Source organism: Narcine bancroftii, chromosome 13 (assembly GCF_036971445.1).
Source record: "Narcine bancroftii isolate sNarBan1 chromosome 13, sNarBan1.hap1, whole genome shotgun sequence".
NCBI lineage: Eukaryota > Metazoa > Chordata > Chondrichthyes > Torpediniformes > Narcinidae > Narcine > Narcine bancroftii.
Genome location: NC_091481.1, coordinates 72,344,027 through 72,830,991, shown reverse-complemented (window position 1 = coordinate 72,830,991; position 486,965 = coordinate 72,344,027). Strand labels below are relative to the sequence as shown.

The 486,965-nt window shown below is 44.8% G+C and overlaps 9 protein-coding genes and 2 long non-coding RNA genes across 30 annotated transcripts; 5 read left to right on the top strand and 6 right to left on the bottom strand.

Moving 5' to 3' along the window:
• Nucleotides 1-26,044: 26,044 nt before the first annotated feature.
• LOC138748275 (branched-chain-amino-acid aminotransferase, cytosolic-like) lies at nucleotides 26,045-73,745 on the top strand. Of its 2 annotated transcripts, XM_069908147.1 has the most exons (12): nucleotides 26,065-26,136; nucleotides 36,201-36,313; nucleotides 37,532-37,597; nucleotides 39,483-39,683; nucleotides 47,798-47,908; nucleotides 48,373-48,492; nucleotides 49,552-49,715; nucleotides 51,040-51,182; nucleotides 51,535-51,620; nucleotides 55,531-55,671; nucleotides 60,494-60,568; nucleotides 64,952-73,745. In XM_069908147.1, the coding sequence occupies exons 2-12, from the start codon at nucleotides 36,299-36,301 to the stop codon at nucleotides 64,991-64,993; spliced, it is 1,164 nt and encodes a 387-aa protein (XP_069764248.1). In that variant the 5' UTR covers nucleotides 26,065-26,136; nucleotides 36,201-36,298; the 3' UTR covers nucleotides 64,994-73,745. The 2 variants fall into 2 exon arrangements, with proteins under 2 accessions (XP_069764247.1, XP_069764248.1); XM_069908146.1 differs by lacking the exon at nucleotides 36,201-36,313 and having other exon boundaries at nucleotides 26,045-26,136.
• Nucleotides 73,746-81,020: 7,275 nt separating this feature from the next.
• LOC138748276 (uncharacterized) lies at nucleotides 81,021-129,440 on the bottom strand. Of its 4 annotated transcripts, XM_069908151.1 has the most exons (8): nucleotides 122,541-122,605; nucleotides 121,713-121,826; nucleotides 118,785-118,902; nucleotides 113,916-114,153; nucleotides 112,660-112,821; nucleotides 111,383-111,518; nucleotides 109,468-109,563; nucleotides 106,803-108,706 (listed from the first exon to the last, which is right to left on the bottom strand). In XM_069908151.1, exons 2-8 carry the CDS (start codon nucleotides 121,755-121,757, stop codon nucleotides 108,623-108,625), a joined length of 879 nt encoding a protein of 292 aa, XP_069764252.1. In that variant the 5' UTR covers nucleotides 121,758-121,826; nucleotides 122,541-122,605; the 3' UTR covers nucleotides 106,803-108,622. The 4 variants fall into 4 exon arrangements, with proteins under 4 accessions (XP_069764250.1, XP_069764249.1, XP_069764252.1 ...); XM_069908149.1 differs by lacking the exons at nucleotides 106,803-108,706; nucleotides 122,541-122,605 and adding an exon at nucleotides 81,021-81,175 and having other exon boundaries at nucleotides 121,713-122,532; XM_069908148.1 differs by lacking the exon at nucleotides 122,541-122,605 and having other exon boundaries at nucleotides 106,802-108,706; nucleotides 121,713-122,531.
• On the top strand, nucleotides 122,686-128,520 carry LOC138748278 (cytidine deaminase-like). Its single transcript, XM_069908157.1, has 5 exons — nucleotides 122,686-122,816; nucleotides 123,463-123,625; nucleotides 124,775-124,886; nucleotides 125,871-125,922; nucleotides 128,281-128,520. The coding sequence occupies exons 2-5, from the start codon at nucleotides 123,469-123,471 to the stop codon at nucleotides 128,368-128,370; spliced, it is 411 nt and encodes a 136-aa protein (XP_069764258.1). The 5' UTR covers nucleotides 122,686-122,816; nucleotides 123,463-123,468; the 3' UTR covers nucleotides 128,371-128,520.
• Nucleotides 129,441-136,298: 6,858 nt separating the features above from the next.
• LOC138748277 (cytidine deaminase-like) lies at nucleotides 136,299-165,662 on the bottom strand. 4 transcript variants are annotated; one of them, XM_069908153.1, is made up of 6 exons: nucleotides 164,590-164,711; nucleotides 163,292-163,478; nucleotides 157,032-157,189; nucleotides 155,019-155,130; nucleotides 137,093-137,150; nucleotides 136,299-136,487 (listed from the first exon to the last, which is right to left on the bottom strand). In XM_069908153.1, the coding sequence occupies exons 2-6, from the start codon at nucleotides 163,336-163,338 to the stop codon at nucleotides 136,374-136,376; spliced, it is 489 nt and encodes a 162-aa protein (XP_069764254.1). In that variant the 5' UTR covers nucleotides 163,339-163,478; nucleotides 164,590-164,711; the 3' UTR covers nucleotides 136,299-136,373. The 4 variants fall into 4 exon arrangements, with proteins under 4 accessions (XP_069764254.1, XP_069764257.1, XP_069764255.1 ...); XM_069908156.1 differs by lacking the exons at nucleotides 163,292-163,478; nucleotides 164,590-164,711 and adding an exon at nucleotides 165,324-165,662; XM_069908154.1 differs by lacking the exon at nucleotides 163,292-163,478 and having other exon boundaries at nucleotides 164,590-164,708.
• Nucleotides 165,663-170,064: 4,402 nt separating this feature from the next.
• LOC138749023 (apoptosis regulator BAX-like) lies at nucleotides 170,065-187,549 on the bottom strand. 2 transcript variants are annotated; one of them, XM_069910042.1, is made up of 6 exons: nucleotides 187,392-187,549; nucleotides 182,571-182,619; nucleotides 179,935-180,102; nucleotides 178,726-178,861; nucleotides 175,902-176,006; nucleotides 170,065-175,209 (listed from the first exon to the last, which is right to left on the bottom strand). In XM_069910042.1, the coding sequence occupies exons 1-6, from the start codon at nucleotides 187,486-187,488 to the stop codon at nucleotides 175,114-175,116; spliced, it is 651 nt and encodes a 216-aa protein (XP_069766143.1). In that variant the 5' UTR covers nucleotides 187,489-187,549; the 3' UTR covers nucleotides 170,065-175,113. The 2 variants fall into 2 exon arrangements, with proteins under 2 accessions (XP_069766143.1, XP_069766144.1); XM_069910043.1 differs by lacking the exon at nucleotides 187,392-187,549 and adding an exon at nucleotides 186,062-186,280.
• A 4,251-nt stretch (nucleotides 187,550-191,800) lies between these two features.
• LOC138748511 (sodium-dependent neutral amino acid transporter B(0)AT2-like) lies at nucleotides 191,801-219,540 on the bottom strand. The gene is made up of 13 exons (XM_069908844.1): nucleotides 217,568-219,540; nucleotides 216,955-217,178; nucleotides 211,755-211,998; nucleotides 208,386-208,543; nucleotides 208,009-208,135; nucleotides 207,748-207,923; nucleotides 205,283-205,393; nucleotides 203,552-203,793; nucleotides 202,235-202,415; nucleotides 200,430-200,631; nucleotides 199,484-199,643; nucleotides 197,015-197,177; nucleotides 191,801-195,126 (listed from the first exon to the last, which is right to left on the bottom strand). Exons 3-13 carry the CDS (start codon nucleotides 211,939-211,941, stop codon nucleotides 194,770-194,772), a joined length of 2,064 nt encoding a protein of 687 aa, XP_069764945.1. The 5' UTR covers nucleotides 211,942-211,998; nucleotides 216,955-217,178; nucleotides 217,568-219,540; the 3' UTR covers nucleotides 191,801-194,769.
• Nucleotides 219,541-222,142: 2,602 nt separating this feature from the next.
• Nucleotides 222,143-226,362, top strand: LOC138748513 (uncharacterized). The gene is made up of 2 exons (XR_011348089.1): nucleotides 222,143-222,300; nucleotides 225,803-226,362. It is a non-coding gene; the product is annotated as an uncharacterized lncRNA (long non-coding RNA).
• A 13,791-nt stretch (nucleotides 226,363-240,153) lies between these two features.
• On the top strand, nucleotides 240,154-275,013 carry LOC138748360 (CD82 antigen-like). Of its 3 annotated transcripts, XM_069908407.1 has the most exons (10): nucleotides 240,158-240,328; nucleotides 244,569-244,649; nucleotides 246,875-246,947; nucleotides 249,435-249,559; nucleotides 255,613-255,687; nucleotides 256,687-256,794; nucleotides 266,909-267,118; nucleotides 268,278-268,361; nucleotides 269,839-269,864; nucleotides 272,675-275,013. In XM_069908407.1, exons 2-10 carry the CDS (start codon nucleotides 244,584-244,586, stop codon nucleotides 272,904-272,906), a joined length of 999 nt encoding a protein of 332 aa, XP_069764508.1. In that variant the 5' UTR covers nucleotides 240,158-240,328; nucleotides 244,569-244,583; the 3' UTR covers nucleotides 272,907-275,013. The 3 variants fall into 3 exon arrangements, with proteins under 3 accessions (XP_069764509.1, XP_069764508.1, XP_069764510.1); XM_069908408.1 differs by lacking the exon at nucleotides 255,613-255,687 and having other exon boundaries at nucleotides 240,154-240,328; XM_069908409.1 differs by lacking the exon at nucleotides 269,839-269,864 and having other exon boundaries at nucleotides 240,163-240,328; nucleotides 272,675-272,848.
• A 9,693-nt stretch (nucleotides 275,014-284,706) lies between these two features.
• On the bottom strand, nucleotides 284,707-443,190 carry LOC138749030 (myocardin-related transcription factor A-like). 10 transcript variants are annotated; one of them, XR_011348374.1, is made up of 18 exons: nucleotides 405,971-406,054; nucleotides 404,499-405,238; nucleotides 395,687-395,806; nucleotides 362,894-362,962; nucleotides 349,960-350,019; nucleotides 336,939-336,994; nucleotides 333,098-333,173; nucleotides 328,645-328,806; nucleotides 325,041-325,213; nucleotides 320,751-320,873; nucleotides 319,361-319,611; nucleotides 317,378-317,537; nucleotides 315,242-316,183; nucleotides 313,234-313,338; nucleotides 312,726-312,881; nucleotides 309,716-309,773; nucleotides 291,820-291,985; nucleotides 284,707-284,829 (listed from the first exon to the last, which is right to left on the bottom strand). XR_011348374.1 is itself a non-coding variant. In XM_069910060.1 (17 exons), exons 3-17 carry the CDS (start codon nucleotides 395,778-395,780, stop codon nucleotides 306,989-306,991), a joined length of 2,988 nt encoding a protein of 995 aa, XP_069766161.1. In that variant the 5' UTR covers nucleotides 395,781-395,806; nucleotides 405,971-406,175; nucleotides 443,116-443,190; the 3' UTR covers nucleotides 305,625-306,988. The 10 variants fall into 10 exon arrangements, 9 of the variants coding, with proteins under 9 accessions (XP_069766161.1, XP_069766153.1, XP_069766154.1 ...); XM_069910060.1 differs by lacking the exons at nucleotides 284,707-284,829; nucleotides 291,820-291,985; nucleotides 404,499-405,238 and adding exons at nucleotides 305,625-307,491; nucleotides 443,116-443,190 and having other exon boundaries at nucleotides 405,971-406,175; XM_069910052.1 differs by lacking the exons at nucleotides 284,707-284,829; nucleotides 291,820-291,985 and adding an exon at nucleotides 305,625-307,491 and having other exon boundaries at nucleotides 405,971-406,046.
• Nucleotides 443,191-443,243: 53 nt separating this feature from the next.
• On the bottom strand, nucleotides 443,244-468,613 carry LOC138749036 (uncharacterized). Its single transcript, XR_011348375.1, has 4 exons — nucleotides 468,187-468,613; nucleotides 464,079-464,378; nucleotides 443,629-443,702; nucleotides 443,244-443,536 (listed from the first exon to the last, which is right to left on the bottom strand). It is a non-coding gene; the product is annotated as an uncharacterized lncRNA (long non-coding RNA).
• Nucleotides 468,614-468,682: 69 nt separating this feature from the next.
• On the top strand, nucleotides 468,683-482,051 carry LOC138749034 (desumoylating isopeptidase 1-like). Its single transcript, XM_069910063.1, has 6 exons — nucleotides 468,683-468,876; nucleotides 476,749-476,770; nucleotides 476,874-476,943; nucleotides 478,990-479,099; nucleotides 480,973-481,095; nucleotides 481,707-482,051. The coding sequence occupies exons 1-6, from the start codon at nucleotides 468,792-468,794 to the stop codon at nucleotides 481,795-481,797; spliced, it is 501 nt and encodes a 166-aa protein (XP_069766164.1). The 5' UTR covers nucleotides 468,683-468,791; the 3' UTR covers nucleotides 481,798-482,051.
• Nucleotides 482,052-486,965: the final 4,914 nt, after the last annotated feature.

Genomic DNA, 486,965 nt, shown 5'->3' with positions numbered 1-486,965 from the left:
CTCTAACACCTCCCCATTGCCGGGCGCCACCACTCCCCACATCTCCCCACCGCCAGGTAACACCACTCCCCGACACCTCACCACCTACAGGCACCACCACTCCCCGACACCTCCGCACCACCGGGCATGACCACTCCCCAAAACCCCACCAACGGGTGCCACCACTCCCCAACACCTCCCCACCGCTGGGTGTCACCATTCTCTGACAACTTCCCACCAACGGTGTCACCACTCCCAGACACCTCCCCACCAACGGGCGCCACCACTCCCCAACACCTCTCCCCCGCCGGGCACTACCACTTCCTGATACCTCCCCACCTACAGGCGCCACCACTCCCCGACACCTCCCATCGGCAAGCACCACCACTCTCTAACACCTCCCCATTGCCGGGCGCCACCACTCCCCACATCTCCCCACCGCCAGGTACCACCACTCCCCGACACCTCACCACCTACAGGCGCCACCACTCCCCGACACCTCCCCACCACCGGGCATGACCACTCCCCAAAACCCCACCAACGGGTACCACCACTCCCCAATACCTCCCCACCGCTGGGTGTCACCATTCTCTGACACCTTCCCACCAACGGTGTCACCACTCCCAGACACCTCCCCACCAACGGGCGCCACCCCTCCCCAACACCTCTCCCCCGCCGGGCACTACCACTTCCTGATACCTCCCCACCTACAGGCGCCACCACTCCCCGACACCTCCCATCGGCAAGCACCACCACTCTCTAACACCTCCCCATTGCCGGGCGCCACCACTCCCCACATCTCCCCACCGCCAGGTACCACCACTCCCCGACACCTCACCACCTACAGGTGCCACCACTCCCCGACACCTCCCCACCACCGGGCATGACCAATCCCCAAAACCCCACCAACGGGAGCCACCACTCCCCAACACCTCCCCACCACTGGGCATCACCATTCTCTGACACCTCCCCAGCAACGGTGTCACCACTCCCCGACACCTCCCCACCACCGGGCATGGCCAATCCCCAAAACCCCACCAACGGGAGCCACCACTCCCAACACCTCCCCACCACTGGGCATCACCATTCTCTGACACCTCCCCACCAACGGTGTCACCACTCCCAGACACCTCCCCACCAACGGGCGCCACCACTCCCCAACACCTCTCCCCCGCCGGGGTCTACCACTCCCTAATACCTCCCACCACTGGGCACCACCACTCCCCAACACCTCCCCACTGCCGTGCACCACCACTCCCTGATACCTCCCCACCGCCAGGCGCCACCACTCTCCGACATCACCCCACCACCGGGCGCCACCACTCCCTGACACCTCCCCACCGCCGTGCGTCACCACTCCCCAACACCTCCCAACTGCTGTCATAACCCACCCAGACCTTTTCCAATTGTAGAGCCCGAGGCCCCCATTCCTGCCGGGGAAACCAGTGCCTCCCAAGCAGAGATGTAGTCATGGTTCATGCACCAAGAACACTTGGGCAGCAAGGCGACTTCTTTGATGCAGATGGCACTGCCCCTGATGTTTGGGTTGTTGCTAGGAGGCCCAGACAGCTGTCTCCAACAGAAAATTGGGGGGGGGTCGTCTTATATGCCCACTTTATGATAAAGCCAAGAAAATGAGGCTGAAAATGGGGACCTGCCTTATCTGATGGTTGACTTCTACATGCAGAGAATTGTGTGGCTCTCGCTGTGGAAAACAAAGACCTTTAGTAAGGATGTTTCAGTAAAATAGCTGACAAGAAAGTTATGGTTTGAGATGATCTTTCACATGTGGAAAAGGTAAGATCACATTAGTCTCAAAGCTGTAAAATAAATAATGAAAAGACATTATTCAACTTTAACATTTTATTACACACAGAAATGTAGTCAAACAATGAGAGAGTTCAAAAGACTGCAGCCGACAATATTTCTTTGTGACTGGAAGATCAGCAGGGAACAGAAAGTTTCTCGATAAACTTGGTTAATCTAAAGGACAAGTAATATTGAAATTGCCGATTAGTCAATAATTTGATCATTAGTGAGCATGGAAGTCAAGAGCGTATAGAAACCACACATCCCAGTTACTAGACAAATTATGGCTGAAACCTGTGTAAGTGAGTGGGCGCTCAGTACGGAGAAAGAATTACTGAAGTCTCATGCTCCCTCTCTCACTCCCACCAGCATCACTGCAGTCGAAGTAATAAATTGTTTGTGTTTTAAACTGGTTCTGTCATTTTCTGCTGAATTCTTTAACCACAGATTTATTTTAACAAACATCTCTCTCTCTCTCTCCCTCTCTCTCTCTCTCTCTTCTCTCTTTCTCTATATATAAAAAGCAGCTCTTAAAATCATGAGATAAATCTGACATGTTGAGCAGTATCATATTTGCAGATGAGACAATGATTTGTATCTGGTGAATAGAAAAATAACATTAAAAGAGATGTAAGAAAGAAGACTATTCAGAATCAGAATTTATTGTCATAAGCAAATCACAAAATTTGTTGTTTTGGAGCAGCATCAAGGTCCAAACATTCATATTAACCACCATGGAAAAAATAACGAAAAGTCAGGCAGTGTCTGTGATCATTCAGGAATCTGATGGCAGCGGGGAAGAAGCTGTCCTTGTGCCATCTTTAGCCCCCTGTACCTTTTTCCCGATGGTATCAGAGTGAAGAGGGTATGGCCTGGGTGGTGGGGGTCTTTGAGGATAGAGGCTGCTTTTTTAAGACAGCACCTCATATAGATGTCCTCGATTGGGTTAAGTCTGGTGCCTGTGATGTTACAGGCCGTTAAAAATGGTCTGGAGTTTATTCTTGTCCTGAGTGATGGCACCTCCATACCAGGCAGTGATGCAACCAGCCAGACTTCCCTCCATGGTCCATCTGTAGAAGTTTATGAGAGTCTTTGATAACATAATGTATCTCCTCAGACACCTCACACAGTATAGCCACTGGCGAGCCTTCATGATTGCATTAATATGAAGGCTCCAGGACAGATCTTCAGAGATGTTGACACCCAGGAATTTGAAATTTTTGACCCTCTCCACTACTGAGCCCTTGATGAGGACTGGGTCGTGTTCCCTTGACTTCCTTTTGAAGTCCACAATCCTCTCCTTTGTTTTGCTGACATTGAGCGCAAGGTTGTTGTCATTACACCATTCAACAAGCTGATCTATCTCTCTCCTGTACACTACCTCATTGCCGTTTGTGATTCAGCCGAAAACTGTGGTGTCATCGGCAAACTTGTAGATGGCATTGGAATTGTACCTGGCCACACAGTCATGGGTGTATAGCGAGTAGAGCAGTGGGGTAAACACGCATCCTTGGGGTGCGCCTGTGTTGATGATCAGTAGGAGAAGACGTTGTTTCCAATTTGTACTAACTGTGTCTGCCAATGAGAAAGTCAAGGATCCAATTGTGGGAGGCGGGTGGGGGGGGGGAGGTACAGAGGACAAATGCAGTCAGAGTAATGCAGTGGTTCTCAACTTTTTTCTTTCTACTCAAATCCCACTTTAAGTAATCCCTGTGGCATCGGTGCTCTGTGATTGGTAAAGAATTGCTTACGGTGGGATGTGAGTGGGAAGGGAAGGTTGAGAATCACTACTCTAGGCCCAATTGTTACTGAAATATTTTGCTTGAGAAAAATTGTCATTGGCCCATTTCCTTTGGAGCTATGAAACTGTGCACATAACGAGTCAGTTAGGGATGATTAAAACAGGGGTTTTCAAATTTTTTCTTTCCCCACATCCCACCTTAAGCACCGAGGGCATAGGGAACACGTATGGTGTGAGTGGAAAGAACAAGGTTGAGAACCACTGGTGTAATGGCTCCCTTGCCACTCAAGTCATATATTTTATCAGTGTCCCCAAGGTACATGGGTTCTGGAGCAGAATGTTCAGCACATTATCCAAAATATTCAAAGTTAATTTGCAACCCTGCCTGTTGACTGCAATATTCGGAATGTGAGAACTCCTGAAATTCTCGACAAGAAGTGTCTCATTTCATTGCACTGGACGTCTGACAGGGGGCCCTCTATTACGCAATGGATAAAGACATCATTTTCTTCTTTAAACTATAGAAAATCAAATGCACATTAAGGAGGTCCCACTGGAAATTATTTCATCAATGGAAACTCCTTTTGTGTTATTTCTCTAAATTATGAATCCTTCTGGAGTAAATGTTTAACTTTGTGGGGCATGATCAGTAATATACCGATGATACTGTCAGCAAAGGTGCCAAGGTGGTCAGGGAGTGCGGGATCCAGTGAGGGGGTAGGTGTTTATTCATGCTGGTTTCTTTATAAAACAAAGGAAGCACAACCTGTACTGATATGATGTGGACAAAGTTGTTTTGATGCTCAATAAATATATTTTGTAAAATAAACTGCAGAAACCAGTGTTAGAGGAAAATTAGTACTGGAGAAATTAATGAGATTAAAAGCAGTGGGTCCCCAGGACCTGATGACCATCCATCTGGATGTTTTGGACATAGCGGGTGGACTTCCAAAATTCTAGAGCCATTTCCCACAGACTTGAAAACAACAAAAGGAAAACGGTATTTACCAGGTTTGGATCTGGGCTCTGGTGGCCGATGGATCGAACAGGAGTCTGTGTGGCTGCAGAGGTGGGGGGAGTGCTGGAGACGAATCCACAGACACAGTGTCTCCGGGGGGGACTCTCCTTTGCTTCCCTTCCTCTGACTATAAGGGGCGCAGGGCAACACTAATGGGGAATCTTCGTGTAATATTACATTTTCTGTATTACTACATGACAATAAATGAAATTTTGAATCTTACAAAGATGGTGGAGAGGATAAAAACCATTTAGATTTGCATCAGTGACAGCGAAAATACTGTATCCTGTCATTAAGAAATTGGCAACAGGCTGATTGTAAAATAATACAGTAATCGGGGTCAGACAAAGTTAACACAGAGTTAAACCAAAATTCAGTTTATCGAGGTTGTCGCTGGTAGGATAGTTTGGATGGTAACAGTGTACTTGGGCTTTCAGAAGGTCCAGCCAAAGAAGGTGAATATTTAATACTGCTCAAGGTGTCATATTACTCTCAGGATTTTAAATTAGATCATTGGGGTCATTTAAAGAAAAAGTAGGTAAATTTATGAAAGATCCGAGACCCCATGGGGAATGGACACCTCTGCCCCAATTTTCATATGTTTGAAGGATCCAAAATGATTGATCACAGTATTGGGGGTAATATATTGGTAAGGTCTGAGGATTGGTTAATGGACTAAGAACAGGGAGTGGGAATCAAAAAGATATTTTCAGGTTGAAGGACTGTGACTGGTCCCAGCTGTTCGCAACTTATAAAATATGATTTTGATGGGGGATTACGTAATTTATCGAAGCCAGTTGGCTGTGTGGGCCATGAGAAAAATGCAGAGAGGTTTTATGGGAGAAAAAGCAAGTTGTGAACAGCCAGTAAAACACGATGCTGGAGAATCTCAGCTGGTCAAACAGTGGACATTTACATAGCAGGGATAAAGGACGTCACCAAGGTTTCGGGCCGAGCCCTTCATCAAGGATGAGCAAAGCATTGGTTATGTCCCTTTAACTTTGCTATATAAAGTACACGGTGCCTGTCTTCATGTTGCTCGTACCTTGATGAAAGGCTCAGCCCGAAACTTTGGTGATGTATCTTTATCACCTACGGCTCCTAGAACGCTTCCACCAGCGTTGTCTCCGCTCCATCCTCAACATCCATTGGAGCGCTTTCATCCCTAACGTCGAAGTACTCGAGATGGCAGAGGTCGACAGCATCGAGTCCACGCTGCTGAAGATCCAGCTGCGCTGGGTGGGTCACGTCTCCAGAATGGAGGACCATCGCCTTCCCAAGATCGTGTTATATGGCGAGCTCTCCACTGGCCACCGTGACAGAGGTGCACCAAAGAAAAGGTACAAGGACTGCCTAAAGAAATCTCTTGGTGCCTGCCACATTGACCACCGCCAGTGGGCTGATATCACCTCAAACCGTGCATCTTGGCGCCTCACAGTTTGGCGGGCAGCAACCTCCTTTGAAGAAGACCGCAGAGCCCACCTCACTGACAAAAGGCAAAGGAGGAAAAACCCAACACCCAACCCCAACCAACCAATTTTCCCCTGCAGCCGCTGCAACCGTGTCTGCCTGTCCCGCATCGGACTGGTCAGCCACAAACGAGCCTGCAGCTGACGTGGACATTTACCCCCTCCATAAATCTTCGTCCGCGAAGCCAAGCCAAAGAAGATTATGTAGTAGTGGAAGAAAGTATTCTGCCTGGAGGTCAATGACTAGTGAATGCTGCAGGGGTCCGTTCTGGGACCACTGCTCTTTGTGATTTTTATAAATGACCTGGATGAAGAGGCAGAAGGATGGGTCAGTAAGTTTGAGGATAACACGAAGGTTAGAGGAGTTGTGGATGGAGCTGAAGGTTATTGAAGGCTACAAGAGGATATAGACAGGATGCACAGATGGGCAGAAAAGTGGCAGATGGGCTTCAATATGGATAAGTGTGAGGTGATGCAGTTTGGATGGACAAACCAGAAGGCTGGGTACAGGGTTAATGGTCAGTTACTTAAGAGTGTGGATGAACAGAGGAACCTTGGAGTTCAAATCCATACATCTGTCAAGGTCGCAGCACAGGTTTTTTTTTAAATTTTTTATTTTTCACACCATAAACCACATTAACCATGATACATACTTTTTCCTTTTCAAATATATACAGTGCCATTTTCTCCCCCCCCCTCCCTCCTTCCATCCCACCCTCCCTACCTCCCCCCTCCCGTCCATCAGCACAGGTTGATAGGATAGTTAAGAAGGCCTATGGGATGCTGGGCTTCATTAGGGGGGTTGAGTTCAGGATTCAAGAGGTCATGTGGCAGTTCTACAAATCCTCTCCATGAGGTCTCACTGGGGACCTAAATAATCGCCCAAAGACATCTCTGTCTTGTACTGAAATCTCCACACAATAAAGGTCCCAGGTCTCTGAGCACCAAAACCTTTTAACCTTCACTATCTAACCTTCACTGTCCCTCTTTCAAAGTGGGGCTAAGTCACCGTTTTCCATGTGGAACATCTTGGCTGTTCACCAGTAGAACACCAAAGTCTGCAGACACCGGGGTTGAAGTGAAAACACGATGCTGGAGAAACTCAACAGGACACACAGTGACCTTCATAAAACATGCTGCACACTTGAAACCACACTTGGAGTATTGTGTTCAGTTCTGGTCACTTCATTACAGGAAGGATGAGGAAGCTGTGGAGAGGGGCCAGAGGAGATTTACTAGGATGTTACCTGGATTGGAAAACGAGGCAAGGTTAGCAGAGGTGGGACTTTTCTCTTTGGAGCGTAGAAAGATGAGACGATAGAGGTCTACAAGATTCTGAGAGGCATAGATAGGGTGGACAGACAGTGTCTGTTTTCCAGGGCAGGATCATCCAACACCAGAGGACGTGTGTACAAAGTGAAGGGAGGGAAGTTTAGGGGAGATGTCAGGGTAAGTTTTTTACATGGAGAGTTGTGGGTGCCTGGAATGCCTTGCCAGGGGGCATTTAAGAGACTCTGGATGAAAGGGAGGGAAGGGAAGGTTTAATACTTTTTTAAGGAATATATGGGTGGATACAACATTGAGGGATGAAGAGCCTGTATGTGCAGCATGTTTTATGAAGGTCACTGTGTGTCCTGTTGAGTTTCTCCAGCATCGTGTTTTCACTTCAACCCCGGTGTCTGCAGACTTTGGTGTTCTACTGGTGAACAGCCAAGATGTTCCACATGGAAAACGGTGACTTAGCCCCACTTTGAAAGAGGGACAGTGAAGGTTAGATAGTGAAGGTTAAAAGGTTTTGGTGCTCAGAGACCTGGGACCTTTATTGTGTGGAGATTTCAGTACAAGACAGAGATGTCTTTGGGCGATTATTTAGGTCCCCAGTGAGACCTCATGGAGAATATTACATATGGATCCCTTCTATCCTAGGGAAGGATATATTTTACTGTCGAGGGAATGCCAATATGGTTCATCAGTGAATTTTGTGATGATTTCTCATGATAAGCAGAGTGAATTCCGAGTTCAAAGATGATGCAAATGAGGGGAAAGTAAAATGTAATCACTGCAACTTGTTCAAATGATTGATTTGTAATAATGACCTGTTAAATTTCAGTATTGGTATCACAAGGGTTAAAGTGAAAAACAGAGATTTTCCTTCTCATGTTCCTAATTTAGCCTCCATTCCTTGTTCTGCCTTGAGGTCAAATGGGACATTTTTGTCTTCCTGTCAGATGCAGAGCCTATGATGCCATTTCTAGCACCAATCAGCTGCAATCTCTCCGTTTCCACCCTCACCTCCACCCCTTGTGGAACCAATAAACTGGAAGGCAGGGCACCTTCCCACTGAAACCTTTGCTGCCAACAAGTTCTGTGCACAGTCCAAAACCTCCTGCTGTAATTGACCCACATTTAGAAACAGGCTCACCAATTTCAGTGCTGCTTTCACTGGAAACAAAAATAAGCACAGAGTATTTAATGTCATCAAGCATAGTAACCTGTTTTAACACGTACACCAATGCTAAACTACAAGACAGTCATGGAATGGATCAGATGACTGTCACAAGGCTGCAAGATATGTAAATACTTAATCCAAGAGTTAATATTATTTTGTTCCTAAGAATTAATCATTTATTGTCATGAACCCGTCGTGAAATTGGTTGTTTTGTAACAGCATTACAATGCCAATATTGCTATAAAATTTAATTTTAAAATAAACATATTAGTGCAAAATAAGAGAAAGTGAGGCAGTGTTTGTGATTCATTGTCCATTCAGGAATATGATGGCGGAGGGGAAGAAGCTGTCCTTGTGCTGCTGGGTGCTCGTCTTCAGGCTCCTGTCCCTCCTTCCCTGATGGTAGCAGAGTGAAGAGGGCACGGCCTGGGTGGTGGGGGTCCTTGAGGAGAGAGGCTGCTTTCTTAAGACACCGCCTCATGTAGCTGTCCTCGATGGAGTGGAGTCTGGTGCCCGTGATGGCACTGGCTGAGTTCATACCTCTCTGTAGTTTTGTCCTGTGCATTGGTACCAGACAGTGATGCAACCAGTCAGAATGTTCCCCACGATACAACCTGTAGAAATTTGCAACGGTCTTTGGTGACGTACCAAATCTCCTCAAACTCCACACGAAGTATATCCACTGATGAGCCTTCTTTGTGTTTGCATCAACATGGAGGCCCAAGGATCCTCAGAGATACTGACACCCAGGAACATGAAGCTCTTATAACCCCTTTTCACTGTCGACCCCTCAATAAAGTCTGGTTTGTGTCTCCTGATTTTCCCCCTCCTGAAGTCCACAATCATCTCCTTGGTTTTACTAATGTTCATTGTCGTCTCTGGTTCTGCCGACAACTGTGGTGTCACCAGTAAATTTGTAGATGGCATTGGAATTGTGCCTGGTCACACAGTCATGGGCATATAACGATTAGAGCAGTGGGCTGAGCACGCATCCTTGGGGTGCGCCTTTGTTGATTGTCAATGAGGAGGAGGCGCTGTTCCTGATTCGTACCGACTGTGGTCTCTGATGAGGCAGTCAAGGATCCAGAATTCTGAAAGTTAGAGGAATTTTAAGGTTATGATAAAAATACTTGTTGACACTAAGGTTTCATTTATCGCAGGTAGCAGATAGAAAGTAAATCAGGTCAAACAGGAAAACAGCTGAAAGCAATAGACCAATCAGTCTTTTATACATTTTATTTATAAATTAAAAGCCACAAGAGATTCATGCATTTTACACTAATACAAGTCCATGTGGTGTGTATATATATATATATATATATATATATATGAAAAAGAAAAGAATGAGAGAGGAAGAACCCCCCCCCCCATAAACCTCCCACCCTCCCCCCTCCAATCCACTACAAAGTAAAGAAATATAGATCTTCAACAGGGACACTTTGTACTGTAACGTTTCTTCTAATATACAGAGACCTTTAGGAGAAAGGGAATGTCTGAGATTCATTTAAATATTCATACCCACCCTTTGTAAATATGGTCTCCATATTTTCCAAAATATATGATATTTGTCTCTTAAATTATACATAATTTTCTCAAGTGAAGTACAACTCCAAACTTCCACGCGTCATCTGTCCGTTCCCAAATCTGTGTCCGAATTCCAAGTTATAGCAATACATTTTCTAGCTATTGCCAAGGTGATTTGAACAAACTTCACTTGTACATAGTTGATTTTAATTTAGGTTTAACCCCTCTTACATTACCCAATAAAAATAACACTGGATCCTGTGGGAATTTAACCCCTGTTATTCATTCTGATAAATTACCTATTTCCAACCAGAAAGGTTTAACCTTAAGACACTGCCAAGTAGAATGTAGAAATGTATCAACTTCTGTCCACATCTCAAACACAAAACCGAGAAAGTCTCAATCAATTTATTTAACTTTTGTGGTGACAAATGTAACTGATGAATAAACTTATATTGGACCAACCAATACCTCACATTCAATGTGCTTTTCACTATGATTTCGACACCACTCAATCCAATTGCACTCGTCTCTTTGCTTCTTCAAATCTACTTCCCATCTTTGTCTTGATTTAATGAACCTCTACTTTCTGAGCTTTTTTTTTGTAACCACCTATATATACGTCACTGAATAAATGTCTTTACTTCACCGTTACAACAACAACAACTCCACCTCTGTCCCTGCTGGCAATAACAGACCTTGATCAAAATTTTCACACTAGAATCTCATAACCTGATAATAACAAAATCTGGTGTTCTCAGACACCTTCAACTTCTCCTTCATGCTACTAAAAGTAATACATTTTCCCACTTCAAAACAACCCTCAATCTTCTTAATACCATGATGTTGCCAGATATTTAGAAAGTGATTTTCCTTAGAAAATAGGATGTCTATTTAGAAATAAGGTGTTCTTCTTGACATCCAACCTCCTCAGCCAATAGCTTTATTAACCTTATTCCAAAGCTCAATCAGCCTTATTTTAACATTGAAATCAGCTGGCGTAGAAGCACATTCATTGAGAGTTATTACTCTCCACCTAGGCCTTAGTTCATTGTGAGTGAAGGGCTCTATTCTTGGAAAGAAGTGCACAGCTGAACAAAGAACAATTATATTGAGAGAGCAGCTTTTGATTTATTTCAACAGCTCGGGCAACTTGTGGAAAGAGAAAAAGGGAACATTTTGGGTCTGCGACCCATCATCAGAAATGGCAGAGCCAAAACATTCATCGTTTCCACAGGTGCGGCCTGACCTGCTGGACTTTGTCACCCTTGTCTGGTTTTGTTTCAGATCTCCGGCATCTGCAGCTTCCTTTGCCAGCCGTGACCTGATTCTGCATTCTCCAAGGTTACTGTCAGAGATACGTAACATTTATGTACAGAGCACACAATCAAATGAAATCTGATACCCTGCCAGATAAGCAGCAAAGGTCACCAAAAGCTGATTCAAGGGTAGACTTCACAGAATGTCTAAAGACGAAGAAAGAAATGGAAAAGCAAAAGGTTTAAGATGGGAATTCCAGAGTTTGGATGAAGAGCATGTGAAGACAGATTACAGATTTACTGCCAGAGTACATACGCAACATCACATACAACCTTGAGATTCCTTTTCCTGTGGGCATGACAGAATTACCACTTATCGGTAGTGCAAAAAACTATAGGATACACATGTAAACAACTAAAGAAATGTAAACAAATGGACTGAGCAATAAAGAGAGAAAAAATCAATGAAGTGCACGATTCAGAGTCCTTAAATGAGTCCCTGTTTGAGTTTGTTGTGGAGGAGGGGGGGAACAACTGTTCCTGAACCTGGGGGGGTGCGAGTCTTGTGGCACCGACACCTCTTTCCTGATGGCAGCAGCGAGAACAGAGCGTGGGCTGGGTGGTGAGGGTCCTTGATGATCGCTGCTGTTCTCCCACAGGACGGTTCCAAGTCTATATGCTATATGGTGTGGAGAGGTCTGCCTGTGATTTACCGGGCGGATGAGAATTTTAAAAAGGGATTAATGGAGGATTGGTATTCATGGATAATTGATGGTTTGCGTGCTTAGAGGGCTGAAAAGATGTCAGAGACATCGAGCACAGGCAGCCTGAAGGGCCCATTCCAGTGTAGTAGGCTGTGCTATTTCTGTCTATGACTGTCTACCCCTATACAGGCTTCATGGACCATGGCATGACAAGGCGTTTTCCAATGCAAAACTGGCACTGATTTGTTATTCATACACTGAAATAATCTACAACTATTCTGAGTGACAATTCTTTCAAAATCAGTCTATATCTACAATGTACATTGTATTTAGAAATAATATATAATTTCATGGTTTGTAAATTGGACAGTCCCCGTTCCCACGAGAGCACTATCTCTGATTTGCATTATTGTTGGTTAACACTCTACATATTGGATTCACATTCCTTTGGAAATAGTAGTTGCATTTGTAAGACAGGCAAGGCCGTTCAAGGGGCAGGGGGGACAGGAATGGAGGGGGGGTGATGGAACAGCATCTGATAGTGGCAAAACCTCTAACGATATCCTGTAACAGCACTCATCATTATAGCTTACAGACAAATACAGATACACCCACTCGTTTCTTTCAGCGCACCGTGAGGTTGACTTTCTTTACCACACTGCATTCTTCAACTCCCAAACACCACCCCTCTAAACCGCTCCGACCTTCTCATGAGCTCACTGACACACGGTGATCCTGATGCCCTCACCCTCCTCCTCCTGCGTCTGAGATTCACCACCCGTAGACTGGCGCCTAACACACACACACATACATGTGCGCTCTTACCCTGTGCATCGCATTGCTCACGTCATCAGTGGTGGCTGGCTCCATTCCCGATGAAGGTAAACAAGTGACCGCCACAATCCCTTGATATCCCAGGGTGTTCCTGGTGAAAAATTTCACCTTTATTTCATTCCTTGTTAGCTATTATGTAGTGAGCTGAGCTGAAGATTCTACTTGAGAAAGTAATCATCAAAAGTGATGGCAAAATGGTTTCCCATTCCTTCCAGTGGCACAGCCAGGCATCCTAGCTGGGCAAAGAACAGGCCAACAGTTACCTGTCCACCAAGTATCCGAGAGCGTAGCTGGGGTTCTGAAGCTTATGATCATACAGTTGCAATAAAAGTCCATTGTGCGCACTGTGGATCTACTAAGACCTTTTCCACGGCCTCACAGTCCTCTATGATGTCTTGAAAAAGCAGAGTCATCTGCTCACTGTTGACTTTCCAAATCTGAAAGCAGCCTGCACCTTAGGCAGCCGTGGAAACACGGGATTGGCTTGATGGTGGAGCTGCGTCCTTCATTGATATCGGCGCCCTGCACAGCCACTCCTCCCCTTCCCCCTTCCACTACCCCCCTCCCCTAGATCTGCAGTGGTTCCAGCCAACCAACTTGTAGGATCAGATTCCCTTGCCATGTATTTCCAGCCTTCTTAGGTACAGTTGTAACACTCTCAAGGCCTCACAACCAATAGGCACCATGTCCACCATCCCATAACTCAGCATCAGTAGAATCAGATCCAGAGTTCAGCTTTATTGTCTGAATCTGCACACGACATCACGTGCAACCCTGAGATTCCTTTTCCTGAGAGTGAGGCAGAATTACCACTTACTGATAGTGCAAAATGAACTGTACACAATATGTTTGAAACGTGTGGGGACCACGTCCTTCTCAGCCTAACTCTCCCAAACACAAACAACTCAATCACTCTCCTCACACCGGAAACACCCTGAGAGACACAGGCATTACAAGGTTTCAGTCTGGTAAACCCTACCCTGAACATCATCTCTACCTTCTCAACCTTTGTCAGAAAATTGTTGTCAGTATATGATAGCATCACACGAGGACTGTCTGACGGCTCTTGGTCTGAACTCGTTGGAATTTAGGAGAATGAGGGGGATCTCACTGAAACATTTTGAATGTCGAAAGGCATGGACAGAGTCAATGTAGAAAGGTACAGAGGGAGAGTTTAGGACAAGAGGGCACAACTTCAGGATTGAAGGACGTCCACTTAGAAGAGAGGAATTTCAATAGACAATAGACAATAGGAGCTGGAGTAGGCCCTTCGGCCCGTCGAGCTAGCACCGCCATTTTACAGATCATGGCTGATCACTACTATCAGTACCCCTTTCCAGCCTTATCCCCATAACCCTTAACTCCTTTGCCCACTAGAGTCTTATCTAACTCTCTTTTGAACATAATCAGCGAATCTGCCTCTACCACCCTCTGTGGCAGAGCATTCCACAGATTCACACTTCTCTGGGTAAAAGAAATGTTTTCTCATCTCCGTCCTAAAGGGCCTACCCTGTATTCTTAAACTATGCCCTCTAGTCCTCGTCTCCCCCATCATTGGGAACAAGTAATCCGACTTCACCCTGTCTATCCCCCTGATGATTTTGTATACCTCAATCATGTCCCCCCTCATCCTTCTAAACTCCATCGGATACAAGTCCAGTTTTTCTAGCCTTTCAGCATATATCAATCCCGCCATCCCTGGAACTAACCTTGTAAATCTGCGCTGCACACCCTCTATAGCTAGTATGTCCTTCCTCAAAATTGGAGACCAGAACTGGACGCAATACTCCAGGTGGGGTCTCACCAGGGCCCTGTACAACTGCAGAAGGGCGTCTCTGTTCCTATACTCCAATCCCCTCTTTATGAAAGCCAACATGCCATTTGCCTTCTTCACAGCTTTCTGAACCTGCATGTTAGCCAGAGGGTGGTAAATCTTTGGAACTTGTTGCCACAGGTGGTTATGGAGGCCGGGTCATTGGGTGTATTTAAGGCAGAGATTGATAGGTTCTTGATGAGCCAGGGCATCAAAGGTTATGGGGAGAAGGCCGGGCAGTGGGGAAATGGATCAGCTCATGATTAAATGGCAGGGCAGACTTGATCGGCTGAGTGGCCTACTTCTGCTCCTATGTTCTACGGTCTGATGGCTCCATGTCAGAATTAATGACACCTCCGTATTCATCTCTAAGGATGTGGGAATTCCAAGGACTTCTCCTCAGCTACTAACAGGCCAACTCCCAAGTGTTACAGATGATGATTTTAGAGTTGCAGGAGCTTCCTGTCAGGAAGCGATTTCAGCTCAGCACAGAAATGTACTCGTGATTACACTTAATAAAAACTTATTAAACACCCTACTTTGAACTGTAGCTTTCAATGAGAAGGTGACTTTGTCACGTGTGAAATGTCACCTGTCCTGAGATTGTTATATCAATCAGTAGACCAAAGCACGAGGAGGTTCTGCATTTGAAATGCTTCAGAAAGTAAAGGAAACTTTTGCAGAACTCATGGAACGCAGTTGTGGGAACCTCTTAGTTATGCCACGTCAGGAAGGCAATGGAGTGTGTGGAAGGATGCATTTTATTCCACCCAGTGGATTATAACCATTATCTAGACATAAAGAATGATAATGATTCAAGGGGCCACACCCCCCTCCCCAACCACCTCCAGTGCACACTCTGTTCTCGCTGCTGCCAGGGCTGGATTAACATAGCAGCATTTGCTACGGGCTCCACCCTTTCAAGGCCCCCCCACCTGCTAAATGCTGGGTCTTTTAATGTGGCGCTGCACTTGCTGACTGGATCTACTATCTATGTCCTAAACTGCTTTAAACTTTTATGAACGACGGTGTGTTTAACTTTCATCTTTGTACAACAGCTTGGAGACACCACACTCCCATTAATCACTGTTAATTACCCTGATCAAAGGCTAAAATCGCTAACTGTATACAATGAAACTATCAGTGTTATATAATGGCTGTGTGGGTTGGGGGGGGGGAACATAAAGGGTGCGAGTGAAATTTTTATAACCTTGCATCAAGGATGTAATCACTGAATAGACAGTGATCTGAGAAAGTTCGCATCGTTTTGTTAAGAAGTTGAATTGTTTCGAAGAGGTTGGCATGGTTGGGTGAGTAAAAATGTTGTCAGTGTTGACCTGAAATAAAAATCATTAAGATTCCACACAAATAAAAACTTGCAATAAAAAGGAATTTAATTGGATGATTTGCATTCTAATTCTCTCTCTCCCTCTCCCCTCATTGTTTCGAAGCAGCTAAAAATTATGTAATCCCCTAAGGGAAAACATCTGCCCGGTGCCCTGATGAACGTAAGGCGTTCGTGCCCCCTCACTCCACCACCCCGAAAAGAAACAATAGCACGCGGTTTGTTACGCTGCCGACCCGTGTTTAGAATAGATCACAGCACACTCACGAGTCACCAGAAAGTCGGGCCCATCACCCACATAAGTTTGTATCTGTTCATAAATGTGCGAGGCAGCATTTGCAATATTTTATCACTGAGTTCATCTCCCTCTGAATTCCTCTGGCATTTGGTGTCCTATCTGCCCCTTTCATTCTCTCTTTTAAACTACCAGATGTTTTAATATTTGTGTGTATTTTTTACATTTAGGGCTGGGGTGGGGGGAGCATTATAACATATGCTTCAGGCCCTGACTAGCTTAATCCAGCCCTGTCTCCTGCCATCAGGAAAGAGGTATGGGTGCTACAAGACTCACATCACCAAGTTCAGGAACAGCTGCTACCCCTCCACTGTCAGAATCCTCAAAGACAAACTTGATCAGGAACTCATTGAAGGACTTATTTTCTTTTTGTTCTCTCTGAATTGCGCAATCAGTTATCAGTTCGTTTAAATTCTGTATCTGTTTACAGTTCTTTATTAGTTTACGGCTGTAAGTTGCATGTAGTTTTTGCATTAGTTTACGGGTGTAAGTTTTTGCATTAGTTTACGGGTGCAAGTTGCGTGTAGTTTTTGCATTAGTTTATGGGTGTAAGTTTTTGCATTAGTTTACGGGTGTAAGTTGCGTGTAGTTTTTGCATTAGTTTACGGGTGTAAGTTTTTGCATTATTTTACGGGTGTAAGTTTTTGCATTAGTTTACGGGTGTAAGTTACATGTAGTTTTTGCATTAGTTTACGGGTGTAAGTTTTTGCATTATTTTACGGGTGTAAGTTTTTGCATTAGTTTACGGGTGTAAGTTACATGTAGTTTTTGCATTAGTTTACGGGTGTAAGTTTTTGCATTAGTTTACGGGTGTAAGTTTTTGCATTAGTTTACGGGTGCAAGTTTTTGCATTAGTTTACGGGTGTAAGTTTTTGCATTATTTTACCGGTGTAAGTTTTTGCATTAGTTTACGGGTGTAAGTTTTTCCATTATTTTACGGGTGTAAGTTTTTGCATTAGTTTACGGGTGTAAGTTACGTGTAGTTTCTGCAAGATTTTACGGGTGTAAGTTTTTGCATGAGTTTACGGGTGTAAGTTACTTGTAGTTTTTGCATTAGTTTACGGGTGCAAGTTTTTGCATTAGTTTACGGGTGCAAGTTTTTGCATTAGTTTACGGGTGCAAGTTTTCGCATGAGTTTACGGGTGTAAGTTTTCGCATGAGTTTACGGGTGTAAGTTTTTGCATTAGTTTACGGGTGTAAGTTACTTGTAGTTTTTGCATGAGTTTACGGGTGCAAGTTTTTGCATGAGTTTACGGGTGCAAGTTTTTGCATGAGTTTACGGGTGCAAGTTTTCGCATGAGTTTACGGGTGCAAGTTTTCGCATGAGTTTACGGGTGCAAGTTTTCGCATGAGTTTACGGGTGCAAGTTTTCGCATGAGTTTACGGGTGCAAGTTTTCGCATGAGTTTACGGGTGTAAGTTTTCGCATGAGTTTACGGGTGTAAGTTACTTGTAGTTTTTGCATGAGTTTACGGGTGCAAGTATTTGCATGAGTTTACGGGTGCAAGTTTTTGCATGAGTTTACGGGTGCAAGTTTTTGCATGAGTTTACGGGTGTAAGTTTTCACATGAGTTTACGGGTGTAAGTTTTCGCATGAGTTTACGGGTGCAAGTTTTCGCATGAGTTTACGGGTGTAAGTTTTCGCATGAGTTTACGGGTGTAAGTTTTTGCATGAGTTTACGGGTGTAAGTTTTTGCATGAGTTTACGGGTGCAAGTTTTTGCATGAGTTTACGGGTGCAAGTTTTCGCATGAGTTTACGGGTGTAAGTTTTTGCATGAGTTTACGGGTGTAAGTTACTTGTAGTTTTTGCATGAGTTTACGGGTGCAAGTTTTTGCATGAGTTTACGGGTGCAAGTTTTTGCATGAGTTTACGGGTGCAAGTTTTTGCATGAGTTTACGGGTGCAAGTTTTTGCATGAGTTTACGGGTGTAAGTTTTTGCATGAGTTTACGGGTGTAAGTTTTTGCATGAGTTTACGGGTGTAAGTTACTTGTAGTTTTTGCATGAGTTTACGGGTGCAAGTTTTTGCATGAGTTTACGGGTGCAAGTTTTTGCATGAGTTTACGGGTGCAAGTTTTTGCATGAGTTTACGGGTGCAAGTTTTTGCATGAGTTTACGGGTGTAAGTTTTTGCATGAGTTTACGGGTGTAAGTTTTTGCATGAGTTTACGGGTGTAAGTTTTTGCATGAGTTTACGGGTGTAAGTTACTTGTAGTTTTTGCATGAGTTTACGGGTGCAAGTTTTTGCATGAGTTTACGGGTGTAAGTTTTTGCATGAGTTTACGGGTGTAAGTTTTTGCATGAGTTTACGGGTGTAAGTTACTTGTAGTTTTTGCATTAGTTTACGGGTGCAAGTTTTTGCATGAGTTTACGGGTGCAAGTTTTTGCATGAGTTTACGGGTGCAAGTTTTTGCATGAGTTTACGGGTGTAAGTTTTTGCATGAGTTTACGGGTGTAAGTTTTTGCATGAGTTTACGGGTGTAAGTTACTTGTAGTTTTTGCATTAGTTTACGGGTGCAAGTTTTTGCATGAGTTTACGGGTGCAAGTTTTTGCATGAGTTTACGGGTGTAAGTTTTCACATGAGTTTACGGGTGTAAGTTTTCGCATGAGTTTACGGGTGCAAGTTTTCGCATGAGTTTACGGGTGTAAGTTTTTGCATGAGTTTACGGGTGTAAGTTTTCGCATGAGTTTACGGGTGCAAGTTTTCGCATGAGTTTACGGGTGCAAGTTTTCGCATGAGTTTACGGGTGCAAGTTTTCGCATGAGTTTACGGGTGCAAGTTTTCGCATGAGTTTACGGGTGCAAGTTTTCGCATGAGTTTACGGGTGCAAGTTTTTGCATGAGTTTACAGGTGCAAGTTTTTGCATGAGTTTACGGGTGCAAGTTTTTGCATGAGTTTACGGGTGTAAGTTTTTGCATGAGTTTACGGGTGTAAGTTTTTGCATGAGTTTACGGGTGTAAGTTACTTGTAGTTTTTGCATGAGTTTACGGGTGCAAGTTTTGGCATGAGTTTACGGGTGTAAGTTTTTGCATGAGTTTACGGGTGTAAGTTTTTGCATGAGTTTACGGGTGTAAGTTACTTGTAGTTTTTGCATTAGTTTACGGGTGCAAGTTTTTGCATGAGTTTACGGGTGCAAGTTTTTGCATGAGTTTACGGGTGCAAGTTTTTGCATGAGTTTACGGGTGTAAGTTTTTGCATGAGTTTACGGGTGTAAGTTTTTGCATGAGTTTACGGGTGTAAGTTTTTGCATGAGTTTACGGGTGTAAGTTACTTGTAGTTTTTGCATGAGTTTACGGGTGCAAGTTTTTGCATGAGTTTACGGGTGCAAGTTTTTGCATTAGTTTACGGGTGCAAGTTTTTGCATGAGTTTACGGGTGCAAGTTTTCGCATGAGTTTACGGGTGTAAGTTTTTGCATGAGTTTACGGGTGTAAGTTACTTGTAGTTTTTGCATGAGTTTACGGGTGCACGTTTTTGCATGAGTTTACGGGTGCAAGTTTTTGCATGAGTTTACGGGTGCAAGTTTTCGCATGAGTTTACGGGTGTAAGTTTTCGCGTGAGTTTATGGGTGTAAGTTTTCGCATGAGTTTACGGGTGTAAGTTACTTGTAGTTTTTGCATTAGTTTACGGGTGCAAGTTTTTGCATGAGTTTACGGGTGCAAGTTTTTGCATGAGTTTACGGGTGCAAGTTTTTGCATTAGTTTACGGGTGCAAGTTTTTGCATGAGTTTACGGGTGCAAGTTTTCGCATGAGTTTACGGGTGTAAGTTTTTGCATGAGTTTACGGGTGTAAGTTACTTGTAGTTTTTGCATGAGTTTACGGGTGCAAGTTTTTGCATGAGTTTACGGGTGCAAGTTTTTGCATGAGTTTACGGGTGCAAGTTTTCGCATGAGTTTAAGGGTGTAAGTTTTCGCGTGAGTTTATGGGTGTAAGTTTTCGCATGAGTTTACGGGTGTAAGTTACTTGTAGTTTTTGCATTAGTTTACGGGTGCAAGTTTTTGCATGAGTTTACGGGTGCAAGTTTTTGCATGAGTTTACGGGTGTAAGTTTTTGCATGAGTTTATGGGTGCAAGTTTTCGCATGAGTTTACGGGTGCAAGTTTTCGCATGAGTTTACGGGTGCAAGTTTTCGCATGAGTTTACGGGTGCAAGTTTTCGCATGAGTTTACGGGTGTAAGTTTTTGCATGAGTTTACGGGTGTAAGTTTTTGCATGAGTTTACGGGTGCAAGTTTTAGCATTAGTTTACGATGCAAGTTTTCGCATGAGTTTACGGGTGCAAGTTTTCGCATGAGTTTACGGGTGCAAGTTTTTGCATGAGTTTACGGGTGCAAGTTTTTGCATGAGTTTACGGGTGCAAGTTTTTGCATGAGTTTACGGGTGCAAGTTTTTGCATGAGTTTACGGGTGCAAGTTTTTGCATGAGTTTACGGGTGTAAGTTACTTGTAGTTTTTGCATTAGTTTACGGGTGTAAGTTTTTGCATGATTTTATGGGTGCAAGTTTTTGCATTAGTTTACGGGTGCAAGTTTTCGCATGAGTTTACGGGTGCAAGTTTTTGCATTAGTTTACGGGTGCAAGTTTTCGCATGAGTTTACGGGTGTAAGTTACTTGTAGTTTTTGCATTAGTTTACGGGTGCAAGTTTTTGCATGAGTTTACGGGTGCAAGTTTTTGCATGAGTTTACGGGTGTAAGTTTTTGCATGAGTTTATGGGTGCAAGTTTTCGCATGAGTTTACGGGTGCAAGTTTTCGCATGAGTTTACGGGTGCAAGTTTTCGCATGAGTTTACGGGTGCAAGTTTTCGCATGAGTTTACGGGTGTAAGTTTTTGCATGAGTTTACGGGTGTAAGTTTTTGCATGAGTTTACGGGTGCAAGTTTTAGCATTAGTTTACGATGCAAGTTTTTGCATGAGTTTACGGGTGCAAGTTTTCGCATGAGTTTACGGGTGCAAGTTTTTGCATGAGTTTACGGGTGCAAGTTTTTGCATGAGTTTACGGGTGCAAGTTTTTGCATGAGTTTACGGGTGCAAGTTTTTGCATGAGTTTACGGGTGTAAGTTACTTGTAGTTTTTGCATTAGTTTACGGGTGTAAGTTTTTGCATGATTTTATGGGTGCAAGTTTTTGCATTAGTTTACGGGTGCAAGTTTTCGCATGAGTTTACGGGTGCAAGTTTTTGCATTAGTTTACGGGTGCAAGTTTTCGCATGAGTTTACGGGTGCAAGTTTTTGCATGAGTTTACGGGTGCAAGTTTTCGCATGAGTTTACGGGTGCAAGTTTTTGCATGAGTTTACGGGTGCAAGTTTTTGCATGAGTTTACGGGTGCAAGTTTTTGCATGAGTTTACGGGTGCAAGTTTTTGCATGAGTTTACGGGTGCAAGTTTTTGCATGAGTTTACGGGTGCAAGTTTTTGCATGAGTTTACGGGTGCAAGTTTTTGCATGAGTTTACGGGTGCAAGTTTTTGCATGAGTTTACGGGTGCAAGTTTTTGCATTAGTTTACGGGTGTAAGTTACTTGTAGTTTTTGCATTAGTTTACGGGTGCAAGTTTTTGCATGAGTTTACGGGTGTAAGTTTTTGCATGAGTTTACGGGTGCAAGTTTTTGCATGAGTTTACGGGTGCAAGTTTTTGCATGAGTTTACGGGTGTAAGTTTTTGCATGAGTTTACGGGTGTAAGTTTTTGCATGAGTTTACGGGTGTAAGTTTTTGCATGAGTTTACGGGTGTAAGTTACTTGTAGTTTTTGCATTAGTTTACGGGTGCAAGTTTTTGCATGAGTTTACGGGTGTAAGTTTTTGCATGAGTTTACGGGTGCAAGTTTTTGCATTAGTTTACGGGTGCAAGTTTTTGCATGAGTTTACGGGTGTAAGTTACTTGTAGTTTTTGCATTAGTTTACGGGTGTAAGTTTTTTCATGAGTTTACGGGTGCAAGTTTTTGCATTAGTTTACGGGTGCAAGTTTTTGCATGAGTTTACGGGTGCAAGTTTTTGCATGAGTTTACGGGTGCAAGTTTTTGCATGAGTTTATGGGTGCAAGTTTTCGCATGAGTTTACGGGTGCAAGTTTTCGCATGAGTTTACGGGTGTAAGTTTTCGCATGAGTTTACGGGTGCAAGTTTTCGCATGAGTTTACGGGTGTAAGTTTTTGCATGAGTTTACGGGTGTAAGTTTTTGCATGAGTTTACGGGTGCAAGTTTTAGCATTAGTTTACGATGCAAGTTTTTGCATGAGTTTACGGGTGCAAGTTTTCGCATGAGTTTACGGGTGCAAGTTTTTGCATGAGTTTACGGGTGCAAGTTTTTGCATGAGTTTACGGGTGCAAGTTTTTGCATGAGTTTACGGGTGCAAGTTTTTGCATGAGTTTACGGGTGCAAGTTTTTGCATGAGTTTACGGGTGTAAGTTTTTGCATGAGTTTACGGGTGTAAGTTTTTGCATGAGTTTACGGGTGTAAGTTTTTGCATGAGTTTACGGGTGTAAGTTACTTGTAGTTTTTGCATTAGTTTACGGGTGCAAGTTTTTGCATGAGTTTACGGGTGCAAGTTTTTGCATGAGTTTACGGGTGCAAGTTTTTGCATGAGTTTACGGGTGCAAGTTTTCGCATGAGTTTACGGGTGCAAGTTTTCGCATGAGTTTACGGGTGTAAGTTTTTGCATGAGTTTACGGGTGTAAGTTTTTGCATGAGTTTACGGGTGCAAGTTTTCGCATGAGTTTACGGGTGTAAGTTTTCGCATGAGTTTACGGGTGTAAGTTTTTGCATGAGTTTACGGGTGTAAGTTTTTGCATGAGTTTACGGGTGTAAGTTTTTGCATGAGTTTACGGGTGTAAGTTACTTGTAGTTTTTGCATTAGTTTACGGGTGCAAGTTTTTGCATGAGTTTACGGGTGCAAGTTTTTGCATGAGTTTACGGGTGCAAGTTTTTGCATGAGTTTACGGGTGCAAGTTTTTGCATGAGTTTACGGGTGCAAGTTTTTGCATTAGTTTACGGGTGCAAGTTTTTGCATGAGTTTACGGGTGCAAGTTTTCGCATGAGTTTACGGGTGTAAGTTTTTGCATGAGTTTACGGGTGTAAGTTACTTGTAGTTTTTGCATGAGTTTACGGGTGCAAGTTTTTGCATGAGTTTACGGGTGCAAGTTTTTGCATGAGTTTACGGGTGCAAGTTTTCGCATGAGTTTAAGGGTGTAAGTTTTCGCGTGAGTTTATGGGTGTAAGTTTTCGCATGAGTTTACGGGTGTAAGTTACTTGTAGTTTTTGCATTAGTTTACGGGTGCAAGTTTTTGCATGAGTTTACGGGTGCAAGTTTTTGCATGAGTTTACGGGTGTAAGTTTTTGCATGAGTTTATGGGTGCAAGTTTTCGCATGAGTTTACGGGTGCAAGTTTTCGCATGAGTTTACGGGTGCAAGTTTTCGCATGAGTTTACGGGTGCAAGTTTTCGCATGAGTTTACGGGTGTAAGTTTTTGCATGAGTTTACGGGTGTAAGTTTTTGCATGAGTTTACGGGTGCAAGTTTTAGCATTAGTTTACGATGCAAGTTTTTGCATGAGTTTACGGGTGCAAGTTTTCGCATGAGTTTACGGGTGCAAGTTTTTGCATGAGTTTACGGGTGCAAGTTTTTGCATGAGTTTACGGGTGCAAGTTTTTGCATGAGTTTACGGGTGCAAGTTTTTGCATGAGTTTACGGGTGCAAGTTTTTGCATGAGTTTACGGGTGTAAGTTACTTGTAGTTTTTGCATTAGTTTACGGGTGTAAGTTTTTGCATGATTTTATGGGTGCAAGTTTTTGCATTAGTTTACGGGTGCAAGTTTTCGCATGAGTTTACGGGTGCAAGTTTTTGCATTAGTTTACGGGTGCAAGTTTTCGCATGAGTTTACGGGTGTAAGTTACTTGTAGTTTTTGCATTAGTTTACGGGTGCAAGTTTTTGCATGAGTTTACGGGTGCAAGTTTTTGCATGAGTTTACGGGTGTAAGTTTTTGCATGAGTTTATGGGTGCAAGTTTTCGCATGAGTTTACGGGTGCAAGTTTTCGCATGAGTTTACGGGTGCAAGTTTTCGCATGAGTTTACGGGTGTAAGTTTTTGCATGAGTTTACGGGTGTAAGTTTTTGCATGAGTTTACGGGTGCAAGTTTTAGCATTAGTTTACGATGCAAGTTTTTGCATGAGTTTACGGGTGCAAGTTTTCGCATGAGTTTACGGGTGCAAGTTTTTGCATGAGTTTACGGGTGCAAGTTTTTGCATGAGTTTACGGGTGCAAGTTTTTGCATGAGTTTACGGGTGCAAGTTTTTGCATGAGTTTACGGGTGCAAGTTTTTGCATGAGTTTACGGGTGTAAGTTACTTGTAGTTTTTGCATGAGTTTACGGGTGTAAGTTACTTGTAGTTTTTGCATTAGTTTATGGGTGCAAGTTTTTGCATTAGTTTACGGGTGCAAGTTTTCGCATGAGTTTACGGGTGCAAGTTTTTGCATTAGTTTACGGGTGCAAGTTTTCGCATGAGTTTACGGGTGCAAGTTTTTGCATGAGTTTACGGGTGCAAGTTTTCGCATGAGTTTACGGGTGCAAGTTTTTGCATGAGTTTACGGGTGCAAGTTTTTGCATGAGTTTACGGGTGCAAGTTTTTGCATGAGTTTACGGGTGCAAGTTTTTGCATGAGTTTACGGGTGCAAGTTTTTGCATGAGTTTACGGGTGCAAGTTTTTGCATGAGTTTACGGGTGCAAGTTTTTGCATGAGTTTACGGGTGCAAGTTTTTGCATGAGTTTACGGGTGTAAGTTTTTGCATGAGTTTACGGGTGTAAGTTTTTGCATGAGTTTACGGGTGTAAGTTTTTGCATGAGTTTACGGGTGTAAGTTACTTGTAGTTTTTGCATTAGTTTACGGGTGCAAGTTTTTGCATGAGTTTACGGGTGTAAGTTTTTGCATGAGTTTACGGGTGCAAGTTTTTGCATTAGTTTACGGGTGCAAGTTTTTGCATGAGTTTACGGGTGTAAGTTACTTGTAGTTTTTGCATTAGTTTACGGGTGTAAGTTTTTTCATGAGTTTACGGGTGCAAGTTTTTGCATTAGTTTACGGGTGCAAGTTTTTGCATGAGTTTACGGGTGCAAGTTTTTGCATGAGTTTACGGGTGCAAGTTTTTGCATGAGTTTATGGGTGCAAGTTTTCGCATGAGTTTACGGGTGCAAGTTTTCGCATGAGTTTACGGGTGTAAGTTTTCGCATGAGTTTACGGGTGCAAGTTTTCGCATGAGTTTACGGGTGTAAGTTTTTGCATGAGTTTACGGGTGTAAGTTTTTGCATGAGTTTACGGGTGCAAGTTTTAGCATTAGTTTACGATGCAAGTTTTTGCATGAGTTTACGGGTGCAAGTTTTCGCATGAGTTTACGGGTGCAAGTTTTTGCATGAGTTTACGGGTGCAAGTTTTTGCATGAGTTTACGGGTGCAAGTTTTTGCATGAGTTTACGGGTGCAAGTTTTTGCATGAGTTTACGGGTGCAAGTTTTTGCATGAGTTTACGGGTGTAAGTTTTTGCATGAGTTTACGGGTGTAAGTTTTTGCATGAGTTTACGGGTGTAAGTTTTTGCATGAGTTTACGGGTGTAAGTTACTTGTAGTTTTTGCATTAGTTTACGGGTGCAAGTTTTTGCATGAGTTTACGGGTGCAAGTTGCGTAGTGTTTGCACTCCCAGTTGGTGCTGATTCAGCCTGGCCGGCGGGGTTGGAAGTGATGTTGGGTCTGAAACTTCACTGAAGTCCTGGTCGTGGACGTGAATGTGACTGCAGGGTTTCCAGGCGGCGGGGTTGGTTCCCCTGCCGGGCTCCGCAGGCGGAACGTTTGTTCGGTGCCGCACGGAGCGGGGACCGGGTGACACAGGGCAATGGCGGCGTTGGCAGCAGAAGCAGGAGCCGGACGACTGCAGGTGAGGAGAGGGCGACCGAGACGGGACGGGAGCGATGACGAGGAGGGCGGTCCGAGATGCTGGGGGTCGCGGGGAGGTCTGACAGCCTGGAAGGAGGGGGGGTGGGGGTGGGTCGAGGCGGGGGGGGGGGATCTGAGGCTGGGGTGGTGGAGGGGGGTCTGAGGCAGGGGGTGGGGAGGGGGTCGAGGCTGGGAGAGGGGAGGCTGAGGAGGTGGGGATCTGAGGCTGGGAAAGTGGGGGGTCTGAGGCAGGGGGTGGGTGGAATCGAGGCTGGGGGGAGTCTGAGGTGGGAGGTGGGGGGGTCGAGGCTGGGGAGTTGGGGGGGGAAGATATGAGCTGGGGAGAGGTAGGGAGAAGATATGAGGCTGGGGAGGGTGGAGGAGGAAGGTCTGAGCTTGGGAGGGGAGGGGGAGATAGTGAGGCTATGGGGGTATATCTGAGCTTGGGGAGGGGGAGATCTGGGGGATGCTGCAGGGAGAAAGATCTGAGGCTGGGCATGGGTAGGTAAGATCTGAGGCGAGAGAGAGAAGTCTGAGTTAGAGAACAAGTGTGAGAGTGGAGTGTGATGATTAACTGGAGCTGGCTAATTAATTAAATATTTCTTTCCTCCCCACCATCTTCTCCAGCACTTTCCTTTCACACTCCTCCACTCTTTCCTGCATCAAGAAAATCATTAAGCCAGTCAATTAATTTACAGCCACAGTCCTATAACACTAACGCATATTATGTTGTTGCAGCTTTTGTCACAAAATAGAATTGAAAACCCCCCCGCAGATGCGGGAAATCTAAAGTAAAAACATAAAATGCTGAAAGTACTCGTTGTCGGGCAGCATCAGTGGAAAGAACAACAGTTGATATTTTAAATCCAGGATATCCTGATCGATAAGTCACCATCAGCATTTCTCCACTGGCTGTGAATTCAACTCCACTCCCTCTCCCATATTAAATAGAAAAGGATGGATTATTCAGAGACTGTGAAGTGCCCACATGAAAGATGAGATGCTGTTCCAGACTTTGTTGGAACCATGGAGGAGGTTTAGGTGGTCATTCAACCTGTGTTTAATTTCTCCTGTGTGTAGACCAATGAATGAAAGAGATGCAATTGAAGATTCACTGGAATGTCAGGAAGAAATTCTAGGATCTTTGCTTGGTGGAAATGTGCCATGATAAAGTGATAGGTGGATGGAGACAGTAGAATGAGCGAGGATTTGCAAAGAGAACAGTCCCTTCAGGATGCTGAAAGGGGAGGGGTAGATGTGAACATTGCTGGTGTGACGGGCCGAGGACCCCAAAATCCAGCAGCAATAGAAATTCACCAAGGCAAATGGTTACTTAAACAAAATTTGCTTTTAGTTATCTTTAAATATGAAAACAGGATTAAACTTTAACTTATCACTATTAACTTAACCCCCTTCTAATTCTAAGTGCACGTATATGTAATGTGTGTGTAAGTTCAGAAAGGATCTTTGATTCACAGTCCAATCTTACATCTAACTCCTCCAAGTTCACCAGTATCAGGCAATTCTTATACTGTGCACAGAATTGAACATTTATGAAGTTCACCAGGCTTTGGTGCTTGAAAGGTAAATGGTTACTGCTCAGGAAGGTTCTTGTCAGTTTTCAGAGAGATTGGTTGCTCATTGGACACAAACTGATTTCTTTTTAATCAGTCACTTCAGTGTCTTCCCGAAGAAACTTTCCCCATCACAGTTTTCCAGATGATAACCTCTTTCTTTCAGGTCACCTGAGTGCCTTTTCTGTTTCCCTTATCTCAGGCGAAACATTATATAGCCAACCATCTCCACTTTTATAGACCACAAGGACTTTGAGGACTTTGAACAGGCTGAACTCAGAACTCACAACCTGTCTTCAAAATGGGGTTTCAAACAAGCTTCCAAAAGCCACTGCAGAAAACTAGCAGTCTCTCTCCCCCATCTTTCTCTCTCTCTGTGTCACACTCAGAGAAAAACCTGTTTGACACTTGTGACCTACTCGAAAGAAAACCCTAAAATTAATCTCCTTTAAAACATATCTATAAACAATATAAAATATAACATAGTCCGCCACACTAGAACCTCGTTGAAGATGGTGGAAAGGATGATGTCGCATGTAGAAGCTGGTGTGCAGGGAGGAGAGAATCAGATGGACCCTCTCTTGCTGTGGCTGGAAGAGTTCTGGTGGGCATTAACATTCCCATTTGTCTCAGATTTCTGCCTCTCACCGCTCTTGCTGTCCTTTTGTTGTTAGCTCTGAAAGCAATCCTTCAGCTGGGTAACTGAGTTCCACCCTATCATGGTCCTTGTTTTCTCTTCACAATCATCTTTCCTTCCTCTAAACTCAGAAAAGAATGATTCCCTGTCTGCTGTGTCTTGTGGATGGTCCCTTTGCCTCATAACTTTGCCAACTATGATACCAATTTTAATTATTGCCACCTGCATGTAGGTTGTCCCTGCATTGGATGTTCACGTACCTGTCTAATACCTCTTAAATGTTGCCATCTCTATTTTGTCAACTGCTGAGGCTTCTCCATTCCTTGACATAGTTTCTCAAATGACCAAGTTTTCAACTCTACTTTTTCAGTGCCCTGCTACTACTTCACTCGTAACAGATTCTAGAATTTTCTTTATTACTGATTGCAGATAACTGATCAAAAGTTCTCTATTTTATCTCTTCCTTTCTTAAAATGTTGGGTTACATTCTTTGATATTTTGGAAAATGGCAGTCATTGCATTCATATTTCGATAGTCATCTCTTTCAATACCTTAGCATGCAAGTTATTAATTTAGAGAGAGAGCACTGTTACGGGCTCTTCTAGCCCACAGGCCCACCCAAATACATCAGTTAACCTTCAGAGATAGAGCATGGTAATGGGCCCTTCCAGCCTGCAGGCCCACCCAAATACATCAGTTAACCTTCAGAGATAGAGCACGATAACAGGCCTTTCCAGCCCGCAGGCCCACCCCACTACATCAGTTAACCTTTAGAGATAGAGCACGGTAACAGGCCCTTCCCCAGCCTGTAGGCCCACCCAAATACATCAGTTAACCTTTAGAGATAGAGTACGGTAACAGGCCCTTCCCCAGCCTGTAGGCCCACCCAAATACATCAGTTAACCTACAAATCCCGTACATTTTTGAAATGTGTGAGGAAACCCACGCAGAAATTCCCTACAGACAGCGATGGATTCAAACCTGGATCACTGGTGCTGTAACAGCGTTGTTCTAACCGTGCCGCCCATTAGATCTGGGAAATGGTCCCGATATTTTCTTCTTTAATTTTCTTCCTTTTCTAATTTGATTGTGATTGTTCTATACAATCTCTGGGAGATTTTCTGTGCCTTCCATGAAGACAGACATAAAATAGTTGTGTGATTTCTCAGCAATCTCCTTATATTCGTTCAGAGTCAACTATTGAAAATTTACTAGGTTGGTCTCCGTTAATGTTCCTGTCCCCGCCCATAATCCAACGATGCTGTGTCAGAACGAGACTGTTCTATCTTGGTACGTGTAGGTTAACTGGGTGGCATGGGCTCGTGAGCCCTGTGGCTGTGCTGAATGTGTAAATTTAAACATTTTAAATTTAAAAATTCGTTGACTTCACCACCTTTATTTGCATTACTGATAATTGGGAATAAATTTCTTGGATGTAGATTGCAGTCTGTTTTTACTGTGCATTGAATACATGGGACTGTAGCTGAAGACAGTGTAGAACTGATTGCTGCCTTCTCTTGGATTCGGTGCATCACTGAGGCAGCTCAACCATTCACTAAATCATGGCTAATCCTATTTCAATACCATCTTCCTGCAGTCTCCCTTCTCCTTTTTAAATATTCCATTTATTGTCATGTGCACAAGATATATTCAACAATTTGGTTTCCACAGCCTTCTGTTGTTGAGAATTCCACAGGTTGAGTCTCTCTCTGAGTGAAGAAATGTCTTCTTACCTCAGGAGTGAAACACAAAATTCTGCAGATGCAGAAATTGAAGTAAAAACACGACACTGGAGAAACTCAGCAGGTCAAACAGTGTCCTTTATACAGCAAAGATAAAGGGACGTAACTTGCGTCTCGGGCCAAGCCTTTCATCAAGGTAGGAGCCACATGTAGGCAGACATCCAAACAAATTGGTTGGAGGAGGGGCAGGGGGAGGAGCACAGTCCCACAAGCAGGAGGCAATAGGTGTGGGAGGGCAGAGCACACCAGCAAATGGGGGGTGGGGGGGGTGGATGAATCTGCGAATGGAGAGGGAAGGGGGTGGAGAGCTGGAGGAAAGGAGACAGAGGGATGGGGAAGAGAGGGAGAACGGAGAGTGGGCTAGAAGAAACTGGAGAAAGTCGATGTTAATGCTGTCCGTTGGAGAGGGCCCAGATGGAATATTAGATGATGTTCCTTTAATTTTTGGGTGGTCCTGGTTTGGCAGTGGATAGGCCATGGACAGACTTGTTGGCTTGGGTTAGGGGTGCAGTATTGAAATGGTTGGCCACTGGGAGATTCCGTTCTCACCTCAGTCCTAGATGCCTTATCCTATGTCTATGACCCCTGGTTCTAGAAACTGCACCCCCTCCCCCCCAAACCCCATCAGGGTAAATATCCTTTCTGCACTCAGCCTGTCACAATTCCTGATTTTCCTAAATTAGTCATACAGCAGGCTCTTCAGTGTGAGGAACAAGTTCCAGTGTCAGTGACAATGCCGACCTACCTTGGGATAGAGGGAAGATTGGAGCTCCTGGAAAAAAACTCCACGGTGTCAGGGAGAATGTGCAAACTCCACATGGACAGCAAGTGCACCTGGGTCTCTGGCGTATTGAAATAGTGGCTCTAATAGCTGCGTGACAGTGCCACTTGTATTCCATATTTGTAAATGCAGGCCTAGTTGAGCCAATCTCTCCCCTATGATAATCCCAGCGATCTGTTCAGGAAACCTTCATTGTGCTCTGTCCACTGCTTCAGCTGCTCTTAAAAATACATTGGAATTCTAGTGAATGGATTTGCCTTGCCTGTGGGTCTTCCCAGGTGGCAATGACTCATGAACATAACACTGAACAGTTGAAGAATTGTGCATGTAAGCTTGGTCCAAGGATTTCTCTGTTTAGGTGTCTGAGATGAGGGAAGGGATATTTTCTATGGTCACGGGGATAAAGAATCCCCAAATAGAGAGCGGCACAGAAATGGCTGATAGAAACATTTGAAGAAGCCAGTTGGGCATCTGATTGTCGGCCAGGGACGTGTGAGTGCTTGGCAGGCATAGCCTCCTACATGAAGAAAATCAATAGGACTCGATAGATGAGAGCAGGCTGCACCTTTACTGCCTCACTCACCCAGTGTTAAGGAGAGGCAAGTACAGTACACTGGCATGGAATGTTGGTCTTAATTAACCATGCGATCCAGTTCAAAAGCCATGAGGTGATGTTAGACTCCATTTGGAATATTGTGTTCAGTTCATGTCACCTCATTACAGCGAAGTTATGGATACTATAGAGAGGATATTGCCTGGATTGGAGATTATGCCTTATGAGATTAGGTTGAGTGAACTTGTTTTTTTTCCCTGGGAGTAACAGAGGATGAGGAGTGTATAGATGAATACAACAAGATGAATTGCATTGATCATGTGGACAGCCTGAGGTTTTTTTCCCAGGGCTGAAATGGCTAATGCGAGGGAGTAAGTACGGGAGCTGGGCTGCGGGTTGAAGAGGTAAGCTCTTCACACAGAGAGCGGTGGATGCATTGAATGGAGGTGGAGGCAGGGACAATAGGATCTTTTAAGAGGCTATTAGATAGGTACATGGAACTGGGAACAAAGGAGGGTTATGCAATGGGGAAATCCTTGAAAGTTGTTAGAGTGGGTTATTACATCGGTCCAACAATGGGCCAAGGGGCCTGTACTGTGCTGTAGATTTCTATGTTCGCCTTAATGCAATGTTGTTATATTGGAGAAATAATCAAAATCTTTGATCGCATCAATAAACTGCAACCTCCAACTGTGCAAGTTGATCGTGTTTACTTCTCTAAAAGACCAGACCTTACAATGTGAATAAAATAATATCTCATTTGCATTCATTTTCTTACCTTGATTCCTCCGGATGAATTCCAAAGGCTAAAAGTGTAGAAGTTAATGCCGTTTTCAAAGATCGGTGTGGTTTCCCTTCCTGTCGAAGCTTTGTGTGAGATTTCCTTCTTCGTCTAATGTGGCCAAAGGCAGAGTAATGTACTTTGAACCAGCCCGGGGAGGTTTATATCAGAAAACTACTGAATAGCTGAGCTGACAAAATGCAAATGTGCCTGAGCAATAAATGATTGTTGAAGTTTGCATTGTGTGGAGGTTGGAATTTGAATTAATGGCAATGTTCTGCCTGGGCTAATTCCTCAGTAATTTGCTATACATTCACAGGTGATTTGCACAGTTGCTGAATTGTGTTGATTCACTTCTTCAGTGTTCAGATTGTGCCTGGTTCTGAAACTTCTGCAAACTGTAGATACTTTTTTTAAAAGCTGATGTTATGATGAGAAATTGTCGCCCTGTGTTTATGAATGGCTTCCTTTGAGGCACTCTTTCTGCTATTAAGTGGATAAATGTGGGAGCTGCAGTGAGATCTCTTCAAAGATTGAGGGGAAAGTAGAGACTAATGATAGTTGAAAGAGAAATGTTGTCTGGGTGTCTTGTCACCAAGCCAGCTTTTAGTTGACCTTTAGCTTTTGATTTTCAGAATGCAGTTAAGTGTTTGTCATATGGGAGTGTCATCAAGATTCATGCAGTGTGTGGAAAACAACTTGATTCAGTACAAAAACAAAGAATACACTTTAAATAAAAACTAAAAATGCTGGAAATACTTAGCATGTCACGCCATATTTGGGAAGAGAAACTGAGTAAGGATCCTTTGTGTATGTAATTTAGACATACTCCACAGTAACAGGCCCTCCGACCCATGAGCCCGTGCCACCCAGATACGCCAATTAACCTACAAACTTTGTTCATTTTTGGAGGATGGGAGGAAACTCATGTAGGTCATGGGGAGAACGTACAAACTCCTTATGGACAGTGCTGGATTCGAAGCTGGGTCACTGGTGTTGTACTAATTGCCACGCTGCCCTTGATCTCGTTGTGTATCTCTTTGTCACTTTAAGTCCTTGTGTCGCTGAATCAGTTGGCACTCTAAGTGGGCACCCAGGGAAGTCGGTCAGTTCACTGGAATTTCATTGTTTCCTGGGAAGATTAAAGAAAAGCACCACAAATCGCAACTAGGTCTCACTGAATTTGGGACTGATATCCATACTGAACTGCCTGTCACTGTGGGTGAACAAGTGAATAGGCAATGAGCGAAGGGGGAGAAAGAACAGCTCGATGATGACAGGACTGAAATATTTACAGCTACGTCCATACAGAAGATAAAAGGACTTTAGTTATGCTACTGGGGGAGATACGGTTATGCCCTTTCGGCATTTCGATAGGAATCTGGGAGGGGGATGCAGGCAAATGGCATGAGCATAGAAAGGAAAGGCTTGGACTAGTTGAAGCCACGCTTCACGTGAATCTGTGGGAGTTGTCTACTGCATCCGGTGCTCCCTTTGTGGTCTCTACATTGGAGAGTCCGGGTGCCGATGGGGAGATCACTTCACTGAGCACCTCCGCTCTGTCTGCATCAGTGATGGGATCTCCCAGTGGCTAACCATTTCAATTCCACACCCACTCCCGTGCTGTCATGTCTATCCATGGCAAACCATGGTGACCCATAAATTGGAGGAGCAACACCTCATATTTCATCTGGGCTCTCCAGCCGAATGACACTGACGTCTCCGGTTTCTGCTGGACCTCTCCCCGTTCTCCCTTTCTCCCCTTTCCTCCAGCTCTCCACCCCCTTCCTCTCCATTCACAGGGCCATCCCTCCTCCCCGTTTGCTGCTCTGCCCTCCCTCCCTTATCCACCTATTACCTCCTGCCTTTAGGTCTGTACTCCTCCTCCCCCCCCCCCCCCACAATTTTATTCAAGATTCAATTTATTGTCATGTAATAAAGACAGTGTAATATTACACGGATTGTCTGCTGTAAGGCAGAAAGATTTGCCATCGCCAGAAATTGCCTGAAGCACCTCTTACAGTCAGAAAGAGAGAGAGAAGCAAAAGAGAGTTCCCCAGAGTCACTGAGTGTCCATGGATTTGCCTTCAGCCCTCCCGCAGCCTCACAGACCCCTGTTCAATCCATCAGTAATCCGAGCTCCAGATGTGAACCGACACGATCAGGACCCTCTCACATCCCAGTTCCAATATCTGGTACCCTTTCCACAAATTCTTTGAGCCAGTCTCCAGCAGTCCGCCATCTGATGTGAATCCCTTGACTGCAGTTGCCAGCAGCCCACAGCCTCCATCTCAAACCACCAACTGCCCTCCAACTGTGTGTTCTTCAGCCGCAGGGCCCCTCACTGGTTCATCTTTTTTTTTCTTTTTTTTAAATTTTTTATTTTTCACACCATAAATCACAATAGCCATGATATACACTTTTTCTTTTCCACACATTTACAGTGACTTTTTCTCCCTCCCCCCTCCCTCCTCCCAAGCCACCCCCCCACCCCCCCCCCTCTCATCCATTTTAGGTATACAATCTAGGTTGCATTAATTCAGTTAGACAATGTTGTCATTCAACAAAAATACACCAGAAATTCTACTGAGTCCATTCTTTTCTTTTCTTCTCCTTCCATCAACTTAGGTAATGTTTGTTCCCGGTAGGTTTTCGCTATTGTATTTAATGTAAGGCTCCCATACTTGTTCGAATATTTCAATATTATTTCTTAAACTATATGTTATTTTTTCTAATGGAATACATTTATTCATTTCTATATACCATTGTTGTATTTTCAAATTATCTTCCAATTTCCAGGTTGACATAATACATTTTTTTGCTACGGCTAGGGCTATCTTGACAAATCTTTTTTGTGCATCTTCCAAGTCAATTCCAAATTCTTTATTTTTTATGTTACTTAGGAGAAAGATCTCTGGATTCTTTGGTATATTGTTTTCTGTTATTTTATTTAATATCTGATTGAGATCATCCCAAAATTTTTCTACTCTCTCACATGTCCAGATTGCATGAATTGTTGTTCCCCTTTCTTTTTTACATCGAAAACATCTATCAGATACTGTTGGGTCCCATTTATTTAACTTTTGCGGTGTAATGTATAGTCTGTGTAACCAATTATATTGTATCATACGCAGCCTCGTATTTATTGTATTTCTCATCGTTCCAGAGCATAACTTCTCCCATGTTTCCTTTTTTATCTTTATATTTAAATCTTGTTCCCATTTTTGTTTAGTTTTACCATTTGTTTCCTCATTCTCCTTTTCTTGCAGTTTAATATACATATTTTTTATAAATCTTTTGATTAACATTGTATCTGTAATCACATATTCAAGGTTACTTCCCTCTGGTAAACTCAAGTTGCTTCCTAATTTATCTTTCAAGTAGGATCTCAGTTGGTAATATGCCAGCGCTGTATCTTCAGTTATATTGTACTTATCTCTCATTTGTTCAAAGGATAAGAATCTACTTCCTGAAAAACAATTTTCTATTCTTTTAATCCCTTTTTTTTCCCATTTTCTAAAGGCAAGGTTGTCTATTGTAAAAGGGAGTAGCTTATTTTGCGTCAATATTAGTTTTGGTATTTGGTAACTCACTGGTTCATCTCCGTGGTGACTGTACCATGGGTCATCTCCTCTGCTTCTCCTCAAACAGGGTGGTCTCCCCATTTTCTGTCTCTGCACCAGTCCTCTGCTTCTCTGAAGTCTGAGTCTGCAGTGCAGGCACCTGTCCACATGATGAAGGGCTCAAGCCCAAAATGTTGGTTCTGTCCCTTTATTTTTGCTACATAAAATACACAGTTTGACTTGCAGAATTTCTCCAGCATCGAGATTTTCCCAACTCCCATCTCCTTTCATTTGGCATTTTCCACTCAGTTTCTAACTATTGCTTATCCTTGGCTCATCGATGAGCAGGAACTTAATCAGACATGCCACATAAATACTGTGGTTCAGAAGCTGGGGGTACAGCAGTGAATGACTTTTCTTTTGACTCCTTCAAGGATGGACAATAAATATTGGCCTTGCTCACGCCACTTGTATTCCACAATCCATAAACAAGCACTGAATACAGGTTCTCCTTGCTTGGCTGAAGTGGACCATGGTGGCCTTCAGGGTTAGTGAATTTAATGAAATGAGCCACAGTGTCTCTTCCTACATCCATGTTTCCTCCAAGTCTAATCCTGTTCCTTGTTGTTTCTTCCACAGTACTTCTAATGTTCTCATCTGATGTATTTAATGGCTTTGTTTCAGTAACATACTGTATAAAATTCCTTATTCTGACTGCCATTTATGAAAATTAAATAACCCACCCACTGATGACACTGACGACTAAATGTACAGACATCATCAACGTTCAAGTTCATTACCATTTGATTGTACAGGTACAACCTGATGAAACAAGGTTCTCTGATCCTTGGTGCAAACATATATACAGACATAAATCACATTCAGACAAATAATGTATATGCGTATATAAAAATAAACAAATATTGCTTAATATATAGTAACATCTTGGAGGGATTTGAATGAGCAGTTCCTTTGGTCGTTCAGCATTCTCGCTGCCCGTGGGAAGAAGCTGATCCTCCGTCTGGTGGTGCTGGCTCTGATCCTCCTGTGTCTCTTCCCTGATGGGAGCAAGTGAAAGATGCTGTGTGCGGGGTGGAAGGGGTCTTCAATAATTTTGCATGTCCTTTTCAGATAACAATCACAATGTTTGGGGGGGGGGGGGGGGAGGGAGACTCCAGAGATCCTCTCCACCACTCTTATGGTCCTGTGCATTTACCTCCCATCAATTTCTCTGCAGGACCCGGTACCACACTGAGAGACAGCCATCTTGCACATGCTACACTCACTCATGCTACCAAGCCACTTGTGTATGGGTAACATGATTACAATCTCCCACTTTATGGTGTAGTTATTCTGAATCTAAAGAATGCTGTTCCATCCCTTTTTCCCTATATCCTCCACCTTGCTGAATCTAAGATATTGTTCACCTCTTTTTCCCCCCAACATCCATCCTCTTGCTCAATCTAAAGGACACTGTACAAATTATTCCCCCCTCACCCCCCACATCCTCCACTTGTCTCCAGAACATAGTCACCCGTTGATTAGTTCCTTTCAAGCAGAGCATCTGTTGTATCTGGGCTGACAGCACAAATATGGTTGGGTTGAAACCTCAGTTCTCAAAATTAATAGTTCTTTGGTGATGGTTGTTTTAGTAGCAATTAAAAGAGGTTGCCTATAAATGCCTGGTTTGTCCTGTGAGGCCACTGATGTCAGTGTAGTTTTTCCTTTCAGTAGTAATTCTATCTGCTAATTTTTTGTTTTGCAGTTTTTGCTGAAGCTGTGGATCCGACCTCATGGCTTTTCCCGGAGACCTATTTGCACAGCATTTAAGGTGAGCTGTTATTGTGTTTTACCATACTCCATGACAGATTCTGGAAGCTTTGCAGCTTATTTTTAGTGTGGTACAGATGGGCACCATTCTGGGTAACCATCCAATCGTTCATCTGATAAGAGCAACACACCCAGGTTGATATTGTCCTGGGCAGTGACGGTGATCTTGGAGTGCAGAGATCAGGGTTTATACTCCTGATCACCTTGCTGCAGGTCGGTGCTGCGTGTACAGGGGAGCAGGCTGGGAGGTGATTGAGCTATGTGATCAGTGGCCTTTTAACCATACATAATCTATGCCCATATAGAGTCAAATCTTGGGTGGAGCAAGAAAACTACAACAAGGGGATAGAAATTAGAAACGTAGTGTAACGATCACAAAGTCAGTGTGCTTGTAGGATTGAAAAGGGGGGACGTGAGGAAGTCTATACAGAGGATCATCAAAACAGCCGAGAAGATCACTGGGGTCTCCCTTTCCCTATTAACAACATTCACTGGCAGCGTGCTTAAATCTAGCTCAAACAATTATTGAAATTCAAATTTAATTTTAGACATACAGCATGGAAACAGGCCCTTTCGGCCCATGAGCCTGTGCTGGCCAATTACAACCAATTGACCAACGGCCCCTGGTACGTTTTGGAGGGTGGGAGGAAACCAGAGTCCCTGGGGAAAACCCACATAGACACAGGGAGAACGTACAAACTCCTTATAGACAGCGTGGGATTCAAACCTGGTCCTGGTCGCTGGCTCTGTAACAGCGTTGCGTTAACTGCTTTACCAACCGTGCCATCCCTTCCAATCCAGTCTACATATTTTTAATCCACCACCACCTGGAAGAAGGTCAGGAACATCAAGATCAAGACGGCCAGGCTGGGAAATAAGGACTCTGTAAATCATATTACGTGGAAAGAGAACATAACATTTTGTTTATTGGGTTTACACAAGTCTTTGGAAAATCACAAATAAAATATTCCTAAAATAAAGAAAGTAGCCAAGTAGGTAGGGCATCAGGACAGAAGCAGTACAGCAGAACAAAACAGGCACATTGGCTCAGCCCTCTCAGAATGTAGATATTGAGATGGCAGAATCAGTGAAGGTGGGCATTGGGCAGATGGAGGAGGTTGTGATTCAGCTGCGGAGCCACATTGGGCTGAGTTCCCCCTCTGGAGATAGAAACTGTAACAGCCAGATTCTGATTAAGAAAAACTTGGCAGGAGCTCCACAGAATCTCCTCGTTTCCACAGGAGAGGCTGCCAGAAACTCTATGCTTGGCTCATCATTCAGTCAAAGATGCACAGGGGAGGCAACAAATAAGGAAGGAGTGGTTAGTATCACCAGGGGAAGAAGCAAGACCAAGACGCATTCTCTCTTCATGTGAGGAGAGAAAGGGTGGGAAGACCATTCAGAGGAATTGAAATTAAAATTACACTTTAAAATTTTATTTTCAGCACGGTAGAAGTCGACTCTGGCCATTTAAGCCTGTGCCGCCAATTACAACCAACCCCGTAAATTTTGGGGGTGGGTGGAAACCAGAGAGAGTATCTGGGGAAAACATGAGGTCACAGGGAGAATGTTCTTACAATGCCGGATTTGAACCCGGGTCGCTGGTGCTGTAATAGGAGTTGGAGAAGGATACTGGTAGAAAAATGAAAATCTTTTGGGAAGATGTTATTCACAAACTAGGATGTGAGGTAAGGATGGAGCGAAAAATGCTCACTGCAGTTCTGGAAATGCTAATAGACAATGCTGGAAATACTCAGCAGGTCAGCTAGGGTCAGTGTGTTCCAGTTTGGCACAGGATGCCAGGTCGAGTTCATGCAAGGCTGGACATTGTGACGTGCAGTTGTCTTCAAGAACACTCAGACTCTTTGTCTCCCTGCTTTGAACAGGCAGCTGATGTGCAGATTGAACTCACTAAACAGCCCAAGGAGAAACCTGGCAGCAACAGCCTGGTGTTCGGCAAGTCGTTTTCAGACCACATGCTAACAGTGGATTGGAATGCAGAGCAAGGCTGGGGCAAACCCCACATTAAACCTCTACAGAACCTTTCGTTTCATCCAGCATCGTCAGTCCTGCACTATTCTATAGAGGTAACCAATTTCCTTACAAAATCTAGGCCTTCTCGTGGCATCTTGAAGTTCTCAGATTCTGAATTTCCACTCTTTTTCCCCCCAACATCCATCCTCTTGCTCAATCTAAAGGACACTGTACAAATTATTCCCCCCTCACCCCCCACATCCTCCACTTGTCTCCAGAACATAGTCACCCGTTGATTAGTTCCTGTCAAGCAGAGCATCTGTTGTATCTGGGCTGACAGCACCAATATGGTTGGGTTGAAACCTCAGTTCTCAAAAAGTCCTCACCCTTCCATTCCTTTGTGTGTTAGAACTTTTCAGTCTATTTCTGACATTCTTTTCACAGCCCAATTGAATGGAATTTTCAGTATCGTCCAGCCTCTTGCAGCTTTTCTTCATCTTTTTAATATAATTTTGTTATTTTTCACACTGTGAACCATACCAAAATATGTACAAATGTTTCTCATTAAATTTACACAGTGGTCTCTTCTCCCCCTTTCCCTCCCTCCCCTCTACCCACCCCCCTCCAAAACCCATAAATATTCAATATATACAATACAATAAAACCATAAAACAATATCTTCACACAAAGGAAAATAAACCAGAAAAATGCATCATCTATTTATTACACACTGAATCTAGTCATTTTGTCTTATCATTTTCATTCTCATTTTAGGGGATGGAGGTCGTAGGCAAGCTCTCTCTGATATGTTCCATGTATGGTTCCCAAATTTGTTCAAACATTGTGACTTAAATTTTTTAAATTATGTTATTTTTTCCAATGGAATACATTTATTCATTTCCATGTACCATTGCTGTATACTCAGGCTCTCTTCCATTTTCCAATTTGACATTATACATTTTTTTGCTATCGCTAAGGCTGTCATAATGAATTTTTTTTGCACTTTGAGTGCAAGTTTGAGGCCTAATCCTCTACTTCTTATGTTACTTAAAAGAAATATCTCTGGTTTTTTTTGGTATGTTATTTTTTATAATTTTATTTAGTATCTGATTTAATTCTTCCAAAAACGTATTCACTTTCGTACATGCCCAAGTTGCATGAAATGTTGTTCCCATTTCCTTCTTACAGCAAAAACATCTATCAGATAATGTTGAATCCCATTTTTTAAATTTTAGGGTAGTAATGTATACTCTGTGTAACCAATTATACTGTATCACGCTTAACCTTGTGTTTATTGTATTCTTCATAGTATCAGAACATAACTTTACCCATACTTCATTTTTTATCTTTATGTTCAGATCTTTTTCCCACTTCTGCTTAGGTTTATAGTTTATTTCATTTTCCTTATCTTGCAGCTTAATGTACATATTGGTTATAAATCTTTTAATTATCATTGTGTCTGTAATCACGTATTCAAAGCTGCTTCCTTCAGGTAATCTCAAGCTGTTTCCCAATTTATCCTTTAAATAAGCTTTCAATTGATGATGATACCATGAATTATTCCATATTTGTACTTCAATTGTTCAAATGTTAATAAATTATTTCCCAAAAAACAGTTTTCTATTCTTTTGATTCCTTTTCTCTCCCATTCTCTAAAGGAAAGGTTGTCTATTGTAAAAGGGATTAGCGGATTTTGCGTCAAAAGTAATTTTGGTATTTGATCATTCGTTTTTTTCCTTTCTAAGTGGATCTTCTTCTTAAGTAAATGATGCAGTACTGGTGAGTTTTTATATTGCACCAGCTTTTCATCCCACTTATAAAGTATATGTTCCTGTACCTTTTCCCCTATTTTATCTAGTTCCATCTTAGTCCAGTCCGGTTTTTCCTTTGTCTGGTAAAAATCTGATAAATATCTTAATTTTGCGGCTCTATAATAATTTCTAAAATTTGGTAACTGTAAACCACCTTGATTATACCTTTCTGCTAATTTATCTAACGCTACCCTTGGATTCCTCCCTTTTCACAAGAATTTCTTTAGTATTCTCTTTAGTTCCTTAAAGAATTTTTCTGTTAAGGGAATTGGTAATGTTTGAAATAAGTATTGTATCTTTGGGAACACATTCATTTTAATGCAGTTTACCCTCCCTATCAACGTTAGCGGTAATTCTTCCCAATGTTCTAAGTCTTCCTGCAATTTCTTTATTAGTGGCTAATAATTTAGTTTGTACAAGTGGCTTAATTTATTATCTAACCTTATCCCTAGGTATCGGATTGCTTGTGCTTGCCATTTAAATGGTGATTCTTTTTTAAATTCCGTATAGTCTGCGTTACTCATTGGCATCATTTCACTTTTATTTTTGTTGATCTTGTACCCCGATATTTCTCCATATTCCTTCAATTTCTTATGGAATTCTTTTACTGATACCTCTAGTTCTGTTAGGTATACTATGATGTCATCTGCAAATAAGCTGATTTTATACTCCTCCTTTATTTTTATCCCTTTTATTTTATTTTCTATTCTTATCAGTTCTGCCAAAGGTTCTATTGCCAAAGTGAACAATGAGGGAGGATAGTGGACATCCCTGACTAGTTGACCTACTTAATTTAAAGTGACTCGATACATTTCCATTTACTGTTACCTTCGCCAATGGTCCATTATACAATGCTTTAATCCAATTTATATATTTTTCTGGCAGATTGAACTTCTGTAATACTTTAAATAGATAATTCCACTCTACTCTATCAAAGGCTTTTTCTGCGTCTAGAGCAACAGCCACTGTTGGTTTCTTATTTCCTTGAACTGTGTGGATTAGATTAATAAGTTTGCAGACATTGTCCGCTGTTCGTCTTTTCTTAATAAATCCAGTTTGATCTTGTTTTACTATTTTAGGTACACAATCAGCCAATCTGTTTGCTAATAATTTCGCTATTATCTTATAGTCTGAGTTAAGTAGAGATATTGGTCTATATGATGCTGGTGTTAATGGATCCTTCCCTGTCTTTGATATTAGTGTAATTATTGCTGTCTTACATGAATCTGGCAAGTTTTGTGTTTCTTCTATCTGATTCATTACTTCCAGGAGAGGAGGAATTAATAATTCTAAATGTTCTATAGAATTCTATTGGGAATTAATCCTCTCCTGATGTTTTATTGTTTGGCAGCTTTTTTAATATATCCTTTATTTCCTCTATTTCAAATGGTTTTATTAATTTGTTTTGTTCCTCTTGCAATTTTGGCAATTCAATTTTAGATAAAAATTCCTCTATTTTATCATCTTTCCCCTCGTTCTCAGTTTGATACAATTGTTCATAAAATTCCTTAAAATTTTCATTCTCTGTTGGATTATATGTAATTTGTTTGTCCTTTTTCCTTGATGCTCGTATCGTTTTTTTTAGCTTGTTCTGTTTTAAGTTGCCAGGCTAATATTTTGTGTGTTTTTTCTCCCAGTTTGTAATACTTTTGCTTTGTTTTAATTATGTTCTTCTCCACCTTGTACATTTGTAATGTTTCATACTTAATTTTTTTGTCCGCCAATTCTCTCCTTTTCGTTATATCATCCCTTTTTACTAATTCCTTTTCTGTACTTATTATCTCCCTTTTCCCGATTGTAATCGTTTTTCATCTTAGTCACATAACTTATTATCTGCCCTCTAATGAAGGCTTTCATTGCATCCCATAATATAAATTTGTCTTTCACTGATCCTGTGTTTATTTCAAAATATGTTTTAATTTGGCGTTCAATGAACTCCCTAAATCCTGTCTTTTAGGTAGCATGGAGTTTAACCTCCATCTATACGTTCTTGGTGGGATGTCCTCCAGTTCTATTGCTAATAACAGGGGTGAATGATCAGATAGTAGTCTAGCTTTATACTCAGTTTTCCTGACTCTCCCTTGAATATGGACCAACAACAAAAACATATCAATCCTTGAGTAAGTTTTGTGCCTACTTGAATAATATGAAAATTCCTTCTCTCTTGGGTGTTGCCTCCTCCATATATCCATAAGTTTCATTTCCTGCATTGATATAACCATAAATTTGGCCACTTTATTCTTTTTACTTGTCTTTCATCCAGTTTTATCCAACATTGGGTCCAAATTAAGGTTAAAATCCCCTCCTATCAATATATTTTCTTGTGTGTCTGCAATCTTTAAAAAAATATCCTGCATAAACTTTTGATCCTCCTTGTTAGGCGCATATATATTGAGCAAGTTCCAAAATTTTGAGTATATCTGACACTTTATCATTGCATACCTCCCTGCTGGATCTATTATTTCCTTCTCTATTTTGATTGGTACATTTTTGTAAACTAGTATGGCTACACTTCTAGCTTTTGAATTATAGGATGCCTCCGTTATGTGTCCTACCCAGTCTCTCTTTAATTTGTTATGTTCTGCTTCAGTTAGATGTGTTTCCTACACAAATGCTATATCTATTTTTTCCTTCTTCAATAAATTTAGTAGCCTTTCCTTTTAATTTGGTTATGTATTCCATTAATGTTTATAGTCCTATTGTTCAACATGGCCATCTTATATCTTGCATACACCTCTTTCCCACCTCTTTGCCACCTCCATCCCCCTTTTCCCCATTTTCATCTCTTAGTTTTCTCTTATTACACATGTACGACAACACATTTAGAACATAAAATATCCCCGCAGTTCCCACATCCACTAATACCTTAACCCCAAAGTTCCCCCCCTCTCTAAGTTGCACCATATCACTTGCTGGGCAACCACAACTCTCCTTTTCATTTTGATTGCAACCTTGTTCGCAGCGTCAACTGATTTTGCAGTGACAGTTATTCCCCCTCTACCCAGCCCTCTCCAGAAAACACTTTTTTAAAAAAACACATATAACAAAGCTCTCTCCCTTCCCCCCCTTCCTTCCTTCCCTTCTCTTTTCTCTCTAGTTCTTTAGATATACATTGTTTTTACATCTTTATATATACTTTATCGCCATTCTTCATTGTTGTTACATCTCTTCTCCTGTCCTGCAAACGTTCTGCGAATTCTTGCGCTTTCTCTGGATCCGAGAACAGTCTGTTTTGCTCCCCAGGTATAAATATTTTAAGTAAGGCTGGATATTTTAATATGAATTTGTAAACTTTTTTCCATAAAATTGATTTCACTGTATTAAACTCCTTCCTCCTCTTTAAGAGTTCAAAACTTATGTCTTTTGTCGTGTATCTCAAAAACTTTACTAAGATGGATCTTGGTTTTTGATGTGCCTGTGGTTTCAGAGCTAATGCTCTGTGAGCCCTTTCTATTTCCATTTCTTCTTGCATTTCTGTCATTCTCAGGACCTTCAGGATCCATCCTTTTATAAATTCCTTCATGTCTGTGCCTTCTTCACCCTCCTTCAGGCCACTATTTTTATGTTGTTTCGCCTACTATAATTTTCCAACATATCAATTTTCTGAGATAACAACTCTTGTGTCTCTTTAATTTTTTTGTCACTTTCTTCCAATTTTTCTCTTAAGTCATTCACTTCCATTTCTACAGCCATTTCCCACTTTTCCACATTCTCTACCCTTTTCCTTATTTCTAACCTTTGCATTTTATCTTCTGTTCTTTTCATTTTCCTTTTAATTGCATTAAATTAATGATAACTTCTTTTAGTGATCTCATTTGTTCTTCAAAAAAGACTTTATCTATATTCTGTTCATCAGTTTTACCTTTTATTTCTCTTTGTCCATCAGTTTTACCTTCTATTTCTCTGTGAAGATCTTGGTCTTCTTCCTCTTCTTTGTGTCTGTATCTGTGTTTGTGTCTTCTTCTCTTTTCTATGTCTGTATCTGTGTTTGTGTCTTCTCCTCTTTTCTGTGTTTGTATGTGTTTGTGTCTTCTTATCCTCTTCTCTGTGTTTGTATGTGTTTGTGTCTTCTTCTCCTCTGTGTTTGTATCTTCTTCTCCTCTTCTCTGTGTCTGTTTCTGTGTTTTCTTCTTCTCCTCTTCTCTGTCTGTATTTGTGTTTGTGTCTTCTTCTCCTCTTCTTTGTGTCTGTACCTGTGTTTGTGTCTTCTCTTATTTGTGTCTATGTCCAGCTTTTCTTCATGGAAGAAATTTGTACACTATTAGACCTCATAACATCTGCTAGTAGAGTACTTCTTTATCCTGTCCGAGCTCTTTATAAATGCTTTTGAGCCGTTTTAGATGGTCTTATGGCCATATGGATCTGAATGTAAAGCTGAGGTACTCTGTGTCTGCTTTCTACCTTGATCTCTGTACGTTTTTTTGTGGTTTTCAATGAAAGGCCCCTTCTGCCTCTTTAATTGAAGATAAATTGTCAACTAGCTCTCTGGTGGTTAATAAAGAGGAACTGGAGATGCTCATAGAGTCGTGCAGCATAGAAACAAGGTCTTTGGCTTACTATTATGTGAATCCTGCTGTTATTTTATTGTTATCCATTTACCCCAGATTCTGTCACTCACCTGCATGCTGGAGGTATTTAACCTACCACCCTACTGGGATGAGGGAAGAAACCAAAGTAACTGGTGGAAGCCCTTGGGGGAGGGGGTTGGGAGGGGGGGTGTTGCAGGGAGATGTGCAAACTCCACACAGAGAGCACACACGTTCAGGATTAAACCTAGATCACTGGAGCCACACCATTGCGCCACCCTGCAGAGGCAGTACCAGGGGGGAGAGAGAAAAACAGAGGAATGTTTCAGGTCAATGACCCTTCATCCTCGAACATTGCACACACTATATAGGAAGGATGTGGTTCACTGCAACTGGTGAGAGCACAGAGGAGATTCGCCAGGATGCTGGCTGGATAGGAGGAAGTTAGTTACTGAGAGGAGATTACCCTGGAGTTACAGTGGAACGGTGGAGGTACATAAAGTTGTAAAGTCGACAGAATCTTTTTCCCTCAATAGGGGTATTAAAAACAAATTGGCATAGGTTTAAGGTGAGAGGAAGGGGATTTGAGGGGCAGGGTTATTTTATACAGAGAATGGATGATATCTGGAACTTGCAGCCAGAGGAGGTGGTAGAGTCAGATGGAATCGTTGTATTTAAAAACATTTTGACAGACAATTTAATAGGCAAGGCATGAAAGGATATAGGCATACTGTGGGCAAAAGGGTGGGCACAGGTTTAGTGAGCTGATGGGCTTGATCCTTTATTACACAACGCTGTGACTACATCAGTCTTGTCAAATGAACAGGAAAATCAAGGAACTATTCTTTAGTGGCTTCAATGTGAAACGAGTAGCAAGGGTGTATTTAAGATGAACTAAGATGTACTTGAGGGACACCTCATGGGCCACACCAGCCATTCTCAACCTTTTTTGCGCCTGTAGTCCCCTGAGAACTCTGCTCAAATTTTATGGGCCCCCTTCTCTGTGAAGCAGTCAAGTTCATTTGGTTTCTTCCTACTGACTACATTTTAAAAAAACCATGGAGAATATTTTATAATTTTGGTGTGTGTTTCCCCTTTAAATGTGCTGTGACCCCCAGGAGGGGCCACGTGGCCTCCATGGAAAATGGCTGGGCCACACAGACAGCTCATGGTCCCCACGTGACGCTGTGGAGATGGCTAATCCACATAGTGGCAGTTTAGGTTGAACCATCACCTGGCAACTCATTGATTATGACCATCTTTGCTCCTGAGACAGAGTTTGCATCTTTTCCGTGTGCCCACGGGTTTTTTTCCCCCTTCCTGCATTTCAAACTTATCTGCAGAGACCATTTGGACTGAGCAGCCTGTTTGTACCAGAGAATTTATGTAATGGAAAGAACAAGAATGTGAACATTGAATTTAAAAATTTGGCTGAAAGGCCTGTTTCTTTACAGTATGACTCTTTCAGTGTTCCATGCTTGGTTCTGACCAAAGACACGGTGAAAATATCACAGTACAGAAGGAAGCCCATTATTGGAGAAACCTTCTGGCATATTACCTGAACTAGATTTGCAGTTGAAACAAATAAAAGGCAGTGTAACTGTTCCAACCTAATTCTGCGATGTCTTGTTTGTTGATTGAGCCTGATTGCTGAGGTCCATTAATTCTGATAAATAATTACATGATAACTGTTTGCACTGTGGACCCTCATATAAAACTGATAAATGACCTGACTGAAGTGAAACAGTGAAACCCCATTTAAGACATTTGCTCCTGGAGGGAGGGATGATCAGGATGAAACCTATAGTTGATGCAAATGGCTATTTGTCCTGGATAGCTCTGCATGTCACGTCGAACAGTTTAAAGTGTTCCATCTGTTTTCACCAACAGCTGTTTGAAGGTATGAAGGCTTTCCGTGGCATTGACAACAAGATTCGCTTGTTCCGACCTGACTTGAACATGGAGCGGATGCACCGCTCAGCGGTCAGAGCTTGTCTGCCTGTACGTAGAACACTTGCTTACATTCTCCACCAAATGCATTAAGGGGAGTAACAGAACGATGGGTGACAATTCAAAGTGCTCACAAGGGTGGCTATGTGGACAGCCTTTTTCCATTGATCAGATTCCACATCAGGACTTGCAGACATTCAGTGGATCTGTGAGGGATCTCAGTGTTGGAATAAAACATTAAATTAAAACCCTGGGTTGTTTTTTTGTTCATTAAAAGTCCCCAACGACAACATTGCCTCTCATTTCTAATCTTGTAAGCTCTACCCCAGGTGTTGAATTTCCATTTCCAGCACAGGGCAGCCTTGTGATCGTTTTGACATTGCATATTTGATGTGCTAATGGTAGAATGGTATCTATGTGCAGTGCCTCACCCTCGCTGCATGTTGCCCTCTGGAAAGTCAAGAGCTGCTTGACCAGAGCTGCTGAGAATCCACTACCTCTGTTTATATTTGTAGGAATTTGACAAAGATGAATTGGTGGAGTGTATTCGGAAACTAATTGAAGTTGATAGAGAATGGGTCCCCTATTCTGATACAGCAAGTCTCTACATCCGACCCACCTTCATTGGTACAGAGGTAAGAAGTCTTTGCTTTACAGGTTAGTGTTGTGGGTTTTAACAGATTGACCTGGGAGAATTGCCTAATTAAACACAAGTTTGAGGGAAAATATACTCAAGAGACAAAACGCGCTTCTTTCAGCACATTTTCAGTCCTTGTCGGCATACTCAGAAAAAGCAGCTAACGTGTTAAAAAAATCTGTCTCACTACATCCTGCCTTCTCCCCCCTCCCATCAGGAAGAAGATTCACACGCCACCAGATTCAAGATTTCTTACTGTTGTCACACTAGTAAATGTTGCTTTTCTCTCGCTCTGTGTAACTCTGCACTCTAATTATGGATTAACTGGCTCGATTGCACACAAATTGAATTTTCTCGCTGTACCTCAGTTCCTGTAACAATGAGCTTGAACTTCCCTTTCCCTTATTAAATGTGAAGCCTCTGAGATGCTTTATTGCTTACAACGAATCCAAATTGTTATAGCCCAATGGTGTGATTGAAATGGCTTCAAAAAGTTAAACAAGAAAGTTTGCAGATTCTATAGTTCAGTATACAAAAGTGCTAAGAAACTCAGCATGTTTTCCAAATATCTTGCTTAGCAAAGGTATTTGTGCAAAGATCATTTTTTCTGACCATCCCTAGGATGCTTTTAATATCAGGATTAACTTGTGATCTCTTCTTACTGAAACACAAAAGTCTGCAGATGCTGTGTAATGACACTCAGCCCATCTCATAGCGTCCATGGGAGGTAAAGATATAATCAACGTTTCGGGCCTGAGCCCTTCTTTAAGGTCTGAAACGTCATTTATGTACCTTTACCTTCTCTGCTTGCTGCATTCCTGTGTAATTATCTCGTTTCTGATGCACTTGATGTGATCACATGCTCCACATTTCTCAAACATCAATGTTTTACGCCGCACAGAGGCTGGGCCTTCTACACTTTTCATCCCAGACACTGTGCTGGTCGCTGGGTGAACTTGTTCTCTGTTGTGGGATGGGGAAGCCTGCTTTCACAGCAAGAAGCTCCAGTGGTCGAGTGGCACACATTAATATTTGCACATTTTGCTTTCTCTCCAAGCCTTCTCTTGGGGTGTCTCGAGCTAATCACGCCCTACTCTTCGTTATCATTGGGCCAGTTGGACCCTATTTTGCCACCGGAAGCTTCAACCCCGTCTCATTGCTTGCTGATCCCAAGTTTGTGCGTGCTTGGAAAGGAGGTGTGGGTGATTGCAAAATGGGAGGGTAAGTGAGCATAGAAAGAATGAAATAACCACTTAGATGTCTATTTTAAAATGGGACAATAGAGAGAACGTCAAACAGGTACTGGATCTGGGCCCCAGAGACCTGCAGCTCTCACTGTGGGCTATGCAGACCAGGAACACCTGGTGTTGGACCTGGGTCCCAGAGACCTGCAGCTCCCACATGGGCTATTCAGACCAGGAACCCGTGGTGTTGGATCTGGGCCCCAGAGACCTGCAGCTCCCACGTGGACTATGCAGACCAGAACACCTGGTGTTGGATCTGGGCCCCAGAGACCTGCAGCTCCCACCGTGGGCTATTCAGACCAGGAACTCCTGGTGTTGGATCTGGGCCCCAGAGACCTGCAGCTCCCACCGTGAGCTATTCAGACCAGGAACACCTGGTGTTGGATCTGGGGCCCCAGAGACCTGCAGCTCCCACCGTGGGCTATTCAGACCAGGAAACACTGGTGTTGGATCTGAGCCCCAGAGACCTGCAGCTCCCACGTGGACTATGCAGACCAGAACACTTGGTGTTGGATCTGGGCCCCAGAGACCTGCAGCTCCCACTGTGGGCTATGCAGACCAAGACCCCCTGGTGTTGGATCTGGGCCCCAGAGACCTGCAGCTCCCACCATGGGCTATTCAGACCAGGAACCCCTGGCACTAATTTCAATTTTTGGCATCTATGAGGCACTAAGAACCAGCAAAGCTGCCACCAAAGTACTAAAGAAGTGAAAATTACCACTGACTGCCTAGATTCAGCAAATCTTGAGACTGGCATCGCCATGTCCCCCTCACCCCCCTCTTTGGGATCAAACTCCAGGTGATGGTGCTGAGAGAGGGTTAAAATACAGCCACCCCTATCTGTTACATCCAGCTGCCAACTATTCAGAATCAGAATTTATTGTCAGGAACATATCACAAAATTCGTTGCTTTGCAGTAGCATTACGGAGCAAATATTGCTATAAAATTACATTTAAACATAAATAAATTAGTGCAAAAAGTAAAGTGAGGTAATGTCTGGGTTCATTGTTCGTTCAGAAATCTGATGGCCCTGCTTTCCATCCTGTTCTGTTATTTCCAGTTTGGAGAGCAGCAGCTCACTTGCAGGTCGTTTTGACATGATGAGCAGGAGGTGTGCCCAGACAGCAAGGAAGCAATGCTGAGACCAGCACATTAATTTTAATTAGGAACGACCATTTAGTTTGTAAAGCTTTGGTGCAAGTCCCTCGTGGAGCTAGATCTGGAACGCTGCGCATGTAAAATCAGCAGATTGTATTGTACCATAATTAACACAACTATCCTCTCTCTTCCTCCTCCTTAGAAATTATGGGCCCACGATTTACGTTCAGAATGAGGCCCTGAAGCAAGGCTGCCAGCAGGTCCTCTGGCTCTATGGAGATAATCATGAGATCACAGAAGTGGGGACCATGAACATCTTCATCTACTGGACGAACGAGCAAGGCCGTAAGTGTCGAAGGCATCACCAACGGAACACCCAGCCCGCTGCTGTCAAAGCAATGTCTTGTCCCAGTTCAATGTCCCCATGATCTCATCTGCCTCTTGCTTGCATATCTGCATGTTCTACCTTATGAGATCTGGCCTGATTCTCTCCCACACTGTGGCACTTGGGGTGCCTGCTTCTCTTGCATGGGGGCCTCTCTTTCCGCAACCATTTATAGACTACTGATTTTAAGTGTGTTAGTGAAGGAGAATTCCCAAATCTTGCTCAGAAGACGGTCGGAGAGGGCTGCCAAGCTCGAGAGACCCATGTTTGAAGTTTGATGCTTGTTGAATAATTTTGCTTTTCATCTTTTAGAGGTCGAATTGCTCACACCACCACTGGATGGTACCATCCTTCCGGGCGTCACTCGGCACAGTTTGCTGGATCTGGCTCGACAGTGGGTACGTTGGCATTTCAACAGTTAATCTTCACCATGTTCTCACCTGCCTCCGTATAGGGTAGGATTAATAATAACCTATTTCTCTTCCACATTAGCTCGTTGTATGTGGCTTAAAATTCTCACTCTCTATCACTTACTGTTTGACAAATTGGATAAGGGAGCATCTGTTGTTGGAATCAGATATGAATGGGGAGGGGAGGGGGGGGTAGAATACTTCAAGATAGTTTGGGAGAAGAGGAGTCACATGATGGAGTAGTGGCCGGACGGTGAACTCCAGCCCTCTCCAGAAAAGTCGGAAAAAACAAGAGAAAACACAAAGGCACAGAAATAAAAGTTACAGAAAAGTGAGTATAAAGGTGGAAAGAAGATGGCGACATAAAAAGAAAAATCGAAAGCAACGGTAAGAAGAGAGGAAGAGAAGACAAAGGAGGAAAAAGGTGAAGGCCTTACCTGTCCGAAGAGGCCCGCTGCGGAGAGAGAAACCCGCTCCCTCAGGTCGGTAAATAATGGACTACAAAAATGGCTCGCAGAGCCGAGTAAAAGTGCGCGATGCGAATGAAAAAAAACACACCGACGGGAGGGGGGACCAGCTGGGGAGTCGATCTCCACAGCCGGCAACGACAGGTGCAGAGCACCTGCAGCAAGAAGAGACCACAGAAGACAATAGAAACAAGAAAGAAGAGGAGGAAAGGGCACCAAAGAAACAACAGATGGTCAACCCAGAGGAAGAAGAAGAGGAAGAGTACAGTGAAATAGAAGAAGAAAAGTAAGGCAAGGTAAAGGAGGTACTTGCTCTTATTAAAGGATACATGGAGTCATTTAAAGAATGGCAAACACAGGAATTTAAGGATTTAAGAAAAAGAATAAACAACACAGAAGAGAAAATAAATAAAATGGAGATGACCTTAACAGAAATGGGAAAAAAAATGGACAAGATGGAAGAGCGGGCAGTAGCAGCAGAAATGGAGGTAGAAGACTTAAAAAAGAAATTGGAGAAATCTAATAAAAAAACTAAAGAGACACAAGAACTACTAGCTCAAAAAATAGATACAATGGAAAACCATAACAGAAGAAATAACATAAAGATAGTGGGCCTTAAGGAAGATGAAGAAGGCAAGAATATGAGGGAGTTTATAAAAGAGTGGATCCCTAAGACCCTAGGATGTCCAGAACTACAGCAAGAATTGGAAATAGAAAGGGCACATAGAGTATTGGCCTCTAAACCACAACCACAACAAAAACCAAGATCTATTGTAGTAAAATTCCTAAGATATACTACAAGAGAAAAGGTACTGGAGAAGACGATGGAAAAAGTAAGAGAGGGCAACAAACCACTGGAGTATAAAGGGCAAAAAATCTTCATTTATCCAGATATAAGTTTTGAACTCCTAAAGAAGAGAAAAGAGTTCAATACAGCAAAGGCGATTTTATGGAAGAAAGGGTATAAATTTATACTAAAGCATCCAGCGGTATTGAAAATATTTATTCCAGGACAACAAAACAGACTATTCTCGGATCCAGAAGAAGCACGAAAATTTGCAGAACAATTACAAAAATAGACTGAGGGAGGAAGACGGGTAATGAGAGTTAAAATGATCACGATTGATATGTATGCGGGTAAAGAGGTATAAGAGTGAATAGAGACAATGAGCATACAGGAATGTATCTGTACTTAGAGGAAAATATAGATAGTATAGACAAGAATTAATAAGGGAAGGTAATGGAATAGAGAGAATAAGGAGGGAATTAAAAGAGTGACCTTTGTGACATATGAAAAGTGAAATCTTTTCTGGGGGAGGCGGGGTGGGGGGAAATAGCGGTCACTGCAAAATCAGTTGACGCTTGCGAGTGGATTCGCAAATCCAAATGGAGAGGGGAGATGTGGTTGTCCGACAAGGGATAAAGGACAACTCAGGAGGTGAAGGGGAGATTGGGGATAAATAAGATAGAAATAGGAGAATAAGGAAAATGTTGGATGTTGTAGGAATGTTGTCTTATAAAGAGTTGAAAATAAGAAAACAGAAATGGAAAAGGAGGAAAGGTAATGATGGAAAAACGGAAAGAGAAGATAAACAAAATATAAAAGGGCTACGCTGAACTATATGTCTTTAAATATTAATGGAATACATAACCAAATTAAAAGGAAGAAACTACCAAATTTAAATGAATAAATGTATTCAATTAGAAAAAATAACATATTGGTTAAGAAATAATATTGAAATATTCGAACAAGTATAGGAGCCTTACATTAAATACAATAGCGAAAACCTACCGGGGACAAACATTACCTAAGTTGATGGAAGGAGAAGGAAAGAAAAGAATGGACTCAGTAGAATTTCTGGTGTAATTTTGTTGAATGACAACATTGTCTGACTGGCTTAATGCAACCTAGATTGTATACCTAAAATGGATGAGAGGGGGGGGTGGGGGGGTGGTTTGGGAGGAAAGGGGGGGGGAGAAAAAGTCACTGTATATGTGTGAAAAAGAAATAGTGTATATCATGGATAATGTGATTTATGGTGTGAAAAATAAAAAAATTAAAAAAAAAGATAGTTTGTAGGATCCCTGTGTTATATATTTTCTCTGATCAAACATTACCAGAAAGCAAACTTTTCCTCTGGTGTGACTTGCTGCCCTATCTGATCATGGGATTCAGGACAGTGGGACCGTTTGTGCAGACTGTGCCAGGGTGCAAGCTGGGTGCCGAGTTGGACACCAGATACTGTGTTGCGTCCTTGCTGTTACAAGCCAAGATCTGCTTAAGAAATGTTTTCTTTAGCCAGGGAGACGATAAACAAAAATCCTGCTCCCTGCATGCACCGTGATTGTAGTTAAAACAATGCTGGAGAAACTCAGCTGGTCACACAGCAAACTTTATACAGCAAAGATAAAGATATCTAACCGATGTTTCAGGCTTGAGCCCTTCATCAAGGGATGAGCAGATGCCAAACAAAATGGTGGGAGGGAGGGGCAGGGGGAGGAACACAGTCCCACAGGCAGGAGGTAGTAGGTGGATAAGGGAGGGAGGGCACAGCAGCAAATAGGGGAGGGGGTGGCTCTGAATGGAGAGGAATGGGGGTGGAGAGCTGGAGGAAAGGAGACAGAGGGATGGGGAAGGGAGGGAGAATGAGGAGTGGGCTAGCAGAAACTGGAGTCGATGTTAATGCCGTCCGGTTAAAGAGGGCCCAGATGGAATATTAGGTTTTGCTCCTCTAATTTGGCTCTGGATTTGACCATACATGAGGCCATGAACAGACATGTTGGCGCAGGAATGGGGTGCGGAATTGAAACGGTTGGCCACTGGGAGATCCCTGTCACTGATATGGACAGAGCGAAGGTGCCCAGCAAAGCGATTCCCCCAGTCTGATTCCAGTCTCTGATGTAGAGAAGGCCACAAAGGGAGCACCGGATGCAGTAAATCAATCCTGCGGGTACACAAGTGGTGTTTGGAGCCCCGAATAGTGGAGAGGGAGGAGGTGTGGGCGCAAGTTGGCACTTCCTGTGGCTTCAGGTGCCAAGACAAGGTGGGGAGGCATGAGCGGAAGAGGGTGTCATGGAAGGAGCGGTCCCTATGGAAGGTGGGGAGGGGAGGAGAGAGGAAGATGTGTCTGCTGGAACCCTGCTCCCTGCCTCTGTTAGCTGTCCGTAGATGATAAGGTGGCAATTTTTTGCTTTTGAAGATGTGTTAGGAGGCTTAAACTTTAATTCTGGACTTCAGAGGATGTTTGCAGTTACTACTCAGCCTGAGGCCATGCTGGTGGGTTTCTGGGAGAGGATGGTAGATGGGGAATTCTGGGATCTTTGGTGTACTGATGGTGGGGATAACTGCAGGTTGGAACAGTCCAGGCCCTCTGGCCCACAGGGTTAACAAGCAATAAGGCATAATTATTAAATATTATGTTTATTTGTAGGGAGAATTTAAAGTTTCAGAACGAGGGATGACAATGTTTGAACTAATCAAAGGACTGAGAGAAAATCGAGTGAAAGAAATCTTTGGTGCTGGAACAGCCTGCGTGGTGTGTCCAGTCAATCGAATCCTTTACCTGGGTCAGGTGAGTCTGTCTGATGAATTCCATTCTTTGAATTTGTGCTGAATTTTCAGAGAACGTACATCACATACAATCCTGTGATTCATTTTCCTGCCGGCAAGGCAGAATTGAATGTGCAAAAAAACTACAGAACCTACACGTGTAAACAAATAAAGAAATGTAAACAACTATGCAATACAGAGAGGAGAAAAATCGATAAAGTGCACGTCAGAGTCCTTATACGAGGCCCTGATTGCATTTGATGTTGAGGAGTCTGATGGTGGAGGGGGAGCAGCTGTTCCTGAACCTGGTGGTGCCAGTCTTGTGGCACCGACACCTCTTTCCCCATGGCAGCAGCGAGAACAGAGATTATGCTGGGTGGTGTGGATCCTTGGTGATCGCTGCTGCAGTGTCCCCTGTAGATGTTCTCGACGGTGGGGAGGGTTTTGCCTGTGATGTCCAGGGCTGTGTCCAGTACCTTGTGGAGGGCTTTATGCTCAGGGGTATTGAGGTCCCCAAACCAGACTGTGATGCAGCCGGTCAGCACGCTTTCAGTAGAAATTTACTAGGGTTTCTGGTGTCACACTAAACCTTCGCAAACTTCTGGATAAGTAGAGGCTTCTTCACAATGACATTGATGTTTTGAGTCCAGGAAAGATCCTCTGAGATAGTGACTTCCAAGAACTTAAATTTGTTCACCCTCTCTACCTCATATCCCCCAAGGATCGCTGGATTGTATGCATTTGGTTTTCCCGTCCTGAAGTCAAAGATCAGCTCCTTCGTTTTGGTGACATTGAGTGCGAGGTTGTTGTTGGTGCACCATTCAGCCAAGTTTTCAATCTCCCTCCTGGATGGTGACTCATCCCTTTCCTTTATACAACCCACTACATGGTATCGTCAGCAAATTTGTAGATGGAGATTGGGGGGAGATGTTCTTACCAATCCAGATTGTGGTCTGTAGGTGAGGAACTCCATGATCCAATTGCACAGTGGGCTGTTGAGGCCGGGTATTGGAGTTTGCTGATCACTATTGAGGGGAATGATGGTGTTAAACGTCGTACTGTAGTCGATAAAGAGCAATCTTTGCTGTCCAGGGCTTTGTGTGGAGCCAGTGAGATGGCATCTGCCATAGACCTGTGGCTACGATAAGTGAACTGGTTTTTGCAGACATCAGGATGAACTGAAACTGCAACTAACACCCAACACAGTCCTGTTGCTCAGCAGGGCAAAGAACTCGGCTGGTTCCATTGGACCAGGAGATGACAAATATCCTAAAAGGCAGCTGTGGAACTGATCCAGTTCAGGCTGTCCAACCTTGGACCCAACCATCTTTCCTGGGTGGGGAGAGACCTCCACTAACATTCTCTTCCCCATGAGGTGCTGATCATTAGGATATACCCGTGTTAGCATTAAACATTGAGGTTAAACAAGACTGCAGATGCCCCGATTATAACTTAGAACACACAAGTGCTGGAGAAACTCAGCGCCCGGCACTTGGATGAGGTGGCTGAGGGACCGGCGCTTGGGGGAGGCGGCCGAGGGACCGGTGCTTGGGGGAGGCGGCCGAGGGACTGGGACTTGGGGGAGGCGGCTGGGCGGCTGATGCTTGGGGAGGCGGCCGAGGGACCAGCGTTTGGGGGAGGTGGGCAGGCGACCGGCGCTTGGGGGAAGTGGCCGGGCGACCAGTGCTTGGGGGAGGTGGCCAGGTGGCCAGCGCTTGGGGGAGGCGGCCGAGGGACCGGAGCTTGGGAGAGGTGGCCGCGCGAATGGAAGGGGGTGGGGGTGGATACGGCAGCACAATTCGGGTGGGCTTTCCGAAATCCGGAAAAATCCAAAATTTGGAACACACTGTCCCCCCAAGGATTCCGGATAAAGGATCGTGTACCTGTGTAGCAAAGATAAAGATACATAACTGACGTTTTGGGCCTGAACCTTTCACCATGGTATGAAGAAAAAGACAGGCACCTGAATAAAATGATGGGGTATGGGAAGGGGGAGCAGCACAGGTCCACAGGCAGGAGGTCATAGTGGAGGCAGAGCAGAACAGAGAAAAGCTGGGAAGTGATAGAGGGAGGGGTGTAGTTCTCTGAATGGAGAGGGAAAGGAGCTGGAGGAGAGGAGACAGAGCAGTGGCCTAACAGAAACTGGAAAAGTCGATGTAAATGCTGTCTGGTTGGAGAGAGCCCAGATTCCCCCTCCCTCCCATTCACTCTGTTGACATACCAGAGACACAATTGTGTGTGGGTTGGGAATGACTGAGTGGTTTTGGCCCCTCCTCTGCTGAGGAGACAAAATATGTTCCACGTGTCAGTAGCCAGTTTCTAAGTGCCTGCTCTTTAAGTGTGAATCCAATGAGTGTTTGCAGAATGTTAAACTTGTTGATGTAATCACAAACGAATTTAATTTTTTTTGTGTGAAATAGATGCTTTAACTAGGGAACATCAGATAGTGAACTCCAATGCAGCAAGGCTACGTATCCCCACTGTGCTAGCTCAAGAGTTTGCTGGCCAGAGAAGAGACCTCATTGTATCTCTGTCAGACCAACTGCCGTCCCTGCTGAACATTTTCCAAGTTCCTTTAATTCCTGGACTTGGAAAGAAACATGGACTGTGTTCGTGTATTCCTGGTTCTTTCTCTCTCTGTTGCCTTCTTCCTCTCCCTCTAACTCGTTCTCTTCTACTTGTCTCAGTCTATCTATTCTTTTCCTCTAAATTTAGACATACAGCACGGTAACAGGCCATTTCAGCCCATGACTCTTTGCTGCCCGATTTACACCCAATTTAACCTTCACCCCCCCCAGTACAGTTTGAATGGTGGGAGGAAACTGGAGCCCCCAGGGAAAACCACACAGACACGGGGAGAACATACAAATTCCCTACAGCATTAAACAAGCATTTGAAGAGATTGGGAACTGGCTCCTTGCTCTGAAGATTACTTCTAAGTATGACATTTTATTGTTATATACACAAGTACAATGTATAGACACTGAAATTCTTACTTGCTGCATCCACTGTGCACAAAATCACTTTCCTTTGTTTTCCCTATAAAGACACACACAAAGAGGCACTACTGGTCCATCACCACAGTCGTGGATGGGTGGGTGGTCCATCACCACAGTTGTGGATGGGTGGGTGGTCCATCACCACAGTCGTGGATGGGTGGGTGGTCCATCACCACAGTCGTGGATGGGTGGGTGGGTCATCACCACTGTCGTGGATGGGTGGGTGGTCCATCACCACTGTCGTGGGTGGTCCATCACCACTGTCGTGGGTGGGTCATCACCACTGTTGTGGGTGGGTCACCACCGTCGTGGATAGATGGGTGGTCCATCACCACTGTCGTGGATAGATGGGTGGTCCATCACCACTGTCATGGATGGGTGGGTGGTCCATCACCACAGTCGTGGATGGTTGGGTGGTCCATCACCACTGTCGTGGGTGGGTCATCACCACTGTCGTGGATGGGTGGGTGGTCCATCACCACTGTCGTGGATGGATGGGTGGGTGGGTGGGTTGTGAGACGTTAATACTAGGCTTCTCTGTTCTAGTGTGTGAGCTTGAGGTTTGCAGTACCATCCTGAATATATCTTTCTTTTAGGCTACACAATTAGTGCAGTGGTTAGACCAGGGCTATTGTACCTCAGGTGACCCACTGCTGTCTGTGAGGCGTTTGTACATTTGCCCCATGTCTACCTGGGTTTCCTCTGGGTGCTTCTCCCACCCTCCAAAACATATGAGTTGGTACAAGTACATAATCCTTTATCCGGACATCTAAAATCTGGCAAGTGGGGAGAGAGACGACAGCGCAAGTTGGGCGATTGGGGGGGGGGAGGGCGGGGTACCGGCAGCACGAGTCAGGCGGGCGAGACACTGGCAGCGCGAGTCGGGCAATTGGGGGGGGAGACCGCAGCATGAGTCGGGTGATGGGGGGAGAGTGGCAGTGAGAGTCGGGCGATTGGTGGGGGGGTGGAGACCGGCAGCGCGAATTGGATGGGTGAAAGACTAGCAGCGCGAGTTGGATGGGCAAGGGACTGGCATCGCGAGTTGGGCGATCGTGGGGGAGACCGGCAGCGCGAGTCTAGCGATGCGGGGAGACCGGCATTGAGAGTCGGGCGATTGGTGGAGGGTGGAGACCGGCAGTGCGAATTGGGCGGGTGAAAGACTGGCAGAGCGAGTCGGGCGATTGGGGAGGGGGTAGACCGACAGTGAGAGTCGGGCGATTAGTGGGGGGTGGAGACCAGCAGCGCAAATTGGGCAGGTGAAAGACTAGCAGCGCGAGTTGGGCGGGTGAGAGACTGGCAGTGCGAGTCGGGTGATTGGGGAGGAGACTGGCAGCGCAAGTCGGGTGGGTGAGAGACTAGCAGCACAACTCGGGCGATTGTTGGGGGGGGGGTGGTGGGGAGACTGGCAGCACGAGTCGGGTGGGTTTAAATCTGGCTTTCCGAAATTTGAAACACACTGTCCCCCAAGGGTTCCAGATAAAGGATTGTGTATCTCTATGTTGATTGGCTGTAATTGGGTGGCATGCATTTCAATGGGTTGAGTGGGATTCTACGGTGCTGTGTCGTTACACTTTAAACATGGTTCAGAGATTCCCGGAGTCGGTGAGAATGGTGCATTTCCTTGGGGAGGATTTGAACCCTCTCCTCTGCCTGCTTGATTATCTCTTCCTTTAGCAGAGACTGGAATGGAGTTTCTGTTTGAGGAGTCTTGTGTCAAACACGGGCATGATATGATCTACCCGATGAAGCTGATTCAACCCTCACTGCTGGGCCGAAGAGGACCTTGTCTCTTGGTGTAATGTAGAGAAAAGCAGTTAGAAAATTGATTTTTTTTTCTTTCTTCAGGATTATCACATTCCTACTATGGAAAATGGGCCAGAGTTAGCTAAGCGGTTCCTGAAAGAATTGACAGATATTCAGGTAAATATTTGGGGTATTAAAATACAGTTGATCAGCAACTGTCTTGTAATAAATCCTGCTTGCGCATGTAAGCTGAAGCCAAAGACTGCACATACCTTCTTGCCAATTCTTGGGTAGAATTTCAATGGAAAGATGTACACCACAGCATTTTATAAAAGGTTCCCTGTAAAGTGAAGATCATGACTTGATTTGAAGTACATTCTATAAATATATGTCACAGTAAAAATCACGAAATGCTGGAGGGATACCTCGGGTCAGGCCACATCCGTGGAGAGAAATGGTCCCTTTTTCAAGACCCGAAATGCTGTCTGTCTCTCGCCACAGACGGTGCCTGGCCCGTGGCCCGTGGTGTCTCTCCAGCTCCTCTTGTTTGTTCCAAGATTCTAGCATCTGCAGTTACTTGTGTCTATTATAAAAATTACACTTAGTTGTTTCCAAAGCTGAATTATTTGCGCTCCTTTGCGAGACCTTCCAGATCAACTGACAGTGTGTTAGCCTGGAAGTTAATTTGATGCATCCTGATCCCTCAATGAGTTTCTTGGGCATGTAGACTTAGACTGGAAACATGCCAACAATGGCACCTACAATCATTTGGATGTACACATTGCAGGCTTGGCTGCATTTATTGCCTGCTGTAGCTTGTAACTGTGGAACCAAAAAAAAGGGATGACCTGTTGATTATTGGTGTGGGACTGGAGTTACACCTGGGCTCTGCCAAGGGAGACAGTTGCACAAAAGGGGAGGGACGATGCTGGGGCTGCAGGCTTGAGGAACAACCCTTGTATTCTGCGTGGATATTCCACAACCCAACGTAAGGGCTTGCTGTGTGCAGAGAACTCTCACTTTCCAGCTCATTCAGTGTCCAATGACTGTCAGTATGATTCTACAAAATATGTGGATCACAAAAAAAGTATTGCCGAGGGAGCCATTCATCCCGGTGTGTGTGTGAGTGATTGAGGAAGAGGTACCCATTCTCTTCCCACCTTCCAGCACTCATTCATTAACCCTGCAGGCCATGGCTGTTCATGTACACATCCAAATACTGTTTGGTTGTGTGAGGGCTTCAGCTTTGGCCTTCCTTTCTTCCCATCCTCATCTTCAATTACTTTAAACCCAGTTGTTGTCTCCTCTACCAGGGTCCTACACCATTCAGGACACTGCTAATTCGCAATTATATCTCCCGCCAGCATCCTCTGTCCTCTGTTCCAAAGAAGACCCAGCTTGTCTTCTAACGCCTCGATGTGCAGTTGAATTACACTGCCAATATTTCCTGCAAGGGCTCATTGCCTCAGTGATGGTAACCCACCCCCCCTCTTCAGTACTTGACTCAAAGATGTAACCCCTCATAACTACAATCTTCGCACTCCCAGTAAACCTCCTTGGTACCCTCACCGGTGCAATCATATCTGAATAGAACTGTGGGAATTACAATAACTAGTGAGATGCATCATTCTGTCAGGATGGCACCGTGGAATCACTCGGAGACCTGCTGCCGTAAAGCTCCGGTGACCCAGGTTAAACCTGGCACTGTCTGTATGGAGTTTGTGACCCAGTGGGTTTTACTTTTTCAGGCGTGCAGATTGATAGATTCATTGACCAATGCAAATTTTTCTAATCTGTAGATCAGGTGCAAGTTGAAGGGGAAGGTGGGGAGACTGAAATTGGATTAGTGGATGGTTGATTCCACGGATTAAGAGGGCTGGGCACCTGTGAACTCTGCTATATGACTCTATAACCTGGAGACATGAGAGCACAGATGCTGGAAGCTGGAGATTAAAAGATGCTGGAAGAACACAGCAGGTCATGCAGTATCTCTGTAGGCAAAGGGGTGGCTGATGTTTCTCGTTGAGATGAGATCAAGATGTTTCTCGTTGAGATGAGATCAAGACTGAGGGTGTAAAGGGGAGATGACCAGTATAAAAAGATTATGGGAGGAACAGCCTTGTATTCTACCTGGGTAGTTTCCAACCCAGTGGGATGCCTGAAATTGGAAAATTCAAGGTTCCTGCCATTTTGTTTTAGACCACCCGAGCATTCCTCTGGGTTGTAAAAAATGGAGATGGCTAAGGATGGGCAGGTTGATGTGAGACTGGGAAGGGAGATGGAATAGCATGTAACTGGGAACTTGAGATGGTCATTGCAGTCAGAGCGCAGGTATTCTGTAAACCAGTCACTTTGAAGTGGTTCATTTCGCTGGGTCAAGTTTGATGGGAGAATACAATGTTAATGGGAGATCTCTAAGCAGTGTTGCTGAGAGATCATGGGGTCCGTGTCCAAAGGGGACACTGCTGGTAAGAGGGCGTAAGATATGTTGGCCTTCGTTACTCATGGAATTGAGTTCAGAAGCTGTGAGGTAATGTTGCAGCTAGACAAAGACATTAGTTAGATCCCACTTGGAATACTGTGTTCAATTCTGGTCACCTTGATACAGGAAGGATGTGGATGCTGTAGAGAGGGGGCAGAGGAGATTCACAAGGATGCTGCCCAGATTGGAGAACATGGTTTATGAGGATAGGGGTAGTGAACTTGGTCTTTGCTCCTTGGAGGGGGAGGGTGATCTGATACAGGTGCTCAAGATCATGAGAGGCTTCGATCGTGTGGGCAGCTAGAGCCTTTTCCCCGGGCTGAAATGGCCAACACATAGTGTTGAGGGCGATGTAAGGGGTAAGTTTTTCACCCAGAGGTGGGTGGAATGTGCTAGAGGCAGGAACAATAGGGACTATTAGATATGTACATGGAACTGAGAGAAATGGAGAGATGCATTAGGGGAATTCTGGGCAGTTATTGAATTAGGTTATTAGGTTAGCACAACAGTGTGGGTCGCAGATTTCTATATTCTAATCTGCACTAGGTCTCACCTATTCCAGTTACCTTGTGTTCCCCCATCTTGCTTTCTCTTTTCTCTCTGTCTCCTGTCCCATTGCCCTCTTCCCCCACACCATATCACCTCATTTCTTCCCTCACCTGCTCCGGATTCCATCCAGCTACTACCCATTCCCCTACCTGTTTCCATATGTCCTTCATCTCTAACCATATGGTTCCCATTCTTGCTGTCTGCCGATTCCTGCACTATTAACTTTTCTGTTCCTGCTTTTCTGCCTCCAGCGGCTGTATCCACCTTCGGCCTCCGTTCCCAGCACCAGGCTCCATCTGGTCTTTCTTTTCTCTCTTTTTCTATCAGATTGACACTCGCTTGCTTCTGTCTTCAACGCTGCTCCCTCCCTCATCGGTCTCCTTCTGTCTGTCACCTTTCACTCTTCCTTAGTTGTCCAATCACCTACTGGCCCGTCTCACCCTTCTTTGCACTGTCTTCCCTCTGCACATTCCGCCCCGTGGGGATCGATTCTGGGACCCCTGCTTTTTATGAATGAGCAGGACGAAGAAGTAGAGGGGTGGGTCGGTAAGTTTGCAGTGACACGAGGGTTGGAGGTGTTGTGGATAGTGTTGTAGGTTACAGGATGCAGAGTTGAGTGGAAAAGTGGCAGGTGGAGTTTAATCCAGATAAGTGTGAAGAGAAGGCGGAGTATGTGATTAATGGCAGGATTCCTAACTGTGTGGAAGAACAGAGGACCTTGGGTCCAAATCCATGGATCTCTCAAGTTGCTGCACGTTGCTAGGGTAGTAAAGAGGACCTAGCCAGGGGATTGAGTTCACGAGCCATGAGGTCATGTTGGTGCCCTATGAAACTGGTGAAACCGCACTTGAAACATTGTGTTCAGTTCTGCTCCTCTCATTACAGGAAGTTGGTGGAATTTTTGGAGGGGGTGTAGAGCTGATTTACCAGGATGTTGCCTGGACTTGAGATCGTATTATGAGGCAAGGTCAAGGGGGCATTTCTATTTGGAGAGAAGAAGAATGAGAGGTGACTGAATAGAGGTCTGCAAGATTATGAGAGGCATAAACTGGGTGGAGAGCCAGAGCCTGTTTCCCGGGGCGAGAGTAGCAAACAACAGAGGACATCTGTACAAAGTGAGGGGAGGAAAGTTTAGGGGCGATGACAGGGGTAAATTTTTATTTTACAGAGAGTTGTGGAATGCATTGCCAGGAACGGTGGTGGAGCCTGGTACAAGAGGGCCATTTAAAAGACTCAGGCATACAGATGAAAGGAAAATAGACGGTTGTGGGTATGAGGTAGGGAAGGGTCAGGTTATTGAGTAGGATTATATAGGTTGGCACAACATTGTGGGCCGAAGTGCCTGTGTCTTGATTAAAAGTCTCGACCTGAAACATCAACTCTCCACAGATTCAACCTGACAGGACAGGGCCCGTACAGGGCAGTCCTTTACTGTTCATTTCAGCAATATAAGGTGGAAAGCTAAAGTGGCTGGGGATGTTCCCTTAACGTAAATGCCAGATAAAGAAATGATTCTGTTCTAATTTCAGTACGGTCGGACCTCCAGTGAGTGGACAAAGCTGGTTATCTGAAGAGTGGAAATTGGCTTCCCATCCACCTAGCTCTGAGCCAGAGAAAACTCAGTCTGCACTTGGGATTATTTCAATTCTATGGAACTATCTTGGAGACTTTATTAATCTTGTAGAGTTGTAGAAGTGGATTCATCAGTGCTGTCTTGTTTTAGATTCTTTGGTGTGCCTAAGAAGCCTTTAACTGCATATCAAGTAGATTGCTGCTCTTTGTGAGATGCTCCTTGTTGCAACTTCAGTAATAATTGATATCAGTATCTCCAAATGCTCTTCAGAGCTATTGTCCTTGGATTAGATGTTGCTTTGAATTATGGGGATGATATTAGAGGAAATGTCGTGCAGGATGATGGAGACTCGTTTGTGCTCAGCTCCTGTCTGCTGGTCGTATTGATCATATGTGGAAACAGAAAATAATGGGAAGCTGCCAGGCAAGGGTGAATTAATGGCTCCCATCTGTGTTATTGAACCGATTGGTTAAAACAACCTTTCCCTCAGGCCTTCTGACAACTGCTGAGCAATTAATGCACTGTTGAAGGACTTCAATTTCTAATTTTATTTCTCATTGACAACATCAGCTGGAGCTGTCTGACTCTGAGGAGATATCAGGTCACGGCATCTGAGATCTGAGTTCAATCCTGACCTCCAATTCTGTGTGCGGTTTGCATGCCCTCCCCATGGGTTTCCTCCAGGTCCTCCAATTTCCACGTGTGCTACAATAAAATGTATAGGTGAGCGGTAGAATCTGAATGTAGGGAGAATGTAAAAAATACAGTTAATGTAAGATGAGTGCCAGTGGGTTTGGCTGAAGGACCTGTTTCCATGCTGAATGATACTGTGAGTATAAATATTGGCTCTGCTGGTTCGGAGTCCTGGGTGTGTTGGGGTCACTGATGGTACATCCTCTCAGCTCTTCCAAGTTACACAGCCTGCCCACACTTCCCTAAGACCCCATTGCCTCTACGAACATCATTGCTGCGATAAATTATTTCAATGCATTTCGTTCTTGCATGGCGACATTGATAGGTATTATTTTCCCTGAACAAAGTGACTTGATAGTGATTTAAAAGTCAGCCAGAGTTGTGTCCAGCTTGGCTTCTGGTGACTGGTTACACCCATGAAGTTATTGAGCAAACAATCATCGAACGTTGTAGTCATCATCGCAAAGAACTTAAATTCCACCTGGTGAGATTTGATATAAAGACTCTAGATTGTTAGGCTGGGATTGTGGTTTACCAGCCAGTCCATGGAAATCAGCATGTTCCTGATGTTTTTATTCACAGTGGGTGTGTAAATGCATAAAACAAGTTGTGTGGTTCTGAAAGGTCCAAACGAGAAAATGCACAATGGAAGTATTGCTACATTTTTTAATGCATATTTCCTTTAACACTGGACATTTGCATGTGTTACTGTGACCCGTGGCAGTACTAATGGTTTGTTGATACCGCTCAAAGCTTCACACAGATGGGTGCCACATCTCCCATTGCTCCCATTTTGTTTTCTCTCCAAACTGTTTCCAATGTATTGAAAACCTGTCCTCTGTATGCCAAACACTAATCACTTGTTATGGTTACAGCCTGTGATAACTTGACAATATCCTTTCTGCGATGACAATATCCTTGACTTTGGAACCGATGTAGTAATTGTCAGAGTTAAGGATAAGAAAAATGTACAAATCCTGAGTGTCCTTCACTGTTCAGTCAGATCCTGAAGGAGGCCAACCGGTTCATAATGGTGGAGTCGTGAAGTTTGCCCCCAATCAGGGATCTAGCCCACTCTGCTCCAGTGCCAGCTGAGGAGCTTACTCCGTGTTTAATGAATCGCCATCATCTGTTCATTTAGGAGAATGGAACTGAAACCATCTCACCCACCGATGTGCACCAGAAACCTTCGAGAACTTGTCTCATGATACAATGCAGTTAACTCCATTCAGAGGCCTCATATCAGTTAAACCCTTGGAGATGATCTTCCCTAAACCTCGGCCTACAGTTGTCTCCTTTGTAGCCCATCTTGTGGCTGTGGTTCATGCCCTGTTTTTTCTGCACAGATGTTCAGATATTGAGAGAATTTGACTTTAGTCAACTACACATACGGGCAATGTCTGCCAGTCTGGGACCGGATCTGATCCCAAACGTTTCAGTAAGTCGAGATTTATCTGCTTATTCTTGCACGCCCTGTGTGTGTCTTCCATGTTCTTCCAGATGTCCATTGTGAAACTTGTGAATCTGTGTGTCCCTCAACCCAAATGCTCCTGTCTAGGTATTGATTAACAACTGCTTCACAGATGGTGCTTCACAGTTAATCCTTGGATGTAGCACCAATCTTTTCCTGCTCACTATCACTGAGTCCGCTTCAGTTTAGCTGGGTTTGTAAACGAAAACATCAAAATGGGCCACTCAGAAATAGCTGTCCCAGTTATGCCATCTACAAGCTGTTTGAATGCTCATTTAATCTTCAACACCACCTACCATGGTGATAATAGACGAACACTATTTCCACTAAATCCCCCCAACATTTATTTTATTTTGTTCTATGAACTGCTACCTTCGGTGTGTATATCGGGGGAGGAACTGCTGTCACAGCGCCAGGGACCAACCTCTGCTGCCCACGTGGAGTTTGCACATTCTCCTGGTGCTCCAGTTTCCTCCCATGTCGCAGGGTTGGGAGGTAAGTTGGCTGTTATGAACCATGCGGGCGAGTGGTAGGAGTCGAGAGGAATGTAGTGAGTGAAATGGGGCTAGTGTAGGATCAGCGCATCTTGGTTGGCAGGGACTCTGTAGGCCGAAGGGCCTGGTCCTTTGCTGTTCAATTTGGTCACTAGATGGAGGGTGTTGTTGCCTTCTGGCAGGTACTCAACTCGGAGTTTGGGGATGCAGTCATGGAGCTGCAGGGGACATCCCATTCAGGAACAGGTGTGGAAGTGAAATACTCTGGGTGCAAGGTGATGCCAGAAATCCACATGCAGCTGATGCAAGATAAATAAACTGAACTCCACAGAAGAAACAAAACTTCTGCTTTGCTGTGCTGACAAGTGAGCAGAGTGTTAGTTAAACTGTGGCTCTCCTCCAAAGCCTGCCCCTTTCATTGTTCAGTGATAGACTCCTCCAGACTAGAACAATTGGAATGGTAGGTGGGCTCCAGGAACAAGGGGGACCCTCCCCTCGCCCCTGTCTGGTTCCCTCACAGGCTGTGGAAGGGATCAGAGAGCAGCACGTTTTTCACCGATAGTTGAGAACTGGATAAAGCAATGACCCTTTTCAAAGGAGAGTTTGGAAAAGGAATCCTGCAGGGAACAGGTAGAGGAGGGGGTAATGGTTGGAAGCGTAGGGTGAGAGGGGAGGGGGGTTGTAAGTGGAGGAGAGGCTCATGGAGAAGGGATTCTGGATGTGGGTGAGGGACTTGGTTTTGTAAGCAAGTGGGCAGGGTGGTATTTGCAGGAGGGTTGGTGCCTGGAGAGACGTTGGGATGGTTTAGCGTGTCCCATGTACTCGTCCAAACTTTTTGTAAACATTGTGACTGCACCCACCTCTATGGGTTCCAGTTTCCCCTCTCACCCAAAACTAATAAACTCTAGGTGAGGCACAGTATTACATCTCAATCCTGGAGATTCACAGTCCCAGCCTACAGCTCTGGTGTCCAGTAGCACAGAGCCATAGAGCTTTTTCTCCTCTAGTTGTTGGGGCCTCATCTTGACTAACATTCAAGGTCTTTGGCAATGGGGCTTGTTTTTTAAAAAATTTAGATGTACAGCCTTCAAAGCCGTGCTGCCCAAGTACCCTGATTTACCTACAACCCCCGTATGCTTTAAAGGGTGGGAGGAAACTGGAGCAGCTGGAGGAAGCCCACGCAAACACGGAGAACATGCAAACTCCTTAGAGAGAGCGCTATCAAGTTCAGCCCCATTTTATGGCCTCTGATTCGCAAAATATCAAGGAGGTAACTAGATGAGCAGGTTTCTGGAGTAGCTGGGCCCAAATTCTCAATGAACTGTCCATAAATCACAAAGACCCCACCCCCACCATCTCCAAAACATGTTCCTTTGAGAGCTTCAATAGAAATGCAGACATTCTAAAGTTATGTGGGTTCCCATGAATTCTGGCAAGGTGACAACTGGCTTTATCCTGTTGGCTCACAAGTGGTCAAAGTTTCATTCTTGCTGAGTATGTATTGGGTCTGAAATTTACCTGGATGTTAACTCTTTCTTCACCTGTGTATATTTGTTCACCTCTTTTCAGTTGTGCCTTTTGTTTCCAAATATTTATAAATACCTTTGCATTTGTTACAAAGGTTGTTGTGAACCATTGCCACATCATATTCCTTCATTCTGGAAAAAAAAATATTAAAGGAGTTTTGAGCTTTTTTTCTTAAGGAAGGTTTCTGGATTATAACTATCCATGAACACATCTGGGTGCAAGTGGGGACTTGGTGGCTTCTGTGAAACATGAAAGTCTGCAGGTCCTGTGGTTGTAGTAAAAACACAAAATTTCTGGAAGAACTCAGCAGGTCTCGCAGCGTCCATAGGAGGTAAAGATCTATCGCCAACATTTTGGGCTTGAGCCCTCCTCCAAGGTATGAGCAAAAGTTCAGGCAGGCTCCTGAATCAAGGGGCAGGGGAAGGAGTTTGGGCCGGGAAAAGAGAGTCTGGGTGAGTACATGGTTATAGAGCTTGAGAACAGCAGGGAGTAATGAGAGAATCCCCTTTGAAGAGGGAGGGAGAACTTTTTCAGGCATCCCTCAAAGAGAGATCGCAATGGAGCAACACATGAAAATAAAGGTCTTAAGGGGCCCTTCGAAACCCCTCCTATTTCTGCCTTTTGACAGTCCGGTAGCATTTTCCTTGTCACCATTTCTTGAATGTGTGGAATTACAGCAGACGAAGCTGTTCTGTGGAACAAAAACATCAACCGCAAGGCGAACCAACGATGTTTCAGGGTGACACTCTCATTATGTGTCTGAATAATTTGATGGGTGGGTGGGGAGGGGAGGAGGGTGAACCATTTGGCCTGTGTAGGCTAAACCCAGTCCTTGGGGATGCCAGTGATTGAGTGGTTTTATGGTCATCTTTACTACAACAGGGAATTTTTTAAATTGCAGGATATGTTGGTTTACAGACTTTAACTTATGTAAGGTGCTGTGGTTGGGTTCTGGGTATTGTTGGTGCAGGATTCTGCCAGCTCAATGTTGACATGGAAGAAAGAGTTGGACATTTGAATAATAGTTTGCACAAACGAGACGGACCGAGGGCCTGTTTGTGTGGACTCTGCTTTCTTTACAAAGGTGAGACTGAGGGACCCTGGACCTTGGTTCCACTGTCAGGAGCCAGAAGCCCAGCCCCATACCCCCCTTCAACCCCCCCCCACACCATTCCCCCATCCTCCCTCCAACTCCCCTGCCCTCTCTCACACCCAACCCCTCCCCTTCCCCCACCATTCCCTCCCTCCCTTTCTCCTTCCCCTACTCCCCACTCCCTCTCCCCCCAGCTCCCCCTCCCCTCCCACACTACTCTCCCTCTCATCCCCAGCTCCCTTCCCCCCTCTACCCTTCCCTCTCCCTACCTCCACCCTCACCCCTTTTCCCTACCCCAATCCTTCCTCCCCACTTCCTTCCCCCATCCTTCCTCCTCTTCCTGTTCCTCCTTCCCATCTCCTACCCCCTCCTCCCACTACCCTTTCCTTCCTCCCACCCTCCCCCCAACCCTTGGCCTCTCAGCCACCGTTCCAATCTGTACCCTCATTGTGTACCAGAAGTAACAATCTAAAATCGAGAGGTTTTCCAATGTCGAACAACTATTTGAATAACAGGTTATGCAAATCAACCAAATTCAGCCTTTCACATTACGTAAACAATTTCTGTATAACTACGAATTAATAGATACGATTACTTGTTTAAATAAATAATATTACCCTGTTAATTGCTGAAATCTTGAGCTGTGATGAATACTTCAACATTCAATCATCCCTAGTGGATCAGCCACATTGGGATCAATCTGTCCGGATTGGAGACATGTGGTGTCCATCTCCGCAGACAAGGCACTACGGTGTCCTCTATTTCCATTGTTGCTTAACGCGTTCCTGGCACTGCCTTCTTTAAATTTGCAGTTCTCTGTTAACTCAAACTGAAAGAAACATTGGTTCAGAAACGTTAGTGCAGGAAGGGAAAACTCTTGCACAGGATTTAATGGTTCCCACCTCCCCCACACCAGTGGCCCATTGACATCAGACCTGATGGGAGTTCATAAAATAGTGAGACATAGCCAGTGTAGACAATCAGAATCTTTATCCCAGTGTAAAAATTAAAAATGCTGGAGGTACAGAGAGAAAGTTCTGAGGCCAGATTTCTCTCACACGGGAAAGTTGATGCACGGAGAGGGTTCCAGCAGATGCAATAGTAGTTTAAGGGCTTCACGTCCACCTCAATATGCAGGCCTTTGAGGGATATGTATCTGCTGAAGAGATATTTAGTTAGTATCGTGTTTAGTGGACACAGCCTGCTCCCACCTTCACACCAGGGGCGATTAACAGAGGCCAATTAACCTGCGAGGAAACCAGATGGTCGCAAACACCGAGGTGAGGAGTGACTTGAAGATGCTTTACATCTATACACCCAACAGCATATCCTAACTTCAGCATCCTTTCCATGGGAAGGCCATCCTTTCCAGTATCGGGCCCTGCTGCGGATCTGAGCAGAAGTGTTTTGAAAGAGCTCTCCATAAAAAGACAGTCTGAAAGCTAAAAACCAGAATTTTATCGTCGAAAATGGATAAAACTAGTGCTAAGCAACTAAGACAGCCAAAAACTGAGGAAACAACAGTTCTGCCAGGAACATCAAGTGGAAGTTGACGAGGAGGGGCCTTGGGACTGGCTGAACCCAGTAGAGTGGGGGGTGTCGGCCCAAGATATACCCACCACGCAGAACAAGATGGAAACAGCACTCGTTTCACAAGTGTTGAATCAGCGATGAGACAAATGGGAAATTAAAGAAATTGTGGAAGATTTAACGGAACGAATGATTCGTTTGGAGTCTGAGTCGGACAAAACCAAAGACAGGCTAAAGCAGTGGTTCTCAACCATTTTCATCCCACTCACACCCCACTTTAAGTAATCCCTCTGCCCTCGGTGTTTAAGGTGGGATGTGGGTGGAAAGAAAAAGGTTGAAAACCACTGTTTTAATCATCCCTCATTGACTCGTTATGTGCAGGGTTTCAGAACTCCAAAGGAAATGGGCCAATGACAATTTTTCTCAAGCAAACTATTTCAGTAACAATTGGGTCAGGAGCAGTGATTCTCAACCTACCCTTCCCACTCCCATCCCACCTTAACCAATCCCTTACCAATCACAGGACACCAATGGCATAGGGATTACTTAAAGTGGGATGGGAGTGGTTGAGAACCACTGGCCTAAAGGATCTAGAAGAAAAAGCAAAAACATGGGACACAGACAGAAAAGGATTGATGGACAAGATCGATCAAATGGAAAATTTCAGCAGATGTAAGAATCATTGGGCTGAGAGAAGGAATCGAGGGAAAAGACGGGGTGAGTTTCTTTGAAATGTGGATCCCACAAATGCTGGGACAAAACAAGTTAAATGCAAAGCTGCAAATTGAAAGGGCTCAGCAGACCCTCGGACCCAGGAGAACCGCATCCACGACCAGTCATGGTAAGTGCAGGATGCGATCTTGGGAACAGCATACGAATATACAAAAAATAACTGCAAAAGTAATGTTTTTTCAGGACTTTAGCGCTGCATTGGTCAAAGAAAGGAATTTGAGGAAGAGACAACTGCAATCTAAAGATTTTAGACTTACCCAGCGACGCTGAAGGTGGAAGAATTTTTAAGAAAGTTATGAAAAGACCATTTTGAAACAGGCCAAACTGAAAGACTTTTTAAAATTTATATCTAGTAGTACTGAACTGTCTTGTTTTTACTGCTAAAAGAAAAATCATTGTTAATTTCCATAGAGCTCTGGAAAGGAAGAAAAGTGGAAAGAAAGTAGCAGGGTGGGAACTCCGATTTAAGGGGGAAAATGGCTCCGGGAGAGGAGCGGTTTAAAAAATATTGGGCCAAAGAGGGAGGGGCTTCTCTTCTTCAGAAGATTCTGTCAGCTTCGGGTTTTATTGTTAACATCTCCGTCAGAGCTAGAGATATGTGTTTGTTTCTTAAAAGGGAAATGTTTCTTACAAGTGAAAAGGGAAATGTATGTTTGAAAAATGGTATGGATAAAAACACTGAACTTCATTAGTCTGAATGTTAATGGGATAAAATGATGGGAAGACTGGAGTTGTGGCTGTTAAAGATTCACGAATTCTCCTTGCGCTGTCTTTCTCCTGGTCCTTTGGTTGGCAAGACTCGAACTGGACGGCCTCCAGGAAGCTTCCAAAACCCTGGCACCGACCAGTTTCTCCGAGTAACTTCACTGCTAGTCACACTTAAAATGAAGCGGTCTCTCCAAGTGACCTTCACTGTAGTCACAATGAAAATGATTCTTTGTTTCCCAAAAAGACCCTCTTGACACAGGTTGATCCACCGAAAAGGCCCAGTCATTCTCAGAGCATGCTTTGCTCTGAATTCCACAAAAATGGCTGGCTACGTACTGCTTCTAAAAGCTGTTCTCCCATTGCAAAATCACAATGTCTTTGCAAATGTATTGAATTCTAAGACTGTGACAAACCTTTCCTCAGTTCTTCCAATGTATCAAATTATCTCTTGGCTGTGACTTGTGCTTGTGTGAAATATTAAATGTTAACTGTGACCATTCAGTCCCTCCTGTCTATACCATCCCTTACAGTGACAATCCAATTTTACTAAAACGGGAGCTTGTAACATTAATGAGGCTTCTGTCAGACCACTTCCCACTAACATTAACTATTGCAATAATGGAAAAGCAAGAAAATGTATACAGATGGTGTCTTAATACACATGACTTAAAAGAACAGATTTCTGGTAATTAATAAAGAGACAGATCGAAATATTATTTTGTGAACCAAATCTGTCATCTACTAATAATAGTTTTCTGATACGGGACATGCTCAAAGCATATTTAAAGGGATAAATTATATCCTATACAAAGAACTTTAAGAGGGACCATATGGCAGAAGTAAACAGTTTGGAGAAAGGTATTAAAGAATTAGAAAAAAAAAATCAAAGAACACGACTACAAGAAGAATACAGATTACTGGAGAATAAAAAGCAAAGGTACAATACAATAAAAACACATATAGGACAGAAAAAAGCCATATTAAAAAATTAAACAATATTATGAGTTAGGTGAATGGGCACACAAAGTCTTAGCTTGGCAGATTAAAACAGAGGAATCACCAAGAATGATAAATGCTATAAAAACAGAACTTTTTATTTTAGCGATTGAATTGCTGGGAGAGATAATAGAAGGGATCGGAATATAAAGGGCTTCAAAGTCAGGCAAGAAGAAAACAAAATCAGTCAATTCGTCAATGATGTACTATTGTACCTATCAGACCAGGCTAAATCTTTAGAAAATTGCAAGGAACACTAGAAAAATATGGAAGACTATCAGGCTACAAAATAAATGTGGATAAAAGTGAGATCATGTCACTAACAAATTTTGAATATGAAAGATACCAAAGAGGAAGTAAATTTAATTGGAAGACAGATGGAATAAAATATCTTGGAATAGCAACCGACAATAACTTACAAAGTCTGTTCAAACTAAATGATGTTCCCCTTCTTGGGGAAGGTAGAAAGAGACCTACAGAAATGAAATGACTTACCGATTACTTTGCTGGGAAGGGTTAACTGCATCAAAATTAAAAAGGACGCAATACCTTTTTAAATCACTGCCTATTCCCTTACCTAAAAAAAAATTTAAGATACTAAACAACCATATTAGACAATTCCTATGGAATAATAAGGTATCAATAATTTAATTGGGAAAAACTGACATGGGACTATAAGCTGGGAGGACTTCGACTCCCAGATTTCAAAAAAATATTGCCTAGTAACAAAGGCGAGATTTCTTGGAGCCTTCTTCACTGAAGACAAACCCCCTTCTTGGGTTCAAATGGGAATGTACTCAAATGGAGGAGGGAGAAGCAAAGGACTTCATCTATAAATGGAGTGTCAAATCATGAAAAAAAAAGGATAACCCCATTTTAATACATATGATTAGTATAGGGCAGGAAATTAATGAATGTATAGAAAAAAAAGTACAGATATAAATAAAACCACCATGTGTAAAAATGCACTATTCTTATAGACAATAGAATATTAAATTTGTGGTAATGACAAAGGCATAAGATATATAAAGAACCGTTACACGGAAGGAACTCTTATGCCCTTTGAACAATTAAAACACAAATACAGAGTGGCCAATGGGACCTTTTTCTGTTTTCTCCAGCTTAGATCGTTGTTAAGAGAAAGATGGGGACCAACATTGACCCCATCTGAAATTTGTGAAACCAAACAATCTGGATGGGGAATACACCCAAATTTATAACAAAAATGTACTATGCTCCCCAGAACAAAAGTGCAATACCAGGGTTGCAGAGATTAAGGAAAAGATGGGAGTTGGACTTGGGTGTGGTGATTTCAGAAAGAAGTTGGTCAGATTGGTACAAGGATAACACATCAATTATAAATGCAAGATATGGACTGGTTCAGTATAATCTTTTTGCACCAATTCTATCTTACCCCACAAAAGTTACACAGATCAAAAACTGAAATTTCAGAAATGTGTTTTAGGTGTGGGACTGAGGCAGGAACTTTTCCACATGCCACATGGTCAACCGTGAAGGTGAGGCCAATTTGGCAAGAAATCACAGAAAAATTAATTTGGTTAACAGGAGTGGCTTTCATGGGTGGCCCAGAGCTGTACCAGGTTATTCTGTAGTCCCAGAATGAGAGGGGATCTTATACAAACACATAAAATTATAAAAGTCAAAGATAAGGCAGGGGTAGGAATGTTGTTCACATGGTGGGAGAGACCAGAACCAGGGGGCACAGCCTCAGGATTCAGGGTAGTAGATTTAGGACAGAGATGAGGAGAAACTGTTTTTCCCAGAGTGGGGTGAATCTGTGGAATTTGCTGGCCATTGAAGCAGTGGAGGTGAACTCAGTAAATATATTTAATCAACATTGGATAGGTTTTTACATGGTTGGGGAATTAAGGGATACAGGGAAAAGGCAGGTCGGTAGAGATTAGCCGATCATCAGATCAGCCATGATCTCATTGAATGGTGGAGCAGGCTCGATGGGCTGAGTGGATGCCTCCTGCTCCTATTTCTCATGTTTATCTCGCCTTCCATGCAAGTAATTCGTGAAAGGCAGGTTTCAGTCTGAGAAACTAGTCTGAAGGTGGCAGGTTAGCATGAGGTTAGTGCAGGGTTATTACAACTGCAGTGATCTGGGTTCCAACCTGTTGCTGTATGTAGGGAGTTTGCACGAGCTCCCCGTAACCTGCATGGGTTTTCTCCCACCCTCTAAAATGTATGGTTTTGTACATTAATTGAGATATTTAGATGGCATGGACTCGTGGGCTGGAAGGGCCTGTTACCAAGCTGTATGTTTAAGTTTGAACACTGAGGTATTCCTTGATATGCCATATATCTGCTGTCAAATAATCTGGATTCCACAGTGGTCTGACCAGCTTTTCCATGACTCCCTGAAGTGATCAGTCACCAGAAAAAGACAGGAAACACTTTATGGGTTTATTTTTATCTTGGTGACTTCACCCCCCTGGCTTCTACATGTGCTTTTAAATTAAGCAAATGTTCCTTGCAGCTGGGACAGAAATGCTCACTGAAAAGGGATCAGTTGGGCGAGTGGTCAGAAACGTGGGCCATGCTGAAGGTGAGGAGGTTGAGAACAGGGATTCTCCATTCGGGGGATGGAGAAATAGATTAGATTTGGCAAAGCGTGCGGGCAAGGGGTTCGGATACGTGAGACGGTGATGGGTGAGGTTCATGGGGACCTGATGTGAACTCGCAGAAAGGGCTGAGAGGTGAATGGGGCTGCCTAGACGCTGTGGCAGACAACCGTAAGATGATGGCAGCCAGGAGATTGTTAAAGCCATCACATCTGAACAGATCACAGGCATGAATCGAGAGCTGCTTCACTGAGTAAAGTGGAGGGCCATGGAGAGATACCCCAGGGACTCGGTCGGGTTTTGACCGGTTTGACCCTGTTCCTGGGTTGTTAATTGAGCAAATCACCCGTTTAACCCCATTGTATGTGGCAATTTGAAAGGGCCTGTTGTCTCTGAAGGAAATCTCTTTTGCTTCTTGTGGTGCCCTGTTAGACAGAATCAGACACACACAAGGTAAAGACTGTACAACAGGCTTTAATCCACAAAAACCTCCACAGAACCAGGCTGGCTGTGGCTGCAGCAACTCAGTGTGAGGCCTCGGGAGGCCGGCGCAGGCATATATTCCGGAGGGTGATTGACAGCCTACCGGGTCCGACTGATTGGCAGCCGGCCAGGTGTTGTCCTGTCCCCTTACAGCTACAGAGGTTGCCCCCTGCAGTAGGCCAGTGGTGTACCACCACACTTCTCAAACAGTAAAGGGCTCTGGGCAACAATAATGACTAGACTTTATCTGCACATTACGGCAGGCAGAAGGCAATTGGATGTAACATTGCATATTCTGTGCTGTTACATGACAATAAACTCACATTGAAGTGGGATGTGTGAGATGGCAATGGATCCAAGCTGGGTTTTAGCACAGTGAGTGTGGAAATGGAGATCATTTTGTGTGACAGATGTTGAGGACTCAATGTTACAATCAAAGACAACAAATGCATAGTTAATCAAGCTGATTAATTAGACGTATGTAACCAAACTGGGCTCTGCTGGTTAACTATAAACTAAAAGACTTTAGTTGGACTAAAAAAGGCTTTTAGTATGCTGGCCTTTATAAATTAAAGCATAGAATATAGGAGTTGGGAAGTGATGTTGAGACTATTCAAGGCATTGATGAGGACAAGTTTAGAAGACTGTGCAGTTCTGGTCCCCAACTTATAGAAAGGATATCAATAAGGTAGAAAGGGTGCAGAGAAGATTTACAAAGTTGTTGCCTGGATTGCAGTATCTAGAATACAGAGAAAGATTGAGTAGACTGGGTCTTTATTCATTGGGGCGTAGAAGGTTGAGGGGGGATTTGATAGAGGTGTTTAAAATTATGAGGGGGATAAATAGACTAGATGTGAATAGGTGAGATTGGAATGAGGGGTTATGCTAAGGGTTGGGGGCAAAAGTTTAGAAGTAACATGAAAGGGAGCTTCTTCACTCAGAGTAGTGGAATGACCTTCCGAAAGAGATGGTTGAAGCAAGGTCAATTCTGTCATTTAAGGAAAAGTTCGATAGGTGCATGGATGTTATGGGCAGAATGTAGGTAAGTGGGTCTAGAGGAGATCACTTAGATCAGTACGGACTAGGGATGGCCTGTTTCTGAAGTGTAATTGTTATATGGTTACATTTTCACATCATACAACCTGGCATAATTTGAGCCCCCAGCAGGGAACCCGGACATTCTCCACTTAGCAACAGAAAGCTGCCACTTACCGTGCTGTACAACGTGCTGTTGGTGTCTGAACATAAATACCGAGCGCTCTTTCTTCCCTTGATCAGGATGCCAGTGTTGGTGAACTCGATATCCATCAGAGCTGAAAGCAACAGGGAGTATTAACTAATCTACTGACATCACAGCGTACGACCAGACAGATTCGAGTCCGGCGCTCTCTGTAAGGAGTTTGTATGTTCTCCCCGTGATGGTGTGGGTTTCTCCTGGGGGCTCTGGTCTCCTCCCACCCTCCAAGAATATACAGGGCTTGTGGGTTAATTTGTGTATTTGGGTGGGGGGGGGGGATTCATGGCTGGAAGAGCCTGTTACTGTGCTCTACGTTAAAAGTAAAATTGAATAAAAGGAGGGAAGCAAAGAACGTGAGGCAAATTTCTGATGGAAATTCAGTTGAATTATTAAGGCTTCAGTAGAAACTTCTCAGTACAGTGTCTGTGTCCAGAGAACATCAACAGGAACACGCCCTGCAGCCACGGTACCCGACTGTACTAAAACATTGCTACGTGTCTCCTTCATTAAGAACATCTACATAATATTTGTAGGCTAATTAGGTGTAATTGGCCAGTACGGTTGGTGTCGTGGTTACCAAAACACCTTTACAGCGCCACCGATTGTGAACAGGTTCAAATCCCCCACTGTCTCTTTGTACGTTCACCCTGTGTCTGTGTAGGTTTTCCCCAGGGGCTCCAGTTTCCTACCACCCTTCAAAACACACTGGGGGTAGTAGGTTAATTGGGTGGGATTGGGCGAAACGGGCTCATGGGCTGGAAGGGCCTGTTACCGTGCTGTATGTCTAAATTAAATTCACTTTTAAGAAAGCAGCCTTTATCACCAAGGACCCCCACCACCCAGGCCATGCCCTCTTCACTCTGCTACCATCGGGAAGGAGGTCCAGGAGCCTGGAAACAAGCACCTGTCCCACACAAGGATGGCTTCTTCCCCTCCGCCATTAGATTCCTGAACGAACAATGAACCCCAGACACGGCCTCACCTTTTTCTCTTATTCCACAATAATTATTTTTAAATAGTGTATTTATGGAAATGTAATTTACAGCAATTTTTGCACTTGTAATGCACAATAACACTGCCACAAAACAACACATTTCCTGAGTAAAAACTCGATGCTGACTAAACTCAGCAGGTCAAACAGGTAAAGGGACATCAATGTTTCGGGCTTGAGCCCTTCATCAAGGTCTCAGCAAAATGTGGGCAGGAGCTCAAACAAAACGTTGGTGATGTCCCTTTATCTTTGCGATGTAAAGTGCGCGGTGCCTGCTGACATTTTACTCGTACCTTGATGAAGGGCTCAAGCCTGAAACATTGGATATGTATCTTTGTGACATGAAGTGCACAGTTTGACCTGCTGAGTTTCTCTAGAGTTGTTCCTGCTTTAAGGATGGTTTCTTTCCTGTTGTTCTCACTTAACTGGACCTTGCATTTGTAATTGCATCCTTGTGTGATGTATTAATCCTCTGTTCTCGATACTCTGCTCTCCGACTTGGTGAAATACGGCACCCTGCTCTTTATTTTTATCATTGCACTATTTGCTGTACGAAAGTTTGGGTTGATTGAACAGAAATAGGCCGTTCAGCCCATCGAGTCCACCCTGCCACTTAATCATGAGCTGATCCATTTTCCCCCCTCAGCCCCACTGCACGGCCTTCTCCCCATAACCTTTGATGCCCTGGCTAATCAAGAACCTATCAATCTCTGCCTTAAATACACCCAATGACCCGGCCTCCACAACCACCTGTGGCAGTAAATTCCACAGATTCACCCCCCCCCACCCCCAGCTGAAGAAAAGGATTTCACTACATCTTGACAATGAACAACAGTATACTTTCTTCTGTTCCAGCGGCCTGAAGACCAAACCTTAGGCCTTCCTGGTCCACCTATCTCAACACAACAGCCAACCACTGAGATTAAGAGTTGATCTAATTGCAGCACACAACTTTATGCTGGAATCACCATGGATGCAAGAAAGGTTGGAATCCTGCACTGTCTGTCAGGAGTTTATCCATGTTCCCCAGGGGCTCCAGCTTGTAGGTCAATTGGGTGGAATTGTGGGCCATGGGCTTGTGGGCCAGAAGGGCCTGTTAGGTCTAAATTAAAAGGGGCTTGCTGTTCCTAACAAATGATTTGGCCTGAAGTGTCGGCTGTCTATTGTTTTCCCTGGATGTTGTGTGGCCTGCTGAATTCCTCCGGCATGTTCTGTGTGACTACAGAGTCTTTGGATACTGTGGTAATCCAGGGAAATGGGTTAGTGGGCCCAGTGGTGATGTGCGAGAACAAATGTGAAGGGCTGAACGGCCTCTCGTTATGATTGTCACATGTTCGAAAGTCGGCAATCGATCAGCGACGTGGCCAACGGTTCAGGGAAGCGTTGAAGTGATTGTGTCCTTACTGTGATCATTCTGATGCTTGGACTTGCTGACGTGTCCATCGTCACCGATCTGGACATACAGGATGGAGTGCCGACGGGAATGTTGGAGATGGTGCCCTGAGCTCGGGTAAGGAGCAGTTTCTCGCCCATGGTGGCCCTGACCCACAGGACTTGCCTCAGTCGTGGACAACATCAGAATTAGCAGAAGCCCCAGGGGAGACATGAGATGTCTGATGGTAGGCATTTGGACTTCTCTGTTTAAAAAAATGTTGAGAGTTTAGTTTATAGATGTATGCAATAAAAATCTTAATTTTGTGAGACAACCAAGCATTGCAAAATGCCATTAATGTTCAGATTTAAATTATCTCCAAGAAAATGGCATCACAGGAACATAGTGTGTGATAGGTCAGTGGGTTTAATTCTAACCACAGCACACTTGCTGAGAACATTCCGGAACTTCAGTTCATTAAAGCAACATTGGCCTTCCCTGCAATAGAGACTGAGAGAGAAAGGGAGGGTAAAGAGACTGAGAGAGAATGGGAGGGTAAGGAGTCCAGACCCACAGACAAAAGGTGTCATTGGATAAGAGGAAAGGTGAGAATTGATTTTAGATCTGTGAACAGAGACAGGGAAAAGGGGGGAGGGAGAGAGAGAGAGAGTCTGAGCTGGAGGAAAGACGACAGGGAAGTTTCATATCTGAAATTCTCCATGCGAGACAGAATCTCTGGACTCATTAATCCATCACATCCTTCCTGTAACATACTACATGTGTCCAATATTCTAACTGTGGTATTTCAACAATATTGGGACCTCCCAGTAGCCAACCACTGTAATTTTGTCTGGCCACAGCCCTCATGCACTGACAAACCAAGACCACCCACAAATCAGAGGAATAGCCCCTGATTTTTGGTCTGGGCATCCTCCAACTGGATGGCATGAACACCGACCTCCAGCTCTCCTTGGGCCCTGTCCTGTCTCTCTCTCCCTCCATCCTCTCTCCTTCCTTACAGATCCCTCTCCATTCAGAGAGCGACCCCTCCCTAACACCTCAACCCACCTTTGCCTGCCCTCCCACCCATGTCCTCCCATGACCTCTTGTTGACCCATCCACCTCCTTCTGCCCCTCCTTCCCTCCCCCACCTTTTCATTCAGACCCCTGCCTGCTTTTTGCTCGTACCTTGAGGAAGGGCTCAGGCCCGAGATGTCGGTGATACCTCATGGGCGCTGCCCTTTGTGCACGGCCCTGTGACCTCCCCCTTCTATGCCTCACAACGACCTGTCCTGCCTCTTTCAGGGATCTGTGGACAGTCCACGAGCTCATTCTGCCTCCTTTTTCAACATTCTGCCAAAAGTCCTGATTGAAAGATGAGGAATAACGCCTCACCTTCTGTCTGTGTTGCAGCCCTTACAAACTCCAAACTGATTCAGTCGTTTTTCTTGCTTGTGCCAGAACTGTCCAGTTCTGACATCGGCCACACGCCCGTGACATTAACTCAGTAACCTTCCCTCTCCACGTGAGCTAATTAACCCTGGAGTATTTCCACCATTCCCGTGTGTTTCAAACTCCAGCAATCACTCATCTGCATCCTACAGTTCACGCACAGTGTTTTATTCGACTTTCTTTCTCTCGAACTGCCCTCATGGATCTATTGAGAGGAGTAAAACACAGAAGTCTGCAGACACTGCCCTTCCATGGACCCTGCAAGACCTGCTGAGTTCCTCCAGCATTTCTCTGTCTGTCGCCCTCATCATTTTACATGCCTCTATCAAATCTCCCCTCATTCTTTACGCTCCAAGGAATAAAGTTTAACCTTTCTCTGGATCCATTAACCAGAAGAGGGAAATAGTGATACACAATTCCCCAAAAGTGGTGTCACAGGTGGACTGGGTCATAAAGAGAGCTTTTTGCACATTGGCCTTCATAAATCAAAGTATTGAGTACAGTCGTTGGGATGTTACGGTAAAGTTGTACAAGACATTGGTGAGGCCACATTTACAGCATTGTGTTACCCAACTTCAGGAAATATATCAATAATATAGAAGGAGTGCAGAAAGAGTTCCCCGGATTCCAGGGACTGAGTTACAGGGAAAGGTTAAACAGCTGAGGACTTTATTCTCTGGAGCGTTGAAGAATGAGGGAAGATTTGATGGAGGTGTATAAAATTATGAGGGGGGTAGACAGAGTAAATGTAGATAGGCTTTTACAACTGAGGGAAGGTGAGAAACAAACCAGAGGACATGGGTGGTAAATGTGGGCTCAATTTTGATATTTAAGAGGAATTTGGACAGGTACATGGATGGGAAGGGTATTGAGGGCTGTGGACTGGGAGCAGGTCAGTGGGACTAGGCATAAAAATGGTTCAGCACAGACTAGAAGGGCTGTAATGTTCTATGGTTCTAAGTTCACGAGACCATTTTGAGTCACCTGGACAACCTTCATCTTCACCCTAACACAGACATAGAACATTGCAGCCCTTCAGCTCTCGATGTTGTCCCAAACTATATATCCCTTCAACAAAACACTAAATCCTCCCTTCCCCATAATCCTCTATTTTTCTTCCATCCATGTACCTGTCTAAGAGTCTCTTAAATGTCCCCAATGTTCCGGCTTCCACCACCATCCCTGGCAAGACATTCCAGGCCCCTACACCCTCTGTGCTAAAAACTTAGCCGACATCTCCCCTCAGCTTCCCTCCCTTCACTGTACACACGTCCTCTGGTGTTTGCAGATCCTGCCCTGGGAAACAAATGCTGATTATGTGTCTTAAAAATTTGTAGACTATTAAAGTCTCCTCTCATCCTTATCTCCAAAGAGAAAAGCCTCATAAGACACATTTTCCAATCCAGGGAACATCCTGGTAAATCTCCTCTGCCCCCTCTCCACATCCTTCCTGTAATGAGGTGACCAGAACTGAAAACAATCCTCCAAGTGTGGGCTCACCAGAGATTTGTAGAGTTGCGACACAACCTCGCAACTCTTGAACTGAATCCCCCATTAATGAAGCCATAGTCCTTCTTAACAACCCTATCAAGGGACATAGCCCTTGTCCAACCATCTCCTCTCTGCAACTCAAAACACACCTCCCCTTTCTGGGACCTGTAGTCTGCTTCTCTCTCCACTCAGGCAGCTTGTCCTGTTAACACTTTCCTGAGATTTTAGTCAACCCATTGCATTGAGCTGAGTAACTCGCCACTTATGGCAACAGGTAAAGGACCATTAAAAATTATGGCAACCCTATTAATCCCTAAGAAATGACAACATTAAAGGATATTTCTATCAATTCAGTGATAACATATCCACGAAAAACATCTAAATACAGAGCAGTTACTGGAGATTTAACGCAGAAATAAAATATTTAAAACAGATACTGACCAGAAGTTTTCCAAAAGATCTTTAGATCCCTTTCAAAAAACTGAAGGCAATCCAACAAAGTTATGCCTTATATTGGACACACGTTCTAACCCTCCCCATCAATAAAACATTTACATATTATCTAATCTACATCTTCCTGCCTCGCCAAAAATCTAAATTGCGTTAAAGTTATATAAATTACTATTAGTCAATTGATAAAGTAAATGAAAAATGAAGTGGAAACACAATGAATTATTAATCATATTAAATTGTGAATTAGATAGCTGTCAAGCTTTAAAATTAAGATGCTTAATATTAACTGGAAGTCGTCATAAATGTATGGGATTAATTCAGTGGAAATATAAAGATAGTATTCACAGATTAGGTGTGAATAATTACACCACAAGTGGTTCAGTGTGAATGCGGAGGTGATGTTTTACTGTGGTGTAGTGGGTAATGAGGAAGGATATCTGGATTGGTGGTGGAGTTGGTAATGAGGAAAGATATCTGGATTGGTGGTGTAGTGGGTAATCAAAGATATCTGGATTGGTGATGTAGTGGGTAATGAAGAAGGATATCTGGATTGGTGGAGTCGTGGGTTATGAGGAAGTATATCTGGATTGGTGATGTGGGTAATCAGGAAAGATATCTGGATTGGTGGTGGAGTTGGTAATGAAGAAGGATATCTGGATTGGTGGTGTAGTGGGTAGTGCGGAAGGATATCTGGATTGATGGTGTAGTGGGTAGTGAGGAAGGATATCTGGATTGGTGGTGTAGTGGGTAGTGCGGAAGGATATCTGGATTGGTGGTGGAGTTGGTAATGAAGAAGGATATCTGGATTGGTGGTGGAGTTGGTAATGAAGAAGGATATCTGGATTGGTGGTGTAGTGGGTAGTGCGGAAGGATATCTGGATTGATGGTGTCGTGGGTAGTGAGGAAGGATATCTGGATTGGTGGTGTAGTGGGTAGTGCGAGAGGATATCTGGATTGGTGGTGGAGTTGGAAATGAAGAAGGATATCTGGATTGGTGGTGGAGTTGGTAATGAAGAAGGATATCTGGATTGGTGGTGTAGTGGGTATGCGGAAGGATATCTGGATTGATGGTGTAGTGGGTAGTGCGGAAGGATATCTGGATTGGTGGTAGAGTTGGTAATGAAGAAGGATATCTGGATTGGTGGTGTAGTGGGTAGTGCGGAAGGATATCTGGATTGATGGTGTAGTGGGTAGTGAGGAAGGATATCTGGATTGGAGGTGTAGTGGGTAGTGAGGAAGGATATCTGGATTAATGGTGTAGTGGGTAGTGAGGAAGGATATCTGGATTGGAGGTGTAGTGGGTAGTGAGGAAGGATATCTGGATTGGTGGTGAGTGGGTAGAGTGGAAGGATACTGGATTGGTGGTGTAGTGGGTAGTGAAGAAGGATATCTGGATTGGTGGTGTAGTGGGTATGCGGAAGGATATCTGGATTGATGGTGTAGTGGGTAGTGCGGAAGGATATCTGGATTGGTGGTAGAGTTGGTAATGAAGAAGGATATCTGGATTGGTGGTGTAGTGGGTAGTGCGGAAGGATATCTGGATTGATGGTGTAGTGGGTAGTGAGGAAGGATATCTGGATTGGAGGTGTAGTGGGTAGTGAGGAAGGATATCTGGATTAATGGTGTAGTGGGTAGTGAGGAAGGATATCTGGATTGGAGGTGTAGTGGGTAGTGAGGAAGGATATCTGGATTGGTGGTGAGTGGGTAGTGTGGAAGGATACTGGATTGGTGGTGTAGTGGGTAGTGAAGAAGGATATCTGGATTGGTGGTGTATTGGGTAGTGCGGAAGGATATCTGGATTGGAGGTGGAGTTCGTAATGAAGAAGGATATCTGGATTGGTGGTGTAGTAGGTAATGAGGAAGGATATCTGGATTGGTGGTGGAGTTGGTAATGAATGATATCTGGATTGGTGGTGTAGTTGGTAATGAAGAAGGATATCTGGATTGGTGGTGGAGTTGGTAATGAAGAAGATTATCTGGATTGGTGGTGGAGTTGGTAATGAAGAAGGATATCTGGATTGGTGGTGTAGTGGGTAGTGCGGAAGGATATCTGGATTGGTGGTGGAGTTGGTAATGAGGAAGGATATCTGGATTGGTGGTGTAGTGGGTAGTGCGGAAGGATATCTGGATTGGTGGTGGAGTTGGTAATGAAGAAGGATATCTGGATTGGTGGTGTAGTTGGTAATGAAGAAGGATATCTGGATTGGTGGTGTAGTGGGTAGTGCGGAAGGATATCTGGATTGGTGGTGGAGTTGGTAATGAAGATGGATATCTGGATTGGTGGTGTAGTTGGTAATGAAGAAGGATATCTGGATTGGTGGTGTAGTGGGTAGTGCGGAAGGATATCTGGATTGGTGGTGGAGTTGGTAATGAAGAAGGATATCTGGATTGGTGGTGGAGTTGGTAATGAAGAAGGATATCTGGATTGGTGGTGTAGTGGGAAATGAGGAAGAAGAAAACAGAATTGAACTTGAACTTATTACTTAACCTACTTAACTACTTAATCCCCACTCTGACACTAAGCGCAGGTATGTGTAATGTATATTTAAGATTAGAAAAGTTATTTGGATCACAGTCCAATCTCACTGGTTGCAGGCAGTTCTTGTACTGTACACAGAAGTTAGCATTAACAAAGTTCACCAGGCTTTGGTGCTTAATGGGCAAATGGTTACCACTCACGAGGGATCTTGCTGGTTTTCAGAGAGCGGTTCCTCTTCCGGGACATCCGCATCTGATTCCTTCTCAATCAGTCTTGCTGACGAAACTTGCCCCCTCTAGATGATCTTCTTTCTTTCAGGTCACCTTTCAGATTGTCAATCTCCTCCTTTGACCAGCCAGCCTTCTAAAGTTTGCCAACTTGTCCTTCTGGAACTGATTTCTGTCTCTCACCTTCCTGTTTCACACCCTCCCTCTCTGAGAGCAAAACTCTTCTACTCTGCCTGAAAAGATCACAAGCTCTCCCAGGCAAGTTGCTGTCCATACTTTGTTGCCTCTTGCAAAAGGCATTCTGTGAAAGTCCTGCAAATATTCTGTGTTTTAAAATGTGTGTGTGCAAGGTGCTCTAGCAATTCTTCCCAAACCACCTCTAAATACCCTGTCACAGGAGGAATAAAGAAGAGATGAACAGGCAAAAGTTAATAGTTTATTCATTCGCAAATACCACACGCTTCATTTATCAAAATGAGCAGTTTTTTTTTAAAAATTTTTATTTTTCACACCATAAATCACATTATCCATGATATACACTATTTCTTTTTCACACTTATACAGTGACTTTTTCTCCCCCCCCCCTTTCCTCCCAAGCCACCCCCCCACCCCCCCCCTCTCATCCATTTTAGGTATACAATCTAGGTTGCATTAAGCCAGTCAGACAATGTTGTCATTCAACAAAATTACACCAGAAATTCTACTGAGTCCATTCTTTTCTTTCCTTCTCCTTCCATCAACTTAGGTAATGTTTGTCCCCGGTAGGTTTTCGCTATTGTATTTAATGTAAGGCTCCTATACTTGTTCGATTATTTCAATATTATTTCTTAACCTATATGTTATTTTTTCTAATGGAATACATTTATTCATTTAAATTTAGTAGTTTCTTCCTTTTAATTTGGTTATGTATTCCATTAATATTTAAAGTCATATAGTTCAGCGTAGCCCTTTTATATTTTGTTTATCTTCTCTTTCCGTTTTTCCATCATTACCTTTCCTCCTTTTCCATTTCTGTTTTCTTATTTTCAACTCTTTATAAGACAACATTCCTACAACATCCAACATTTTCCTTATTCTCCTATTTCTATCTTATTTATCCCCAATCTCCCCTTCACCTCCTGAGTTGTCCTTTATCCCTTGTCGGACAACCACATCTCCCCTCTCCATTTGGATTTGCGAATCCACTCGCAAGCGTCAACTGATTTTGCAGTGACCGCTATTTCCCCCCACCCCGCCCCCCCCAGAAAAGATTTCACTTTTCATATGTCACAAAGGTCACTCTTTTAATTCCCTCCTTCATTGTCTCTATTCACTCTTATACCTCTTTACCCGCATACATATCAATCGTGATCATTTTAACTCTCATTACCCGTCTTCCTCCCTCAGTCTATTTTTGTAATTGTTCTGCAAATTTTCGTGCTTCTTCTGGATCCGAGAATAGTCTGTTTTGTTGTCCTGGAATAAATATTTTCAATACCGCTGGATGCTTTAGTATAAATTTATACCCTTTCTTCCATAAAATCGCCTTTGCTGTATTGAACTCTTTTCTCTTCTTTAGGAGTTCAAAACTTATATCTGGATAAATGAAGATTTTTTGCCCTTTATACTCCAGTGGTTTGTTGCCCTCTCTTACTTTTTCCATTGTCTTCTCCAGTACCTTTTCTCTTGTAGTATATCTTAGGAATTTTACTACAATAGATCTTGGTTTTTGTTGTGGTTGTGGTTTAGAGGCCAATGCTCTATGTGCCCTTTCTATTTCCATTTCTTGCTGTAGTTCTGGACATCCTAGGGTCTTAGGGATCCACTCTTTTATAAACTCCCTGATATTCTTGCCTTCTTCATCTTCCTTAAGGCCCACTATCTTTATGTTATTTCTTCTGTTATGGTTTTCCATTGTATCTATTTTTTGAGCTAGTAGTTCTTGTGTCTCTTTAGTTTTTTTATTAGATTTCTCCAATTTCTTTTTTAAGTCTTCTACCTCCATTTCTGCTGCTACTGCCCGCTCTTCCATCTTGTCCATTTTCTTTCCCATTTCTGTTAAGGTCATCTCCATTTTATTTATTTTCTCTTCTGTGTTGTTTATTCTTTTTCTTAAATCCTTAAATTCCTGTGTTTGCCATTCTTTAAATGACTCCATGTATCCTTTAATAAGAGAAAGAATATCCTTTACCTTGCCTTTCTTTTCTTCTTCTATTTCACTGTACTCTTCCTCTTCTTCTTCCTCTGGGTTGACCATCTGTTGTTTCTTTGTTGCCCTTTCCTCCTCTTCTTTCTTGTTTCTATTGTCTTCTGTGGTCTCTTCTTGCTGCAGGTGTTCTGCAGCTGTCGTTGCCGGCTGTGGAGATCGACTCCCCAGCTGGTCCCCCCTCCCGTCGGTGTGTTTTTTTTCATTCGCATCGCGCATGCGCAAAGAATCGCGCATGCGCGGTTGTGCACTTTTACTCGGCTCTGCGAGCCATTTTTGTAGTCCATTATTTACCGACCTGAGAGAGCGGGTTTCTCACTCCGCAGCGGGCCTCTTCGGACAGGTAAGGCCTTCACCTTTTTCCTCTTTTGTCTTCTCTTCCTCTCTTCTTACCGTTGCTTTCGATTTTTCTTTTTTGTCGCCATCTTCTTTCCACCTTTATACTCACTTTTCTTTAACTTTTATTTCTGTGCCTTTGTGTTTTCCTTTGTTTTTCCCGACTTTTCTGGAGAGGGCTGGAGTTCACCGTCCGGCCACTACTCCATCACGTGACTCCTCAAAATGAGCAGTTTTAAAGGAAAATAAAGTCAACACGCCAAAAATGTAAATAAATATTTTATCACATCAAAAAAAAACATGAAAATATGTTTAAAATGAACATTGTAAAAGAAAAATACAGTATCCAAATGTATGTCTTAGTGATAAAATGACCTGTATCAAGTGTGGTCACTTGTTGCCGCTGTACATCTGTGGCGCACACACAAAAGCCCATGAAATTTAAACCATTTGAGAGTTTTTGACGTCCAGATTCTCAGGTGGTCCAGATTTCTGGCATCCGGATTTCTGGACTTCAATCTCCTAGTGGCACGCAACAATGTTGGGGCAGGGTAAGTGGGAATATGCACTGAGGGACCATTGTGTTGGCATCAGAAATCTCTGGCTCATAACGTCATTGAAAAGAGGATATATCAAAAGAGATTTGATCATGTGGACGGCCGGAGGTTTTTTCCCGGAGCTGAAATGGCCAAAACCAGGAGGCATAGTTTTAAGGTGCATGGGGGGATGTAAGAGCCAAGTTCTTCAGAGAGGGGTGGCAGCATTTAAGAGACTCTTAGACACATGGATGGAAGAAAAATAGAGGGAGGGTTTGTTTTTTTTTTGGCAATATATATGGGTTGGCACAACATTGAGGGCCGAAGGGTCTGCACTGTGCTGTAATGTTCTAGGTGCCCACAGTACTGTAAGTCAATCCTCCCAGTGCTCATAAATAGAACCAGGAACTTGAAGTTCCTGACCCTCTCCACTGTTGAGCCCTCAATGAGGACTGGGTCATGTTCCCCTGACTCCCTCCTGAAGTCCACAATCATCTCCGTGGTTTTGCTGACGTTCAGTGCAAGGTTCTTGTGGTGACACCATCCACTGAGCTGATTTGTCTCCCTCCTGTATGCTTCCCCATTGCCGTCTGTGATTCTTCCGCAACTGTGGTGACATCAGCAAATTTGTAGATAGCATTGGAATGTGCCTGGCCACACAGGCATGGGTGTAGAGTGAGTAGAGCAGTGGGCTCAGCGCGCATCCTGGAGGTGTCGCTCGTCAGTGAGGAGGAGATGTCGTTTCCAATTCGCGTTGACTGGTTTTCCGATCCAGTTGCAGAGGGAGGTGCAGAGCTTTAGGGTTTGGAGCTGTTGACCAGCAATTGAGGGGATGACCAATTTCCTTTGTTAATTTGAAACAACCAAGAGTAGTCAGTAGGGTCACCCCCTCCAAATCTCTGGTGACCCGACTTCAAGCCTGACCCCAGATGCTGTCTGTGTGGAGTTTGCCCATTCACCCTGTAGACGTAGAGGGTTGTTTCTGTACTGTGTGACTCCATAACAGATGAGTCCTGTCCCTTCATGGCTGAGGAGGGAGAGGAGAGCTACCCCAACCCCTTTTCATTGGCACCTGACCCTTCTTCACAAACCCGTGGCCTGCTTACTGGCTGTAGCCCCTGCCAAATGTCCGAGTCAGCTCCGCCCGTGGCCCACGGTGGGAGTCAGCTCCGCCCGTGGCCCGCTGTATGATTCTGCTCCAAGTTTGCCCACACTGTCTTGCTGTGGGGCACAGTTACTTGGTGGAGTATGAACTGCTCTTGAAGTACTACAGCATGGGAACAGGCCCTTTGGCCCAACAAGTCCATGCTGGGCCAACCACCTGAACTGGGTCCCATTCACCCACATCTCTTCCACCTTTACCTATCTGTGCAGCTGCCCAAATGTGTTTCTCATGTTGTAATTGAACCTCCTCTGGCAGCTCATTCCAAATGCTCACTGAACATTAAAGGGTCTCTTTTAAATCATTTTCTCAGACACCTCCAGCCATATAAACATATAACCATTTACGGAGCGGAAACAGGCCATGTTGGCCTTTCGAGTCCGCTCCGGTTCACTGACTTTGTGCGCCCTCTTCAGGCATTGGTCCCAGTTTGTATGACTCGGTCTTGCACTCATTGTGAAACACTTTGCAGGTGCAGTTTGTTACCGGTTTGTTTGACTCGGTCGTGCACTCATGATGAAACACAGCCTCTGCTTTCAGGCTCCCGGCCCTGGGAAGTGGGGGCCATTCACCGTATCCATGTCGCACCGAATTTTGTGCAAACAAGCCTCAGCCTCCGACACTCTAGGGAGAAGGGTTCCAAACTTGTCCGGGATTCCCAGCCCTCCAATCTCAGGAATAGTCAGCTCTGTCCCACAACTGGAGGTCTCTCCAGGGCTAACCTCCTCCCCCCCCCCCCCCCCACCACTGCATCAAAACCGCACCTCCTGCATGTTTATTGACCATAGTGACAGAGTTTCAGGGATATTTGGACATTATGAACATATCCTGTGGCAGGTTAGAGAGCAAACCCTCCTTTTAATCTGGATAACTGACTTGGTGTTAGCTTTAAGGGTGTCCAATTTTCCACTTCCACAGCAAGTCCTCAATTCCAATCACTCGATCAGCTCTTTCCTTCCTCAAATCTCTCCAAATAACCTAGAGCTCCACTGGCTTCTCCTATATTAAGCCCGAATTCACAAGTGCTACAGAGATGTACGTACAACTCACAGAAGGAAACCATAGACACTACTGAGCCTTGGACGTTTTCAGGATGTCCTGCATTCATTTACCACCACAGATTTCTCAATGTTGCCTCCGTACAAATCACTCTTCCTGTGTACTAAACAACAATATCTCCAGCTCCCCCCCCCCACCACCCCCCACATCTGTTTTACAGAAGGCAGTCAATCATTTCAGGAAAATCGGAGAAGTCTGAGAGGTTTGGTGGAGGCTGATGCCCTGATTTGCCTTCCTTGCCAAATAAACCCCGGACAACAGTCAGAAGTGATAAGAAATCAGATTACATCATACATTCTGTGGAACCAAGAATTGATTTTTGTTGTTTAGATAAGTTATATATTACCAATTTCCTTTGAAATGAGCAAAAGCAAAAGATGACTGTCTGTGTGGTGTTTGCTCATTCACAGGTTTCCGCTGGGAGCTCAACTCTCCTCCCACATCGGAAAGACGAGTTAGTTCCCCTCTACTTCCTAGAGATGCTGCTGCGCCCTGCCGAGTTTCTCCAGCACGTCTGTGTGTTACATTCAAACCCAGCATCGGCATTTACCTCCCAAAGCCAGGTTCAGATTTATCATCTGACTGTACATATGCAACCTGGCAAAACGCATTTCTCCGGACCACAGCATGCACCCACGCACACACCACACAACAATCACATACATACATACATAAAGATGGAATTTTAAATAAATATATATAAATATTTTGAATTAGTTACTTGGTTACAGGATTTCCTTCATCAATCCCTGGCTGCATCACAGAGTGGGAACGACTGTAGCTGAGAAATGGATCAGACGTCAATCCACAGGACCCTAAAAGTGGCAGAGAGGATCACTGGGGTCTCCCTACCTCCCCCCACCACCCCCCCCCCCCAATCGATATGATCTATGGGAAGAGAGTGCATAAAATCATCGAGGACCCCTTCCACCCCCCACACACCACCTTTCAGCTGCTCCTGTCGGGGGAAGAGATACAGGAGGATCAGAGCCAGCCCCACCAGGCTGGGGAACAGTTTCTTTCCACGGGCAGTGAGAACGCTGAACGACCAAAGGAACTGCTCGCACTCACCATCCGAGACACTCGTATTCATGAAGCAACATTTATTTCTATAGATGAATTCTTGTCCTGCATATGTATTGTTTGTGTGTGTGTTGTCTGGTTGTGTGTGTGTGTGCATTTTGTACCAAGGACCGGAGAACACAGTTTAATTGTACAATCAGATGACAATAAATGTGACTTGACTGGAAACCGGAGGAATCCCGCACTATCACAGGGAGAGAGTGTCCAAGCTCCTTACAGACAGAGCGGATTTGGGGTGCTGGTGCTGTAAGACCGTGGCACTAACCGTTAGACTAACCATGCTGTCCTTATCCTTACCTAGTTCCTCACTGTAGCCCTGGGTAACCCCCCTCCCCCCGGTTATGTGCCTCATTGCCTTACAATTTAAATGGAAAAAAAACCCTTAGAATTGAAAACAGGAAACAATATATAATAATCAGATTTCATGTAATGTCCCAGGAAATTGATCCTTGTTTGTTAAACCCTATTGCATCATTGGGACAAACAATGGAGTAAAATATTAAACACAAAGCAGGATTTATTAATCATGCAAAGATTATGAAATTATTTTAACAGATACTGTAGTGGTTTCCACTGTTCTCACACAAGGCACTTTTTAATGCGGTGTTTTTATGAAGATACAAGACACTCCGGAACTATGATCGACTGGTTCTTGTTGGGTGGTGGGTTTCCGTTGACACAGTGCCAGGGCTCTCCCACCCCCTTCATAGGCCGGACATCGCACTGCCCCATGATCCTCGCTGCCCAAGTTGGGCAGGGAAAGTATTCTCAATGAAATGTCCTGATCCTAACCCTGCTTGGCATCCTGTCCTGGTCATCTCTCTCCCCGAGAGCAGGTGGAGTCATGGCCATCAGTGGGGAACGGATCAACATCCAAATCCAGTTTCAGAGCAAGGCCAGACAGATTCCGACGAAGATCCCAGGCCCAAAAATATTGGTGGCCCTCTCCTCACTGTGGATACTGTGTGGTCGACTGGGTTTCTCCAGCTGCTCCCATCTCTGGCGTCAGCAGCTTTTCTAATTTTACCTGGAAGGCGAAGCCTCCCAGAGTGTTCCCCACCTTCCTGCCATGGCAGCAAACCCATCTTCCATGCCAGACTACGGAGCGACTTGCCTGGCCAGTAGGCTTCATGGAACCAGTAGGTGGGGAAGGGATCAACCTCCAGCAGTAAATTAATTAAATACAGGACGATTTTGAAGGTGGAATTGTAGAAATTTCAAAGTACGTCAAAATTCCCTTTTTTTAAACATTTTCTTCCCAAGTTCAAAACGTTGACTTTGCTCCCTTTGTAATCTATCAAACATTGAAGGGTGTTGGAGAGCAGAGCTGCTGTTCCTCCTGGTTCACTCACCCCCCCTCAGCTCATCCTTGTCCACCTCCATCCCCCCTGGAGGCTAATCCATGGACACTCAGTGGGTCTGAAGGGACTCACTTTCTCCTATTGTTAGGGGCACCCACCGGGCAATGTCTTACAGCAGGGAAACGTTGAAGTGTTTCATGTACGTTACCTTTTAACGTGACAATAAAAGGAAGCCTTTCAATGACTTAGCAAAGGTGAAAAACGAGGGCTCCTGATGAAATTTTAAACTGAGGTAACAAGGAAGGATTTCAGAAAAGGGAGGAAATCAGGGGAGATAAGGAGAACAATGGAGCAGTATTGAATTAAGGTTCATGATAAACTAAGTGAGTCAGGAAGGATTAGAAACAGAAGATAGCAGGAGAAGGTCATTCGGCTCTTCGTGCCTGCTCCGTCATTCAATTAGATCATGGCTGATCTTAAAGTTCAGTACCCCGTCCCCGCCCTCTCTCCGTAACCCCTAATTCCCTTATACTGAAGAAATAGATCTAATTCCCTCTTAATATAAATATTATCAATGAACCTGCCTCTACTGCTCTCTGTGGCAATGAATTCCACAGATTCACCACCCTCTGGATAAAGAAATTCCTCATCTTGGCCCTAAATGGTTTGCCTATTATCCTCGAACCATGGCCCCGGGTTCTGGACTCCCCCACTATTGGAAACATCCTTTCCGCATCCATTCTGTCCAGTCCTGCCAGAATTTTATAGGTCTCTATGAGATCCCCTCTCAATCTTCTAAACTCCAGCGAGTCCAATCCCAATTTGCGCAATCTTTCCTCATAAGTTATTCCTGCCATTCCAGGTATCAGCCTGGTGAATCACCTCTGCACTCCCTCCATTGCAAGAACATCCTTCCTTAGATAAGGTGACCAAAACTTCACACAATACTCCAGGTGGGGTCTCACCAAGGCCCTGTACAGCTGCAGTAAGGTATCCTTGTTTCTATACTCAATCCCTCTTGATATGAAGGCCAACATACCATTTGCCTTTTTAACCGCCTGCTGTACCTGCATGCTCGCCTTCAGTGACTGGTGCACAAGAACCCCTAGGTCTCTCTGCACTTCCCCATCTCCCAATCTATTGCCATTCAAATAGTAATCTGCCCTCCGGTTTGTATTACCAAAGTGGATAACCTCACATTTATCCACATTATAGTGCATTTGCCATGTATCTGCCCAGTCCCCCAATTTATCCAAATCACACTGGAGCTTCCTGACCCCCTCTTCAGTGCACACAACCCCTCCTAGCTTAGTGTCGTCTGCAAATTTGGTGATATTACATTCAATCCCCTCATCTAGATCATTAATGTAAATTGTGAACAGCTGGGGTCCCAGTACAGATCCCTGCCACTCAGAAAATGAGCCATTTATCCCAACTCTCTGTCTTCTATCTGCCAGCCAGTTCTCAATCCACATCAATACCTTGCCCCCAATTCCATGAGCCTTGATTTTGCATGCCAGTCGTTTATGTGGGACCTTATCGAAGGCCTTTTGGAAATCCAGGTACACCACATCCACTGGCTCTCCCCCATCTATTTTACCTGTCACCATCTCAAAGAATTCCAATAGATTTGTCAAGCACGATTTACCTTTTGTAAATCCATGTTGACTCTGTCAGGATGTTAAGTTCCCAGGCTTGCCCACCTTGCAGCCATGTTTCTGTAATCCCAATCAGCCACAAAGAGGTACAGGTCAAAGGAAAAGGCTCTTTCAATGTGGGAAAGATTCATAACGAGATGGGCCAAGTGATTGTTCCGGCACAGACAGATCCGCTGTCTGACAGCCACTTCAGTGATACAGTTACAAGGTGACAAAGGAAAATTCCAGGAATATTTCAGGGATTGGCTGAGTGGTAAAGGAAGTTCAACAGCCTTGATGGTAAAGGTTGATGTGATAATCACCTTTGGCTCAGAAAGTAGAACAAGTTACTCAGAGATAAGATCAAACCAACATTAGCTGAGAAATAAAGGGGCCATTGTACCAAAGTTAGTATCATAACCTAAATAAGGCAATCTGTTAAATGCAAAGGGTTAAATAAATATATTATGCCCAATAATTGAAGAATTAAAACCTGACAGGAAGTGGATCTATCAATGGTTAACTAAAGCCGTTCTTTTGCATTTCCTTCTGACACAGTTAACCATAAAACCGTTTACAGTGCGGAAACAGGCCATGTCGGCCCTTCGAGTCCATACCGGTTCACTTGAATAACTCCACTAGCTCCCCCTTCCCACTCTCCGCCCATATCTCTTCAACCCCCTCAAATCCAACCTTCTCGTAAGTGACAGAAGGGACCCTGCCGCAACTATCTCCTCTGGAAGATAATTCGCTGAGTGAAGAAGCATCCTCTAATATTTCTCCTAAAGTTTTGCCCCCTTACCCTTAACTCATGCCCTCTTGTACAAACCTCCCCTGCCCTCAGGGGAAAGAGTCTGTTTATGTCTAGTCTATCTATTCCCTTCATAATTTTAAATACCTCTATCAAGTCCCCTCTCAGCTGTCTACGTTCCAATGAATAAAGTCCCAGGCTCCTTAATCTTTCTCCATACTCTAGATGCTGTAAGCCAGGCTACATCCTTGTAAACCTTCTCTGCACCTTCTCCACCTTATCTATGTCGTTTTTATATAATTTGGAGACCAGAACTGAGCACAGTACTCCAAACCTGGCCTCACCAATGCCTTAAACAGCCGCAGCCTCATTTCCCAGCTCCTATACTCTATACAATGGTTTATGAAGGCCAGCATACCATATGCTTAACCACCCTGTCACTAAATTTGTTGTTTTGCAGCCAGCAGCATCACAGAAATAAATGAGGTCCAGGAGCTTCAAAGTCAGTCTGGGAAATAGTTCTTTTGCAGGCTGTGAGATGACGAGCAGAATGTAACCGTGCACATCACCCACAAACACATTTTAAATTGGATCTTTATGTCTATATATGGCTATTATGTGCTACGCATTGTACCTACATGGTGGTCTGGAGGAGCACGGTGGTACATGAACAGTCAGATGATAATGAACTTCGATAGAAACCATCACATTGATGCCAGATCTCCCACAATCACCCTGGACCACCTTCTTGTCTCAGCCAAAGTATTTGGAATAACGGATACTACATTGTGAAGAATAAAGCATTAAGAAATCAGCAAAAATAAAACTGATAAAGTTGGAGAAAACAGAATATGGAAGTTTGCATCTTAAAAATAGGCAACTTTCCTCTTTCCTCAATCATCGCTGACTTCGTTAAGGAAAGACGTCCACATCCATATTTATCTGCAGCCTTTATCCCCATTGGTACGAGTCAACCATTAAATAATGTTTTGTTCAATTACACTGGACATCAAATTGTTTCAAGAGCTTTGCTTCCTGAAAACAAGTTGGGGATTATGATCGACACCTTCAAGCTGAACACAAAGAAGGGGGGAGTCACATGATGGAGTAGTGGCCGGACGGTGAACTCCAGCCCTCTCCAGAAAAGTCGGAAAAAACAAAGGAAAACACAAAGGCACAGAAATAAAAGTTAAAGAAAAGTGAGTATAAAGGTGCAAAGAAGATGCGACGAAAAAAGAAAAGTCGAAACCAATGGTAAGAAGAGAGGAAGAGAAGACAACGGAAGATGAAGGAAAAGGCCTTACCTGCTCGAAGAGGCCCGCGGTGGAGAGAGAAACCCGCTCCCTCAGGTCGGTAGAAACCGGACTACAAAAATGGCTCGCTGAGCCAAGTAAAAGTGCGCAACCGCGCATGAAAAAAAACACACTGACGGGAGGGGTGACCAGCTGGGGAGTCGATCTCCACAGCCGGCAACGACAGCTGCAGAACACCTGCAGCAAGAGGAGACCATAGAAGACAACAAAAACAAGAAAGAAGAGAAGAAAAGGGCACCAAATAAACAACAGATGGCCAACCCAGAGGAAGAAGAAGAGGAAGAGGGAGAGTACAGAGAAATAGAAGAAGAAAAGAAAGGCAAGATAAAGGATATACTTTCTCTTATTAAAGAATACATGGAGTCATTTAAAGAATGGCAAGCGCAGGAATTTGATGATTTAAGAAGAAGAATAAACAATACAGAAGAGAAAATGAATAAAATAGAGATGACCTTAACAGAAATTGGAAAAAGAATGGACAAGGTGCAGGAACGAGAAGCAGCAGTAGAAATGGAGGTGGAGGACTTAAAAAAGAAATTAGAGGAATCTAATAAAAAAGTTAAAGAGACACAAGAACTGTTAGCTCAGAAAATAGATATAATGGAAAATTATAACAGAAGAAATAACATAAAGATAGTGGGCCTTAAGGAAGATGAAGAAGGCAAGAATATGAGAGAATTTATAAAAGATTGGATCCCTAGGATCCTAGGATGTCCAGAACTAAAGCAAGAAATGGAAATAGAAAGGGCACATAGAGCAGTGGCCTTTAAACCACAACCACAACAAAAACCAAGATCTATTTTAGTAAAATTCCTAAGATATACTACAAGAGAAAAGGTACTGGAGAAGACAATGGAAAAAGTAAGAGAGGGCAACAAGCCACTGGAGTACAAAGGACAAAAAATCTTCATTTATCCAGATATAAGTTTTGAACTCCTAAAGAAGAGAAAGGAGTTCAATACAGCAAAGGCGATTTTATGGAAGAAAGGGTATAAATTTATACTAAAGCATCCAGCTGTATTGAAAATATTTATTCCAGGACAACAAAACAGACTATTCTCGGATCCAGAAGAAGCACGAAAATTTGCAGAACAATTACAAAATAGACTAAGGGATGAAGACATGTAATAAGAGTAAAAATGACCACGTTTTATATGTATGTGGGTAAAGAAGTATAAGTGTGTATATGTATAATGTGCATACGTGAATGTATCTGTATTTAGAGGAAAATATAGATAGTATAGACAAGAATTAATAAGGGAAGGAAATGGAATAGAGGGAATAAGGAGGGAACTAAAAGAGTGACCTTTGTTACATATGAAAAGTGAAATCTTTTCTGGGGGGGGCTGGGTGGGGGGGAGTTGCGGTCACTGCAAAATCAGCTGACGCTTGCGAGTGAATTCGCAAACCCAAATGGAGAGGGGAGATGTTGTTGTCCGACAAGGGATAAAAGACAACACAGGAGGGGAAGGGGAGATTGGGGCTAAAGAAGTTTTAAATAGGAGAATAAGGAAAATGTTTGATGTTTTAGGAATGTTGTCTTATAAAGGGTTTAAAACAAGAAAACAGAAATGGATAAGGAGGAAAGGTAATGATGGAGAAACGGAAAGGGAAGATAAACAAAGTATAAAATGGCTACGTTGAACTATATGACTTTGAATATTAATGGAATACATAACCAAATTAAAAGGAAGAAACTGCTAAATTTACTGAAAAATGAAAAAAATTGATATAGCATTTGTGCAAGAAACACACTTAACTGAATTGGAGCACAAGAAATTAAAGAGAGATTGGGTAGGACATGTAACAGCAGCATCGTATAATTCAAAAGCAAGAGGAGTGGCTATATTAATTAGTAAAAATGTGCCATTTAAAATAGAAGAGGAAATAATAGATCCAGCAGGGAGATATGTAATGATAAAATGTCAGATATATTCGGAGTTTTGGAATCTACTCAATGTATATTCACCTAACGAAGAAGATCAAAAGTTTATGCAAGATATCTTTTTGAAGGTAGCAAATACGCAAGGGAACATATTAATAGGAGGGGATTTCAACCTGAATTTGGATTTAAATATGGATAAAACTGGGAAAAAAATTAACAGAAAGAACAAAGTAACCAAATTTATAATTAAATCAATGGAAGAAATGCAACTTTTGGATATATGGAGGAAACAACACCCAAAAGAAAAGGAATATTCATATTACTCGGCTAGACATAAAACATATTCAAGAATAGACCTATTTTTGTTATCAGCTAGTATGCAAGATAGAGTAAGAAAAACAGAATATAAAGCTAGAATACTATCGGACCATTCACCCTTAATATTGACAGTAAAGCTAGAGGACATCCCTCCAAGAATGTATAGATGGAGATTAAACCCCATGTTACTTAAAAGGCAGGATTTTAGAGAATTTATTGAAAAACAAATAAAAATGTATTTTGAAATAAATACGGAATCAGTGGAAGATAAGTTTATACTATGGGATGCAATGAAAGCATTCATTAGAGGGCAAATAATAAGTTATGTAACCAAGATGAAGAAGGACTATAATCAGGAAACAGAGCAGTTGGAAAGGGAAATAGTAAATATAGAAAAAGAATTAGCAATGAAGGAAGATACAACTAAAAGAAGAGAATTGGCAGATAAAAAAATAAAATATGAAACACTACAAACATATAAGGTGGAGAAGAATATAATGAAGACAAAGCAGAAATATTATGAACTAGGTGAAAAAACGCACAAAATTCTAGCATGGCAGCTTAAGACAGAACAAGCTAAGAAAATGGTATTGGCATCAAGGAAAAAAGACAAACAAATCACATATAATCCAATGGAGATTAATGAAAACTTCAGAGAATTCTATGAACAATTATACCAAACTGAAAACGAAGGGAAAGGAGATAAAATAGATGAATTTCTGACTAAAATTGAACTACCAAAACTACAAATAGAGGAACAAAATAAATTAACAGACCCATTTGGAATAGTAGAAATACAAGAGATAATAAAAAAATTACCAAATAATAAGTCACCAGGAGAGGATGGACTCCCAATAGAATTCTACAAAGCATTTAAAGACTTATTAATTCCGCCCCTCCTGGATGTAATCAACCAGATTGATGAAACACAAAGCTTACCAGATTCATGTAAAACAGCAATAATTACAGTAATACTAAAGCAAGGGAAAGATCCACTCACACCAGCGTCATATAGACCAATATCTTTGCTAAACACAGATTATAAGATAATAGCTAAACTATTAGCAAACAGATTAGCAGAGTATGTACCGAAAATGGTAAATTTAGACCAAACTGGACTTATCAAAAAAAGACGCACAACGGACAATATTTGTAAATTTATTAACTTAATTCATGCAGTAGAAGGAAATAAAGCACCTGCAGTAGCAGTTGCTTTAGACGCAGAGAAGCCCTTTGACAGAGTAGAATGGAATTATTTGTTCAAAGTATTGCAAAAATTCAGTTTACCGGAGAAGTATATTAATTGGATTAAAGCATTATATAAGGGACCGTTAGCGAAACTGACAGTAAATGGACATGTATCAAAGCAATTTAACTTAAGCAGGTCAACGCGGCAGGGATGCCCACTATCACCTTTATTGTTTGCATTAGCTATAGAACCACTAGCAGAATTGATAAGAATAGACAATAATATAAAAGGAATAAAAATAAAAGACAAGGAATATAAAATCAGTCTATTTGCGGATGATGTTATAGTGTACTTAACAGAACCAGAACTATCAATAAAAGAATTATATAAGAAATTGAAGGAATATGGAGAAGTGTCGGGTTACAAGATAAACGTAAATAAAAGTGAAGCAATGCCTATGAATAATGCGGACTTCTCAAAATTTAAGAAGGAATCTCCATTTAGATGGCAAATGCAGGCAATAAGATTCCTAGGTGTACAAATAAACAAAAATCTCGGCCAACTATATAAACTCAATTATTATCCACTAATGAAAAAATTACAGGACGATTTAGAGCATTGGAAAGATTTACCACTAACACTAATAGGAAGGATAAACTGTATTAAAATAAACATTTTTCCAAGGATATTATACTTATTTCAGGCATTGCCAATACAACTGACAGAAAAATTCTTCAAAGAGTTAAAGAAAATAATAAGGAAATTTTTATGGAGAGGGGGGAAACCGAGGATAGCACTAGATAAATTAACAGAATGGTATCAACAAGGAGGCTTACAATTGCCAAACTTTAAAAATTATTATAGAGCCGCACAATTAAGATACCTATCAGATTTTTATCAAACAAGGGAAAAACCAGACTGGACGAGATTAGAATTAGATAAAATAGGGGAAAAGATACCTGAACACATATTATATAAATGGGATGAAAAATTGGTACAACATAGAACTTCTCCAGTATTACATCATCTCCTCAATATTTGGAAGAAGATTCATGTAGAAAGAAATAAAACAAACTATCAATTACCAAAACTAATATTGACGCAAAATAAGTTACTCCCTTTTACAATAGATAACCTTTCCTTTAGAGAATGGGAAAAAAAAGGGATTAAAAGAATAGAAAATTGTTTTTCAGGAAGTAGATTCTTATCCTTTGAACAAATGAGAGATAAGTACAATATAACTGGAGATACAGCGCTGGCATATTACCAATTGAGATCCTACTTGAAGGATAAATTAGGAAGCAGTTTGAGTTTGCCAGAGGGAAGTAACCTTGAATATGTGATTACAGATACAATGTTAATCAAAAGATTTATAACAAATATGTATATTAAACTGCAAGAAAAGGAAAATGAGGAAACAAATGGTAAAACTAAACAAAAATGGGAACAAGATTTAAATATAAAGATAAAAAAGGAAACATGGGAGAAATTATGTTCTGGAACGATGAGAAATACAATAAATACGAGGCTACGTATGATACAATATAACTGGTTACACAGACTATACATTACACCTCAAAAGTTAAATAAATGGGACCCAACAGTATCTGATAGATGTTTTCGATGTAAAAAAGAAATGGGAACAACAATTCATGCAATCTGGAGATGTGAGAAAGTAGAAAGATTTTGGGAAGATCTCAGTCAGATATTAAATAAAATAACAGAAAACAATATACCAAAGTATCCAGAGATCTTTCTCCTAAGTAACATAAAAAACAAAGAATTTGGAATTGATTTGGAGGATGCACAAAAAAGATTTGTTAAGATAGCTCTAGCCGTAGCAAAAAAATGTATTATGTCAACCTGGAAATTGGAAGATAATCTGAAAATACAACAATGGTATATAGAAATGAATAAATGTATTCCATTAGAAAAAATTACATCTAGTTTAAGAAATAATATCGAAATATTTGAACAAATATGGGAGCCTTATATTAAATACAATAGCGAAAACCTACCGGGGACAATCATTACCTAAGTTGATGGAAGGAGAAGGAAAGAAAAGAATGGACTCAGTAGAATTTCTGGTGTATTTTTGTTGAATGACAACATTGTCTGACTGGTTTAATGTAACCTAGATTGTATACCTTAAATGGATGGGAGGGGGGGGTGGGGGGGTGGGTTGGGAGGAGGGAGGGGGGGGAGAAAATGTCACTGTATATGTGTGAAAAGGAAAAAGTGTGTATCATGGCTAATGTGATTTATGGTGTGAAAAATAAAAAAATTTTTTAAAAAAGCTGAACACAAAGATAATTTCAGATGTACTGTATCACGTAGGAAGTTGGAGAAACATTACGTTAACTATAATTGAATTGAGCCTGTTTAATTGGATAATGACGCTGACACATTGCCTTTGTTCAACTGACCTATAAATATTTTGCCCCGATTTCCGTTGGTACCCAACATCTGATGCCTCTCGTGCTAGTGTCCAACAACAGTCAGATGCCATTGATGGATTCCAGTTGCCTTGACACTGTTTTCCCATGGTCACAATGTCCTGGTGAAACCTTTCACCGACTGCACCAAGATCAGCAGGGAAGACGTCCAAGTGCGAATGAAGAAAATAAATTTTCACCGACATGTGGCATTTCATTTGAGGTAGACTAAAATATGACAGGAAATCTCAAAAATAGGTTCTATCTCAAATAACAGTACATGATAGGAAAATTTTAAGGTGATTTTCATGATCAGGAGCCCAAAATCCATAAAATCCACCCAAAGTGCTCTGGAAGCAAAATCTTCACTGTCCAGTGTTACCTGTCACTGGTTGTGCCCTTCAACCAAGACATTGCCTTCATGGTCACCTTTGTGCGATGAGTGATGGCTCTGTTCAGATATGCAAACATTTGATAAGATTTCTCCACACAATAGGGGCTCAGTATTTTGGGGAAAATGTTGGAGCAGAATAGAGCAGAGTGACCAACATTAGCCCTAACCCTCATGTTTAGGAGAGGGAGACGGTGATGGGATTTCTGCCATTTTGTATCTTCGACATCAGCAAAAATGTACAGGAGCATCAAAACCAGGCTGGGGGAATCGCCTCTTCCCACGGGCAGGGAGACTGATGAAGGGGATCCTGGAACCGAGTAAATTATTCCAAATATTTATGCTCATACATCAATATGTGCAGTGTGTGTTTGGGGTGGGAGGTGCCCGGTCTGTGCTGTCGTGTTCTATGTTGGTGAAAGGATTATGCACATTCCATCCAAATTTGCTAATAATGCAAAGGCAACAGGAAAGAAGCCTGTAAGGGAGCACACACAGGGTGTGTGGGCAAACAGAGTATAACCTTCAATAGTCAACACCCCTTGGATCAGCCAATTTAGGGGCTTGCTTGTTCCACGCACAAATCGCAAACTCGGGGGAGATCGGGCCTTCACGATAGCGGCCCCCAAACTGTAGAACAATATTCCTCCCCCCATCAAATCAGCCCCTTCCTTTAACTCTTTTAAATCTTTAACTCTCTTAAATCCAGGCTAAAGTTGCATTTTTACTCACAGGTGCTTGGAAGTGATTGTCGGTTGTTACCAACTTGGAACCTTGGGGACCCAGTTTATACTGAACTTAACTTGCATCTAAACTTAAGCAGTTATTTAATGATCTGTACAGCACTTTGGTCAACGTGAGTTGTTTTAAAAGAGGATTTCTGGTTGACAGGGGTGGGACATCCTCCTCAGAGAATTTTTAAAAAATACTTTATTTTAAAGTTTGCATACATGTAGCATATATAATCCTCGTACAGCCATCATTTTAATACGTTGTAACTGACTACAAAATCAAAATATACCCCCCTCCCCTTAAAACTAAGACCCTCCCTAACCCCAGACCCTCAAAAACCAATTACTTATACACGTTAATAACATATTAAAGAAATAGATTTTAAAAAGATTAAAAGAATAACTGAAGTAGTGGATTATACTGGGGCAGGTCTGAGAGCAGAGGACTTAACTATCAAGTATCTGTACTACCTGATGAGGTTGTAGGGAATGGCGAGGAAAGACTAACCCATGGTACCCATCTTATGTACATATGGGCTCCATATTTATAAATATAATAGACAGAGTAGATGTGAATAGGCTTTTCCCCTTGATGGTAGGTGAGATTAGAATGAGGCATCATAAGTTAAGGGTTAGGGGGCAAAAGTTTAGAAATAACATGAGAGGGAGCTTCTTCACTCAGAGAGTGGTGGCTGAGTGGTATGAGTTTCCGGAATAGCTGGTTGCAGCAGGGTCAATTTTGTCATGTAAGAAAAAGTTGGATAAGTGCATGGATGTGAGGGGATTGGAGGGTTATGGACAGGGAGCGGGTATGTGGAACTAGAGGAGATCACTTAGATCGGTACAGACTAGAGGGGCCAAGATGGCCTGTTTCCGTACTGCAATTGTTATATGGTTATCTTTTAATTCTAAAGCAAGAGGAGTAGCTATATTAATTTAAAAAACATTACCAGTAAAATGTTTTGATACAATAATTGATCCTGTGGGGAGATATGTTTTGATTAATTGCCAGATTTATTCCAAAATGTGGACACTTATGAATATTTTTGCACCAAATGTAGATGATGATTTTAGGAAGTCCAGGAAAAGGTTTTAATAGGAGTTGATTTCAATTGTTGTCTTGATCCATTATTGGATAAAACAACTAAAACTGTAATAAGAGCTAAAGCAGTGAAGGTGATATTAAGTTTTATGAAGCAATTAAATTTAGTTGATATTTGTCAAAAGTTGAATCCTAGAGAAAAAAATTCTTCTTTTTATTCTCATAGACATGACCCTTATTCAAGAATAATTTTCTTTATTATTGGCACAGTTACAATGAAGGATTAGTAAAGTTGAGTATAAAGCAAGAATATTTTCTGATCATTCACCATTTTAATTGACATGTTCAACCTTAGAGAAAAAAATTCTGTAAAAATTATTAAAAAGAGTAGATTTTTGTGATTTTATAAGAAAACAAATTCAATTACTTTTAGAAGTGAGTTTTAATTCAATAGATAATAAATGTACTATTTGGGATATGTTGAAGCATATACAAGAGGTCAAATAATAAGTTACACAGCTAAAATTAAAAAGAAATCAATAATAGAGACAAATCAATTAGAACAGCACATAGGTAAATTATAAAAAGATCTACAAAATAATCCTTATGAAGAAAAGAAATAACAATGAATTAATAAAATTTTCAATATAAAACTATTCAGACAAATAGAACAGAAAAATTAATTCAAAGAACTAAACTGAATTATTATGAATTAGGAGAAAGAGCTCGAAATTTTAACATGGCAATTGAAAGCAGAACAGACATCTAGAGTAATTAATGCAGTTACAAAAATCTTCGGGAACTATGACATAAAAAACAATAAGAAATAAATGGTGTATTTAGAGAATTTTATTCTGAATTATATTATTCGGAATCAGTACATGATGAAAATAAGATTGGAAAGTTTTTTTTAAATCTCAAATTACTTTACCTAGTCTAAATGATAGGGGGCAGAAAGATTTGAATGTCGTATTTATGGTAAGGGAAATTAGTGAGGTAATGCAAAATAATAAATCACCAGGAGAAGATAGATTTCCTGTAGAATTTTTATAAGAAAGATAAAGATCTTTTAATACTTCCATTTATAGAGGTGCTAAATTATGCTATGAAGGTACATTCACTACTGGAATCTTCCTTAATTGCAATTATTGCAGTAATTCCAAAAAAGATAGAGATCCAATGAAACCTGCATCTTATAGATTTCATTATTAAATGTTTATTATAAAATATTAGTAAATACATTGGCAAAGTATTTACTGAAATTAATACATTTTAAGGGTTGGAAATCTGCAGATAAGGCATTTGAAACATTAGAATGGGATTTCATCATTAAAGCTTTGGAGAAATGTAGATTGGGTTCGATGTTTATAGATGGGGTTAAAATGCTGTATAGAAAAAACCTATTGCAAAAGTAATGACAAATGGACAGATTTCAACATACTTTGAATTAACGAGATCAAGTAGACGAGATTGCCCATTGTCACCAGCTTTATTTGTTTTGGCGATAGAACCGTTAGCTGAGTTAATAAGATGAGATTCAAGGATTGTGGGTATTAAGGTGAAGCAAGAATATAAAATACATTTATTTGCAGATGATGTTTTGATTTATTTAACAGATCCTTTAAATTCTTTGCAAACCTTAAAATTAGAATAATAGATTACAAAATTAATTGGGAGAAAAGTGAAATTATGTCTTTAGTTAAGTCTCTAGGATTATCAGAAATGTAAGGAAGGAATTGAATCCAGATGGCCAGATCTAGGAAGAAAATATTTAGGTATTCGTATGCAATCAAATTTGACAAAATTATTTATTCATATTAAAGATGATTTGGAAAAATGGAATATGTTACCTATTTACTTTGATGAGTAGAGTAAATTGTTTTAAGATGAATGTTTTTTGCTTGAATACAATATTTATTTCAATCAATTCCAATTTCAATTCCTCAAAAACTTTTCTAGCAATTAAATGTTTTTGTTAGAAAATTTTTATGGAAAGATAAAGTGGCGAGGGTTTCTTTGATGAAATTGACATGGAAATATGATTTAAGTCGTTTACAGCTCCCCATTTATACATCCTCCCTTTGCACCTGGTGATCTACGCATGACTGAGATAACAGTGAATCCGAGGGTGGTCAAGAAGATTCCAAATATCCCGGTGCACAAACCCCTCCTTGGAAGTGGTTTCCCAACTCCATACGTTGGTCAGGGTATCTGCCGCCAATGGCACTGGGATTCTACACGGCTCGTCTATTTGTTTCACTTGTTCCTCAGAAGGAGCATGACGAGATCCACAAGCCAACCGCTAGTGAGGAGGGTGCCAAGAGCACACAGCAAAACCTTCTGTGAACAGTAAGACAGGTCATTGTTACTGTTGGGCACTGGTTCTGCAGGTATAGAGCATCGGAAGCAAGCCCTTCCAGGTGATGAAGAGATGAAACATTGGAGATGTCAGAGGGAAACCAGGTCCACTGAGGGAGCTTAGCAGGTCGAGCAGCATCAGTGGGAGAAAAAGGTTGGTCAATGTTTCGGGCCAGGTCTTTATCATGATGGAGTCACTCAGTGGAGTGGACAGGACTGGAGGGGGTGGTGACAAGGGCATAGCAAGTCTGGGTCAATGAGCTGGGAGCTACCAAAACTACAAGGGGCAGTGAGGGAGGAACTTCCTGCCGGCTTCTGCACTGCAGTTCCTCGCTCTCGAAACACTGACCATTCATTTTCTCCCATTGACCGACTGATTTCTCCACCAGACTGTATTTAAAATATTCTTACATTTTTTAAATTAAATTTTAAATCATTTAAATTAGCCATAGAGCACAGTAACAAGCCAATTCGGCCCTACAAGTCTGTGCCACCAAAATTACACCCCATTAACCTACACCCTAGTACGTTTTTGAAGGGTGGGAGGAAACTAGATCCTGGAGCCAGTGGGGGACGGTCTCAGCAGGGGACGGGCCCTGGAGGGATGGTACCCAGCTGTATGTCAAATATTTTTTATATTAAAATTTTAAAAATATGACACATAATATGTACAAGGGTTTGGAACTAGTGTCTGCAGATCAGTTCTAATCAACTCTGCTCCCCAGCTCAGCACAGATACTTACCCAGCCGCCCTCATTGATTATCCATGGAACCACCACATTGCAAATAAATCCTTCCAACCACTTCATGAAGACAGTCAAAGATTTCAGTTCCACGATCTTAAAATGAGAACCGGACCAATTAGTCGACTGCGTTCAATTTGCTGCTGTTCATTTCTACTCCACATTCTGAAGGTGTTTGACCCACAGACCAGCATCTCCTCTCCCACCTCAGCGACTCATCACCTTCCTGCAATGTCTTCCCTCCTGCTCATCAGGCCTAAGGAGGTCAGGGAGGGCAAGGCTACCGGCCCCAATCTTGACAACACAGGAATATAAGAAACAGGAGCTGGCCATTCGCCCCAACGAGCCTACTCCTCCATTCAATTAGATCATGGCTGACCTCATCTCCACCGACCTGCCTTTCTCCCGTATCCCTCAATTTCCCCACTATTCAGCCTGATCTTAAATATATTTACTGAGGTCCCCTTCACTGCTTCAAGGGGCAGCTAATTCCATGGATTCACCACAGAAAAGCTGTTTCTCCTCATTTCTGTCCTAAATCTACTTCCCTGGATCTTGAGGTGGTGTCCCCTAGTTCTGGTCTCTTCTATGAGAGAAAACATCTTACCTTTGTCCATCTTACCCATGCCTTTCTTAATTTTATATGTTTCTATAAGATCCCCTCTCATTCTTCTAAACATTTCACAGCACAACTGAGAGCGCCCTGTCCAGCTGCATCACTGTGTGGGATGGGAGCTGCAAAGCATCGTACTGGGAATCAATACAGAGAAGCATCAAAACGGCCGTGAGGATCCCTGGGTGGATAAATAGATACGTACTGTCTGTGTGTTTAAATTTGTACGTAGAGTAAAACTCCTGTTATCAGGAATTCAAGCAACTGGCAAAAGAATTGTGGAAAATAAAGAGGTTAAAAAATACGAATGTTTAAAATTGGTGCCCCCGAGCGGCCAGTTCGCCAATCAGGCAACACGCAATCTCAGGCAACCAGAAAATTCACATATCTGGCATCTGCCAATCCCCAGAGGTGCTGGATACCAGGGGTTTTACTGTATGGGATATATTATGTCTGCTGACCACTGGTGAGGAGACGTTTCTTCCCTCAGAGGGGAGGCCTTCCTCTGATCACCCACGCTCCGCTGCACTGTCCTAGTGAATGTTCCCAGGGCTGCCAGAGGATCGTGTTCAGATCTGGTCACCTCATTATAGGAAGGATCTGGAAGCTATGGAAAAAGCTATGGAAAAAGAGGAGATTTACCAGGATGTTGCCTGGATTGGAAAACAAGTCTAATGAGGCAAGGTTAGCAGAGCTGGGACTTCTCTCTTTGGAGCATAGAAGGACGAGAGGAGACTTGATAGGAGTCGACAAGATTTTGAGAGGCGTAGATAGGGTGGACGGCCAGCATCTATTTCCTAGGGCAGGATCAGCAAACACCAGAGGATGTGTGAACAAAGGGAGAGAAGTTTAGGGGAGACATCAGGGGTAAGTTTTTATTTACACAGAGAGTTGTAGGTGTCTGGAATGCCTTGTCAGGGATGGGGGTGGAGGCGGGAACATTGGGGGCATTTAAGATTCTTAGACTGGGATATGGATGGAAGAAAAATTGAGTGTTACGGGGTAGTAAAAACACAAAGCTTCAACCACAGTGTCTGTAGACTTTTGTGTTTTACTGCAGGTTATGAGGTGGGAAAGGTTTAGTTTTTTTGGTAGGTATATATAGGTTGGCACAACATTGTGGGCTGAAAGCCCTGTACTGTGCTGGGTAAAGCGACCTCTTCAATGTGCCTTCAAAATCCTCTAGAGAAGTCATTGCAATGGTTGGATCCACATTACTGAAAACACTGACCGATCCAGTGGCCCCAAACCTCCTCTCGGGGACACTACTCGAAGCAGAGGTGACAATTCAATTGCACTCACTCTGGGAAGAAACAGTTTTGCCAGGATGAAGAAAAGGGCCAATGGGGAACCATTTTGAAATTTCTTGAAGATTTCTTTCATCAAATGCTTCAGAATTCCCAGAGGATCGGAGCTCTTCAGGAGGGTGCACAATAAACTGTAAAAGCACAGAGAAACAATGAGATGGTGACCTCACGTCCACAACCAATTGTACTGGAGAGCCTGGTCTTTTTCAATTAGAGACACAGCACAGTAACAGGCCCTTCCGGCCCACAAACCTGTGCCATCCAAGTACACCCATGAGACCAATTAAGTCTTTGGAATGGGAGAGGAAACTGGAGCCCCAGGAGGAAACACACGCAGACACGAGGAGAACACACAAACTCCTTATAGACAGCGCGGGATTCAAACCCAGGTTGCTGGCACTGTTGCAGCCTTGCGCGAACCGTGCCGCCCTATACTGGCTCATAAGAGGTTGAGGGATGAGGGAATAGATACCACATTATTCTGGGCCAGTGACCTACAGAAGGATCTGGTGTCCTTGACCTTGGAATACAAGGTTAGTTCGCTGGTACAGAGGGAGGAGAGTGAATAAAGGCTGGTCTTGATCACATGAAGAGCAGAAATTTGCTGCGGTCACACCAGGCTGGGCAGAGATGACCGGACACCACTGTGAACACTTATGGTTTCCTCATGCAAGGATGTACTTGCATTGGAGCCAACAGAGAAGGTCCATTTGTGCAGTCCTGAGTCACAGGGACGACCTCGTGAGAAACACTGGCCAGACTGGCTGGCACTTCGGACGAGGAGTGGTGGTTTCACTGATGACATGTGGGGACAGGTGGATGCTGAGAAGCAGCCTCTGTCACGGAGGAAGATAGAATGTCAACACTGGAACGAGAAGTCACCAACGTAAATGAAATGTAGGCATTTCCATTCCTCATCTCACCAAAAACAAGCCTGGAATTGGTTGCCTGAGAGTCTGTAACACACCACGCAGTATAAGCTCAACCTCAGTAATCCCAGTGAAAGACCTTCAAAGAGAATCCAAAATGAGAAAGAGAGAGAGAGAGAGAGAACGAGAGAGAGCGAGAGAGAAAGAGAGAGTCAGAGAGAGAGCGAGAGAGCGAAAGAGCGAGAGAGAGTATGAAAGAGAGAAAGAGAAAGAGAAAGAAAGCAAGAGAGAGAAAGAGAAGGGGAGGGGGTGAGGGAAGGGGGAGGGGAAAACACTAGATGGAGGGAGACTGAGATGGAGGGAGCATGAGATGGAGGGAGCACTACGAAGACCATCAACTTACTCATTGAATTTGGGTTCCTGGTCTATCTGGACCGCTATTTTCTGAATGCATTGCAGTAACTGGTTGACGTTCTCTTTATCGCTGCTCTTTAGTTCATTGCTCCAGGGTTCTACACTGCACGTTGCTGTCCTCTGATCCTCCGACCTCTTTGTATTGATGTAACTGAGGAGAATGTAGGGCATTTTCAATGATCGATGGAACCAGACACACACTAGTCACATGACCATCACATTGTTGATATTCGACTTTCCTGGGACAATGGGTTGATCCCAGAAGTTAGATGACAGCCCATCTCAATGGTGTGCACAAAGTGTGTTTTGTGGTGGACGCCCACTTCTCTTGGCATCGAAAGCATGAATGTGCACTTAATTCACATCAAAAAATGAAAAATCTAAACCAGCATCGATGGAAAGAGAAACAAGTAACACTTTAAACCAGAAGGCTGAGTACAGGGTTAATGGTCGGACACTTAACAGTGTGGAAGAAGAGAAATCCTCCTTGGGGTCCACGTCCATCAATCTCTCAAGGTCACCGCACAGGTTGATAGGATCATTAAGAAAAGGCCTACGGGATTCTGGGCTTCAGGGGGATTGAGTTCAGGAGCCATGAGGTCATGTTGCAGCTCTATAAATCTCTGTGAGGCCACACTTAAAATATTGCGTTCGGTTCTGGTCACCACATTACAGGAAGGATGTGGAAGCTGTGGAGAGGGGGGCAGAGGAGATTCACCAGGATCATGAGACTTTAGGCAAGGTTCGCAGAGCTGGGACTTTTCCCTTTGGATGTAGGACAAGAGGAGACTTAATAGAGGTCGACAAGATTCTGAGAGGCATAGATAAGGTGAACAGTCAGAGCCTGTACCCCAAACACCAGAGGACATCTGTACAAAGTGAAGGGAGGGAAGTTTAGGGGAGACGTCAGGGGTAATTTTTTTTTTTACACAGAGAGTTGTGGGAATGCCTTGCCAGGGGTGGTGGTGGAGACTGGAACATTGGGGGCATTTAAGAGACAGACACATGGATGGAAGAAAAATAGAGGGTGACAGGGTAGAGAGGTTTAGTACTTTCTTTCGGAAGAGATATATGAATCAGTACAAAATTGAGGGCTGAATGGCCTGTACTGTGCTGCATGTTCTATCAGAACCCAATGAGCAGACTGTGGGGATGATGGGCAGGTTGGGGTGAGGGGGAAAGATGGTAGCAATTACTGCCGCAGTCTATAGGTGCTTTGGACCCCATAAGGATGAACAAACCTACTTGTGAAATGCCCACGTGATGCAGCTGGCAATCTGGCTGGAGTCATCTTTTCTGTCCTCCTGACTGAAGCAAGGAGTGAGCTGTTCCTGGGGCTTGTCGGGGCTGCAGTACCCCTGCTCCGGCAAGTCTGCGCAGCTGGGTCCTTTGCAGAAGGCCGCATGTTCCACAATGAGATCAGGGGGCAGAGAGAGGAAGCACAGCGGGCACTCCAGATTCTCCCCTGCCTCCTGGTATTGTCCTGGATGTTATAAGGAAACACAAGTCAGAGGAGCAGAAATCAGATGGATGGGGCAATGTTGGCCGCTGATCAATGCAATCAGCCTCAGGGGTCGATCAAGCAGACAGTCCAGTGAAGGTCCACATCAGTGGAGTGCGATAAGTGTGCCCCCCCCCCACCACCCTGGCAGGGAAACCATTCAGGCCCAAACAGTCCTTCCAAGGGCAACCACACTTCACTTGTGAATCTGCAGGGGTCGTCGTCTGCACCTGGTGCTCCCATTGTGGTCTCCTCTACATCAGAGAGACTGGGGGCAGACTGGGAGATCGATTCATTGAGCACTTCGGCTCTGTCTGCTGTAAGAACATGGATCTCCCAGTGGCCGCCTGTAGAGCTCGTCGAAAGAACCAAAGACTTGTTGATCCAAACCAAGGCTTTTATTAGCAAAAGACCGGAGCTCTTCACAGGTGGCCGACCAGTCCGGAATGATCCGACCTGGCTAGGGACACAACCCTTTAAGGCCCAAACAATAGGTGTGGCTTAGCTCTCAGCCAATCGCTGTAAGCACAGTCTAGATACAGTAACTATATACACTATGTACATTGGTGATAGATCTGTACTATCACACCGCCCATTTCAATTCCCTGCCCCATTCCCTATTCAATGTGTCTGTCTGTGGACTCGTGCATGGCCAGACTGAGATCACCCGCAAATTAAACAAACAACATCACATCTTCCGACTGGGCCCCCTCCAACTGGATGGCATCAACATCGACCTCTCCAGCTTTCATTAAAACCCCTCCTCTCCCTGTCTCCTTCCCTCCAGCTCTCTTTCTCTCTCTCTTCCCTTTTCCCTCCTTCTCCTTTCACAGAACCAAAAACAACCCCCCTCCCCCAATCAATTCTCCCCTCTGCTCTCTCCTATCATTTCCAATGAACTCCTTCTGTCTATTGGTTTGGACCTCCCCCTCCCATTTTTCACTCCACAGCCTTCCTTGAAGAAGGGCTCAGGCCCGAAACGTCGGTTCTACATCTTTACCTCCCATGGATGCTGCAAGACTGGCCGAGTCCCTCCAGCACCCATTTTACTCCAATCACAGTGTCTGCGGACTTCGTGCTTCACTCCAGGCAGGTGATGCATGAGCCCCAGCAATGACTTGGGTACATGCCACCCCCTCACCCGGTCAGTGGGGAAGACACACCTGTGAGGGTTAGAGTGTGTGAGATTCGTCCTTTTGAGACTGTCTGCACCTTCAGGATGGGAGGAGAGGGATGGGGTTCTGGGCGTACGGGGGAAATAACGGCCCCACAGGGAGCGAGTGGCAGAGTTACTGCCACGCCGTCCAGTTCCCCCGTCAGGGGAAGAGATCCAGGAGGATCAGAGCCAGCACCACCAGGCTGAGGAACACAGGCAGCGAGAACGTTGAACAACCAAAGGAACTGCTTGGGTCGAACTTTGGGAGAAAGGAGAAGGCACGAGTCCTCGACTCTTCACGGGGGATCTGTTCTTTCTCAAACCATACAGAAATGGGTCCATTTATATAGTAAATTAGATCAATGCCTATGTATGACTTCATGTGTTCTCACTAATTGGAAATTAATTGGAAATAGTTTTCACATTTGTTCATGGGACTGGAATGTCCTGTCGTTACATTGATCACTCAATGGTGACTCCCAAAGTATTTAATTATAACCATATAACAATTACAGCACGGAAACAGGCCATTTTGCCCTTCTAGTCCGCACTGATCCAAATACCCTCCTCTAATCCCACTTAGCAGCACTCTGCCCATATCCCTCCATCCCCCTCCCATCCATATACTTATCCAACTCTTTCTTAAATGACGAAACTGACCCTGCCTCCACCACCTTTCCCGGAAGCCCATTCCACACAGTAACCACTCTCTGAGTAGAGAGAGTTATTTCTTTCTTCAGTCACTCATTCTAACCCATCACAGTTAATGTCCCTCAAAGATGTGGAATGTTGCTCTTTCTTGATAAGAAAACCATTCCAACTGATTTATGTGTTCACTATTTCTGGGGAAATGAAGTCATTATCACTTCTTTGGAAAACGAAACAATCTACAGTTACAATCTCATAATCCTGACCACAGACTGCAAAAACTCCCAGAATCCTTTAGAACATCACATTAAAACTTAATTACCTCCAAATCTTTACACTCTGTAGCGTGAATAAAAGCTCTCATGACTTGAGGGAGAACAAACGCTTTTAATAGTTTATAACTGAGGGTAGGATCTCACAGTCACCTTCAGAAGGGTTCTAGGTTTAGGCGGGAAACCAGATGGGGGTGGAGCTGGGAGGTGGTGCCAGCCCTCAGCTCAACACCCTACCAGGGAATCCCAGTTCACTGCCACTCTCACTCTAACCATCCAAGACTCTCATAGTCACAAAACACAGAAATTCTGGAGGAACTCATCCTGTCTCATAGTGTCCATGGGAGGGAAAAGTGTAATTACCGACATTTCAGGCCTGAAGCATTAGGGTTAGAAAGGGTTCCAGCCTAAAACATCGGTAATTACATCTTTACCTCCTATGGATGCTGCGAGACCGGCCGAGATCCTCCAGCATCTGTGTTTTTCTACAATCTTGGCATCTGCAGACTTTCCTGTTTCACTCCACTCAGTTACATGCATAGAAACAGGAAAATGTGACTTGCTCTGGTAGTTGACAGTGAGCACAGACTGGATAGGCAGAAGGACCTGGTTCTGTGCTGCCTGGAAGAGGTGAAGAACCCTGGCTCACTGACATTCTAGCTTGGAGAAGCGGAGTTGAATTTTTACTGGTGGACACGCCATAGAACCATAGAAACAGGCCCTTTGGCCCATTTAGTCTGTGCTTTAAATTATTTTTCTGCCTAGTCCCACTGACCAGTACCAAGTCCACAGCCCTCCATACCCCTCCCATCCAAGTACCTGTCCTAATTCCTCTTAAATAGTAAAATTGAGCCCGCATTCACCACCTCAGCTGGCAACTCTCTGTGTGAAGAAGTTCCCCCTAAACTTCTCCCCTTCACCTTAAATCCATGGTTTCTGATTTGTAGCTCACCTAACCTCAGTGGAAAAAGCTGATCTATATTTACTCTGTCTATCCTGGTCATAATTTTAAATATCTCCATCAAATCTTCCCTCATTCTTCTACACTCCAGGGAATAAAGTCCTAACCTGTTTAACCTTCCCTGTAACTCAGTTCCTGAAGTCCAGGCGACTGGGGAAACAGGGCTAGTGTATCTAACATGATATTTACAAGTGATATGCTATTTATAAAAAAGTTTCTGCTGTAATTTAGCCAGGTAAATAATGGTCTGGAGAAACGATCTCTTGTTTTCACTGCAATGGTTATGGTATGAACAACAAATAAACACAACTTGACAAGATCCCAGTAAATCTTCGATCATACTGATACCCTTCCTGTAGTTTGGCGAGCATAACTGCAGACAATACTCCAGATTTTGCCTCACCAATGTCTAATATAAACTCACCATAACATCCCAATTCCTGTACTCAATACTTTGATTTATGAAGGCCAAGATGCCAAAAGCTTCCTTCACCACCCTCTCTAAATGTGACTCCATTTTCAGGGAATTCTATATCTGTGTTTCCAGATCCCCCTGTTCTACCGCACTCCTCGGTGACTGACCATTCACCATGTACGTCCTTTCTTGGTTTGTCCTTCCAAAATGCAACACCTACCACTTGTCTGCATTAAACTCCATCTGCCATTTTTCAGTCCATTTTTCCAGCTGGTTCAGATCCCTCTACAAGCTTTGAAAACCTTCCTTGCCGTCCCCAATGCCTCCCCAATTTTAACGTCATCAGCAAACTCACTGATCCAGCATTAAGGGGTCCGTGAGGTGCCTTCCAAGACCCCTTGAGCCAGTATTTTCACGAGTCAATTAACAAAAGTGAACGAAGTGAACTTACGGTTCTTGAGACTATTTGATCTGGGGTTGATGCACCTCAAAACAAAATCAGTAATTGTGAAATTCATCCCACACTCCCGTCCACTAGGTCCCCACACCTACTGGCAGAACGAGTCACCAACGTTGGTGCCCTGTCCAGGTCGATGTCCCATCAGGGGATGGCCGTCTCCCCTGCTATTCTCTGGCTCATCACATAGCTTAGAAGTTGGGGAGGGAAGGAGGTGACTGATGTCAGGATAGGGAGGGGGAGAGGGGATGGCACACATGTGGGGATGGAGAGGGGAGAATGGGGTCCGTGTGGGCCTGGGGAAGGGGAGGATGGGGTCCGTGTGGTCCTGGGGAAGGGAAGGAGGGATAGGGGTCTGTGTGGTCGTGGGGAAGGGGAGAAGGGATAGGGGTGTGTGTGGCCCTGCGGAAGGGGGGATGGGGTCTGTGTGGTCCTGTGGAAAGGGAGGATGGGATCCATGTAGTTATGAGGAGGGGAGGGGAAGAAAGATGGGGCCCATTGAGAGGGGGAGGGTAAGGCCCTGTGTTTTCTTGGTGAGGGGAAGGGGGGTTTCCGATCCCACAGAGGGGAGGTTGCTCTGCTCCGAGCTGGGGAACGGAGCCCAGTGCAGCAATTGGGTAGAACTCTGGGAAGGGAAGGTAATAAAGAGCTGGTCTGGTCTCTCGGACCCTTTGTGTCCAGCAGCTGCGCGATTCATTGCTTACCTGAACCTTCACTGGGCCCCGTATCTCCACTGCAATTCCATGCGTGGTTTTCAATTACACTCCTGGGAAAGTCTTGCCCACAGACGGGGCACTCCATCCTCAGACAGACAGGAGGTTCCTGTTGGGAAAAGACAGGGAATGCGGTTAATCTGTTAACCTCACATAAGCCTTCATTTTCATTTAATCTATTGGTTACCTGTATGGTTCTTCCACATTCAACGAGTCTCTCTAACTCCCACACAGAGAATACCTCATCCTATACTTCCTTGTCCCTCACATTCTCACTTGGTCCATTCTCTCTTCTCTGGCCAGTGAAATTCTCCCTCTCCTGCTGTAGTCAGTAGATTCCAACAGGGATCCTTCCCTTCCCTGGTTGGGAGTCTTCGCTCTGAAGCTTTTTTCCACAAGCCCGTACTGCCCAGATACACCCATGTGAACAATTTACCAACGTCTTTGGCTGAAAGTGAGCACTGGGAGGAAAGTCACCCAGACATGGGAAGAAGGTACGTAAAGGACAGCTTTTTTCCTACTGTCGTCAGGATGTTGAATGGATCTCACACTAGCAAACATCGATGCCCTCACACCACTTTAGACTTTGCTCCATTTTCTGCACCACATTTTGGCACTTTTCTTCAGATCCTGCCCTCTCTGATCACCGTTACCCTCCTCCCTGCAGATGTTGCACTGTCTGCTGTACGAGTTGGATTGTCTGGATACCACTCAAAATGAAGCTTCTTCCCATATTTCAGTACGTGCCAATAAAGCAATTCATTCATTCAGCTCAAGGCTCAACTTCTCTCTATCAGTCTCAGATTACTATAAAATTTATAGGCAGCGAGACCGATGAAAACGAAGATCTGTGATTGTAGTAAACACACAGAGATGCTGGAGAAACTTGGCCTTTCTCACAGCGTCCCTGGGGGTAAAGATATATCACTGACATTTTGGGCCTGACCCCTTCCTCAAGTTAACTTGCAACCATGAAAATCATCCAAATATTTATATTAATTACTTTTTCTTTATATATATAACAGGCCATTTTGGCCCACAAGTCTATGCCGCCAAATTAATCTAACGGTGGGAGGAAACCAGAAACCCCAGGGAAAACCCTCGCAGGGAGAATGTACTAACTCCTTAGTGCAGGATTCAAACCCCAGTCACTGGCACTTTAACAGCACTGCACTAATCACTAGGCTTTCCTCCTGACCCCTCTCCAGCACCACAGCCAACACGCTCCAACCTGGCAAAGTAGCTGAAACCAGGGTTAAAAAAAAACCATTACTGCTTGGAAAATAGCTCCAATTCTGGGTCCATCAAAAAGTACCTGCAGGAAAAGTGGGCCATTTGAAAGCAGAAGGTGCACATAGAAAGGATGCTGCAGAAAAATGGATCGGAGATCAATCCACAGGACCATAAGAGTGGCCGAGAGGATCACTGTGGTCTCCTCCAACCCCCCCCCCCCCCACCATCGACATGATCTACCGGGATCGTTGATTGAAGATGAGACACAAATTCATTGAGTACCCCTTCCATCCCACACACAGCATCTTCCAGCTACTCCCATTGGGGAAGAGATACAGGAGGTTCAGAGCCAGCACCACCAGGCTGAGGAGCAGCTTCTTCCCACGGGCAGTGAGAATGCTGAACGACCAAAGGAACTGCTCGCACTAACGAGTCTTGGATAAAGACTCTCCTATTCACAAAACAATATTTATTTGTATATATGAACACTTGTCCTGTGTATGTATTGTTTGTGTGTGTTGTGTCTGTGTGTCTTGCACTGAGGACCAGAAAACGCTGTTTCATCAGGTTGTACTTGGATGACACCGCCTACCCTCAGCCCGGACTGGGGCCGGGGCCGCCACTGCTCTCCCTGTGCCCGGACTGGGGCCGCCGTCTTCCACTCTCTGCACACAAAAGAGTCTGGAAAAACAACCAACTGAAAAACCTCACAAAGATAAGCGTATACAGAGCCGTTGTCATACCCACACTCCTGTTCGGCTCCGAATCATGGGTCCTCTACCGGCATCACCTACGGCTCCTAGAACGCTTCCACAAGCATTGTCTCCGCTCCATCCTCAACATTCATTGGAGCGCTTTCATCCCTAATGTCGAAGTACTCGAGATGGCAGAGGTTGACAGCATCGAGTCCACGCTGCTGAAGATCCAGCTGCACTGGGTGGGTCACGTCTCCAGAATGGAGGACCATCACCTTCCCAAGATCGTGTTATATGGCGAGCTCTCCACTGGCCACCGTGACAGAGGTGCACCAAAGAAAAGGTACAAGGACTGCCTAAAGAAATCTCTTGGTGCCTGCCACATTGACCACCGCCAGTGGGCTGATATCGCCTCAAATCGTGCATCTTGGCGCCTCACAGTTTGGCGGGCAGCAACCTCCTTTGAAGAAGACCGCAGAGCCCACCTCACTGACAAAAGGCAAAGGAGGAAAAACCCAACACCCAACCCCAACCAACCAATTTTCCCCCGCAACCGCTGCAACCGTGTCTGCCTGTCCCGCATCGGACTTGTCAGCCACAAACGAGCCTGCAGCTGACGTGGACATTTACCCCCTCCATAAATCTTCGTCCGCGAAGCCAAGCCAAAGAAGAAGACTTGGATGACAGTAAACTCAACATTTCTTACTCTATTTCAGGATTGCTGCCTTACACCAATTATTTTCAGTGGAATGAATGCATAAGTGGGTAAATCAGGTTAAATATTGTGGAGGGTTCTTCTACCAGAGGACGTTGGGTATGAAACTCGGGGACCCGGCTAATGGTCAGACAAGGGATCCACCTGGTCCTCCTGGGCAAGGATCTACCTGGCAGGAAATGAGGCTTATTCATTACAAACTATCTGCTGTAACCTTCTAAACCCGGCAGCTCTGTGGTGCAGTCGAGCCACTGTCTCACAGCTCCAGTGACTTACCATTCTGTCTATGTGGACTTTGCACATTCTTTCTGTGCCCCACATGGCGTTTTTCTCCAGGATCTCTAAGTTCCTCCTACATGCCGGCAGCGTGCCAGTCAGTGGGCTGATTGGCTGATGTAAATCACCCCCAGAGTATGGGTGAGGGAGGAGAGTCCGCGGGGAATGTGGAGAGAACACAAGAAACAGGAGTAGTCGGCCATTCGGCCCATCAAGCCCTGTTCCACCATTCAATGAGATCATGACTGACTTGATGATCAGCTCATCTCCACTGACCTGCCTTTTCCCCATATCCCTTAATTCCCCCACTTTGTAAAAACCTATCCAGCCTGATGTTAAATATATTCATTGAGGTCACCTCCACTGCTTCAATGGGCAGCGAATTCCACAGATTCACTCCCCTCTGGGAAAAGTAGTTCCTCCTCATCTCCATCCTAAATCTACTTCCCTGGATCCTGAGGCTCTGTCCCCTCAATCTGGTCTCCCCCACCAACGGGAACAACTTTCTTATCTCCATCTGATCTCTGCCTTTCATAATTTTATGTTTCTATAAGATCCCCTCTCATTCTTATAATTCCAGTGAGTACTGTCCCAGTCGACTCAATCTCTCCTCATAGACCAACCCCCTCATCTCTGGAAACCTCCCTGGTGAACCTCTTCTACACCAGCCCCAAAGCCAGGACAATCCTTCCTCTAGTAATGAGGTCAGAATAAAATGGAATTGGTGGGAATGGTTACAGCCTTGTCGGGCTGAAGGGCCTCTTTCCAACACTGCAGGGCTGCCCCCACTGCCTACCAAACAAGATCAGAGAAGATTTTGTTTTGTACTTCTGAAGTTGCTCGTTACAAGACCCCAGATGAACAAGGACATCCATATATGGGGACATGACCATATTCGGTGGTCACACATAATCACTGTTCACACAATTATCCTCTGTTGGGTAATTATTTGCCCCGTCCTTATACGGTCGCCTGCTCCATATTCAGATCCGTTGCCTTGACAGCTACATCATTATTACTCTACACCAGGCATCAGTTGGATCCAGCCGCAGAAAGGATCACATTCATTTGATTCAGATCAAATCACTCAACACCATCTTAACTGTAAGTGGAAACACCAAAGGGCAACTTCTCCAAAGTTGTCCACATTCCAAGATCCAATAGTTAAGGGTTGAGCTTATTTAAAGCGTGAACTACTGAAAGCTGTGAGGTGATCGTCCAATCATCAAAGATTAACAATAAATCTCCATCACTAGCCAACATCTCCATGGTCTAACCCTTCCGTGACCTCACAGTAAACGTCTGTGATGGTTGTTCAGTCTGACAAGGCCTCTCTCCATCACTTCCCTACGCCTCTCTTGTCACCCTCCCTCCGCAGTGCAAACCCCATTTGATGACATTTGTGAGGAGCCCTATTTAAAAGGGAAGATTCTCATCTTCCCTCTCTCCCATTCTCTTACCACATCCAACTAACACTTTTCGTCCCCTCCCCCACCCCTTTTAATTCATCCCCCTGTCTGTTTTTTTTTTAAACACATACATCGAGGAAGGGCTCAGGTCCAAAATATATTTTGATCTCCCATGGACGCTGCGAGACCAGCCAAGTTCCTCCAGCATCTCAGTGGTTTTATTCCAATCTCAGCGTCTGCAGACTTTCCTGTTTCACTCCAGGCAGGTGGAGGATGGGCTGAGTCTTCCAGCACCGCTTCCCCTGGGCCATTCTCTAAAATCCTGACATTGTGCATTACAGAGAGAGATGTGTACTCCTGCAGACCAATCAACACCCCAGAAAACAGAGGAGATAGAGAAGTTGGTGAAGAGGAGCCAAGAGACCAAGGCGTGTGCATATTCTCCTTACACAAAGTGTTCAGTGGGTGCTGCTCTCCTGACCGAAGATGGAAAAACCTTCACAGGTGAGCAATCTGACCAGCAATGAACTCTCAATGTAGTCCAGTCCACACACCTTGTTTCCAGCTTCAGACAGCAGATGGTGGCATCAGTGGGTTGGGTAACATTGAGTCCCACCGTTTCTTGCTGTATTGAACCCTGGGAACTGGGAGCTGCTCAGTTGGGAGATTTTGCAACCACTTGGATTTTGAAGAACAAAGAATGGCCCTAATGAAGTGGAGCAGATTCGAGAGGCCCTTTCCCCCCTGCAGTACATGGACCCTGGATTCTCAGGATGAGGGATTGGGAATTGAGAGATGTTGTGAATCTCCGACTCAGACATCCACTGCAGACCACGTGATGTTGGGGACATGGGGAATCAAACCACGGTGCAGGCAGAAGGAGTTGTTGAACTGTGGAGCAGATGCCACTGCGCCTGCTCTCATTTCTACTCCTAGATGCCCCTCATTCCTCCAGACTGTTGACTCCAGCCCTTTAACACTTAGCAAGCAGAGGCTACATGCAACATGGTGTGGAGGAGGGGAACAGGATGGAGTTGGAACCGGGCTTCTGAGAGAAACAGTGCCAAGGTCTGGGACCACAGCTGCAGAGCTCACCCCCGATCACCCAAAGACATGGGGAGGGGCTCCTGTGGGTGATATGCCAGGGAGCCCACCCCCACCAGAGAGCCCCTCCTGACGGAGGCTAGGATGAGACCAGAACATTGCCCATACTGTGATAACGACCGTTCGGCCTCTGAGGAGCTGAACCTGACGGGGAGGGATATAACCCAGTTACAGCCTACCCTTTTGAGGGGATGGGGGTGAATCCTTGGGAAAATTTTTAATTTTTTTTTAAAAGCACCTTTTATCTGGGTGACCACAGCAAATACTGTTTGTTGAAGTTGTATAAAGTTTAGGGGCAACGTCATAGGTACGTTTTTTACAGTGCGTTGTGGGATTGCCCTCGCCAGGGGTGGGGGTGGAGGCGGGAACATTAGGGGCATTTAAGAATGTAGATTGGCACGTGGACGTAAGTAGAGGGTTATGCATCTGAGACGGGGAAGGATTAGATTGTGCAGTAGTTTCCACACTATGGGCTGAAGTGCCTGTACTTGGAACATTCCATACAGCAAGGCTCTGAGACTCTAATTCACCCCCTCCTTCTCTCCCCAGGCAGCAACATAGATAACTGCACCCCTAGCCTGTCGATGTGCGCTGAACGCGTGGCCATCTTCAAGGCCGTCTCAGAAGGCTGCACCAAGATTAAGTCGCTGGCCGTTTGCAGGTACAGGTTCAGTGACACATTACCCCTTGGTAGCAATCACAGAGATGCAGCCCATCCCACAGTCTGGGCCAGGGACTGCAGGGTGGGACAGACCTAGCATTTAACAATACCCAGGTGGGAGGGGATCATGCACTAGGAGAAGGCCACCGCCCTTCTTCTCGAGGCCTCTCCGAGAACAGGGTGGAGGACTCCGTGCGGCGATGAGCTCCACACAGCATGAAAGAGCATTGTTGGAGTCCTTAGGAACTCTGCAAACTGCAGTGGGAACTGTGACGGGGGGAGGGGGGGAGGCCGAGGGGGTGGCTGTAGAGCAGAGAAGGCATTTAAATACCCAATGCACTCACGCAGGTATCGATGCACAAAACTACAAGGGATATCAATGGAGTAAATGCAGGCAGGCCTTCTCACCGATGTTGGGCGAGACAGTAACTAGTGGTCATGGGTTAAGGGTGAAAGGAGAGGTGTTTAAAGGGACATTAGGGGAACGCAGAGAGTGTGGAATTACCTCAGTTAATATATTTAAGACTAGATTAGAAATAGGGGCAGTATTGGATAGACTTTTACAGAGTGGGGGAATTAAGGGATATGGGGAAAAAGCAGGTCGGCCGCGATGAGCTGATCATTAGATCAGCCATGATCTCATTGAATGGTAGAGCTCGATGGGCCGAATGCCAACTCCCATTCCTTTTTCATGTTCTCCCCACATTCCCCCTCACCCACACTCTAGGGACAATTTACACCAGCTAATCAGCCCTTATGTCCTTATGCCAGCTGAAGTGGTGAATGTGGTCTTGATTTCAACATACAAGAAACTTTTGGACAGGTTATGGACGGGAGGGGTGTGGAGGGCTATGGTCTGGGTGCAGGTCAGTGGGACTAGGCAGAAAAATAGTTCAGCACAGACTAGATAGGCCAAAGGGCTGCTTTATGGCACAGATAATGGCAAAGCAACATATATTCTGACCACATTCTACTCTCTTACAGCGACAGAAAGGACTACAGTCCTTGTGGTAGCTGCAGGCAGGTCCTGAGAGAGGTGAGGCCACATTTTAAATATGTCAACAGGTTTCTTTAATGTGCTGGATAATTCCATCTTAAAACCAGGAATCACTGAACACTGCAATGCTGGGAATCTGAATTAAAAATGGAAAAAGCTGGAAACATCAGACAGGATAGGCAGCATCTGTGGAGGGAGACCAAGTCTTGCTGACAATGCCCTTTTACCTGAAACATTATCTAAAGTAGGAGTAGGCCATCCAACCTCGCAAGCTCCTAACCTAGCCCAGATCTGGTCTCCCCGTCTAGCCCGGACCTTGTCTCCCCATCTAGGCCAGACCTCGTCTCCCTCTCCATGCCTGTTCCCCATAGCTCTCAATTCTCCAAACTTCCAATTACATTGGACAACAATTTTTTTTTTCCAAAAGGTTTGCTTCCTGAAAAATAATTGGGGATTACGATAGACAACTTCAAGCTGAACAACAAAGACAATTTCAGATTTGCTGTATCACGTAGAAAGTTGGAGAAAGGTTAAATTAACTTTTATTAAATTTACCCTGTTTAATCGCATAATGACGCTGACACGTTGCGTTCGTTCGACTGACCTAAAAATGTTTTGCCGCTGATTTTCATTTGTACTCAGCATCTGATGCCTCTCATGTCAGTGTCCAACAATAGTCAGCCAGTATTGATGGATTCCAGCTGCCCTGTGTAGAGCGCGTCGAAAGAACCAAAGACTTGTTGATCCGAACCAAGGCTTTTATTAACTAAAAGACTGGAGCATATCACAAGTAGGTCGACCAGTCCAGAATGACCTGGTCTGGCTAGGAGCAATCCTTTAAGACCTGCCAGTAGGTGTGGCTACACTCTCAGCCAATCACAGTCATCCTACACTACAATCTGTACCTAGACACATTGGTGATAGAATCTGTACTATCACACCCTGATACCACTTTTTCATGGTCACCATGGTGAAACTTTTCACCGTGTTCGTCACTGACGGCACTGAGATCAGCAGGGATGTGAACGAAGAAAATGAACTTTCAACGACATGTTGCACTTTGTGGTTTTGTCAACTTGAAGCATGTTAAAAATGTCAGGAAATCACAAGAATAGGCTATATTGGAAAAAAATGGTAGTGAATGGAAAATTTTAAGGTGATTTTCGTGAACACCAGCCCAAAATCCATAAAAAACACCCAAAAGTGCTCAGGAAGCAAAATCTTCCTTGTTCAGTATAATTTATCCACTTCCTCCAGTGTCTCACGACCCTCCAGGGTAAAGAGCTCATTGACCTACACCCCTTCCAACACCCCCAAACAACCCTCCCCAACACCCCCCACACCCCCAACCTTGTAATTACACCCCCTCATCCAAAATTCTCTCACCAGGGAAAACATTTCAAAACCCCTCAGAATCGGATACGTTTCAACAAGACCATCCCTTGCGAAAGGACGACCCTCTCGTCCCAGGAATTAGCCCGAGAGAATCTCTGTTGAACTGGCTCCAATACCAACGCATCCCTCCTTAAACGAAAGGACTGAAATAGTGCCCAATAGACCACAGTCACACCAACACCCTGCACGGTTTCAGCAATACTGCCCCTATTTCTAAATGCCAGCCTTCTTGTGCTGGAGGGCGATGAACCATTTTCCTTCCCAACACCCCGGGGCGTCTGTACGCCTCACTTTTGATGCTTCTTGTGATTTTCTTCTGGACCTCGCTCAGAGAACATAAAACACTACAGCACAGTACTGGCCCTTCGGCCCACGATGAGGTGCCAACCCATATATCCTTACCAAAAAAAACCCTAAACCCTCTCTACCTTGTAACGCTCTCTTTTTCTTCCATCCATGTGCCCATCTAAGGGTCTCTTAAATGCCCCCAATGTTTCAGCCTCCACCACCATCTCCAGCAAGGCATTCCAGACACCCACAACTACGTCTAAAAAACACCCCTAAACTTCCCTCCCTTCACTTTGTACACATCCTCTGGTGTTGACTGATCCCGCTCCTCTTTTGGGTAATCATTTGCCCCCTCCTGATACATAGTCACACCTGTTGCCTTGATAGCAAGTCAAGCCATGTACTCAAGAAGGGAAGCAGTCATGGGCCTAAAGACACCAGCCCTCTGGCTATCCAAAACGTTACTTCCCATGGCTGCTGCCTGGCCTGCTGAGAACTTCCACCGTTCTCGGACTGTTTTGGATCTGCCAGTGACTCGGGTGAGGTGCCAGGCCCAGTACAATGGGGCTAACCCCTCTTATGCCAAGGCCAACCAGCTACGTTCTCCTCTCCTCGGCCAAACCCCCCCCCACCACTTCTCCGCAATGTGGTTCGGGCGAGGCTAGTGTCTGAAAGAGAACAAGATTCTGACTCTCTGTATCTCTCCCACGGCAGTTCGGAGACAAGATTGAGGTCCACATGCCCATGGCGGACGGCAGTCGCAAGACCATGACCGTGGCCGAACTCCTGCCAATCTCTTCATGAAGTGAGGCAAAGTAACAGTGGACCGGACCAACTGGCAAGCGGATCCTGAGCTTGTTGTGAGCAGGGACGGCTTTCGGTATTGCCTGTCATTCTGCAGAAACTGCTGGTGTTAACGGCAAAGAAGCTTCAATACACATTTTATAGCCTGCAGCTCGTTGGAGTTATTACTGCCCATGGTGATGTCCAAAGTGACCTCGCCTTGTCCTGTGTTTTGGTGACAACTCACTCAGTCCCTACCCACCTGGCACGGGGGGCTGCCCAGAGAGGGGAGGGGTGGGGATGGGGGGCTGTCCCAGAGAGGGGTGGGGACGGGGGAGGGAATGTCCCAGAGAGGGGAGGGGGGGGCTATCCAGAGAGGGGAGGGGATGGTGGGGCTGTCCCAGAGTGGGGATGAGACAGGGGGGGATGTCCCAGAGAGGGGAGGGGGGGCTGTCCAAAGAGGGGAGGGGATGGTGGGGCTGCCCCAGAGCGGGGATGAGACGGGGTGGGGGGGGGGGGGATGTCCCAGAGAGGGGAGGGGACGGGGGGGGGGGCAGTCCCAGAGAGAGGAGGGGAAAGGGGGGTTCTGTCCCAGAGAGGGAACAGAGACACCGGGAAATTTCTCCAGCCAGAGGGAGGTGAATCTGTGGAATTTGCTGCCACAGAGGCTGGGAGGGCGGGTCATTGGGTGAATTTAAAGCAAGAGGTTAGTGATTAGTGAGGGCATCAGTGGTTACAGGAGAGGGAATACATCGGAGTGAGCATGAAAGCCTGGAATCACCGATGCTGCAGAACACCCCCCCCCCCCCTCTTGACCAATATCCTCGCGTCTTCTCCCCCTCCCCTGGGTTCAGCCCTTCCTACATCAGTGTCGACCTGAAACACTCACCGACGCGGCCCGTCCGGGCGCCGCCGTTCTCGCCACACAAAGTTTGCAGGGACCCCACCCTCCACCTTCACCTGCTCAAGACGCGCGGTCCCAGGGCAGGATTCCCGGTCTCCGGGGGAAGAGGGGGAGAAGAGGGACCGGGATAGTAGGGGGGAGAAGAGGGTGGGGGAGAGATCCCGATCCGCTCCCCGTCCCCGTACCCCTGCTCACCCTCCGCTCGGAGCCGCTCCCTCCGGTGACTCTGGTCCCGATTCTCCCGATGGGGCTTTCGCTTTCACTTGGACAATGTAATTCAGCAGGTGAACGAACCCGGGACCGGTGGGGACGAGGGGGGACTAGGATGAGGAGGGGGGACTAGGGTGAGGAGGGGAGACTAGGGTGAGGAGGGGGGGGCTAGGGTGAGGAGGGGGGGGCTAGGGTGAGGAGGGGGGGGCTAGGGTGAGGAGGGGGGGGCTAGGGTGAGGAGGGGGGGGCTAGGGTGAGGAGGGGGGGGCTAGGGTGAGGAGGGGGGGGCTAGGGTGAGGAGGGGGGGGCTAGGGTGAGGAGGGGGGGGCTAGGGTGAGGAGGGGGGGCTAGGGTGAGGAGGGGGGGGCTAGGGTGAGGAGGGGGGGGCTAGGGTGAGGAGGGGGGGCTAGGGTGAGGAGGGGGGGGCTAGGGTGAGGAGGGGGGGGCTAGGGTGAGGAGGGGGGGCTAGGGTGAGGAGGGGGGGCTAGGGTGAGGAGGGGGGGCTAGGGTGAGGAGGGGGGGCTAGGGTGAGGAGGGGGGGCTAGGGTGAGGAGGGGGGGCTAGGGTGAGGAAGGGGGCTAGGGTGAGGAGGGGGACTAGGGTGTAGGGTGAGGAAGGGGAGGGGGAGTCGGGTGAGGAGGAGGAGGGGGTGTCGGGTGAGGGGTGTAGGGGAGGGGTGAAGGGGAGCTGGGAGGTGGTGAGGGGGAGGGGTGTAGGGGAGGGGGAATAGGGGGAGGGGTGTAGGGGAGGGGGAATAAGGGGAGGAGGAATAGGGGGAGGGGGAATAGGGGAGGGGGAATAGGGGGAGGGGGAATAGGGGAGGGGGAATAGGGGGAGGGGGAATAGGGGAGGGGGAATAGGGGGAGGGGGAATAGGGGGAGGGGGAATAGGGGGAGGGGGAATAGGGGGAGGGTGAGGAAGGGGTGGGGGAATAGGGGGAGGGTGAGGAAGGGGTGGGGGAATAGGGGGAGGGTGAGGAAGGGGTGGGGGAATAGGGAGAGGAAGGGGTGGGGGAATAGGGGGAGGAAGGGGTGGGGGAATAGGGGGAGGAAGGGGTGGGGGAATAGGGGAGGGGTGTAGGGGAGGGGGAATAGGGGAGGGGTGTAGGGGAGGGGGAATAGGGGAGGGGGATAAAGGTGTAGGGTGAGGAAGGGGTGGGGAATAGGGGGTGTAGGGGAGGGGGGTAAAGGTGTAGGGTGAGGAAGGGGTGGGGGGATAGGTTGAGGGGAGGGGTGTAGGGAAGGAGGAATAGTGTGAGGGGGTAAAGGTGTAGGGTGAGGAAGGGGGAGTAGGGTGAGGGAGGGGGAGTAGGGTGAGGGAGGGGGAGTAGGGTGAGGGAGGGGAAGTAGGGAGGGGGTGTCGGGTGAGGGAGAGGGATGTAAGGTGTCAGGTGAGGGATGTTGGGTGAGGAGGGGAGGGGTTGTGGGGTGAGGGAGGAGAGGGGGAGTGGGGTGAGGGGGAGTGGGGTGAGGAAGGGGTGGGGGAATAGGGTGAGGACAGGGAGGGGGAATAGGGTGGGGAGGGGGTGTCAGTTGAGGAGTGTAGGGTGAGGGGAGGGATGTAGGGTGAGGAGAGGAGGGATGTGGGGAGGGGAGGAATGGAGTAGGATGAAGAGGGGAGGGGTGTAGGGTGTGGAAGGGGAGGGGAGGGGGAGGTGTAAGGGGGGGTAGAGTGAAGGGAGAGCTGGGAGGTGTGGTGAGAGGAAGGGGTGTAGGGGAGGGGTAGTGTGAGGGGTTAGTGTAGGGTGAGGAAGGGGGAGGGGAGTAGGGTGAGGAAGGGGGAGGGGAGTAGGGTGAGGAGGGGAGGTGGTGTCAGGTGAGGGGTGTAGGGTGAGGAAGGGAGGGGTAGGGTGAGGAAGGGGAGGGGGTGTCAGTTGAGGGGATGTAGGGTGAGGAGTGGTAGAGAGTGAGGATGGGTGTAGGGTGAGGAGGGGTGAGTAGGGAGGGGAGGGGGAGTAGGGTGAGGAGGGGAGGGTGTGTTGGGTGAGGGGTGAGTAGGGAGTAGGGTGAGGAGGGGAGGGTGTGTTGGGTGAGGGAGGGATGGGTGGGGTATGAGCATCTGTGCTGAGTTTCTCCCAGATGAGCCAGTCTGTGGGGAACCATTTCTAACCACCAGCCCAAGGTGTTTGAGGATTTCATGTTGACGTTTGTGTGGGTCATTTATCTGGACTGAGGTCGGGCCTCCAATCCAAAGGGGGTCATCGATCGCCACTTACACAGTGTGTTTTCATTCGTTGTTTTTGCAGTACAATTTTAACAGTATTGTACTTTGGTGGCATGGCCTCGTGGGCTGACATGGCCTGTTACCTGCTGTCTTGTCTAAATTTAAAATTAGAATTAAAAATTGCTGCACCTCAGCCCTGGCCCTCCCCCTCGTCCTGACCTCTCATCCCACCAGCTTCCGCCCTTTCTGGCACCTCCTACATGATTCCCAGCAGCAGACACTCCCCCACTCTTCTTTCCACACCAACTGCTCCCTCCCTCATTGCACCCTTGGGACCTTACCCCCCTGACCACAGGAGACACTCCACACCTCCTCCCTCGCTGCCACACCACGTGAATCTGCAGGGCAGCTCTCTTTCTGGTCTCCTCTACATCGGAGAGACTAGGACATCGCTTTGTTCAGTTCCTTGGCTCTGTCCGCCGCAAGAGCGTGAATCTCCCAGTACCCACCCATTTCAATTCACCACCCCATTCCCTTGCCGACATTTCTGTCCGTGGTCTGTGTCCGGCCAGACTGAGACCACCTGCAAATTGTTGAAACATCACCTCATCTTCCATCTGGGCCCCCTCTGTCCAGATGGCATCAACATCGACTTCTCTGGTTTACATTAGCCCCCTTCCCCCCCATCCCTATCCCTCTGCCTCCTTTAACAGAGTGCACCCCTCCCCTGATCAACTCTCACCTTCTCTTCCTTGCCTTCCTATCCAGGCCCCACTTTGAATCTCTTGCCTGCTGACCTGAACTCCTCCCCCTATCTCTATCTCCCCCGCCTTTTTATACAGGTGCCTGCCCACTTCTTGTTCATACTTTAATGGAGGGCCCGAAGTGTCCTTTATATTATCTTTCCTTCCTATGAACGCTGCGAGGTCTGAGCTCCCCCAGCGTTTCCAGGATGGAGTGTACCCTGGGGGGAGGTGTTCAGGTGGTGACCTTCCTTGCTGCATGAATTGCATGGCTGGATTCGCCCAGGTGTCTCGTTCCATTGCTTTTTGTTTAGAAGATATGGTCAGGTCACCAGTGGCAGGGAGCCAACCTTTGGGGCACGCTGATTTCCTCACAGTTGTGCTTGAGAATTGGGAACAGCCATTTCCTAATGGGGCCGCAGCCTGTTAAAGGTGGGGGGGGAGGGACCACCGACTGAAATCATAGAATTTTTTTTGGGAGAAGTACGGAAGAGCCAACTAAGCTTTGCTTCACGGGGAAGGGGGCCCATAAAATTTAAGCAGAGCCTTGGTTGGGGGGGGGTGGTCTAGTGCTCTTGCTCACACTTCACCCAAGTATTCCACAACACCCCGGCATCTCTCCAGTTGTAGACGTCTGCCCCTCTAATCTGTTGCTTTGGCTACATTAGGCTCTGGGCAGTGGCAGTGAACAGCTCCCTGTTCCAGGAGTTGTAAGTGGACAGCAGTTTTCAGTGAAGATCCCCCTTTTCTGAAGATGGAGGGATGCAGGAGAATGAAAATCCTGGATAATTGACCTCCAACCACCAGAGACTCCATTCCTTGTGATCTAGTCAATGGAGACTTCACACCCTTCCTATCCACATATCTGATGATACTGTATATATGATGTAATTCAATAGCATCTTCTGGCAACTTGTTCCAGATAACACTGGACAACAAGGATTTTGCTTCCTGGACATTGTTGGGTGTATTTTATGAATTTTGAACTGCTGATCGTGAAAATCATTCCCATCATGTACCTTTTTCGTGATTTCCTGTTTCATTTTAAGTTTACCTCAAGCAAACAAAACCATGAGGTACCACGTCATTGAAAATTAATTTTCTGCATTCACACTTGGGTGTCTTCCCTGCTGATCTTGGTGCCGTCACTGATGAACGCGGTGAAAGTTTCACGAGGATATTGTAACCATGGAAAAGTGGTATCAGGGCAACTGGAATCCATCAGTGCCGGCCGACTATTGTTGGACACTGACATGAGAGGCATCAGATGCTGAGTACAAACGAAAATCAGAGGCAAAACATTTTTACACGTGTCAGCGTCATTATGTGATTAAACAGGCTAAATTCAATCAAAGTTAATTTAATGTTTCTCCAACTTCCTACATGAGACAGCAAATCTGAAATTCAGCTTGAAGATGTCGATCATAATCCCCACTTGCTTTTCTAGAAGCAAACCTATTGAAAAATTTGTTGACCAGTCTTATCCTCAATGAAAAGCTTGCCCCTCATATCCTGTCAGGAGATTCACGCCGGGCTGCGGGCTGCTGGAGACTGGCTCGAACTGGCTGGAGAGGGACCAGGTATCGGAACCGGGCTGCAAGGGAGGTGCTGAGAGGCCCCTGACCGTGTCGGAGGTTTGGATCTGGAGCTCAGGTTACCAATGCTTTGGATGAGACTCTGGGGGGGGGGGTGCTGCAGGAGCACTGGAGGTGAATCTATGGGCACTCAGCGACTCTTGGGGGGGGGGGGGGGGGGAAATTCTCTTTTCCTTCTCTCTCTTTGACTGTAAGAGGCGCTTCAGGTGAATCTCTCTGCCTGACAGCAGGAAAAGGCAAATTTCGTGTTATATGACACTGTTTTATAAGTATGATCATAAATTGAATCTGAATCTCCCCCATCACCCACTCCCAGTCCAGACAGGAGAACGGGATAGATCCAGAGTGAAGCTCCCTCCCCATCTCCCACTCCCAGTCCAGACAGGAGAATGGAACAGACCCAGAGTAAAGCTCCCTCCCCATCTCCCCCATCACCCACTCCCAGTCCAGACAGGAGAACAGGATAGATCCAGAGTGAAGCTCCCTCCCCATCTCCCACTCCCAGTCCAGACAGGAGAATGGAACAGACCCAGAGTAAAGCTCCCTCCCCATCTCCCCCATCACCCACTCCCAGTCCAGACAGGAGAATGGGACAGACCCAGAGTGAAGCTCCCTCCCCATCTCCCCCATCACCCACTCCCAGTCCAGACAGGAGAACAGGATAGATCCAGAGTGAAGCTCCCTCCCCATCTCCCACTCCCAGTCCAGACAGGAGAATGGAACAGACCCAGAGTAAAGCTCCCTCCCCATCTCCCCCATCACCCACTCCCAGTCCAGACAGGAGAATGGGACAGACCCAGAGTGAAGCTCCCTCCCCATCTCCCCCATCACCCACTCCCAGTCCAGACAGAACGGGACAGCCCAGAGTGAAGCTCCCTCTCCATCTCCCCCATCACCCACTCCCAGTCCAGACAGGAGAACGGGACAGACACAGAGTGAAGCTCCCTCCCCATCTCCCCCATCACCCACTCCCAGTCCAGACAGGAGAATGGGGCAGACCCAGAGTGAAGCTCCCTCCCCATCTCCCCCATCACCCACTCCCAGTCCAGACAGAACGGGACAGACCCAGAGTGAAGCTCCCTCCCCATCTCCCCATTCAGATACACACAGCTAAAGCTCTCTCTGCATTTTTTGTTGGAGATTCCTACAACCCCATCCATTGAAGGCATGGATGTGAGACCCTGCCTCAAGAAGGCAGCCAACATCATAAAGACCCCATCACCCCAGCCACAACCTCTGATCGGTTACCTCATGCAGAAGCTAGAGGGTGGTGGGGGTGTGGACCGAGCTGCCAGCTGAAGTGGTGAATGTGGGCTCAATCTTAACATTATTTAAGGAAACTTTGGATAGGTTCTTGGATGGGAGGGGTATGGAAGATTCTAGACTGGGTGCAGGTCAGTGGGATTCTGCAGGAAAGGTTTGGCAAGACGAGGAGGGCCTGTTTTCTGTGCTGTAATGTTCTAATGCTCTAAGCCTCAAGTCAAGCAATAACTCCAGGTTCAATAACACCTTCAGTAAACAGCTGCCGCCTCTTGAACCTCCCCCACTCCGCTAACCTTAAAGTGCTGCACGACAACCAACCCATTCGCTTACATGACTTTTATATTCATTTGCATCACTCTTTTCTTAACCTAACGGTAACAATGTTTATGTTCATTCATGTTTATTATCTCTCATTCCAAATTGGCACCTGCAGTAACATAATGTACACCCTGCAGTAATGTAATGCACACACTTGCAGTAACGTAATGTACACCCTGCAGTAACGTAATACACACACTGCAGTAACGTTATGTACACCCTGCAGTAACGTAATACACACACTGCAGTAACGTAATGTACATATTGCCTGTAGCTCAAAGGGGAGTTCCAGTGTGTCCGTATTTGACAATAAACCTCCATTACTCACGAAGGTGGGGGTTGTACGCAGAGTGATGGTCTCTCCACGTGAGCCCATCAGACATTCTGAATCTGGGGACAGTGCAGAGAATAAAGATCCATCAAACCACCAAGTTCAGATAAACCATGGATTAGTCAGATTGAGTCACTCTCATGGCAGGAACAACACTCTTGACAGATCCCCTTTCACCTCCATCAAGCAGTCCGGCTGAAGGCCTCACTACCCTCCCCTGACCAGGCCCTCCCTGTGGGACACAGCATGGGTTCGAGATGAAGCTTCTGCAACATGGGCCAGACATTGAGTGTCCGCTGGTATAAATCAGCTGGAGCGAATCGTGACATTCGCTCATTACACCTCATGAAATAACCAATTCTTTTGTCTCCAACTTCTGAAATATTTTACAACTACAGTGTCACAAATACACAGCCACTACCTGCAGAATTAAATACAATTTAAAGCAATACAAAGGGTGATGATCCAGATGACACTGTGAACAGCTCCGGGCTCTATCACACGCCCGGCAGGTCTTCGGGACCGAACGACATGGGCAAGAGTTCTTCCACTGTCATGGTTACATGGGACATGTCGGGTTTCGTCATGTGGACCTTCCACTTTGTTCCAAACTGCATGGGCAGGTAGGGAAGGGGGAAGAGAGAGAGATATTGATAATTCTTGAATAGAAAGACATTCCTCAAAGTCAGTCTGCAAGATCATCCCACCCAAATATTAACAAATATGCAAAATTCAAGAATGAAAAACACCCCGAACCCCACTCCGTATCCTCACCCTGAACCCCACTCCCCAAACTCACTTTGTGTCCATGCTCCGAACCCCACTCTGTGTCCACGCCTGAACCCCACATCCTAAACCCACTTTGTGTCCATGCCCTGAACCCCAAACACCATTCTCTGTGCCCACTCCCTGAACCCCACTCCATCCACAGCCCTGAACACTAGATTATCCACAGATATGACCCTTGCGAACCCCATCCAGTAAAGGAACCCTGACCCCAAACTTTCTGCAGAAACCAGAATGCCTGTGGACGTCGGGGGTCTGGTATTGCCTCCCATTCTCGGGGGTCTGTACTGCCTGCAGATACTGCCCCCCCCAATGCAGTCCAACAGCTCAGACTGAACCAGCATCACCTGCTGACCACAGCTCATTGCCCTTTATCTCCCACCTCTCCATCCAACTGGTCAAAGGGCCAAGGGAGGAAATAAAACCTCACCTCCCTCATCACCTGCCGGCAGGCTCCACATGGAGTGATGAAGTGATCATTCCTTCCACTGGAAGAAAAGGCAACATCTTTAGAATCTTACTGGTGACTGGCTGGACAAGGAAGCAGATAATCGCCGTGATTTAACTGGGCCCTGAGTCAAGAGACGGTATGGTCGACCTGCCCCAAAGTTCAAGTGTATTGCCATGTGTGAAAGGTCACTAGTCATTAGACCAGCTCTGGTCTCCTCGTTACAGGAAAGATGAGGAAGCTGTGGAGAGGGGGTAGAGGAGATTCACCAGGATGCTGTCTGGATTGGGAAACAAGTGTCATGAGGCAAGGTTCTCAGAGCTGGGACTTTTCTCTTTGGAGCGAAGAAGGATGAGAGAAGACTTGATAGAGGTCTACAAGATTATGAGAGGCACAGATAGGGTGGACAGTCAGTGCCTGTTTCCCAAGGTGGGATCAGCAAATAACAAGGGACATGTACAAAGTGAAGGGAGGAAAGTTTAGGGGAGATGTCTGGGGTGAGTTTTATTTTTACACAGAGAGTTGTGTGGGGCCTAGAATGCCTTGCTAGGGGTGGTGGTGGTGGAGGCTGGAACTATAGGGGTATTTAAGAGACTCTTAGACATGTGGATGAAAGAAAAATTGAGGGTTATGGGGTAGGGAGGGTTTGGTACTTCTTAAAAGTTAAGACTCAGCACAGCATCAAGGGGCCAAAGGGCCTGTCCTGTGCTGTAATGTTCAATGTTCTATATGACTGAGGTCCAGAGGAAAATCACAAGCAATAAAAGTGAGGTGTACAGTACAGCAGGCAGGTCTCTCTCTCACCTAGAGGGAGAGTGGAGTTGGCACAGAGCAAAGCCATCAGTTTACTAGTCTGCAGTTCGTTCAGGGGTCTGAAAGTACATGCTCGTGTATCTTCTTCCTGACGGGAATGGTGTGAGGAGAGTGTGGCTGGGGTGGGGTGAGTTTTTTTCCAAGGCTGAGTCGATGGAGGCGAGGGATGTGTGTGAAATTGTCTGAACTGTGTTCATACAAGTTTTGAACTCCTGAAGAAGAGGAAGGAGTTTAATACAGCAAAAACGATCCTATGGAAAAAAGGATAAAAATTTATGCTAAAGTACCCAGCGGTACTTAAAATAGTTATTCCAGGGCAGCAAAACAGACTATTCTTGGATCCAGAGGAAGCACGAAAATTTGCAGAACAACTACAAAACAGACAGAGAGATGAAGACATGTAATGAAAACAAAAATGACCACAAACTATATGTATATGTGTATATGGGTGTATATATATATATGTATGTATGTATGTATGTGTGCATATGTGTATGTATATTTCAAAAAAAATAGAGTACAGATAAGAACTAAGAAGGGAAAGTAAGGGAAGAAAGGAAGTAAGGAGGGAATTAAGAAAGGGACCTTTGTTATATATGAAGATTAAAATCTTTTCTGGGGGGGCTGGGTGGGGAAGAATAACAGTCACTGCGAAATCAGTTGACGCTTGGAAGCAAGCGGATTCGCAAATCCAAATGGAGAGGGGAGATGTGGTTGCCCGACAAGGGACAAAGGGCAACTCAGGAAGGGGAGGGGATAGTGGGGTTAAAGGAATTTTAGATAGGAGAATAATGGAAATATTTTATGTTTTAGAAATGTTGTCTTATAATGTGTTCAAAAAAAGAAAGCAGAAATGGATAAGAAGGAAAGGTGATGATGAGAAAACGGAAAGGAAAGATAAACAAAGTATGAAATGGCTACGTTGAACTATATGACTTTAAATATTAATGGAATACATAACCAAATCAAAAGGAAGAAACTATTAAATTTACTGAAAAAAGAAAAAATTGATATAGCATTCATACAAGAGACACACTTAACTGAAGTGGAACACAAGAAATTGAAGAGAGATTGGGTAGGACATGTAACAGCAGCGTCATATAATTCAAAAGCTAGAGGAGTAGCTATATTAATCAGTAAAAATGTACCAATCAAAATAGAAGAAGAAATAATAGATCCAGCAGGGAGATATGTAATGATAAAATGTCAGATATATTTGGAGTTTTGGAATTTACTCAATGTATATTCACCTAACGAAGAAGATCAAAAATTTATGCAAGATATCTTTTTGAAGATAGCAGACACGCAAGGGAACATACTAATAGGAGGGGATTTCAATCTTAATTTGGATTCAAACATGGATAAAACTGGAAAAAAAATTAATAGAAAGAACAAAATAACTAAATTTATAATTAAATCGATGCAAGAAATGCAACTTTTGAATATATGGAGGAAACAACACCAGAAGGAAAGGGAATATTCATATTATTCGGGCAGACATAAAACATACTCAGGAATAGACCTATTCCTGTTATCAGCTGACATGCAAGAGAGAGTTAGGAAAACGGAATATAAAGCTAGACTATTATCGGACCACTCAGCCCTGTTATAGACAATAGAGTTAGAGGACATCCCACCAAGAATGTATAGATGGAGATTAAACTCCACGCTACTTAAAAGGCAGGATTTTAGAGAATTAATTGAACGACAAATTAAAATGTACTTTGAAATAAATACGGAATCAGTGAAAGATAAGTTTATACTATGGGATGCAATGAAAGCGTTCATCAGAGGGCAAATAATAAGTTATGTAACTAAGATGAAGAAGGACTACAACCAGGAAACAGAACAGTTGGAAAGGGAAATAGCAAATATAGAAAAAGAATTAGCAATGAAGGAAGACACAACTAAAAGAAGAGAATTGGCAGATAAAAAAATAAAATATGAAACGCTACAAACATATAAGATGGAGAAGAACATAATGAAGACAAAACAGAAATATTATGAACTAGGAGAAAAAACACGCAAAATTCTAGCGTGGCAGCTTAAGACAGAACAAACTAAGAGAATGGTATTGGCATTAAGGAAAAAAGACAAGCAAATCACATATAATCCAACGGAGATTAATGAAAACTTCAGAGAATTCTACGAACAACTATATCAAACTGAAAACGAAGGGAAAGAAGATAAAATAGATGAATTTTTAACTAAAATTGAACTACTGAAATTACAAACAGAGGAACAAAATAAATTAACAGAACCATATGAAATAGAAGAAATACAGGAGATAATAAAAAAAACTACCGAACAATAAAACACCAGGAGAGGATGGATTCCCAATAGAATTCTATAAAACATTTAAAGATTTATTAATTCCTCCCCTTCTGGAAGTAATCAACCAGATTGATAAAACACAAAGCTTACCAGAGTCATGTAAAACAGCAATAATTACAGTAATACCAAAGACAGGGAAAGATCCACTTACACCAGCATCATATAGACCAATATCTTTACTTAACACAGATTATAAGATAATAGATAAACTATTAGCAAACAGATTAGCCGACTATGTACCAAAAATAGTAAATCTAGACCAAACTGGATTTATTAAAAAAAGACAAACAACAGACAATATCTGTAAATTTATTAACTTAATTCAAGGAAATAAAATTCCAACAGTAGCGGTTGCTTTAGACGCAGAGAAGGCCTTTGACAGAGTAGAATGGAATTATTTATTCAAAGTACTACAAAAATTCAGCTTACCAGAGAAATATATTAATTGGATTAAAGCATTATATAAGGGGCCATTGGCGAAAGTGACAGTAAATGGATATATATCAAAACAATTTAACTTAAGCAGATCAACAAGGCAGGGATGCCCACTATCTCCTTTATTGTTCGCATTAGCCATAAAACCACTAGCAGAACTGATAAGAACAGAAAATAAAATAAAAGGGATAAAAATAAAAGACAAGGAATATAAAATCAGTCTATTTGCAGATGACGTTATAATATACTTAGCAGAACCAGAAATATCAATAAAAGAATTACATAGGAAATTGAAGGAATAGGGAGACGTGTCGGGGTACAAGATTAGCACAAATAAAAGTGAAGCAATGCCAATGAATAATGCGGATTTCTCAAAATTTAAGAAAGAATCACCATTCAGATGGCAAACGCAAGCAATGCGATATCTAGGTATACAAATAAATAAAAACCTCGGCCATCTATATAAACTCAATTATTATCACTAATGAAAAAATTACAAGACGACTTAGAGCATTGGAAAGATTTACGACTAACACTGATAGGAAGGATAAACTGTATTAAAATGAATATTTTCCCAAGGATACAATACCTATTTCAGACATTACCAATACGCTTAACAGAGAAATTTTTCAAGGATTTAAAGAAAATAATAAGGAAATTTTTATGGAAAGGGGGAAAACTGAGGATAGCACTAGATAAATTAACAGAATGGTATAAACAAGGAAGCTTACAATTACCAAACTTTAAAAATTATTATAGAGCCGCACAATTAAGATACCTATCAGATTTTTATCAAACAAGGGAAAAGCCAGATTGGACTAGATTAGAACTAGATAAAATAGGGGAGAAGATACCTGAACATATATTATATAAATGGGATGAAAAATTGGTACAACGTAGGAATTCTCCGGTATTGCATCATCTGCTCAACATTTGGAAGAAGATTCATGTAGAAAGGAATAAAACAAATTACCAACTACCAAAACTAATACTGACATAAAATCAGTTAATCCCTTTTACAATAGATAACCTTTCCTTTAGAGAATGGGAGAAAAAAGGGATTAAAAGAATAGAAAATTGTTTTTCGGGAAATAAACTATTATCGTTTGAACAATTGAAGGATAAATATAATATAACTTACGATACAATGTTGGCATACTACCAACTGAAATCCTACTTGAAGGACAAATTTGGAAACAGTCTGAGGTTACCAGAAGGAAGTAATTTTGAATATGTGATTACAGACACAATGATAATCAAAAAAATTATAACAAACATGTATATTAAACTACAAGAAAAGGGGAACGAGGAAACAAATGGTAAAACTAAACAAAAATGGGAACAAGATCTAAGCATAAAGATAAAGAATGAAACATGGGAGAAGCTATTCTCCGGAACCATGAGAAATACAATAAACATGAGGTTACGTATGATACAATATAACTGGATACACAGGCTATACATTACACCTCAAAAGTTAAAAGGGACCCAACAGTATCAGACAGATGTTCTCGCTGTAAAAAGGAAATGGGACAACAATTCATGCAATTTGGACATGTGAGAAAGTGAAAACATTTTGGGAAGATCTAAACCAGATATTAAATAAAATCACAAAAAGCAATATACCAAAAAACCCAGAGATCTTCCTCCTAAGTAATATAAAAAAACAAAGAATTTGGACTCGATTTGGATGGAGCACAAAAAAGATTTGTTATGATAGCCCTAGCTGTAGCAAAAAAATGTATTATGTCAACCTGGAAATTAGAGGATAACTTGAGAATACAACAATGGTATATAGAAATGAATAAATGTATTCCATTAGAAAAAATAACATATAATTTAAGAAATAACATTACAATATTTGAACAAATATGGGAGCCATTCATGAAACACAATAGAGAAAACCTACCGTGGACATCTACCACCTAAAATGACAGAAGGAGAAGATAATGAAAAGAACTGACTCAGTGGAATTTCTTGTTTATTTTTATTGAGTGACAACATTGTTTAATGGGTTTAATGTATCTTATATTCTGAACTTTAAATAAATGGGAGGGGAGGTGAGGGAGGGAGGGAGGGGAGGAGGGAAGGGGAAGAAAACGACACTGTATATATTTAAGAAGGAAAATGTATGTATCTTGATCAATATGGTTTATAGTGTGAAAAATAAAAAAATAAAAAAAAACCTGTGTTCACAACCTTCTGCAGTTTCCTGCGGTCCTGGGCAGAGCAGTTCCCATCGACACAGTGATGCACCCCAGGTTAACGATAATTCAAGACCAGGATTCTCAATCCATCCAGAGAATAGCATTCCTACCTAGTCCCAATCAAAATGGCTTAATTATTCATTTCCTCAGATTTATGTGGGTGTTAGTGACAAGATCTGCATGCTTTCCATTTTTTATTTAATACTTCACCGTGAACCACGTCAGTATCAATATATTCAGACATTCAGTGTTAACACATGCATTTTCATTCCCCCTCCTCCCTCCCTGCCCCCATAACTTAAAGCAAAAAAAACCAAATATGACAAGAAACAAAGGAAAAGAAATCGTGTCGTCCAATGTTTTATGTTTAATTATTTCGTACTTGTAACTTATCCTTTCAAGAGATGGAGGTCTGAAATCGGCGATTTCTAATAAACTCTGTACATGGTTCCCACATTGTTCAAATAGAGCATATTTGTCTTTTAGATTGTCGGTAATTTTTTCTAATGGAATACATTTGTTCATTTCTATGAACCATTGTATTTTTAAGGTTGCCTCCATTTTCCAAGTTATCATTATGCACTTTTTTGCTGCTACAAGCCCTGTCTCATTTGAGGCCTAATTCTTCATCTTTTAAGTTTAACAGGAACATTTTTGGGTCATTTGGTACCCTATTTTTTGTAATTCTATTTAATATTAGGTTTAAATCCTCCCAAAAGGTTTTCACTTTTGTACATCTCCAAATTGTGTGTATTGTAGTTCCAATTTCTTGTTTGCAACAGAGGCATTGGTCCGATAATGTTGGATTCCATTCTTTTAAGTTTTCAGGCGAAACATGTAGTCTATGGAGCCAATTCTATTGTTTCATACAAAAACCGAGTATTTATTGTATTAATCATGGTACCTGTACATCGTTCCTTCCATGTTTCATTCTTTATTCGTATATTTAAATCTTTTTCCCAACCTTGTTTGGGTTTATATATTGCTTCATTATTTTCCTTGTATTGCAATTTGCTATATACATGTTTGTGATTATTTTTTTTTACTATTGCAATGTCTGTAATTAAGGATTCATAGCAGCAACTCTCAGGATTAGTTCCCAACTTTTCTTTTAAATAAGTTCTCAACTGATAATACGAAAATATTGTACCATGTGATATTTATATTTTAACCGTTCAAATGTCAATAAATTATTTTCCAAAAACCAAGCTTTTATTCTTTTAATTCCTTTTCTTGTCCATTCCTTAAAAAATAAATTGTCTATTGTAAAAGTAATTTTGCATTAGTACCATTTTTGGTATTTGATAATTTATCATCTTTCATTCCAGATGTATTCTCCTCTTCCATATTTTTAGTATATGATGTAGTATTGGTAAATTATTATGTTGCACCAGTTTCTCATCCCATTTATAGAGTAAATGTTCAGGGACCTTTTCTCCTAATTTATATAATTCTAACTTGAGCCAATCCGGTTTTTCTCCCGTCTGATAAAAATCTGATAGATATCTTAACTGTGCTGCCCTGTAATAGTTTTTGAAATTTGGTAGCTGCAATTCCCCCTTGTTTATACACCCATGTTAGTTTTTCCAAAGCCACTCTTGCTTTTTTTAACCCTTCCATAGAACTTTATTAATTTATTCAATTTTTTAAAAATTTCCATTTGGAAATAAGCTCATTTAAAATTCTTCCTCTTTTACTTTTATTCCCTTTATCGTAGGTTCTTTTCTTATCAGCTCTGCCAATGGTTCTATAGCTAAAGCAAACAGGGAAGGTGATAATGGGCATCCCTCTCTTCTTGACCTACTCAATTTAAAGGGTTCTGTAACATATCCATTTCTTACCACTTTTGCCAAAGGACCATTATCCAAATAATAATTTTTCTGGTCATTTGAATTTCTGTAGTACTTTAACAGGTAACTCCATTCCACCCTATCAACAGCTTTCTCTGCATCAAGTCATACTGCCACAGTTGGTGTTTTATTTTTTTTCTGCTATATGGATCAAATTAATACATTTACAGACACTATCTGCCACTCTTCTATTTTTAACAAATCCTGTCTGATCTAACTTCACCAATTTAGGCATGCAATCCTTTAATATATTCACTAGTAATTAATTTATAGTCTGTATTTAGTAGAGATATTGGTCTATATGAAGCTGGTAACAATGGGTCTTTTCCTGGTTTTGGAATTACTGTGATTATTGCCATTTTGCATGAGTCAGGCAAATTCTGGGTCTCTTCCACCTGTTTCATTACCTCTAAGAGGGGAAAAATTAGTAGATTATTAAATCCCTTATAAAACTCTGTAGGGAATCCATCTTTGCCTGGTGCTTTATCATTTGGTAATGTCATTAATGTATCTGTATTTCTGTAATTGTCAGGAGTTTTAGTAATTTATTTTTTTCTTCCAATTGTAATTAGGGTAATTCAATATTTGGCAAAACATCTATTTCATCATTCTTTTCTAGGATTTCGGTTTGATATAGTTGTTTATAACATTTCTTAAAATTATCATTGATCTCTCGAGAATTATATGAGACCTGCTTATCCTCCTTCCTTGTTACTAATGATAATTCTTGTTGCTTATTCTGTTTTTAGTTGCCAAGCCAATATTTTATGGGTTTTCTCTCCTAATTCATCATATCTTTGCTTTGTTTTCATATTTTTCTCCACTTTGTAAGTTTGCAATGTTTCATATTTTAATTTTTTTCTGTCAATTCTCTCTTTTTCTCTACATCTTCCCTTCTCATTAAATCTTTCTCTCTAGTTACTATCTCTTTTTCCAACTGTTCTATTTCCTGATCATATTCTTTTTTAATCTTGGTTGTATAACTAATTATTTGTCCCCTAATAAAGGCTTTCATTGCATCCCATAATAAAAATGTTATCCGTTACAGAATTTGCATTTGTCTCAAAATATATTTTAATTTGTTGTTCTATGTATTCCTGAGAGTCTTGCCTTTTTAACAATATGGGGTTTAGCCTCCATCTATATGTTTTCGGCAGAATATCCTCTAAAGCCATTGTCAAGAAAAGCCTTGCCTTATATTCGGTCTTTTGAACTCTCCCTTGAATCTGAGCCAACAACAAGAACATATCAATCATAGAATAGGTTTTATGTCTGTTTGAATTATATGAATAATCTTTCTTTTCGATGTGGTTTTCTCCATATATCAATTATCTTCATGTTATGCATTGAGTTTAATATAAATTTAGCTGCTTTATTTTTTATAGTAATCTTCCTGGTTTTATCTATTGATGGGTCAAGGTTAAAATTAAAGTCTCCCCCCCCCCACCAGTAAAATGTGTCCTTGTGTGCCTGCTATCTTTTAAAAAATGTCCTGTATAAATTCCTAATCTTCTTCATTAGGTGTGTAAATGTTCAGCAAGTTCCAAGATTCTGAATAAATCTGCCACATCATCATTACATATCTACCTGCTGGGACTGTTATTACTTTCTCTATTTTAATTGGTAAATTTTTATTAACTAGGATAGCTACTGGCTCTTGAATTGTACCATGATGCTACTACGTGAACCACCCAGTCTCTCTTCAGTTTGAGATGTTCTGACTCTGTTAAGTGTGTATCTTGTATAAATGCTATGTCTATTTTCTCCTTTTTTTAGTGTCAATAATTTTTCCTCTTGATTTGATTGTGAATTCCATTAATATTAATTGTCATATAATTTCAATGTACTCATTTTACCCATTCATTTTTACCTGTCTCCCACTTCTTCAACCTCCATCTCCCTTCTTCTAAAATCATTCTTTAGATTGTTCTTACTCTCAATATACATGACGACACAATTAGTAGGAAAATAACAAAAACCATAAAAAGATTAAAGAATAATATTAAAGAAAACAACATTAAATCCCCCTTTACTGAGCTGCCATTGCCTCCTTGCAAGACAACCACAACTCCCTTTTTCCCAGAGAAATTGCTATATATTATTCTTTTAAAAATATATATAATCCAACTTTTGAACTTATTTATATATATTATTTTAACCGTCCTTACTCCTCTTCCTGTTGTTTATTTGCCAATTGTTCCACAAAGTGTTGGGCCTCTTCTGGATCTGAAAAAGGTCTACTTTTTCTGCCAAGGACAAATATTTTCAAAACTTTCCTCAAGAGTAAAGTTTTTGTTAAATTGAACTCCTTACGCTTCTTTAAAAGTTTGAAGCTTATATCTGGGTAGAAGAATCTTTTTTTCATTGTATTCCAATGGTGTCTGGTTTTCTTTTACTCTTCTAACAGCCAGCTCCAATTTTTTATCCCTTGCCGGGTATCGCAGTAGTTTTACCAGCGTGGAATGCAGTTTCGGCACCAGCGCCCTGTGGGCTCTTTCAATTTCTCTCTCCTCTTGGAGTTGTTCTGTGGAATCCATCATTTTAAAAATCATTTTCTATCTGCCCCTTCTTCCAGGCCCATCATTTTTATGTTATTGCATCTACTAAAGTTCTCTAAAATGTCCATTTTCTGGGCCAATAAGTCATGCGACTCTTTAATTTCTTTGTCTCTATTGTCCAGTTTTTCTCTGAATCCGTTCACCTCCATTTCCAACCCATCACTTCTTCACTTCACTTTCTTATTTCTGTCATTACATTCTCCATCCTTTGCATTTTTGCATCTGCCTCTTGCATAGTTTTTCCAATGGCTTTAAACTCGCCCATTATTGTATCCATTACAGTCTTTATTTGTCTATCAAAATACTCCTTATCCACCATCTGGATTTGTTTTATCACGTGCTTTTTCTTCTATTTCTTTATCTTCTTCTTTCTTGCTCCATATCTTCACTCAGTATGGAGCCTACGTCTATCAATGCCTTCCATGCGGCTTCCCCCATTGTGACAGCAGCCGTCCCGCTGCCGGCATCTGATCTCCTTGGTGTCTTCCTTGGAATGCAAACCATGTGCGCTGGCATTTCTTTCTCTGGCTTCACGAGCCAGCGTTAGCAGAGGCCATCTTCTTCGGGAGAACTCCCTGCTAGCGGACTCTAGTAAGGCCTTGGTCTTTTTTTGTCGGGCGTTTTCTTTGCCTCTTTTCTTGTCATTTCTTGGCTTTTCTTTCTTCACAGCCATCTTTGAAAATAATTTTTTATTTCTCACACTGTGAACCATATCAACCAAAATATGTACAACCATTTCTCATTTTCCCCCTTCCCAGCCCCCTCCAAAACCAATAAACATTAAACATATACAATACAATGCAACCATAAAACAACGTCTTTACACAAGGGAAAAACAAACAAGAAAAATGTGTCATCTAATTTTACACACTAAATCTAATCATTTTTGTCTTTTTATCATTTTAGGGGGTGGAGGTCCGAGGCAAGCTCTCTCTGTTGTGTTCCATGTACAGTTCCCAAATTTGTTCAAACAGTGTGACTTTATTTTTTAAATTATATGTTATTTTTTCCAATGGAATACATTTATTCATTTCTATGTACCATTGCTGTATTCTCAGGCTCTCTTCTGATTTCCAAGTTGACATTATACATTTTTTTGCTACTGCTAAGGCTATCATAATGAATCTTTTTTGCGCTTTATCCAATTTGAGGCCTAATTCTTTACTTATTATGTTACTTAAAAGAAAGGTTTCTGGATTTTTTGGTATGTTGTTTTTTGAGATTTTATTTAATATCTGATTTAGTTCTTCCCAAAACATATTCACTTTAGTATATGCCCAAATTGGATGTATTGTTGTTCCTATTTCATTTTTACAGCGAAAACATCTATCTAATAATGTTGGATCCCATTCTTTTAACTTTTAAGGCGTGATATGTAACCTGAGTAACCAATTATACTGCATCATGCGTAACCTTGTGTTTATTGTATTCTTCATAATTCCAGAACATAACTTTTCCCATGCTTTATTTTTTATCTTTATGTTTAAATCCTTTTCCCACTTTTATTTAGGTTTATAGCTTATTTCATCATTTTCTTTACCTTACAGCTTAATGTACATATTTGTTATAAATCTTTTAATTATCATTGTGTCTGTAATCACATATTCAAAGCTGCTTCCTTCTGGTAACCTCAGTCTGTTCCCCAATTATCCTTTAAATAAGCTTTCAGTTGATGATATGTAAACATTGTACCATGAGTTATTCCATATTTGTACTTCAACTGTTCAAATGTTAATAAATTATTTCCCAAAAAAACAATTTTCTATTCTCTTGATTCCTTTTCTCTCCCATTCTCTAAAGGAAAGGTTATCTACTGTAAAAGGGATTAGTGGATTTTGCGTCAATAGCATTTTTGGTATTTGGTCATTTTTTTTTCTTTTCTACGTGTATCTTCTTCCATATATTAAGTAAATGGTGCAGTACTGGTGAGCTGTTATATTGCAACAGCTTTTCATCCTATTTATAAAGTATATGTTCCAGTACCTTCTTTTCCATTTTATCTAATTCTGAGGAGAACAATGAGGGGGATAATGGATATCCCTGCCTAGTTGATCTACTTAATTTGAATTGGTTCAATACATATCCATTTACTACTACCTTTGACAACGGTCCAGTATATAATGCTCTAATCCAGTTAATATATTTTTTTGGTAGATTGAACTTCTGTAACACTTTAAATAAGTATTTCCACTCTACTCTTTCAAAGGCTTTTTCTGCATTTAAGGCAACTGCCATTGTTGGTTTTTTTACTCCCTTGAGCTGCATGAATTAGATTAATAAGTTTACAGACATTGTCTGCTGTTCGTCTTTTTTTGACAAATCCAGTTTGATCTTGTTTTACTATTTATGGGACACAATCTGCCAATCTGTTTGCTAATAATTTTGCTATTATCTTATAATCTGAGTTAAGTAGAGATATTGGTCTATATGATGCTGGTGTTAATGGATCCTTCCCCATCTTTGGTATTACTGTAATTATTGCTGTCTTACATGAATCTGGCAAGTTTTGTGTTTCTTCTACCTGGTTCATTACTTCCAGGAGAGGAGGAATTAATAATTTTTTAAAAATTTTATAGAATTCTATTGGAAATCCATCCTCTCCTGGCGTTTTATTGTTTGGCAGCTTTTTTAATATATCCTGTACTTCCTGTATTTCAAATGGTTTTATCAGTTTGTTTTGTTCCTCTTCTTGCAATTTCGGCAGTTCAATTTTAGCTAAAAGCTCTTCTATTTTATCATCTTTCCCCTCGTTCTCAGTTTGGTATAATTGTTCATAAAATTCCTTAAAGTTTTCATTAATCTCTATTGGGTTATATGTAATTTTTCCTTGATGCCAATACAGTTCTTTTAGCTTGTTCTGCTTTAAGTTGCCAGGCCAATATTTTATGTGTTTTTTCTCCCAATTCGTAATACTTTTGCTTTGTTTTCTTTATGTTCTTCTCCACCTTATACATTTGTAATGTTTCATATTTTATTTTTTTTGTCTGCCAATTCTCTTTTTTTCTTTATATCATCCCTTTTTACTAGTTCCTTTTCTGTACTTACTATCTCCCTTTCCATCTGCTCTATTGCCCGATTGTAGTCCTTTTTCATCTTAGTTACATAACTTATTATATGTCTTCTTATGAAGGCTTTCATTGCATCCCACAGTATAAATTTATCTTTTACAGATTCTGTGTTTATTTCAAAGTATGTTTTAATTTGGCGTTCAATAAACTCTCTAAATTCCTGCCTTTTATTAGCTTGGGGTTTAACCTCCATCAATATGTTCTTGGTGGGATGTCCTCCAGTTCTATTGCTAATAACAGGGGTGAATGATCAGATAGTAATCTAGCTTTATACTCAGTTTTCCTGACTCTCCCTTGAATATGGGCCGACAACAAAAACACATCAATCCTTGAGTATGTTTTATGCCTACTTGAGTAATATGAATATTCCTTCTCTTTTCAGTGCTGCCTCCTCCATATATCCATAATTTTCATTTCCTGCATTGATTTAACCATAAATTTGCCTACTTTATTCTTTTTGCTCGTCTTTTGTCCAGTTTTATCCAACATTAGATCCAAATTAAGGTTAAAATCCCCTCCTATCAATATATTTCCTTGTGTGTCTGCAATCTTCAAAAAAGTATCTTGCATAAACTTTTGATCCTCCTCATTCGGTGCATATATATTGAGCAAATTCCAAAATTCTGAGTATATCTGACACTTTATCATTGCATACCTCCCTGCCGGATCTATTATGTTCTCCTCTATTTTGATTGGTACATTTTTATTAATTAATATAGCTACACCTCTAGCTTTTAAATTATATGATGCTGCCGCTATGTGCCCTACCCAGTCTCTCTTTAATTTATTATGTTCTGGTTCAGTTAGATGCGTTTCCTGAACAACTGCTATATCTATTTTTTTCTTTTTTCAGTAAATTTAGTAGCCTCTTCCTTTTAATTTGGTTATGTATTCCATTAATGTTTATAGTCCTTCTTCAAAGGAGGCTGCTACCCGCCGAACTGTGAGGCGCCAAGATGCACGGTTTGAGGTGATATCAGCCCACTGGCGGTGGTCAATGTGGCAGGCACCAACATGGCCATCTCGATTCTTGTTTACACTTCATTTCCACCTCCTCGCCACCTCCATCCCCTTTTATTCCATTTTTGTCTTTTAAGTTTACCTTTTTAAACTCAATGTATGACAACACACTTAAAACATAAAATACTCCAACAATCCCCACAACCAATAACACCTTATCCCCAAATGAACCACCCCCCCTCTCTGAATTTCCCCTTATCCCCTATTGGGCAACCACAACTTCCCTTTCCATTTGGTTTGTGATTTTGTTCACAAGCTTTCTGACCCCCCCAGAAAACACTTTTTTTTAAATTCATATAACAAAGCTCTCTCTCTTTATTCCACCCCCTTCTTGCTCCCTTCCCTTCTCTTTTCCATCTTTAGATCTTTACATATACATTATTTTTACTTTATATTATTACATCTTGTATATTTTATTGCCGATCTTCTTTCTTGTTACACCTCTTTATCTCTTCTTCTGTCCTGCAAACGTTCTGCGAATTCTAGCGCTTCCTCTGGATCCGAGAACAGTCTGTTTTGCTCCCCAAGTATGAATACTTTAAGTACGGCTAGATGTCTTAACATGAATTTATAACCTTTCTTCCATAAAATTGTTTACGCCGTATTAAATTCCTTCCTCTTCTTTAAGAATTCAAAACTTATGTCAGGGTAAAAAAATATTTTTTGTCCCTTATTTCTTCTTTGGCTTGGCTTCGCGGATGAAGATTTATGGAGGGGTAATGTCCACGTCAGCCTCATGCTCATTTGTGGCTGACAAGTCCGATGTGGGACAGGCAGACACGGTTGCAGCGGTTGCAAGGGAAAATTGGTTGGTTGGGGTTGGGTGTTGGGTTTTTCCTCCTTTGCCTTTTGTCAGTGAGGTGGGCTCTGCGGTCTTCTTCAAAGGAGGCTGCTACCCGCCGAACTGTGAGGCGCCAAGATGCACGGTTTGAGGTGATATCAGCCCACTGGCGGTGGTCAATGTGGCAGGCACCAAGAGATTTCTTTAGCCAGTCCTTGTACCTCTTCTTTGGTGCACCTCTGTCATGGTGGCCAGTGGAGAGCTCACCATACAACACGATCTTGGGAAGGCGATGGTCCTCCATTCTGGAGACATGACCTACCCAGCGCAGCTGGATCTTCAGCAGCGTGGATTCAAAGCTGTTGGCCTCCGCCATCTCGAGTACTTCGATGTTAGGAATGAAGTTGCTCCAATGAATGTTGAGGATGGAGCGGAGACAACGCTGGTGGAAGCGTTCTAGGAGCCGTAGGTGATGTCCCTTATATTCCAACGGCTTATTATCTTCTCTAACTTTATTCCTTGCCCATTCCAGTATATTTTCTCTTGTCGTATATCTTAAAAGTTTTACTAAGATGGATCTTGGTTTTTGATGTAACTCTGGTTTCAGAGCTAGTGCTCTGTGTGCCCTTTCTATTTCCATTTCTTCCTGCATTTCTGTCATTCCCAGGACCTTCGGGATCCATCCTTTTATAAATTCCTTCATATCTGAGCTTTCTTCACCCTCCTTCAGGCCCACTATTTTTATGTTGTTTCGCCTACTATAATTTTCCAACATATCAATTTTCTGAGATAACAACTCGTGTCTCTTTAATTTTTTTGTCACTTTCTTCCAATTTTTCTCTTAAATCATTTACTTCCATTTCTACAGCCGTTTCTCATTCTTCCACATTCTCTACTCTTTTCCCTATTTCTGTCATGACCAGTTCTAAACTGCATTTTATCTTCTGCTCTTTTTATTTTCCTTTTAATTGCACTAAATTCTAATGACAACCATTCTTTTACTGATCTCATTTGTTCTTCATAAAAAGCTTTATCTAAATTCTGTCCATCTGTTTTACCTTCTTTTTCCCTGTGAAGATCTTGGTCTTCTTCCTCCTCTTCTTCTGTGTCTGTACCTGTGTTTGTGTCTTCTTCTTCTTTGTATCTGTGTCTCTTCTGCTCTTTCTGATGAGTTACTTCTATGTCTTTGTCGGGCCTCCTCTTGCTGGGCCTCTTGTTGTTGGGTCTCTGGTTGCCGGGCCTCCTGCTGTTGATCATCTTGTCGTCGCTCACCCTGCCGCCGTTCTCCCTCTTCCGGCCCCTTGATTCTTTCCTTGCCGTTATTTTGTTTTTCTTGATTGTAGGGCTCCTCCAGCTGAGCGCCCCGATGCTGGGCGTCCCTCAGCTGGTCGAGCTGTAGCTGCCCGTTCCTCGGCTAAGCCCCCCCTCCCGCCAGTGTTCATTTTACTTTTGTTTGGCTCCGAGAGCCATTTTTGGAGTCCACTGGTCAGGAGGTCGCGACTTCACTGGGCACTCACCAACCTCTGAGATTGGCTGCTCTTCACCACTGTAGCTCCCTGCTCCCACGTGCAGTTAAGACCTTCTTCTTTCTTCTCCGGTGATTTTCCTTTTTTTTTCCCGTTGTTCTTACTTTCTCTTTTTTGGTTGCCATCTTCTGGTTCTTGAGCTCTGTTTTTTCCAAACTTTTTTTCCTTTTTTCTGGAGAGGGCTGGTTTCACCTGACTGGCCACTACTCCATCACATGACTCCCCCCCTTCACACTCATCTTCAGGCTCTTGAACTGGTTACTTTGGAACTTTTTAATTTTATTTCACGGCCTTGATTTTCTGTCCTTTAATGAACCTTCACTGAGGAGGCTGGTTTGTCCTGACCGGCCACTACTCCATCACCTGACTCCTCCTTGCTTCCCCATCTGCATTTACCCTTGAAGGGGGTAATATGGAGGCATCCCGTGAACCCCACCCCATCCACAGAAAGTACTCATACACAATGTGCAGAATTCCTCTTGCCTGCTCTCAAGGCCTCGTAAAGATATTCACACAGATCCCTAGTCACAGAATTCAGATCCTTCCTTATGCCAGTGTACAGGTTTCACGAGGACCGTCTCTCGAGCTCAGGTCCCTCCCGTCCCCATGCTGAGAATTTCCAGAAGATTTCTCCGTCCCAGGGCACAGAATTTGCATGGATTTCCTTCTCAATCCTTCCTCCCCTGAGAATCCTCCCCATCTCAAACCCCTCCCCGCCTGCAGCTATTCCCAAATCATTGGGAGGGAAGGAACTCAAGAACCACAGCCTTTATTGCAAAGGAATTATTTTTAATTTTAAGATAAGACGTACTGCACGGTAACAGGCCCATTCGGCCCATGCCGCCCAATTACACCCAATTAACCTACAACTCCTGGTACGTTTTGAACGATGGAAGGAGACCGGAGCCCATGGGGACAATGCACACAGACACGGGGAGAAAGTACACACTCCTGACAGACCGCGCGAGATTCAAACCCGGGTCACTGACGCTGTAACAGCGTTGTGCTGACTGCTCCACGAACCCTGCCGCCCCAGAGTGGAGTCAAGAGAAAGGGATGTTTTGGTAAAATTGTGCAGGGACCTGAGGGATCGTCCAGTTTTTGTCCTCTCACCTCAGTAAGGATTGAGAGCAGCCATTCCCACAGGAGCCCTCCCCCCACCCCACAGTATATTTAAGTAAAAGCCTTGTGTTTGCTTCACCTCACATAACATGTAGTCAGTAGGAGAGACGTGAGGGGGTTGGGGGGTGAGTGAGGAATAAACCTTGCATTCATCTCGGTCAGGTTACCAGACAGTCCCATGGGACAGTGGATACCTGGCGATTGCTATCGACTTGAACCTGGTGCATCCCTCTGACACGGCCTTATGGATGGCAACACGTTCGGCACAGATCCCCACCGTCAGGCTCACGTTCTCAATGTTGCATCCTAACGGGGAAGGAGAAGGGGGTCAGATCAGGATTCACCCCCACCTCACATCCATTCCTCCCAACTCGCTTCCCACAACCCCTTCCCACCCCCACCTCACCACTCCCCACCTCAACACCCTGCCTCGCCACTCCCTGCATCATCCTTTGCCTCACCCCTCTCCACCTCAACCCCTGCCTCGCCTCTCCCACCTCACCCCCGCCCCTCCCTACAACATTCCCCAACTTGCCCCTCCCTGCATCATCCCCCACCTTGCCCCTGTCCGCATCATCCCCCACCTCTCCTCCCTCCTTTATCCCCCAGCGGTGTCAGGTTTTGCCCCCTCCCTCCTCCACACAGAACTACGTTGAATTGAGCTGCCTATTGTCAAGTACAGACATGCAGCGAGAAGCTCAGTGCTATGTGCTATCCAGACAGATCAGAATAAAGACACTGTCCTCTAGCCCGTCTTGGACACAGAGAAACCCAAGTTCACAGTGAAATGGCAAAAGGTAACTGGATGAATGACCACACTTGGATTTAACTTTAACAGGATCCTGATCTGCAGCACCCTCTACAACCTGGCCATTTCCTACTCCCACAGGATGCATTCTACTGTCAGCGGCACAGGGCTGACCAGGCCTCCTAGTCACCCCAGGTCTCGTCCTCCTCCATATCCTAAAATATGGCAGTGGAGGGAGAGCCAGGAACAGAGACACTGCTACTCCACAGGGTCCAACCATCCATCAGCTCCATATAGGCTTTAAATGGCCCAGACCCTGCTGGATCCCCCTCATGCTTGGAGCCCATCACATCATGTGCCGAGGACCTCATATAGTGTGTGGCTTGGTTGACCGTGAGGATAGCAGAGTGCAGGGGGTGGGTTTGAAGACCTGGTAAAAAAGAGAGGCTGATTACTATTGCAAACAGCACATTATTTGTTATGAGGGAGGAAACCAGAGTTCGGTCACAGGAAGAACGTGCGAACTCCGCACCAATGGCACCAGAGGTTAGGATTGAACCTGGGTCTCTGGTGTGGTTTCTCCGAACTCTTGTATCATTGCCCTTAATATAGTCTATCCAAGGCTCCACACCAGCTGTTCCCTTGCCGTTCCCTGAACTTGGCTCCGATACATGAACACACACGAGCTGGAGGAACTCAGCAGGTCACACAGCATCTCTAGGTCATTGATGTTTTGGGCCTGGCCAAAAAACAGACAAAGTCAGTGATGCGGCGCGACCTGCTGAGTTTCTCCAGCTCTGCAATCACAGTGTCTGCAGACTTTCCAGTGACTCCCGTTGTGGGGGTTGTCGGAGAGACTGGGCACAGTCTGGGAGATCACTTTGGTTCCGTCCGCCACAATGGCCACCTTTTTCAGTTCCCCATCCAAGTCCCTTGCTGACGTGTCCGTCCATGGTCTCATGCATGGCCACACTGAGACCATCCGCAAATTGGAGGAACAACACTACATCTTCTGTCCAACTGGATGGCATCAACATCTCTCGTTTCCATTTTACCTCCCCCCCCCACTTCTTCCCCCACCTCTGTCTCTCCCCCTTCCCTTTCCCCTCTATCTCCTTTGACAGAGCCAGAATCAATTCTCACCTCTCCTCTCCTCTCATCACATCCTGTCTGTTGGACTGGACTCCACCCCCTCCCATTGTCTCCCCAGCCTTTCATTCAGATGCCAGTCTTTTTGCTCACGCCTTGAGGAAGGGTTCAGGCCCGAAACGGTGGTTCTACATCTTTACCTTGTATGGATGCTGCGAGACCGGCTGAGTTCCTCCAGCATGAAGTGTGTGATTGCTACAATCACAGCGTCTGCATACTTTTGTGTTTCACCCCTCTACGTGCACCCCACTTCCCCACCTTGTCCTGTGTGGATTCTGTTAGGAGGCTCAGTGCCAGTCAGATTCCTCACCTGTGAATATCTTTCCGTCCTCAGTGAGGAGGGCAGCGCCCACAGGGAACTTGCTGTAGGGAGAATGAGAACACGCTTTGGCCTCATGGCTTTTTCGGATCAACCTGTCAGCCTCCTCGGCTTCCTGGACTGTCGTTTGCTCTGCGAGAGTGCACATCCTATCAAGAAAAAAGAGAGGTCCAGAGGTCAGCGAGAAAAGACCTGTCACTCACTCAGTGTTAGGAGAGAACTCCCGGACCATTCATGAGCTGTGTACGGTGTGGGCCTGCTGCTGTGTCAATACAGGTTACAGCATGTCATCGGCATTCCACAAGGCACATTGATATGCTAACCAGCGCTCCCAGTACTCGACAAGGAAAGATTCACCGGAGAGCCCTGCGGGGAGGGTTGGAGGGGGTGCTGGGAGTGAGTGGGACTTCTGCTGGGAGCGAGGGAGTTCTGCCAGGAGGGAGGGGATTCTGATGGGAATGTGGGAGGTACTGCTGGGAGTGGAACCAGCCGGGGTTGAGGGAAGGGGTGGGGGTTCTGCTGTTTGGCTCCCCTCTAGCCAGGTCAGCCTTGCTCAGCCATAGATTGTCATCCTCGGCCCTTTTTGACCAATCTCGAACCCTTCACCACCGGAGATGTTAACTCTGCTTCTCTTACCAGATGACCTGGAAGAGAGGGCAGTGTTTCTAAGTTTGCCGATGACACCACATTGAGTGGAGAAACAAACTGTGCAGAGGATACAGAGAAGCTGGAGAGACAGAGACCAGTTAAATGAGGAAAAAGTCAATCGCTGATCCAAGGGCGTTGCTCTTGGATCATCCAACTAACATTTTCCTGGGACTAAGTGCTCAAAGTCCCTTTCACCGGGCTGGGTGGTGTTGTGGTCTGGACAGCCCATTGGTTGGCCAGCCTGTCAATCCTGGAGAAGATCTTCCAATGGGAACTGAGAGTTTCTGTGGTTTGATTGGACCACACCCAGCTGGCGGTCAGATGCAGTTCATGTACATTGACCAAATGGTTTGCCTTGAGCAGCTTAGACAGGAGAGCAGGGTGGGGAAGTTGATTCTGCTGGGGGGGGGGGGGGAGTTGATTCTGCTGGGGGGGGGGGAGTTGATTCTGCTGGGGGGGAGTTGATTCTGCTGGGGGGGAGTTGATTCTGCTGGGGGGGAGTTGATTCTGCTGGGGGGGAAGTTGATTCTGCTGGGGGGGAAGTTGATTCTGCTGGGGGGAAGTTGATTCTGCTGGGGGGAAGTTGATTCTGCTGGGGGGAAGTTGATTCTGCTGGGGGGAAGTTGATTCTGCTGGGGGGAAGTTGATTCTGCTGGGGGGAAGTTGATTCTGCTGGGGGGAAGTTGATTCTGCTGGGGGGAAGTTGATTCTGCTGGGGGGAAGTTGATTCTGCTGGGGGGAAGTTGATTCTGCTGGGGGGAAGTTGATTCTGCTGGGGGGAAGTTGATTCTGCTGGGGGGAAGTTGATTCTGCTGGGGGGAAGTTGATTCTGCTGGGGGGAAGTTGATTCTGCTGGGGGGAAGTTGATTCTGCTGGGGGGAAGTTGATTCTGCTGGGGGGAAGTTGATTCTGCTGGGGGGAAGTTGATTCTGCTGGGGGAAGTTGATTCTGCTGGGGGGAAGTTGATTCTGCTGGGGGGAAGTTGATTCTGCTGGGGGGAAGTTGATTCTGCTGGGGGAAGTTGATTCTGCTGGGGGGAAGTTGATTCTGCTGGGGGGAAGTTGATTCTGCTGGGGGGAAGTTGATTCTGCTGGGGGGAAGTTGATTCTGCTGGGGGGAAGTTGATTCTGCTGGGGGGAAGTTGATTCTGCTGGGGGGAAGTTGATTCTGCTGGGGGGAAGTTGATTCTGCTGGGGGGAAGTTGATTCTGCTGGGGGGAAGTTGATTCTGCTGGGGGGAAGTTGATTCTGCTGGGGGGAAGTTGATTCTGCTGGGGGGAAGTTGATTCTGCTGGGGGGAAGTTGATTCTGCTGGGGGGAAGTTGATTCTGCTGGGGGGAAGTTGATTCTGCTGGGGGGAAGTTGATTCTGCTGGGGGGAAGTTGATTCTGCTGGGGGGAAGTTGATTCTGCTGGGGGGAAGTTGATTCTGCTGGGGGGAAGTTGATTCTGCTGGGGGGAAGTTGATTCTGCTGGGGGGAAGTTGATTCTGCTGGGGGGAAGTTGATTCTGCTGGGGGGAAGTTGATTCTGCTGGGGGGAAGTTGATTCTGCTGGGGGAAGTTGATTCTGCTGGGGGGAAGTTGATTCTGCTGGGGGGAAGTTGATTCTGCTGGGGGGAAGTTGATTCTGCTGGGGGGAAGTTGATTCTGCTGGGGGGAAGTTGATTCTGCTGGGGGGAAGTTGATTCTGCTGGGGGGAAGTTGATTCTGCTGGGGGGAAGTTGATTCTGCTGGGGGGAAGTTGATTCTGCTGGGGGGAAGTTGATTCTGCTGGGGGGAAGTTGATTCTGCTGGGGGGAAGTTGATTCTGCTGGGGGGAAGTTGATTCTGCTGGGGGGAAGTTGATTCTGCTGGGGGGAAGTTGATTCTGCTGGGGGGAAGTTGATTCTGCTGGGGGGAAGTTGATTCTGCTGGGGGGAAGTTGATTCTGCTGGGGGGAAGTTGATTCTGCTGGGGGGAAGTTGATTCTGCTGGGGGGAAGTTGATTCTGCTGGGGGGAAGTTGATTCTGCTGGGGGGAAGTTGATTCTGCTGGGGGGAAGTTGATTCTGCTGGGGGGAAGTTGATTCTGCTGGGGGGAAGTTGATTCTGCTGGGGGGAAGTTGATTCTGCTGGGGGGAAGTTGATTCTGCTGGGGGGAAGTTGATTCTGCTGGGGGGAAGTTGATTCTGCTGGGGGGAAGTTGATTCTGCTGGGGGGAAGTTGATTCTGCTGGGGGGAAGTTGATTCTGCTGGGGGGAAGTTGATTCTGCTGGGGGGAAGTTGATTCTGCTGGGGGGAAGTTGATTCTGCTGGGGGGAAGTTGATTCTGCTGGGGGGGAGTTGATTCTGCTGGGGGAAGTTGATTCTGCTGGGGGGAAGTTGATTCTGCTGGGGGGAAGTTGATTCTGCTGGGGGGAAGTTGATTCTGCTGGGGGGAAGTTGATTCTGCTGGGGGGAAGTTGATTCTGCTGGGGGGAAGTTGATTCTGCTGGGGGGAAGTTGATTCTGCTGGGGGGAAGTTGATTCTGCTGGGGGGAAGTTGATTCTGCTGGGGGGAAGTTGATTCTGCTGGGGGGAAGTTGATTCTGCTGGGGGGAAGTTGATTCTGCTGGGGGGAAGTTGATTCTGCTGGGGGGAAGTTGATTCTGCTGGGGGGAAGTTGATTCTGCTGGGGGGAAGTTGATTCTGCTGGGGGGAAGTTGATTCTGCTGGGGGGAAGTTGATTCTGCTGGGGGGAAGTTGATTCTGCTGGGGGGAAGTTGATTCTGCTGGGGGGAAGTTGATTCTGCTGGGGGGAAGTTGATTCTGCTGGGGGGAAGTTGATTCTGCTGGGGGGAAGTTGATTCTGCTGGGGGGAAGTTGATTCTGCTGGGGGGAAGTTGATTCTGCTGGGGGGAAGTTGATTCTGCTGGGGGGAAGTTGATTCTGCTGGGGGGAAGTTGATTCTGCTGGGGGGAAGTTGATTCTGCTGGGGGGAAGTTGATTCTGCTGGGGGGAAGTTGATTCTGCTGGGGGGAAGTTGATTCTGCTGGGGGGAAGTTGATTCTGCTGGGGGGAAGTTGATTCTGCTGGGGGGAAGTTGATTCTGCTGGGGGGAAGTTGATTCTGCTGGGGGGAAGTTGATTCTGCTGGGGGGAAGTTGATTCTGCTGGGGGGGATGTTGGGGGAGATTCTACCTCCATGACAAATAACCAGTCAATTCGAGATAGGCACAGGATGTGTACACAGCCCCGCAAGCCTGCCCTGCCGCTCCATACACACGTTCTTTGATTATTCCTTGATGAAGGGCTCAGGCCAGAAATATCTGTAACAAACCTTTACCTCGTGTGGATGCTGTAAGTGGCTGAGTTCCTCCAGCATTCATGGCGTCTACAGACTCTTGCTTTCATGTAGAAGCATAGAACATTACAGCATAGAAACAGGCCCTTCAGCCCTTCTCTCTGTGCTGAACTATTTTTCTGCCTTGTCCCACTGGCCTGTACCCAGTCCATGCCCCTCCCATCTATGTACCTGTCTAAATTCTTCTTAAATGTTAAAATTGAGCCCACATTCACCACTTCAGCTGGAAGTTTGTTCTACATCCCCACCACTCTGTGTGAAGAAGTTCCCCCTAAACTTTTCCCTTTTCACTCTTAACCCATGTCCTCTGGTTTGTAGCTCACCTTCCCTCAGCAGAAAAAGCCCATCTACATTTACTCTGTCTATTCCCTCATAATTTCCCCTCATTCTTCTATGCTCCAGGGAATAAAGTCCTAACCTGTTTAACCTTTCCCAGTAACTCAGATCCTGAAGTCCAGGCAACATCCTAGTAAATCTGTGCCCTCTTTCTATCTTATTGATGTCTTTCCTGTAGTTCATTGACCAAAACTGAGCACAATGCCCCAAATTTGGCCTCACCAATGTCTTAAACAACTTTACCATAACATCCTAACTCCTGTACCCAATATTTTGATTTATGAAGGCCAAGATGCTAAAAGCTCTCTTTACAACCATGTCCACCTGTGACGCCACTTTCAGGGAATTATCCATCTGTGTTCCCAGGTCCCTCTGTTTTACCGCCCTCCTCAGGGCCCGACCATTCATCGTGTACGTCAACCTTGGTTTGTCCTTCCACAGTGTAACACCTCACACGTCAGCTCCTCTACGCTACAAATTCCCTGAGGCATTCAATTCCTCCCTATTTCAAAAATGTATCTACCTCCTCTTTGCTCCCCTCCAAAGGCCTCCCCTCCAAGGTAAAGAATTGTAGAGACCCCATTGCTCCCGCAATTTAAATGGCAGCTCATTCTGCATCAGTTCTCTCATTTAGACAGCAACCCCTTCTAGGCCCTCTGTCCTCACCCCCATGGCCCCTCTCCCGCCTCCCACCTGCGTCCCCCTATTGCCTCTTTAACTGTTAGCCTGTGCCCCTCCCCCTGCCCAGCCCTCCCATCTTTTTTATTCAGACGCCTGCCTGTCTTTATTATTCCTGATGAAGGACTCGAAACGTTAGTTTGTCACGGGGCGCAAAACGAGTCGTGACTCGGCTCACAAAATGGCCAGCAAACGCGGTGATCACAAAGGCCCCACAGGGATCAACGGCCATCAAAAGGGCCTGTTACCGTGCTGTACGTCTAAATTTAAACATTCTCCATCAAATTCCATTCATCTGTAGATGGTAAACAGCAATGGGCCCAGCACCGAACGCTGAGGCACACCAGTCCCAAACCAAAGTAAGAACATGATGCTGGAGAAAGTCAGCAGGTCCCACAGGGTCCTTTATACAGCAAAGGTAAAGGGACATCACTGACGTTTCGGGCTGGAGCCCTTCATCAAGGTGTGGACAAAATGTTGGCAGCATCCATACAGTTCCCACCTATAACGGGATCCCACTGCCAGACACATCTTCCCCACTCTGCCTTCTGTAGGGAACACTCCCTCCATGACTCCCTCGTGCACTCGTCCCTCCCCATCAATCCCGCCCCCACCCCCGCACCTTCCCGTGACCGCAGGAAGTGCCACACTTGTGCCCACACCTCCCCCCCCCCTTACCACCATCTGGGGCCCCAAACAGACCTTTCAAATGAAACAACACTTCACTTGTGTATCCGCAGGTCTGATTTACTGCTTCCGGTGCTCCCTTTTGTGGCTTCTCTACATCGGAGACTGGGCGCAGACGGGGAGATCACTTCTCTGAGCACCAGTAATAGGGACCTCCCAGTGACCAACCATTCCAGTTCTGCATCCCACTCCCACTCTCACATGCTTGTCCAAGGCCTCAATGTACTATCCCACCAGGACCACCCGTAAATTGGAGAAACAGTAATTGATTTACCATCTGGGTCTCTCCAACCAGGTGGCATTAACGTTGACCTCCGGTTTCTAACCTGCTCTCCAATCTCCCTCCCTTCTCTCTGTCTCCTTTCCTCTAGCTCTCCACCCCCTTCCCTCTCCATTCACACCCGCCCCCTCCCCGTTTGCTGCTGTGCCCTCCCTCCCTGATCCACCTATTACCTCCTGCCTATGGGCCTGTGCTCCTCTCCTTGCTGCTCCCTCCTTACCTTTTTGGTCTGGGCGCCTACCTACATGTTGCTCGTACCTTGATGAAGAGCTCAAGCCCAAAAGGTTGATGATGTACCATTACCTTTGCTGTGTAAAGGACAGCGATTGACCTGCCGAGTTTCCCCTCATGTTTTGACTACCATGGTCTCTGCTCCAGCCCACGTCTCAGTCCCACTCTCACATTTAAACCTCTTTCTCCTTTTTTGTTGCTCCAAATCCCTCGTCTGGTAATGAGACACACAGCTCTTCAGGACTTGTTGCTGAATGGACTGAACAAAGCAGACATGGGATGGACAGTGCAGGAGAGGACAAGGCTCTAAACATGGTAATAATCCACAGTTCAAGTGATTTATTATTATCTGATTGTAGAAGTACAACTGGACAAAACGGCCAACACACATACAGACACATTGTTCAATAAACAGTAGGGTCTCCACAGGCTTGTACAGGCAGTTCATCAATCACCCACGTCGGGTTCATCTACATGAGGCAGCATCTTAAAAAAGCAGCCTCTCTCCTTAAAGACCCCCACCACCCAGGCCGTGTCCTCTTCCCTCTGCTACCATTGGGAAAAGGTACAGGAGCCTAAACTCAAGCACTCAGCGGCACAAGGACAGCTTCTTCCCGCTACCATCAGATTCCTGAATGATCAATGAACGAAGGACACTGCCTTATATTGACTTTTCATGCACTGTTTTTAAAGAATTTATTCTGTAAGGCGGTTTATATAAATGTTTGCTGCCGCAAAACAATGAATTTCTTGATGTGTTCCCGACAATAAGTTCTGATTCAGTCCTGGATGGGGAGGCAGAAGTGGTGTCAGAGGTGAAAACCCTGGCAATAGTCCAGGCAATTTTGAAGGAGTCGAAGGAAAGGTCTGGATTCCATTGTCAGAGAGAGCCAGTGTGACAGTGGCCTCACAGACCCAGTCAAGAGAGAAAGTGTTGCTGTTGAGTGCAGGATGGCTGGTCCTGGATCAGGCACAATGCGTGATGGCTGTGGCTAAGGCAGCGTTGGATTCTGAGGACAGCTGTAGGCAAGAAGACGGTTAACCTGAATGTGTCATTCAATGGGAACGGGAACGCTGTGAGGTGGGAGAACAGAGGAGCCCGAGGATTCAGAGAGAAAGTATGTTAGTGTGCAGAGAAAGTTTAAACAGCGAAGGAAATTCATTCCTGGCTGGATGGTTAAAAGTGTCACCCCGTTCCACATGTTTCAGGCCCAGGGAGAGGGTTAAAAACAAGTCTATCGTTGTCTACTTGACACGTTGCAGTATCTGAATTGACAGCTTTTAGAAAGAGGGTTGTGTTTAATGGCTCCGTTTAGTAGTTTACATGGGGAAACAACTCAAAGCCAGAACATTCCAGAGCCTGCTCTTACCTGGAGAAAATGCAGGGAGAGGACAGATTGAGCTCGACACTCAGCGATCTCCCTCCACGGAGCCGTGGAAACAGACCGACATTCCAAGCCTCAGAGAAATATTACCCATGACAATGACATCACAGCCCAGCGAGAAGCTGATTGGCTCATGACTTAAACTGCTACCTTGGTTGACACAGTGGAATGTGAAGGTAATTAACAGAAGACTCTTAATAAATCACACAGATTAAATATTTGATGAACAAAAGTTTAAATAACAGTTTGACCAAGTAGAAGTGAGTTGGTGCTACTGAATGTAAATCTTTGGCCACGTGAAAATCCGGATTCTTCCTCCCCCCACCCCCCCGGCCCAGCCCAGGCTGAGAACTGGGGGAAGTATCACCGACTCACTCGACATCTTCGCTCCATCCAAACCAGGGACCTTCCATTCCAGTTCTGTGCCCCACTCCCATACAACTGTCCACGGCCTCGTGTACAATCCCACCAAGACCACACGTAAATTGGAGGAACTTGTAAATTGTAAAGGACATCTGGGCACTCTCCAGACCTCTCTGCTCTCCTTCCCCCCCACCTTCTTTCCCTCAGCTCTCCATCCCCTTCCCACTCTATTCACAGAGCCACCCCCCTGTCTCTTGCTGTGCCCTCCCTCCCTTCTCCACTATTACATCCTGCCTTTGTGACCACGCTCCTCTCCTTTAACTTTTATTCGGACGCCCACCGACATGTTTCCATACCTTGATGAAGGCAAAGTGAAGGACACTGCTTGACCTGCTGAGTTTCTCCAGCACCGGCTAGTATTCGTCTCTGGCGATGGCGGCGGGGGGGTAGAATGGCGCTAGACTTGGGTGGACAGAGGGAGAAAGGAATCTGCAGGGATGGGTACAAGAGGCGAGTGGAGTTAGGGGATGGGGTGTGTCCTGAGGTAATGATCAGAACAGGAAAATTCCGTTCTACAGAATTCAAGCAACTGGCAACAAAAAAAAAATTGCGGACAATAAACTATACGAAAGTTTAAAATTGGTGCGTCTCTAGCGGTTAGTTCGCACGCAGTGTGAAGCATCCGGAAATTCACTTCTCCAGCACCTACTGATCGCCACAGTTGCTAGATACTGGGGATTTGGCTGTACTTTAAACCCTGGGAAATTAAAACCAGTGCTGGTCTAACACCCCACGATGATGTCGGGGAGGGAATCCTGCCGACTGGCACATCCCAGGCTGCAGGAGTACGTGCCGAGGGACACACTCGGGCTCAGTGTGGCCAACTTGAGGGCGCTGTGGGGAAGGACCGCAGTCTTAATTAAGGTCTCCCATTACCGGGCACTGAGGGGCTGAGACCGAGGGGAAGCCTCTCAAACCAGAGTGGGGAGTAACAAGGTGCCAAAGGGGATGAATATAACCACGTACAAAACTAAGGGTGGGAAAGGACTTTGAATGGTTTTCCTTTTGTACATAATTGATTGTGAATAAAGTTTATTTTTGTTTTTGTTTTTAAAAAATCTCCCACATCCCAAGGAAGTGGTTGGCAGATTAACTAGGTGCTGCAAATTGTCCCTTAGCATGCAAGTTAACGGGAGAATCTGGGGTTCAACCAACATCGGCCAAAAGGTAGTGGACACAGCCCAGGGCATCACAGGTAAAATGCTCCCCACCATCGAGAACATCCACAGGAATGCAGCAGCAATCATCAAGGATCCACACCACCCAGTACACGCTCTGTTCTCACTGATGCCATCAGGACTTGCAGCACCAGGTTCAGGAACAGCTGCTGCCCCTCCACCATCAAACTCCTTGACGACAAACTCAATCAGGGACTCAGACTTTTGCACTTTATAGTCTCTCTCTATTTCAGTCATTTGTTTACATTTCTTTATTTGTTTACATGTGTACTCTGTGTAGAGTTTTTTTTGCACCAAGTGGTAGTTCTGCTGGCCTGCAGGTAAAAGAATCTCAGGGTTGTATATGATGTCATGTATGTACTCTAGCAATAAATCTGAACGTTATGCTGTCAGAAACACAAATTCTCACAAATGAGTCTCTTTAAGATCGGTGACACGACAAGCTTTATTCTCAAGTCTGCAGAGTTGGACTCAACCGGCTTCTTGCCAAGTCGAGCCCTGATACATACAGTGCATTGTTTTTTTATACAATTTGCTTGTCCTTCGGCATCTCCACTACACTGCTTTAATTGGTTAGTTTTTGCAGAATCAACCTGATTACTGTTAGTCACACACACCACGATCCTTCATGACCTCTGCTCACACCAAATTCTGTTTTTCACTCTTTATCAATCTTTGGCTCCTGCATGTCTCTCTGTAGTTAAGTCTGTTGTAACATTTTCCAGCTAAACTCTAGTGGTTAGCCCCCTTTTATGACTAATCATCACATTTTAACTTAAACCCTTTTTAACCCAAATTCTCTATCTATAACAATGCTTTATATTATTCTAAACCTTTCCTGTGTACTTATCTAAATGTCTTAAATGTTAATGGTTCTCACCTCTGGCAGCTCAAGAGAATACAATGAAATGAATGCAAGTGAGTGGTTGATGTTCAGTATGGATTTGGCAAATTGAAGGGCCCAGGCATATAATCTTGGTTATCAGTTACCTGCTGCATGACCTGCTGAGTTTCTCTAGTACATTTGAGGCAAGCTGAAAGGTCTGTTTTCCTGTTTCATCTTATGATGAGTGAGACCTTCAGACTTGGGTATGAAATGATCACTGGACAACATTTTTTAAAAGGGTTTGCTTCCTGAAAAGAAATTGGGGATTATGATAGACACGTTCAAGATGAACTCAAAGATAATTTCAGATTTGCTGTATCACATAGGAAGTTGGAGAAACATTAACTTTTGATTGAATTTAGCCTGTTTAATTGCATAATGACGCTGACACATTGCGTTAGTTCGACTGACCTAAAAATGTTTTGCCGCTGATTTTCATTTGTACTCACCATCTGATGCCTCTCGTGTCAGTGTCCAACAACAGTCGGTCGGCACTGATAGATTCCAGTTGCCCTGATACCGCTTTTCCACGGTCGCAATGTCCTGGTGAAACCTTTCACCATGTTCGTCACTGACAGCACTGAGATCAGCAGGGAATACGCCCCAGTGCGAATGCAGAAAGTGAATTTTCACCGACATGTAGCACTTCATGGTTTTGTACACTTGAAGTAGACTGAAAATGTAACAGGAAATCTCAAAAATAGGTTGTATTAAAAAAAAAGGTACGTGACAGTAAAATTTTAAGGTCATTTTTGTGATCAGCCCAAAATCCATAAAATGCACCCAAAAAAGCTAAATCTTCATTGTCCACTGTTATCGGATAGGAGTCGTCTCAAAATACGAGAGGATCTAGAACAGTTTTCTAGTACATGTGTCTATACACTAGAAATTGGCCTGTCCACACTGACAGCCCCCGAGGTGGCAAACATTTCCTATACCAATGCTATGCTCAAAGCAAAGATTTTTGCTCTTCTCTAGGGCGCTCTAAACCAATCGTCATCTGTGGGCCTCGACGGCAGCAACAACGTGCTGGCAGATGCAGGGTTAACAGTCAGCTCACATTCCCTGCCAGAAGGATGGGTCAGTAAGTTTTCAGATGGCTCAAAGGTTGGAGGGGTTGTGGATAATGCTGAAGGCTGTGTAGGTTTTAACAGGATACAGAACAGAGTACATGGTTAATAGTGGGATTCCTAACAGTGTGGGATCACACAGGGACCTTGAGGTCCAATTCTATAGATCTCACAAGGTTGCAGCTGAGATTGACAGGACAGTTAAAAGAAGGCTTACGCTGGGCTCCACTAGTCAGGGGACTGTGTTCAAGAGCAGTGAGCTAATAAAACTCTGGAGAGACCACACGTCAGTTTTGTTTGCCTCATTACAGGAAGGATATGAAAGCTTTAGAGAGGGTGTGGAGGAGATTGACCAGGATTGGAGAATGCAACTTGTGAGGCAAGGTTAACACAGTCGGGAGTGAAGAAGGATGAGAGGTGACATAAAAGAGGTCTCAAGGTTATGAGAGGCATCGACAGGGTGAACGGCAGCACCTTTCCCCAGGGTGACAGTAGCAAAAACCAGAGGACATCTGTACAAGGTGAGGGGAGGAAAGTTGAAGGGAGACGTCAGAGGTAAGTTTTTTTTTTAAATATAGAGTAGTGGGTGGCTGGAATGCATTTCCAGGGTTGGTGGTGGTAGGCAGCATAATGGGGATATTAAAAGACTCTTAGGCAGACACCTGGATGAAAGAAAAATAGGTTATTTATGGGTGTGAGGTAGGGAAAGTTTAAATTTAATTTTAAAAAAATTAGACATCCCACGAGTCTGCACCGCCCAATTTACATACAACCCCAGTACATTTTGAATGGTGGGAAGAAATCGGAGTCCCGGGGGGGGAACCCACGCAGACACAGGAAGAACATAAATTCATTACACACAGTGCGAGATTCGAACCATGGTCCCAATCTCTGGCACTGTAAAAAGGTGTGGCGCTAACCGCTACATCAACCTACGACATGGGATGCCATGGGTGCTTCTGTGGTTAGTAAGGGGTTACTTATAGTAGTATGTGAGTTGGGAAAAAAAGGTTGGGAACCACTGGCTTAGATTGTTGAGCAGTTTCTATGTGTTGGCACAAGTTTGTGGGCCAAAGGACCTGTACTGCAATGTTCTATATCATTTCAAACCTTGATCACAGGAAAGATGCAAGAGGCTGTACATATTCTACAGACAAGTGTAAAAGCTGCTGCAGAGAGGGCTGAGAATAGGTTGCTGTGCCCATGACCTTGACTCTATCAGCTACTGCTTTGGCCACTGCATCCACCTGGAGGCTTTTTCCTCCCAGTCTCTGGGTCACTTTTGATTTCTTCTGCAGCGGTAACTGGACGTTTTCACAACTCCACACTTCATTGCTGCTGTGCATGTTCTTCTGCTTTACCTGGTGTCAAAGGCGTGGAGGGTTAGGAATGGGCTGTCATACAAACGCAGAGTCCTGGAGACTCTGCTCCCCTTATTGTCTGCTGGCGACTGACCTTCCTACGTCTGATCTGGCCTTGGTGGCTTTCTTCCATTACAGTAGACCATGTCTTTGAGGAGGCAGCTTTGCTAAACCCTGTTGGCCTTTATAAACTAAATACACTGCCACAGAATAATATGCCTTTGCCTGCCAGCTTTAGGTTCCTTGTTTGTCTAGATGCCCTTGATATCACAGACAAGAAATTCTCTATCCATCTCAGCACACTGTCCGTGGCTCTTCTTCCCCACTTGTGGTTTTCATTACGAATCGATTCCAATCCTAGATTTAATCATGAACGGATCAATGACTTGGAACTGTTTTACCAGACGTGGTGGTGACAATCTCCATCTCCCTCCAAGCACGAACTCGGAGATGGAGGTACTGGGAACACTTGGTGTTCTGCTATTTGTTAACACTGAACCAATGCATTAACGTTGGCAGCACATAGAAATCAGACACTAAACTCAAATTCAAGTTATTTATTCTGAAAAAAATCACTAAAAATAAGGAATTTACCAGAGTACAAAAAGTAATTTGATGATATTTAAATTGCAATATAGATTAACAGCATGATGTATTTGTATTAAGAGATTAAGCTCAGCACCGGTTGCTGAACACAGTAAAACCATAGAGCAGAGCAGCAACTCAAATTAGCATCAGGGCTGATCAATCATTAAAAGAGAAAACAATCACCTGCTGACAGTCGACCCCAATTGGTAAAGTCAGTTAAAGTCATGGGATTTAGCAGGGAGGCAGCAGAATGAAGCCATTTCAAGGGCATTGTGGAGACTGGGGAAAATATATTTAAACCGAGGTATTAGTGAAACATCAATAAACCAGCACACAAGGTTCACAATCTAGCAGATTTCCTGGAGCACTGCTTATTAACACACCACATTGAAGATGTTCGATTGTAGGGTTATACATTTCCCAGTGTATTTGGCATATTTAAAAGGAAATGTTATCCTGGAGTATAATAAATCAGGTCTGAGAGAGTCAAACTGAAATGTGGCAAAAATGATCAAGCAAGCCAATGCCGAACCATTGAAGATCACTGTAATTTTGCCAAGCTTGTTTGTGAAAGGGTATTTGTGGAAGTAACTAGCAGGACAGAAGGCGGCGAGATGGTGGATGGATTACATTGTGATTTTACATGGTTCCATAAACAGGCAGGTAAATGAAACTAGTGGTGGGAGTAAAACACGAGAGTCTGCAGACCCCAGGGTTCAAGTAAAATCACAAGGCTGGAGAAACTCAGCAGGTCAAACAGTCTCCTTTATGTAGCAGAGATGAAGGGACAGAACCAAGGTTTGAGCCCTTCATCAAGGTTTGAGCAAAATGTAGGCAGGCGCCCAAAGGATGAAGGACTTAAGCTCAAAACCTTGGTTCTGTCCCTTTATCTTTGCTACATAAAGGAGACTGTTTGACCTGCTGAGTTTCTCCAGCCTCATGTTTTTAGGGTTGGGTAAATGAAACGAGGCTGGCAGGATGGGTAATATAATGGCCATTTAGAGGAGTCTTTTCAGTTTGGAATGCTTTTATTCCTCGGTTGGCACAAAGAAGCATACCATACCTTCAGCATTTACACGTTTATTAATGATTCAGATAAAGGCAAGGTATTATTTTTGAAGGCAAAGACAGTTTAAATGCAAGAAGACAGAGTCTGCAGTGGACAACTTCTAAAATGCAAAATGTTTCGTGTTGCTTTTTGGGAAGTTCCGAAAGGGTCAGGATTGGTGCCACATAAAGGAAGGGCATTGTATTGAGCAGCGAACTTGAGTGGTTGATTAACTTTCCCCAGTTGCCAACTTTATAGACAGTGCCAGGAGGTTTGCTGCACAAGGTTAATATGGACTGGTATTTCAGCTGAATGGGGTGAGTTTACACATTGAATGTCAATCCTTCCACCAAGTAAAACCACCCCCAGAGCAGCGATGGGCTTTGTTCTGTACCAGACCCAGCAGCAATATTCAAAGGATTATCAGGAAAGACCAGGCTGCGCCATTGGAATTTAGAGGAATGAAAGCTACACGAGATGGCCATTGATGGTGAATACCGAGACCACTCCCTCTGGTTGGAGAGTCTGGAACTAGGGCCACTGGTTTGAGAATGGGGAGGGGGGGGGGCGGGGTTCCTGCCATTTAATTTAGTGATGAAATGAAGTTCTCTCAGGAAAGAATTGCACATAGCAGTTTAAAAAGGATCACTTTCAACCTCCCTCCCCTGTGCAAATGTTTGATTCTCCAAACTTTATGCATCAGTGACTGGTTTTACTGTGGATTCAACGACCATGAAACAGACATGCATTTTTAATACAGTATAAAATCCCAGAGTAAGGTATGTTAAAGATTCTGACAACCATCCCCACGGAGGATAATTACAGCACTGAACCTTTGAAATGAGGTTATGGGATAGGTGAGTCTGTCCCAATGGTCCAAGGACTGAACAAAGAGCACACAGTGGAACAGGCATCGAAAGTAGAGATCAAACCCCATGCCTTGCTGGGAACTACAACTCCACCATGCAGGGTGGCCCAGATCTGCTTCATGTTAGAGGCAGCACCAAAAATAATGCCCACAAAGGTCTTAACTCCATCTCCTTGAAAGGACAACAAGTGTAGGAACAGAGTTCATCAGGAATTAAAAAGTATTGGTCAAATGTTCACAGCAATAAAGTAATTTCACATTCTTACACCAAAGACAAGGCATCTGAAGGAGGTCATGGAAGTAAACATGCAGCTTTACAGCATCAGCCCATTGGCCAACAAGGGATGGCGAGCAGGTACCCAACTAACATCAGCATAATTATAAGGCAGCAGACACCTTTCCCTTAATCCCATGGGTTCTCAGCAATCCTTGAAAGGCTCTGCGTCCAACCCTGAGCTTTATCACATGGATAAAATACATTTAAAACAATGGCTGTGCATCACCTCCAGTTTCGAGGTGTGGCCCCATTTCACAGGGAGTGGTCAATCATCACTGCTCATGTACAAAAAGGCAAATTTCCCAGGCAAAACAATGAGCCAGCAGCGTTTAACAAACGCTCGCCACACAGATCCTGAAATAAGCACACAGCACAACTTCACCTTCTTTGCCAAACTGCCACTGTGCTCAAGGAACTGTGCTGCGGGGGGGATATACCATATATACTTGTTTAATAGTCGACCCTAAAAGTTTTGGCTGAAAAATCAGGTATTTCCATGACCCATGTAAACGTTGAACCCCCCCCCCCCGCAATTTTTAGCCTCGACGACCCACCTGTCTGAGCTCCTGATGCCCTGACAGCGGACCCTCTCCCTGGTGGCCTGCTCATCCCAGCTCCTGACAGTGGGCCCTCTCCTTGGCTGCCCGCCAGAGCTCCCAACACCCTGACCACTCACCCATCTGAGCTTCCATCCGCAGATCCTTACCCCGGCTGCATCCCCCCCCCCCACATCCAAGCTCCCGACACTACAGCCGCAGATCCTCACCCCAGCCACTTCTCCATCTGACTCTTGCCCTGACCGACCCCGCCCCCCCCCACCCCGCCATTCAAGCTCCTGACACCACGACTGTGGTTTCTCACCTCAGCTGTTCACCATTCAAGCTCCCAACCACAGACCCTCGCCCTGGCCACTCGCCCCTCCTAGCTCCCGACCGCAGACTTACCACACGGTCCAGCCCATCCGAGCTCTCAACACCTTGAATGATACAGGTACTTCATGAGGTTAAATGTTTGACCCGAGTAAAAGTCAACCCCTCCTTTTTGGCCAAAAAAAAAATTGACAATTATACAAGCATATATGGTAGTTTTGGTTCCCCAGAGAGGTACATGTGGCTATTTAGCGAACCAAGTGGAATGAAGGCACATGTTATCTGGGCAATCCAAAACATCTTTCCATCAAGGGACCTCCAAACACTGCCAATCACCAGCCACTTTTCTCAGTCACAACCTACTGCAAATTCACCATGAAAAATTAAAGCCCAATCAGATAAAGGATCAGATTCTGTCGCCCTATTTCCAAAAAATAAACAAAGGTCTGTTCACCTCTTAATACCTGATAGATCATTCTCTCTGCAGAGTTTACATGAAGGAGTGTTTCATGGACACATACAGATTGTTGCTGTAACTGTTAGTCCTCAATGATGAAGCAAAGGCTTCATCAGCTTCACGGGAATGTCAGTGTGGTTTATCTGCTTGACCACCTCTTTCCATCAGGCCCCTCCCCCCCATACCTTCCTGCTTACCCCTTGATGCCTCCATCATGCTCGTCAGCTTTAGCTCTCAACTTGTGACCAATTGGGATGAAAATGAAATTGTGATTCCAAGGACTTGCATGGCTGTGAGCCTGCTATCCGCATCAGCTGCTGCCTTTGTAATGGTTGTGCAAAATAGGGAAGGTCAGAGAAAGTGTTTGATCTCCTATACTCCAGTCTCTGCCATTGCTAGCAGACCATCCCTCCCACCGTAACACTGAACGACATTCCAACCACTTCAGGAAATGAAGCCCCGCCCTTTAGAACAGGGGTTCAAGGGGAGATGGTGAACACGAGAGTAGGAGTCCTGCTTGGATTTGACATCTCAGTGGACCAAGTTGCAATGGTCACCCAAAAGGTGAGGAATGAAAGAACACCAAGCTAGTTCTGCTTATTCGCCAATGCCGAAGCCAGCATGTAACTTGCAACAAAGTCAACAACTCCCATCTTGTCTCAGTTTCAGCAAACAATCCAAGTTAATTTTCTTGGTAGCAAAGTTTTAATTTAATTTGAACAAGTCCATACCCAACATGCAAATAGTCAATTCATTTGTGATGACCAATCACTCTTAGTTTCTCCCACACCTCTCAAAGCTCACTTAGATTCTTCAGCCTTCACATTCCAGTAGAAGAAGGCATCACCTTGCCTCCATTTTTAAAATGACTCCTTCATTTCCCACAAGATGTGCCCACATTGCATGAAGCATATAGGCAGCAGACAATGAAGGTTTGAGCTCCCTGGGAAGAATGGACAGTGTTGCAAACCTGGGACCTAGAGCGAGGTCCATCCCAAAACATCCGGAACAAATTATTGCTGATGGATGCTTGGAGCAGTTTGCACTCCTCAGCCACATGCCACCAGTGACAGCCAGAGTTCTCCGCATAGAGACCACAAGTAAACAGAAGCAAATGGCTGCAGAATGTTGGAGAGCTGGCAGTTATAAAACTAATTCTGCTGACAAGTGTGCCCAGCTTGAGTCGAAACCTCCCCCCCTCCCCCCACCCCAACTAAAACAAGTGCAGCTTAGATACTCCAAATACTCAAAGACCCATTTTCTGCACTGAGAAATGCTTGCTCCACAGTGGATTGGTCCTTGGGAGAAACCACAAGGGCAAGTGAGTGGTATTATCCCATCGAATGGCAGGAAGCAAAACCAAATAGCTGCAATCTGTTCTGCAGCTGAGTCCACAGCCCATGGCAGTTTAATGTCACCTCGAGCAGCATCCACTCACACCGGAACACTTGCCTCTGCTACTCCCCTGATCTTCATACACCGCTTTAGGACGATTTCCACCACACCACAGCCAGAGTGGAGAGGACTCCCAGGCTAAAGATGGCAATGATTTGCCAGGTGGGGGTACCCAGCAGTGCTTCCTGTGGGGAAAAGAGGGTCAGATTGAACCATCGACTCTTGCTTATACTCCACACATTATCAAGCAAGTTATTTGAGACACAGCAACAAACATTTCCGCGCCAGATACCTCACATGAATGGGGGATGCAGCAATGCATACTGCTATTCCTGTAGACTGGTGCAGCCAATTCTGTGCTGATACAGAATGATTCCCCCTTCCACGGACGGATTTGGATAAGGAATTGCTTGAGTAGTTCAATTAGCACCTTTATTGCAACAAACTCCAGTCCAATTCATCTGTCCAACCTTCTATTTACTTTGAGGACAACACTTGTTTAAAAACTAAAATACAGTACATTTGGCTGTCCAGCAAAAAATTTGATTAGCTGACAAAAAAGTTAATGGCACAAGGGCCCATGGTAAAAGAGACAACTTTGTTAATGTGGATAGAGAACAGGTTAACAGTAAAAAGATAGGAATAAATGAGACATTTCAACTGTGCCAGGGGAACGATAAAGGACACATGGAAGAGGGACTCATGGAATGTCCCTCTCTATTCATTAACACCCCCCAGCCTTTTAAAGAGCAGAAGAATTCTGCTGCTATTACCCGTGACTCTCTCCAGGTCACAGGCCTTCCCTCACCAAGAATGATGCTGAGGAAATTCCTGCTCTCTGATCACACATTGTGTGATGGCATCAGTAAAAACTCACCCATCCCCCAATGTCTCGAATCCAACGTAGAATATGCTCCCGGATGTATTCCATCGTCCAACTGATTATAGTTTGGATCAGCTCTGGAATCTTCTGGCATAGCGCCTAAAATGATAGGATACAGATTAGATGCATGCCTTAGAGACCTGGAACAACCAGAAGCTAAACTTTATTGTACCAGAGGTAACAGTTAAAAGTACATCTGTGAAGTAAAGTGGGACATAATCATTTAAAAAATATCAACAGGTGGGCAACTCACACCTTTGTTTCTGGAGTTAAGAATGAAAGCCAATTCGTACAACACTCTCAGAACCAGTGACCAAAGTTGAATCCAGCGCTATCTCCAGGGAGTTTGTACGTTCTCTCCATGTCTGTGGGTTTCCTCGGGAGGCTCTGGTTTCCTCCCACCCTTCAAAAGCATACCAGGGGTATAGGTCAAATCAGGTGTAATTGAGCAGCATGGGATTGTGGGATGGAAGGTCCTACAACCTGGCTTCATGTCTAAATTTTAAAAAATGAAAACAGGCTACCATCTATGGTAAGAGAAGCAATGTTAACAGCTCAGGTTGATGAGAAGAGAGATCCGCTTATGATTGAATGGAAGGGCAGACTCAATGGGCTGAATGATCTACTTCTACTCCTACGTCCCTATGGTCTTAGTGCGGAGGGCTATTTGTAGCAGAAGTGGAAAACCCAGCCTGCCCATTGCCCTTTGGCATAATCAACCATTCAGGCGCTGTTCCAGGATTCAGCAAATCACAGAGAAACATTTCATGGGAACTAACTGCCAACCAAGAATCTTCCAATCAGGAAGCAGACACTCACTTCTGGTTGGCAGGGAAGGCAGAATCGACGGCATAGAACCAATCAGATGGGCATGTGGAAGGAACGTTGGAGGTCATGAGATCAAACACCTGGAAATGACATTCAGTGCTGATGAAAGGGACCTTGAACACTTGCTAGTATTAATTGAGAACCAAGAAGGTGATTGTTAGATTATCAGAGAGCAAAGCAAAAGCTCAATGATGTATGTGGATTGAAGATTAAAATCTGTCTCCAGTTCAATAGCAGTTTGGGTGGCACGGTTACAGCACCAGCTGTGATCGGGACCGGGATTTGAATCCCGCACTGTCTAATACAAGGACAGTATAATACAAGGACAGTATAATACAAGGACAGTATAATACAAGGACAGTATAATACAAGGACAGTATAATACAAGGACAGTATAATACAAGGACAGTATAATACAAGGACAGTATAATACAAGGACAGTATAATACAAGGACAGTATAATACAAGGACAGTATAATACAAGGACAGTATAATACAAGGACAGTATAATACAAGGACAGTATAATACAAGGACAGTATAATACAAGGACAGTATAATACAAGGACAGTATAATACAAGGACAGTATAATACAAGGACAGTATAATACAAGGACAGTATAATACAAGGACAGTATTATACAAGGACAGTATTATACAAGGACAGTATTATACAAGGACAGTATTATACAAGGACAGTATAATACAAGGACAGTATAATACAAGGACAGTATAATACAAGGACAGTATAATACAAGGACAGTATAATACAAGGACAGTATAATACAAGGACAGTATAATACAAGGACAGTATAATACAAGGACAGTATAATACAAGGACAGTATTATACAAGGACAGTATTATACAAGGACAGTATAATACAAGGACAGTATAATACAAGGACAGTATAATACAAGGACAGTATAATACAAGGACAGTATAATACAAGGACAGTATAATACAAGGACAGTATAATACAAGGACAGTATAATACAAGGACAGTATAATACAAGGACAGTATAATACAAGGACAGTATAATACAAGGACAGTATAATATGCACATCTTGTACATTCTCCCGTGTCTGCTTGGGTTTTCCCTGGGGGGGGGCTCCAGTTTCCTCCCACCCTCCAAAATGTACCAGAGGTGGTTGAAGGTCAACTAAGCGTATTTGAGTGGCACAGGCTCGTGGGTTGGAAGGGCGTGTTACCATGCTGTAGGTCTACATTTAAAAAAAATTAAAACAGGTAACCTCTCAGGTTGATGAGAAGTTAGAAATCAAATGTGCACTGGTTGTAAAGGGTGGGGGAGGATGGAGGGAAGGAGAAAAAACATCTGTGAAAGTGGCGAGAAATTGATGGTGATTTTTCCTTAATAAATGTTGTGCAGCAGTGCCAAATCCAAACCATTCCCTTGCCATTACCGCACCAGAAAGTAGCCTAGCAGTTGTGTGGCACCACATAGGATTGCAGTAATCTAAAATTAATTTCTAGCTCGCCATGACACTATTATGAAATTATTGGTCATATTTCTATACCAAAGCACAAAACGGCAGCAGGAACAACTCTTCCCTTCCCTATTCTTCCATTAAATCCCTCTTCCAAACCTTTCCTCCCAAACATCACTCAAAGACACCTGCACAAGTTGATAAGAGGGTCTATGGGATGCTGGGGATTGAGTTCAAGAGTTGAGAGGTCATGTTGCAACTCCATGAATCTATAGTGAGACCACACTTAGAATATTGTGCACAGTTCTGGTCACCTCATTACAGGAAGGATGGTGGAAGCAGAGGAGATTCACCAGGATGTTACCCAGATTGGAAAATAAGTTTTATCAGGCAAGGTGAGCAGAGCTGGGACTTTTCTCTTGAGAAGGATGTGAGGTCTACAAGACTTCAAGCAGCTGGTGAATATTTTGAGGTAACCCTGTAATTCCTCAGAGCAGCAACCTTGCTGCCAGAGAACAGATCAGTTGGGGATCAACTTCACGTACCTTCACAACAAGTTTGCAGGCAAAATAAAAGAGAGTCACCACTCTTCCCCAGTTGATGACTCCGTCAGCAAACTGTTCCTTGGCCACTTTGATGAACGTCTCCTTTGGACACTGGGTGCTAATGTCATCGATCATCCTGTGTACAGGAGGAAATGGAAGTGCCACTGTTACACTTGCAAGGACACAGGACAGCAGGAATTGGGCAGAGACACGAAGAATTGTCAGGACAAGTCTGAGTGAAACGCAAAAGTCTGCAGATGCTGTGATTATTGTGAAAACACACCAGAATGCTGGAGGAGCTCAGCCCAGTCTTTCAGGGGAGTAGTGAAGTCGACAAAACTCCAGAAAAAGTTCCTCCAGCATTTCAGTGTGTTTTTAGGATGCATCTGATACTCGAGCACAGCCTCCCCCACCACACAGTAGAAGATCATTGCAGACTAACACACAAAGGTTTCCTGGAATTCCCCAGCACCTCATCATTTCTTCCCCAGTGACCTGCAAGTGAAATTAGATTCAGTTAATGGGGCAGGTGTACGACAGAGGGTCACCCGACTTCCCCAGCGGGAACCAAGTTGGAAGTCACCTCATCTACCAATCAAGCTTAGATCCACCTGCAGGTGAGTCTACGTCAGAATCGGTTCTCCTCGACACCTTAGATCAGGTGGGCACACCCGAGCCAGACACCACCCCCCCCACCCCCCAAGCCAGCCGCAGTACAAAGTCCACCACTGAAGCAACTCTGCCTCTTTCCCCCGGGAACAAACTCCAAGCTCTATTCCAAGTCATGCCGTGGATTATAAGGTGTGTGTTAGTAAGGGGTGGGGGCTGTGGTTGTGCATACTTGAGAGAGAGAGAGAGAGAGAGAAATTGTCACACCTCACTCGTTGCTGTTAATCAGTGTGCTCTGCCTGCCACGAGAGAGGGATGGCGGTTATCATTTGTTTAACCCTCGCGTTTACACATAGGAGCTGTGATTATCGGTGATTTATCGGTGTCTGATGCACATGATTTGTGTGTAGTTGCTTTTTATCTGTTACTAAACCGTGTCCAGGATTCATTACATCTTAGGCCCTCCGAACTCACCATCATGGGTGGGCTGGAGTGGAGTGAAGAAGAGAACCAAATCCTATACAGCAGCAACACCAAGCATCCAGCATCAGAGCTGACGATGCGTCTTTGGCCAAGGGCATTGGCTGGACTACACCTCACCTTTGCAGTTCCATGTTGCTATCGAGCTCGTCTCCGATCTGCCTCAGGCAATTGGCAAGGCGTTTCAGGTCAGGTTTACATAGTTCATCCTCTTGACCACCAAGCTCAGTGACAGTTAAAGACACGTCACAACCATCAACACCTCTATTGGTTCGATCCACGATAAATCTGGAATTTAAATACTTTTGTCAATTTTCCAAGATCAATAAAATCCTTACTTCTTTTAAGGTTACCATGCAGGTTGAGAGGACAATTAAGAAGGCCTATGGGATGCTGGGCTTTATTAGACGAGGGGTTGAGTTCAGGAACCATGTGGTAATGTTGCAGCTCTACAAATCTCTGGTGAGACCACATGTGGAACATTGTGTTCCGTTCTGATCACATTACAGGAAGGATGTGGAAGCTATGGAGAGGGTGCAGAGGAGATTCACCAGGATATTGCCTGGAGTGGAAAATAAGACTTACGAGGCAAGGTGAGCAGAGCTGGGATTTTTCTCTTTGCAGTGAAGAAGGATGAGAGGTGATTAAATAGGTATCTAGAAGATTCTGAGAGGCATAGATAAGGTGGGCAGCCAGAGGCTCCCAAAGAGCAGCTGGGATGTGGACTACAAAATACAACTGGAAGTAATTACAATAGCAATAGGGGATTTTAACATGAAAGTAGATTGGAAAAGTCAGGTCAGTATGGGACCTCAGGAGGGAGTTTGTGGAATGCCAACAGGATGGCTTTTTGGAGCAGCTTGTTGATTAACCCCCCCCAGGGGATTAGCTGTTCTGGATTGGGTGCTGAGTAATGAACTAGAGGTTATTAGAGAGCTCAAGGTAAAGAGACCCTTGGGAGGCAGCGATCACAATATGATTTGAGTTCTTTGTGAAATTTGAAAAGGAAATGCTGAAGTCCAATGTGTCGATATTTCAGTGGAGTAAAGGAAATTACAGTTGCGTGAGAGTGGAACTGGCCAAAGTCAATTGGAAAAGCACAGTAATGGGGAAGACAGCCGATCACCAATGGCTGGAGTTTCTGTGAGAAATAAGGAAAATGCAGGACAGGCACTGACCAAAAGGAAAGAAAGTTGAGAATGGAAATATGAGACGAAAATCATTCCTGACAAACCTACTACAATTTTTTGAGGAGATAACAAACCATATGGACAGGGAAAAAGCAGTGGATTTTGTGTACTTGGACTTTCAAAAGGCCTTCAACAAGGGGCCACATATGAGACCTCATGGAATTACAGGAAGGAAACTAGCATGGGTAGAGCATTGGTTAATAGGCAGAGAGTCGGAATAAGGGGATCCTATTCAGGTCAGTTGCCTGTAATTTGTGGTGTTCTGCAGGGGTCAGTGTTGGGCTGCTTCTTTTTTGTGTTGTATGTAAATAATTTGGATAATGGAATAGATTTGGGGTTGACACCAAAGTAGGAGGAAAAGCTGGTGGTGCTGAGGACATGGAAAGGCTGCAGAGAGACTTGGATAGATTAGGAGAATGGGCAAAAAGATGGCAGATGTGTACAGTTTTGGACATCTTATTTGAGAAAGGTGAGAAGATTTACTAGAATAATACCAGGAATGAATATGAGGAGTATTTGTCGGCTCTTGGACTGTAATCATTGGTAACAGAAGGATGAAGGGGGATCTCAGAGGCATTTTAAATGCTGAAAGGCCTGGACAGAGTAGATGTGATAATGCTGTTTCCCGTGGTCGGGGAGACTAGGATAAGAGGGCCAATTTCACGATAAAAAGGCATCAATTTAAAACAGAAATGCAGAGAAATTTCTTTAGCCAGAGGGTCGTGAGTCTGTGGAACTTGTTGCCACAGGCAGCTGTAGAGAGAAGGTTGTTGGGTGTACTTAAGGCAGAGATTGACAGGTATTTGATTAGTCAGGGCATCAAGGGTTACGGGGAGAAGGCCGGGTAGTGGGGCCAAATGGCCAACTTCTACTCTTGTGATCTGTGGGAGGAATGTTTAGGGGAGAGATCAGGGGCAAGGTTGGAATGCATTGCCAGGGATGGTGATGGAGGCTGGAACAAAAGGGGCATTTAAGAGATTCTCAGACAGGCACATGGATAAAAGAAAAATAGAGGGTTACGGGTTGGGGGGGGGTTAGTTTTTTTGGTAAGTATATGGGTCGGCACAACATTGTGGACCAAAGGGCCTGTACTGTGCTGTAACATTCTATGTTCTCATGGACCTCTCAAGCATTAATTCTCTCATCTCTCCCAGCTATATGTCACTTCCTGCAGTCCCCAACTCTCAATTTGTCAATTGTTCCAAGGTGAAATCACCACACATCTGCACTGAACCCATTCAGAATCCACCTTCTGAATCTTTTTCCTAGTTCTGACAAACGCGGCTAAACTGCTGAGTGTTTCCAGCATTCTCTGTTTTTATAATTCTGTAAAATGTCTTCAATTTCAGCTCGCTTCACACCTTTCCACCTTCTACAGGTGATGCTAGATTTTTCCCAGTTTGGAGAAACAGTTGGCCAGTAACGGACTCATAATGGTCTAAGTCTGGAAACAACAACCTTAGTGAAATTTCCACACCACCTCTCCAGAGGCTTCAACGGAGCAAGAAATGTCATTAATCCTGACCTTACAGTGATTACTGAGAACAAAAATAACCTGACACTTACCCCCGTAAAAGTGTTTCCCCCGTGCGCATGATTTGCTCACTATCTTGGTCTAAAAAGAATAAAGAAACATAGTTAGATTACACCTGCTGAAACGTGATCACCAATAAAGATCAGCTATAGGGCACAATGCAGATCAGTGATATCTGCACAAATCTCTCCCACCAATGGAACCAAACTAGAAAAATGTCCCACATCTTAAAATACAGTTAGGCAAAACAGTTGGGAAATGGAACAAGAAAATGAAATGGGTTCCAATACAGAGGGAGAAGCAAGTTCCATTTCCCTCCCATGTTCTCATTCAAACCCCGTTCTCACATCCTCCTGATAGATAACTGCCTTTAAACATTTTCATTCTGAAACAGAATTTATTGTCACGAACAAGAAATTTGTTGCTTTGTGGCAGCATCATCGTGCAAAAATTTATCTCAGCCATCTTACAAAAATAAATAAAAATAGTGGATGAAAAGTCAATGTTCATTGATCATTTAGGAATTTGATGGCGGAAAGGAAGAAGCTCCCCTTATGCCGCTGAGTGTTCATATTCAGGCCCCTGTACCTCCTCACCAATGATAGCAGAGTGAAGAGGGCACAGCCTGGGTGGTGCGGGTCCTTGAGGATCAAGGATGCTTTAAGACTCCACCTCTTGTAGATGTCCTCAATGGTGTGATGTCTGGTGCCCATGATGCTCTCTCTGCCAGCACTACAAATGGCATCATTGCCTGTTCTCCAACTTCCAATGTACTTATTTCCTAATTTATTCCTAGTTCTGAATTTTTAAAAATCCAGGATCCGAAAAATTAATATTCTCCTTAACAGGGTGCTGCTGAGCATTTCCCTTTTTTCATTCTATCGGCATCACCTTAATCCGCAAAAATGTTCCGTCAAAAACCCCATCCCAATTCACTCAAGGGTTAGAAAAAGCCGTAAGTTTGATCAGAGATTGCTTTAAAGAGCACACGAGGAGAGACTGAGAAGAGAACAAAGTGGTGCTAACAGGCACAGGGTAACAATCAAATAATATTCTGACACCACAAAAAGAACTGTCTGCATTATTTTTGATTTCCACTAATTACCCATCTTTTGTATTTATCTCTGATTTACAGTTTACTTTTGTTTAAAAATGAAGTTCTGTACCTGTTCAGCTGCAGCAAGCAAGAAGTTTGGTGCAAAAGTAAAAACACAATGCTGGAGAAACTCAGCAGGTCAAAAACAGTGACTTTATACAAGATAAAGGGACATCACCAACATTTTGGGCTTGAGCCCTTCATCGAGTGTTAGGGTTAGGAACTTTGGTGCACTGTACAAGTAGACAACAATAAACTCATTACTATTGAAACTGAAAGGATGACTATCAGTTTTTTCCAATCGTCAACTCCATATTGCTTCATGCACGCTATCATCAGTACATAGTTCTTCAGCCATCTGGTCCCAAACCTGGTATATCCATAAACCTCCCACCCACTCCAACACGTTCCTCCCAGTGTACTTTTCAAAAAGCTCTTGCCAACCTGACTCATCGTCTGCACCTCTGACCTTTTTTTTAAAAAAATTGCGTTCCTCTGATGTGCTGTGGGCTATTTGATGTTCAAAGACTTGCATTGGACAAATTGCTGAGATAAACTGAAAACAAGGTTGTGGGATAATATTCCCATGCATTATTTAATCCACAAACACTTCAAGTACTCAGTGAACCTGAAGAAATCAGAGCAGTGGTCCAACAAGTGGCTCTGATTACTTGGTACACAATATTTAATTGAAATGCATGATGGAACAAAGCAAAGTGAATAAGTGGATGTGAGATTCTGAGAATTGCTAGCTTTCTCAGAAAAGCAGTCTGTCTGTAATAGGTAACCAGGCCACGTGGCAAAAATCAAGGTTTTGAGGCCCAGAATATAATCTATTAATGAAGCAGTCCCACAGACATACAGATACCAAACTACAGAATCAGTGAGGTCTCTGGCAATTCAACCACAAGCAAGGTACAGTTTCTTCAACCAGCAGTATTGGCTGAGTAAATGTGTTTACATTTTAAATCGTGTCAGTGGTTCTCAATCTCTTTTTTTTCCACTCACATACCACCTTCAATAATTCCTTACTAACCTCTGGCATAGAGGTTCTGTGGTTACTAAGGGATTACTGAAGGTGTTATGCAGTGGAAAAAGGTTGAGAACCACTCTCTTAAGCCATCCAAACGGACACTGCCACACATTTGATGAATGGCGACTGACATGAACTGTTACTGAATCCACAGAGGCTGCTCGAATGTTGAGCATTTTCAAAATTCAGATTTCCAGCACATTTTGTTTTCTTGCACAAACAGACCAATAAGACAACATCTTAATTGTTTGGCAGCTCACTCAGATGACCTCCACAGGATTGATTCACAGCAGGAACATCTTTCAGATATGGTAAGGCACTACACAAGTACTTTGTTCAACTTTATTTTTAACACTGGTTTCCATGTACAAACAGGCATGCTATAATCATTTTCATTTCACTTATTTGTAATATAAACTGATTCTGATTTTAGTGACCACAAAGCCCCAGAATAAAACTATCACTAATTTTAACAAATCAGAAAAATAACAATTTATAAAAATTGTACCAAGCCAACTTCTGTCCCTTAAAATGATTACTAAACACTAGTTAAGCTAAATGTCTTGTAGACAACAGCTGGAGTTCCAGACACAAAGGCAAACAGCAAACACCAGCAAGGACTAGGTAGAAATGACATTAAATGGCAATTATTCCAAAGAGCCCAATTTTAGGAAGATTTGTAGAAACCATGACAAAAGTGACAAGTAACGTGTTGTCCCAGTAAACACAGCTGGAAAAATCAAAAACCATCAGCTGTGCTGATACAGTCAAAAACATTTGTCATTTTAATTTACACATAGGAAGACAATGGGATGATACAAAAGATGAATGAGATTTCCTGTACAACTAGTCTCCACGTGGCACACTCAACACAAAAATCAGCCTTCTACAAGACAAAGGAATTAAGAAAGACAGCTATGACCAAGCATAGACCCTGTCCTGGCTATAAGAGTGTGGATCTACCAGTGGCTACCCATTTCAATTCCCCAACCCATTACCTTGGTGACATGTCTGTCCATGGTATCATGCACTGCGCCTCATATTCTGTCTGGTCACCCTCCAACTAGATTGCATTAACATCCACTTCTCCGGTTTCTGTTAAAACTCCCCCCACCCACCACTTTTCTCCCAGCTCTCTCTCTCTCTCCTTTCTGTTTCCTTTCACAGTCAAAATCAATTCTCAGCTTTCCCTTAACATAACCAATTAACACCCTTTGTTGGTCTGGACTTTGCTTATTCCTTGAAGAATGGCTCAGGCCTGAAATGTCAGCAATATCTCTTTGTCTCCTATGGACGCTGCAAGACCGGCTGAGTTCCTCCAGCATTTTGGTGTGTTTTTCGTACAATCACCGCATCTGCAAACTTTCATGTTTCACTCTGAGAAATTTTCTTACTTGTTGTCAATCCTCACTCTCTCTTTCAATTCCTAATGAGTCATCAATCCTAAATCTGACCCCAATCCCCAAGATAAGAACTGTTATCATTCCTCCTCCTTGATTAGAGCCAGGAAGCCCCATTCTTCAGAGGAAAAAATCCATGGACTTTTCTTTACATCTCTCTGGCAAGATGACAGCACCCCACCATCATCAGCACCCAAGAGAATCATCTCCACTTCTGAAACCTTAGGGCCAGGCAACCAAGTGAAGATGTGCCAGTACGCCATCACAATACACAGCCCAGCACCCATGGCCCAAGGTGGACAAATTTAACATGTCACAATCAGCAATCCTTCATCGAAGAAAGTGGCAAAATCGGTTACCTGCCACAAAGATGAATGGGGCTGCCCCCCGTACTCAGCCCCCTCCACCACCACAGCAGAGATTAGCCTCTTTCATTTTCTCCCACCCCCAAGAAAACAGGATTGATCTAACACCATCACTTCCAGCTTTAGAAAACCCAAGAGGATTCGTAGCAGGGCAAGCTGAAACCGTGGAATCCAGACCGGCTAACAATTCTTGTGTTAAAATTCCCTGCACTCAGATGTTGCTCAAAGAACCAATAAGGATGTCATGACTGCCACAACTGAGCAATGGGACCAGCCTCTTCACCATCACCCCCACCTCCCAGAACAACCACTCTCACATCTCCTCCCACTACCCCCTCCTACCCCCTCATATCACCCCAATGCCCCCTCCTACCCCCACATACCACCCCAATGCCCCCTCCTACCCCCACATACCACCCCAATGCCCCCTCCTACCCCCACATACCACCCCAATGCCCCCTCCTACCCCCACATACCACCCCAATGCCCCCTCCTACCCCCACATACCACCCCAATGCCCCCTCCTACCCCCACATACCACCCCAATGCCCCCTCCTACCCCCACATACCACCCCAATGCCCCCTCCTACCCCCACATACCACCCCAATGCCCCCTCCTACCCCCACATACCACCTCAATGCCCCCTCCTACCCCCACATAGCACCCAATGCCCCCTCCTAACCACACATACCACCCAATGCCCCCTCCTACCCCCACATACCACCCCAATGCCCCCTCCTACCCCCACATAGCACCCAATGCCCCCTCCTAACCACACATACCACCCAATGCCCCCTCCTACCCCCACATACCACCCCAATACCCCTCAAACCCCCCATTCCCCTTCACCAAGAAATCCCTCCCCAGGACAGACGCGAGGCCTCAGCCCAACTGGGCCTCAGCCCAACTGGGCCGCTTCCCGCCGCTGGGCCCTGCACACCCTCGGCTCCCTCCTCACCCATCGGCCTCGCCGTGGCAGCCCGCCCGGACGCATTCCTCCGCCTCTGGCCCTTGGCAGCACCACAGCCACAGTCGCCGGCGCCCGCTTCCGCCATCGCGCAGTCCCTCGGCCGGCGCCCGCAGCGTTGCTAGGGCGCAGAGCGCATGCGGGGCCATCACCCCTCCGTCGCCCTCTCATTACTATTCCTCCAATCACTGAACTCTGGCCGTGCCCTGATTTGAATGTTCAGAAGCGCGTGGTCAGAAGAGACTGGCAGCGCCTCCCAGAGGACGGGAGGTGGTAATCAGCTCTGTGGCCTACCCTCATTCCCAGTGTCCCCTAAGGACAGGAGGAGGACTGACAGTTTGGGTATGGGAGAAGACTGCACTCCCTTGAAACTTGCTGGGTTCAATGGAAAATGTATGGGGGCAAGATCTCAAAAAGTGTGCTGGAATGGAAAATGGAGCAAGATCATCAGAATCAGGATTTATTGTCACGAACAAGTCATGAAATTCGGTGTTTGCTGCAGCGTCGGAGTCCGAACATTCATATTATAACCACTCCCAACAGAAACAATAACAGTCAAGCAGCATCTGGGTTCATTGTCCATTCAGGAATCTGATGGCGGAGGGGAAGGAGCTGTCCTTGCGCCGCTGAGCGCTCGTCTTTAGGCTCCTGGACCTTTTCGCTGATGGTGGCAGAGTGAAGAGGGCATGGCCTGGGTGGTGGGGGTCTTTGAGGATAGAGGCTGCTTTTTTAAGACACCGCCTCATGTAGTTGACCTTGATGGAGTGAAGTCTGGTGCCTGTGATGTTGCAGGCCAAGTGAACAACCCTCTGAAGTTTATTCTTGTCCTGAGAGTTGGTGCCTCCATACCAGGCAGTGATGCAACCATCCAGAATGCTCTCCACAGTACATCTTCAGATGTATACAAGAGTCTTCGGTGTCATACTCACAAAGTATAGCCGCTGACGGGCCTACCTGATGATAGGATCATCTCCACCTACCTGCCTCTATTTGTTTACATATATACCCTGTAGTTTTTATTTGCACTACCAATAAGTGGTAATTCTGCCTCATCCGCAGGGAAAAAAAGAATCTCAGGGTTATATGTGATGTCACTCTAGCAATAAATCTGAAATCTGCTGAGGGCAGGAGGGGTTCCCAAAGGGCCTCAGCCATGAAGGCTTCCTGATCGTGTCGGAGGTTTGGATCTGGAGATCAGGTTGACTGTCGATGGATTGAACATGGGTCTGTGCGGCTGCAGAAACCCTGGAGGTGAATCCACGGACACTTGGTGACCCTGGGGGGACTCTCTTCTGCTTCCTCTGACTGTAAGAGGCACTTCAGGCAATTTCTGCCAATGGTGAATCTGTCTGCCTTACGGCAGGAAAATCCAAATTGAGTGTAATATTACACTATCTTTATTCCATGACAATAAAGAAATCTTGAAGTATTTAGGGAGGACTCCATCTCTTCCCCCCTCCCCCCTCTTTATATACAGTATTATCCTTCCTACTTTAGTCTCAATAAAGGCATTATCCATAAGAGGTAAAGATGTATTCCCGATGTTTCGGGCCTTGCCCTTCTTCGGCTGACAGAGAAGTCCAGGGGGGAAAAATGGAACGCAGCTGGAACACAAATCCCAGGCCAAGCCATTCATGTGCACATTGAATTTTTCACTGGATTCTTTGTACAACAGAACGATGTGTTACAAATTACTGGCGCTCTTCTTACAAGAGTGTGCACAATTGCTAATAAATCATAACTTATCAGTCTGCACATGTATTTGCTTTATTTTCCATGCACCATAGTCCAAAAATACAAAGACATTTGTTGCTAAGTAACAAATAATACAAAATAACTTGTTGCTGTCTCCTCAATAATTACTTTTAATCGCTTACTTTGTAAACAGCCTGAACCTAGAATTCACACTGAATGATAAATTAGATTCTGTTCTCTGAGCTTCAGATATACAAGTGTCCAGGTAAAACTGAAAATCTGGACATACACGCACACCTACACAAGCATGGTGACAACTACAGCACACCACTCATTCCACACTCAGCCACACTTTTAGAATCTGCCACAAAGAATAAAATACAGGCCTTGTGGCCACTGGATATGTTTCATTAAGACACCCCCCCCCCCCCACCCCACAAATAACACTGGACAACTAAAATTTTGTTTCCTGAACACTTGTAGGTGTATTTAATGGATTTTGGACTGCCGGTCACAAAAATCACCTTAAAATTTTCTTTCCATGTACTATCTTTTTAGATATTACCTATTTTTGTGATTTCCTGTCACATTTTAAGTCGACTTCAGGCATCTAAAACCAACATGTCAGTGAAAATTCATTTTCTGCATTCACACTTGGGCTTCTTCCCTGGTGGTCTTGGTGCTGTCAGTGGCAAACATGGTGAAAGGTTTCACCAAGACACTGACCATGGAAAAGCGATATCAGGGTAACTGGAATCCATCAATGCCGGCCGACTATTGTTGGACACTGACACGAGAGGCATCAGATGCTGAGTACAAATGAAAATCAGCGGCACAACATTCTTAGGTCAGTCGAACGAATGTGATGCGTCAGCATCGCTGTGCGATTAAACAGGCTAAATTCAATCAAAGTTAATATTTCCTTGATACAGCAAATTGGAAATTATCTTGTTCACCTTGAAGTTGCCTATCATAATCACCACTTTTTTTCAGGAAGAAACTTCTTGAATTTGTTGTCCTGTGTAACTTGTATCTAATTTCCAAAGGCAATGAATTCACACGACCAGACAAGTCCTGGAACCACACCCCACCAGATCATAAATGCTGGCTCTTGATCCCTTTCTCCCCCTTTAGAATGGTTATAGGAGCAGCATTCCCACAATTATGGGAGGGACCAAGCTGGGAGGGAAGCCCCCCCCCCCCACCTTAGAGAATAAATATGGGAATTACAGTCCAGTATGTGTATCGTATATGAGCACCTGGTCAGCATGTTGCCTCTCCCTCTGGGAGCCCTATGCCTCATGGCTTTAGCAGTGTTCTGGATTACCCACCAACCGTGCTATCTATGGTTTTCCACATTCACTGCATGAAGTTCTCGAAACATCTGCAGTACGGTAGAGAGGTTTAAACTGGACAGAGACCAAGGATTATTCATTCACCTGCAGAGGATGGAATTCTGGACCCTTGTACAAGTGTGAGTGTGAATATCTAAAATCAAGCACAGATTATACATTGGAGATTTAATGGTGAACCAGAACTACGTACAGATGACGTAGTGCAGATCTGACTGCAGTTAAGCTCCTGATCACATCAACTGCACAATGTGTAGGCATCCAGAACTGTGCAAACTCCTCAGCTAGAGATAGAGACTGAATGAATGTGTGGAGGTGCATGCACCAACTAAAACAGCGTAGGGTGGCAGAGATCTAAATCAGGTCAAATGAAGATCTGACACTGAAGAAGGCACCCCCATCCCTCCGGTCACAACTTCTTCTCACTGCTACCTTCAGGCAGAAGCTACAGAAGCCAGAAGACCAGTACCTCTAGGGCAAGAACAGTTTCTTTCCAACAATGGTCAGGTTCTTGAACCTCCCTGAATTACGGACTGTCTGCACCATTGCACTATTGTCACATTTTTGCAATCTGATTACTGTGAATAAATCTATTTCTTTTAATTTAATTAAATACTATTTTACATTTTTCTTTACTCGTACCTGTTTGAAGAGTTTCCTCAGCATGTGTACATTGTACAATGTGTATAACAATAAACTCATCATCTCCTGTACTGCACTATTGTTGATGGCACATCATACAGGTCTAGAAACTCACTGTGACTTTGCAAACTTCACCATGTACAAATCATATTTCAGTCTAAGATTGATCAAAAGAGACCTTTGTCTGCACAGTTCGAAGATAGTGAACCATCGCTGTAGAGATCCAAGAATCCCATAATCACAACAGAGAATAGCGATCTTAAACCTTACTTATGGACAGGAGAGTTAGTATCTAAGGAAGCTGATAAATTCCAGGCCCATCAGTTTGACTTTATCAGTGGGCAAGGTTCTGAGAAATTGGAAGGTAACAGCTCAGTCAGGGTCAGGAGGGATTTGTGAAGGGAAAGTCACAAAAGATGAACTTGAGTGTAGTTTTTGAGGAGGAATCAAAGTGGATGAGGTCATGTTTGATGTGTTCTAAGCATCCAAGAGGGCGCTGAAGGTTTCCTGATTGGTCAGAGGTTTGGATCTGGAGCTCGGGCTGTCGATGGTTTGGACTGGACTCTGTGGCTCCGGGGTCTCTGGAAGTGCTTAGGCAAATCCACAGACATTCAGTGACTCTGGAGGAACTCTCTTTTGCTCCTCTTTCTCTTGACTGCAAGGAGTGCTTCAGGCAATTTCTGCTGATGGCAGACGAAAACAAATTCCGTATTAATATTGCAGTCTTTATTACATGAGAATAAAGGAATCTTGAATCTTATATTTTCACAAATCTTTTGACAGTGAAAGGTCACAAGATCAAAGGCAAATTGAATCCAAAACTAGCTCAGAATCAGAAATGGGAGGGCACTTGTAGGGAATGGTTAAAGGCAGGTGCAATTATACTATTTAAAAGATACTTAAAAAGGAAGGGAAAGTTTAGAAGTTGGTAAGGACAAGTAGAGCTGTGTAACTCTGTACATTATTACTCTGCTAGGCGTGTCTGTGACTGGAAGGCTGTTAGAAGTTGGGGATCCACAGGGCTAATTATTTGGCCCTTTGCCATTTGTAATATAAATAATTTAGATTAAAATTTAATCTGAGGACTTGATAAAGATGCTTACAAAATAGGCTGCGAGGGCAGGAAAGCTGTAGGTTGCACAAGGATATTGGAGGAACGGTTAGCTGGGCTTGAAAAGTGGAGAATGGAATTTAACCCGAGATCTGCAAGATAATGCACTTGAGGAGATACAAGATGGCTGACAGAAGGAAACACAGGGTACATCTACTGATCCATCAAAGGACAGATTAATATGGTGTTGAATACACAAGAGCAGACAAGACCAGTTGATTCGAAAAGAGTCCAAAGGAGATCAACAAGGACTTCGCAGAAAGGCCAACATGGCCTGTTTCTGCTCCGTAAATGGTTATATGGTTATATAAAACTGAGAAATTTAATAGGCCAGGAGTGTTTACTTTAGAACAAAGGAGGATGAGAGGAGATTTAATTAAGATCTGTACAATGATGAGGCGGCAGTAATTAAAAAAAACCACAGAATGTACTTTTAACGTTAGTGTGGATGAATTATTTGGGAGATGAGGCAAATTTGTCACTCAAGCGATAGGGGCCTGGAACACACTCTCAGAAAGTGCAGTGGAGGAAGGCAGGCACCTGCATTCCAGCAATGCCACCGCTGGATACGGACCAAATACTGGAAGGGGTGACACGGGGGGCAGGCCAGCTGGTTTTTGATTGGCATGGGTACAGAGGGCTAAATGGCCTTCTCTGCATTGATCACACAATAGAGAGGTAGGAGCACTGCACGAGAGCCAAACAATGTCTGAGCTGTACAAATCGAGAACTGTTCACCAGCTGCATGGTGCAGTTTGAGAAATATGCAGACTGCACAGAATAAGAAATTTAGAACCACACATCGGTCACAGGAGCAGAGAACCAGAGGCTACGCACCAATGATCTAGATCAGCCATTCTCAACGTTCTTTCTGCTATGGACCCCCCCACCCCCCAACCCAGGACTGCTCCAAGTTTATGGGCCTCCTTCCCCGTGAAGCAGTCACACTTTGGTGTCTTCCGTACTTCTCTCCTACCGACTACATTAAAAAAATTTATGCTAAGTGAAGTGAAAAGAAAACAAGGCTTTTACTGAGATGTACTGTGACCACCCCCCACCTCGGTTTTTGGTGGGGGGGGGGCGTAGGACCTGTTGAGAATGGTTGATCTATAAGGATGAATTGACTGGAGTTCTGAAAGCAAACACCAGGTGCAGACCAGATAGACGGTGTTACCATACATGCCGTTGTACAGGATAACCCTGGAATTTCCACCTAACATGTCGGTTTGGAGTGATACCCTTTGTTTAAGATGCACACCCCCCCCCCATCCCCAAAAATATGGCACTTACCACTGACCAGTAGATGCTGTTAAAAGCCAAATCACAATATTTAAATAACAAATGATCGTGTAGAGGCTTACATTTTATTTGGATATTTTAAAATAAACTACTGTCGGCTCGGCTCCTGTGACAGGCCACTTAAAGCCCGTACAGAGCCGATGGCAGTCTGACTGGGCAGATGGACCCTGCGGAGGGGCGCTGAGACTTGGCAAATAACTAACGGGGCATGTGCGCGATTGGGTCGGAGCTGGCGGGAAGATGGCGGTGGTATTGAGTCCCGGCGTATAGGATGACCCAATTGTAAAATGGCATTATTATGTTTCGAGGATCGTGCCATACGACACACATGGTAATTATTTAGTAGCCATCTGGAATAACACAATGACTGCAGAGAGATTTCTGCCCAGAATCCAGATTTTATCCTGCATTCACTGTACCACAGACATCTGGAAGCACAGTGTCCTGAAAGGTTGCTACTCATCTCTACAACCCAGCCTTCTGTTTTTTCTTCTGTGTCTTCTCAATAGAATTTCATAGATACCCTGGAATATCTCCTCATCCCCATTTGTGCGTTTAAGTAACTAAATGTTGAACTAAAATACTATTTAGTCTGAGCACCACATCCCAGGCCATGGGATCCATTTTCAGGCACTACCGTGACCAATTCTCCCCTCCCTTCCAGTATCACATCCACCCTCCCAGCTCTTAAACCAAAGGTCAATCTTTGTTTTGCGAGTTTTAAGGACTCACTCTTGTACCGTGGTGTTTCGTTCCCTGTTTGTCTCACCCAAAATCGAATAGTATTCCAGTAGATTGCCATTAAATAGTATTCCAGTAGATTGCCATTGAAGTGAGCCTTCAGTAAAATCAGTACCCACTGCAGGGATAGTAGTTATCACCAGCGACCGGGACCTGGGTTCAAATCCCATGCTGTCGTTAAGGAGTTTGTACGTTCTCCCCGAGTCTGCATGAGTTTCCTCCGGGGGGTCCGGTTTCCTCCCATCACTCGAAACATAGAGGGATTGTAGGTTAATTGGGTGTAATTGGGCGGCACGGGCTCGTGGGCAGAAATGGCCTGTTACTGTGCTGTAGGTCTAATTAAAAAATTATTACATGGGTAGATCCTCACTTGAAGGAATGTCTACTTAGGATGGACATATGTAATGGGCAATCACCTCCAAATCCAAGCTGATTGACAGCAAATAGTGGTGTTTAACATTTTTTGCATCGTTTTTTGTAGATAAGCCCAAGGCCTAAAGTGCCCAGAACAGAAAAAGCTCAGGAGGAGCTACACCTTCAATTCCACTTCACAATTTTTATCCTGTGTCATGTCGTCCATTTCCAACATATCCCCCTCTTCTTCCTCATCTAAGAGCAGCCCCGATCTCTCCAGAGCCTCCTCCTCCGTCTCTACTTTCAGGTACCCATTTCGTCCCACTGCCTCGCTGCTGTCATTCTCGTTCAGGGGGAACGTGGCCTCGTCTCCTGCGTTGGTCTCAATGTAGGCGCACTCTGAGTGACCCATCTGTCTGTCCAGCATCAGTTGCCGGAGAAACATCAGAGGGATGGGCAAGGAAGCGACAATTATCAAGATGATCATCATGGCCAGTGCCCAGTCTGGATATTCCAGCAACACTTCCTCCGCCTGAGAACACAAACAGGGTAAAGCACACAATATTAGCGACTCAAAATCTGAAATAAACCAGAGTAGAAGAGAACAACACGAGAGTAGCAGCGAATGGAGGGGTGTGGATTGTGCGCAGGTGGGAGAGGTTTTGTTTTATTTAGCATCATGGTCATTGCAGGTTGAAGGGCCTGTTCCTGTGCTGTACTGTAAGTACTGAGAAGGTGAGACTGTGTCTGTGGAGAAAGAAACAGTCAATATTTTTGGTTGCTGAGTTCTCATCAGGTGTACATTTTTTTTAAAAACTACAATGAATAATCCTCAAGCTGATGAAATGCAAGCATATTTCAGAGGTTGGGCTCAAGTAAAACACAAACGTCTGCAAACCCCTTGGTTGAAGTAAAAACACAAGGCTGGAGAGACTCAGCTGGTCAAACAGTGTCCTTTATAGAGCAACATCACCAATGTTTCAGGCTTGAGCCCTTCATCAAGGTACAAACAAAATATAGACAGATGCCGAACAAAATGGTAGAGGGGGGAGGAGCACAGACCCACAGGCAGGAGGTAATAGATGGATAAGGGATGGAGGGCACACCAGTAAACGAGGAGGGGGATGGCTCTGTGAATGGAGAGGGAAGGGGGTGGAGAGCTGGAGGAAAGGAAACAAAGGATGGGGAAGGGAGGGAGAACAGAGAGTGGGCTAGTAGAAACCGGAGATGTCAATGTTAATGTCATCCAGTTGGAAAGAGCATCAAACATAGACCCAGTTGTTACTGGAATGCTTCTAGTGTCGATAATCCAGAGCAGCCATTCTCAACAGGGCCCCTAGCACCACCCCCCCCCCCCACCCCCGCATGGGGGCCGTAGCACAGTCGAGTAAAAGACTTGTTTTCTTTTCACCTCACGTTTTCTTTTCACCTCACGCAAGGTAAATATTTTTAAAGTTTTTTTAATGTAGGAGAGAAGTACAGAAGAAACCAAAACTGGACTGCTTCACAGGGAAGGGAGTCCTTAAACTTGAGCAGAGTCCTGGAGGGGGGAGCGGGCATAGCTGAAAAGATGGTTGAGAATGGCTGATCCAGAGGAGAGAGAGGAAGTTCATTGACTGGCATCATGGTATTACATGCTATGGACTCCTGCATTACGCTGCAGTAAGGAAAACATCCACAGAATGGTGACAAGGTATAAATATTAGGGATGAACTGTTCAACTGCTTGCATAAGAATCCTTCTCTCTGTACTCCGTATAACAAGACAAATAAACTTAAATTGGACTGAACTGCACATGGGTAAAAACATCAATAAAATGATGAGAATGTTTAAAAAATCTGTAGCAAATAACAACAGAGTAACTGTCCCTCTGCACCCTCCCATCAATCATCTATTTCCATTACTCTTGTTTTAATCCACCCCACACTTTCATCGACAGCCCCAGATTCTACACTCACCTATGGAAAACCGGCAACTTAGAGCAACCAATTAACCTACCAACATGCATATTTTGGGGATTTGTGAGAAAGACAAAGGCCCCCCCCCCCCCTCTCCCTTCCTTCTATCAGAGAGCTCCCTCTTCCCCATCACCTCAGCCTCTTCCCTTGCTCCTTCCTACCCCTTCTCCTCCTCCTGCCCCTCCCATCCTATACTTCTTCCCTGCCCCTTCCTCCCTCCGCTCCTCCTCCCCTGCCCCTTCTTCTCTCCTCCCCTGCCCCATCTCTCCTCCTCCGCTGCCCCTTCCTCTCTTCTCCCTTTCCCCTTCCACCACTATGTCCTTTAAAAAGACTTTTAAGCCTGTACGGAGCTGTCAGTAACAAGACCGGAGAGTAGGACCCTGTGGAGCAGCACTGTGTCCATACTCCCCACTCTCCTGGCTCAGTCACAAGAATAATCAAGCAAGTTGTGCATGATCTTACCTTGGTTTGATTCCATGCCCGATATGTTGGGTGCTTAATACACATGTGGATCAGACTGGCAAGGAGCAGGGCTGTCATGGCAATGGGGCAGACAAACTTCCACAAGTACTTGTACAGAAAGAATGGCCGACGACCAATCATTTCCTGGATGTCTTCAATGAACCTACGGTGACAACAGCTTCAGTTACAACTGACCCAGCACCTCCTCACTTGTGTGCCAGCACCTTGCTCCTTCCACTGGGAGGGTTGGTGTGACCTCATTTGCTGCCCCTGCCCTGGGAGTCTTGAATGGGACAGTGCGCTCCGTATTTAACACACTCTCCCTGTCTTTCTGAGTAATTAAGAGAATTTTGAGCCCAGTGAGATAATAAAGTTTACCATGTCTACACATGTAAAAGTTGAATTTTGTAGACCATTTTTTAACGTTATATTTATGGGGTCAACTATTACATGGATACTACTTTTGAGGGGCTAAAAGTCACACTAGAATCCAAAATACGGTATCAGTAGCAGAAGTCCAAATGATCTCTGAATGAATAAAGAACAAAAACACAATGAATTAAATAATGGAATCTGCGCATCAAAACATGCACCCAACCACAGGGAGGTTGACCACAGTGTGGTCAGAGGCGTTGGGGGCTCCGAAGTTAAAGGTTCCATTATTGGAACGTAACATGTAACATGGATGAAATTCTTTAACTGACCACCGTACGGAAGACAGAGAGTCCCCACTTTGTCCAGCACCCCTCACAGAAATGAGGCCTCAATGAGGAACAAACTCACGACCCCTGGTTTACAAGATCAGGGCTCTAACCACTGAGCTATCAGAGCCTCTCAGTGTAAGTTGTGCTCGAGGTGTCAGAAACTTCAGTCTGTGGGCAGCCAGGGCCAAGGTGAGAGACTCGGGTTGATATTTACAGAGATATATGGAAAATTTCAGCTTTTGCCCAAAAATAAGGGGTCAACTTTTACATGGTATCGACTTTTACACGAGTATATATGATGAATGTTTTGTTTCCATGACAGGGACATTGGGAACAACCTCATCACAACCACCTCACACAATTACAGCCCATCTCCCAAATAGGTGAACCACAGTAGGCTCACAATGGCATAGAATTTGGCCCCTTGAATTCCTGCCGATCTCTTCAGAGGAAGCCATATCCCTTTCCTCTGCTCCATCTTCGAAACTCTAATTCATTTCCCCATCCAGTGAGTTTGTATCTCCTCTTCCACCACTTGCTGCCCAAACAAGATACAGTAAAACCCCTGGTATCCAGCACCTACAGAGATTAGTAGATACCAGATAAGCGCATTTGTCAGTTGCTTGAGACTGCATGTTGCATGATTGGCGAACTAACCATGAGGCCAATTTTAAACTTCTGAATTGCTTACCTATTTCTTTTCCGTGATTTTTTTTTGTCAGTAGCTTGAATTCCAGGTAACAGGGGTTTTAATGGGTCCATGTACCTGGTGAGTGAACTGGTGTCCACAGTCTTTGTACAATAAGAGCAGGGGAAACAACCATCCGGATCACAAAAACATTGCATAGCAATCATCCCGAGTACCATTCACACTCCATTCATTATCTCCAGGACCAGACGGCGTTGGTGAGACCACCCCGTTAAGTATATTCTGTGCAATTTTGGATGTCCAGCTGCAGGAAGGATGTTGTTCAGTTGGAAAAGGTGCAGAGGAGATGTGGAAGTAAGGATCTGCCTGGTGTAGAGGGATCAATTTTCATTAATACCCACAGGTGCTTGTCTGCTTTGTGAAATAATGCTGAGAGGGTTGTAAATACTTTAGAGAAGCGAGGGGTCCCATGATGTGTTAGCTAGTAAATTTCCGCTGGCCTCAACTTTCCCAGATTAAGAATAATGCCTGAGGTGATGAAATGTAAAGAGCTCGTTACAAGCTAATGCCTATGGCAAAGTTCCTCATTGATGTAAAAGTGGGATGTCCACGTGTTATGTGTGCTCTGTAAAAAGTGTAAAACTATGTGTGACTAATAGAACAACAGCACAGTGCAGGCCTTTCAGCCTTCAATGTTGTGGCGACATGTATAAAAAAAACGAAACCCTTCTTACTTCAAAATCCTCTATATTTCTTTCATCCATGTGCCTGTCTACAATGCCCCTATTGTTCCAGCCTCCACCACCACCTCTGGCAATACCCATGATGGCTCCCCTAAACTTCCCTCCCTTCACAGTACTCAATTCCTTTGGTGTTTGCTACTCCAGCCCTGGGAAACAGGCTCTGACTGTCCACCTTATCGCTACTTTTCAGAATCTTGTAGACCTCTATTAAATCGCCTCTCATCCTTCTTCACTCTAAAGATAATTTTACCTTCTTCTCTAGCTTCATGTGATATTTTGTTCCAGATGCAGACAATATTTGGTGAAAAAGGTGGCTTTAAAATGATTCCCCTCTCACTTTAAACTCTAGAAGAGGAATGAGAACTAAGCCTACCTGTCAGCTCCGTAGATCCATGCAACTGCCAGCAGCTCAAACAGGACAACTATAATCAGAGGCAGGGTGGCAGAATAATCGTCAAACATGGTGACAAAGTAATTTCCCGATCGCTGTGTGAAGATTAGTCCACTGACGAAGCCCAGGAAACAGCAGAACACTGGAATACAAGGACAGACGAAGAGTGAGTCCCCATGGAACCCAAAGAGGGAGGTACCTGCGGGTGGCAGCAGAGTGTAGACTCGAGGGGAGGCAGGAATCCAGGTGAGAGGGATGGTGGGGCCATTCAACCCATCTAGTCCACAATGGCTCTGAACAGGTGTATCCCATCCATGCTGCAGGTCTGAAGGAGAGGTGAGGTGGGGTGTGGATCAGGATGGGAAGAGGAGAGATGAAGTGGGACAATAGCATAGAGAAGAGGCACAACACGGAACTGAATGGCCTTCTCTTCTGCTTCAGCAACGTGCAGAAGCAACACACAACTGGTTTGTGAGTGTGAAATTGGAATGATGGTGTCACAGGTGCAGCGCACCGGCATGTTAGATAGCAGTAGCGCACCAATGCGTTCTAAACAGGTGCAGCACGTCTGCGTGTTAGATAGCAGTAGTTCTCCTATGCGTTCTAAACAGGTGCAGCACGCCGGCGTGTTAGATAGCAGTAGCGCACCCATGCGTTCTAAACAGGTGCAGCGCCCCCCGCATGTTAGATGGCAGTAGCGCACCCATGCATTCTAAACAGGTGCAGCGTGCCGGCGTGTTAGATAGCAGTAGCGCACCAATGCGTTCTAAACAGATGCAGCGCGCCGGCGTGTTAGATAGCAGTAGCGCACCCATGCGTTCTAAACAGGTGCAGCATGCCCTCACATTATAAGGCAACATGTTCAGGACGGGACTGTGGGATCAGTGATTAGTCGGCCACAGGGGGAGGCTGGTCAGCATTAATATACCTGTGAAGAGTGACTTCCTCCGGGAGAGCGAGGGGAAGTTGTCAAGGAGTGGAGTGAGGATCCCCTGCATGTTTCCAAACATCGTGCTCATTCCCAGGTTCAGCAGCATCAGGAAGAACAAGAGAGACCAAAATGGCGATGCGGGGAAGTGTGTCATGGCTTCTGTGAAAGTAATGAAGGCCAGCCCTGTGCCCTCGGCACCCTGGTTGATGGAGAGAAGCAACACCACTCACTTTTTGGAAGCAGCAAAACAGACAATAGGTTCTTTCAACCATAAAACACTACAGCACAGATATAGGCCCTTCAGCCCTTGTAGTCTGTGCCAAACCATTATTCTGCCCAGTCCCACTTATAAGCACCCAGCCCATATCCCTCCAAACCCCTCTTGTACATGTACCTTTCCAAATTTTTCTTAATGTTAAAATTGAGCCTGCATTCACTTTAGCCGGCAGCTCATTCCACACCCCCACCATGTGTGAAGAAGTTCTCCCTCACATTCCCCTAAATTTTCCCCTTTCATCCTTAACCTGCGTGCTCTAGTTTGTATCTCACCTGCCCTCAGTGGGAAAAGCTGACATGCATTCACTCTGTCTACCCCCTCAATTTTGCAGACCTCTATCAAATCTCCCCTCATTCTTCTACGCTCCAGGGAATAAAATCCTAACGTAGTTCCTGAAGTCACAGCATTATCCTAGTAAATCTCCTCTGCACTCTTTTTCAGTCTTTATTGATATCTTTCCTGTAGTTAGGTGACCAAAACTGCACAAAATACTCTAAATTTAGGCTGAGTCAAAATGGAAATTTTAAAATTTTAAATTTAGACATACAGTTCAGTATCAGGCCATTTTGGCCCATGAGTTCCTGTCACCCAATTGGCCTTCACTCCTGGTACCTATCGAACAGTTTTGGGTGGGGGGGAGCCCCACACAGACACAAGGAGAGCATACAAATTCCTTACAAAAAGCACGGGGGTGGCTGGCGCAGTAACAGGGTTACGCTAACCATTCCAGCCACCCCCACCTCTTTTTTTTGTGGGTCAATGGCAAATGAATGAGAAGAGAATTGATGGGCGTGTGATAGAGAATGACTAGCGTTCTCACGGGGAAAAACTCAGCGGGTCCTGCAGTGTCCATGGAAAGCAATATTATGGGCCAGAGCCTTTTGTTGAGGTATGTAAGGGAAAGGGAATGGGATTCATGGTGTTGCCCAGATTGGAGCCAATCATGTACTGAATGCCCTTCTTTCATGCTGTAATAAACAAGGAGCTCAACTGGTCTCACAGCGGCCATAGGAGGTAAAGATATGTTACTGACGTTTCGGGCCTGAGCCTTTCCTCAAGGTGGCACGGTTGGCGTAGCAGTTAACGCAACACTATACAGCGCCAGCGATTGGGGTTCAAATTCTGCGCTGTCTGTAAGGAGTTTGTATATTCTCCCCATGTCTGTTGGGGTTTCCTCTGGGGGCTCTGGTTTCCTCCCACCGTTCAAAACATACCGAGGGTAATAGGTCAATTGGGTGGCACTGACTCATGCGCCTGTTACCATGCTGTATGTCTAAATTTTAAAAAGATTCTGTGCTTTGACTACAACTACAGGGTTTCCAGACTTTCATGTCCCATTGTAATAAGCAAGGATCCACTTCCTATTCAACTCCATGGTACAGAATCCCACAGGATCAAAATGCTTCCCGTTTTACATGGAATCCAAAAGTTTCAAATCCCTGTCCATTCGCTTCACTCAAAATGAACCCCCTTCTGGTCCAACGTGTCTTCCCCCACTTCCACAATAATTAATTCACTCACTTACCTTCTGCATTTCTTGCTTGAGGTCGCACTGCTGGATTCCATGAGGGGACAGTTCCGAACTCAGTGAGTCATACCACCTGCTGTACTGTTCGTGTGACATCATTGAAAAGTTGAACGATTCAGGGATCAAGCTTCTGTTTAAAACTCCCCTATTAATTAGATCGGCCACTCGAAGACTGTTCCTAAAATACAGCACCAGCGACTAATGAATATCTCCATGCTGAAGGCAGCTCTTGAACCACATCATCTTCTCATCCCAAGTCAAAGCTGGGCAATTCAGCCTGAGGCCCTCACCAGTGCCTGCCTTCAACACAACCCACAAACAGCATTTATACTTTTAGACTCAAAAAATACATTGGTGCTACCGCTGGTGCAGACCAAGGGAGAGTGGGGTCACAGCACTCCTCGACAGATTCTACCACCCAGTTCAAATATTAACAGCTCTGTACGGGCTTTAAACAGCCTGTTAGAGGAGCTGATGGTGGTTCATTTTAAAATCCTGTGATGGCGGGATGTGGGCCCAAGATGGCGTTGCTTGTGTTCAGGCAGACTCTGGGGGAACAGAGGACTGTCATAGGCCTCATAAAACAGGGAGACCATCCCCCATCTGAGAAGGAGAAGCAGAGGAGATGACCCACAGGACGGTGACCACAGTGACGGGCTCTGAGGCTGGAGAACACACAGGCTGTTGGCGACTGCGGTCCAAGGATTCACACTGGGCTGTAGACTGCTGGAGAGTGGATGAGGGCGTACCAAGTATCGGAACTGGGATGCGAGAGGCACTGAAGGGTTCCTGATCATGTCGGAGGTTTGGATCTGGAGTTTGGGTAGCTGATAATTTAGACTGAAGTCTGAGTGGCTGGGGAGAATGCGGGAGGAAAATCCACAGACGCTCATTAACTCTGAAGGGACTCCCTTTTCCTTCTCTTTCTCTCAGGGTTCCGGACAATTTATGTTGATGGCAGAGTAAACGCAATTTTGTTTAAGACATCTGTTTTCAAATTTTTTTTAGACATACAGCATGGCCGCCAATTATGTTTTGAAGTGTGGGAGGAAACTGAAGTCCCCTGGAAAACCCACACAAACACAATAAAAACATACAAACTCCTTACAGATAGCGCAGGATTTGAACCCCAGTCCTGATCTCTGGTGCTGTAACAGCACTACGCTAACCGTGCCACCCATTACATGACAGTAAAAGAATCTCGAACCTTTGACATCAATCCCATTAATATCCCCACATACAATTCATCGTGAAATGATGGATGACCTATTTAGCCCAGACAATGTTGTAAGTGTCAGTTTTCAAGTCTTGTACCTTTGCAGACATTTCTGAGTGAGGACATTAGCTCGGAATCCCAGCACTGAAAAGACAACCAGTGTGGCAAACACAGAGGTGAAGAAATTGATGAAGGAGACAAGGTAGGCATCGAAATGACAGTTATTGGTGCGGGAATTGTAGCTGGAATATGCAATGACACTGCCGAAGCCCAGGCCCAAGGCGAAGAAGACTTGTGTGGCAGCTTGACGCCACACTTGAGTGTCCACCAAGATTTCAATCTGCATAAGACACAAGCAATCTGAAATCAAGAGACTGAACACAGGAACAGGTCCTTCAACCCACAATGTCTGCGTCCAATAATACACCAAACAAAAATAAAAATCTCATTGTACCAGGTATAATGTTAAATCTTGTCTGCTTGCCCTCTTCTCTGCATATTCCTGTGTCAGATTGATCTGATTTACAGCAACTTTGGAAGTGGAGATCAAAGTATAGTATAACAAAGTATATGTCTCACCTGTTCTCTGCCTAATCTTTAAAACAGTGGTAGTCCAAAAATTGGATGCCAGAAATCTGGACCACGCAAGAATCCGAACTTTTTGAAAATTCTCAAACTTTTAAAATTTAACAGACTTTTGAGTGCGTGTGGGTGTGCGTAAGCACCACAGATGCACAGTGGCAACAAGCCACCACTTTATTTTCCTTTTAGGCTACTCGTTTTGATAAATGAAGCGTGCTGTACTTGTTAGTGAATAAACTATCAACATTTACCTGTTTATCTCTTTATTCCTCCTTAAATTTGAGTTTTAAAAGTACTCCCTGAGAATCTGGACTGATCCAATGTCCAAGCAGTCCAAATTTTAGGACTTCTACTGCACAATGGTCTGCGAAATTGTGTTAGTGAGCCCCAGCCTCCAAGGGTTCAGACGTACAGCACTAGAACAGGACCCTTCACCCTCTGACCAGCAACCTCCCCATTTATGCTATTTTATTCTCTTTACACTCCCTCGTATTTTACCACTCACCCTGCACACTCAGGACAATTTACAGTGGAAAATTAACCAGACAATGGGAGCACCCAGAATGGGTGAAATAGTCCAGGAGAATGTATATGCTCTGCGCAAGCAACACAGGAGATGATGGAGGCTCGAGGAAGCATAGCTGTACCACCGTGATGCCCTAGATTTCCATGGCACAATGTCCACTGTGCTGACCACAAATAGCAACTAAACCCCCCTCACACAGGAGAAGGTCATTTGACAGCAGATTTAATGATCTTTTCCACACATAGGGGTTGCTGGCAACTGTCCCCATTCACTGCTAGATTTAAATTTAGACATACAGCATGGAAACAGGTCCTTCCTTCCACGAGCCCAATTACACCAATTAATCAATCTAAAGCTCCTGGTACGTTTTGAAGTGTGGAAGAACATAGACACGGGGAGAACATACAAACTCCTTACAGACAGTGCTGGATTTGAACCTCAGTCTGATCGTTGGCACTGCAGCAGCGTTATGTTAACCGCTAAGTTAACTGTGCTGCCCTCCAACCCTGGCACCTCTGGGTCAGAACAAAAGTGACGATGTGGCTTCGGCTGCACTTACTACATGTGGTGACATGAGGGCAGAAAGACCCCAACCCCTCCCCCCCATCTCAGTCACCCTGTTACCTCAACCCTTTCCATGCTCAGTATTATAGGGTGAAGACCCCAACCTGAACCCAGGTTAGTTCCTTCCCTTTGGTACTGCCTTTCCACTTCCCCTTACCTTGGGGGTGAACATGTAGCGAATTCCATCGGCGGACCCTTCCAGCAGGAGGCCTCGAACCAGGAAGCAAAAAAGCACGAGGTAAGGGAAGAGGGAACTGAAGTACATAACCTGTGGGGTGAACGGCAAGGTCATTAATGAGCCTCTGCTCACAATCGCCCCACTCACACTCACGGACACAAGAGACAGGAAGCAAGCTCGGTGGGATCAGCTTGCTGATGCAGTTTTCAGCATCACCTCCTGCCCAACACTATCTCTCATGTCTCACGCACACTTGTCCTTCAAATGATACAAATCACTAAATTTTCAAGGTTTGGCTGAAGCATCTCCCTGAGACTTTGTGCACCTTCCCCCCAACACTGTGTTTACCTCATGCAAGCCTCCTGCACATCTCAGCCGCTGCCAGCCTCACCATCAGAGAGATGGACCTGCCCTGGTTGCATGGTCAAACAAGCGCTCTCCCCATCTCTCGTCTTCTGTGAAAACATTAACTTCCAAAACATCCTGAAACTTTCCCTCTCTGTTTTGCAAAGTCCCACAGGGTATTTTCTACACAACGTATTGTTTCCTTTTCTATCAACCCAGCAGCACCCCTATTTTTCCCAGGAGCTGACTTGCACCCTCGAGGAAAACTGTAAGGAACTCAGGAAGTGGGTTAAGTGGTAAATTGCATTAAAATGAATGCTTTCCCAAGGATACAATACTTATTTTAATCATTACCAATTCCCTTAACAGAGAAATTCTTTAATGAACTAAAGAGAATAATAAGGAAATTCTTGTTAAAAGGGGGGGGGGAAACCGAGGGTTGCATTAGATAAATTAACAGAAAGGTATAACCAAGGTGGTTTGCAGTTACCAAACTTTAAAAATTATTATAGACGCACAATTAAGGTATTTATCAGATTTTTACCAGACAAGGGAAAAACCAGACTGGACTAAGATAGAACTAGATAAAATAGAAGAGAAGGTACCAGAACATATACTTTATAAGTGGGATGAAAAGCTGATGCAATATAAAAGCTCACTAGTATTGCATCATTTACTTAATATATGGAAGAAGATCCAGTTAGAAAGGAAAAAAAAACGAATTACCAAATACCAAAATTGTTATTGACACAAAACCCACTAATCCCTTTTACAATAGATAACCTTTCTTTAAGAGAATGGGAGAGAAAAGGAATCAAAAGAATAGAAAATTGTTTTTTGGGAAATAATTTATTAACATTTGAACAATTGAAGTACAAATATGGAATAACTCATGGTATAATGTTTGCAGATATTCAACTGAAAGTTTATTTAAAGGATAAATTGGGAAACAGACTGAGGTTACCAGAAGGAAGCAGCTTTGAATATGTGATTACAGACACAATGATAATTAAAAGATTTATAACGAACATGTAGATTAAGCTGCAAGATAAGGAAAATGATGAAATAAGCTTTAAACCTAAACAAAAGTTTAACTACCTTAAACTTTAAGGTAAAAAATGAAGCATGGGAAAAGTTATGTTCTGGAACTATGAAGAATATAATAAACACAAGGTTACGCATGATGCAGTATAATTGGTTACACAGGTTATATATCACGCCTCAAAAGTTAAAAACATGGGATCCAACATTATCAGATAGATGTTTTCGCTGTAAGAAGGAAACGGGAACAACAGTACATGCAATTTGGGCATGTACGAAAGTGAAAATGTTTTGGGAAGATCTAAATCAGATATTAAATAAAATCACAAAAAATAACAATACCAAAAAATCCAGAGATCTTTCTTCTAAGTAATATAAGAAGTAAGGAATTAGGCCTCAAACTGGATGAAGCGCAAAAAAGATTTATTATGATAGCCTTAGCTGTAGCAAAAAAATGTATAATGTCAACTTGGAAAATGGAAGAGAGCCTGAGAATACACCAATGGTATATGGAAATAAATGAATGTATTCCATTGGAAAAAATAACATATAATTTAAAATATAAAGTCACATTATTTGAACAAATTTGGGAACCATACATGGAACATAACAGAGAGGGGTTGCCTCGGACCTCCACCCCCTAAAATGATAAGACAAAACAACTCCATTCAGTGTGTAAAAGTAGGTGATGCATTTTTCTTGTTTATTTTTCATTGTGTGAAGACATTGTTTTATGGTTTTATTGTATCGTATATGGTTTTGGAGGGGAGTGGGAAGGGGGGAGGGAGGATAGGGGGAAAAAAGGGAGAAAATGCCACTGTGTATATTTAATGAGAAATGTTTGTATATATTTTGGTTGATATGGTTCACAGTGTGAAAAATAAAAAATTATTTTAAAAAAAAGGAAGGGGATCAGTGGTGGGGACTTTTAGATATCTCCTGCCCTCATCCACTCTGTTGATGGTCAAACAGGAGAGCCTTTGATCCTCATTCACTGGGCTCAGACACCTCACTGGCAGGAGATGACTGGAAATGAAGACAGCAGGATCATGCATTACCTTGCCTGAGGACTTTATTCCCTTGATCATTGCGAGGCAGACAATGACCCACGCAGCAAGCAGGCAGCCTGTCATGGTGGGGTCCAGGCCTCCGCTCTGGTCGATGGAACTGGTGATTTTCAAGGCTTTGCGGTACCAGAAGTACGTGGTGGGAGAACTCTCACTGCACTCGGACACTGGGGTGGAGAATGGACAGTATATCAGTGTGGAAGGCAGGAAGTGCAGGACAAGCGGCAGACGGCCAATCGTGCAGATACCTACCAACTCCTGTGTTGTTGGGCAGAGAGGGACATGATTCCCAGGGCAATGGGTACTGGAAAGAGTGACCAAAGTAGAAGAGGCTCCAGGCAATGATGACATTGTAGTAGAGCGAGACAAAACTGCAAACCTGTGGGGTCAACATGTAAAGCAAGTGAGCAGTCAGTCCTGGATCTCACACAGCACCCTTACCTTTCATCTCTCGGAACACATTCTCCTTGGTCCCCTACTCATTGTAGTTTCCAATGAAATGCCCCCCCCCCCCCCCCAAGAAAGCTGCAGTTTCCCAGCCATCTCATCAACCCTCTCGCCCATCTGGTCCTCAGCTTCGATACCCAGCCCTGCAGTCGCTCCATCAACCCTGCTGCCCTCTCACTCACCAAGCAACTCGCAAATCCAATGCCAGCCAGCTTCGGGTTAATGTGCTTCCAGACTCCAATGCTTCCCTGGCGGATGCTCTGCCCAGCTGCCAGTTCCAGGAAAAAGAGTGGGATTCCCATCACCACCAGCAGAATTAGGTAGAGGAAAAGGAAAGCTCCTGGAAGAGGAACATTTTCTTTAGAGGTCATGGCACATCTGCATCACTGGCGGAGACAGTTTTATTCATATCTGGTTGCCCTCGGAACTGAGTGGCTTCCTGGTCAACATACTGATGGAGCAGAGATCAACCACTTCCTTTAGTGGGGACTGAGTTTGGAAATTCTAATGGGGAGTTCTACACTCTTAGCACCAGGCCAAATAGTTAGAACCATAGAACATTGGAGCACCGAAAATAAGTCCTTCTCGTCTATGCTAAACTAATATTCTGCCTAGTCCCACTGACCTGCAACCAGCTCGCAACCCTTCACACACTCCCCATTCAGGTACCTGTCCAAATTTTTCTTCATGTTAAATTTGAGTCCACATTCACCACTTCAGCTGGCAGCTTGTTCCACACTCCCACTACTCTCTGTGTGAAGTTCCCTTTCATGTTCCATCACGTTCAGAGAATTATGTATCTGTATTCCCAGTCTGTTCTACTGCACTCTCAGTGCCCGACCATTTACTGTGTACGTCCAACTTTAGTTTGTCCTTCCAAAATGCAACACCTCACACTTGTCCGTCCCAGAGGTTTGATGCATGTGACCCATCTGGCTTTGAACTTCCATTTCCTCCTGCTGCGAGCACTTTGGCCATTGTATTTCCAATACAACAGGGGTGACTACACTTCAAGAACTTCCCTGAAGATCTAAACCAGATACTAAATAAAATCACAAAAAGCAATATACCAAAAAACCCAGAGATCTTCCTCCTAAGTAATATAAAAAACAAAGAATTTGGACTTGATTTGGATGGTGCACAAAAAAGATTTGTTAGGATAGCCCTAGCTGTCGCAAAAAAATGTATTATGTCAGCCTGGAAATTAGAAGATAACTTGAGAATACAACAATGGTATATAGAAATGAATAAATGTATTCCATTAGAAAAAATAACATATAATTTAAGAAATAATATTACAATATTTGAACAAATATGGGATCCATACATGAAACACAATAGAGAAAACCTACCGGGGACATCTACCACCTAAAATGACAGAAGGAGAAGGAAATGAAAAGAAATGACTCAGTGGAATTTCTTGTTTATTTTTATTGAGTGACAACATTGTTTGACGGGTTTAATGTATCTTAGATTCTGAACTTTAAATGAATGGGAGGGGAGGTAGGGAGGGTGGGATGGGAAGGGGGGGGGGAGAAAATGACACTGTATATATTTGAAAAGAAAAATGTATGTATCTTGATCAATGTGGTTTATAGCGTGAAAAATAAAAAAAAATTTTAAAAAAAGAACTTCCCTGCCCAAACAATTCTTTGCCCACCAAGCGAACTTTAAAAAAAGGAAGCATTTTTTCTCTTGGGTTTGCCAGCAAAAGGATACTTCTGAATTTCTCCCAGTTTGTACATCACTGGTATTTATTGCCCATCCTTGAGGTGGTGAGGAGCTGCCTTCTTGATCTGTTGCAAAACATTTGCTGAACCCAACATAGTAAAACTCTCGTTATACAGAATTCAAGCAACCGGCAGCCTCAGAAAACCGGCAAATAAAAAGGTAAAAAGCATGAAAGTTTAAATTTGGTGCCCCCCCACCCCCCGCAGCAGTTAGTCTGGCAATCCACACCACACAAAATCTCAAGCAAACAAAAAATTAACTTATCCAGCATCTACCAATCCCTATAGGTGCCGGATACCGGAGGTTTTTACTGTAGTTTCTCCAGAACTATTAGGTAGGAAGGTGCAAGATCTAATCTTGTTACACTGAAGATCTGGTAATATATTCCCACCCAGGAGCTGAGCCTTCAGGTAGTGGTGTCCCTACCCAGGTTTTCAGCCCTCCTTTGTAAAAAATGTAGATGTAGAAGTGAATATTCTGGTCATTTTATGTGTGGGTCAAGGAAAAACACCCACCGTAATCCTACCCTCTAGCCCATGGGCCTGATACGTTGGTGACCTCTGGATGCCTGAGTTTCTCCAGCACGTTTGTGTATGGGCCAGAGGTCACTGCCCTTGAAGGACACATCCAGGTGGTTATCAGACACAGTGAGAGCCCTGATGGTACCACGTTGTGGAGGTCACAGGTTTGGGAGGTGTTTTATTTGCTGCATACACCATCCCTCCTCCTGCACAATCACAGTCTCTGCCTGCTGCTTCATCCACTTCCCTGGAATGCTGTAGTGTCCACACTGGTAAAACACTGCTGGAATGTGATATTTGATTTCCAATCTATGGGAATGATATCTCTGAAGAACTCACTTCAGCCAAGCTAGCGCAGGACAGAGTGCAGCAACTGAATAGTGTGTGGATCAGACTAGGTGTGTTGCCTTCATTATGTGTAATGCTTTCATACAGTCTATAACCTGCTCTTCTGATAATTCCAGGGGTGAAAGGGATATCATATGAGGAGTGTCTAACGGCTTTTGGCCTGTACTAGTTGGAATTTAGAATGATGGGGGGGGGGGAGGGGCAGGGGGAGGGGCAGGGATCTCATTGAAAATTTCAAATGTTGAAAGGTGTGTTGTTTCCCATGGTGGGAGAGTCTTGAACAAGAGTGCATGTGCTTAGAACAGAGATGCAGAGGAATTTCTTTAGCCAGAGAGGGGATGAATCTGTGGAATTTGTTGCCACAGGCGGTTGTGGAGGCCGGGTTGTTGGGTGTATTTAAGGCAGAGATTGACAGGTTCTTGATGAGCCAGGGGATCAAAGGTTATGGGGAGAAGGCCGGGCAGTGGGGCTGATTGGGAAAATGGATCAGTTCATGATTAAATGGTGTGGGAGACATGATAGGTTGAATGACCCATTTCTGCTTCTAAGCGACATCACGGGCACAAGTCTTCATTCCATCAAGGACATCTACAAGAGGCAGTATCTTAAGAAAACAGACTCAATCCTCAAGGACCCCAACCCAGGCCATGCCTTCTTCTCACTGCTACCACCAGGAAGGAGGTACAGGAGCCTGAAGACAAACACCCAGCGGCACAAAAACAACTTTTTCCCCTGAATGATCAATGAACCACAGAGATTCCCTCACTTTTTTTTGTGCATTATTTATGCTTATTTTGTAATGTGGTTTTATATAAATGTTTGTACTGTGATACTGCCACAAAACAGCAAATTTTGTGACATGACCACAACAATAAATTCAAATTCTGATGTCTTATGGTCTACAAGTCATCTATCAATGAGCATGGAATAAATCATTAATGAAATACTCACCACCCCCATTCTGATGGCAGAGATAGGGGAACCTCCAGACATTTCCGAGTCCTACAGAGAATCCCACCTGGGCAAGGATATACTGCAATTTGTTGCCCCAGGTAGGTCTGTGAGGCTGCTCCAGCACTAGTCCCGAGCCGGACACGGTCGCATCAACACTGTGGGAGTCCGTCTTGCCTTTTTCCATTAGAGAGATGTTACGGAGGAGAAATGGCCAAGCAGCAGAGAGCTCTTAGGGACGTTGCTAAAGGAGGTAACAATGCAACACATGATCTGAGAAACACAAACATCCAAATGGCCTCATTCCAGCAGTGGAAATTCCAGAGGTATTGCCTTGTTACAGCAGAAACATTCTCACTACCAAAGTCAACCCATGCATTTGAGTCAAGGAAAGCAGATCTTTAAGAACAAATCCAAGCCTCCAGCATATTTTCCAGCAGGGAGTTCCAAACTCCAAGCAACCTCTGGAAAAAAAAACTCCTTCCCACTAAATCTTTCCAAAAATCATTTTTGACCCCCTCTCCAAAGAGAACTAGGTCATTCCGATTTAATAGGGCTCTTCATGTCCTTAATGTTTATGTTCCTTTCTCCCAGTATACCCAGTACAGTGTGAAGGGTTCTTCTGCGAGCAGTAGAACAGATTAGCTCTAATATCCCTACAGCCATCTAAGGTAGAAGAGCATGATTTACAGAATGGAGAACTGTAATGCCAAACTTCTGTTCCAAAGAAAACCCATCTTTCTTTTAATTAAATGTAATTTGTTTTTAATTTAGACATACAGCACGGTAACAGACCCTCCCAGCCCATGAGCCCAAACCCCAAATGTCCTACAACCCCAATGGGAGGAAACCAGTGCACCCAAGGGAAATCAACGCAGACATTGGGAGAACGTACAAACTCCTTACAGACAGCGCAGGATACGAACCGCAGTCCCGGATGCAGGCGTGTAACAGCCCACAGTCTTCTTGGTCACAATTTTGTAGTCCTGTCATCATCCTCATATATATCCTCTGTGTGCTCTCAAGTACCATCTCCATATGCTGACCATAACGCCCACGGTACACAAGGTGAAAATGTAACACAAGAAATGGGGAACCTGACATCTAAAAGGCCTCATTACTGCAGGGGAAACTAGTGCTGAACAGTTATAATCTAACCTCACTCTAAGCAAACCTTAAGCATGTTTTAACATCCTACTGATCTAAGGTCTATTTAGGAGCTTGATAGGTTGGAACTTTTCTCTCTGAAGTTAGAAGGCGAAGGGGTAACCTTATCAGGTAATATAACTGGCATAGTTATGGTGAATAGCCAGTCTTTGTCCCAAGTCAGAGAGTTTTAAACTAGAGGGCATTGTGACAAGGTGAGGGGTTGTGGGAGATCTAAAAGGGGGCTGAGGGGGCAACATCTTCATCTAGAGGGTGGTGGGAATATTCAGTTGCCAGAGGAGATGGTATGATACCAACATTTAAACAGGTACACGGACAGAAAGGTTTGGAGGGATGTGGACTGGATGCAGATGAGAGAGACTAGCTTAGTAGGTAACTTGTCTGTAGGGACAAGTTGGAGTGAAGGTTCTGCTTCGCTGCTCCAACGCCCTTGATTTCCTGTACATTCTTCCATTTATTGAATACCTCCTTGCCTTGTTGCCAATCCCCAAATGCATCACTTCTCCAGCATATGGGTGGCACGATTAGCGGAACGTTGTTACAGCGCCAGTCATCCGGGTTCAAATCTGGTGCTCTCCGTAAGGAGCTTGTATGTTCTCCCCTAGTCTGCATGAGTTTCCTCTGGGTGCTTCGTTTTCCTCCCACTCTTCAAAATGTACGGGGGTTGTAGATCAACTGGGCTCTTTGGCCAGGAGGCCCATTTGTCTGCTCAACGCTCCAGACTATCTAGATCTTTCTGCTGTCTGAAGCGTTCCTCCTTATTGTCAACCCCATGATCCATTTTTGGATCATCCGCCACCATTTCACTCATATACATTACAAACAGGGAGGGACAGAGGACAAGATCAGGAAATCCCGTGGTAATGACTTCCAGACGTTAAAACCATTTCACTTTGCTTTCTCTACATCAGACACTGGGCACAGACAGGGCGATCGCTTTGCTGAGCACCTTCGCTCAGTGGCCAACCATTTCAATTCTGCATCCCCCTCCCACATTTACATGTCTGTCCATGGCCTCATGTACTATCCCACCAAGACCACCTGTAAATTGGAAGAACAATTTTCCGACTGGGTACTCTCCAACCAGATGGCATTAATGTCGACTTCTCCGGTTTCTGCTAACCTACGCTCTCCCTCCCTTTCCTTTCCCTTTGTCTTCATTCCTCCACCTCTCCACCCCCTTCCCTCTCCAATCACAGAGCCATTTCCCCTCCCCTTGTTTGCTAATGTGTCCTTCCTCCCTTAACCACCTATTTCTTCCTGCCTTTGGGATCGTGGTCCTCTCCACCATTTTGATCAGTTTACCTGTCGACATTTTTCCATACCTTGATGAAGGACTCAAGCCTGAAATGTTGGTTATGTACCCATATAAAGTACACTGTTTGACCTGCTGAGTTTCTCCAACATTGAGTTTTTAACTACACTTTGTTCCCTGCCATCTAGACTATTTTGGATCCAATTTATCGGCAGGGTACAGGTTCGATAGAATGTACATTCTAATTATCAGTACAGAGACACTCACATATTCTCCTGTCAGTTCCCCGACATGCTCACAAGTTCAGGGGGAAGCTTTTCCTGATGCTTCTTGGCAAGTGATCCCTGCTGATGGTTTCTGAACAAAGTCACGCGCAGTGGTCAGGAGCAGCTGCTCACTGCGACTCTAAAACTAATCTTCCCCAGGGTCACATTCAGTCAACAAGCTCCAAGATCTCACCCAATCAGACTACTTTGGTCTCAAAACACACTGGCTGAGCCAAGTGCTTGTGAACTGCGGAAGAACGTGTTCCAGGAACAAACAAACGAATTTAACATTGGCTAAAGTCAGTCTGCAACTTATGAAAGGCACCTTCTGATCCTCATGGATACGTTTATTGTTTGCGGAGGAACATTCCATCCAGGTCACAACAGACAGCGAGTCACACAGAGGAGGTCCTCAGCCCATCACGTCTGCCCTGCTATTTAATCATGAGCTGATCCATTTCCCCACTCATTCCCACTGCCCGGCCTTCTCCCCATAACCTTTGATGCCCTGGCTAATCAAGAACCTATCAATCTCTGCCTTAAATACACCCAACAACCCGGCCTCCACAACCGCCTGTGGCAACAAATTCCACAGATTCACCACCCTCTGGCTGAAGAAATTTTTCCACATCTAAGTGATCCCATTCAATCCTGAAGTTGTGCCCTCTTGTCCTAAACAACCTTTCTACATTGAGTCTGTCCACCCCTTTCAACATTCAAAATGTTTCAGTGAGACCCCCCTCATTCTCCTAAATTCCAACGAGTACAGGACAAGAGCTGACAAATGTTCCACATATGATAAGCCTTTCATCTCCTCCTTGTGAACCTCCTCCTGAGGGGCAGGCATTGTTGGGGTGGAGGAGAGGAGGGGAGGGGCAGGGATAACTGGACACTCCTGTGAAGAATTGTGCTTCCAATGAGCTGGTGGGTTAATGGTTACTGAGACTGACTTTCATGGGGCTCAGTGTTCCATGTGCCCTTGATGTTTACTTTTGTGGAGTTTATAGCAGTTTGAAACAAAATTCAGTCATTAAAACCAATCAACTGGAATCAGGCCAGAGGTTGGGCCAAAGTAGAGCAGGATAGGAGAGGGAGGAGGGTGGAGAAGGGGTGTGAGTATTGGATGAGGGAGAGGAAAGAGGAGAGATGGGGAAAGAGTGTGGGGAAGGAGATAGGGAAGAGGAGGAGATAGGGGAGATGGGGAAAAGGGGAGGAAGGGGAAAGAGGGGTGGGAGGAGGGGAGGGGTTCTGTGGTGATGGGAAGAGATGTGTGGTGCTAGGAGGGGCGGGAAATGCAAGCGGGAGGGGTGAGGTGGAGAGGAAGAGTTAGGGGTGAGTTGAAGGTTGTGGAGGACAGGTGGAGGGGTGAGGGGCAGGAGGAGGGGAGATTTGGGGAGGGGTGTGTTGGAGGGGGTGAAGGGAGGAGAAAGGGAGAGGTGAGGTGGAGGGGAGAGGGAGAGGTGGGAGGGTAGAAATGAGGTGGGAGGAGAGGAGGGGAAGAGGTGAAGGGGCAGTGGGAGAGGTGTAGAGGTGAATTGGGGGTTGGGAAGAAGGGGAGTGGTGGGGAGGGGAGAGATGGTGTGGACAGGGGAGGGGAGAGATGGGGGGGGCAGAGGGCAGAGGGCTGAAGGCCTGCTCGCCTGAAGCAGTGGAATGAATGGGTGCTGATTCCGGGAGTTTGTGCGCTGAACTGCCACTGGCAGTGGACATGGGAAAAGCCTTCCTGATCTCTCCATCCCAGCCCACCCACTGGTCGAGGGCTCTCCTCGCTGAGTTGTGACCCTTCCTGAATGTGCCAGAAGCCTGCTTGCTGCAAGAGTATTACTGGGCAAGGAGGGGAAGCAGAGGACTGGTGCAGGGCACCAGAAAACAGAGAGACCACCCCACCCCCATTTGAGAACTAGCAGAGATAATGACCCATAGGACAGTGACCACAGCAGCAGACCAGTGAGGGGATCCAAGGCTGAGGAACACACAGACGGTGGGCTAATGGTGACTCGAGACAAAGAATCCATGCAGGCTATGGTGACTGTGGTTGAGGGATTCACACCAGGTTTCAGACTGCTGGAGATTGGCTGAAGGGGTACCAGGTATCAGAATCGGGATGCAAGAGGGTGCTGAGGGCGCTGTGTCAGAGGTCCGGATCTGAAGCTCAGGTTACTGATGGTTTGGTCTGCGGAGGCTGTGGGAGTGCTGGAGGAGAATCCACAGACACTCAGTTACTCTGGGGGTGGGGACTCTCTTTTGCTTCTCTTTCACTGACTGGAAGAGGTAATTTCTGTTGATGGCCTGTCTACCTTTCAGCAGGCAAAAGGCAATTTTGTGTAATATTCCACTGTTTTATTACAGGACAATAAATGAATCTTGAAACCCACACAGACACAGAATGTACAACCTTACAGACAGCAGTAAGACAGATGCCTCAGGTTCAGGCAGAACCAATCCCAGTGCCCCCCCACCGCCACACCACCACCCCCTCACCATGCTGGGTAATAATTAAACACTGGCTCACCTTGCACTCCAGCTTAACAAAGCTGATGGTTGCCTTCCTTCTACCCTAAACACACGCAGCACAATGGCTTCAGAAAGGGCCCCAAGCAAAGCAAGTCTGGTTGAAAGCAGGAGCCTCTCCTGCGATGCTCAGCTTGGAGTGGGACAGCAGGCAGCAAGGCATTCACTTCAGAAGAACCCCCTAACTCAGCAGGCAGTGTGTTCCAGCTGCAGAGTCAACCCAACCTGCAGGAAGAGCAACCGTGTTAATCCTGTCACAAGTACCTGTGGAGAAGGCAAGGTTGGCTGTTCACTGGTTTGGGAGTGAACAGGTTAATTGACTGGCAAACCATTTCAAAAGATAAACACACAGTGCCAGACAGAGGATCCATTGGAAGTCCTGCTCCCTCCTGGAACACTTCCACCTTGTTTTCTTGCATCCGATCTCCATGCCCCTTACCCTTTGCTGTGTCCCAGAACAACAACTGCTGACAATATTTCCCAACCCCCAACACAAGCTTCTCTCCAGTACCTGGAAGGTTAGCTGCAAACTGAGAATCAGGAAAGCCTTTAACTTTTTACAACAAAGGAAACAGTGTGGGGAGACACAAAAGGTTTGCAGATCTTCCATCTACCTGTCAGCTGGCATTCGTGGTGTGCAGGGCTACGGGTGTCGCCTTGGTTCGGCGTGATGACTCCCAGCTGCGAGAGGACTGATTCTGGATACACTTTGAGAGCAGGAGCTGAAGTGGAGTCAGCTGCTGCCACATCAGCAAGGGAAATCATCCAGCTCCACTTACTGGGACGTGGGAAATCCTTGGCAAGGGGTGCTCCAGGCAGGAGAGGAGGAGGGTCAGAGGGGAGGGGGTGGGAACCAGAGAAGGAAGAAAGGGGAGGGAGGAAAGGAGGAGGAAAAAAAGGAAAGCGAGAAAGGGGAGAGGAAAGGGGAAACAGGAAGGGGGAGGAAACAACATAAACCACTGACCAAATTCTTTCTCCTCTTTTCATTTCCTCTCTAACCCATGGCAAATATCCTGAAAACTCTACTCCATCCCTACACCACCTCCCTTCCTCTAAAGCCCTCTCCAAACCTCCCTCCTCCCCCACATCTCCTCCCTCCTCTCCAATCCCTAATGCTCCTCACATCTTCCCACCTTCTCGCCCAACCTCCTATTTCCTACTTTTATCCCCTCTCCTCATTTGCTCCTTCATCCTCGACCAATTGGTCTAAAATCCTGAAATATCTCAGGAGGTGTGGCCCTCAACAGGAAGGTCAGTTTCACTTGAGCCATCTCCAAGATCCCAGGCATGCATTATTTTTATAGTTTTATTTCCTTACATGATAGAAGAAAGCTTTTCAATTCGTTGATTATTCAGTTTCTCGACTACAATCACAGCGTCTGCAGACTTTTGTGTCCTCTCTCCCTACTTAATTTCCTAAAATCTATTCTCTCTAACACCCCAGCACCTTGCTACACTTGTGAATAAGGGATAATTTATGACAGCCAGTTAACCTATCAGCATGGATGGGTGACCTGGATAGACAGCAGAGTTACGGAGGAGCCCTGTGAAGTCAAAAGGAGAGTCTACAAACTCCATACAGACGGTAGAAGTCAGGATCAAAGCTGGGTCACTGGACTGAGGTAGAAGTACATCCTACTCCACCACTATGCCAGTTTTTTTTAAAATAAGCTGATTTTGACATTTCCAAACAAATCTACAAGCCACACAACTTGTTCCCACCTAACCCCTCAGGCAGAGCACAGCATAATGCTAAGAAATTAGATGAGGCAAAATTTGTTAAATGTGTTCAAGATAGTTTTTTTTATAAGTAGAGGTCTACAAGATTCTGAGAGGCATGGATAAGGTGGACAGCCAGCGCCTTCGTCCCTAGGGCGGGAGTAGCAAATACCAGAAGGGATTTGTATAAAGTGAAGGGAGGAAAGTTTAGGGGAGACATCACAGGAGTAAAAAAAATTTAACAGGGTGAGCTGTGGGTGCCTGGAATGCCTTGCCAGGGATGGTGGTGGAGGTTGAAACATTAGGGGCTAGAAAGTTCCTTCAAGAGTAAAGAGCAAGGTTGGCAGGATCAGGGAATCTTGGTTGACATGGGATATTATGGCTCTGTTTAGGCAAAAGGGGATATGCCTGAGACAGAAGAATCTGGCATCAAGCAAATCCCTTGAGGGTAAAGGATGTGGAAGTACACCTCAAAAGGCAAAAAAAGATAGAAGATATCCTTATAGATAAGGCAAAGGAATCCTACTTGATAGTGTAAGTATATTAAGAGCAAAAGGCTAACCATGAAGACAAAAGGTACTCTTAAGGATAAGTGTGGTTGGAGCGTGCCCAGACAGAATATTAGGGGTTGTCCCTCCAATTTGTGGGCGGCCGCCCCTTCTAACCAGGCGGCATTAACACCAGCTTCTCTGGTTTCTGTTGAACTTCTCTTTTTCCCTACCCCACTGTCTCTTTACCTCCAGCTTCCCATCCTCTTCTCTCACAGAGCTAACTCCTCCCTCTATCACTTCTCAGCTTTTTTTTCTTCTACCCTTCTACCTGTACCCACCTATGATCTCTCACCTGTTAGTCTGTGCTCCTCCTCCTACCCTTTCCTCCCTCCTCTCCTCTTCCCCCCCCCCCCCGACCTTTTTATTCAGGAATCTACCTGCTTCCTGCTCATACCTTGATGATGGACTTGAATCCAAAACAATGGTGACCCTTTACTTCCTGCGGATGCTGCGTGACCTGTAGTTTCTCCAGCACGTTTGTGTATTCCATAGACAAGATGTTGGATACATGGAACAAGCTACCAGAATAAGTTAGGAGCCGATAGAATGACGGCATTTGTAAGACCATAAGACATAGGAGCAGAAATAGGCTATTCTGCCCATCAAGTCTGCCCCGTAATTTAATCATAAGCTGATCCAAATGATCTAAACGAATGGGAAAGGTTTAGAGCAGTGGTTCTCAATCTTTTTTATCCCATTCATGTACCACCTTAAGTAAGTCCTAACCACAGAGGACCTAATGGGATAGGATGGCAGAGGTGCTCTGTGGTTAGTAAGGAATTATTTAAGGAGGTATATAAGTGGAAAGAAAAAGGTTGAGAACCAGTAGTATTGAGAGATCTGGTCCAAATTCAGGCATCTTGGTCCACATGAATGCTTTGTGTCAAATACCTTGTTTCTCTGCCACATAACTCCAGAAACATTGAAGTTTGCACTACTGCCTCCAAGCTCCAGTGACGCCAGTTCAATCCTGGTCTGAAATGTTGCCTTATGCAGAGTTTGCAAGCGCTATCAATGCATGGGTTTCCCAATGTGCTCCAGATTCTATCCATATGCATAAGTCATGCTGATACGTTAAACAGATCCTGTAAGTCACCACCTTTATGGTTGTTAGCTAAAGGAATATTTGCCACGTGAAAGAATAAACTGTAGCAGGAGAGGGGAATAAGGAAGTGTGTGAACCATCGGGAATGCTCCACTGGTCGCTGGAGCTATTTTCTGTGTTGTTGTAATAAGTACATTCATTTAGCTGTTGTCTGATGTCTCCAGGTAACAACCCAGTGATCTCTATCTTCATTCTAGTGCCCTGCTTTCCACATGGGCTATACAGAACCTGATTCCAATATACCCCAGGTATATAGAACCCAGATAATAGAGCCTGCATGGATCACAATAATTGAATCAGCTGTGCAAACCAGTTCCTCTCCAGCTCAGAATAGACATTGCAAAATCCACATACTCAACATCTTGTTTCCGCCTCAACAGATCCTTCCTCCTCCTCTATCATCCCATATTGTTCTCCCCTTCCCCCTCCACCTATTTCCTACTCTCTACATCCTCAACTCTTTCCCCTCCTTCCTCTATCCTTCTTCCACCCAGACTTCTAACCTCATCTCCCACCACAAACACCCCACCCCGACCACCCCACAGATCACCCACCCCCACCCCACCTCCCTCTCCCCCCAACTCCCACCACAAACCTCCCTCCCCCTGACCACCCCATGGATCACCCTCCTTCCCCCCATCTCCTACCACAAACACCCCCCCCCACCCTGACCACCCCACGGATCACCCACCCCCACCCCATCTCCCTCTCCCCCCAACTCCCACCACAAACCTCCCTCCCCCTGACCACCCCATGGATCACCCTCCTTCCCCCCATCTCCTACCACAAACACCCCCCCCCCACCCTGACCACCCCACGGATCACCCACCCCCACCCCATCTCCCTCTCCCCCCAACTCCCACCACAAACCTCCCTCCCCCTGACCACCCCATGGATCACCCTCCTTCCCCCATCTCCTACCACAAACACCCCCCCCCACCCTGACCACCCCACGGATCACCCACCCCCACCCCACCTCCCTCTCCCCCCAACTCCCACCACAAACCTCCCTCCCCCTGACCACCCCATGGATCACCCTCCTTCCCCCCATCTCCTACCACAAACACCCCCCCCCCACCCTGACCACCCCACGGATCACCCACCCCCACCCCATCTCCCTCTCCCCCCAACTCCCACCACAAACCTCCCTCCCCCTGACCACCCCATGGATCACCCTCCTTCCCCCCATCTCCTACCACAAACACCCCCCCCCCCACCCTGACCACCCCACGGATCACCCACCCCCACCCCATCTCCCTCTCCCCCCAACTCCCACCACAAACCTCCCTCCCCCTGACCACCCCATGGATCACCCTCCTTCCCCCCATCTCCTACCACAAACACCCCCCCCCCACCCTGACCACCCCACGGATCACCCACCCCCACCCCATCTCCCTCTCCCCCCAACTCCCACCACAAACCTCCCTCCCCCTGACCACCCCATGGATCACCCTCCTTCCCCCCATCTCCTACCACAAACACCCCCCCCCACCCTGACCACCCCACGGATCACCCACCCCCACCCCATCTCCCTCTCCCCCCATCTCCCACCACAAACCTCCCTCCCCCTGACCACCACATGGATCACCCTCCTTCCATCACCTACCACAAACCCCCCCCCCCCCCACGGATCACCCACCCAACCACCCTCCCCACCCCCACCACGAACCCATCTCTCCCCACCCCCTCCCCCTCCCCTTCCTCCTCCCCCACCCCCCTCCCCCGGGCCTACCTCTCCCTCACACCGCCGATCCGTCCCGCCGGCAGCCGCGTGGCACCGCTACGTGACGTCACCCCGCCCGCCATCTCCCGGCCCTCTGACGTCTCCCCGCCCCCCGACGTCGCCCTGTCCCTGCTGTCTCCCGCCCGCACACTCGGTCCAGTACTGGATCGAACCGAGATCAGCACCAGGCCCGTTTGCCGGATCAATCCCACGGCGCATCGCGCTGAGTTGACAGAGACTCTCTGTGAGGTGAGGTGGGCTGGGCCCGTGGAAGTTCCCCCCCCCCCCCACTACCGCCTCGATGAAGGCCTCAAGCCCGACACGTCCGCCCTGTACCTCTGGGACACTGGGTGACCGGCTGGGCCTCTCCAGCACCTTGTGTGGTTTCACTTCAACCCACTGCTGAGGAAGGGCCCACTGAGGTGGGCAAAGGAAGATGAAGGCAAACGTGACCCAGCTGATCAGATATAGGCAGGGGGCCAGGTCCTGTTGTGTGTGACTGGCGAGAGAGGGTCAGGCTTGGGATGGAGTCAGGCTGGAGATGGGCTAGGATCAGGCTTGGGAGGGTCAGGCTGGACTTGGAGACGGCTAGGGACAGGCTTGGGATGGAGATGGGCTAGGGTCAGGCTTGGGATGGAGTCAGGCTGGACTTGGAGACGGGCTAGGGACTGGCTTTGGATGGAGTCAAGCTGGAGATGGAGACGGGCTAGGGTCAGGCTTGGGATGGAGACAGGCTGGAGATGGAGACGGGCTAGGGTCAGGCTTGGGATGGAGTCAGGCTGGAGATGGAGATGGGCTAGGGTCAGGCTTGGGATGGAGTCAGCCTGGAGATGGAGACAGGCTAGGGTCATGCTTGGGATTGAGTCAAGCTGGAGATGGAGACGGGCTAGGATCAGGCTTGGGATGGAGACGGGCTAGGGTCAGGCTTGGGATGGAGTCAGGCTGGAGATGGAGACGGGCTAGGATCAGGCTTGGGATGGAGTCAGGCTGGAGATGGAGACGGGCTAGGTTCAGGCTTGGGAGGGAGTCAAGCTGGACAGAGATGGGCTAGGGTCAGGCTTGGGATGGAGTCAAGGTGGAGATGGAGACGGGCTAGGATCGGGCTTGGGATGGAATCAGGCTAGGGTCAGGCTGGAGATGGAGACGGGCTAGGATAAGGCTTGGGATGGAGTGAGGCTAGGATCAGGCTGGAGGGCGGGCTGAAGGGGTACCAGGTCTCGGAACCTGGACACGAGAGGATTCCAAGGGCGCTGAAAGGTCCTGGTCTTGTCCAAGGTTCAGATCTGGAGCTCAGGCTGCTTGCTGATGGTTTGGACTGGAGCTGGAAGTAATCCACAGACACATTCAGATTTCAGATTTATTGCCAGAGTACGCTCATGATATTACGAACAAACCTGAGATTATTTTTCCCGTGGGCCAGGCAGAATTATCACTTATTGGTGGTGCAAAAAAACTGACTCAACCTCACATGTAAACAAATAAAGAACTGTAAACAGATAACGAATGTAAACAAACTGTGAGATACAGAGAGAATAAAAAAAGACAATAAAATGTACAAGTAAGAGTCCTTAAATGAGTCCCCAATTGAGTTTGTTGTTGAGGAGTCTGATGGAGGAGGGGGAGCAGATGATCCTGAACCTGGTGGTGCAAGTCTTGTGGCGCCTGTACCTCTTTCCTGAAGGCAACAGTGAGAACAGAGTGTGTGTTGGGTGGACTTTGATGATTGTTGCTGCTCTTCAACGACAATGTTCACTGTAGGTGTTCTCGATAAGTGGGGAGGGTTTTGCCTGTGATGTCTTAGGCTGTGTCCAAGACCTTTTGCAGGGCTTTATACTCAGGGACACTTGGTGACTCTTTCCTTCTCTTTCTCTGACTGTAAGAGTCCCATCAGGCAATTTCTGCTAATGGCAAATCTGTCTGCCTTATGGATGAAAGGAAATTTTGTGTAATATGATAACTATTTTTATTACATGGACAATAAATTGAATTTTGAATCATCTGCTGAGGAGAACCTGACACTTACTCCAGGCTAGCTCACTTCTCAACCTCTGTCAATAATTTGAAAGTCAACCTTCCCACTGCCAAGAGGATGGAAAGTTGCTGAGAGCTTGTCTAGTGGGGTTCCAGAAGCATGAAATATGGCACTTCTAGATTCAAGAACAGGATTTGTTTCTAATTTAAATTTTAAAAACTTAAATTTAGACATACAGCACAGTGACTGGCCCTTTTGGCCCACAAGGGGGTGAAAAAGGAAAATCTTCAGACGCTGTGATTATAGCAAAAACACAAATGCTGGAGGAACTCAACCAGTCTTGCAGCATCCATAGGAAGTAAAGATTTCTGATGTTTCAAACCTGAGCCCTTCAAGGTAATGAGGAAGGGCTCAGGCTAGAAACGTTGGTAATATATCTACAGACGCTATGAGGTCTGCTGAGTTTCTCCAGCATTTGTGTTTTTACCTTTTGGCCCATGAGCCCCATGCTGCCCAAATGTCCCAATTGACTTACAACCCCTGTACATTTTGAAGGGTGGGAGGAAACTGGAGCCCACACAGACACAGGGAGAATGTACAAATTCCTTACAGACAGCTCAGGATTTGAACCTAGTCTCTGGCCCTGTAATAGCATTCTGCTAACTACTACGCTAACTGCCACTCCACTACTTATCTAGCTCTTGGACCTCCTTGTACTACCCTGAAGAGGGAAAGAAACTGAGGGAGAGGCTGAGGTGATGGGAACAAGATGAAAGACCTGACCATTTCTACCCATGGATGGTGCCTGACCTGCTGAGTCCCTGTGGTGTCTCAACAATTCAGAAATGGAGACATTGTGTGATCTGGAGTAAATGCACCTCCCACACTCTGGCGGTGGACATCTGACTGATCCCGAGTCAACACACCCAGCTCCCACGCACTCAGAGTTATACAGCATGGATGGAACCAGAGGTTACACTCTCTCCAGTGTCACTGGGATTGCAAGACAGCAACTCTACTGTGTGTGCCACACACAGTGTATTTCCTGCCATTCCCTGCTGAATGGGTTACAGTCACCCCACCAGGCACTGATATCCTCTTTGCCAACCTTGGTGTTGTATCTTGTCCACATTTCCTGAAAGGGGGTGGGGGGGGGGTTGTCATTTTAGGCTGGGGGCAGGCACCTTGAGTGTAGCATGGACAGCCTGGCACACATGGTTCTGGATGATAAAAATGGCACCTCAGTGTTGCCGGCAATCCCCTGGGATCGCTGGATGCGTCAGGAAGTTAACAATGATGAGGTTCTGTGGTCCGGGTAATTCCTCGCAGAATATCCCACAGTGAACTGGAGACAATACGAGGAGAGTCAACACGGTTAGAGTAGCGATTAGCATGACGCTATTACAGTGTCAGCGACCCAGGTTAGAATCCAGCACCGTCTGTAAAGAGTTAGTACATTCTTCCCGTAAACTGCATGGATTTCCTCCGGGTGCTTCCACGTTCCAAACACGTATGGGGTTGGCAGGTTTATTGGACATGGATGTATTTGGGTGTTGGTCTCGTGGGCCAGAAGAGCCTGATAACATGCAGTAGCTCTGAATCTTCGGGGGGGGGGGGGGGAAAGTCATAATCTTGGAAAAGTAAAGCTGTCATAGAACCCTACAGCACAATACAGGCCCTTCGGCCCACAGTGTTGTTTCAACCTAAACAAACCTACTCCATAATAAATTCTAAACCTTCCCTGTTTTACATCTCATTTTTTTCCCCATTTCTTGCAAGTTACCCAGGCCTTTTAGAGGTCCACACCCCAAAGAAGGCTCGCCAGCGGCTATATTGTGTGAGGATTTGGAGGAGATTCGATATGTCATCAAAATCTCTTGCAAATTTCCACAAGTGTTCCATGGAGAGCATTCTGACTGGTACAGAGGTGCCAATGCACAGGACAGGAAAACGCTACAGAGAGTTGTAACGGCCAGCGACATCACGGGCATCAGTCTTCACTCCATCCAGAACATCTACAAGAGGCTGTGTCTTAAGAAAACAGCTTATATCCTCAAGCCCCACCGCCCAGGCCATGCCCTCTTCACTCTGCTATCATCGGGAAGGAGGGACAGGAGCCTGAAGACGAACACTGAATGGTACAAAAAAACCTTCTTCCCCTCTACCATCAGATTTCTGAACGGACAATGAACCACAGATACCATCTCGCGTTCTCTTCTTTTGCACCAATTTATTTATTTTTAAATGTAATTTATAGCAATACTGCACGGAGATGCTGCCGCAAAAAAATGAATTTTGTGACATATTCATGAGAATAAATTCTGATTCTGATTCACTAATAGACTGGCCTTTGAAACTCTTGTTCACAGGGATGGTAGATAAAGAGAAGTTTAAGCAAATTTTTACCTAATTGCTGCTGTGACAACAAAGAAGGCGATCCACGCAGTGAAAGCTGCTCTGTGATACATTGCTGCTTACACACGTTGACTTGAGTGGAGGGACAAAGGCTGTAGATGCTGGAACCTCACTGGTGGAAAACCAATAAACTGCTGGAGGGTGAGTGGGTCAGGCATCATCTGTGAAGGCAGGAGTCATCTGATCAGATTGATTTTTGTCATTGACCCACGATATCTGTTCAATGATGATCAATGAGAGAAAGCCTGGTAGAGAGAGGCCTGTGTTTTTAACATCTAGAAACCACAGAGGTCTGTACTCATGCTGGGCAGCGGACCAGGCTCTGGTGGGGGGGGGGGAGGGGGGGGTCAGCGGACTGGCGCAGGAGAGTGGAGAAACTGCCCTCTGCCAAGAAGTAGTCTGGGAGATGAGCCACAATACCAGCAGACAAGAGAGGGGCTCAGTGGTTGAATGACCCACACTGGCTGTGGGCTGCCGGACGCTAGCTCACAGGAACCAGGTATTGGAGCCAGGATTCGAGAGGATGCCAAGGGCAAGAAGGGCTCCCGAAGGGCCTCAGGCACTAAAGGCTTCCTCATCACATTGGCAGCTTGGATCTGGAGCTCAGATTGTCAATGAATTGAACTGACTGCAGAGGACTATTGTCCCTTGCCACCCTACGTTCTCCATCTATCCCTCAATTGGTGATGGGGGTGTGGGTGCATCCCATCCCAACCAGGAAAAGTCGAGAAAAAGAAAACAGCCTGAGCTCTTGCTGCCGTGTCACAACAAACCCATAAACCCCTGATTTGTATTCATACCTATGTGGTGAGTGTCCTGAATGTTGTGTGTAACTGTGGTTGGTTAGGTGTTAAATGTGGAGGAGGTTTTCAGTTGGTTGTTTTTCCAGACTCTTTTGTGTAGTCTTCCAAAGGCGCTATTTGCCTTGGCGAGTCTGTTGTCTATCTCATTGTCTGGAAAAACAACCTACTGAAAAACCTCACAAAGATTAGTGTATACAGAGCCGTTGTCATACCCACACTCCTGTTTGGCTCCGAATCATGGGTCCTCTACCGGCATCACCTACGGCTCCTAGAACGCTTCCACCAGCGTGGTCTCCGCTCCATCCTCAACATTCATTGGAGCGATTTCATCCCTAACATCGAAGTACTCGAGATGGCAGAGGCCGACAGCATCGAATCCACGCTGCTGAAGATCCAGCTGCGCTGGGTAGGTCACGTCTCCAGAATGGAGGACCATCGCCTTCCCACGATCGTGTTATATGGCGAGCTCTCCACTGGCCACCGTGACAGAGGTGCACCAAAGAAGAGGTACAAGGACTGCCTAAAGAAATCTCTTGGTGCCTGCCCCAAGGACCACCGCCAGTGGGCTGATCTCGCCTCAAACCGTGCATCTTGGCGCCTCACAGTTCGGCGGGCAGCACCCTCCTTTGAAGAAGACCGCAGAGCCCACCTCACTGACAAAAGACAAAGGAGGAAAAACCCAACACCCAACCCCAACCAGCCAATTTTCCCTTGCAACCGCTGCAACCGTGTCTGCCTGTCCCGCATCGGACTTGTCAGCCACAAACGAGCCTGCAGCTGATGTGGACATTTACCCCTCCATAAATCTTCGTCGGCGAAGCCAAGCCAAAGAAGAAATGTGGAGGGGGCAGGGAAGGGGATAGAAAAAGCTTGAACTCTACAGAAAACCTTGTACAAAATGGATCATTGTAAATTGTAGTCAATGCTGATACTGTTAACATTGACATTGATAATGTTGATAACTGAGTTTAAGTTTGGAAAATCCGGTGAAATCTCCAGGGGCATTTTGAGATGATCTTTGGATCTTTGGCTTGGCTTCGCGGACGAAGATTTATGGAGGGGGTAAAAGTCCACATCAGCTGCAGGCTCGTTTGTGGCTGACCAGTCTGATGCGGGACAGGCAGACACGGTTGCAGCGGCTGCAGGGGAAAATTGGTTGGTTGGGGTTGGGTGTTGGGTTTTTCCTCCTTTGCCTTTTGTCAGTGAGGTGGGCTCTGCGGTCTTCTTCAAAGGAGGTTGCTGCCCGCCAAATTGTGAGGCGCCAAGATGCACGGTTTGAGGCGATATCAGCCCACTGGCGGTGGTCAATGTGGCAGGCACCAAGAGATTTCTTTAGGCAGTCCTTGTACCTTTTCTTTGGTGCACCTCTGTCACGGTGGCCAGTGGAGAGCTCGCCATATAACACGATCTTGGGAAGGCGATGCTGATACTGTTAACGTTGACATTGATAATGTTGATAACTGAGTTTAAGTTTGGAAAATCCGGTGAAATCTCCAGGGGCATTTTGAGATGAAGGTTTGATATAATTGCTGCAGGTTTGGGTTGATACCAGCAGAGGGGAGTGCTGATCCATGGACAGTTTGGGAGCTGCGCGCATTGCCTGGGAAACATTTCTTCTGAAGCATACCAGATCCTGGCTCTCTGCTTCCATTCCAGAGCCTGCCTCACATCCGGATTCATCTTTGGAGATCCAGTGCTCCAGATACTTAAGGACAGGAGAAGATAGGGTTGAACCATTCTTCCATCTCCAACTCATTCAGGTTACAGGAATTCAGAATCAGAATTTATTGTTGTGAACATGTCACGAAATTCAGTTTTGTAGCAGTGTCAAAATAAATACAAATCGTGGAAGAAAAAGACAGTACGACAGGGTCTGTGGTTCATTGGTCATTCAGAAATCTGCTGGCAATGGGGAAGAAGCCATCCTTGTGCTACTGAATGTTTGTCTTCGGGCTCCTATAACTTTTTCCCTTTGCTAACAGAGTGAAGAAGGCATGGTGTGGGTGGTGGGAGTCCTTGAGAATAGAGGCTGCTTTCTTAAGCCACTGCCCTCTTGTAGATGGGGGAGGGGGAGAAGCAAGATGATGGGGAGGAGAGGTAAAAGGGGGAGGACGCCCAATGCCAGAACAGAGCTGGAGCTGGCAGTAACAGTGAAGGTCCTGTCAGTGGCCATGGACAAGCCCTAGCCCCACCAGATGGAGAGTCAGCACCAGACCTCCTTACCCCAGCCTCAACTCCCAGCAGCTGCTCCCCCTCCCCATCCCGCCGGTGACTGGGAAGAGAGGCAACTGTGCATTGGGTCGCTTCCCTCATCATGCACTCGGCTGAGAACACTGTAATGGCGCAGGTGTCTGCAAAGACCAGTGGCAGCAGCGTTCCCAAAGAGAGCACGACAGGAGCAGGAGTCGTCCATCCGGCCCGTCAAACCTGCTCCCACGTTCAGTGAGGTCACAGCTGATCTGGCCATGGACCCAGCTCCGTCTTGTCCCCATAATCCTTAATTCCCTGATGATGCAAAAATCAATCTTACTGTATCTTAAATATATTTAATGAGGCAACCTCTACTGCTTCCTCGGGCAGAGATTTGCACAGAAAGATCAGTCAGGAACTTGAAAATATTTGGTATGTAAATGTGTATTTTTTGATTGTTGAAACTATTACAAATTAGCACTGTTGAGTAAATAGTATTAAGGACATATATTTCTTAATAAAAGTCTGGTAACACAATGTGCATGTAAGAGTAAAAACGTGTTTGTAATATTTGTTCAGGACTTGAGACTCTCAAACATCTGTAGTTTATTGTATGTGGCTCTTAGGTTAAGCATGTTTAGCCTCCCCTGCTATGTACCCAGCACCTCAGGTGCCCATGCCCTCTGGTTTAGACCTCGATCACCAAGGACAAGGTCAAACAGGGAACAGGAACAGAATGAGGTTGATCGTCATGAACATGTGTCACAAAATACATTGTTTAAGGAGGCATCACAGGTGCAAAAAATTGCTATTAATTACATTTCCTTTAAATGCACGATTTAAAAATAAATAATTAGTGCAAAAGGAGGGAAAAATGTGAGGAAAACACCAGCTCCCCCCCACTCCGTTCAATTCCATTGATTCCATTGCTAATGCTTCCATCGAAGCTGGGTCTAGATCCTGGAAATTCTGCCCAACAGAGGGTCTTCCCAGAAGGAAGGCAAGAGTTCACAAAACTCACCTCCAATTTGGTCACAACAATTCGGGGAGAATAATAAAAGCCACGCCAGCTTTCCTTCATCAAAAATGTTGACTTTGCTGTTTTAACCAATCTCTCTCTCTCTCTCTCTCTCTCTCTCTCTCTCTCTCTCTCTCTCTCTGTAACTGTGCTCTGTACAGTATTTGTAATGGATGTCCTACGCTGGGCTGCTTGCTGTACTTTTCTCACTGTACCTCGGTACACAATAATAAACAAACTTTAGTTGATCCACTCTTGGCCAAGAGTCTGAATCCCGTGATTACTGCCTCGAAAGGCACTTTGGCAGGTTACTGCCTGAATCGAAATTCTTAATTCATAATTCTTATGAGGCAAGGTTAGCAGGACTGGGCTTTTCTCTTTGGAGCAAAGAAGGGTGAGAAGTCACTTAATAGGTGTCTACAAGATTATGAGACACATGGATAGGGTGGACAGCCAGCACCATTTTTTTCCAGGGCAACAGTAGCAAATATCAGAGGACATCTGTGCAAGGTGGGGGGGGAGGGAGGAAAGTTTAGGGGAGACATTAGGGGTAAGGTTTTTTTTACACAGAGTTGTGGGTGCCTGGAATACATTGGCTGGGGTGGTGGTGGAGATGGGAACAATGGGGACTCTTGGACAGGCACATGGATGCAAGAAAAATAGAGAGTTATGGGTGAGAGGTAAGGAAGGTTTAGATTGTTGAGCAGGTCAGCACAATATTGTGGGCTGAAGGGCCTGGACTGTGCTGTAGTGTTTCAAGTTCTAGAAAATGTTTAGAGGAATACAGGTGAAGCAGGCAGATGGGGTGAGCTCAGGCGGCCAACATCAGGAACGAGTGGGACTGACGGACCTGTTTCTGTGCTGTAGAACTTACTCGATTGATGGAAAGGTGGGAGGTGAAATACCAAGAAATGTGAAATGTTACACGAGAAGAATGAGAAGAGACAATATGGTTCCACAATGATTCATGGAGAGATCTGTGGGTATTGATTAAAACCAGCAGAGCAGGTTATTAAAAATAACAACCGAGGCTTTATAAATAGAGGTGCCGTGTGTACACTATGCCTCTTTATAAAGCCTCAGAGAATCTTTACCAAGTGACAATAAAAAAAAATTGGCTGAGCTGGAAACCAAAGATAAAAACATCACACGCAGCAGATGCCAGCTACATCTGTGCGAAAGAAACAGACACGTTGTAGGTCACAAAGCTGGGAAGGAAACTACAGAGGGGTTCGTAAAACACAAACGTCTGCAAACGCCATGGTTAAAGTAAAAACACGATGCTGGAGAAACTCAGCAGGTCACATGGTGAACTTTATAAAGCAAAGATAAAAATACATAACCAGCATTCAGGCTTGAGCCCTTCATCAAGGAATGAGCAAAATGTAGGGGGAGAGTGGGTTAGGGAGAAAAGGGGTCAGGGAGAATGGGTCAGAGGTAGAGGGGATCAGAGGTGATCGGGGAAGAGAGGGGCGTAAGGGGAGAGTCAGGTGAGAGGCTGAAAGATCTGGGTGGAGAGGGAAGGGGAGAAAGAAAGAGGGGGTAAAAAGAATTGAGAGGAGAAGGAATTGTGAGCGAATGTGGGGGAAGAGAGAATGTGTGGAGTGGGTGATAGGAGTGATGTATCATCCCTAATAAAGGGAGTCGTTGGGTTCACAGAACATGAAGGCCCGACAATATTGGCATCTCCAGTTAATGGTTGTGTTGTGCTGCAGTGTGATAACTGTCGGGATAATGGAGGGGCAAATGATGCCTTGATCATGGGAGACTAACCTACCAACTTGACTAATTTACATTTGCTAAACAACTTAGAAAATGAACTCACAAACTGCCTTCTAGATCAATTTGCCAACGTGACATGGTTGGCGTAGCAGTTAGTGCGATGCTGTTACCGCACCTGCAATCAGGACTAGGGTTCAAATCCCGCGCTGTCTGTAAGGAATTTGTATGTTCTCCCCGTGTCTGCGTGGGTTTTCCCTGGGGTTCCAGTTTCCTCCCTCCCTCCAAAATGTACTGGGATTGTAGGTTAATTAGGGTGTTTGGGCTTGCGGACCAGAAGGGCCTTTTACCGCGCTGTATGTCAAAATAAATTCTCCACAATCCCACTACTCTCTGTGAGAAGAGGTTCCCCCTTATATTCCCCCTAAATTTTTCCCTTTTCACCCATGTTCTCTGGTTTGTGTCTCAGCCCATCATTTAATCATGAGCTGATCCATTTTCCCACTCAGCCCCACTGCCCGGCCTTCTCTCCATTACCTTACTCTGGCTAATCAAGAACCTGTCAATCTCTGCCTTAAATACCCCTAATAAAATGGCCTTCACAACCGCCTGTGGCAACAAATGCCACAGTTTTACCACCCTCTGGCTGAAAAAATTCCTCCGCATCTCTCTTCTAAGCGTGCACACCCTTCCTTCACTATCAGTGCCCTGCATAATGGCCCTGCTCCTATCTCCACTTAACTGTCACTCAGCACCTTCCAATTCAACAGTGTTTCACTTGTCTTGCAACCTCAGGCAATGTAAACCAAATTCTGAATGGGGGACCAGATCATAGAACTTGCTGACTTGTTACATAAGAACAAAACCCTTAATTCCCCGACTGAACAAAATATATTTAATGAGACTGCTTGCTTAGGCAGAGAATTCCACAGAAAAAAACATTCAGATTACACTCAAGAAGTAGAAGCGAGAATGCCGGCAGCTGGTGCGAACCCAGTGGAGACACAGCGCTCCCTCGCAGGGTCCAACCACCCAGTCCGACTGCCGTCAATTCCACCCAGCCTATTAAAGGAGGTAACATTGGTTTATCTTAAAATCTTACGATCGCAGGGTCTAGGGCCCAAATAGCGGCGCCTGTGTTTGGCAGCAGCCTCGAAGGGTTGCAGACTCCAGGTAAGCAGAGGATTGGGTGCAGGGAGAGCACCCCCCCCCCCCAATTGAGAAGGAGAAGCAGAAGAGATGACTCACGGAGTGGTGATCATGATGGCAGACTAGTGAGGGGTTCTGCGGCTGAAGAACCCATGCAGACTGCGGGCTGGTGATGACTACGGTCAAGAGACTCACACCAGGCTGCAGACTGCAGGAGACTGGCTCGAGACTGGCTGAAGGGGAACCAGGTATCAGAACTAGGATGCGAGAGGGTGCCGAGGGCGTTGAAGTGTTCCAGATCATGTTGGAGGTTCATATCTGGAGCTCGGGCTGCTGACGGTATGGACTGGACTCTGTGAGGCGGCGGGAGCTCTGGAGGCGAATCAACAGACACTTGGGTGACTCTGGGGGTGGGGGGTGGTCTCTTTTGCTTCTCGTTCTCTGACTGCAAGGGGTGCCAGGAAATTTCTGCTCATGGTGAATCTTTGTCTGCCATATGGTAGATTAAAGGAAATTTTGTGTAAATATTAAATTTTCTGTTTTATTATATGACAATAAAAAAAAGAACCTTGAAGGAGACCATTTGGTCCATTAGGTCCATGCTGGTTCCCAACAGAATAGTCTGACCAGTCCCTTTCCCCTTTTGACATGTCACCTACATGCCTGGTAAGTCCCTTTGTCTGCCCACTTGCCCTAATTTTCAATGGCCCGTTAACCCACTTTGAGGTTTGAGAGGAAACCGGAGCATCCTTTGTAAGCCTACACGGTGATGGTGGGGGGGGCGGGGGGGGGGGGGTGTCCACACAGGCAACACTTTTTAGGTCAGGATTGAATCCAGATCCCAATGGTTGCACAGGAGCAGCACTAACTGCGATGTCACCTGAAGCGCACTCCGTTTACTTTGAGTGGGTGACCACAAACTTGCATTTGAATTGTTTATTGTCACTTGGACGGAGATACGGTTTAGTTTTGTGTCCCATACCAGCAGTCACCACACTCCCAACACCACTTGTGGATCCACAAAAAAAACATTCACAGAAAACTTTACACAAAAGTTCTGGAGAAACTCAGCAAGACACACAGCGTTCTTTATATAGCAAATATAAAGCTCTATAACAGACGTTTCAGGCCTCAGCCCTTCGCCAAGGTATGAGGAACAAGCAGGCAGGCGTCTGAATAAATGGTGAAAACAGTAACAAGATACAGCATAACACAGGCAAATCAAATTTAAGTAAAATATATTAGCGGCTTCCCGATGGGAATCACTCACAGCTGACCATCACAGCACAGTCTGGTCCCGTCTCTCTGTTCCCACCTCCAACTCACCCCTCCCCCAGAACTCTCAGCGACGTCCGCAGAGAAGCTCCTTCAATTTGACTATGTATTAACACAGCAATGCTGGAGGAACTCAGCAGGTCACGCAGCACCCATGGAAGGTACATACATATAACTGACGTCTCGAGCCTGAGCCCTTTGTCAGGAATCTGTAAACACAGCTAGATGTCTGAATAAAAAGATATGCATAAAAACGTTGGTTCCCCTTTACTTCCCGTGGATGCTGTAAGACCTCAGTTTCTCCAGGACATTTGTTTATTACACATATCTGTAATTACGCTTCCTGCTCCTTCCCCCACCCCTTCCCCCTTACCTTTTTGTTCGGGCACCTGCCAACATTTTTCCACACCTTGATGAAAGGCTCCAGCTGAAACGTTGGTTCTGTATCTTTATCTTTGCCTCTCATAAAGTTCACTGTTTGACCTGCTGAGTTTCTCCAGTCTTGTGTTTTTACATATCCAGTGAAGTGGTTAAAAAAAACAGCCACCTTCTGACTAGACATGATGCACATGGCATTTCAGGTAATCAGCCACTCCAGCCTTTTGGAACCATTGAACATTTCAGCACAGGAAAAGGCCCTTCATCCCATCTAGTCTGCACCAACCTTTTCTGCCCAGTCCCACTGAACATATTGCATACTTTCAGCCATGTCTTTTGCTCTTTGTTTTTAAAATTAAATCCATCTTCCACATATTCCAAGCTCAAGTTTATTCCCATCTGACTGTACATATACTTTCTCTCTTTCTTTGGCTTGGCTTTGCGGACAAAGATTTATGGAGGGGTATGTTCACGTCTGCTGCAGGCTCGTTGGTGACTGACAAGTCCGATGCGGGACAGGCAGAAATGGTTGCAAGGGAAAATTGGTGGGTTGGGGTTGGGTGTTGGGTTTTTCCTCCTTTGCCTTTTGTCAGTGAGGTGGGCTCTGCGGTCTTCTTCAAAGGAGGTTGCTGCCCGCCGAACTGTGAGGCGTCAAGATGCACGGTTGGAGGCGATATCAGCCCACTGGCGGTGGTCAATGTGGCAGACACCAAGAGATTTCTTTAAGCAGTCCTTGTACCTCTTCTTTGGTGCACCTCTGTCTCGGTGGCCAGTGGAGAGCTCGCCATAGAACACGATCTTGGGAAGGCGATGGTCCTCCATTCTGGAGACGTGACCCACCCAGCGCAGTTGGGTCTTCAGCAGCATGGATACGATGCTTGCGGACTCTGCCAGCTCGAATACTTCGATGTCAGTGATGAAGTCATTCCAATGAATGTTGAGGATGGAGCGGAGACAGCACTGATGGAAGCGTTCAAGGAGCCGTAGGTGATGGCGGTAGAGGACCCATGTTCGGAGCCGAACAGGAGCGTGGGTATGACAACGGCTCTGTACACGCTGATCTTTGTGTGTTTCTTCAGGTGGTTATTTTTCCAGACTCTTTTGTGTAGTCTTCCAAAGGCACTATTTGCCTTATCGAGTCTGTTGTCTATCTCTTTGTCGATCCTTGCATCAGATGAAATGGTACAGCCGAGGTAGGTAAACTGGTTGACCGTTTTGAGTTGAATTAGGTTAGCTGCTGCCGCCACTGGAGGCCCAAGGTCCTGTTGCTGCCGCCGCCGGAGGCCCGAGGACCCACATATACTGTACAACTGGACAAAACAGCGTTTCTCCAGACCACGGTGCGCGCGCGCAAACACATACACACACACACACACACACACACACACACACAATACACAGCACATAATACGTGTGTGTGTGTGTGTGTATTTTTATTTAGACGTACAGCACGATAACAAGCCCTTCCAGCTCAGGAGCCCATGCCACCCAAATACATCAGTGAACCTACAACCCCGGTATGTTTTGGAGGAAACCAGAGCCCCCAGGGAAAACCCACACAGTCATGAGGAGAACATACGAACTCCTTACAGACAACACTGCATTCGAACCCGGGTCACTGGCGCAGCAACAGCGTTGCCTAACTGCTATACTATCTGAGCTAACTGAAGTGAGGGGAGAGAGAGAGAGATAGAAGAGAAAGAGATTCCGACAAGAGGCCCAGGAGAAAGATTCTGGATACATTTTACACCGAGCTGAGAGCAGTTCTAGCCACTCAACGCCTGGAACCGCAGTTCAATTTACAGGCCATCTAGGGCAGCAGTGACAACACAGTGAAGAGTTACAGAGAGAGAGATCGGTTAAAAAAGGCAACTCCAGTGGGGAGGATCATAACAGGTCCTGATAACAACAAGAAATATGCTGTTTCTGAATCTGGACATCCATGATCTCATGCTCCTGCACGGAGGCAAGGACAAAGAGTGTGTCACAGGGATGGGGTGAGTATTTTAATGTGTTGGCTGCTTTCCCAAGGCAGCAGGAAGTTTAAGTGGAGAGGATGGAGGTGGGGGGTCACAGGGGGCTCAACACTAAAATTCCCTCAATGCTGATCAACAAGCTCCAAACCCCGGGCCTCTGCAACTCCCTCTACAATGGGATTCTTGACTTCCTCATTGGAAGACCACAGTCAGTCAGTATGAATTTAAAATGTTTCCTCCTCATTGACGAACAACACAAGCACACAGTGCTTAGCCCACTGCTCTGCTCACTCTACGGCCATGACTGTGTGGCTTGGCACAATTCAAATGCCATCTACAAATTTCCAAGTGACACCATGGTCATCAGCAGGAGATAGATCAGCTCGCTGAGTGGTGTCACACCAACAACCTTGCATTCATCATTAACAAAACCAAGGAGATGATTGTGGAGAAGTCAGGGGGACACGACCCAGTCCTCATCATGGAGAGGGTCAAGAATGTCAAATTCCTGGGCGTCAACATCTCTAAGGATCTGTCCTGGAGCCACCATGTTGATGCAATCACGAAGAAGACTCACCAGTGGTGATACTTTGTGAGGAGTTTGAGGAGATTTGGTAGGTAACCAAAGACGCTCATAAACTTCTACAGGTGTACTTTGGAGAACATTCTGACTGGTTGCATCACTGCCTGGTACAGAAATGCTAACACTCAGGACAAGAATAAACTCCAGAGGATGTTGACTCGGCCTGTGACATCACAGGCACCAGTCCTCACTCCATCAAGGACATCTACAAGAGGCGGTGTCTTGAAAAACCAGCCTCTATCCTCAAAGACCCCACCACCCAGGCCATGCCCTCTTCCCTCTGCTGCAAAACAATGAATTTTGTGACATGTTCATGACAATAAATTCTGATTCTGATTCCGAAGTGCTGTACAGACAGAGCCGGGGGTCAGGATTGAACTTGGAGGGGCTCAGAGGCAGCTTCACAACCTTGGAGTTGAGTGTAAAACATGGCTTCAGTTTGGCCAGTGAAAAATGAGTCTTTCAGAAAAAATGAGTCACTTTCAAGTTGGCAGACAGTGATTAGTCGAATACTGTGGGATGAGCAAAGGGGCCTCAGTCATTTACATAGTGAGTCATTTACAGGAGTGCGTTCCGGCCAAGTTTATCCTGTAAGCAGCCAAGGACACGAAAGTTAGGTTGGGAAATCAAGTATTGTGGATGACATAAAATATCTTTAAAAGCAATACAGGCAGGTGAGTGGACAAGCAAGCTTTTGCTAAATTGGATTAAAAACTCAGAAATGCTGGAGCGACCACAGGAAAATCTAAGTTGATTCAAATCACACTGACTTCTGTGAGCCCCCACACCCCCGTCTCTCCCCTTCCCCTATCCCTATTTCGCCTTCCCTTCCCCTCTGTCTCCTTCCTCCAGCCACCTCCCTACCCTGATCCATACTCACCTTTCCTCTCCTACTCTCCCCAAATATGTCTTTTTGCCTGTGGCCCTCCCTCCACCCACAGACTTTTAATTTAGACAAGTGCCTGCTTGCTTTTTCTCATTCCTTGAAGGCCTCAGGCCCGCAACGTCAGTAATCTATCTTTACTTCCTATGGATGTAGTGAGACTGGCCGAGGTCTTCCAGAATCACTGTGGATTTACTCCATTGTCAGTGTCTGCAGACATTTGTGTTTTGGTCTCTGCTAAGTAGGAGGTCCGGAACAAAACCAGAAAATGCTGGAAAGGTGAGCTCTTGTTATGACAAAGCCCCCCCCCCCCCAATCCTGAAATGTTCCCCCCCCTGCATCTCTGCTGCCAGACCCACAGAGAGCTTCCAGCTATCTGTCCTTTCATTTCAGACCTGCCATTTTCATTTCCTTTTTATAGAACCATGGAACACTGCCGCACAGAAGCAGACCCTTCAGCCCATTTAATCTGTGCTGAACTATTATTCTTCCTTGTCCCATTGATCTATCCATCCTGTCCTTCACCGCTGACCATCATCCTACCCTAACCCATTTTATTCTCCTCCCCATCAACCCCTGGAGTGACTCTACCACTCAGCTACACACAAGGGGCAAAGTACAGCTGCCAATTCACCTACTGACCCACACAATTTTTTTGGGAAGAAACCCACGAACATAGGGAGAAGATGCAAACTCTATATTGATAGTGCCAGAGGTCAGGATTGAACCTGGCTGGCAGGAACCCTGAGGCAGTGGTACTATTAACTGCCCCGGTCGGTGTTCCATGGGAGAAGGGAGTGAGGTCGTCAGACGGAGGTTAGCAGGAAGATCCAATGAAACAGTGGATGGTTTCGGTTCTGGACACCTCGTTACAGGAAGGATGTGGATGCTGTGGAGAGGGTGCAGAGGAGATTGACCAGGATGTTGCCTGGATTGGGAAACAAGCTTTATGAGCCAAGGTGAGCAGAGCTGGGACTTTTCTCTTTGGAGGATAGTAGGATGAGAGGAGACTTAATAGAGGCCTACAGATTCTTAGAGGTACAGATAGGATGGATGGCCAGCGCCTTTTTTCCAGGGTGGGAAGAGCAAACACCAGAGGTCATGTGTACAAAGTGAAGGGAGGGAAGTTTCGGGGAGACATCAGGGGTGAGTTTTCTACCTAGAGAGTTGTGGGTGTCTGGAATGCCTTGCCAGGGGTGGTGGTGGATTTTGGAATATTAGGGGCATTTAAGAGACTCTTAAGACACATGGATAGAAGAAAAATAGAGGGTTACGGGGTAGGGACAGTTTAATACTTTTATATATATATATAGGTCAGCACAACATCGAAGACCGAAGGGCCTATACTGTGCTGTAATGTTCTATGTTTTCATGACTGCAGCTGAAGTGGAGAGTGGGCGGCGCCCCCAGGCCAATTCCCTCTACCTGGGGGAGCAGGGTCCAGCCCCGGGCCAATGCCCTGTACCCAGGGGAGCAGGGTCCATCTCTGGGCCAGTGCCCTCTACCTGGGGGAGCAGGGTCCGGCCCCGGGACAATGCCCTGTACCCAGGGGAGCAGGGTCCATCTCTGGGCCAGTGCCCTCTACCTGGGGGAGCAGGATCCGGCCCCGGGCCAATGCCCTGTACCCGGGGGAGCAGGGTCCGCCCCCCTGCCTGTTTACAGTTTGTGCTCGGAGTTGGCCCTCCTCCAGTCCGCCAAAGGACGTTTCATTGAGCCAGTTCGAAGATGGGAAAGTGCCTCTTTCCTGTTTGCGCGAGTAGTGAGCCAGCTTCCTGTGATACCACATTGTGTCCTGCCTTCTCTGTGACCTGAACGTGAGCCTCGTCAGTTTGAAGGATCCTCCTGTTGGAGAAGAGCTGCTTGACACAGAATCTTCACCAGTCCCGCTATTCAACAGAAAGCAGCCGGCAACAAAGGTCTGTGTGATCGCGATGTGGCTGGGAGGGGGTTGGGAAACATGAAGGGTGCGTCTTCAGGAAAGCAACGACGGCTGGGTCTGTTGCTGGGAGATTAATATCAGTGCAGAAAGAAGTTTTATCTGAAGTTTTTAAGAGCAGAGTTAACTGTGACAAGGAGCAGAATGGTTGGGGTGTGGATGGGGGTGGGGGGGGGGGGGGGGGGGGGGGAATTCTAACCCATCTACTTCTCTTCGACTGTCCTGTCATGTTTAAGTTTGGAGAAAATGAGGAGTTGGACATTTGACACGTCTTTTAAAAAAGTTTGCGGCCGTTTATTCAATATTTCCATCTAGTTTAAGAATCCGAATCTGATACTGGATTCTCTCCTCGTTCCTTCTGCTAAAGTCGGTTTTAACCCTACTTTATATCAGAATGGACGTTTATTTTGGATTAGTTACAGGGGATTTTATAATAAAAATAACTTTTTTCTCTTTTTTCTTTCGGTTTTATGAGCTTTATGGTTAATATTTATTTGTAAAATACTGATCTCTTTTTCTTACACACATGAATGTAATATAACTCTCCTCTGGTTCGATATAACAATAAACAGATTGAAAACAGAAATCTGGGGAGAAAGGGGGAGGGGGGATTAAAGGAGGGTGTATGGATGGAGCAAGTGGAAGAGGGGGCAGACCGGGACAAGGAGGGAGGGGTGGGGGGGAGAAACGAGGAGAAAGGGCGTGAGGGAGGTTGGAGGGACAGAATGGGAGGGGAGGAAAAAGGGGAAAGAGGAGTGCATGGAGGGAGACAAGGGGGGGGGGAAAGTTCGAGTGAAAGGCAAAATGTAATGGTTGGGGAGAAGGGGATAGGAGAGAAAGGAAGGGCTGATGAAAAAGGAGAGGGAAGGGGTGGAGGGCAGGTGGAGAGAGGTGGTGAGGACTCACAATGGAGGGGACTAATTAAATTATTTATCACATGTACTGAATTACAACAATAATAAGGGATTAAAGGAGACTGGCAGAAGTGTAGGGAGGGGTGTAGTATTCACTAAATAGTGCAATATGTGGAGGAAGTGCAAAAACAGTGCAGGGAATCGAGAAAAATAGACGTAACAGAACGTGCAAGGGCATCATCTTTTGCCAGTGCGAGGACCTTTCACGCACCTGATAACAGCTGGAAGGCACCTGTCTTGAATCATGTGTCCTCAAGCACATGTTCCTTCAGCCTGATGGTTGCCGGGGGGGGGGGGGGGGGACACGGACGAGACGGGAACTGGGGTTCTTTAGTATTTCAGCCGCTTTTATGGAGTGGCAGCTGCTTTTTGTGAGGGCCTCCACGGTTTCTCGAGGTCTTGGATCTCAATCAACAATGGAGGGCAGGAAGGAGGAGAGTTCTTTGACCTGGTGCCGGGATAACAACCTCTCCCTGTGTTTGCAAAATCAAGGGGGTGGTCACTGGTTTGAGGAAACAGGAGGCCGACATAAGTGTCCTTGTGTAGATAATGAGGGAAGGGTGCATGCAAGTCCTGGGAAACCGTATCTTCCATGGACCCATTACGTTATATCTATTATTAAAATGGATGGAAGTGGAAGGAGTTAACATAAGAGCATCAGAAACACCAGGAGTCCATTCAGCCCTTCATGTCTCAGTAAGCTCCTTTTACTTTTATGTCACATCTCCTTTAATTCTGAAAATCCATCAAACACTGAATTTGAAGGTGCTCCGAACCAGGATCACCCCAGCCTCTTTGTCAATGAATTCCAGCCACTGGGTGAAGATATTTTTCAACATCTGCTGAACCTGTTCTTGTTGGTCAAACCCGTCACTACATTGCGCTCTCTACGGGATCAGACTGCCACACATTACTCCAAACACAACCTTGCCAGAACTATGTATAATTGATGCAAGATGTCTTGGTTTTGGTTCTCAAAAATCCTCTTGTAATAAACGTCCTGCTTGCCTGCTGAAGTTATTTGTTAAAGATTCCCAGCCCACCCCGCTCCCCCCTCCCCGAACACCAGCAGCTTTCAAACTCAACAACAAAGAGAAAAATTCCACATTTGGATCGGAGAGAGGGGGAGTGTTAGTGGGAGAGTGACGGAGAGAGAGAGAGGGGAGGAAGAGGGGCAGGGAGAATGGGAACAAGAGCAGAGGAAGACTGGAATATTCTGGCAGAAAGAGGATAGATTTGAACATGGAAAGTGGGGATTGCCAGAAACTTGGGGGATCTTAATCCTGTACCAGGAATTATTCACAACTACAGGATCTACGAGGAGAGGAACTCGGGCTGTACATTACTAACACATTTATTGGGGTATTTGTGTTGAAGATTATGCAACGTTCCCACTACTGAGTAGGTTTGTTTTCCAGGCCAGGGTTCATTCAGCACAGCTCGCTGACGTCCCACAGCTGCCTCATCCTTCCCCTGAATATCTATCACTGCCCATCGCAGGCAAAGTTCAGGAGAAGGTGCTTCTGCTCTGCCCCCCCCACTCCACAGGCTTACTCTCTTCCTGCCCACGTTCCTTTGCCCCCTTCCCTCTCTCCCTTCCCCCTCTCTGTCCCTTTCCCCCTTCCTCCTCATTCTGCCCCTTCCCCCTCTCTTCTTCCCCCTCTCTGACCCTTTCCCCCTTCCTGCCCCTTCCCCCTTTCCTCCCTCTTCTCCCCTTTCTGTCCCTTTCCTCCCTCTTCCCCTTCCCCCTTTCTGCCCCTTTCCTCCCTCTTCCCCCTCTCTGCCCCTTCCCTCTCTTCTTCCACCCCTCTGCCCCCTTCCCTCCCTCCCTCTTCCTCGCCCCTCTCTGCCCCCTTCCCTCCCCCTCTCTCCTCGCCCTCATATGCTCTTACCCCTCTGAGCCCTCTCTCTCTTCCCTACACTTCTCACTCTCTCCTCTCATTCTCTATCATTCTCTTATCCCCTCACTCTCATCTCACTCACACACACACACACCGTTCCCCTGCATCCCCTCCGACACCTAATACCCCACCATTTCCTCCTTATCAGATTGATTGGCACCACTTGCCAATCAATCTGTCCACAACCCTTCACCGGATTACAGATCCTCACCGCCCCCGGTATCACTGCTCCCACCCTGTTCACGTTGACAGCTTTCTGATGTGAAATATATGCCCTTTCGAGGTTGCTGCACGATTTATGGAATACCCTTCGCTGCCCCTCGAACTCACGGTTTGTATCTGGGAATTGCAGTGGAACACAGCAGTTGGATCCCTGCGTGCGAGAGAGAACCATAGCAACACACAATGCTGGAGGAACTCAGTGGGTCAGACAGCATCACAGAAAACAATAAACTGTCGACGTTTCGGGATAAAGGCACTTCATCAGGAAGGGTTCATTCATATTACCATGGTACCTGTCCAACTGGCCATCTTCCCCCTCTCTCCGTCCTGTGCTTTGTTCTTTGTCCCACTCCCGCGCTTTCTCAGGGAGATTCTTGTCATACACGCAAGTACAAGGTATGTGTGCCTGAAATTCTGACTTGTTGAGGCCAATAAACCCCAACTCTGATAGTATTCATGAACTGTGCAGAAAGAGATAGGAAATATAAAAATAAATAATAAATATTCACAATTATAATTATTCAAGAAAAAATGTTTCCATGGTGTTGGAGTAGTTTATTATTGGGGTGGTAAGTGGAGGGACACAATTCTGATAGCCGTTGAGGAAAAGAACTGTTCTTGAACTTGGAGGGGCTCTGTGGTTGAAGGTCACACCCAGGCGGCAAGCTGTTCGTGAATTGTAGGTGAGGAACCCATATAGGCTGCGGGCAACTTGAGGTCAAAGGACTTGCAGGAGAACCAGGTATCGGAACCAGGATTTGAGAGCAGGCTGAGGGCAAGGAGGACTCCCAAAGGGCCTCATTGTCTTGGAGGTTTGGATCTGGGCTCTGGTAATGGATCAAACTGAACTGGAGTCTGTGTGGCTACAGATGCTGTGGGGGCTGGAGGTGAATCCACAGATGCTCAGTGTCTCTGGAGGGACTGTCTTTTGCTTCCCTTTCTCTGACTGTAAGGGGTGCCGGGCAATGCTAATGTTAATTATGGCAGTTTTGTGTAATATTGCATTTCTGTTTTATTACATGACAGTAAATAGCATTGGTACCTTCTGCCTAAAGGGAGCAGTGAGAAGAGGTTGTGACCACAGTGATCAACATTCTTTGTAATGTTGGCTGCCTCCCTGACACCTGACATTACACACTCTTACAGAATGTTACTGACAATCTGACTTTGTTTTGTTTTGCAGGCGGATATATCAAAGATGGCTTCAAAAAGCTGTGTCATTGTCACAAAGTACTTCTTATTTGTCTTCAACCTTTTTTTCTTTGTAAGTATAATTTGGACTGGAGGGAAGAGCTTTACTCTCTCTGACCAATACTTTCTCTCCACTCTGGGAATACATGTCTCAGTGTAGAGGAAACTACCCTGCATTTAACCCACGCATTTTCCCTGATCGGGGAGGTGGGCGGGGGTTGTGACTGACTACATCAAACTCATCTCTGCATTTTACCTTTTTTCTATAATATTTTCTAACCCACATCCCTACTCTGGGAGTGTGTGACGGAACGGTATAGAGGCATCATCTCTGCAAATCTAACCACGTCCCTGCTCTGGGAGTATGTGATGGGACAGTGTAGAGGGAGTTTTTCCCCATGCTGACCCTTCCCAACTACCATCCAGTCCTGATGTAGGGTCTTGACCTGAAACATAGACCATCTCTTTGCCTCCACAGATGCTGCTTGACCTGTCGTTTGTTCTTTGCTCTAAGTTCTTGTGTCCTGCTGGTCCAGAGACTGAGTAACTGGCACCTGGCAGTGTGCTCAGGGAGGGGTGTTGGTGACCTCTGATGACCCAGATCTGCGGTTGGGTTTGGGATCCGTTCTGTAAAGACAATCTGCTCCACAGGTTTGTCCCTGACTCTGGTAGTTCGCGACGCGTCTCTGCTACTAGCTCCTGAATGTATGAGCTGAACGATGTCATCCCTGGACCTACACAGAAGAACTTGGAGCATCAACCCATCAGTGGGTCGAGCAGCATCTGAGGTCCACATGTCAGGATAAGACCCCACGTCAGGAGAAAATTTTGTGTCAGAACCCTTCATCAACACAGAGAGTGGAGGGAGGGGAAATAGATGGCACTTTCGAAGTCTCTCCCCACTGCACTGTTCATCCTGATGAAGAGTCCTGACCACGTTTCTCCCACTGATGCCACTCAAACTGCTGGAACCTCCAGCAGATTGTTTTTTTGATGTAGCTTGCTTTAGACCCAAGACCATAAGATACAGGAACAAGCTAGGTCATTCAGCCCATCGAGTCTGCCCCACCATTCCATCATGAACTGATCCATTCTCGCACTCAGCCCCACTACTCCCTGCCTTCTTCCCATAACCTTTCATACCCTGACTTTTCAGATACCCATCAATCTCTACCTTAAATACACCCGACGACCCGGCCTCTACAACAGCCCGTGACAGCAACTCCAGAGAAATTCCTCTGCATCTGTTTTTTAAATTTAAAATAAATTTTTAATTCAAAATTTTTTGAAACATACATCCACAGTAACAGGCCATTTCAGCCCATGAGCCCGTGCCACCCAATTACACCCTGTTAACCTACCACCCCCGGTACATTTCAAATGGTGGGTAGAAATCTGAGTCCCCGGGGAAAACCCAGGCAGACATGGGAAGAATGTACAAACTCCTTACAGACAGCATGGGATTCGAACCCTGGTCCTGAATGCTGGCGCTGTAAAGGCATTTGATAAGATCATCCACTTCAGGACACTATTCCTGCCTTCTTCCCCATGTTTCTTGGTCCCTTTAACATGAAGAATGAATTACATTAAACATGGAACATTGGTCCTTTGATGTTGTGCTGACCAATGTAATCTAACCTTTTCCGACCACATACCCATAATTACTATATTTCTTGCAAATTGTTCTTGAATATATGTAATAACCTGATCTCTGCTGTTATTTCACTCTGTATGAAAACTTTCTCCTGATCTAAAGCGTAGCAGTTAGCCCAATGCTATTACAGCGACAGTGACTTGGGTTCAAATCCAGCACTGTCTGGAAGGAATTTGGACCTTCTTCCCATGTCCACCTGGGTCCTTTAGATGCTCTGGTTTCTTCCCACTCCCCCAAAGCAGGTGATTGGTGTATTTGGGTGGCACAGGCTTGTGGACTTGATACTGTGCTGTATCTCAAAATTAAATTTAAAAATTGTCCATGCCCAATGCGTATTTTTTTTAAAACTTAGACATACAGAGCATTTTGGCCCACAAGTCCATGCCTCCCAATTAGCATACACCTTTTGAAGGGTGGGAGGAAACCAGAGTCCCTGGAGAAAACCCCGCAGACATGGGGAGAACGTACAAACTCCTTACAGACAGCGCGGGATCGAACCCCGGTCACAATCGTAGGCGCTGTAGCAGCGTTGCACTAACTGCTACGTGCTGTCCCTGAGGTTGTTCTCTCTGGTGTGTGGGCTTGTGCACTGGCCGTGAATGTGCCATGACAATGCACTGACCTCTCTCTTTCCCCGGTTGCAGTTTCTGGGAGGTGTGACGTTGGGATTCGGCCTGTGGATCCTTTTTGACAAAACAAGTTTCATCGCAGTTCTGGGTAAGTAGAACGAGCATTCTCTGCCTCTTGCCCACCTGGGCCTTCCATGTCAACGTACCTGCATTGCCAAAATTGTTGTCGACTGCATTTGGAAATTAGATTTTTAATTTTTAAAAAAAATTTAGACCTACAGCACGGAAACAGGCCCTTTTGGCCCACGATCCCGTGCTGCCCAACTACACCTAATTGACCTCCAACTCCTCTAGAGGGCATGAGTTTTGTGTAACGAGTTTCGAGGGGGTGGGAGGAAGATCATTTCCACGCAGAGGGTCAATTAAATCTGAAACGTGACAACAGAATGGCAGTGAAGGCATGTTCTCAAACAATTCTTAACAAACTGTACAAAGTGAAGGGAGGAAAGTTTGGGTAGGTTTCTTTTTACGCACATGGTTGTGGGTGTCTGGAATGCATTACCAGGGGTGGTGGTGGAGGCTGGATCATTAGGGACATTTAAAGGACTCTTATAGGCACATGGATGGAAGAAAAATAGAGGGTTATGAGATAGGGAGGGCTTAGTTTTTAATTTTTTTTGATAGGAATACATGGGTCGGTACAACTTTGAGAGCCGAAGGGCCTGTACTGTGCTGTAATGTTCTATGTTCTAAATACTTGAATCACTCAGGCTATAGGCAAAGTTCTGGTAACTGAGATTGGAATAGATAGGTACATGGCTGTTAGCGTGAAGGGGATGGGCCGAAGGGCCTCTTTCTGTGCTGTGTGACCTGAGCACTGAAAGGATGGAGGAGTTAGGGAAGGTCTTGTTGTTGGCACACAGAGAACAAGAGGCACGATGAGAGAGGGGAGCCTTGGATGAGAAATTAGATACCGACGATACTTGGCTTGATGGTAGTATGAGGAGAGATTGACTTGAATCTGCCTGAAAACGATTGTTAGACCACAGCCGGAAAATGCTGTACAGTTCCTGTTCCCCGACCACAGGAAGGATATGACATGAGAGACATTTATCAAGGTTATGCAGAGAAATGAAGCAGCTCACAGTTGGCAGAGCGAAGTGATTTCACAAGAGTAGAACACAAATGGGTTGAAGTAAAAGCACAAAGCTGGAGAAACTCAGCAGGTCACACAGCATCCTTGCTGTAGCAAAGATAAAGGGACAAACCAACGTTTTCCTCTTACCTCAGAGACACTGCAGATGTGTCTCTCTTACGCAACAATGGTGGTACCAGTACTTAACCAGTAGCAGAGACAAGGCTGGGATGTTGAGGCTGAGTGAGAGAGGATGTATCACCTCGGCCTCCTCACAGGGGCCAATTTGTTTCATATTACAAGACATGGACAAGTGCCGAGAGCAATGGCCACATAACCTGACAACAGCCCACTGTAGCACCAAAGACTTACCCGCAGAATCGGCAGTGCAGTTGGCCGGCACAGTTAGCACCATATCACTACAGCGTCGGCGACCCAGCCTTGAATCCCGCACTGTCTGGAAGGAGTTTGTTCTCCCCACGACTGCGTGGGTTTCCTCCCACCTCCCCCCCCCCCCCCCCCACAAAAACATACAGGGTCTATAGATTAATTTGGTGACACGGGTTTCATGGACTGGCAGATCCTTCTAGGGTGCTGAATTATAAAATAAAATGAGCCAGGCCTCTGGCCAAGACACTCCAGCCCAGTTACAACACGGGCATGTACCCCGCCAAGAGGAAAATTGACCAGTTCAATCGGCTGATTATCACCCCGATCGATCTGCCCTCATCACCAGTAACTTGATGGAAGACATCGATGAATCCACTGGCATTTATGTACCTGTTAGGGTTTAGCCAGAATCAAGTTTAAGTTCATTGTCATGTGATGCACAAGTACAATCTGACAAAACAGCATTCTCGGGTCCTCAGTGCAAATACACGCAGACACACAACCAAATGATGCAGATGCAGTATATAAAAGTGATTAAATATTGCGAGTCTCCGAGGGTTAGTGTGAGCAGTTCATCAGTCGTCCAGCATTCTCATTGCCCGTGGGAAGAAGCTGTTCCTCAGTGAGAGTTGGGAAGAAAGAGGGATTAGTGGGCAATAAGGAGGGTAGTGAGGGGAGAGGGCAGCAGGCGAGGGATTGCTGTCAGTTCCGAATATGTGGGAACTCCAGGTGTCTGAGTTGTGCAGGTGAATGTGACCTGTACTGTACTGGGATTGCACTGTTGGTCTGCACTCTCCCTGTTATGCTGGATTGCACCGGGTGTCCAGATATATGGCTGTGTGTGTGTTTCTCTCTGCCTGCACATAAGCGTGTGCATGTTTCAGTGACTATGTTGGTTTTGTGTGAATCTGTGTGTCTGTGTAAGTCTGTGAATTTCTGTGTGTGTCTGTGTGAGTGTGTGTTTGTGAGAGTGAGTGTGTGTGTCTGTGTGTGTGTGAGTCTGTGAATCTGTATGTGTGTCTGTGTGTGCCGCCGACAGTATGTATAAGGGTGTGTTTTTCTGCCTGTAAGGTAGTGTGGCCTGTACTGACCCCTCTGCTCTCCCCTCAGACACGACCTCAGTGCCCCTCCAGATCTGGTCCTACCTGCTGTCGGGCCTCGGCATTTTCACCATGATGATGGGTTTTCTCGGCTGCATCGGCGCACTGAAGGAAGTGAAGTGCATGCTGGGAATTGTGAGTGCCCACCACTCGGCCCAATTCTCCACGCCCAATGCCGCAGAACCCCTGCGCAGGCTGGGGCACGAGGATCCCTGGGCGGGGAACGAGGAGGGGTGGAACCAATGGCATGGTCACGGTGCGGCGTGTACTACCCAGGCTGGGGTGGGGAACGAGGAGGGGTGGAACCGACAACATGGTCATGGTGCGGAGTGTCCTACCCAGACCAGGGTGGGGAATGAGGAGGGGTGGAACCGACGACATGGTCACGGTGCGACGTGTCCTACCCAGGCCAGGGTGGGGAATGAGGAGGGGTGGAACCGACGACATGGTCACAGTGCGACGTGTCCTACCCAGACCGGGGTGGGGAATGAGGAGGGGTGGAACCGATGGCATGGTCATAGTGCGGAGTTTCCTACCCAGGCCAGGACATGGGTCGGGTGGGAGGAGAACAAAGAGGGGTGGTACCCACATCAAGTCAGGGTGTGGAGTGTCTGCCCAGGCCAGATGTGGGGCATGGAGACCAAGGAGGCAGTGGCCTCAGCTCCTGGCCACGTTCCCCTCTGTTAGTGGGATCTTGCTGTGCATGAACGGCAGCCTTACACAATGATACGGCTCTGGGTTGGATGCTGTTACATGAGATTTAAGGCAGGTTCAGTGGGTTCACAGAGAAGCGAGTTGAGAAACAAGCTGACAAATATTTTAGATTTAAAAAATGTTAAATGTAGACTACAGCACAGTAACAGGCCCTTCCACCCACGAGCCCTTGCTGCTCAATTACATCCCGGTATGTTTTGAACAGTGGGAGGAAACCAGACCCCCCTGGGAAAAACCTACACAGACATGGGGAGAATGTATAAACTCATTACAGACAGTGTGGTCCCGATCGCTGGTGCTGTAACAGCGTTGTGCTAACCGTTACGTTAACCACGCCGCCCAAGGAGTAATGTTTATTATACACAGGGAAAACAACACTAAAAACAACCTCGTTTCACATCGGATGGTGTCGAGGAGGGGAGTGGAGAGATGGTGATGGGAAAGAGGATGGAGAGATGGTGATGGGAAGGGGGATGGAGAGATGGGGACTGGAGAGAGATGGAGAGATAGGGATGAGGGGATGGAGAGATGGTGGCAAGTAGGGGGATAGAGAGATGGTGTCGAGGAGGGGGGTGGAGAGATGGGAATGAGGGGGATGGAGAGATGGGGAATAGAGAGAGGAGAGATAGGGACGAGGGGTTGGAGAGATGGCATCAAGGAGGGGGGGTGGAGAGGTGGTGACAAAGAGGGGGAATGGAGAGATGGGAACTAGGAGGATAGAGGGATGGTGATGAGGAGGGGGATTAAGAGATGGTGATGGGGAGGGGAATGGAGAGATGGGAATGAGGGGGATGAAGAGATGGTGACAGGGAGGGGGATGGGGAGATGGCATTGAGGAGGGGGATGGAGAGATGGGAACAAGGGGATGGAGAGATGGTGATGGGGAGGGGTATGGAGAGATGGCATTGAGGAGGGGGATGGAGAGATGGGAACTGCAGGAGACTGACCATTTCTCCCTCTGGATAGTGCCTGACCCATTGAGTCCACGGAGAAAGTCCACGGGCATTTCTGCCTTTGTCCAAAGCAAACATGACATTGGGGAACTCAACCACCTGCTAAAGACAGAAACAAGTAAACATCACCCAGTTCCCCACCCCCCACCCCACCCCCCAGAGCTGTCAGCCAGAACAAAACTCCTTCACGTTTTGCATAAAACCATCTCTGTAAACTTGTGGTGATTGGGTGTGACTGGCTGACAAGGAGGGTCACCTCCTCTTCCAACTGAAACACAGCAACAGCCTCTGGCCAGTCCAGAGACAAACGATAAAGGCACGTGGGAGACACAGACAATGGGCCCTTTCATTGCAGCCCAGAGTCCGTGGGGGAGAGGACGGGTCACACTGCCTGCACGGGTGAAACGTGAAAGTGTGCAGGCACTGTGATTATAGTCAAAACAGAGACACTGGAGGAACTTGGCTGGTCTCATAGCGTCTATAGGAGGTGGAGGAGTAGGGTGGGGGAGGAATAGGCGGGGGGGAATAAGCGGGGGGGGGGGGGGGGAGTGCAGACCAACAGACACAAGGTGATAATTGGATATGGATGGGACACAGGAGAGAGGAACGGTGAGAATTGACTAGTGGAGGGGTGTTGTTTGGGGATCTGTGGAAGCAGAGGTGGGGAAAGGAGACAGAGGGAAAGGTTAGGGGTGGGTGGCTAACAGTGACAGACAGAAGATAAGTTGTTCCTCTAATTTGGAGGTGGTCTCAGATTGCCAGTACACGAGACCATGGACAGACAGGTCAGCAAGTGAATGGGCCTTTTAATTCAGGCACCTGCCTGTTTATTACTCACGCCTTGAGGAAGGGCTCAGGCCTGACATGTCCAGGTAATGTATCTACCTACTGTGGAAGCTGCAAGACCGGCTGAGTTCCTCCAGCATTTCTGTTTTACCACGTTTGCAGGTACCACTGGAACCATGTAAGAGAGGGCACGTCCTGGCTCTCTGTGTAACCTCTGCTTCCCCTGTCCTGTGTGCGTGTGACGAGTCTGTGGAGGGACAGCACTGACTATTCCTTATCCATGGATGCTGCCTGACTGCGCACTTCCTCCAGCTGCTGCGGCTGGTTCAGGGTCTCAGCACTGTAGTGTGTTTCTTGTTCTGTATCAAACCAGTTTTGGGTTGAGATGGGAGTTTGTGGCATTGAACAAGAGACTGAGATGCAGTGAGATCCTTGCTTTCTACTAATACTATATATACTTGTGTAATTGTCCAATGTTTTGGGTCAAATTTGGTGGGGGGGGGGGTTTGACTTTAACATGGGACAAACCAGAGGTCATGGGTTAAGGGTAAAAGGGGAAAGATTTAGGGGGAATTTCTTCTCAAAGAGAGTGGTGGGGGTGTGGAACGAGCTGCCAGCTGAAGTGGGGAAAGTGGGCTCAATGTTGACATTTAAGAAGAATTTGGACAGGATCGTGGATGGGAGGGCTGTGGTTGGGGTGCAGGACAGAGGGACCAGGCAGAATAATAGTTCATCACAGACTAGAAGGGCCAAAGGGCCTAATTCTGTGCTGTAATGTTCTATGGTTATATGGTCATACTTTGTACTGTAGTAAATACCTGCGTCATTCAAGGAATCGGGTGCTTGGATGGGCAGGCGGCTGTGGTGAGGATCCGTGACTGGGTGTCAGGTGCTCGGATGGGCAGGCAGCTGGGGCAAGGATCTGTGGATGGATGTCAGGTGCTCAGATGAGTGGGGAGCCAGGGCAAGGATTTGTGGCTGGGCATCAGGATATCGGTTGGGCGGGTGGCTGGGGTGAGGGTCTGTGACTGGGTGTCAGGTGCTCAGATGAGTGGGGAGCCAGGGCAAGGATTTGTGGCTGGGCATCAGGATATCGGTTGGGCGGGTGGCTGGGGTGAGGGTCTGTGACTGGGTGTCAGGTGCTCAGATGAGTGGGCAGCCAGGGCAAGGATTTGTGGCTGGGCATCAGGATATCGGTTGGGCGGGTGGCTGGGGTGAGGGTCTGTGACTGGGTGTCAGGTGCTCAGATGAGTGGGCAGCCAGGGCAAGGATTTGTGGCTGGGCATCAGAATATCGGTTGGGCGGGTGGCTGGGGTGAGGGTCTGTGACTGGGTGTCAGGTGCTCAGATGAGTGGGCAGCCAGGGCAAGGATTTGTGGCTGGGCATCAGGATATCGGTTGGGCGGGTGGCTGGGTTGAGGATCTGTGACTGGGTATCAGGTGCTCGGATGGGCAGGTGGCCGGGGCGAGGATTTGTGGCTGGGCAACAGGATATTGGTTGGGCGGGTGGCTGGGATGAGGATCTGTGACTGGGTGTCAGGTGCTCGGATGGGTAGGCGGCCGGGGCGAGGATCCGTGGCTGGGTGTCAGGAAATCAGATGGCCGGACAGCCAGGGTGAGGATCCCTGGCTGGGCATCAGGAGATCGGATGGGTGGGCAGCCGGGGCGAGGATCCGTGGCTGGGTGTCAGGAGCTCAAATGGATCTTCTCTGAACCCTCTCCAACGACAGCACATTAAACAAGGAACAAAAACTCCACCCTGTTCTCCACGTGAAGCCCCACCAGGCCCTTATAAAGCCTCAACATCACATCCCTGCTCTTAGATTCTATCCCTCTAGATACGAACACCGACATTACCTTCACCTTCCTCATCATCATAACTTGGATCAAACAATAAATAAATTAACACAATGCACCTTGAGGAAAATTAAAGAGGAAAGACCACAGACTCAGGAGTAGAGTTAGGACATTCAGGCCATCGAGTCTCTCCATATTTGAATCACAGCTGATATATTTTTCCCCAAACCCTGCCTTGTCATTCAAATTACAGCTGAAGGTCTTTCCCTTTAAACCGCACTCTTCCTGCCTTCCCCTCAACAACCCGTCGACCTCCACTTCAAATATACCCAGTGACTTGGCCGTCTGTGGCAACAAAGAGATAATATTCACAATGATTTTTTAAAAATAGTTTATTTACATTATTGCAAAGTTTACACTTTCATTCAAACGTTAACAAAATTGATGTCATTTTCCCATTGTCGCTCTGGTCTGGGATGACCCAGCCAGTGCAGCTCCTATAGCAAGCTCAGGGGACCTCCAGAGAGGCACCTCAGTGTCCAGGGTCACCAAGCTACACAGATGTCTTGGGATGAGGATCAGTCACAGGACCCCTCAACAGCCCTGGAACAGCAGGGACAAAGAGGTCTCCCACGTGACACATCCCACCACACCAGCTGCCTGAAGGTCAAGGGTATTGGGTTGAAGTAAATTTAGAACAACACAGGGCCTGAAATTTCTCGCCGGCCTTTCGACCCCTTTCTGTCTGAACATTACAAATACTGCAATGTTCTTCCATTTAGATTTTGCACACAGAATATAAATGTCAATTTTATATTTATAAATGTCAAAACCATAGAACATTACAGCACAGAATTAGGCCCTTCAGCCCTTCTAGTCCATCAATTTCTTCTTAAATGTAAAACCTCTATTATCTGGCACCTATGGGGATTGGTAGATGCCAGATAAGAGACTTTTCTGGTTGCTTGAGATTACTTGTTGTGTGTATTGACGAACTAACTACTAGGGTGCACCAATTTTAAAATTTGGAACTTTTTACTCATTTATTTTGCTAGTTGCTTGAGGCTGCTGTTTGCTTGAGTAACAGGGGTTTCACTGTTAAAACATCTCTGTCAATGACATCATCAAACCCTTGGGGAGCCAATGGTTCCTGGAAACCCTCCGAAGTGCCCATGAGTACTGAGCGCTCCTTCTCTAGGGATACACTGGCACGAGGGAAACCTCGGAAGAGGGACAGGCAATCAGCTCCGAGCAAAACTCTCAACTGCCCGCTGCCTGGACGAAAGCCATCTTGATCAGGCCCAGACCCATGTGGATGTGCCTCATCTGGCCCTCCCCCCTCCGTGCCAGGAGCATGAAGATCAGGAGCATGGGGCTGACGGAAGTTTAGAGCAACCCACAAGGGCTGCACCCTCTCGCCATCCTTTCAGGCCCCAGGTGGGTGTGATGGGTCAGTGCAGAGAGAGTTCTCTCTGTGCCTGACCTGTTCCTCCCACACTTTCACTCCCATTTCGTGGGTGCTTTTCAGTTAAAAACAACCTTATTTATAATATTATCAAGGTTCGAAACAACTCAAATAACTTGTTCCCCTTTTTTGAAACAAAAAGATTAACATTTCTCATGTCTTTTGGACTGCCCATAAATTAATCTTTGATGTTGTTTTTGCTCAGTTCCTCTTTATGGTGACGGTTAAGAGACTTATTGGGTCAAGTGTGACTGGCAGGTGTTGGCCTGTTGTTCCAGAGGTCAATGTGGGGGAAAACCAAGGGGCGTGGTGTCCATGTGGGAAAGCCATGCAGAGGTAGAAGGTCAGCTGTGGTCTTATGGAACAGCAGGGGTTTTAGGAGCCGAATGGCTTTGTTTTGCATGTGGGTCACCAGCGATGGAGAGGGAGACACAGTTCGGAACCTCATACTCAATTTGCGTGTGCCCTTTGCAGTACTTCACCTTGCTTGTGTTCCTGATGGCTTCCCAGATCACCATCGGAGTTCTGGTCTACACACAGCGGAAGATGGTAAAGGAGTGATGGCAAGGAATTGGGGCAGGAACATGGGGAAAGAGGCCGATAGAGTAGGGAAGGGGGTGTGGGGAGGTGTGACGGCAGGGAGATTGGGAGGACCATGCTTTGGGGAGAGCGGATAGGGAGCTTGTTTGGGTAGGGGGACGTGGGTAGGGGAATGGGAGGGTCTGTGGGGATAGGGAAGGTGTGGGTTGTGTGAGCTGAGGGTGGGCTATGGGTGTGGGAGTGTCTGTGGCAATGGGGAGGGGATGGGTTGTATGGGCTGAAGGGTGGGGTGAGGATGTGGGGTGTAACAGTGAGGAAGAGTGTGGGAAGAGGGATGAGGGTTAGGGAAGGGAGGGGGTTAGGAAGGATGTGAGGAAGAGGAAGGTGAGGGGGAGGGGGAGGATGAGGAGAGGGAGTGGGGTTGGGTTGAGGGGAATGGGGTTGAGGGAGGGATGGTGGTTGAGGAGGGATGGGGTTGGAAATAGGGTTGAGGGAATGAGGTTGGGGAATGGAGGTTGAGGAGGGGATGGATTTGGGGATGGGGTTGAGGGGGGATGGGGTTGAGGAGGGGAGGGGGTTGAGGGGATGGAGGTTGAGAGGATGGAGGTTGGGATGAGGTTGGGAAGGGAGGTTGAGGAGGGGATGGGGTTGAGGAGAGGATGGGGTTGGGGATGGGGGTTGGGGGGGTGGGATTGAGAAGTTGGGGATGGGGGTTGGGGGGGTGGGATTGAGAAGATGGGGTTGGGGATGGAGGTTGAGGAGGGGATGAGGTTGAGGAGGGGATGGGTTTGGGAGATGGAGGTGGAGGAGGGGATGGATATTGAGGGGATGGGGGTTGAGGGCAGATGGGATTGAGAAGATGGGGTTGGGAATGGAGGTTGAGGGGATGGGGGATGGGGATGGGGTTAGGGATGGAGGCTGAGGGGATGGGGGTTGAGGGTGGGGTTCCTTTGAGCCCAGCATCGGCAGACATTTCTGTCTCAGTTTATCTGCGCCATCCTTCCCCAGATCGAGAAGAAGATCAGTGAGGCGGTGGAAAACCTGATTAAAAACTACAACCGGGATGACAACAAATTGGAGAATCTTGAGGAGACCTGGGACTTCATCCAGCTCAAGGTGAGTGGGACTGAACCACCTGCAGCCGGTGGATAGTGGCAGGGTGATAGCTGCCAGCCCAAGGTACTCCCAGCACTGCAGGTAACAGTCATTGACCCGGGGAAATGCAGAGGTCGTGTGGGGGAAGTGGTGGAGATAGTTGGCAACACCAGATGGAGGGAACCAGGTGCCACGGGCTCCACACATTGATCGTCCACAGGATCTCCTGTTGAGCTCGAGTCATAGAGTTGCACTGCAGGGAAACAAGCCGTTCAGCCCAAAACATGCCATCTACACCAAACCCATTTAATTTAGAAGCACTGCACGAGCCCATGCTGCCCCATTCACCCACATTACCAATTGACTTTCTAACCCCATATTTTTTGAACGGTGGGAGGAAACCCACACAGACATGGGGAGAGTGTACACACACCACCAAATTCCAACCTGATTGCTGTGTGTATGGGTTAAATTTTAAATTTACACATACAGCACGGTAACAGGCCATTTTGACCCACGAGTCCATGCCTCCCAATTCATACCCCATTGACCTACAACCCTGGTGCATTTTGAAGGGTGGGAGGAAACCGGAGCCCCCGGAGTAAACCCACGCAGACACGGGGAGAACGTTCAAACTCCTTACAGACTGCGCGGGATTCGAACCCCGGTCCCGATCACTGGTGCTGTAAAGGTGTTGTGCTAACTGAGGTGGTTGATTAATTTGGGTTCATTGGGCAGCACAGGTTTAAATGGTCAGAATCTGCTTCTACTGGGCTGTAAATAAAATAAATTTTATAAAGGTGAAGAAGGGCTTCGGCACAAAATGTCGGCAATATATCTTTGTATCCTAAGGACGTTGAAAGACTATCTGAGTTCCTCCAGCAATTCGGAATCTCCTCTCCCCTCTGTTCTATCGAATGCCACACAGATAAGGGATCAGTGGTCGCAGATTAGCACTGCTCAGGCTGGATTTTGAAACCTTGCTTTGGGATGGAATGGAATCCAATTGAAGAGGGGGAGCCTCATGCCACCTGCACTCTTGAGAGCAAAATGGTTGCCTGTGATCTGGTCTCACACCTTTGTAATATTTATGAATAACTGATCATGTTCCCTCATTACAATACTAATTGTTGCCAGGTAACATGGTCAAAGAGCTCAGGTGATATATGACCATGGTGACAGTGGATCAGTCTGGAGAGAATAATTTTGTAGCAGCAATCCCAGTTTAAAAAAAAGGTCATTAACAATGTGGTCAGGGAGAGTTCAATTAGACATGGCAGCAGAAATAGGCCATTCAGCCCATCAAGTCTGCCCCACCATTTAATCATGAGTTGATCCATTTCTCCACTAAGCCCCACAGCCCGGCCTTCTCCCCATAAATTTTGATGCCCTGGCTAATCAAGAACCTATCAATCTCTGGCTTAAAGGAGTCAGGCCCTGATGGCATACCTAGCAGGGTACTGAAAATCTGCACCAAACAACTAGCTGGAGTGTTCCCAGACATTTTCAACCTCTCATTGCTGCAGTAAGAGGTCCCCACCTGCTTCAAAAGGCTTCAATCATCCCGGTACCCAAGTAGAGTAGTGTGAGCTGCCTCAATGACTACTGCCCAGTAGCACTAATATCTACTGTGATGAAATGCTCTGAGAGGCTGGTGGTGGCAAGAATTAACACGTACCTAAGCAAAGATCTGGACATGGTGCAATTCACTTATCGTCACAATCGCTCCACAGCAGATACAAAATCGCTGGCTCTCCACTTAGCTTTGGATCACTGTGAAAACAGCAATTCATACATACAGCTGCTTTCAATTGACTTCAGCTCGGCCTTCAATATCATTATTTCCTCAGTGCTGATCAATAAGCTACAAACACTAGGCCTCTATTCCAGCCTCTGTAACTGGATCCTTGACTTTCTCATTGGAAGACCAGAGTCAATATGAATTGGAAACGTCTTCTCCTCACTGATCATCAGCACAGGCGCACCCAAGGGAGTCAGGTGATGGAGTAGTGGCCGGACGGTGAACTCCAGCCCTCTCCAGAAAAGTCAGAAAAAACAAAGCAAAACACAAAGGCACAAAAATAAAAATCAAAGTAAAGTGAATATAAAGGTGGAAAGAAGATGGCGACGAAAAAAGAAAAGTCGAAACCAACAGTAAGAAGAGAGGAAGAGAAGACAACGGAAGATGAAGGAAAAGGCCTTACCTGTTCGAAGAGGCCCGCGGTGGAGAGAGAAACCCGCTCCCTCAGGTCGGTAGAAAGTGGACTACAAAAATGGTTCGCTGATCCGAGTAAAAGTGCGCAACCGCGCATGCAAAAAAACACACCGACGGGAGGGGGGACCAGCTGGGGAGTCGATCTCCACAGTCGGCAACGACACCTGCAGAACACCTGCAGCAAGAGGAGAACATAGAAGACAACGAAAACAAGAAAGAAGAGAAGAAAAGGGCAACAAAGAAACAACAGATGGCCAACCCAGAGGAAGAAGAAAAGGAAGAGGGAGAGTACAGTGAAATAGAAGAAGAAAAGAAAGGCAAGATAAAGGATATACTTTCTCTTATTAAAGAATACATGGAGTCATTTAAAGAATGGCAAGCGCAGGAATTTAATGATTTAAGAAGAAGAATAAACAACACAGAAGAGAAAATGAATAAAATAGATATGACCTTATCAGAAATGGGAAAAAGAATGGACAAGGTGCAGGAACGAGAAGCAGCAGTAGAAATGGAGGTGGAGGACTTAAAAAAGAAATTAGAGGAATCTAATAAAAAAGTTAAAGAGACACAAGAACTGTTAGCTCAGAAAATAGATATAATGGAAAATTATAACAGAAGAAATAACATAAAGATAGTGGGCCTTAAAGAAGATGAAGAAGGCAAGAATATGACAGAGTTTATAAAAGATTGGATCCCCAGGATCCTAGGATGTCCAGAACTACAGCAAGAAATGGAAATAGAAAGGGCACATAGAGCATTGGCCTCTAAACCACAATCACAACAAAAGCCAAGATCTGTTTTAGTAAAATTCCTAAGATATACTACAAGAGAAAAGGTACTGGAGAAAACAATGGAAAAAGTAAGAGAGGACAATAAGCCACTGGAGTACAAAGGACAAAAAATCTTCATTTATCCAGATATAAGTTTTGAACTCCTGAAGAAGAGAAAGGAGTTCAATACAGCAAAGGCGATTTTATGGAAGAAAGGGTATAAATTTATACTAAAACATCCAGCGGTAATGAAAATATTTATTCCAGGACAACAAAACAGACTATTCTCGGATCCAGAGGAAGCATGAAAATTTGCAGAACAATTACAAAATAGACTGAGAGATGAAAACGGGTAACGAGAGTACAAAAGACTGCAAACTAAAAAGACATAAGTTTTGAACTCCTGAAGAGGAGGAAGGAGTTCAAAACATCGAAAACGATCTTATGGGAAAAAAAAACTATTCTCGGATCCAGAGAAAGCAAGGAAATTTGCAGAATAACTACAAAAAAAACAGAGAGATGAAGACTTGTAATAAGAGTAAAAATGACCACGACTTATATGTATGTGGGTAAAGAGGTATATGTGTGTATATGTATAATGTGCATACATGAATGTATCCGTATTTAGAGGAAAATATAGATAGTATAGACAAGAATTAATAAGGGAAGGAAAAGGAATAGAGGGAATAAGGAGGGAATTAAAAGAGTGACCTTTGTCACATATGAAAAGTGAAATCTTTTCGGGGGAGCTGGGTGGGGGGGTGTTACGGTCACTGCAAAATCAGCTGACGCTTGCGAGTGAATTCGCAAATCCAAATGGAGAGGGGAGATGTGGTTGTCCGACAAGGGATAAAGGACAACTCAGGAGGGGAAGGGGAGATTGGGGCTAAAGAAGTTTTAAATAGGAGAATAAGGAAAATGTTTGATGTTTTAGGAATGTTGTCTTATAAAGGGTTTAAAACAAGAAAACAGAAATGGATAAGGAGGAAAGGTAATGATGGAGAAACGGAAAGGGAAGATAAACAAAGTATAAAATGGCTACGTTGAACTATATGACTTTAAATATTAATGGAATACATAACCAAATTAAAAGGAAGAAACTGCTAAATTTACTGAAAAAAGAAAAAATTGATATAGCATTTGTGCAAGAAACACACTTAACTGAATTGGAGCACAAGAAATTAAAGAGAGATTGGGTAGGACACGTAACAGCAGCATCGTATAATTCAAAAGCAAGAGGCGTAGCTATATTAATTAGTAAAAATGTGCCATTTAAAATAGAAGAGGAAATAATAGATCCAGCAGGGAGATATGTAATGATAAAATGTCAGATATATTCGGAGTTTTGGAATCTACTCAATGTATATTCACCTAACGAAGAAGATCAAAAGTTTATGCAAGATATCTTTTTGAAGATAGCAGATACGCAAGGGAACATATTAATAGGAGGGGATTTCAACCTGAATTTGGATTCAAATATGGACAAAACTGGGAAAAAAATTAACAGAAAGAACAAAGTAACCAAATTTATAATTAAATCGATGGAAGAAATGCAACTTTTGGATATATGGAGGAAACAACACCCAAAGGAAAAGGAATATTCATATTACTCGGCTAGACATAAAACATACTCAAGAATAGACCTATTTTTGTTATCAGCTCGTATGCAAGATAGAGTAAAAAAAACAGAATATAAAGCTAGAATACTATCGGACCATTCACCCTTAATATTGACAGTAAAGCTAGAGGACATCCCTCCAAGAATGTATAGATGGAGATTAAACCCCATGTTACTTAAAAGGCAGGATTTTAGAGAATTTATTGAAAAACAAATAAAAATGTATTTTGAAATAAATACAGAATCAGTGGAAGATAAGTTTATACTATGGGATGCAATGAAAGCGTTCATCAGAGGGCAAATAATAAGTTATGTAACCAAGATGAAGAAGGACTATAATCAGGAAACAGAGCAGTTGGAAAGGGAAATAGTAAATATAGAAAAAGAATTAGTAATGAATAAAATTAATAATGATGCTGGTTGCATCATTACTAAAAGAAGAGAATTGGCAGATAAAAAAATAAAATATGAAACATTACAAACATATAAGGTGGAGAAGAACATAATGAAGACAAAACAGAAATATTATGAACTAGGTGAAAAAACGCACAAAATCCTAGCATGGCAGCTTAAGACAGAACAAGCTAAGAAAATGGTATTAGCATCAAGGAAAAAAGACAAACAAATTACATATAATCCAAAAGAAATTAAGGAAAACTTTAGAGAATTCTATGAACAATTATACCGAACTGAAAACGAAGGGAAAGAAGGGAAAATAGATGAATTTCTAACTAAAATTGAACTACCAAAACTACAAATAGAGGAACAAAATAAATTAACAGAGCCATTTGGAATAGTAGAAATACAAGAGATAATAAAAAAATTACCAAATAATAAGACACCAGGAGAGGATGGATTCCCAATAGAATTCTATAAAACATTTAAAGACTTATTAATTCCACCCCTCCTGGAAGTAATCAACCAGATTGATAAAACGCAAAGCTTACCAGATTCATGTAAAACAGCAATAATTACAGTAATACTAAAGCAAGGGAAAGATCCACTCACACCAGCGTCATATAGACCAATATCTTTACTTAACTCAGATTATAAGATAATAGCTAAATTATTAGCAAACATATTAGCAGAGTATGTACCGAAAATGGTAAATCTAGACCAAACTGGATTTATCAAAAAAAGACTCACAACAGACAATATTTGTAAATTTATTAACTTAATTCATGCAGTAGAAGGGAATAAAGCACCAACAGTAGCAGTTGCTTTAGACGCAGAGAAGGCTTTTGACAGAGTAGAATGGAATTATTTGTTCAAAGTATTGCAAAAATTTAGTTTACCGGAGAAGTATATTAATTGGATTAAAGCATTATATAAGGGACCATTAGCGAAAGTGACAGTAAATGGACATGTATCAAAACAATTTAACCTAAGCAGGTCAACACGACAGGGATGCCCACTATCACCTTTATTGTTTGCGTTAGCTATAGAACCACTAGCAGAATTGATAAGAACAGATAATAATATAAAAGGAATAAAAATAAAAGACAAGGAATATAAAATCAGTTTATTTGCGGATGATGTTATAGTGTACTTAACAGAACTAGAACTATCAATAAAAGAATTATATAAGAAATTGAAGGAATATGGAGAAGTGTCGGGTTACAAGATAAACGTAAATAAAAGTGAAGCAATGCCTATGAATAATGCGGATTTCTCAAAATTTAAGAAGGAATCACCATTTAGATGGCAAATGCAAGCAATAAGATACCTAGGTGTACAAATAAACAAAAATCTCGGCCAACTATATAAACTCAATTATTATCCACTAATGAAAAAATTACAGAACGATTTAAAGCATTGGAAAGATTTACCACTAACACTAATAGGAAGGATAAACTGTATTAAAATGAACATTTTTCCAAGGATATTATACTTATTTCAGGCATTGCCAATACAACTGACAGAGAAATTCTTCAAGGAGTTAAAGAAAATAATAAGGAAATTTTTATGGAGAGGGGGGAAACCGAGGATAGCACTAGATAAATTAACAGAATGGTATAAACAAGGAGGCTTACAACTGCCAAACTTTAAAAATTATTATAGAGCCACACAATTAAGATACCTATCAGATTTTTATCAAACAAGGGAAAAGCCAGATTGGACGATATTAGAATTAGATAAAATAGGGGAAAAGATACCTGAACACATATTATATAAATGGGATGAAAAATTGGTACTACATAGAAGTTCTCCAGTATTACATCATCTTGTCAATATTTGGAAGAAGATTCATGTAGAAAGAAATAAAACAAATTATCAATTACCAAAACTAATATTGATGCAAAACAAGTTACTCCCTTTTACAATAGATAACCTTTCCTTTAGAGAATGGGAAAAAAAAGGGATTAAAAGAATAGAAAATTGTTTTTCAGGAAATAGATTCTTATCCTTTGAACAAATGAAAGATAAGTACAATATAACTGGAGATACAGCGCTGGCATATTACCAATTGAGATCCTACTTGAAGGATAAATTAGGAAGCAGTTTGAGTTTGCCAGAGGGAAGTAACCTTGAATATGTGATTACAGATACAATGTTAATCAAAAGATTTATAACAAATATGTCTATTAAACTGCAAGAAAAGGAGAATGAGGAAACATATGGTAAAACTAAACAAAAATGGGAACAAGATTTAAATATAAAGATAAAAAAGGAAACATGGGAGAAGTTATGCTCCGGAACGATGAGAAATACAATAAATACGAGGTTACGTATGATACAATATAACTGGTTACACAGGCTATACATTACACCTCAAAAGTTAAATAAATGGGACCCAACAGTATCTGATAGATGTTTTCGATGTAAAAAAGAATTGGGAACAACAATTCATGCAATCTGGACATGTGAGAAAGTAAAAAAATTTTGGGAAGATCTAAATCAGATATTAAATAAAATAACAGAAAACAATATACCAAAGAATCCAGAGATCTTCCTCCTAATTAACATAAAAAACAAAGAATTTGGAATTGATTTGGAGGATGCACAAAAAAGATTTGTTAAGATAGCTCTAGCCGTAGCAAAAAAATGTATTATGTCAACCTGGAAATTGGAAGATAATTTGAAAATACAACAATGGTATATAGAAATGAATAAATGTATTCCATTAGAAAAAATAACATATAGTTTAAGAAATAATATTGAAATATTCGAACAAATATGGGAGCCTTACATTAAATACAATAGCGAAAACCTACCGGGGACAATCATTACCTAAGTTAACGGAAGGAAAAGGAAATGAAAAAAATGGACTCAGTAGAATTTCTGGTGTATTTTTATTGAATGACAACATTGTCTGACTGGTTTAATGTATCCTAGATTGTATACCTTAAATGGATGGGAGGGGGGAGGTAGGGAGGGTGGGATGGGAGGAGGGAGGGTGGGGGGGGAGAAAATGGCACTGTATATGTGTGAAAAGGAAAAAGTGTGTACCATGGTTAATGTGATTTATGGTGTGAAAAATAAAAATTTTTTAAAAAACACAGGCGCACCCCAAGGATGCGTGTTTACCCCACTGCTCTACTCGCTATACACCCGCGACTGTGTGGCCAGGTACAATTCCAATGCCATCTACAAGTTTGCCGATGACACCACAGTTTTCAGCTGAATCGCAAACGGCAATGAGATAGTGTACAGGAGAGAGATAGATCAGCTTGTTAAATGGTGTAATGACAACAACCTTGTGCTCAATGTCAGCAAAACAAAGGAGAGGATTGTGGACTTCAGATGGGCTCAGTAGTGGAGAGGGTCAAGAACTTCAAATTCCTGAGTGTCAACATCTCCAAGGATCTGTCCTGGAGGCTCCACGTTGATGCAATCACAAAGAAGGCTCGCCAGCAGCTATATTGTGAGGTGCCTGAGTAGTCACCGAAGACTCTTGTAAACTTCTACAGGTGAACCGTGGAATGCATTCTGGCTGGTTGCATCACTGCCTGGTGTGGAGGCGCCAACTCTCAGGACAAGAATAAACTCCAGAGGGTTGTTCGCTCGGCCTGCAACATCACAGACACCAGATTTCACTCCATCAAGGACAACTACATGAGGCAGGGTCAAAAAAGCAGCTTCGCTCCTCAAAGACCCTCACCACCCAGGCCATGCTCTCTTCACTCTGCCACCATCAGGGAAAAAGTTACAGGAGCCTAAAGACAAGCGCTCAACGGCAAAAGGACAGCTCCTTCTCCTCTGTCATCAGATTCCTGAGTGATCAATGAACCACAGACCCTGCCTGACTTTTTGTGCAGTTGTTTTTATTATTATTTTAATAGTAATGTTGAAAGATGGTTATAATATGAACGTTTGCCCTGTGACGCTGCCACAAAACATGACTCATTCCTGACAATAAATCCTGCTTCTGAAATGTACTCAATGACCCGGCCTCCACAACCGCCTGTGGCAACAAATTCCACAGATTTACCACCTCTGGCTGAAGAAATTATTCAGCACCTGATCACAATCCAAAGATTCTTGTGCAGTGGAAAGAGTGGTGATGAATGAGGCAGCAGTTGCAAGGCCTCTGAAGGCACCACTGAGCCCATGGATGCTAGTATCACCGCCAGCTGGACAGCCCATCCACTGCAAGCTGGAATCCCCAGGGGTTAAATAAAGAGCCCACATGCACCTCATCCAACCCGCCCACTGCACTCAGCGTGGCCTCCACATCAGTGAGGCCAGATGCGGCAGACCTATCCATCCATGCTCTCACTGCCAAGATGAGGCCAAGTTCAAAGCTTCCTTAGTAAAAACACAATGCTGGAGAAACTCAACAGGTCAAACAGTGTCCTTTATACAGCAAAGGTAAGGGAACAGAACCAAAGTTTCAGGCTTGAGCCCTTCATCGAGGACGAGCAAAACAATGGTGATGTCCCTTTTTCTTTGCTACATGGTGCCTGCTGACATTTTATCTCGATGAAGGGCTTGGCCCAAAACGTTGGTTCTGTCCTTTTACCTCTGTTCTATAAAGAACACTGTTTGACCTGCTGAGTTTTCCAGTGTCGTGTTTTTACTGCCACCAGTATCTGAAGACCATCATATTTTACTTCAAAGGTTCCTTTATTGTCTCCTAGTAATACATAAAAATATAATATACGTGACCTCACTTCAACATTTCCCTGCCGCCAGGAAAATAGAGTCACCGTGAGCATTTCCCGGTGCCCCTAACAATAGGAGAAAGAGAAACAAAGGAGAATCCCTTCAGAGACACTGAGTGTCTGTGGATTCGCCTCTAGCCTCCCGCAGCCTCTTCAGCCACGGACTCCAGTTCAGTTCAAACCACCAGCAAACTTAACCCCAGCTCCAAACCTAGCTCCAGATCCAAACCAAGCTCCTGATCCAAACCTCCACAGGGTTTTACCTTTTGAGGCCCCCAGGCCAGAAATATTGGTCACCCTTTACTTCCTGACCTGCTAAGTTTCTCCAGCACGTCGTGTATTATACTTGACTCCAATGTCTGCGGACTTTTTTGTTCAACAGGGCAATATTTAACCAGTTCCATTTGTTTCCTTCCCATCTTTACAGTTTTCCTGCTGCGGTTGGAACAGCTTTGATGAGTGGTTGAACAATCCCATCGTCAGAAGGAACATTTCAAAAGAATCAATGGCGAACTTTGACACCCAGTTCAACTTCCCCTGTTCCTGTTACAACTCCTCCAAGAATTTCACCCATAATGTTACGAAGGAAACTGGATTCTGCTTGACCTATGGAAACAATCAGCTAGAAAATTCTCAGGTAACCACAACTGGCGTCTGTCTGATCCTTGCAGCCAGCAGTTCCCAGTGGCGGAAATCAGGAGTTAAAAAACCGCCAGACTGAGACAAAAACAGGGAAATGCACGCAGCAGGGCCTCTGGAGTGTGTGAGCGTCAGATGATGGAAGCAGAGTTTCGAGCAGTGTCTGCAGGAGGAAAGTCAATTGTCGACATTTCAGGTTAAGCCCCTGTCCTGGGACTGTGAGCAAGAGAGAGAGAGAGAGAGAGGGAGAGTCGGCGACAACCCTCTTGCCTCTCCAGATGCTGCTTGTATACAGAGATCTTCCCATGAACACACAGGAGACCGTGGATGTGGGAGGCTGAAGATTTTTGTCCACTTTCAGGATTCAAAATTCAATTTATTGTGATAAAAATAATGCAGATAATATAAAATTCATCTTAGTCTGCCATAAGGTTCCACCATCGACAGAAATTACAGTCAGAGATAGAGAAGCAAAAGAGTCCCCCATGGATTCACCTCCAGTCCAAACCATCGGCTGCCCAAGCTCCAGATCACAATTAGGATGCCCTCAGCAGCCTCTCACATCCTGGTTCCAATATCTGGTACCACTTCAGCCTGCCTCCGGCAGTCCGCCACCTGGCGCACATCCCTCGACCCCAGTTGCCAGCAGTCCGCAGTTTCGAGTCGCCAACACCCGCCACCTGTCTGTTCTTCAGCTGTAGGGCCCCTCCCTGCTCCACTACCGTGGCCACTGTCCAACAAGTCATCTCCTCCGCTTCTCTTTCTCAAACGGGGGATGGGGGGTGGTCTCCCCATTTTTCTGGTGCCCTGTGCCAGGCCTCTGCTTCCCCAGAGTCTGCAACCCCTCGTGGCTGTTGCCAATCGTAGGTTGGGCGCAGAACTTTCCTTCCTACGTATTCTCATTCCCCCAACCCCCCCCAAATTTCCTCTTTGGTGCTATGCCCCCTTTCGCCTCCATCTCCACACCGGATTCTCTCTCTTCTTTCACTTCCTTTTTGCTCCCATACCACCATTACCCACCCCCCGCTGTACATTTTTGGAGGGTGGGAGGAAACTGGAGCACCTGGAGGAAACCCACAGACTCAGGGAGGAGCGTACAAACTCCTTATAGACACACTGGGTTTGAACTGACCAGACGTTTTGCCTATCTCCCCCAGGGCTGTAAGAGAATTGTGTTTCAGTGGATGCAGCAAAATACCGTTACCATTATGATCATCTGTCTGGGAATCACCATGGTGGAGGTGAGTGGTAAGAGATTGCCAGGGTCCTCGCCACAGTGGGGGTGGGGGGTCAAGGTTCACAATGATGCTGAGTGCCCCACTGATGCCGGAAATCTGAAATAAGGAGAGAAATTGCTGGAAATAACCGTCTGTCGGAGGAGAAGGGGAGTGAGTTTTTCAGGGTGCACCATGTTCAGAGGAGGGAGGCAGTTGGGGTGGGGTGGGGAGGTAGATGCTGGGTAGGGGTATGGATAGGGTAATAAGCCATGTTGTGTTCAGTTCCTGCAGTTCCTCTGTATCAGCGTGAGCAGGAGACGAACGGAGCACACAGCCCAGGAAGGCCACCCAGTTCTTCCAACCAGGTGCCCGGGTGTTGCTGTGTGGAACCGTGTGGTGCTGTGGAACTGGGCTCGGGGTGGGAGGGGTAATGTTGGAGGAACTCTCTCCCCCTCCCCATCTCCCCCTCCCCATCATAGCTTTACAGCATGAACAGGCCCTTCGTCCCGCTCACCCATGCTGACCACTGTCCACCCAGACTGGACCCATTTGCCCACGTTTATCCATTTCCCACTAAACCTCAGCCCCCGTTGCCACCCTTCGCTCTCCGCTCCCAAGCCCTGAGGTTCAGGGCCCTGGGCAGTGGAGGAGGGAGGGCGGAGGGGGAGGAAAGGGAAGTTCCCCAGGATTGGAGAGGGGAGGGTTGGGAATGGGCAGGGGGAGGAGAGGGAATGGCCCCCGGGGTGGATGGAGCAGTTCACAAGGGAACAGAAACTCTGGACTGTGATTATATGGAGGTGGTTGTTGGAGCTGGGCTGAGGGCAGTGAGCTGGGGATCCTGGGCTGAGGGCAGTGAGCTGGGGATTCTGGGTGAGGGCAGTGAGCTGGGGATCCTGGGCTGAGGGCAGTGAGCTGGGGATCCTGGGAGAGGGCAGTGAGCTGGGGATCCTGAGAGAGGGCAGTGAGCTGGGGATCCTGGGCTGAGGGCAGTGAGCTGGGGATCCTGGGAGGGGGCAGTGAGCTGGGGATCCTGGGCTGAGGGCAGTGAGCTGGGGATCCTGGGAGAGGACAGTGAGCTGGGGATCCTGGGAGGGGGCAGTGAGCTGGGGATCCTGGGAGGGGCCAGTGAGCTGGGGATCCTGGGCTGAGGGCAGTGAGCTGGGGATCCTGGGAGAGCACAGTGAGCTGGGGATCCTGGGCTCAGGGCAGTGAGCTGGGGATTCTGAGCGAGGGCAGTGAGCTGGGGATCCTGGGCGAGGCCTCCTGCAGTGTGGAGCTGGTGCCGGAAGAGATTTGGACAGTGGAGTCGGTCTAGGGGTTAGGCTGGGACAGGTGAGTGGGGCACAGAACAAGGTGGGTTGGGAGGCTGGAAGGACTGGAGTGGATAGCTAGAGGTAGGAAAGGGTGGGGGGGTGGGTCTCAGTAATCCTCCACTTAACATCGGTGTGTGAAAGAATGCACTAATCCATCTCTCTTTCATTTGGATGCATTTCACCCCTAGAGCTTCCTACCTGGAATATTGGCAAGGTAACTGTGAAATGAATTAGTGGCATGTTGTGTGGTGTCAGTGTTTCCCTCCGGACCTGAGCAACTTCACCAGATGAGCAATTTGATAGAATTCATTAATCTGGAGTTCTTGCTTGTGATTCTTGGCAGGCGGTAGGACCCCCAGTGAGGGTCAGTGTGTGTGGGACCATCCCCCAGCGAGGGTCAGTGTGTGTGGGACCCATCCCCCAGTGAGGGTCAGTGAGTGAGACCCATTCCCCAGCGAGGGTCAGTGTGTGTGGGGCCCATCCCCCAGCGAGGGTCAGTGTGTGTGGGACCCATCCCCCAGCAAGGGTCAGTGTGTGTGGGACCATCCCCCAGCAAGGATCAGTGTGTGTGGGACCCATCCCCCAGTGAGGGTCAGTGAGTGAGACTCATCCCCCAACAAGGGTCAGTGTGTGTGGGATCATCCCCCAGTGAGTGTCAGTGTATGGGACCCATTTCCTAGCGTGGGTCAGTGTTTGGAATCCGTCTCCCAGCGAGGGTCAGTGTATGAGACCCGTCTCCCAGCGAGGGTCAGTGTTTGGGACCCGTCCCCCAGTGAGGGTCAGTGTGTGGGACCCGTCCCCCAGTGAGAGTCAGTGTGTGTGTGGGACCCGTCTTCGAGCAAGGGTCAGTGTGTGTGTGGGACCCGTCCCCCCAGCGAGGGTCAGTGTATGTATGGAACCCGTCCCCCATGGTTTTGTTTGCTTGAAGGAGACGTTAAATGTGACAGAAAAATCACAAAAATAGCTTACATCTAAAAAAAAAGATACGCGATAGGAATATTTTTAGGTTATTTTCGTGATTGGCAGCCCAAAATCCATAAAATAAACACAAAATGTTCAGGAAGCAAAATCCTAGTTGTCCAGTGTCTGTGGAGCCCACGTCAGGGAGATTCATACCCACTGAGAGTCCACATTGAGCAAAGAGAAAAGAGCTGTTTTGTTGCCAGGTGGATTGGCACTAGGAGTGAACTTCGTTGGCACAGGGGTCCCACAGACATGAACTTCCCTCGTGCACGGTTCAACGTGCACCATTTGTGCGGCGCAGATCCCACGGACCCGGGAAGAATTACTGCAATGGGATTCCATGAGAACCAGTCCTCCTCCCTGGTGGAAGGATGGATATACAGAGACTATTACACATACAAAGTTCATTTAAAAACTTTCCATAGAGAAAGCAAAGGCCGGAGAGTGATGATTCAGTCATGTGGAATTTTGATTGAGGTGTTTTAAGGAACTTGCAGGAATAGGCAGAAAGTGTGGCAGTTCTCCACTCACAATGTTTTTTAATATTCGGTCAATCCCTGATATCCTGCACCTATGGCGATTGGTAGATGCTGGATATGTGAATTTTCCAGTTGCTTGAGATTGCATGTTGTGTGATTGGCGAACAAACAGTGAGGGGCGTCAATTTTAAACTTCTGAATTTTTTACCTATTTATTTTCGGTGATTTTTTTTGCCGGTTACTTGAATTCCGGATACAGGGGTTTTACTGTGTTAACAGTTTATGAGGACTGGTTCACCCCAGATCTATAAGGACATGTATGCCTGGCCTCCGAACAGGTTTTGATCCTGAAGACTTTTTCTCTCCAGAGGGAAAACCGCTTCCTCCAGTTGGGAAGCCTGGAAAATTGGTCAGCCTGTGTCTGAGCTCAGGCAAGGTTACATCACTCAAAAACAAAAGTGGGTGTCTGGAACTCCTCTTCCTCCCCATTCCATTGCCCCATCCCAAAAATATTCCAAATCTAAGTTGCGTAGCTTCTTGTCTCAGTGTATTAACATGAAGCCAAGATAACATTGGTTATGTCCCTCTATCTGTTATATGAAGTACATGGAGCCTGTCTACACTTTGCTCATCACCTGACGAAGGGCTCAAGCCTGAAACAATTGGTGACGTCCCTTTATCTGCTCTATAAAGTTCACTGTTTGACCTCCTGAGTTTCTCCAGCATCGTGCTTTTACTCAACCATGAACCTGCAGACTTTTCGTGTTTTACTCCAACTATCCAGCTGGTTTTTGGGCACCAAGTTGTTTGTCCAGACCGGCTTCTGTTTAGAAGGGGCATTCCTAGCAGGGTCGGTCTGACGGATGATCTCCCACCCACTGGGTACCATAGCTTGACAAGTGAGAGGTTTGTTGCAAAACCTTCCGCAGTAAAATACCCTGCCACATCCTGTCTCTGTCCACACCTGGGGATGAGGCACCAGCTGGGTACTAACCCTCTCCTACCCAATGAGGTGGGGTGGGGAGACTGGAAGGGTTCCCCACCCAATGAGGGTGGCCAGATGTTTGGAGTGAGAGAGATTCCTTCCCCACTTCCAATGAGGATGGCCAGATGTTCATAATGGGAGGGGAGGAGGCGGCTTTCCCCACCACCCACCCAGAGGATGGTCAGATGTTTGGAGTGAGAGAGGTAGATGGAGGAGTTCCCTACCCCCATCTAATAAGAATGACCAGATGTTCAGAATCGGGGGGCAGAGAGGAATGCGTTCTGCCCCCTCACCCAGTCAATGAGGAAGGGCAGATGTTTTATTGGGGGGAGGGAGCATTTTATTGCATAATATTACAAGTTGTCACACACAACTGGGTGTCTTGCCTCAAGCTTTCCCTTGGCTGGGGGTGCACAGTGAAGTATGTCCCATGGCCATCGATGATGGAGGATGTGCATAAAGGGAACTCCCGTTCGCAGAACAATTACAAGCAGGAAAGTCTGCGTCGCCACGCTAAGATTCAGGTCCCGCTGACTGCCAGTGGGCATTGGACAGTGTGCAGTGTGTTTCATTCACCCTCTCTCTCCCTTCCTACAGCTCCTTGGGATGTCGCTATCGATGTTATTGTGTAGGAACATCGACCCCGATTATGACAAACTCATTCGCTTTCAGTAAACGGGAGAGCTTGCGGCCAAGTGTGGAAGGACTGAAACCCAGCTTGTTTATTTCTCTTCTTTCTTTCTTCCTGACGATTTTGCTTCAAGTTCACATCGAATCCCTCAAAGGATTTGACTGGGATCAACATTTCAGAAACGGAACCACATATTAGACAGAAGAGGCAATAATATATCAGTTTGCAAACAACTTCATCCTCCCCATCTCCTCAATCCATGAGACCCTGGTGTTCCCTGGGTTTTAGCCAGGAGTAAAATGGACCCAATATGTGCTATTGGGAACTGTGGACTATTCCATATTGGAAATTAGAGTTAGTTGCAAGGCATAAAGGAAAGTTGTCCAAGGAGCCCCCTCTCACCGGTGCGAGACATCAACGCAGCGCTCCGACTGGTGTGGAGTTGGATGACGCAGAAACCACCTGGACCGGAGGATCCGTACTGCAGTGGAATGATTGCTCATGGCTTTGTGCAAAGTGGCTGTTACTGCAGGTCCGGGTTATCTGGAATCATCTGAGAAAGTAAGTGAACCACCAAGTGTGATCCCACATCCCAGAAGTCAGGCTTGTGGCGGGGGGGTGGGGGGAAGATGATTAGATGGGTACATCAAACACAGAGGGTTATGCAGCAGGGAAATTCAAGGCAGTTGTCAAAGTAGGCGATTGGGTCGACTGAGGCAAAGGACCTGTACCATGCTGTCGCTTCTATGTCCTATGGCGTTGAGTTGGCGGGGACTCGATCCGTTGAAGTTGGGGAGAAGAGTGTCTGCCTGTCTGGTGTGGAGAGGGGCCACATGAAGAATGGCCACACTGTGTTGTACACATCACCCATGCTCCAGCTCAGACCTGGTTGAGGCAACGGACGGAGAGCAGGCCACCCTCTGCAAACCATTTGCCTGATCCAAGACAAACCATGATTAGTGGCCTGTATTAATAATTCAAGATGGATTAGGGACTGAGGATTTTGAAAGGCCCTCACGATTGAGTTAAAGTAACTGGTTCATGGATCATTTCAAACGAATCCTTTGTTTTCATCTCCCACACCCCAATGATTTTCATAACATGCCACGTGATGACCTTCCGTGGGACAGGAGTTTGTACGTCGGGTGGTTAACGCAGCACGGACTTTGCATTAATTTGCTATGTTGGCCTTAATTGGAGTTCCTGCATTGGGCTCAGTCTCAGGGGAACTGAGTAGATCTCCGACAGCCTGTCACGGGGGAAGCCACCACATTGGTGAAGCCTCTGGTTTTACATTTTCTCACAGCTATTTTTCAAATGCTATTGCGGGCAGAGAACTGTGGTCTTATGGACGTAAGCTTTGCAAAATGTCAGTCAGGTGGGTCACTTTTCAATCTGTTTCCTGCTCTCTGTCATGTAGATCATTTCCTTTGTTTTCTAAGTATTATAGTCATAACTGAAAGCTCTCTGTTGTAATGTAATTGAGCGCGCGCGCGCGCGCACACACACACACACACACACACACACACACACACACACACACACACACACACACACACACAGAGTTGAGAGGTATGGCTTCAGAACCATTCCAACTGGCTGATGTACCACTGCTATAATAAGTGGGCCCCACACTGTTAAAGGGGCAGTACCGAGGGGGCCCCACACTGTTAGAGGGGCAGTACTGAGGGGGCCCCACACTGTTAGAGGGGCAGTACTGAGGGGGCCCCACACTGTTAGAGGGGCAGTACTGAGGGGGCCCGCACTGTCAGAGGGGCAGTACCGAAGGGGCCCGCACTGTCAGAGAGCGAGGAAATACAGCATTTTAGCAAGACTATCTTCTTTAATTAGCTGCTGAACTTTAGAAATCTCATGAGAATTTTTTGAAAAATGATGGAAAAGGTTCTCCCTGTCCAGCTCTTACCAGAAACTGATAATTTATTAAAATTCTTCTGAAATCTGACTTGAATTGCAGTCCTTCCTTTACCAGTCAGACAGCTCAGCGGCACTACTGGGGTGTGGAGGAGAGGAGGTAGGTGAATCAGACTTACCACTGCTGGCTGCCACACTGAGTGGTACTTGCCTGGACTAACAAACGGGAGCTCCTGTGTAATCCAATCCTTGAGCACTGCACAGTGTCTTCTCGATCCTGAGGTCCATTACATGCAACATGGTTCACTTTGTGATCATTTCTGGTCTCTTCGTTATATCAGAGAAACCCTTATTAGTATTATGATATAAATGTCCCAGAACTCTGTTCATACCTGAATTATATATCTTTAATAAAAAGCTCTCTGCTGCACCAGACCTGACTCCCATTGTTTGCTCTTTGAGGAATGGAGACATTGAGTTATTAAGAAAAATCTGCTTGCTGAATAGCTAGTCATAGATGTCTACAGAAGAGAAGCAGGCCCACAACCCATCGGGTCCATTACTGACCAATATTGACTAACTTCAGGTTTAAACAAATCTCGTCTCCCCATTACAGGAAGGAAAGGGAGGAAAGGTAAGGATACAGAAAAGATTTACCAGGATGTTCGAATGCTGAAAGGTGTGGACAGAGTATATGTAGAACCGCTGTTTCCCATGGTGGGAGAGCCCAGGACAAGAGGGCACACTTTCAGGACTGTGGATGCCTGCACTGGGCTTCCAGGATGAGTGACGGAAGAACATTTAATTACAGCATTTAAGAGAGTTCTGGATGGACCATGAATATGCAGAGAATTGAGGGATATGGGCCAATGAGAGTTGCTGAACTGAGTGGGAATATCTCAAAGGGTTACAATCAAATTAGAATTTTGAAGGGGACTTTGCTTCTGCTCACATCAAACAAAGGCTGGTTACGGGGTTAATGGTCGGACACTTAACAGTATGAATGAACAGAGGGACCTTGGGGTCCACGTCCATCAATCTCTCAAGGTTGCCGCGCAAGTTGATAGAACAGTTAAGAGGGTCTATGGGATGCTGGACTTTATTACTAGCGGGATGGAGTTCAAAAGTTGAGAGGTCATGTCGCCACTCTACAAATCTCTGGTGAGTCCACACTTGGAGGATTGTGTTCAGTTCTGGTCACCTCATTACAGGAAGGATGTGGAAGCTATGGAGAGGGGGCAGAGGAGATTGACCAGGATGTTTCCTGGATTGGAAAATGTGCTTATGAAGCAATGTTAGCAGAGCTGGGACTTTTCTCTTTGGAGCATAGACGGATGAGTGGAGACTTGATAAAGGTCTACAAGATTATGAAAGGCCAAGGTAGGGTGGACGGTCAGAGCCTGTTTCCCAGGGCAGGATCAGCAAACACCAGAGGACGTGTGAACAAAGTTTAGGGGAGACGTCAGGAGTAAGTTTTTTTAATGTACATAGAGTGTGAGGACCTGGAATGCCTTGCCAGGGATGGGAGTGGAGGTAGGAACATTGGACAGGCACATGGATGCAAGAAAAATAGAGGGTATATATGTTAGAACAACATTGTGGGCTGAAGGGCCTGTACTGTGCTGTAATATTCTATGAAGCATATTTAAATTTGTATTTAAACCCTCAGCTTAGATTGGAGACATGTAACATAATAGATTTTTTAAAAAAAAACCACATTGTAAAATAATTGGGTAGAACAATTGGGGGAAATTTGTCAACATAAAGCTAAAATTTGGATTCTATTGATGGAATTTTATAAATTGTTTCTTATTAATAAATTCTGGCTCTGTATATATACAACCTGACGAAACAGTGTTTGTCCACACCACGGTGCACACACAACACACGTATAGTTTAAAATAAATATGTATAAATATTTTGGGATGATTTACCCGGTTCATTAATCTCCCCGCCTGCGGGAGGAGGTGAAACATGAAAGTCTACAGAGGCTGCGATGGCAGTTCATACGTCAACGTCCTGGAGGAACTCGGCCAGTCTCACAGCATCCACAGTAGGTCAAGACACGTTACCAACGTTTCGGGCCTGAGCCCTTCCTCGAGGTATGAGCTAAAAGCAGGCAGAACTTGGATTAAAAAGGCTGGGGAAGGGAGAGAGGAGTGAGGGAGGAGCACAGGTTGGCATGAAAAAGGCCGTGGACTGAGGGGCTCAGCGGTCAGGAGACCTGCATGGGCTGTGGGCTGGAGTCTGGCTTATGGGAACTGTAGTGCGCGTCGAAAGACCCAAAGGCTTGTTGATCCAAACCAAGGCTTTTATTAACTAAAAGACTGGAGCGTATCACAAGTAGGTTGACCAGTCCAGAATGACCTGGTCTGGCTAGGAGCAATCCTTTAAGGCCTGCCAGTAGGTGTGGCTACACTCTCAGCCAATCACAGTCTTCCTACACTACAATCTGTACATATACACATTGGTGATAGAATCTGTACTATCACAGGAACCAGTTACCAGAGCTGGGATCCGGGGTGGGGGGGGGGGGAGGGTCGCTGAGGGCAGGAAGGGCTCCAGATATCAGGATCGGGGGGCACTGAGGGCTACCGAAGGGGTTCAGGTATTGGTATCCAGGGGTGTGCTGAGGGCAGGAAGGGCTCCTGTAGGGGTTAAGGTATCGGGATCTGGGGGTAGGCGCTGAGGGCAGGAAGGGATACTGAAGGGCCTCAGATGCTGGACTTCTGATCACGTTGGAGGTCTGGACCTGGAGCTTGTCCATTTCTGCTAATCCTACGTTAATCTTAATTCATTCCCTCACGAACTTGACTCCCTCCAGATTCTACCACTTGCCTATGTACATCCAGATTAGCAACCAGCCATGTCTTTGGGATGCGGGATGAAACCAGAGTCCCCAGGGGAAACCTGCATAGTGTAAGGTAAAACATCATGAGATGGGAATGTGTAGGGAGTTACCCTGTACAGGGCAGTAACAAGAAGGGGAGGTGTCCTTGTACTCCTGTTAGGTAAAACATCATGAGATGGGAATGTACGGGGCAGTAACAAGATGTGAATGCATCCTTGTACTTACAAGATAAGAGAGACATTGATGGATTGAGAGGCAGGAAGCTAGCAGGGAAAGGATAGCAACAGTTTTAGTCATTGGACAAGTAATGATATGATGATGTTCTAAGCACATATCCAAGGGTATAAAAAATCACCATTTTGCTGATAACGGCAGAATGCATTCTCCGACTAACTTTGTTAGTCGCAAGTGTTACAATCCGGTAATAAAGAACAAAGAACCCTGATTTCGACTCAGTCTGGTGTTTGTCTCACTCATTCATGAACAAAGCAGACCTAACAATAGTTGTAACAGGAACGTGCAAATTCCACCTAGACAACACCCGAGGACAGGAGTGAACCCGGTCTCAGATGGCATAAATTCCTGCTGAGTCATTTCCAACATCTGCAAACCCAATATACTTTGAAGGTCCTTCGGAACTACACCCGAGTAATCTGGCTTCCTAAGAGATTAGCGAGGCATTGAGAGGCGTCAGGACCCAGATGTGTTCAGCCAACATAGTGGGAGCTGGGGTAGGCATGTAAGGAGAAGCACATTCCCCTCTAGACCAGCCATTCTCAACCTCTGGAGAGCTACGTCCCTCCCCCAGGACCCTGTTCAGAGTTTACTGGACCCCCTTCCCTGTGAGAGTAGAACACGGACGTCTGCAGACGCTGTGATTGAAATGTTGGAGGAACTTGACCGGTCTCGGTGTTCACAGGAGGTAAAGATATAGGACCGAAGAAGGGCTCAGGCCCAAAACATCGGTGATATATCTTTACCTCCTATGGACACGGTGAGACCAGCCAGGTTCCTCCAGCCTGCGTCTTACCCCTTCCCTGTGAAGTTGTCAGGTTTTGGTTTCTTCTGAACTTCTACTGATTACGTTAAAAAACACAAAAACTATTGATGTTGCCTGAGGTGAAGAGAAAACAGGCTTTTCCATAAATGTGCTGTAGGCTCTGAGGGTGGGAGGGAGTAACAATGAAATATGGGGATTAGTAGTTGCTGGAATTGATTGGGCAAAATGTGACGCCTGTTTCTGGAGGAGAAAATTAGCCACCGGTGAGTGGGCTCTGTTTTATTGCAACCAGAACATTTAATGTCAGGGCCTCTTCCTGAAGATGGGAACAGCTGCAGCTACTTTGTGGAGAGGTTGCAGTGCTTTGTTCTACACCCTGTTGGCTGCTGAGGACATGCCTCCTGTTTACTGAGATCAACGGCAGCAATGAGACGAGAGGATTCAGCTGAAGGGCTGGTGAGGCCATCGCAGCTTTGAAATGTATTAGTGAGGCATTAAGAGGTGTCAGGACCCAGGTGCGTTCAGCCAACATAAGAGACCTCATGAAACCTGGGCGGCCTGTTCCGTTCATTTGGCACCTGTGGTCCCACTTGAATCTCTCAGATGCTTCGTCTTGTGTTACAAATCACTTGAACAAGAGCTGGCTTTGAAGCCAGGATAGATGCGGAGGAGGGGTTTAACCATTTGTGGGTGAAACACAAAAGTCTGTGACTGTAGTAAAATGAGAGATGCTGGAGATGTCTGGACGGTCTCGCGACCTCTGTAGGAATAAAGACACACTCCTGATGGTTTGGATCAGAGCCCCTCTCAGGGCTGAGTGAGTTCCTCCAGCAGTTTCTTAACCGTCACCCCAGTGGCTCAACAGCTTACACACCTGATGAGATTAAACCTGCAATTTACAAGGCCAAGTTTTGTTACTGGTGGCCCAGAGAATCACACAGGCCCATCATGTCACCCAGAATGTCCCACCTACCTGCATTTGGCCCATTCCCCTCTAAACCATCCCAATGAGGACCTTGCGGATCCCACCGTGAACCACAGCACATTTTGGGGGGGGGGGGGGGGGGGCAAGGGACTGAAATCATAATATTTTTTTCCTGGAGTCAGTTGGAGAAAATTAGGGAAGAAATCCACTAAACAACTGCTTCACAGGAAGGGGGCCATAAATGTTGAGCAGAGTCCTGAGGTGGAAATGCCAGAATGAGGTTGAGAACAGCTGGACTAGACCCATCCCATCCACAAATCTGCCCAACATATTCTTAAACAATGCACTAGTCCCTGCCTCAACGTCCTCCTCTGGCAGAACCCGTCCCAAACACCCATGGTACCACAGCCTCCTGGTAACCAGCGCCAGCGACCCGTGCTCTCCGGAAGGAGTTTGTACGTTCTTCTCACATCTGCTGGGGCTTGGTTTGGTTTCAATGAACACAGGCCCTTCAGCCCACGATGTTGTGCTGACCAATATACTCTTTTTTTTAAATGTGCAAAACCCCTCTACCCCGCAACCCTCTATTTTTCTTTCGTCCCTATGTCTGTTTGCACCCTTCAAAAATGTACGGGCCTGTAGTTTAATTGAGTGCGATTTGGCTGCGCGATGTTGAACCGGGTGCAATCTGGCCGCGCAGGGTTGAAGTGGGTGCAATCTAGCCACACGGGGTTGAACCGGGTGCCATCTGGCCATGCGGGGGATTGAACCGGGTGCGATCTGGCCACGCAGGGTTAAACCGAGTGCGATTTGGTCACGCGGGGAGTTGAACCGGGTGCGATCTGGCTACGCGGGGGGTTGAACCGGGTGTGATTTGGCTGTGCGGGGTTGAATCAGGTGCAATTTGGCCACATAGGGCTGAATCGGGTGCGATCTGGCCGCGCGGGGTTGAACCGGGTGCGATTTGGCCACGCGGGAGTGAACCGGGTGCGATTTGGCCACGCAGGTGGTTGAACCGGGTGCGATTTGGCCATGCGGGTGGTTGAACCGGGTGCGATTTGGCCACGCGGGGGGTTGAACCGGATGCGAATTGGCCGCGCGGGGTTGAATCGGGTGCGATTTGGCCTCGCGGGGTTGAATCGGGTGCGGTTTGGCCGTGCGGGGTTGAATCGGGTGTGGTTTGGCCGTGCGGGGTTGAATCGGGTGTGGTTTGGCCGTGTGGGGTTGAATCGGGTGACATTTGGCCGCGTGGGTTTGAATCGGGTGTCATTTGGCTGCGTGGGTTTGAATCGGGTGTCATTTGGCCGCGTGGGTTTGAATCGGGTTGAATCGGGTGTCATTTGGCCGCGTGGGTTTGAATCGGGTTCAATTGGGTGTCATTTGGCCGCGCGGGGTTGAATTGGGTGTCATTTGGCCGCGCGGGTTTGAATCGGGTTGAATTGGGTGTCATTTGGCCGCGCGGGGTTGAATTGGGTGTCATTTGGACGCGCGGGGTTGAATTGGGTGTCATTTGGCCGCGCGGTGTTGAATTGGGTGTCATTTGGCCGCGCGGGGTTGAAATGGGTGTCATTTGGCCGCGCGGGGTTGAAATGGGTGTCATTTGGCCGCGCGGGGTTGAATTGGGTGTCATTTGGCCGCGCGCGGTTGAATTGGGTGTCATTTGGCCGCGCGCGGATGAATTGGGTGTCATTTGGACGCGCGGGTTTGAATTGGGTGCCATTTGGCCGCGCGGGGTTGAATTGGGTGCCATTTGGCCGCGCGGGGTTGAATAGGGTGTCATTTGGACGCGCGGGGTTGAATTGGGTGTCATTTGGCCGCGCGCGGTTGAATTGGGTGTCATTTGGCCGCGCGCGGTTGAATTGGGTGTCATTTGGCCGCGCGCGGTTGAATTGGGTGTCATTTGGCCGCGCGCGCGGTTGAATTGGGTGTCATTTGGCCGCGCGCGCGGTTGAATTGGGTGTCATTTGGCCGCGCGCGCGGTTGAATTGGGTGTCATTTGGCCGCGCGCGGTTGAATTGGGTGTCATTTGGCCGCGCGCGGTTGAATTGGGTGTCATTTGGCCGCGCGCGGTTGAATTGGGTGTCATTTGGCCGCGCGCGGTTGAATTGGGTGTCATTTGGCCGCGCGCGGTTGAATTGGGTGTCATTTGGCCGCGCGCGGTTGAATTGGGTGTCATTTGGCCGCGCGCGGTTGAATTGGGTGTCATTTGGCCGCGTGGGGTTGAATTGGGTTTAATTGTGCTGGAATGTTCTATGTTCTAAGACCAACATATTTCGGCCAGATCAGTTTCTCACTGAGGACTTTTTTCCCCCAAAATAAACTTTAATCTCAATCAAAATAATATCCAAAGGAATCAGTTCAAGGTCTCTCTTTGTTCTGTTACTGTGCATTGTAATGGTAATTCGTACCCTCCCCACTGATGTGGCCCCTGGGGTTGGGAGCCCCTCACTTTCCCACTGTGGTTAGAACTCGTGTACAATGGGATACGTGACCGTTGAACTTAACTTCCTGATGCTCGCTGAGTGCAGCTTTGGCTGATGAGCGCGGTGCCAAGAAGTCAAAATAAACAGGACATGGGATTTATTGGACACTGATTGGGGCAACGTAAGAAAGAATGGGCAGTGGGGTGAGTGTAGCAACACAACGCCTTTACAGTGGGGTTGGAGGTGTTTCCCCCGTTTTCCTCCCACCCTTCAAAACATACCAGGGGTTGTAGGTTAATTGAGTGGCACAGGCTCGTGGGCTGGAAGGGCCTTTTACTGTGCTGTACATCTAAATTACACCAGCTTGACTGTTTCCTTGTATAAATATGAGTTTTGTAAGGCTGAAACATGTTCTGAAATTGCCTGCTGAAATGTTTTCATGTTAAATAAACTCAGAATGAGTTAATTTCTACGACACCCACCTGTCTCAGCCCCTCGATGCCTTGAGGCTGCGGTCCCTCCCCAAGGAGTGACGGTCACCCAGCAGCATTCGAACCTTGGGAGTAAAACACTGTAAAAACACAAAGCTGGAGAAACTCAGCAAGTCACACAGAGCTCGTCAACTTCCACCCCAATCTCAAATTCATCCCGTCTATCTCCAACAACACTCTCCCCTTTCTCGATCTCTCTGACCCCATCTCAGGAGACGAGCTTCCCATTGACACAGTTTACAAACCCACAACTACTCCGACAAAATTCTGTTTGACGAGCTGAGTTTCTCTAGCATTTGAACCTTGTCCTCTGACCGGACAGTGTGGCCATTTCTGGGTTGCAGGTGGCATCCACACGTACCTGGCCATTTTCTGATGGGGAAATGAACCTGGGATTTGTGGTGTGAAAGGGAACCGGGGCTGAAACGATTTGCATGGAACACGGCTTTGATTGGTTTTGCAATTGATTGACAGCCTCTGGCAGACTCCCCACCCTGAATTAATCTGCTGATAAATAGTGCCACTCCACTCTCAAATAAACCCGCAACCAGAGCAGACGCCTCGCAAAAAAACGGCCTCTTCTCGACACAAAGGTAACTGTTTGCTCCTTCATTCTCTGCCAGGAGTCCTTCACCCTTTCAACAAACTTTGGTTGCTGTCAGCTTGATCAACCTCCCAGTGCCAGAGACCCAGGATCTATCCTGACCTTGGGTGCTGTCTGGGTGGAGTTTGCAAGCTCTCCGTGTCAGGGCTGGACTCCCATGGGTTCCCCTGGTTTATAGGTTTTTTGGCTTCAAGTGTTGGGGCGAGAGAAAGAATTGGGGGGAGGGTGGGTGAGAGTTTATGGGGTGCATGGGTTACAATCAGCGGGGAATAGATTTTGCTCCATGAGTGACAAAATGATCCCCTCTCCTGTCTGGATACAGGAGATGGTGTCAACCCCAGGAGCTCCCCCAGTCCCATAACCAGGCTGGGGAGTTTCATGCAGTCACCATCCTCAGAACAAAACGTTATTTCATGTTTGCTAAAGAGGATGGTGGGGTGAAGAGAGAGTGGGGGAGAGAGGGGGAAAGAGAGGGAGGAAGAGAGAGGGAGGAAGAGAGAGGGGGGAAGAGAGAGGGGGGAAGAGAGAGGGGGGAAGAGAGAGGGGGGAAGAGAGAGGGGGGAAGAGAGAGGGGGAGAGGGGGAAGAGAGAGGGGGGTGGAAGAGAGAGGGGGGAGAGGGGGGAAGAAAGAGGGGGGAGAGAGTGGAGGGAGAGAGAGAGGAGAGGGGAGAGAGAGAGAAGAGGGGAGACAGAGGAGAGGGGGAGAGAGGAGAGGGGAGAGAGGAGAGGGGGAGAGAGGAGAGGGGGAGAGAGGAGAGGGGGAGAGAGGAGAGGGGGAGAGGGAGAGAGGAGGGAGATTTTCAGAACAATTTTGATCAGTTAATCATTTGGGGAAAACTGTTATTTGAGTGAATGGGGTGGATTTGTCCATCCCTCGATCTGCGGGCATCGGACGTGGTCACTTTTAACATTTTGAGATATGGAAAGGGGCTCTGAATGTGCAATCTCTCTTTTTAAAGCAATTAAAATGTTTTTTTTTAATCTGAGCACGAAGGTCAGAGAGGCATTGGGGATTATGACACTGGCTGCATGTTCATCTCTTTTCTAACTGGCAGTGAAAGGACATATGGATGAGGGGTTGATATGCAGAGTGGGTATTATCTCGGGTCGGGGGCTGCACCACAAGGAAGAGCAGGAGAAATACATCACCTGCACGGTGTAAATGAACGGAATATTATTTGGGTCACATCATCAAATCATGATTGAAGATCGATGAGTTTAGAAAACTGATTGGCAAACCAAGAAAATGAGTGAAGATGCTCAGGTCCGAAACATCTACTACCCTGATCTTGAGGCTCTGTCCTCATCGCCCCACCAATGGAAACAACTTCCCTCCCTCTATCTGCACCATTCTGGGAGTCTAGTCCCAGACAACTCAATCTCTCATTGGCCAACCCCCTCATCCCTTGAATCAACCTGGTGACAACCCACCCCCCCCCCCCCACACCACCTCCAAAGCCAGTCCATCCTTCCTCGAGTGAGGACACCAGAACCACATGCAGTTCCCCAGATGTGGCCTCACCAGGACCCTGCACAGTTACAGCAGAACTTCCCTGCTCCATCCCTCTAACTTGGAGGGAAACTGTGACAATCCACTGTCTCCTGACCTGGAAATCCTGCTGACTCAGTGCTCAGCTTGGCTTCCCCAGTAACATTGCCCCTTCAAGTCTCCAGGAACCCATATTCCACTCTCCCTCTCCACTGATTTACTGTACAGGGGTGGAGACGGTTGGGACTGGAACAACTATCATTTATAGTTCCGATCTCTTTCAGGAACAAAAACTGAAATTTTTTTTGGTGAGTCCAAGGTCTCGTGTAAGACGTTTACTAACCTGTGGTTTGTGTTTGTTTTTCTAGGTGTGGCTGCCATGAAGCTCTTCCCGTTGTGGGTGATCGGAATTTTGGTCGGAATGTTCAGAGATTCTACAGGTGACCAACAAGGCCCTTGGTGTGGGCTGTGGAGAGAGGGTGAAGGAGGTTAGACAGGAAGGGACTGTGCCTGCAGATCGAGAACCACTGACCACATCGACGTGGGTCAGGGAGGAAAGCGGAGGGTACCCCACACCCCAGCAGCAGCCAACCCCTCACCCCCCACTCACCACCGAGATTGCAGTGTGATTGATTTGTGCTGTAATGGACAGTGGATGGTACTGACAATAACCACACCAGCAGTGCGAGTATAAGACAGCTTTAATAAACTAATATGTACACTAAGAGGTCTTGTCTCTCTGTGAGACGAACCTGGAAGGCTAGACTGTAGCTCTGGATTGCTTTATGGACAAGGTCACCGGGATGACCCCTGGTGACCTAGTGGTGGAATTACAAGAGGTCTTGTCTCTCTGTGAGACGAACCTGGAAGGCTAGACTGTAGCTCTGGACTGCTTTATGGACAAGGTCACCGGGATGACCCCTGGTGACCTAGTGGTGGAATTACAAGAGGTCTTGTCTCTCTGCGAGACGAACCTGGAAGGCTAGACTGTAGCTCTGGACTGCTTTATGGACAAGGTCACCGAGATGACCCCTGGTGACCTAGTGGTGGAATTACAAGAGGTCTTGTCTCTCTGCGAGACGAACCTGGAAGGCTAGACTGTAGCTCTGGACTGCTTTATAGACAAGGTCACCGGGATGACCCCTGGTGACCTAGTGGTGGAATTACAAGAGGTCTTGTCTCTCTGCAAGACAAACCTGGAAGGCTAGACTGTAGCTCTGGACTGCTTTATAGACAAGGTCACCGGGATGACCCCTGGTGACGTAGTGGTGTCATTACATATCACCACAGTGTACTCACGTGTAGACTCAATTAAACCATTTTATTTTGCTCTCAGGATCCAGAAGGGAGCAGGGGCCCAAGTCTTAAACCTACTCAGCGTAATGGTTAATCCGCCACTACTGGCCCCTGTAAGTTTTTTTTTAATAATGTGGTCTGATTTCCTGCTTCCAGTCTGACCTTCTCATCCCTGCAATCGTTTCAGTAAATCTCTCTGCACCCCTGACATGTTGTTATCTCCGTGAGACACCGCAACTGGGATAGAACACTCCCACTGTGGCTGAAACAGTACTGTATGACCCCAAAATCCTGCACTCCGTGCATCTGCACACTTCTTCGACCACTTTCAAAACCTGGTCTGCTTCTCCCATCTGTGCCGAGATCTCTCTGTCCTTGTGCCCTGTTTAAAATTCTGCCTCTTCTCATACCTTTAACATCTCAAAAGAAAGGTTTAATTATTTTTAAAAATGCTTAATTTTAGACCTGCAGCACAGTAACAAGGCCCTTCGGCCCATGCCACCAAATTGCACCTAATTGACCTACACTCCCCAGTACATTTTGAAGGGTGGGAGGAAACTGGATAGGAATCCCATGCAGACATAGTGGGAACGTACAGACTCCTTACAGAAAGCAGAAGATTCAAACCCGGGTCACTGGCGTTGTTCAAACTACAACCCAAAAGTTTTAAGGAAAACTACAAGGCTTAAAATTGGAATATTGTGCACGATTATTGAGGACGGTTTATTTGGGTCAGCATTTCAAAATCTGGAAAAGGAGCTAGGTCCACAGGAGAGTGACAGAACAATGTACTGAGCAGCGTCAAGAGATGCAAGGTGGTCACTGCAAAATCAGTTGACGCTTGCGAGTGGATTCGCAAATCCAAATGGAGAGGGGAGATGTGGTTGTCCGACAAGGGATAAAGGACAACTCAGGAGGTGAAGGGGAGATTGGGGATAAATAAGATAGAAATAGGAGAATAAGGAAAATGTTAGATGTTGTAGGAATGTTGTCTTATAAAGAGTTGAAAATAAGAAAACAGAAATGGAAAAGGAGGAAAGGTAATGATGGAAAAACGGAAAGAGAAGATAAACAAAATATAAAAGGGCTACGCTGAACTATATGTCTTTAAATATTAATGGAATACATAACCAAATTAAAAGGAAGAAACTACCAAATTTAAATGAATAAATGTATTCCATTAGAAAAAATAACATATTGGTTAAGAAATAACATTGAAATATTCGAACAAGTATAGGAGCCTTACATTAAATACAATAGCGAAAACCTACCGGGGACAAACATTACCTAAGTTGATGGAAGGAGAAGGAAAGAAAAGAATGGACTCAGTAGAATTTCTGGTGTAATTTGGTTGAATGACAACATTGTCTGACTGGCTTAATGCAACCTAGATTGTATACCTAAAATGGATGAGAGGGGGGGGTGGGGGGGTGGTTTGGGAGGAAAGGGGGGGGGGGGAGAAAAAGTCACTGTATATGTGTGAAAAGAAATAGTGTATATCATGGCTAATGTGATTTATGGTGTGAAAAATAAAAAAAATTTAAAAAAAAAAAAAAAAAAAAAAAAAAAAAAAAAAAAAAAAAAAAAGAGATGCAAGGTGATGCATTAAATGCTGGCAAGAGCTGACCACATTCTAATGACTTCATTTTGTGGTTACCTCACTCTTTCACCACCCATGTTTAATGGACACCTTGTTTGTTTTTATCCAGCGTTCAAGTTATCTTCAGAGATGACACAAGATTACAGCGAGGGCTTGCAAAATTCACGCGTGAGTATATGCTCATTCATTTACTTTCTGCAGAAGGATTTAATTGAAAAAGCAAATATAAACCTGGAATCAAACAGACCAGAATCTATTGTATCAGAATCACAGATCAGTGGGGCAGAGGTTTGTTGAGGAATTGTCCTCGGGTAAACAGGCTCTGATTTTTTTTCATTTCAGAGTTTTACAGTAAACCTCTGATAACACCGGACAACAATTTTTTCCAAAAGGTTTAGCTTCCTGAAAACAAATTGGGGATTATGATCGACAACTTGGAGCTGAACACAAAGATATTTTCAGATTTGCTGCATCATGTAGGAAGTTGGAGAAACATTATATTAACTTTTATTAAATTTATCCTGTTTAATCACATAATGACGCTGACACATTGCGTTCGTTCGACTGACCTAAAAATGTTTTGCTGGTGATTTTCGTTTGTACTCAGCATCTGATGCCTCTCGTGTCAGTGTCCAACAACAGTTGGCTGGCATTGATGGATTCCAGTTGCCCTGATATCACTTTTCCATGATCACAATATCCTGGTGAAATCTTTCACCGTGTTCGTCACTGACGGCACCAAGATCAGCAGGGAAGACGTCCAAGTGCAAATGCAGAAAATGAATTTTCAGTAACGTGTGGCATCTCATGGTTTTGTATCCTTGAAGCATGTTGTTAATCAGCTGGATGTAGTTTGATTTTCTGTAGTTGCCAAGAAAATTCTCAGCAACATCTTTAAATGCCTTCCATGCATGCCCAGGCCTAACACAACATTTGGACTGACCGAAACAGCTTGCTTTGTGGGCATTATACTAGTAGATGTAAAATATGACAGGAAATCACAAAAATATGTTACCTCTTTAAAAAACAGTACGTGACAGGAACATTTTAAGGTGATTTTCGTGATTAGCAGCCCAAAACCATAAAATATACTCAAACGTGTGCAGGAGCAAAATCTTTGTGGTCCAGTGTCATCCGGTATCCAACTATTAGTTCAGCAGGAGGAAGTGTGGATAGAGTCAACAGAGGGGAGGGGGTTTGTATGATGATGGGAGCTGTGTCCGCAACCTTCAGATGCTGCATCTCCGCTCCGTTCGTATCAATGGCCAGAGACCTCCCAGTGGCCAACCATTTCTGTTCCATGCCCACTCCCGCGCTGACATCTGTCCTCGTGCACGACCAAACTAAGGTCTCCAATAAATTGGAGGAGGAACATCTAATTTTCTGTCTGGGCTCTCTCCAGCCAGATGGCACTGGCATTGACATCTCTGATTTCTGCTGTATCACTCCCCGCTCTCCCTCCCTTCCCCTCCCTGATCCACCTTTTACCTCCTGCCTGTGGGTCTGTGCTCCTCACCCCACCATTTTATTCAGGCCCCTGCCCACATGTTGCTCATACCTTGATGAAAGGCTCAAGCCTGAAATGTTAGTGAAGTTTCTTTATCTCTGCTTTATGCTGTTTGACCTGCTGAGTTTCTCCCCCACATAGTGTTTTACTTTAACACGGATTAACTTCTGTCCTTCGTTGCTGTGGCTGGGATTTCCCTGTCAGACCCTAACTCTGCCCCCACTTCCGTTCCCAGGTGCTGCTGTGTGAAGTGTGGAAAAACAACGAGAAACGAATCCTGAAGAAATCGGGGCACCAACGGTCGCCGTACATCCTTAAACGGCAACTTCGCCCCATCAAGTGGCCATACGTCCTGTGGTTCTTCCTTGGACGGATGGGGCCTGCCTGCTGAATCCCTGGCACTTCCCCGCTTTCTGCCCAAAGTGTCAAAATCACTCCAAAGCAAAACACTGAATAAAATCACTTCAAGTTCATTCATTGTCACATGTACCTCAGCGCAGGGAGAAAGTTTGTTTTGTAGCAGCCCAGCTGGACGTGCCATACATAAGTACTAGTAAGGCGCAGTACAGGAGTAGGGTTAACATAGCAGTGTAAAGTCGTTACAGCGCCAGTGACCCAGGTTCGTGTGGGATTCCTCCGGGGGCTCCAGTTTCCACTCACACCACTTTCTGGGGGGTTGTCAGTTAATTAAGTGGCACTGGCTTGTGGGCCGAAAGGGCCTATTACCATATCTAAACTTAACATTGAGAAAGTGGAGTCAGACCAGTTGGCACGCAGCAAAGGTGATGCCATTTTTCGAGCGTAAGGTTTATTCAGCTGCCTGGTAAAGGTGAGAGAGGAACTTTCCCTAGATCTGGGAGGATGGCCGAGATTGGGATGAGACGGACGATGTCAACGGCTTTACCAAGGCAGCAGGAACGACAGATTGAGTAGATGGAGGCTTGTGAGATGGTCTGAGCCCTCTTGTGGTCTTGGGCGGATCAGTTCCAATCCCCGTGCAGTGACACACCCTGACAGGCTGCAGTCAATGGGGCATCTGTAGAAATTATTAAGGCTCTGTGGGCATCACCAAGACAAGTGCTGGCTCTGGATTGTCCCAATAGCTCCAAATGATGTTCACGTCTCAGGGAAACTAAAAACCTGCAGCTGCTGTAAATTCGAAACAGAAACAGGAAATGCTGGAAACACTCAGTGTACCAGGCGGCAGCTCGAAAGGAGAAATGGTTCAGGTTTTTGACACCCGGATGCTGCTCGAATTGCTGAGTGTTCCCAGAGATCTCTGCCTGTGTTCGCATCTTGCTCTGTGGGCAGAGCCAATCAGAGCGGGCGACCCCGGGGGGGGGGGGGAGGGATCTCCCAATCAGAGCGGGTGACCAGGGGGAGAGGGTCTCCCAATCAGAGCGGGTGACCCGGGGGGGTCTCCCAATCAGAGCGGGTAATCCGGGGGGGTCTCCCAATCAAAGTGGGTGACCCTAGGGGGGGTTCTCCCAATCAGCACCAGGACTCGAATTGGCACTGGGGGTTGTGATTGGTCACAACCCCTGGAAGTAGTTCATTATTTAGCTCACTGTCACTGACCCCACCAGCTATCCAGTTGTTGCCACATTGGCCTTGGGATCCTTGCTCCTTCTCCAGTGTTTCTTGTGAGAGTGTACACGGGGACAGAAGTCAATCCTGCCAAACCTCTGGCAAACGTTGCTGCCATGGAGACACTCTGGCTCCCAGGAAGTTCTTGCAGGAAAGTGGAGAACCATCGCTTCAGGTGGAAGGCAGGGAGTTGGGGGAGAGAGGTCATTGCCTCCAACTTTTACCGAATGACCCCGTTTCCCCGATACCACCCAGGTAACTCATTCCTCCAGTTGTTAACCAGCTCATATTGAGAGATGGATCCTTCTCCTCCCATCAGGAACTGGTCTGTGGAGGCTGTGATGGGCATTGAGAGTATCCTTACCCAGACCTCAGGAAACAGCCAACTTCATAGAGTGGTAAAGCATGGAAACAGGCCATTCAATCCATGCTTAACCACCAGCCTTCCAAGTGTGCACTATTTATACCCAAAGTAATTACAGTAGAATCCCATTATCCAGGGGACATACCCCTCCATAAATCTTCGTCCGTGAAGCCAAGCCAAAGAAAGAATTACAGTAGAATCCCATTATCCAGCTTCGAGAAATTAAAAACAACCGGCAAAAAAATGAAACAAATCAATCAAATTTCAGATAAATAAGATGGGGCAGATGGACCCTGCGGGGGAATGATGAGACTTTGTTGGACAGGAGCAGGTTTGCCCCATTGAACTAGTGATGCCCCTCGATGCACAAGTGTTCTTTTCACTGTCTCCACATGCGTGGAGGTGAGCCAGGTTGTGCTGAGGGCCTGACCAGGACACTGGCGTGGAGGTGAGCCGGGTTGTGCCGATGACCTGACCAGGACACTGGCGTGGAGGTGAGCCGGGTTTCACCAAAGGCCTGACCGGGACACTGGCGTGGCGATGAGCTGAGTTGTGCCGATGATCTGACCAGGACACTGGCATGGAGGTGAGCCGGGTTGTGCCAAGGGCCTGACCGAGACACTGGCATGGAGGTGAGCCGGGTTGTGCTGAGGGCCTGAATGGCCTGACCGGGATATTGGCGTGGAGGTGAGCCGGGTTTCTCCAAAGGCCTGACCAGGACACTGGCGTGGAGGTGAGCTGGGTTGCACCAAGAGCCTGACCGGGACACTGGCGTGGAAGTGAGCCAGGTTGCGCCAAGGGCCTGAATGGGACACTGGCGTGGAGGTGAGCCGGGTTGCACCGAGGGCCTGAATGGGACATTGGCATGGAGGTGAGATGGGTTTCTCCAAAGGCCTGACCAGGACACTGGCGTGGAAATGAGCTGGGTTACGCCGAGGGCCTGACCAGGACACTAGGGCAAAGAGCCAGCCAATGTTGCTCGCCACTGTGGCCACTCTCCCAAGGTGTCTCCTTATTGCTACCTGGTAAGAATTTTTATCTTTATTAGCATTAAGTATATTAGTAAGGTTTTACCTGTAAACTTGGAGAGGGGGGAACTCACCAATGTGCCGGCGCCATCTTGCAGATGCAGGATCAGCACCGGAGTCAAGCTCGAATGGGCTGGAGTCCTCTGAGGCTTGAAGACTCCTAACAACGACTCCATGGATTCAGCTATGCAGGTAGGCCTCAATTCTTCTGCACTTTTATATGGTAGTTTTTTTCTGAAGCTGAGGTTTAAACTATTCACATTAGATGCCATCATAAAGCACTGTTATTTAAATAACTGTAAATCTTATTTTTAATCACTTTTACACTTTTTAAAAACTGGGTATTTAATGATCCAGCTGGGGAGAGGTGGAACATATGTCTTCCTTCTCCGCCATCTTGCCACACCCCCCATGGAAAAGACTATGAAAGTCTTCTGCGTGAGACAAGGAGGGAGATGAGGGTAATGTTCTGGCATGAACAGAGGATCGGTGAACCAGTTGAGGGGAGAGTTGGAGTAACCGAGTTTCTCTGGTTGGCAGTGGTTAGTGGAGTGCCAAGGGGATTGGGCTGGACCCATGCCTGTTCACAAGACACATCAATGAGTTAGAGGAAGTGACCCAATGTAAAAGAAAGATGGTATATCTGTTATTTAAATGGTGAAAGATTGCAGTGTGCTGCTGTGCAGAGCGACCAGGTAGAGCTTATGCATGAATCACAAATAGCTGGTTTGCAGGTGCAGCAAGTCATTGGGACATCAGCCTTCATTGCTGGAGGGATGTGATTTACAAGGTTCTGGTGCAACTGTACAGGCTCCCGGAGAGGGTGTGTCCGGAGAACTGTGTGCAGTTCCAGTCTCCTGACTTGAAGAAAGGTGAGCAACGCAGAGGAGGTTCCCCAGGTTGGTTCTGGGGAGGGAAGAGTTATCGTTTGGCGATATATTTAGTCTAGTGACATTGGGGTTTTGGATGATGAGGGATCTGACAGAGAAGTTGGAAAATTGTTTCCTCCAGTAGGTGAGGTGATAGATTTCTGCGAGTAGATTTAAGATGAGGGGCTGCTTCTCCCAGAGAGTCGAGAATCTGTGGAATTCTCTGCCCAAGGAAGCAGTGGAGGCTTCCTCACCAAATGTATCCACGACCATAAGACATAGGAGCAGAAACAGGCTATTCAGCCCATCCTGGTGAGTCTCCTGCGTCCTTTCCAAAGTCTCTGCTTCTTCCTGTGACACAAGACCAAAACTGCACATAATACTCTAAAACACCCCAAAATGCACTTCAACATGTCTTTCCGACTTTTAAGCTCAGCACCACAACTGATGAAGCCATACATGCTGACAGTCTTCACCAATATCTCAGATATCCATGGTCGTCCACCCCCATATCCTCAATGCCCTGACGGTCATGTCATTTACTGTCTCATGTTCCTCATTTGACCTCAAAATGCATTGACTCACACTTGCCCAAAAAATTTAGACATACAGCTTGGTAAAAGGCCCTTCCAGCCCCCAAGCCCAGGTTACCAAGCACACCAATTAATCCCAATCCTGGTACATTTTGAATGGTGGGAGGAAACCGGAGCCCCCGGCAGAAACCCACGCAAACACGAGAGAACGTACAAACTCTTTACAGACAGTGCAGGATTCGAACCCGTCGCTGGCACCGTATGGCGATGCATCCCCCATTTCTCCAAACTAATTTTGAATGGATCCTTTGGATGAACCTCCTTGCTGTGTCAACTCTGGAAATTTTCATGTGGAGAGCAAACTTGCCAAGCAGCCCATTGACATTTTCACCCACACCATAAATACACACTACGGCTCAAGAACTGATCCTGGCAGAACACCTTACATCACAGAGAGGCGCCCGCAACACACACCATCGGGGCAATGTCCAGAACCACTCATCACATGCAGACATCACCAGTGAGAAAGTGAGAAGAAAAATTTAAACAGCAGGGTGAACCCACACGCACATCTACCCACATCCATGCCCCTAAATATACACACACACCCACATCCACCCACACACGTGCCCCTAAATATACACGCACCCACATCCACACACACACATACACGTCCACCCACACGCACATGCACCCACACACATGTCCAAATACTCACATGCACGTCCACCCACATGCACCCACATCCACACGAACCCATATCCACACCCATACGCATGTCCACCCACACCCACTCATGTGCACCCACACGCACATACACCCAAATGCATGTGCACCCACGTCCCCCACATCCACACGCTCCCAAATACACACAAGTGCTTGTGCACCCAGCCACACACACCCCTGCAGATCAATACACAGTTATAGACTCTGTTCAGTGTACTCAAAAGGTCATAGGTCATTCCTCAAGCAACACAATAATTATCCCTGCATTGGAGTAGGAATGTATTTTGAACCATGCAGGTCAGGGATGGAACACACTCCTGCTGAAGATGGATATGGACGATGTTGTTTTGACAGCTCACGGTTACCTTCCCCATGCCAGCTTGGCTGTGGAGGAGTTCAGCACATGTTCTATTAAATGAACTGGAGGGTCTGAGCAGGTCAGACTGTGTCTCTGGAGAGAAACGAACAGCCAACCTTTTGGGTCAGGACCCTTTTCCAAGTCCTATGTCCACGGATGCTGCCCAACTCATATCCCTTCCACCTTCTCTGGGCTTGCTCAGCACTCCAGCAGTTCTCGTCCTCTACAGTGTCTATCTGATTCTCCCTTCACAGAGAATGTCTGCGAGAACCTCCTCTTCGATTCTATGTTCAAGGACTCAACAATAATGAAAGTGAAGAAACGCTCATGATCAGGGTAACCTTCGAACAAACACACATCTTCTTGCCTTCCCTTAACACCTTTAAATTCTGGTTGTGCTTTAGTGAAGCCCAACACATTCTCATTGTCACAAAAACATTTGTGAACAAGTCTCCTTGTAAGTCTATCCATGAGTTCTTTGTGTTGTCGAGATATCTGGCCTCGCCAAGGACTCCAGTCCAAATTTCTGGTTGAAGCTACCTTGGAATGCAAACTCAGCAGGTCAAACAGTGTCCTTTATAGAGCAGGTAAAGGGATGTCACCAACGTCTTGGGCCGAGCCCTTCATCAAGGGTCTGAGCAAAACATTGGTGATGTCCCTTTATCTTTGCAGTTTGAACCGCTGAGTTTCCCAACCTTCGTGTTTTTATTTCGACCATGGCGTCTACAGACTTTAGTGTTTCACTCGAGAGGAAACACTGAGCACGATTCTCCAGTTCTGCACATCACCAGCAGAAAACCAGAGCCATGTTTTTCCACTGGTTGACGTTATTGGTGCAGGATTTCGTGGACATTACCCGAATGTGGTAAATGCGCAGAAGTGAAACATATGGGATGTAGAATCAGAAAATGTTAATAGCACGGGGGCCCAAGGTGGAACTTTCCAGAATATCAGTCACAGTTTGAGGCTGGGTTCCTCTGGTGTCTATGTTTGGACGACAGTCACAGCATCTGCCGACTTTCGTGTCCCCCCCGAAATGTAGAGCAATTTGTCAACCAATGCTATTTTCATGGTGAACCTTGGTACTTGCCAGCAGTAAAAACATCCCTTCCATTCCACACTAACGTAGGAATTAATATTCCTTCCCATAAACAATGAATCTCGCGACTTGTTGACAATAAATTCTGATTCTGGTTTTAATAAAAGGAATCTGAATAACACAAACACAATATTTCTTTAAAAATGTTTTAAAGGGTTCAACACAAATACAGTGTTTACATAGTTAAAAATGATAAGAAAGTGGTAAAATTGGTGTCTGCTTCCCCAACCCCCACTTTACCAAGGTGCACAACAGTACAGCAAGGACCCCGTGTACATTTCTCCACAAGGGCTCCAAATAAATGTTTACAGCTTTGTAGAAAGATACGGCTTCAGAGGCCCACAGAGAATCATTCAGGACCAAACTGAGACAAACCCCAATTTATGCCAGGGTTCCACGAATGGCACAGTGATGAGTGGTGGGTACCTTAGCGGTGGGGCCTGCTGTGAATGTAGGGCAGCAAGGACCTGCTTGTTTTATCCAGTGCTGCCCACGTTCCTTTGACAGGTAGAAGCTGTGACATGTGGGGACTGTTCAAGGACCATCTTCTCCAGCAGATCCCACCCCTCAATGCAACTCGCTCCTGCCTGAAGATGTGGCAGGGCCTGGCTTCTGGAACCTTACCCCAGGACTGACAGCAGAGGCCTTTGCAAATCAAGCCGGTCATCTTTTACTGAGTTCCCCATCATGGGCACCTTTCTCGAACAGCAGCCATCCAGAATAGAGTGGACAATTGTCCCTCACCTCTCCCAACACCTAATCTGTGGAGGTTGGCTTCACCAGAGTGAGAATGGAAGAAGCACCTTGTTTTGGGAAAACAAGATTCTCCCTTCACAGAGAATGTCTGCGAGAGCCTCCTCTTCGATTCTATTCTTCTGCCCTAATGTTCAAGGACTCAACAATAATGAAATTGAAGAAACACTCATGATCAGGGTAACCTTCAAACGTACACACATCTCCTTGCCTTAGAGACACCGGGGGCCAAGACTTGACGACACATGGGAAACGAGGGGGCAGAAGTCAGTCAGCCCCTCACACTCATTCACCATTCCTTGAGAGCATGGCTGAATTATGACCACTCCCCACCCTCTGCAATTTCAGAACAATCCTCGTGGATGTAAGAGCCCTAGTGGGTCTGACTGACACCTTCTCCCACCAGCCACCCCAGGCACGCAAGGGGCAAGTGGAAAGTCAGAGAGTTTCACATTTGGAGGAAGAAAATTCATCTCCTTGATTGTTCGACTGAACTTTGCCCCAGTTCTCTGCTTTCTTCTCACCTGTTAACTGTTTAAAACTGTTTAAAACAAATTGACTGTAATTGTGGCCAGGTTCACTCACCACTAGAGGCCTTCCCTTTTAACATGTTTTACCATTACCGATGTGCTCTCACTGCCCTCTTCAAAGGCTGCGAGAAAATGTGATGTCAAGATCCACAGACAGAGCTGGATGAGCAACAGTCCAGACGGGAGAATAAAAACAGGTGCCTGTTATCCACCCAGTGCCTTGTGGACCTGCCCACTGCACATCCAGACACAAGCAAAGTGGAAGGGTGGTTGGCAAATCCATTGGAGTGAAACCACCATCAGGACAGACACGAGACACACCGCTGCTGGCCCGAACCCTGAGACTAAACACTGCCACCAATTTGCAGAGCCATCGGAGGGCACATGGTGGTCATCGTGATCAGGACGCAGTTGGGTCAAACTCACAATCTGGTCAATCCCATACAAACACTGCTCAGCTCCTCCACAGGACACGAGGGCATTCACCATAAATAAATCTTTGATCGTGATTCTGGGGGTCGTGTGCGACAGTCCAGTGATTTTCCAGGCCTAGACTGTGGTGCAGGAGGGATTGCAGCGTTGGAATTGCAGTGGTTAAGAGAATTATCCTGACCAACATTCCCAATTTTGGACATTTCTTATCCCACTCATCCATTACCCAACCCAACTCCTGATCAATACTTTGGGATGTGATCCCTGCTTCAAAAGGGCCTTATAAGTCATTTGCATCTTTTTTTCCCCTGATGAGGTGTGCAGAGAACGAACATTAAACGTGAACCCTTATCAAGAGTCGATCAGGAGATCTTCAGGAACAGATAACTTCATTCAACACAGAGCGGTACAAACCGAGCCACCATCTGTGGGAGGACCTCCACTCTCTGGAAGGGCTCTGGACCAAGACGTCAACAATTCTTTTTCTCCCATGGATCTACTCAGCCCCACTGAGTTCCTCCTGCAGATGGTGTGGACCCACATGCCAACAGGTGCAATCTCTCCACAAACTGAGCAGAAAGTTTGTCTAAATCTCCTGCTTAGTGGTTAAACGCTGTCTGTCCTGAAGGAGGATGAACAGAGAGAAGAAACTGTTCAGATCACAGAGTCAGGGTGTTCACTGGACAATACCAATAATTTTATTGATTATCCTGCTACAGGTGCCAGTAACGGAGATACAACTTTGACCCTGCACACTGAAGCATTTGGTTTAGAGCTCCAGGGACAATGACAGCGGCATTTTTCACCCTTCAGTAAAGAGACCACATCCTGCTCAGAAGAACACGCCCCTGGGTTTTGAGCAGCTCAGGTGCACAGACACTCAGGGGCATCAGCCGACTCGGAAGCTGGTGATGAAGATGGCATATTCTTGCTAACCTGATTCTGGTTCTCACACCTTTATGAAATTGAGACGTGACTCCCTTTACCACAATACACGGCCTGGTTGATTGACCCTTTGTTTTCAATGGAGCTCCCATACACCTGATTCCAAACCCAGCATCATTAGCTAAAGCCCAGGCTCCCCTCAATGCAGCCTGTGCCAACGCAGCCAGACACAGTGGGAATGACTGGTAACAAGGGAACCTTCACTGGCTCGAAGCAACTTGTCAATGACTGCCCATAGTAGTGTTCTGGTCCCTCCATCAAACTCTTCAACGCAACATTCTCATCCAAATCCATCAAAAATCCAGTCTGAGCCACCTGGATAATTAAGACAGAACTTTGACACAACTGCTCTAAATGGGAGGATTTTGTTATACCTCAATGACGCCTACATCCAACTGCCCTCCTACCTCAGAAAAATAGATGTACAATCACTCCGACATTCCCTCCCTGCCCCACTGCTCTCCAACACTGGCATCTCCTTGCCTGAAGCCTGAATCCAGCATCCACAGAGCAAGAACTTCAACATTTGTCTTGTAAGTGCTTTCCAAGTATTCCTTAGGAAACCAGAAGGCAATGTAGTGGTTCAGTACCTAGTGTCCACATTCGACCACAGACTGCAGTTGATCGAGCAGTAAGCTGGTGGCCGACAGCAATTCTTAACCAAGCCAGATGGCCATATACCAGAAGGCAGAACACACATTTGTGGCATGCCAGAACACAAGGCAAACCTACATGCTCAAGCAACCAGCACCAGCCCCCCCCACCTCATCCTGTCTACCCCTTACACAGGGGTCACTGTAACATCAGGCAGCCATGAACAACTTCCAAAAAGCAAGTTGGAAGTCTTGCTTCACCTTTAGGACCTTTAGCTTGTTATCGCTTTATTATGGATAATCCTGCATCCTTCCCCAATAGTGCAGCGGAAATGAAGGCACAGTTAATATTTCCTTTAAGCAAAATAAAAGAACTTGACATAAACAGAAGGACATCTTACAAAAACCAAAGATGTTATTGAATTCAGCTCTGGGTTCTGCATGAAATGTGTCCTTGTGTACCTTTATGACCTGTCAGACTTGCTGGTCAGTTCCAGCAACTTGTTTTAGATTTCCAGTATTTACAAAGCAACTAGTATTTAGATTTAAGGACTGGTCCCAAGGAAATTAATATTTCCTTTTATTCTTTGCCAGTTCTGAGATCCCAATCGCAGTCGGATGGGGGCCGGTTCTGAGACCCAAATGTAGTCGGTTGGGGGCCGGTTCTGAGACCCAAATGCAGTCGGATGGGGGCCGGTTCTGAGACCCAAATGCAGTCAGATGGGGTCTGTCTTGGTGCATCAGCACTGCCTGATATCAATGGGGAGATGAAAGGCTGTGCCATTGGTTCTGGCACCATTGGTTCCAGCACCATTGAAGTCAAAGGAGATGGGTCAAAGGGACAGGTTTCACCTCAACCAGGAGCCACCTCCCGTCAGCTGCAGCTGAAACGCATTGTAACGCCTCAAAAAAGCCAGTCACGTAAATAGATCGACAATGCTGCTAAACAAGAATGTGAGCTTCTCAAGGATCCTGCCTGACCTGCAAGTTTCTCGAGGACAAGGCTGACGATTTGTGGCAATGTTTCATTAGACCTTTGTTTTACTGACCTGAAACTTTTGACTTGTTTCTCTCTTCACAGTCACTGACCGACCTGCTAAGTGTTTCATCAGTGTCCTTTGACAGCTTCCATCCTGCTGTGATTTTAGTTGAAGGGACGGTGCAGTTGGGTAATAGTTTGTTGTAGCCCAGTTAGCGCGATGCAAGACGCATGTAGGGGCGGATCAGTGGGAATCTCCCGGGGAATCCTGGCCCAGCCTCAGTGGCTGGACATTTTGCACCCCCAAGGCTGCGGATCTCACATTAGCCACTCATTAATCCCGTGCTCATTGGTGCCCAGGAAAAGGTCATCTGGCCCATCAAGTCTGAGCTGGCTCTGTCGCAGAGATCTGCCCAATCCCACTCCTTGAAGCCTCGTTAGATATTTCCCATCAAATGTCCTTTTAATTCCCTTTGAAAGCCCTGCTTATGGATCAAGTGCTACCATTGTTCTGCCAACGTTTTGATGAAGGGCTCTTAATCTTTGGTGTATAAAGGACACTGTTAGACCTGCTGAATTTCTCCAGCAGAGGTTTTACTTCACCGTTCCTCATTTTTGTGTTGGCTCCATCCCTATTTTTTGCTATTCACTTCAGCACTGTCTCCCCAGTTCCCAAAGCACCTACGAATGGGAACAGATTAGTCGGTTCTCATACCAGATCTCAGATACCTGCCGCCAATTCTGAAAAGTCCGTATAGTTTGCTTTGTAATTGAGACAAAAAATGTAAACACTGCAAATCAGAAACAAGAACAGAAAATGTTGGAAACATTCAACCTACAGTAATGCCAGGACTTGATGAAGAATCAGACATTGGTAACATTGAACTCCATACCCTAATTGCACTAAATGCTCCAGTACGGAGGTGCCAATGCACAGGACAGGAAGGGACTAGAGGGTGTTGTGAACTTGGCCAGCACCATCATGGGTACCAGACTTCACTCCATCATGGGCATTGGGCTTTAATCCATCAAGAGGACATCTACAAGAGGCAGTGTCTTAAGAAAGCAGTCTCTCTCCTCAAGGACCCCAGGCCATGCCCTCTTCATTCTGCTACCATCAGGAAGGAGATACAAGAGCCTGAAGATGAGCACCCATCGACACAAGGACAACTTCTTCCCCTCCACCATCAGATTCCTGAATGGACAATGAGCCTATAGACAATCCCTCACTTTTTCTCTTGCACTAATTTATTTATTTAAAAAAATAATGGCAATATTTTCACCGGCTGCAAAACAACAAATTTTATGCCACATTCATAACAATAGATCCGATTCTGAGTTTTGGAAGGAACGGTACTCTGCAAAGAACTCTGGAGAAGTGAATTGTGCTAATATCCTCCGAGATAGAGGCAAATCAATATATACCTTTAAAAATGTTCTCAGTACAGAAGGTTGAAGGCAATGGGGAACAAGGATTAAATTGGAATGGAGTTATTTGAACTGGGTATCTGGTGACATTGACTGTTAGGGTCGAATGAACTCGTAATACAAGGAAAGATGGACGGAAGGATACATTGACAGTTTTAGATGTTGTCAGGGATCACTGGGACAAACGGGTAAATTGAACGTAATGTTCTCTTCTCGCCTTCTCTAAGGGGACTGGCCAGAGTGGGGTTACCATTATCTAGAAAGCATAATAAAAGGTAATGGTATCAGGTTGCAAAAATCAGGCCTACGTGAAGGGAGAACATTGGAAAAGAAAACCAGGTTTTGGCATTGCTGCTCGGGGGAGATGAGGAGGGGGAGGAAAAGGTTATAAGCTCGCGAGGCCCTGTTAGATTGCCACCGACTGGTCCCTGTTTGAAAGGGCACTTTTGGGGCTGAGCTCCAGATCAGAGAGCAATTCAACAAGCAAAGGCAGTAATGCAAGCCCAATAACCTAAAGATTCTTGACCCTTTGGCCCACAATGACGTGCTGACCCATATATACCTATCAAAAAACTAACACCCCCCCCTCCCCACCATCGCAGAACTCTCTATTTTTCTTCCATCCGTGTGCCTGTCAGAGTCTCTTAAATGCCCCTAATGTTCCAGCCTCCACCACCACCCAACCAAGGCCTTCCAGGCCCCCACAACTCTGTGTAAAAAAACTTACCCCCGATATCTCATCTAAACTTTCTTCCCTTCACCTTGTACAGTTTGTGTAGTTCCAGGATACTCGAGAGGGGCAGGTGTACTGAAGCAGGTGAAGGAGAGAAATCTGCCAAAACAGAGGCATTTCAAGATCAAACTCCTCTCAGTCACATCAATTTGTGAGCAAAATCCGCAGAGAACACCTTCAAGAGTGTGACAGCAGGGAACAGGTATTGAACACCATTCAGTTCACTGTAGGGATCAACTTTAACAGAAACACTTCACAGGAGGCCTCAATTTTAGATAAAAAGCCAGAGAGCAAGATCAGGGCAGGGCTTGGCTAGGCTAAAGAGGTGCCTCGATGTGGGTGGACAGATGGAGCAGCATTGGGCCACAGGGAATGAAGGAACTGCTACCAGTGGTGGGGACACCAGAGAGCTCCACTCAACAACGGAGCACACTCAACCAACTCTTAGTCAGAAGTCGTTCCTCTTGCAAAGAAATGAAGTTCTGGAGAACAGAGCAGCAACCCTTTCGTGATTGCTTCGTGTCACGATCTCGGAATCTGGAGAAGTCACGGAAAGAACAGAGATTCTCTCACCCCACGTTAAACTGACAGTAAAAACATGAGGCTGGGGAAACTCAGTGGGTCACACAAGTCTCCTTTATGTAGCAAAGTTAATGGGGCAGAACCAAGGTTTCGGGCTTGAGACCCTCATAAAGGTATGGGCAAAATGTAGGCAGGCGCCGTGTACTTTAAAGATAAAGGTGTTGCTCGTAACCCTGACGAAGGGCTCAAGCCTGAAGCGTTGGTCTGTCCCTATACCTTTGCTGTATAAAGTTCACTGTGTGACCTGCTGAGTTTTCCCAGCATCATGTTTTTACTTCAACCACGGTGTCTGCAAAATTTCATATTTTACTTTCAGGCTTTAAGACTATTTTGGATAATCCCAGCTGGTTTAATATAGAACATTACAGCAGGCCCTTCTGCCCTCGATGTTGTGCCAAACTATATATATATATATCCCTAAAAAAATGTACTAAACCCTTCTGACGTCGTAACCTATTTCTGGCATTCCAGATGAAACCCATCTCTGATAACTGATCACTGGCGCACAAGGTGATACTATTTATGGATAAACCTCAATTTCATGTTAACGCGATGGCTCAGCATCGTTACAGTTGATTCACCCGTATATCGCACATTTTACCGTGTAAAGACACCTTGTTCTTGCGTTGAGGAAGGCAGCTATTTAATCTGTTTACTCCACGAGCCCACACAGGGATCCCACCAGACCCAAGCTCCCTTGTCTTGCTCGAAACAAAATGGAGGCACTGTCGGAGCTGATGTGGACCTGGGGGGAGCAGAAACACAGCGCTGCTCCGAAAGGGTCAACCGTCCAGTCCTAATGCCAGCGGTTTCCGTACAGACTTTAAACAGCCTGTTAAAGGAGCTGACGGTGATTTCAACTAAATTCCTATCACCATGGGTCTACACCCAAGATGGCAGCCCTGTGTTCAGTAGTGGCCATGAGGGGCTGCAGACTTCGGGGGGGGGGGGGGGGCAGCAGACTGGTGCAGGGCACCAGAAATGGGGAGAACAACCCCAGGAGAAGCAGAGAAGATGACCGTACAGGACGGTGACCACATGGGAGCAGAGCAGTGAGGGGCTCAGGCTACAGGCGTCTTCGGTCAGGGAACCTGTACAGGCTGCTGGACACTGGCTCAAGGGAACCAGGTATCAGAGCTGGGATTTGAGGGTAAGAAGGGGGTCAGGCGCTCAAAGCTTCCTGATTGTGCCAGAGGTTTGGATCAGAAGCTCGGGTTGTGATGGATCGAACGGGGGTCTGTCCGGCTGCAGAAGGCTGGAGGCAAATCCACGGACACTCAGTGACTTGGGGGAGGGGGAAAAAGACCCTTGCTTCCCTTTCTCCTATTTGTTAGGGACACCAGGTAACACTAATGCCTTATTCATTGCCTTATGGAAAGCAAAAGTTAAAATATATGTCAGTTCCATTTTTAATGTTTCATTAGGGACAATAACCTCCTGCTTCCATCTAATGTATCTGCAAGGCTGAGATGGGGGGGGGGGGTGGGGGTGGGGGGAGAGGAACTGGAGCATCATGATCGATGCTGGGTCCCCAAGCATGAAGCAGCAGCATCATCTGTGCTGTCCTGGCTTTGAGTGGTCATTATCCATGTCAATGGTGAGGTCTTGGAAGATAACCATTATAACCTGCTGCATGTCCCTACTGGATGACATCAATGGGCTGGAAATGATTTAAAACTGAAATACAATGGAGGACAATGCACAAATATCCACCGGGGTCAGACGACTAAAGTTCAAATGCTTGTTTTGACAGGGATTTGCTAATGAGAAAAACATGAAAATCTGCAGACGTGATTGCAGTGAAAACACAGAAATGCTGGAGGTCTCACAACGTCCATAGGAGGGAAAGATATATTGCCGTGGTTTCAGGCCTGAGGCCTTCCTCAAGGTACAAGTAAAAAGCAGGCAGGGGCCTGAATTAAAAGGATGAGAGGGAGGAGCGCAGACCAACAGAATTAATTGGTATGGATGGGATGCAGGAGAGAGGAAAGGTGAAGATTGGCTGGGGGAGGAGGGGGTGTTGCTTGGGGCTCTGTGGAAACAGAGGTGGGGGAAAGGGAGGAGTGAGACAGAGCTAGAGGAGAGCAGATATCAGGAAAGAAGGGGGTGCTAATGAACTCTCTGACTCAGTACGGCCTGAAAATCCTGTTGGTTCAATGGGAACTTTGTTTGGGGATTGTAGAAAATTAAATGGCAATGCGGAACGAATGAACGGGTATCGCTGGTGGCTCAAGACGCAGTTTTTTTGTGAGTTCTCAGGCTCACAAAGGGTGCACCATCCCTGTACAAAATTGTACACAAAGGCTGAGGAATGAAAGAGACTTCCACACCCAAACAGGTCACTCTGTCTGCACTGGTTACCAACAGCCAGGATCAGAGCGCAGACTTGCCAAGTGGAACTCACCCCTGCACTTTTACAAGCGAATGTAGAAATTTGACTGGGCAAACATTTCTATTTTTATTGTTGAGGGGGCGGTGGGGAAATTCCCTGCTTGGTCTCCTCTAGATTTTCATTGGGCTACCCTGTGCCAGACAGATGGACAAGAACCAATGGAGCTGGGACTTTCAATAAAGCCACCTGTTTCGGGAAGCTCTCTTTGCAAGGTACCCTCAATGAAAGCTAATTTCTCTCAAATATTCCCATTTCCACACCGATGCATCCACTTTGGGTTCTGTCATGCACCAGAATTACAATGGTACAAATGGCTTCCCTCAACACCCCCCACCTCCCCGCTCCCAAGAGAAAAGTTCTACAGAAGTCAAATAACCGGCTTCCCTACACTGGTAAAACAGCTTGTGCTGGACAGGATCAGGAGACTAGAACATTGCAAAGCCACCTGGGTTATACAAGGACCAATGAAACTTCACTGTTGGCTACATTCTGGCTTTAACTAAAAGGCTTGGCAGAATGCGTCAACATTCATTTGAGAAAGATGTGTCAAATGTCTCAAGAAATTTAAAAGCACATTGTTGTCCAGAACTCAACATAATGCCTGGTCACTAGTTTAATGTGAAAGGAACAAAGGGTTTCCACCCTTTTTGTCACTATTTCCAGGCCCTTGTTCCTCTGGTTTCTGGCAGCTTTAGAGTAAATAATCTGGAAATCGAGTGCACGATCCTTCCCTGCTCCCAAGGGAATGGTTTTCCACTCTCAGCCAGAGCTAAAGGTTCAGAGTGAAAACACCCAGTTATTCTCGAGCTCGGCCATGGGGTAGACAACACTGGGTATAGAACCTCACTGAGGGAAACATCCCATGGCTAATTCACTAGTCTAGACAAGGTGTCATTTTCAATGCAAAGTGGGCCCCGTACACCAGTGTTATTTTATCAGTGGTTTATAGAACATAGCTGTGAAGCTATCAACATACAGATATGACTTAGAGTGTACATATTACAGTATGCAATTTCATTTTACATTTTATATGATTGTAACTTTACAGTTTAAAAAATCTCCATGTAGCTGGCAAGGAGCATTGCCTCCTTCAGCAGATTTTAAAAACGCCTTTTGGTTCACTTTCTGGAAATACTGCAGCAGAAACCACGGCCCTCGACATTTCGGACTCGTGGTTTGAGAGGCGAGGGGAGTAGGAGGCCGAGAGTCGCCCTGCACCTGCAGCGGAGCCGGGGTTGACGAGGGAAGGAAACAACACAGCCCCACAACCCACAAACCATAGGGGCCGCAGAGATTGTGTGCCCGACACCAAGATGGCGCTGAAAGCAGTTTCTATCATTTGGTCCTCCACAGCCCCAGGGTGCTGATCTGCCACCTACGCCACAAAGCTGTGGCACCTTCCTGCTTCAACCTGAGCACCTCAGTTTCAGTTCTAGGCACGGAGACAGAACAGATCTTGCTCTTCGTCAGATGAAACGGTCCAGAAGGTTATGACTCTTCTTGGGATGTACATGAGTCATATCTTGCCTGATCCAATAGTCCAATTCGACAGACATCTGGCCGGGAATGAATGGCACGTGGGGGCATGGTGAAGGCTGACCAGGGCCAAGTTCAACTCTCAGACTAAAGCAAACATTGCCAGATTGCTTGGCAAGAAATAAACTATTTCACAACAAGCCAAAACGTTGCGGCTAATGTCCGAGCCACTCACAAACACAGGTTTTGTATGGTGGTCTTAGAGCCAAAGACCACAATAACATTCAGACTTGTCCTGAGCAGGCTGGGGCTGATGGAGAGGGATAGTGGGAACTTTCGATTTCTACTCCGGTAATGTACCATGGGGCTCTGGTTTTAAAAACTTCTAACTTGCCCCAAGCAGTACAAAGAGGCAGCCTTGGGAATGGTGACACTGGGTGAAGATGTGTGCTAGGTGGGAACTCCAACGCAAAGATCAGAGTCAAACGATTCCATTTCGCTCGGGGCATTCTTTAAATGAGGTTCAACCTCTGATTTGGACTCTAACCCAGGTGTGTTCTCCAGCAGCAGTGGTTGGACTCGAGAGATGCGGCCACGAGCTCAGGCCTTTGTTTGCCTGCGACTTTTGACCAGAGAAGACCCTCTGATGCTCCACAAAAGATCATGCATTCCTGACTCGTGTGTAGATCCTGCTCAGGTGAAGTGAAGGATCATGACCCAGGGCACTCTCCGTGACTCAGCATCAGCACACCGACATTCCACGTTGACTCAAGAGGCTTTGCAAAGGCTCGCCCTCAACGTTTTGGCTGTCGTCGTTAATCCCAGTGTAAATGTAGGTCTTGGCCATCTAGGAAGTCAGTGGAGAAGACACTGGGGGTCACAGAGCTCAAAGGAGCAAGACCCACAGAGGAGGCACCCATGGTCAGGTCTAGCCACTCCATATTGTCCAAGTTAGTGTCGGCAAGGTCCAGGGTAAGATTGGTGCTGTCGGTGAAGTGCATGTCTGATGTGTCCATGGGGGAGTGTGGGTGTTCTAGTATGCTGGAACTGCTCAACATTTGGTTGTGGAGGTCGTCGATGAGCGAGAGGGGCTGCGTGCCATCATGGTCCACTGACAACAACGGCACACCTGTCGTGCTCACCAAGAAGTCCTCGAGCCGGCTCTCTTGGTCAGTGGCAGGGTCCAGCGGCAAGTGCTGAGTCGGTGGTTCCACTTTGACCGCAGTCAGTGGGGGAGACGCAGCGAGAGTGGGCGAGACGTTCCGCGGAGACGGCGTGTTTAAAGAGGTGGTGACGTCCTTGGCATTGACCGAAATTTCTGTGAACAAAGGCAAAAAAAATAAGCCACAGCTTGCATCATTTCCCTTTCGCGTTCCCCTGGTCTTGCTTCCACCACACTCGATTCAGTCAGCAATCTCCCAAAGTGCTTCTGGACAACATGGCACTAGGTTAAAGACAGTTTTAACCGTGCACCTCCATCACAATCAATCATAGCGGTCAGCGCAACGCTGTTGTCTTGCCAGCAATCGGGACTGGAGTTCGAATCCGGTGGTCTCTGGAAGGAGTTTATATGTTCTCCCTGTGTCTGAGCAAGTTTCCTCCGGGGGTCCGGTTTCTTCCCACCCTTCAAAATATACCAGGGATTGTAAGTTAATTGGGCAGGACGGGCTCATGGGTCCCTTAATTTGGACATACAGCATGGTAACACCATGTCCAAATTAAATCTCCGTAACTGTATCCCTACCTATTCCAACTCAGAGCTCTGCAGATAATTACAGTAGAATCCCCATTTTCTGGCATTCAATCAACCAGAAATTCAAACAACTGGCAAATATTGAGGGAGCAAATAAATAAAATGATAAGACTGGGCGGATGGACCCCAGAGGGGAGCAATGAGACTTTTGTTGGACAGGAGCAGGTTTGCCCCACTGAACTAGCGATGTCTCTCAATACGCGGGCATTCTTTTTGCTTTCACCTCTTGCATGGAGGTGAGTCCAAGTTGTCAGTGCGAGGAAGGTGCACTGAGGGCCTGACTGGGATACAGGCATGGAGGGGAGTCAGGGCCAAGGACCTGATCTGGACACAGGTGTGGAGTGGATTTGGGGCTGAGATCCTGTCTGGGACACCGGCATAGAGGTGAGTTGGGGCCAAGGGCCTGACCGGGTCAGGGATGTGGAGGGAAGTCGGGGCTGGGGTCATGACTGGGACATGGGCATGGAGGGGAGTCGGGGCTGAGGGCCTGACCAGGACACAGGCGTAGAGGGGAGTTGGGTTGTCAGCACAAGGTAGGTGATAGTGTGTCTCAGGGCTGACAGAGACATGAGTTGGAGGCAGCAGGATGAGGATAGGACATGGAGGGGGTGGGGGAAGATGGTAGCAGTGGTGAAACTTCACTGTCAAGGTTCGGATTTTAGACCCGGCGTGATAGACGACCCAATCTTGAGGTAACATTTTTAAATTTCGAGGATAGACCTATACACCGGCATATACAAATGGTTAAAAAAAGGCATGTTAAAAATTGGCAGTGATTAATTATGACGGTGGTCTGGTTAGCGCAACGCTGTTACAGCCACTGAGGGTTGAATTTAAATTTTGTAAGTTATGGGAATTACCCGATTAAAGTGAACTTTACATAATTAAAGACTCCAGTACTGTATTTTTAACAGTGTATTCTTAATGTAGGTGTATTAATTAGGTATTGGAAGAGGGAGTCTCAGTCAACCGGGAAATTTGGATATCGGGCCCACACGATCCCCATAGGTGCCCGATAATTGGTGGGGATGTGCGTGTATCCCCAACCCAGTTCCTATCAGATATGCAGTTTCCAACCTACCTGCTGCTTGGCCCTCACTATCAGAAGACACTTGTGAGCAACTTAAAAGGATTGACTACAGCAGTGGTCCCCAACCTTTTTCTTCCCACTCACATCCCACTTTTAAGTAATCCCTCTATCATCGGTGCTCTGAGATTAGTAAGGAATTGCTTAAGGTGGGGTGTGGGTGGGAAAGGAAGGTTGAGAATCACTGTTCTAGACCCAATTGTTACTGAGTTTGCTTGAGAAATATCGTCATTGCCCCATTTCCTTTGGAGTTCTGAAACCGTGCACATAACAACTCAATTAGGGACGATTAAAACAGTGGTTTTCAAACTTTTTTTCCCACTCACATCCCACCTTCAACAATCCCTTACTAATCACAGAGCACCGATGACAAAAGGAATATTTAAGGTGGGATGTGAGTGGAAAGAAAACATTTGAAAACCACTGGTTTAGATCGTTAAGTACGAGTACACGTCTCTCCACCATGCACTCAGTGTTCCAGGTTCCATTAATCCTCTGAGTGAAAAGATTCTCCTCTGATCTCCTTTAAACATCTTAACACAAACAGATGCCCTTGAGCTTTGGATATCTCTGCTCTGGGGAAAACCATCCATTCCCCTCAATTTTGTATCCATCTAACAGATATCACTTCAGACAATCTCAGCCAACTTTCTCGGACTTGCTTTACTCAGCAAGAAAATATTTTGTCAGTTTTTCTCTTACCTCCACTTTCAATAAGAATATCGAATAAATCATCCATCTCTTGGCTTCTGGAATTTTCCTGCAAACAGCAAAACAACACTGTGAGCACCAGGTGCAAGCCAAGACTGACATGAAGGGCAAGGTCATGTGACAATGAGGTCAAAATGGCTCTGTTGCAGCCCCAAGCCTCAGGCAGCAGTGGGTCAGATCACCTTGGTCACTGACCAAGCATTGGAGAGCACGGACATGGGACCGGAAGTCTACTGAGCAAGTTCCATTCATCAACAATGGACACAGCCCGAGGGCATCACACTCTTCCTAGGGATTGTGCCATCGTTCGATGGCTGCAGAGAAATGGATCAGAGGTCAATCCACAGAATCATAGAGTGGCAGAGAGGATCACTGGGGTCTCCCTCCCCCTCCCCCCCCCATCGACGTGATCTACAGGGATCGCTGACTGAAGAGAACATGCAAAATCATTGAGGATCCCTTCCATCTTTCAGCTGCTCCCGTTGTGAAAGAGATACAGGAGGATCAGAGCCAGCGCCACTTGGCTGAGGAACAGCTTCTCCCACGGGCAGTGAGAATGCTGAACGACCAAAGGATCTGTTCACACGAACCATTCAGGAAACAATACTTATTTATATAGATTAAATACTTATCCTGCATAGGTTTTGATTGCTCGTGTGTGTGTTATGTCTAGTTGTGTGCCTGCACATTTTGCACCATGGACCAGAGAATGCTGTTTCGTCGGGTTGTACAATCAGATGAGAAACTTGACTTGGGCCAAGGCCACATTGTCTCCCTCATGGTGACAAAGAGGCACCTGGGAGCTGTTGGAGACAACAGGACAACACTACTTGCTCCACGTCAAGGAGGGGAAAGAAAATCAAACTGGAGAAGGTGCATGCAAAGCGACAGGGGAATTGAACACTGGGGTGGTTCTCCAACTTCCACGTCACAGAGTGCTGAAGAAACAAACGGCATTTTCTACTCCCACAAGCCTCCCTGGAAACAGAGCCTATCCCATCTAAATTGCTCCCTTGACATCTTGCACAGAGAACCGAGACTGAGCACATCAGCACCGACCAAATCCCGCTCTGCAAACAGGTTCCAAAACATCTTCTCCTTGCCAGGTGATAACCCTCTGGTTGTGCCCCTGCAAGCTCCTCATCACCACAGACTGGAGGTCACAGTAGAAAGTGAGATTAGAACCCAATAAACCAGGGGACAAGCCCAATGTCTGCACAAAAGAATCCTCAGGACCCCCAGGCATTAAAACAGTAGTTCTCAACCTCACTTCCCCCCCCACTCACATACCACTCGATCTTCTATGATTACCTAAGGTGGTATGTGAGTGGGGGGGGAAACCACTGCATTAAGAGACATATGCAGAGCATGCTCCAAGTAGGATCCTATCATTGTGAATGGATCAATGCCTGAACATGAAAACCATGGAAGGACCGTGGCCATTGCTGACCAGGGCAAAATGCTCAGCCGGTGACCAATTCAGCCCTCTCCCCTGTTCTTTCCCTGCCATTTTCTCCCCTTCGAGAACACGTCCAATTCCAAGGTATGACTGAATTTCATGTCCATCAGCAGGCTCACACCATGTTTAAATAATACCCTCACAGTTGCATTCCCCACCAGCTACCTGCCTCCTCATCGGCAGTGACAGCCTAACCCTTCATCACGTTTGCTCGTGCAGAACAACAACTGGGCCTGACTTTGCTGCAGTTAATTTCTCCCATTCTGCATTAGCCCTGGTTTTGGTGGCTGTTGGAAGTGACATGCAGGGCTCTCCTGGTTGGATGCAATGGTTATAAAGCAGCAGTTTGTTAAACCTGCCTGCCATCCAGACCCAATAAGCTTGTATCCAGTTGGATTAACTGTTAAATCCTTTTCATTCTAATTCTGGTCCTCTTGAACAAGTCTTCAAAGAAATGATTTATTTCAATAAGACTGTCTTCCTGAGCATTTGTGTCCTCTCAGAGAGAAACTCCTGGATGTGAACTCTGAGAAGATTTCAGGAGGAATAGAATCGAAGAGCAGGGATGTGATGTTGAGGCTTCATCATGTCCTGGGGAGATGACACGTGGAGAATTGGGATTGGGCTGGCATTGGAGAGGGTTCAAAGGTTGATTCTGGGAATGAAAGGATCATCATATGAGGACTCTTGGCCTGTAGTCACTGAAGATTAGGCGAATGCGGGGGCGGGGGGGGGGGGGGGGGGTGGGTGGAATCTCTGAAACATTTTGAATGTTGGAAGGCGTGGACAGAGTTGATGGAGAAAGGTTGGTTCCCACGGTGGGAGACCTAGGACAAGAGAGCACAACTTCAGAACTGAAGGGCGTCCATTGAGAACAAAGCTGCGGAGGCATCTCTTCAGCCGGGTGGGGGTGTGTGTGAATCTGTGGAATTTGTGGCCACAGGTGGTCGTGGAGGCTGGGTCGTTGGGTGTATTTAAGACAGAGATTGACAGGTTCTTGATTAGCCAGGGCATCAAAGGTTATGGGGAGAAGGTCGGGCAGTGGGGCTGAGTGGGGAAAATGGATCAGCTCATGATTAAATGGTGGGACAGACTCAATGGGCGGAATGGCCTATTTCTGCTTCTACGTCTACGATAAATGAATGCTTTATTTTAATAGCAGTCTTTGAGGCTCTATGCTCTGTCAGAGAGGAATTCCTGGACTTCAATACCTAGGAAGTTTGAACAAGCCCAATAGGAAAGATGTTGTTGCTACAGAGTGGGGAGGGAATTGACTGGAAAGAGGAGGAGAGGCAGAGTGAAACACAAATGTCTGCACACACTGGGGTTGAAATAAAAACACAGACACTGGAGAAACTCAGCAGGTCAACCAGTGAACTTTATACAGCAAAGATAAAGGTGTATAACAAACATTCCGGGCTCGAGCCCTTCATCAAGGTATCGGCGATTAGTACCAGGGTGAAATGCCTGTCACCACCCATGCTCCCTCTCCACCATCCCTTCCTATATCCCCCTCAATCAAGTTTCTCGGATACAACTTACCTTGTGTGGAGAACTGGAGCCATTACCCACCCTCGACTGTAATGAGCTCTCCGTTGCACTGTTTACAAAGAAGGGCGGTAGGTTTTGGGGTGTGAAGGTGTAGGACAAGACCGCATTGGACATCCCAGTGATCAGCTGCAGACCCACCTTTTGATCCTACATTAGAAACACATCGAGGGGTTAGACAACACCAGCAGAAACCCTGACACTGCCAGAAAGGAGGTGACACTGCCCCACGCAAAGAGGGCTTTGGTAATGAGATTTATACACAAAAATGCTGGGGAAACAGCAGGTTATGCAGCATTCTTTATGTCCAATGTTTCCAGCCTGAGCCCTTGGTCAAGGTGTGAGCAAAACACAGGCAGGAGCCTGATGTTTTTCTCAAGTGCCCGGTCACTATGCAATTAGGTACAACATGTAACTTGGAAAAGATCAGCCCCCATTCACCACAGGCTGGATGCAGAAAGGTGGGGAAACTGCTCCACATCACAGATTAAAAAGCAGATACCTTCTTTCCCCTCTGGGTGGTCGAACCTGCTCGGGACTGCTGCTTTGACTGTGTGGTGGATGTTGGCTGCTGTGTCTGTTCCTGCACTGTGGGCAACATCACCGCCTAAGAATGCGAGGAAAAACACGTCAATGTAGGGAAGTCAGAATAGCTGCAAGGCTGAGCCCAACATGTGAGTCACCCTGTTCATGGTTTCAGAATTGCTGAGGGGACATTCCAGGTGGATGTGAAAAATGTGGCCTTTACACCAGCAGCAGAGAGCATAGCCAGGGCATAACCATCACTTTAAAACTGTACAGATTCATGTAGCAGTCGGGTTTGGAGGTGGGGTGGACTTTTACACCTATATTAATTTGGATCACAGTAAGTACCTGTGTCGTTCAAGGCGTTGGGAGCTCGGATGGGCGGGATCAGGTGGCAAGTCTGCGTTTGGGACGTCAGGAGCCCAGATGGGGCAGGCAGCTGGGACCTAGAAGAGTCCACGGTCAAGGCCTCGGGAGCTATGGTGGGTGGGCAGCTGGGTGGGGGGGGGGGGGGGGTTCAACTTTTACACAGGTCGTATGGGCCAAAGAAAAGTGGAGAGACGGGGGTCAACCATTGCACAAGTGCACACATGACTTCAGTAACATGTACCCTCTGCATACAACCCCAACCCACCTACAGTCCCCATATTCACATCTCCAATACCATCCTCCCACCCAGTGTGCCCCTGATATCATTCCTCCCAAGCTGGTGAGCCGAGACCATTCCCCAACCCTGGCCTGCATCCACTGCTGCCTTTCGTGTGCACAAGTCCCCAACCCACCCTGAACCTCTCCAAATGTGCACAGGTCCTCAATTCCTTTGCTCAAATATTCACGAATCCCTCACCCATGTCCAACCCATAAACCCCCTCCAACACCCATTTTCCAGGTGTACACTGGACCATCCAGTGACACCTAAGCACAAGGTGCGCCTAATTTTACTATTGCCATGTTGCACCTACCCAGTGGGGCTCACCCACGCAGCAAGCGAACCGCCCCCCCCCCCCCCCCCCCCAATCGCGGACAGGAAAGCGACCGACGGCATCCAGTGGGACTCTAGGTGCGGGTCGAGCCCTTGTCACTTCTGCCCCGCAGAACATGGTGGTTAAAGGGGAAAGGTCGCGGGTGTTTGAATCACAGGTTTTGAGTGAAGGCGTTCACACTGAGACATTGCTGGACTCTGCTCATTTCTTTCATGCTTCTTGCTCAACATGGTGCCCACTGCCGAACCATCTTTATTCCATACTTCAAACTAATATCCCTTACAGGTTAAATTTTACAATTAAATTCAATGCAATCCTGCTGCTTCAGAATCAGATTTGCACAAATCCACTGAACAACTAAACTGCTGGGCATTCCCACCATCAGGTCAGTGGCTCAGATCCGCCCTCTGCTGGCGGACAACAGAATGTGCAATAAAACGCACAAGTGCCGGTGAAACTCACTTTAAACAGCATTTTAATTCAGCAAAGATCAAGCTACTTAACCAATGTTCCAGGCTTGAGGCCTTTCTCAAGGATGAGCGAAATGTAGGTGGGCACCTGAATTAAAGGCTGGGGAGAGAAAGGGGGACGAATGGGAGGGGAAGAGCCCAGGCCAACAGTCATAAAGTGTTAAGGTGGAATGTGAGGATTGATTTTGACTCTGTGAAAGGAGACAGGGCAAAGGGAAGAGAGAGGGAGAATGAGAGGAAAGGCGACGGGGTGGGGGGGTTTGGATGATGAGGCGGGAAAGGATGTTTAAGGGTAACTGGAGAAGTCGTGTTAATGCCACCCAGGCAGTAAATGAAGAGCCGTTCCTCGAATCTCCCCACATTCTTCCCCATCTCCTTTCCTCGAGGCCTCTCACTCTCTCTGCCCATTTCCCCATCTCCTTTCTCAGAGCCAAAAATCAATTCCCACCTTCCCTGCCATCATATCCAAACCCTTTGTTGGGTCAAGTGCATCTGCAGCTTGGTATTTGACTTCCACCCATTGGGCACCTACCTGCCCTGCTGGGGCATCCTTGGTGGTGCTGGCTGGGGGAGATGCACGATCCACGTCGGTGCCTTGCGGAGTCACGGTGAGGAGGAGGTGAGCGCCAGTATCGTTGGTCAGCACACTGGAGGTTTGGGCCACTGTCCTCAGTATGCCCATGCTGAGCTGGTTAGACTGCGATGGGCTCAGCAGGATGGCAGGGGTGGGGGCTGGGAGCTGGCAGGCATCCCCTCCTTCTCCCTCCTGCTTCACCATCACAGGACTGGTCTGGGGGGCAGCAGGGCTGGCAGCTGGGGGCTGGAGCCTCTCGGACTTGGGGGATAGGGGGCAACCAGCAGGGGCTTCCTCCTGCTTGACTGAGACAGGGGGCCAGTGCTGTGAGCGCTTGCCTTGGTCCAGCTGGAGACGCAGGGCCTCCACCAGCTGCTGCTTCTGCCTCAGCATCCTGGTCAACTCTTCGATCTGCTTGTCCTTCTCCCGCAGCATCAGGTCCTTGATGGCCGCCTGCGGGTCCTTGGCCGCCTCGTGGCGGTGGAGGAGGGCGCTGGGCGTCAGTGCGCCGTTAAGGCAGGGGGCCTCCTCCTTGCACGGCAGCGGCTTGGGTGGATCAGCCAATGGCTCCGGTGGGGCTGTCTCCTCTGGGCTCCGTGTCGAGCGGTCAGAGGGAGTGGGCGACGCTGGAGTGGTGGGGGCTGCCAGCTCAGTCTGGGGTGAAGCTACCACATCGCCAGTGGCCGGGGTGGTGCCGGGGCGGGATGCCGGGGTGGCCACCACCGCCTCAGCGGGCTTGAGGACATGCGGCATGGCCTTGCTGAGCACCACCTGAGTGGCAGTAGGAGCTCCCCCGCCTCGGCTCTGCTCCTGGTAGCTCTTCAGCCGCTCAATGAGGTCGGTTTTGGTCCCCGACACAGGCAAGGCTCGCAACTTTAGCTCTTGCTTCAGTTCCGGCACCTGGGGATGGAAAGGGAAAGGAGTCAGTGAGAGAGGGAGGGCCGTGGCACAAGTCAGACTTGCAGATCCTGTCGTGGGAGAGGGGGGGAAGTACCGGCTTGGTTAACAGCAGCACCCAATTGCGCAGAGTGAGCGCCATCGGACTGGAAGATGAAAAGAGCTGATTGTTCGACTGCTCTAAAGTCAGCTGGTCGTGAAGCATTGGCAAACGGGAAAGAATGGTTGGTTGGTGTTTCGAGCTGAAACCCTTCTCTTTCTCCCACCGATGCTGCTCGACCAACTGAGTACCCCCAGCAGGGGCATCTTTGGCTCAATGTTCCGACATGGCGATCTCTCATGGTGAAGCCAAGCCAGCCATCCCCAAAGTCAATTATCATGGTTATGTAGGCAGGAACAATGAACAGAGGCAAAAGCTTTGGAACAGTGAAGCGTGGCCTAATCCTGGGAGCTCCAAGCACATCTTGTAAAGGGCAACCATTCAACTCTGCTCTCCCTGCATCCTAACACTTTATATGGCTGTACGAATGTTAGAGAAAACCTGTTCGACTGCTTGCAGACAAACCATTTCATTTTGCCAAGTGGTTTGTGTCAAATAATCTTAAAACAGAACTGAATTACAATGGTCAGTGTAGCGGTTAGTGCAACGCTGTTACACTGCCAACAAACTAGGTTAGAAACCAGCGCTATCTAGAAGGAGTTTGTATGTTCTCTCTGCGTCTACGTGGGTTTCCACTGGGTGCTCCGGTTTCCTCCCGCCCTTCAAAACATACGGGGCGGTTGGTTAATTTGGGCAGCACGGGTTTAAATGGGTGGATTTGGCTTCTACCCTACTGTAAATAGAAATTTAAAAATGAACACCATGTGATGATCAGAACAAGAAATAATAAATCTAGAAGAATAGATCATTATTTGCAGTTGCTGTGAGTGTAAGCGATGTTTCAGTAGTGTGGGTAGGGGTTAATGGTTAGGGTAAGACAGGAAACCACAGTCTGATGCTTTGCTGCCAGCAGGTCGATCAGCCACAACGTCTGCGTGAGGAATAGTCAAGTCCAGGACAGGAAAATGGCATCTCAGTACAAACCACTGCATGATGTGACAACCCCCAGTCTTTAACAAAGAGAGGGGATTCCTGTGGAGCAGTACATGCTACAAGCATGACTGCAGGAGGCAGAAGGTACACAGAACACAACTCGCCTTCAGATCATCGAGGTTTGCGGGCAGGGATGCTGGTGGCTTGACGGTGGTCGTGCAGCTGTTCTGCCGTGACAGAGCCACAGAACCTGACGAGGGTGCGGTGTTAGTCAGAGGCCTGACTGGTGTAGAACTGCTACTGGTTTGATGATCACTGTTCTGTCTAGAAAAAAAAGGAAAAAACGCTCACTAATAGCAAGGCATCCCTTTATAACACTCCATAGTCGAGTGACATCGTCAGCAGCAGGAGAATCATCGTTGTACTAGCAGGCCATTCAGCCCTTCCAGTCTGTGCTGTACTTTTATTTTACATAGCCCCACTGACCTGCACCCACTCCATAGACCTCCATACTCCTCCTATCCATCTATCAGTCAAAACTTTTCTTTAAATGTTCGAACTGAGCCTATATTCACCACTTCAGCTGGCAGCTCGTTCCGCATCCCCACCACTCTCTGTGTGAAGAAGATCCCCCCTCGTGTTTCCCCCTAAACTTTTCCCCTTTCACTCCCAACCCATGTCCTCTGGTTTATATCTCACCTCCCCTCAGTGGTAGAGTGTGTTGTTTGACAGACCCTCTACCAATCCTCATTCACGCACTTTCTGAGATGAATTTAGCAAGAACCCCCAACTCTACCCCTTCCCCTCCACAGGGCAGAATAGCACAAATGCTCTGGAAAGGCCACCAACCTAATATGGTAGAGAATGTCTCAGTAAAGGTCTAAAAATCCAGATGCCGTAAATCCAAACAACCCGAGAATCTGGACTTTCAAACGCTTTATATTTAGTGGGCTTCTGTGTGACCACACTTAATACAGGTCATCTTATCACAAAGAAATTTGTTTCTAGACTGTATTTTTCTTTTACAATGTTCATTTTATTTGTTATCTGATTAATACGACCTCCTTTTGTACATGACATTGTTTGTTGCAATTTAAAGTGGTCCATAGAGCACATATGTCTAAAGTTAAGTTATCTCGCTTTTATTCAGATATTGTTGATGATTCATTAATTCACATGTTCTGGACGTGCCCCTAAAATTTTGGAAAAACATCTTTCAAACTTTATCGGTGATTCTCAAGGTCCAGTTAGAACCTTGCCCTCTAATTGTTCCATACGGATCATTTCAAGTTGATGATGTTTTACCGACTCCAACCTAAAACTGAATTTTATCTTTTACGTCATTGTTAGCCAGACGTGGAACTTGGATGAAATGCAAAGACAATTCTCTCCCAACACATACGCACACAATGGTTCAGTGATATCGTGTCTTATCTAAGACAAGAAAAAATTAGATATACTATTAAAGAGTCAAATGATAACTTTAAAAAGACGTGGGGACAATTTATGGACGATTATCATAACCTAAAGAATTCAGGATGTTCTGAAACTTTGGTGCTTTCTAGTTCTGGGCTGATTCCCATGTATTTATTTTTTATCCTTGCTGAGTGGTAGGGGTTTAAAAAGATTAGTAAAAGACAATGTTCTTTTTAAACATGCTCTTTTTTGCAGTGAAACTTTTTTTATATTTATATATTTTCCGTGTTTTCTTTAAAACCTCTCGTTTTGATAAATGAACTGGGCTGTACTTGCTAATGAATAAACTAACAACATTTACCTGCTCATCTCTTCCTCATTCTTCCTTAAATTTGAATTTTAAAAGTACTGCCCGAGAATCCGGAATAATCGGAACCAACCCAATCCCCGAGCGGTCCGGATTTTACTGTGAAGGGAGCCGCAAATGGCTTGAAGGGTGCCTCTGTTGCACGGGGTGCTGAATGACTGGAGAAACTCTGCTGGCCGTCCACAGGAATCTGCTTATTCCTTGAAGGAGGGCTCAGGTCTGAACTGTTGGCGATATAGCTTTGTTTTTTTTTTATATATGTGCATTGAAAAGACCAGCAGAGCTCCTCCCAGCATTTTAGAGTGCTCTTATTCCAAACGCAGCATGTGGAAAGGTGAAAGGTCCCTGGCAGCTGGGTACTTACTTGGGTGGTGCAGGTAGGATGGTCTGGTAATTGTAATGGTGTTGTTGTTGGCACAATATCTGGAGCTGGAGGAAAAGCTGTTGTTGCTGGAGCAGTTTGGAGTAAGCAGTGTCCAGGGGCAGCACGGCCTTCTCCAGTTTCTGGTCTGGCGGCATGTACTGGTGATACTTCAATTTCTTTACCCGGGATTTGGGCTCCTTCAGCTTCTTGTTCCGCTGGTTCTTGTCACGTGCGATCTTTGCCTGACTTTGCTGAATCGAGTCAGGACAAACAAAGTGAGTCGTCGTCCCCTCCCCACCCCCCCCAACAAGCATGCGAGGAGAGTCACGTTGAGGTGGCACAGAGGGCGGTGTCATAATAACGGCTAGAACAGGGCAGCACGGTTAGTGCAACACTGTTACAGCACCAGCGATGAGGGTCCGAATCCAGCCCCGACTTAGGTGTTCGTATGTTCTTCCCCCATGGCTGCATGGGTTTCTTCCAGGAGTTCCGGTTTCCCCTCACCCTCCAAAAGCTTACGGGGCTCGTAGACTAATTGGGCGATGTGGCTTGTGGGCTGGAAGGCCCTGTGTGTTTAAATCTAAAAAAACTGAGGCTGAGTGAGACGACCAGACCTGATCCAAAGAAAAACTCCAAATAAATTCCCCCAGAACACAGTTCCATGTAGGGACCCTGACAAATTTCTATAGAAGTGTGTTGGAAAGTGTGCTGATTGGCTGCATCACGGTCTGTTACAGGGACACCAATAGCCCTGAGCATAAAGCCCTGCAAAAGGTAGTGGACGCAGCCCAAGATATCAGATAAAACCTTCCCCACCATTGAGAACATCTACGGGGAACGCTGCCATCAGAGAGGAGCAGCGATCATCAAGGATCCACATCACCCAACAAGCTCTGTTCTCACTGCTGCCATCAGGGAAGGGGTATCGGTGCCACAAGACTCGCACCCACCAGGTTCAAGAGCAGCTGCTCCCCCTCCTCCATCAGACTCCTCAACAACAAATTCAATCAGGGACTCATTTAAGGACTCTGACTTGCACTCATTGATTTTTTTTCTCTCTGTATTGCAGTTTGTTTACATTTGTTATCTGTTTACATGCACATTGTGCAGTTTTTTTTTGCACTACCAATAAGTGGTAATTCTGCCTCACCTGCAGAAGAAAGAATCTCAGGGTTGTATGTGATGTCATGTATGTACTCAGTCAATAAATCTGAAATTGTGACAACAAAAGGAGATGGGAAAACCAGCAAGGAAACAAAGTAAACAGGGAGGAATTTGAACCACACAACTTGACGCACATCAGTCAACTGACCTATTAAATTCCAGATTTCTGAGCACACATTTTGGAGTAGAGGACCGAGCCACGGAACATTTGGGAAGAGTTGCTTACTTTAATAAGTGTTGGCGCAGGTTTAGCAGCAGGAGATGGCACACCATTTGCCAATTTTACAATCTGTTGGTCAGACACTGGCTTGAACTTCAGTTCTGTTCCCGTTGGCAATGATACAAGATACTGCAACACAACAGGGGGACATAAAGCAACAAATATCATTCCCAATACAGTTTGGGGAGGAAGTAGAGAGGAGTGCAAAAACACTCAGTACCAAGAATTGTACGAGCCCAGCAGCCCATCTTGTCCCTGCCAACCACTTTGCCCATCTACATCAATCCCATTTCCCACTTCTGAGAAAGAAATCCTTGTACTTTTAAGTTTTCTGACTTCAATGAGATTGCTTTCTCAGGAGCAAGTGATGATCGTACAGCTGAGTCTGGCACTAATCACACCGAGTAGGGCTAAGACCAGGGACAAGGTGTGATAACTCTGCAGGGTCAGATCCTGCAGAGACTTCATTTACTTCAACAACAGGAGTCAGTCAAAAGCGAATACTAATTGGGAATAGTTTTCTGCACCGGTATATGCTACCAAGACCAGAATGTGCGGTTAACACCATTTCTCCCCCCTCCCCACTGTCTGGATTTACCAGAGGCCATATCTTCCCATTCAGCTGCAATCTGGTACCCTGAGATCCAACTCTCATCCAGTCAGTAGTTAGAATGGTTGTAGAAGGCCTGGAAGGGAGATTGAGAGACCCGGCTGGCCTCCGCAGCTTTCAAAGGTACATGACACATGGACACATGGAGGGGCTGAAGAAAGCAATTCTGAAAATGGCAGAGCTCTGGTGTGTGGTCCATGGAAAGGGCAGGATATTGGAAATGTGGAAGATCAGAGTCTATATTTGTAGACGGGCAGAACAAAGTGGTTTAGGAAGCTCAGAGAAGTTCCATCCGCCGAGCAATGTTATTGTGGGCAACACACCCTATGGAAGAGTCGTCAGTTGTGGTATTCACCACACTCCAGTGTGAGCTAGGAAGCATGATACTTGACCTATCTGTACTGATACTCTGAGGGAAAGCAAGGCTACAAACTGACTTGCATTGTAACTGTGTTCATCCCCAATCTCTGTAACCCCACTGGATCACATCCCAGCCACCTTGCAGGAACTAGATGATGCCTGCAATCATTACCGGTGCAGTCATTACCAACACAAGATGATATTTCCAATTTTCAGACTAACAAAGGCTTAATTAAATAACTGTACACGTCGTTATATAGGACGACCCTGGAATTTCCACCTAAAATGCTGGTTTTGAATGATAGTCTTTGTTTAAAATGATGACCCCCCCCCCCCCAACTCCCCCGCCCCTCCACACATCCCCAAAAATCTGGCACATACTGCTGAGCAGTGATGTTGTTAACAGCCAAATCACAATATTTAAATAACAAATAATCATTTAAAGGTTTACATTTTATTTGGATATTTTAAAATAAACCGTTTAAAACCCACACAGAGCCAACAGCAGTCGGACCGGATGGACCCTGGGAGGAGCGCTGAGTCTTCGCTGACAACTAACAGTGCATACACGAGATTGGGTCAAAGATGGCAGTGGTGTTGTGACTTCAGCGGTAAGGTAAGAATTAAAGACCTGGCGTGTAGGACGACCCTTAAGGAGATTTTTAAAGTTTCCGGATCGTCCTGTACAATAGCATACACACAAAGTAGAAACGAATGCCTTGCGTTTATGCCACAGTTAGTAGGTGAATTAAATCTATTTGGGTGGTGTAGGACAGAAGGGCCTATACCTCTACATTAAAATTAAATTAAATAAAACTGTCACCAGCTCAGGGAATCACAAAACAACTCAAAGTAATTTTGAAATTGTTCTGCAGGAACATTCAGGAGACTCTACAAACAGCAGTGACTTCAATAACAACAAATACATATGGTGAGAACACTTTGCTCTTTGAAATACCCGTCTAATCAGGCAAACATACCTTGGTTAACATCCCGTCCAAAAGGTCGGGACCACCACTATTGTTCCAATAGTTCATCTCAGCTGGATTAAGGCGTCAGCATTTTGCTGAACACCAACCTTCTCATCTTGTAAAAAGGTTGGATCGTTTTTATCCACAGATTCCAATCCTAAAGTGAGCTTCACTATGTCTGTGTACATTACAGCACCAAGTATACACAGCGCGGGTTCCAGCAGGGAAGTGCAACCAAGAAAGGACGTACACGGTGAATGGTCGGGCACTGAGGAGTGCGGTAGGACAGAGGGATCCGGGAACACAGGTGCATAATTCCCTGAAAGTGGCGTCACAGGTGGACAGGGTGGTAAAGAGAACTTTTGGAACATTGGCCTTCATAAATCAAAGTATTGGGTAGTTAGGATGTTATGGTAAAGTTGTTTAAGGCAAGAGTGAGGCCAGATTCGGAGTATTGTGTAGAGCTTTGGTCACCGAACTACAAGAAAGATGTCAATAGATAGAAAGAGTGCAGAGAAGATTTCCTGGACTTCAGGAAATGAGTTACAGGGAAATGTTATACAGGTTAGGACTTTATTCCCTGTAGAAGAATCAAGGGAAATTTGATGGAGGTATTTAAAATTATGAGGAGGATGGACAGAGTAAATGTAGGTCGGCTTTTTCCACTGAGGGAAGGTGAGATACACGAGGACATGGGTTAAGAGTGAAAGGGGACACTGCTTCACAGAGAGTGGTGGGAGTGTGGAACGAGCTGCCAATTGAAGTGGGAAATGTGGGCTCAATTTTAACATTTAAGAAGAATTTGGACAGATACATGGATGGGAGTGGTATAGAGGGCTATGGACTGGGTGCAGGTCAGTGGGACTAGACAGAAATATAGTTTGGCACAGACTAGAAAGGCCGAAGGGCCTGTTTCTGTGCTGTAAATTTCAATAGTTCTATGTTTAGAGTTGGAGGGGGGCAGCCTTTTGTCATCAAGTTGCCACAGTCCAGCCTTTTCCACCCCGCTGCACCCCCCCGCCCCCAACCCCATCCAACACCGCTGAAAGATCAGTGTGGCTTGCCATTCAACCACTGACTCACCATCTGGTGTGTGTCGTGGTGCTCACTCCCGCTAACTTTAGAACCTGGCTACACCCCTGGATGAAGGTTGTCATAAGTTACCACAGGTCATAAACAGGATGCAGAGTTGGGCAGAGAAGTGGTAGATGGAGTTCAATCCAGATAAAGGCAAAGTGATGAATTTTGGAAGGACTAATCGGAAGTAAAAAAAAAAACAAAATGCTGGAGCAACTCAGCTGGTCTTTTCAGTGTCTATAGGAGACAAAGTTATATTACCAACATCTCATGCCTGAACCCTTCAAGGAATAAGCTAGAAGCAGGAAATCTCAGTCTCAGAATTCAAATTCAATCAATCCAGGCCAAAAGGTGTGAACTGGATATGATATGGGATGAGGTAGGAATCTATTATGTCTGTGCGAAAGCGATGAGGAAGAAGGGGAGGGGAGTCCATGTGCCTGTCAAACCAGAAGGCTAAGTACAGGGTGATATTACAGTGTGGAAGAACAGAAGGAGCTTGGAATCCAAATCCATACCTCTTTCAAGGTTGCTGCACAGGTTGATAGGATAGTTAAGAAGGCCCATGAAATGCTGGGCTTCATAAGTCAGTGGATTGAGTTCAAGAGGTCATGTTGCTGCTCTACAAATCTCTGGTGAGTTCAGTTGAGGTCACCTCATTACAGGAAGGATGTGGAAGCTATGGAGAGGGTGCAGAGGAGATTTAACAGGATGTTGCCTGAATAGGAAAATAAATCTTAAGAGGCAAGATAACAGAGATAGGGCTTTTCACTTTGGAGCAAAGAAGGATGAGAGGATGAGAGGAGAGGTCTACAAGATTCTGAGAGGTGTAGATAGAGTGGACAGCCAGCACTTGTTTCCCAGGGTGGTAAGAGCAAACAAACAGGAACAAAGTGAAGGGAGGGAAGTTTAGGGGAGACGTCAGGGATAAGTTTTTTTATATATACAGTTGTTGGTGCTTGGAATGCTTTGCGAGGGGTGGTGGTTGAGGCAGGAAGAATAGAGGCATTTAAGTGACCCCTTAGACAGGCACATGGAGGAAAGAAAAATAGAGGGCGAAAAGGTAGGAAGAGGTAGGAATATATAGGTCGGCACAACATCAAGGGCTGAAGGGCCTGTACCGTGATGTAGTGTTCTATGTTCTGTCTGGACAGGTCATGCAATTTAATTTAAGGAACTTAAATTAATTTAGCACCCACGGTTTAATAATTGAAGCCACTGATGACTTTTCAATGTGAATTTAAGTTCAGAAGTTGGGTGCAAGTGAAAGGCCCAAACCTGGGTTGGAGATGTGGGGAGGGGATGGTGAAGATCCACAGATCTTGCTTCTGGCGGGGATGGCAGTGACCCGAGTGATTCCTGACTTCCTGGCTGCTCTGGTGAAAGTGCATCGCTGCTGTCTTCGTCAAACGAGGAGTTGTCTGCCAACGCAGAGAACGGCACATGATTATCTGCAGGAGGAATTAGAATGACACGCGTTACCAATATGGGCAGAGAGACTTGACTGAATTTCACGAGGGCTGCGTCCACTGCAAATAGGAAACCAGCTCTTGTTGCAAACTCCATAATTCATGCAGCAAAAGAATCTGTTCAGTCATGCAATCGAACCATCCTGATTAAACAAGCATTAGATAACACGTTGTTTTCCAAAGTACACCAAATAGCATTCTAAAGAAATCTCATAAAAAAAGATTGATCGAATAATATTTCTTAAAACTTAAACAAAGATGCATCAGCCAATGCAGAGATATGTTTGCAATAACCCAAAATAAATTCTGCAAAACAGCCTTTGCAAATGTTGGTGTTTTCAGGGGTGAGGGAAATTAAATGTTGGAGAAAGGACTCCCTTTCTATTTTGGAGTTTGCAATAATGAAAACACTCCAAATTCAGTAGGGCTGAATTAACCCGTTCTGCCAGTTAAAACCTGAGCCACCTCCACTTTGGTAGGTGGAGGTTTGCAGAGCAGTGCACCAGCCCTGCTTCCTTAGTCAGATTGATACGACAAGGTGTCATGAGTGTTGACTGCTCGGGACGGTTGCAAATTAACACAATACCAGTTAGAATTAGCAGGAGGAGACTATCAAACCCCATAAACCTGCCCTGCGTTTCAATACAATCATGGTAAATCAACTCTTGTTCCATAAAACAGAGGAACAGAAATAGGCCATTCAGCCCATCAAGTCTGCCCCACCATTTAACCATGAGCTGATCCATTTCCCTACTCAGCCCCAATTCCCGGCCTTCTCCCCATAACCTTTTTTTATGCTCTGGCTAATCAAGAACCTATCAATCTCTGCTCTCAAATACACCAAATGACCCTGCCTCCACAACAGCCTTGGCAACAAATTCCAAGTGATTCCTCTGCATCTCTGTTCTAAGTGGACACCCTTCAATCCTGAAGTTGTGCCCTCTTTGAGATTCTCCCACCATGCAGAGTGAATCAAAATGTCTCTTCAGCAGCTAAAATGACACAGCAGTGATTGAAGAGATCAATGTACTACAACAGGGAGCCATGCCTCTAAGTGTTGTCTAACACAGGTGTACTGTATGCAAATAAAATTGTTAAAACACAAGAGGACAGTTATTAAGCACAGCACTGGAAGGTATGGCCAAGAATTAAAATATCAAGTGTTGGGAGTACCGAGAGCGAGACTGCGTTCAGGGCGCCGGGAGCTCAGGGCGTTGTCAGCTCAGATGGGTGGGGGCGAGAATCCGTGCCATTGGGAACTCATTTGGGCAGGTAGTTGGGGCCATAAATAGGGGGGGGGGGGCGGGGGGGCAGTCCGACTTTTACATGGGATCAGCTATTAAACATTTACATATAGTTACCAACATTTTGGGTTTGAGCCCTTCATCAAGGTACGACAAGATGTCCATGCTTGTAATTCACACGGATAAAGGAAAACTAGGACAGAGTGGGAGTAGGGAAGAGGAAGTACAGCAGGACTGGCTGAGTAATTTCTCACACAATGGTCTATATTTTCCCATTCTGCATGCTTTAATATAAAATAGCCTTTTAAAACATAATGCTTAAATATATCAGCAATGAGAAAAAGTACGCACTTTTTGTTCTTTTGTTTAAAAAAAACATGGCAAATAGATCACCCATTTTATCTGCAGGAAAAAGGCTTTACTGGAATTAACAGGACATTGTATCAGGGGGTTGGTCAAACAATGCCCATTGTGCCTGTGCCAACATCTGAACTATTGAACTTCCTTCGACTGCCATCATCTTTCCCCATTTTCCTTTTCAAATATATACATGAAAGTTGATGATTAAAATCATTTTTACCCTCTTTTCTAGTAGTGCATTAAATTCATCACAAGAAAATTTTGATTTCCCCTTCAATGACCTTAATTCCACACCAGTCAAAACCACTCCTACCATCTGCTCTCCCAAAACCCCTCAGATGTGAGCATCTCCCCCTTCACCTTCTCAATTAACAGCATGCATTGCTTCTCCAATTACTCCACATAACTGAAGGTCCTCATACCAGACCTCTCCGGCTGGAACTCTGCACAGTGAGATCACCACATAACAGGTGTGAGACACAAACTGTATTTTTAAATCAATGCACACAGGATTCAATCACTATGAGTTTGTCCTGGGGTACGGACATCTGAATGAAAAAAAAACTCACGTGGGGCCTTAATTACAGAGGAGGAGGTTTATCGCCTAATTTGCCTAAATTACAGCCTTGTAGTTGTAAATGATTATTTATGCATGAGGATTTGGTGGGACTAACTGCGTCTTCATTCAGTAAAATAGGAGTGCCCTTGCTGAGGCTTGTACTTTTATCAGTAGGATTCTAAGATGGGGTGCTGGCCTTGGGTAGATACCAGCATCAGTTCTGAAGTACAAGGTGCAGATCACACATCTCAGTGAAGTGGGAAGCAACTATTGTAGGAGCTCAGAACACAAACTACCGACAGTTCAAGAGTGAAACACAGAAGTCTGCAGACACCGTGGTTGAAGTAAAAACACAATGCTGGAGAAACTCAGCAGGTCAAACAGCAAAGGTAACAACTCATGCAATAGTTGAGTTTTGGGAACCAATTTTCCGGGTCAATTTTTTTTTTGGGGCGGGGGGGGCGTTGACATTTACACATATACTACTTTTGACCATGTTAAGTACTTGCATTGCTCAAAGCGTTGGAAGTACAGTCTGCGTTCAGGGCGCCGGGAGCTCAGGGCGTTGTCAGCTCAGATGGGTGGGGGCAAGAATCCGTGCCATTGGGAACTCATTTGGGCAGGTAGTTGGAGCCAAAAATAAGGGCGGGGGGGGCGGTCTGACTTTTACATGGGATCAGCTATTAAACAATTACATATAGTAACCAACATTTTGGGTATGAGCCCTTCATCAAGGTATGAGCAAAATGTAGCAGGCGACCAAGAAAGGATTTGTCCTTAACTGATCTCCCTTAACTTTGTACAGGTCAAATCCTCTCTCGGGAGCCTGCCTACATTTTGTTTGTATCTTGATGAAAGGCTCAAGCCTGAAACGTTGGTTCTATCCCTTTCTCTTTGCTGTATAAAGTTCACTGTTTGTCCTGCCGAGTTTCTCCAGCCTCGTGTTTTCACTACGTAAAGTTCAACAGTTTACAATCACTCGTAAAGCTATTGATTACGAATCCGTAACTCTCTCGAAAGCGTCATTATAAAGTTACAGGAACTACAGCCTCAGGGGTTTTATTTTTTATAAATGACCTGGGTACTTAACGGTAATGCCAGAGTAAGGGTCGTGGAAACAAAATGTTGTTGAGGTTGGGGAGTCAATGATCTAGCCTTCACAACTTCCTTGAACCCAAGGTGATCCCACAGAGAAGAAAACCAGGAGGATGCCAAGGCATTGCTGGCTTCCAACATATTTAGTCAAATACCTATGATGGCCTCTTTGACACTGGAGTCCACGGGCAGTATATTCTTCTCCACCAACTCCATGGGACCAGGGCGTTGTGCTATCTTCTCATTCAGATCATCTGCCAGCCTTGCCCGCTTTAGCTTCATCTGTGTGGCTTGTAGGGAGGGTTCTGCCGAAGTCTCTGCACAACACCAGCAAATAGACACTTATTCAGCTCACGGTCAGCACTAACTCAGAAGAAGAGCAACTACAGTACGACTCCATTAATCCAGAACGATGACTATTAGAGGTCCAGCATAGGAAACGTCATGTGGTGAGCTGGAGGCCAAACCACTGGAATTTCCAAATGATCGGTTGAAGGTCATTGAAGTTTTACTATAAATTAAATATCATGGCATTTTAAGGGAACAGTAGTTAGAAACAAAGTAATCCATTGAAGATTTGAAAAAATACCATTTTATCCCAAACTCAAATGCAATTCTGCAGGAGGTGGCCCATTTCCTGGACCACTAACCTGGACCCAAAGGATGTATGACCAGGTTAACTACTCTTGGCTTTCATTGGTTTTCCCTGAGCAGGGCCCCAAAATTCAACGGGAGCTCACGACATGGGGATTGATGGACATGGATTAGGATCTTTGTATTCTGCATCAAACTCATGCTTGTGCCTCGAAGGAGGAATAATTTAAAGATCATCAGGCTGCTTCTATTTGTAAAAATGGCCTGGGCACTCGGCTAGTGTCGGAAGCAGCTTTTCAAAGGAAGTCATGGGAACAAAACTTTTCATTCCAGTAGTGGAGTAGGTTGGATGAGTGACCAGAAATGTGCCCGTTGATTCAGAGACACATTAGAATCCCACCAAGGCAAATGGGATATTTAATTTCAAGAAATTAAACTTGGATCTAAAACAGGGAGGGAAAAACATCAATAATAGTAATTCTGAAACTACTAGAATACATCCAACAGCCTTTAATATCTTTACCATGTCCAGACTGTGTGCAAACCAAACAATCTGGTTGACGGTTCACAGCTTCCATAGATCAGAGATAATCAAGGACAGAGAGCAAACGTCAGCATTGCCAGTGATGCAAACATTTTCAACCAACTTTTCTCATTCCCCTACGATGTATATTGTCCACTGAGGTTTAATAAAAAGACAGGTCCACAATTTTAAACAAAGAAAAACCCCTGGAATTGTAAAGGTTAAATAACTGTAAGGGTTAAATCAGAGCCAACTCACAAGAGTGGGCATAGAGCCAAAGGAGCTTTAATAGGATTAAAAAGCCAACATACACATCCAAACACTATGGCACTTGGAAGTTAATTGAAAACTAATTAATAAATCAAGAAAAAACCAAAAGCAGCATGAGGACTTTCAGAAGAGACAAGAGGCCAGACTGGCACGTCCTTCACCATCAGATAAAGACCAATCCTCTTCCATATGCTCTAGTTTTGCCTGTCAGTCCTGGACCTAACCACGCCTTTTCAAAGTCCAAATACCCCACATCGGCTGCCCCAACATTGGCCACTCTACATGCAGCAGGGTTACAGACCCTTCCGGCCTACAAGTCTGTGCTGCCCAATTACACCCAATTGGCCCCTAGCCCCAGAACATTTTGAAGGGTGGGAGGAAACCGGAGCACCCAGAGGAAGTCCATTCAGACCAGGGAGAACGTACAAACTCCTTACAGACAGTGCCAGATTCGAACATGGGTTCCTGACGCTGTCACAGTATCGCACTAACCTCCATGCTAACAATGCTGCCAGTTTTTTGCAATTAGTTAGATTTTAAAAACGCACAAACATGGTTTTTTTTTCTCTTCCCACTTGCTTTAATGGGAATAGAAAAAAGCCACAGAATCTAGAGGAAGTAGAAAGCTAGTGATTTGGCAGCTGTGCATGAGATGTTTTAAATGCCTCTCCTTCAAATGCAATCCTGGTGTAAATGATAAAGAGCTGGCAGTACAAGGCCACCCTCCCCAGCCATGGAACCCTTCTCAGTCTCGACAGTGATGCACTTCAGTAATCCAGACGTGCACATCAACGACTGACTGCCAGTGCCCCAAGGAAGTGTTGAAAACAGCCTTCACAACCAGTGTTTGTTCAATCCTGTAACAAACTAGAACCTGCAAATGACATGCCCAAATCCTCTTCCAATTCACTCCATTGGCGATTCTCGCTTTGGATGGGTCTGCACTGAGGCATCTAGAATTGGAGCACTGTCCTTGGATATTCCTGGAATATTGTGGAATGTGATTATTTAAAAGCAAGTCTTAGTTTGCTAGCAATATTGTAATAGAGCAGCAGGGAAGCCATGGGGCCAATCATCACCCTCCCTAACCCAGTGGTTCGCAACCTTTTCTTTCCACCCACGTACCACCCAAGTCATCTCTTTTGAACCACAGAGCACCTTCCTATGCCTAGATGCTCTGTGGTTACTAAGGGATTACTTGTGGTACGTGAGTGAATAAAGGTTGAGAACCACTGGTGTAAGCTTCAACTTACCAACCTGGCCTTTTGGAGAAAACTTAGGGGGGGAAAAAACATAAAAATCCAAGAGGTTCTATAATTAACAGGGAAACTTAAGACATAATGCCATTGCATGTTGCAGTGCAAACTACCGTATACGCCAGTGTACAGGACGACTCGTGCACAGGACGACCCCAGAATTTCCACCTAAAATATTGACTTTGAGCAATAGATACCCTTTGTATAAGAGAGCCCCCAAATCTAGAATTTACCACTGACCAGTCGATGCTGTTAAAAGCAAATCACAGTATTTTATTTTAATAACAGATGATCATTTAAAAGGTTTACATTTTATTTGGACATTTTAAAATAAACCACTGTCAGCTCCTGTATCAGGCCGTTTAAAGCCCGTACAGAGTCGACAGCAGTCGTACCAAACCGCTGAGACTTCGCAAATAACTATTGCGGGAAGCATGAGATTGGGTCGGAGCCAGTGGGAAGATGGTGGCTCTGTTGAGACTTCGTCGCCAAGGGAAGAATTTTAGACGTTGGAAACGATGATGCTGACTTTAGGGTGAAAAATTTAAGTTTCAGATCATCCTATACAATGGTATATATGGTAAATAGGTCTGACTGACGCACGCCCTATTCCACTGAAACCGTAGCCCAAGTTCACTGGGAGCGTTGCTTAAATAGGTCTCAAAGAATTATTGAGGATCCTTTCCATCCAGCACACAGCACTGTTGACCCACTGGGATAGAGCTGGTACAGGAGCATCAAAATCTGGACTGCCAGGCTGGGAAATTGCTTCTTCCCACATGCTGTGAGACTGATAAACAGTAAATGAGTAAATCATCCCAAAATATTGGTATATATTTAAATTATAGCATTATGTGTATTTGTGATTCTCTTTTGTATACGTTCTTTCTTCTCAAGTGCAGTTTACGGATACTACTACAGTTAGCACAACCCTGTTGCAGGTTCAAAACCTGTGCTGTCTGTAAGGAGTTTGTATGTTTTTCACATGTCTGTGCGGATTTTCCCTGGGGGTTCTGGTTTCCTCCCACTATTCCAGGGTTGTAGGCCAATTGGGTGGCATGAGCTTGTGGACTGAAAGGGCCTGTCATCATGCTGTATGTCTAAATTTTAAAAATAATTTCTGGTCTGGCCTGTGTGTCACGTATGTACTTGGACAATACATTTTTTGAACTTGAATGAGTCCCTGATTGAACTAGTGAATGCAGGCTCAATTTGGACAGGTACATGGAAAGGAGGGGCAATGGAGGGATATGGTCCAGGTGCTGGTTAGTGCGACTCGCAAAAAAAAAGTTCGGCACAGAATAGAAGGACAGAAAGGCTTGTTTTGTTGCTGTAACGTTCTAAGCAAAGGAAACTATCAGGGTATGGGAGGAACATTGGGTCTGGTTGATTGGAGGAGATGTTGAAAGGTATGCCAGCAGATAGGTAATGATTCGCGTACAGGAAAAATACATACACATTGTGAAGAAAACACATCTCTTGGGAACAAAGTAAAAAAAAAAATCATCCTTGGCTGACCAAAAATATTAATAAATATAGTGCAATAAAATCCCAGTTATCCAGAATTCAAGCAACTGGCAGACTTAAGCAGCCAGAAAAGAATTAGAATAAGCAAAAAAAAAAGTTTAACATTGGCACCCACCCCCCTCCCCAGCAGTTAGTTAGTCGATCACAGAACACACAATCTCATGCAACCAGAAGTATCTGGCATCCATCTTTCCCCATAGGTGCTGGATATTGGGGGCTTTTTACTATTAATCAAAATAGAGCTTATAACAATTGCCAGAAATGGTTGCCGGCCTGAGGACCAGGAGAATTTTAAGAATTGATAAAGATGGACAAAGTCGAGTTGATCTGCAAGAATCAAAGCAAATCTTTAATGTTTCTTGCACTGTGTGATTGATACCAGTGTGAGTATGGACATCAACTGTTGCAGAAGTGTGGGAAAGATCTTAAACACCTTACCTTCAAGTATGTGCATTCTGACCAACTCTGCTCTCTCAGGACGTGACCGTATCTTTCTCTTCAAATAGTCCTCAGTCTGCAATGTTTCCAAAAACAGTTGGTTACATTGGCAATCCCAGAGGTCCACAACGTCAGCACATTGTAGAGCAACGCGGTAAACAATACTGCCACTCTCCCCTGTTCCAATCCTTCACTGATTTATTTGTCAGATGCTTATCATCACAGCAGAGAGCAGTTGCACGTCTCAAGGCTGCAGCAGGTCTACCTGCTCCTCTGTCGCTCACCAACGCTGAGTTCAGCAGAGCCTTTAGCTTGAAATGGCTTTGTGAACATGGGACAGTAGTGTCATGGCACCACAAACCAGGCTCAATTCTGACCTCTAACACTGTCTGTGTGGAGCTTGCCCACTATCCCTGGGCTTCCTTTAGGAGTTTGTTTCCTGCCACATGCCAAATACTGTGATCATTCCCTTCCTGCTTCCGACTTCCATCCAAATTGACTCAATAGACAACCCCTCCACCACATCCTCCCTTTTTCAGTCCATGACCGGTAATTCTAACCTCTTCCCCCTACTTTTACCTGCCATCCTAACCCTTTTAAAACATCTAAACCCTGGCACCTGCATCAGCCAATCCTGTTGTTGTGTCAGCCAAATCTCTGCATGTTAAAATGACCACTGTAAATACCCCCAAAGATGCAGGTGTGTGATAAAATCTGGGAAGAATTTACAGGAATGTAGTGAGAGAGGAAAGGGAATGAATTGAGGATTAGTGAAAATGGCTGATGGTCTGTAGAGAATCAGCAGGTCAAAGGGCCTTCTTCCTCCGTCTTTTCTCGGACTGAAAAGGAAACCTCTTCCTGACCAAAGAAAGTAAAGTTCTTTGCAACGTTCAAGAGTCGCACTGCACAGAACAGTCCCTTCAGCTCCACTCCTACCTGCCGACCAGGTCCCATTTGCATGTATTTGGTCTATTTTGTCCCGAATCCTTCCTGTCCATAAACCTGTCCAAACATCCCTCTAACATGGGAATTGGACCCACTTCCATAACTTCCTTTCCAGATACAGCCCAACCTCTGAGTGAAAAAGCTGCCCCCAATGTCTTTCTAAAATCTCTCCTTTCTCACTTTAAACTCATTCTAGAATCTTCTAAACTTTGAAAAAGTGTTCACTCTATCCATTTTACCTACCTCTGCAAGGTTGCTATGCTATGTTCTCAGCTTGCTATGTTCTGGGAACAGAGACTCAGCCAACCCGGCCTTGTGCTACAATTCAAACCCTCCAGTCTCAGCAACATCCTGGAGAATGTTCTGCACCTTTTCTGATATCCATCTGAGAGCTAAGCGACCAGGACTCACCAGTACCTTGCACAACTATGTCACGTCCCTACCATGGTTCTCCATACCCTGCCCAATACAATGTCCACTCTGTGCTCAAGATTCTTACATCACAAACAATCGAATTTAACGCTGCTATTTAAATTACAGCATTTCTAGTGGCAAACTGCATATTCTACCGATGGAGTAAAATATGAAAATCTGCAGATGCTGTGACTGTAGTAAAAACACAGAACTGCTGGATTGTTGCCTGTGCCACGTGCCAGTAAGGGCAGGAATAGAAAGTTAGGACAAATGAACGCACGGCTGAAGAGTTGGCACAACGGCTCGGATACATGGATCACTGGGCAGCACAGTTAGCGTAGCGGTCAGCACAATGGTGCTACAGCGCCAGCGACTGTTTGAATCTGGTGCTATCTGTAAGGAGTTTGCACATTCTCCCCGTGTCCGCATGGATTTCCTCCGAGGGCTCTGGTTTCCTCCCACCGCTCAAAATATACTTGGGGTGTTGGTCAATTGGGAGTCATGTGCTTGTAGGCTGGAAGGGCCTGTTACTATGCTGTATGTCTACATTTAATTTTTTTTTTAATTGGGATCTCTTCTGGGGAAGGTCTGACGTGTACAAAAAGGATGAGTTGCAGCTGAACCACAGGGGGGAGGTCCAATATTCTGGTAGGCAGGTTTGCTAGATCTGTTGGGGAGGGTTTAAACTAGTTTGGGAGGGGGATGGGAACCAGAAATGTGAGGGCAGAGAATGAAAAGATTGAGGCAATGTTTGTGAGGAAGGTCAGGCAGGGGAGGGGGCATAAATGTAATCAGTTGGAGGGTTTGAAATGTGTTTATTTCAGTGCAAGTAGTATTAGAAATAAGGGCGATGAAGTAAGAATAGGGATCAGGATGAGGAGCTATGGTGTTGTGGCCTGGCGCAAGAACAGGATTGGCTGATGCAGGTACTGGAGTTTAGAAGTTTTAAAAGGGATAGGAGGCAGGTGGGGTGGGGAGGAGGAGGTAGCATTATGAATCAGGGACACTATTACAACTGCAAAAAGGGAGGACGTTGTGGAGAGAGTGTCTACTGAGCCAGTGTGAGTGGAAGTCAGAAACAGGAAGGGAGCGATCACTGTATTAGTGTGGTCTATAGGCCCCGAATAGCCCTCATAATACAGGGGATTTTGGAAAGGCTGTCGTGATAGGAGACTTTAATTCCTTACTGGAGGAGGGATAGATGGGGCAGAATTTGTCAGGTGGATCCAGGGAGGATTCCTGACACGGTCTGTGGACAAGCTGACTAGAGGAGAGGGCGTACTGATCTAGTTCTGCATGTGTACCTGGTCAGGACACAGATCGCTCCGTGGGGGAGCATTTCAGTGACAGTCACCACAACTCCCAGAGCTTTAGCATCGCTATGGACAAGGATAGGAGTAGACAAAATGGGAAAGTGTTCAATTGAAGAAAAGCCAGTTTTGGCAGGAACTGGGGAGAGTACATTGGAAACAGATGTTCTCGAGGGAAGACCACAGAAGCTCTTTCATTAGCTGTGAACGTCAAGTTGTATTTTGGAAGAAACTGTTTTTGTACCATTGGGTGCTGGTCTTCAGGCTCCTGTACCTCCTTCCTGATGGTAGCAGAGTGAAGAGGGCATGATCAGGAATCACGTTACTTCAAATTTCTGGGTGTCATCATCTCTGAAGGTCTATCCTGGGGAGATCACGTCGATGCAAACAGAAGGATGTTTAGGGACCACTTGCACGAGGCTCTGGTCGGGTTTGCCCCAGCAAGACAGGAAAAAAATGGTTGGATAAGGGGACCGTAGTTGATAAAAGAGGTAGGACAGCTAGTTTAGAGGAATAAGGAAGCATACACAAGGCTGAGGAAGCAAGAAACAGAAAGGACTCATGAAAATTATATGGTAGCCAGGATGGAACTTAGGCAAGCTAGAGGGGGCTTGAGAAAGTCTTAGCAAATAGGATGAAGGAAAACTGTCAGGCAGTCTATGTGAAGAACAGGGAGTTGACAAGAGTGAAGGTAGGGCCACTTAAGGATAGAGGAAGCAGAGGAGGTCCTAAATGAATACTTTGCTTCAGTGGAAAAACAAAGGGCCTGGAACACATTGCCAGAGGTGGTGGTGGAAGCTGGTGTAATGGGGACATTTAAAAGACTCAGTGGTACGGTTAGCATTGCGGTCAGCGCAATGTATTACAGTGCCAGCTATAAGGACCAGAGTTCCAAACCTGCGCTGTCTGTAAGGAATTTGTATGATCTCCCCGTGTCCTTGTGGGTTTTCCCCAGATGCTCCGGTTTCCTCCCGCCGTTCAAAATGTAACTGGGGTGTAGGTTAATTGGTGTAACTGGGCTGCACAGACTTGTGGGCTGAAAGGGTCTGCTACTGTCCTGTATGTCTAAATTTAAAAATCTAAATTTAGGGAGGCTGATGAACTGTGCTGTAAAATTCCACGTTCGAGAGAAGGGAGAAACAAGATTTAAAATGTGCATTCAAGTTACTTACCCGAGCCCTCTCCAAGCTCCTCCTCTGTTCATGAAAAGCAGCAGGACTCTTCAGAGCTGAAAGAGTGTGAGAAAGGTTAAAATGTAGCTACAGCCTCGACAAGCAGAACAGTTTCAACACATTAAAACCATCTCAAGAGCATGATCAAACAAGGACTGATATTGGGGCACACATGATATCAGGTAGGGCAGGTGACCAGTCACAGAGAGGCGTTGTGGAGGATTGTCGAAGGAAATTCCAGTGCTTTTTCTTCACTGATGTTGCCATTGGGAAAATAGTATTTAACCATAGAGTGCAAACTTTATTCCTTCCTTCTGTAACCCCATCTTTATTTTAAAGGGTACAGAAGACTGGACACAGACTGGCCACTCACCACCTGTAGTAATTTTTATAAAGGAATGTATTTATTTGATTTTTGTTGTTGGCTTTACCTTTATGCAAGCACCAAGCTGAAATACAAACTACTCAACTATTCTTCATACGTTGCCAAGTCCAGGAATTAATTCCTTTGAGTAGCAACAAGGACGCCAATGAATTGTTCAAGATCATTGAAAGGCAATGACAGAATTGAAAGGTTGTTTAAAAAAGGACAAAAGCTTAAGAGCTAGGTTATTTAGTGAGCACTTCCTCATACAATGTGTACTTTCATTAGCTGTGAACGTCAAGATGGATTTTGGGGAAAAACCAAAGGCTCTGGGGATCAGGAAGAAAATGGAAGTCGAGGTCAAAGATCTCAAAAATCTGATGGGGAAGAAAACTGTTTTTGTACCATTGGGTGCTCGTCTTCAGGCTCCTGTACCTCCTTCCTGATGGTAGCAGAGTGAAGAGGGCATGATCAGGTATCACGTTACTTCAAATTTCTGGGTGTCATCATCTCTGAAGGTCTATCCTGGAGAGATCACGTCGAGGCAATCACGAAGAAGGCTCACCAGCAGTTATACTTTGTGAGGAGTTTGAGGAGATTTGGTACGTCACCACAGACTTGCAAATTTTGACAGGTGTTCTGTGGAGAGCATTCTGACTGGTTACACCACTGTCTGGTACGAAGGTGCCAACAAACAGGATGTTTGCCAGCTCTTGGTCTGTACTCGCTGGAGTATAAAAGGATAGGGGAGTGGGGGGGGCCTCAGATATATTTCAAATATTAGAAGGCCTAGAAGAGTAGATGTGGCAAGTTTATTACCCATGGTAGGCGAGTCAAGGACAAGAGGGCACAACTTCAGAATATTGTAAAAGGATGTCAATTTAAAATAGATACAGATAAATTTCTTTGGCCAGAGGGTAGTGAGTCTGTGGAACTCGTGGCCACAGGTGGCTGTGGAAGTGAGGTTGTTGAGTGTATATAAGGCAGAGATTGACAGGTATTTGATTAGTCAGGGCTTAATGGGTTACAGGGAGAAAGCCGGGGAGTGGGGTTCAGTGGGAGGATGGATCAGCTCATGACAGAATGGCAGAGCAGCCTCGATGGGCCATTTGGCCTACTTCTGCTCCCATATCTTGTAAGAACAGGGAAAGGCTACATAGGGTTGTAAACTTGGCCAGCGCCATCATGGGCATCAGTCTTCACTCTGAGGACATCTACAAGAGGCGGTGTCTCAAGAAAGCAGCCTCTATCCTCAAGGACCTCCACCATCCAGGCCAGGCTCTCTTCACTCTTCTACCATCAGGAAGGAGGGACAGGAGCCTGAAGATGAGCACCCAACGGTATAGAAACAGTTTCTTCCCCCATCAGATTTCTGAACGGAGAATGAACCACAGACACTACCTCACTTTCTCTTCTTTTGCACTATTTATTTATTTTTAAATAATTTAAGGAAATGAAATTTACAGCAATTTTTGCACCTGGCACAAAACTGCTGTCGCAAAACTGGGCTGGATACATTGATGCTACTTCTCCTCTCCTCTAGTACCCTTTCACTCTAAATAGTTTTATTTTAATTAGCAAGGTTACTGGGGAATGTGAATTAAACACAGAGATTGGCCTTAATCTAATTAAATGGGCAGTGGGGTTATTAAACGGTCTTCTCCTTGTCACATGCCTGGCATATGCACATTGATCCTGGGATGCCAGTCTCACTACCCCCTCCAATCACTATGACATGATACAGGTTAAAAGTTTATGTTCCTCATACAGCCTGGTTTTAAACAGTTTAAACAAATTTTCGCTGCAAAAAATCATCCTGTCCCTTAACTATCTCACAGGTCCCAGCCCATCCGTATAGGTAAGATCACTGTGCCTTGAAACGGCAGACAATTGAAACACAGACAGGAAGCCACAGATGGCTCTCCACTCAGATCTGGATTTCCTTGAAAACAGCAATTCACACATATGGCTGCTTTTCATTGACTTCAGCTCGGCCTTCAATACCATTATTCCCTCAGGGCTGGTCAAGAAGCTACAAACTCTATACCACCCTCTGTAACTGGATCCTTAACTTTCTCATTGGAAGACCACAGTCAGTATGAATTGGAAACAATGTCTCCTCCTCATTGACCATCAACACAGGCGCACCCCAACAATGCATGCTTACCCCACCGCTCTACTCATTATACACCCAGGCCCTATTCCAATGCCATCTACAAGTTTGCCGACGACACCACAGTTGTCGGCAGAATCACACACAGCAATGAGGAAGCAAACAGGAGGGAGATAGATCAGCTCGTTGAATGGTGTAACGACAACAACCTTGTGCTCAACGTCAGCAAAACCAAGGAGATGATTGTGGACTTCAGGAGGAAGTCAGGGAATTATGGTCTAGTCCTCATCAAGGGCTCAGTAGTGGAAAGGGTCAAGAACTTCAAATTCCTGGGTGTCAACATCTCTGAGGATCTGTCCTGGAGGCTCCACGTTGATGCAATCACAAAGGCGGCTCACCAGCAGCGATACATTGTGAGGAGTTAGAGGAGATTCGGTAGGTCAGCAAAGACTCTCGTAAACATCTGAAGATGTACCGTGGAGAGCATTCTGGTTGGGGTTGGTACGGAGGCACCAACTCTCAGGACAAGAATAAACTTCAGAGGCCTGTTCACTCGGTCTGCAACATCACAGGCACCAGACTTCACTCCATCAAGGACAACTACATGAGGCGGTGTCTTAAAAAAGCAGCTTCTCTCCTCAACGACCCCCACCACCCAGGCCATGCCCTCTTCACTCTGTTACCATCAAGGAAAAGGTAGAGGAACCTAAAGATGAGCGCTCAGTGACACAAGGACAGCTTCTTTCACACTGCCATCAGAATCCCAAATGATTAATGAACACTGCTTGACTTTTTGTGCCCTATTATTTTTATTTTTTATAGTAATGTTGTAAGATGGTTATAATCTGAATGTTTGCCCTGTGACGCTGCTGCGAAACATCGAATTTCATGACTTGTTCATGACAATTAATCCTGATTCTGATATAGCTCAAAACCTTCATTTTAAGTGGAAATTCTAGGCGTTGTCTTACATGGCAACATATACGGTAAATGTCCGAGGGACTAGCTCTGCGCAAGCAGAATTTTGAAAATTTGCCCAATAAAATTATTTAGAACTTAACAATTGTTATTGTAACGGGTAAAGGGGGAGTTTTTGTTTTGTTACGGGTTATATATTATACATAAATATGTCTTTTGTGGGGGCTCAGTGTAGGTCACTTCACAAACAGATACTTACAAAACACATCTCATATAAAATGCCAGAGCTTGACTGAAGCTGGACATTCAGGCACCCAATGATTTTGCAACAGACAGTGGAATTGCTTTGGAAGGAACTCAGAAGTAGGTGCAAATGGAACAACGTACAGGCATAGAGCTGATAAAGATCTTTCCAGGATTGGGTTTGGAGCCCTGCAAGAAGTCATTTGGTTTTTACAAGCAGAGAGAGAGAGAGAGAGAGAGAGAGGAAAGATCAAAGAGGATTTCTCTTAGAGAGAACTGAGTTCTACAGTAGCAGTTGAAGACAGGTTGTGAGTTCTGACTTCAGCCTGGTGAAAAACCTTGTAGTCCTTCCAAGAGGAAGTGGCTGGCTCGAGTGTTTCTCCTGAAATAGGGAAACGAGAGGAACTTGGTGGTGACCTGGAAGTAGAGGTCATCATTTGGAAAACCCATCATGGGGCAAGTTTCTTCGGCAAGACACTGAAGAGGCTGATAGGAGAAAATCAATTTGTGGGTGTCCAATCTCTCTCTGAAACCAACAAGAACCTTCCTAAGTGGTCACCATTTATCTTTAAACATCAGAGCATGGTGAAGAATCATTTATGTTAAATTCTGAGCACAGTATAAGAATTACCTGATACCGGTGAACTTGGAGAAGTGGATGATTGGACTGGGAAATAAAGAACTTTCCTGGACATATTACACATTACATACACATGCACTTAGGATTAGAAGGGGGTTAAGTTAATAGCGATAAAAGTTAAAGTTTGATTCTGTTTTTATGTTTAAAGAAAATTAAAAGCAACTTTTTTTTAAGTAACCATTTGTCTTGGTGAATTTCTATTGTTGCTGGGCTTGTAACAGTTTTAAAGTTTCATTTTGGGCTACAGCAAAAAGGGGCAGTGGAAACGGCTGAAATACCACGTTTCAAAAGTGAACTGGACAAATGCTTCACGAGAACCATTTACACCACTGCAAAAAGTCATGAGAGAGTGTAAATGGCTGTTTCTTTCAAAGAAACTGCACAGGCCAGATAGGCAAACTGACAGCCTCTTGCGCTGTATCATTTTACAGCTGAAATGTGCCAAAGTGGCTCAGCATCCTCTTCAGTAACTCCGCCTTTGAGAAAACACACATTTCTACTGCACAGTGAATAGGAGAACTTGTACCCTGCCAATTATCAGTGTCCATGAAGCCAGCGAAAGGCAAATGATTGGATAGATTTAAAGTGTGCTGGGTGGAGGGGGGGGGGGGGTGTAAATCTCACACAACCAAGAAATTGCCATTTTATCATTTGAATTCATTCAGAATTGCTGTAAAATTAGTATGCTCGGATACCAAATTCAAACGGGTTTAGTGAACTTTCAACATTTTATGAAACAATTCTGGATGTGGTCTGGCAATCAGAAATATAACCAAAAGAATTCAAAACTACTAGAAAAATACTTCACATCCTTACATTTATATCTGGCTTCCTGTTAGTCACGTCCAAGTTTCAAAAAGTGAACACAGTCCAACAGTCAAATTCATGTCATCAAATGAATGAGAGAGAGGTTTCCTGTTCCGCTCTCATGGGCAGTACTTCAATCCATACGTTGTGCCAGAAGCAAAGAGAAGCAACACAATGTTTCTATGCATCTTTGAAGCAAATTAGCTAGTGCAAAGATTCGACCGAAGTTCAGATTTCGAAAGCATAATTTTTTCCCCAAAAATGAAAGGTGGTCTCATCAGGCGAAAGGAGAGAGAAGTTAAGGGAAGTCTCAATATTGCAAACACCCATCACAAGATCATAACATATGAACACAAGAGAGGAGCAGGATTCAGCCAACTGGACTGCTAATCCTGCTCTGCTTTCAATAAGATCATGGTTGATCTGGTCATGGTTGATCTGGTCATGGTTGATCTGGTCATGGTTGATCTGGTCATGGTTGATCTGGTCATGGTTGATCTGGTCATGGTTGATCTGGTCATGGTTGATCTGGTCATGGTTGATCTGGTCATGGTTGATCTGGTCATGGTTGATCTGGTCATGGTTGATCTGGTCATGGTTGATCTGGTCATGGTTGATCTGGTCATGGTTGATCTGGTCATGGTTGATCTGGTCATGGTTGATCTGGTCATGGTTGATCTGGTCATGGTTGATCTGGTCATGGTTGATCTGGTCATGGTTGATCTGGTCATGGTTGATCTGGTCATGGACTCTGGCCACTTACCCATCCGTTCCCCAACTGAACAAAAATGTCTCCAGTACAATTAACAAGGCTGCCTCTACTACTCCATTGATATAGATAATTCTGCAGAGTCCTCAAATCTACTCCCCCAAATTTTGAGCCCATCTCCCTTGGTTCTAGTCTTGCCCGCCATACAACACGGTAACAGGCTCTTCCGGCCCAAGAGCCCGTGCCACCCAATTACACCAATGAACCTACAAACCCCACCCATTTTTTTGGAACATGGAGGGAAAAGTGGAGCACCTGGATAAACCCATGCAGATATGGGGAGAACGTACAAAGTCCTTACAGACGGAGCCGGATTTGAACTGGTTCGCTGGCACTGTAATAGCATTACACTACCCACCATGCTAACCGTACTACTGAAAATGTGGATGAACTATTTCATCAAATTGAAAGTTAAGTCCCTGTCAAAATTCAGAACAACATTTAATGCAAATTAAGGTAATATTTAAACTTGGATTGCAATCACTTCCAAAACCCATCACTAACCAGGAGAAGAATTGGATTCACATGGGAGTGAGCTAATCAATGAGACAGTGCCTGATCTGTGACCAAGCTGCATTACCACGGTTTTGAAAATACACTGAAGGTTTGTACTCAAGGAAAATTAGCTGACTCACAAGGCTCACTAATAACACAGGCCATCAAAGCACAACATTTATAATGCAGACGGTTGTCACATGTCAGAGGGAAAGCAGTTTCTAAAATATAATGTCCTCAGTTCTGCTCTTGGAACATTTTTTAAATCTAAATATTCCTTACAGGGCTACGATTAAGCCAAATATTTTCCAACTGCAGTTTCAATGAGACAGTAAATGGTAACTACTGTGAGCAAGTCCCTTGACCAGCAGGGCATTTACCCAACTTGCTGAAAAATCAACTACAAATCTTAATAAAACTGATAATCTTGCTCTTCTTTGCCAGGCGATAAACCAATTTGGTTGGGTTCCTGGTCTTCTGACACTTTGGAAATGTTCTACACAATTTCACAGTACTCCATTCAGAATTGCAGAATATGGATGGTGTCCATTGAGTATTTACTTCCTACATTGGGTACTTACTTACAGAAATATCAGATATTAAAAGCCAAATTGAGCCTGGACTCAATAACAAGGATCAATACTAATGGATAATTTAATTTCCTCCCAAAAGCCACAGATGCTGGTTGTGACAATCTGGAAATGAGATGGAGTTGCTGCAGCTTCCACCTTTTGAGTTGAGTTGAGTTGAGCCTCTTCAGAAGCAGAGCAAACATGTTCTGCTTTTCAGTAAAGTTACTTGGTTTCTTAGGATTCTAGCTTGTTCTGCTTCTATGGGTGACCACAGTTTTCTGATTATTATTAAACACTCTGAATACAAAATACTCTTGACCAGGAAGTGACAACTGGTGGCCATTCAGAGAGGAATTCTCAGGATTTTACTTGCTTGTCACGTTGACTGTGTTACAAACACCAAAGTTGTTCAATTCCAGTTCCTTAATAGAGGAATTGGTATATCCTGTCATGGCAACTAACTCGCTAGGAATCATGGGAAAGAACAGGCCCGAGGAAACGGAGGTGCAAAAACATGTAGTGAAACACAAAGGTCTGCAGAGGCTGTGATTGTAGTCAAATCACAAAACTGCTGGAGGAACTTGGCCAGTCTCGCAGTGTCCATAGGAGGTAAAGATACATTCCAGTAATCGTTTCTGGCCCAAAAAGCAGGAGGGTACCAATAAAATTTCTGGGGAGAAGGGAAGAAAGGGCAGGGGCAGGGGCACAGGCCACAGGTAAAGGGTGACAAACAAATGTCTCCATTTGATACCAGCACCAATAAGGCAATAAAAGTTAAATATCTCTCAAATACACCCCACGCTGAATACCAACAGTAATTTGTCACCTCAAATTGCTATTGTGGTCAGTTTGAGAGAAAACTTACATGCATTAGTCAATTCAGTTTGTTATAGACCAACTGCACTTTTCAGCCAAAACCAAGAATCGAGAATTAACAGCCACTTTTATTGCTTCAGTATTTGCCCTTTGAAGAGTTGAGGAAATTACAGAAGGGCCGACTTATAATCTCTCCACACAAGCGAGTGCAGATGTGGCAAAAGCAACTTTTTGTTTGCTCAGCTGGATCACAAAGATGGAGGTGAATTATTTAGTTGCTGAATAATCTGCGGATAACTGATGCATTTCATCAATTGTAATTTATTCCAAAATCATTTCATTTCTTTCTTGCCAGTTTACCCTTTATTGTAACCATAGAACACTACAGCACAGAAACAGAACCCTTTGGCCCTTCTAGTTGGTTCTGAACCATTGTTTTGGCCTAGTCCCACTGACCTGCACCGAGTTCATAGCCCTCAATACCCTTCCCATCCGAGTACCTGTCCAAATTCCTCTTAAATGTTAAAATTGAGCCCGCATTCACCTCCTCAGCTGGCAACTCTCTGTGTGAAGAAGTTCCCCCCTAAACTTCTCCCCTTTCACCTTTAACCCATGGCTTCTGATTTGTAGCTCACCTAACCTCAGTGGAAAAAGCTGACCTATATTTACTCTGTCTATCCTGGTCATAATTTTAAATATCTCCATCATATCTCCTCTCATTCTTCTACACTCCAGGGAATAAAGTCCTAACCTGTTTAACCTTCCCTGTAACTCAGTTCCTGAAATCCAGGCCAAATTGTAGTAAATCTTCTATCTTATTGATATCTTTCCTGTAGTTAGGTGACCAAAACTTCACATAATACTCCAAATTTGGCCTCAACAATGCCTTGTACAACTTTACCGTAACATCCCAACTCTTGTACTCAATACATTGATTTATGAAGGCAAAGATGCAAATTGTGATTCAAATGTTTATTTAAAGGATTATTAATCTACCAGACTGAAAACTAATGATAAAATAAAATCTCAGTGAAACATCCATGACCTCATGGGAATAACATCAATGGCATTTAAAAAGGATGCCAGTGTCCGCATCTATGCTTTCAAAAGGATTCTCAGCTAATCAGACTTGCAGGTCAAACTATTTTACGATTTACATCAGGAGGATTTTACTGTAGAATGTCAACAACGGACTTCATCCACAGAACCAGGGAAAATCTACACACAAGAGGAAGGAGGCAAACTTTCGACAATGACGGATCCACTCTATCAATACATGATCAAGACCTTCACTTTTAGCTCTATGCAGAGTTTTTCTATTTTTCATTAACTTCTGTTCATCATTTTCAGCATAAAACTTCAACAGTTTATCCTTCTGTTTCTTCAGATCATTGATTGTGGACATTCCAACACCATACTCTTCTGTATGACATCTCACACTTACACTACGGTCCAATTTCGCCAACAACTTGACTTTCCGTTCTGTAAACACTTCCTCCTTTTCCTATCACTGTCATCCATAATACTAACTGCAGGCCTTTTCAACTATATTGTTGTATAGTGGAGCTCTGTTGTTATCAAAATGGTGTCATTCTGTGGTGAATTTTTTTTCAACTTGTGATGTCATGTCAGCACTAAACAAAGTTTGGATTTTGGATCTTTTCAGCTTTCAGATCTTTGGATACAGGATATTCAACCCGTATAATAATTCAGCTGCATGGAACAGAGATAGGACATTGTACCTCTAAATCACTCCATGCACATTGCCCATTTGATCAAATCATTGCTTGGGATCGATGATCATAAATTGCATTATATTCATGTTTCCACTCAAGATTAGAGTGGCCAAATTTAAGGCATTCACCAAAGCACTTACTCTTGTAACAAATGTTATACAAAACAAACCTCGACACAATTCCTACAAATTCTGCACTAGCCTTATTGGTGAGTGGTGGGAGAGCTACTGCCTGACAGAGGCAGACACATGGATTCAATCTTCAAGGCTTTCTGTATGGTGGAAAGAGGCAGTGCACCATCCCAGAGATGGAGAGCACTGAAAGGTAGGTGGAACACAATGTGAGAAAATGTGAGTTTATTCACTTAGGAAGAATATGACACTTGAAAATGGTGACAAACAAAGGGGTGCTGGTTTACAGCGCTGTCTTCATCCTCTGGTTCACAGCAGCAGCTTCTTCCAACTTTCAGGTCCCTGGGACTCCCAAGAGGACTGATTCTTAACCACGTGTGCATCATGCAGGATTTTAACTCCAGGATGCTCATTGAGAGAGAAGGGACCAAAGGTTTAGAGCAAATGAGTCAGCATGACCAGAGACCACTGTACAATCTAGAGTGCCAAGTAACACATTTAATAAATGGACCCCAAAACATTAAGCAGCCCAAACAAAGCAAAGGACATGGATAGAGCACTTGCTTTAGGGGAAATGAATCATATTTTCCCTCAGTCAAGTGGAAGGTTTCATTATTTTGCAGAAGTCACCAAGCATCTTCATTTAAAGGAAAGGCTCTTCCTCTACTTCACTCACACCAGACCCAGACTGTGTTCTCTCTTCCTCCAAACTTCCATCAATTTGGTTTCACATTTCTGAACAACTTTCTTTCACCAGCCCAGGTCAGGTATCAGGGAATTGGTTCACTGCAGTTAAACTGGTCCGACTTTTCTTTCCCCAGCCTTTATTCAGAATCCTGTCTTTTTTCACTTATTCCTTGAGGAAGGGCTCAGGCCTGAAACATTGGTAATATAGGTGGTCCCCTACTTCAGACCCATGAGATTTACAACCGTCCAAAAAAAACTGTACAAATTTAAAAAAAATTAAAAAAATAAGCAAGTATAAAAATTCCGCATTGGTTCCTGGGGATCCTGGAGCTGTTTATTTTGACAAACCAATATGATGGGAGCCATAGGCTGGGCGGACACTGAGACGCCAATATGATGGGAGCCATAGGCTGGGCGGACACTGAGACGCCAATATGATGGGAGCCATAGGCTGGGCGGACACTGAGACGCCAATATGATGGGAGCCATAGGCTGGGCGGACACTGAGACGCCAATATGATGGGAGCCATAGGCTGGGCGGACACTGAGGCGCCAATATGATGGGAGCCATAGGCTGGGCGGACACTGAGACGCCAATATGATGGGAGCCATAGGCTGGGCGGACACTGAGACACCAATATGATGGGAGCCATAGGCTGTGCGGACACTGAGACGCCAATATGATGGGAGCCATAGGCTGGGCGGACACTGAGGCGCCAATATGATGGGAGCCATAGGCTGGGCGGACACTGAGACGCCAATATGATGGGAGCCATAGGCTGGGCGGACACTGAGACGCCAATATGATGGGAGCCATAGGCTGGGCGGACACTGAGACGCCAATATGATGGGAGCCATAGGCTGGGCGGACACTGAGGCGCCACTGCTGCCAAATGTGTTCTATTTTCGGGACACGAAGGCGGTGCCCGACCTGATGTTGAGGTGGGGGAGGTGAGCATAGGCCTCCCAATTCACATCCATTTCGAGATCCAACCAATTAGTCGGAACAGGACCACCTGTATCTGTATATCTTTACCTCCTATGGTCACCACAAGACTGGTTGAGTTCTTCCGTCATTTGTGTTTTGACTACAATCACAGCATCTGCAGACTTTCACTCTAATCTTGTCTGACAACAGGTCAACTCTTATGCACGCCTCACCTATTGCTTCAGAAAGGCAAAAGATTCAGAACAGCAAGCAAAGTTAGCTGGTTTTCTTCATTCCTTTGTGGGATGAAAGTCTCGGATTAAATGAGCATTTATTGCTCAGTCTAACTTAGCCCAAACTGCTCGACTTGCTGGACAAATTCTTCCTCTAGCCGTTAAAAGTCAATCGCACTGACGGAGGTAGCCAGCAGGTTTTCCTCTCCGAAGGTTGTCAGTTAGACACTCAAAATTCCCAAATGCCACAGGAGGATTCAAACTCCTGCTTCTGGATGAGTCCATTGCTCCATTGTTCAATGGCTGGCTTCCTCACGTAACCATGCACGTAGGTATCATCTCCATCACTCCACCGCAGGCAGAATTGGGCAGAAGAATGTTCCAATGGTCCTGTTGAGAATTCTTTCACAAACATGGCAAGACCAGACTTCTGCTTCTCATTTTAACTCCAATTTCTGCCAGTTTACAGTACCATAGACGTGGCCTCCCCTCGATGATCCTCTTTGTGGTCATTATGCTGGTGTACCAGCCATTGAAACATGTCCAAAATAGAAAATAAAATACAATAAACACAAACTATTAAAAAAGCACACATACAATAAACCATATGCAATCCCCAGCCAGCCACTCCACGGGCCCAATCTTCATCCTTCAGTTCCAACAAACATTCTGGCTTCAGTTCAACCCTTTCCTCCTTATTTTCCTCTTGTACCATACTTGGCTTCATCTTTCTCAGAACAAAGAAAGCTACCAACCCTAACAATTTCTCTGCTGCTTATCTCCATCCCTTTGAATCTTGCAACTTCAGTCTATTTTAGTTAGGTTCCTTACCTGCACTTTTAATAATGACCCGGCATCTTCCTTCCCTCCTGAGGGACGCACTGACACTTGGTACTCAAATCACAACACAAGACTTCAGAGCAAGAGTGGGTCATCCGGCCCGTCGAGCCTGCTGTGGCATTCAATGAGATATTGGATGATCTGATCATCCCTGCCTTTCCCCCATATCCCTCAATTCTCCCACTATAAAAATCTATCCAACCTCATCTTAAATATGTTTACAGGTAGCCTCTACTGCTTCAATGGGCTTCAAATTCCACAGATTCAACATCCTTTGGGAAAAGTAGTTCCTCATCCCCATCCTAAATCTACTACCATGAATCTTGAGCCTATGCCCCCCTAGTCCTGGTTTCAAAACCTCAAGCAGAGACACCAAGCATCTCAGGCATGCATAGAGGGGACAATGCAATCTGGTGAAATAGCACAACCACACATTGAGACATCATGATGAATCTTTTGAATACTCTACCCTGAAGGGCTGTGGAGGCTCAACCAATGTTCATTCAAAAGAGAGATAAACCCTTTCACAGTGGCAGTTGAACGTGGATTGAACCTGGGAATTTAGTGGTTCACCTGCCAGTGTGAACACTCTGAACCTGGTTGGGGGGGTGGGGGGGGGGAGGGAGGAGATGCAAATCAACTGGGACTGATACTACCAAGGAGGTAGTCAGGAAGGCACTTCCTGAGAAGACTGAAGCAGGCAAGTCCACTGGTCAACATTACACCAACCTTCTGTAGGAACTCTATCGAGAAGGTCCTGGCCAGGTGCATCACAGTGTGGAATGGTTGCTGCAGAGGAACAGGTCAGACGTCAATCCAAAGGTCCATAAAAGTGGCAGAGAGGATCACTGGGGTCTCTTCCTCCTCTCCCCCACCCCCCCCCCCAATCAACATGATCTGTGGAGATGGTTGTCTGAAGAGGGCATGCAATATCTTCGAGGACCCCCTTCCACCCTGCACACAGCACCTTTCAGGGAAGAGATACAGGAGCATCAGCTAGCAGTACCAGTGAATGGCCAAAGGAACAGCTGACACTGACCATCCGAGACTTTCATATGCACAAAATGATATTTACTTATTTGTATACATGAAATACTTGTCTGGTGTGTCTGTGTGTTTTGCACCGAGGACCAGAGAACGTTGTTTCATCAGGTTGCACTTGTCCAATCAGATGACAATAAACTTGACTTGATGAACAAAATTTTAGTATTAGATGTAAAGAAGGGCGAGTTTGCAGAAAGAGTAGCAAGCCCAAAGTTGTGGCCCGAAAGAGTAGCAAGCCCGAAGTTGTGGCCCGAAAGAGTAGCAAGCCCGAAGTTGTGGCCCGAAAGAGTAGCAAGCCCGAAGTTGTGGCCCGAAAGAGTAGCAAGCCTGAAGTTGTGGCCCGAAAGAGTAGCAAGCCCGAAGTTGTGGCCCGAAAGAGTAGCAAGCCCGAAGTTGTGGCACGAAAGAGTAGCAAGCCCGAAGTTGTGGCCCGAAAGAGTAGCAAGCCCGAAGTTGTGGCCCGAAAGAGTAGCAAGCCCGAAGTTGTGGCCCGAAAGAGCAGCAAGCCCGAAGTTGTGGCCCGAAAGAGCAGCAAGCCCGAAGTTGTAGCCCGAAAGAGCAGCAAGCCCGAAGTTGTGGCCTGAAAGAGTAGCAAGCCCGAAGTTGTGGCCCGAAAGAGTAGCAAGCCCGAAGTTGTGGCCCGAAAGAGCAGCAAGCCTGCAGTTGTAGCCCGAAAGAGCAGCAAGCCCGAAGTTGTGGCCCGAAAGAGTAGCAAGCCCGAAGTTGTGGCCCGAAAGAGTAGCAAGCCCGAAGTTGTGGCCCGAAAGAGCAGCAAGCCTGCAGTTGTAGCCGAAAGAGCAGCAAGCCCGAAGTTGTGGCCCGAAAGAGTAGCAAGCCCGAAGTTGTGGCCCGAAAGAGTAGCAAGCCCGAAGTTGTGGCCCGAAAGAGCAGCAAGCCTGCAGTTGTAGCCCAAAAGAGTTGCAAGCTCTAAGTTGTGGTACAGTAGAGAATTCAGAAAAGGACCAGGATATTAAGACAGCAAAAAAAAAATTAACCCAAGAATAGACGTAAAGATGAAGTAGACTAATATAAATAGTTCCTTTGCTTTTCTGAGAAGTAGTAAAAATAATAGAGAAATTAATAGGTCTGAAATTTAATAAATCCTTAAGCCTGACCATCTGCATCCAGAGTACTAAAAGTAGCTAAAGTAATCGCAGATGCCTACTTGTCATTTTCCAAAATTCTATAGGAGGACACTCGGAAGTTGGAAGAGAGAAAACAGGAAAGGACAGACCATCAACAGTAAACAAACTGGTCCATTACAAAAGAGGTGATATTAGGATGCTTAGAATACATCAATGCATGACTAAAAGGTCAGCATGTATTTAAGGGAAATTGATATTCACTTTTGAGGACAAAACTGGAAGAACAAACAAGGGAGAACCAGATTTCCTGGAATTTCAGGCAGCTTTTTATCGAGTTTCAAATTAATGGCGGTCCTGCAGACCCAGGGGAGCAGAGGCAGATACTCCGTTCACACAGTCATTAAAAGACAGGAACTAACTGCCTTTGAACCGCTTCACTTACCTATGTGAATGCAACAAACACTGGATGGGGGGGGGGGGGGGGGGGGGGTCATTTTCAACTTGTGTACTACCCGCCAAGGTGGGTGGTATCAGAGTCGTTGTCTGGGTCCAGGATGGTCGATGGCTGTGACACATTGATGACATTCTTGAAATGGCAGCAATGAAGTTGCGACAAAGTCACTGCCCAGCACAAACATTATCCATCAAACAGGATGCCATCGCTATAATGCTACAGGTCCCACCTCCTTTCGCTCCAGAATGCTGGGTGGCTACATAAAAGGTTGCACTGACCTGGTTTCTCTTAGTTCAGTGTGAACAACCGACCCGGCTTTAAACACAGATTATTTACACGCCAATTAAATGGGATTTCTGTGTAAAAGGAGTAACAATCTGTTCTGAAGGGTTCAACCTGGTCCGAACACCAGTAGTTCCTTACAGGCTTGTTAAAGAAGCCAACAGTGTTTTAATTAAAATCGTTCAACCACGGAGGTCTGTGCCCAAGATGGCAGCTCCTGTGCTTGGCAGAAGCCATGAAGGGTTGCAGGCACTGGTGGAGGTGTGGACCGGCACAGGGCACCAGAAATGGGGCAAACACCCTCCCCCCAACCCCACTGAGAAGGAGAAACAGAGATGACGACCCTACAGGACAGTGACCATGGCAACGGACCAGCGAGGGCCTCAGCGGCTGAACAACCCTCACAGGCTGTGGGCAACATGGTCAGGGTACCCACATGAGTCGTTGGAGACTGGCTCATGGGAAATCGGTATTGGAGCCAGGATTTGAGAGGGCACCGATGGCAAGAAGGGACTTCAGCACTGACGGCTTCCTCATTGTGTCGGAGGTTTGGATCTGGACCTCAGCTGCCGAGGGTTTAAACAGGAGTTTGTGCAGCTGCATAGGCTGCAGGAGCGCTGGAGGCAAATCCACGGGCACTCAGACTCTGAACAAGCTTTCTTTTTCTAGAATCTGAATTTCTTGAACATGTGTCATGAAATTTGTTGTTTTGCAGCAGGATTATGTGCATTACAGGCACAAAAACTGCTACAAATTCAATTTCCGTAAACGCACGATTTAAAAAAAGAATTTACTGTAAGGGGTGCCAGGTAACACCAACTTGCTGTATGGCAGGCACAAGGCAATTCCCTTTTATTTAACTATTTGGTATAACTACATGAGAAAAGAATCTAGAATAGGAGGTGAGCAGGCAATGTTAAAGCACAGGATTCGGGGGAATATATTGGCACAGTGTGAAGATCGGTAGGCAGGAAACATGAGTAAGCTGGTCTTTTGGAATATCAGGTAGTATAACAGGAATCAGCGCTCAGGGCCCAGCTGTATGGCTGTGATTTCTAAATCTGCCGATGAGTAGAAGCTAGGTTGGTGGGATTGAGAAGTGTGGATAGTGCAGGTGGTTTGGATAAAGGAGTAGGTAAATAAATACATGGCAGGTGTATTACAACCTGGATACATGTGGGCAGCCATCGTGGTGGGAAAATAAAGGCAGAGTGTTAGTTAAATGTTGATAGATTGGCAATCTTTGTACAACAATCACCAAAATAAAACATGCAAGTGCATCAGTTGTTTATTTCATAAGGAGTTTCTAGGTAGAGAATCAAGTCAGCTAAAACTTCACAGATCCTTGGTGAGACCATACCTGGAACGGTGTACATTTATCGTCTCCCTACCCATGAACATAATTGCCAGAGAATACAAAGGTGCAAGATAGAAGCATCAGCCCCTAAGAGCATTTTGCTCACACCTCTATGAAGGGCTCAACCCCGAAACATTGGTTATGTACATTTATCTGTTTCACCTGCTGAGTTTCTCCAGCATCGTGTTTTGACTTCAACCCATTGTCTGCAGACTTTCATGTTTTACTTCTGCAAAGGCTCAGAGACGGATACTGGGGTAGCAGGGATGTCATTAAAATGTACAAAATTCTAAGACTCAATGGTTGGAGACATGAAGATCTCTGCCCAAACCAAAGGTCATGGTCTCAAGGAGATGAGAAATTTCTTTCCTCTTTTGCAGTCATCAGGTTTCCAGTTGCCACAATCACTACTTTGACTAGGCTGAGCCATTTCCAACAACTGCCTTTCTCCTTGATTACTAATATCTTCACAGAATGGGTATCTTTGACATTGCGCCCACATGGGTGGCCTTGAGCTATCGCCGTCTCTTGCTGTAATTCCCCATCTCATTGTGACTTTTTACCATTTGCTTTCAAGCCTCTTCCAATGAGATACAAGTAGGAGTAACACATCTTATCTTCCAACTGAGCCCTCAGGACAAAACAAATTCAACAATTTCACATCACTAGCCTTTCTACCCGTATCAGAACGGGACAGTTGAACGACCAGCAAACATTAATTTTAACTATTTTCCCATCCCCTGAGATAAGCCATTAGCCTACCTGAAATTGGTAATTTCATACAACAATCACACTACCAGGGATTCCAGTCCATACAAAGCCAATAACAAATCGATGCAGCCATCACGATTTCCATGGTGAAATATCAGCCTAGGAGAACTTGTATCATGTGTAGCAGAAATTCATGGAAATACTTATTGATGGACTGTGTTTCCATGCAATTTAATCATATGATTCAACATACAATAAATTCTATGCAAAAGTAAAAGCAAATTGAACTCTCACTTGATCTGAAACTTGAATCAATTACATCATGAAAGATAGTGATTGACAAGTCTACTTTTTGTCAAGGTCCTTTCTTTTCAAACAAATAGTACTCTTGTATTCTGCAATGATGTAACCATCAAGATAAAAGAGAGAATTGTCGAGAAAAGGTGCATAATTAGGAAATTCAGAGGTTAGGATCTTAGAGTTAACACAAAACAATTCTCATTCTACCCCCCTTCCGATTCCTAAATACAAATATTTCCAATTCTGATATTGGACATATCCGGCTCTTAAACCTGATCTGGATGAACTTCATCTCCCCTCAGCCCTCTATGCGTTGCTGCTCGCCCCAGGCGACATTTTGGACGGCTTCTGTTTTACGATCTTACAATGGCTATTTTAGGTGTTCACTCTCCTGCTTAAGAGCATGTCTCATTTGATGAAATGCAAGCTCCCTGCTCAAAACACGTAATGGTTCAAATCTAAATATAGATGCTACTACACTTTTCTCCATACGTGAGGGACAAACACTGCTGCAGAGAAAGTGGTCTGAAATGACTGTGTGGTGGGAAACCATGGGCTCCAGTGGGGAGAGAGGCAGGCTGCCCACAGGGGACATCACTGAAATGGAAGTGGTGCATGATGTTTTTTTTTGGCAGCAAAGGTGAAATTTACAATCTAGCCTAGTTACAAGTGTCACTCAGAAGAAATGCAGCTTCCCAATCATTAATTCATTTCCACTAGAAGGGGCATTCCTGACCAGATGAGCAGCAGAATAAACATCTTCATGCCACAATGGAATTGTAAACTTTGATCTGATCTCATTACTGTCAAGTTCCCTTCCTGACATAGGCTGTTGTAACTGAGGTATTTGTTCAAGCCTACAGGAAACTGCACAAAGTACCCATCAGATAAGGGAAACCATCAACGAGTACAACCAACTAGAAATAGGACACAAGCCTCCACATGACAGCCCATCCTCACTCTCCAGAGTGAGTGGTCCTCAATAAAATGCTACAGCTGAAGGACCAAACTGCATTAGGCCAAATGTTTGAACGCACCGGAGGCAGATCCCATTAAAAAGTGAAAAGATTTTGATTTATAAGCAGGTGTCTCTTTCAAGGACTTCACTACCCAGGCCATACCCTTCTTCACACCACTACCATCAGAAAGGAGTACTGAAGACAAACACTGAGCAGCACAAGGACAACTTCTTCCCTTCCGTCATCAGATTTCTGAATTTACACTATTTATTTTGAAATGTAATTTATAGTAACACTGGTGATGCTACTGGAAAACAACAAATTTTGCCACATGTTCATGACTATAAATTCTGATTTACATTCTTGAGTATAAGGACGGCTGATTCCATGCAACGACATGAAAAATAATCCCAATAAACTCTGGAACATGTTAATCCAGTTACAGATGTTAGAGGAAGTATAAAAATAACCAAATAGACATGTCATCTTTTACCACTGGAAATATGATGTTACAAACATAGGACAAGTGGGCCGAAGGTCAGATGAAGGGAGTGACATTATCAATGCCGCAGCCCCCTCCACGGAAAAGATGAAGCTCAAGCTACAGCTTCAAAAGTATCCATCCCACCAATGAAATCCACCTGCTTCAACCTCCAGAGCCCACTTTCAGAGCTGGACTGCTCGTATTCCAAAGCCTTGTCAGGGTATTGACTCTCAGGTTTCTATGAAAAACACACTGATTCAACTTTTTTTTTTTAAATTTCTCCCCGCCCTCCCCCCCCCACCTCACGTTAATGCTTCCATAATCTTTCTGAGCTGTTAGGTGCGCGGACATTAACCTTGAATCCCAGGAGGCAATGGGATATCCCTCGAAAGCTGAGTATAAAGTCACAAACACTGCAAAACATAGCAGGATTTAGCTTTCTCCCCCAAAAGGGAGGGAAAATGACAATGTGCAGCCCTTGTAAGTGACATCACGGTTAGCGCCAGGGACTGGGGTTTGATTCTGCCGCTGCCTGTAAAAAGTTTATACGTTCTCCATGTCTCGGTTTCCTCCCACCATTCAAAACGAACAGGATTAATTGGTCACATGGGTGTATTTGAGCGGAGCAGACTCATGTGCCGGAAGGGCCTGTTATCCTACTGTATCCTAAATAAAAAGTTAAATTAAATTCAGAATGCTAACATGGCCCCATTCAAAAGTATCCTCGATTTGAACTTTATCAATTATTCCGGTCACATTAATTTTCTTGGAGACACAAATTGTTCTGTTGCAACCAATCCACAATGACACTACTTTGAATTGATCAAAAAGGTTTTTTTTTAATTTGTTCCCCTCCTGCTTTAGTACCACTAGCCTTCAACTTTTAAGAGACAGGTTTACTTTGATCCAGAAAAAATACATTACTCTGTAGATTAAACTGGAATCAGTCTTCAACGTGCTAAGTTCCCATGGTAGCTCCATGATCAAGTTTATTTCCCATTATTTGGCATGAATCAAGTGTGACCTCGACAACAGTGTTTTTCCTTCTTCCCCCCCCTTACACAAGGTATTTATTTTTAAAAATTTTTAAAATTCACACATACCATGGTAACAGCCTTTTCGGCCCACAAGCCTTTGCCATCTAATTACACCCAAATGACCTACAATCCCCTGTACGTTTAAGGGTTGGAGGAAAACAGAGCCCCCAGAGGAAACCCACGTAGACAAAGGAAGAATGGACAAAATCCTTACAGACAACATGGGATTCGAACCCTGGTCCTGATCGCTGTCACTGTAACAGCAAAGTGCTAACTGTACCACCCCTTAAAGTGAAGGAAACTTTGATAGGGTTAGCTATGGGTTACCATATTATGAGACTGGATTCAAAGACAAACTTTCTTTGCTATTTTTCATGAACTGGAGGCCAGAGATGCTCAAGGGATTTACCTGTCGCTCCCCACATTGCAATAATGAAATACTTCAGAGAATACAGAAACCTTTTAGCTTAATAGACTGTTCCAAATTTGATTTAACTATGGCAGCTTGTATCTCAACACGGCATTCACAGCCTTCTGGTGAGAATTTTACACTTTAAACTTCCAAAATCCTTTTCCAGTTCTCAATTTCACTACAGGTAGTCCCTCAACTTATGACCTATGTGAGTTACATCCACCCACACACATGACTGACATTTTTTTAAAAACTACATATGCTGAGATTCTTCATTTGTTGAAAGTTTTTTTTTGAAAAATTGCTTTAATACCTCGTTAAGGTGAGTTATGACCAATCCTTTGGTCCCAATTATGGTCGGAAGTTGAGGACTACTTGTACTGAAGAGTACTAGATGAATTTTGAAATTCAAGATCCTTTCATTGAGTACTTCATTTATATACATATATATAATTTTTTTTGCAACACCATTGTCTCTTCAGGGTATATCAAGAAGAAATGCACTAATTGCTTGGCCATAAACAATAGTGCAACTCTCTGCCCAGGGCAGTGCACAGTATCAAAATACTCGATGCAGTTTGTCTTGTGATTTATGAAATTTTGCTCTAAATATTTTCGAAGAATGAAAACCTCTTGTAAATTGAGGAGTATCTACACCAGAGCAAACATTTACACTGAATGCTAACATCTTGAACACAATTAGACCTTCTAAATGCAAGGCAAACTAAATTTTGCAACTTTGAATATGCCTCATCATTCATGTGTATGTTGTTTGTGAAACTTCTGCTGGGGCTATAGAATCAGCTAAATGAGGATTCTATCGATCTCGCTGGCAATGAAAGAGCTCAACTACTTCCCCATCCAGACAGTTGCTCAATCCACTTTGTATGACAACCTGAGGGCATGTATTTGCAACTTTAATCAAGATAGGCGGTGTCTCAAGAAAGCAGCCTCTATCCTCAAAGACTCAAATCCACCCCCCCTCCCCACCACCCAGGCCATGCCCTCTTCACTCTGCTACCATCAGGGAAAAGGTACAGGAGCCTAAAGACAAGCACTCAATGGCACACGGTCATCCTCTTCCCCGCTGCCATCAGATTCCTGAATAATCAATGAACCACAGACACTGCCTGACTTTTTGTGCACTACTATTTTTAATTATAGGAATGCTGTAAGATGGCTATAATATGAATGTTTGAACGATCATGTTGCTGCAAAACACTGAATTTCATGATTTGTTCGTGACAATAAATTCTGAAAGATTATTTCATGTTATCTTCTGCTCTGTGGTCAAAAATTGAACTAAGGACAACTTTCCTTACAAGAAAACAGTTCAAGTTGTGCTTATTATATACCAGTGAACGTATTGTGACAGACATAGGAAATCCAAATACTTCTGCATTCAGTATGATAACAGGTTTCAGCAATACCCCTTGTTCCCACTTGTTACAAAAGCGCCATCACTCACTGGGGAAATTGCCCACCAGGCATCATCCCAGCCCCCTATCATTAGTTGCAGACCCAGTGCACAAGAGTTGGCAGGCCACTTGAATATAGAGGGTGAAAGGCAACACACACAGCAAAGTGTAGGGGAGCTCCATACTGCCCAAAAGTAGCTGCTGACCATCTTTCCGAGATCAGAAGGATGACCATTCGTCTGGCCACAGTCGAAACAATGAAGTCGAGATCGACAGACCTTCGGGAAAGAATCCTCAGTCTGCAAAACTTCATGCCAACCCTGTAATGGAAACAGTGGGTGCTCAGCAAAAGCCGAGGCAAAATGCTGTCTTGTGCCATGAAGGTCAGAGCAACTCCAAGAGGATAAGAACGCAATAGGAGCAGGAGTCAGCCATCTGGCCCATCCAGCCTGCCCTGCTTGTCACGATCGTGGCTGAACTGGCTGTGGACTCAGCTCCACCTACCTGCCTCTCCCCACAACCTTCAATTCCCTGACTGAGAAGAATCGATTTGCCTTAAATATATTTAACGATACAGTCTCTGCTGCTTCTTTGGGCAGATGGTTCCAGAGATTCACTACTCTGAGTGCCAGTTCCTGATCTGCCTTAAATCTAATCCCTTAAACCTTGAGGCCATGTCTCACCTGGCAGTGGATACAACTTTCCTACTTTATCTTATTTATACCTTTCATTATTACATTTCTGTAGGATCCCCTCTTGTTCCTCTAAATTCCAGCGAGCATAGCCCCAGGCAGCTTAACGCCCCCGCCAACACCATAGGCCAACTGTTTCATCTTCACAATCAACTCAGTGAGCCTCCTCAGCACCTCTCAAGCCAGGAATGGAGAGCTGCTTGCAGTACTCCAGATGCGGCCCCACAAATACCGTGCAAAGCTGCAGCAGAACCCCACTTTTACATTCAAACCCTACAGCAATGAAGGCCAGTATTCCAATTGCCTTCCTGATCACCTCTTGGAACCTGCAAACAACTACCTTCAGTGATTCACGCTCGAGCACTCCCACGTCACTCTGCACAATCTTTCGCCATTTAAATAATCTAATTGACTAGCGAGGATTGCCCCCTATTTTCCAATTAATTTTAAATTTGTTGAGTGTGCATTCTCTCTAGCATCATGGGTTTCATCATACAACACTCCAAACTATCTCAGAGTGCTGCGAGGCTCTGCCAGATGAAGGGGAGATGGAATTAGACACGGGCTGTTGCTACATTCTGACTGGCACTGGACTTTTACTAACTTGCCAGTTCCCAAAGCAAAGTTTCAGTGCGCGCTGAAGTGGACGGGGAAGAACTCTTAAATCAGTGGGGTTGTTTTTTTTTCCTGGAATAATAAGATATGCACCAATATGCCTTTTTGACTTTAAAAATATCAACCACCATTAGATATTTACAATGACATGAATTTTCCCCATCGATTTGCTGAATTTCAGGGATTTTTATTTGAATTTTTAAAAAATACCTTAATGGGACCATAACCATTGTCACTGTAAATTTTTCCAAAAAAAAAAGCACTTTACTATAACCACAGCTCCAGGACTCTGCTTTGTCCACAAGCAATCAGGCACCACTATACATACAAAGTAGCTTCATTTTCATACTGCATGCTCTTGAACCATAAGGACCACAAGACACAGGAGCAAGAATAGACTTTTCAGCCCCCCATTCAATCATGAGCTGATCCATTCTCCCACTCAGTCCCACTGCCCGCCCTTCTCCCCAGAACCTTGTGCTCTGGCTAATCAGGAACCTGTCCATCTCTGCCTTAAATACACCTGTGGCAGCAAATTCCACAGATTTACCATCCCTTGGCCGAAGAAATTCCTCTGCATCCTGTTCGAAGCAAACACCCTTGAAACCTGAATTGTGCTCTCTCCCACCATGGGAAACAACCTATCTACCATCTACTCTGACCACACCTCTCAACGTTCAAAATGTTTCAATGAGACCCCCCCCCCCCCCCCCCATTCTCCTAAATTCCAACGAGGGTTCAGGCCGGAGCTTTCAAACGCTTCTCATGTGAATCATCCTTATCAACCTCCTCTAAACCGTTTCCAACATCAGCACATCCTTTTGTTAAATGAGGAGCCCAAAACGGCTCCTAAAGCTCCAAGTGAGGTCCCAATACCTTCACTCAGGGGTCAGCTGTTCTCCCACAGAACATGAAATTGTGCTCACTTAATTGTGGCAGGTAGACCCCAGCTTCACGTGGACCTGCTGGCTGGAGACTCACTACAACTCCCTTTCCTGCCCAGAGGTCATTAGGTTGATCAGTGCTCAAGCATCGATGCTTCACTCAAGATCAGACTACTTAGGACAGAGAGAAAAGGGAGGAATTAATCGATTTCACAACTTTGCAAGTCAACTAATCCACAAATTCTTTTTAAAAGTGCAAATTTTAAAAAGCTGTAGATGCTGTGAGTCAGAAATCACTTGAAACATCCAGGCAGCTCCTGTGGAATTAGTCAAGGTTTCATTGTTCGATGAAGTGTCTTGGAGCTGAAACATTAACGGTTTCTTTCCACAGCCGCTGCCCACCTGCTGAGTGTTTCTTCCTTAAGTGCCTACTGCAGTTACTCACTTGACAACTCATTTTCAACCCATTTTCAGGTTTCAGAAATAAAACTCCAAGAGTTTCTTCTGCCAGACTCATTAACAGCAACAAATTGTTTACCATACATTCTTGTGTAAAAGTTTGCCTTTATGTCTGGCCAGAAAATCAGGGATTTTCACTATAATTACTGTATCCCTGAATGGTCACATAATGCCGTAACTACCATTACATTATGCAAGCCTGAACAATTTGTCTGCTTGCTATTTGCAGAGGTAAACGGTCATGAGTAGGAACACAGCGAGACGAAAATTTATATTAGCCCACGACCAAATCAGCTCTGGGTATATTGCACCATCATTCCTTATGTATGGTAAGCGAGGCCTATGTACATTTACAGTACTTCACTACAAGTACCATATCTCCGAATTGGTACTTCATGACTGTACCTTAAAAATGATGGTACATTAATACAACGCTTGGTCTACCTACCATTCAAAGTGGTAAACGCGCCTATGGATAGCAGCTAGGTCGATTCGGTCAAAATGCATCAGTGGGAGTCACAGATTAAGATCCTCTTTCCTGGGCCCAACATGCCAGTGCATAGTGAAGAAAGCACATCAGGGGGTCTCTACTTTCTCAGGAGTTTGCGATTTTTCTGGACTATTTTGAAATGTTAAATTTATGGGATTGAAATTGACAAAGGGCCAAGGCCTTGAATCTCCAACCTTGGTTTCAACACGACTGTCGCGAAGAGGCAGCAAATCTGAATTTCTGCATGCCACCAAGTTATTTCTCCCCCATCCAAAACCCAGCAAGTTAAATCTGAAATACTTACCTGTACCTTGCACTGGTAGGCATTTTGCAGATGTTCCAACTAGCACCAACATGCCAGTTCCCATCTGTTAGTCACACTGCTGGTAAAACAACCGATGTTTGCATCCCCAACACCAGAGATGCATTCTTAAATGCCACAGGAAGGATGACTGGCCTTGAGATCGGATAATGCTCAAAACATTCTGGAAGAGGGGAGACCATTCTGCCAGTACATGGCCGTCAACTCAAAGTAACTAAGTAACTCTCTAACTAGACAAGCTAAAGGAGGAAGAACCAAGTCAACATCTACCACAAGCCAGTCTTGGAATAGGTGGGGCGAGGGAGGGAGGAATTGTGGCCGGGGAAAGGAGTTCATGTTTTCTGCTGATTGCCAGATTCATCATTAAAAACCTTGTTGTTAAATTCAGCTTCTGATTTTATACATCTTGGCTTGTATCAATATTGTCTCAACACTGCCACAGACATCTTAAGCCAAACTGCACATGCTTGAGGAAAGTGAAAGGCGTTAATTCAGAAAAGATCAATGTGCATGCTCGCCTATCAGTTAGCGATCAGAAATTCAACCATTTTACAAATGCACACATCCCGTGTCAAGATGGTGCCATAAGCTTCATTTGAAATGGAATGTACAGGTCCCACCTCTTGTTATGACTGAACACTGAGTATTTAGTACTTACGGGGCATGATTCCCTGGCTGGCCAACTCTTCCCGTGTGCGCCGTTGCTGAAGCTTCAGTTGCAGTACTGCTGGAGAAAAGGGAGAGGCATGATTAGCGTGGCTAATCGAGTGCTACAACGGGCCACTTTGAGCAAGTTCTCCATTCCGAACTTTACTTTTTGCAGAAGTGCTAATAAATCAAGCGTTTCCGCCCATCTGCTTCTGTGTAGGAAATAACAAAACTGCCTGTCACTTTGATAAGAGCTACAGTAAAATTTTACAACTTTGTTATAAATAAGCGTCAAGTGTGTAAGTTTTCTCCCCACTGCACTTTTCAGTACAAAGCTTTGCAACTTAAAAAGTGTGGCTTCCATGTAAACCACAAAACAGTTCTGAAAGTTAGCATAGTACTGCACTTTATAGCAGAGCAGGACCTGAAATTCTGATAGAGGTGCAAACATCAAACCTCTACACAATCCAGAGGATGGCTGGGAAAGATGAAGCAACCTCATTCTGTTCAAATATAGGCCTGAGATCCCACCGACATCACCAATTATTTCATTTTCTTCCATGACCTAGAAAGCCCAGTCCACTTCAGCCCCAGTTTTCATCCCAACTCCTCCATTTCATTAATGGCCATGTTCGAATTTGAAATCGCAAGTTGCACTCAACTAAATATGATTGCATGCTTCTACTGTTCCTTCTTTGTTCCTTCAAAGGCTTAGATACTCCAACTGCAATAGCTAATTCATTGAGTGAGCTCATCCCTACCCATCTCCAGTGCCTGAATCACATGCAGCCCAGTCACCAGAATTGGGTTCAGTTAACTGTAACAACACCATTATTCCCTCAGGCCCAAAATGCTTTGATGGAGTTCAACAATTCTTTCTGGTATCCCAAAGAACCTCGAATCTGATCCCAAGTTTGACCTACCACATCACCCACACAGGACCAGTTTAAAGACAATGCCTGCTAAGAGATAGGCAGTCCAAGCAGGAACACAAATACAGGTCATTTTATATAGTCATTAAACTATTTTTCCCTCTTTGACTGATTAGCTACCCTAAAGAAAAATAGGCCAGCCACCCTAAAAAAAATATAGGCCAGTGGTAACGAGTCCAATGGTGAGAATATCCCTGAACAAGCAAAACCCAAAGCATTAACAGCACAAAACCCAAATTTAATTCTGACCATTCCTACCCAATCTACTGTCAATGACATCAATAGCTCTTACTTGCTGCTCACAGTTCAAATGCAGACTTATTGTCAGAGTACGTTTGTGACATCACATACAACCCTGAGATCCTTTTTCCTGCAGATGAGACAGAATTACCACTTATTGGCAATGCTAAAACTGTACATAACGTACACATGTTAACAAATAAATGTAAACAACTGACTGTGCAATCAAGATAGGAAAAAATATCAATAAATTGCAAAAGTACGATTCCTTAAATGAGTCTCTCATTGAGTTTGTCGTTGAGGAGTCTGATGGTGGAGGGGGAGCAGCTGTTCCTGAACCTGGTGGTGCGAGTCTTATGACACTGACGCCTCTTTCCTGATGGCAGCAGCGAGAACAGAGCGTGTGATGGGTGGGGTGGATCCTTGATGATCGCTGCTGCTCTCTGACAGCAGCGTTTCCTGTAGATGTTCTCAATTGTGGGGAGGGTATTACCTGTGATGTCCTGGGCTGTGTCCATTACCTTTTGCAGGGGTTTTGGTGTCCCCATACCAGACTGTGATGCAGCCGGTCAGCACACTTTCCACCATACATGACATCTAACTTGCATTTTGCCAGGACTAACAGTTGCAGGCCTTCTCACAGTTTAAGCCTAGCAAAGAACTAAATCCTTGAAGAGAAACAGAAGTGACTGTCCCTGATATCAAGGCAGCATTCGACTGTCTGGAGCATCAATGCGTTCTGGTAGAATGGAAGACACTGGTCGACAAGGGTTGAAGAGCCAAAGCTTTGAGACATATTTTGCTCAAAGATGTAAGTCAAACATCCAAACTCCATGTCCCTAAAGGCAGGTCATGAATGGCAATACGTGAAAGTGCTGGGGAAATTCAGCAGGTCACACAGTATCTACATGAAGTAAAGGGTAACCAATGTTTCAGACCTGGGCCCTTCGTCAATGTATGGGCAAAAAAAAAAGGCAGGCTCTTTAATAAAGGAAGAGGGAAGACATTCTGGGTGCATATGGGTGGGAGGACAGAAGAGTGGACGTGAAAGGGGAAGCTCTCTGAATGGAGAGGGAAATGGCGCAGTGTTGGAGGAAAGGAGACAGAGGGATGGGGAGAGAGAAGCGCACAAGAGAAAGAGAGCGCGTGAGCGAGAAAGAGAAAGAGAGAGAGAGAGCGCCCTACAGAAATTGGAGAAGTCGAAGCAATCTGGTTGGAGAGCACCCAGACGGAACATTTTCCTCCAATTTGTGGCAGTGCACAGGGCCTCGGACAGACGCGTTGGTTGCAGGCAGCCTCGGTTTGGCAGTGCCTGGCTGGTAGCCTCATCATCAATGGACTGCCTTCCATCAGAAGATCAGCAGTGGGATTGATGGCTGACCATTGTGCCACATTGAATTATTTGCAACTCCTCAGAAAATCAAGCAGCTCAGAATCAGAATTATTGTGTCATGAAATTTGGTGTTTTGTGGCAGCATCACAGGGCAAACGTACATATTGTAACCATCTTACAACATTACTATTAAAGATAATAAAAATAATGCATGAAAAGTGAGGCAGTGTCTGTGGATGATTGATCATTCAGGAATCTGATGGCAGACAGGAAGAAGCTGTCCTTGTGCTGCTGAGTACTTGTCTTTAGGCTCCTGTACCTTTTCCCTGATGGTAGCAGAGTGATAAGATGATACATTAATGCAAACGTATCAAATACAAATTCCGTGAACTACACAAGTCCGTAATAAAAATGTTTCTAAAACAAGACTGTGTAATGATAATTGAAGTCTTGAGTATAGGCAAGAAGCCGTCATGTAATAACTGAAGTTACCCTTTATGGCATTAAGTATAGCTTAGTCCCCACACAAAAATCACTAGAAACTGACAAAGGACAAGGTTCAAGAATAGAATTACCCAGATTAAAAAGACTAACAACAATAAAAATCTTTAAGTTTAGAAACAAAAGCATAACAACATAACACTGAATAAAGATGGGCAGAGTTAAAACAAACCTGGAACTACCACAAAGAGATGAGCTACTGGGAAGTGAAATATGTAGGAGGTGCGTGTGGAATTTGGCCTGAAGAAAATGTTGCTGCTTTACATTTCAAGTGAATATATGGGCAGCTCATTAAATCAGAACATCTCATCACCATTGTACACCACCATTGAGATGCCACATAAATACCTCTGCTATGAGAGCAGATGAGGTCTTGTTGTTGAAGTCCACTCATCCAGGCATGGAACTTTCTATCACCAATACACAAAGATGCTTAAAAAAAACTCAGCAGGTCATGCAGCATCCATAGGCAATAAGTCTGTCTATTACGAGCTGATCAATCGATTTGTGAGGGGAGAGTTCCACACAGGTTGAGGAGGAGAGATTAAAAAGGAGAGATCGCAGGGATCGGCACTTTAGCAGATCAATCAATCACGGTTCATTGGCAGGAACAAATAAAAGTGAAGCAGGCACAAGTGGAGTGGCGAGTGTGAGAGTGGCCCAGTGTAGGAGATGGGAGTTGTGGCTTTGACTCGAGGGTTTGGCGAGAAGAGGCTGAGGCCAAAGAAGAAGGTAAGGATGAGACTGGTCGTTTGTCTGTAGTAGAGTGGAGGAGTGATGGCAGATATGGCAGTGAACGCTCCTCTTGTAGGATGTGGGAATTCATGGAATCTGATGGTTTCCCTGACGACTACACCTGCGGGAAGTGCAGCCAATTCCAGTCCCTGAAAGTCTGTGTAAAGGAACTGGAGCTGGATAAACTGGGATCACCTGGGAAGGTGGTGACACCCAGAGTGCAGGATTCAAATAAATGGGTGAAACCAGAGGTTATTAACAGGCCTGACAACTATAGCCAGGATGTGCAACACAAATTACAACAGCAAATTGAAAAGGCTTGTCGGAAAGGCAATGTTATGGCAGTCAATGGCGATTTTAACATGCATTCAGACTGGGAAAATCACGTGGGAACTGGGTCTCAATGGAAAGACAGTAGAATGCCTACTAGAAGGCTTTTTAGGAGCAGGTTCGTTGATGAGCCCTCTAGGGGATTGGGTGCTGTGTGTAATGTAGAGGTGTTAGAAAGCTGAGGGTAAAGGAACCATTAGGGGCCAGAGATCACAATATGATTGAATCCATTTTGAGATTTAACAATGAGAAGCTAGTCTGATGTGTCAGTATTTCAGTGGAATATGGGGAATTACAGTGGAATGAGCGAGGAGCTGGCCAAAGTAGACTGGGAGGGAGCACGAGGAAGACGGTAGAGCAGCAATGGATGGAGTTTCTGCAAGAATTGAGGAAGGTGCAGGATAGACATACTAAAAAAAAAAGTAGAAATATTCGAATGGGAAAGTCACAACTGTGGCTGAGAAGAAAGGCAAAGCCAAAATGAAAGCAAAAGAGGGCATAAAAAGCAGCAACAATTAGTGGGAAGATGGAGGATGGGGAGGTTTCTAAACACTTGTTGAAGGCAACTAAAAAAACTCATAAGGATGAAAAAGATCAAGAATGAAAGTAGGCTTGCAAACAAAAAAAATACAAAAAGCTTTGAAGAAAAAGAGGCAAGTCCACAAGAAAATGACACTGGAGAAATAACAACGGGAGACAAGGAAATGGCAGAGGAGCTAAATGTGGAAGACATTAGCAGTGTGCCAGATATCCGAGAGTATCAGGGAAGGGATGGGAATACAGTTACTATTTCAAGAGAGAAGATGCTCAAAAAGCTGATTAGTCCAGGGGCAGAAAAGTCTCCCAGACTAGGTGGATGGCATTCTCATGTTCTGAAAGAGTTATCTGTGGAGGCATTACAAGTTGAGTCAGTGGTGAGGAAGGCAAATGCAATGCTTACACCCATGTCAAGAGGAATATGACACAAGAGCAGGGATGTGATGTTGAGGCTTTATCCGGCACTGCCGAGACCTCACAGAGTATTGTGAGCAGTTTTAGGTTCCTCATTTAAGAAAGGATGTGCTAATGTAAATGAAGGTTTACAGAATGTTTCCTCGAGTGCAAGGGTTATCATAAGGAGTATCATTTGACAGCTCTTGGCCTGCATTTGTTGAAATTAAGGAGAATGGGGGGTGGGGGGGGGTGGGAAGAGAATCTCATTGAAACATTTACAATGTAGAGAAGGCCACAAAGGATGCACCAGATGCAGTAGATAAGTCCCCTGGATGTACAGGTGAAGTGTTGCTTAACATGTCATTATTGGTGTTTCCCATGATGGTAGAGTCAGGAAGAAGAGGGCACTACTACAGGATGGTCAGGCGGCCACTTAGAAAAGGATGCGGAGGAATTTCTTTAGCCAGAGGGTGGTAAATCTGTGGAACTTGTTGCCACAGGCAGTTGTGGCCAGGACATTGGGTGTATAGAAGGCAGAGATGGCTAGGTTCTTGATTAGCCAGGGCATCAAGGGTTATAGGGAGAAGGCCGGGAGAATGGATCAGCTCAAGATTAAATGCCAGGGGAAGACTCAAGGGGCTGAATAGCCTATTTCTGCTCCTATGTCTTATGGGCCTAACTCTTACCTGTTAGCCTGGGCTCCTCCCCAGGCATCTGCCCGATTTTCAAAATTCCTGAAGGACATGCCTAAAACTTCCTGTGTGACCTGCTGAGCTTCTCCAGCACTTGACCCCAGGATCTGCAGATTTTCTTATTTACTTCCGAGTTTTCTATCTTGCTCCTCTATGTCTTTTACATGTGCCAAGGATTTTGAAGTGTCAGAATGTGGGTTGCGTGCTGCTTGGGTATCTGGTAGCACTCAACCCACCGACTGCCACTTTAAAACCTCTGCCACATCTAAAAGGCAGAAATGGGAAGCATGATGGAAAACTCCTTGCCTGGATGAGTGGAACTTCAGCTAAAAGCTTAAAACCACATCAGACAAGCATCCCTCAGATTCGAACTCGAAGCATCACCTTTATAACTCCAATGAGCAACCACACAGTTACAGACTATGACTCCTCAAACTCGGTGACCTCTACCAGCGAGGATGACAAAGGGACCAGCTGGATGTGGACACCACGTGCAGTTCCCTTCCAAGTTGCACACAAGATGGACCTGGGAACATGCACTGGCATTCCTACATGGATACTGCATCCAACTCTTGCTGTTAAACACTTCAAGGCATCTCCTGCACCACCTTCTCAAGAGGGATTAACCATGGGCAATAAGTAACCTCATCCACACCCCTGAAAAAAATGAATAAAAACTTGAAAGGACCAATCGTCAAAACGTCAAATATGTGGATTGTGATCAACACCAATAATGACATGTTAAGCAACACTTCACCTGTACATCCAGGGGACTTATCTACTGCATCTGGTGCATCCTTTGTGGCCTTCTCTACATCGGAGAGACCGGTCGCAGACTGGGAGATTGCTTCACTCAGCACCTCCTCTCCATTTGCAAACACAGCGACCTCCCAGTGGCCAACCACTTCAATTCCGAGACACACTCCCGCACTCACATGTCTGTCCATGGCCTTGTATACTGTCCCACTCTGACCACCTGCAGATTGGGGGAACATCTTATTTTCCATCTGGGCCCCCTCCAGCCAGATGGCATGAACATCGACTTCACTGCTTTCCATTAAACCTGCTGCCTTTTCTTCCCCCTCCCCCATTTCCTGCCTTTCCACTTCATTCACCTACACAGCCCTGCCTTTCCATCCCCTTCCACTCAGTGCTGCTGTCCCCTCCCTCCCTTCTCCACCTCCTGCCCTACTCTTTTATTGACGCTCACCGGCATTTTCTCATACTTTGATGAAGGGCTCAAGCCTGAAGCGTCAGTTCTGTATCTCTGCCATTGCTACATAAAGGACAATGACCTGCTGAGTCTCTCCAGCATTGTGTGTTTTTAATTCAACCGCAGTGTCCACAGAATTCTGTGTTTTACTAATGAGGTCAATTATTGACAAGATGGGATATAAGAAAGAACATAAAAGTCTAGTGCCACGGTGCTGAGATAACCTCAAGGAAATGATTGCTGACTTCAAGGGAGGAGGAGGATGAGACCATACCCCCGTCCACATCGATGGTTCTCAGGAATAAATATTTCCAATGACCGGACCTGTGATAAGCCCATTGATGCCACAGTCAAGAAAGCTCACCATTGCCTCTACCTTTGCAGAAGACTTGGGCAGTTCCACATGCCCCTCTTCCTTCACCTTGTAAAGATGCATGAAGAGCATCGCAGCATGGTATGGAAGCTGCTCCGCTCCAGATCAGAAACTGCAGAAGATGTGAATGCAACTCTGAACATTCCACATGGACTCCGCCAAAATCTTCCACTGTCGGAAAGGCAGCCAACACTGAAGGATCCATCACTCCTCAGAAGCTCTACCTTCTCTCATGAAGCATGGGGCTCAAGTGTGACAGCATGCACCAACAGAGTCAAGACATTTCCTTCCCTGCAGCAATTAGGCTCCCTAATGAACTCTACAACAAGTTCATTATCATCTGAGTGTACATACATAACTTGACAAAACAGCGTATCACCGGTCCGTGGTGCACGCACAAAAGCACAGAATCGAGTAAATATAGTTGGGATAATTGTTACGCATACAGAATTCTGCTCATCAGTCTCACAGGCTGTGGAAGAAGCTAGTCTCCAGCCTGGCAATCCTGATTTTGATGCCTTACCTTAATTTTGATGGTAGTGGACTGAAGATGCTGTGTGTTGGATGGAAAGGGTTTTCTATAATTCTTGGATCCCTATTTAGACAGCATTCACATTAAATGTCATCTATAGAGGCAAAGGAGACCCCAGTGATCCGCTCAGATGTTTTAAAGGTCCTTTGTTAGACTTCTGGCCTAATGCTTTGCAGCTACTGCATCACAAGTTCAAGTTTACTGTTATCTGATTGCACAAGTACCACCCATCGAAATAGCGATCTCCGGTCCTCGGTGCAAAACATGCAGACACACAGCCAGACACAATGCACATACAGACAAACAATGCACATGCAGTATGTGTATACATACAAATAGATTGATCGAGTCTCAAAGGATATTGTATGAGCAGTTCATCCAGTTGTTTAGCATTCTTAGTGCCTGTGGGAATTAGCCTTTGCTTAGTACTGATCTTTTGGTAACTATATTCTGTGAATTGTACTTTTCTACTTTATGAGGCAACAGGAATGCAAGTGCTAACCTGCAAAACCACTTGCAGAAGAACCTTTTTCACTGTATAAGGTTCAATGTGAACAATAAACTGGAGGTGAAGGCAGGCGATAGGACGTGGCGTCCATTAGCAAGAATATTGAATGCAAGTGTGTGGAGGTCATGGCACCACTTTATAACACTTTTCATAGTCCAGTTAAATATGGAAACCTTCTAGCTACCACGCTCTAGGGAGGGTGTTAGTGCACTGGAGAGGGTGCAGAGAAAATTTACCAGAACGTTACCTGGCATGGGGCATTTCAGTTACAACCAACGAATAGATCAGGGGTGGTCAACTTTTTAAAAAAGTCACATTTCACCTTAAGCAATCCCTATGCCACGTGTTCTGTAATCAGTAAGGGATTGCTTAAGGTGGGATGCAAGTGGAAAGAAAAAGGTTTGAAAACCACTGTTTTAATCATCCCTAACTGACTTGTTATGTGCACAGTTTCATAACTCCAAAGGAAATGGTCCAATGACAACTTTTCTCAAGCAAAATATTTCAGTAACAATTGGGTCTGAAGCAGTGATTCTCAACCATTTTTTCCCCCCACTTACATACCAGCTTACCCATCACACAGCACTTATGGCCTAGGGAATACTTAAGTGGAATGTGAGTTTTAAAAAAGATTGCCCACCCCTGAAATAGATAGATGGTCTGTTTTCTTTGGAGTGGAGAATACTGAGGAGAGACCAGCAAGATTATACAGGGAATACGTATGGGAGATTGTCAAGCCTAAAAAAAACAAAGGGCATAGGTTAAAGGCAAAAAATAATGGGGTTAGAGAGGATCTGCAGCATTTTATCCAATCAGGATGGTTAGAGTGTTCTGCCCGAGATGGTGGTAGTGGCATTCCACCATTATCTGAATGATCAAGAATCACAAACACAGAGAACTACAGTCTAAGCCTGAGTGCATGTGATTAATATAGATGTGTTCTTGTTGGCCAACGCAGGGCCCACTTCTATGCTTTGAAGCCCTAATAACAATCAGATGGCCAATGCAACCGCATGGACGTTAAGGGATGATTAGATGGAACTAAGCAGAGAAGACCACAAGAACTGCTCAGTTACTAAACGTTAAAAAAATTAATTGCCCACAAGCAGATAGGGCGTAGAACAGGACACCACAGGAGCACATCTGCACCCAACACGAAGCCCAAGTTAACCTCCACTACTGCTTCACATGATCCATATTCCTCTATTCATGTCTGTCTGGAAGCTCAAACACCATCATATCTGCTTCACCACTACTCCTGGCAGCCTATTCCAGGCACCCACCACTCTGCTTCAATAAAAAAGGCTTGCCTCGCACAAGATTGAGAACCACCAACTTAAACCCAAGCTCAGATTCCACACCTTAACCATCACTGGATGAGAGCATCAGTCTGCTTCACGTGACAACTACCAATTGCTTTTAATCTCTGAAAATGTATTCAACAGGGAGTGGCTTGATAATCCACCGAGTTTAATTAGATCCACAGTCAGAGTGCTTCACCTGCAAAAGGAACATGCCGAGGACCCAACATTGAAGGTCAATTCACCTGACCAGTTAATTTTCTTGAAACAAACTGTTTTCTTTTTTAATATTCACTTTCAAACCATTTTTTTTAAAAAAAGTATAAATAATCAAAGTGACATGGTTGATACTCCAGAAAATAGTGAAGCAGAATCAATGCCAACAGGTGGTTGTAAATGATCCCATAACCACCATTCAAAATAGCGTTGGAGACAGCCTGACCCAGGATACCCCCCCAAAACATCATTGCATGACCTTGCTGATGGTATATTTGACATAATTTATTTGAAAATTATATGTCATTACAATACTGGTTCATTGGATGTACAATGGCTTGGAAAAGCTCAAATATGGCATTTTTATAAACGGCAAAGATCACCGACAAAGCATAGTTGAAGTGGTGTAAGAATAAAGATGAGCTACTGATGCCTTGTTACGTCGACCTTCCTCAATGCATTCTTAAAGAACAGCAAGAACCCACAACATCTGGCACCTATGGGGATTGGTAGATGCCAGATAAATACATTTTCCATTTACTTGAGACTGCAAGTTGTGTGGATTGGCGAACAGACCGTTAAGTTGGGGTGGGGGAGGGGGTGGGGGGGGTGGGGGGAGGTGGTGTCAATTTTAAACTTTTGTATTTTCTGCAATTTTTTTTGCCTGTTGCTGAAAGTTCAGACAACGGGGATTTTACTGTACTCCATCAGTCCATGGCTCACACTGGATTGTCACATTATTTACATTGCTAATGCCTCACCTTGCAGAATCCTTATATGGAATCTGTCAATCTGCCCTAAGTAGCAGTGAGAGATGTTGTAACCCAACATACAATGAAGGGGCAGAAACTTCCTTCATGAACATCCCCTCAACTTGCACAATGGAACACTTCAATATTGGGTTCAGAAATACTACTAAGGAATTAAATACTTACATATGACAGAGAAACATATTACAAGTGAGCATGTAGGAACTGGAGGGCCTGATGGGACAGGTAGAAAGTCCGTGGGCAAAATCAAAGCAAGAGGTTTTTAAATAGCTTTTGACAGCAGATCGTAAGGCAAAGTAACTTTGCAAAATGGTCTAATGACTCAAACAGCAGGAGGCAGATGGTGAACAAAAATAAACTTCACTGCTTTAATTTTTCACCTTGCTAGAGGACTATTTCTTCTCTCCATTTGCATTTATCCAAAGTTTCCAATCACTATCTCTGAAAATTCTGAGTGAGTGCTTGTTTGATAATTTATTCGATCCCATGAAAGCTTTTATTAACCTACTCCTCATTCAAAAACCAAACCTTAATCAGAAGGAAGAAAACAGCCTCTCAACCCAAATATAACTCATGTCACCCTCTGCAGGTCATTGGCCAACATCACTCACCAATACAATCTATTTATAAAGCTCGTGTATAGACTTACCAGCTGCAGAGCATGGAGCTATAATTACATTTTCACAGCTATTTAAATTTATTGTGGCATCAGTAAAACTAATAATAAGAATGAAGTAAACAAATATAAAATCATAATTCTTCAGTAAAGGAAAGCTGTTTGGTGTAGTGAAACCATCATCCAATTCTGTTCACTCATGGTTCTCTCCAAATTTGCCCAGTAATTAGTTTTTCTTTTTCCCCATCTAACTTACTACAGTAAAAAACCATTATCTGGAATTCATGCAACCAGCAAAAAATTGAGGAAAGTAAGTAAATTTAAAAATTGAAATAAATAAGAATAAATAAAACTTTGAATAAACGTTTAAAATTTTAAAAGTAAATGATCTCTGAAATAACAACCCTTTGGTGAAGACAGGAGCAATTATTCAGCTATTGGAGGACCTTGGTTAGGCTGTTTGAATAAAGTTGTGTGGAACAGCAATGGCGTCGCCCAGGATGAAGAGCTGGTTGATGCAGCTCGCCCTTGGGGTGACTCTCCGAAAGTGTCTCTTTATCCCTGCTTAGTACGCTTTTTTATCTTTATTAGTATATTATTAAAGCTTTACCTGTAAACTTTGGGGAGGGGGTGCTAATTATCTATAATGTTTTCGGGTGGCTCCGAGGGGGAGGAACCTGCAGATGCAGAGACGGTTAAATGTTGACTGAAAATAAAGTAAAATGCTTTTAAGGTTTATATATTCATGCAAGTGAAGTTTGTTCAGTGTAAGTTTAGTATCATATTTTGTGTTTTAAACTCTTTATTTTTAAATGCTGGTGTATTAGTTAGGCATTGTCAGTGCGAGTTTCAAGCAACCAGAAAACTTGCTTAACCGGCATCTACCAACACCTTCCCCCCCCCCACCCCCGGCAGATGCCAGATACCAGAGGATTTATTGTACTTATTCTGCTTCCACCACTGTTTTGGAAATCCTCTGATACAAAAATTCAACCATGATATGTTTGTGTTTACCAAACAATGAGAATGGCAAATGGCATGTTGGACTTTGCTTGCAAGGGATTTGGCAAACAAATGTAGGGAAATGATGTAGAGCTTCTGTGAGACCACACCGAACATTGTGGGACTCATTATCCAGGAAGAATATTCATGTTTCTTTAAAATAAATTTAGATGTACAGTACAGTAACAGGCTTTTCTAGCCCACGGGCCCATGCTCCCCAAATGCACCAATCAACCAAAAACTCCCCTCCCTCCATGTTTTGGGGTAGGATGAAACCCACGCAGACACACGGTGAACGTACAAACTCCTTACAGACAAAGTGTCGTCCTCACTGTGCCGCCCTAAAGGGCTGCTCTCAGACAAGATTGATCAGGATTGCCCAATACATAATGAAGCTCATAAAATTGAAGGGGTCCTCACAGATAGATACAAAGGACGAGCTGCTGAACACATACATTCTCTAGCTTCAGATTGGAATGTTTTAAATGTCCAAATCAACATGAAGGCACTACCCAAATCAATATGAAGGTATTGCCCTGACCAACCCTCTTATTTCAAAGGGGAAAAAAACATTCAAATCCATACTCATTCTCCTTAATTGGTTTATGGTTGTCAAATGGCTCTCAGTTTCCAATTCAGCCCGTCTACCTGCACTGTCAATTTCATGGATCTATGTACCAGTTTCCTCAAATCTCTTTGCCAGGGCCCTACCATTCACCGGGCAAGTAGTCGGGCAATAGAGTTCCAGAACTATGGCTTACAAGTGGCACATGCAAAAAAGATGAAGCATTATTCACATCACTGCAACACGTTCACTAGAGAGTGTGCAAGTTAAGGCAATGCAAAGCATTTCCTTTCTTTCACTTTGACAAGGGCTACATTCAACTTTAGTCAATGAAAGCATTTCTTTGAGGAGGAGCAACATTTTAAACAGTTCCAACAATTCTCTGCCACACAGCGGGCTAAAGAGGGAAAGAAAGACAAAATGAGTGTAGCATTTAACCAGAATTGAAAAGGGACTTTTTAAATGCAAGACAATTTCCTTCTTTTTGAACTCTAAGTCTCTATTTCTATAGCCCAGGGTCCCATATTTTTATTCACCATCACCAACCTGTCCTGCAGGATTATAGTTACTAGCAACTAGTTCGATCCCTACAGACTTTTTAGAACAATCCTTGATGCCCTGATTCTGCTCCATATTCCAATGTGAGGGAAGTGCCTCTCAGAAGTAATCACAGCAGTGCAACTGAAGTGGAGTTCTAGCCCAGTCGTTATCTGCCCCTGCTAATGTTCTTGTGTTGGAGAGCCCAATGTGCCATCTAGCACTCTACCAGTGTAACCAAGTAACTCCCCATCCAGATGGCACACTCTGCCCCCGTCACTTACCCTCCTCCTTCCCAGTGATGCTCAGGGAAGTACTGATTCATCCCCTGAGAGCACGTCATTTCCACTTGTTTAAAGGAACCCAGGTTCAACATACACGACTACAAGCAAAAAGTAAAAACACGAAGCTGGAGAAACTCAGCAGTGTCCTTTACATAACAGAGATAATGATACACAACCAGTATTGCAGGCTTGAGCCCTACATCACAGTATGAGCAAATTGTAGGCAGGCGCCCAAACAAAATGGTGGGGAGGAGCCAAGTACCAAAGGCAGGATAAGGTGGATAAGGGAGGGAGGGCACAGCAGCAAACAAGGGAGGAGGGATTGCTCTGTGAATGGAGGGGGAAGGGAGATGAAGTCAATAGAGGGAATGGGAAAGGAGGGAGAATGGAGAGTAGGTCAGCAGAAACTGGAGAAGTCAATGTTAATGCCTTCTGGGTGGAGCGCGCCCAGATGGAAAACTATTGCTCCTCCATTTTACAGGTGGCCTTGATGAGACAGCACATGAGGTCAGGAACAGACGCAAGGGTGAGAGTGGGGCGCAGAAATGAAGTGGTTGGCACTGATGCAGACAGAACGCAGGTGCTCAGCAAAGTGATCCCCCTGTCTGTAGCCAGTCTCTCTGATGTAGAGAAGGCCACGATTACAGGCACCACTTTGTCCCAATCAATACCACCATCTCTTCGAACTCCTTTCCTTCACAGGCCGGTGAGAATATATTTGCAGAATCCGGGCAAAGAGAAAAACATTGCTGGAGGAATTCAACAGATCAGGCTGCATCAGTGGAAGCAGAGGGAGAGCTGACATTTTGAGCTGAGAGCCTGCATCAGGATGGAGGGATGTGGGATCATTTTGGCTGATAGGTATGATGTTGTGCTTGGGACTAGTTAAGGGGAAGCCCAATCAGTGTTGGTGCCCATCTCCAGTGCCAGCAAGTTTAATTAGGCTTGTTGCAGCTGTCACACCCAGTGCCCAAGTGGATTCCAGATGCCTGGCAAGATCTTGTGTGTCACAACAGCCATCACATTAGCTTGATCAAGTCATGTTTATTTATCGTTCATACTATGCTCTCTCTCATGGTAAAGACAAGATAGCGTTTCTCCAGGACCAAGGAGCATATTTACATAACCATGTTAGAATACAAGTTAAAAACATTAAAATATTAAGAAGTATTTCAGATAGCAATTAAACCAAATGGCAGACTAGAGAAATTGAACGAATTCAATGATTTAGCTGGGCTTTACAGTCACAGTTACTGATGTAGGCTTTATATTGCATATTCGTCTAATTATCCAAAATAAATTCCCCATCTCTATCTAAGGCATGAGTTCAGACCTCTGGTTTCCCAGTTCATTTGCACATGTACAACACGACTGTCACAAACATTCCTGCACTCCTGTATCATTGCTCAAAAGCAGAAAACTGACCTTCCTTTATACCATTCTGGATATCAGAGCTGCACTGTCCTTTCCAAGTGTCGCTGCCTGTGACAGACAGAATCTCTGACAAGACAGACTTGATTTTCCTGTTCTTGTCCAGCATGGTAAAAGGCTGCTCAAGGCAAGTTGCAAAGCTTATCTTGGTGCAATGGCGAGCTCCACAGTGCCCCGAGAACTCCCCCAACTATTGCATCTAACTCCTGACATTTGATCCGAGGCCCGATTCTCTCGGCACACAAGCTCGCTTTATCGAAAAGCAAACCTGTTTATAATCCAAGAGCCGAAACAAGATCCAAAAATCACAGATTAAAAAAGGCTAGACAGATGTCCAACAGAAGTAGCCTGCACTTTTGTGTTGTAGGTTAACATATGCACAGACGACAACACATATTAACAACCGATTCTGTGGAACCAAAATAGTAAACACATAGCTGTCTGCTGGGTTGCGATCAACACATGCTTCTTAATATTTTTTAAATAAAAGCAAGGTTTTTAATATCTCTGAATCCATCATGCTCTTATTTATTTTCTGAGTAACACCACAGGTGTTTATCTGCCAGTCCTCCTGGCCTGTAACTTGCAATTTAATGCAACTAAGTAACTTGCCACACGTGAAAGCATTACCTCACAGATCCTCAGAGCAAATTCCTGTGCTCAAACTCAATTTTAAAAGGCACAATCAACCTTCACTTCCAGGGAATTATTTTACCCAAAGATTGATCAGATGGGGTAAGAGAGAAATTGTTGGAGAATAGAATTTTAGAAATCAGGCTTCTAGGCTTCGCCGACGAGAAGTTAGCAAAGCAAAAGAGAATGTTGAATTAGACAGCCTTTCCCTCACCAAGTTCAAATTTGTCATTTGATTTTATATATGGGGATCCCTTGACCACACACACACACACACACACACACACACACACACACACACACGGCATAAATAGCAATCCAAAATAAATATAGATTAAAAACAATTTATGGGTTTCTCAGGTTATTCGACACTCATTGCCTGCGGGAAGGAGCAGTTTCCCAGCCTGGCAGTGCTGGCTTTTACGCTCCTGTACCCTTTCCTCGAAGGTGGTGTCTCAAAGATTCTGTGGGCTGGATGGCAAAGGTCCTCAATGATTCTCTGAGGCTTCCTTAAGCACCTCTCCCTATAGATATCGTCGGTGATCTCAGCGGTTTTAATCACCCTCTGTACTGACCTCTGATCTGATGGCTTGCAGCTACCATCTCACACTAGCCAGCCAGGTCACTCTCTCTTGAGCTCCCGTAGAACATTGTTAGGATGGGGGCAGGGAACATCTCCCTCCTCAACCTCCTTAAGAAATGTCTTCCTGACTAATGAGAAGATGTTGTGGGTCCAGGATAGGCAACTCTTTAATTGGATGCCGAGGAACTTTGTACTCCCTACCCTCGCTATGACGGAGTCATTGTGCACAACACCACGGCAGTGTCTTACTCCCTACCCTCTCTATGTCGGCATCATTGTGCACAACACCACTGCAGTGTCTTACTCCCTACCCTCTCTATGACGGAGTCATTGTACACAACACCACTGCAGTGTCTTACTCCCTACCCTCTCTATGACGGAGTCATTGTACACAACACCACTGCAGTGTCTTACTCCCTACCCTCTCTATGACGGAATCATTGTGCACAACACCACTGCAGTGTCTTACCCCCTACCCTCTCTATGATGGAGTCATTGTACACAACACCACTGCAGTGTCTTACCCCCTACCCTCTCTATGACGGAGTCATTGTACACAACACCACAGCAGTGTCTTACCCACTACCCTCTCTATGACGGGGTGATTGTACACAACACCACTGCAGTGTCTTACTCCCTACCATCTCTATGACGGAGTCATTTTGCACAACACCACTGCAGTGTCTTACTCCCTACCCTCTCTATGACAGAGTCATTGTACACAACACCACTGCAGTGTCTTACTCCCTACCCTCTCTATGACGGAGTCATTGTGCACAACACCACGGCAGTGTCTTACTCCCTACCCTCTCTATGACAGCATCATTGTACACAACACCACTGCAGTGTCTTACTCCCTACCCACTCTATAACGGAGTCATTGTACACCACACCACTGCATTATCTTACTCCCTATCCTCTCTATGACAGAGTCATTGTACACAACACCACTGCAGTGTCTTACTCCCTACCCTCTCTATGACGGAGTCAATGTACACAACACCACTGCAGTGTCTTACTCCCTAGCCTCTCTATGATGGAGTCATTGTGCACAACACCACTGCAGTGTCTTACTCCCTACCCTCTCTATGACGGAGTCATTGAGCACAACACCAATGCAGTGTCTTACTCCCTACCCTCTCTATGACAGAGTCATTGTACACAACACCACTGCAGTGTCTTACTCCCTACCCTCACTATGACGGAGTCATTGTGCACAACACCACGGCAGTGTCTTACTCCCTACCCTCTCTATGACGGCATCATTGTACACAACACCACTGCAGTGTCTTACTCCCTACCCACTCTATGACGGAGTCATTGTACACAACACCACTGCATTATCTTACTCCCTATCCTCTCTATGACAGAGTCATTGTACACAACACCACTGCAGTGTCTTACTCCCTACCCTCTCTATGACGGAGTCATTGTGCACAACACCACGGCAGTGTCTTACTCCCTACCCTCTCTATGACGGCATCATTGTACACAACACCACGGCAGTGTCTTACTCCCTACCCTCTCTATGACGGAGTCATTGTCACAACACCACTGCAGTGTCTGACTCCCTACCCTCTCTATGACGGCATCATTGTACACAACACCACTGCAGTGTCTTACTCCCTACCCTCTCTATGACGGTGTCAATGTACACAACACCACTGCAGTGTCTTACTCCCTAGCCTCTCTATGACGGAGTCATTGTACACAACACCACTGCAGTGTCTTACTCCCTACCCTCTCTATGACAGAATCATTGTGCACAACACCACTACAGTGTCTTAGTCCCTACCCTCTCTATGACGAAGTCATTGTACACAACACCACGGCAGTGTCTTACTCCCTAGCCTCTCTATGACGAAGTCATTGTACACAACACCACGGCAGTGTCTGACTCCCTACCCTCTCTATGACGGAATCATTGTGCACAACACCACTGCAGTGTCTTACTCCCTACCCTCTCTATGACGGAGTCATTGTACACAACACCACGGCAGTGTCTTACTCCCTACCCTCTCTATGACGAAGTCATTGTACACAACACCACGGCAGTGTCTGACTCCCTACCCTCTCTATGACGGAATCATTGTACACAACACCACTGCAGTGTCTTACTCCCTACCCTCTCTATGACAGAATCATTGTGCACAACACCACTACAGTGTCTTAGTCCCTACCCTCTCTATGACAGAGTCATTGTGCACAACACCACTACAGTGTCTTAGTCCCTACCCTCTCTATGACGAAGTCATTGTACACAACACCACGGCAGTGTCTTACTCCCTACCCTCTCTATGACGAAGTCATTGTACACAACACCACGGCAGTGTCTGACTCCCTACCCTCTCTATGACGGAATCATTGTGCACAACACCACTGCAGTGTCTTACTCCCTACCCTCTCTATGACGGAGTCATTGTACACAACACCACAGCAGTGTCTTACTCCCTAACCTCTCTATGACGGAGTCATTGTACACAACACCACTGCAGTGTCTTACTCCCTACCCTCTCTATGACGGAGTCATTGTACACAACACCACTGCATTATCTTACTCCCTATCCTCTCTATGACAGAGTCATTGTACACAACACCACTGCAGTGTCTTACTCCCTACCCTCTCTATGACGGAGTCATTTTGCACAACACCACGGCAGTGTCTTACTCCCTACCCTCTCTATGACGGAGTCATTGTCACAACACCACTGCAGTGTCTTACTCCCTACCCTCACTATGACGGAGTCATTGTACACAACACCACTGCAGTGTCTTACTCCCTACCCTCTCTATGACGGAGTCATTGTACACAACACCACTGCAGTGTCTTACTCCCTAACCTCTCTATGACGGAGTCATTGTACACAACACCACTGCAGTGTCTTACTCCCTACCCTCTCTATGACGGAGTCATTGTACACAACACCACTGCATTATCTTACTCCCTATCCTCTCTATGACAGAGTCATTGTACACAACACCACTGCAGTGTCTTACTCCCTACCCTCTCTATGACGGAGTCATTTTGCACAACACCACGGCAGTGTCTTACTCCCTACCCTCTCTATGACGGAGTCATTGTCACAACACCACTGCAGTGTCTTACTCCCTACCCTCACTATGACGGAGTCATTGTACACTACACCACTGCAGTGTCTTACTCCCTACCCTCACTATGACGGAGTCATTGTGCACAACACCACGGCAGTGTCTTACTCCCTACCCTCTCTATGACGGAGTCTGTGCACAACACCACAGCAGTGTCTTACTCCCTACCCTCACTATGACGGAGTCATTGTGCACAACACCACGGCAGTGTCTTACTCCCTACCCTCACTATGACGGAGTCATTGTGCACAACACCACGGCAGTGTCTTACTCCCTACCCTCTCTATGACGGAGTCTGTGCACAACACCACAGCAGTGTCTTTCTCTTCCAGCTTGAAGGAATGAACAGAAATTAGGAGCAGAGAAAGAAACTCAGAAATGGTCAATGTTTCAGTTCTAATACCTTCAACAGACCCGAAGCGTTCATTGACTATTTCTCCCCATGGATGCTGCCTGACCTGCTGAGTTTCTCCAGCAATTCTTTATCTACTCAAGACTCCAGCATCTGCAGCTGTTGTGCTTAGAAGACAATTGGAGTTCACACCACAAGGCTGCCAGCCATTCATTATGATCATGGCTCATCTATGCTGGCTTGAACTCCTCTTTAGAATAAGACAGCATACAACAGGCCCTTCAGCCCACAATGTTGTCCCAACTCCACAATGATCGAAGCCTTCCCTACTACACATTCATAACCCTCTATTTTTCTTATATCCACATGTCCGTGTCTTTTAAATATCCCTATTGTACACAGCTTCCTCAAGTGAAGACACCTTTATTATTCATACCATGCTCGCACAATAAAGACGAGATAGTGTTTCTCCAGAACCATGGAGCACATTTACATAAATATAGGTTAGAATAACTTATTCTAATAATTTTAAACTCTTTAAAATATTAAGGCGTATACAGTAAAAGTCCACGGTACACTATCCACATATGTTCTGGGAATTTAAGAGCCAGATGGCTTGGGGAAAAAAAGCTGTTGCCCAATCTGGATGTAACGACCAGAGTGCTGCAGTACCTCTACCAGATGGCAGAAGGGCGAACAGTTTATGAGGGGTGTGTGTTTGCTGCCTTTTGCCTGCATCGAGTTTGTAAATGTCCTTTATGGCAGGAAGGGAGCTCCCGATTATCTTTTCCGCTGACTTCACCATCCTCTGCAGGGTCATGAGTCAAGGAGGTGCAGCTTCCAAACCAGGTGGTGATGCAATTGGACAGAATGAGCTGCTGCCTGTAGGGGATCAGACCAGAGGTGGAGAGGGCAAGCAAATTTAAGTTCTTGGGAGTCACTATCTCAGAGGATCTTTTCCGGACCCAACACACTAACGGCATCGTGAAGAAAGCACGTCAGCGTCTCTACTCCCTCAGGCATTTGCGGAGGTTTGGTACGACATCAGAAACCCTGGCAAATTTCAACAGATGTGTGGTGGAAAGTGTGCTGAGTGGTTGAACCACAGTCTGATGTGGGGACACCAATACCCCTGAGCATAAACCCCTCCAAAAAGGTGCTCTGTGATTAGTAAGGGATTACTTCAGGTGGGATGTGAGTGGGAAGGTTGAGAATCTCTGCTCTAGACCCAACTGAAATATTTTGCTTGAGAAAAATTGTCGTTGGCCCATTTCTTTTGGAGTTATGAAACCGCGCACATAACGAGTCAATTAGGGACGATTAAAACAGTGGTTTTCAAACCTTTTTCGTCAGTAGGAGGTACCAGGAGAGATTAAACATTAGGACTATACTCCTTGGAACAAAGAGAATGAGGGGAGATTTGATAGAGGCTTGTAAGATTATGAGGGGTATAGATTGGGGGAGATAAATACGAGAGGTCTTAGCTTTAGGCTGAAAGGGGAGGGGTACAAAGGGAACATATTAGGGGAAAGTTTTTCACTCAGAGAGTGGTAGGAGTGTGGAAAGAGCTGCCTTCTGATGGGTGAATGCAGATTCAGTCTGGAGTTTTAAAAATAAATTGGATAAATACATGGTCTGGAGGGCTATGGAATGAATAGTTCAGTGGGACTAGCTGGTTTTATTGGTCGGCACAGTCCAGAAGGGTCGAATAGCCTGTTTTTCTGTTGCTATATGAAATCTGCTTCTCCATAGCCTTCAGCCTTTCAGATATTTATATATTTCCGATTATTCACTCTCTGGGTAGAGAATTCTAGAGATTAACCACCGGCAGAAGAAATTTCTATGCATCTCAGCTTTAAGTGGCTCATCCCTCACTTTACAACTATGCCTCCTTGTTCAAGACTCTCCCACTGGTGAATGACAAGGCCCTTAGGATAATATGTTTAAATAAGACCACCCCTCATTCTCCGAATAAATAAGATGGAGGAGAGGTTGCTGGAAACTGGCACAAGAAACATCAGTATGAGTGAACAGTAACATTTGCTGGGCCACCGTCCTTAATGAAGGCTTCACTGAAGAAAACGTTTCTTTAAGCCTGTACAATATTGCACGGGTATCTTTCGATACAGCTTTGCCATGCAACAGGTGATAAATTTTGATCAACTGATCAGACAAGTTTTTGACCAACTCGTTTGCAAAATAGTAAATACCTTGGTCCAAAGACAGGAAGATGAGATAAAATTTTAGATAAAACTGGCAACTTCAATACATCAGCCTGACACTTGGATCAAACCTATAGAGAAAGCCAAGAGCAGTTCTTTCAGAGGACTTGAGACCCATGACACATCACCCCCATTCTTTTGATGGATTATATTGATTACATTAGTTATCATCAACTAAACTGAGACCGAGGATATTTTGTAACAGTTCTGACCAGTAGTTATTCGGGCTATGTGCATGATAGATGGATTTGGTTCTATGGCCACTACATACTGTAAATGCCAACATACAAGACAACTCTGTATAAGATGACCCCCTGAATTTCCACCTAAAATGTTAGTTTTGAGCTACACTTACGGTATAAGACTACCCCAAGTCTGGCACTTACAACTGACAAGTGGAGTGATGCTGTCACCATATTTTAAAAGCAAATGACCCAGTAAATTTTATTAGCACATTTTAAAGTAAATCCCCGTCAGCTCCTTTAACAGACTGCTTAAAACCTGTACAGAGCCGTCAGCAGTCAGACTGGGTGGACGGACCCCACGGGGGAGTGCTGACACGTCGCTGACAAGATTTGGATTTTCTACCTGGCATACAAGATGATCCTTGGTTTTGGGGTGACGTTTTTAACATTTAAGCACTGTCTTATACACTGGCATATACTGGACTCTATACCACATAGTCTTCAGTAACATGACTAAATAAATATATGTGGACTGATTATGTTGCACTCTAAAACTAGGCAATGCTGTAATTCAAATCCAGCTGGAAAGATCAGATACATTTCCCTCCATCTGCTGACTGGGAAACCAAGTTTCCCTCAGCACTTGGGCCGACAACAATCAATTCACCGCTAATTACTTGTTCCACTCAAGATAATGGATCAGGTAGATGTGGCTTCAGCTGATGAAAATTTGCTCGACCAAATTTGTAAGCACTTATTGCTGGTACTGAGTGCCTCCCACTGGTACAGACTCACCCCCTGATACAATCATTCCACAGGGAGCACATACATCTTTGGAATGAAATCAAAAGGCTTGACTTGGAATATTTTCATTATCCTCTATTTACAGTAGAAATCCCAAAATCCAAAATTCTCGGGGGTTGGGTCGGTCTGGACTTTCCGGATTCTCGGGCAGTACTTTTAAAATTCAAATTTAAGGAGGAATAAAGAGATGAACAGGTAAGTTTTGATAGTTAACAAAACATTTTTCATACAAAATACAAAGTGTAAAAAATGTATTTGTTCATTTCTACGACTATGGTATTTATATAAGCACACAAAAGCCCTGCTAAATTTTCAAAGCTTGAGAGTTTGAAAAGTCCAGATTCTCAGGTATTCCAGATTTCTGGCATTCAGATTTTTAGACTTCTACTGTTTCCAATTAGATCCAAATGACTTTCAATTGATTGAAGCTAAAGGGGAAGAAATTGGAGAGCAATGGAGGAGTTATTCCCTCCACCCCCAAACCTGGACTTCAATGTATATTGTATTAATAAATCTCAATATCTCTACCTATGTAGCAGACATTTAACTGATAGGGAAAGAAATTATAATTCTACTGTAACTTACTTTAAAGGAAACAACCACATTTCAATTGGCTATTGGCCAAGCCAATACCTTTAAGTACATACATTTGAGGGGTCATGCAGCAGTTGTGCTCCAGCAGTTCAAGAATATGTTGAATATGCATCAACAAAATGATGCCAGTGTCAAAACACAGGTCCAGAATTTCCTGGAGAATTGCATCTTTCTAATGACAACTCTACATCAGAGGCCAATTTTCTCCACAAGTATTACTGGCAACTTTACTCAGTCCATAATCCAATCACCTGAGATATTTGCACAGATCAGACAAATCATTTTCCACAACAAAGCATTAATTCGCTGAGAATTCCAGGGTTGCTCCTCTGCTTCTCTCCATCACTTTGGGAGAGAAACATGAAAGTCTGCAGACACCGTGACTGAAGTACAACCAGGATGCTTGAGAAACTCAGCAGGTCAAACAGTGTCCTTTATACATCAAAGATAAAGGGACATAACCAATGTTTCAGGCTTGAGCCTGAAACATATAAGCCAAACATATAAGCCAAACATATAAGCCAAACATATAAGCCAAACGTCGGCAGGTGCACGAATGTTCAACCCTTCCGGCCCACAAGCCCACGCTTCTCAAGTACACTCATGTGACCAATTAACCAACAAACCAATTTGGAAGGTGGGTGGAAACCGGAGCACCCAGACGGAACCCATGTGGACACAGGGAGAACTTACAAACTCCTCGCAGACAACTCCAGATTCAAACCCAGGTTGTCAGCATAGTGCGCTAACTGCTATAAATAACCACGCCACCTGAAATACAAACAGGTGATTCCAGAAATCCTCCACCACACGGATAAATCACTCTGACATCCATACTGCCAGCAAAACAGGAGTTTGGGGGGGGGGGGAATACAATAAAAAAATATTACTGACATTTTAAAAAGTCAAATTGACAACCATGTTTTACACAATAACAAGACATAAAAAAATGTTCTTCAACAAAGCAAAAAAGAATCCCACTAGTTTTGACAGAGGACTGAGCTCACCAGCAGGCACCCACACCTCAAACCTAGTTATATCAGAAGCAATCTGCAGGAAGTAGAGTACTTAATGTGGTCTCTGAATGAAAGAAGGTTCAGGACTATTGATCTACACCAAAGGTTTGTAGTAGTAGACTATTGCAAATTGGTTTAAAAAAAAACCACAATTTTTAAGAACAGCTAACTTAAAGCTACTTACACACTCCTGAAGAAAGTACTGAAAATGGCCACTACTGAACATAAAACATTACAGCACAGTACAGACCCTTTGGCCCACAATGTTGCGCTGACCTACATATACCAACAAAAAACTGAACCCTCCCTACCTCTATTTTCCTTTAATCCATGCATCTGTCTAAGAGTCTCTTAAATGCCCCTATTGTTCCACCCACAACTCTTGAAAAAACTTCCGCGTCTCCCCTAAACTTTCCTCCCTTCATTTTGTACAGATGTCCTCTGGTGCTTGCTTGCTGCCCCCACCTTGGGAAAAAGATGTTGACTGTCCACCTTATCTATGCCTCTCAGAATCTTATAGACCTCTATTAAGTCCCAGTCCTGGCATCTGAGTTCCTGCCATCCTGAACGACTCAGGTACTTACCGCAGTCAAAAGTAGTATCTGTGTAAAAGTCGACCCCTCCCCTCCAAATTTGCCCCTAAAAATTGGTTCTCCAAAGATCTATTAGACGAGTATATATGGTAGGTTAAAAAAATACAGAAATGTAAAATTGGCATGCCTTGTTGTTCATTCACAATCACACAACCTCAAGCAACCGGAAAATTCATCTATCCAGCATCTACCAATCCCCAGAGGTGCCAGATACCAGGGGTTTTATTGTACAACAATATCGGCAATCAATTGCTACAGCTTGGAAGAGAAAATAAATCTTTAATTCAATAAATGGTTAAACCAATCCGGACAAAATGGCATGATTAATCTCAGCTTTGGCCTATCTAATTTGCTGCTGAACTGACTTTAAAGTGCCCACTTATTTTCCAATCATGACCGCATTGATTCTTGGAACAGAACCCCCTGCGGAGTTGCTTATTTAACAGAATTATAGAACAATGTAAAGTTCCAGACCGCAGCAGAGACACTAACTATATTCAGAAACCTGAGTGCCAGTTGAAAGCACATTTTTAGGTCCAGTAAAGGCCTGAATTCCGATGAGAAAAATGTCAAAAAATAAGAAAACTGGGATAGAAGAGGACAGATAGCCTCCACCAGAGCAAGGAGCTGAGAGAAACAGGATACCATGCCCAATTCTGCACTCACTCAGCTGGGGGCAGGAGGAGGCAGGTAGAATGGGTTCAAATTATTGACAAGCAGCTTCAAAAGGACCACACAATGTCTCCTCGTGTCAGGAAGGCGCCACAGCACTTCCTGAAGAGACTGAAGCGGGCAGGGCAACCAGTCACCATCACATCAACCTTCTATAAAAGTTCTAACTGGCTGGGTGCATCATAGTGTGGGATGGTTGCTGCAATGGAAAAGATTGAAGGTCAATCCACAGGACCATAAGAGTGGCAGAGAGGATCACTGGGGTCTTTCAATCAAGGCAAGAGGAAAATGTGGGCAGGTGCCAGATTCTGGCTCAAGCCCGAAACATTAGTTTATCTTTGCTACATAAAGAAACCTGTTGGGTTTCTCCAGCACTGTGTTTTGACCTCAACATGGTGTCTGCTTTCCGTTTTATTTAAAATCCAGGTCACTGGAGCTGCAAGACAACTGCTCTACCAGCAGCATCATTCTTCCTTCTTAGTTCCAATACAAGTATAAACATGGTGAACTCAAATTTCACACCCTAAAATCTAGGCAAACCCTTTACAATACACAAAGACTCATTCTAAATGAGGCTTTTCACTGCACATTGAATCTCACTTAGCTGTCAACGTCATTACTGTTGATGAGTAGGTCTTGCCCATCCAACCCTTGTCCATGCTCTCTCAGCCATCTTTTACTTTGTACATAACCCAATTCCATCTGCCAATGGCCTGACCTCTAGTCATCAATACAATAGCCACTAAGTCAGTCATACAGTATAGAAGGAGTCCTTTGATCCACCACATCCACGCCAATCTTCAAATATCCTTCTATGCTCATCCCATTTACTAGTTGTAAAAGAGAAGTCCGCAGACACAGTGATTTAAATTTTTTTTCATTTTTCACACAATGAACCATATTGACCAAAATACACATTAACATTTCCCTCTTGAATATACACAGTGTCATTTTCTCCCCTTTTTTCCCCCTCCCTCCTTCCCAACCCCCTCCCCACCCACTAAACATTCAACATATACGATACATTAAACCCATTAAACAATGTCATCACACAATGAAAATAAACAAGAAAATTGTGTCATCTACTTTTACACACTGGGTCAGTTCATTTCATCTTATTCTCATTCTGTCATTTTAGGGGGTGGAGGTCCATGGTAGGACTTCTCTGTTGTGTTCCATGATTGGTTCCCAAATTTGTTCGAATACTGTGATGTTATTTCTTAAATTATATGTTATTTTTTCCAATGGAATACATTTCTTCATTTCTATGTACCATTGCTGTATTCTCAGGCTATTTTCTGTTTTCCAGGTAGACATTATACATTTTTTTGCTACAGCTAAGGCTATCATAATAAATCTTTTTTGTGCTGCATCCAAATCGAGGCCAAGTTCTTTATTTCTTATATTACTTAGAAGAAAGATCTCTGGATTTTTTGGTATGTTGCTTTTTGTGATTTTATTTAATACCTGATTTAGATCTTCCCAAATCTTTTCCACATTCTCACATGCCCAAATTGCATGTACTGTTGTTCCCGTTTCCTTCTTACAGCGAAAACATCTATCTGATACTATTGGGTCCCATTTATTTAACTTTTGGGGCATGGTGTATTGCCTGTGTAACCAATTATATTGTATCATGCGTGACCTCGTGTTTATTGTATTTCTCATAGTTCCGGAGCATAGCTTTTCCCATGTTTCATTCTTTATGTTTAGATCTTGTTCCCTCTTTTGTTTGGGTTTACAGCTTATTTCATCGATTTCTTTCTCTTGCAGTTTGATGTACATGTTTGTTATAAATCTTTTAATTATCATTGTGTCTGTAATCACATATTCAAAACTGCTTCCTTCTGGTAACCTCAGACTGTTTCCTAATTTGTCCTTCAAGTAGGTTTTCAATTGGTGGTATGCAAACATTGTACCGTGAGTTATACCATATTTGTACTTCATTTGTTCAAAAGATAATAATTTATTTCCCGAAAAACAATTTTCTATTCTTTTGATCCCTTTTCTCTTCAATTCTCTAAAGGAAAGGTTATCTATTGTAAAAGGGATTAGTTGATTTTGCGTCAATATTAATTTTGGTAGTTGATCATTTGTTTTTTCCTTTCTTCATGAATCTTCTTCCAAATGTTGAGCAGATGGTGCAGTACTGGTGAATTCCCATGTTGCACCAGCTTTTCATCCCACTTATATAGTATATGTTCAGGTACCTTCTCACCTATTTTATCTTGCTCTAATCTGGTCCAATCTGGTTTTTCCCCTTATTTGATAAAAATCTGATAGGTATCTTAATTGTGCTGCTCTATAATAATTCTTAAAGTTTGGTAGCATAAGCCCCCTTGTTTGTACCATTCTGTTAATTTATCTAGCGCTATCCTCGGTTTCCCCCCCTTCCATAAGAATTTCCTTATTTTTTTTAGCTTCTTGAAGAATTTCTCTGTTAGGTGAATTGGTAACAATTGAAATAGGTATTGTATCCTTGGGAAGATATTCATTTTAATGCAATTTACCCTTCCTATCAGTGTTAGTGGTAAATCTTTCCAATGTTCTAAGTCATCTTGTAATTTCTTCAATAATGGCTGATAATTTAATTTATATAGATGGCCTATTATCTAGTCGAATACCTAGGTATCAGATTGCTTGTGTTTGCCATTTAAATGATGATTCTTTCTTAAACTTTGTGAAATCCGCATTATTCATTGGCATCGCTTCACTTTTATTTGCGTTGATCTTGTACCCCGATACTTCTCCATATTCCTTCAATTTTTTATGTAATCTTTTTATTGATAATTCTGGTTCTGTTAAGTATACTATGATATCATCTGAAAATAGACTGATTTTATATTCCTTCTCTTTTATTTATATCATCTCTTAACTGTTCTTATCAGTTCTGCCAAGGGTACTATAGCTAATGCGAACAGTGAGGGAGATAGTGGACATCCCTGCCTAGTTGACCTGCTTAATATAAATTGGTTTGATATATATCCATTTACTGTCACTTTCGCCAATGGTCCCTTATATAATGCTATAATCCAATTAATATATTTCTCTGGTAGGTTGAACCTCTGTAGTATTTTGAATAAATAATTCCATTCTACTCTGTCAAAAGCTTTCTCTGCGTCTAAGGCAACTAACCGCCACTGTTGGCATCTTGATTTCTTGTACTGCATGGATTAAGTTAATGAACTTACAGATATTGTCCGTTGTTCGTCTTTTCTTAATAAATCCAGTTTGATCTAGTTTTACTATTTTTGGTACACAGTCGGCCAATCTGTTTGCTAATAGTTTAGCTATTATCTTATAATCTGTGTTGAGTAGAGATATTGGTGGATCTTTCCCCGTCTCTTGTATTACTGTAATTATTGCTGTTTTGCATGAATCTGGCATGTTTTGTGTTTCTTCAATCTGGTTCATACTTCCAGGAGAGGACGAATTAATAAGTCTTTAAATGTTTTATAGAATTCTATTGGGAGTCCGTCCTCTCCTGGCATTTTATTGTTCGGTAGTTTTTTTAATATATCCTGTATTTCCTCTATTTCAAATGATTTTATTAATTTGTTTTGCTCCTCTTCTTGCAATTTCGGTAGTTCAATTTTAGCTAGAAACTCATCTATTTTGTCTTCTTTCCCTTCATTCACAGACACCGTGATTAAAGTAAAAACACAATATTGGAGAAACTCAGCAGGTCAAACCGTATACTGTACTTTATCTGGCCAGAAGGCCTACTTGTGCATACACAACCAATATTTCAGGCTTTTTCCACTGAAGGAAGGTGAGATACAAACCAGAAGACATGGGTTAAGAGAAAAAGGAGAAAAGTGGTGGGGGTATGGAATGTTTCCAGCTGAAATGGAGAATGCGGGCTCAATTTTAACATTCAAGAGGAATTTGGACAGGTACATGAATTTGAGGGGCATGGAGGGCTATGGACTGGGTGCAGGTCAGTGGTTCTAGGCAAAACATGGTTCTGCACAGACTTGAAGGGTCTGTTTCTGTGCAGTAATGTTCTATGGTTCTAAGAAACATTGGTGAAACCCCTTTATCTTTGCCATATAATTTAGAAATGGCCCAGGGTAAAATGAAGCATTTATTTGATAGGAAAGCTTAAGTGAGGAATTTTAAGACAGGAAATAAAGTGTTAATTTTGTTTCCAACACATGACAATCCTGACAGCAAAATTTTCTGGACCAGATGAAGTGAAATCAAAACTGAACGTGATAAACCCTCCAGAAATAAAACTTAGGTTTGTCATACAAATTATGTTGAAACCTTATTATGAGGAAAAAGGTAGTGGAGAACAGTCTGTATCAGAGGTGTTAGTTATTGATGGGGTTGAGGAACTTATGGATCATAAGATTATGGAAAAAGAATCTTGTGAGGGTAACCTTAAAGAAACCATGGTTCCTGTGCACCTGTCTAACTCAGCAATTTTGGAAAAGTTAGGCCATCTTAAATTATAAGAACAGAAGAAGTTGCTTTTGAAATATGCAAATTTGTTTCCTGATGTGCCAAAAAGGACGCCAGTGATTTGTCATGATGTACATTCAGAAGAGTAAAATCATGGATCAGGAGATGGAATACATGTTGAAAAAATGATATTATTAGACTTTCATAATCAGATGGGAGTTCTCTTTGTGTTGTACCTAAAAACTGTTAGGTTCTGTACAGATTAATTCAGTAACTAAAATGGATGCTTATCCTATTCCTATAATTGATGACTGTATTGATAAAATTGGGAAAGCTAAATTTCTTAGTAAAGTGGATTTGTTGATGGTTATTGGTGTGTGCCAATAACAGAAAAAGGGTTATTTCTGCATTTGTGACACCATCTGGTTTATATGAATATAATGAGTTAGCTTTTGGCATAAAAATGCCCCTGCAACATCCCAGAGGGTGATTAATTCGGTAATCAAAGGTTTAACACATACAGATGCTTATATTGATGACTTCGTCACAAAACGTGATACATGGAAAGAACATCTGAGGGAATTGGACAAATTGTTTACAAGATTATCCAAAGCAAACTTACCTGTCAATTTAGCCAAAAGTCAATTTGCAAATGCCACTGTGAAATACTTGAGTCATGTAGTTGGTAATGGCAAAGATGCACCTATTCAAGCCAAGATGAATGCAATTTCTGAATTTCCTATTCCCAATGGCAAGAAAGCAGTGACAAGGATTTTAGGAATGGCAGGATATTAAAGGAAATTTTGCAGAAATTGCTCTTCCTTTAACCAATCTATTGAAGGGGAGAAATTTGTTTTTGTGAAATTTTGTCAGAGAGCTTTAGAAAATTTAAAGGAGCCGCTGTGCCATTACCCTATTTTAAAATCTCCTGACAGACCATTTTCTTTAGTAGATGCCAGTGAGTGGGCAGCAGGTGCAGCTTTTTTGGTTACATAAATATGATGAAATTGACCATCCAGTTACCTACTTCTCAAAAAAATTCAATGTTCATCAAAGGAACTATTCCACTATTGAGAAGGAACTGTTGTCTATAATACTTGCCCTGTAGAATTTTGATGTGTATCTGGGTACCATTCATGAACCAGTTGTGATATTTACTGACCACTATTCTCTGGTGTTTTTAATAAAATGAAGAATAAAAATTAAAAGATTGTTAAGCTGGAGTTTAATATTACAAGAATATAATCTGTAAATTAATCATATTAAATGTAAACATTATGAAATAGTGGATGGTTTGCCAAGATGTTAAAATTGATCATGTAAAGAAATGTAAAGTATCAAGATTGAGATACATTGTTATAACATATTATTACTGTATTACTGTTATTGTAATACTGTAAAGTCAGTTTAGTTAGAACAAAATTTTTAACTCAAGATTTCCTTTGTAGGGGAGAGTATTACGGGTTGTAATTATGATATATAAATACATCTTTAAAAGAGATAGATTGTGGGGATTTAGTGTAGGTCACTTCACAAACAGTAACATTTCACATCTCATTTAAAATGCAAGAGCTTTGCTGAAGCCAGACAGCAATTTTGCAGACAATGGAACTGCTTTGGAAATTCTTTCCAAAGCAGATGCAAATAGAAAAGTCCCGGCTCAAATGCTGATAAAGATCTTTCCAGGATTGGGGTTGGAGCCTTGGGAAGGGTTCTGGTTTTTACAAGCAGAAAGAGGAAAGAACAAACAGGATTCGAGAGGGGGAGGGGGCGGCATGGAGGGGAGGGGGGAGAGGGAGAGCACACACATACTTTTGAAGACAGGTTGTGAGTTCTGAGTTTAGCCAGGTGAAAACCCTAGTAGTCCTTCCAAGAGGAAATGGCTGACTAGAGTGTTTCTCCTGAATTAAGGGAAACAAGAGGAACTTGGTGGTGACCTGGAAGAACAGGTCATCATTTGGAAAACCCATCATGGGGCAAGTTTCTTTGGCAAGACACCAAAGTGACTGATTGGAGGAAGTCAGTTTGTGTGTGTTCAACGAGCAACAAATTTCTCTCTGAAACCAACAAAAACCTTCCTGAGTGGTAAACATTTAACTTTAAGCACCAGAGCCTGGTGAAGAATCATGTTAAATTATGTGCACAGTACAAGAATTGCCTGATACCAGTGAACTTGGAGAAATGAGAAGCAAATGATTGGACTGTGAAACAAAGAACTTTCCTGAACATATATACATTACATACACGTGAACTTAGAATTAGAAGGGGGTTGAGTTAATAGTGATAAAGTTTGATCCTCTTTTTATATTTAAAGAAAATTAAAAGCAGTTTTTGTTTAAGTAACCATTTGTCTTGGTGAATTTCTATTGCTACTGGGTTTTGGGGTCCTCTGGGCTTGTAACAATATACTCTTATCAACTGCAGGCACTGATCTGTGATAAAACAATGTTTCTCACTTGATGGAAAACCCAAGCACAATCTGAGTCACCGCATCAACACGGACCTCTTTTCAACTCCCCAACCCAGCAACCAATCACCCTTCATTTCTCCTCATGACAAAGACAGAAGCAAAACATTTGGTGCATCTCACCTTGCAGCAACCTCTCCTCCTGTTGGCTGAACGTGGAGTGGCACTGACGTCTAAGTCGTGGAGAAGTCTGTCCCTCATTCGCCTGCCCCTCCATCTGAAGGCCGGTTTCAGAGGAGTGCTCTTTCCGGGGAGGGGTGGAAGGAAGAGGAAGAGAAAAATAAACTATCAATTAAGTTCACTGCATAATCAGCCCGACCACAAAAACCCCACAACAAAAAGAAACTTCTGTTTTGAGAGCAGGAGGATGGAGGGTACAGTATTGAACTATAATCATAATCAGGCTTATTTTCATGAAGATAGAACACTAGCACACAGTACAGGCCCTTCAGCCCTTGATCTTGTGCCAACCCATAAATGCCTTAAAAAAAAGTAAACTACTAAACCCTCCTTACCCAGTAACCCATCCATGTGTCTAAAAGTTTCTTAAATGCCCCTAATGTTCCAGCCTCCACCCAGCAAGGCATCCCAGGCACCCATAACTCTCTGCATAAAAAACAGCCCCGATCTCCCCTCCCTTCACTTTGTACACGTCCTCTGGTGTTTGCTGTTCCTTTCCTTGGAAATAGGTCGTCCACCCTATCTATGCCTCTCATAATTTTGTAGACCTCTATTAAGTCTTCTCTCATCGTTCTACACTCCAAAGAGAAAAGTTCCAGCTCTGCGAACCTTGCCTCCTAAGATTTATTCTCCAATCCAGGCAACGTCCTGGTAAATCTCCTCTGTACCCTCTCCACAGCTTCCACATCCTTCCTATAATGAGGTGACCAGACTGAACACAATAGTCTAAGTGTGGACTCAGCAGAGATTTGTTGAGCTGCAACATGACCTCCAACTCTTGAACTCAATCCACCTATTAATGAAGCCCAGCATCCCATCGGCCTTCTTAACTATCCTATCAACCTGTGTGGCAATCTGGAGGGATGGACAGATTTGGACCCCAATGTGTGTCACAAATTTTTTTGCAGAAGTACCATTGTACATTACAGGTGCAAAATTGCTTTAAAATACAATTCTCTAATACAAGATTTTTTAAAAATAAATAATTAGCGTGAAAAAGAGAAAAAAGCAAGGTTGTGTCTGTGGTTGATTGGTGGGAAGGAAGAAGCTGTGCTTGTACAGTTGCATTGATTCTGAGGGACAGAATGAAGACTCATAGACATCCACTCATGCACAAGATGTGACTTAACACCAGAGGACAGGTGTACAAAAGGAGGAAAGTTTAGGGAAGATGTCTACTGAGAGCTGTGGGTGCTTGGAATGCGCTGCCAGGGATGGTAGTGGAGGCTGACACATTAAGGACATTTAAGACACTCTTAGATACATGGATGAAAAAAAAGAGGGTTACGGGGTAGGGAGGGTTTAGGATTTTTTGGGTAGATATATATATGGGTCAGCACAATGCCATGGGCCGAAGGGCTTGTACTGTGCTATAATGTCCTGTTAAGATTCTACAGTGAGCAGCTGCTTCATGTCTTGCCAAGCAGTCACAAATAATTTCCATATTATGAAAATAATCCAAGTCCTAAAGAAACAGCCAAATGTTTGATGAAGAGAACCACAAGCATCACATAGGCACAGTTAAATGACAATGCCACCACATGAAACATTTGCAATGTCAATATTTATCCAAATCCAAGCATTTGATTATTCCAACTGGCTGCGTATCATCCAAAGACATGCTTTTCAGTCCTCTCTCCCAACGAGGACAGGGCCTAGGTGGAGGAGGCCAGAGGGGGATTACCATATTTTTTGTATTTATTCTGCAGCATGAATATCAGTGCCTATGAACTCTGCACAATATGCATGACATTAAACTCATCAAGATCCAGGGTTCAGTTTGCATGATGGAAGCATGGACTGGGAATGAACAATGGTTTCAATTTGGAGCCCTCTCCTTGCGCATTCAACAAAGTTTAAATGCCTGGCGTGTGGAGAACTTTACCAAGCTCCAAAGCAGCTTTTCGGGGGCACGTTCCTATTGCAGCGCCAGCGACCCTGGTTCAAATCTGCCGCTGTAATGAGTTTGTACGTTCTCCCAGGGTCCGCGTGGGTTTCGCAAGGGTGCTCTGGTTTTCACCCACGTTCTCAAGGCATATGGGGTTAGAGGGTTGATTGGTCACATCTCTTAAAGTTAAGATATAAAATTTCAAATATATACACAAGTTCTTCACATGCAACTTTAATCCAATGACTTAACATGATCTCTACTTCAGTTATCGTTTACATACAATCCTTCAGCAAACATTTCCTGGGGTTTTGACACAGATCACACACACTAGTGTGTCAATGCAGAAAGCATTTGTCCATTTTCCGTGCATCTCCTGTGGTCCCTGCAACTTCACTAGCGTGTTCCACGCTCATAGCCCTGGACCTTAACAATAACTTCTCCAGTTTCCTTTAAACCCCTCCCAAGAGTCTCTTTCCCTGCTCCCATCTCCTTTCCTCCATCACCTCAGCTTTCTTTCTACCCTCCACCTATATCCATCCACCTTTGGCCCCTTTCCGAGTTAGCCTGAGCTCCTCCCCCTGCTCCTTCCTCCATCCACATTTTTTTTTGCTTATACCTAATGAAGGGCCCAGGCCCGAAACATTGGTTCCCCTTCATCTCTTATGGACCTGCTGAGCTTCTCCAGCATGTTTGTGTATTGCACTGAACCCCAGCGTCTGCAGACGTTCTTACTTAATGCCATTTGCAGCATTTTGTTCTGGACGATTCATTCCTCCAGAACACCAGGTACAGGTGGATCAGAACGAGTGATGGTCTCCAGCACCAGCAGAGAGTGGGAAACCCTGGGAAAAGCCCCCACACCAGAGTCTTGCATCGTGCAGCTATTCAGACTGAATCTAAAGTGACACCCAGCACATCCTGCCACACCCTCACATTGCCTCAAATGATCACAATTTGTTTTTAATTAATTTGGTCAATGTAGGCATATTAAATGGTCAAACACCCTCTTCACTCTGCTACCATTGGGAAAAAAATACGGGAGCCTGAAGATGAGCGCTCAGTAGCACAAGGACAGCTTCTTCCCCGTTGCCATCAGATTCCTGAATGATCAATGAACCACACACACTGCCTCACTTTATTTTCTTGCACTTTATTTATTAAAAAATGTAATTTATAGCAATATTTACACTGTGATGCTACCACAAGACAACAAATTTTGTGACGTGTGCGTGATAATAAATTCTGATTCTGAAAATGTTTGAGGGATTTTTGTGCCCACAGTATTGAGAAGCTGGCTCAGTCAGCTGTCAATGCATTTCTGAAGTAGGAAGGTTCGACCAATAGGAACCCGGTTGCCACTGCAGACAGGTGAAGGAAGGGGGAGACAGTGAGCAGAAAGAATTCACCACTGGGCCAAGAGTATGCTCCATCTAACAAAACTTTAAAAGGAAAGGACATTTCTAATCAAAGACACCTTATTTCATAAGTGATTATATATAGGCAACATATTTAGACAGCCAGCTTCTCTCTCTTTGGTTTGAAGAGTAACAGAAGCCTTCAGAAAGAAGGATATTTGCTACCCCTGCCTCATCCCTGCCATCCTGGATCCAAAAAGCAATTCATTGTAATCAATGTGCTAACAAATGCAAGGACACAAAATCTTCTCAAAAGGTTGATCATAAACTGGTTTGCACAAAAAATGCATCTGACCAACTTGTAAAATGTCAGCCAACAGCACCTTATTATTGCAGTGCAATTAATTTGTACCCAAAACAAATTTAAAAGAATCCTTAGCAGAGCACATCAACAATTTATAGCCTCCAAGGAAGAAGCAACTTATTCAATTCCCTGAAAGGATAAACAAAAATTCAGAGCCAAATGTTGTGCAGAATGCCAATCCAACTCACTCATGTTGTGTACGAATTGTGATTTTTTTCATGTCCACAAGACCATTCTGTCTTGTTGGAACAACCATTGAGTGTGGCTTGCAATGCATAGCAGCCCACGATACGACACAAGTTTGGGGGGGGGGGGGGGGGTGGGATCAAATAAGTTTTTAAGAGTTATTACAAAAAAATTAAAGCCTTGCTTAAGGAGCTAGGTTTTAAGGTGCAACTGGGAGTGAGTTTATTGCCCTGCCACAGATTTTGTTTGGGGGGGGGGGGCGGAAAATCACACACACAGCAAGAGGCCAGAATATGTAGCACTGTTGGCACTGTTCATTACTGGAGGTAAGCAAGTTGCAGCTCGGGATGAAGTTGGGAACTGGATGCCTTTCATCTGAAACATCACATTTCCAGGGGACTACGGCTGCACAAGTTACCGGCTGCTCTCAGAAAAATCTTTCAGTTGCCTGAGTGAAGTCTTGATCATTCACTTAACAGAGAATCAGGAGACACAGACTGGCCTAGACACCAGAGTTCATTAATCTCGAGATTCACTTCAATCCCATCAAAGGAGCTGAGAATTTAAATTCAAGTAAATCAATAATTCTAGAATTTTAAAACAGTCGACCATGAAGTGATCAGATTGCTAATTAAGAACCATCTGGTTCATTAGTGTCCCAGTGAATCCAAGTTGCATCCTTCAAACCTGTCAATGTGGTCAACTCGCTTCCAAAATCTTTCCCTACCAAGTTTAGAGCAATTTGGGACAGATGACCAATGTTTCCATTACCATAAAGCCCACATCACATGGATGGATAAATAAAGAGGAAGGGTTGATAAAATGGCAGGGAAAACAGGACAACTAATTCACTTCGTTTTCCTGGAAACTTACCTTTGAGGTAGGTTAATCGCAGCAGAAATGTTTGTTCATCAATGGCTCCCCTCAAAGCCAAGATGCCGGGCGCACATTTGCCCTCTTCGACACCAATTAGAGTCATGATTTGAAATGCACAATAATTTAACTTAGGCTGCAAGGAAGGCTTGTCAACAGACAAATACTGAGGCTGGAATTTGTTGATCAATGCCAAAATTTCCAAAATGACCATCGCTGCAGGGTAGGAGGCCCTGAAAACATTTTGTGGCTGTGATAGCTACTTCCCCATTACAGACATTAATTATTGGCAGGAGGTTAAGGATGCCCTTATCATCCAGGGGCCATGATGGCGTTGTTTACTTCACACGCTCTTGATTAGTTGTACAGCCAAAGCTTGAATGGACACAAAACCACTTTCTTGGCTAATATTTTAGAGCGCTGCAAGTTTGGAACTTACAAGATTAAAATTTTGTTGTCTGCAGGGAAAATTAATTCACAAAATCAACTTTATTTTTGTGATTACAAATTTGCTAAACCACTAATTATGGATTGGTCAACTGATTAAAACTGATCAGGGGGGCAACACAGTTACATTAGCGCGATGCTGTTACAGCGCCAGTGATCAGGACCGGGAATCGTATCCCACGCTGTCTGTAAGGAGTTTATACGTTCTCCCTGTGTCTTGTGGGTTTTCCCCAAGGATTCTGGTTTCCTCCCACCGTTCAAAACGTACCAGGGTTAATTTGGGTGGCATGGGCTCAAGGGCCAAAATGGCCTGTTACCATTTTACAAAAAGATTTTTCTAACAATCTCTTTTGTGTATAACTGAAACCCGGCAGAAGATACAAGGCTGAAAACCAGCACCTCCGAGTGCAAGTCCAGTTTCTTTCTGCCAGCTAAACTAATCATGGACTGCTTACACAGCACAAAGGACTGTCTGTATTACTGCCATTTTTTTTCCCCACACTAAAATACAATCTGATGAAGTGCTCAACTTCATTCAGCAAGTTAATGGGCTACAACAGTGTATTACAGCACTATTTGACTCAATGTTCAGAGACAGAAAAAGAGGAATAGAAGCTGCTCTTCTAACATAAGAGAACAAAGAAGCTCATTAAACCACAGCTTCATTCAGTCATATTTGAGCCACTAAGAGACACGTGATTTGTTACGTCATTTGTTACGTCCTCTACCGGCACCACCTACGGCTCCTAGAACGCTTCCACCAGCGTTGTCTCCGCTCCATCCTCAACATCCATTGGAGCGCTTACATCCCTAACGTCGAAGTACTCGAGATGGCAGAGGTCGACAGCATCGAGTCCACGCTGCTGAAGATCCAGCTGCGCTGGATGGGTCACGTCTCCAGAATGGAGGACCATCGCCTTCCCAAGATCGTGTTATATGGCGAGCTCTCCACTGGCCACCGTGACAGAGGTGCACTAAAGAAAAGGTACAAGGACTGCCTAAAGAAATCTCTTGGTGCCTGCCACATTGACCACCGCCAGTGGGCTGATAACGCCTCAAACCGTGCATCTTGGCGCCTCACAGTTCGGCGGGCAGCAACCTCCTTTGAAGAAGACCGCAGAGCCCATCTCACTGACAAAAGGCAAAGGAGGAAAAACCCAACACCCAACCCCAACCCACCAATTTTCCCCTGCAACCGCTGCAATCGTGTCTGCCTGTCCCGCATCGGACTTGTCAGCCACAAACGAGCCTGCAGCTGACGTGGACTTTTTACCCCCTCCATAAATTTTCGTCCGCGAAGCCAAGCCAAAGAAAAAAAAAGAAAGACTCTTGCAAATTTCTCCAGGTGTTCTGTGGAGAGTATTCTGGCTGGTTCCATCACTGTCTGGTATGGAGGAGCCAGGACAGGAAAAGGCTACAGAGGATTGTGAACTCGGTCAGTGTCATCACGGGCATCAATCTTTACTTCACTGAGGACATCAACAAGAGGTGATGTCTTAAGAAGGCAGCCTCAATGACCCTCACTCTGCTACCATCGGGAAGGAGGTACAGGAGTCTGAAGACGAACACCCAATGGTACAAAAACAGCTTCTTCCCCTCCACCATCAAATTTCTGAAAGGGCAATAATCCTCAGACACTCCCTCACTTTTTCCCACTAATTTATTTTTTTAAATAGTGTATTTGGAAATGTAATCCATAACAATTTTTACACAAGTAATACACAGTAACGCTGCTGCAAAACAGGAAATGTTCATGACTATAAATTCTGATTCCATTCCAATTCAAGAGGATGAGTTCAAGAAAGATAACAAAACAAATAAAACTACAGAACAGAACCTCCTTCATCTATCTGAGAAAAGAACATTTCACAGCAAACAAGCTGCCCAATCATGAACCAAATGCCACCCAGTTATTTGTTGCTTTACCTGCATGATAGTAGTTGATGACAGTCAGATTTCTTGATCTAAGGAATGTCATTGTTATCCACTGGCCTGTCCTAATGTGAGCACAATCAGCCTTCAGTCTTCCTGCACAAGCTCACCACTGAACACAATGGTGTGTGCAGGTATGTTTCCCTCCCATTACTATCCAGATGCAGCCAACAAGCATGAGCTCACCCTCGGAACAGCCTTGAATACACAAAACTTTTACTGCACTGTGAACTTTGTCAAATGAGAATTTAGTTCACTTTCTTCCACAATGTTAACCCCTTCAGTTTTTTTTCTAATTAGAAAGAGGAAAGATTGCAAGGCCTGGCATCCTTAAAACTAATTACCTTTCTTGTACTCTTTGGTATTATTTTGCAAGAGTTTAAAATTCTGGAGTGTTTCCCCCAGTCATTTCTTCCACATATAGTCAAGCCCAGATCTCAAATTATTTCCAAATACAGAAAGTGCCCAGGTTACCCTGATCAACCTCAGTACCTTTAATATAGGCCAGTGTCTTCCAGTTTAAATAAATCAATCTTTCCCAATCACTAAAACGTAAAACAGGCCATTCAGCCCTTCCAGTCTGTGCCAACCATTCCATAACTCTCCAGACCTCTCCCATCGTGAAGAACTTTCCCCTTGTATTCCCCCTAAACCTTTCCCCTTTCAGCTTAAAACTATGACCTCTCCCTCTTCCCTTAAGAAGGGAAAATGACTTTCTACTGGGGAAATCTTTAAAAAATGAGACCTTTGGAAAATAGAGCCCCTCATGTCCTTTCAAAATCGACAACAATACACACACTCCTCAGATGCAGTGACTTAACGCATAAAAGCTTGGTCTAGAAAATATTTCCAGTAAAATGCCTTTGCTGTGGTTCAATGTTAACACTGATCACACAGTGAACACTCCAAGATAGTGACTCCCAAGAACTTAATATTTGCTCACCTTCTCCACCTCTGATTCCCCCACTGATCACTGGGTTGTATACTCTGGCTTTCCTTTCCTGAAGTCAACAATCAATTCCTTAGTTTTGGTGACACTGAGTACAAGGTTGTTATTGGTGCACCGTTCGGCCAAGTTTTCAATCTCCCTCCTTTTTGATGACTCATCCCCTTCCTTTATACAACCTACAACCATGGTATTGTTGGTAAATTTGTAGATGGTGTTATTGTACCGAGCTACATAGTCGTAGGGGTAAAATGAGTAGAGCAGGGGGCTAAGAACACAGCTCTGGTACCAATGGAGATTGTGGAGAAATTCTTACCAATCTTCACTGATTGTGATCTGGACGTGAGGAAATCCATGATCCAATTACAGAGTGGGGTGTAAACTCCCAGGTCAAATCTCATAGAAACATTTTGAATGCTGAAAGGATTGGACAGAGTAGATGTGAATAAGATATTTCCCTTGGTGGGTGAATCCAGGACAAGAGGACACAGCCTTAGAATTAGAGGGTACCCATTTAAAACATAGAGAAGGAGAAATTTCTTTAGCCAGAGGGTCGTGGATTTGTGGCCCCATCCAGCTGTGGAGGCCAGATCATTAGGGAAGTTTAAAGAGAAGATTGATAGGTATCTAATTCGTCAGGGGATCCAAGGATTTGGGGGAAAAGGCTGGAAATTGGAACTAGATGTGAGAATTGCTTTAGCTCAGGGTGGAATGGCGGAGCAGACTCAAATAGGCCAGTTGGTCTACTTCCGTTCCTTTACCTTGCAATCTTGTGAAATGCTGAAGTGTAGTCGATAAAGAGCATCCTGATGTATGCATCTTTACTGTCCAGGTGTTGCGTAGAGCCAGTGAGATGGCATCTGCCGTAGACCTGTTACTATAATAGACACTGAAAGCTTAATGATACAGATGACTAGTAACGTTGGCTGGGGGATTCATTGTTCTTCAAAAGGGTGTCGTGGGACCCCTTGCAATCATCCCAGTAGCTCCGTTGAGTGTCTCCGCTTTGAGACAACACTGACATTGTAACATTCCGTGACAGCGGAGTAACAAAGTACAGTGCTCTCTGATTTTGTAAAATGGTTGGGACTGGGTCTATTTCAGATGAACAATTATTTTCATAGGACTGGTCATTTTTTTTTAAATAAACAGCCCAGCAGCAGCAGCAAATTAAAAAAAATAGGATATCTGAGATTTCTGATTGTTTCCAGATATCCTCATTTATGCAAAATCATTTGGAGGCCCAAATGACATCACTTTCGGGTCGAAAATAATGGTGGATAACTGAGGATTTCAGATCATCGGAGTTGTACAGTACAACTAGAATAATAAGTGATAATTCTGCCTGGCCCAAAGGAAAAAGAATCTCAGAAGATAAACTTGAACTTTAGAACTGAATGCAAGAAAACAAAAGGAGCAAGCCATTCAATAACTCACTGCCCCACCACAGCTGGGACACTAGATTACAGATGCTGGAGGAGCTCAGCAGGTCAGACAGCATCTGTAGAAGGAAACGGAGAGGTAATGTTTCAGATCAAAATCCTGCTTCAGCCACAGCTGACATTTTTTTGCCTCAGTGACATTTTCTTAATCCAAATATATTCCAATCTCAAATAGGTCAAGTCTTCAGGCTAATATGACACCATTTTATACTTTTACATGGTCACAATGTTAGCATTGTTCTAGATGATCATAGAGGAACCCATTCTTCCTTCCATGGCAACTTGTTCAATTCTACTACATTTGGCAGCTGAGCTCGATCTGATTCTCATCTGTCCTAAGTGAGGCCACTTGGGAACCCTTCATAGAACATAACAGCACAGTACAGGCCCTTCAGCACTTGATGTTGTACCAATCTACATATTCCTACCAAAAAAGACCAAACCTTTCCTACCTCATAACCTATTTTTCTTATAGCCATGTTCCTAAGAGTCTCTTAAATGCCCCTAATGTTTCAGCCTCCAACATCATGCCTGGCAATGCAAGTACCCACAATTCCTCTGTATAAAAAAAAACAAACGTTCCTCCGACATCTCCCCTAAACTTTCCTCCCTTCACTTTGTACAGATGTCACCTGGTTTTGTCACTCCCATCCTGGAGAAAAGGTGCTGGCTATCTAGATTATCTATGCCTCTCGGATTCTCGTTGACCTCGATGACGTCACTTCTCCTGTGGACAAGATCAAAAATCACATGAACCACTGCCAGGCGATACGCCCCAGGGAGATGCTTACCATTTTTCCTCTTGTTCAAAGGGGAAAGGCCATTGCTTGACAGCTTAAGCTCTTGTAATTCACTTGTGACTGCATCACTCTGTGGACTCGGAGCTGACCCATCATCCTCACTATCGCCAACCCCACCACCGTCTGACCCATTACCAGAGACGGCGAGGGGAAGGCCAACTTCGTTCAGAGAATCCACTTTGGCTTGAATATTAACCTGCAAGAATAAAAAAAAGGGGAGGCAATTGATTAAAAAATTTATCATTCAAACTCGTGTACTATTTTCTGACAAATGGCTAAAAGAATAAAAATAGGTTATAATCAATTAATTTAAATACTTTTGGAAAATTAAATTTGCTAACTTTCCTAGAGGAATTCACTTTGGCTATCTTCATGGCAGCTACGTCCCACCCTAGGAAGACAAGTAGCATCCACCATGACCAGCAGCATTGAAATGGAGAACCCATTGTTCATCGTCGCTGTGACTTCAACCAGGCCACATTCAATTCAAAGGCATGCTACTGAAGAGACCATCAGCACGTGCTGTGACCCAACAACACCCAAACACTGGCGACCACTCTCACACAACCAGAAGTAAAACACGCAAGTCTGCAGACACTGTGGTTGAAGTAAAAGCATGATGCTGGAGAAACTCCAGGTCAAATAGTGTACTTTATACAGCAAAGATAAAGATACATAATCAATTTTTCAAGCTTGAACTCTTCATCAAGGTGTGGGCAAAATGTAGAGAAGTGCCCATACCTTGCAAATTAAAGCACATGGCACCTGTCTACATTTTTATTTTGCTCATATCTTGAAGGGCTCGAGTCTGAGATCCACGCCTCACTGAAGCCAGGGTCGGAGGCATTCAAGTCAGGTGGTCCTGACCGATACAAGAAAACAACAAGGCTATCAGGGGTGCATGAGGCAATACCAGACCTGATGAGAGTTCAAGGTGAGCCTTACAGACACCCCAATTGCGACCATGGATGCAGGTTACAAAGCAAAGCCAGGGAGTACTACAGGAAACTGTGCATCCCCCCCCCCTCCCCCCCCCCCAGGAGGAGAGGAACTCTGCAATGCTTTGCTTCTTTAGACGAGTCAACGGTCAACAAGCCACCAGCCATTACGTAACTGCACCCATGGTTACCACAGATGTTAGGTGAGTCAATCCTGGAAACCTACTGTCCCAATGGAATCCCTGGTCGTCTCCCTAGAATCCATGCAGACCACATGGCAAGAATATTCATGGACATCTCCAACCTCTCCCTACAATCACAGTTTCAACCTGGTTCAAGAGCACTAATCATCCTCACACCAGAGAACAAACTTGAACCATCACATGTATGATCATCTGACTGTACATCAACAAAAGAGTTTCTCTGGACCACGCTGCTCACACATAAACACAATACATTTCTCACGTAGAACAGTATCACACACAAAAATATAATAAAATAATTACTATTTCATTTATGAGACCCTCCACCTCACAGCCTGTGGGAAGAAGCCTGGCAGTCCTAGTTTTGATGCTCCTCCACCTCCTGCTGGAGCCAAGTCGATGAAAGATACTGTGCGCTGGAGTTGGGAAGCCTTGGTGACTACAACCCCACGGCTTTGACATCCATTAAAATGCTTTGAAAGGCAGTTCATGGCTCATATCAACTCTAGGCTTCCTGTCCATATTAGACTCCTAACCAATGACGAAAGCTCTGCCTTCAACACTACAGTCCCAAACTCGTCTCCAAACTCTGGGACACTGCCTCAGAACGTCCTGTCTGCAACTGGATACTCCCCATCCTGCACCTGCCAAAAGAAATTGGTGACATCCCCACAAAATTCAACACCAGTGCCCAAGAAGGCAGCATATACTTCCCGTTACATTTCCTCTCAAGAGCCTCATGATTGCAAGGTCAAAAACTGCTCCATTTTACAAGTTTGCAGATGACACTATTCTTGTAGCCAGAGCTCAAACAATGAGGAAGATGACTGAGAATTCAGGCACTGGATGTGATGTCAGAAATTGGATCTCCCTCAATGCAAGCAAAATAAACTGGTTATCAAATGCAAAGCTATGCTGTTGGAAGAAAAACTTACCCCAGAAAGCAAAATCTATGGTACAGAGAATGACAGAAGTTAGATTGTTGCTGGAAAATACTGGTGTACAGGCTGCACAAACTGCTGCGAGAGAATCGTCTGGCACAACCACAAATACCCTAGCTCTACTCAAGTAAAGCACTTAAGGAGGACCAGGGACAAAGTACTTCATTCTGCGAAAGCATTTGAGTCACACTGTTCCACCCTCAGGCAAGGAAGAGAGCATTCCCGGAGATAAAATGGAAGGCCGCAATCTCCTCCTCCAAACAATAGTCACGGCACCATCAAGGCTGTTTTAAACCCGTTTAATGGGTTTGAAGGGGGGTGGGAAGGAGGGAGGGGGGAAAAAAGGGGAGAAAATGCCATTGTGTATATTCAAGAGGGAAATGTTTGTGTGTATTTTGATTAATATGGTTCATAGTGTGAAAAATTTTTTTTAAAGTACAGGAGCATCAAAATCAGGACTGCCATGCTGTGAAACTGATGAGCGATATTCTGTAACAGTGAACATCATCCCAATTATTTGTTTATATCTGTATTTATTTTTATTATTTATGTGCCTAATGTACTCTGTGTTTTTGGTCTGGAGAGGCGTGTTTTATTGGGTTGAACAGGTACATTCAAATGATAATAAGCTCAAACTTGAAATAAGGAAAAAAGAAAAGAAAGGTTGTTTTAAACCCGACTCATGAGATTGCCAATCAAACAGGCTTTTATTCTCAGCCAAATATCTTTCCAGAATTTCAACAGGAAACATAATGAAACAGAGTCCAGAGACTCTGGACTTTCAGATGAAGGTACAAACTTCAAAAGGGAACCGTCGGTGCAACAGGTTCCAGCAGAATCGTCCTAAACTAATGCAAGAGGCTCATTTCTCCATAACCTATTGTTTGTTCGCTCTTATCTGTTAGATATCTGGTTTCCCCACAAACATATTTGTGCTCTCACTTCAATCCTCCCACTGGGAGCAAATTCCACAAATACAAATAAATCCAAGCCATAGAATTTTTTTATTTTTTTTTTAAGTTTTTCCTTCCAACACAAGATATTTGGTCCATCGAGGATACACCAGTTCTCAGAGCAATACCCCATACTTCCGTGTTCCGTACATGGCCGGTGTACAAGACAGGTCCTGTACTCTCAAAATGTCACCCCAAAACCAAGCATAAAATCGGGAGCTTAACAGTGAAGTCGCAGCGCTCCCCCACAGGGTCCATCCGTCCAGTCCGACAGCTGTCAGCTCTGTACAGGCTTTAAACAGCCTGATAAAGGACCTAACACTGGTTTACTTTAAAATATGCTCATAAAATTTCAACCTTTACTGGGTGAATTGCTTTTAAAATATTGTGACAGCATCACTCCACTGGCATCCAGTGGGATGGTTGGTAAAGGGCCATTGGAGCAATAAGACTTAGGGAATCTTAGACCGCGAGTATAACTCAAAGCCTACATTTTCAGTGGAAATTCAGAAGTCGTTTTATATAGTAACTATTCTCTCACGTGCCCATCAACTCCTTCCACTGTGATTTTTCCCATCACTCACTCACACCAGGGATAATAATTAACAGAGGCCATTGAGCAGATCAACCACTTCTATGATGTGAGGAATCAAACTCCCAGTTACAGGGGCGAGTGTGCAAACATCACACCAATAACACGCAAGGTTAGAATGGAGCCCAGGTGACTGCACCTGTAAGGCAGAAGCATTACCTACCGGACCGGGAAAAAAAATCAAGGTTCACCAAGTAAACCATTAATATTTCAACATATTGAACCACAACATATTTGAGAGAATAATTGCAACTCACTACACCTTGCTGCAAGACAACTAAATCTCACGGTAAGGAGAGAGAAAATGTCTCGAGTTGAAGTAAAAATACCCAAGGTGCTTCACAAAGGTATTACTGAACATAACTGATGTCAATCCGCACGAGCAAGTCAAGTTTATTGTCATCTGATTGTACAAGTACAACCTGACGAAACAGCGTTCATAAATTAATATTGCCTCAAGAATATGAGAATCTCAGATGGTTAGTCTGAGCAGTTCCTCTGGTCGTTCAGCGTTCTCACTGCCCGTGGGAAGAAGCTGTTCCTCAGCCTGGTGGTGCTGGCTCTGATCCTCCTGTTTCTCTTCCCTGACAGGAGCAGCTGAAAGATTATGCGTGGAAGGGGTCCGCAACGATTTTGTGTGCCTTGACACAATGATATCAGTCAATCACACTATTATAAAAAAAACTATAACGTGTGGATTTATGGAGAGGAAAGATTTAAAAACGGGGACTCAAGGGACACCTCTTTCCAGATTGTGGTGGAGATGGAATAAACTGCCAGGTGAGGCAGGTACAAATGTACATCAGATAGGAAAGGTGTGGAGGCATATGGACCAAATGCAAACAAATGGGACTGGCTTGGGTAGACAACTGAGTTAAAATTTAAAATATACAGAACAGTAACAGGCCATTTCAGTTCATAAGCCTGAGCCGCCCATTTTATACCCAATTAACCTTCACCTCTAGTACGTTTTGAATGGTGGGAGGAAACCGGAAAAGCCAGAGACATGAGGAGAAGGTACAAACTCCTTGTAGACAGTGCAGGATTTAGACCCCGGTCCCGATCGCTGGCACTGTAAAGGCATTGCGCTAACTGCTATGCCAACCGGCACTGTTAGCGAAGGTGAGTTAAGTAGAAAAGTAGGTTTCAACTCCATAGATGCAGAATTAGGTTCAAATAATCCATTTGCCTCAACAGCAAACCTATTTACAGCCATGCTCCACTCTAAGAATCAACACATAATCATGCTTTCAACTTCAGATTCATTGCCAATTATTAAACAGGAAAGTCGTGTCTAAGTAAGAGAGAGACAAAAGAAAATTCAAGCAGGAGTAAAACATGAAAGTCTGCAGATACCATGAGTGAAGTAAAAACAATGCTGGGGAAACACACCAGGTCAAAAACTGTACTTTATATCGCAAAGTAAAGATGCATAACCAATGTTTCGAGCTTGAGCCCTTCATTAAGGTCTGAGCAAAATGTAGGCAGGCGCCTGAACATTCATACCTTGAAGGGCTTAAGCCTGAAACGCTGATTATGTACCTTTATCTTTGCTATAAAGTATACAACTTGACCTGCTGAGTTTCCCCAGCATTGTGTTTTTGAGAAAAATCAAACCGTTCCTTTGAAATAGTCCATAAATGAAGCGTATTAAACATTAGGAAAAATAAAAGTACTTTGTCAAAAGGAAAGATGTAAAACAGTCAGGTAAACAGATATGTGGTCAAATTGACAGGAGATGATAAAACAATGCACCACGGTCATCCATACAGATTTATCGATACGAATAGGTCAAAGGCTGGATATCTTGCAGCAAAAGCCACACTCCAGAGTTTTTAGTAACTACAAAGTGGGCATTAGTGCTGGGACAAGAGCAGATGGATGAAAAACAATGATCGATGCTTTGAGCCAAAATTCTGGAGGAATCTCAGCTTGAAATGTTGATTAGTTTTTCCTCCTACTGATGATCTTTGACCCACTGAGTTCCTCCTGCAGATTGTGTTATGCTTCACATTGCAACACCTGCGTCTTGTGTGTCTCGTGAATTGGAATCGCACTTGCTTTGAATGACTTCAGCTCCAACAATACTCAAGCAACACTGTTGCTTACATCCACACACCTCGTCTGCAACGACACTGCACATTCCAGTGCGGACTCACCACTGACAGTAAAAGCGCACAGGTTCGACAACACAAAATAACATTCTTTTAAAAGTCTGAGAATTCCTGTCTGCACAGGGATTTCTCTAACAAAGCAAAATATTTCAGAACTCGAAATCAAAGCAAATGGGCACTTGGAACACTAACTTATGCCAAGAAAACACTTCAGCTTGAAGTTTGTTCATGGGAAAAGCCAAATCAGCAGAAATACAAACAGTCCTTTAGCCAGGAAGCCAGTCCTCATTGCACTTGAATAATGAACCATTTCTCAGTTCCAGGAGAAAAGGGTGCTGAACCACTTATTAACTAAAGCAACGTTTCCTTTCAAAATCAACTCTCCTGCTAGGATTGTCAGCTAGAAAACATCATCATCTTGTACAGAAGAAGGGCTCAGTTATACATCTTTACCTCCTTTGGACACTGTGAAATTGGCTGAGTTCCTCCAGCATTTCTGTGCTTTTACTTTTTTCAACATTATCTCAGACAGAATGCTGCTATGGACGGAACAGCAAAGCTTCCACAAGTGAGACACCTACACATCGGGGAATACTCAAAAGTGCTGGAGAAACTCAGTGGGTTGCACAGCAAGTGTAGGATGGAAAAGGTCCGCAATGTTTCGGGCCCGAGCCCTTCGTTAAAGTGTGAGCAAAAAGCAGACAGGTTCCCGAATAAAAAGGTGGGGCAGGAAGAAGCAGGTGAAGGCGTACTAGCCAACAGGTGAGCATGGGTGGATATAGATGACAGGGTAGAAGAGAAAAATACTGAATTTTATACAGCGTCTGAATGGAGAGGGAAGGGGGAAGGGCGTTGGAGCTGGAGGGAAGGAGACTTTCCTCGTGAACTCAGTTAAAGAAGTACTGTAGGGCTGCCAGCAGGGTTGGGTACAACTGGTGTTGGTGGAAATCTTGCTGTGCCTCTCAGGTACAGGTCATAAAGAGGGTTTGTTCTCAATTAGCCACGAGGAATACATTGTACACAAAGAGTTATTGTAACCTTCAACAGATGTTGATAATTATTATTCAGACATTGACCTCGAATACCAGGACCCCTTTAAATCATTTGCCAAAGTCACCAATAGGAATTTTAATGCCTCCAAGACTGAGAACCACTTAGCCAGGAGAAATGATCATTTACAAATCCTTCCTTACCTCGAGAATACCAGAAACAAGGGGCTTTCCAGTCTAATTTTACTCGATATTCAAGTTAAACTGCATCTGCCTGACATGGGCCAAATTACAATTTTAACCCATGTTAGGTCTACCACATATATAGCGGTTATGCCCCAGTAACTGAGGGTAAATTGTCAAGCAACTGTGAATTTACATAGCGACTTGTATATAACGCATTAAAAATTTTGGATTTTTCAGCTCTCCGAGATGTCAGTGAAGGAATGCTAGCAACTGGAAGGAGCACAAGCTGTGGGACACACTGAGGCTTGGCACTGTGGGGAAGGACCATAGTCTGGAGTCCTTCAATTACTGGGCAATGAGGGGTTAAGACCCTCAAACAGAGGTGTGAATCACAACACTGCCATTGTTGGCAAGGATGCAAAGTAGAGACCGTATGTAACAATGTATATCGATGAAAATGGATGTGATCATTCAGACAATAAATCTGAAATCTGAACAGCTTTCTTTTTTGTAAATAATTTATTGTGAATAAAGTTTATTTTTGAAAAAAAAATGACAACCAAGTCAACATCCAGATTCCATTCCTGGAACAACCATGTGGTTAGCAGGAAGCCAGAAGCCAATAATGGTTAGTTAATTAATAATTTTTGAACAAAATACTAATGGAGGTCAGGTTGCCTTTGCAGACCATGGTTTAAAAAAATAGAAAATATGTACATCAAACTGTATAGTACCAAATAAATGGAAGTAGCACTGAATAAGCACGCAGTTGGTAGAAGTTTGGGCACCTGCCGACATTTTGCTCATACCTCGATGAAAGGTTAAAGCCCGAAATGTTAGTTATATACCTTTATCTTTGCTATATAAAAGACACAGTTTGACCTGCTGAGTTTCTCCAATCAAGTCATCAAGAGTTTTTTTTTAAACTCAGGATTACATGATAAAAATCTGTAATGAGCAGGTAGGAAGACTGTTTGGAGAAGGTGAATAATGCCATACACCAGCCGATGCCTGAAATTTTCCTGGGTCTTGCTGTCAACAGGCCCAGGCAGTTTCATTTCTGGGTTACAAATGGAATTGAAGACTTGATTTCACATTTCATTTGTATGGATGGTAGGTCATGGTGAAAGATTGCTCTTGTGGAGACCAATTCTGAATCAAAGTGCTAAATGGCTTCCTATCTTCTGGAACAATTCTGCTACAAGAGAACTAAAATTCAGTCTCATTTCAACTTAATTTAATACAACCTGATGAAACGGTGTTCTCCAGTCCTTGATGCAAAACATGCAAGCAAGAAATACATATGCAGAACAAATGCACATAAAAATAAATATTTTGTTTCATGAACGTTAAACAGTACTTTCCATATATTAGAATAAATTTTTAAACGAGTTTCATTCCGTGAATTTAAGAACTCAACATGGAAAAGCCAAGGTTAACTATTTTAATGAATTATTCTTAATCACGAGTTGATATGAAAATGCAATTGTTAATCCACTTTGGGTCAGAACATTACACTTCACTATACCCCCAATCACAGCTCAGTTTTCACCCAGTCTGAGACACTACCTTGCCTCAAAACCCTCATCCATCAACCACCACATCCTGATATTTTGAAATTGGGTAAGCTAAGTGGTGGTACAGCTAGCATAACACTATTACAGCGCCAGTGACTGGGGTTCAAATCCCGCGCTGACTGCAAAGAGTTTGTACGTTCTCTCTGTATTGGTGTGGGTTTCCTCCCTATAAACGTACCTGGGGGGGGTAGGGTTGTAGGTCAATTGGGTGAAATAAGACAGCACAGGGCTCATGGGCTGAAAGGGCCAGTTACCGTGCTGTAATAGAAGATGGGCACAAGGTTATGAATGTGGACAGTAGAGGAGACATGAACATGGTGTCTGCAGACAGAGCCCCCAGAGTCTCTATAGGAGTCAAGCTGACATTTGAGAGAAAGGAACAGAGCTGGCAAAAAAGTTTGCGGAAAAACTCTAAATCCTGGTTAGAAATAACACGGGCGTCATGCAATTTAGGCCTGTCCTTCTGGTTTCTTCTCTACTCACCTGGAATTTGGATCAGTACCAACCACCAAGCAGGTGGAAACTCAGCACAGTGTGCATTTCCACAGAGCAGTAATCAGGGATTCAAAATTTGCAATGACCATCACCTAGCAATACAGATAGAAAACCGCCACGGAAACACACAACTTCACAGCAGAAAATTAAAATCAGTTACAAAGTTATAATGGAAAACACCATTTCTTTCAGATTAGGTACAACTTTAAACTGAGTGATGCGGGACTAAGTTAAACAACTTGAACAGAGATCTGTTTACACTGCAGGTGTAAGTACCCATTTCTCAGTTATCGAAATTGTTGCCATTACTTTCCCACCTCACACCCAGCTGACTCACCTTGAATTCTGAATTCCCCTTTATTCCTTGAAAAATAATCAAAGATCCTGTAGATGCTGGAAATCCAAAAAAAAAAGCAGAAAATGCTGTACGTGTGGGAAGAGAAAGTCAAATTTCCAGGTCAGAGACCTCCTACAACAGAATTGAAAGGAGGCAAAAGTAGTTTGAAAAGCTGCCAGGAGGGACGGGAACGGCGTTTCACATTATTCTACTGCTGTGAATTCCACCTCATCTTCAGACACTAAGGCTGGTGTAACTGAGGATTTCTCGATACGTCACTCTGTATTAACCACCACAGTCTGCACAAGATGTCCAGAGATCCCAAATGCACTGCACAAACAAGTTTTATTTTTACATTGAGAGATCAGGCCTAACCTCCCTGGTGAACGCTCCTGTGCAGCAATTATACCGTCGGGAACAACTGCCGTTGGACACCAGTTAAGTGAACATGAACAGTAACAGCTCTTCGGCCCACAATCTTGTGCTGACCTGCAATATATTATCCTACTCAACAAACTAAAACGTCCCTCTATTTTTCTTGCATCCTTGTGCCTGTTTAAAAGTAATTCCAAATTTAAATTTAGATATACAGCTTGGTAACAAGGCCCTTCTGGCTCATGAGCCTGTGCCACCCAAATACCCCAATTAACCTACAGCCCCGGTACGTTTTGGAGGGCGAGAGGAAACTGGAGCACCCAGAGAAAACCCACGCAGACATGGGGAGAATATACACACTCCTTACAGACAGCACGGGATTTGAACCACTAACTGCTACACTAACTATTTCACACTGGTTTTAAATGTCCCTAATGTTCCAGCCTCCACACCACTCCTGGCAATGCATTCCATCACCTAAACTTTCCTCCCCTAACCTTTTACTGATGTCCTTTGGGAAAAGGATGCTGGCTGTACATCTTATCTATGCCTCCCAGCATGCAATTCAACTGAAGTTCCAACAATAGTTGTGGGAAAATGGTAGAACACAAATTAACTTCAACTGACTGTACTGCCAGTTTTTTAATATTTCTCCCAATGCCCAGAAATTATGAATGTCCTTGGCTGTTTTCACGTACACTTCCCGTAGAATCACGTCAATAATGTAAAAGCAACAATGGTGGAATTTCACTGCTGGTAAATTCCTGAGTGTGCCCAAAGTTTCCTTCCCAAACCTCTGGCTCACTGCCACAGAAAACCTTTTTGAACTCAGGGGCTGCCAACAATGCCAGTCTTGGTTTATTTGTTTGGAGTCACAATACATCTTGTATTTTTGGTTCAGCTTGATATTTGGTAACACTTTCCAAAGCCAGGTAAAACACAGTGACCCAGACCAAAGCAGCTCCAACCAGCCATCCACTTGCATTTGGCACAAACCCAAAATTATTTCACATTCCACAAGCTGAAATGATCATGTTTCATTATTAAAGAAGAAAGCCTACAGATGCTGGGGGGTCTTGAGTGCGATACACAAACATGCTGGGGGAGGGAAGATTACCCTATATTTCCTGTGGAAGTTTCATACTACTGCTTCTCTTTTGGTCCACGGCAGCCAACCCGTGAGAGGCTCCATGGCTGAAGGACCCACACAGGCTGCCAGAGACTGGCTCATGGGGACCAGGTTTTGGAACAGGATTTGAGAGGGTGCCGAGGGGAAGAAGGGCTCCCAAAGGCTTCCTCCTCATATCAGAGGAATGGATCTGGAGCTCGGGTGGCCGATGGATTGAACAGGAGTCCGTGCAGCTGCAGAAGCACTGGAAACGAATCCATACACGCTCACTATCTCTGATTGTAAGGGGAACTGGGCAGTATTAATCATGACTCTTCGTACGTCTTATGGCAGGCAGAAGAAAATCTTGTGTAGTCATATATTTTCTGTGTTCTTGCATAACAATGAAGGACCTTCCACTGGGAAAAAGAATGAATCAATTCATTAGAAGTAGAGCCCTTAACGGTCAGAATTCAATCTTACTTATACAGGGCTTTGTTTCATTTGACCAAGTGATATGTGGCATCACATACACCGAACTGTTTTATCTGCTCATCGTTCAACTCAGCTGAGGAGAAATCTCTAAAAATATTCAAAAACCTGACAGGAATGCAAGTCATTCACCAAGAACTATACAGTTTTAATTTTATTCCAAAGAAAACCTCAATATCTATACCCTGGGCACAATGCAAGCAATGGAAATCTACAATATTTTATATAAATACAAGTTTCATATTCCATATAAAATGTTAGATCAGAACTGGAGTGCAAGACAAGTGGTACATCTCACGACGGAGGTTGTACCACTACACTAACCCATTTCAAAGATAAACTTCCGCTGATTGCAGAAGTAGCAAAACATCCTCAATTCTTTGAACACCGTTTAATGAGTTTGGAGGGGGTTGGGAAGGGGGGGGGGGGGAGAAGGGAAGGTCGGTGAGAAAAAAGGGGAGAAAATGCCACTGTGTATATTTAAGAAGGAAATGTTTGTATGTATTTTGATTGATATGGTTCACAGTGTAAAAAATGAAAACATTTTAAAAATTCTTTGAACACAAAAGTACCAACTGCTCACAAAATATCTGTTTTGCTTACTTGGTTTTCCTCACCCACTTGGGTGATTCTGCCAAGGTATGAAGCAAGAGGCACCCAGAAATCACTAGCTTTTATCACAAAATTTACTCATAGCTAGAGTAACCCCAATCCACTTAGACCAGAATGGCAATGAATTATTTCACATGTTATCAACCTGCAAACAGGGCAAGGTATTGCCCAATGTCAGACCAAAAAAAACAGAATCTTATCCGTAGCATGGTTTTTTTTTAATAATTTTTTTTTTTACATACAGCACAATAACAGGCCCTTTTGGCCCATGAGCCCAATTGACCAAGAAGAGTAGGAATGCAGACCCAGGGAGAACGTACAAACTCCTTACAGACAGTGCCAGATTCGACCCCAGTCCCAGTCACTGGTGCTGTAACAGCATTGAGCTAACCGGTAAGCTAACTCTGGTTCCTCTCCCCACAACCACACCCTCCCCCAAAAAAAATATAAATCCCAGAATTGGTTTCTCAGAGACTGATTTCCAAAACCAGTTTAACCTGCCAAATGAGTGGCCAGAGAATCAGGGACCTCTTCAGTTCATCACAACTTAAAATACAACTTAAGACTCCCACTCACAATGCAGTAATTCCTTTGGGGGATGTGGAAGAAAACAGCTGCCTGCCAAATTGGCCTTAAGAGTTTGCAAAATTAACACTTTATTCACCACTTCCCAGAGGAGACAAGAGATGATTTTGAGTATTAATTCTCTTTGGTACTGCATTGCGAAGGCAGCACAACACTTTTACTGTGCCAGCAACCACAGGATCGAATCCCGCGCTGTCTGTACGGAGTTTGTACGTTCTGCATGGGTTTCCTACAAGGGCTCCAGTTTCCTCCCACTGTTCAAAACATACTGGTCAATTGGATAGCCAGGGCCTGTTACTGTTCTCCATGTCTAAATTTTAAAATTCACAGTTTAATCTGCTGAGTTTCTTCAGCAATGTTTTTTTACTAGCATGCATTGCTGTTTTTTGGGTTGGGGTGAGGAGGCAAATGATGGAGCAGGTTACTGACAGGACAAGTGGGGCAGTCATTTGCGATGTTCTGAGCTCCATTCACCATTGATGCAGGGCTTCTGTGCATGGAGTCAAGGTCTTCAATACCACCCTGAATGTACGTCATCCTCCAGGAGGATTTTCTCAATGAGGCTGAGCAATTCCTGCATTCTTGCAATCTCTTTCTGTGACAGCTCAGTAGTTGGCATTTTGGGAGTTTGACTTCAGATTTGTGAGCACTTCAGCCTAGTCAACAGTACTGACTGAGTGTCACTAGGTCTCAAGGTATTGGCCTGGGATAAGCAAATCAATGCCTGGGTCTCAGCTTTCCAGAGAATTTGGCAGCAACTCTCTTGATGCCATCTTTGTTTGTTCAAGGTTGTTCAGGTCTCAGAAGAATACAAAATAGCAGCGAACACTGCAACCCAGTTGACCACGGGTTGTGTTGGATCTGGAGTCTTGAAATTCCAGAACCTCAAATGAAAAGCTGTGCTGGCACATTATTACTTGCGCACTTCAGTACCTGCATATCTATAATTTTTCAAGTGAAGCCACATTTCACTTGTGAATCTGCAGGGGTTGTCTACTGTATCCAGTGCTCCCACTGTGGTCTCCTCTACATTGGAAACTGCACGCAGACTGGGAGATTGCTTCATTGAGCACCTTGATTTTGTCCTCCACAATAGTGTGGATCTCCCAGTGGCCACCCATTTCAATTCCACACTCCATTTCCTTGCCAACATGTCTGTCCATGGTCTCATGCACGGCCAGACTGAGACCACCTGCAAGTTGGAGGAACAACACCTCATCTTCTGACTGGGCACCCTCCAACCGAATGACTTCTCTGGCTTTCATTAACCTCTCCCCCCCCCCACCCTTCTTTCCCCTGTTGTCTCTCCATTCCGTCTCCTTTTGCACAGACATGATAAATTCTACTAGCCCCTTATCATATCCAATTAAAACCTTTTGTTGGTCTGGATTCCTCCCCCATTGTTTGAATTCTTGAGACTGATATATTCCGTTTCAGCCTTTTCCTTGAAGGGCTCAAGCCCGAAACGTCGGTGATATATCTTTGTCTCCTCTAGATGCTGAATAGGCTAGCTGAGTTCCTCCAGCATTTTGGTGTGTTTATAACAATCACAGCGTCTGTCGCCTATCGTGTTTCACTCTCCTCTATAATCTTCCAAGATACCCAACTCTGACCTCTAACATGCCCAGCTGTAAGCATCCAGTTCAAATTATTCCCTTCCTGAATCTCTGATCATGATCTGGCTTTGAACTTTACGTGGTTCTGTATTAAATTATGCATCCATCATGGACAATTTCAGCAGTTTTTAAAATATTTTTATTGATATTTTTATAATTAAAAATTTGAACAATTATGAAATGTCCTACAGGATTAGGAAAGTTACAATAATGATGGTATGTACAAGTTCAAAACACAATCTAAATGATGCAATAAAACATAAAATAAATAATTTCTAAACCCCCCCTTCCCCGAAGCAACATTAAAAATCCAAGTAGCACAGTGTTGGAGAGGGACAGCACCATGCCAAAATTCCAAATCCACACAAACTCAAGGTTCTGACAGTGGTCCATGAACAAGGCCCATATCGTTTGAAATTTAATATTTGAATCAATGATAGCATATCTAAATTTTTCCCCCATATTTAAACAAGACATAATATCCCTTAGCCTTTGTGAATGTATAGGTGGAGTACTATCTTTCCATTTAATCAAAATTGCATGTCTGGCCATCAACAAAGGATAAAATGCGACAGTGAATTGAAGTTAGTCTCAGAGTGCTGTTTGTTTTATAATTTGTTTTTGATAAAGACTACTAAAATTGATGTGTGCATGGAAAGAAGAAATCAATGGCAAGGGAAGAGATGTGAACACAAATGGGAAGACCACCTGCCCCTTATTTCATTCAGTGAAGTCTGACTGTCACCCAATGCCACCACCTACCCTGGCTCACCTTAATGAAATGATCTGTCATGTCAGACACAATGCTAAAACCACATCATATTGTGGTTGAATGAGCAAGAGGAGAAAGAAGGAAGGGCTGACAGAGGAGGTCTTTATGAAATTAGTTGGTGGATTTTGTTCCTGAAATACCCTGCCACATTTCACAAGTTCTGACCACCAGTAATGCTTCCCTCAGCCACCAACAAAATTAGTGACTCAGCTCAAACATCCTGCAGGATGCATGGACACCAGCCTTCGAAAGTTTAAAACCAAATTATATTGATGAGTAGGTCTGTGGAAGGAAATCTTGCTCTAACAAAAGAATTCACACTGGAGTCTGTTCTTTTATTTTAGGCCAAATGCCAGAATGCTGTTTTCACGTTTTTAAATTAGTTGTACGTGAATCAATTTGTGACAAGGCTGTTGAAGGCATTATTTAATGACTGGCTGCTGCTACAGAATCAGAACACAACACACAGTGAAAGGAACAATTTCCAACATCTCTCTCAATTTCTGTGCCCAACAAGTCCAACAATCACCTCTGCTCTCGCAAACCTATGGAAGCCCCAAAGGGAAAAGCTGCAATAATTACAGGAACTAAAACTATTAAATAGGATTCCCTCTGAGGAAGGGTTGTCAGTCTCCATCAGAAAGGTGGGGCAGCTTGAAAGAGGGTATGTCTTTAATAACAGGTACCTGTGAAAGTTACACAAACAACTCATTTCCCTGAAGTGCAAATTGTCAGATAAAGGCAAGGCTTCCAAGGTTAAACCTCTACCTGAGGGTAGAGGTTTGGAACTCTTGACCTGCCCATGTTTGAACAGGTATATGTATATGATTGTCATTCTCGGCAACACAAACCAAGTCACAATGTCATTGATCACTGTGGCTCTGCGCCAAAACAAAGGCACAACAAACAACGACACAAACACTAGCCCTTCCAGCTCAAAAATCCGTAATACAAGATAGTTCAAAACAGTTTCAGTTTGAGAGTACATTGTTCATTGATGATAAGGTGTGTTCATGCTGGGCCTCCTCTTTGAGGCCAGCTTCAAACATGGATAAAAATTTTAAACTACCTCTTTAGGGAGCGGCCCTAAAAGGCTGCTCCAGCGCTGCTTATATGCAGAGTGGTGCCTCTGTGCGTAATCTGGAGCCGATGTAGGCAGGGTGACTGTTGCCATAACACTGCCCGTCATAAATAAGCAGCAGGACAATGGCCATTTTCTCTATCCACAATTCCCCACACAGCTGGAACCACTCTGCGCTTCCTAAAACAGTTCCAGCTGCGTGGGGGATAATGGGTAGGGGAGACAGCCATTGCTCTGCAGCGTATTGAACAGCAGCCCAGTGAGGTGCCAGATGGCCAGCAGGGCTGTCATAATCCACCCTGGCTACCCCCTGATGGCTCTCCCAGCTGCCCCTGGGTCATGGAGGAAGAGGGGTGAGTGGGAGTGAGAGAAGCGAGATGGGTCGCCGGCTGACAGCATCTTCGCGATATCATCAGCCCGCCCCTCGCAGCGGCAGTACACTCGTGATGCGTGATGGAGCACTGCGCTCCATGCTGACACTACCTCAGAGCGGGAATGGAGTCAGCGCCTTGGAGCCGGATGGGGAGCATTTATGAGGGTAAGTTTTCCATCATAAGGGTGGAGAATCTCCACCTTGAGATTCCCACTGGCCTGTTCTCAATACTATCATGTAGCATGTGCAGCCTAAATGCATCAAATAAATTTAACTTGTGAATAATCAGCTCATTTATCATCTAATATGCACACAGACATTAATCTATGTCACTTTTCTTGTTGGAAAAAAGGATATCCATATTATTTCTACTATTTTATCCAATGAACCACTGGCAGAACAACTGATCACTGCCTTGAGAACCTTGTGGAATTATACAATTTCAGGGAGGAAATTACCTACAAATTCTTGGATTAATCACTCCTTTAAGTTTTTAGACTGCAGGCATGTAATGCCACAATCAAGGAATTTGGCCACTACACGGGCAGTCTAAAAAGGAACGTGCAGGAACTTGGGAGTCATTTCCCACACCACGATTTATCCTGCAAGGACCCCTACAACTTTTTGGAGGAAGACTGCGGCGCAAATCGTACCGGAAATTCCGCTGACAGCCCCCCACTCTACTGGATGTTGCGCTTGGGCACTTGCAGCCTAATAAGAAGGTGCCCAGTGTGAACGACCTCACAGGCAGTAATGACGTTAAATTTTTTCCCCCAACGTTCCAGTCCAAAAACCATTCCTGTTGTTTATTTGTACCAGAGAGATGGCCTCCCCTTACTCGTTCATCCACGACATCGCAACTTTCCTGCAATCAATGCATGCATTTAAAAAGAATCAATGAACTCAGTCTATGAAGCCAGCTTTTTGGGCAGAGCTTTCCATGACCTGCAAGGTACCCAAGCCCATCTGCCGATGTGTACACACCACTTTTTTTGAGCATAGATCCAGGCAGCAGACCACAGCTGGTTGACACGAACCAATGCAGCAAAAAGTATTGCCAGCAAGGCCTCATCACCCTTCAATGGCATTAAATGATCAGCAGTATTGCAGAACAAAGTATTTTAGCAATATCAACTATATAATCCGTGTCAATTTTTTTCCTTCAAATCAGAAAATGAGTGGCTGGAGGAACTCCGGTCATGCAACATCTCTGGATGAAAATGGAGAGTTAATGTTTTGTGTCAAGACTCCAAAACTCTTCAGAAATTCTTAGTCTCAAGTTTCCTTGCACAGCCTACTATTTGTCCTTGAACATTCTAACTTCAATACAAGTGAAATGACATGAACATCATTATATGGTTCATTTAATATAGTAATATGCATCTTTTTTTTTTTAAAAAGTCAAAAAGTTTCAAGAGTTTTACATTGCTTGAAAAGTATTTATCTTATCTAGGGTCACCTCACTCTAAGGAAGTTTTTCAAATTTAGCTGAAGGTAAGCTTTGGGAATACCAGCACCAATCAGTCCAACTGGTTGCATGACTCATTGTTTGCTGTGGGTCTGGATTCCTTTCAGTGGTTGTTACTCCACAAACCAAATGCTGCAATACAAAGCAGGGTGAATGACCTTCTACCTGACCCCCTGGTAGGTGAAGGAGAAATGATGCTGTAAATGATAAACAGAAAAAACAGTACGTAATCATCTGTGAACCCAGTCCATTCCCCAGGTCTGATCACATGCCTCGAATGCTGTAATGGAGGTAAACTGACTCACGCCAGTCCTGTGTGGATAACTGTGGCAGGATCCATCCACCACTGGCCCACCAATTTCAGAATCTCAATGACAGTTCCTGCTGAATTAATTGGAAGCCAAATGGATAAGAACACAAGAGAGGAGCAGGAGTCGGCTATCCAGCCCATAGAGCCTGCTCCACCATTCAATGAGATCACAGCTGATCTGGTGATAGGTTAATCTCCACCAACCTGCCTTTCCCCCCCCCAATAAAAAAGTGACTGCATACAGTGACAAAAATTGTTCAGACATTAACACCATTCAAGCTTTTGAGCAAAGACAGAAAATCCTGAAACTACACAGTGGGTCAGGTAGCATCCATGGGAAAAGAAAAGGTTCAAGTCAATGACCCTTCTCTGGAATGAAGAAAGAAAAAGTTTTAAGTTGAAAAGGAATGAAGAAAACAGAGGAATGTTCTTTAGAGGGTGCAGGTCAACACAGCCCATGTAACTGGCAGTTAGAAAATAAGGATGAGAGGGGACTTCAAGGTCTACTAGATCCTGAGAGGCACACACAAGGTGGACAGCCCGCACCTTTTACTCAGGGTGGGAGTAGCAAACTCCAGAGGACATCTGTACAAAGTGAAGGGAGGAAAGTTTAGGGGGGGCATCAGGGGCAAGTTGTTTTTTTTTTTAAATATATAGAGTTGTGGATGCCTGGAATGCATTACCAAGAGTGGTGGTGGAGGCTGGAACATTGAGGGCATTTAAGAGATTCTTGGACAGGCACATGAATGAGAGAGAAAGGTTAGGAGGTAGGGAGGTTTTTTGGGGGATAGGTATATATCAGTTTGCACCATATTATGGGCTGAAGGGCCTGGACTGATTCTTTGTTTGATGTAAAACAACCAAAATTTGGTTGGGGGGAGTGGTGGGTTACCCAAATCTGCTGAATTCAGAAGTACTCAAAGTATTCGAAAAGGGAATAAAAAGCATTTGAAGATAAAGTCAAACAGAAAAGTTCAAGCCCTAGAATAAAAAAAACACCAGATGTATGAATATTCAGGCTAAAAAATGCTGGTCTCAGGATGAGAGGAATGCTGTCCTGCTGCTGACAAGACCAGTTTGTTACTGTAATTTACAATGAGCTTCAGTAATCCAGCTTTATATCACTCACTGTCTCTTGGCAGAGGGATTAAATGAAGAAGATTGAAAGCATCAAATTTATAGCTCATTCTCAATACAAAACAATTCATCATTCTCAGTTTAAGACTGGGGAGTGACACTAAATTGGCTTCTGCACTTCCAGGTCAAGAGGAAGGGAAAGAAAAGAGATTGATAATTAGTCAGAATTTCAATTCTTAATTACATGCACAGGTCCCAATCGAATCCACATTATTACCATCGTAACTCATTTGAAAATGATGGGTATTGAGCCAGAGACCAGAGGAACGGCTGACATCGGAGGAAAGTGAAATAGAAACATTGTCTTTATGAGTTTATCAGTTCTTTATTCCGAGTAAAATGAACCATGTTATTTATTCACAGAATTGTGCATTTGAGGTCAGTTATTTGCATGTCTGTAAACAGGAGTGGCAAATTCAGGTATGTTGTTTGACGAAAGAGACTCAGGGACTTCAAAAACTGGGTTATTGTCACAAGTTAATCCTTTACACCCCCCCCCCCACCCCCACCCCCACCCCCACCAAAATCAAAACTGCAAAACAATGTCTTTACTTATAGACTTTCACAACGCTTGAAAGCCAGATCTAAGTCAATGCTTTAAAAGCCATTAAGGGTGGCACAGTTGGCAAAACAGTTAGCGCAACGCCTTTACAGCGCCAGCAATCAGGACCAGGGTTCAAATTCTGTGCAGTCTGTAAGGCGTTTATACATTCTCCACGTATCTGCAGGGGTTTTCTCCAGGGGCTTCAGTTTCCTCTCACAGTTCAAAATGTACGAGGATTGTAGGTAAATTTGGTGTAATTTGGGCAGCATGAGCTCATAGGCCCGAATTGGCCTGTTACATTACTATACACTTTTTTAAATTAAATTTGAATGATAACAAAGACCTTTCTGACCCATGAAACCCCTGCAGCCCAATTACACCCAATAACCTACCAACCCCGTACGCTTTGGAGGATGGGAGAAAACCTACGCAGGTCACGAGGAGACTCCTTAGTCACGAGGAAACTCCTTAGACAGTGCTGGATTCAAACCATGTCACTGGAACTGTAATAGCATTTATATTTAACACATTTCCTTCATACTCCTTGCCAATTTTCATAGTTCCAATGTTGTATTCATACAAAAGGCCTTTAATTTGACAAGCCAAAAAGTGATCAGAATCAGGATCAGGATTTATTGTCAGGAAATTCAGTGTTTTTGCGACAGCGTCACAGTGAAAACATTCATATTATAACCATCTTACAACATTACTATAAATTTTTTAAAGTAGTGCAAGAAGCACTTTATTAATTATTCAGGAATCTGATGGCAGCGGGAAGGAGCTGTCCTTGTGCCGTTGTGCGCTCGTATTTAGACTCCTGTATTTTTTTTCCCCGATGGTCACAGAGTGAAGAGGGCATGGCCTGGGTGGTGAAGATCTTTGAGGATAGAGGCTGCTTTTTTTTTAAAGACACTGCCTCGTGTAGATGTCCTCGATGGAATGAAGCCCAGTGCCCATGATAAAGTCGGCTGAGTGAACAACCCTCGAGTTTATTCTTGATCTGAGAGTTGGCACCTCCATAACAGGCAATCACTCAACCAGCCAGAATGCTCTCAACGGTACACCTGTAGAAGTTTGAGAGTCTTCGGTGACATACCAAATCTCCTCAGACACCTCACAAAGTGTAGCTGCTGTCGAGCCTTCTCTGTGATTGCATCGATGTGATAGTAGGAGACCAAATACTTGGTGAAAGTGCTAACTTTTACAGGAGGAGCCTAAACACGACATAGAAGAGGTGCAAGGGAATTATCAATGGCACAAACCACACCCAAATGATATGTTGACAAGCCAATAACACCTGCTAAACAAAACAAGATGGATGAAGCCAAAGAAATGGTCTACTACACTTTTCAGATTGAGCAACAAATATCCATTTGTTCTCTAGAAACAATCAATAGTTTGCGCGTCCATTTATAATGATTATTGAGAAAATAAACATAAATCAATTGCCCTTTGCAATGATGAGCCCTGCTTCAAATCAGACCCTACTTGCTTTACAATTCATCTGAGGGTAATTAAAGAGATGTGGAAGAAGCAATCTCTATCAAAAATTGAACAAGTGGAATTTACAGAATAGAGAGAATTAAACGAACAAGGTCAAAAACATGAACTTTATAGCCCATATTCAATACAAAACAATTTATCATTCTTGGTTGAAGACTGGTTATCTTGGCGGTAGACTGGATGCCCAGTCAATGGTTGTTCTGTGGATAAGCATGAGTCAGCTGTTAAACATCTAGAAAGGGCCTGAGAGCAGCCCTTCCTTCAACTCTGGCATTCCAAACCTTTTTTCTACCTGACATGGTTCGAGGACAAAAAAGTCCATTTGCTTTGCAAGGATTTTCATCCTCACAAGCGAAATTTTTTAGCCTAAACTCAAAGAACTGCAAGAAACGTGTAAGCCAACATTCAAGCTTGGAGTGGGATGCCAGTTAGCCTTTTGAACCCACTATTCGACTCAATAAGATCATGAGTGACCCAATTATAATCTCAACTTTGCACTTCTACATAGCCCTTTAAACCCTTCACACTTTTGCTAAAGAACGTACCTCTAAGCTTAAATAAAATGATCATTTTTTTTGTTTTGTGCCCTTTGAGGAGTTCAAAAGATTGTTAACTACTAAAGAAATATCTCAAACAGGCAATTTTTATTTATTTATATATATATATATATGTATATGTATATATGTGTGTGTGTGTGTGTGTGTGTGTGTATATATATATGTGTGTGTGTATATATATATATGTGTGTGTGTATATATATATGTGTGTGTGTGTATATATATATATGTGTGTGTGTATATATATATGTGTGTGTGTATATATATATGTGTGTGTGTGTGTGTGTGTCTGTATATATATATGTATGTATTTATAAACGAGAACAGAGGATGTTTCTGCTCTTTTTTTAAATTTTTTATTTTTCACACCATAAATCACAATAGCCATGATATACACTTTTTCTTTTCCACACATTTACAGTGACTTTTTCTCCCTCCCCCCTCCCTCCTCCCAAGCCACCCCCCCATCCCTCCCCCCTCTCATCCATTTTAGTTATACAATCTAGGTTGCATTAATTCAGTTAGACAATGTTGTCATTCAACAAAAATACACCAGAAATTCTACTGAGTCCATTTTTTTCTTCTCTTCTCCTTCCATCAACTTAGGTAATGTTTGTTCCCGGTAGGTTTTCGCTATTGTATTTAATGTAAGGCTCCCATACTTGTTCGAATATTTCAATATTATTTCTTAAACTATATGTTATTTTTTCTAATGGAATACATTTATTCATTTCTATATACCATTGTTGTATTTTCAAATTATCTTCCAATTTCCAGGTTGACATAATACATTTTTTTGCTACAGCTAGGGCTATCTTAACAAATCTTTTTTGTGCATCCTCCAAGTCAATTCCAAATTCTTTATTTTTTATGTTACTTAGGAGAAAGATCTCTGGATTCTTTGGTATATTGTTTTCTGTTATTTTATTTAATATCTGATTGAGATCATCCCAAAATTTTTCTACTCTCTCACATGTCCAGATTGCATGAATTGTTGTTCCCCTTTCTTTTTTACATCGAAAACATCTATCAGATACTGTTGGGTCCCATTTATTTAACTTTTGCGGTGTAATGTATAGTCTGTGTAACCAATTATATTGTATCATACGCAGCCTCGTATTTATTGTATTTCTCATCGTTCCAGAGCATAACTTCTCCCATGTTTCCTTTTTTATCTTTATATTTAAATCTTGTTCCCATTTTTGTTTAGTTTTACCATTTGTTTCCTCATTTTCCTTTTCTTGCAGTTTAATATACATATTTTTTATAAATCTTTTGATTAACATTGTATCTGTAATCACATATTCAAGGTTACTTCCCTCTGGTAAACTCAAGTTGCTTCCTAATTTATCTTTCAAGTAGGATCTCAGTTGGTAATATGCCAGCGCTGTATCTCCCGTTATATTGTACTTATCTCTCATTTGTTCAAAGGATAAGAATCTACTTCCTGAAAAACAATTTTCTATTCTTTTAATCCCTTTTTTTTCCCATTTTCTAAAGGCAAGGTTGTCTATTGTAAAAGGGAGTAGCTTATTTTGCGTCAATATTAGTTTTGGTATTTGGTAATTTATTTTATTTCTTTCTACATGTATCTTCTTCCATATATTGAGGAGATGGTGTAATACTGGAGAAGTTCTATGTTGTACCAATTTTTCGTCCCATTTATATAATATGTGTTCAGGTATCTTTTCCCCTATTTTATCTAATTCTAGTCTCGTCCAGTCTGGTTTTTCCCTTGTTTGATAAAAATCTGATAGGTACCTTAATTGTGCGGCTCTATAATAATTTTTGAAGTTTGGCAATTGTAAGCCTCCTTGTTTATACCATTCTGTTAATTTGTCTAGTGCTATCCTCGGTTTCCCCCCTCTCCATAAAAATCTCCTTATTATTTTCTTTAACTCTTTGAAGAATTTTTCTGTCAGTTGTATTGGCAATGCCTGAAATAAGTATAGTATCCTTGGAAAAATGTTCATTTTAATACAGTTTATCCTTCCTATCAGTGTTAGTGGTAGCTCTTTCCAATGCTCTAAATCGTCCTGTAGTTTTTTCATTAGTGGATTGTAATTGAGTTTATATAATTGGCCTAGATTTTTGTTTATTTGCACACCTAGGTATCTTATTGCCTGCGTTTGCCATCTGAATGGGGATTCCTCCTTAAATTTTGAGAAATCCGCGTTATTCATAGGCATTGCTTCACTTTTATTTACGTTTATCTTGTATCCCGACACTTCTCCATATTCCTTCAATTTCTTATATAGTTCTTTTATTGATAGTTCTGGTTCTGTTAAGTACACTATCACATCATCCGCAAACAGACTGATTTTATATTCCCTGTCTTTTATTTTTATTCCTTTTATATTATTATCTCTTCTTATCGATTCTGCTAGTGGTTCTATAGCTAGCGCAAACAATAATGGTGATAGTGGGCATCCCTGCCGCGTTGACCTGCTTAAGTTAAATTGCTTTGATACATGTCCATTTACTGTCACTTTCGCTAACGGTCCCTTATATAATGCTTTAATCCAATTAATATACTTCTCCGGTAAACTGAATTTTTGCAATACTTTGAACAAGTAATTCCATTCTACTCTGTCGAAGGCCTTCTCTGCGTCTAAAGCAACTGCTACTGCCGGTGCTTTATTTCCTTCTACTGCATGAATTAAGTTAATAAATTTACAAATATTGTCTGTTGTGCGTCTTTTTTTGATAAATCCAGTTTGGTCTAAATTTACCATTTTCGGTACCTGTTCTGCTAATCTGTTCGCTAATAGTTTAGCTATTATCTTATAATCTGTGTTTAGCAAAGATATTGGTCTATATGACGCTGGTGAGAGTGGATCTTTCCCTTGTTTTAGTATCACTGTAATTATTGCTGTTTTACATGAATCTGGTAAGTTTTGTGTCTCATCAATCTGGTTGATTACATCCAGGAGGGGCGGTATTATTAGGTCTTTAAATGTTTTGTAGAATTCTATTGGGAGTCCATCCTCTCCTGGTGTCTTATTATTTGGTAAATTTTTTATTATCTCTTGTATTTCTACTGTTCCAAATGGTTCTGTTAATTTATTTTGTTCCTCTATTTGTAGTTTTGGTAGTTCAATTTTAGTCAAAAATTCATCTATTTTCCCTTCTTTCCCTTCGTTTTCGGTTCGGTATAATTGTTCATAGAATTCTCTGAAGTTTTCCTTAATTTCTTTTGGATTATATGTAATTTGTTTGTCTTTTTTCCTTGTTGCCAATACCGTTTTCTTAGTTTGCTCTGTCTTAAGCTGCCATGCTAGGATTTTGTGTGTTTTTTCCCCTAGTTCATAATATTTCTGTTTTGTCTTCATTATATTCTTCTCCACCTTATATGTTTGTAATGTTTCATATTTTATTTTTTTATCCGCCAATTCTCTTCTTTTGGTTGTATCTTCCTTTATTGCTAATTTTTTTTCTATGTTTATTATTTCCCTTTCCAACTGCTCTGTTTCCTGATTATAGTCCTTCTTCATCTTGGTTGCATAACTTATTATTTGCCCTCTAATGAATGCTTTCATTGCGTCCCATAGTATAAACTTATCTTCCACTGATTCCGTATTTACTTCAAAGTACATTTTTAATTGTTTTTCAATAAATTCTCTAAAATCCTGTCTTTTAAGTAGCATGGGGTTTAATCTCCATCTATACATTCTTGGAGGGATGTCTTCTAGCTCTATTGCCAATAACAGGGGTGAGTGGTCCGATAATAGTCTAGCTTTATATTCCGTTTTCCTAACTCTCCCTTGTATGTGGGCTGATAACAGGAATAGGTCTATCCTTGAGTATGTTTTATGTCTAGTCGAGTAGTATGAGTATTCCTTTTCTTTTGGGTTTTGTTTCCTCCATATGTCCACAAGTTTCATTTCTTGCATTGATTTAATTATAAATTTGGTTACTTTGTTCTTCCTGTTAATTTTTTTCCCCGTTTTATCCATATTTGGATCCAAATTCAGATTGAAATCCCCTCCTATTAGTATGTTCCCTTGCGTATTAGCTACCTTCAAAAAGATATCTTGCATAAACTTTTGATCTTCTTCGTTAGGTGAATATATATTAAGTAGATTCCAAAGCTCTGAATATATCTGACATTTTATCATAACATATCTCCCTGCTGGATCTATTATTTCCTCTTCTATTTTAAATGGCACATTTTTGCTAATTAATATAGCCACTCCTCTTGCTTTTGAATTATACGATGCTGCTGTTACATGTCCTACCCAATCTCTCTTTAATTTCTTGTGCTCCAATTCAGTTAAATGTGTTTCTTGGACAAATGCTATATCTATTTTTTCCTTTTTCAGTAAATTTAGTAGTTTCTTCCTTTTAATTTGGTTATGTATTCCATTAATATTTAGAGTCATATAGTTCAGCGTAGCCATTTTATATTTTGTTTATCTTCTCTTTCCGTTTTTCCATCATTACCTTTCCTCCTTTTCCATTTCTGTTTTCTTATTTTCAACTCTTTACCAGACAACATTCCTACAACATCCAACATTTTCCTTATTCTCCTATTTCTATCTTCTTTATCCCCAATCTCCCCTTCCCCTCCTGAGTTGCCCTTTATCCCTTGTCGGACAACCACATCTCCCCTCTCCATTTGGATTTGCGAATCCACTCGCAAGCGTCAACTGATTTTGCAGTGACCGCTCTTTTCCCCCCACCCAGCCCCCCCCAGAAAAGATTTCGTTTTTTATATGTCACAAAGGTCACTCTTTTAGTTCCCTCCTTATTCTCTCTATTCCATTACCTTCCCTTATTAATTCTTGTCTATACTTTCTATGTTTTCCTCTAATTACAGATACTTTCACATATGCCCGTTGTCTCTATTCACTCTTATACCTCTTTACCCGCATACATATCAATCGTGGTCATTTTTACCCTCCTTACCCGTCTTCATCCCTCAGTCTATTTTTGTCTTTACCCACATACATATCAATCGTGATAATTTTTGCTCTCATTACCCGTCTTCATCCCTCAGTCTATTTTTGTAATTGTTCTGCAAATTTTCGTGCTTCTTCTGGATCCGAGAATAGTCTGTTTTGTTGTCCTGGAATAAATATTTTCAATACCGCAGGATGCTTCAGTGTAAATTTATATCCTTTCTTCCATAAAATCGCTTTTGCTGCATTGAACTCTTTTCTCTTCTTTAGGAGTTCAAAGCTTATATCTGGATAAATGAAGATTTTTTGCCCTTTATACTCCAGTGGTTTGTTGCCCTCTCTTACTTTTTCCATTGTCTTCTCCAGCACCTTTTCTCTTGTAGTATATCTTAGGAATTTTACTACAATAGATCTTGGTTTTTGTTGTGGTTGTGGTTTAGGGGCCAATGCTCTATGTGCCCTTTCTATTTCCATTTCTTGCTGTAGTTCTGGACATCCTAGGGCCTTAGGGATCCATTCTTTTATAAACTCCCTCATATTCTTGCCTTCTACATCTTCCTTAAGGCCCACTATCTTTATGTTATTTCTTCTGTTATAATTTTCCATTATATCTATTTTTTGGGCTAGTAATTCTTGTGTCTCTTTAGTTTTTTTATTAGATTCCTCCAATTTCTTTTTTAAGTCTTCTACCTCCATTTCTGCTGCTATTGCCCGTTCTTCCATCTTGTCCATTTTTTTCCCCATTTCTGTTAAGGTCATATCCATTTTATTTATTTTCTTTTCTGTGTTGTTTATTCTTCTTCTTAAATCATTGAATTCCTGTGTTTGCCATTCTTTAAATGACTCCATGTATCCTCTAACAAGAGCAAGTACCTCCTTTACCTTGCCTATCTTTTCTTCTTCTATTTCCCTGTACTCTTCCTCTTCCTCTTCTTCTTCCTCTAGGTTGACCATCTGTTGTTTCTTTGCTGCCCTTTCCTCCTCTTCTTTCTTGTTTCCATTGTCTTCTGTGGTGTCTTCTTGCTGCAGGTGTTCTGCAGCTGTCGTTGCCGGCTGTGGAGATCGACTCCCCAGCTGGTCCCCCCTCCCGTCGGTGTGTTTTTTTGTATGCGCATCGCGCATGCGCGACTCCTCGCGCATGCGCGGTTGCGCACTTTTACTCGGCTCTGTGAGCCATTGTTGTAGTTCTCTTTCTACCGACCTGAGGTAGTGGGGTCTTCTCTCCACAGCGGGCCTCTTCGGACAGGTAAGGCCTTCACCTTTTTCCTCCGTTGTCTTCTCTTCCTCTCTTCTTTCCGTTGATTTTGATTTTTCTCCTTTTGTCTCCATCTTCTTTCCACCTTTATATTCACTTTTCTTTAACTTGTATTTCTGTGCCTCTGTACTTTCTCTCGTTTTTCCCGACTTTTCTGGAGAGGGCTGGAGTTCACCGTCCGGCCACTACTCCATCACGTGACTCCTCCCCTGGGATGTTTCTGCTCGATGGGTTTTCTCCATCGAGCAGAAACATTCTCTCCACATTCTACTGTCAATGAGCCCACAAGATCTTGTATACTTCAAAAAAAAACCCACCTCTCACACTTCTAAACTGACCAGACACAATGCTTCTGACTGATGGCATTATTATCAGCTTCTCTGGTTTCTGTTAGACCCCCCCCCCCCAAAAAAAACCAAGTCTCCATTCTTTTAGCTATCTCTCTTCCCCTGGTCTCCTTTACCCCAGCATCCCAGCTCTGCATTCCCCTATTGTGTAACCTTTCCTTTCCTCTGGCCTCTTCTCCATATACAATTATCACCTTTTGTCTGTTGCTCTGTACTCCTCCCCCGCCATTTCTTTTATTCAGGTGCTGCCTGCTTTTTCTCCTATCTTCTTTATTCAATACAAGCTGGAGAATCTATTTCTCCTATTCCCACATTTAACAGTACAGTAAAGTTTTTAAAATGTAAATACAACAATAAATTAGCTCTACTTTCCATAAATGCCGACTTAAAATTCAACATTTTGAGTGGAGACAGGTAGCTTCTGAAATACATACAATGGAAGTACATCTGGAACAGAGCCCCTTTGAATACTTAAGTACCAGGTCCGAACATGAAGGACACCCAAAGTACACTACAGCGTTGAGAAAGGACTCATTAGATTCACAAACAGCTGAATATTATATGACAAAGCAGACATGTACTGAACTTTGTTTTCAGTGAATGTTAATACAGGAGATGGCCACTTAATTCCTTCCCTGATCGAGGGTCGGTGAACATTAATTTATTGTCTTCCCCTGTAATAGTTACAGTGGTACAAAATTGGAATGTCCCACCAAGTATCAGTGGAAGTTAAATTATTATTTTTTTTTGATGACTGGTTTTCTTTTGAATTAATTTGCTGTTCCCCAAATTCAACAAATCCTGAAGATGCCTCAAATGATCCTTTCCTTGCTGATGATGTAAATACTGTTCTTTTTTTTAAATTTTTTATTTTTCAGACTATGAACCATACCGACCAAAAATCATTTTCTCCCCTTTTTCCCCCTCCCTTCCCTCCCTCATCCCACCCCCTCCCCACCCACTAAACGTTCAACAAATACAATACATTAAACAATGTCATCACACAGTGAAAATAAACAAGAAAATTGTGTCATCTACTTTTACACACTGGGTCAGTTCATCTCGTCTTCTCATTCTATCATTTTAGGGGTGGAGGTCCACTGTAGGACTTCTGTTGTGTTCCATATACGCTTCCCAAATTTGTTCGAATACTATGATGTTATTTCTTAAATTAGATGTTATTTTTTCTAATGGAATACATTTACTCATTTTTATGTACCATTGCTGTATTCTCAGGCTATCTTCCAATTTCCAGGTTGACATAATACATTTTTTTGCTAAAACCAGCTTGTTTCCTCGTTCTCTTTCTCTTGCAGTTTGATGTACATGTTTGTTATAAATCTTTTAATTATCATTGTGTCTGTAATCAAATATTCAAAATTGCTTCCTTCTGGTTACCTCAGCCTGCTTCCCAATTTGTCCTTCAAGTAGGTTTTCAGTTGGCGGTATGCAAACATTGTACCGTGAGTTATACCATATTTGTACTTCATTTGTTCAAAAGATAATAATTTATTTCCCGAAAAACAATTTTCTATTCTTTTGATCCCTTTTCTCTCCCATTCTCTAAAGAAAAGGTTATCTATTGAGAAAGGGATTAGTTGATTTTGCATCAATATTCATTTTGGTAGTTGATAATTTGTTTTCCTTTCTATGTGAATCTTCTTCCAAATGTTGAGCAGATGGTGCAGTACGGGTGAATTCCCATGTTGCACCAGCTTTTCATCCCACTTATATAGTATATGTTCAGGTACCTTCTCACCTATTTTATCTTGCTCTAATCTGGTCCAATCTAGTTTTTCCCTTATTTGATAAAAATCTGATAGGTATCTTAATTGTGCTGCTCTATAATAATTCGTAAAGTTTGATAGCTGTAAGCCCCCTCGTTTGTACCATTATGTTAATTTATCTAGTGCTCTCCTCGGTTTCCCCCCCTTCCATAAGAATTTCCTTATTATTTACTTTAGCTCCTTGAAGAAATTCTCTGTTAGGTGAATTGGTAACAATTGGAATAGGTATTGTATCCTTGGGAACATATTCATTTTAATGCAATTTACCCTTCCTATCAGTGTTAGTGGCAAATCTTTCCAATGTTCTAAGTCGTCTTGTAATTTCTTCATTAATGGCTGATAATTTAGTTTGTATAGATGGCCTAGATTATTATCTAGCTGAATACCTAGGTATCGGATTGCTTGTGTTTGCCAGCTAAATGGTGATTCTTTCTTAAACTTTGTGAAATCCGCATTATTCATTTGCATCGCTTCACTTTTATTTGCATTGATCTTGTACCCCAATACTTCTCCATATTCCTTCAATTTCTAATGTAATTCTTTTATTGATAATTCTGGTTCTGTTAAGTATACTATGATGTCATCTGAAAATAGACTGATTTTATATTCCTTCTCTTTTATTTTTATCATCTCTTAACTGTTCTTACCAGTTCTGCCAAGGGTACTATAGCTAACGCGAACAGTGAGGGAGATAGTGGACATCCCTGCCTAGTTGACCTGCTTAATATAAATTGGTTTGATATATATCCATTTACTGTCACTTTCGCCAATGGTCCCTTATATAATGCTATAATCCAATTAATATATTCCTCTGGTAGGTTGAACCTCTGTAGTATTTTGAATAAATAATTCCATTCTACTCTGTCAAAAGCTTTCTCGGCGTCTAAGGCAACCAACTGCCACTGTTGGCATCTTGTTTCCTTGTACTGCATGGATTAAGTTAATGAACTTACAGATATTGTCCGTTGTTCGTCTTTTCTTATTAAATCCAGTTTGATCTAGTTTTACTATTTTTGGTACACAGTCAGCCAATCTGTTTGCTAATAGTTTAGCTATTATCTTATAATCTGTGTTGAGTAGAGATATTGGTCTATACGATGCTGGTATTAGTGGATCTTTCCCAGTCTTTGGTATCACTGTAATTATTGCTGTCTTGCATGAATCTGGCATGTTTTGTGTTTCTTCAATCTGGTTCATTACTTCCAGGAGAGGAGGAATTAATAAGTCTTTAAATGTTTTATAGAATTCTATTGGGAGTCTTCTCCCGGCGTTTTATTGTTCGGTATTTTTTAATATATCCTGTATTTCCTCAATTTCAACTGATTTTATTAATTTATTTTGCTCCTCCTTGCAATTTCAGTAGTTCAATTTTAGCTAGAAACTCATCTATTTTGTCTTCTTTCCCTTCGTTCTCAGTTCGATATAATTGCTCATAGAATTCCTTGAAGTTTTCATTGATCTCCGTTGGGTTATATGTAATTTGTTTGTCTTTTTTCCTTGATGCCAATACCGTTCTTTTAGCTTGTTCTGTCTTAAGCTGCCAAGCTAGTATTTTGTGCGTTTTTTGGCCTAGCTCATAATACTTCTGTTTTGTCTTCATTATGTTCTTCTCCACCTTGTATGTTTATAGTGTTTCATATTTTATTTTTTGTCCGCCAATTCTCTTCTTTTTGTTGTATCTTCCCTCGTTGCTGATTCTTTTTCTGTACTTGCTATTTCCCTTTCCAGCTGATCCATTTCCCGATTGTAGTCCTTCTTCATCTTAGTTACATAACTTTTTATCTGCCCTCTAATGAACGCTTTCATTGCATCCCATAGTATAAATTTATTTTTCACTGATTCCGTATTTATTTCAAAGTACATTTTAATTTGTCGCTCAATGAATTCTCTAAAATCCTCATTTAAGTAGCATGGAGTTTAATCTCCATCTATACATTCTCGGTGGGATGCCTTCCATCTCTATTGCCAATAACAGAGGTGAGTGATCCAATAACAATCCAGCTTTATATTCCGTTTTTCTAACTCTCCCTTGGATGTGGGCTGACAACAGGAACAGGTCTATCCTTGAGTATGTTTTATGTCTACCCGAATAATGAATATTCCTTCTCCTTTGGGTGGATGTTGTCTCCTCCATATATCTAAAAGTTGCATTTCCTGCATCAATTTAACCATAAATTTGGTTACTTTGTTCTTTCTGCTAGTCTTTTGTCCAGTTTTGTCCATCTTTGAGTCCAAATTAAGGTTAAAGTCCCCTTCTATCAGTATATTCCCCTGCGTATCTGCAATCTTCAAAAAGATATCTTGCATAAATTTTTCATCCTCTTCATTAGGTGCATATACATTGAGCAAATTCCAAAATTCTAAATATATCTGACACTTTATCATTACATACCTCCCGCTGGATCTATTATTTCCTCCTCTATTTTGATTGGTACATTTTTATTGATTAATATAGCTACTCCTCTGGCTTTTGAATTATATGATGCTGCCATTACATGCCCTACCCAGTCTCTCTTTAATTTTTTTCTTTCTTCAGTAAATTTAACAGCCTCTTTCTTTTGATTTGGTTATGTATTCCGTTAATATTTATAGTCATATAGTTCTACATGGCCATTTCATACTTTGTTTACCTCTCATTTCCGCTTCCTCATCACCACCTTTCCTCCTTACCCATTTGTTTTCTTTTTTTGAACACAATGTAAGACAACACTTCTAAAACAAAATATTTCCACTATTCCCACATCTAAAATTCCCTTAACCCCAAATGTCCCTCCCCTCTCTGAGTTGCCCCTTTGTCCTTTGCCAGGCAACCACAACTCCCCTCTCCATTTGGATTGAGAACCCGCTTGCAAGCGTCAACTGATTTCACAGTAACTGTTATTCTCTCCCTCCCAGCCTCCCCCAGAAAAGACTTTTATCTTCACATATAAAAAAGCTCACCCTCTTAATTCCCCCTTACTTCCTTTCTTCCCTTTTCTTCCCCTTCTTAGTTCTTATTTATACATTATTTTTCTTCTTTGTGAAGTTTGTCGTCATTCTTGTACTTGTTACATCTCATCTCTCTTTCTGTCTTCCAGGCATTCTGCAAATTCTCGTGCTTTCTCCGGATCCGAGAACAGTCTGCTTTGCTGCCCCAGGATAACTATTTTAAGCACCGCTGGATATCTTAACATAAATTTATAGCCTTTCTTCCATAGGATCGATTTTGCTGCGTTAAACTCCTTCCTCTTCTTCAGGAGCTCAAAACTTATGTCTGGGTAGAAAAAATTTTTTTGACCTTTGTATTCCAGTGGCTTTTTGACTTCTCTCATTTTTTTCATTGCCTTCTCCAATATATTTTCTCGTCGTACATCTCAGGAATTTTACTAGAATGGATCTTGGATTTTGTTGTCGCTGTGGTTTTGGGGCTAATATTCTGTGTGTCCTTTCTATTTCCATTCCTTCCTGTATTTCTGGCATTCCTAGGACCCTGGGGATCCATTCTTTTGCCTTCTTTATCTTCCTTAAGGCCCACTATCTTTATATTGTTTCTCCTATTATAGTTTTCCATTATATCCATCTTCTGAGCTAACAACTCCTGTGTTTCTTTAACTTTATCAGTTTCTTCCAATTTTTGTTTTAAGTCATCCACTTCCATTTCTATGGATGTTTCTCATTCTTCCACCTTGTCTACTCTTTTCCCTATTTCTGTCATGACCATCTCTAATCTACTCTTTTTTTCTTCTGTACCTTTTATTCTTCTTTTTATTTCATTAAATTCTCGTGTCTGCCATTCTTTTACTGCTTCCCTATATTCTTGAAACATTTTTTTTTCTATGTACAGTCCATTCCCTTTATCTTCTATTTCTCTGTGCAGAGCTTGATGTTCTCCTTCTTCTGTGTCTGCTCTAGGGTTTGTGTCTTCTTTTCCTTGTATCTGTGTCTCTTCTGACTTTCTTGTTGGGCTGTTTGTCTCAGTTTGTTGGGTTTTTTTTAATGGTGTCTTGATGTTGGTCCTCTTCCTCTGGGCTGGTCATCTGTTGTGTCTCTGATTTCCTTTTTTCATTCTCCTCCTTCCCGTTCCCGTTATTTTCTGTATCTTCCTGTTGGGAGCCCTGCTGTCGGGTCTTTCTCAGCTGTTCAAGGAGTTCCACTCCACAGCTGGTACCCCCTCCCGTCGGTGTTGTCTTTGTCGTGCACATCACGCATGCGCGGTTGCGGACCTCTGTTTGGACAGTGAGCCAACTTTGTAGTCCTGCACTCGGTGGGTCGTGACCCTGCGGGGTTTCCACTGACCTCAGGGAGTGGGCTCCTCTTTCCACGGCGGGTCCCTGCTTCTTTGTACAGGTAAGGCCTTCTCACCTTTCTCTTCTGGCGTTTTTCTTCCCATTGTTTTTGGCTTTTCTTTCTTTGTGCCATTTCCTCCACACTTTTATTTTTTATTTGTTGTGGTTTGTGTGTTGGGGCTTTGCTTTTTCTTTACCTTTTGCTTCTTTTCTGAAGAGGGCTGCTATTCTCCTACTGGCCACTACTCCATCACATGACTCCTCCAAATATCCTTTTTCTCCTACCTTGACGTAGGGATTAGGCCCAAAATATTTACCTCCTATGGACACAGAGAAACCTACCGAGTTCCTCCAGCATTTATTTTTATACATTCATCAGACAAACCCAGGTAGTTTGCAAAAAGCAACCAGCCATTCTAATAACAAGCCATTAATAAGCAGTCTCAACTGCATCCAATGCATTGTTATTCTTCATTAAATACTGTTCTACATGCAATCTCACATGGCCTACATGGCTGAAGTTTGATCTTAAACCACATAGGAGCTGAATTAAGCCATTCTTCCTATTCCTGTCTTCACTGCGATTTGCAGGAGGTAAGTGTTTTGGTTACCTAATTACTTGCAACCCTCACATTTCAGGCTTTTACAAAGCACACGGACCCACCAGTACCTCTACATCTTGTAATCTTTCCTCATTTTGCAAATTCGCCTTTTATATTTTTCATGCTAAAATGTACAATTTAATATCTTCCTTCATTCTACTCTATTTGCCAGATCTTTGCCCACTTACCCAGCCTGTCCTCAAGGATCCCCACCACCCAAGCCATGCCCTCTTCTCACTGCTGCCATCGGAAAGGAGGTGCAGGAGCCCGAAGACTAGCACCCAGCGGCACAAGGCCAGCTTCTTCCCCTCCGCCATCAGATTCCTGAATGAACAATGACCCACAGGCACAGCCTCGCTTTCTCTTATTTTGCACTAATTTTTTTTTTAATGTCATTTATATCAATTTTGCAGACGCAAAGCTACTGTAAAACAACAAATTTTGGGATGTCTTCACGACAATAAATTATGATTCCATCACATCTTTTTATAGCCTCCTCATTCCCTTCATAATCAATTTTCTTGTGTTTATGTCATTAGCAAATCATTTATGAAAAGCCAAAGCCCCAGCACCAATCCCTCTTGTCGCTTGACATCCAGGGAAAGGCCAATGTACGTTTCCAATGGGGCAAAACAATTAGCGTAGTGGTTAGCTCGATGCCTGTATTCAAAACGTACCGGGGGTTGTAGGTTAATTGCATGTAAATTGGGCAGCACAGACTTATGGGCCGAAATGGCTTGTTACTGTGTTGTACGTCTAATTTTTTTTTTAATTTAAAAAATTTAATTGACCAGCCCATCTTCCATCCATGCCAATATGCCACCTCCCAACCCATTAGCTGTAATATTCAACATATACCCAGCAAATGCCATCTGGAGGTCAATCCACAGGACCACAAGAGCAGCAGAGAATCAGTGGAGTGTCCCTCATTGACATGATCTTCCAAGATCGTTGTCCGAAGAGGGCGCACAAAATCACTGAGGACCCCTTCCACCCCAAACACAGCATCTTTCAGCTACTAACCATCCAGGACTCTGATATATAGGAAAAAATATTTGTGCACATGAATACTTGTCCTGCATATGTATTATTTGTCTGTATGTGTGTTATATCTGTTTGTGTCTGCGTCTTGCATCGAGGTCCAGAGAATGCTGTTTCATCGGGTTGTACTTGTACAATCCGATGACAAACTTAACTTGAAGCAGTCTTTTTACCAAAACATTATTTCTTCAGAGGAAGATTAAATTGGTTGATTTTGCCTCATTACTTTGATTTATTTTTTCTAATTGTCCTTTAACACCGTGAATAACAGGTTCTGTTTTCCAAGACATTAAGCTAACTAGCTTGGAGTTTTCTGCCTCCCTCCCACATAAACACGTGAAATTCAGTATTCTAGAATCTAATGAATCTTCCCAAAATCCTGGAAACTTTTCAAAATTAAAACTACCTCGGTCAACATGTTCCAACCTTTAAATCCAAATTGCTCAGCACCACTTCTGCAAGTGTTTGTATTTTCCCCAAGTTCCTCTCTCGAATTCCCAATTTACACCTATTTTGGGAAGGTATGCTCCAGTAAAACACCCCATCAATCCATGAGCATAAGTACACAGTTAAGCTGTCAAAACTTGCAACTCTGCAGCAACCTTCTCTCTCCCAGTCCCATGTTGCCGGGCTGCCCTGACTGCTCCAATTGCACATGTAGCAGAGGTAGGAACAGTTCCTCCTACATGTCTCAGCCCACTAGTTTATTAATACACTGTCCTAGTTTCCTACTGACAGTTGCACAAGTTAACCCACACTGGGAGGGAGAGCTCAGATGCAAAGCAATGCCAAGGGAAAGGAGGAAAGATAAAGAAAAAGTGTATATCATGGCTATTGTGATTTATGGTGTGAAAAATAAAAAATTTAAAAAAAAAAAAAAAAAAAAAAAAAGGAAAGGAGGAAAGATTTGACAACTCTTCCATTTTATGAACATCTTTCAAAATGAGAATTATGGAATCAATTCAAAGCACAACTAAACAGTAAACTCTGGATCAATATAATTTTAAAATAAGCCTTTGTTTGATTCAATCTGATTTTTTTTTTTAAAAATAGGTTAATAGAAAAAGCGGTGACTAATACCTCGATTTGTGTCAATTCAGCAACTGCAGTATGGCTGGATTCAATAACCGTCAAATCCAGATCAATGTGATCACCACACTGGAGGAAGAAAGTAGAAAAAAAAATGCTCTGAATACAAATTGCTTAGGAATATGGTTTTTACCACAGCCAGTTAAGCTGTGCATTGCCCAATACTGTCAGTGAGTCCAAATGTTTTAATTTGGACATACAGCACAGTAACAAGTCTTTTTGACCCAAAGCCCATGCTGCCCAATTACACCCAGTTAGCCTACCACCCCAGTAATGTTTTGAAGGGTGGGAGGAAACTGGAGCCCCCAGGAGAGGATGTACAAGCCCCTCACAGACAACGCCGGATTCAAACCCCAGTCACGATGTAACAGTGTTGCACTAACCGCACCTCCCCTGGTTGGTCCAGAGTATTCTGTAAAACATTCATTTTCACTGTTTTAGTTCTTCAATTTCTTTTTTTAATATCATAGCAGTTCCAAGTTCCTTCAAGATGATTTTAAATACCTGTATAGGTCTCTAATTGTCTTCTTCCCCAGCCAGGTTCCATCTTTTAGAGTCTGTTGGTTCCAACACAAATCCTATAAATAGATGACATCACAATAGTAAAAATGACTCGACTTGATTTAAACCAAAATACATACGTCTCTATATTAAAGGGTTCTCTTAAGAAGCCAATGAAGAATTTTGCAAATATTGGGCAAAAATTTACCAGTAGCTCAATATTTCTCATTGAAAATGATAGAAAGAGAAAAATGAATGTGAGAATGCCCCGCATTAAAAACTGGACACTACAGAATTTTAGTGAATTTGTTGCCAGCACAATTTTCAAGCAAAAGAACCAAAAATTTATTTATGGTTTAATGTTTTGGACGGCAAAATTAATGCCACGCTGTTACAGTGCCAGCAATCGGGACCCAGGTTCAAATCCAGCGCTTTCTGCATGTTCTCCCTGTGTCTGTGAGGGTTTTCTCCAAGGGCTCCAGTTTCCTCCCACCATTCAAAACATACCGGGAGTTCTAGGTCAATTGGGTGTAATTGGGCAGCATGGGCCAAAAGGGCCTGTTTCCGTGCTGTCAGGTTATTACATATTGCAGCATTATATTTAACAGCTTTCCTCGTGGTAGAGCATCCAAGTGCGCAGGGAAAGGGAGAGGGGGTGGAAAAGATATGTATTAAATGGGGCAATAAATGTTTTTCCACAACCCCTGAAAAATTGGAAAAAAACACCAGTTTAATTGATGTTGAGATGAAAGCTGTTTAAAACAAAAATGATATTAACTTGGCAAATGCTTGTTGTTTAATTATTGCATTACTGACTGCACTTAAGTATGGGCTGACTTGGGTGGAGAGCAGGGAGAAACAAAGCTTTTCATCATCTCAGTACATGTGACAATAAGCCGTCCAACTCCATCCGCTGCCTGAGGAGATGGTTGGCAGCTGGGCATCTCAATTCACATCACAATGACTTGTTGGAGGAGATCACTTCCTTACCAAGATAATCAACTCAGTCTGCCTTTACCCAATATTGATAGAGCTTATTTATGAGCTACGTGTCCAGACTTGAAACATTGTCCAAAATACTTTCTCCAAAAAGAGTTCAACAATTAAAATACATCCTAAGGGAGTCATTGTCCCATAATTAATCCCTCCACATTTGTGGCAGAATAAACTCCATTCTATGACTTTTGATCATGCATCACCATGTACATTAAATGCAAATTCTCTTCAAAACTTGCTTGAATTTAAATTTGCAAGCACACCAATAAATACCAAACTCTAGTGAGGTTTAGAAAATCAGGAAAGGAAAACTAGATGTTTACGATCATTGAGGGATCAGAGGTGGAGAGGGTGAGCAAGTTTAAGTTCTTGGGAGACACCATCTTGGAGGCTCTTTCCTGGACCCAACACACCGTGAAGAAAGCACATTAGAGCCTCGACTTCCTCAAGTTTGGTACGACTTCGGAAACCTACAGATGCATGGTGGAAAGTGTACCTGCTGGCTGGATCACAGTCTGGTATGGGGACAGTGCAAAACCCTGCAAAAGGTAGTAGACACAGCCCAGGACATCACAGGCAAAACCCTCCCCACCATCGAGAATGTCGACAGGGAACGCTGCACCCCCAGGTTCAGGAACAGCTGCTCCCCCTCCACCATCAAACTCCTCAACAACAAACTCAATCAGAGACTCATGTAAGGACTCTTGACTTTTGCACTTTGTATTTTCCTCTCTATATTCCAGTTTATTTACATTCACTATCTATTTTCAGTTCTTTATTTGTTTACATTTATAGGCTGTGTACAGCTTTATTTTTGCATTACCAGCAAGCAGTAATTCTGCCTCGCCTGCAGGTAAAAGAATCTCAGGGTTGTATGTGAGGTCATATATGAAAATCACTACATTCGTCAACCACACAGGCTTCCATTCAATAATTCCAAACATTACTCTTGGGTGGTTTTAACAAGGAAGTCTGCAGTCGCTGTGTCTGTAGTTTTATACACAAGTGTTGGAGAAACCCAGCAGGTTACACAGTGATCTTTATGGCAAGGATAAATAACCACCATTTCAGGCCTGAAATCTTGGTCAAGGTATGAGCAAAAAGCAGGTAGGTGCCAGAATAAAACTGAGGGGAGAGGGGAAGGCAGTGGAACACAGGTAAGAGGGCTAGGTGGATACCTGCATTCCCTCTATTGCCAGCACATCTGCCCTGGCCCCCTCCTAGTCACAACAAGCACAGGATTTTGCTTGTTCCCACCCACCTCCCCACCAGCTTCCATATCCAACACATTTTCTTCTGCAATTTCTGCCATGTACTGTGATTCCACCACCAGAGACAACTTGTTAAACAAGAAAGTCTGTAGACGCTGTGATTGTAGTCTACACAAAAACATTGGAGAAACCCAGCAAGTCATGCAGGGTCCTTTAGTACATAATAAACACTGCAGGCTGGAGTGTTGACAGAATATTTGCAAGTGGCCTCAGTTTGGCGGTTCATGAGGCCGTAGGCAGATGTGTCGGCATGGAACTGAAATGGATGGCCACTGGGAGGTCCCTGTGAAGGTGTTCAACGAAATATGTGTTTCTTCTCCGATGCAGAGGGGACCACAGCAGGAACCCTGGTCGCAGTATACAATCCCTGCAGATTCACAAATGAGGTTTTGCTTCACTCTTGTTTGGGGCCCTGAATGTTGGTGAGGGAAATATGGGCACAAGTAGAGCGTTTCATGCGGACCGGTCACAGGTAGGTACCAAGAGTAGATGAAGGAGTCGGGGACTGAGTAGTCCCTATGGAAGGTAGGGAAGGGAAGATGTTTTCAATTTAAATTCCGGGCTGATGTGTCTCCATGGCCTTGTGCATGGCCAAACCAAGGCCACCTGCAAATATTCCGTCAAGGCACTCTCCAACCACACAGCATTTACAGTGACTTCTCTGGTTTCCATTAGGCCCTAACCCCATCTCCCTCTGCCCCTTTCCCTCTGACTCCTTTCAAGTTATTCCCTCTCCATTCAGAGAGCCATCGCCTTCCCATCACTTCTCAGTTTTTTCCTCTTCTGCCCTCCCACCCACAACCTTTTGCCTCTGCTTATCCCCAGTCCCGTACCCCCCCCCCCCCATTTTATTCAGGTAACTGCCGACATTTTGCTCACCTCTTGTCAAAGGGCTCAGGTCCAAAGCATTGGTTATGTATCTTTGCCGTAAAGAACACTGCATGACCTGCTGACTTTCCCCAGCACATTAGTGTATTAAATAAGAACGAGTTTTCCCCGTCTTCACCAAACCACAGGAACTAAAACCAACATCTGGATTCACACAGTATGTTAATTCAAAATATCCTTTTCTTCCTGTCGCAGGATACAAGGCCAAGCAGCCAAGCTCAATAATCCCGGACAACACCAAGAAAGGTGACCAACACAAGCTGAGGAACACACGAGGTTGAAAATCACAATATAGAGAAACCACATCCCTCTCCCAAGCAGAACTTGTTGGAAAATTAACCATTTTATTTCATAAAAACCTTAAAACGTGATTATTTCACCAATGACTTTGTTAATGCCCAAAATATTGGTTATGTTTCTTCAGCTTTGCTATATAGAGAACACACTGTGGGACCTGCTGAGTTTCTCCAACCACAGGCATTACCTCACTGTCTTTTTCTTCCACTATTTATTTATTTTGTAAGGTGGTTTATATCAATGTTTGCCCTTTGATGCTGCCACTAAACAACGAATTTTGTGGCATGTTCATGACAATAAATCGTGATTCTGGTTCTGTTAACTCAGGGCTCCATTGGCTTGGCAGATGACAATGGGTTCTTCTGCTGGCATTGTTTGCTGTTTGCTGGCACTGCCCAGAGCAATCTGGTGAGCCGGAGCTAACACGAGACTGCTTTCCTTCTTAATTGCTCTGGTGTTCTTGCCAGCTCACCAGTGGGCAGACATTGCAATGACATCGAACAACAGCTGTCTTTTTGTGTGTGTAAACAATGAGAAACTGGAGGGACTCAGTGGGTCAGGCAGCATCCAAGGAGAGAAATGGTCAGACAACAGAGCTCTGGTGAGACCAGATTTAGAGTTCTGGTCACCTCATTAGAGGAAGGATGTGGAAGCTATGGAGAGGGTGGATGTTGTGAAACAAAGAAGTCTGCAAACACTGTGATTGTAGTAAAAATAAATGCTGGAGGAACTCGGACGGTCTCACAGTGACTACAGGAGGCAAAGATATATTACATGTATACCCTGCTTTATGAAATTAGAGTGTTCCTATGAAATCTTGCATAAGCCGAAATGGCATAAAACCAAGACCCATTCACTATTATTGGAGGCTATTTTCGTAAAAGCAAAAATCCATTCAAATCCTTTCATAAAAGCAAATACAACTTTCGTGTACTGGAGAAACTATGAGTATAGTTTGAAGTTCCAGTAGTTAACATATACAGTCAAAAGAACAGTGACAAGGCACACATGACTTGGTAGAGATCTAAAACCCCAATGGTTTATTCACACAGAACCTGGACCAAGCAGTGGTCAAGTCACATTCCAAGGAAGTTCAGTCGTGGGGGGGGGGGGTGGGGGAAGAGAAATCAATGGCATGCGAAGTATAGGTGAAGCTAACCGGGAAGCCCATCATGCTCCCTGGACTCAAAACAGCTTTCAGGCTGCATCTCAGACTTGGAACACATTCTGGAACTAAGTGGTGAGAAATGGAAAGATCCATCTGTACCTTGGTTCGAGTTGCTGTTCTGAGGGCTTTTAAATTTAAATACACCAAAGCTCAACTCAGAATAAACACGATGCTGGAGATACTCAGGTCAAACAGTGAACTTGATATAACAAAGATCACATCACCAACGTTTCAGGCTTGAGCCCCTCATCGAGGTGCGAGCCAAGTGTAGGCAGGCACCATGTACTTTATATAGTTGGTTATGTCCTTTTATGACACTGTGTGACCTCCCGAGTTCCTCCAGCATTGTGTTTTTTCTTCAATCACAGTGTCTGTAGACTTTTGTTTTACTCCCACGTCATGTTTCACTAATTTCCAGAGGTTTGTAAAGTGCCACGGGCTCTGGGTGAAGAAGAACTGCTGGACGTACCAAGATTTTGCAAGGGTGTTTAGTGAAGACCCACATCAAAGATCACAGTGGGCATTAAAACCCCATGGTGTCAAAGGTAGCCTAAAATATTAGCCAACTGTCATCAGTAGGCACAAATGCTTCTTCTGGTCAGCAAGAAACAGCGATGGTATGCTGCAGGGTCTGGAGATGGGGGTTCAACTTTCCACAACTTAGAGAAGTGAAGGCACTGCAGATAGGGATGGATGCTAGGTTTCCTGATGTCACAAAGGTGGATATGAAATGGGTGGTGAAGATGACAATAAGGAGACGACAGACAGAGTATACACTAGTCCCCTGATGGTTGTGATCTTGGTTCTTGGGTCCAAACGTGCACAACTATGTTGAGCAGAAGAGAGAAGTAAAACACTTCAGAAACCATGAAACAATGCTGGAGAAACTCAGCAGGTCAAACAGAGTACTTTATATAGCAAAGATACATAACCAATGTTTCAGGCTTGAGCCCTTCAAGGTATGAGCAAAATGTCGACAGGTCCATGAGCAAGCAGGGGGAGAAGGAATGGTTCTGTGAATGGAGAGAGAAGGTAGAGAGGTGGAGGAAAGAAGACAGAGGGGTGGGGAAGAGAGGAAGAACAGGTCTAGCAGAAACTGGAGACGTCGACGTTAATGCCATCTGGTTGGAGAGCACCCAGATAGAATATTAGGTTTTGCTCCTTCAATTTATGGCTGGCCGAGGCGCGACAGTACATGAGATTTTACTTCTACCAGTGTCTGCAGACTTTTGTGCTTTACTACAAGCTCAACTTAGGGTGACATATCAGCACAGCAGTGATGGTCTACATCACCAGATGAGAATAAATTAAGATACTAGTTGTCAATTTGGGTCAAAGAATGCCTGACACCTTCTTCCGTGAAGTCACATTCCAATATTCTAGCGAAGGGCCAAAGTTTCAAAATCATTCAAATATTGGAAGAGCTGTGTGTGAACTGGCTGGGTACAAAACTGGCTGTTGTGCATGCCTGCTTCACAGAGAAATTTAAAGTATTAAAGTACAGGTATTATAAATTATTCAAAGAGAGAGACATTGGGTCAAATACTGTATATTGAGCTTTAGGCTTCCAATAAACTCATCAAAGTTCTCCCAACCCATGCTTTTAATAGCATTCTCACAAGTAAATCAAGACCATCCATAGGACTCAAATATTTCAATGTGGGGGGAGGGGGTGTACGGTGCATTGAGAATGGCTGACTGAGGTGGTTTCCTTATGAACTCCCCAGATTTAATTATTTTCAAATAATTCAAGCACAAAAATGGCAGATTCTGGGAATTTGAAACATCAATCTCTCAGTTGAAGAAATCTCTTAAATGTTATTTTCTTTCACTCTCTTTACAGATACTGCCTGACCACAAATGCTCCTTGCATTTATTTTTAAGCAGATAATTAGGGCTTGAATTTCAGTTTTAAACAATCAAAGCAAAGAATACTGAAAGACTAAGTGGAAAATAAAATTGGTCTCCCTCCCCAACCGCATCTAACATCACAATTGATATCAACCATAATGAAAAATTTATATTTTCATTAATTTTGCTTTTCAAATCTTCAAAAACTGCTGACCCATCTCTTTTGTACATTTTACGAGCTGGTCAGATTCAACACTTTGGACTCCATGTCCCGGATTTCAGGGACTACCAACAAGCGCATGCACTCAGTGTCCCCCGTTTTGCGGGGACTGCCCGGGTCGTTCCCCGTTTTGCGGGGACTGCCCGGGTCGTTCCCCGTTTTGCGGGGACTGCCCGGGTCGTTCCCCGTTTTGCGGGGACTGCCCGGGTCGTTCCCCGTTTTGCGGGGACTGCCCGGGTCGTTCCCCGTTTTGCGGGGACTGCCCGGGTCGTTCCCCGTTTTGCGGGGACTGCCCGGGTCGTTCCCCGTTTTGCGGGGACTGCCCGGGTCGTTCCCCGTTTTGCGGGGACTGCCCGGGTCGTTCCCCGTTTTGCGGGGACTGCCCGGGTCGTTCCCCGTTTTGCGGGGACTGCCCGGGTCGTTCCCCGTTTTGCGGGGACTGCCCGGGTCGTTCCCCGTTTTGCGGGGACTGCCCGGGTCGTTCCCCGTTTTGCGGGGACTGCCCGGGTCGTTCCCCGTTTTGCGGGGACTGCCCGGGTCGTTCCCCGTTTTGCGGGGACTGCCCGGGTCGTTCCCCGTTTTGCGGGGACTGCCCGGGTCGTTCCCCGTTTTGCGGGGACTGCCCGGGTCGTTCCCCGTTTTGCGGGGACTGCCCGGGTCGTTCCCCGTTTTGCGGGGACTGCCCGGGTCGTTCCCCGTTTTGCGGGGACTGCCCGGGTCGTTCCCCGTTTTGCGGGGACTGCCCGGGTCGTTCCCCGTTTTGCGGGGACTGCCCGGGTCGTTCCCCGTTTTGCGGGGACTGCCCGGGTCGTTCCCCGTTTTGCGGGGACTGCCCGGGTCGTTCCCCGTTTTGCGGGGACTGCCCGGGTCGTTCCCCGTTTTGCGGGGACTGCCCGGGTCGTTCCCCGTTTTGCGGGGACTGCCCGGGTCGTTCCCCGTTTTGCGGGGACTGCCCGGGTCGTTCCCCGTTTTGCGGGGACTGCCCGGGTCGTTCCCCGTTTTGCGGGGACTGCCCGGGTCGTTCCCCGTTTTGCGGGGACTGCCCGGGTCGTTCCCCGTTTTGCGGGGACTGCCCGGGTCGTTCCCCGTTTTGCGGGGACTGCCCGGGTCGTTCCCCGTTTTGCGGGGACTGCCCGGGTCGTTCCCCGTTTTGCGGGGACTGCCCGGGTCGTTCCCCGTTTTGCGGGGACTGCCCGGGTCGTTCCCCGTTTTGCGGGGACTGCCCGGGTCGTTCCCCGTTTTGCGGGGACTGCCCGGGTCGTTCCCCGTTTTGCGGGGACTGCCCGGGTCGTTCCCCGTTTTGCGGGGACTGCCCGGGTCGTTCCCCGTTTTGCGGGGACTGCCCGGGTCGTTCCCCGTTTTGCGGGGACTGCCCGGGTCGTTCCCCGTTTTGCGGGGACTGCCCGGGTCGTTCCCCGTTTTGCGGGGACTGCCCGGGTCGTTCCCCGTTTTGCGGGGACTGCCCGGGTCGTTCCCCGTTTTGCGGGGACTGCCCGGGTCGTTCCCCGTTTTGCGGGGACTGCCCGGGTCGTTCCCCGTTTTGCGGGGACTGCCCGGGTCGTTCCCCGTTTTGCGGGGACTGCCCGGGTCGTTCCCCGTTTTGCGGGGACTGCCCGGGTCGTTCCCCGTTTTGCGGGGACTGCCCGGGTCGTTCCCCGTTTTGCGGGGACTGCCCGGGTCGTTCCCCGTTTTGCGGGGACTGCCCGGGTCGTTCCCCGTTTTGCGGGGACTGCCCGGGTCGTTCCCCGTTTTGCGGGGACTGCCCGGGTCGTTCCCCGTTTTGCGGGGACTGCCCGGGTCGTTCCCCGTTTTGCGGGGACTGCCCGGGTCGTTCCCCGTTTTGCGGGGACTGCCCGGGTCGTTCCCCGTTTTGCGGGGACTGCCCGGGTCGTTCCCCGTTTTGCGGGGACTGCCCGGGTCGTTCCCCGTTTTGCGGGGACTGCCCGGGTCGTTCCCCGTTTTGCGGGGACTGCCCGGGTCGTTCCCCGTTTTGCGGGGACTGCCCGGGTCGTTCCCCGTTTTGCGGGGACTGCCCGGGTCGTTCCCCGTTTTGCGGGGACTGCCCGGGTCGTTCCCCGTTTTGCGGGGACTGCCCGGGTCGTTCCCCGTTTTGCGGGGACTGCCCGGGTCGTTCCCCGTTTTGCGGGGACTGCCCGGGTCGTTCCCCGTTTTGCGGGGACTGCCCGGGTCGTTCCCCGTTTTGCGGGGACTGCCCGGGTCGTTCCCCGTTTTGCGGGGACTGCCCGGGTCGTTCCCCGTTTTGCGTGGACTGCCCGGGTCGTTCCCCGTTTTGCGGGGACTGCCCGGGTCGTTCCCCGTTTTGCGGGGACTGCCCGGGTCGTTCCCCGTTTTGCGGGGACTGCCCGGGTCGTTCCCCGTTTTGCGGGGACTGCCCGGGTCGTTCCCCGTTTTGCGGGGACTGCCCGGGTCGTTCCCCGTTTTGCGGGGACTGCCCGGGTCGTTCCCCGTTTTGCGGGGACTGCCCGGGTCGTTCCCCGTTTTGCGGGGACTGCCCGGGTCGTTCCCCGTTTTGCGGGGACTGCCCGGGTCGTTCCCCGTTTTGCGGGGACTGCCCGGGTCGTTCCCCGTTTTGCGGGGACTGCCCGGGTCGTTCCCCGTTTTGCGGGGACTGCCCGGGTCGTTCCCCGTTTTGCGGGGACTGCCCGGGTCGTTCCCCGTTTTGCGGGGACTGCCCGGGTCGTTCCCCGTTTTGCGGGGACTGCCCGGGTCGTTCCCCGTTTTGCGGGGACTGCCCGGGTCGTTCCCCGTTTTGCGGGGACTGCCCGGGTCGTTCCCCGTTTTGCGGGGACTGCCCGGGTCGTTCCCCGTTTTGCGGGGACTGCCCGGGTCGTTCCCCGTTTTGCGGGGACTGCCCGGGTCGTTCCCCGTTTTGCGGGGACTGCCCGGGTCGTTCCCCGTTTTGCGGGGACTGCCCGGGTCGTTCCCCGTTTTGCGGGGACTGCCCGGGTCGTTCCCCGTTTTGCGGGGACTGCCCGGGTCGTTCCCCGTTTTGCGGGGACTGCCCGGGTCGTTCCCCGTTTTGCGGGGACTGCCCGGGTCGTTCCCCGTTTTGCGGGGACTGCCCGGGTCGTTCCCCGTTTTGCGGGGACTGCCCGGGTCGTTCCCCGTTTTGCGGGGACTGCCCGGGTCGTTCCCCGTTTTCCGGGGACTGCCCGGGTCGTTCCCCGTTTTCCGGGGACTGCCCGGGTCGTTCCCCGTTTTCCGCGATTGTCTGGGTCGTTACTCGTTTTCCGCGATTGTCTGGGTCGTACTGGTGTCTGTTCTGTAGTTTACCCATGGACCCAGCCAGGGTATATATTATAAAAGATTGAAAAGGCCAGAGTCCAAAGGGTTAAGACAGTGATTTAAACAGAAGGCCAGGCCAACAAAAGCAAGGCCAAGAAAAAAAATACTTCTTTATATGGAGCAAAGTTTGGAACATCTAGAAGTTTGATTTTCAAATTAAGCTAAGATCAATGTACGTTGTTGAAAACAAAGAACTCAATAAAAACTCAACCTAAAAGGTGAACAATGAAATTCAAGCTCAACATACACAATATTATTCCTGGTGCTTCGTTCAAGTGGAAATTATTTCTGTAGTTTTTCAATCAACCCCTTGAAGATCTTTAGCAGATTACTACCGCCCTCACTCATGAGGAGAGCCATGCATCCAGTCCCATACCCAAGTCCAGGCAGACCAGTTAGAGAAGCATCTTTTCCTTTGAAACAAGCTAAACTATTATGTAGTAATGGAACTATGAGTTTTGTTTAAATAGATATGTGGATTATTTTCCTGCACTTAACAACTGCTTTTTAGATTACGTTACATACAATGGCTCCACAAGTATGCACTCAAGCATAAAACATTTGTCCGCAGCTTGAAAAATAGTTGAGGATTAGAACTCAGACAAAACTGAGACAATCAAATAAATCTGGTACAACAGCTGTGATACCGCACACAAGAGCTCAAAGCACATTTGCCAGAATTGTGGGGCAGTGATGCATTCACTCTCTGGTCAACTCCCTTCAGATAACCCACAGAAAGTTGGACAACTTCCTTTCATTTATTCAGGCACCGAAAATCAGTCATTGACCAAAAATCTGCATGGAATCAAATCTTGGATCTTGTACACAAATGCTTGCTACCTCTCGTTCAAAGAATCCATTTTAGAATCGTTGCAGCAGAAATTAGTCAAGTCCCAGGTATCCAGAACTGAAGCAATTGGCAAAAAACTTGAGCAAATCTAATATAAGGAGGTTCAGTAGCAAACATTTGATGCTGAATGTCATGACTACATTGAATGTAACCTTTAAAGTCATATGAAATTCAAAAGATTTTAAAAAAATTTGAACTTGCACCAAGGGACACCTCAATTAGTCACTGTTGCTGTGCATCCATGTACGTTCAGAATAAAAACGAGTGCCCAAACACAAGATCAGTCTGGGGCCCCAAAAAAGTGAAGCAACATTGGCAGAAACTCTTCAGAAGCCCATAGAGAAAGCAAGAAACAACAGAGGAACATCAGTCTCATCTCACTGCTGAGGTTTCCAAGCATGCAAGGAGCAGGCAGCAGGATAGCAGCAATAGGCCCAACTCAGTGCTCAGGGCTCCAGACAGGCAAGGAGCAGGCAGCAGGACAGCAGCGATAGGCCCTTCTCAGTGCTCAGGCCTCCGTCAGGCAAGGGGCAGGCAGCAGGAAACAGAACAACATCACCAGGCCTGCCTCCAAAGAAGGAGCAGGCAGCAGGAACAATGCCAAATCCACCCCAATGCTGATGCCGGCCAGGCATTCCACAAGCAGACAAGAGTCTGCTGAGGAAGAACAAGCAAGACTTCAAGCAATGCAAACAAAAGTTTTTGGGTATTTTGTTTCAACCATGTAGTCAACAACTAAATGTTTTATTTCCTGGGCAGCACCAGGTATTCTGCTAGTAAATAAATGAAATCAAAATAAGAATAAATAAAAATGTAAATAAAAGTTTAAAACTGTAAAAGTTAATGACCTCCGAAACAACACACAACCCCTTGGTGAAGATGGGAGCAAGTATTCAGCCAGCAGAGCGCCCCGTCGTACCCTGCCCACAGCAGCTGTTTGAATAAGAGTTTCAATAAAGTTATGTTTGAATAAAATGGCAGTGCCCTGGATTAAGAGCCAGATGATGCCGCTTGGTGTTCGGCAATTCTCCCAAATTGTCTCCCTATCCCTGCCAAGAGTCTTCATTTTTATTAGTATATTATTAAGGATATCAGTAAGGCTTTATTTGTTGGGGGAATAATTATGACAGTGGCACGGTTAACAAAACAGTTACAACACCAGAGACTGGGGTTCAAATTTAAATTTTGAAAGTTTGGGGAATTACCTGATGAAAGGCAACTTTAAATAATTAACTCCAATACTGATTAGTTTCAAGCTACTTTTGTCTTTTAAACTACTTAATGCAGGTGTACTATTTAGCCATTGTCAGAGTGTCTGAGGCAACCAGAAAATTTGCATATCTGGCATCTGCAACCTCCATAGGTGCCGGATACCAGGAATTTTACTGTACATTTTAAATATTGTGAAAACTCTCAAAGGAAAAAAGTGTCGAGATTCTATCCCAGCTGCTCCTGCACATCTAGTAGGGCAGTTTGCAACACAATGGCTTCTCTCTCAGCTGGTAACTGCTATCTGACCACTGAGAAGCAAAATGGGATGTAATGTTGAGGCTTTATAAGCCACTGGGTGAGACCCCACTTAAAGTATTGTGAGCTGTTTTGAGTTCTTCATTTAAGAAAAGTTGTGCTGGCATTGAAGAGGGTTCAGAGGAGGTTCACGAGGATTATTCCAGGAATGAACGGTTATCACATGAGCAGCAATTGACAGCTCTTGGTCTGAAGTCATTGGAATTTAGGAAAACAAGGGGAATCTCATTGACACATGGACAGAGCAGATGTAGCAAAGGTTGTTTCCCATAGTGGGAGAGTCCAGGACAAGAGGGCATAACTTCAGGATTGAAGAGCAGAGATGCAGAGGAATTTCTTCAGCCAAAGGGGGGTGAGTCTGTGGAATTTGTTAGCACAGGTGGTTGTGGAGGCCAGGTCATTGGTCTATTTAACCCTTTGGATTCTGGACCTTTTTAACCTTTCATCATATATACTCCAGACTGGGTTCATGGGTAACCACAATATGAACTCTAGTACAAACTAGTTGGTTTTGTTGGGTATAAAACCAGACACAGAGTATACACACTTAATGGTAGTCCCTCAAAACACAGCAAGGAGTCCAAAGGGTTAAGGCAGAGATTGATTGGTTCTTGATTAAGCAGCGCAACAAAGGTGATGGGGAGAAGGGCCGAGTGGGAATATAGATCAGCTCCTGATTAAAAATGACAGGGCAGTCTCAACGTACTGAACAGCCTGTTACTGTTCCTATGGCTTACGGTCTAAAAGGAGAGCTGGCACCTTCAGGTGAAGATTTCCTATGGCTCTGCAAAAGTGCAAATTAATGTAGTTGGTGTAGTACCCTGAGGGCCTGTGCGTTCTTGATTAAATGCCGAGGACAATCTGGGATGCACACTCTTCCAAATAGGGAGCAGGAGATGCCTATGAACCAGTGTGCTCCATCCATCAATTACATCGGGAGGGCCAGAACCCCACACACCAGGACCCCAGATTCTCAGCATCACAAAACATTCCTCCTCCATTTTGAGGAGTCATGGGCCAAGGATCCTCAAGGATTAGTCAAGACAGCTTTGAGAATGCCATTAAACCTCCTTCTCTATCCACCTGATAAACTCTTACCAGGACTGAGCTGGGAATCTGGTATCAGGTATACAAACATTGTGACTTGAAGTGAAACACAAAAGTATTTGATTGCAATAAGAACAGCTAGAAATGCTAGAGGATTGTGGCTTGCCGAACAGTGCCATCACAGTAAAAACCCCAGTTATCCAGCACCTGGAATTGGTAGATGCTAGATAAATGAATTTGCTGGATGCTTGAGATAGCAAGGTGCGTGATTGGCAAACCAATTGGTAGAGGGTGCCAATTTTAAGCTTTTATATTTTTTTACCAATTGATTTTTTTTTTCTCTTGCTGGTTGCTTGAACTCCAGATAATTAGGTACAACATACCAGAGACTGGTCCAGGACAGGTCATTGATTCAGATTCGCTGTTGCCACCTTCAGAATCCCTCCAGTGTCTGTGTTCTCTCAGCAATGCATGGGAGGGAAACTCATTACTGGCTGAAAGATTGCTTTCTGTCTGGTTTAAACTTTCCAACAGTTGTACAGGTGCACTGAGACAACAGAATTTCCAATGAGATTCTGCCTTGACAATGAAATTATAGGAATAAGGTCTTGAGCACTGAAGGGTTTAAACTTGGTATTCAACCACACACTCATTGGAGGATATTTTGAAAGGTGCAGAGAATGATATTATTTGGCTACAGTCTATAACAAAAAGGTTTTGCATAAATGAGCTCGATCCAGACACCACAAATATTTATTCGCATTATGGAAAGCCTTTGATGCATCAAGGAGTGAACAAAGTGCATTCTGAAAAGCCCAAGGTGAAGAGATAAGCTTTATCTGCTGGTTTCCTAGGAGTGGCAGAGGGCTTTAGAGAACCATGACACTGCCAAAAGAAAGGCCAATTTGAAGGCTCTACCCACTCTACAAATATTTGCATGATGAAGTGTGAACCTTTGAACAGTACCTTGAGGAACCACCCACATACTCCATCCCAGTGGTTGCCAGTATCTGTACTAATATGCCCTCAAGCCTGTGCCTTAGTTCACTTTGCCCGATCCCCATATCATCTCATCCCACAAATGCTCCAACATGCACAAATCCCTTCTTTGATTTTTCGGTGAACAAGTAACCACAGCTTGGTAGAATAGAGAATTCACAAGACTTGCAACTCTCCCTGTAAAGTTCTTTTTTCAATTCAAATTTGCCAAGACTATCTCATGGTTCTGCCCCGTTTGCTTAGAGCCCCCGAGATCTTTAGGATATTTTATCACTTACCTTGGAGTGAGGGGAATGATTCTTCTGCACCTTAGAAACCACCCAATCTCTTCTCTCAACTGTCATTTTTAAATTGAAGTACAGGCCAATCTTGCTCCATCTCCAATCTGCCCCCCACCAAGTATCTCAACAATCTCAAGATCATTAGATATCAAGGAAGAGATTAAAAATGAAAGGAGAGGATTAGAGGCATAAAGTTTAAGGGAGGAAACTCCAGAACTTAAAGTTTATTCACAGCTTGGTAGAAGCATTTAAACCCATGCTGCCCAATTACACCCAAATTAACCTTGTGTTTTGAACGGTGGGAGGAAACCAGAGCACCCAGAGGAAACCCACAAAGACACAGGGAAAACATACAATCACAGACATCAGCAGATTCAAACCCTGTAATAACGTTGTGCTAACTGCTCCGCTGACTGCACCACCCCACTTGGGCTACTGCCTCTGAAGAGTGAAAGGAGTGAAAACTCGCGAGTCACAAGAGACTAGAACTGGAGAGGAGCAGAGATCGTTATGATGCAGAGCTGAATCAGATGCTTCATCCCACTACATCTGCATTCAGCATCCTCTTCCACTGATCCGACATTAACCCGTTTTTCTCCTCACATTTTCATCACTCATCCCAGATTCTACCACTCATCTGTACACAAGCAACTTATAGTGGTCAATTAAGCTACCTCCCCACAGAGACTCCGAGAGAATGTGCAAGCTCCACACAGGCAGCACCTGAGGTCAGGATTGGAAGCAGGTCTCCGATGCGGAGAAGCAGCAGCTATATTAGCTGTAACACTGTACCAAGTTCTGTTATCAAGTTCTGATGAGGATAAATTGCAACAACTGAGAACAAGAGTTCACGAACACAGTCCTTTATCCGGACATCTAAAATCCTGAAAGCTCCAAAAACCTGCAAGCGGGGAGAGAGATGACAGCACGAGTCGAGCGGGCGAGTCTGGTGAATCTGGCACTTGACCTCCATGAAAGTATTGAGAACATCTACAGGAAACGCTGCCGTCGGAGGGCAGCAGCAATCGTCAAAAAGCCTCACTACCCAGCACACGCTCTGTTCTCGCTGCTGCCGTCAGGAAAGAGGTGTAGGGGCCACAAGACTCGCACCAGCAGGTTCAGCAACAGCTGCTCCCCCTCCACCATCAGACTCCTCGGCAACAAACTCAATCAGGGACTCATTTAAGGACTCTTACTTGTATGCTTTGATTTTCTTTTTGTTCTCTCTGCATTGCAGTTTGTTTACATTCGTTATCTGTTTACAGTTCCTTTGTTTGTTTACATGTGTACACTATGTATGGCCTTTTTTTGCACTGCCAATTGGTGATGCCACACCCACGGGAAAAAGAAATCTCAGGGTTGTGTGTGATGTCATGTATGTACTCTGACAATAAATCTGAATCTGAAATTGGGAGCTCATGTTGCAGTTGTACAAGACGTTAGTGGGGCCCCATTTGGAGCATTGTGTCCAGTTTTGGTCACCTTGCTGCAGGAAAGAGGTTGTCAAGCTGGACAGGGTGCAGAGACGATTTAGAAAGATTTTGCCAGGACTCGGGAGCTTCAGCTGTAGGGAGATGAGGCTTTCTTCCTTGGAGCTTAGGAGGATGAGGAGGTGATCTCACATCATGAGGAACAGATTGGGTGAACACACAGGGTCTGTTCCCCCCAGAGTTGGATAAATCAGTAACCAATGACACTGAAAAGGGCAGAGAGATTTAACAGAAAAACAAGGGGAGTGATTGGAACAGACTGCCGGAGGTGGTGGTTGAGGCAGGTACTAGTTCCTTTTTTTTTTAAATTGGGTGATACATGAATAGCATAGGTTTAGTGGGAAATGGGCCTAATACAGGTAGAAAGGACTATTTGGTCAGTATGAGCCAAATTCCATGCCGTATGACTATGAGGTACTAAACCTCAGTGCATACACCAGCAAGCTGTTCAGACCTGGTAGCAAAACAATAATAGCAGCAGTTGCCATTTTGTTGAAGGAATTATAAACTCCAGGTAGCCTAGCTCATGCAGACTTGTTTGAATATTCAAGTATCAACTATTTACTAAGCGCCAGCAAACCTATTCCCAGTCTCCTAGCCAATATTTATCTCTCAACTAATGTCACTGAAATAGGTTATCGTGTCACTCTCACAATGCTACCTTGGGCCAGCCAATCACAGTGATTCCCGAAATTGCACAAGTGATTCCACCGGAAACCACTATAAAGCACTGCAGGACACCAAAGATCACAGAAGGCACAACACAAAAATAAGTCCCTTCAACTCTCACTACACAAGACCTCCTGAGAGCAAAACACAGTGCAAATTCAAAAATGAAGCAAATATTCATGTACAACTTTGTACAGGACAAACAGACACACAAATTACACAAATTGGTACGGTAAATTGACATGGCCATAATATTCAAGATAATGGGGCTTGTTTCTAGTTGAAATAAGCAGGAAAAATAAAACTGAAGTCACAGAAACAATTCACGGACCAAATCCAGCTTCACCCAGTATTTTAAAAAGTTATTAATACACCATTTTAAGGAATTGTTGGCGAAAACAAATCATCACCAAAATGATCTCTGGATACATATCCATCGAAGGATTAAGAAGGCAAGTAAGAACTTCTTAAAGTTATGTAAACTTTTGATAAGGTGCTTTTGGAAAATCCAAAACAAAATAGCAAAAATGCAAGATGAAAGAATTTAGGAGAAATGTTCCCACGTTGTAGACAATGTGAACTCACTGCAACATATAGACCCTCAAGCAGGTAGATATCATCAATTTTTTAAAGAAAGCTTGATCATTACACAAGGGACAAAGGGCAGAGAGGTTAGTGGAACCGGGATTCAAATCCCATGCTGTCTGTAAAGAGTTTGTATGTTTTCTCGGTGTCTGAATAGTTTTCCTCCAGTTTCCTCCCACCATTCCAAAAAAATGTACCAGGGGTGTAGGTTAATTGGGTGCACTGTGCTGGATGTCTCAACTTAAATTTAAAAGACTAAGGGGATTGAAAGACATTGGTTTGAGTGCAGCAAGGATAGTGCTTTATAGGAGAAAACTGGTTCAAACCTCAAGATTTAAATTTGCTCACCCTCTCCACCTCTGCTTTCCCAATGATCAGTGGATCATATACCTTTGGTTTTCCCTTCCTGGGGTTAACAATCAGCATCTTGGTTTTGGAGACACGAGTGCACCATTCAGCCAAGTTTTCAATCTCACCCCTTTTTTTAAAAAAATAACCCACTACTACAAGATACCTGGTATTGTCAGCAAATTACTCTGAACAGTTGCGGTAACTGGGGCAAGAAGCTCTCATCTCAGAACGCTGGGTCAAGATCCAGCAACAATTTGCACTTTTATGCCTTCTATAAATCAACAGAATGGCTTGAGGTGCTTTCACCCAATGTTATATCGTATGCAGAGGTGGAGAGGCAAAGGTCAAAGGAGATTACTCTAAAGTATGTGAAAATGCAGTTATTGATGACAAGGCAATAAAATCTAGACAGAACCTCAAAGTGACAGTGCACAGATCAGAGTTCATAAAGCCGAGGTGCTTACCAATAAGGAGGGGACAAGGCTAGACCTGTCCAAGCTTGCTTAAATTACGTAGCCAACCTTCCCACACTATACACATAGCAGAAGGACAAAAAACCTCCTTGCACACGAGATAACCATCCTATCAGCCAACAGGGACAGGGGAGTGTTCACTTCAGTCTTTCCAATATTATGCCTGTGGATCCAACCACTAAGTCAATCAATTGGGCAAAATTCTGTAGATTTCAAAGATAGTTATCACAGTATACAACAGATTCAGGAATTTGTACTCACACATATATGGCAGGAGGTATAAGCTTACTGCTTTCTGTAGTGAGAACATCACCACAGAAATCCTTTCAAATATAGAAATCAAATTATAACCTTTCACACATGTTGCACTTGTATTAATTAACATTTCAAAATCAAGCAACTAAGTACACGAGTTCACATTAATTTAGATAGCAACACCTAGAAATAGATAAAACACAGGCACAATCACATAGTCATGAAGTCACACTGTGGGATTAAAAGAACATTTCTGCCAGAAACTCTGAACAACTTCACCATTACATCTCACACAGATGAAAATGAACAAAATAACCATTTCAGCTCAACTGTTGCCACTTTAGTTAACATCATGGCAAAGATACCATAATTGGCCTCATATCAAAATATAAACAATAGACCACCTCGTGCTTTGAAGTCTGTTCTGCAACTAATTGTCTCCCTCAAGTGCACTTTCCCTCTCAATCCCCATTTCCTTCAACTCCATTAAATGTTCAAAAACCTATTTATCTCAGTCACAAGTACACATCCACAACCCTCTACTTAGAGATTCCAAACTAAAAGATCACAGCAAATAATTTTACCTGATCTCACTTAAATGACTAATAATTATTCTTGAGATGCCCCACCCCCAAAAGTTGTAGACTCTCAATATAAAAAACACTTTTATTCCCTCATGGAAACTTAAACATCAAAAACCATACCCAAGATAAGAAAACAGAGTTCAATACTGAGTCCACATTTGGGTTATACCAGAATTGCAAAACAATTCTTTAGGATTAATATCACTTACTCAAATCTAAAATGCAAATAACCAAAATTAGTGGGGAATTCAAGGACCCGCCACCATCCAGGCCATTCCCTCTTCTCACACTACCATTAGGAAGGAAGTACAGGAACTTGAAGGCGAGCACTCAGTAGCACAAGGACATTTTCCCCTCCACCATCAGATTCCTGAACTGACAATGAACCACAGATACCTTTTTCTCTTCTTTTGCGCCAATTTGTTGTTTCATAATGGCATATTTTCATTTGTTCAAAATATACCAGAGGTTAATTGGATGTAATGGGTGGCACAGGCTCATGGACCAAAATGGCCTGTTAGCATCTAAATTTATATCTGCAGAAATAAATTGTTCAGCAATTTTTGCACTTTAAATGCACAATGCTGCTGCAAAATGAAAAATTGTGAACATTTGGTAAAATGATTCGGAATCTAACACTCACAAGTTACGAGTGTTCCCTTCCCCTGACGAGAACTACCCTAACAACTGCCCCAATACTGCCCAGACCTACAGACAGCCCTGAGACTAAAGTTCAGCCTCCGACACCAACCCCCCATTCCCATCAGTATGCGTCTGTCACCCCCAAATCGAGGACCCTCATCGCCCGGATCGAGGACCCTCATCGCCCGGATCGAGGACCCTCATCGCCCGGATCGAGGACCCTCTTCCCCACCCTCTGGACCCAGACCCAGCCCCAAGTCCCAGATCGCGGACCCCGGGCTCTCGATCCCCCGCTTACCTCCCCGCCCTTCATTACCCCCCCCCCCCCCGGGTCCCCGGCCCCGCTTACCTCCCCGGCCCCGCTTACCTCCCTGCTCCCGGGTCCCCGGCCCCGCTTACCTCCCCGCTCCCGGGTCCCCGGCCCCGCTTACCTCCCCGCACCCAGGTCCCGCTTCCTCTCCCCCACCCCCGGGCCTCTTCCTCCCGCCGCCGGGCCCCGCTTACCTCCCCGCCCCCCACCCCCCCAGGCTTCCTCCCCGCCGCCGGGCCCCTCTTACCTCCCCGCCCCTGGGCCTCCTCCCCGACGCCGGGTCCTGCTTACCTCCCCGCTCCCGGGCCTCCTCCCTGCCGCCGGGCTCCCGACTCCGCTGACCTCCCCGCCCCCGGGCCTCCTTCTCCCCCGCCGGGCCCCGAACCCGCTTACCTCCCCGGCTCCGCTCTCCGCCCAATGCGTCACCCGCCGTCTCCAAGCTCCCCTCAGACAGGAAATATGTCAACGGAAACTCCCACCATTGCGTCCTGATTGACGGGGCACACAACACACCCACTGTGATTGACAGCCTGGTTTAACCAATGAAGATCAGGACAAACTCTCCAATCGTAGCATGTCTGATTGACATCCCGACGGTCCAATCCGAATCAGCGCAATTCCAAAGGCGGGACTATGGTGCAATGGACCCACACGCTGGCAGCAGCATCAGCCAGTCTGGATGGGCAGTTTTAGCTGGAAAAGAAAGTTAAACATTATGAGTTCAGGGTACATGAAATACAAGTTTACATCTTCATCTTGGTTTCTCAGTGACCAATTGAATAGTTAGGTAGAGAGGAGTGAACATAAAAGTCTGCAGACACAAGTAGAAACACAATGCTGGAGAAACTCAGCAGATCAAACAATGTCCTTCATATAGCAGAGATAAAGGGACAGAACAGACGTTTCAGGCTTGAGCCCCCCTTCATCAAAGTGTGAGCAAAATGTGGTGACGTACCTGAATAAAATAGTAGGGGGGGGGTGGGAAGAGCACAGTCCCACAGGCAGGTAATAGATGGATAAAGGAGAGAACAATCAGGGGGAGGGGGGATAGTTCTGTGAATGGAAAGGGAGTGGAGAGCTGGAAGAAAGAAGACAAAGGGATGGCCAAGAGACGGAGAACGGGGAGTGGGCCTGGGGAAACCGGATAAATCAATGTTAATGCCATCCAGTTGGAGAGTGCCCAGACAGAAAATTAAGTGTTGCTCCTCCAATTTATTGGTGGCCTTGCTTTGGCCATGCATGAGGCCATGGACAGACATTTCAGTGCAAGAATTTAAAGTTGGCCGCTGGGATATCCCCACAATTGACTTAATTCAGAATTATTCTGATTATTCAAAAATCTGATGGCAGAAGCTGTTTTTGTGCCATTGAGTGTTTGTCTTCAGGCTCCTTGTGTCTCCTTCCCGATGGTAGCTTAGTGAAGAGGGCATGGCCTGAGTGATTGGGGTCCTTGAGGATAGAGGCTTCTTTCTTTTTTTAAAAATTCTTTATATGAACCATATCAACCAATATATTTACAGATGCATCTCTTTAAATATTCACAGTGATATTTTCTCTTTTTTTCCCCCCATCCCTCCCTTCCCCCTTCCCACCCCCCTCCAAAAACAGTAAATATTGGACATATAAAATACAAAAATCAATATCTTTATACAAAATGAACACAAACAAAAAAAGACGAATCATCATATTAAATCTGATCGTGTTTATGTTCTTATCATTTTAGGTGGTGGAGGTCCTAGCCCTGCTCTTTCTGTTATGTTCCATATGTGGTTTCCAGGTTTTTCAAACATTATAACTTTGTCTTTTAAATTATATGTGATTTTTTTTTCCAATGGGATACACTTAAACTTGGTTATATATTCCATTAATGTTTATAGTCATATGGTCCAACGTGGCCATCTTATATCTTTATTTTCACTTCTTTTCCACATCTTCACCACCTCCATCCCTTTTTTCCATTACTGTTTCTTAAGTTTTACATTTTAATCTCAAAATATGACAACGCATTTAAGACAAGAAATACCCCAACAATCCACACAAGCAATAACCCTTTAACCCCAAATGAACCTCCCTGACGGCAACCATAACTCCCCTTTCCATTCAGTCTGGGAACTTACTCGCAAACGTCAACTGATTTCGCAGTGACCATTATTCTCCCACCCCCAGCCCCCCCAGAGAGCACTATTTTCCTTTACTTTTAACAAAGCTCTCTCTCTTTTTTTCCCCCTTCTTTTATCCATCTTTAAATCTTTATATATACATTATCTTTACTTTATATTTTTACATATTTTTGTATATTTTCTTGCCGGTCATCCTTCTTGTCACTCCTCCTCCTCTCTTCTCCTGTCCTGCAAATGTTCAGCAAATTCTTGGGCTTTCTTTGGGTCTATTTCCGTTCCCAGGAATGAATACTTTGAGTACCGCTGGATGTCTTAATATAAAGTTATACTCTTTCTTCCATAAGATTTTTTTCGCTGTGTTGAATTCCTTCCTCTTCTTTAAAAGTTCAATGCTTATATCCGGATAAAAAAATATTTTTTGTCCCTTATATTCCAACGGCTTATTGTCTTCTCTAACCTTCTTTCTTGCCTGCTCCAGTATGTTCTCGCTTGTCATATATCTTAGAAGTTTTACCAATATGGATCTCGGTTTTTGATGTGGTGGCAGTTTTGGTACTATTTCTTCATGTGAACCTGTCATTCCCAGTATCTTCAGAATCCATCCTTTTATAAATTCCTTCATATCTGACCCTTCTTTGCCTTCTTTCAGGACCAATATTTTTATGTGGTTTCGCCTACTGTAGTTTTCCAATACATCAATTTTTTGTGACAATAAATTTTGTGTCTCTTTAACTTTTTTTCACTCTCTTCCAACTTCCCTCTTGAATCATTTATCTCCATTTCTACAGCAGCTTCTCGTTCCTCCACATTTTCTACTCTTTTCCCAATTTCAGTCATGACCAACTCTAAGCTTTGCATTCTGTCTTCAGCTCTTTTCATTTTTCTTTTGATTGAACTAAATTCTAATGATGGCCATTCTTTTAATGACCTCATTCGTTCTTCGAAAAAGGCTTCATCTGAACTTCATCCTTCTATTTTAACTTCTTCTTTCCTTTGAAATTCTTGGTCTTCTTCCTCCTCTTCTTCTGTATCTATATCTATGTCTGTGTCGTCGTCTTCTCTTCTCTGTATCTGTATATCTTCATCCTTCTCTGGTGAGCTGCTTCCGTATCCTTGCTGGGCCTCCAGCTGCTGTGTCTCCTGCTGTTGGGCCTCCCGCTACAGGTCGACCCGCTGCTGGGCCTCCCGCCACAGCTCGTCCCCCTGTTCCAGCCTTTCATTCTCTTTCTCACCTTTTCTTCTTTCTTGTTTACTTCCCCCAGCCAACCGCCCCGATACTGGGTGTCTCTCAGCTGGCTGCTCCACAGCTGGCCGCTTCTCAGCAGAGTCCCCCTTCCATCAGCGTTAACCTTTTCTTTTACTTACGCACTGGGCATGCGTAACTCTTCGCACATGCGCAGTTGCGCACCTCTTCTTGGCTCTGTGAGCCATTTTTGGAGTCCACCAGTTGGGAGAACACCGCTCCTCTCGAGGCTCACCAACACCGGAGATCGGCCGCTCCTCTCCACGCTGGCTCTCTGCTCCAACGTGCAGGTAAGGCCTTCTTCTTTCTTCTCCAGTGATTTTCCTTCTTTCCTTTTCTCTGTTATTCTTACTTTTTCTCTCTTGGGTGCCATCTTCTGTCTCTTCACTGTAACTTTATCTTTCTCTTCCTGTATTTTATGTTTATTGAGCTCTGTTTTTTCACACTTTTTTTCCCTTTTCTCTGGAGAGGGCTGTTTCCACCCGACCAGTCATTACATGACTCCCCTCAGAGGCTTTCTTCAGCCACAGCCTCTTGTAGTTGTCCTCAATGGAGTAGAGACTGATGCCCATGATGGCGCGGACTGTTAACAGCCTCTTGCCTTTTCCTGTCCTGTGCGTTGGCACCTCCGTACCAGACAGTGATGCATCCAGTCAGAGTTTCTCCACCTGGAGAAATTTGCAAGACACTTTGGTGATCTTCCACATTCCTGGTGAACTAAGATTGTTAATTCATTATTAAAAATATTGAATAAAATGTAGTATATTCCCAATTCATTCACCTATTTTGATTGACATTCATCATTATATATATTTGAAGTGACTGTCGGGAACTGCATCTGTAGTTGCAAGGTCCAGCCTTTAGATGGGGCCAGGTATTGTATTCCATTTCTCATCCTTCCAACTTCAACATTGGAACCGGAGAACATTCAGCGCAGAAACAGGCCCTTCGGCCCTTCTAGTCTGTGCCCAACCATTTTTCTGCTTAGTCTCACTGACCTGCATCCAGTGGGACTAAGCAGAAAAATAGCAATAGCCTTCCATACCCCTCCCATCCGAGTGCCTGTCCAAATTCTTTTTAAATGTTAAGATTTAGCCGCATTCACCACCACAGCCGGCAGCTCGTTCCACACCCTCACCTCTTTCTGTGTGAAGAAGTTCTCCCGAAACTTTTCCCCTTTCACGATGTCCTCCCCGCCCTCAGGGAGGCGTGGCCGAACTGTTGATGGACAGGTGTGACCAGCGGACTGTGGTGCCGGGGGTGCGGCCAAATCGTTGATTGGCAGGATGCCTTTCTAAGGCAAGGACTGCGACGGGGGATGTCGAGGGCGTGGCCCATCTCTTGATGGGCAGGCCATGTGACCAATAGACAGCGGGGTTGTCAAGGGGCTAGGCGTGGCCGAACAGTTGATGGACAGGTGTGACCAGAGGACTGTGGAGCCAGGAGGTGTGGCCAAATTGTTGATTGACAGGATGCGTTTCGAAGGCAAGGACTGCGACGGGGGAATGTCGAGGGAGTGGGCGTGGCCGACCTGTTGATGGGCAGGACATGTCACCAATAGACTGTGAAGGTGGGGGGGGGGTGCTAATCCGTGAAGGATAGGTACTGTGACCAAACGCGTATGACGGCGACAAAGGGGAGGCGGGACGTTGTGGGTGCCGCGTCCTGTCAGAGTGCGGCAGGCTGCCGGACTGAGGCGCCCGGTCAGAGTGAAGCGGAAGCCAGCCTCGAGCTCCCGGCGCGATGGAATCGGCGCCTCATCCCGTCAAACTCTACGTGTATGACCTATCCCGCGGCCTCGCCCGTCAGTTCAGCCCCTTCATGCTCGGTGAGTGGAAGCCTGCGCGTCCGGGGAACATGGAGGATGGCGGCGGCAGGAGCCGTCAATCGAGGTCGGGGGCCGGGAGCCAGGACTAGGCCGCAACGTTTGTCAAATCTTATTCATTTAGACTCACTTTATTGTTTGGGGGAAAACTTGCAAACAATATTTTAATACAATTTCAAATTTAGGGTGAACTTTAACTGGAAACTGGCTCTGAAACGGAGCTAAATGCTGAGCGCCTCTGGCAACCAGCTCCATAAGGTCATCTGGAAAACGAACGTCTGCAGACCCCGGGGTTGGAGTAAAATCAGGACGCTGGGGAAACTCAGCAGGTCACACCGTGTCCTTGAGACAGCGGACGGAAAGGGAGAGACCAACGTTTCGGGCTTCAGCCCTTCATCAAGGTTCAGACGTCTGCCGACACTTTCCTCACGCCTTGCTGAAGGGCTCCAGCCCGGGGTGAAGGGCTCCAGCCCGGGGTGAAGGGCTCCAGCCCGGGGTGAAGGGCTCCAGCCCGGGGTGAAGGGCTCCAGCCCGGGGTGAAGGGCTCCAGCCCGGGGTGAAGGGCTCCAGCCCGGGGTGAAGGGCTCCAGCCCGGGGTGAAGGGCTCCAGCCCGGGGTGAAGGGCTCCAGCCCGGGGTGAAGGGCTCCAGCCCGGGGTGAAGGGCTCCAGCCCGGGGTGAAGGGCTCCAGCCCGGGGTGAAGGGCTCCAGCCCGGGGTGAAGGGCTCCAGCCCGGGGTGAAGGGCTCCAGCCCGGGGTGAAGGGCTCCAGCCCGGGGTGAAGGGCTCCAGCCCGGGGTGAAGGGCTCCAGCCCGGGGTGAAGGGCTCCAGCCCGGGGTGAAGGGCTCCAGCCCGGGGTGAAGGGCTCCAGCCCGGGGTGAAGGGCTCCAGCCCGGGGTGAAGGGCTCCAGCCCGGGGTGAAGGGCTCCAGCCCGGGGTGAAGGGCTCCAGCCCGGGGTGAAGGGCTCCAGCCCGGGGTGAAGGGCTCCAGCCCGGGGTGAAGGGCTCCAGCCCGGGGTGAAGGGCTCCAGCCCGGGGTGAAGGGCTCCAGCCCGGGGTGAAGGGCTCCAGCCCGGGGTGAAGGGCTCCAGCCCGGGGTGAAGGGCTCCAGCCCGGGGTGAAGGGCTCCAGCCCGGGGTGAAGGGCTCCAGCCCGGGGTGAAGGGCTCCAGCCCGGGGTGAAGGGCTCCAGCCCGGGGTGAAGGGCTCCAGCCCGGGGTGAAGGGCTCCAGCCCGGGGTGAAGGGCTCCAGCCCGGGGTGAAGGGCTCCAGCCCGGGGTGAAGGGCTCCAGCCCGGGGTGAAGGGCTCCAGCCCGGGGTGAAGGGCTCCAGCCCGGGGTGAAGGGCTCCAGCCCGGGGTGAAGGGCTCCAGCCCGGGGTGAAGGGCTCCAGCCCGGGGTGAAGGGCTCCAGCCCGGGGTGAAGGGCTCCAGCCCGGGGTGAAGGGCTCCAGCCCGGGGTGAAGGGCTCCAGCCCGGGGTGAAGGGCTCCAGCCCGGGGTGAAGGGCTCCAGCCCGGGGTGAAGGGCTCCAGCCCGGGGTGAAGGGCTCCAGCCCGGGGTGAAGGGCTCCAGCCCGGGGTGAAGGGCTCCAGCCCGGGGTGAAGGGCTCCAGCCCGGGGTGAAGGGCTCCAGCCCGGGGTGAAGGGCTCCAGCCCGGGGTGAAGGGCTCCAGCCCGGGGTGAAGGGCTCCAGCCCGGGGTGAAGGGCTCCAGCCCGGGGTGAAGGGCTCCAGCCCGGGGTGAAGGGCTCCAGCCCGGGGTGAAGGGCTCCAGCCCGGGGTGAAGGGCTCCAGCCCGGGGTGAAGGGCTCCAGCCCGGGGTGAAGGGCTCCAGCCCGGGGTGAAGGGCTCCAGCCCGGGGTGAAGGGCTCCAGCCCGGGGTGAAGGGCTCCAGCCCGGGGTGAAGGGCTCCAGCCCGGGGTGAAGGGCTCCAGCCCGGGGTGAAGGGCTCCAGCCCGGGGTGAAGGGCTCCAGCCCGGGGTGAAGGGCTCCAGCCCGGGGTGAAGGGCTCCAGCCCGGGGTGAAGGGCTCCAGCCCGGGGTGAAGGGCTCCAGCCCGGGGTGAAGGGCTCCAGCCCGGGGTGAAGGGCTCCAGCCCGGGGTGAAGGGCTCCAGCCCGGGGTGAAGGGCTCCAGCCCGGGGTGAAGGGCTCCAGCCCGGGGTGAAGGGCTCCAGCCCGGGGTGAAGGGCTCCAGCCCGGGGTGAAGGGCTCCAGCCCGGGGTGAAGGGCTCCAGCCCGGGGTGAAGGGCTCCAGCCCGGGGTGAAGGGCTCCAGCCCGGGGTGAAGGGCTCCAGCCCGGGGTGAAGGGCTCCAGCCCGGGGTGAAGGGCTCCAGCCCGGGGTGAAGGGCTCCAGCCCGGGGTGAAGGGCTCCAGCCCGGGGTGAAGGGCTCCAGCCCGGGGTGAAGGGCTCCAGCCCGGGGTGAAGGGCTCCAGCCCGGGGTGAAGGGCTCCAGCCCGGGGTGAAGGGCTCCAGCCCGGGGTGAAGGGCTCCAGCCCGGGGTGAAGGGCTCCAGCCCGGGGTGAAGGGCTCCAGCCCGGGGTGAAGGGCTCCAGCCCGGGGTGAAGGGCTCCAGCCCGGGGTGAAGGGCTCCAGCCCGGGGTGAAGGGCTCCAGCCCGGGGTGAAGGGCTCCAGCCCGGGGTGAAGGGCTCCAGCCCGGGGTGAAGGGCTCCAGCCCGGGGTGAAGGGCTCCAGCCCGGGGTGAAGGGCTCCAGCCCGGGGTGAAGGGCTCCAGCCCGGGGTGAAGGGCTCCAGCCCGGGGTGAAGGGCTCCAGCCCGGGGTGAAGGGCTCCAGCCCGGGGTGAAGGGCTCCAGCCCGGGGTGAAGGGCTCCAGCCCGGGGTGAAGGGCTCCAGCCCGGGGTGAAGGGCTCCAGCCCGGGGTGAAGGGCTCCAGCCCGGGGTGAAGGGCTCCAGCCCGGGGTGAAGGGCTCCAGCCCGGGGTGAAGGGCTCCAGCCCGGGGTGAAGGGCTCCAGCCCGGGGTGAAGGGCTCCAGCCCGGGGTGAAGGGCTCCAGCCCGGGGTGAAGGGCTCCAGCCCGGGGTGAAGGGCTCCAGCCCGGGGTGAAGGGCTCCAGCCCGGGGTGAAGGGCTCCAGCCCGGGGTGAAGGGCTCCAGCCCGGGGTGAAGGGCTCCAGCCCGGGGTGAAGGGCTCCAGCCCGGAACGTTGGTTGGTCCCTTTATCCCTGCTCTATAAAGGACACTGGGTGACCTGCTGAGTTTCCCCAGCATCCTGTTTTTACTCTTGAGACTGTGCAGCCTGGCAGGTGTCAGTGGTCTGTGATCAATGTGGTGTCATCTCTCTCCCATCTCCCTGTCTCCATTCTGATGGCTCCCCTCTAGCACTCCTCACTCAGCCCCAGATGCTCTTCAGTAGCTGAAAAGGCAGCCAGTGCTCAGCAAAGACAGTTATTTCTGCAATTTTCTTGTGTGTCAGCATCTTGTGTCTTTTTTTTAAAAAAACCCATCCTTACTGTTTGTTCCCCAAATCTTTTCAGAATCAGAATTTACTGTCATGAACAGGTCATGAAATTCGTTGTTCTGTATCAATGCAAACTTTTCCACCAACCACTTTTCTAAAACAAGCTAGAACATAATCATAGTTTAAACAGAATAGTGTCAAGTGAGTGCTTGCATCTTTTTCCAGGGTGGAAAACAACCCGTGTGTCTTATGAGCAATTTTATATAATTTGACAGCTGTATTTTGTTCACAGAATGGTCATTGTGTTCAATAACATGAAAGGATCTCTGTGCAGCCATTTATCCCATCACCACACCAAAAGCTGTGTAATCATTGTTCTGGTTTGGTGGTGGGGGGGGGGGGGTGAGATTGTTTCTGTACACAATTGCTGCTAGGTTTGCATGTGAATCAACCTCTGTCATTCAGAATAACTTGTACAAAGTGCTTACAGATTCTGTCTTTTCTGAAAGAAAAGTAGTACATTGGCATTATAGAATGAAATTGTCTGTCTTTCTGTCAGCTCTCACTTGGTTCCTTTTCAATATTTTCTCATTATTTCAAATTAAAGATGTAAAAAGAATTTTATTGAAAGAAACTTGGTTGTTACCCATTCTTTTGATCTGTAGTTTATGCCCTCTAGTTACTTGCATACTCCAACTGGTTAGCATTAAGGCCTCTGCCTTCCATCTTTCCATATGTCTCCTTCCCTCTGTCTCCGTTACCCCAGTTCTGCATTCACAGAGCCAAATTTCCCTCCCTCAATCAATTCTTGCCTTTCCTTTCTCCTGTCCTGGCACTTCTCCATATCCAATTAACATCTTTTGTCTGTTGGTTGTATTTCTCCTCCTGCCCTTTCTTTAATTCCAATGCCTGCCTGCTTTTTACTCCTACCTTGAAGGGATCAGGCCTGAGGGTTGGTTATATATCTTTACCTCCTGGATGCTGAGTTCCTCCAGCATTTGTTTTTATATCCAGCAGAGAAGTCCTTACACTGTGCTGACTCTGTTAAAGGTTCTGACCCCTGCCATGACTTTGCATGAGTGCAGGCAGGCTTTGGCTTATGTGGACCAGAGGCAAAGATCAGGGTGTAATTTCCTCATTCTGTCACTGTTAAAGGTGGTGTGGTGAACTTTTCATGTCCCAGTTATAAATGGTGACCAGAACAATTTGAATGGCTGAAAGAAGGTGGTTTATTTTTGCCACAGTCATATTAAGGAAATAATGGAACAGTTGGTTGAAAGATTGGTGGAAGATGTATAAAAAATATTTATTGAGAATACTTCAAGTTCATTATCATCCGAACTTGATGAAACCGTTTTCTCCAGTCCTTCATGCAAAAACATGCAAACACAACCAGACATGGGAAAATGTGGGATTGGAAGCTTGGATTGGGATTTTCTCCAACTAATTTTAAAGACATTTTGCCTGTTACAAGATCAAACTAGCAACCACAAAGAAGGTATATCACACAGGGGTAAAGATGAACAATTACTTTATTAACAAAAATTCACCTTCAAACTTTAATTCAACTCAAGATACAGCGCTGGCATATTACCAATTGAGATCCTACTTGAAGGACAAATTAGGAAGCAGTCTGAGTTTACCAGAGGGAAGTAACTTTGAATATGTGATTACAGATACAATGATAATCAAAAGATTTATAACAAATATGTATATTAAACTGCAAGAAAAGGAGAATGAGGAAACAAATGGTAAAACTAAACAAAAATGGGAACAAGATTTAAATATAAAGATAAAAAAGGAAACATGGGAGAAATTATGTTCTGGAACGATGAGAAATACAATAAATACGAGGTTACGCATGATACAATATAACTGGATACGCAGGCTATACATTACACCTTAAATAAATGGGACCCAACAGTATCTGATAGATGTTTTCGATGTAAAAAAGAAATGGGAACAACAATACATGCAATCTGGACATGTGAGAAAGTAGAAAAATTTTGGGAAGATCTAAACCAAGTATTAAATAAAATTACAGAAAACAATATACCAAAGAATCCAGAGATCTTCCTCCTAAGTAACATAAAAAACAAAGAATTTGGAATTGATTTGGAGGATGCACAAAAAAGATTTGTTAAGATAGCTCTAGCCGTAGCAAAAAAATGTATTATGTCAACCTGGAAATCGGAAGATAATTTGAAAATACAACAATGGTATATAGAAATGAATAAATGTATTCCATTAGAAAAAATAACGTATAGTTTAAGAAATAATATTGAAATATTTGAACAAATATGGGAGCCTTACATGAAACACAATAGCGAAAACTACCGGGGACATTCACTACCTAAATTAACGAAAGGAGAAGGAAATGAAAAGAATTGACTCAGTGGAATTTCTTGTTTATTTTTATTGAATGACAACATTGTTTGACTGGTTTAATGTATCCTAGATTTTGTACTTTAAATGGACGGGAGGGAGGAGGTAGGGAGGGTGGGATGGGAGGAGGGAGGGGGGGGAGAAATGGCACTGTATATATTTGAAAAGGAAAAAGTATGTATCATGGTTAATGTGGTTTATGGTGTGAAAAATAAAAAATTTTTTAAAAAAAACTAATTCAAAATCTCCCCCCCCCTTTATAACATTGCAAATTTTGATAACGGTGTAAAACTAATAAATTTCCCAGCCTAAATATAACATAAGCAATTAAAGTCTAAGTTATATTTCCAACCAGCCCACAGAAAAAACTTGGACACAAAGCACACAAGACTCACAAAACTTCGATCTCAACAAATTCAGTTTGTTTGGTAAACTAAAGCCAAAAGATCTTAGAGAGAGAGAGAGAGCACAAAATTCGAAGTTAACCTTCTTGTGTGGTTTGAAGAGAGAGGAACCACGGGCTTGGTCTGGATCCTTCTGGCTGTCTTTGGAATGGTTCATCCTTTTTGAAATCCCAACATTCTAAACTGTCCTCCAGACCATGACTCATGCTCTGGGCCTCCTTCCACTCCACAGCACCACCCAGTGATGGTTTATCGTCCAAGTCCAGAAATTTTTAGATCGTTTTCTGCACATGCTCAGTCCGTCTCCCACTCTCTCAGCAGTTCACCTTGGCTCTGGCCCTCTAAGGCAAACTGTCACTTTTTAACATAAAACCACACAACACACTGTAACTTACCTAATTGGGGAAACTGATAGAAAACACTTTAATGAGGATAACTCAAAGTGCTTATACAGTTAAATAATGAAAACAACTTGCATAACATTGTTTTGAATTCACCTAAGTGTTAAAGATTGAGGACACGTGTTTGGGAATGGTGAGAGGTGGCTAGAACCGTTAGCAGGTATTTGAGAGCTGTGCGAATAAAGAATGAGGACACTTCAAAATTCGAACCAGAACATGTACAAGTGAAAGCAGGAAGCTGTCTCCTCACCAGAGGGAAGGAGAAATATGCTACACTTTCTCTGAAGAGATGGGGATCCTGGGATGTGACCATACGAGTACATTTTTGCTGGGTCATAGAGAAATAGTTAATTGGTTGGTCAACTGGAGCCTAATTGAAAGTTAGAGCAAGCCCAGGGAGTGAAGGATCCACTTCCTACTTCAGTGAAGACATAGGTAGGTGCAGTCAGTCCCTTTAATGACCATGAGGGAAATATGTGAGTATGAACTGAAATGCTGTTTGAGGGAAGAAGTTGTTACCTCAGTGAATTGAATGTGTATTTAAACCCAGGGACATGGTCCACAAGCCATTTCTGTGCATTGTGTTTGAAAGGTGACTATAAACAAGTGCTTCTGCATTTAGAAGAGAGCAAGTGAAGAACAGCTTCATACTGAGCATTTGATGATTCTTTTCTTCAATGTTCTCCCCTTTAATTAAGCCTCTAATAAGCAACTGCTCCTTGAACTAAATGCATTGTTCCGCTCTTTTCATCATTCCCTTTACTAGGGTCTCAAATCCCTGTAATTCCTTGTCTACTTGCAACTTTTATTTAACCTTTACCTCTTAAAAGCTGTGTTAGGTTTTGCCCAATTAAAACCATTTGGTCTCCCACTAAATAGCTTTAACCCCAGAAACAAAGATTCATTATTGAAAGTGATGGCAACCTCTAAAATTAGAAATAATGATTCCCTGACAGTTCTCTGTAATTAGACGAAGATATGGGGGCACGGAGGATACATTTGAGAAATGGAGAGTGTTCTGGCTACCACATTGCAGGAAATGAATGATTGCACTAGAAAGGGTCAAGTGATTTGGAAAGACATTGCTGAGAATGAAAAATTGTAGCCATGGGAAAACAACTGGATAAGTTCAACTAAAACAGTGAATGTGAAGGTTTAACATTGTGGGGGGGGGGGGGGGGGGGGGTGGTGAACAGAGATAGGATAGTGAATGGGAAGGATGTCCCAGTTCACTAGTGGCTGCTTACCTCCTTGTTCTTTGTTTCAAACAGGAAAACAACTTGATGGAATATGGTGAGTTCATTTGCATTTTCAAAATAATATTCTTTTGCTAGTTAATGTCTTGTTTGTAAATGTGTATATTTTAAACATGCTTTTGTATCTGGTCCTCTGTTAGGCACACTGCTATTGTTGTCAATGGAGAAGAGTTCTTCTACGGTTCTGGGGGAATTGCAAACTGCCAGCCAGTGAGTGTTTTCTTTATTTTTTTTACCTTTGTTTACAAGTTCATTCTATTGTTCAGATCGTTTTCTGCTTGGGGTAGAAAACCCTTTCCCCTTTAGCTTCTGACAAGCCCTGGCATCTAGCCACCTCTGGACAAAATCCCCTTCTGGCCCATGTGGGCAACCCTGAACTACATATCATTTTCCAGAAGTAATTGATACTTGTCCCTCTGCTTTTTGGAAAAGCAGATTTTATATTTGATGTCAGAGTACATACATCACACATCGCATACAACCCTGTGATTCTTTTTCCTGCCGGCTAGGCAGAATTACCGCTTATTGGCAGTGCAAAAAAAAACTCTGCACAATGTACACATGTAAAGAAATCAAAAAATGTAAACTGTGCAATATAGAGAGAAAAAAAATCAATAAAGGGCAAAAGTAAGAATCCTTTAAGTCCCTGTGAATTTGTTGTTGAGGAGTCTAATGAAGGAGGGGTAGCAGCTGTTCCTGAACCTGGTGGCACGAGTCTTGTGCGAGTCGTTCCTGATGGCAGTATTGAGAACAGAGCATGTGCTGGGTGGGGTGGATCCTTGATAATGGCTGCTGCTCTCTGACGGCAGCATTCCCCGTAGATGTTCTCAGTGGTGGGGAGGGTTTTGCCTGTGACGCCTTGAGCTGTGTCCAGTATCTTTCGCAAGGGTATTGGTGTCCCCATCCTCAATATCTTGGGGAATATAATGAATCGATCTCCACTTCCCCCACTCCTTTTTATTATCCTTTGTCCTGGTAAATAGAATAAAAATTACTCATGGCACCTACACTTGCTTGTTTCCTCATTTTCATAGGTGTTTGTGTACCTACCCCATTCACCCTAGATCTCACCCAGCAAATGCACACAAACTTGTATGTTCTGTACATATGATAGAATTTTTGTGTTCAAATAATGAAGTAATTTAACTTAACAGCTGGTAGAATTGCATTCTATTTAATTGTGGCATGGTTAGCGCAGTGTAGTGATTAGTGCAACGCTGTTACAGCACCAGGGACCAGGGTTCGAATCCTGCATTGTCTGAAGGAAGTTTGTATGTTGTCCCAGTGTTTGTGTGGGTTTTCCCTGGGGATTCTGGTTTCCTCCCACCCACAAAACAAAACAATCTGCTGGGATTGTAAGTTAATTGGGTGTATTTGGGCATTACAGGCTCGAGGGCCGAAAGGGCCTGACTGTTTAAATTTACAAGTTTGTTATCATCCGATTGTACAGTCCAACAAAACCATGCTCTCCAGTACTCAATGCAAAAACAAAAATGCAGGCGCACACGCACGCACGTATGTCTCAACCTGTGGGGGAAAAAGCTGTTTCTCACCCTGGTGGTGATGTCTCTGACACATTTATTTCTTTCCTGACTGGAATTTCTGAAAGATGCTAAGTACAGGGTGTGATCTCTCTTCAAACAACAATCCCGATAGATTCCTCTGATGGGAGGGAAGGAGACCCCAGTGATCCTCTCTGGTGTTCTTATAGTTCTGTGGATTGACCACTGATCCAATTTTCAAGCTCATGAGTTCAAACCCATTTCCTTTTCCCTGGCCCAGGTTGCTGAGCAGGGAGCATATCTGGGGTCAGCTAAATTAGCACAAACCTGGGAATACGGAGTAAATTAGAGGGAGATAAATTGATTGGGAGTGAGAAGTGCTGGAATTGCACTGAGATCCAGTGTGGACTCGGTGAGCCCAGTGGCTTCCCCTTGTCGTCTAAAGATGAAAGTTTGAGACTATCTGGTTCCACATTACTAGTTGATTTGCAGAGATAACAGGGGAGGTATGATGCATTCCTTGCTTTATAACTTGCATTGCTGCATTCCTTCTGGTTATCTCCCCGAATGATGTTTCCCCAATCAGGAATTGCTTAAAATTCTGATTCTGGTATCATGTTTAATCTCTCTCTCAAATTACTGGAAAAGGTAGTATGGGGAGGGGGGAATAGGTAATTAACATAGCGTTTGTATCTTATTAACTCCAAATAACTTTTGCACTGTAATGTCATGTGATGTATCTTTTTATTCCTAGGGTGGGACTTTACTTGGGCCACCTGACTCTGTTGTTGACCTTGGTACCACAGAGGTGACTGAGGAGTTAATCATGGACTATTTATCATCTTTGGGAGAGTCATCATTCAGGTTAGTATCTGGTTTTTTATGTTCTCTACACACAGTCAGGGTAGATGTGTCATTTAGAACCAAGTACAAGGACCTACAAATGTCTTTCATAGTTTGGCGACAGCATGACCACTGCTAACATATTACAATAATTTTAAACTTAAAAAAAAATTCTGGGTTCTGTGAAACGCTGTAATGCTGCCAGCAACCCGAGTTCAAATCCGGCTCTGTCTGTAAGGAGTTTGTACATTCTCCCTGTGGCCTGCGTAGGTTTCCTCTGGATGCTCTTGTTTTTTCCCACCCTTAAAAATATACCAGGATCGTAGATTAATTGGGGTGTTTGGGAAGCACAAGCTGCCTGTAACCGTGCTGTATGTCTAACAAAAATCTTCATATCTACTGTCTTATCATTCATTTATTATAAAATCTATTGATGTGAATGTCATATTGTAATGGTGCCTTTCTACCAATGAAGCATTACAGTGCCACATAGGACTGAACATTTATTAAAAATGTCTTTTTATTGTCTTCTCTTAAATGCTGACTCACCATGGGTGAGTTCCACAAAAATTGCTTTATCTGCTGTAGATTTCTTTTTAAAACTTGATGTCAACTCTGGGATTTAGTCACCTTGTCAGCCTATATCACAAAGTTGGTGCATCAAACTTTTGTTCAAAAAATAGATTTTTATCGTCGATGAAGTCATATAGCAGTCTGTTCTCGGTCTTCAGGTCCTCGTTTGTGTTGTGCAGTTTTAACCCTGGGCCTATTGTAGGTTCTCTGGTTCAATGTAGTCATGGGTCTTTATGGAAAACATATGGTCTGTATCATCAATTTCCCATGATTTAACGCAGCTGTTTGGGCAGAATTATGCACCATTGGTTACAGACTTTTTATGCCTGTGACCTCATGATCTGTTACTAATTGCCACCAGATACCAAGTATCTGACTAGTTCATCTCATTCAACGTTTGATTTTTTTTTAACTAACTTGAATGTATTTGAATTGCGATGAACATGAGATGGGAAGTGGACCCAAAAATTCTGATTACAACAGGCAAAAGTAAATTGATTTACTCATGTCCTGAAGTCATGAACGAAATCTGGACATTTATAGTTGTAGAATAAATGGTTAGTTTCTATATTATAAATACAATAGAATCCCTTTTATCCGGAATTAAATCAACTGAAAACTCAAAACAACTGGCAAAAATAAAATAAATTTGACGAATAAGACTGGGCGAATGGACCCTGTGGGCAAACACTGAAACTTGCGCATGTTTCCCCCGCTGAACTCGCAATGCCCTTCAATGCATGTGCATTCTTTTCGCTGATATCACTTGTATGGAGGTGAGTGGGTTTCAGCGCCAGGAAGATGTTAAAGTTGTGTTGAAATGGTGGCGCCCAAGATAATTAGACAGCTAATGTTTGCCGCGGGGCAATTCTCCCAAAGTGTCTCCCTATCCCTGCCTAGTAAGAGTCTTTAACTGTAAATTTTGGGAAGGGAGGGGTTAATTAGGACAGTGGCACAGTTAGCACAACGTTATTACAGCACCAGTGACAGGGGTTCGAATTTAAATTTTGTAAGTTACAGGAACTACCCAATTAAAGTGAGCGTTACATAATTAAAGGCTACAATACTTGTTTTGGCACTATCTTTGAAGCATTCTTGATGCAGGTGTATTAGGCATTGGAAGAGCAAGTCTCAGTCAACCAGAAAATTTGCATATTCAGCATCTGCAATCCCCGTAGGTGCTGGATAATGGGCATACTACTGTACTTTAAATACCATACCAAATGTCAATGACATCTGTTTCTGAGCATCTTAACATCTTCGATTTAACCACTTCACTATTCTATGGAGTTTTTAAACCTCAATCTTTCTTGCTTCACAGGGGAGAATGTTACAAACTTTTTGAACATAACTGCAATACATTCAGTAATGAAGTGGCTCAATTTCTTACTGGGAAGAAGATTCCATCCTATATCACAGACCTGCCTGCTGAGGTTTTATCGACGTGAGTATTTAATTCCCCTTTTCTTGCTATTTGTTTTTGTTCACTTCTGAATGCACTGATCTTCATTGAAGCATCTTTAAAGGCTGTTAGAAAAAGTAACATTTCTGATCCGAGCAGATCCATGCTGTCTCCACTGTTCGTTCCCCACAATCAGCCAAAATAGATCTAGGCTAAAGAAGTAACAGTCAACTTACCATGCAGCACACAAATCTGCTGGAGAAACTCAGCATCCATAGGAAGTAAAGGGTAACCAACGTTTCGGCCACTGGACCTGCTAACCTTTACGTCCCCCAAATGCTGTGTGACCTGCTGAGTTTTTCCAGCATTGCACTGACCTTGGCGTCCGCAGACTTTCTTATTGAACTAGAGTCCACTTACCAGCCTTTGTGGATTCCTGACTGCAGTGATCCACTCTGGAAACTGTGTAGATGTCAGCCGTGATGGCCCTCTGTTGTTTCGTAGGCTGGCTTGCATTCTGACCATGGTAACGTTGTTGAATCACCAATGCTTAGAGAACCTGTACTCCACCAAAATATCCATGCCTTTTACCATCCATGGTAAAAATGAACAGCAAAACTTAACTTCTGTGTTCCTCTCCTTTTTGTTTTCAGTCCTTTTGGGCAACTCATTAAGCCAATCCTCGATTCTGTTCAAATTCAACCTGTGGGCGGAACCAGCATCAATGAAAATAATCAAAGCTAATAGAACCCAATAGAGAGCTGCTGTCTGCAGAGATATGTGGTCACCAGCCTCACAGAACTAAACTGATCTCAAGAAAAATGAAGATTTCCCTTCTCAAGTATCTTTAATCATATCTAACATGTAGAACAGTTGAAAAGTGCTATAAATTTCTTTTCTCTGTTTGAATTGTACACATACATTACTGAATTTTAAAGTGCAATATTTCAATTTTCATAGCCTGTTAGGTGTCTTTGAATGAACTGTGTTAATCTGCACTCATGAGACATTGCATTCTTTCTTGGAATACACTATTTTTTACCCCTATCGCCATCTGTCCGCCGGAATTTTCCAAAAATATACCACCAGCTGGGACATGTCAGTGTTCACCCACTGTAGTGCCAGTATTATTGCCAATGCATTGATCAATGCAAGGGGTAACGTTTCCAGTGTCATCACTGGAGTTATTTAATAAATGTGTTGCCTGTTGATATTATTGGGAGGGATAATTTCAGTTATTATTGCACTTTCATGTCGTACAAATGTCTCAATTGTTCATTTCTTATTGCTGGCCATTTTTATCTTTGACAACTAACTGCGCCACATGGAATTTGCTCCGGATTCCATCATTCCAGAGGGATTTTTGCCCTTCTAAATATTGGGAATATTTATTTCATGTCCACCACTACAGATTGTTGAAGATGGCCCTGGCCCCTGAGTGCTTTTTTTTTGTGTGATTATAGTTTCTTGGCAGTAAGATATTGGGGTATCCTATGAGATATGGAGTTAATCTCAGTACTTTAATACAATTCTTTAATTTAACTCTTATTTTTTCTTTCTTGCTATCTATTTATTTCCACTGCTGTCAGATCAAATTGGAAGTTTATTTCATGCCAATAAAATATTGGTAGAAGGATGGAATCAGAGCCTGTCTCCCAGTTTCGGATTGCCTCACAACTCTTATCTATTTTTGAATATTTTATTTAAACTTTTTCCATACATGTAGTAATCGAGATTTAAAACATGTTCCAAAAAGAAAACAAATTAAAAATTACATAAATTATGGTATTTTTCCCCCCTCGAAATAACCAATATTTCTTTTAAAAAGTATATAGAAGAAAATAGTGTTTTCAGGATTCCACATAGGGATCCTGCCTAACACACGTGTTTTTTTTTAAAAATTCATTAACATAGTTCTCACAGAGGCAGGGGAAGGACCATTTTACAAACGTACGCCTAATATTTGGGTATATGGGCACCAAATTTGCAAAACTCCATCTTCAGTATTTTCACCGATTTTAAAGTGCCAGCTAGCAGTGAAAACTACAAGGGACGGCAAACCATTGAGCATTGGCTTAAGCCAGTGAATCTGTAAACTTGGGGGGTGTCTGGAGCTAACTGGTTTATATAAAATCCTAGGTTATGTGGGGTAATGTTTTCAGCTTTGTGAATATTGGGTAAAGCATTTCTGGATCAGTACTGCATTGTGGGAGCGGTGAAGCAATTAATACTATGGAGGGTGGGATAAACCACTATTCATATTATTGAATTTCATAATTATCAGTTTCTGTTTTTGCCCATCAGTTCTATTGTTGAATCTTGTACTATTAGCCACCTGTGCAAGACATTTCCACCTCTCCCAAAACAAATTTCCTTGCTCCGCAATTGTCACAACTTAGTCCAAGAGTACACAATGGAGGAGTAAGGAGGGGGCAGGTAATGGCAGTCACATTAACCCTGCAGTGGAAGCTGACTTTATGATCTCACTTGCGTTGGATAAATGTGGTCTTGCTTTGGAGAAGCCATGAAAGAAACTTGGAGTTTTCTCTTAGCCAATGACCAGATGTGAATTGAAGTCTGAGCTCTGTGATGATTAGACACTTGCTGCAAATGGAAACCAAGGATCTAGATTATAATATAAATTTGTCTTTGGCAGCATTGGCTGGTCTACTTTGGCCTTGTAGTGGAATTTCAGTGTAAATGTGAAAGACCACAATGTAAAGTACCCTTTCCTTGTGTGTAATTGTCTCCAAATTAGCCAATGGGGTGAAGCTTCTATGTGCCAAGGAGGCTCCTTTAGCTCCCATTGCTATTAAAGTGGAATGAGGGGAGAGGAGGTGCATCCAAGGTGGGCCTGTTGAGGTTCTTCATTCACCTGAACTTCCTGCAAGGGGGCAAAAGGTCAGGCAGGATTACTCCTGTACTGACAATAGCCACAAAAGCAGTGCGAGTATAAGACAGCTTTAATAAACTAATATGTACACAGCATCGAGTCCACGCTGCTGAAGATCCAGCTGCGCTGGATGGGTCACGTCTCCAGAATGGAGGACCATCGCCTTCCCAAGATCGTATTATATGGCGAGCTCTCCACTGGCCACCGTGACAGAGGTGCACCAAAGAAAAGGTACAAGGACTGCCTAAAGAAATCTCTTGGTGCCTGCCCCATTGACCACCGCCAGTGGGCTGATAACGCCTCAAACCGTGCATCTTGGCGCCTCACAGTTTGGCGGGCAGCAGCCTCCTTTGAAGAAGACCGCAGAGCCCACCTCACTGACAAAAGGCAAAGGAGGAAAAACCCAACACCCAACCCCAACCAACCAATTTTCCCTTGCAACCGCTGCAATCGTGTCTGCCTGTCCCGCATCGGACTGGTCAGCCACAAACGAGCCTGCAGCTGACGTGGACTTTTTACCCCCTCCATAAATCTTCGTCCGCGAAGCCAAGCCAAAGAAAAAAGAAAAAATGTACACTAAGGTCTTGTCTCTCTGTGAGACGAACCTGGAACGCAAGACTGTAGCTCTGGACTGCTTTATAGACAAGGTCACCGGGATGACCCCTGGTGACCTAGTGGTGGAATTACAAGAGGTCTTGTCTCTCTGCAAGACAAACCTGGAAGGCTAGACTGTAGCTCTGGACTGCTTTATGGACAAGGTCACCGAGATGACCCCTGGTGGCCTAGTGGTGGAATTACAAGAGGTCTTGTCTCTCTGCAAGACAAACCTGGAAGGCTAGACTGTAGCTCTGGACTGCTTTATAGACAAGGTCACCGGGATGACCCCTGGTGTCCTAGTGGTGTCATTACATATCACCACAACTCCTACAGCGCTAGACATGGCCTGAAATTGAAACCGGACAGGCTGGAAATACTCAGTTGGCCAGGCACAATCAGTAGAGAGGGCCTCACAGTTGATGCTGTCACGTATCTTTATGAAGTAAAATGCCTTCCAATTTAAATCTTTACTGATAGTGGTTTTGTGCACAAAATGACCCTCTAATCTTGTATTCAGTTTCCAGGGATCTAATTGTTGGCACTTTTGTGGATAACTTGTAAAATTCATCTCTGTTACATAAAGTAACAGATCCTAATGTTGCAAGTCTATTCAGGATATACTACTTCAAATTAACCTATTAAAATGTCTTTTAATGTCTTGCTTTAAAGAAATTAACTGGAAGAGGTGAGATGGGATGCAAATCTACTAAATTGCATACCCATTAAAGCTCTCACTCTATCTGAAAATCATAGATTGCACTTGTGCTTTTACGAGCTATTAATTTTCATATAAATGGTTATTTATATATACAGGTACTGCAAAATATTCCTTTAGCTGTTGGATTTAAAAACCTGATTTCTCACTATCCAGTTATTCTGGCATGTTGGTTACTGCTGTCAGTCTGCTATTGTTGCTTGTTATATTGATTGTTAACCAGGGTTGAGAGCATTTCATTTGGTGCAGATGACTTGCAGATCAAAAGTGCAATTTTATGATTTTTTTTGTCATTATTGACTTCAGTTGTTGAATCTAAATGTCTCTCTCGCTGCACTCGATGGAAAGGCCAGTGGTTTATGGGCATTCCTTGTGTTTCTGGTACTTTTGAGCAAGAACTGTCAGTTGGTTATGATGTGACATTGACTGACCTGTTTCAACTGCATAAGTCAGTGTCAAAAAGAATTGTGGTCAACGAGCTGAATGGAGTGCCTGTAATGTCCTGAAGTTCCCTGGGGAAAGATTGGGAGTTGCTTTTCCATATCTAGACATTGGTTGGTTTCTAGTTTCTGCACCTGTTGTAGTGGCAGTATCTCCTTTCCCTAGCGGTTCTCAACCTTTTTCTTTCCTCTCACATATCTCCTTAAGTAATCCCTTACCACTACAGAGCATGGATGCCATAGGTGCTCTGAGGCTAATAAGGTGCGACGTGAGAGGAAAAAGGTTGAGAACCACTGCCCTAGGGTGCATCAGAGGAGGGCAAGAGGGTAATGATGAGAAGATGTTGGGAATACCCAAAGCCCATCCTGAATCGGTTGAATGGAGGAAAATGATATGATGCCATTCAGAAGCTGTCCAGTGTCACCTGCATGTTAAAATTGTGTGCAGTTCATTTCTCCATGGTGTAGGATCTGAAAATGAACCTCAAGATCCATCATCTCCCTGCTCCAGTCTTGCACTGCCCAGATTCTGCCACTGGAGGCTGTGGCAGGGCTCAACTTTCCCAAACCATTTGCTGCAGGGTTCTGTCCACTTGCTATCAGAGTCGCCTCCCAACTGGAGGGTTCTGACCACTTGCTACCAGAGTCGTCTCCCAACTGGAGGGTTCTGTCCACTTGCTACCAGAGTCGGCTCCTAACTGGAGGGTTCTGTCCACTTGCTACCAGAGTCGTCTCCCAACTGGAGGGTTCTGACCACTTGCTACCAGAGTTGGCTCCCAACTGGAGGGTTCTGACCACTTGCTACCAGAGTCGGCTCCCAACTGGAGGGTTCTGTCCACTTGCTACCAGAGTCGGCTCCCAACTGGAGGGTTCTGTCCACTTGCTACCAGAGTCGTCTCCCAACTGGAGGGTTCTGACCACTTGCTACCAGAGTTGGCTCCCAACTGGAGGGTTCTGACCACTTGCTACCAGAGTCGGCTCCCAACTGGAGGGTTCTGACCACTTGCTACCAGAGTTGGCTCCCAACTGGAGGGTTCTGTCCACTTGCTACCAGAGTTGGCTCCCAACTGGAGGGTTCTGACCACTTGCTACCAGAGTTGGCTCCCAACTGGAGGGTTCTGTCCACTTGCTACCAGAGTTGGCTCCCAACTGGAGGGTTCTGACCACTTGCTACCAGAGTCGGCTCCCAACTGGAGGGTTCTGACCACTTGCTACCAGAGTTGGCTCCCAACTGGAGGGTTCTGTCCACTTGCTACCAGAGTTGGCT

Excerpts from the sequence above, each read along its gene's own strand:
- LOC138748277 (XM_069908153.1), bottom strand. The coding sequence starts at position 163,338 with ATGAGGGGAAACTCGGCAGGTCAATCGCTGTCCTTTACACAGCAAAG. Across the intron at positions 155,131-157,031 it reads GGACGGAAAGATATTCACAG|GATGCAACATTGAGAACGTG; the intron begins GTGAGGAATCTG and ends CTTCCCCGTTAG. Across the intron at positions 137,151-155,018 it reads AAGTCGATAGCAATCGCCAG|TGGAAGGAATGATCACTTCA; the intron begins GTATCCACTGTC and ends CTTTTCTTCCAG.
- LOC138748278 (XM_069908157.1), top strand. The coding sequence starts at position 123,469 with ATGTGTACTCCTGCAGACCAATCAACACCCCAGAAAACAGAGGAGATA. Across the intron at positions 123,626-124,774 it reads AGATGGAAAAACCTTCACAG|GCAGCAACATAGATAACTGC; the intron begins GTGAGCAATCTG and ends TTCTCTCCCCAG. Across the intron at positions 124,887-125,870 it reads AAGTCGCTGGCCGTTTGCAG|CGACAGAAAGGACTACAGTC; the intron begins GTACAGGTTCAG and ends ACTCTCTTACAG.
- LOC138749034 (XM_069910063.1), top strand. The coding sequence starts at position 468,792 with ATGGAATCGGCGCCTCATCCCGTCAAACTCTACGTGTATGACCTATCC. Across the intron at positions 468,877-476,748 it reads GTTCAGCCCCTTCATGCTCG|GAAAACAACTTGATGGAATA; the intron begins GTGAGTGGAAGC and ends TGTTTCAAACAG. Across the intron at positions 476,944-478,989 it reads GAATTGCAAACTGCCAGCCA|GGTGGGACTTTACTTGGGCC; the intron begins GTGAGTGTTTTC and ends TTTTATTCCTAG.
- LOC138748360 (XM_069908407.1), top strand. The coding sequence starts at position 244,584 with ATGGCTTCAAAAAGCTGTGTCATTGTCACAAAGTACTTCTTATTTGTC. Across the intron at positions 267,119-268,277 it reads ATCAGCTAGAAAATTCTCAG|GGCTGTAAGAGAATTGTGTT; the intron begins GTAACCACAACT and ends TATCTCCCCCAG. Across the intron at positions 269,865-272,674 it reads CTACCTGGAATATTGGCAAG|CTCCTTGGGATGTCGCTATC; the intron begins GTAACTGTGAAA and ends CCCTTCCTACAG.
- LOC138749023 (XM_069910042.1), bottom strand. The coding sequence starts at position 187,488 with ATGGCGGAAGCGGGCGCCGGCGACTGTGGCTGTGGTGCTGCCAAGGGC. Across the intron at positions 180,103-182,570 it reads GGGGAAACACTTTTACGGGG|ATTTATCGTGGATCGAACCA; the intron begins GTAAGTGTCAGG and ends TTTAAATTCCAG. Across the intron at positions 176,007-178,725 it reads CCTGCAAACTTGTTGTGAAG|GCGCTATGCCAGAAGATTCC; the intron begins GTACGTGAAGTT and ends CTATCATTTTAG.
- LOC138748511 (XM_069908844.1), bottom strand. The coding sequence starts at position 211,941 with ATGGAAAAAGGCAAGACGGACTCCCACAGTGTTGATGCGACCGTGTCC. Across the intron at positions 205,394-207,747 it reads GAATAAAGTCCTCAGGCAAG|GTTATGTACTTCAGTTCCCT; the intron begins GTAATGCATGAT and ends TTCACCCCACAG. Across the intron at positions 202,416-203,551 it reads ACTCAGAAATGTCTGCAAAG|GAACAGTCTTCGAGTGGCCG; the intron begins GTACAAGACTTG and ends GCTGTATTTTAG.
- LOC138749030 (XM_069910052.1), bottom strand. The coding sequence starts at position 404,556 with ATGCATACATCAGGATGCTCTTTATCGACTACACTTCAGCATTTCACA. Across the intron at positions 362,963-395,686 it reads GGAGGAGAGGTTGCTGCAAG|CAGTACTGCAACTGAAGCTT; the intron begins GTGAGATGCACC and ends CCTTTTCTCCAG. Across the intron at positions 320,874-325,040 it reads TCCCCACATCTCCAACCCAG|TATCTTGTATCATTGCCAAC; the intron begins GTTTGGGCCTTT and ends GTTGTGTTGCAG.
- LOC138748276 (XM_069908148.1), bottom strand. The coding sequence starts at position 122,003 with ATGGGGAAAAGGCAGGTCAGTGGAGATGAGCTGATCATCAAGTCAGTC. Across the intron at positions 111,519-112,659 it reads CAGGAACCCAAATTCAATGA|TTTATTGTGCACCCTCCTGA; the intron begins GTAAGTTGATGG and ends GTGCTTTTACAG. Across the intron at positions 109,564-111,382 it reads CAAAACTGTTTCTTCCCAGA|ATCGTGGAACTGAAATCTTT; the intron begins GTGAGTGCAATT and ends TCTCATTTTAAG.
- LOC138748275 (XM_069908146.1), top strand. The coding sequence starts at position 26,095 with ATGGCGGCGTTGGCAGCAGAAGCAGGAGCCGGACGACTGCAG. Across the intron at positions 26,137-37,531 it reads CAGGAGCCGGACGACTGCAG|TTTTTGCTGAAGCTGTGGAT; the intron begins GTGAGGAGAGGG and ends TTTGTTTTGCAG. Across the intron at positions 55,672-60,493 it reads GAATCCTTTACCTGGGTCAG|GATTATCACATTCCTACTAT; the intron begins GTGAGTCTGTCT and ends TTCTTTCTTCAG.